Genomic DNA, 576,716 nt, shown 5'->3' with positions numbered 1-576,716 from the left:
GATAGCCGTCATCCCAAACCCGACTCATGACCCAGGAACCACTTCTGGTGCTGATAATGACCTGGTAGGGAAGGTAACAGATTTCAATATTGCTCTGTAAGAATTAAGCAGATACAACACAATTCTATGGACATCTCTGTACGTTATCCAGGTAGGAAAACTTTTAAAGAGGTAGGTCAAGATGAGTAGTCCATGATAGAAGCTAGTTAGAGGTAGAACTACCCTCTCTCGCACCACCCTAGAGGGCGAGTGCATAGGTGTTGAAAGAATGACTATCTGATGCCTTGGAATATGAGAGTTCTCTGTTCCTTGGTGGCTCAGTGGTAAAAAAAAAAAAAAAAAAAAAAATCTGCCAGCAGTGCAGTAGCCACAGGAGAAGTGGGTTAGATCACTCGGTGGGGAAGATCCCCTGGAGGAGGGCAAGACAAGTCACTCCAGTATTCCTGCCTGGAGAATCCCATGAATAGAGGAGCATGGTGGGCTACAGTCTGTATGGTCACAGAGTCAAGTGTGACTGAAGTGATTTAGCACACATGCATTATTCAACTGTGACAAGTATAGTCTTTGCAGACTCTTTTTTTTTTTCATTTATTTTTATTAGTTGCAGGCTAATTACTTTACAGTATTGTAGTGGGTTTTGTCATGCATTGACATGAATCAGCCATGGATTTACATGTATTCCCCATCCTGATCCCCGCTCTCACCTCCCTCTCTACCCGATCCCTCTGAGTCTTCCCAGTGCACTAGGCCCGAGCACTTGTCTCATGCATCCAACCTGGGCTGGTGATCTGCTTCACCCTAGATAATATACATGTTTCGATGTTTTTCTCTCGAAACATCCCACCCTCGCCTTCTCCCAGAGTCCAAAATTCTGTTCTGTACATCTGTGTCTCTTTTTCTGTTTTGCATATTGGGTTATCATTACCATCTTTCTAAATCCCATATATATGTGTTAGTATGCTGTAATGTTCTTTATCTTTCTGGCTTACTTCACTCTGTATAATGGGCTCCAGTTTCATCCATCTCATTAGAACTGATTCAAATGAATTCCTTTTAATGGCTGAGTAATATTCCATGGTGTATATGTACCACAGCTTCCTTATCCATTCATCTGCTGATGGGCATCTAGGTTGCTTCCATGTCCTGGTTATTATAAACAGTGCTGCAATGAACATTGGGGTGCACGTGTCTCTTTCAGATCTGGTTTCCTCAGTGTGTATGCCCAGAAGTGGTATTGCTGGGTCATATGGTGCCCACTCTCGCCACTACTATTCAAAATAGTTTCGGAAGTTTTGGCCACAGCAATCAGAGCAGAAAAAGAAGTAAAAGGAATCCAGATAGGAAAAGAAGAAGTGAAACTCTCGCTGTTTGCAGATGACATGATCCTCTACATAGAAAACCCTAAAGACTCTACCAGAAAATTACTAGAGCTAATCAACAAATATAGTAAAGTTGCAGGATATAAAATTAACACACAGAAATCCCTTGCATTCCTATACACTAACAATGAGAAAACCGAAAGAGAAATTAAGGAAACAATACCATTCACCATTGCAACAAAAAGAATAAAATACTTAGGAGTATATCTACCTAAATAAACAAAAGACCTATACATAGAAAACTATAAAACACTGATGAAAAAAATCAAAGAGGACACAAACAGATGGAGAAATATACCGTGTTCATGATTTGGAAGAATCAGCATTGTCAAGATGGTTATACTACCCAAAGCAATCTATAGATTCAATGCAATCCCTGTTAAGCTACCAATGGTATTTTTCTCAGAACTAGAACAAATAATTTCACAATTTGTATGGAAATACAAAAAACCTCGAATAGCCAAAGTAATCTTGAGAAAGAAGAATGGAACTGGTGGAATCAACCTGCCTGACTTCAGACTCTACTACAAAGCCACAGTCATCTTTGCAGACTCTTAAGACTAAAATGGTAGGTCTAGTAAAGATCAGTCAATGGTGGTGGCTGGTGGTAGTTGCTTGGCTAAGTAGGGGAAATGCAGCTAACTTGTTGAATGAAATTAGCCTGAGGAAATGCCAAGGATTTAATTATATTCTCTGTTCCTGGTCTCCTTTTCCAGTCCTTGCTACACACACACTCCAGGACCTTGGGCAGCTGATTTAGCCAAAGACAAGCCTGACTGCTTATCTATTTTATCACTTTTGTGATAACCCAAGGGAATCTGAGTTTGAAGAATCCTTAGGTATTTTAAAATATCCTTTTAAAAATTTATTTATTGATCACCTATTTCCTTAGAATTATGTTAGTACATATCTATGGATATCCCCATACATTTCCCTTAATATCCAGGTGAAAGTGAAAGTGAAGTCGCTCAGTTGTGTCCGACTCTTTGCGACCCCATGGACTGCAGCCTCCCAGGCTCCTCCATCCATGGGATTTTCCAGGCAAGAGTACTGGAGTGAGTTGCCATTTCCTTCTCCAGAAAATGTCCCGTTGAGCCCCTTTTTTTGGGGGGTGGGGGTGGGCAATAACACCGGTGTGGGTTGCCATTCCCTTCTCCAGGAGATCTTCCTGAGCCGGGGATCGAACCCAGGTCTCCCGCACTGTAGTTAGAACGCTTTACCGTAGGAACACTTTTAAAGAGGTAGGTCAAGATGAATAGTCCATAATTGAAACTAGGTATTTAGAGGGAGAATTACCCTCTCTCCACCCCAGAGATCAAGTGCATAGGTGTTGAAAGAATGACTACCTGACACCTGGGAGTAAGAGAGCTCTCTATTCAACTGTGACAAGTTTAATCTTGTATTAGAAATATCTTAAGTTCTTTTGGGTTTATTGGTTATGTATACCCATTCCAGTATTCTTGCCTGGAAAATCTCATGGACAGAGGAGCCTGCTAGGCTGCAGTCCATGGGGTCGCTAAGAGTCGGACAGGACTGAGCGACTTCACTTTCACTTTCATGACTCAGCATGGAGTCCTCTGGGAAACCTTCTTTGACAATTCATCCACGCAAAGTTCGGTTATCTAGTCATGGTGCTGCCACAGCCACAGCTAAAGTCTCATTGCTTCCTTTCATGATGATCATGTACCTGTCATCCTACCTCTTCCTATCTATTCCTCCTTGAAGTCAAGAGGTAGCTTGACTTACCTCTGTGTTTATTTCTAGCCTGATGCAGTGCTGACACATAAAAACAGCCTGTTATGTTTTGGCTGTTGAATAGGTAAACAATAGTAAGACCTAAATTTTGTTTCTTCCAGAGTGGTAAGCATAGTACTGTTGCATGGTAGGTGATAAGAAATACTGTTAAATAAATAAAGGCAGAACTTGACCAGCAACCAGTTTGCTTGGAGGTGATTAGAACATAAAATTAAAACCAAAAATGCATACTTACATATATATATATATATATATATATACACACACACACACACACAAACATGCACTTAACTCTGGTTTCAGGAGACTATACTTCCTTATTAGCATGGGACACATAACATTGCTTCACAGGGAGAGTGTCTCAAGTTCTTGATTTGACTGGCATGTATAGCAGGTGGATCTGTTGTGGTATGACATGGTCAATGCCATGCTCAGTGCTTGGGATACTGCTGTTTTAGCATAGCCATCCTAAGTTTGCTTCCCGACCTTTTAGATCTCATACCTGTGTAACCAGACGACTGAGCTCAACAGCAATGTCACATCCTGAGTTCCCCAGGCCAATCACGAGGACCCTCTTCCCTTTGTACACTTCTGGGCCCTTATAGTCCCGGCTGTGGAGGAAGTGGCCTTGAAATCGGTCGAGGCCTAAATGGAACATGGGGAGTGGTTTGAGTTCACTTCCAGAAGAAATGATTTTCTCCCCCCCCCCCCAACTATTTTTTAAATGTTTGATTCTCCTATTAGCAATTTTAATTTTAAAAATTTCCCTAATTGAAGTGTACTTATCCTTTTGGAGATTTTTGACACTAAATCCCTAACTAATTACTTTTGAAGACATCACAAAAAACTTAAGGAAGTTGAATTTATATTTGCTCATAATCATTGTATTTATTGAGGGTTTACTTGTCTTAGTTCATTTAATCCTGATAACATCTCTGAATGGTAGGTATTAGTATTATCTCTACTTTAAAAGAAAAGGAAATTGAGACAAATAAGTTTAGTGAATTGTCTACGGTTGCATGGTAAGTTTCTAGTAGAATAAGGAGCTGAGCCCAGGTATTCTACATTCAGGACCCCCAAATATGCTGTGTCTTAGCATTAATGATGTCAATCTTCTATTCTCCCTTAATCTCTACTCTTTTAATTACCTTGGTTTATGAAAATATGGGCTTTCCTTGTGGCTCAGCTGGTAAAGAATCCACCTGCAGTGCGGGAGACTTGGGTTTGATCCCTGGGTTGGGAAGATCCCCTGGAGAAGGGAAAGGCTATCCATTCCAGTATTCTAGCCTGGAGAATTCCATGGATTGTATAATCCATGGGGTTGCAAAGAGTCGGACATGACTGAGCGACTTTGACTTTCACTTTCATGAACATCAGCCTCTGACATATGAGCTCTAATATTTTTGAGGGGATGCATTCCTGTTGCAAAGAAAGAAGGAAGGAGGGGAGGAAGATAGGAAGAAAGGAGAGGGGAAGAGAGGAGAAGGAAAGAGTGAGGAAGGAAGAAGAAAGGAAAAAGGAAGGGAGGTTGCTTATGTATTTATTTGCTATTTGCCATTTCTGCAGAGTAATGAAATGTATCACTACACACTCACACACATACACACTCACACACTCACTGTGATTTTTAAAGTTAATTTGCAAAATGTGGATATTGATGAAATTTTAAGACCCAAGTTTCTTCTCAATGAATCTGTGTCTTCATCTAATCTCTGATCTGCAAGTCCTTGATTCTTTTAGGATGAGGCCAATGATGAGTATATTTGACATATCATCAGACTTAATTTTTTAAAAAATATTTGGAACCTTAAGAATGATCATTATGTGCAATCTGTGGAAAACTCTATCCTATTCCTTGATGTTTGTGTATAAGATTCTTATATATTTTCCAAACTTACCAGGAAAAGAATCCGTTGGTAGATTGGGGTACACATGGTGTCCTGAACAGATCATTACAGCATCGAAAATAGTAGATTCCTGTTTCTCATCCTTTTCTGAAACAATTTCCCATTGGCCAGTGACCAAGAAGTTGGGACATTTCTTTATACTAGTAACCATGGTCTTAAAGAAAACCAGAAAGAAATTGCTTCTATTTACAGTTCTATGAATTTTTTTAGTTTGTTTGTTCCTTGCAGTATTTCTGTGGAGAAAATAATTGTTGTGTGTTCTCATGTTCATTGAGAATAATGTGGAAAGGCATTAAAATAGGGAGTCACAGTGAATCTTCAAATTTCACAAGAATAATTACTCACTGGGATATATTTATTTTTTGACATCTAGTTAGTAGATTTGGGATACACTGCACTGAGTATTCTTACGAAAGGTGCCATGTCATTTGCTTGCTGTCACCCTACATTGACATCCATGGCTTCTTCCTCTCTGGCTTCCTCTTCTATCTACTCCAATAATATGGGGTTATCTCAGACTTCAATCCTTGATCTCTGTTTTGCAATATAAGGACACTAGCCTTTGGAAATATTAGTCACTTCCATCCTATGACTATTATGTTGATATCAGTTCAGTTCAGTCACTCAGTTGTGTCTGACTCTTTGCGACCCCATGGACTGCAGCACGCCAGGCTTCCCTGTCTATCACCAACTCCTGGAGCTTGGTATAAGTAAAATTATTTAAAATATAATAAGATAAATAAATAAAATATTAAGTAAAGTTTCAATTTATGATTTGCTTCTTATTTTCCCCACTATATATATGTGCTCTGCACATATCTAATGGATTGAAGTTGAGTTCTAAACAAATGTGAAGTATTACTTATAATTACGGATTACAATTGTAATTACAATTACAATGCTGCTATGCCATAACTCCTAAGGCTTCTAATCTAAGGAACTAAGTGTGTGAAGAATGAGGGCAATAAAATTATTCTTTTACATTGTTACTTTCTTCTTAAAGGCAGAATCTCTAGCAAATGCCACATCTATTAGAATCACAACTCCTTGGGCATTGGACCTACAGAAGTCTAAGTGTGAATTAGAGACTTTGGGGTTGTTTCTGAAACACAAATGTGTGAGGGTGGAAAGCTCATTAGACTGGTACAGCTGCCTGCACCACTTTCTATGATGTTTTAAAAGCTCTTAGACTCGTTGGAGAACACGTTTTAAGGGGAAATAAAACCAATTCTTGAGTACTTTATAATCTGAACCAACATTTGTTTGGTGAGGTGTCCAAACCTTTGACTCTGTTTTCTAAGACAATGTCCTGTATCTCTGCTTCTCCTCTAATCCTTAAACATATTGATGTCAACAGCACAAGTTACAAGGTCCTTACCTCAAACTGTATATATCTTAAAAGATTCTTCTTTTGAGCAAATGTCTTTATGTATTCCTGGACCTTGCTTTGGTGCATGTAGTTGGGGTAGTCGTCAGGATATGGGAAGTCTGGAAAGCACATCATCTCTTTGGAAGAGTTAGTGAACACAGACTTGTAGATGCTGGCTCTGCCTTCTTCTGAATGGTCCTAAGGAGAATAAGACGACAGAAGAATAGAGGGTTGAATGGCATCACTGGCTCGATGGACATGAGTTTGAGTAAGCTCTGGGAGTTGGTGACAGGCAGGGAAGCCTGGCATGCTGCAGTTCATGGGGTTGCAAAGAGTTGGACATGACTGAGTGACCAAACTGAAGAAGAATAATGAGGCTTAAAAAGGAAACCAAGAATGGCATTCCCCTCAGTGACTATTCAATGCTCAGTTGATTGAAACCTTTTCTATATGTTAAAAAAAAGAAACATGAAAAAAAATTGACTGTTGTCTATAAGACATGGAAAAGAGAGCCTTCAACAACACCTGGCCCAGAGCTGGTGAATCTTCGGTCTTGGTCCTTTTGCTCTGATTAACTCCAGTTTAGCTCTTTTTTCCCCCTAGTCACAGCACTGGGTCTGATCTCATACTCATTTTCAAGAACATAACTAAAGAGTCCAATGGAAGCTGTGGCTTTTAGCCTGTTTGATTTTCTTTGTGGAATTCAGTGAACTCTTGTCTTCACTAGCTATAGAACCCTCTAAAGACGTCATTTCCTGAAGGGCTCCTTAGACTGTCACTTCCTAGGTCCCACCTCTGAATTTCTGGCTCAGTGTGTCTGGGGTGAGGCCTGAGAATGTGTGTTTCTGGCAAGATCCCTGTGCTGCTGATACTGTTGGTCCAGGGACCACGCCTGAGGACCACTTCTGTAGTGTAAATGAATTCTGTGCTTGAGGAGTTCCTGAACTCACCAACTAGTGGCATTCACTCCTCACCAAAGAAACAAAAGAAACAAGAAGCCTTAGAACTTGTGTTAAAACTTGGCATCTTATAGTAAAACCACCATGTAATTGAAAAGTGGCTTCTTTTGAGGAGCAGTGGAAGGCTAAGTTCAAAACAAACATTTCCTCTCTGTGTGAAGAACAGGATAAAATTTCACAGAATGTGCTGCCTTGAAAGTACATCTAGAAGTTGGCAACCCATCTTTCCCCAAATCTTGAAGGAATTCTCATGAAAGGAAGGAAAAGGATGGAATGTTATATTGCTCCTGGATTCAAGACAGCTAACTCTCTCCAGTCCAACAACCCCATATGAGAGAACTGTGTCTCTGAGGGGCTGCTGAGTCTTCACTGTTTCCCCTTAAGTGACAAAAATAAACATCCTCTACTCATGGTTGCTGCATTTCTCATGATAACTAAGCCCAGAGATTTTAACTTTTTAAACCTCACTTGGAAATTTCTGCTAAGGTCAGAGAAAGAGTTGAGGCTTTGGCTTGGTGGATTCTCATGTTTGGGTCTGTTACTGTTCACCCCTAGCCAGTAACTTGTGTTAATGTTTGTGAGAAGGAGTTTTCTAAGCTGCCCACTAAAGGGAGGGCTGAGCTGTGGGTTGGAGACTGGTTTAAAAAATGTATGATTTTGCTCTGAGAAACAGAGGTGATAAGACCATGAGTTATTTCCATCATTAATGAATTGCTGGACTCTTTCACCACTGGACTCCAGCCAATCATAACAAAGAAGAGAAGAGTACATGCCCTACAGCTCCTTGGAATTTTCCCTAAAAGACTGTTCTGCAAACAGAGGAAAACAAAAATATTATGTAACAACAGAGAGTAGCTCCAGGGAGTTCACATTTTCATTATTTAAATATGTGGGGTAGTTTGAGCCAGTAAGGAAGAAATTAAGCTCAGATGCTCCCCATTGGCTAGGAGAGCTTGTCCTAGACCTAGATGTCTAGGACAAGATGTCATACTATGGGGCATGTTAGCATTGTCTGTCTTGGGTTGTAATTGTATAATCTCCTATCATCCCTGCTAGAACATAAGTAACTTGAGGGCAAGGTCAGAGGCTCATTCAAAACTATTGTGCATGCATTTTAGCAGTCTGCCTTGATCATCTTTCATATTCCCATTTTATCAGTCCCATTTTTGCTTGCTTAGATATACCTTCAAGGTCCAGCTCAAAAGTTGTCCCCCTCTCATGCCTTTCCTTATCTTCCTTTCCACCCATTGGAAGTCATCTCTGCTTTCGCCAAGTTCTAATTGCCTTTACTACCGTAATCATATCTGTTTGTTCATTTGTATTATGATTACTCTAAGACTTCTTTTCTCTCCGCTTTTAGAATACTGCATGCCTGCTGTACCTCTTGTTTGCAGCTATGCCTGCAAATATGTATTTGCTGAATGGATAAAGGAATGAATGAGTGAAACAAAATTTCAGATCTGGTTCAATACTTTTCCCTTTGCAATCCAAATGACCAATTTTATGTGGCTTGTTGAGCAACCTTTTATTACAGCCACAACAAAATCTTTTGAGGTCATGAGGTCCTATATTAGAGTCTATAAAATTTAAGACATGCTCACATTCAGCCTGCTAGTTTTTAAATCCCATTTGGTTTTTATTTTACAGAAAAAGCACACAGAGAAAAGTTCAGAATTCTCAGGTTTCTCTCTTCCAGAATACCTTCTACATGACAGAACTTGCAAGATAAAAGCTTAATGTAGCACACTTTTCAAAAATTCCTCTCTGATAATACTGCATACCAAGCAACTTTTCTTAGAAAAGAAGGAAGAAGTGGGGCGTGTGGAGAGGGCTAAAGTTTAGAATATTTGTATATGTTTATACACCCACAGGACTTTTGAGAATAATTCTGCTTATACACAATGACTTTATGAAAAAGATATCTTTCCCTCTTGTGGATAACCCAGGGTCTGACTTTGAATCATATTGATCTATCATCTGATGCTCCCTAAAATACATTTTCTGATCTGGCTGCACTGGTTAACTTACAGATCCATGGATGCACCGTGTTCATTGCCTTCTCTGCAGCTTTCATGGATTGCTGGTCACTGCTACCTAGAAGCCTTTCCCACCTGATGCTGCCACACTCTTGGTGTCTGCACTGTTGGCAGTGCCCCGCTCTCTGGAGCTGTGTCACGTGATGGTTCTTTACTCGTCTGAGAATATCCTTCAAGTCTCAGCTAAGTGTTATCCCTGTAGGAAATTTCTCTTGACCTGCTAGTATTTTAGGAGTCCAGCCTCATCTAAATCTCAAGGCACTTGTTTATTTAACTAACAGTCACCAAGGGCTATCTTGTTGTAAAGTTATATAATCTTTTGTTTGTACTCTTAGGACCATATATATTAACATTTTGGAATTTGTAGATTTTTGAAGTTTTTCCTTAGTATTCCTAGTGAGATCTGGTGCAACACCTTATCATCAAATGTAACAAAATTACTACAGCAAAACATGGAGTTGGACAAAGTACATAGCCTCATATCAGTTCAATCCTGTTTCCTGACTATATGACTTCCAGACAGGTTTTGCTATTAAATGAGTTTTTCTGTTACAGGATTATGGACCTATATTAAGGCTTGCTACACCAAATGAAGTAGAAACCATTTATGTAAAGTGATTATGACACATATTTGTCATCCCAGGACTTAGTACAACACTCTGTCAAAATAGATGCTCAAGCAGCATTTAATTACTTCTAATAAGTCAATAAGCAACCATTTCATGGTTTAGATTAAGTTGGTCATGTCTCCCTGATAAAATGTAAATTAAAAATTTTGAATTCATTAAAAAAAACACCCTTGATTATTTCCTAGTGGAAAATACAAATTGATTCTCTGTATTTCATGCCATATTTTCAGAGTTATAGGACCCCCAGAGCAACCTATTGTTGCAGGTTGGGCAATACAGAAACCAGGATAGACTGAGGTTACAAGATAAATGATGTGGCTAGAATATCTTCAAGCCAAATAAATATCATCTATATCTAATCCTAATGGCTAGGAAGTTCAGGACAGAAAATCTGGAAGTTTCCCAAAGCTGGTTTTTGAAATTTAAGAATTGGGTTTATAATGACTATTTCCTCATTATGTTTTTTTTCTAGCAATGAACCGAATGGCAGAGATAATTATTTTTCTCTCTGGACATGGCCTGACAAGAGTATTTAATACCCATGTATACACCATACACAGTCAACATTTATAATAACTTATAATATGTGCCTAATAGACATGAATTAATTAAAAAATCATATCCTGCTATAATTGGGAGTCAAGTTAGAAGGAACTTAATTTTCAACTTATGCATTTGACTAAGGAGCATTTGAAGGGTAGAAAGAAAAAAAGTGACTTTCCTGAAATCTGTCTGCTTAAAAAATCAGAGTTGATACTGGAACGCAGGACTTCTGACCCCAGTCTAGTTTTTCTTTTTCACACGTCCCCTACCCCCATGCCCATGTTCTCAGAATTTAATAACAATAGGCATAGGATCTTTCAGTTACCTGGGGAGGCAGTAGTATAGTTTTTCTGTCAACTACTGACCGTTTTACCCCTTAAAAGCCTAGAGATTTGGGCTCTGCCACATAGGTGGCAATATTTAATGAGCTGGAGAAGTCCTCTTATGAGATAGTTTAAATGATAGGTCATTTAAATGATAGGACTTGAGTAGGATGGGAGAGAGATTTGATTTTCCAGAGCATCTGGAGCATTTGTGATCAAGTCTGAAAGAAGTGTTCACATTTGATTTGCAGTGTAAACCCATCACCTTCTATTGTCTTACTCACCGAGAATTCCCACAGACCTCCAACTTCATTGCTCCTTTCAAAGCAGGTGGGTTCCAGGTCCTCTTCCAGACAACACCGTATGGAGGCCAAGCCACTGACGCCAGCTCCAATGATGGCCACTCTCTTCACCATTGTTGCCTGTAGGAGGATCTGGAGAACTTCTTCAGAAGATATCCCTAAATGCTTAATTTTTTTTCAGTAGAAATAATCAGCTGAGGTTTGTATGTCACGAGCCTCATCTCAACACTCAAGAAGACATAAATACACATTAAGAGTTTATGCTAAAAAAAAAAGTTTCTCTCTCTCTTTTTTTAACCACTTTTGCTATACTAAGATAATAAATCTGGCTTCTTCTGGTTATTCAAGATGCCAAAAATAGCAGAGCCAGTGAACCCCAGAGCAGTAAGGACCTTATAAATCATGTCTAATGCTCTCAATTGCAAATGAAATGGCTGTCATTCCAAGAAGTCTAGAAATTACTTCTTCAGGGCCTCAGAGTTTACAAGTATAAGAACTGGAACAAGAATTCAAGCCTTCTACATAAAACCCCACCATAACAAATCACTTATACTTACTTGGAATGTTTGGCGCTAAGGGGCCTTACTCTTAATCAACTACCTTCTTTCCCCAGAGAAGTTACAGTTCTCTAAACATAGAAGAGAATGGCTTTTAACAATGTCTTTTGATGTAAAAATTGGAGAAGGGGAGGAGTTAGTTTTCTTAAAGTAAAAATTCCAGTTTACTTGTATTTTTCAGAGCCCTGGGAAGAGAAAACTTGGAAGAGAAGGGTTGAGTGTGGTAGGCATAGGAGAACAGGGGCGGGGAGCTGGTGGGAGGCAGAGGAAGAAAGGAAAAGGGTAAGGGCAAGAATGAAGTCTGTGGTTCTAGTTCCAAAAGATAAAGCAGTAACTATGATATGGTTATTAAAGCTGTAAGATGAACCACCTGGGAGATTAGAGGAACAATGGTTTTTAAAATTTCTTTTTGCTCTGGAATTATAGAATATGTAAACAAATGCTATGCACCTGGACTTAATGAAAGGTTTTGCTTGGCCACCAGTGGGGGAAGAGAAGTCTCAATCTTCTAGAAATTTAGGAAGGCTTGATGAGGTGAGTTAACTCCTGGAGAAGATGAGTTTCAAAGTTTGAAACAGGCAGAATTTCAAAGTCACTGAATCTTGGCTCTGTCTCTGTCTCACTTTTCCTGTTTCTATATACCTTCTTCCTACTCTTCCCTCCTTCCCTTCCGTCCACTTCCCTGAGTGCTTACCATGTCAAGCATTATAGTAGTCTGTTGGGAGCTTAAAGATGGAAAGAACAGTTTTACCATCTAGAAAATTTAGTCCAATGGAGAGAGGTGATCAAAGTCACAATGGAAGTGTGATTCAGTGGAGTGCTGGCACTCTGGCAGGAATATCTAGGTCCACCTGGAAGAGAAGTGAGAGACGTTTCAAGGGGAAGTGAGAAGAAAGCTGAATTTTGAAGAAAGAATAGAGGTTTCTTAGGTACATAATGGGCAAGGAACATAAAATAGTCAGAAAGAAAAACATGTGCAAATGCACAAAAAAGAACAAGATAGAATGAGCTGCAATTAGTTCAGTGTTGCTGAACTGTAAGGTGATGGGAATAGCAGATGAATTAATCAGGCAGGGCCCAGATTATGAAGAGTATTGAAGGGTTTGGATACCATCCTCTGGGTTGTGGTGATCCATTCAGGAATTTTGCACAAGGGAGTGATAAGATCAGAAAAGATCAGATTCACATGGAAACTAGAATGGACAATAACTACAATCAAGGGTATCAAAACCCAGGAGGTTATTTCAGTAGTCTAGGCAGAGATGTGGGGGACCTAAATTAGAGCAATGTCAGCACAAAGGAGAATAGAGACTGGACAAATGAGATATTTAGGAGGTAGATGTTTTGGGATTTGCTGAGTGATTATAGAGTTGATGCCTCAGAAAAGGTCCTTCCATCTTTAAGATTTTATATTCATGGCCTATATGCATATCACTCATGATTTAGAACTGGAAGCAAAAATTATTCTATTTCACAAAAAAAAGGAGTAGATAAAAGGGCAGGAGGAGCAGAAAGCAGAGGGCTGCCACAGGCCTTGTAAGATCATACCACTAGAGCAACCACAGGAAAGGAGTAGATAAAAGGGCAGGAGGAGCAGAAAGCAGAGGGCTGCCACAGGCCTTGTAAGATCATACCACTAGAGCAAAGGACAGGAAACTTCTGGTGTTACCACAGATGTCTTCAAAAGGTGAGGTATGGAGTTTGACTGATGTCAACACATCTGTTGGAACATGTTTGCCCACCAACCTGTCACAGAAATGTAGCCTTTGCTTCCCTTTGCTTTCCAAGCCCAGATGTTTATCTCAATGGGAAAACCTAAATTGTATCCAAGCTTTAACTGCAAACAAGTCTTAGAAATGTAGTTTTGAACCTTACAAGCCTTGGGATGCAGGAGGGACCCTACAGCAGTGGGTCAATGTCACTGAACAGTGTCTAGCACAGTGGGTTATGTGGTATGACATGGAAGCCAGGGATTTCCCTGGTGGTCCAGTGGTTAAGAATCCACCTTCCAATGCAGGGGACAAGGGTTCAATCCCTGGTTAGGGGACTAAGATCCCCCATGGTACAGGGCAAGTAAGCCTGTGTGCTACAACTAGAGAAGCCCGCATGCTGCAACTACTTAGCCCAGGCACCTACAATCTGTGCTCCCCAGCAGGAGAAACCCTTGCACCACAACTAGCAGAAACCCACATGCCCCAAAAAAGACCCAGCACAGTCAAAATTATATATAAAAAAAGAATTGGAAACCAGTTTTTTATTCCTAGAACCCCTAAACACATTCATACTCTTCTCTAATGGCTCTATAATAAATACTCAGTGATTTACCCCTTTGGTTGTATATTTTGTGTTAATTCTCACAAGACTTCAGATCTCTACTCTGTAAAATGAGAAAATTGAACTGTTGCTATTAATAGCATCCTTCCAACATTCTCTGAATCTCTTAATTTACTGAATGCATGCTAAATCTCTTCAGTTGTGTCTAACTCTTTGTGACCCCATGGACTGTAGCCCGCCAGGCTCCTCTGTCCATGGAATTCTCCAGGCAAGAATACTGGAGCTGGTTGCCATTCCCTCCTCCAGGGTATCTTCCCAACCCAGGGGTGGAACCCGTCTCCAGTGGCTCCTGCATTGCAGGCAGATTCTTTACTGCTCAGCCACCAGGGAAGCCCAATCTACTGAATAAATCAAACTAAACCTTTCGAAGATAGAAAAATGTAAGCTAAAGACACAAATATATTTAAACTGCTTAAGAGATTGTTCTATATGACCCTAATGTCCAAAAGGTGATTTAATTTGGCTGCTAAGAGTCAAGTTAAATTGGAAGTTTCAACTGATGCAACTGAAAGTATAAGAGTGTCAAGAAAATGGAGCTTGAGAGAGAATCTCGAAATGAATCTCTCTGGAAAGAGCTGTAGGTGTGCTGTGTGTCCCCTTTCCATCAAAGAGACAGGATCAGAAGACCTGCTTCTTGCCACACACATAAAGGAGGAGCTCCATTCAACCACTTAGAGAGAGGAACTTTGTCTCCCTGCCTCCTACCTGGGAAATCTAGAGGATCAGATTCTGACTGGCTAGCTAGGAAGGACTTTCTATGTTTGCTTTGGCCTGCACTCCCAGAGGGTGTTGCAACAAAGCATGTGTAATGGTTTCTTGAGGGCCAGAGGTTTCTTGTGAGCCTCCCAAGTTGAGCTAAAATGGGGTTATATTAAATCCTGTCCAGTAATGCTGTCTAGAAGCAGCATAGGACCCCAGTGTGAGGAGAGGTTGCTGAGGAAGTGCCTCCCTGTGCCTCCCCTTCTGGGTCAAGGGGACTATTGTGGAGAGACTACTACTGTTTGGGGCCTCTGAAGTATAAGCCAAAACAGCTATATAAGAATTGGTATTGTTCAGTCACTAAGTTGTTTCCGACTCTTTGCCACCCCATGGACTGCAGCACACCAGGCTTCCCTGTCGTTCTCCTGGAGTTTGCTCAAATTCATGTCTTTTGAGTTGATGATGCCATCCAACCATCTCATTTTCTGTTGCCTCCTTCTCCTCCAGCCCTCAATTTCCCCCAGCACCAGGGTCTTTAACACTGAGTTGGCTCTGCTTCAGATAGTCAAAGTATTGGAACTTCAGCTTCAGCATCGTCTTTCCAAAGAATATTCAGTGTTGATTTTCTTTAGGATTGACATCCTTGCTATCCAAGGACTCTCAAGAGTCTTCTCTAGCACCACAGTTTGAAAGCATTAATTCTTTGACGTTCAGCCTTCTTTATGGTCCAACACTCACATTGTACATGACTACTAGAAAAACCATAGCTCTGACTAGACGAAACTTCACCAGCAAAGTGATGTATTTGCTTTTTAATATGCTGTCTAGGTTAGTCATAGCTTTTCTTCCAAGGAGCAAGCATCTTTTAATTGCATGGCCGTAGTCACCATCTGCAGTGATTTTGGAGCCCAAGAAAATAAAATCTGTCACTGTTTCCATTGTTTTCCCATCTATTTGCCATGAAGTGATGGGACTAGATGCCATGATCTTAGTTATTTGAATGGTGAACTTTAAGCCAGCTTTTTTCACTCCTCTTTCTTCAATTCTCCATTTTCCAAATTCCATAGGTAGTTTGTAGTTTGAATGCTGGACACAGCCGAAGTAGTTTGGACAGGCTGCCTGTTGTCTGGCTTCCCTGGGAAGCAGACTAGAATTCTTGGAGGTTGGGGGAGAATAAGAGAATTTACTGTGAGCCTTGTATAAGGTGTGAGAAGAGCTGATGCTTGACAGACAAGCTGATTATTGCAGAATAGGTGAGGGTTTGGGAAGATTTTCCAGATCACTTCATATCTTGTAATTCTCATTATTGTATTTTGCTGAACCTAATGGAGTCTTGGGAGACTCACAAATGTAGCCAGAGGCCTTGCTTTACTGTGATTCTAGATCCCTGGGGTTCATGTCACTGCAACTCCAGAACTGCTCAGACCACACATTTACCCCCTTACTCCTTTCCCTGAGCTGATGCCTAGCTCTACCTGGTTTATGCTAAATATAGAAAAGGGAGACAGGAAAAGAGATTTAAGTTTCTCTTTCCTGGAAGTTTCCTTCAAACACAAGATTTTATGGCAATTGCCTTGAAGGTGACCCCTCAGGTTTGTCCAAGAGGAGGCCTTGGGCCACAGAGAGGAAAGCTGTTTAGTCAGAGGAAAGTCTGAAGGGTCAGAATGGCAGTATCCCCTTTCCTTTTTTCAGTGACAACTTTATCTTCTTGGCCCCAGCCTGCCCCAATGAATGAACTTAGACTCAACTCCATTCTCTTTGAGGAGCTCTTTTGTGGCTAGCAGTTTCTTTCTTTTGCTCTTAACTAAGGGCCATTCTTCTGAAGCTGGGACTTAAAGTGACTTTGGGAAATTAATCTTCCCAAAGCGTCTATTATGTCATGCCCCTTCTTAGGAGTTGAAGATCACTTCCTGATGGCAGTCACACTCTGCCCTGCTCTACCCACCCCCCCATTTCTCTGCACACACCCTGTCTGCCTGTCACAAACACCCCACTCCTTCTCATCTCTCTGCTTGTGATCAAGCTCCCTCCTGGTGCAGGCCTCTGAATTCATGAGCGGGGAACTCTTCCACCTCCATTTGGTCTGTACAAGTCCTGTGCCTCTTTCAGACCCTGAATAAACTTCAGTCTCCTCAAGAAGGCTTCCTAGTACCTAAACACTTTTGAGTTCCCGTAGATCAAATATGATGTCCCACACTGCCTTACCATGGAGACTTCTGGGGTGGTGTGCTCTTGTCTCATGAGTTTTAATTCTTACCTCTGTTTGACTGATTTGATATTTCCTATCATGAACCATATTGTGTACCTAAATTTTATCTTCCTCAATACCTAGTAGAGCTGGGTATTCCATAGGAGCTCTATAAGTAAATGTTGATTTAACTTGGTGACCCTATTCTAAATATTTTCTTATTGGTAACACAGAACAGTGATTCAGTTCATCTGCCAGAAGTATTTTTTGGTATCTTGGAATTTGAAACAGACTTCATCTTTTTCCACAAGAACGCTTGGAGCCATCCTTCCTTTGTTCTGAGTAAAATATCCTGTTTAACTTTTCAGACAAGTCTACACCAGATGCTTTTTTTTTTAGTTTGTTTTTCTTACTGGTTGCAAAATACATTCTATTTGTTGTGTTGTATGAAATTGGCTTCAGTTTTTGGATCCACTTAAGTCTGTGAAGTTTTGGCATATATCTCCCTTCTGACATGGTCAGGAGGATAAGGGGTGGCGGTGCAGTGAATTAGATACTGAGAATTTTTCTGAGTTTGAAATTAGGTCAATCACTCCCCAAAGAGGCCATTTTCTTCTATTTCCTCAAATGATATATTGTTTAACCAAGGAATTCCTAAGTTCAAAAACCCCTAGTGTTATCCAAGTCTGATTTCCCTAGACTGGTATTCAATCAGTTAAATTTATTTACTAACTTAGTCACTCATTAAAATATGTATACCTACTATGTGGCAGTGAATCAATATAACTAGTTATTGAGAAGTCACAGGGGATGTGGAGAGAGGTGAATTACTGTTTCAGTGTTCACTAACCAGCATGGATATTTCCATGTATGGAGGAGAAGGACAGTGGGGAAGGGAGAGATTAAGATAAGTACAAGCATAAATCTACTGCAGGGAAAAATACAAGTGACACCAAAAGGAAACCAAGTTACTATATTGAGTCAAATGAGAGAGAGCAAACATTTATATGGGAGTAACTTGAGAGGCTTTATGGTGGAAGTGTGGTATTTGAGATGGGTTTAAAGAATGCTAGCTGATTGATTATTATTTTCCTTTGACCTCAAAGTCATTAAAATTTTTTGTTATTGTTTTTAATTTTTATATGATTTAAAAGTTAATTTTCATTCATCATTATTAAAAAATATTGGCTGTATTCCTCATGTTGTACAATACATCCTTGAGCTTATCTTACACTCACTAATTTGTACCTGCCATTCCTCTACTCCTATATTGCCCTCTACCCCATAACCACTAGTTTGTTCTCTATATGTGTGAGTCTGCTTCTTTTACATTATATTGACTGGTTTGTTATAATTTTTTAGATTCCACATATAAATGATATCATACAGTATTTATCTTTCTCTGTTTGACTTATTTCACTTAGCATAATGCCCTCCATGTCCACCCATGTTGCTGCAAATAGCAGAATTTCATTCTGTGACTGCGTAGTATTCCATTGTATGTATGTCACATCTTCTTTATTCATTCATCTGTTGGTGGACACTTAGGTTGCTTTTATCTTTTGGTAATTGTAAATAATGCTGCTATAAGCATTAAGGTGAATGCATCTTTTCGACTTAGTGTTTTTGTTTTTTTCTTGTATATACCCAGGGATGGAACTGCTGGGTCATATAGTAGTTCTGTTTTTAGTTTTTTGAGAAACATCCATGCTGTTTTATACAGTAGTTGCACTAATTTACTCTCCCACCACTAGTGTATAAGGGTTCCCTTTTATCCATATTCTTGCCAACATTTGTTATTTGTAGAGTTTTGGTGATAGCCACTCTGACAGGTGTGAAGTAATATCTCACTGTGGTTTTGATTTGCATTTCCCTGAAGATTAGTGATACTGAGTATCTTTAAAAACTTTTTTTCATTGCTTTACAATGCTCTGTTGGTTTCTGTTACACAACAGTGTGAATCAGTTGAGTATCTTTTTAATGTGCCTACTGGCCATCTGTATTTCCCCATTGGGAAAATGCCTATTCATCTCTTCTGCCCATTTTTTAATCAGGTTGTATTTAATACTGAATTGTATGAACTGTTTACATACATTGGATATTAATCCCTTATTGTTCATATCATTGGCAAATATTTTCTCCCATTCAGTAGGTTGTCTTTTCATCAAACCTGTTGTTTTCTGCTCTACTTTCTGGGCCTGGGACTCTGCAAACCTCATTCTTGTTTGCCAGCGGGCTCCTTGTCTGGGGGAGTTTAGAACCTAGAAAAGAAGGGACTTACTCCTCTCTATTTGCTTCCTGTTCCTGTTAGCACTACTGCAGCAATACACTGGTTCCATAGCTAGTTTCAGGTTACAGTTGTTCCAATACTCATAGAGCCAGTCCCTACATGCTGCTTCAAAGAGCCAGCACTAGCCAGCTGGCACCCTCCTCAGAGGTGCAATCTCAACTCTGCAAGTTTCCTTTAAGCTTCTAAGTTCTAGTCATCCCAGTCTCTTCCCTTTGTCTCTTAGGCCTGGAGGTGGTAGCCCTTTCTGCACTTACTACCTCTATGATATTCTGTATCCTCCTTTTGTTCTTTAGGGTTTCCAGTATCTCACCAACAATTTTTAATATTATATTCTCTATGTTAAAATAAATGGTGACTGGGTACTGACTAATACAAGAGTTGCTGTCAGGAATGATCCAATAAAACGAACATTTAAAAATGATATTTGGGAGCTGGCTTGGTCATGTCCTTAGATCTGAATGTAGTCCTGAGCCCTTTGACAACTGTGAATTGGAATGCATTGATATGAATCAGCCATAGAGTTACACGTATTCCCCATCCCGATCCCCCCTCCCACCTCCCTCTCCACCCGATTCCTCTGGGTCTTCCCAGTGCACCAGGCCCGAGCACTTGACTCATGCATCCCACCGGAATGCAGTAATCCATGGAAAATGGTGGTATCACAACTAACCATATTATCACCTATGTTTGATTGTGGGAAATTGTGTACTAAAGCAAGTGCCTTGTAGGAACAAGTGGCTCTTATGCTTACCTGTGTGGCAACAAAGATACCCAAAAGGTCAAGTGGAGGGATGGCTACTTCTGAGCAAACTGAAGTGCTTAAGAAGGAAAATGACAGTCTTAGGTCTCTAGACTCTGGGCTCAATGAATGGTCAGAGAGGCAGAGCTTCTGTGGTGGACCTAAAAGAACCTCTTATTTCTTTTAGCTTCAGTGGTAATCTTGCTGGAAATCAGAGCAAATTTTACTTTTATAGGTTCCAGAATCATAACATAAGCTGAACCCCCAGCCTCATCAAGTCTTTCAATGAAGTTGAGAATTTGAACTTGTGAGTCACTCTAATCCTGGAAGCAGCCTACCTTCTGTATCTGGAGATGCTTAAAGATCCTGTAACAACTGTGAAAGGATGGCTATTATCCTCAAGATCTACCCCTATCTATCCTTTGTTGCCTTTAGATTCATAATCAGAGTTAGACCTCAGCATGTTCCAGGGGAACAGGTAAAAAGTCTGACTCAGGAGGAAAGAGTTTAGATTTAAGATTGGTTTGAAAGATGCTTAGACTCCAAGAAGGAAGATAACTGTATCTGTAGGCATGAAAGGGGCTTCCCAGGTGGCGTTAGTGTTAAAGAACTTGCCTATGAATGCAGGAGACATAAGAGATGTGAGTTTGGGTTGGGAAGATCCCCTGGAGGAAGGCATGACAACGCACTCCAGTGTTCTTGCCTGGAGAATCCCCATGAACAGAGGAATCTGGTGAGCTCTAGTCCATAGGGTTGTAAAGAGTCAGACATGACTGAAGTGACTTAGAACACACATAGGCATGAAGATGGGTTTATTCAGAGAGCGAACTGTAAATCGTCTAGTTAGTTTGGAACAAAGTTGTTCCTTTAGTCTTATCTTGGTATATGCTTCTTGGAGTACCCTGGACTAATTCTTTCTCTTATGACTGGACTTTTACCCTCTTTGTTTTTAAAATGAGAACAGAAGCCCTAATCTGGTCTCCAGGCCACTTGAGTGGGACTCTGAGAGCCTGTCTGGTTCTTATCTATAATCCCTTCTTTCCATTCAGGAGCTGGATTTTTTTCATACCATCTACTTCCGGCTGGGGTCTTACTTAGATGGGTAGACCATATTGAATCACAGTGTTTTTTGGAACCATTTGTAAGACTTTGACTATTGCTACCACCTGGAAACTCACTGTCTTGCCTTCATTATTGCTACGAGGACGAAATCACCACCTTGCCCTCCTCTTGAATATCAACTGATTCATTTTGTTGTACACTTGAAACTAGCACAATAATGTAAATCAGTTGTTGTTGTTCAGTTGCCCAGTCATGTCTAGCTTTTTGTGACCCCATGGAATGCAGCATGCCAGGTCTCCCTGTCCCTCACCATCTCCTGGGGTTTGCCCAAGTTCACTTCCATTGCATCAGTGATGTCTTCCAGTCATCACATTCTCTGACACTCTCTTCTCCTGCCCTCAATCTTTCCCAGCATCAGGGACTTTTTCACTGAGTCAACTCTTCATATCAGATGACCAAAATAATGGAGTTTCAGCTTCAGCATCAGTCCTTCCAATGAATATTCAGGGTTGATTTCCACTAAGATTGACTGGTTTGATCTCCTTGCTGTCCAAGGGGCTTTCAGAAGTCTTTTCCAGCACCACAGTTCAAAGTCATCAATTGTTTTGCATTCTGCCTTTTTTCTAGTCCAGCTCTTACAACTGTACATGACCACTGGAAAGACCATATATATCCTTGACTATATGGAAATCAGCTATACTCCAATAAAAATGTACAGAAAAGAATTAAAGTACTAATTGTGTAAATTAGATGTTGAAATATACACCTCAGGAGAGATGGCATTGTCAGCTGTTTTCAGTAATTCTTAATGAGAGTGAATTACAGATTCTTTATTGAGGTTAGTGTGAAAGCAGGAGAAGTATGAAAGCAGTGGGTATTGGAATAACATGGCAAATATGCCAAGGAGCACAAAAGCATAAAGGGAAATCTTGTAATGCCAAAGCAAACCCCATTGCCTCCATAGTTTCTCTCAGTGTCAGGGAGTGCCTTGGACTTTCTACATATCTGTGGCATGGACTCAACACAAAGTTGAAACCTCTATTTACCAGATTCCCACATAGTTACACAACAAGCAAGATGCTATACATTTCCATGTGGGGTATACTATTACAACTTAATCCTTTTGGCAAGAAGAAATGGACAATTATTCTGACCAACTTATGTTTCCAATTCAGTAAGCTGTTTATTTTCAGGGCTTCCTCCATAACTAAATCTAATAACTGAGTTTGTGAACAGCAATCATGAGTACAGTAGATACAAAGTCTGTAAGAAAAGGTTTGAGTGCTGTAGGAACCATCTTAAGATTGGAAAGAGTGGTCAGAATTTCCTTTGTTTAATAGTGTTGTCTTAACCCTAGAAAAATGGTCAACAGAGAACTGGGCTTGTAGAATATAGTTGCTCTCCTATTTTTGTCAAAGAATTAAACTGTACCTTGCCAGGGGATTGAAAGATTCTTGGCTTGGCCACTAGCTCTTTGCATATTTATTTCCTCATCTGCAATATAGATGTGGAGACTATCCTGGTAAGCTTACATACTGCTCATGTGTTCATGAAAAGAGGATGATAAAGTAAATTTGAAAGCCCTCGGAGAACAGTGTGATGTCCTAAAAATACAGGGAATGCTATCTGGATGAGAATGGTAATAATAAGGAATAAAGGCAACCATGTACTTCTGTAGTTTATATAAGTTGATTAGCCTCATAAATTAGTAACATAGTTTTTTTTCCATTTGTTGTTGTTCATTGTTCAGCCACTGTCATGTCTGACTCTTTGCAACCCCATGGACTATAGCATGCTAGGTTTCCCTGTCCTTCACCATCTCCTGAAGTTTGCTCAAACTCATGTCCATTGACATGATGCCATCGAACCATCCCATCCTCAGTCATCCACTTCTTCTCGTGCCTGCAATCTTTTCCAGAATCAGGATCTTTTCCAATGACTCAGCTCTTTGCATCAGGTGGCCAAAGTATTGGAGCTTCAGCTTCAGCATCAGTCCTTCAAATGAGTGTTCAGGGTTGATTTTTCTTAGGGTTGACTGATTTCATCTTCTTGCTGTCCAAAGGGCTCTCAAGAGTCCTCTACAATACCACAGTTTGAAAGCATCAATTCTTCGGCATTTGGCTTTCTTTATGGCCCAGTTTTCACATCTGTATATGACTACTGGAAAAACCATAGCTCTGACTATAGGGACCTTTGTCAGCCAACTGATGTCTGTGCTTTTTAATATGCTACCTAGGTTTGTCATGGCTTTTCTTCCAGGGAGCAACCATCTTTTAGTTTTATGGCTGCAGTCACCATCTATTGTGATTTTGGAGACCAAGAAAAAAAGTCTGTCACTGTTTTCCTTTTTTCCCCCTGATCTATTTACCATGAAGTGATGGGACCAGATATCATGATCTTAGTTTTCTGAATGCTGAGTTTTAAGCCAGCTTTTTCACTCTCCTCTTTCACTTTCATCAAGAGGCTCTTTAGTTCCTCTTCACTTTCTGCCATTAAAGTGGTATCATCTGCATATCTGAGATTGTTGATATTTCTCCTGGCAATCTTGATCCAGTTTGTGATTCATCCAACCCAGCATTTCTTGTGATGTAGTCTGCATATCAGTTAAATAAGCAGGATGAAAATATACAGCCTTGACGTACTCCTTTCCCAATTTTGAACCAGTTCTTTGTTCCATATATGGTTCTAACTGTTGCTTCTTGACCTGCATGCAGGTTTCACAGGAGGTAGGTAAGATGGTCTGGTATTCCCATCCCCTTAAGAATTTTCCACAGTTTGTTGTGATCCACACAGTCAAAGACTTTAGTGGATTTTGTGTTGTATTCTAATTACAATGGCTCACTATTGTGGGGATTTAATCTTGGGGGTGATAAGATCCTATATGTGTTTGAGAAAGATCACCTTTGCTGCTGCATAGAAATTGGAATGTTAGGATGCAAGACTGGAAGCAAAGAGACTACTTGGGAGGCTCTTAGAGTGATGGTTAAGAGTTAATAGTGGTTTGGACCAAGGCAGAGGCTGTGGAGGTAGAGAGAAGAGCAAACATCTCCTGATGATATAGGTGGTAGGTACGAAGGTAGTGAGGTACTAAGGGCTGAATTGTGTCCCCTCTCAAATTTCTGTATTGAAGTTCTAAGCCCCAGTACCTCAGATTGTGACTGTATTTGGAGACAGGGTCTTTAAAGAGGTAACTAATTGAAAATGAGGTTTGGGTATGGGCCAAGTCCAGGATGATCTGTGTGTTTATAAGGAGAGGAGCTTTGGATACAAGCACACAAAGTGGAGAGACCATGTGATAATAGAGGGAGGAGGGCTGGCTGTCTACAAGCACAGGAGAAAGGCTTCAGAAGAAACCAACCCTGCTGACAACTTGGTCTCAGACTTCTAGCTTCCAGAATGGTGAGAAAATACCTTCCTGTTGTTTAAGGCAGCCAGCCTCATGTATTTTGTTATGGCAGTTCTAGCAAACTAATACAGGAGGCAAAGAAAAGAATTAAGGATCCTGCTTTAGTTTTTGGCTTGAGAAACTGAATATTTAGACATCTTATTACCAGGGTGAATAAGGCTGAGGGAGGAACAAGTTTGGGGTATATATATGTGTGTTAGTGATGAGGAAAATAAAGAGTGGAATTTAGTAGTTTTATGTTTGAGATGCCTATCTATGTGCCAGATAATACATCACATAGGCAATGTTATGTATAAACACAGACAATTTATAAATGTTTATATAAGTACTTCAAATAACAGAGAATCCAGCCACTCCCTATAGCCTCTGAATGTCAATACAAAGAGCTGATATAGCTAATATCATTTATCCATGTCAACAAGTTGGACTATGATTTGTATACTATTTGTATTGAGAAATTTGTGCTGCATGATTTCTGTGTCTGCAAAGATAAATAGATCTTGGACAAGACACGAAAAGGTCAGATGTCACCCTGAAAAACCATTCCAAATAAGGAGGCAATTGTGACATGCTTAAACAATGTACTAGGTTAGATGTCATATGATGTGATTTTGGATTTGAACTGTGCTCTTTCTGGATGAGTGTATAATCCTGGATTATAATCTTTGGCTCAGATTTTTTTCAATCATTATATAATTATACAATCATTATATAATGATTAGGGGTGATTTTGCTTCGTTTAGGATGAGACAAGAATATTTGAGTGGGTAGTCATTCCCTTCTCTAGGGGATCTCCCAACCCAGAGACTGAACCCAGGTCTCCTGCATTGCGAGCAGTTTCTCTGCCATCTGGTCCACCAGGGAGGCCCTTTTTCTCACTTCTTTTCAGATATTAGAAACCATTTAAAATCCTGTTCAATGATTTTTCCAATATTTCAAATAACTTTTGAAACCCAGTGTGTGTATTTGTAGGTGAAAAATCCAGAGATCCTATACACTACAACTGAGGCTACAGTAATTGACATATTTTTTTAATGTGTGTAGATAGGTTACATTGTCTATTAAGTGTCATTTCAGGACTGTAGATAGAGCATTGCAAAACACTATTAAATACGTATTTGCCGGGGTCCAGCCCCAGCAGGATCCAGGGGTACCCTCAGGATGAATGGTGTCGGTGAGTGAGAGAGAGAGAAAAAGAGAGACCAGACCGGGGTGTGCAGCAGAGTCTGGCAGCATTTTATTTTTCACCATAGCTTTTATACCCTAAGTTAGTACATTTCTAAGGGGAGGTGAAAGATAAGCATACAAAGTTTAGTTTAACATTACGTCAGTTTTGTCCTTCACGAAACCAGGATGTTTTCTGCACACTTCTTTGTTCATGAGAGTCTTCTTTCATAGTGGATCTTTGTACATTATCTTCTGGCCTTGGGGCCTATTAACATTTTATGACCTAGGAGAAGGCAAAACTGTTTTCCGTAGTCTATTCTTTATTGTTCTATTTTGCCTTGAGTTTAGCAGAAAACAGAAAAGTTGCAGTCTCATGGTACAGCAGATTGCAACATAGTAGAAATACAATCCTGTTAATGCAAATGTCACCCTTTTTGCAAAAGTTCTCAGCTAAATTTATCTAAAAAGTTTACCACACAAAGACTCTGTGGCTCTGGTGAGGCAGCCTCTGTTTTAGCACTCTTGGTTAAAATTAACAATTATCTTATTGTTTCCACACTAGGACTAAACTCTTATTTTTCTAAATCCTTAACTATATTAACAATAGTTTTTACTGCACAACCTCAGCACAATAACAGCAATCAAACGTTGATCCAATAAACACTTTTAGAATAATATTTTTGTGTTCTCCAATAGGGCTTTCTCACCCCCCGAAGGGCTCTGTGCCTATCAGGGCCTTTTGTGATCAGGTTCTTTATGCTGTTTATGATTAATGTGTTGTGAGCAGTCATGTGCATTAGTACGCATTTGCCAAACAAGCCAGAGTGCCAGCAAAAGGGTTTTTACTTGAAACATTTCCTTCATCTATGGCCCCTTCATAGGGAGCCAGCGTCCAGGAGATTTATTAATTAGGGTTCTATGTTGGCCTTTATTTAGTGAAAGAGTAGCAGGAGAGCTCTCGGCAGGCAATGCAAAGATCCGCAACAGGACGAACAAGGACAACAGCAAGAGGAGGAGGCTACAGGGTTGGGTAGAGGCCGGGGTCAACCTGGAGGGTCCCTTGTTGCCTGAACAGCCTTGCGTTTCAGGTCTTCTCCTCATGACCTTGTCATGGATGAGATCTCCCATAATGACTCCCAGCAGGTATTGTATTGGATATTGTATTGGATTGTGTTGAGGACCACTGACTTTTAAGATCCTGATTAGAAGGGCCATCAGAGAGACCTCTTGGTCCAAGACTTATATTCATAAAGGGCCTCACACTTATCATTTTAGTGTTGTCTCCAAATGAAATTCACTAGGATAGAACTGAAAGAAATTTTCTATCTTTAAAGATTGAACTTGCTGCTGAATCTTAGGGTATGGGTAGGGTATTATAAATCCCTATTTTAGTAATAAAACCTGTAGTTATCTTTTGACTATATAAGCAATATTGCATTATATTCTTTTGTGCTAAAGTTTTAGTTTTTGCTATATAACTTTTTACAATAAATTACAGTTTTTGTAGTATTTTTGACAGTTGTTCATTAAAAAAAATGTTCATATAGAAAAACTAGACTTCTCTTGACTTCTGGAGAATCTCTGTATTATTGGTGTCATTCTGAGGACTAATTAACCTTTAATTATTACTCTAACATTATAGCAGATTCTAGTAAATTCTGAAAATCTTGGACAGCTGAGAACACAAAGACTTGAGTTCTATAAAAAGTGTTTCTGCTTGCTCAAAGTTAGTTTTTTTTTTTTTTTTCCAGTTCTCTGTTACATACCAGACTGTGTACCTGACTGAATATATTTAAATATAGACTGAAAGGGTGATATTTAACTCAGCATTTTCATCAGAGCATCTTGCATGGTTGTGCCTAGGGGAGCATGCTCACTTTTTGGAAGACTGTTTGGGGTTAGCATGTGGGAAGATCTAAGAGTCCTCTAAAGTGAGTGCTCCTACATCCATTTCTGCTGAAGGAAAAGGAAAAAGAAAGACAGAAGGGGAAGAAGGAAGACAAAGAAGTTGAAGAAAGAAAAGAAGAAGAAAGAATGTTAACAGAGAAGAAAGGAGAGAAAGATAGAGGAAAATGAAAGGCCAGAAAAGAGAAAGTGAAAAAGATTGGTAGTTAAATACACTGAAGATTGGCATTGACTTCAGTAGATTTTGACCAAAATCTACTAATTGGTTTCAGAAGCTGGATGATTCTAAATGGCTGAGTTGCCAAAACCTCTTTCAAGGCCCTTCCTCCCATTATGGTAACTGGATGTGGCCAATAATCCTGTGATCCTGCAGGTCAGTTTCATACCTAATCAGTATAGCTTTGTCAACTGTACAAAAAAATTGTATTTGCTTTAATTTTAATATCTGACTGTGTACTTTAAAGAATTGGTAAGAATTTATAGATGAAACTGGGAGTGAAAATAATCTGGTATGCTTCATATGTTCAAATTCTGTAGGTCAGTTGAAATACACACACACACACATTTAGTCTTATCAGAGTTAAATATGCAGAAATGCATAATTGAGAATCATTAATGTTATGTGCTGGAGAAGACAATGGCAACCCACTCCAGTACTCTCGCCTGGAAAATCCCATGGATGGAAGAGCCTGGTAGGCTGCAGTCCATGGGGTCGCTAGGAGTCGGACACGACTGAGCGACTTCAATTTCACTTTTCACTTTCATGCATTGGAGAAGGAAATGGCAACCCACTCCAGTGTTCTTGCCTGGAGAATCCCAGTGATGGTGGAGCCTGGTGGGCTGCTGTCTATGGGGTCGCACAGAGTCGGACATGACTGAAGTGACTTACCAGCAACGTTATGTACAAAGTAATTAAGACATTGAAATAGTTCAGTTTCCTACGGATATGTGTGTGAGCATGCTTAGTCATATTCAGCTCTTTGTGACCCTATGGACTTGTAGCGCCGCCCCGCCGCACCCCCCAGGCTTCTCTGTCCATGGGATTCTCCTGCAAGAATACTGGAGTGGATTGCCATTTCCTCCTCTGGGAGATCTTCCTGATCCTGTAACCAAACCCGTGTCTCCTGAGTCTCCTGCGTTGGTAGTCAGATTCTTTACTGTTGAACCACCTGGGAAGTACTTGTTATGGGAATAGATGGATGTTAATAGGACTATTAAGAGAGTATATCTCTACTTAATGCGCTGTGGTGACCTAAATGGAAATCAAGTCCGAAAGGAAGGGGATATATGTGTACATATTGGTGATTCATTTTCTGTACAATAGAAACTAACAATTAGTTTCTATACTCCAATAGAAATTAATTTTAAAAAGAGTAAAAAGAGTATGTTGGCTATAATAGTTTAGGAAGAATATTCTATCCTTCATGAGCCAATTAGTGTTTACAAAACTTAAAGAATCATATGAGGAAGAATAACAGAAACTGTATCATATCAATTTTAGTCTTCAATTTATTTTGTGCACTAGCATTTATAACTTCAACAAAATAAATTTTATGAGCTGTATTTAATTTGTTTACTTGATTCCATTTAGGCCATAGGGTTTCCGGAAAAGTTCTGTGTCACTTGGGAATATTTAGGAATATTTCACATCTTGTAAGAAGAACTTCAAAGCAGAATGCTACTCTGCTTTGTTGTTCAGTCACTCAGTTGTGTCCGACTCTTTTCAACCCCATGGACTGCAGCACGCCAGGCTTCCCTATCCTTCACTGGCTCATGTCTGTTGACTTAAATAGTTAGGAAAAGGGAATGATTTAAATTTTGCTGCTGTGTATAGCAGCATCCATAATAAATCTTAGCTCTGAAGATTAAAATACCAAGAGAATTAAAAAAAGAAAAGAAGAAAGTGTTAGAGAAAAACGTGGTCTCCTCCTCTTGTTGCTCTACTGGCTCTAGCTATAGATGAAGGTATGGGTATGTCCTCAGTCTCTGACAGGTTAAAGGGGCTGTTCTGCTTGGGTTATCCTGACTTCTGAGCCTAGCAGGACTTTTCGTGTGGTTATTAGGAACTGGTAGAGGTTTGACAGGTTCCAGGGTTTTGTAAGTATTTTATAATAGAGAAAGGAATAGTGAAGAAGAAAGATACAATAGTATTTCCCCCCAATTCGGTGTCTGTTCCTTCATAACCAAATATAACACAATTTTTAAAAATAATAGTTTGTCTGGAAAAAAATTGAAGGTGTAATAAGAAACATAGAGTTTAACAATATGAAGAACCCCCTGGTAACTGATGATGCTAATGGATTATTTTATCTGCTCCATAATGTCAAACATTTTTAATTATCAAAATTTAATTGCAACATGTAATAATACTTTAAAAATAACATTTTAGATTTATTTTGGTACTACATTCCATAAGGGATATAATTCTATATGATCCATATCAGGTTTTATTAGACTTGGATCACAGCTTTGGCTAAAGATTTAAATTTTTATGACTTTCCATTCAGCTAAAAGGTATATTTGGTGCTCCACTCATTGTGGCTGTTGTCCTTATCTTGCTGCTACATGTGGAAGTTTGTTAATTTATTGAGAATATAAATAAAATGAGTTACGTCTTGCTAACTTTCATTACAGACAGGATCTTCATGCTACTTTTCTTGGCCAGGGAACAAGAGGAGTTCCCTGGAGGACACAGCAGAAAACAAAAATAGAATATAATAGCCAAATAACCAAATTCTCTCCTTGATCCTGGTGAATGGTTTGTAAAATTAGGCTGAGACTATCATATTGTGACTACTCTGCTTAATTTACTCACTGTTTAGATTTGAAATACGTATTTCAAAGACTGTTAAAGAAGAAAAGGAATCATGTCAAATATTTCAGATGAGTTAAGTTAAAAAGCATATATCTAACTATAAAATGCTATGGAATTAAGAAATGTTAGTGAAAATTAAGAGGAAATGATAAATACTCTTTAGATCATGCCATGATTCTTATATGTGCTTATTTAGAAGCCTAGCAATAGTACTGTCTTACTAATGCCCACTGAATAGGAAAATAGGAGGTGTGAAATTCTTAATTTTTATATAGTGAAGTTTCTTCCCAGATATTGTTAGTAATGTTCAGAATCCTAGATAGAGTGATGGCTAGAACAACACAATGAAAGCAGCAATTGATACAACAAAAATAAGAACAGGTCTGAACCAGTTGCAAAATAAGCAAGGCTTCAGAGGACTCCCAACCACTCTGGTCGTCATGGGTTTCAGTAACCGGTCCCACTGGGTCAGGATGGCATTCCTGGCTCCTGGCCACTTTCCTGGGCCCACCAACCTAAACTGGTATGGGGTGCAAGGACCAAAGTAAACCTCCAACGCCAACTTTGGATCGGTGAGAAACAGCCATGGGATGTTGGGCTTTGCCCCAATGAAGGAGGCAAGTTCATCCATATAAACAATATAATCCGTCTGTATGGTATCACTTTTGCCAAACCTAGAGGAGGGAGAGAAACAAGACTGTGGTTATCTGAGCTTTGTGTAGAAACAAGAACACCTTTTTATCCATGCAAATCAACATCTATCCTTTTGTTGGTAAGGGGATTATTGCTCATTATGTAGTACTTCGTAGATTTTACTGAAGGACTTTCATACTGATCTCACTTGGACATTTCACAACACAACAAGGCCGCTGAGAAAGGCATTTTAATCCACATTTACAAGTAGAGGAATTGTCTCTTGCTCAAGTGAAGTTATTAATTCATGGCCACTGAGCTGATTAGTGACAGAGGTAGGACTGGAGCCCAGTTCTTCTGACTAATTCTTGTATGGCGGAGTCATTTTATTAGAGCCACCTGTTGGAAGACATCCTTACATTTTAGAGGATTTATGAGCTAGAAAATAGAAGTCCACATCCATGTGTTCCCAAACTTCTCTGATTTTTAATCTTTCTGGGTCTCCTTTTTATGATATATTGCAGGAGCTATGGAGGGCTGAAACAGGATTTAGTGGCATATCAGGTGCAAAGTAGATCCTTGATAACTATTTGTTGAATGACTGGATTTAGCTCATAGCTGTCACCCTAATGGCTCCACTGAGGACTATTCAAGACTAAAACAATACTAAGTATTCACAAATTCAGATTTTGCTATGAAAATTCTAGATCCCCTTTACCATAGATGCTCTTACAATTTGAGCTTTTTCCCCATTTTTTCATCAATATCATTCATCATGTCCTTGACAGAAGGCAAAGGGCAAGTTCCTAAAAAAAAAAGTGGAAAGACATGATAATAGTTAAATAAGTCTGGCATAAGACCAGCCTGCAATGTTTCTTTTTTAATAATGAGTTGTGAATCACATTAGTATTTTCAAATTTTGTTGTCATTATCTAGCAAAATAAAATCTTGAACAAATAACCAGGGAGTCATTCTGAGACAAACATATAAGTCATTCCTAATCTTCTCAGAGATGATTATCGTCACAGTGATTAAAACCAAATAACCTTTCATCTTTATATCTTTGCTCTTAAACTGGTTATTGGATTTAAAAATCAGTTTGAAGGATTATATTCTACTCTCTCAGCTTTATTTTTAAGTATGTCATCTAATAAATTATAGTCAAAGGTATATTGACATCTCTTTTTTAAAGATTTAACAAACAGATCTTCATAGGAAGTTATCTTGCTTTGCCCCAAAAGGGAATTTCCAACAGATAAGATAGAGAAGTTAGTGAAGCTACAAGGTTCTCTCTGGAAAGCCAACAGCTTCTGAATGAGACTGTGGATGCAAACTGCCCACAAGTCACCAAGGACATAGGGAGGTCCTGGAAGGCCAAATCTGAGTTGGGGCTGCCCCAGGATTTCAGGTTCTTCCTGGCAGTAACTTACAGAATTCTCTAAAACCTAGACCCAAACTCTTGTACTCAGAGATGCTTCAAATCTAGTGTGGTCTCTTTGGCAACTTTGTGATCACCTGGAACAAGACTGGAATTTCCAGTCTAGCTCTGATTGCTCAAGACCTACAATGACTCTATGTTCCTGAAATCCCTACAGGCGGAATCACAAGAAGAGCCTGTCAACATGGCATTGTTCCAAACCTTGGAACTGGTTCTGTCCTTGGGCAAGAGGAGAGATAGAGAAAAGGCTATGTTCTGTAGTCCACCAGCTATTGCCGTTGGGCTGCTTGTAACTGACTCCTTGGTCTGGTAATCCGATTCCCTCAAATTGGGTTGTTTGCCTCATCTCTCATTTTCCCTAAGACTGAGTCTTTGCATCAGTTCTCTGTTGGCTAGGTCTCTGTCCTGTCTCCTTTCTTCAGGGCCCAGGTTATAACTAGTATCTTCACAGAGAGTAAGTGAATATTTTATAAGCAATTAAGACCTACATTTTAATGCCAGTCTCTCTGAACCTGAATCCTGAGTTCAGTTCTAAGTAGGATTTCATTCCATCACTTTCCTGGCTGCTGCCTTGCTGGAGAAACATCACCCTGCAACACATCTCTGCTTGGGACCAGGGGAGTGAAGGAGATTTAGAGAGATTGCTGATATGTAGGACCATAATGATGTGGTTGGGAGCCTGGTGGTGAGTGATGATGCAGGATATGTAGTTGCAGGTTCAAATATCCAGGATAAAAGAGCATTTAAACCCCAATAAGTCAGGTAGGATTGGAAGCCTTACTTGTGGCTTCAAAGGAAGCAGACCTGCTAAGATTCATTATCCAGAAGTTTTAGGTTTAAGATCAACCAGATTTTGCACTTTACACTTTCATATCTTGATTTGTTCTTTAACCATAGCTTGGTTTTATTATCTGAATCTGCCCACAATGGCATTCAAACCTCAATGTGAATCTGATTCCAGTACTTGGGGCTGGATGATGTTGTCTGCCTTCTTTGCTTGACCCCAATCAAGTTCATTGTTTCTTCTTCTTTTTTTTTTTTAATACAGGGACTTAGTATTCCTTTACCTTAGAGACTGTCTACAACACCAAATGCTTTCTGCTTCTACTGATCCACTGCTTGTCCTTATCTGATACATGGCAAGGAAGAAAACAGGGCAAGAAAGCCACCTCCTTACCAGAAATCATACTTTTTTTTCATGAATGTGGATATTTAAAGTTGCTGGATTGACTTTGAAACATCTCCTTTCATTCACCTTTCAAGCAATGTCATTCTATTGAGTTTTGAAAATCTTAATTTTATAAAGTTCTCCTGCACCTAAGATGAGAAACTCTGGTGTTCTCAAGTTTAATGAAAGGTCTTGGGTAATTGACAATTAAGGAGTTATAGGGTTTAACAGTTGGTGCCAGTGGTAAAGAACCCATCTGCCAATGCAGGAGACATAAGACATGTGAGTTCAAGCCCTGGGTTGGGAAGATCCCCTGGAAGAGGAAGTGGCAAGCCACTCCAGTTTTCTTGCCTGGAGAATCCCATGGACAGAGTAACCTGGCAGGGTATGGTCCATGGGGTCACAAAGAGTCAGATACAACTTAAGCAACTGAGCATGCAAGGAGTTATAAATCATGAAAACACTCTTGAATCATTGTCTTGTACTATTGCTTGTGACAATCCAATATATTTTTAATTGCTTATAAAATATAGTACCAAAAATATAGAATTATAGATTCTGGAAACTGGGTGGGACCTAGGATTTGTTGCTTGTTAATAGGAATATTGTTTTCCTAAAGATTCAAAGGCATTCTCATCTTCCCCATCAATGAACATCTTTGTCTACTTACCCTTAATTACTTGTACTGCCCAGCGAGACTGCAGGTCAGTAGTGGGGATGACAGCTCCAAGTGACTGGACAAGGCCAATCACAGCCAAGGTTGGCTTCTCCAGTGGAGGCGGGAAGATGCCTTTAAATAAGGTGACCTCATTGTCTCTGCTCTTAATGATGGAGTCATCAAGGAAGGGGTAGGCATGACTGTAGCCTGTTGCAAAGATGACACAGTCAATGGCCTTAAACACTGTCCCATCCTCAAAAATAGCTGAATCCTCTGTAAACTCCTTCACATTTGGCTTAATGGTCACAATGCCACATAAAATGCGAGCTGGGAGTTCGTCATTGAACACAGGTTCTTTCCTCAGGGTGCTGTATGGAAAACAAGCATTAGAACAGTAGCATTTCCTTTTTTTTTATTGGTTCATAATTAATTGATAGGAAAAACCTACCTAAGATTTTTTAATGTGCCATGGAGTGTCATCAACATGACTGATAGATAAAACTTATGTAAGGCCACATTGTGGAGTAACAGAGGTTGGTTTTTGCTAATCCTATCTCTATTTCCTATAATCTTTCTCTCTTTTCCCACAGAACTCTCCCCAAATTCCAGAATAAGCACTCAGACCATATCCCCTGTATCAGGAAAAACAAAGGTCAGAGTACCTGGGTTTTTAAACTTATTTCTTTGCTACTAATTAACTGTGAACCTTGATCAAATTAGATTTTCTTAATTTCTCTTGCCTTATCTTCCTCACCTGAAGTGGCAATAACAGCTATACCTGTCTCAGGTCATCAGCAGACCTAAGTAATATAAAGAATTTGGTGCAGTTTGTAGCACATAGATAGTGCTTGAAATGTTAGCTATTATTCTTAATGTAATATAATCCAAAGTGACCATTGTGATGTAAAGAAGATCAAATAGGAGGAAAGAAGACAAAGGTAGAAGGCTGCAGCCAGGTTCTATCATAGAGGGTGAAGTGTGAACCCCATGCAGACAAAGCCATGTCAGGTGAGGAAGTGACAGTCTAGGAACTTAAATAAAGCCAGGAGAAGAAAGAGGAAACTGGAAATCTGGAAAGAGAGAGCTTTCGATTATTTTTTATTCAGTAATATCTCTAGTGAGTGCACAGAATTCTGCCTTAGGGGTGAACCGAATAATGTTGGAAGAAAAGACATGGTTCTTATATAGGATGATGGGAACTGTGTGTGTGAGAGAGAAAGCCATAGATAGATGCTACTGAGGAGAAAACTGAGCCAGACAATGAGATTGGTTGGACTGCTGGTTGGAAGAAGGCTGGATTCAACTGCTCAAATTATCTGCCATTTATCTTAAACTCACTTCCATGTTGAAACTTCCTTTGTCAAGGCCACCAGGATCTGCAAGTCACCAGTTCCAGTAGTCTACTCTTACTCCTTATTTTACCCAATTTATTAGTAAACTCACAGTTGACGATTTCCTCCTCCTTGAAACACTCTGTTTTGCTTTCACGTCATCACTCACTCTTGATTCCTTTCTACCTATCTCGCTATACCTTGCTATTTCTTCTCAGTGTCCCCTGCTGAATTCTTTTCCTCCAGACCTCTAAATAGTGACATGCCTCAGGTCTTTTGTCTTCTCTATTGACATTTATTCTTCAAGAGATGTCATCTAGTTTTCATTTATTTAAACACTATATTCTGACCAGTCCACATTTTAAACTTAGGATTTGAATCTCTCTTCTGTCTTATGTACCCCACTGCTGTTCCACATTCTTCTATGCAAATCCTGAACAGGCATTCCAACTTTAATACATTTAAAACTAAACTTCTACTCCTCCCATGGTTGTCCACATCTCAGTAGACATCACTTCCATCTTTGCTCCCTTGCTCAGATCAAAAGTCTGAAAGACATCCTTGACATTTTGTTTGCTTTCACATTTGCTATTCAGTCAAACAGAAAATCCTGTTCAGTTTACCTTCAAATTCTATCCCAATCTGACAACTTCTGAGCACTGATGATCAGTTCAGGCCACCTTCCCATCTCATTTGGGTTTTTGATAATAGCCTCTTAACCAGTCTTTCCACTTCCTTCCTTGACCCCCTACAGTGAGTTATGACCATAACAGCCAAAGTGATCTCTTCAAACTAACTTAGACCTTGTCTCCAGTTTGGTCAGATGCCTGCTATGGTTTCCCACTGCATTCAGAGTAAAGGCCAGAGTCTTTACAATGGCTTCCAAGACCCAGTGTCAGCTGGTTATTTTGATGTCTCTGGTTTCATTTCCTGCTATTATCCCCAGTCTTCTTCTCCAAGAAAAGAAGCCACTGTATTTTGTCAAACATGCCAGTCATACTCCCGGAGAGTTGATGTCCTAGCTGTTTCTACTGTCTAGAATAGTCTTTTCCAGATACCCTTCTGGAGCATTTTCTCATCTCCTTCAGAAATTTGTTTGAAAACTTTTTCAGGGAGACCTTCTCTAAGCGTTGTTTAAAATTGTCTTAGTGTCATTCCCTGTTACCCTTGTCTGCCTTATTTTTTCTCTTTGGTATATACAATTTTGAGCTATTTGTGTCTGTTTCCCATTATTAGAACGTAAGCCCCATGAGGATAGGGATTTTATGAGTTTGTTCACTGCTATATCCACAGGTCCTGGCACATAATAAATGCTTAGTAACTATGTGTTGACTTAATGAATTAACTTTGATGTAAACAGCTTAGAACTTGGGGTTTTCACCCATGTCCAAGTAATTTCTTATCATGTGACTGGCTTGGAGGATATTATAGGAGAGAGTGAGGAGAAGGCTGAAGATGAAAATATTGTGGCCATAGTTCAGTGGAAGGGCTCCATTAAGGGGCAGGTAATAAGAGCAAAGGTAATGAATGATGCAATGAGGTAATGAATGTGAAGTCAAGTGGGCCTTAGGAAACATCACTATGAACAAAGCTAGTGGTAGTGATGGAATCCAGTTGAGCTATTTCAAATCCTAAAAAATGATGCTGTGAAAGTTCTACACTCATTATGCCAGCAAATTTGGAAAACCCAGTGGTGGCCACAGGACTGAAAAAGGTCAGTTTTCATTCCAATCCCAAAGAAAGGCAATGCCAAAGAATGCTCAAACTACCATACAATTGCACTCATCTTACATGCTAACAAAGTAAAGCTCAAAATTCTCCAAGCCAGGCTTCAACAGTATGTGAACAGTAAACTTCCAGATGTCTAAACCGGATTTAGAAAAGGCAGAGGAACCAAAGATCAAATTGCCAACATCTGTTGGATCATCGAAAAAGTGAGAGAGAAAAACATCTACTTCTGTTTTATTGACTACACCAAAGCCTTTGATTGTGTGGATCACAACAAACTGTGGAAAATTCTTCAAGAGATGGGAATACCAGACCACCTGACCTGACTCTTAAGAAATCTGTATGGAGGTCAGGAAGCAACAGTTAGAACTGGACATGGAAGGACTGATGCTGAAACTGAAACTCCAATACTTTGGCCATCTGATGCGGTGCACTGACTCATTGGAAAAGTCCCCGATTCTGGGAAAGATTGAAGGCAGGAGGGGAAGGGGATGACAGAGGATGAGATGGTTGGATGGCATCACCGACTCGATGGACATGCATTTGAGCAAGCTTTGGGAGTTGGTGATGGACAGGGAAGCCTGGCATGCTGCAGTCCATGGGGTCGCAAAGAGTTGGACACGACTGAGTGACTGAATTGAGCTGAATGAGAGTGAAGCACCAAGTCCTGTTTTGCTTAGCTCTGAAGTTAAGAAAGAGGCTTTAGAGCAAGGTGGCTACGAGTGAGGCACTTTGGAGTCAGCAAATCTTGACTTGTTTCAATTGCTATTTCTGACTTCCCAGCTGTGTGGCTTTGGTAAACCACAGTTTTCTCATCTCTAAAATGAAGATTGTAATAGAACCATCATCATAGTTACTGTGGCTTCCCTGGTGGCTCAGATGGTAAAGAGTCTGCCTGCAATGCAGGAGACTGGGGTTTGATCCCTGAGTTGGGAAGATCTCCTGGAGAAGGGAATGGCAACCTACTCCAGTATTCTTGCCTGGAGAATCCCAAGAACAGAAGAGCCTGGTGGGCTACAGGCCATAGGGTCACAAAGAGCTGGACACAACCGACACTAACACTTTCACTTTTTCATAGGCATTGTGAGAGTTAAGTGAGATAATGTACGTCTGAGACTTAATAAGGCTCTGACATGTATTAAGTACTTAAAAATATGTTGACTATTATTATCATCACTCTAGGGACTAAAATTCTTGACCTATTATATAACTGTCCAACTGTGCAAATCTGGTAAGGAGAATTGTGAAACAGGAAAACACTCCTAATTTTTGCAATTCTTTGTCCTCTGAAATATGACAGGTGATTACTTCACTCTGACTTGTATGGGGATTATATCACACATTAGGGTTGTTGACAGTGAAATAAAAGTTAGCAGGCATTTCATATTTAACTCTGCTTTACCCATTTAAAGGCATCAAGCCATAGTTCTCGTGCTTGAATCTGGCATTCATTTGCTTCATGTACCACCAGTCAGAGATGACTGCCGGTAACGTATTCTTGAGGAATGTTTCAAATCGAGTGACAATCAGCATGTCCCACGGATAGCCTTCATCCCAGACCCGGCTCATCACCCAGGAGCCACTTCGGGAGCTGATGATGACCTTGAAAAACACCAGTTCAACTGTTAAAGTGGTGACTGTTTGTAGTGGATATGCCCCTCAGATCTACCTTTAGGAATGGAGTTATTACACCACTGCTGGCAGTGCCCAGAAGGCAGCCCTCAGCTCTCAGCCCTCTCTGGGAGTTGCTTTGCTGAAGAGGGGGCCTCCCCCAACATCTTATACTCTTTTCGGATCCCCTGCATTCAGTGACTGGTTGAGGGAGGAAGACAAAGACCTAGCCTCTCTCAATTTGTCTCACCCTCTCCTTCCCCTGCTGTGTCCACAAGTCCATTCTCTACATCTGTATCTTTATTCCTGCCCTGCAAATCTGTACCATTTTTCTAGATTCCATATATATGCTCATATATATGCTCCATATATATATGCTCATATATATAGTCCATATAACATGCTCTAGGTGCTCTGTGATGACCTAGAGAGGTGGGATGGGAGTGGGATGGGAGGGAGGATCAAAAGGTAGGTGATATATGTAAATAAAAATGAACATCTATGCTGGAAAAAAAAAAAAAAGAAATTACCCAGCCTCTCACTTCAACTAGGGACAATTTGAAAGGATTATCCTAGCTTCAGAGTAAATAAAGGAAAACTTCTTTCTCTTCCCTCAGAGATATTCATCCAGAGAGCACTCCCAAAAAAACTTCCTGCACTATAACCGATATCTTAATATCAACACCTGTCAAATCATTTCCTCGGTATTTTCATCTTTTAGCCAAATATTCTCTGGTGTAGGTTACCAGTAACTGAATACTGGTCATATTTCTTCTAGAGCTTGTCTGAAGATCCCACTGGTTTTGGAAGAATTTATTGGACACATTAGGCACCAAACTTCCCAAAGAAGAAGCTTGCTGAATGAGATCATTCCAGCTGATGTTCTGCTTTTGCCACATCAAGCTATTTAAAATCCCACCTGTTAACCAAAGGACGTTGAGCTATATGAACCCCTGCTTAGCCTTTGCATCAAGGACTCTGCCCTCCCCTCACCCTTTTAAAATGGTATGGTTGTCCCTTTAAAGATAGTTCCCTGAATTTCAGGGAGGCATACTTTTTCGGCTGTTTGGCTGAGTTCTGAGGCGATGTCACAGCCCGAGTTCCCCAGACCAATCACCAGGACTCGCTTCCCCTTGAAGATTCCTGGTTCTTTATAGTCCCAGCTGTGGAAGCATTCGCCTTTAAAAAGTTTTATTCCTGAGTGAAAAAGTGGAAAACACATGAATTATTTTGATTTTCACTTAAAAAAGCTGCTATAACAGAACTTGTCAGTGAATACGGTTGCAGTAGTAGGAATTTTAATACTTAAACTATATTAGATACAGTATATCTAATTGTATAGATATATGTGCTCAGTTGTGTCCGACTCTTTGCGACCCTATGGACCGTAACCCACCAGGCCCCTCTGTCCACGGGACTCTCTAGGCAAGAATACTGGAGTGGGTTGCCATGCCCTCCTCCAGGGGATCTTTCTGACCCAGGAGGAGGGTTACTGCATCTCCTGCATTGGCAGGCAGATTCTTTTACCACTGAGCCGCCTGGGAACCCCATTAGATACATTAGAAGCATATTTTAATTTAATGTGTACTTTTATGAACTATACTTTTGTATATATAAGAAAGACATTATCAAGGTTATTTCTTCATGCAAGATGTGTGGATGGCAGCGTAAACGTTGGCCTTACCTGGAAAGGACTCTTTAGGTATGTTGGGGTACACATGATGTCCAGAACAAATCATTACGGCATCAAAGACAGCTGATTCCTTTTTACCATCCTTTTCGGTGATAACATCCCATTGGCCAGTGGTTGAGAAATCGGGACGTTTATTTACACTGGATACAATTGTCTAAGAGAAACATAGAAAGATAATTTTCTTTATTCTATGCTAACAGGCAGATTTGACACCAACATCATCAAATAGTATGAAGAAAATCCTTAATAGTGCCTTAGGAAAAATACTTAATTCATTATGAAGGTGCATGTTATAAATTCAAAATTCCTTTTTAATAAGTCACAGCATAAAATGATCTGTATGATTTTTAAAAATATTTATTTATTTTTGGCTGTGCTGCATCTCTGTTGCTTCACAGACTTTCTCTAGTTGCAGTGGAGCAGGGGCTACTCTCTAGTTATGGGGTGAGTGCGTCTCATTGTGGTGGCTTCTCTTGTTGCAGAGACAGGCTCTAGGGGATGCAGATTTCAGGAGTTGTGCTGCAGAGTGTGCGCTCAGTAGTTGTAACTCTCAGGCTTAGTTGCACGTGGCACATGGGATCTTCCTGGACCAGGGATCGAACCAGTGTCCCTTGCATTGCAAGGCAGATTGTTATCCACTGGACCACTAGGGAAGCCCCTATCTGTGTGTGTGTGTGTGTGTGTGTGTGTGTGTGTGTGTGTGTGTGTGTGTGTTAATCCCCACATAGTTCCTTGTGTATGACCAGCATTTTCTGCAGTACAAGAGTGATTCATTTTAGGGCTCTGACAATTGAATTATAGTTTACAAGAAGCAGGTAGCCCATGTAGTAAATAATCTGGTGGCCAATAATTTACATAGTAACAAAAATTTTCTAACGTATTTCTTTAGTCATTTTATTTTTCTAAACTTCTTTAAAGCCTTTATTTGGTCTTCAGAATAATTCTACAAGATACATAGTTGTTTCATTTTACATATGAAGTGGAGGCTTAAAGAAGTTAGATAATGTGCATAAAATCCAATAACTAGGTTCAAAATTTAAATATAGGTCCTTGATTCTACAGCTCTTTCTCCTACTGACTTTCCAGTTTCATTCTTTAGGTGGTTCTTGTTTTGTTCAAGACACAGAGTTTACATGAAATAGATCTTGTACAAATACAGCAATTTTTCACTCTCATGCTTTTGCTGTGTGTTTGAAGTTAAATTTACACTTGGTTAAAAGTCAGCTAAGGAAGCATCTCTGATCTCAATCATGGTGCCTGCCTTGTAGCTGCAGGAAGAGGAAGGTACTATTTAGGCCTGTTCTCTTCCAAAGGACAGGAAACACCCAACCCTGACTTGGTAACATTTCTGAGGCAGTCTCACTCAAGCGACAACATGCTTTTCTTTTTCTTCCGTGTCCCAGTCATACCACGCTGTTTCTTAACAAAGTAAGAGAATGAGCTGGGCTGAGAAGTGAAGGCTGAGTTAAAGGTGTTTGCAGGGTTGTTTTTCTATTCCATTTTTCTCTGTAGGTCTGAGGATGATGCCAACTGAACAAGAGTTACAAGTTTCCTCCCCAAATGAATCAATTAGCTTTCACTATTTCATAACATGGACACTCCCTATAAATTGGAACACATGGCTCCTCAGGGGAAAATTTCCATAAACAATAACAGAGGGATATAAGGGAGAAAGAAGTGAGGCCAGGGAGTCTATTACAGTAGGCCTTCAAGGAAGGAGGATTCTATTTTTTTTTTTTTTTTTTAACTTTGTACATGTATGGTCATTGAGTTTTGTGAAGATGCACTGATATTAAACACTATCAGGGTTTTGTCATTATTGGAGTGAAATTAACCCCGCAGTTTCCTTAATGGTCTCTTTACTAGATTAAGAAGACCACCTTTCCCAGATCATCAAAACATAGAAAGGCTTTCCAATTTTGCCAAATGATCATAGAATCATATGGCATCTCAGCATTAGAAATTAAGAGCTACTCTCTAGTGTGGTATGAAGGCTTCTCAATGTGGTGGCTTCTCTTGTTGCAGAGCACAGGCTCTAGGGCATGCAGACTTCAAGTAGTTGTGGCATGTGGGCTCAGTAGTTGCAACTCCTGGGCCTAGTTGCCCCATGTATGTGGGATCTTCCCAGACCAGAGATCGAACTGGTGTGCATTACAAGGCAGATTCTTATCCACTGGACCTCCAGGGAAGTCCTTATCTATATGTTTTATTAAATTTTATTTCCACATGGTTCCTTGTGTATGACCAGTATTCTCTGCAGTATAAGAGTGATTCCTTTTGGAGATCTGACAATTGAATTATAGTTTACAAGAGCCAGGTAGAACATACAGTAAATAATCTGGTGGCCAATAATTTTTTTAGTAACAGCAATTTCCTAATATACTTCCTTGTCATTTTAGTTTTAATGTTATTGTCTCAAAATGAAAAATATCATCTATATCCAGAGTGTAAGTTTTCATATTTTAGTATGCTTAAGGATTACCTGGAAAATCTTTCTTATTTTCTGACATAAACATTTAAGCTTATAATTTTCATAAAAGTTTTTGCTCTCTCTACTTCCCATAAATATTGATATATCAAATTTAAATTATCATTTAGCTTTAAATATTTTAAAAATTTCCCTGCAATTTCTTTTTTTGACCTGTAAATTTTTTAGGAATAATGAGTTCTTAATTTATAAATTCATGTCTACCCATGCATTTTTTTCTTTGCTCTGATTTCTACTTTTATGGCATTTTGGTCCAAGAATGTTAAAAATTTCCTACATATTCTTAAGAAGAATGTATGCTTTCTAAATCTAGGGTCAAAGAAGCCATACTGTTAAAATTGTTTACAATTGAGAAAGATAGTGAAAGGAACAAATAGGAATCCTGTAATAAATACAGAATTCCTCACAGTTATGCCCACAGTAAGTTTTTAAAAATAATATCTTACCTTAAATTGTATGTATTTCAGGAGGTTCTTTTCTTTGGCAAACATAGTAATATATTCCTGGAGCTTGCTGTTGTGCATAAAGTTAGGAAAATCATCAGGAAACGGGAAGTCTGGAAAACATGTCATCTCTTTGGAAGAGTTGGTAAAGACTGAACGATAAATGCTGGCCCTGCCTTCCTCTGCATGGTCCTGTGAAAGAAACATTTTAAATGGAACAGAGTTTGTAAATGAGTATATTTATCATGGTCAGGACCAGTCAGTCCCAAAAATTTATCACTCATTTTTGGCTGGTCTTTTCCAAAAGTAAATGCAATAAGATGAGGCATAAATTAACTTCACTTAAATAATTTGATGATAACCAAAGGAACTTAGAACATTGAAAAATATATCTTTATTTACATCTTTTCTAAGGGAAACAGATTCTGAATTTCATCATGTCCTTTTAAGAATATATAACTGGATTAATTTTGTTGCTTTGAACTGTTAACTACAGTGATAGTATTTCCCAAAATTTACCTGGGCATGATTTCAATATACCAATTCATGAGCATGGACAGACAATGTGATGTATACATACAATGGAACATTATTCGGCCTTAAGAAGAAAGGAAGGTCTGAATCATGCCGTGATATGCATTAACTTTCAAGACATATGCTGAATGAAGTAGACCAGTCACAAAAAGACAAGTCCTGTATGATTCCATTTATCTGAGATACCCAAAGTAATCATGTTCACAGAGACTAAAAGAGTGGTAGTGGCTTGGGGCCAGGGAGAGGGAGGAATTGAGAGTTAAATTGTTTAATTTCTGCAGAGTTTCACTTTGGGAAGATTAAAATATTTGGAGAGGGATGGTGATATGATTGTACAATAATGTCAATGAACTTAATGCCACAGAACTGGACACTTTAAAATAGCTACGTGGTAAATCTTTATTGTGGTTTATTTACCACAATGAAAAATAAAACTTCCTTTAGCATATTATGTGGTAGTCCTGGTAGATTAGATCATAATATTTTTTATGTACCTAGGGCAGAGAAAACTTTGATTATGTTTACAATATCTTTTTCAAGTGTTTTTGACCATACCCTGTAGTTACATATTTTTAATTGCAATCCAGTGTATACACACACACACAGGGAACAAAAGTTTTATGAAAAGAAAAATCATTTTCAAGAACTTGAGTTGCACACATACTCTCCATCCATTCTGGAAGGTTGCCTATCTCCACTTCATTTAGTTGTTTTTCTGGAGATTTATCTTCTTCCTTCATCTGGGACATAATACTGTTTCTTTTCATTTTGGTTAGCTTTCTGTGATTGTGGTTTTCATTCTGGAGGCTGTGGGATTATAGTTCTTGTCTATCCATTCCATTTAAATATGCAGATTAATGCATTAATTTATATCATTGCATACAAATGGGTTATAATCTCCAGAATGAAAAACATTGATTTAAAGGAATTAGATAAGGAGAAAGGGGAATAGAGGCAGAAAAGGATATTACTTAAATCCTAAGCATTATTCTTTGGGATGAAATTCTGAAGTTAACATAGGTCCATCTATGCTATGGTTTTTCCAGTAGTCATGTATGGATGTGAGAGTTGAACCATAAAGAAAGCTGAGCATCAAAGAACTGATACTTTTGAACTGTGTTGTTGGAGAAGACTATTGAGAGCTCCTTGAACTGCAAGGAGATAAAATCAGTTAATCCCAAAAGAAATCATTCTCAAAGGAATATTCATTGGAAGGACTGATGCTGAAGCTGAAGCTCCAATACTTTGGCCACCTGATATGAAGAACTGAATCATTGGAAAAGACCCTGATGCTGGGAAAGATTGAAGGCAGGAGGAGAAGGGGATGGCAGAGGATGAGGTGGTTGGATGGCATCACTGACTCAATAAACATGAGTTTGGGCAAGCTCCGGGAGTTGGTGATGGACAGCGAACCCTGGCATGCTGCATTCCATGGGGTCACAAAGAGTCAGACACAACTGAGCAACCAAACTGATATGTTAGAAAGATTGAGCAAAGCACCAAAGGCAGAGGGAATTTGTTTTCACGTTTGAAATTCTGGTAAGATATCACTTCAAAGTCTCCCCAAAACAACCTGGGTTGGGGAGGGTTGACACTGAAGAGTCAAGTGGCAGGGATTAGGAAGAGGAAACATGATTAAGAAGAGCTCAGGCCTTAGTTTAGCTCTCCTGAACTTGTTCAGTTTGACTAAAACATAAGAGTTCCCGCTTGTTCCCAAAGGGGATGCAGAAGTCATCTGAGACTCTTAGTAGCTAGTTTGCCAGGGAGTTGCCAAGGGTTGGGGGCAGCTAAGTGGCATTTTAGTAGAGCTGAAGAATGGACCATTTGGGTCAGGGACTCAATGAGCAAACTGCACCTGGAAAGTGGAATCTGTTCAGCTAGGAGGTTTACCAGCCCCTGACAGCTAAGGGAGGACAGTTCCAGTTTCATCAACTGGCCTTTGGTTGAGGATTCCTGAAGGATAGGATAAGGGTACTCATCTATAATAGGAACATCAGGGGACCAGAGGATTCAGAGGACAGGCCCAAGACTGTGTTTGAATTTGGGAAACTTTGTCTTTGCTTCACCACAAGGTCATATAAGTTCTATTTCTGCATAAGCCCAGAGACAATTTTGGAAAGAGCTGAGGGATGAGGAAGGGAAGCTAAAAGACTGAGCATTGATCCTAAAGAGACCTAGAGATTAAACTCTGCCAAATGGGGGTACTCCTTGGGTCTTAGCATGCTTTTATGTTTTTCTCTATGTAATTCTGGATATTTGTCTTGTCCTATTTATGCTAGATGTAAAAGAGTGATCTGAACACTTAGTAGTCTAGTATTACTTACAGATAAAACATTTCAAAATATTAAGAACTCACTGGAGAAAATGGGAGAGGATCTCCCTGGACAGAGTGAGAGTTTTAAGGTTGTCTGACATGCTTCACTCAACAATTTCATATTTTCCCTCAACTTATATGGTAGACAGGATTTTAAGAATAACCCTTAGTGCACCTCAACATTGTGTAGTCATTTGCCCTTTGAGTATGGATGAAATCTCTAAATATCATATCAGTCCCCTGACTATGTTGTTAAGTATTATTGAATCACATGAGCCCTTTACAAGCAGAGTTTTCTCTGGCTGGTATCAGAAGTCAGAGGTTCAAAACATGAGGGGAATTCAGCTTGTTCTTGGTTTTGAAGATGGAGAGAGACATATGCCAAGCAATACTGGCAGCCTTTAGGAGTTGAGAGGAATCCCATTTACAGCCAGCAAGGAAACAAAGACCTTAATCTTGAAACAACAAGGAACTGAATTCAGCCACCACCCTGTAGTATGCAGATTCTTTCCGTGTACTTCCAGATAAGAGCCTAGCCCAGGCAGCACCTAATTTTTGACCTCATGAAACCCTAACCAAAGAACCTAGCTGAACTATGCTGTACTTCTGATCTATGTAACTGAGAGTAATAAAGAAACATTTTTAGCTGCTTTAGTTTGTGGTAATTTGCTATGCAGAAATGGAAAACTAATACAAGGTCCAAGGTAAAGTTTTGGAGGAAGGCAAAGTTGAGGAAAATTATGTAACAACAAAGGAGTTTTATATAATAAAAATGATGCAAACCCTTGAGACATATTTGAGGTGTTTTTGCAATTTTGGCTGTTCCAGGATAATAAATTTCCCTAGCAATGCTGAGCTGATTGGTCTTTAGTTTTTCTTAAGTTCCCCAAGGGCTATGGTTACTGAAAAAGGAGTTGCAGCATCAGCTAATCACATCATCTGTGACTTGCTACTAAAAAAAAAAAGTCATGGACTTCTTATTGTTCCTATTTGGTTTTATAGTGCATTTCAGAGTTCATGTGTATAGACTAATCCTTTTAAGTTGATCAATGGGAAGTTCATAATAGAATGACTAAGATCATAAATGACATTTTCAAATATAATTATTTTGGGGGGGGTGCAAATGATCAACAAAGAACCAAACCTTGCTTATCTATGGAAGTAGCTTTATCTGTCTTTTAAAAAATTACTAAAGTAATCCAGACTTCTGATTACACATGAAAGATTAGGCAGATGTATTTAACTCTTCTCCCCCTAAAATTGGGTTTCCCAGGTGGCACTATTGGTAAAGAACCTTCTTCCCAATGCAGGAGACTCAGGAGACCTAGGTTCAATTCCAGAGTTGGGGAGATCCCCTGGAGTAGGAAATGGCAACCCACTTCAGTATTCTTGCCTGGAAAATTCCATGGACAGAAGAGCCTGACAGGCTACAGTCCATGGGCTTGGAAATAGTCGGACATGACTAAAGTGACTTAGCATGAGTGCACCCCTAAAATTACTGTAAAGTTATCAGAGGTATAAACCCACAGGGAAAAAAAGGAAAAAAAAAAGTGATAGCAAACAAGAAACAGCAGCAACATTTTGAAAGTAGAACACAGATGGATGAGTGATAACTGACTTACCAGATCAAAGAAGGTGGAAAGTTAAGAATGTGCCAAGTTGCTTCAGTTGTGTCTGACTCTTTGCGACCCTATGGACCATAGCCCACCAGACTCCTCTGTGCATGGGATTCTCCAGGCAAGAATACTAGAATGGGTTGCCATGCCCTCCTTCCAGGGATCTTCCCCACCCGGGAATTTAACCAGCGTCTCTTATATCTCCTGCATTGGCAGGCGGTCTTTACCACTAGTGCCACCTGGGAAGCCCGAAAGTTAAGACTAGATCTAATCAAATGGGAATCCAGATCAAATAGTGATATAAGATATTCAAGGTCTACAGTCTTTTACTTCATATATTTTAATTTCATAGGAAACTGTCGAGGATGTACTCTCATATACTCTTCTAAAATGAGAGAATAAAAAAATAGTAAGAAGATAAAGTTTCCGGAAAACAGGGTTACCCAGGATAATAGCAGTGTGGTTAGCTTTCCAGAAGAGTATCTTTAAGAGATAGTTAAGAGAAGAATTAAGCTGGTAAAAAACCTCATGTATTTAACTGTTCAGAGGAGAGTCAGAATACTGTGGGAGAGGCTGGGAAATGAATTAGAAATAGCATTGTGAAACTAAATCCACAAAGGCCACAAGACAGTTATTAACTCCAGTGAAAACAAAAAGTTAATCAAGAAAGAGAGTGTAATCAGAATCCACTAAGCAGCTTAGCAATGATATTTTCATGGTTGTAATAGTACAAACATGAAGATTTATTAAACAAAAAGAATGGTATGACTACAAGAATAAGAGGAAATGGAAAATTTTGTAAATGAGTCTGTTCCAAAAATTCTATGGGATTATTGTTTGTATGTAGCACCAGTCAAAATAAATTCTATAAATGCAGAGGAAATTACAAGAAATGAGCCAAAAATGAACATGATGCAACAGAGAATTCAAATTCAGCCTAAAAGAGGCTATGTATTAGAGTAAGAGGAGATCCAGGGTTATCTGATTTTCTGATTTTTCAAAAGAAGACATTTCCCTAGATTTTTAAGTGAAATATCCTGGTTTTAAAATAATGGACTGAAATTAAAAACATATAGATCAAATAAAACAGATCAGCTTTAGTGTGAAAAGAGCCAAGCCAGTTTGCTAACTCTACAACATATATAAACTATTGATTTTTGTCTGGCAATTTTGTGATCATTCACCTCATTGAATTATCTTATTTTTTGTAACCATTTTCCAATTGATATCCTTCATGGTATAAAATCAGATAGTCAGCAGTTGATAATTTTTCCTCCATTCCATTTTCTCCATTCTATTTTCTATTAAAAAAAAATCATCAATCATTTGTCTTACTGAGTTGGCCCAAACTTCTAAAAGAACATTAATTAATAGATCTTTAAGTGAGAACTTAATTTCCTGGAGGCAGTATTTTCCATCTTCATTTTGTTATAAATTTCTATTTTATTGTATCGTCAACTGAGGATTTCATTTTACTTACATCTTTTTTTCAAAAATTTTGAGGATTTTTTGACTTAAGAATCAGTTTAAGAAATGTTCCATTGACACTTGAAAATAAGGCATAGTTTGTCTTTTTAAAATACCGGATTTGTTGTATATCAACAAGTGACAGACCAAAGTGCAAGATGCAATGCTTGCTAAGGTACTATTTGCCCAAAACTATGATCCTTAAAAAAAAAACAAACTGAAAACAGCTGTATAAATAGTAGTCAGTTCCTAAGATTGCATTTTCAAATTCAAAGAGTCAAAAAAAAAAAAACTCTAAAAGGAACTCCAAAGAAGAACATTTTTTCTTTCCCTAAAAAAATTAACATTGTTTTCTATCTGAAATGGTTTTCCCTTTGATGAAAAATCAAGCTGTAGATCTCTTTGTAGAGTTGCTAGTTCATAAGGAAAAGCACGGAGCACTAGAAATTTAATTAGGTAGGGCTCATATAACTCAAAGTTGTCAGGCCCCTAGAATACAAATTTTTAGTGCCATGTTAGAATGTTCCAATCACATCAAAAGCCAAAATGTCTGGGGCCTTGTTTTTGAAAAGTAATTCAGTGGTAGATTAGTTGCCAAATTTGCATCAGAAAGCAGTGTGATTTTTGAAATATGAAGGGAGTTTTCTGCTATTCCCTTGGGTTGTTGACTTCGCTACTATGCATGTGGGATGCGAAGGTGGAGGAATTCACAGCTTTGGATGAGTTTAGGATGCTTGACAGTGATTATAATCAACACAAGGAAAGACTAAATGTTAAAGATCAAATTGATACATAGGCTAGAAAAAAATCAGAGGAAGTGAACAATGGATTGCATGCCCAGAAAAAGGAGACTTTATTCATGACACTTAGGCCAAAATCCAGACAATTTGCTGACATATTGTTTGTGGAACTCCTGAGAAAGAAAGACCTTTCCCCTAGACCTGCAGCCTAGTCATAAAGTATTTTCTCAGTGATCAAAGCAGGTGCGGCAAATACATCATTCTGCCTTTAGATCTGGGTTAGAAGAAGGAACTACTAATAGAAGGACCTAAGAAAGTGCTATAGGAAAAAGCTACAAACTTTGAATTATGTGCACGTTGCTTTTTTAATTTAATTTGCCTGCATTATGCAGCACTCAAAATCTTAGTTCTCCGACCAAGGATCGAATCCATGGCCCCTGCATTGGAAACGTGGATTCTTAAACACTGGATTGCCAGGGAAGTCCCTGCAGTTTTTTTTTTTTTTTTTAACAGTTAATGTTTGGATCTTAGAAAATGTAAAATGTTGACTTTATAAACTAAATGTAGTGAAAATACAAAATTTAACTTGATTTTATAGTATAATCCTGTAATGTGATTTCTAGGTATACTGCTACAGACTCATAGACGTATTTGAGAAGCACTGCAAGTCCCAGCATCATTTGCAATCTTCAAGTCCTCCCACAGAGGTGAAATAATTAGGGAACTCTGAATAATCAACTGTATTAGTTTCATGTGGCTACTATAATAAATGACCACAAACCTGACAGCTTAAAGCAACAGGAATCTATTCCCTCATCATTCCAGAGACCAGGAGTTGAAAATCAGCATCACTGGGCCTAAATCAAAGTGTTGGCAGGGCCAAGTCCATTCCAGAGGCTCTAGGGGAGATTCATTATCTCTTCCTGTTCCTGCTAGATGCCAGCATTTCTTGTTTTTTTTTTTTAGCATCTGGAGGCCACCTGTGTTCCTTGACTAATGTCTCCTTTCTCCACCTTCAAGGTCATAGCATAGCATCTTCAAATCTCTTTCTGATAAAGTCATATTCCCTTTTTTCTTTTGTTTCTGTGTGTCAAATCTCCCTTTGCCTTTCTCTCTCTCTCTTTTTAAAGTTTATTTTATTTTCTGGCTGTGTCAGGTCTTAGTTGTGATATGTGGGATCTTTCACTGAGGCATATGGGCTTAGTTGCCCTACAGCCAGCATGGAGGATATTCGTTTCCTGACCAGGGATCAAACTTGTGGAATGTGGATTCTTAACCACTGGACCACCAGGGAAGTCTCATGCCTTTCTCTTTTAGGGATAGATGTTATGGCATTTTGGCCCCACACAGATAATCCAGGATAATCTCATCTTCTCAAAAGTATTAATTTAATCATAGCTGTAAATATCTTTTTTTTCCTCATTAAGAATATTGACCGGTTATAGAATCAGGACCTGTTATCTCTGAGGGGCCCATTGTTTGAATAGCCTATCACTGTCCACTGTCAGGCTCCTAAGGATTCACATTTATCCCACACATCAAATACATTCACTTCATCTCAACATCCCCAAAGTCTGAATCCACTGCAGCATCAAATCAAGTTCCAAATCTCACTTATGTATCATCAGCTCAATAATTCTAAATCTCACTATCTAAACTATCTAAATCAGGTATGAAAGAGACTCTGAGTGTAATTCACCCTGGGACAGAATTCTCCATTTCTGGACCTGTCAAGCTAGAAAATAAGTTATCTTATTTCAGCACACAATGATGGGACATTCATAGGGTAGCAATAACAAACATTTTCATTCCAAAAGGGACAAAATGGAAGGAAAAAAAGGAGTCATCAGTCCCAAGCAATTTTGGAATCCAGAAGGGTAAGTTTCGTTAGGTTTCAAGTTCTGGGAAATAAGCATTTGTGTCTCAAGGCTCCAGCTTCTGGGTTTGAGGTTCCACCCTCTGGGGTAATTTTTCTTTTTCTTGAAGAGTACCACATGTTTCCAGGTGAGTAGTTTATCACTCCATGATGTTAAGTTCAAATTTTAAAGCCTTCCTTGAGCAAAAGGGGAGACAGCTACTCTCAAAAGCTTTATCAGCAGTGTCTTTCTTCAACTAAGTCTTCTGCCAGCTCAATAGGCCACTTGTTGAAATGGCAACCAGCAGTTTACAAAGGGATTAAGAATTCAGACTGGAAATACAAGTCAGACTGAATTGGAGTCTTGTCTTTGCCATTCACAAGCTTTTTACCATTATTTTTTCTTTTCTTTTAAGCTTCAGATTCATTTGTAAAAGGGAAAAAATCATACCTAGCTTATAGGATTATTATAAAGATTGAGTGAAATGAGAAAGGTGTTTGGTATATACTAAGTACTTAATAAAATAGCCCTATCAGCCTTCACTGTGCTAATTTGAAATTCTGTCAGCACATTCATTCCAGTGACGAACACTGAACTCCACAATACTGGGAAGCTGCTATACTTTATAGCACAAGGAGCTCAGGTCAGTGCTCCGTGATGACCTAGAGGGGTGGGATGGGGGTGGTGGGCGGTTCAAGAGGGAGGGGATATATGTATACATATAGCTGGCCCATGTTGTTGTAAAGCAGAAACTAATACAATGTTTTAAAGCAATTATACCCCAGTTTTAGAAAAATTGATGCTGGGTGGTTCACAAAGAGTTCTTTTAAGTCTAGGAAATGTCTATATGAATAAGAACAATTCTCATATATTGATAATATTTAAAGAGCCATCACAGACACTTTCTTCTTAAACATGACCTTTCTATTAAGGTATAAAGTTTAACACTAATTTTGCATTTGTGGAGGGAATAGTGGTTTAAAAGGGGTTACTGGGGATTTCCCTGGTGGTCCAGTGGTTAAAACTTCATGCTTCCAATGCAGAGGGTACAAGTTTGATCCTGGATATCGAAATCCTACATGTTGCGTGGTGTGGCAAAAACAAAAAAATGGGGTTATTGATCTTCCTATATTCCTATGTATTAATGGTTTATCAGAAGATGAAAACAGGAGTAGGCTTAACCAGACAGTATTCCTAAAGTTGTAGATATGGAGAAAGTTGGGGGCCCAGGGAAGACTCCACACCTGATAATATACTTGTTAGACAACACAGGAAGTGATCTAACAGCAGCTTACAAGCATACCTGCTAATGCTTAATGCTTACATTAGTCCTTAATGTAAATGCATAGAAGTAAGCCTGGCAAGCTACAGTCCATGAGGTCGCAAAGAGCTGGACATGACTTAGTGACTGAACAACAACAAAAGTCATTGAAGAACTTCAAATCAGTGTGTCCTTTTCTTGATTCCTCTTGCAGCATTCTGAAGAATTATGTGTTTTTGGCAAGACCAAAAGTCAGCACCTGAAATCTTCAAATCTGTGGTCTGAATCACTAAGAGGTTGTTCCAGAAACTCAACAAATGAATGGAAAGAACCATCGCTTTTTAAATGATTAGCTCATGTAATTCTGTTACATAAACCTAACCAATATTTGACCATGGATTTTATCCCCAGGTGGCTCACTTATTAATGATTTATGGGAGTTGAGTTCTATACACAGAGACTGACCAGTCCACTATTCCATCTACTTCTGAAGTAAGCAAGGGATTTACTTTCCAGCCTGCTACTGATGTTAAGCTTTGTAGAGCAAGTGTAACTGCCATGACGCCTGTGCTCAAGCAATGTATCCTCACGCACTCCCCCCCACCCCCCCGACTCCCCGGTCTGCTGCAGTGATGTCCCACTCACCGAGAATTTCCACAGGCCCCCGACATCTTCACCCTTCTCAAAGCAGGTGGGTTCCAGTCCCTCTTCTAGGCAGTTCCTGATGGAGGCCAGGCCGCTGATGCCTGCTCCGATGATGGCCACTTTCTTCACCATGGTTGCCTGTGCAAAGGCCCAGAAATTTACAACTAAAACACATATGCACACACTTTTACCCACAAACTGTTATGCATATATGAAAGAAGAAACAAATATATGTGTGTAAGTATGTATGTATATGCGCATATACATATATATATACACATGTACATATACTCACACCCACTCCCATATGTATATATGAAGAGACTTATGAATGTGTATGTATATACATACACACACATATTCATTTCTTCTTTCTACTTTACATAAGGCTTGATGAAGAATAAGGTCTGGTTCTGTCTATATTTCAGTATTTCCTCTAATAATGTTCTTAACCTTCTCAATTAAAAATAAAAATCATCTCTTTATCTAAAAATAACTTCTCACTAGCCACTACCCTTAACCTCCGTTCTAAAAATTTGTTTCCTAATCTTTTCCTATTCCTGACAATATCTTTAGACCCTACTGTTACTTCTTTTTTTGTTTGTTTTTTTAGGTGAAATCTCATAACTACACAGAAAAGTAGATTTGGATAACAAAAATTAGAATCCTTACTGCTCAGAAAAAAAAGATCTCTATTAAACTGTATATCATTCTCATTTTGGCCATATTTGGTGTAAATGTAGCTTATTCCTTCTCCATTTACCAGCCCCACTCTCCTCCCTCTCAAATCATTGCAGTATCATTCTTTTTCTACCTTTTTGTGATCTTCCTCTTTTCTGTAGATTTAAGTCTTGTCCAAAACGTCTGAGCAGTTTAAAAGAAAAAATACTTCCCTGAACCAAAGCTCTAGGAAAGTGGTATTGGAAAATGGGAGGAGCTACTCTTAAAGAGGACTTGCTTCTGGGTCCTCCAGCATGTGAGGCAAAATCCATGCTCCCAGAGGTTTGGTCTTTGCTCCAGTCTATTGGCCACCCAGTCCCTGCTTTCCTTTTTGTCCTGGCAAACCCAATCTAATGCTTACAATGGTGGACTTTTGGCCTGCGACTCAGGCACTTGTCCCAGATAGATGACTCTGCAGTTTTCTGCTCCATTTTATGAGGTGTTATTCAAAGTTTATTTTTCTCATTTCTGATTCTTCTGTAGGTATTTTATAGTAGCCTTCCACCCCCGCCCCTGCCAATACTCTTGAAAACTAGTTGCTTAACTGAGATATCCCTGCAGTGATGATGAGTTTTCTCTCTTTCTTCCTATCCTTTCTTTTGACCTTTGCGGTTGAAGGTTAGATTTCTCAAGTTTGCCTTTCATTGATTCTGGCTAGTGTGTCATCATGGAAAAGATCAAATTCCATACATTGATCCATTCATACCAGGTAAAATTAGTTGGTCATAAGACTAAATAAACTATACCTAACTCCCAGTCATGAGGTATATTGAAGTTTGTAAAAATTGTTTTTCTACTAATCGTGTTCCTTAAAATTATGATACCTCAATTATTTTAAAATTGATGCCTCAATTATTCTCCTCATTAAGCAGACAGTGTTTAGCATAAACTGACATATATTTAACTCTGGAGAAATTGCCCTTTGTGTCTTTTGGATATGGTAATCCTCATCTCTTAAGTGAATATAGTAAAGTGGAGAGTCAGAAGCACCTCAGATCTTAGTTCAGTCACTTATAGCAGTGCAACATCAGGCAAGTCACTAAGTCTCTTCAATTCTTGTTTTATTCATTAATCAAATGAAGATCTACACTACTACTATTTCTTGCTCAATTGTCATAAACTTAGAGGATATAAATGTATTTATATTTATACATATATATATATAAATCTCACATACAGTTAGCAATATAGTAAATGTGCATTGTAAGTAAGAAGAAACCACTTTTTAATTTAATTTAATTTATTTTTTTTATTAGTTGGAGTCTAATTACTTCACAACATTTCAGTGGGTTTTGTCATACATTGATATGAATCAGCCATAGAGTTACACGTATTCCCCATCCCGATCCCCCCTCCCACCTCCCTCTCCACCCGATTCCTCTGGGTCTTCTCAGTGCACCAGGTCCGAGCACTTGACTAAATCTTTTTACTGTGCTGCTTGGCATGCAAAATCTTAATTCCCTGAATAGGGATCAAACCTGTGTCCCCTGCAGTGAAAGTGCAGAGTCTTAACCACTGGACCACCAGGGAATTTCTCAGAACAACTTTTTAAAATCACAGGTTCACTAAATTTTCTAGGCTGCAATTCAGATCACATGAGTTTATCTCCTCTCATTTTATATAGAGCTCTTTTTAGTTTTTAATGCTACACAAACTATAGTGATCACAGATACCTTCCTGAGGAAGCAGTACTCTCTGTATAGCCTTTTTTTGTCTAAGGGTGTGCACATCACATCCAGTTCTATCTTGGCCTCTGATGCTATCATCTCTCCACAAGGTAAAAACGGCTACTCTTCCTCTTTCTGCGCTTTATAGGAGTGTATTTCATCTGTGGTGTACCCGTTAACTAGCCCATTCTCTCTCCCTGGCACCTCAGCCTAGTTTTTGGTTGCTGCAGTTTTCTGCAAAACCCTCTCATCTTCAGAATCCCAAATGCCCAGGCCCTGATTGGAGGAGTGGCCACTCCCTGTGTCATCACCTCCTCTTTTCCACACTCCTTTGTGTGGTTTCCTTCAGGATCTCTGGAGTGGGGCTGGGTGAGAGAGAACATTAGGAAGAACAATTTAGCTTAGAGAGTGTGGCACCCCCAAAGAGGAGTCCCTGCTGAATCGTAAGATTACTGTTAATTCCTGGCCACTCTGCCTATACACTCTATTCATCTGTTCTTCTCCTGAATCCTGTAGTTTCAAGGTTCTAGGTGATAGTTTAAAAGTGGGTGCTTCCATGAGAGGAATGCCAACTGATTTCCTGAAGGAATGTTGGTGCTGAGTGCCTAGACCCTACTAGCTCTCTCTCTTTTCTCTGTTCTTTGTCTTGTATGGCCCCCATAACTGCATAGAAAGATGCATCTACAAGCTTGTAAAGAGGTGCTCATTTTGTAGTACCCGGGGGATTCAATGTCTCCTTTCCTCACATGAACTCTAGAGCTGAGGTTGAGAAAGTTTTTCTGCCAAAGGCCAGATATTAGATACTTTTTCTTTGTAGTCCATAGAGTCTCTGTTGCAATGATTCCACTCTGTGCTGTCATGTGAAAACAGCCATAGAAAATTGGTGGACATGGGTGTGTTCTCAGAAAACTTACTTATAGACACTGATATGTGAAGTTCATATAATTTTTCTGTGTTATGAAATATTATCCTTTGATTTTCTTCCAACTATTTCAAAATGTAAAAGTGACTCTTGGCTTGCAAGCTGTACAAAACAAGTGGGGTGAGACTTGGCCGGGTCTGTCCCTGCTTTAGAGAAACAGCCCTGTTCTAAACAGCCCTGAACCACTGCTCGGGGTACCACGGGTCTTCTGTGAAGTGAAGGTACTAAAATGCTTCAAAGTATGAGCATGTCGTTGTGTTTTTTAAGAAATTTCCTAGGGAAAAAAGTTTCAAAATACGTATGCCTTTTCCAGTTCAGTTTAGCAATCCTGATATATTCTTCTGTAGTGGGTGTTCATCACACTCCTGCTTGCCTCTGAAATGAGAAGAAGGCAGAATTACTCTTCAACTAATGGAGGTATGGCTGCGAATGTCACCCATTATCTGGGACAATAATTATTAGCTCCATCTGTTTATTTATCTGCTTATATGCAGAGATCATGAATCCCAAAAGGCTGCGACAATGGCCAAGAATGATGTAAAATGAAAGTAAAAAGTCCAACTAAGTAAAGACAAATCCAAGTCAAACATGTCCTTAACTAACATGTTCCCCTGTTTACACGTTCCCTTCAAGACCAGTTGAATCCCAGAAAACTCTCTGAATCCTATTGTGTAAGAGATCACTGATTCCTGACACTGCAACTCACCCACCAAGGCCACTGATCACATGCTGACTGCAAAGAAATGCTCCCACATAGACACCCCTCAAGACTGGAATAGGTAGCTGTTTCACCTAATTCATAGAGAGAGATGAAGTTAAACAAAATGAGAACATGAAAGAATGTATTTCAAGTGAAAGAATAAGAAAACCCCCTGAAAGAAAACCTAATGGAACAGGGATAGTTTATCTCTGCTGAAAGAGAAAACCTTATAATCTAGGATACTTTACCCAGTATGTTTATCATTGAGAACTGAAGGAAAGATAAATAATACAGTAATACCAGCTGTTAGTTTTGGGAGTTAAAGTAGTAAAAATACAGCTGTAATTAGAATGGATCAAACGGTTGTGGTATTTGATGCTGAGATGTGACTGGTGGTTTTATATCGATAATTCTAGCAATAAAACTGATTGCACCTAAAACTGATGAGTCAACTGCTAAATGTAGTGAAAAGTTAGATCTATTGAAGGTCCTTCATGAGTTAAATTACTGGTTAAGGATAGTTTTTCCTCCTCCAAGGGATCTTTCCATCCTAGGAATCAAACCCTTGTCTCCTGCATTAATAGACAAATCGTTTATCAGTGGGCCATCTGGGAATCGCTAAGAGTGATGATGGGTGAAGTAAAGCTTACATTATTTATAGGAGATGCTATATCAGTATCTCTAATTACTAATGGTATATACTAATCAACTGCCAAAGCTCCTGATCATAATAGATATTACTATAAAAAGATTATTAGAATATGGCCAGTTGATAAATAGACCAGATTTTAAAAATTGTATTTGGTTGAACCTTGCTCAGTATACTAACTGTAATTGATACTACAGCAACAGTTAATATATCTAGATTTGTTGTTGTTGTTGTTCAGTCGCTAAGTCATGTCTGACTCTTTGCAACCCCATGGACTACAGTACACCTGGCTTCCCTGTCCTTCACTATCTCCCAGAGTTTGCTCAAACTCATATTCATTGAGTTGGTGATGCCATCCAACTGTCTCATTCTCTGTCACCCCCTTCTCCTGCCTTCAATCTTTCCCAGAATCAGGGTCTTTTCCAAGGAATCATCTCTGAATTTAATACAAAATTGATCTAAGTGTAAGTTTCATCATGTTGATAAGATTAAGCTTGATATTAGTAGAATGAATACATTGTGTAACTTCTGGTACTCAAAAGTGGAATGGGGAATATCAGAGTTTTATAATAAGGGCTACTATAGTAATAAAAGATGTTGGATTAAAAGTTTTAGTAGTTGTTCATTGATGAGAATATATTGATTTAATACTGATAACCATTATGGGAACTATAGATGCAGTGGCTTGTGTTATGAAATATTTAGTGGACACTGATGGGCATCAAGATGGCAAAAGAGTAGGAAGTGGAAATGTTCACCTTCTACTAGTGGAATGATTCACACAGAACAACTTCTGAACACCAACAGAAGACCTTAGGCTTCTGAAAAGACAAGAAAACCTCCATATAACCAAATAGGACAAAAGGGGGGAAAAAGAAGGAACTGGATGGGGCCTGCACCTCAGGGAGGGAGCTATGAAGGAGGAAATGTTCTTGCATCCAAGGAAATCTCACTAGTGGGGAAATTAGACTAGACAGAGGGGGAGCTTTGGAGCCTTGGGAGAGAGCATGGCAACCAGATCATGGAAGGCAAATGAAGGGTAACCTGCACAGAAGGTCAACATTGGAGCCCTCTACTCCCCAAACAGAGATACTTTGTCGGCAGGGGTAGGGGCTGGGTGCTGAAACTCAGGCTTCAGAGGTCAGACCCAGGGAGAGGACCAGGACTGACTGTGTGGAAACAGCATGAAGAGGCTGGGCTGTGGCAACTGAGTGTGTACTCAAAAGAACCCCGGACTTGCCAAGATGCAAGGCACCATTAATTGGGAGCACACGAGGACAGGGGTGAGACCACCAGAAGATCCTTTTTCCTTTGAGTGCTCCTGGGCAACAAGATACGATGTACAGATACTCTGGAGGCAGGCTTGAGTCACTGCTGCCGTTGTGAGCTCCAGATGTAGGCACTGGCTGCCACTACAGATGGCCCTGCCCCTGCTGCCTGGGAGCGCACAGAGAGCACCAGCACTTAGGACATCTGGGAGCAGGCTCCAGGCCTTGCCCTCTTTGTCTGGGGGTGAGTGGGTGAAGATAATGCCTGTCCCTAGGAAATCCATAAGCAGGTACCAGGCCCTGCCCCCACTCTTCAAGGAGGACATGGGGAGTGCCAGCCCCCAGGGAATCTGTGAACAGGTGCTGGACTATGCCCCTGCTATTGTAGAAGTGTGCAAAGGCCACTGTACCTACACATCTCATATCAAGGGGATCATGGCCAACACATGGAGGAAGGAGACAGCAAACATCCAAAATAAAAGCAGCTCCTTGATTTTGGAAAAGAGGGTGAAGTAGAAGGACTTGAGCTCACCTTCTCTTGAGAAAACACCAAAATCACAACTAACTGCTAAACAGCCATCAATAAAAAAGACGAACCTACCAACCAAGATATTTTACATTCAAAGACAAAGAAAAAGTCACAATGAGGTGGCAGGAGGAGGGGGAACTTTCATGACATAAATCCTATATCTGCCAGGTGGACAACACATAAACTGGAAAATAATTATATCACAGAAGTTCTCCCACAAGAATGAGCCCTGAACCCCACACTAGGTTTTTCAGCCTGAGGGGCTGGCATTAGGAGTATAAATCCCCAAAATATTTTTGACTTGAAAGACCAGTGGGGCTTGAGTGCAGGAGCTCCATAGGTTTGGGGAAACAAAGATGCCATTCTTGGAGGGTGTACACAAGGTTTCACATACACTGGGACCCAGCACAAAGCAGAAAATCCACAGGAGCCAGGAATGGACTTCCCTATGAATCTTGGAGGATCTTCAGAGGGAGGTAGGTGTCAGCTGCTGCTCATTGAGGTGGCAACAACACTGGTGGCAGAGGCCCTAGAGAATATTGATTGACATGAGATCTTCCTGAGGTCACCATTTTGTCATCAAGACTTTGCCCTACCCCAGAGCCTACAGGCTCCAGAGCTAGAATGCGTCAGGCCTAAACCCCAGCAGAATAGAAACAGACTATACCTCAGCAGACAGGGTTCCTTAAACCAAACTAAGCTCACAGTCACCTATAAACACACCCTTGACATGGTCCTGCCCACCAGAGAGACAAGACCCAGTTAGTAGAAGGAAAGAAATCATAAAGATCAGAACAGAAATAAATGAAATAGAGACCAAAAAAATAATAGCAAAGATCAATGAACTGAAAACTGATTCTTTGAGAAGGTAAACAAAATTGATAAACCTTTAGCCAGATGAACCAAAAAGAGAGGACTCAAATAAAAAAAATTAGAAATGAAAAAGAAGTTACAACTGATACCACAGAAATAAAGAGGATCATAGAGACTACTACAAACAGCTATATGCCAATGAAATGGATAATCCAGCAGTAATGGAAGATTCTTAGAAAGGTACAACCTTCCAAGACTGAACCAGGAAGAAATAGAATATATGAACAAGCCAATCACAAGTACTGAAATTGAAAGTGTAATTTAAAAATTTCCAACAAACAAAAGTCAGACAAGATGTCAGAAGTCAAAACCAGATGGCTTCACAGATGAATTCTATCAAACATTTAGAAAAGAGTTAACACTTATCCATCTGAAACTCTTCCAAAACATTGCAGAGAAAGGAATACTCCCAGGTTCATTCTATGAGGCCACCATCACCTTGACAGGAAAACCAGATAAAGATATCATTAAAAAAGACAATTAGAGGCTAATGTCACTGATTAACATAGACGTAAAATTCCTCAACACCAGCAAACCAAATCTGACAATAGTTTAAAAGGATCCTACACCATGATCAAATGGGATTTATCTTAGGGATGCAAGAGTTCTTCAGTATATGCAAATCAATCAGTGTGATACACCATGTAAGCCAATTGAAGAATAAAAAACACCATACACAAAAGCAAATTTATAATGGATTAAAGACCTAAATGTAGGACAGGACACTATAAAACTCATAGAGGAAAGCATAGGAAAAACACTCTTTGACATAATTACAGCAAGATTTTATTTGACCCACTCCTATTGTAAATAGTGTTGCAATGAGCATTGGGTAAATAGCCAGGACATGGAAGCAACCTAAATGTCCATCAAGTGATGAACAGATAAAGAATGTGTGGTACATATATAAAATGGAATAAAACTCAGCCATAAAAAGGAACAAAACTAGGTCGTCTGTAGATATGTGGATGGATTTAGAGTCTGCTATACAGAGTGATTCTAGCTTGTGCTTCTTTCAGCCCAGCATTTCTCATGATGTACTCTGCATATAAGTTAAATAAGCAGGTGACAATATACAGCCTTGACGTACTCCTTTTCCTATTAGGAACCAGTCTGTTGCTCCATGTCCAATTCTAACTGTTGCTTCCTGACCTACATATAGGTTTCTCAAGAGGCAGATCAGGTGGTCTGGTATTCCCATCTCTTCAAGATTGCCGGGAGAAATATCAATAACCTCAGATATGCAGATGACACCATACCACCCTTATGGCAGAAAGTGAAGAGGAACTAAAAAGCCTCTTGATGAAAGTGAAAGAGGAGTGAAAAAGTTGGCTTAAATCTCAACATTCAGAAAACTAAGATCATGGCATCTGGTCCCATCCCTTCATGGCAAATAGATTGGGAAACAGTGTCAGGCTTTATTTTTTTGGGCTCCAAAATCACTGCAGATGATTGCAGCCATGAAATTAAAAGACACTTACTCCTTGGGAGGAAAGTTATGACCAACCTAGATAGTATATTAAAAAGCAGAGACATTACTTTGCCAACAAAGGTCCGTCTAGTCAAGGCTATGATTTTTCCAGTAGTCATGTATGGATGTGAGAGTTGGACTGTGAAGAATGCTGAGCACTGAAGAATTGATGCTTTTGAACTGTGGTGTTGGAGAAGACTCTTGAGAGTCCCTTGGCCTGCAAGGAGATCCAACCAGTCCATCCTAAAGGAGATCAGTCTTGGGTGTTCATTGGAAGGACTGATGCTGAAGCTGAAACTCCAATACTTTGGTCACCTCATGCGACAAGTTGACTCATTGGAAAAGACCCTGATGCTGGGAGGGATTGGGAGCAGGAGGAGAAGGGGACGACAGGGGATGAGATGGCTGGATGGCATCACCGACTCGATAGACCTGAGTTTGAGTAAACTCTGGGAGTTGTGATAGACAGAGAGACCTGGCGTGCTGCAATTCATGGGGTCACAAAGAGTCAGACACGACTGAGTGACTGAACTGAACTGAGCTGATACAGAGTGAAGTAAGTCAGAAAAATATTGTATATTAGCACATATATGATGCAAAGAGATAGAAGAAAACAATAGAATGGGAAAGACTAGAGGCCTCTTCAAGAAAATTAGAGATACCAAGGGAAAATTTCATGCAAAGATGGTCACAATAAAGGACAGAAATGGCAAGGACCTAACAGAAACAAAAGAGATTAAGAAGAGATGGCCAGAATACACAGAACTGTACAAAGAAGGTATTAATGACCCAGATAACCGTGATGGTATGATCACTCACTTAGAGCCAGGCATCCTGGAGTGTGAGGTCAAGCAGGCCTTAGGAAACATCACTATGAACAAAGAAACTACCAGAGGTGATGGAATTCCAACTGAGCTATTTCAAATCCTAAAAGAGGATGTTGTTAAAGTGCTGCACTCAATATGCCAGCAAGTTTGGAAAACTCAGCCGTCGCTGCAGGATTGGAAAAGGTCAGTTTTCATTCCAATCCCAAAGAAGGGCAATGTCAAAGAATGTTCAAACTATTGCACAATTGCAGTCATTTCTCATGCTAGCAAGGTAGTGCTCAAAATCCTCCAAGCTAGGCTTCAACAGTATGTGAACCAAGAACTTTCAGATGTAGGCTTAAATCTATTAAACAATTTTTAGTCCATGAATTTTAATTTTTTGAAACATTTTAGTGTTTTAAAATTTCATTTAATTGGGAGTTAAGTTAGAGCATGTTTGGTTGAGATTATATATAATTGGAGGATATATGCTATAAACTATGAGATAATTAAAATTATGTAGGCTTTGTATGAGTTGTTATGAGGCTTCCTAGGTGGCTCCATGGGTAAAGGATCTACCTGCCAATGCAGGAGACACAGGGGATGTGGGTTGACAAGAGTTTGGCATGACTTAGCAGCTAAACCACCGCTACCACTTTCAAAAGCAGAGCATTCTTATGAAAACTTTTGTAAGCCAGTGGCTTAAAAGGAAGAAGCAATTACATTGATAATGGATGCTCCAGATATAATAAATAGAGATGAAGTACAAATGCTTATAGACACAGTTGAAAGCTGTGGTGGCTTAATGCTATGCTGAATGTAGTACCCAGGGAAGGAGCTTGGTAGGGTCATTCTCCTGCTTGGGGCACATGTTGCCTCTATAAGGATTCCTGCAAAACAAACATTGAATGCAAAACATTGAATGCACTTTTATGAAAAAAAGTGAAAATCTTCTTTGCATTTCTTTTGGATAGTGAAAAAAGGTACTAATGTAGATCTTCTGTAAAGGTAAAGTGGCATAAAACAAAATTTTGAAAAGTGGGGTAGGGGTGTACCTGTATAATATGTGTAGGTAAAGGTCTATGAAGGGTTAAGAGGGCTTATTAAAATAATTTTGTTTGATAATAATAAGTATACAAGTTCATAATTATAATTTTTATGTCCTTCAAGTATTGACTAATTAACCCCTTTTGGTTATGTTGTTGGTTAGGGTTATAAACTCAGTAACAATTTGTTTGACTATGTTAAGGCCTTTGATGACCATTACTAAGTCATAGTATCCCCCATAATTAAAAAGATACCAAATGTATGACACCACAATTATGTGGGAGCATGGGATGATTAGTCACTAGTCCCCCAAGATGTCTTATTTAAGGGAATAGATGGACAATTTTAAGTGGAATGATCTTGAAGTAAGAACCAGATGTAAGCTATAGTTTCCTATTAGAACCATCACATGATATGGGCCTGGAGAGAGAAGAGGGGCATAACCCAAGTGACTTTTGTTTCCCAGAGCTTTGTCATTAAGGAAAGAGAATGGCTATGAGAAACATGCTGATGAGAATTGATGTAATCTATAATAGCATTTATTTAGGAAGAAAATTGTGAGTGGATATATACCATATACTTTACCTTGGGGAGTAATTATACATGAATAGATGAAAGAGCTAAGACTAAATTTAGCTAATACTAAATATATAAACAAAATTAAAAAAATAAAACAGCTAAATTTTTTTAATCAGAAAAATAATAAAACCAAAAATTTCTAGAACCTAGGCAATAAAAGATTACATTTCAGCTGGGAGCTAACAAATAGGTAAAATTGAAACAGGAGTCTGTGACAAAGATTGGCTGTGACTTACGGAGTTTTTTGACCCTTGGGTGCATTGTTGAGAAACATAGACTTGGACATTGTATGTAACCACACATGCTGAATGGTTCCTTCACCTAGTATTTTTTTTACAAAAGGGCAAGTTTGCTATTACTCACACTGTTAATATTACCCCAGGAGCAGGAAAATCAAAGGGTTGTGATGAAAGAACTAAATAAAAAAGAGCATACCTTGCATCTGAGTTCCCATCAGTTGCACAAGTTACAAATAACCACAAGTCACCACAAGATAAGGAAATACCACCAGCTTTCCATCTAGAGCAGGAGGTCTGAGGAATAAGAAGTATCATTTTCATGATTCATTAGAAGGAGATTCATTGTCTTGGTGGCTTTGATAAATTAGGGGGGCAGCTGAGAGAATAAGAGAGCCTTTTAGCCCTGTTCCATCTCCCAGATCCTCTCACTTGGAACCGGGTTGATGTACAAGAGCCAAAAAGATTTCATAAGATGGTTTTGGATCTGTGAGGAAAAGGGCATGGGTTTGACGTTCACACCAGAAAAATTTAGACATTTCACTCATAGATTCCACATACTATTCTTGAGAGAAATACACCACCTAGGAACACACCTAAAAGGCAATAGGAAACAAAACAGGAAGCTTCTTAGCTGATTTTAACTTGACACTCATGTCTGCATTTTAAAGTAATAATTTTCAAAATTTAGTTTCCGCTTAGAATTTTAAAACTTGAAAGGACATTAAGGATTAAAATTCTGAATGGCCTCACTATGACAATTTGGACAGGATGATGCTTCAATGTGAGGGATTATCTTAGTGACTGCAGTATATTTAGCTTGCCTGGTACCCAGTCAATAATGCCAGTGATACATCTCTGGCATTAGGATAACAAAAAACCCTGTCCCCACACATTTCCAGATGCTTCTATGTGGAAGTACTGATGGCACTGAGAACCCTTATTTTATTTTTAGGCAAAAAATGATTAAAGATGTTAATTGTCTTATTCAAATCATAGCTGGCTAGATCAACAAATATTTCATAGTTCTTACCATGTGTCAGTCACTGAGCTAGATGCTGATGATACAAAGATTTGTAAGACATAGACTGCAGAGTCTAGCACAGGAGGCAGACATATAAATAGTTGATTTCACTCTTATACATATGGGCTTGCCTGGTGGCTCAGATGAAGAATTTGCCTGCAATACAGGAGACCTGGGTTTGATCCCTAGGTCAAGTAGATCCCCTGGAGAAGGGAATGGCTACCCACTTCAGTATTCTTGCCTGGAGAATTCCATGGACAGAGGAGCCAGGCAGGCTATAGTCCATGGAGTCACAAAGAGTTGGACATGACTGAACAACTTTCATTATACACACACACACACACACACACACACACTCACACGCATATATTGCCAGTGTGCTGAGACAGATGACATATTAAATTGGAAAAATTTTGCAAAATAGCAAATAGATAAAGTTTGTAGAGCTGGTTGGGTTTTATAACCATGGAGAATGCACACGGTACCTTTTATTTGTATCTTGAATTATATTCATATGCATTTTTCATACATTAATCTAGTAAATGAGTGCCTACTATATGTGCAGTAATGTTCTAAGCATTAGGAATACATTCCCTCATGTAGCTTATATCTGAGTGATCTCTTCTGTTGTGACTATTTCAGTTCTACTCCTAAGAGACTGACAACAGTGGAATATCTCTAAAACTTAGGGTCCTATCAGTAAGTTTAAAAATAAGTATCCTTTCATTTCACTATTCCTTCTAAACCCAGAATATCATCAAGAGGAGGATACCCATCACTTATTGACCCATAAGTAATATAGAAGCAGTTAGAAGTTACAATAAAAAATTTTGAAATTGCTTTTGAAAGTATAAGTTTATGAAAATGTTACATATAAAAAGAAAACAGTATAGTTATGATTACTATAGATTTTATCCATATATTGGTTAAGTTGGTTTGAATATTAGCCTCATTTTATTTATAAGAAACTTTGTTAACTAGTTTTGTTAGCTTCAGTTCTGAGTAGGATCAAATGTTCTTTGATCTTTAATCAGAGAACAAATTGAACTCTTTCAGAGCACATAACTTAGCATTTTTGGTGTGACAAAAGTTAAAGTTAATCAATTATGCAGCATTTTAAAAGTGTTAAAGTTGTGTGTTCTCTGTTTTACAGTAAAATTATTTCTTCTTTATTTCCAAAGAGTTAGTCTCAAAGACACACATTTATTTGACATCTGAACTATAACTGTACTATCCACTGTTGAAAGAAAACTCAGAGAGCTTTACTTGATATTAATATTATGTTATGCAAGAAACAAGCTGTTCTTAACAGGGAAACTTCAAACCCCAAAGTGGTATGAAAATCAGAAGGATGTTACAGGATGACTTCTAAAGTGAAAATGAAGGTGTTTAACCTTTCAAATGATGATGATGATGATGATAATAATTATTACTATAAGGGTTTCCAGGTGGCAGGGGATTGGTTACACGTGATTATCTTATACTATTTTAGGAAGATGACTGAAGTTTCACTTATTATTATCAGAGTCATTTACTACTATGTCTTAGTTATCATTACCATTGCATAATAATATTAATATTACATTTCTAAAAATAGATGATATATTATTACACATGTCAGAATTTATCTCAGAAGCATAATATTAAATAAGCATGACATGAATGAATAAGGATTAAATAATTTTTATGCATAATCTCCATAATGAAACTTGAGGTCACCAAAAAAAAAAAGTCTGGTTAGTTTTTTTAGTAAGCATTATTAAGTTAATAAATTATCCAAAACTCTCATATCTGAGCAGAAAGTCTGGTTAGAAATCTACTTAACACCAAGGTTGATGACTTTTTCAGTCCTATTCTTGTAATTAATGTTATTGGACTCAAGACTTGAATAGTGAATGAGGCAGTAGAGAAAATGAAGACAAAGAGGGAAAAATCCAAGCAGAGTGACTTAGAATCAGACAGACCTGGTTTGAAACTGAGCTCCAATATGTATTAGCTGTATGACCTTAAGAAAGTGATTTCATTTCTTTTGTAGATTTCTTAATCAAATATGGAATGTAACTACTGCAAAAGGTGGTCACAGGGACAAATCAGCTGGTATATATGGAACATAAGCATAAGCTTCTTGTCAGAGAATATTTTTGCACATATGCATATTTAGCAGCAAATCACAATCTTTCTGGAAAAAAGCACATCTGAGGAGAGAGATATAGGAACAAAAGTATACACTTCTGTTTATGAGAAACTTTATTAGGTTAAGGGATTGCACCCTATATAGCTCTTAGTAGAAGTAAGCAAACAGCTCTAGAAATCAAGTGATAAATCACTATAAATTGTCTTAATTTAGTCACTTAAGCCAATGCCATACCTAAATGTTTTGCCCTGAAACATGCATTAGAGCAATGGTTCTTGAACAGTAATGAACATTAAGATAACTTGGATGTATTACAAATAAAAATAAATAGATTACCATGACTAAGCTTCATTTCTGATCATTAAATTAGAAACTACGGGAGACACCCAGGAGTTTATCACTTTCTCAGTAGTACCTAACCTCACCCACTAGCCCTCAAAGAAAAGAAGCAAAAGCATCCCCCAGATATGAGAACTGCTGAGTTTAAGGATCCATAAAGTCTAATACATAAACTTGACCAGATTGTACTAGATTTGGTGCCCTTGGCCACACAGGTTAGGGGTTATGACTACCTCAGCCAGCTCTTTAGTATGGAGTAGCACACTTTCATATATCATTCTGCTTCATTTCTTTTAGAATAATGGAATCTGCCTGCAATGCAGGAGACCCATGTGTGATCTCTGGGTCAGGAAGATCCCCTGGAGAAGAGAATGGCTACCTGCTCCAGTATTCTTGCCTGGAGAATTCCATGGATAGAAGAGCCTGCTGGGCTACAGGCCATGGGGTCACAAAGAGTTGGACACAAGCGAGTGTCTAACAGTTTCACTTTTCACTTATATTTATGGTTAACTTAGCTACAGGGAAAACCATCTGGTTCCTATTCCAGAGTGTGGATGTGAGATACTCTTAAATTCTTGTGTTACTTACATAAAGTTTAGAAGTGGCTCTTTCCACTTATTGGATATTTGATCTTGGCCAAACTACTTAATATTTCTGAGTTTCATAAACTTAGGATATTAATAGTAGCAACTTGATAGGACTGTGTCATAATAATAATTCCTACATAAAATGACTATTTTCTATTACAATTAGGACTTTGAAGTCTCAGATAGGAAAAACTCAAGGAAATAACATTAGTTATATAATGATGATTAACAAAACTTGTTGCTAACTAGACATGCTCTAAACTATAAAATCGTCCCAGTTCTCTCTATGATTCCCTTTCCCTAACTCATGACAACATTCTATGTTCTGTCTTGCTTCTTATTTTACACCAAATTATTATTATCTCTTGTATTATTTAGCCCCCTATTTGTCTTGTCTTTAAACTATTTGAAGGAAGGTAATACATACTCAACTCACGGTGATATCCCCAGTGTCAAGTGCAAGACCTTGAAACAGAAAGTGCTCAATGAAAGTGTCTGTTGATGGGATAAAAACAGTAAAAAAAAAAAAAAAAAAGAATGATAGAAAGGGGAGATAGGAGTTTGTGGTGAGTAGAGTAAAGTGTGTCTGATGCAGAGTAGCCTAGTACTAGAGATGTTTAATCTCTCCCAGCAGTTGAGTTTTGGCCTCTGCAAGTCCCATCTTAGTTATCCAAATTTCAATTCAGTTGCTCAGTCGTGTCCAACTCTTTGTGACCCCATGGACTGCTGCATGCCAGGCCTCCCTGTCCATCACCAACTCCCAGAGTTTACCCAAATTCATGTCCATTGAGTCGGTGATGCCATCCAATCATCTCATCCTCTGTCATCCCCTTCTCCTCCTGCCCTCAATACTTCCCAGCATCAGGGTCTTTTCAAATGAGTCAGCTCTTCGCCTCAGGTGGCCAAAGTATTGTAGTTTCAGCTTCAACATCAATCCTTCCAATGAATACTCAGGACTTATCTCCTTCAGGATGGACTGGTTGGATCTCCTTGCAGTCCATGGGACTCTCAAGAGTCTTCTCCAACACCACAGTTCAAAAGTATCAATTTTTCGGTGCTCAGCTTTCTGTGTAGTCCAACTCTCACATCCACACATGACCACTGGAAAAACAATAGCCTTGACTAGACAGGCCCTTGTTGGCAAAATAATAATCACAAAATTTTAATACATATTTGAAAAGCATTTAAATAATTCAAGTATTTCCAAAAGATACATGTTTGAAGCTAAAATGATGATAATTTAAAATCAAAGATAACTAACATTACTAAATATGGCTAATTATGATAGATTGAACCTGAGGTGTGTAGCCAGGCAGATACACCTATACTTGATATATCACCAGCAACTGAGTGGCGTGAAAGTGTTGTTTAATACAATCAAATGTCTTATTTCAGAGAAGAAAATGACTCAGATAAAATTTGTTTATGAAGCTGGATTATAAAAGTAGGTAGGCTCACTTCTTACAGTGGCCACAGGACTGGAAAATGTCAATCCTCATCCCAATTCCCAAGAGGGGTAGTACAAAAGAATGTGCTAACCATCAGTCACTTGTACTTATCTCCCATACTAGTAAGGTCATGCTTAAAATCTTTCATGCTAGGCTTCAGTATTATGCGAACCATGAACATCCAGATGTCCAAGCTGAGTTTATAAAAAGGAAGAGGAACTAGAAATCAAACTGCCAACATTTGCTGGATTATAGAGAAAGCAAGGGAATTTCAGAAAAGCATTTTTCTCTGTTTCATTGACTATGCTAAAGCCTTTGATGGTGTGTATCAGGACAAACTGTGGAAAATTCCTAGAGAGATGGGAATACCACACCATCTTACCTGTCTCCTGAGAGACCTGTATGCAAGTCCAGAAGCAACAGTTAGAACCCTGTATGGAACAACTGATTTGTTCAAGATCGAGAAAGGAATATGACAGGGCTGTCTGCTGTTACACTGTTTGTTTAATCTATTTGCTGAGCACATTATGAGAAATGCACGGGTGGATGAGCTACAAGCTGGAATCAAGACAGGTGGGAGAAGCATCAACAACCTCAGATATGTGGATGATACCTACATAATGGCAGAAAGTGAAAAGGAACTAAATAGTCTCTTGATGAGGGTGAGAGAGGAGAGGGAAAGAGCCGGCTTAAGACTAAATAGTAAGAAAACTAAGATCATGGCAACTGACTCCATTACTACATGGCAAATAGAAGGGGAAAAGGTGGAAGTAATGACAGGTTTCCTCTTCTTGGGCTCCAAAATCACTGTGAATGGTGACTGCAGCCTTGAAATCAGAAGATGATTGCTCCTTGGCAGGAAAGCGATGGCAAACCTAGACAGTGTGTTGAATAGCAGAGACATTATTCTGCTGACAAAGGTCTGTATAGTCAAGGCTATGATCTTTCCCATGGTCACGTAGAGTTGTGAGAACTGGACCATATAAAAGACAGAATACTAAAGAATTGATGCCTTTGAGTTGTGGTGCTGGAGAAGACAACTGAAAGTCCCTTGGACAGCAAGGAGATCAAATCAGTCAATCTTAAGGGAGATCAACCCTAAATATTTACTGGAAGGACTGATGCTGAAGCTGAAACTCCAGTGTTTTGGTCCTCTGATGAGAACAGTCAATTATTGGAAAAGTTCCAGATGCTGGGAAAGATCAAGGGCAGAAGGAGAAGAGGACATCAGAGGATGAGATGGCTGGATGGCATCACCGATGCAATGAACATGAACTTGGGCAAACTTCGGGAGATGGTGAGGGGCAGGGAGGCCTGGCCTGCTGCGATCCATGGGGTCACAAAGAGTTGGACATAACTTGGCAACTGAACAAAAACAGGCTCACTACTAAGAATTTTAGTTTCTGAAACATCCTTTCACTTTAAATCAGACTACCAAAACAGAAAAGCTGGAAAGTGAAAAAAAGTCTTTGAAAGAAAAAGTATCATTTATTCAGTTATGTTGAAGGTACCATTCTCATTTCTATTTGAAGAAAAAAATATCTTTCATTGAAGTGCCTTTGTGTCACTACAAATCAGAATGGTAGGAGATGCTTCCAGGACTACACAAATATAGAAAGGAGCAATGGTGATAGTGCCAACAAAACCTTCCCATAGATACAAAATATGGTGAAAGGCTATCAACAAGAGGGTGATTGAACAAGAAGAATCAAGGCTTGCTGGGTTTCAAAGGCAGAAGCTGTACCTCTATCTCTGTAGAAGAGTTCTGACAGATAAAATGCAGAACATCTTGAATGCAGTTAGTGAGAATACAAAGCAAAGATTGAGGGATGAGGATGTAGAAATGGGAAACTGAGGAGTGGAATAAATGTTTGTCAGCTGCATATAGCAGGCTAGTGTGAACTTCCCTCATAGTTCAATTGGTAAAAACTCTGCCTGCAGTACAGGAGATCTGGGTTCGATTCCTGGGTTGGGAAGATCCCCTGGAGAAGGAAATGGCAAACCACTCCAGTATTCTTGCCTGGAGAACCGCATGGACAGGGGACCTACAGTCCATGGGATCACAAGAGTCAAACAGACTTAGCAACTACACCGCCCCCCCCCCCCCCATAGCCTCTTAAGAAAGAAGTGAGTGAAGTCACTCAGTTGTCCAAAAAAGAAAGTGGAAACCTATATATATTTTAAATAAGTAAAATAATTTTTATTTATTTATTTATGGCTGCACTAGGTCTTAGCTGCATGTGGGCTTTCTCTAGTTGCAGCAAGCAGAGGCTATCTCTAGTTGTGGTACATGGGCTTCTCATTGTGATATCTTTTCTTGTTGTGGAGCACAGGCTCTGTAGACTGCAGGCTTCAGTAGTTATGGTGCATGGGCTTACTTGCCCCACAGCATGTGGAATATTTCTGGGCCAGTATTGAACTCATATCCACTGCATTGGCAGGCAGATTCTTAACCACTAGACCACTAGGGAAGTCCAGACCACCATACTTTAATAGAACCTCATAGGATATGATTTTATTTTAAAGCTCCTAAAAACAAAATGAATAAAATGCAAAATTGTGCCTTAAAACATGAACACCATATTTTGTTTTATCTCTATGTTTGACTGCAGATTAGAAATAATCTCACTAACTCTTTTTTCTCCTCTCTCCTACCACCTCTGCTACCCACTCCCTCCAATAGAAATAGAATGCCTGAAGTTTGGAGTAAAATTTATTCTAAATAAATTAGATTAGTGGTAAGAAAGGGATTAGAAGCAAATGTTCATGGGGCAGGAACATGCAGTTGAGTGGTTTCTTGGATGGTAGCTTCTACTTTTCTTCAATGCAAGGAGCAGAATTATGAAGTTGTTTGTTTTTTTATTAGTTTATTTATTTTACTCACTAGTTTGTTTATTTTTGCTTTTATTTCCATTACTCTGGGAAGTGGGTCATAGAGGATCCTGCTATGATTTACATCAGAGAGTGTTTTGCCTATGTTTTCCTCTAGGAGTTTTATAGTTTCTGGTCTTACATTTAGATCTTTGATCCATTTTGAGTTTATTTTTGTGTATGGTGTTAGAAAGTGTTCTAGTTTTGTTGTTTTACAAGTGGTTGGCCAGTTTTCCCAACACCACTCGTTAAAGAGATTATCTTTTCTCCATTGTATATTCTTGCCTCCTTTGTCAAAGATAAGGTGTCCATAGGTGTGTGGATTTATCTCTGGGTTTTCTATTTTGTTTCCTTGATCTATGTTTCTGTCTTTGTGTCAGTACCATACTGTCTTGATGATTGTTGCTTTGTAGTATAGCCTGAAGTCAGGCAGGTTGATTCCTCCAGTTCCATTCTTCTTTCTCAAGATTGCTTTGGCTATTCGAGGTTTTTTGTATCTCCATACAAATTGTGAAACTCTTTGTTCTAGTTCTGTGAAAAATACCGTTGGTAGCTTGATAGGGATTGCATTGAATCTATAGCTTGTGTTGGGTAGTATACTCATTTTCACTATATTGATTCTTCTGATTCATGAACATGGTATATTTCTCCATCTATTTGTATCCTCTTTGATTTCTCTCACCAGTGTTTTATAGTTTTCTTTATATAGGTCTTTTGTTTCTTTAGGTAGATTTATTCCTAAGTATTTTATTCTTTTCGCTGCAATGGAGAATGGAATTGTTTCCTTAATTTTTCTTTCTGTTTTCTCATTGTTAGTTTATAGGAATGCAAGGGATTTCTGTGTGTTAATTTTATATCCTGCAACTTTACTATATTCATTGATTGGCTCTAGTAATTTTCTGGTAGAGTCTTTAGGGTTTTCTATGTAGAGGATTATGTCATCTGCAAACAGTGAGGGTTTTACTTCTTCTTTTCCAATCTGGATTCCTTTTATTTCTTTTTCTGCTCTGATTGCTGTGGCTAAAACTTCCAAAGCTATGTTGAATTGTAGTCATGAGAGTGGGCACCCTTGTCTTGTTCCTGACTTTAGGGGAAATGCTTTCAATTTTTCACCATTGAGGATAATGTTTGCTGTGGCTTTATCATATATGACTTTTATTATGTTGAGGTATGTTCCTACTATGCCTACTTTCCGGAGGGGTTTTATCATAAATGGATGTTGAATTTTGTCAAAGGCTTTCTCGGCATCTATTGAGATAATCACATGGTTTTTTATCTTTCAATTTGTTGATGTGGTGTATCACGTTGATTGACTTGCATGTATTGAAGAATTCTGCATCCCTGGGATAAAGCCCAGTTGTTCAAGATGTATGATCTTTTTAATATGTTGTTGGATTCTGTTGGCTAGAATTTTGCTAATGATTTTTTGCATCTATGTTCATCAGTGATATTGACCTGTAGTTTTCTTCTTTGTGTTGCATCTTTGTCTGGTTTTGGTATTAGGGTGATGGTGGCCTCATAGAATGAGTTTGGAAGTTTACCTTCCTCTGCAATTTTCTGGAAGAGTTTGAGTAAGATAGGTGTTAACTCTTCTCTAAATTTATGGTAGAATTCAGCTGTGAAGCCATCTGGTTCTGGGTTTTTGTTTGTTAGAAGATTTCTGATTAGAGTTTCGATTTCTGTGTTTGTAATGGGTCTGTTAAGATTTTCTATTTCTTCCTGGTTCAGTTTTGGAAAGTCATACTTTTCTAAGAATTTGTCCATTTCTTCCAAGTTGTCCATTTTATTGGCATATAGTTGCTGATAGTACTCACTTATGATCCTTTGTATTTCTGTGTTGTCTGTTGTGATTTCTCCATTTTCATTTCTAATTTTGTTGATTTGATTCTTTTCCCCCACCGCCGCTTTTTTTTTTTTTTTTTTTTGAGTCTGGCTAATGGTTTGTCTATTTTATTTATCTTCTCAAAGAACCAGCTTTCAGCTTTGTTGATTTTGGCTATGGTCTCCTTTGTTTCTTTTGCATTTATCTGTGCCCTAATTTTTATGATTTCTTTCGTTCTACTAACCCTGGGGTGCTTCATTTCTTCTTTTCTAGTTGGTTTAGATGTAGAGTTAGGTTATTTGTTTGATTTCTCTCCTGTTTCTTGAGGTAGACTTGTACAGCTCTGAACCTTCCCCTTAGCACTGCTTTTACTGAATCCCATAGGTTTTGGGTTGTTGTGTTTTCATTTTCATTCCTTTCTATGCATATTTTGATATCTTTTTTAATTTCTTCTGTGATTTGTTGGTTATTCAGAAGTGTGTTGTTTAGCCTCCATATGTTTGTATTTTTAATAGCTTTTTTCCTGTTCAGTTCAGTTTAGTTCAGTCGCTCAGTTGTGTCTGACTCTTTGAGACCCCATGAACAGCACCACACCAGGCCTCCCTGTCCATCACCAACTCCCGGAGTTCATCCAAACCCATGTCCATCGAGTCAGTGATGCCATCCAACCATCTCATCCTCTGTTGTTCCCTTCTCCTCCTCCCTTCAATCTTTCCCAGCATCAAGGTCTTTTCAAATGAGTGAGCTCTTCACATAAGGTGGCCAAAGTATTGGAGTTTCAGCTTCGACATCAGTCCTTCCAATGAACACCCAGGACTGATCTCCTTTAGGGTGGGCTGTAGTTGATATCTAATCTTAGCACATTGTGATCAGAAAAGATGCTTGAGATGATTTCAATTTTTTTGAATTTGAAGTCTTCCAAGGCTAGATTTATGGCCCACGATGTGATATATCCTAGAGAAGGTTCCATGAGCAACTGAGAAAAAGGTGAAATTCATTGTTTTAATGTGAAATGTCCTATAGATATAAATTAGATCTAACTGGTCCATTGTATCATTTAAAGTTTGTGTTTCTTTCCTTGCTAATTTTCTGTTTAGTTGATCTATCCATAGGTGTGAGTGGGGTATTAAAGTCTCCCACTATTATTGTGTTACTGTTAATTTACTGTTTCATACTTGTTAGCATTTGCCTCACATATTTCTCCTAAGTTGGGTGCATGTATATTCATAATTGTTATATCTTCTTCTTGGATTGATCCTTTGATCATTATGTAGTGTCCTTCTTTGTCTCTTTCATGGCCTTTATTTCAAAATCTATTTTATCTGATATGAGTATTGCTACTCCTGCTTTCTTTTGGTCTCCATTTGCATGAAATATCTTTTTCCAGCCCTCCACTTTCAGTCTGTATGTGTTCCTAGGTTTGAGGTGTGTCTCTTGTAGACACCATATATAGGGATCTTATTTTTGTATCCAGTCAGCCAGTCTTTGTCTTTTGGTTGGGCATTCAACACATTTACATTTAAGGTAATTATTGATTATTATGGTCCCATTGCCACTTACCTTGTTGTTTTGGGCTTGAGTTTATAAACCTTTCTGTGTTTCCTGCCTAGAGAAGATTCTTTAGCATTTGTTGATGAGCTGGTTTGGTGGTGCTGAATTCTCTGAATTTTTGCTTTTCTGTAAAGCTTTTGATTTCTCCTTCATATTTGAATGAGATCCTTGCTGGGTACAGTAATCTGGATTGTAGGTTTTTCTCTTTCATCACTTTAAGTATGTCATTCCCTTCTCGCTTGAAGAGTTTCTATTGAAAGATCAGCTGTTATCCTTACGGGAATCCCCTTGTGTATTATTTGTTGCTTTTCCCTTGCTTCTTTTAATATTTGTTCTTTGTGTTTGATCTTTGTTAATTTGATTAATATGTATCTTGGGGTGTTTCGCCTTGAGTTTATCCTATTTGGGACTCTCTGGGTTTCTCGGACTTCGTTGGCTATTTCCTTCCCTATTTTAGGGAAGTTTTCAACTATTATCTCAAGTGTTTTCTCATGCCCTTTATTTTTGTCTTCTTCTGGGACTCCTATGATTCAAATGTTGGGGCGTTTAACATTGTCCCAGAGGTCTCTGAGGTTGTCCTCATTTCTTTTAATTCTTTTTTCTTTTTTCCTCTCTGCTTCATTTATTTCCACCATTCTATCTTCCACCTCACTTATCCTATCTTTTGCCTCAGTTATTCTATGGTTGGCTCCCTCCAGAGTGCTTTTGATCTCAGTTATTGCATCATCCATTATTGATTGATTCTTTTTTATTTCTTCTAGGTCCTTGTTAAACTTTTCTTGCATTTTCTCAATCCTTGTCTCTAGACTATTTATCTGTAACTCCATTTTGTTTTTGAAATTTTGGATCATTTTTACTATCATTATTCTGAATTCTTTTTTAGGTAGACTCCCTATCTCCTCCTCTTTGGTTTGGTTTGGTGGGCATTTATCATGTTCCTTTACCTACTGAATATTCTCTGCCTTTTCATCTTGTTTAGGTTGCTGTTTGGGGGCAGCCTTTCTGAATGCCGGAAGTCTGTGGCTCCTCTTTATTGTGGAGGTTCCTCCCTGTGGGTGTCCCTGTGGGTGGGTGGGGCGAGTAGCTTGTCAAGGTTTCCTGGTTAGGGAAGCTTGCATCAGTGTTCTGGTGGGTGGAGCTGGATCTCTTCTCTCTGGAGTGCAATGAAGTGTCCAGTAGTGAGTTTTGAGATGTCTGTGGGTTTGGTGTGACTTTTGACCACCTGTATTTTTGTGCTTAGGGTTATGTTCCTGTGTTGTTGGAGAGTTAAGGTTGATATGTCTTGCTCTGAAACTTGTTGGCTCTTGGGTGGAACTTGGTTTCAGTGTACATATGGAGGCTTTAGGATGAGCTCTTGTGGATTAATATTCTCTGGAGTCAAGAGTTTTCCAGTGTTCTCAAATTTTGGATTTAAGCCTCCTGCCTTTGGCTTTCAGTATTATTCTTACAGTAGCCTCAAGACTTTTACCTCCATACAGCACCGATGATAAAACATCTAGGTTAATGGTGAAAAGATTCTCCACAGTGGGGGACACCCAGAGAGGTTCACAGAGTTACATGGAGAAGAAAGAGGGAAGAGGGAGATAGAGGTGACCAGGAGGAGAAGAGGGGGAATCTAAAGGGGCGAGAGCAATCTAGCCAGTAATCAAGTCCCTATTTGCTCTCCATTGTCTGGAACATTTAGAGAGGTTCACGGAGTTCCACAGAGATGAGAAGAGGGAGGAAGGTGATAGAGACGACCAGGAGGAGAGGAGGGGGAGTCTAAAGGAGAGAGACCAATCTAGCTTGTGATCAGTTCCCTAAATGTTCTGCACAGTCCAGAACACCCAAAAAGATTCACAGAGTTAAGTAGAGAAGAGAATAGGGAGGGAGGAGATAGAGATGACCTGGGGGAGAAAAAGGAGGGTCAAAAGGGGAGTGAGCAATCAAGCTAGTAATCACACTCCTAAGTAAAAATGGGTACTGAAGATTGGATTCTTAAAGGTACAGAATTGATAACAAATACCATAAAGCAAAGATTAAAAATCTAGAGTAGAGGTTAGACTCTCAAAAATACAATATTAAAAAACCAAAATTGCTAAAGTTATTAGAATATATATATATATATATATGAAATGTTTCAAAAATAGGGTCTTTTTTTTTGCAAGGTAATAGTATGTTTTAAAAATGAAAATAAAGGAGAAATAAAGAACGTAAACAATTTTACAAATTAAAAAATGATAACAGTAAAATATATCTAGGAATTTCTCTGGAGCTGTTGAGGGCAGTGTGGGGTCAGTTCAGTTTCAGATTGTTCCTTGTTCCAGCTTATACTTCTTCTCAAGGTCTATAGGTCCCTTCCAATGTAGCCAATGCTAACTACAGGGTTTTAATCTGTTGCACCTGTCACTTCCATAGCAGTTTCCTCCTCTTTGTTTATTTTGGCTTCCTCTGTTTGCAAGTCTCTTCAGTATCTAACTTCTGCCCTGACACAAAGGGTGAAGGTGGTCATTTATTTAGGCTCACTTGTTCAGTTGTGCTGCAGGGAGGGAGGAAAACTGCAAACAAATATCTCTGGTGTGTGTGGGGAGTGCTCGCAGTACCTGGGCCACAGTGGGTTTGCCCCTGTTCATGGTGTGTGTGCTTTCCCAGTCTACACTGCTCAGGCTCCAGGTTGCTCTGCAGGGGAACTCTCTAAAGCCGGCCCTGGGTTGCATGCACTTTCCAGGTCTAAGCCACTCAGGTTCAGGTTCTTGGGTACTCTATAAAGGCACAGACTCAGTTGGGCCTGCTTTTTGTGCCCTTCCCAGGTCAGGCAGCTCAGGCGACCAGGTGCTTGGTGAGTGCACACTCCCCATGTGGGGCAGTGTGTCTTTTCACCTCCCTGGTCCCAGCCACTCGGTTTCCTGGGTACACAAGGAGTGCTGTCTCAGGTGTTGCCCTGTGTCTCCTCTGGGGAGCTGATCTCTGGCTGTGAGCCTCCTGGTGGATATCAACCATCCAGGATCCCAGGAAGACTTGGTTAACAACTAGGAGCCTGCTCGCCCCTCGCCTTCTGGTCCTGGCTGTCGCCTGCCTACCTCTCTGCCTTTGGTGGGGGATGGGCCAGTCCACAGCCAGCTGGCTCTCCTCTGGTGTTTGCTCAGTCCTTTGTTCTGTGAGTGGGTCCAGCAGTGCCTTAGGTTAGAGCTTTTTGCAGGAAAGTTCTCTCTCTCTGGCTATCCCACAGTTTGGGTTGCTATCTCATGTTAGCTCCCTCAGATTGTCCTCAGAACATTCAGGCCCAGTCCTTACCCTAAGTAATGCAGCCCATGCCTCCCTGTTTAGCCCTCACTTTCTGGTGGCAGACGTGAGTGTCTGGGCTACTTCTCCTCTGGGAGTTGCGGTTAGGCCCATAGTCTGTGGGTTTTATTTATTTATTCTTTCCTCCCGGTTTTGTTGCCCTCTGAGATTCCAAAACCCCCAACAGACCTGCCGGTGAGATGGTTTCCTGGTGTTTGGAAACTTCTCCTCTTTTATGACTACCTCCCCAGGATGGGTTTCCATCCTTAACTCTTTTGTCTCTCTTTTTATTTTTTATGTTTTGTCCTACCTCCTTTCAAAGACAATGGGCTGCCTTTCTGGGTGTCTGGTTTCCTCCGCCAGCATTCACAAGTTGTTTTGTGGTATTTGCTCAGTGTTCAAATGATCTTTCAATGAATTTTTGGGGGAGAAAGTGGTCTCCTCGTCCTATTCCTCCACCATTTTCTGAATAAAGATTCTAATGAAAAACCTGATGAGTTCACAAAGGTTTACAAAAGGACTGAATGAACTGGTGAATATGCTTATAACTTTTATGGTTTCTATCTGAAAAATTACTGATCTGAATCTGGGTTTTCCAGGTGTAAGGAAAAAAAAAAAAACAAAACAACACCTTCCCCTCAAACTAATTATGACAGTAAATTGGTAAAATTATATTTTATAAACAAATTGAAACATTTATCTTTTCTCTCTATCTGAACCCTCCAGAGATTGGAAGCTCTTAGTTTCCAGTAACCTTATCAGATAAGGTAGGAAGGTTATCTCGCCTTGAGAAGACAGGAATTTTCTTAGATCTTTTAGGCAACATCTGTGATAAGCCTGTGGGATGATTTTCCTAGCCCTGAAAAGTTTTATTTTAAAATTTCAGTCTGAGACTCTATAAAAGTCTCAGCAAAGCAAAAAAGTCTATGATCAATTATGGTTCTATAATTCATCAGGCCAAGTTTATTGAGACCAGACCTATATTGCAAACAGGTCTTAATTTGGTTATATTAGGTAAAATTGACAGTGATTTTAGGGAGAAAGAGATGTTTCAATGAATGTTAAATACCAGTTTGTTAAGGGAGGTCTGTGTCTACTAAGACTCATTTCCCAGATAGTTCTTTGCTGTTAGGGTATATTAATGTAAAATTTAATTGAATTATTAAAGGACACTCGAGGGTTGTTTCTGAAGCTTATCTCAGTAATCTTCCTTTGGATGAAGGTCAAATGCCTCACACATGACCTTAAATCAAGATTGGAGGAAGACAAAATTTAAGGAACTGTCTCCAACCTGAGTGGAAGGATCTTTCTATCAGGTACTCTTAACTTGCTCATGCCCAGTGAAATTGAAGGAAAATTGACTCTTAGGTTAACTCCTACTTCCAAAGGCTTCTAAGCTGGACTGGTCCATAGAGAGGTCTGTTGACCTCAAACTCACCTTAAAACAATGCTCGAAGAGAGGAAACTACTCTACACTAGGATGAGAAGAAGATAACATCAGAAGTAGATGGTTTGCCCAAGATGCTGATCTGACTTTTATGATCATTTGTAATGTTTTCTTGATTCCTTGGACCTATGCCTATTAGTCACATGTTTTCTATCGTGGCCATGATTCTATGCTAGTTTAAAACTCAATCCAATTGTTGCATTGTGGCCAATTACCTGTGCCTAGTACTTCTGGGTTACCTGTTCTATAGGTGGATTTCTGTTCTCTAGGGCTCTGATTGGTTACTTCCTAGGAAATTTATTTTAGATGAGTGTTCAGTCCTGTTCTGTCTATTCATGATATTGCTAGATGGGATCCTCTCACCTGGCCAATTAATAATACCTGCTCTGATTCTGGTCATAGATTTAAGTTTTCTCTTAGGGTCACTTAAACTCAGTCAGAGTGATGAGCTAAGACTCAATAAAAAATTAACTTCTCATCTATTAAAAGGAAAACTCCCTCAATTATGGGGTGGATCATGGTTAAGTCCAGGCTATGGTCATTTAAGTTTAAAGTCTCCTCTATGATCAAGCTGGTAATTGTGATAAAAGGTTGTGTGCTTTATGAACTATGCCTATCATTACCCTTAGAGAGAATGATTGGTATGGAACTCAGTGGATTTGTGGCACTAATTTATGGTCTTCACATCTACAGGGATGGATACGAAAGTATAGCCATGAATTTAAGGTCATACATGTTAACAAATTAGAGTTAACCCTAACCAGTCTACCATTGATATGCTCCCAGTGGGTCAAAGATCTGTATTCTACTGGTATGACCACTTAGCAGCTTGTGTGTGTGTGTGTGTGTGTGTGTGTGTGTGTGTGTGTATGTGTATGTGCCTTCAATGGGGTTGGAGGATGTAACTGACCATATTGAAGCCTTAACAACTTTCATAAGATTTAAATGATAGTAACTGGGCTATTAGCCTATTGAATTCTGTCTCTATGATGAGAAAAGCAGTGCTACAGAACTGCAAGGCCCTTGACACCTTACAGCATCTCAGGGAGATATCTGTGCTGTAATTCAAACTGAATGCTATATTTTCATATCTGATAAATACTTTAATGTAACATATTTGAGCCACATGAAAAATCTGGTTTCTGCTTTAAGTGACTCATTCCCTAGTCTTGACAATCTTTAAAAAAAAAAAACAAAAAACTGGTGTGGCAGGCTCATGGCTTAAATATTTACTTTTAATTCCACTAATGTTATTAACTATACCATTTGTGTTTTTCTTGTTTCACAAGATTATTATTTCTTGTATTACCAAGTATATGACTGAGCCTCCAATGGCAATGATAACTAGATTTGAAGCAGCTGATCAAATGTATAGCTCGATATATGATCAATGATTGTAATAGTGTAACTCAAAGTATGAAAAGATGCAACGAGAGGGAATACTTTCCTGGACCATAACTAGAAGACAGGTGTCCAGAGATCTTTGACTATTAAGACCTAGGCCAGTAAAATCATATTGAGTGTCTTATCAACAAAAACCTTCTTCAGAACTGGGAACGAGCCTTTCCAGCAATGAGGGACAAAATGGTCATGAAATGCTCCCGAAGCATGGTCAGATTTATGATCACAAGGGGGCCATGTCAACTACAAATTGACACTTACCAAGAGCATTGTCGATGACTGAAAAACAGTCATCTGCCATCTGCCTCAATGGAGATTGAACCCCATGCTGCTATAGCTGTTGACCTTCAATAATCCCTGAGGGAGTTCAGGGTGGAGCGAGGTACTCTGTGCTCCAAGGAATCTGGTGGGACAGGTCTTTAGATAGTTGGATGTTTTTAGGATCAGATTTTTTTATCTCAATCCTTGCATCTCCTCATATCTAGAGAAGCACTAAATCCCTTCATGGTGACATCAGATCCTCATGACTAATAAAGTAACCTTTTGTAAATTGAGTGCTTCATGGTATTGAACTCCCCCTTCACCTTATATATTGACTTTCCTCCACTGCCACTTTGTAGCAGTCTCTCAGAGCTATCTGAGATGCTGCCTTCTGGACTGCAGTCCTCATTTTGCCCCAATTAAAACTTAACTCACAACTCTCAAGTTGTGCATCTTTTTTTAGTCAACAATTTCTATGACTAAAGTTGAGCATGGTGATCTTTTATTGAACTCTTTAAGTAAATTCTTCCCAAGAGTCAAACATTTTATATGAATTATATGATTTTTATCCGCAGCCTCTGAAGATAAGTAATTTTTTATTGTCTTTTTATAGACAAAGAAACAAAAGCACAAAGACAGAGTAAGTTGCCCAAGGACACATAAGTAGTACATGAAGTCCAAGTTTAAGCCCAGATTTCCTGACTCTAACACACCCAACTCTTGACTAATAAGCTCCATGCTTCTAATCTTAACACATGAGCTCATCACACTTTGTTGTCATACAAAGATCCTGATTATCAAAAACCTTTTACATCTAGGATATATTCCTATTTAAGCATTTTTAAATTAAACTTTAGGTTTATTACTTTTCATAATTAAGAGTTAACCTCAAACTGAGCCAGCCTTAGATATTTGGAGAAGTAGTAAGCCTGGAGCATCAAAAGAACACTCAGCTTCTCTGCCAAAACCAAGCCTAGGCACACTCCCTGCAAGCCTTTCATTTGTCACTGAGTTAATATTTGTCAAATGCCATCTGTCAAGCGGGCTTCCCAGGTGGTGCAGTGGTAAAGTATCTGCCTGCCAATGCACGAGACACAAGAGATGCGGGTTCCATCTCTGGGTCAGGAAGGTCCCCTGGAGTAGGAAATGGCAACCCACTAGAGTATTCTTACCTGAAAAATTCCATGGACAGAGGAGCCTGGTGGGCCACAAAGAGTTGGATACAACTAAGCTACTGAGCATACACACACAAGCACACAGTCAGATGGACCAACATGTGTGAAGGGAGGGATGTCATAATAAGCTGGCCTATTTAAGAAACAAATCAATTATACTCCAATAAAGATGAATTTAAAATACTGATCCCACATGCCATAACTACTGAAACTCCACAACAAGAGAAGCCACAATGAGAAGCCTGAAACACCACAACTAAAGAGTAGCTCCCACTCGCCGCAACTAGAGAAAAACCCAAGCACAAACAAAGACCCAATATAGCCAAAAACAAATAAATAAAATTATATTAAAAAATACAGCCAGGGTTGATGGTACACAGCGTGTGCAGGGGGAGTGACACAGGATGATACTAGAATTATTGACAGGGGTGAAGGCTGTGTCAAAAACTGTGGATTTTATTTAAAATTCAATGAGAAGTCATTGAAGAGTTTTAGTCAGAAGAAGGACACCTAATTTGAGGTTTTAAAAAAGATGGCTTTGGTTACTTTGTCAAGAAAGGATTGGAGATGAGAGTATGGAAGCACAAGGGCCAAGAAAGAAGTGGAGGTAATAAACTGTTGTGACTCAGGAGACAGAGAATGCATGCCAAACTAGAACGTACAACACAAGCCAAGGTCAAATATTCACCAGTTCATTTAGATACACGTGTTCCAGAAGACCACTGATTAACTGATCTAACAATAGCTACACAGGCTCAAGCTTTCTCCAAACCAGCATCTCCTGCCAAATTCACAAATTATGACCAACACCTTGCTTTCTAAATTCTGCCTTAAAACTTAACTTTGATAATTCCAATCCTGGAAATGTGTAAGTACCTTTCCCAACACCCTTTCCCCACCCCCATGTTAAGACACTGAAATTCCATCTGCAGGTAGCTTCCCTCTGGTCTTTGTTGATGGCAGCCTTGACAGTAATGCTACCAGAGAAAATAGAAAGAAGTGGGTTGACTCAATGTGGACATAAACTCCTTAGGTCTTGAAGCTGAATATAAGGGTCAGAGAAGCAAGGTAATAAAGATTAGTCCCAAGTTTCTGCTATTTCAACGCCAAGGAAATAAATAAATCCTGAGGAACTAATATAATATTTAAGAGCAGAAACTCTGGACCTAGTGGGACAGAAATTGACTCCTTACTCTGTGACCCACTTGTAATTTTGCAAAAATTGTTTGCCTAGTACAAGCCTCAATTTCTTTATGTGTAAAATGGGTGAACACAAATAGAAACTCTCTCCTAAATTTATTAGGATTAAATTAGAAAACTATTATAAAGTACTTGGCACCATTCTTAGCATATGTTCAAAAATAAACGTTACTTACTATACTGAAGATTATTCACAAGCATAAATTCTAATATGCAAAACATTTAGTTTAATACAGTACCTGCAGTTTTTCTATGACAACTTAATTTTTTCACAAGCTCCTTTTCTGCCTGGTAACAGAAACGTATGCTCAGTTAATTCAGTTTGCCCCAGCTCCTGCCTGCAGGTAGGATCCTGAGGGCCTCACCAAGTCAGCAGGGGATGTGGAAGGGTGATGCAGCTGACCCTCAGCCACCATCATTACAATGACCTCTCTGAGACTGTCTCACATCTGTTAGGTGTTCAGTCATTCATCCTGTTGGGGAGGGGAAAAAAAATGCTTCCTCTGCCCTTTAGATTTTTTTATTTTTATTTGACTGCTCTAATAATTAAATTGACGTGAAACAGATTCAAAGGACAAACTAACATTTTAATTTCATGTGTACAGGAATTCATAGAAATGTGAAACTCAAATGACCAAAGCAGAGAGCCTGTATAAGTTTTACACAAAGAAACAATGAATTTGTGAAGAACTGACAAGACAAAAAAAAACTTGGACTTGGGTGCTAGTTATTGAAGAAACTAAGCAGAGACACACAGCCTTCACAGCCCTGAATTCCTGTCTCTGGCAAAAGGATGTCTCTCTACCTCCTAATGCATGGAAGATGACTTTCACATGGGAGATTTATTTTTTGCTTACAGAAGGACAGAGAGGAGGGTCAGAGCGTCCTTCTGCACCAGCTGTTTCTCAAGTATATTTAATTCAAAATCACCAGTATGCCAAAGTGAAATGTTTGGGGGGGGTGGCCTGCCCTGAACCCCATCTACCCATTAGGTCACCATCGCACCCTCTCCACTCCCATGTCAAGATCTTCTGACACTCAGCTCTCTCTGCCACTCATGACTCTCTGACACTTGATAAAGAATCAATTTCTTCTGCCAACCACCAACTGTAGGAAATTAGGTGGGGATGCCTAAAGCGCTTTGTCTTTTATGCTCTAATGTTCCCACTCCTTGCTGGGACAGGGAAGCTCTAGGGTCTTACCAGCTTCCATGTGCTTTCCTGAGTCTCTAAGGATGGGCAGGAGGCTTGGGTTCTCTGCCACAGATCTGCAGATCCCTGGACAGCATGTCTCCCTCTCTCCCTTCAAGGGAATTGAAGGGAAGGGTGGCTGAAACCAAGGGTCCCAGTTCTCTCTCCTCCACTGAGGACACAAGCTCACTTGGCCTGAGGGATGAGACAAAATTATGTCCTTTCATATCTTTTATGTTCAGAGCTCACAATTTAATTCTTTTTAAATATATTTTCTTTTTGAAATTTAATTGAAATATTTTATTTTATTTTATTTATTTTTTTTTTTAAATATTATTTTATTAGTTGGAGGCCAATCACTTTACAACATTTCAGTGGGTTTTGTCATACATTGACATGAATCAGCCATATAGTTACACGTATTCCCCTTAAATATATTTTTATATGGACCTTTTTTTTTTTTTTTTTTTTTTGATGTGGTCTTTTTGTTGTAATTGAATTTGTTACAATATTGCTTCTGTTTTGTATTTGAGGATTTTTTTTTTTTTTTTTTTTTTTTTACCATGAGGCATGTGGGATCTTACTCCTCATCACACTCTCACTCCCTGCATTGGAAGACAAAGTCTTAACCACTGGACCACCAGGGAAGTCTCTCACAATTTAGTTCTTCTGTTTCTTGTGTTCTATTCTGCCATGCTTTTGCTGAGGGCCCTAAGTCGTAGGTGCTATTTGAAGGAAGGAAAAGGTCATAAGGTTCAAGAGATACTGAGAACAATAGTTGTTAATATATCAAAATGTGTATTACCCTATTATACAGCTACTATCATTGTTCATATTTATGTGAATTCATTGATTTAAGGAGGGCTTATAAAGTTGTGACTAAGCAACTTAGGCTCTAGAGCCAAAAGGCTTGGGTTCAAAATCTCAGTTAACTATGCCTTTGGGTGTTTTTAGTGCCTCAATTTTCTTATTTGTGTCATGGAGATGATCGTGGTACCTTCCTCACAGCACTGTTTCATGTGTTGAATGAAATAACAAAGGTACAGTGGTCAGCACTGTGCACACAGTAAATACAGTATGTTAGTCATTCTGTCGTGTCCACCTCTTTGCGACCGCATGGACTATATAGCCCACCAGGCTTCTCTGTCCATAGAATTCTCCATACAAGTATAAGTGGAGACATGCTTTCTTATGCTTTAGAAACTGAGATCTAATTGGCAATTGAGGGATCAGTTTACAATATGCTTTTTATCTTTTATAACAAAAATGACCATGAGATAGTAAATGTGAAAGTGACTTTTTATCTCAAATTGTAAAATAAAAACTCTGAAACCTGATATGTATGAGTATAGACCTGTTAAGTATGACCTGATTTATCTGCCTTATAAATACTATCTTCCCTTGACTTTTCCTTCCCTATAAATTCAGTTTGATATAGCAACTGAGTTATATGGGTAGAGAGTTCTGTGGCTCCAATGCAAGCACAGTCTTCAAAAAAACCTCAAAATGCCTCACTTGATTTAACTCTTTTCAGACCCTACAGAGAACCCAAAACCAGCTTCTAAATCCATCTCCTGGTGAATGGGTCAGAATGGACTCTCAGAGTTGGGAGCATAGAGATTTGTTTTCTTTGGATTTTCAGTTCACATTACTACTGAGTGTATACGGTGTGTCCAGTGCTAAGTGCTGGGGATGTAGGAGCAAAACAAACCGAGAGGAATCCTCACACTGATGAAGCTTATGCTGTAGTAGAACATGGGAAAACACACAGTAAACAAAATAAATGAATACAAATACAGACCATGTTGGCTGATGGGGAGTATTGCAAGAAAAAATTATGTAGGGAAGGGGGAGAAATGTGAGTGAGAGTGAACTGTTTTATGTGGCTTCTTTTGCTCTGCACATGCCTAGGATGTAAAACCAGAAAAGGACATCTCAATACTTGATGCACCACAGCAGGGCTCATTTGCTTTTTCCCGATGACAGAAGATCATGGTTAAGAGAACTACTCTTTTTGGAGCTGTTCTGATGAGTAATTTGAGTCTACCTGCTTGAGAGAAACAGTGACATGGGAAAGACTGTGGACATTCTGGGATGGAGGTGTCGACTACATGGGTTGGTAACTTCCTCTTATTATTCAGGTTGTTTATCTTAAGAGGTGCAAGACAACTTGGCAGTCATACCACTGGGAGGGAGAATGGGGTGGGGGGCACTCCCCTTGCAAAGTCACCTGCCAGTTCAGCAAACAACCACCCTCTATTCCAGGCTCTGTGCTGTCCCTGAGAACACTCTACCCATATAACTCAGTTGCTATGTCAAACTGAATTTATAGGGAAGAAAGTGAAAGGAAGATAGTAATTGTCGGGCAGATAAATCAGAGCGTACTCTTTAATAGGTTTATACTCATACGTACCAGGGATTTTATTTTATGATTTGAAATAAAAAATCTCTTTCACATTTATGATCTCATGGTCATTTTTGTTATAAAAGATATAAAGCATATTGTAAACTGATCCCTCAATTGCCAGTTAAACCTGTTTCTTATATCATAAGGTTGGTTTTATATTATTTACCTTTACACTGTGCTTTGCTCTCTCAGCAATCCAGTGACCTTCCCCTCCTTACCACTTTAGCTTTTACCCCCATAGCAACATTCTGGATCTTGCAATCACCAGGAATTACCTGAGGAAACCTAGGGTAATTCGGAGAGTACCTACACTGAACACTTGTAGAGTACTGCATAATATCACATATTATATCCAGTATAAACATGGGCTTCCCAGGTGGCTCAGTGGTAAAGAATTGGCCTGCTAATGCTGGACATGCAGGAGGCAAGGGTTTAACCCCTGGGTTGGGAAGATGATCTTCCTAGAGTAGGAAATGGCAACTCCAGTATTCTTGCCTGGAAAATTCCATGGAAAGAGGAGCTTTGCAGGCTACAATCCACGATGTCATGGAATCAGACAAGACTTAGCACACATACCTATAAACACAAGCAATCCTTCTTTGGGATCTCAAATCTTTCCAGAACCCTGACACCTTCTGTATTAGCTTGTTAGGGCTGCCATAACAAAGTACCCCAAATGAGTGGTGTAAGCAACAGAAACTGACTTTCTCATACTTCTAGAAGCTACAAGTCTCAGATGAAAGTATTGGTAGGTTAGATTTCTTCTAAAACCTCTCTCTACTGGATTAGTCAGTCTCTTTACTGGATTAGTCTGTCTCTTTACTGGATTAGTCTATTATTCTCCAGAATAGAACCAATAGGATATATGTATATTTGTGTGTGCATGGTAAGTTGCTTCAGACATGTATGACTCTTTGTGATCCTATGGTCTGTAGCCCACCAGGCTGCTCTGTCAATGGGATTCTCCAGGCAAGAATACTGGAGTGGTTGCCGTGCCCTCCTCTACAGGATCTTCCTGACCCAGGAATCCAACGGATGTCTCTTATGTCTCCTCCATTGGCAGGTGAGTTCTTTAACACTAGCGCCACCTGGGAAGCATGTAGGTCTGTACACAGGAGATTTACTGTAGGAATTGATTCACATGAACATAAGGGCTTTGAAAAGCGCCACTGTGCTTACTGCAAGCTGGAAAATCAGGACCACAAGTGGAGTAATTCAGTTTGAGTCCAAAGGCTTGAGAACCAAGAGATCCAGCATTGGAGGGCAGGAGGATCTGGATACCCTAGCTCAAAAAAATAGAGTGAATTCACCCTTCCTTCACCTTTTTGTTCTATTCAGGCCCTAAATGGATTGAATGATGCCCACAGGCATTGGTGAAGACAAATATATTTTACTCACTCTACTGATTAAATACTAGTGTCTTCTCCAAACACTTTCACAGACACTGAGAAATCATGCTTTATCAACTCTCTGGGCATTACTTACCCCAGATGAGTTGACACCTAAAATTAATCATCACAGCTGCTTTTCTTCTAAGTCTTCACATAAGACTTTCTTCTCTGTGTTTGGGTGTCCTATCTCCTCTTCTTATAAGGGCGCCAATTATATTGGACTAGGGTCTAGACTAATGACCTCATTAAACTCTAATTACTTCTTTAAATATCTGGTCTCCAGATAAAATCATATTCTGCAGTAATGGCAATTAAGACTTCAACAAAGGAATCTGGAGGGATGCAATTTAGCCCATAACCTTCATTCCTACTACACCTGGTCTTCCAGTAGGACATATGAACTGTTGAGCCCATCCTCTTGCATCTTCATTATCTTCTCTGCATGGCCTATGAACTCTTGTCTTTTACTTCAGCCACCCTCCTAACAAAACCCACAATTCCACCATCCCTCTTCCATTGAATCCATGTAAGAAATACACACTGCGGGTCAATTTATCTGCTATACATCCCTTCTCTGATCTTAGATTAACATTGCTCCTGGACAAAAATCACACAAGCACAGCCCAAATGGTGCTCCTGTGCATAAACAAGTTATGTTCTGTTAGAAATGCATGCTCCTCCACCCCAACTAGAACCTGGGCTCCAGGCAAGCCTCACAGCCATTTCCTACATTTTATGCTCTCCTGCAGTCTACTCTTCTACCACTTACTCACTCACTAGTTTGTTTATTTTTTAAATAAAATAAAAATAAGCAAACTATAGAAAAAAACTTAAAAAACAAACATATGGAGGCTAAGCAACACACTTCTGAATAACCAATAAATCACAGAAGAAATAAAACAAGAAATCAAAATAGCATAGAAATGAATAAAAATGAAAGCACAGCAACCCAAAACCTATGGGATTCAATAAAAGCAGTGCTAAGGGGAAGGTTCAGAGCAATACAAGCCTACCTCAAGAAACAGGAGAGAAATCAAACAAATGAATTAACTCTACACCTAAAGCAACTAGAAAAAGACGAAATGAATCACCTCAGGGTTAGTAGAAGGAAAGAAATCATAAAAATTAAGGCAGAAATAAATGCAAAAGAAACAAAGGAGACCATAGCCAAAATCAACAAAGCTGAGAGCTGGTTCTTTGAGAAGATAAATAAAATAGACAAACCATTAGCCAGACTCACCAAAAAAAAAAAAAAAAAAAAAAAAGACGGGGGTGGGGGGAGAAGAATCAAATCAACAAAATTAGAAATGAAAATGGAGAAATCACAACAGACAACACAGAAATACAAAGGATCGTAAGCGACTACTATCAGCAACTATATGCCAATAAAATGGACAATTGGAAGAAATGGACAAATTCTTAGAAAAGTGTAACCTTCCAAAAGTGAACCAGGAAGAAATAGAAAATCTTAGCAGACCCATCACAAGCACAGAAATTGAAACTGTAATCAGAAATCTTCTAACAAACAAAAGCCCAGGACTAGATGGCTTCACAGCTGAATTCTACCACAAATTTAGAGAAGAGTTAACACCTATCCTATTCGAACTCTTCCACAAAATTGCAGAGGAAGGTAAACTTCCAAACTCATTGAATGAGGCTACCATCACCCTAATACCAAAACCAGACAAAGGTGCCACACAAAAAAGAAAACTACAGGTCAATATCACTGACAAACATAGATGCAAAAAATCGTTAACAAAATTCTAGCCAACAGAATCCAACAACATATTAAAAAGATCATATATCATGACCAAGTGGACTTTATTCCAGGGATGCAGGATTCTTCAATATTCGCGAATCAATCAGTGTGATACACCACGTTAACAAATTGAAAGATTAAAATGATATTATTATCTCAATAGATGCAGAGAAAGCCTTTGACAAAATTCAACATCCATTTATGATAAAACCCCTCCAGAAAGTAGGCATAGTAGGAACATACCTCAACATAATAAAAGCCATATATGATAAAGCCACAGCAAACCTTATCCTCAATGGTGAAAAATTGAAAGCATTTCCCCTAAAGTCAGGAAGAAGATACGGATGCTCACTTTCATCACTACAATTCAACATAGCTTTGGAAGTTTTAGCCACAGCAATCAGAACAGAAAAAGAAATAAAAGGAATCCAGATTGTAAAAGAAGAAGTAAAACCCTCACTGTTTGCAGATGACATGATCCTCTACATAGAAAACCCTAAAGACTCTACCAGAAAATTACTAGAGCCAATCAATGAATATAGTAAAGTTGCAGGATATAAAATTAACACACAGAAATCCCTTGCATTCCTATACACTAATAATGAGAAAATAGAAAGAAAAATTAAGGAAACAATTCCATTCTCCATTGCAATGAAAAGAAAAAAATACTTTGGAATAAATCTACCTAAAGAAACAAAAGACCTATATAAAGAAAACTATAAAACACTGGTGAAAGAAATCAAAGAGGACACAAATAGATGGAGAAATATACCATGTTCATGAATCAGAAGAATCAACATAGTGAAAATGAGTATACTACCCAATACAAGCTATAGATTCAATGCAATCCCTATCAAGCTACCAATGGTATTTTTCAGAGAACTAGAACAAATAGTTTCACAATTTGTATGGAGATACAAAAAACCTCGAATAGCCAAAGCAATCTTGAGAAAGAAGAATGGAACTGGAGGAATCAACCTGCCTGACTTCAGGCTATACTACAAAGCAACAATCATCAAGACAGTATGGTACTGACACAAAGACAGAAACATAGATCAAGGAAACAAAATAGAAAGCCCAGAGATAAATCCATGCACCTATGGGCACCTTATCTTTGACAAAGGAGGCAAGAATATACAGTGGAGAAAAGACAATCTCTTTAACGAGTGGTGTTGGGAAAACTGGTCAACCACTTGTAAAAGAATGAAACTAGAACACTTTCTAACACCATACACAAAAATAAACTCAAAATGGATCAAAGATCTAAATGTAAGACCAGAAACTATAAAACTCCTAGAGGAAAACATAGGCAAAACACTCTCTGATGTAAATCATAGCAGGATCCTCTATGACTCACTTCCCAGAGTAATGGAAATAAAAGCAAAAATAAGCAAATGGAACCTAATTAAACTTAAAAGCTTTTGCACAACGAAGGAAAGTATAAGCCAGGTGAAAAGACAGCCTTCAGAATGGGAAAAAAATAATAACAAATGAAGCTTCTGACAAAGAATTAATCTAAAAAATATACAGACAATTCCTGCAGGTCAATTCAAGAAAAACAAGTGACCCAATCAAAAAATGGCCCAAAGAACTAAACAGACATTTCTCCAAAGAAGACATACAAATGGCTAACAAACTCATGGAAAGACATTAAACATCACTCATCAGAGAAAGGCAAATCAAAACAACAATGAGGTACCATCTCATTCCGGTCAGAACGGCTGCTATCAAAAAGTCTACAAACAATAGATGCTGGAGAGCGTGTGGAGAAAAAGGAACCTTCTTACACTGTTGGTGGGAATGTAAACTAGTACAGCCACTATGGAGAACAGTGTGGAGATTCCTTAAAAAACTGGAAATAGAACTGCCATACGACCCAGCAATCCCACTGCTGGGCATATAAACCAAGGAAACCAGAATTGAAAGATACATGTGTACCCCAATATTATCCCAGCACTGTTTACAGTAGCCAGGACATGGAAGCAACCTAGATGTCCAATGGCAGATGAATGGATAAGAAAGCTGTGGTACATGTACACAATGAAATATTACTCAGCTATTAAAAAGAATCCATTTGAGTCAGTTCTAATGAGGTAGATGAAACTGGAGCCTATTGTACAGAGCAAAGTAAGTCAGAAAGAAAAACACCAATACAGTATATTAATGCATATTTATGGAATTTAGAAAGATGGTAATGATGACCCTATATGCGAGACAGCAAAAGAGACACAGGTGCAAAGAACAGACTTTTGGACTCTGTGGGAGTAGGTGAGGGTGGGGTGATTTGAGAGAATAGCATTGAAACATATATATTATCATATGTGAAATAAATCACCAATCCAGGTTTGATGCATGAGACAGGGTGCTCAGGACTGGTGTGCTGGGATGACCCTGAGGGGTGAGATGGGCAGGGATGGTCAGTTTGAGGAACACATGTATACCCGTGGTTGATTCATGTGAATGTATGGCAAAAACCACCACAATATTTAAAGTAACTAGCCTTCAATTAAAAAAAAAAAAAGAATCTTTACACAGTTAAGAAGTTGGTATTTATCCAAAAGTCCTTTTTGTACATCTTGAAGAGGAAGCATTTTTGCAAAACTTGGTTAGTGCTATGAGAGTATTTTGAAATAGTAACTAGAATTATGCCTGATAACATTTTGCCCAAACATATCAAAATTTTAGGAACTCCATACAGTTTCTAGGATATCTATATTAGTAACATTTACTATGCAGTCTGGACCTACTCCTTTCCCAATTTGGAACCAGTCCCTTGTTCTATGCCTGGTTCTAACTATTGCTTCTTGACCTGCATACAGATTTCTCAGGAGGCAGGTAAGGTGGTCTGGTATTTCCATCTCTTGAAGAATTTTCCACAGTTTGTTGTGATCCACATAGTCAAAGGCTTTGGTGTAGTCAATAAAGCAGAAGTAGATGATTTTCTGGAACTCTCTTGCTGTTTTAATGATCCAGCGATTGTTGGCAATTTGATCTCTGGTTCCTCTGCCTTTTCTAAAACCAGCTTGAACATCTGGAAGTTCATGTACTGTTGAAGCCTGGCTTGGAGAATTTTGAGCATTACTTTACTAGCGTGTGAGATGGGTGCAATTGTGTGGTAATTTGAGCATTCTTTGGCATTGCCTTTCTTTGGGTCTGGAATGAAAGCTGACCTTTACCAGTCCTGTGGCCACTGCTGATTTTCCAAATTTTTTGGCATATTGAGTGCAACACTTTCACAGCATCATCTTTCAGGATTTGAAATAGCTCAACTGGAATTCCATCACCTCCACTAGCTTTGTTTGTCATGATGCTTGCTAAGGCCCACTTGACTTCACATTCCAGGATGTCTGGCTCTAGGTGGGTGGTCACACCATTGTGATCATCTGGGTCATGAAGATCTTTTTTGTACAGTTCTTCTGTGTATTTTTGCCACCTCTTCTTAATATCTTCTGCTTCTGTTAGGCCCATACCATTTCTGTCCTTTATTGATCCCATCTTGCATGAAATGTTCCCTTGGTATCTCTAATTTTCTTGAAGAGATCTCTAGTCTTTACTATTCTATTGTTTTTCTCTATTTCTTTATCCTGATCACTGAAGGAGGCTTTCTTATCTCTCTTTGCTATTCTTCGGAACTCTGCATTCAAATGGGTGTATCTTTCGTTTTCTCCTTTACCGTTCACTTCTTTTCACAGCTATTTGTAAGGCCTCCTCAGACAGCCATTTTACTTTTTTGCATTTCTTTTTCTTGGGGATGGTCTTGCTCCCTGTCTCCTGTACAATGTCACGAACCTCCATCCATCGTTCATCATGTATTCTGCACTTTGTCTATCAGATCTAGTCCCTTAAATCTATTTCTCACTTCCACTGTATAATGGTTAGGGGTTTGATTTAGGTAGTACCTGGTCTAGTGGTTTTCCCTGCTTTCCTCAATTTAAGTCTGAATTTGGCAATAAGGAGCTCATGATCTGAGCCATAGTCAGCTCCTGGTCTTGTTTTTGCTGACTGTATAAAGCTGCTCCATCTTTGGCTGCAAATAATATAATCAGTCTGATTTCGGTGTTGACCATCTGGTGATGTCCATGTGTAGTCTTCTTTTGTGTTGTTGGAAGAGAGTGTTTGCTATGACCAGTGTGTTCTTTTGGCAAGACTCTATTACGTTTTGCCCTGCTTCGTTCTTTATTCCAAGGCCAAATTTGCCTGTTACTCCAAAAAGTCAATATATAAGTTTCTGATGAAGGGGGAGTTAAATACCATGAAGCACTCAATTTACAAAAGGTTTTTTTGTTAGTCATGAGGGTCTAATGTCCCCATGAAGGGATTTAGGGCTTCTCTAGATATGAGGAGATGCAAGGATTGAGATAATAAAATCTGTTCCTAAAAACATCTAACTATCTAAAGACCTTTTTTTTTGGGGTGTTAGTTTTCACAGAACTGTTCAGCTTCTTCAGCATTATTGGTTGGGGGCATAGGCTTGGATTACTGTGATATTGAGTGGTTTCCCGTGGAAACGAACAGAGATCATTCTGTGGTTTTTGAGATTGCATCTAAGTACTGCATTTCAGACTCTTTTGTTGACCATGATGGCTACTCTATTTCTTCTAAGGGATTCCTGCCCACAGTAGTAGATATAATCATGATCTGAGTTAAATTCACCCATTCCAGTCCATTTTAGTTTGCTGATTCCTAGAATGTTGACATTCACTCTTGCCATCTCCTGTTTGACCACTTCCAATTTGCCTTGATTCATGGACTGAACATTCCAGGTTCCTATGCAATATTGCTCTTTACAGTATTGGACCTTACTTCTATCACCAGTCACATCCACAACTGGGTATTGTTTTTGCTTTCTCTCCATCCCTTCATTCTTTCTGGAGTTATTTCTCCACTGATCTCCAGAAGCATATTGAGCACCTAACAACCTAGGGAGTTCCTCTTTCAGTATCTGTTGGTCCTTTAATGGACCGGAACCTAGTGGTCCAGAGTCAACGATGAGAGAGTGAAAAAAGTAAAGAGGCTAGTATTCCCTGGGTTACGCAGCCGGCTTCCATGCTCCAGGGAATCAGCCAGAAATAGAGAGATAGAGAGAGAACAAGAAAAAAAGAAAGAAAGAAAGAAAGACACGGAGACCCAAGCTCTGATGGAGCAAAGGTGTTTTAATCATCATGGTGTGTGCATATATACTGTCTTACAAGGTGGTTATTCTCAGCAAAGATAAAGATTAAAATTCCAGACTTATAAAACATAAGACGATCCCTATCAAAGAGAGAGTTGCAAACAATCACCTTTTACCGTATGGCTCATAAAAAGGAAGAGGGTACTTATCACCATAATGAGAAATGCCTGGATTCCTCAGCCCTGGGAAAGGCGTGCCTCTCCTCTTAATTCCTGAATTAATAAGGGCCAGAGGGTTCTTGACAGATCCAAAACAGCACACAGGAAGCCTCTTGTTAAATGCTTCCTGACAATTCCCCCTATTTTATTATATTTGTTTTTAAAAAAAAAGGTCCTTACCAAATGAGTTTAGTTAGTATTAACCAACCTTATAGAAAGGCAACGATAAACAACAAATACAATTATCAAGACAATCACCAAAGTTACAGTTCTAGACCATATGCTGTGGGTAATACTTTGAAACCATCCTTGTGGGTCTAGCTCGGATAACTTGTTTAGCTAAAGCTTCCGAATCAGTGGAAGAGGGCAGATGTTTACAAAAAGTTTTAAAGATTTTTTTTTTGCAGTAATTGTATATTCAGAGAGGCATTATCATGTAAATAAAATTTGATTTGTTCCCAGTTGTAGGTACTATGATTGAACTAAACAGGAGTAACACAAAATTGGCAATTAATCCAAGTTACAGATTAAGTTGTAAATTTCTTACGGCTATAACAAAAGGAAATGGGACACAGGTCTGTATAAAATATGACTGATTATAGCAAAAGAAATTGTTACTATGACCATGACTGGTCCCTGTGAAATGTCTGGTCCGAGTCTCAAGTTCTCTTGTTTTGGCAGCAGGTTTTTATGTTTTATATATGTCTCATAGTTCAGGCCTAATTTGTTTATCGAGGGTGATTCGAGGAGGAGGAGGGTGTCATTCCACTGTCAAGTCAGCCAAGAAGTCCTTTGTTATGGTAATGTTTTAAGGTGATGTTAGTAACCTTTTACATAATCTTTTTGTTCTTTCCCTAACTCTTTCCCTAAAGTTTCAGTAGTAAACATGGTTCACATACAGAAAAAGGGCAGCAATGTCCGCGAGTCTTCTTTTGGAGGCAGGACGAAAGCCCAAGTTTGTTGACCGACGTTTATGCATAACTTTGCTGGGCCCATACACAAAGGAAGGACTTCATAACCTAAAGAAATGTTAATTCGTTTTCCCTCCTCCCCAGGGTGTGAGGATTCCAGGGAGGGGGTATATGGGTGGAGTCATTGGTTGATACTGGATCTTTTCTCCGTCAATTTTATGACCTGAAATAAAGGGGAGTGGGGTAAGTAAGTTAGTTAATCCGGCTTGAGTGGGGGTTGTGCAGGGCAACGGGGTATAGCGATAAGGTTTTCAGGACTCTGAGGCATTCCCTGTTGAAAAATCAGATTTTTAACTTTATTAGTGAGGGATTTTTTTCTTTCCCCAAGAGGGGAGGTCATAGGATTGATGCCGCCGAGGGCGGTGCTTTTTGGAGATCTTTAGAGCGGCCATGGCCCATATTGGAATTTCTTCCTCCCGGGGTTCTTGCTGTTTTATCTCCATTTTGAACGTCGGGGGCCTCCTTGGGTCGAATTTTCTGAGGGAAAAGTTTTCTGGGTTCATCTGGGGAAATACAAGCATATCCCTTTTCCCATAAGATTAATTTCCCAGATTTATATTGTTTATTGAATCTGTCTTAGTCCCAAATGGGCAGAGGAAGAGAAGTGTCCTTCAATTCCTCGAAATGCCTTTCTCCTGTTAAAATATTTCCCTGTGGTAGGTTTAAAAAATTTAAAACAAATAGAGCTGTATTAACAATAATTATGAGTTTAGAAAAAATCTTATGTTGGAATCTAGTAAAGTCTGCTCTATATAAGGAAGACAGTAGTGTACCTGTGTATTCTCCCTTTTTTAATTTTTTTATTTATAACTTTAGTGTGTGATGTGTTCGTTTGACTATGTCTTGTGTCTGTGGCTTATAAGGAATATCTGTAATATGTTTAATAGAAAAAGATTGTAAAAATTGTTTAAAGTGTCTAGAAATATAGGCAGGGCCATTGTCTGTTTTAATAGAACTAGGAGTTTATGATGGAGGTTTCCATATGTTTAAATACAAAAACTGAATATATAGAATCAGAGACTATATTAATGGGGTAAGGATATAGGCAAATAATTTGAATAAGAGCATGTAATTTATTTTGTTGAGCAGAATGAAATTTAGCATAAAAGGCTTTATATTTTTTAAGAGACCAGAATGAAGCTTTGGCGTTTTTAGTCCCATCTATATAAAAGAAATGTGAGAAATAATAAATTCAGTGTTTTTGAAGATATTCCACAGCTTATCAGAAGGATAATGAAATGAAATTTCTCCAAAATATTTTAGAAAAGCTAATTAGAAATCGGTAGAAGTTTGTAATGTGTTCTCAAATTGAGATTTATATGTAATATAGTTTTATTGAAGTATAAAGGAGATAGAGAAAGCCTCTGACATAGGCATCAGAAGGGGGCAGAAAGAGTGCCCCCCTGCTAGTCTTTGGCCAGGTGTCATATAACTACTAGCAGTCTGCTAATTAAAGAAAGGAGATGTCTCAAAACTGAGGAGAATAGCACTAGGCCCCTCACCCACAACATGCATTTTGAGATAACCTCAGCACCAGGTGAGTTGTCTCGGGCCACAAAATGATTGACATGAATCTTGAAGAAAGGCAGGTTTCCAAGCAAATACAGTTTCATTAACATAGCTTAAGACAAACATTTCCATAAGAAAAATGCATTGGTTAGCTCAAGGTTTGAGGAAAGTTAAGTTCAGGTGGAACCAGGTGTCATTATAGCAACACAGTATTTTAAGAGAAACCTCCTTTTAAATTTGTATAGAGAAGACAAAAATATATATATATTGCTAGTTTGTTTTTTCCTGCCGCTTAAGAGAGATAAAATGTCTGACACTTGCAGCCTATTTTTTCCATTTGGAGAGCCCTGGACTTCCTGCCTGTTAAGTCAAACTAGACTGGCCAAGTAAAAGACTGAAGGTTTGTGGGGGCAGGGGCCCAAAAAGTCCAGTAGGTACTCTAGAGGGGACTGCTTGAGGGTAAAGGAGTTTAGGGCTGGTATATCGATGGCAGCACTGCCGGATATTGAGGGTTTGACGGAAAAGATGGAATTCGCCCCTGGTTTTTGTTGAAGGGGACGTGGGGGGTCTCCTGCTTGGACTTTCCCGGAATAGTTTTTTTGTTTTTGTTTTTTTAATATCAAATTTAGAATTACACTCTTTGGCCCAATGCATTTTTTTACGGCAGGGAGAGCAGATTTTTGGAGGTTTTTTTTTTTTTTTTTTTTAACTTTCTTAGGGCAGTCTTTTTTTTAAATGGTTCTTATCTCTACATGTAAAGCATCCTCCATTTCCCTTTCTTAAGGTATTTCCCTTTCTTGTTTTAGCTAGCATTTGCATCTTTTGAGTTTCTGATCTTATATTGTGACAAGCCTTTAAATAATGAAAAATAGTCCCTGTCTCACAAATTGGGTCTGTAGCCCTTTGACATTCCTGATTTCCAGTTTCATAAGCAAGTAATTTCTCTAGTTGCCTTTTAGCTTCTTCTCCAATTACTGTATGGGAAATAGCAGTTTCTAATCTAACTAAGAAATTGGCATACGTTTCATTAGGTCCCTGCCATATTTTAGTGTAGTTACTTCTAGGCTCCCCTTGAGGAGTAATTTGATCCCAAGCTTCAAGGGCCACTGTTTTTAATTGATCATGCAACAAAGGAGGACATCGTATTTGAGCTTCTATAGTGTCAAATTTGGAGAAGGCAATGGCACCCCACTCCAGTACTCTTGCCTGGAAAACCCCAGGGATGGGGGAGCCGTTTGGGCTTCTGTCTATGGGGTCGCACAGAGTTGGACACGACTGAAGCCACTTAGCAGCAGCAGCAGCAGCAGTGTCAAATTGTCCGGTGCCAGTTAACATTTCAAAAGTAATTTGGGTTTTGGGGAGTGCCAGCTCAAGCGTTTTTATTAACATGATCTCTGGCTATATCTTGAAACCACATTGTCCATTGAAGATACTCTCCTGGTTTAAGGAGAACTTTTATTAAAATTCACCAAATAGGGAATAAACGTTCCAACAAAAGATGCCATAGCATTTAGAATCTCTCTAGAAAAAGGCGAATGTGGGCCATGCATAGTTACCGCCTTTTTCATTTGTTGCACGTGAAAAAGGTTAATACCTTCATATTAAGGTATTATCTGCCCTTGAGTGTCAGCATTTTTTAAAACTGGAAAGGCAGAAAAACCATCAGCTTCAGAGACTTGTGACTGCAAAGCCAGCAATTTAGAGAGCCTCTGTCGCAAAGGGTGTGAAAGTGAAAGAAAGTGAAATCGCTCAGTTGTGTCCGACTCTTTGCGACCCCGTGGACTATAGCCAACCAGGCACCTCCATCCATGGGATTCTCCAGGCAAGAACACTGGAGTGGGTTGCCATTTCCTCCTCCAGGGGATCTTCCTGACCCAGGGATCGAACACGGGTCTCTCGCATTCCGGGCAGACGTTTTAACCTCTGAGGCACCAGGGAAGATTATTGTTATTCAGAAAGGTGTTGTCAGTTTTCATGTTAAGAGGTGTCTTAAGGGAGCTGTTGTCAATCATTAGGTTTTATCTAGGGAGAGACTTTGGGATAATGTGCCCTCTGGCAGGGGAGGAGCGCTTGGAGCAACCAGGGCAGGGTTGGTAGGAAAATCTTGAAATATCTTTTGTTGTTCTAACTGGGCCTTTTGTAAGGTATCATTGTCTAATTTATATTCATGTAATAAGTGTTCTGCCTGTTGCCAAATATCATGAGGGCTAGAATTACCTTGGAATGGCAGAATCACAGCTTCAATGACAGCCCATAGGGGCCAGAAATCCATCGGAACTACCTTCATTAGGGATCCAAGGGTCACATTCAACCACTGAATGTCTGAAGGCAAGCCTCTATTCTCTGGCGTGAAACCAAAAATCCCTGAACTTTAAATAAGAGCTGAAGTAAAGTTGAAAAGTGAGGGGGCTTTCCAGTCAATTGACCCGTGTCTTAATATTACTGGCCTCAATAGGCCCTGGGGATCACTCTGTCCGAATCCATGTGTACCAAGTCCCTGTTTCTGGGCACCACTTGTTGGTCCTTTAATAGACTGGAACCCGGTGGTCTGGAGTCGACGATAAGAAAGTAAGAGAGAGAAAGAGGCTGATATCCCCTGGTTTACGCGGAAAGCCAATAGAGTCCTATTCTTAGAGCTCGTGCTGCTGCACGTAGGCACCAGGCGCCCTCTCGAGTGGGTGAAGGCACAGTGTGCCTTCTTGAGGGGGTCTTAGAAGCCTGGGTAAGAAAGTGAGCTCAGCGGGCCTCCGTGCTCCAAGGAATTAGCCAGAAATAGAGAGATAGGGAGAGAACAAGAAAAAAAGAAAGAAAGAAAGAAAGAAAGACACGGAGACCCAAGCTCTGATGGAGCAAAGGTGTTTTAATCAACATGGTGTGTGCATATATACTGTCTTACAAGGTGGTTATTCTCAGCAAAGATAAAGATTAAAATTCCAGACTTACAAAACATAAGACGATCCCTATCAAAGAGAGAGTTGCAAACAATCACCTTTTACCGTATGGCTCATAAAAAGGAAGAGGGTACTTATCACCGTAATGAGAAATGCCTGGATTCCTCAGCCCTGGGAAAGGCGTGCCTCTCCTCTTCATTCCTGAATATTCAGGAATTAATAAGGGCCGGAGGGTTCCTGACAGATCCAGAACAGCACACAGGAAGCCTCGTGTTAAATGCTTCCTGACAAGTATCCTATCATTTTGCCTTTTCATACTGTTCATGGGGTTCTCAAGGCAAGAATACTGAAGTGGTTTGCCATTCACTTCTCCAGTGGATCACATTATGTCAGACCTCTCCACCATGACCCGTCCAACTTGGGTGGCCCCACATGGCATGGCTTAGTTTCATTGAGTTAGACAAGACTGTGGTCCTGTGATCAGATTGGCTAGTTTTCTGTGATTGTGTTTTCAGTGTGTCTGCCCTCTGATGCCCTCTCGCAACACCTACCGTCTTACTTGGGTTTCTCTTACCTTGGACGTGGGGTGTCTCTTCACAGCTGCTCCAGAAAAGCGCAGCCGTTGCTCCTTACCTTGGACAAGGGCTATCTCCTCATGGCCGCCCCTCCTGACCTTGAACGTGGAGTAGCTCCTCTCGGCCCTCCTGCGCCCTTGCAGCCGCTGCTCCTTGGATGTGGGATTGCTCCTCTCAGCTGCCACCCCTGACCTTGGGCGTAGGGTAGCTCTTTTCTGTTTTATTGACTATGCCAAACCCTTTGGCTGTGTGGATCATAATAAACTGTGGAAAATTCTGAAAGAGAGGGGAATACCAGACCAGCTGACCTACCTCTTGAGAAACCTATATGCAGGTCAGGAAGCAACAGTTAGAACTGAACATGAAGCAACAGACTGGGTCCAAATAGGAAAAGGAGTACGTCAACGCTGTATATTGTCACCCTGCTTATTTAACTTATATGCAGAGTACATCATAAGAAACACTGGGCTGGAAGAAGTACAAGCTGGAATCAAGATTGCTGGGAGAAATATCAATAACCTCAGACATGCAGATGACACCACCCTTATGGCAGAAAGTGAAGAAGAACTAAAAAGCCTCTTGATGAAAGTGAAAGAGGGGAGTGAAAAAGTTGGCTTAAAGCTCAACATTCAGAAAACTAAGGTCATGGCATCTGGTCCCATCATTTCATGGGAAATAACTGGGGAGACAGTGGAAACAGTGTCAGACTTAATTTTTTTGGGTTCCAAAATCACTGCAGATGGTGACTGAAATTAAAAGACACTTACTCCTTGGAAGGAAAGTTATGACCAACCTAGATAGCATATTCAAAAGCAGAGACATTACTTTGCCAACAAAGGTCCATCTAGTCAAGGCTATGGTTTTTCCAGTGGTCATGTATGGATGTGACAGTTGGACTGTGAAGAAAGCTGAGTGCTAAAAAATTGATGCTTTTGAACTGTGGTGTTGGAGAAGACTCTTGAGAGTCCCTTGGACTTCCAGGAGATTCATCCAGTCCATCCTAAAGGAGATCAGTCCTGGGTGTTCATTGGAAGGACTGATGCTGAAGCTGAAACTCCAGTACTTTGGCCACCTGATGCGGAGAGTTGACTCTTTGGAAAAGACCCTGATGCTGGGAAGTATTGAGGGCAGAAGGAGAAGGAGATGACAGAGGATGAGATGGCTGGATGGCATCACTGACTCAATGGACATGAGTTTGAGTAAACTGCTGGAGTTCGTGATGGACAGGGAGGCCTGGCATGCTGTGATTCATGGGGTCGCAAAGAGTCAGACAGGACTGAGTGACTGAACTGAACTGAACTGATCTAAAGATCTGTCCTACTAGATTCCCTCAAGCACAGAGTGCCTCATTCCACCCTGAAGTCCCTCAGGGATTGTTGAAGGTCAGCAGCTATAGCAGCATTGGGTTCAATCTCCATAGAGGCAGATGGCAGATGCCTTTGTTGTTCAGCCACTGGCAATGCTCTTGGTAAGTGACAATTTATAGTTCACAAAATATACTTTGAGGAAGTGGTTGGAAACCTATGGAAATGCAAAGGCAAGCAGATAGGTAACTGTTTCCTTGTGGCAAATTTTTTAAAAATTGTAGAAAAATTTTAGAAATCAATGTTAATGCTTTGAGAGAGAATAGTCTTAAAAATATATTTCTTCATTTAGTAAACATGTAAGTGTTTGAAATCCTGTAATAGCCTCTGATTGTATAGATTCTGCTTGTTTTAAAGTTTTTTGAAGTCGTTAGAAAATATTTAATTGTTGGGGTTAGTTTTTGATTTTAAGTAAACATATCTGTAAAGTGATGAACATTTTATGAGCAAGGAATGACCAAAAACACTCTCAAATTCCAAGATGTTATATAATGATTTATGGAATTAACATTGCATGCACATGAGGCCTTATTGATTTATACCCTCAGTCTTCTTGAAGAACACTGTGAATTACCAGGCTCATTTATTGCTATAGATGTCATGTTTGTTTTAGCCACTGTTGGCCTGGACAATTCCTATTAGTTGGAGGTTTTCCTTCATTCGTACTTCTCTTCAATTAAAAAGTCATTTTGGGGGTTACTTTTGGCCTTAATTTGCTTCCTGATGGAATACTTTCTTCTGCAGCTGAGAGTTTGTGAAGAGAAATTTTATCTTGGGAATAAAGTTTATTTGGGAAATATTTATATATTTCACATATGTTGGTTGTAAAAAAGGGAGAATAAAAGGAAGAGAGAAAGGCATTAACTGAGATCAAGTTGTGAAGAAATAGGACACCCAAATTTCAGGAATTAAATTCTCTAACACTGTGGGACAGCCTTATGAATATAATTCTAGGTGGTGATTCAGTTACAATCAATGTACTATTATAGAATTGCAATTCCCATGGCGTCTGACAAAGGACCTTCACAACAATATTCCTCACCATTCTCTTTTCAAACTATAGATTTTTAGTTCCACTAGATTTTCTCTCTATGCCATAGTGAGGTGGTGAGGGAAGGGAGGTTTCCTTGAAGAGAAATCAGCAGAGTTTAGTTGAAAGAGCACTTTAGGAGCATTGGTGGTGTCATGTGACTCACAGATCACAGAACTGATGCTGAGAGCAGTAACTGGATAAGACCATTGTCTTCCTCAGGGAAGGGGTATGTTTTGGTGGAATGGAAGAGTTGTTTTACGTTCTTCATTCCCCTCCAGAAAGGATCCTTTAGACTCATTTATTTGTAGACATAAGTGAATGCTACTCATTATGCTAATGCTTTTTTGAGATACAGGGTTTGTATCTTAACAGAGTTGTTTTTATGGCAAAGGATAAAGATTTAAAGGTGTAATTTCAAACTTTAGTGAGCTGGGGTTTGAGAGAGGCTGTATTAATTACAGTCAAGAGCAAATCACTGCAATAAAGAAATCTGTAAATACAAAGACTAAAATGGGTAGTTGTTTATTTCTCTTTAGTGTAAAAATGCATCCTGGGTAGAACTTACTCTGAGAAGCTATCCAGATATCCAGGCTGGTAGGGGCTTACCCATATTCTAAAGGGCATATTATTATTGTCTGCAAGTTTGAAGCTGAGATCCACATCCACATTCAACCATTAGGAAGGGATAGAGCAGATTTCCTCCTTAAGGAAGTGATTAGGCTAAAGTCATACACTTTGCTTCTGCTCATCTTCTATTGGTGAGAACTTTGGCCACTTAGAGACCAAAGGGAACTGATCTGTCCTTGAGTAGCCATGTGCCCATGTTGGAGTGCACTCCACCACCACTCAACTCTATATTCAGAAGTTCCACTTTCTTTCTATTCTTTGAAAGAAAAGATAACTGATGCTGTGATGGTCACAGACATAATAGCTAAAACTTCCCTACTGTGGGAAAAGAAACATACATCTAAATCCCAGGAGGATGCAGAGAGTCCCATATAGGGTTAACCCAAAGAGTGACACATCAAGACACACTGTAATTACAGTGAGAAAAATTAAAGAAGGAGAAATAGCAGAATGGACCAGGAGATGATGGAGGACATTACTGTTGTAGTTGAAAGTGAGAAAGAAATCCCTGGTCACCAATCTATAGGACTTTAAAGAACATGTAAATATCACAGATTATCTGACCTTTTACAAAACCCTCAACATTTGTATAAGGTCCACTGTTGTTATGTCTATTTTTGGGGGGAGAGAGTTGAGGGTGGTGAAGGATGAGGGGTTATGAATTGGTTTGGCTTGCTTTGTTTTGTAGAAATCTATTTAGGTATATTAGCTTCCTACTGCTGCTTTAGCAAATTACCACAAATTAGTGCTTTAAAATGGTACCAATTTATTTTCTTATTTTTCGGGGGCTCAGATGCCCAAAATGGGTTTAAATAGGCTGAAACAAAGTTGCTGGCAGTATTGTGCTCATTCTGGAGGCACTAGGGGAGAATCCATTTCCTTGTCTTTTTCAGCTTCTAGAGTTGTATTCCTTGAATTCCTTGCCTCATGGCCCCCATCTCCCTCTTCAAAGTTGGTATCACTGCATCTTCAAAAATCTTTCCTCTCTAACTTCCAACTTCCTCTTATAAAGACCCTTGCAATTATATGGGGTCAGTCCAGATAATCCAGAAATCATTTCTCCATCTCAAGATCATGTCATTTAATCATGTCTGTAAATTTTCTTTTGCTATGTAAAATATCATACTTGTAGATTCTGGGGATTAGGAATTGGTCATCTTTAAAGAGGTTATTGTTCAGCCTACCACAGTAGGTATCCTGTTAGCTTAGAAGTTGGGAAAGAAAATTTGCTGTGATTTGGAAAAGTTAAGTCTGGGACATCTGGATGATATGGAATAATATGGGTTTAAAGGTAACTTAAAATCATCTATTCTGTCATCATTCCTAATAAGAAGTAGCACTCATAATTATCTGAAAATTTTTATTGAAGCATGAGAGCAATATGTCTTTTTAGCATTTAATCATTTGGCAAGTATTCATTGAGCATATATTAGGTGCCAGACAGTGAATTCCAGAGTACTTAACCAAGTGTAACATTTCCTTTCAGGAAATTTCAGTTTTGTGGGGCAGAGAGAGAAGGAAATTAGTAATTTCACTACAGTGTGATGAATTTAATAACAGATATTCAGAGCATTAAGGCAAAACATAGGAACAACACCCAATTATCTGATCAAAGAGGATTGGAAATGTATCTCAGATATATCAGTTAGGGTTCAATCAGAGAGGCAGAACCAGAGGTTTGACTGTAAGCAACTGTAGAAGCAGGTGAAGAAATCTCTGCAAGGTTGCTGTCTTCACATCTAATGTTGGAGCTTGAAGTCTGCAGCACAGGCAACTGGGAAGGGAAGGTGGGTATAAAGTGGAGAGCAGGGATAAGGTAGAACCCACAAGCTGGGGACAGTGTCAGTCTCTTGCTGCCTCCAACACTGAGGATGTTGATGATGTAGGTGTCCTGCAGGAGAAGTTGGTGTCTTTTGTCAACATTACTCAACCCACTTGGCCCAGAAGTGACAAGCTGGAGGAAGACCCAAGAGAAAGTAGAGTGGCTGCTGCCCCACACCAGCGAGGTGAGCTGGCAGAGAGATGAAAATGTGTGTGAACGGCAAGTTGACCCATCCCAAAGCCACAACACTGGAAGTGATGGAGGAAAGGGGGCTTTCATCTAACTCTAAGTAGATGTCCCTATGGCCGGGATGCTTTATACTAGGATGTGATACAGGTGGGAGGAAGGTAAGGTGAGATGAGTGAAAGATGAACCTGAAGCCTTAAGTCAGGCAAGATCACTGCAGATCAGCATTTCTATATCAACTTTCTTATAAACCAGAATAAAGTGTTAAACTGGATCCTGATGGCAAGGGGGACCACTAACTATGTTGATTATGCAGTTTTCATTTCAAAAAGTTTAAAGCCATTAGCAGAGCACACTCTTCCCCTCAGGTTTCAGCTCTCCTTATTCTTCTCTCCTTAACCATCTGTATCTACAACAAACTCTCCAGCTTCCCCCAACACTCTTCTTACCTCAATCTCTCTACATGGAATAGTTTGCCTGCTCTCAGCCTTCTTCCTTTGCAAATACTGCACAAGGAGATCAAACCAATCAATTCTGAAGGAAATCAACATTGAATATTCATTGGAAGGGCTGATGCTTAAGCTCCAATACTTTGGCCACCTGATGGAAAGAGCTGACGCATTGGAAAAGACCTGATGCTGGGAAAGATTGAAGGCAAAAGGAAAAGGGGACCGCAGAGGATGAGATGGTTACATAGTATCACTGACTCAGTGGACATGAATTTGAACAAACTCTGGGAAATAGTAAGGTCCAGAGGAGTCTGGCATGCTGTAGTCCATGGGGTCACAGAGCTGGACATGACTTAGGAACTGAAAAAAACAGACAGCATTCAGTATGGGATGGAAATAACAATACCGTGTATCTTCCTGAGGATGGGAACCTTGTTGACATCATACAAATATCCCTGCACAGTGTCTGGTACTTAGAAGATGTTCAGTAGGTAAGTACTGACCATATCAAGCTCGAAGAGTGTCTCATCAAACACTTTGCTTACATGTTTTTTCAGTTTTATTAGTGGTTTTGTTGAAGTAAGGCTTTTAAATCACTGTCAGACAGAGAGAGGCTAGACATTTCTACATTTGAGTAGAGGATCAAGAAGAGACTATATAAGTTTCTTACATCCTTCACAAAAGCATCTAAAAAGGACTCCAAGGGAGAAGGGAAATCATTTCTCTTCTGAGGAGTGCTCCAAGGCACTGGGGAACCCTGCATTCTTTACCGATGCACTTTCATTCTTTACCAATCCATCTTCATAATGATCACTTATGATGGCTTCTTTATCATTCCTGATTTCCTTAATCCCCATAGGACTGCCTGTCAGGTCCTTGGGCAGGTTATACTTATAAAGAAGCTTCAATTTTTTTAAGTAGATGAAGTTAAACAGTCTTTGGAAGCTTTGTTTAATAGTTGAGGTGGTCAATTTATGTGCTATTTCCAGAAAAATTTTGTTTGTTATTTCTGCCAACTCCCTGATCACAGGATCTTCATCCCGAATCACTCGGTCAATAGCTGTAACAGTAGAAAGGCCATTAATTCAAAGCATTGCTTTCATAGTCTGAGAAGCTCTCAGTCTCAAAACAGTCTCACCACCTTTCACAGGAGCCCCGCTGCCCTAATTTTTGTACCTAGACAAATAGCATCCAGGAAGTTTTTGCCTTCTGTCCTCACTAGACCTCATTATGTGCTGAGGGCATATTATGTGTTGAGTATTCTGCTAGACGGCATAAACATATATTCATGAATAGGCTCAATATTGCTCAGAATAATGAAAAAAAGTAGAATCAGTCTAAATGTTCATCAGCCAGAAAGGGCTTAAAGTTAGTAATGAAATATCATAAAGGCAAATAGGACATACATGTTAACATGATGATGTAGACCCATGTTTCTTAGCATGAAAAGATGTTTATGACATGAGTAAGTGAAAAAATTATAAAAAAGTTATGACAGTTTAAAAAATAAATATGTAATAGTTTATATTCTTTAAAAATACCTGCAATTAAATATATACCAAAATGCAAATATCATTATATTCAGATGCTGAGCTTGTGGGAAGTTATTATTTTCTTTCATAACAAAAAGAAATAGAGAAGGAAAAAACAGATAGATGTAGAAATGAGAGAAAAACAAAAAGGAGCAGAAGGAGGAGGAAGAGAGCAAACAAAAATATCTGAGCAACATGGAGAGAGTGCTTAGCATTTAGCAGGCAGTCAATAAATATAAGTGAGTGAAAAAATGAAAAAGAAAGAAAATTATGTGTCAGTGTAGGTTCATCAATTGTAACAAATATACCACTCTGCTGGGAGATGTTGGTAACAGTAGGAGGCTGTGCATGTGTGGGGGTAGGAGGTATACAGGAAATCTCTATCTTCCACTCAGTGTTTCTGCTAATTTAAAACGGCTCTACAATATAAAGTCTGTTAACAAAAGAAGAAAGGAAGGCAGCCACCTTGTCTTCTGCCGCAGCCTGTTTGGAATTCTGATTCCAAAGGGGAAATAGGCAGAGGCCAAGAGAGATGCAAACATTTTGATAGAATAAGTATTAAAAAGTGAAAGTGAAAATCGCTCATTCGTATCCGAGTTTTTGCAACCCTATAATCCGTGGAATTCTCTAGGCCAGAATACTGGAGTGGGTAGCCTTTCCCTTCTCCAGGGGATCTTCAAAACTTAGGATTGAATCCAGATCTCCCACAATGCAGGTGAATTCTTTACCAGCTGAGCTTGCAGGGAAGCCCAAGAATACTGGAGTGGGTAGCCTATCCCTTCTCCAGTGGATCTTCCCTACTCAAGAATCAAACTGGGGTCTCCTACATTGTGGGTGGATTCTTTACCAAATGAGCTATCAGGGAAGCCCAAGTGACTCAGTCATGTCTGACTCTTTGTGACCCCATGGACTATACAGTTCATGGAATTCTCCAGGCCAGAATACTGGAGTGGGTAGCCTTTCCCTTCTCCAGGGGATCTTCCCAACCCAGGGATCAAACCCAGGTCTCCTGTATTGCAGGTGGATTCTTTACCAACTGAGCTATCAGGGAAGCTCTTCTGATGAAAGTATATATTGCTATCTCCTAAAATGTAAATTCTCTAAGGAAAGGGACTTTGCTTTGTCTGCTGCTGTGTGTCCTGCTCATAGAATAGTGCTGTCATATAGTAGATGCCAGAAAAATATTTGTTGAACAAATTAATGAGTGATTGAATTCTTAACTCTCTGTAGTTCCTAAGGATTATAGGATGATAGCTAGGTCTCAGATAAAGAGAGGGCTAGATGGAGATATTGAAGCAGAGAAAGAAAGATAGAGGGAAAGAATAAAAAGTAAACAAAAAAAGCCCCTTAACCCAGTCCTTCTACTGATTTCCGCTTAACCACCTGAATACCTCTATAGCACTCCCATCCCTGGTATCACTATAGATCTCAGATATAAATGGAATCACAAACAGGGAAGTTATTTAGGCCTATATATAAAGATTTCATTATAATTTCAACACTTACCCTCAAGCATGACATCAATTTCATCTCTGAGCAGTAAATGACCACCCAATTTTGCCAAGTACCCTATGCACAAATTAAAATTAAAGTTACCCCAAAATACATTATGAAAATACATTATCTGATATTATCTACCTTCAGTGATTTCTTCAAAGCAAAATGTCTCTAGATTATTCTTGAATAATCTTTTAGTGATTTCAAATAATTAATAAATCTTTATTGAGATATATGTGTGTGTATAAATGTGCACAAATCACATTTGTACATCTGAATAAATGACCAGAGTGAATACTAGCTACCACCTAGGCCTTTAAATTGAATATTACCATTATCCTAGGAGCCTCCTTTATGCCCTTCCCAATTTCCTCCTTCACCTTTCAGAATACATTCTTTTGCTCAACACTACATTGTGAGATTCATCCTGTTTTTAAACATAGCAATAGTTCATTCATTTCCATTGCTACATGACAGAGGTTAGCAATGTTCTCTTGAAACAGAGCTATGCTTATTGGCTTATTTGCTTATGGATCATCTCCAGCTTTTCTCACCCTACCAACGGCAGAGTTGAGTGGTTGCCACAGAGCCTGGTATTCAAAGCTTGAAATATTTCCTATCTGGTTCTCCACAGAAAGAGTTTCCTGAATGCTTTTTGTATGATATGCCATCTTATTAATGCATCACTTTTTGGCCATTCTGCTTATGATGGACAATGTGTTGTTTTTAATTTGAGGCTATTATGAATAGTGATGTTATTGTGGGCATTCTTCTACATGAACTTTGGTGTAGATACGTATGCACTACTCATTGGTATACAGTTAGGAGTGGACTTACTAGCTAATGGATAAGCTTATGGTCACCTTTACTCATTACTGCAGAAGAGTTGCCATGGTGATTGTATCAATTTTCACTCCTACCAGCATTGTATGAACATTTCTACTGTTCTCTCCATCCTCTCTAACACTTGATAATTGTTAGTCAATCTTTCAGTCAATCTCATAGGGTTTGGTGGTATTATTATATTGTATATACAAATTGGATATATAATTTTATATATATTGAATATATAATTAGATATATTATTTTGTATATTGGATATACAGTTGTATATTTCTTTTGGAAATGTCTGTTCCGTATGTCTCTTGCATGTTTTTCTATTGAGTTGGTTTTAAATTATTTATTTTTAGGATTTTAAATTCTGGTTGCTAATCTTTTAAAAATATTACACCTATTACAAATATTTTCTCCTAACCCATGGCAAAACTTTTCCATTTATACTTTTCTTTTTGATGAGCAGAATTATTTATTTTTTGGCTGTGCTGGATCTTTGCAGCTGTGCGGGGGTTTTTCTCTAGTTGTGGCTAGTGGGGGCAACTCGTGGAGGCTTCTCTTGTTGTGTGTCACAAGCTCTACAGCACAGGGTCCACAGCTGTGGCAGATTGGCTTGGTTGTCCTGAGGCATGTGGTGTCTTTCCAGACCAGGGATCAAACCTGTGACCCCTGCATTGGCAGGTGGGATTCTTAACTGCTGGTCCACCAGAGAAGTCCTCTAATTTTATTGCAGTCCAATTTACAGTTAGTGAATTTTGGGATCCTGATAGGAAATTTTTGCTGTCTCAAGGTCATAAAGATATTCTCCCATATTTACTTCTAGAAACATTATTGTTTTACCCTTTCACATTTTTGGATTGCAAATTCAACTGAAATTATATGGCATAAAATAGGGATTGATTAATTACCTATGTAATTAATCTAGCACTATTAAGAGAGGAAAGAAAGTCCTTTCCTTATTGCTTTGTAGGGTCATTTATATCAAAAATTGTGTGAGGGTCAGTGTCTTTATTCTATCATGTGCCATTTCTATAGTACCTTGATATATGATGGGTCTTGATATCTGATACTATAAATTCTTCAACTTTGTGGTTCTTTTTCAAATTTTCTTGGCTATTCTCAAACCCTTACATTTTCATGTAAAAATTAGAATCAGCTTCTCATATTTCATATACATACACACCCAAAACTCCTGGTAAAATTTTGTTTGGGGTTGTATCAAATATACTGATCAAATTGAGGAGAGCTGACCATGTTATAATACTTAAACCTTTAATCCATAAACATGATATATCACTCTAAGTATTTTAAAAAACTTCTCAGAATTTTCTAGTTTTGTTTTGTTTCATGTGTGTGTATGTATGTGTGTGTATCAGTCTTGTACCTCTTTCCTTAGTTTTATTTTGGGATATTTGATAAATTTTGGTGCAATATATTAGGCATTAAAACATTAATTTTCTAGTATTTATTGCTAAGTGTGTAGAAACTCAGTTGATTTCTGTGTATTGGTATTGTATATAGAAAACTTGCTAAATTTAATTCCTATAGTTTTTCTTAATTCTTTCCAGTGTTCTAAATACTCAATTACTTATCTGCAAATTTTGGAAGTTTTAGTTTCTTTTTTTCCAAACTTATCCATTTTATTTCTTGTTATTACCTTATTTTAGTTTTGGAAAATTCTTGGTCATTATCTCTAAAATATTTAGTTTCATTTTTCTCCCACTCTCCTCATGGAAGTGTATATTAGGCCTTTTAACCATATCTCATGTTCTTATGCTCTTTTCATATTTTCCATTTGTATCTTTTCAAGTTTTGATCTTGAGGCTGAATATTTTATTCTGACATTTCTTTTTTTCTCTTCCTGAATTTATTTATTTTAAATTGAAGGATAAGTACAATGTTGTGTTGGTTTATTCTGACATTTCTAATTCTCTTAATCTCATTTCAATTCTTTCTAATCTGCTGCTAACTTCATTGAGATCTGCATCCTATCTCATTGTGTAATCTTTTGAACATACTAATCGTATTTATTTTAAAGTTCATATCTGATAAAGTTGAATAACTGCATATACTAGATTCTGTTTCTACTGTTCTTTCTTGTAATTAAAATCTAAATGATTAAAAAAAAATAAGTATCAGTTATAGTGTATACAGGTTTATGTCAATATTGTTAGTCTCTGGGCATTTTATCTTCTCCCAGAGAGGATTTGTTTTTGCTTTTTTGGTAGGCAGTTAGGTTAGAAGTATATCTCTTTAATTCGACCATGGAGTTAGATATTCAAAGATTTGATAATTATAAGGGCTGGTATATTTTTAGCTTATTCTTATTCCTAGAGTAAAGACATCAGGGATCAAGCGGAAAGCTTGGGTGTATTTACCAGGATCCCTCCTCATTGTCAATCTACTCCAAGTTTTGTTCCACCAGTTCAGTGAAACAGCTAAAATTTCTTCATAATTTATCAGCCTTCCACTACCCTTTTTGAATATAGAATTGGAAAGTCTATAAAGGAAAATAACCCCCAAATATCAGGCCTACTTCTTTTAGTTTTTCTACTCTTCACTGCCTTTATAAAAGTTCTTAAATGTTTTCAGATAGACTTAAAAATATTTTTTTATATTCTTTTTATCTTCCTTTTACACATCATAAAAATTCATGTTATTGTTGTTTAGCCACTAAGTCATGTCTGACTCTTTTGTGACTTCATGGACTGTAGCCTACCAGGCTCCTCTGTCCATGAAATTCTCCAGACAAGAAGACTGGAGTGTGTTGCCAATTCTTTCTCCAGGGCATCTTCCCAACCCAGGGATCAAACCTGCATCTCCTGCATTGGCAGGCAGATTCTTTACCATTGAGCCACCAGGGAAGCCTGATAAAAATTCATAGGGATGAATAAATTTGGTTGAAGGTTATATGGCTAGTGGGTATTCATTTTGAGATTTCAATGGAACCTTATATATTCTCACCAATATGTGATCAAAGAATTTTAGATCATCAAAATTATGCTGTTTTGTGCTTAGTCGCTCAGTCATGTCCGATTCTTTGCGACCCTGTGGGAGAAGGCGAGGGTGGGATGTTTCGAGAGAACAGCATGTATATTATCTATAGTGAAACAGATCACCAGCCCAGGTGGGATGCATGAGACAAGTGCTCGGGCCTGGTGCCCTGGGAAGACCCAGAGGAATCGGGCGGAAGGGGAGATGGGAGGGGGGATTGGGATGGGGAATACATGTAACTCCATGGCTGATTCATGTCAATGTATGACAAAACCCACTGCAATGTTGTGAAGTAATTAGCCTCCAACTAATAAAAATAAATGGGGAAAAAAAAAAAAAGCAGAGACATTACTTTGCCAATAAAGGTCCATCTAGTCAAAGCTATGGTTTTTCCAGTAGTCATGTATGGATGTGAGAGTTGGACTATAAAGAAAGCTGAACACTGAAGAATCGATGATTTTGAGCTGTGGTGTTGGAGAAGACCCTTGAGAATCCCTTGATCTGCCAGGAGATCCAACCAGTCCATCCTAAGGGAAATCAGTCCTGAATATTCATTGTAAGGGCTATGTTGAAGCTGAAACTCCCAATACTTTGGCCATCTGATGTGAAGAACTGACTCATTGGAAAAGATCCTGATGCTGGGAAATATTGAAGGTGGGAGGAGAAGGGGTCGACAGAGGATTAGATGGTTGGATGGCATCACCGACCCCATGGAGATGAGTTTCAGTAAACTCGAGGAGTTCGTGATGGACAGGGAGGCCTGGTGTGCTTCAGTCCATGGGGTTGCAAAGAGTTGGATGTGACTGAGTGACTGAACTGAACTGACACATTTAAAATTTTGATTCTTTCCACAATTGTGGGTTATACCTTTCTATTTATTTAATTTTTCTTTGTGTATTTCAGTAATGCTTGCAAGTTCTTCATAGAAATACTGCATATATTTTAAAGTTTCTTTTTAGATCTTCCTTCCTTCCATTAACATGATTTGATACACCTTAAACTGATATTTGTATGGTTGTAAGGTAGGAATTTGTGTGTGTGTGTGTGTGTGTGTGTGTGTGTGCGCGCGCGCGTGTGCAGTTTCATTGTCCTAGTACCTTTTACTTGACAGTCCATCATTTCTGATCTGATATACATTTCCAGTTCTAATTTTTATATTAGGTGTTTTTGTATGTGTGGATCTGTTTCTAGGCTTTCTATACTGTTTCACATGTCTCGTCTCGTTGAGTGAGTAACAGATTGTCTACAATTTGTTAGTTATATCTCATATGTTGGTCTTGAGCTTCCACATACATCCAGAATCAACTTTTCAAGATTTAGGGAATTGTCTATTTTTAAAATTATAATTATATTGACTTTACTGATTAGTATTTCTCAATGGGGGCTCAGAGGGAATTCTAGATGGGATAAGTTGTGATTAGTACTGTTACAATTACTACTGAATATTAAGCATACTATTGTAACATTAAATGGACATTAAATGCTATATGAACCTGAAGCAAGCAGACAAGGCAGCCTAGGGGATATAAAACACAGAGGTCAGTTTTCAGAGGCATGGAGAAATGTAAAAAACAGTGAAAAATTTATTAGGAGCTGGAAGTCCTACTGTTAAGTAGATACTGTATGTTCTTCAGTTCAGTTTAGTTCAGTTCAGTTGCTCAGTCGTGTCCAACTCATTGCAACCTCATGGACTGCAGCATGCCAGGCTTCCCTGTCCATCACCAACTCCTCGAGTTTACTCAAACTCATGTCCATTGAGTCAGTGAGGCCATCCAACCATCTCATCCTCTGTCAACCCCTTCTCCTCCCACCTTCAATTTTTCCCAGCATCAGGGTCTTTTCAAATGAGTCAGCTCTTCACATCAGGTGGCCAAAGTATTGGAGTTTCAGCTTCAGCATTAGTCGTTCCAATGAATATTCAGGACTGATTTCCCTTAAGATGGACTGGTTGGATCTTCTTGTAGTCCAAGGGACTCTTAAGAGTCTTCTCCAACACCACAGTTCAAAACCACCAATTCTTTGATGCTCAGCTTTCTTTATAGTCCAACTCTCACATCCATACATGACCACTGGGAAAACCATAGCTTTGACTAGATAGATCTTTGTTGGCAAAGTAATGTCTCCGCTTTTTAATATGCTATCTAGGTTGGTCTTAACTTTTCTTCCAAGGAGCAAGGGTCTTTTAATTTCATGGCTGCAATCACCATCTGCATTGATTTTGGAGCCCCCCAAAATAAAGTCTGTCACTGTTTCCATTGTTTCCCCATCTACTTGCCATGAAGTGATGGGACCAGATCTTAGTTTTCTGAATGCTGAGTTTTAAGCCAACTTTTTCACTTTCCTCTTTGACTTTCACCAAGAGGCTCTTCAGTTCTTCTTTGCTTTCTGCCATAAGTGTGGTATCATCTGCCTATCTGACGTTATTGATATTTCTCCCTGCAATCTTGATTCCAGCTTGTGCTGCATCCAGCCTGGCATTTCACATGATATACTCTGCATATAAGTTAAATAAGCAGGGTGACAATACATGGCCCTGATGTGCTTCTTTCCTGATTTGGAACCAGTCCGTTGTTCCATGTCCAGTTCTAACTGGTGCTTCCTGACCTGCATATAGGTTTCTCAAGAGGCAGGTCAGGTGGTCTGGTATTCTCACCTCTTTCAGAATTTGCCACAGTTTATTGTGATCTACACAGTCAAAGGCTTTGGCATAGTCAACAAAGCACAAGCTGTTTTTCTAGAACTCTCTTGCTTTTTCAATGATCCAACTGATGTTGGCAATATGACCTCTGGTTCCTTTGTCTTTTATAAATCCAGCTTGAATATCTGGAAATTCTTATGCAATAATTTATCCCTTCCTTCTTTAGTTGGCTGAATTCCATCCATCAATGCTTTCTTTAAGGGTTCATGGTAATGAACTTTTGCTGAGTTTTTGTGTTTTAGAAATATTTTATTATCTTTGTAGTTGTATATAATTTTGATGGAGCTTCCCTGGTAGCTCAACTGGTAAAGAATCTGCCTGACATGTAGGAGACCCTGGTTTGCTTCCTGGATCAGGAAGATCCCCTGGAGAAGGAATAGGTTACTCACTCCAGTATTCTTGGGCTTCTCTGTTGGCTCAGATGGTAAAGAATCCGCTTGCAATGAGAGACACCTGGGTTTAATCCCTGGGTTGGGAAGATTCCCTGGAGGAGGGGGCATGACAACCCACTCCTGTATTCTTGTCTGAAGAATCCCCATGGCAGAGAGCCTGGCGGGCTATTGTCCATGGGGTTGCAAAGAATCGGACACGACTGAGCGACTAAGCCCAAAACAGCATAATTTTGATGATCTAAAATTCTTTGATCACATATTTTTCTACTAAGGATTTGTATGTACTATTCTACTATATTTTAGAGTTGAATACTGAAGTGGAGAAGTCTAATTTCAGATTTATTTATTTTGTAACATATAGGCGAGTTTTTTTAACCGAAATGTTCAAAGAATTCTTTAACTCTAAAGTTCCATAACTTTGTTAGGAATGTTTTATTCTGTATAAAATATGTCTTGAAAATTTTTACCATCTTCAGTATATTTAATTAAAAATTTTTTTAGCTTTAAAATTTTATCTTCGAATACTTTTTTGTTTTAATTGTTCATTTTTTCTTAAGGGATATTATCTTTCTGTAATCTATCTTCTCTATCATTACTCCCCAATTTTTCAAACTATTTCTTATTGGTTTACATCTATTTTGCTAACATTTCTCAACCCTTTACTCCTTGTCCCTTACTGGGTTATCAACACTATGTATTTTCTTCCATTGCCTACAATGTAGTTTTTTTTTTTTTTTAAATAATGGTTATATATTTTTCTTACACTTTATACCATACTTTGAAAGATTATTTTTCTTTTTTTTTTTAAATTTTATTTTATTAGTTGGAGGCCAATTACTTCACAACATTTCAGTGGGTTTTGTCATACATTAACACGAATCAGCCATAGAGTTATACGCATTCCCCATCCCGATCCCCCCTCCCACCTCCTCCTCCACCTGACTCCTCTGGGTCCTCCCAGTGCACCAGTCCCGAGCACTCGTCTCATGCATCTCACCCGGGCTAGTGATCTGTTTCACCATAGATAATATACATGCTGTTCTTTTGAAACATCCCACCCTCACCTTCTCCCACAGAGTTCAAAAGTCTGTTCTGTACTTCTGTGTCTCTTTTTCTGTTTTGCATATAGGGTTATCATTACCATCTTTCTAAATTCCATATATATGTGTTAAAAATATGGAACGCTTCACGAATTTGCGTGTCATCCTTGCGCAGGGGCCATGCTAATCTTCTCTGTATCGTTCACAATTTTAGTATATGTGCTGCCGAAGCGAGCACGAAAGATTATTTTTCTTGTGCTCCTATTTTACCATTATATATTCCTGAGCACTTATATCTATAGACCTTTATTTTTAGGAGTTTTGGATTCATGAATATAATTATTATGATTTTCAAATACTCTGTAGAAACATTTTTTAAAATTTGTCTCCTGCATTGCAAGCAGATTCTTTACCACCTGGGTAAAGAATCTGAGCTACCTGGGAAGCCGACATGTATGACATAACTAAGTATTTTCTCATTCCTTGGTGCCCTACATACTTCCTGATGGCTAATGAGAACTCTTTCCTCTCATTTCAAATAAAGGATTATCAGTTTTGATCTTTGTGGTAAGAAGGTAGTGGGAAAAAAACTGGTTGGTCAGATTTGTTCAAGGTCAAAAATTTTGGTTGTCTTCTTTTAGAATCTTACTGTACTCCGTCAACTCTACATTTTCTTTTTTTGACCTTTATTAGATTTGATAGCTCTTCCTCATCTACTGTGGGCTTCCCTGGTGGCTCAGATGGTGAAGAATCTGCAGTGTGGGAGACCCGGGTTTGGTCCATGGTTTGGGAAGATCCCCTGGAGAAGGGAATGGCAACCTCCTCCAGTATTCTTGCCTGGAGAATCCCAGGGACAAAGGTGCCTGGCAGGTGACACTTCATTGGGTTGCACAGAGTTGAACAGGACTGAGCGACTGACTATCACTCATATGTTGTAATTTGTGGTTAGAGATGCTCATGTTTTGTTAAAGACTGGCATTTTAAAAAAATGTATTATTCTTCAATGGGGAGAGGTGATTTTTAAGCAGCAAAGGAGAACTGTAGTGGTTTGCCACCTTCTTAAATTTTGAAATTCATCCGGTTGAATATTTTGTGTGAGAGTTTAATTACATACTTATACTCAGCAGTGTATTATAAAGTAGAACTCTATTCTCATTATATATTTTAACTTCTGCTTATTATAGATTTCATCATGAAAATTTGAGTCCATCCTAAACAAAGAAAATTTATAATTTTTTCAAGGAAAACTTCTAGCTGCTATCCGTTCTTCACCTGTTAAGACAAATTAGGAAATGAGAATTGAATTTTACTTACCTAGTAAAATAACTGATCCTCTTTTCAGATATCTTCTGGAACTCTCCAGGAATCCTAAGGTCTCAGATATCAAATCTGTAATGTATTTTTGATGAGAAATAAGCTGAGAATAAAAAGGAAAAAAAATTCTCTCACTTCTTGAAAATACTTATATGCTAAATTCAGAGAGGCTTCCAGGGAAATGAACATGGTTGCTTATACCAAATTAGGACCAGGTTAAAACTTGGGGGTTTCTGTGTAAGAATGTTACTCTCTTGCTTGCAGATATTATTCAGCTTGTTACATGATATCCAGTCTTTGGGTTTCCAACCTTTGGTTAACATCCTTCCATCCCTACCTGTCTATTGTTGCAGTTTATGCTGGTTTTCAGAAAACCAGCTCATTCAGTCGTGGAAAACTAATTCCAGCTTTTCTTTTGGTGATCTGAAATGCTGTGCCTGTCTTTACACTGCTCAAAGTAGGTGGGTTGGAGGAAGGAAAAATAGATGATCCATGTTAAGGGGAAGAAAGTGGGAAAGTTTAATTTTTCTCTGGTCTCAAGCCCTAGCTATAATTGTCCATTTATTATCTTCTCTTCAGAGTCCTTCTAGATTCACCTTGTGCCCATTATGCTTTTCATCACTTTGTATATCCTTTAAAATTGTCTCTGTAACTCTTAGGGTAGTAAATCTTGAGTGGATACTTACAAGATTGTTACAGATGTTGAGCACCACCAACTCAAAATTGTAATGTTCATCCTTTAGGAAATATAATGTTGACCATTTTAATTCTGAGGCACAGATTTCTAATGTATATTTACATGCCTGTGAAGCAGAATAAGGTCAGTAAAGATTCATTCCATCTGGTGTTATATAAAACACTGTGATTCTCTGCAAAACTAAGAAAACCAAAATTTCAAAACTTACTTTAACTACTCTTTCCTCTGTATCTTCCAAAAACAGGATCAGAGGCACCAAGCCTGCATAAACCACATCATTTAGCATCCATGTGTACTGACTCATGTCCATGAGTAACTGACCAAAGTGGTGAATGGCCATACTCCGAATACCTCCATTAGCCTAAAACATGCACACGGAAAAGACCTCATTTGAGAATATACATATACACACACTATATATATATATATATATACTAGCATATAGTATGTATGTATATATATACACACACTATATAGTATATATATTTACATAATGTATATACGCTATATATGATGTGAATATATGTGTGTGTATATATTTGTCATTTGTTTTTAGAAAAGACTCATCTTGGGTGAATTCACCTTGGGTCTAAGAAGTCATCTCTTCTTCTGATTTGAAAATAAAACTTACTTACCAAAATTCATATTACATGAAAGAAAATCCCCTGTGAAAAGTGAGCTTCTTAAATTTAGGAAGATAGTATTTAATAACATACTAAAGATATAACTGGGGATGGTCTTGATTACTGTCTCCTGTACAGTGTCATGAACCTCCATCCATAGTTCTTGCTCCTTGGAAGAAAAGCTATGACAAACCTAAACAGCATATTAAAAAGCAGAGACATTACTTTGCCAATAAAGTTCCATCTAGTCAAAGCTATAGTTTTTCCAGTAGCCATGTATGGATGTGAGAGTTGAACCACAAAGAAAGCTTAGAGCCGAAGAATTGATGCTTTTGAACTGTGGTGTTGGAGAAGACTCTTGTGAGTCCTTTGGACTGCAAGGAGATCAAACCAGTCAACCCTAAAGGAAATCAGTCCTGAATATTCATTGGAAGGACTGATGATTAAGCTGAAACTCCAATACTTTGGTCACCTGATGTGAAGAACTGACTCATTGGAAAAAACCCTGATTCTGGGAAAGATTGAAGGCCAGAGAGGAAGGGGACGACAGAGGATGAGATGGTTGGATGGCATCACCGACTTGATGGACATGCATTTGAGCAAGCTTCAAGAGTTGATGACAGATAGGGAAACCTGGCTTGCTACAGTCCATGGGGTTGCAGAGTCAGACGTGACTGAGCAATCGAACTGAACTGAAAGATATAACTTGGAGATAATTTCTATCAAAATACTTAGGGTAATGTAACCATGATGTATTCAATTGCTGGAGGCCTTTGCAGAATTGCTACTGAATACCAATGTGAGTTCTTTGCATACTGGCATAATGCTAGGTTTCCAAGGGTTTACTTAGTCTAAATAGGAAGGTGATTGGAGTATAAGGATTCTAGAAGAGAAAAATTACAAGTCAGAGGAAGAGGTTAATTTTTTAAAAATATAATATCACTTCCAGTTTTTACAAAAATATTACTCCATTTTGAAAATAATAATTTACATGGACATACTAATTATCAGCTGTATGAACTTGATCTAATATTCACTTCAGTTTGCCTCAGTTTGCTTATATGTAAACTGGATAATAGTAACAGTGTTGTCTTCTAGTGAAAATGAAAGCCACTCAGTCATGTCTGACTCTTTGTGACCCCGTGGACTATTCAGTCTGTGGAATTCTCCAGGCCAGAATACTGTAGTGAGTAGCCTTTCCCTTCTCCAGGGGACCTTCCCAACCCAGCGATTGAAGCCAGGTCTCTTGCATTGCAGGTGGATTCTTTACCTGCTGAGCCACAAGGGAAGCCCAAGAGAGTTGTGTAGAGAATTATATGAAATTGTCCATGTAAATACCTTAGAATAATGCCTGGTGTACAGTAAATGCTCAATAAATTTTAGCCAGTGTTATTATTACTATTATTTTCATTACCTCCTTATAAAAATCTTTTCTGCCACTAAGTTTCCTCTTTCTATAATTTAATAATATTGAACCTTTTTTTCAACGAAATCTGCAGAACTAGTAAGAAGTTACAAATTTTGGCAAGATAATTTACTGTGACACAATTCTCTAGTTCACAAACAATTCGTCAAAGGAGTCTTTAAAAACAAATAGATTTCTCATAGTATACCAACATGTTCTTGTTTATTAAAATACTGTATTTTTAATAAACTATACATTTACCATAAAAACGAGAATTTTCAAAACATACAACTCTCTGATCAAAGAGTTTCTAATTAATGTTTTCTATGATAAGAAATTCATTTGGGATATTACACATGTCAGCTCTAATACCCATAATATGCCTACTACTCTGTTTTACAGATGATACACTAACAGACTGAGCCACTTGCTCAGGAGTTCACAGCTAGTCAGTGACAGCACAGGGATTTGAACCTAGAAAGTCCAGATTCAGGGTTAGCAAATATAACCACTAACCTACAATTCCTCTCTTATCTAAGAATAAAGGCTACATTTTGACTCTCACTTCCTATGGTCAGGCTTCCATAGTTTAAAAACAAACATACAGGGCTTTCCTGGTGGCTCTGTGGTAAAGAATCTGCCTATCAATGCAGGAGACATGGGTTCGAGTCCTGATCCGGGAAGATCTCACATGCCACGGAGCAACTAAGCCTGGGAGTCACAGTTAGCCTGTGCTCCAGAGCCCGGGAGCCACAGCATCTGTGCAGCCATGACTGAAGCCCACGTGCCCTTAAGCCCATACTCTGAAACAAGAGAGGAAATCACAGTGAGAAGACTGTGCACTGCAACTGGAGTATAGCCCTCTGCTTGCTGCAACTAGAGAAAAGCCTGAGCAGCATGGGAGACCCAGCACAGCCAAAAATAAAAAAATAAAATTTAAAAAATAAGTAAAAACACAAATACAAACTTGGAGCTCACTTGGTTAATATTATTATCTCTGGAAAACAAATGGCAGACCTGCACAAAATGACTGCATTCTGTTCACTTATTCTGGAATGTAATATCATTGCCTTAGCTGGCACTTCAGCTGAATGATGAAACCTAATGATCTCACATATCTGCATAACTCACATGATCCATCAGAGGACAGTAGCTGGAAGCAATTCTGGTAGACAGGGAGGAGTAGGTCACCTTGTCCAGTCTGTCTAAAAGTTTCCTAAGGGTTATCAAGGCCCGGATTATAACAGTCGTGTCTTTGGAAAGGAAGGCATCCAAGATGGATGTTAATAAGCTGCAGACATTTTCTATCTATGTATAACAGAAAGAAAATGGTGAGAATTAGGAGCTAGAAGGAGACTTGAGGTAGCATTTGATATGCACACCTCTGAGTTTGGGCAGCATGCAGTGGTGTGCTGGGGCTTACAGGAATCGTCAAAAAAAGTCACTATTAAAAATTTAAATTTTATAAATTTAGAAATAAATAAAAACAATGGTAGTAAATACTCAAGACTCATTGCTTCCTATTTCTTTTGCTAAATTTGCTAAATTTTTCTGCCTTTCGGGTTGTTTACATGTATTGTATCTGTATGGTGGAAATATTAACTAATAATGTGCTACTGTTCATCTCTGCCCAGATCCATGTTTACTGATGTCCCTTTGATAGATTGAAATCAGCAATGGTGGGAGTATTTACACCAGGGAATAAGTGGTCTTATTTTCACAAAGTTGATTGTTTAATGAATATTTACCAACATGCCATTGGCAGTACTAACATCTAAACTAGATGACAATGACCTGTTTGGACATGAGAGCCACTGAGCTCCTGAGCTAAGGAGAGGGCCTCAGTTGCAGATCAGAGACATGCAGAATATCACGCCATTAAAACATGAAAAGGAGGCATCAAAAAAGAGAAAGAAAGGCTGAAAAGAAAAGAAGTAAAAGAAATAAATACTATTTGCCAAAGTAATAGCCAGAAGACACTTGTGTCATGCAGGAAAACTGAGTCCTTATTAGTAGATGGTATGTGAAACGTCAATCCAGATCACTTTCTACTGTGTCTCTCTTGGTCAGAGCACTAGACAAGGCAATAAATAACTTTCTATTCACAATTCATACTATTGACTCCTATGATTTATCTAAAGGAAATAAACTATGACTCACTTCATTCTAAATGCAAAATGAGTGCCCACTGACTGTCTTTAAGCTTTCAGAGACTGTGCTTAATAAATATACTAGGATTTATTAAATTTATTATTAAATCAGTAACAATTTATGAAATATCTACAGTCTCAGCATTGGGCAAGGTACTTTGGAATATGCAAGTGAATTATAAAACTTGAGTTCAGTTCAGTCACTCGGTTGTGTCCGACTCTTTTCGACCCCATGAATCCCAGCACGCCAGGCCTCCCTGTCCATCACGAACTCCCGGAGTTTACTCAAACTCATGTCCATCGAGTCAGTGATGCCATCCAGCCATCTCATCCTCTGTTGTCCCCTTCTCCTCCTGCCCCCAATCCCTCCCAGCATCAGGGTCTTTTCCAATGAGTCAACTCTTCGCATCAGGTGGCCAAAGTACTGGAGTTTCAGCTTCAGCATCAGTCCTTCCAATGAACGCCCAGGACTAATCTCCTTTAGGATGGACTGGTTGGATCTCCTTGCAGTCCAAGGGACTCTCAAGAGTCTTCTCCAACACCACAGTTCAAAATCGTCAATTTTTTAGCACTCAGTTTTCTTCATAGTCCAACTCTCACATCCATACATGACCACTGGAAAAATCATAGCCTTGACTAGACGGACCTTTGTTGGCAATGTAATGTCTCTGCTTTTTAATGTGCTATCTAGGGTGGTCATAACTTTCTTTCCAAGGAGTAAGCGTCTTTTAATTTCATGGCTGCAGTCACCATCTGCAGTGATTTTGGAACCCCAAAAAATAAAGTCTGACACTGTTTCCAATGTCTCCCCATCTATTTGCCATGAAGGGATGGGACTGGATGCCATGATCTTAGTTTTCTGAATGTTGAGCTTTAAGCCAAATTTTCACTCTCCTCTTTCACTTTCATCAAGAGGCTTTTAAGTGCCTCTTCACTTTCTGCCATAAGGGTGGTGTCATCTGCATATCTGAGGTTATTGATATTTCTCCCTGCAATCTTGATTCCAGCTTGTACTTCTTCCAGCCCAGCGTTTCTCATGATGTACTCTGCATATAAGTTAAACAAGCAGGGTGACAATATACAGCCTTGATGTACTCCTTTTCCTATTTGGAACCAGTCTGTTGTTCCATGTCCAGTTCTAACTGTTGCTTCCTGACCTGCATACAGATTTCTTAAAAGGCAGGTCAGGTGGTCTGGTATTCCCATCTCCTTCAGAATTTTCCACAGTTTGTTGTGATCCACACAGTCGAAGGTTTTGGCGTAGTCAATAAAGCAGAAATAGATGTTTTTCTGGAACTCTCTTGCTTTTTCAATGATCCAGCAGATATTGGCAATTTGATCTCTGGTTCCTCTGCCTTTTCTAAAACCAGCTTGAACATCTGGAAGTTCATGGTTCATGTATTGCTGAAGCCTGGCTTGGAGAACTTTGAGCATTACTTTACTAGCATGTGAGATGAGTGCAATTGTGTGGTAGTTTGAGCATTCTTTGGGATTGCCTTTCTTAGGGATTGCTTTGATGTACTCTTCTGGGAAGGCAAGTAGTATTTACATGACTCAGTGGGAAATGATATAGGACAGTAGTCTCCAGTTTAGCCTATATTAGAATCACCTGGCTAAAACCTTTGACTGTGTGGATCACAACAAACTGTGGAAAATTCTTCAAGAGATGGAAATATCAGACCACTTCACCTGCCTCCTGAGAAATGTGTATGCAGGTCAAGAAGCAACAGTTAGAACCAGACATGGAACAACGGACTGGTTCAAAATTGGGAAAGGAATACATCAAGGATGTATGTTGTCACCCTGCTTATTTAACTTATATGCAGAGTACATCATGCAAAATGCTGGGTTGGATGAAGCAAAAGCTGGAATCAAGACTGCAGGGAAAAATATCAATAACCTCAGATACATAGATGACACCACCCTTATGGCAGAAAGCAAAGAGGAACTAAAGAGCCTCTTGATGAAAGTGAGAAAGGAGAATTAAAAAGTTGGTTTAAAACTCAACATTCAGAAAACTAAGATCATGGCATCTGGTCCCATCACTTCATGGCAAATAGACAGGGAAACAATGGAAACAGTGACAGACTTTATTTTTGGGGGGCTCCAAAATCACTGCACATGGTGACTGCTGCCTTGAAATTAAAAGACGCTTACTCCTTGGAAGAAAAGTTATGACCAACCTAAACAGCATATTAAAAAGCAGAGACATTACTTTGCCAACAAAGTTCCATCTAGTCAAAGCTATGGTTTTTCCAGTAGTCATGTGTGAATGTGAGAGTTGAACCATAAAGAAAGTTGAGTGCCGAAGAATTGATGCTTTTGACCTGTGATGTTGGAAAAGACTCTTGAGAGTCCCTTGGACTGCAAGGAGATGAAACTAGTCCATCCTACAGGAAATCAGTCCTAAATATTCATTGGAAGGACTAATGCTGAAGCTGAAACTCCAATACTTTGCCCACCTGATGTGAAGAATTGACTCATTGGAAAAGACCCTGATGATGGGAAAGATAGAAGGCAAGAGGAGAAGGGGACGACAGAGGGTGAGTTGGTTGGATGGCATCACCAACTCGATAGATGTGAGTTTGAGCAACTCCGGGAGTTGGTGATGGACAGAGAAGCCTGGCATGCTGCAGTCTATGGATTTGCAGAGAATCAGACCCAACTGAGTGACTGAACTGAACTGAGGATCACCTGGAGGAATTTTGAAGTCATAGGTTGGTGGGCACAACCTCTAGGATTTCTGATTCTGTAGGCTTGTGATAGGGCCTGACAATGTACATTTTTAACAAGTTTCTGAGAGACGCTGATGTTGTTAGTTTCAGAGTCATAGGTAGAGAGCCATAAATATAAATATTATATAAGCAAGTGCTTATAGTTGGTGTGGCTCTGAAAGGGATCAGGCTGCTAGAAAGCAGAATATTCAGTGAAATTTGACTTGAGATAATCATTGAAAAATAAGAAAAATGTGAATGGGTGATGGAGGAAAGTAGTATAAAGGAAGAAAAAACTTGAACAAATGCTCTGAGATAGGAATTAATGTGTATTCATGTGTGTATGTTGGAATGAAAAATAACTTATGGACATGCGGTTTAGACTGTAACAAGAGTGTTTATGTGGGCAATTTTGATAAGTCCTGAGTGTAGTGAATAATCTTCTGGAAAGATATAAATAAGATGATAAAACCTATTGACAACACATCCTTTCAACTCAACTTGGTTTCCTTATTGATAAAATACTTGACTTTGATATTGTTTTAGGGATGTATAAAAACTAAAAATAATCAGTGTTTTGTCTGTAACGATATTGAGTTATATCAAATCTCAGATCGTAACTTTGAGTGCTGGCAGACTCAAATCATATACACACATACCTCATTGATAACTGGTGCCATACTGGCAATTTTCTGAAGGCTCAATTTGCAAACTGCAGGATCGGGGTCATTGACCCAGTTTCTGAAGAGAACCAAAAATTTTTCTGGGAATGGGTCCTTGAAGAAATTGTTGAGAAGCTAAAAGAAAACAGTTAAGTTAATAGATGGAATAATGGCCAAGCATGATTTTTTTTTTGCTTCAGTAATAAAAATCAAGACATTTTTAGTAAAACAAATACAAATCACACTAAAACTCTAAATACATACACATACTTTTACTTCACATGTATTTCTGGGCTCATAGAGGGAAGGAGAAGTAGCAGATATAATAGGAAATACATGCTTTGTTATATACATATGATGAAAGAAAATTTCATACATATAGATATGATGAAAGAAATTTTTACATATAGGATAATAGCGTTTATGTTAACTTTTTATACTTTTATGCTGCCTCCTCTTTCTCTTACCTGGAAAACCTTGGTGCCTAATAGCAGTTATATGTTTACTTATTCATTTTCTGCCATGTAATGCATGCCATGGGCTTCCCTGGTGCTCAGATGGTAAAGAATCTGCCTGCAGTGCAGGAGCATGTGTGTGCTAAGTCCCTTCAGTTGTGTCTGACTCTTTGTGGCCCCATGGACTGTAGCCCACCAGGCTCCTCAGTCCGTGGGATTCTCCAGGCAAGAATACTGGAGTAGGTTGCTATGCCCTACTCCAGGGGATCTTCCCGACTCAAAGATCGAACCCGTGTTTCTTATGTCTCCTGTGTTGACAGACAGGTTCTTTACCTCTAGCATCACCTTGGAAGCCCAGGAGACCCAGGTTCAATCACTGGGTCCAGAATATCCCTTGGAGAAGGGCATAAAAACCCACTCCTGTATTCTTGCCTGGAGAATCCCATGGACAGAGGAGCCTGGCCTGCTAAAGTCCATGGGGTTGCAGAGAGTTGGACATGACTAAGCGACTAACACTTTCACTTTCAATGCATATCATAATCTTAAAATTATGGTATCAACACATATAACATCAATAGACCCTCTGCGGAGGGGGGGGATATTTTTTTACAGATTTTTTTTAACCTTTGTGATTTATGTTACTAATGATGTTTAAAGTACCATGTTCATATGTTACTTGGTATCCTCCACAAAATCTGTGCTGTGTGTGTGTGTGTGTGTGTGTGTGTGTGTGTGTGTGTGAGAGAGAGAGAGAGAGAGAGAGAGAGAGAATCATACAGTTCCTTAAGAAAAAACTAAGGTCATAGTAGCTAAATGGATAAAGATCAGAGTATTCATAATATGAAACTTTAATTTATAAATAATAATATTTTAAAAATGTTCAACCTCTCTGAAAGTTTTAACAGTAAGAACAAATCAAATCACCTGTAGGACATCCACTCTCACATTGGAGAGCTTGTCCATGGTGGTGAAGTGCTATGGAATGAGCTCACCCATGAACTGTGTGGGGAGCACTGATGCACTGCCTTCCAGATAACCGTCCCTAGCCTGAGAACGTTTATGTCGCTGAGTTGTGTTCGACTCTTCTCTGGCCCCATGGACTGTAGCCCATCAGGCTCCTCTGTTCACGGATTTCCCAGGCAAGAATACTGGACTGAGTTGCCATTTCCCAGGCAAGAATACTGGACTGAGTTGCCATTTCCTTTTCCAGATGCTCTTCCTGACCCAGAGATCACACCTGCGTCTCCTGCATTGGCAGGCAGATTTTTTACTACCGAGACACCAGGAAAGCCCAGGAAGAGTTATACACTTTAGTTATTATTGCAAATTCTTGGAATCTATTATAAGAAAATAAAATACCAAAAGAAAGAAAATTTAGGCACCAAGATGTAAACCCGATTGCTATTTACATTAGTAGAAAACTAGAAATAACAAATATAAATAAATGGCATAGGCATTGGTAATACTATCTTAGGTATCACTGGCTGAGAAGACCAAAATAAAGTAAAATACATGGATTGTGTGCTCAGAATAAGTAAAGGCCAAGGGGCTGCATAGTTGAACTGGAAAGTTGACAATTGTCCAGAAGTTCTAAACAGAGAAAGCGGTGGAAGAGTGTGGTCGTTGTTGATTTCCTGGATGGACAGTCATGTGATTCTCCAATTATATTACATCCATGATGTAATATTACATCAAGTAAGTATTACATCCATGATGAGAGAGGCAACTAGATTTCATTCAACATTATCAGGTATATTAATGATGCTTATATAAATTTTATGTAGTCTGTAAATTTATTTTTTATTTATTCTTTTCAGGCTCAAGGATTCTTATTTTATTCAAAGGATTATAAACCATTGTTGTCAATCCTTTTGATGATCAGATTGTCATAGATTTTCCTGGGGATGCTCCTTCAAGCTGGCTTCTGTGTCCTTTTGACCCATTCTGTCATTTTTTAAGTAAGTCTGACAGAACAGGGTGTTCCAGATTCATTGTGTACATTCCCTGGAATCAACCATTCCTACAGGGAACCCTTGTTCCTTTTTGTGGAAAACGGTATTTAGAAACCAAAATCTGAGGAGTAGAGGTACTCACAACTTCTAGGCCTTTCTGAGCTAAATTTCTTTTCTCCCTCCCTCCATCCTCCCCACCCCCCACCTGTCTTTCTTTTCATCCATCTATTTATGTTAAAAACCTGAACTCATTTGCTTTATTTGAGATAGAAATTAAAAATGAATAGTAGGTGTAAATTTCCTTTAACTGTATTATTGTATGGGAGGGATTTTGTATGTTATGTTTAGACCAATTTGGTATTTGTACATAATTAAAGGATAGTACAATAAAAATAATGAGTCACATAATAAAATATGAGAGATTCAAATGTATTAAGCAAATTTGAAAAACATAGGTGATTTGCCATTGCAATGTTAAGTTAAACTAATTCATGTATTCTTCTGAAAGCTTTAGAAGTACATACTATAGTGTAGGGGTATGCCTTTGTAGTTTATTAAATGTTTTGCTATGAAGTTTGAAATCATGTCAAACTTTGGGAAATATTTAGCATCATACCTTAGATCAAAACTTGTATATTATATATTACTTTTAGGGAAGATTAGATTTTATTTGGAGAAGGCAATGGCACCCCACTCCAGTACTCTCGCCTGGAAAATCCCATGGGTGGAGGACCCTGGTAGGCTGCAGTCCATGGGGTCGCTAAGAGCACAACTCAGCGACTACACTTTCACTTTTCACTTTCATGCATTGGAGAAGGAAATGGCAACCCATTCCAGTGTTCTTGCCTGGAGAATCCCAGGGACGGGGGAGCCTGGTGGACTGTCGTCTATGAGGTCACACAGAGTCGGACACGACTGAAGCGACTTAGCAGCAGCAGCAGCAGCAGCAGATTTCATTTAGTTAATTTCATTTTATAGAATTTTCTACATGCTTTTTGTAAGCAAAAAGCTTCAATTTATTTAATTCTTTATGGCATTCCAATATTTGATGTAATGCTCATGTATAAAGTGATAGAGTTCTATATCTTCATGTTACCCAGTTATTTAGTCCATTTTTTTTCCCTCCATGCAGTCTGAAGTCTCATTTAGATCCAAATGTCACCTAGCACCTTTAGTAAACTCAATTATCCAAATACTTTAACAAGCATGCAGAGATATATGAGTTAGTGCTACAAAAATAATTAGTTTGCACAATCCACACCCCTTCAAAGGCCAACTTCTGGAACAGTCTAAAGGGACAACCCTCTCATAATCCAAATCTATCTTCACCTTACCCCCTCAGCTTCAGATATCTGTTATTGTCTTAACTTTTGGTAAGAATCAGTATTTGGAGAGGGAGATAAAACATTGGAGTGTTGATTTAAGTTTGCATGAGGAAAGGAAATGAGAACCCAGTTATTCACAGTCTCCTAGTGAAACTCACTTCAGTGAGAAATGTTATTGTGATGACACTGTCTTCTGACCTTCTAGGACCTTCTACAGCGAGTTTGTAGAGATAATGCAAGGTCTCTGGAAACTGTGGAAATTTATATTCACTGAGAGTTCTGTAAAGGAGAATAAGGCACTGAATTAGCAAAGAAGATAAAAACACTTTCTGCATCAGCAAATGCTAATGGTAGAAGAGGGAGAGCCATTAGCCTTATATTTTGTATCATGCAGATAAAAAGAATAGTCTCAAATATCCCTTAATCCAAGGTAAATTGCAGCCCCATTATGAATTCTATGCAGACTCTGGGGAGTTAAATATACCTGGATCACTGAAAATCTCTCTGTCCTTAACATCACTCCTCTTTCCCATTTCTCCTATCCCTTGTCACAGTACAGACTGCCCTATGTTACTGCAAGCTCGCATCCATGCCTGACCAAAAGGAGAAAAAATAAATAATGCAAAATAAATATCTTGGCAATCAAAGATGGCCACACAGTTTGCATTGGTGGTTTTAGACCAAATCATTCCTTTGAATGATATAATTAAGAAACTATCCTGGCAGATATCCTAGGTTATTAAGGAGAAGAGGTGGTGAGCCCTGATTCACTGAGCCATTCTCTATAAGACACTTGGGCCAGTAACCAGGCTCACAGTTATTCCAACATGCTGGCCTAGATCAGATTGGCAGGACTGGGAAGGATCACATAACAGAGCTTCGATTTGAAGATTCCAGGTACAGAAGCACTTAAGTGTTGTTGTTCAGATGTTATTTTGCATTTGACTTTTTGCAACCCCATGGACTGTAGCGCACAGTCTCCTTTGTCCTCCGCTATCTCCTGGAGTTTGCTCAAACTCATGTCCATTGAGTGGGTGATACCATCCAACCATCTCATCCTCTGTTGCCCCCTACTCCTCCTGATCTCAGTCTTTCCCAATATCAGGGTCTTTTTCTGATGCTCAAATTTGAATGTGCATACAGATCAATCAGGGATCTTGCTAAAATGCAGCTTCTGATTAGTAGGTTTGGAGAGGGCCTTGAGGTTCTGCATATTTCACTTCCAGGTGATGCTATTGCTATTGGTATGTGGACCATGCTTTGAGTAAGAAGATACAAATGTACTAGGGTACTGACGAATGAATGACTCTATCTGTAGGATGGAAAGTTAGCACCTTTTGTTTTTATATAAAATAAGATATGTTCTTGAAATTTATGTGCAAATAAAATGTTGGCTTAAAAGCACCAAGAGTCCAGAAACCATATACACTGTACTTTCTGAGTCAGTCACAACTTCAAATGGTCTGCTAAGTTGTCAAGGCCATGTATCGTGATTCTTGATCAGAAAATCTGATTCCTGTAATCAGAAACTTGCTATTCACTGGTGGACTAGCTAGACAAAGAACTGTGGTACAAATAAAAACCCTTTTCTATCATACTTTCCCAAATTTATCTGTCTCATTGGGCACAGGGTTATATCAGACCTCTTCTAAGTGGGAGCACATTTATAACCACCTGCTGTCTATAAAGCAGAAATCAGCTAACAACAGAGGAAGGAAGAAGCAGATTCCCCTCTAGTTCTCCATATCTGAAAGGGAAACTTGTTGGGTGGAGGAAGGATAATTTGGTATCTGTATCTTTAGGTAAGAGAGCAAGGCAAGAAAAAATAAACCCCCCTCAAAAACAAGTGAAAAAGTAGAAGTTGAATGGCAGTTCAGATCATTAAGAGAGATTTGGAAGTTTGGAGTGGATACTGACTGTGTTCCCATGTGGCTCAGTTGAAGAAAGATGAAAAAGGTGGGAAAGAGAACATTTCTCAAAGCCCCTGTTCTTACTTGGCCACAAGGTAGACTCCGTGATGGTGAAACAGTACTTGGGAAAACTGGTTCCAGCAGTTCTTTTTGTTTAGAGCAGTATCCACCTCTTGAAGTCCAGAACAATTCAGCAGAACTCTCAGGGCATCACGGGCATAGCTAAGGGCCAAAAGAAGAGGAGCGTCATCACCTGCCAGTAGCTGTTACCTATCTAAATACAAGTGACCTGCCTTTTCTACAATGGACAGGGTGCTGATTTTGTGAACGGGGATGCTTCAAAGGAAAAGAGCACTAAATGGTCTTCATCTCTCCTGATTAACAGGCTGTGGGATGTAGGGTGAAACTGAAATTGTAGCATGTAAAATCTAGGATTAATAGTAGAGCAGCATATCAGTTTATTAAAAGCTTATTAGCAAAAGATGCTAAATGATGTGAAAACATGCTAAAGGTGCCTATTGATTGTCTTCTTTGGATGCTTTAAATAAATAGAATACATTCTTACCTACTAGCGATGATTTGGTGTATGTCTGCTTGAAAGAGAGTGGATTATATTAGCATACTTAATATCTTAATGGGACAGATTGTGTTTGAAAGTCCTGCCTGGCTTAGATGAGGGCAAATAGCAGACAGTTGGGTCCAGATTACCCTGCACAGTAGCAAAGCTAACTGTAATCTCTTGGGCAAAAGAGAAAAGCTGAATTTACCTTATGTGGACAGAATGGCAGGCTTCCCAGGTGGCACTAGTGGTAAAGAACCCAGCTGCCAATGCAGGAGACATAAGAGATGCGGGTTCAATCCCTGGGTTGGGAAGATCCCCTGGAGGAGAGCATGGCAACCCACTCCAGTATTCTCGCCTGGAGAATCCCATGGACAGAATTTCCTGGTGGGCTATATAGTCCATGGGGTTGCAAAGAGTCAGACATGACTGAAGTGACTTAGCATGCATGCACACCTGGACAGAATGGCAGCATGCTATCATAAGCCCACCCATTACATCACCAACTACAAAGCGACTTTACCTTTCACAAAACACATTTGGGCATATTATTTCACCTCACACCTAATTTACCCTGAGAGATCACTATCAGAGTAAATGGCGGAGCTAGTACATGTCCAGCTCTGGACCTGCTGCTCCTCCCTACTCTTTCTGTATGGTGGCCTCCCTTTGTGGCAGGAATAAACTGTGTTCTGTGGGAGTGTGGTTTTTTTTTTTATATACTACATACACATTCAGGGAAGGTCCTAGCTTACTTTGAGGTACTTAGGGTAATTACTTTCCCAAAGGCATCCTACCCTTCAAGGGGGAGAAAGCTATAATAAATGAATATACTGCACATGGGATTATGTAGTTCCAAAGGAACCCAAGGGAGTAGAGATGTTTGACAGCTGGAAGCACATTTCTTATTCAGTCGGAAACAACCGCTAGTATCTCACAAAGGCCTGTCTTCTGTCATCAGTCTCAGGTTGCTGCTGTAGAAGAGTTGAAGCATGAGGGCCATCAGAAGCTGGGGGAAAAACTGGGCCACCGCTTTCTTGTAAGGACCAAGAGGCAGTAATGTGCACAGGGCCTGGGATGCCTGTAATGGAAAGGAAAAGGCGTCAAGAATGTAACCACCTCCCTTTAAACCCAGTCAGCAGTGATGAGGGACGTGGGAAGGGAGAGACTCTGCAACCCTTCCCCCAATTTCCTTGAAGGAAACGTGAAGCGCGCATGTATACTCATTCATTCAATAACGGTCACTAAGTCCATTCTGAAGCAGGAACTGTGCCAAGCATTTTCTCTCCATGGGCTCCCAAAGCACTATCAACAGTGCCTGACTGCCTAACCGCAGGAAGCAAGCTGATCCCCAAGGAGGACACACCTCCCCAGGCTCCATGCCTGTGTGGTTGATAACGCAGGTCCTCCCAGGGCTTCAACAATCCAGGACAGTGAAATATTTAAGGGGGGCGGGGCATACCAGGTCACTAACAAATTGTTTCGTGCCCTGACCACTACAATACCTACAATATCAGAGAAACACATCTCACCACAACTTGTTGGTGGAACATTATCCATTTTTTCCTATTATATCTCTATAAGACTTGAATTTACTCTCAGGAGTGCCAGTGTGGGGGCTTGGGAGATATATAAAGATGGCATGAATGAGATTAGGCCTTCACGTGCCTATCAAGTCTATATGACCTGACTGGTGGCTGCCTCTCCAATACCATCTCCTACACTTTCACCCTCGCTTAAAATTCTCTCCAGATGTTTTGACCTTGCTTCACTAACATAGCAGGTAAACTCCCATCACTCCATGGCTTTTGCCCTTCTCTCTGTCTAGGACTGTCATGCCCAGGTACCTGCAAGGATCACTCCCTCACTTAATTCAGGTCTTTGATTAGATTACTACAGTAGAGAGACCTGCCCTGAGCAATTTACTGAACCCTCCCAGCCACTTCTTTTTCCTACCCTGCTTTATATCTCTTCTAAGCTTTGTATCATCTGACATATGACACATATTTTTTGGTTCATTGTCTGTGTCTCTTATAAGAGGGTAAGCTTTGTGATCATGGATGTGCATTGAGTGTATGAATGAATGAATGAGAGTCAAACTGTGTCAAGGAAGTATGACTGAGTTTGTGGGCAGATAGGAATTTTCATGATTAAGAAAACAATGACAACATACAGAAATTACTCATTGTGTTAGTTACCGCCACAGGCATCATATTCGTAGCGCTGAGAGAGAAATGTTTTCTTTCTGTTATTTTCTCCATTTCTCTAGGCTTTCCTTTCAGTATCAACAAGATTGTCTTCAGTACATGAGGGACCACGCTTGACTCAGCACCGGCTGCATACCACATCAGTATCAAAATGCTGCAAACACAACCCCCCAGCCCTGAACATGAGAATCATGCACTTTTCATTTCCTGCTCAACAGTGTGACTCAAATGAGGGAAACAGTCTTGGTTTTATGTCTTTATAGAGCAAAGAAACTGCAGACAAGTCCCAGACAAGCTGATATTCCCATTCCCAAATGATCCCATTAAGATTTTTGTCCTTGAAAACAGAGGAAGAATTTTAATAAGGTCTTACGGAAAATACAGTCTCTCAGTCTGCAAGTTCATCTCCCACTGTTATTTAAATATCTGTTCAGCTCAAAGTCAGGAACTGATCAGCTTCTATACCCCATACTCCTCCTTCCTACCTTGTGACCTTGTTTGCCCAGGGATAATTGAATATTTTAAAACTGGTATCGATATACAAATTAACATATATGTAAATAAATCAATTAAAAAAGCTAGATTAAAAGCTAACTAAATAAAAATCTACATAACTTAAAAAAATAGAAAGTTAAATTTAAAAACTAAGCCATTTCCCCAAATGTCACATGTCTAATCAGTTCAACAGATGTGACTAGAACCCCAGCTTCTCAGCCTCCAATTCCCAAGTGCCTGTCCTTACATACCTGCTACCCTTCAAGATTATTCTTACTGTTGCTCATTTTAAAAACAGTCCTCTGTGTTTGTATATTCTTGATACTTTGTCAAGCTGTGCTGAGTTCTGAACTCTGTTGCTCATTCTCTCTGTGTTTGGGTTCTTAATATGGGGCCCTGGCCCCTCAGAACATGGACACACTCAGCTCTCTAGAACCCTAGTACCAAATGCTTTTTCTGCAAAGCTTATTCATAGAACCATGCTTAGAACCACATGGACATCAAATCTTTCAAGGCCTTTTCCTTTGCCTCTTAATCATATCTTCTGGCTGACCAGATCTTCTTTCTGTTTCTCTGTTTAAGCTTACCTACAAATTCTAATCTTTTCTTTTTTTCTTTTTTTAAAATTTATGATAGTAATTTTTCTTCCCCCCCCCCTTTTTTCCCCCCATTTATTTATATTCAGTTCAGTTCAATCACTCAGTCATGTCTGACCTTTTGCCACCCCATGAATCACAGTACTCCAGGCCTCCCTGTCCATCACAAACTCCCGGAGTCCACTCAAACTCATGCCCATAGAGTAGGTGATGCCATCCAGTCATCTCATCCTCTGTTGTCCCCTTTTCCTCCTGCCCCCAATCCCTCCCAGCATCAGGGTCTTTTCCAATGAGTCAACACTTTGCATGAGGTGGCCAAAGTACTGGAGTTTCAGCTTCAGCACCAGTCGTTTCAAAGAACACCCAGGACTTATCTCCCTTAGGATGGACTGGTTGGATCTCCTTGCAGTCCAAGGGACTCTCAAGAGTCTTCTCCAACACCACAGTTCAAAAGCATCAATTTTCAGCACTCAGCTTTCTTCACAGTCCAACTCTCACGTCCATACATGACCACTGGAAAAACCATAGCCTTGACTATACGGACCTTTGTCGGCAATGTAATGTCTCTGCTTTTTAATATGTTATCTAGGTTGGCCATAGCTTTCTTTCCAAGGAGTAAGCGTCTTTTAATTTCATGGTTGGATTCACCCTCTGCAGTGATTTTGGAGTCTAAAAAAACAAAGTCTGACACTGTTTCCACTGTTTCCCCACCTATTTCCCATGAAATGATGGGACCAGATGCCATGATCTTAGTTTTCTGAATGCTGAGGTTTAAGCCAACTTTTTCACTCTCCTCTTTCACTTTCAAGAGGCGTTTTAGTTCCTCTTCACTTTCTGCCATAAGGGTGGTGTCATCTGCATATCTGAGGTTATTGATATTTCTCCCAGCAATCTTCATTCCAGCTTGTGCTTCTTCCAACCCAGCGTTTCTCATGATGTACTCTGCATGTAAGTTAAACAAGCAGCGTGACAATATACAGCCTTGAGGTACTCCTTTTCCTATATGGAACCAGTCTGTTGTTCCATGTCCAGTTCTAACTGTTGCTTCCTGACCTGCATATAGTTTTCTCAAGAGGCTAATATAGGTTTCTCAAGAGGCTAATATAGGTTTCTCAAGAGGCTAATATTTATATTAGTTGGAGGCTAATTACTTTACAATATTGTAGTGGTTTTTGCCATACATTGATATGAATCAGCCATGGATTTACATGTGTTCCCCATCCTGAACCCCCCTCCCACCTCCCTCCCCATCCCATCCCTCTGGGTCATCCCAGTGCACCAGCCCTGAGCACCTGTCTCATGCATCAGACCTGGACTGGCAATCTGTTTCACAATTGATAATATACATGTTTCAATGCTATTCTTTCAGATCATCCCACCCTCACCTTCTCCCACAGAGTCCAAAAGTCTGTTCTATACATCTATGTCTCTTTTTCTGTCTTGCATATAGGGTTATTGTTACCATCTTTCTAAATTCCATATATATGCGTTAGTATACTGTATTGGTGTTTTTCTTTCTGGCTCACTTCACTCTGTATGATGGACTCCAGTTTCATCCACCTCATTAGAACTGATTCAGTATGGATTGAGAAGGTACAGAAAGCAAACATAATTAGAATTAGATGAACTTTATTAAGTAGCTCACCTACTATTGCACAAGACCTGCTGGTGACCAATTTAATAAAGTTCATCTAATTCTGTTTGCTTTCTGTACCTTCTCAATTCATCCTGTTCATGATAGACTCATTGGCAGCTTTTATCTTATATTCATGTGGGTATATTCACTTTCCTCAACAAAATGGTTGAAGGATGCGAATACTTTACACACAATGGGTACTCAGTTCCTACCTAAACAAGAAAACACTGAGTCTTATGAATATTTTTACTTTTCAGGAATTTCCTAAGTAGTAAAATACTTTGTGAATTTAAGCTTCCTTAAAAAATGCAATCTCTCATTTGAAAAAAGTCAACAACAACAAGAACAACCAACAAAAAACCAATAAACTTGGTTGGCTTGTTGAAAAAATCAACAAAATTGGTTTAGCATTTTGTTGATTTCATTGCCCTCTTATAGACATTAACTAATTTAATCCATGTAACAGCTTCACAGATAAAAAGTTTTCTCATGTCACAGATTAGGAAATTGAGGATCATGATGTTTATGAAACTTACATGATGTCACACAGGATATAAGGGTCAATTTGTTTCCAAGGCCTGAATTCCTTCCATAATGTAACTTCCTGCCTTTTACACTGTAATAGAGAAGTAATACCTTCCCTTCCAATGTATGAACTATAGAAATGGAGTAATGTGATTTAATAAGCTCTTCTAATTTGGCTGTTAGATTCATAAAGTCACATAGGCTCACATTAGCATCTTTTCTTCTTAAATATTTCTTCTGACCCTGGATCATGAATTTCAAATAAACAGTTAAGGGACAGGAGACTCCCAACTATACCTGGGAATTTTTTTGTTTTATTTTATTTTATTGGTTGGTGGAAATATCTTAGGTCTGTCCTTCATAAGTGAAAAAAAAAAACTTACTATGAATTCTATCACATATGGGGAAAAAACCATTATTACTTTGAGGAGAGGTTTTTCAATGTGGGATACACAACAGAACACAATTAAAGCCTTGAATAAATAATAACAATGATCATTTCTTGATTGTCTACTATGTGTCACGTATTTTATGAAGCTATACATACTGTATATGATCTTAGTTAAGCCTTACAATCATCCCATGTGGTGTAAAAATAGACATTATCTTTCAGGAAAAAAAGAAAGGAAATCTGACCTGCCCCGCTCTATCTGACTCTCAAGACTGAGCAAACCCTGAGGAAGGAGCGTGAGGGGCCTTACTCATCTGCTGGTACTGGGTAGTCCATAAGTTGAAAGATGACTTTCTTCGGTGAAGTACGTGTCAACAAAGTGATGACCCGCAACATAGCTTCCCTCAAAATGGGGGAATCATCTCCACACAATTGCTTATAAATAGTATCCACAATTTTAGACACCTGTAAAAGCAATTTCACAGGCCAATTAGAGTCTTTTGTTCCCTAGGCACTTATAAACCAAACGTTTCTTAGACATAAGAATTTAGTCCTTCTCAGAATGACAAAGGCAGCAACTAACACACAAATAAGCACCAATGAAAAGCATATTTATGTGATTTTTTACATAATGAAATGATTATTTGCATGAGAAATTAACATGCATTTATTTTTTTTCCTTGATGTTTTTTAAAAATGTAATACTGTTTATTTGATTTCAAAAACATTTAAGTACTCCAAACATACAAAAAAATTAATAGGACATTGCAGATCATGTTTGGTACAGAAGGTTCTTGAATTTTCATCGGTGCAGTGGCTCTTGGCTTTGTTGACAATGCAGAGTTCTATGGTTTGTTTAAAAAAGTTTATAACTACTGTACTTCATTGAAAGTGAAAGTCGCTCAGTCACGTCTGACTCTTCGCAAACCCGTGGACTATATAGTCCATGGAATTCTCTAGGCCAGAATACTGGAGTGGATAGCCTTTCCTGTCTCCAAGGGATCTTCCCAACCCAGGGATCAAACCCAGGTCTCCTGCATTGCAGACGGATTCTTTACCAGCTGAGCCACAAGGGAAGCACTTCAATGAAAAACGATCCAAAACAATTCCCATTCCAGCTGACCCTCTCCTTCTCCACAGCTAATAATGGCAGCGGGATGCTATGTCACTGTATACAAAAACGAGACAACCTTGGATGCCCACTTCAGTGTCCACAGGTCCGGTTCCACAGTGCATGCCCTGAGCTACGGCCCCCCTGGAAGGCATTGCCCAACAACCTCCACACCAAGCAAGGAACATTAAGAGTGTATCTCGGTTGCTTTGTTCTTTTTACAAACTATAGATATATGTACAGTTGAGAACTTGGGATTTCTAGCCAATGACCATAAAGTTAACCCACCACCTTACAAATTAAAAAAAAAATGCCAGGAACATCTTTAAATGCCTTGTCACACCAACAGCAAAGTGCAGAGTGAGGTGAATATGAGAGCCTTTTCATTTTAGAAATATGTACAACTTTGATACAGTTTCCATACAGTTTTGTACAGTTTGGTACACCCATGGTCACCTCATGTAAACCCCTGACAATTGCTAGAGCACTTTGAGACACTAAGATATGACCATGATCCAACTGGGTAATTAAACCTAATGAGGGCAACAGACACATGTCGTGCTTGCCGCCTCCATGAGAGTCACCGCCTTCAAGTTTTATTGAGATCATAATTGACACAAAGCATTGTATAAGTTTAAAGCATATAGCATAATGATTTGATGTCCATACATCATGAAATGATTACCACAATAAATTTAGCATACATCCATCATGCAAATATAAGGAAAAGAAAAAATATTTTCTGGAGAAGAACTCTTAGAATTTACTCTCAACAACTTCCATATATAATATACAGCAGTGTTAATTACATTTATCATGTTGTGCCTTATATCCCTAGTACTTATTTATCTTCTAACTGAAAATTACCCCTCCCACCAGCCTCTGGCAAGCCACAAATCCTCTCTCCTTTTCTATGAATTTAATTTGTTTTTAAAATATAATTGACCTACAACACTTCCTTAGTTCCTGGCATACAACATAGTGATTTCATATTTCTATATGTTATAAAATGTTCACCATGTAAATTTCTCATCTGTCATTGTGTGAAGATATTACCTTATTCTTGGCTATGTTTGCCACACTGTAACTTTCATCCTCATTACTTACTAGAGTCTATGTCTCCAGGTGAGTCCAAGTTGCCTCCTGTGTCTCTAGGAGTCTCTTCAAGATCAGTGTGTTTGATCCACGTTCTTTCTCAATTACTGCTTCTGCCCTGGGTCTTCGAGCATATGAGTTTTACTGTGTATGCTTTATTTATTTATTTATTTTTAAAAATTTATTTATTTATTTATTTATTTCAGTGGGTTTTGTCATACATTGATATGAATCAGCCATAGAGTTACACATATTCCCCATCCCGATCCCCCCTCCCACCTCCCTCTCCACCCGATTCCTCTGGGTCTTCCCAGTGCACCAGGCCCAAGCACTTGACTCATGCATCCCACCTGGGCTGGTGATCTGTTTCACCATAGATAATATACATGCTGTTCTTTTGAAACATCCCACCCTCACCTTCTCCCACAGAGTTCAAAAGTCTGTTCTGTACTTCTGTGTACCGTGTATGCTTTAAAAGGGAGGTCTTTGTTTCTTACAGCCCTCTGACTCTCCTGAAAGCAAGGCTCAGAGGCCTTCAAAATCAGATATTCTGGGGGTTCATCTTTCTGGTGCAGGACCCCCAGGCTGGGTAGCCCAATGTGGGGTTTAGATGCCTTACTTCTTGGGCAGAACCTCTGAAATTGTGATTCTCCTCTGCTTCATGGGTCTCCGACCTGGGGGTATAGATATTGACTGTATAGTGTCTCTGCACTTCATACCCATCTTATTGTGCTTCCTTCTTTAGTTCTTTAGTTGTAGATTTGTTTTTCTGCTAGTTTCCTAGTCTTTCTCATCAATAGTTGCTCTGTCAATAACTGCAATTTTGGTGTGCCTTTTTGAGCTCAGGGCCCTCCTATTCTACCATTCTGGCAGCCTCCCAGTCTATGCATTTATGGATAATAGGAGAAAAGCCATTTTTAAAGAAAGGTTTATTTTGGTTGGGTAGACTTTATTAGGTAAAGCATATAAGCTCAATTCAGAAAGCATATGTATAACTTGATTCCTTTAAAAAGCAAGTCAAGATAATGGAATAGAATAATAATGGAACAATACCCTTCCAAAGACATTTTGACAGTTAAAGAAGACATGCATCTGTATTTTGAAGAAATGAACTGTGTGTTAGTGGAATGGCCAGAATGGTAAACAATGAGTTATAATCTTGCAAGTTCTCTTTATGGGCTTTGTGTTAGTTTTATTTTTCCCATTTTCATTCACCTTTTTCTCTTGTTTTATGGCTTTACCTTTTTTAAAAGCATTATTGAAATATAGTTGATTTGTAAGTTGTGTTAGTTTATATATATGGGCTTCTCTGTTAGCTCAGCTGGTAAAGAATCCATCTGCAATTCAGGAAACCCTGGTTCGATTCCTGGGTTGGGAAGATCCCCTGGAGAGGGAAAGTCTACCCACTCCAGTATTCTGGCCTAGAGAATTCCATGGACTGTATAGTCCATGGGGTCACAAAGAGTCGGACACGACTGAACGACTTTCACTTTCGTTTTATATGTTATTTATCTTTGTTATCTGGCTTACTTCACTTAGTGTGATAATCTCTAGGTCCATCCATATCGCTGCAAATGGCATTGTTTCATTTTTTTTTATCACTGAATAATCTGATGGTAGCTCTATTTTTAGCCTTTTAGGGAATCTCCATACTGGTTGTACCAATTTACATTCCCAACAATGGAGGAGGGTTCCTCTTTCTCCACACCCTCTCCAAATTGATTATTTGTAGACTATTTGATGATGGCCATTCTGACAGGTATGAGGTGTTACCTTATTGTAGTTTTCATTTGCATTTCTCTAATAGTGATATTAAGCATCATTTCATGTACTTTTTTGATTGGGTTACTTGTTTTCTTTGTATTGAATTGTATGAGCTGTTTGTATAGTTTGGAAATGAATCTCTTGTTGGTTGTATCATCTGCAAATGTTTTCTCCCATTATATAGGTTGCATTTTGTTCTGCTTATGGGTTCCTTTACTGTGCAAAAGCTTTTAAGTTTAATTAGGTCCCATTTGTGTATTTTTGTTTTTATTTCCATTTTTACATTATATACATTTTTATTTTTAGTGTATAGTATTATGCCATCTAGGAGATGGATCCAAAAAGATATTGTTGAGACTTACATAAAGAATGTTCTGCCTATGTTTTTCTCTAGTATTTTTATAGTATCTGGTCTTACATTTAAGTCTTTAATCCATTTTGAGTTTATTTTTTATATATGGTGTTAGAAATTTTCTAATATTATTATATTAGATATATATATATAATATATATGTATAAATGTTCTAATATATTATATATATTCGATTTTCTGAGCACAACTTGAAGAGATTGTCTTTTCTCCATTGTATATTATTTTCTTTGCTGTAGATTCATTGACCGTAGGTGTGTGGGATCATTTCTGGACTTTCTGTGTTGTTCCATTATCTATGTATCTGTTTCTGTTGCCAGTACCATACTATTTTGATTACTGTAGTTTTGTAATATAGTTTGAAGTAAAGACATGTGATTCCTTCAGGTCCATTCTTCTTTCTCCAGGTTGTTTTGGGTATTTGGGGGTCTTTTGTGTTTCCATATAAATTTAAAAATTTTTTGCTCTAGTTCTGAGAAAAATGCCATTGGTAATTTGATAGAGATTCCATTGGACGTGTACACTGTTTTGGGTAGTCTACTCATTTTTGTAAAAAGTGTATTTATTTATTTTTGGCTATATTAGGTCTTTGTTAGTGCATGTGGGGCTCTAATTGTGCTGAGCAGGGGCTATACTTCATTGCAGTGCATGGACTTCTTATTGTAGTGGTTTCTCTTGTGTGGAGCATGGGCTCTGAAGCATGGGTTCTAGAGTACAGGTTCAGAGAGTTATGGTGCATGGGCTTAGTTGCGCCACATGTGGGATCTTCCTGGACCAGGGATCATAACCATGTCCCCTTCATTGGCAGGTGTATTTTGAACCACTGGACCACCGAAGAAGTCTCAACCTAGTGTTTTAACAATACTGCTCCAATACAAGAATGTGGTATATCTTTCCTTCCCTTTGTGTCATCTTCAGTTTTAACACCAACATCTTAAAGTTTTTCTAGCATAGGTCTTTTGCCTCCCTATATTCGGTTCAGTTCAGTTCAGTAGCTCAGTCATATCCAACTCTTTGCGACTTCATGGAGAGCAGCATGCCAGTCTTCCCTGTCCATCGCCAATCCCGGAGCTTACTCAAACTCATGTCCATCGAGTCGGTGATGCCATTAAACCATCTCATCCTCTGTCATCCACTTCTCCTCCTGACTTCATCTTGCCCAGCATCAGGGTCTTTTCCAATGAGTCAGTACTTTGCATCCAGTGGCCAAAGTATTGGAGTTTCAGCTTCAACATCAGTCCTTCCAATGAACACCCAGGACTGATCTGCTTTAGGATGGACTGGTTGGATCTCCTTGCAGTCCAAGGGACTCTCAGGAGTCTTCTCCAATACCACAGTTCAAAAGCATCAATTCTTCGGCACTCAGCTTTCTTTATAGTCCAACTCTCACATCCATGTATGACTATTGGAAAAACCATAGCTTTGACTAAACAGATTTTGTTAGCAAAGTAATGTCTTTGCTTTCTAATATGCTGTCTAGGTTGATCATAACTTTACTTCCAAGGAGCAAGCATCTTTTAATTTCATGCCTGCAGTCACCATCTACAGTGATTTTGGAGCCCAAAAAATAAAGTCTCTGATGCTTTCCATTTTGTCCCCATCTATTTGCCATGAAGTGATGGGAACAGATGCCATGATCTTAGTTTTCTGAATGTTGAGTTTTAGGCCAACTTTTACACTCTCCTCTTTCACTTTCATTAATAGGCTCTTTTGTTCTCTCTCCTTCGCTTTCTGCCATAAGGGTGGTGTCATCTGCATATCTGAGGTTATTGATATTTTGCTCAGCAATCTTATTCCAACTTGTGCTTCATCCAGCCCGGCAATTTGGATGATGTACTCTGCATATAAGTTAAATAAGCAAGGTGAAAATATACAGCCTTGACGTACTCCTTTCCCAACTTGGAACCAGTCTGTTGTTCCATGTCTAGTTCTAACTGTTGCTTCTTGACCTACATACAGATTTCTCAAGAGGCAGGTCAGGTGGTCTGGTATTCCTATCTCTTGAAGAATTTTCCACAGTTTGTTGTGATCCACACAGTCAAAGGCTTTGGTGTAGTCAATAAAGCAGAAGTAGATGTTTTCCTGGAACTCTCTTTTTTTTTTTGATGATCGAATGAATGTTGGCAATTTGATCTCTGGTTCCTCTGCCTTTTCTAAATTCAGATTGAAGTTCACTGAATCCATCTGGAAGTTCACTGTTCACGTGTTACTGAAGCCTGGCTTGGAGAATTTTGAGCGTTACTTTGCTAGCATGCAAGTTGAGTGCAATTGTATGGTAGTTTGATCATTCTTTGGAATTGTCTTTTTTTGGGACTGGAAGGAGAACTGAGCTTTTCCAGTCCTGTGGCCACTGCTGAGTTTTCCAAATTTCCTGGCATATTGAGTGCAGCACTTTCACAGCATCATATTTTAGGATTTGAAATAGCTTAAGTGGAATTCCATCACCTCCACTTGCTTTGTTTGTAGTGATGCTTCCTAAGGCCTGCTTGACTTCTCATTCCAGGATATCTGGCTGTAGGTGAGTGATCACATCTTCTTGGTTATCAGGGTCGTGAAGATCTCTTTTGTACAGTTCTTCTGTGTATTTTTGCCCCCTCTTCTTAATATCTTCTGCATCTGTTAGGTCCATACCATTTCTGTCCTTTATTGAGCCCATCTCTGCATGGAATGTTCCCTTGGTATCTCTAATTTTCTTGCAGAGATCTCTAGTCTTTCCCATTCTGTTGTTTTTCTCTATTTCTTTGCACTGATCACTGAGGAAGGCTTTCTTATCTCTCCTTGCTATTCTTTGGAACTCTGCATTCAAAGAGGTATATCTTTCCTTTTCTCCTTTGCCTTTTGCTTCTCTTCTTTTCACAGCTATTTGTAAGACTTCTTCAGACAACCATTTTGCCTTTTTACATTTCTTTTTCTTGGGGATGGTCTTGGTCACTGCCTCCTGTACAATGCCATGAACGTCTGTCCATAGTTCTTCTGGCACTCTGTCTATCAGATGCAATTCCTTGAATCTATTTCTCACTTCCACTGTATAATCGTTAGGGATTTCATTTAGATCATACCTGAATGGTCTAGTGGTTTTCCCTACTTTCTTCAATTTAAGTCTGAATTTGGCAATAAGGAGTTCATGATCTGAGCCACAGTCAGCTCTTGGTCTTGTTTTTGGTGACTGTATAGAGCTTCCCCATCTTTGGCTGCAAAGAATATAATCAATCTGATTTTGGTGTTGACCATCTGGTAATGTCCATGTGTAGAGTCTTCTCTTGTGTTTTTGGAAGAGGGCGTTTGCTATGACCAGTGTGTTCTCTTGACAGAACTGTTAGCCTTTGCCCTGCTTTGTTTTGTACTCCAAGGCCAAATTTGCCTGTTATTCCAGGTATCTCTTGACTTCCTACTTTTGAATTCCAGTCCCCTACAATGTAAAGGACATCTTTTTTTTGGGTGTTAGTCCTAGAAGGTCTTGTAGGTCTTCAGCTTCTTCAGCATTACTGGTCAGGGCATACATAGACTTGGATTACCGTGATATTGAATGGTTTCCCTGGAAACAAACAGAGATCATTGTTGTTTTTGAGATTGTATCCAAGTAATGCATTTTGGATCTTTTGTTTACTGTCATAGCGATTCCATTTCTTCTAAGGGATTCTTGCCCACAGTAGTAGATATAATGGTCATCTGAGTTAAATTCACACATTCCAGTTCATTTTAGTTCACTGATTCCTAAAACGTTGATGTTCACTCTTGCCATCTCCTGTTTGACCACTACCAATTTGCCTTGATTCATGGACCTAACATTCCAGGTTCCTATACAAGATTGCTCTTTATAGCATCGGGCTTTGCTTCCAACACCAGTCACATCCACAACTGGATGTTGTCTTTGCTTTGACTCCGTCTCTTTATTCTTTCTGGATTTACTTCTCCACTGATCTCCCCTAGCATATTGGGCCCCTACCGACTTGTGGAGCTCTTCTTTCAATGTCCTGTCTTTTGCCTTCTAATGCTGTTCATGGGGTTCCCAAGGCAAGAATACTGAAGTGGTTTGCCATTGCCTTCTCCGGTGGACCATTAAGTTTATTTTATTCTTTTTGATGTGACGGTAAATGTGATTGTTTCCTTAATTTCTCTTTCTAATCTTTCATGGTTAGTTTCTAGAAATACAACATATTTCTGCATATTAATTTTTCATCCTGCAACTTTACTGAATTCATTGATGAGTTTTAGTAGTTTTCTGGTAGCATCTTAAGGATTTTCGATGTGTAGTATCACATCATCTGCAAACACTAGTAGTTTTACTTCTTCCTTTCCAATTGGATTCCCTTTATTTGTTTTTCTTCTCTGATTACTGTGAATAGGACTTCCAAAACTATGTTTAATGAAAGCGGTGTTTAACTGTCTTGTTACTGCTCTTAGAGGAAATGCCTTCAACTTTTCACCATTGAGTATTATGTTAGATGTGGGTTTGTCATATATGGTCTTTATTATGTTGAGGTATGTTCCCTCTGTGCCCACTCTCTGAAGAGTTTTTATCATAAATGGATGTTGAATTTTATCAAAAGATTTTTCTGCATCTGTTGTAATGATGATATGGATTTGTTCTTCAATTTTTAATGTGTTACATCACACTATGATTGATTTGCAGATTTTGTAAAATCCTTGCATCTGTGGGATAAATCCCACTTGACCATGGTATATGATCCTTTTAGTGCATTTTTGGATTTGATTTGCTAACATTTTGTTGAGGATCTTTACGTCTATGATCATCAGTGATATTGGTGTGTAATGTTCTTTTTTGTGGTATTTTTGTCTGGTTTTGGTATTAGGGTGATGATGGCATCATAGAATTAGTTCTGAAGTATTCCTTCTTCTGCAATTTTTGGGAACAGTTTTAGTAGTATAGATGTTTAGTGTAGACGTTAATAGTATAGATGTTTAGTATAGTATAGATGTTTTCTCTAAATATTTGGTAGAATTTGCCTGTGAAGCCCCCCATTCTGGAACTTTTGCTTGTTGGGAGTTTTTAAATCACAGTTTAAATTTCAGAACTTGCTATTAGCCTGTTCAAATTTTCTATTTCTTCCTGGTTCAGTCTTGGGGAACTCTACCTTTCTGAGAGTTTGTCCATTTCTTCTATATTGTCCATTTTTGGGGTGTATAGTTGCTTCTAGTAGTAGTATGATCCTTTACATTTCTGTTTTGTCCATTGTAACTTTCATTTCTAGTTTTATTGATTTGGGTCCTCTCCCCCCCTCCCCCTTTTTTTTCCCTTTATGAGCCTGGCTAAAGGTTTATCACTTTTTGAAATATTTTCAATGAACCATCTTTTATTTTGATTGGTCTTTTCTTTCCTTGGTCTATATTTCATTTATTTCTGCTCTGATCTTTATGAGTTCTTTTCTCCTACTAACTCTGATTTTTTTTTATTGTTATTATTTCTCTAGTTGCTTAGGTGTAAGTTAGGCTGTTTATCTGGAATTTTTCTTGTTTTTTGATAAGCTTGTATCACTTTAACTTAGCTCTTAGAACTGCTTTTGCTGCATCCCATAGGTTTTAGATCATTGTTTTAATTTTCATTTGTTTCTAGGTATTTATTTCCTCTTTGATTTCCTTAGTGATCCATTGGTTGCTTAGTAGCATATTGTCTAGCTTCCATGTGTTTGTGCTTTTTAGTTTTTTCCTTATAGTTGATTTCTAGTTGCATAGTGTTGTAGTTGGAAAAGATGTTTGATGTGATTTCAATTTTATGAATTTAATGAGGCTTGCTTTGTGGCCCAGATCTATCCTGGAGACTGTTCCATGTGCTCTTGAAAAGAATGTGTATTCTGCTGCTTTCAGATGGAATGCTCCATCTAAATATCAATTCAGTCTATCTAGTCTAATGTGTCACCTGTATTTCTTTATTGATTTTTTTGTCTGGATGATCTGTCCATTGATGTAAGTGGGATGTTAAATTTTCCCACTATGATTGTGTTACTATTATTTTCTCCTTTTGTGTTTGATGATGTTTGTCTGATATATTGAGGTGCTCTTATGATGGGGGACATAGAAATTTACAACTGTTATTTCTATTCCTTGGATTGATCCCTTAATCATTATGTAGTGTCCTTTTTTGTCTCAGATAACAGGCTTTATATTAAAGTATTTTGTCTGATAAGTATTGTTTCTTCAGCTCTCTTTTGATTTCTATTTGCATGGAATATCTTTTTCTATCACCTCACTTTTGTCTGTATATGTATGTAGATCTTAAGTAGGTCTTTTGTAGGCTGCATATATATGGGTCCTACTTTTGTATCCATTCAGCCAATCTATGTCTTTTGGTTGGAGCATTTATTCCATTTATATTTAAGGTAATTATCAATATGTGGGTTCTTATGGCCATTTTGTTAATAGTTTTGGATTTGTTTTTTGTAGATATTTTCCTCCCTTTCTTCTTTTGTGATTTAATGACTCTCTTTAGTGTTGTGTTGGATACCTTTTTTGTGTGTATAACCATTACAAATTTTTGATTTGTGGTTACCATGTTATTTGGGAAAGTAGTCTATATATATGTGCATGATTATTTTAAGTTTCTCATCTCTTAATTTCAAATGCATTTTTAATATCCTGCATTTGTACTCTTCTTCTCTCATGATTACTGATTTTGATGTCATATTTGTCTGTGGATAATTTCCTACATTTACTGTTGTTTGCCTTTACTGGTGAGCTACCACTTTCATAATTTTTTTTGTTTCTACTTGTAGTCTCTTATATTCCATTTTGAGAAGTTTCTTTAGCATTTACTGTAAAGCTGGTTTGGTGGTGCTGAATTCTCATAGCTTTTGCTTCTATGTAATTTCAGTTCAGTTCAGTCGCTCAGTCGTGTCTGACTCTTTGCAACCCCATGAATTGCAGCACGCCAGGCCTCCCTGTCCATCACAAACTCCCGGAGTTTACTCAAACTCATGCCCATCGAGTAGGTGGTGCCATCCAGCCATCTCATCCTCTGTTGTCCCCTTCTCCTCCTGCCCCCAACCCCTCCCAGCATCAGGGTCTTTTCCAATGAGTGAATTCTTCGCATGAGGTGGTCAAAGTATTGGAGTTTCAGCTTCAGCATCAGTCCTTCCAGTGAACACCCAGGACTGATCTCCTTCAGAATGGACTGGTTGGATCTCCTTGCAGTCCAAAGGACTCTCAAGAGTCTTCTCCAACAACACAGTTCAAAAGCATCAATTTTTCGGCACTCAGCTTTCTTCACAGTCCAACTCACACATCCATACATGACCACTGGAAAAACCATAGCCTTGACCAGACGGACCTTTGTTGGCAAAGTAATATCTCTGATTTTTAATATGCTCTCTATGTTGGTCATAACTTTCCTTCCAAGGAGTAAGCATCTTTTAATTTCATGGCTGTAGTCACCATCTGCAGTGATTTTGGAGCCCCCCCAAAAATAAAGTCTGACCCTGTTTCCATTGTCTCCCCATCTATTTCCCATGAGGTAATGGGACCAGATGCCATGACCTTTGTTTTCTGAATGTTGAGCTTTAAGCCAACTTTTTCACTCTCCTCTTTCGCTTTCATCAAGAGGCTTTTTAGTGCCTCTTCACTTTCTGCCATAAGGGTGGTATCATTTGCATATCTGAGGTTATTGATATTTCCCCTGGCAATCTTGATTCCAGCTTGTGCTTCTTCCAGTCCAGCGTTTCTCATGATGTACTCTGCATATAAGTTAAATAAGCAGTGTGACAATATACAGCCTTGATGTACTCCTTTTCCTATTTGGAACCAGTCTGTTGTTCCATGTCCAGTTCTAACTGTTGCTTCCTGACCTGCATACAGGTTTCTCAAGAGGCAGGTCAGGTGGTCTGGTATTCCCATCTCTGTCAGAATTTTCCACAGTTTATTGTGATCCACATAGTCGAAGGCTTTGGCGTAGTCAATAAAGCAGAAATAGATGTTTTTCTGGAACTCTCTTGCTTTTTCGATGATCCAGCGGATATTGGCAATTTGATCTCTGGTTCCTCTGCCTTTTCTAAAACCAGCTTGAACATCTGGAAGTTCTCAGTTCATGTATTGCTGAAGCCTGGCTTGGAGAATTTTGAGCATTACTTTACTAGAGTGTGAGATGAGTGCAATTGTGTGGTAGTTTGAGCATTCTTTGGCATTGCCTTTCTTAGGGATTGGAATGAAAATGGATTGTATATAAAGCTTTTGATTCATCTATCAAATCTGAATGAGATCATTTCTCTTTTATCACTTTAAATATATTATGCCACTCCCTCTTGGTCTGCAGTTTCTGCTAACAAATCAATTGATCACTATTTGGGAATTTCTTTGTTATGTTATTCGTTGCTTTTTCTGTGTTGCTTTTAATGTTTTCTCTGTTTTTAATTTTTTGTCAATTTGATTACAATGTGTCTCTGTGTGTTCTTGCTTGGGTTAGTCCGGTATGGGATTCTCTGTGCTTCTTGAATTTAGGTGATTGTTTCCTTTCCTGTGTCAGGGGCATTTTCAGCTGTTATCTCTTCAAATCAAATATTTTCTCAACTTCTTTCTCTCCCTATTCTACTCCTGGGACATCTATAATGTGAATGTTGATGTATTTGACCCAGTTGTCTCTTAAATTGTCCTCACTCCTTTTCATTCTATTTTCTTTATTCTGCTCTGCAGCGTAATTTCCAATACTCTGTCTTCCAACTCACTGATTCATTCTTCTGCCTCACATATTCTGCCATTAATTCCTTTGAGTGTATTTTTCATTTCACTTATTGTATTCTTGAAACCCAAGTTGTATACACACACACACATGTGCACATGAAGTGAAGTGAAAGTCACTCAGTTGTGTCTGACTCTTTGTAACCCCATGGACTGTGTCCCACCAGGCTCCTTTGTCCATGAAATTATCCAGGCAAGAATACTGGAGTGGGCAACCTTTCCTTTTTCCAGGGGATCTTCCTAACCTAGGAATTGAACTCTGGTCTCCCACATTGCAGGTGGATTATTTACCGTTTGAGCCAGCAGGGAAGCCCAAAGAAAGCAGAGCACTGAAGAATTGATGCTTTTGAACTGTGTTGTTGGAGAAGACTATTGAGAGTCCCCTGGACTGCCAGGAGATCAAACCAGTCAATCCTAAAGGAAATCAGTCCTGAATATTCATTGGAAGGACTAATGCTGAAACTGGAGCTCCAATAGTTTGGCCACCTGATGTGAAGAACTGACTCATTAGAAAAGATCCTGATGCTGTGCAAGATTGAAGGCAGGAGCAGAAGGGGATGACAGAGGATGAGATGGTTGGATGGCATCACTGACTTGATGGACATGAGTTTGAACATACACTGGGAGTTGGTCATGGACAGGGAAGCCTGGCATGCTGCAATCCATGGGGTTGCAAAGAGCCTGACACAACTGAGTGACTGAACTGAACTAAACTGAGTGTATTCTTGATAAAAACTTCTTGTAACTTCTTGTTCTGTGAATCCATTCTTTTCCCAAGTTCTTGAATCATCTTTATGTTCATTACTCTGAACTCCTTTCTTGGATAGATTGCCTTTTTCCACTTCATTTCACTTAGTTGTCCTTCTGAAGTTTTATCTTGTTCCTTTGTCTGGAGCATTTCTTTGCCATCTATTTCTTGGTCTTTTGTCTAAATTTCTATTTGTATTTTTATGCATGTAGCAGGTTAGTTATGTTTCTTAACCTTGGAGAAGTGGCCCTCTGTAGGGGATGTCCTATGTATCACAGCAGTACATTTTCCTCTTATTACCCAATGGCCAGGAACTAACTGTTTCTGGGTAGTTTCTGACCTGTGTTTGCACATTCAGTTCTGCAGGCTGTGGAATTATGATTTTCTTACTCTAGTGTCTGCCCCCTGGTGGGGGAGGCTGGATTAGAGGCTTGTACTGGCTTCCTGGAGGGAGGAGTAGGTGCCTGCCCTCTGGTGGGTTGAAATGGGTCATGGTTCTCTTGTGGACAGGGACATGTCAAGGGACTTATCTATTGGTGGCTGTGGGCTCAGGAAGTCTTTAGGCAGCCTGTCTGCTGATGGGTGTGGCTGTGTTCCCACTCTGTTGTCTGACCTGAAAGGACCCAGCACTGAAGCCTACAGGCTGTTGCTTGGGGCCAGGTCTTGGTGCCAGAGACCCAAACAAGATATTTCACTCATGTAGATGAACACTCCCCAGTATGTCCACCACCACCTTTTATGACCCCAGAGAGAGCCAAAGCTTCTTCTTGCCTTCTTGGGAAACCCTCCCAGACCAGCAGGTAGTTCTGGTCCAGGCTTCTATGAAATAAGTGCTTTTATCCTGGATCCTGTTACACACAAAAAGTTGTGTGTGCCTTCCAAGAGAGATGTCTCTGTTTCTCTTAGTCTTGCAGACTTCCTGCAGTCGAGTCTTACTGATCTTCAAAGCCAACTACTCTGAAAACTCCTTCTAATGCTGGTCCCGTAAGCTGGGGAGCCTGGCATAAGACTCAGAGCTCTCACTTCTGGGAGAACTTCTGTGACATTATTATTTTCTGGTTTGTGGGTTACCTACCTGAGTGGTATGGGATTTGATTATATCAGTACTGTGCCACTCCTACTGTTTCATTGTGGTTTCTTTGTGTCTTTGATGTAGAGTATCTTTTTTGGTAGGTTCCAGTCCTTTTTGCCAATGGTTGTTCAGCAGCTAGTTGTGATTTTGGTGCATTTGTGAGAAGAGGCAAACCCAGGTCCCTCTACTCCACCATCTTGTCTCCAACCCCTGTTCACTTTTAAATGAGAGTTTTAGCTAGACCTGGAATTATTCTCAAACCAAGGGTTGTATATTCAACATCAAGCTTAATCTACCCAGAGCACCTCACTTCTTATTTCACTAATGCTTCTCAGAGGTTATAAGCTGAAAAGTTGGTTGATAAAAATTTATATTCCATTGAAGTTTCCTTGTGTACAATTGAATTATCTGTGTATAACCCTTTACTCTGGGACTTCCCTGGCAGCTCAACAGTGAAGAATCCACCTGCAATGCAGGAGTCTCAGGAGACACAGGTTTGATCCTGGGATTGGGAAGATCCCCTGGAGGAGGGCATGGCAACCCACTCCAGTATAATTGCTTGGAGAATCCTATGGACAGAGGAGCCCACCAGGCTACAATCCATAGGATTGTGGAGTTGGAATTGAATGAAGCAGCTTAGCATACATTCAACCCTTTACTCTAAACAAGTGTTTACTGTAAAATATTCATCCTACAAAAGTGAACATGAGATGGAAGACATAAACCATTGTTCTTCTCCACAGATTTCTTAACTATTAGGTTTGGAGCTTTTTCTTCTCATCCTCTCCCTACTACTATAAATTCAGCATGCCCCTAAAACAAGCCAGCCGTGTTACTGTATGTTCGATTGTAGAAAAGATGATTTTCTTCAGTCCTCAAGGAAGGATATGCTGGATTAGATTTATTTAGAAATTGTAAGCCCACAAACTATATTTGAAATTTAGGAGATTTTCAGGAAATTTTTAATGCGATTTTCCCTTATAACTGACTTTAGAACCTAGCCCTGTTCAAGGCAAGAATCCACTGTATTCACTAGTTCAATTGTTTGTGGGAGCTGGGGAAATACGTTGCTAAACCCCAGTTTGTTCATTTTTTCTCCCTAGTTAATGGTTTTTATAGAACAGGCTGGTTTTACACTTCTAGTTTTCTATTTGACTTCTCTTCCTCTCTATGACCTGATATGGCTTTACCTAGATTCCTTTCCTCACTGCATGAGAGGAGAACTTTATTGTTAAGGAAATGATTGTTGTCCTCAAGCTTTCCCTTTTGCTCTGCTTGCCTTTTGGAATGTTCCTGACTATATTGGCATGGGAGTTTGTAAGAAGCATTACTTCCTTTTTCGTGCCCTCTGAATTTGTGTGCAAGCACTCAGTTTATCTATGATCACGTAACACTGCTATGTCAAGAGCGGGAACTGGGAGTTTAGCCCTTAAGTCTCCATCAGAGCTGGTTTAATGGGCATATGACCTATGCATTTGCATAAAGCCCCACATGCTGAAGGTCTTTCAGTTTGTTTAAACTTCTGCTGTCACTAATATTGAATTTTTAATAAGTTTTTCCTTTAGTTTGTATTTTTTAATGAAGTCCCAAAGGACAATGGAGCCTGTGTGTACATGGAGGAGATAAGTACAGTATGTGAGTCAGTGAAAGTCGCTCAGTCGTGTCCGACTCTGCAACCCCATGGACTATACAGTCCATGGAATTCTCCAACCCAGAATACTGAAGTGGGTAGCCGTTGCCTTCTCCAGGGAATCTTCCCAACCCAGGGATCGAACCCAGGTCTCCTGCATTGCAGGTGGATTCTTTACCAGCTGAGCCACCAGATAGGCCTGAGAATGTGAGTCAGTAGCCCCTTTCAGAGGTAGCATTCACAATGCCCTGAGTCCATAGAATTCCAGTGACTACATTAATGTGTAGGGCTTCAGGGGGAAATCAAAACAGGTATAAGATAAGCATTTATTGCTGCTTCAATCAATTAGGCTGAAAATGACAACACAGAAGAAAGAAAAAGATGTGGCAATCCATAAATTGTTTTCATTCCAATCTTTCCTTATTTATGAGTAAGATGGTGATAGAGTGTTAAAGAATGTGTGAATGACAAGAAGTTGAATAAAGACAAGTTAGTTTCGTGTAGTGTTTATAACTCTTGGTAAGAATAAAATGCATATGCATGCATAAGCTATGAAATAGGAATTGCAGTATTTGTTAAGTTGTGTGGTCTTATATTTGCATTTATAACTGGCATTGCACAATATAAAGGTGGACTGCAGAATTCATGCTAAAATTTAAAAATTTTAGTTTGTTTTTTTTTAAATTAGAAAATAACACCATGATAAATTGAGGAGGGGGAGCTTCATATGTTTGTACATTTAATACTACTTTTTTCTATGTTTTGAATAAGAAGTCCTACATTTTAGTTTGCACTGGGACCCACAAATATGTGGCCAGCCCTACAGCAAACTGAAGGCTCTTAAAACTTTCCTTAATGGTTACACAGGGTATTTCAATTATAGTTGTACTATTTTATTGTTGTTAATGTATTTCTTTAAAATTCGAAGCAAGTATAGCAAAATGTTACAATTTGGTATGATTGGTGGTTGGATGTTCATTACACTAGTTTTGAAACATTTCTGTATGCTTGAACTATTTCACACAAAAACCTTCATTTGATTGAAGTGACATAATGAACAACGGCAAGAAATATATATGAAAAGAAGTAGACATATAACAAAGGCAGAAAAAGCCCATTAGAGAATGTACTCTGCACTCTTCCACTCATTGTGAAATATCTTACCATGGTGACCTTATGGGCATTACATTCCAGAGTCAATTTCAGTATGGTTGCTGCCTCAGATGCAGTTGTTTGATCAGGTACAGAGAGTTTCATTAGGAGACTCCACACAAAGTCAGTCAGCAAGGGTGGCAATAAGGTTTTTCCTACACTCTGAAACCAAAAAGAAGAGTCATGATCTCAGACCTTACTTATATCAACAAATAAAGACAGCTACATGATTTTTGTGGGTCTTACGTAACTTTGCTGTTGTCAGCCTCTTCCTCCATTAAACATATTAAAAATTACACTTTACATTGTGTTAGTATTAAGATGACTGTCATTCAAACTTAATCATATTTATTTTTCATCTTATTTTTAAAGCAATTAAAACATTTTCATCTGAATAAGTCAGCTCTGGGGCAAGCCAGGGAGAAGTGGGAAACAATGGCATTAAAATTTAGAGCAATTATAAAATATTGATTTAACCCCATTTCAGCTATTCAAATACTAAGAACTATTGTGAAGTTCTTCAGCTTTGGAAATACTCTTGTTCAGATCCCAAACAAGCATGATTTGTAGAAGATGAAGGAAAGGATAGGATAATAAAGGAAGGTTCATTGAAGGGTGTGGATTTTTTTCTTTTTCAGAGAAGCATCAAGAAGTGGGAAGAGAAAAAAGGGCACATGTGTCTATGATTGAGGCAAACAACTGCAATTCAAACAATCTCTTTTTAAAGTGGGAGGAACATCCATGGACCATAAAATGCGAACAGAATCACAGTACTATGGATCTCTCAGTTAAGAAAGATGAATGAACCACATTTTCTCCCTTTCTAAATGTATATGTATATATACAAAACTTCTTGTGTGTGTGTGTGTGTGTGTGTGTGTGTATGCAATTCTCTGAAATACAGAAATATTCATTATTGCCAATACCAGCTTTTCGGCATCCCCGTTAAAGGAATGGAGCATACATCTTTCTGGTCAGTAGGGAAGGACTGAGGTTTAATTGAAAATTGATGACCACCAGGCTCCCTCCTACTGAGCAGACAGGTGAGGTATAGTATTTTTGGAAAGCTATGAAAGATAAAGGATGGTCACTAAGGCTTAGTGAGGTGAACAGAATATCATAGTTGGCTATACTTTGAGAAATCAGATTTGATTATACAAGATGTTGAGTTAAAAAAAAATCATTGAAGAGGGGATATTCTTTTCGGATATTCTGTTCGGATATTCAACAAAATAGCTTAGTGTCTATTAAGAGTTGTGGAAGGAGAAATTCCTAGTGAAACTTAGAGATAGTGTTAGAAATTTCTGTCACGTGAAGGTAGAATGGAGAAAAACAAACCTGACTCCATATTGGATCTATTCCTTTAACTCTAGCCTCTGTGCTCCATAACCTGTGATTAGAAATGCTGGCTTTGCACTTTTGCCTCAATTAGTAAAAGAGTGTTGCCTATAGCCTGAGATATACATACTAGCCCTTTCTCAATGTTCTGCCTCCCAGGCTTGACATTTAAAATATAACACATTTCCATTCATATAGAGGTTAAATGTTGAAGAAAAGAAAATAACAGTTGTCTTTCTGAAGGTTTATAGGAGCATTGTGACCAGACCGACCTGGACAGCTGAAGGAACAAAGGATTCCAGTACCAATAAGTTTCCAACAACCAGCCACACCTCCTCCATTTTTAATATAAAAGAAGCTTAAATTCTAAGTCCAGTAAGATGGTTCTTTTGGATACTAGTCCACCATCTTCTTGGGTTTTCTGGTTTTCCAAATATGTTGCTATTTCGTATCCCAACACCTTGTCTGTTGATTTATTGGCCTACTGTGTGGTGAGTAGTATGAACTTGGACTCAGTAACAAAGGTATAGATATGACAGTAGAGAACATCAAATGGTAGACTCCCTTATAAAATGTGATCTAGCTCTCTTAGCTGAAAACCTTGATGCATATCCTCCTATTTGCATCCTCTGGACTTTGTTGTTGTAAATGGTCCTGTTGGTTTCCTTACTACAACCTTAGATTCCCTCATGCACCTGTCCCAATCTACTTCTGAAAGTCCCTACCTCTGGATTTTTTAGCTAATGCTCTTGCACACAGCGCTGTCCTAGGCCTGTTTTGATCTCACAGTTGGGAACTGAGTGATAGAGGTCATGAACACAAGGACCCAGGGCACCCTTCCCAAATCCTGCATTTCTCAGTCTTATGGACATTAAAGTCAGATGAGAGGACACTAAGCTGGAAGTAGAGATAGTAAGCTTCATAAGCCACTTGAAAGAGACAGACCCTGAGGAGGCTGCCAGTGCTAGGCTCACTAGCTAATCGTGGGTCTCAGGATTTCAATTCTAGGGCTCTGGAGTTAAGAATAGAAGAATATAGAAGGACTTTCTAGTAAACCTAGATGGATGCTTAGTTTCTTCATGTAAATAGAAAACTTTATAGTTAACCAGGCTTGTGACTTCTGAGAGGAGGTGGATTAAGAATAATGCTTGATTTTGGAAAGATGCATCATTATGCAGATGCATATTTAAGGATATCTATGCGGTCTTTTTTTATTGTATTATTTGAGATGTATTGCTTCCGTATCTCCACACCCTCCTACAATTCTATCTGCCTCAGTGTAGGAGGGCAAGGCATTGCTTTATGTATGTAGTTTCAGGAGAAAATCTAAGACCCTTCAATTCAAGAGATAAGCTAGTCTGAAGGGCCTCTCCAACTAGTTTTGCTGAACTGTTGATCCCTGTGTAGCTAGAAGAGCATCAGTTGGACAGCATGATTCAGGCACTTGTGCTGGGTGACCTCGCAAGCATATGAATAAGCATATATAAGTTTGAAGAAGGTGAAGGAGTATATAGATATGTAGAATCTCATGATTTTCCCTAAGGTTGGGTCAATGTAGAAATTACTTACTTAGTGCAAAGGTTTATCACTTAAAGTTAAGAAGTTTTTAAAATTTAATAGGTTTTTAAAATATATACCAAATTATTTTAATATTTGCTGAGTAAATTATAATAGCATTGAAAAACCTCTTAATTGCTGACTTCACTAATTTTTCTAGAAAACTGGAAGTTTCCCATCTTTAGTAACTTATTAGCTAAACCAAAAGAAGCATAACAATTAGGAAACACTTACCTCATTTTGCTTTCTGTAAGAATTATCTAGTAAATAATTTAAATTGCTATGTTCTGGAATAATAGGCATAATTTTTACTAACAGATGAAGATAAAGAAATCAAATACTCTATCATTTACTCTTTGCTTTACTGAATTTAATTTAAATAAAAGAGAAAAATCTATTAGTATAAATTTTGTTGAAATAAGTTGCCACTAAAAGTAATTTACACATGAAACAAAAGCTATAGGATAAAGTGGGGGCTAAGTTACCTGAGCAATTTTACTTTTGTCTTTTTGCAAATTCTTGGGTAGAAATTCTGTACCAGAGGAAGAAGGCTGGATACAATGATTTTCAGGCTTATCATACTTTTTATTTTTACTTTTTGCAGTACCCTCTGTTTTAAGGAAGAAAGTTTAAGATTTTCATTTGATCACTGGTACCTTCTATAACATTGCTATTTCTAGTTTCCTCTTCCTGCCCAATTCTGGGAATGTAAAGTTTTCTGAATGTTTAGCTCTCTGCTGAAAGTTTAGTCACATAATATATTAATATCATGACTACATTGGCCCAGAATTTATAAAGTGTCAAGAGAAGACTCTGTGGAGGAGATATATAATTTTAATAGGTTGACCAAGTATCAAGTACATTTTGGCCATCAAATGCATAGTTCAGTGCAATGGAAGAGCTACTGCTAAGTTGGAAAGTCTATTGGTAAAAGAGCAGATTTGGAGGCATTTTGCAAAAAACTGAGGGAGTGGTATAGCAACAAAGAGAAAAGCTCTCAAATAAGCTTCAGGTGCAGATGTCTTTAGTTCTAGAGAAGGTAGATTTTAACTGAATTTTTGTTTGCTAATAGCTTTATAGAGATATAATCAATATGCAACATATTTAAGTGTATAATTTGGTAAGTTCTTAAAGGGAAAGGCTACCCACTCCAATATTCTGGCCTAGAGAATTCTATGGACTATAGTTCATGGGGTTGCAAAGAGTCTGAGTGTATTTCAGAAAGGACATGACTGAGCGACTTCCACAAATGACTATATATATATATATATATATATATATATACACCCAAAAAAGAATTATTGCAATAAAAAAGATTTATTCCCTCCAGAAGTTTCCTCCTGTCCTTTCATAATTGCTCAAACCTGCCACTGGATACACACTGTAGCGCTTCCTGATTCAAAGATACACACAGATCTGCATTCTTTCATTTGTATTTTCTAATTTCATGTAAGTGGAGCGATTTAGTATGTGCTGCTCTTCTGTTGCTTGGCATCTTTTATTCAGCAAAATTATTTGCAATTCATTCACATTATTGTATTTGTCAATAGCTGATTGATTTCTCTGTGATGAATACTACCCCATTGTACGTATATACCATCATCCATGTATTCATATGCCTCCTGGTGGACATTTGGTTGTTTCCAGTTTTTGGCTATTAAAAATAAAGATCCTGTTAACATTCATGTACAAGTCTTTGAGTAGATATTTGCTTTCATTTCTTTTAGGAATGACTGAAGGAATGACTGAGGAATGACTGGATCATATGGTAGATGTGTGTTTGACTTTTTAGGATACTGCCAAATTATTTTCCAAAGTTGTATCATTTCACATTTCCTCTGGTGGCTTAGATGGTAAAGAATGTCTGGCCTGTAAGGCAGGAGACCCAGGTTCGAATCTTGGGTCAGGAAGATCCCCTGGAGACAGGAATGGCTACCCACTCCAGTATACTTGCCTAGAGAATTTCATGGACAGATGAGCCTGGCTTACAGTCTGTGGGATTGCAAAAAGTCAGACACAACTGAGCCACTAACACAGATGGACTGAATGACACTAAAGTAATTCAGGGATAATTTTTTCCTCCTGATGAGACAAAATCTGTTTGAGTAATCTGCTTTATTACTTGTGAATTATGAAGTTTTAAATTCTAACTTATAGGTGTGGGCACCATTCCCAGTCTTTTGAAATTCAGTGCTTTTACCTCTTTAACCATTTTGGGTATTACCCCCCTCACCCTACAAACCTCAGGTAGTTTGCTTAAATAGCTAAATAGTTAAATGGACTCTCTGCAGATCTCTGGAGCTCTCCTTTGTTCACTCCTTTCTGGTACTCTGCCATTTGAACTCTAGATATCTTGATCTTTCTGGATTCCCCATTCTGTCTCTTCAACTTGGGACCCTTGGGTTGCTCATTTCTGGGCTGCAGCCTAGAAACTTACTCTAGGCTGTAAACTCAATCAATTGTAGACTCTGCTTTATTTATTCATTTGTTCTCTTCTCTCAGGAATCATTGTCGTCATCTGATGTCTTTAAACAGTTTATTATGGGAGGGTAAATTTGTTCTCTGTTTAAGTACTTGGAAATAGTTTGATGCCATAAGGTTTTGCTCTCATGCTTTGTTAGGTAGACCAAAGCAGCATTTATTTACATCTTGGGCTAATATTTCCCCATCACTGAAGCAAGAATTCTATTTGATGTTCCATTAGAGACAAAAATAATGCCTCTTTTTAAGAGTCCCATTGGTAGTTTTTCTTCTCTTTCTTCCCTGCCTCCACCCAGCATTTCTGTCCCTGCCAGTAACACCCTGACACTAATCTAAGCATGAAAGTGTAAGTCACTCAGTCATGTCCAACTCTTTGTGACCTCATGGATTATAGCCCGCCAGGCTCCTCTGTCCATGGGATTTTCCAGGCAAGAATACTGGAGTGGGTTGCCATTTCCTTCTCCAGGTGATATTCCTGACCTAGGGATAAATATTGAAGAACCAACTATAACATTTTAAAAATAATTCTAAAAAAGATTTAAAAATACATTTTGATAAATGGAGCTATAGATCTTGGGGGCAGGATTTAGAAATCTACAGACGTAGAACCTCCTTGGAACCCGCAGTAGAATAATTAGGAACAGATTCTTCGTAACCCTTAGAAAAGATGAATCTTACCGCTCTGACACTTTGCAATGCAGAGGAGGTGATACATTCCCACAAATGCCTGTTGTGTGATTGAGGGATCAGAATGAGAACACAAAAGAGAAAGCTCTGCTGCCAGGACACCCAGACATGGAGCGTTAACACTTGCCTAGTGAGAACACAAAGTAGAAAAATGCATTTGCTAAGCATAGTCAGTGTTAAATGTTTGTGTCTGATCTGCACACACACATGCACACACATACACACACACTCAAACAGACTCTCACACACAGTCAGTCCCCTACATATGAACATACTCTGTTCTGAGAGTGTGTTCATAAGTCCAAAAAATTTACCTTAGGTACAATTGGCTATAGAGTACTATACTGTAATAGGTTTATAATAGTTTTCACACAAATGCATTAAAAAACACAAAAAATAAAACATTTAAAATCTTACAGAATAGTATTTTGAAAAGTACAATAGTACAGTGAAACAGCTGGTGTATTTGCATTTGCATCTTTGAATGTTCACAACCTGAAGATTTATATGTAGGGGGCTTACTATATCTGACTATGGTTATAGTTGAGTGTCAGAGTACACAAAATATGTATTAAAATCCTTGCTCTGTTACTGAGTCTCAATTTTCTTATCTATGAAATGCATATAACAAATGCTACCTTGTAGCATTATTGTGGGAACTAAGGGGGGGTAACATTTATGACAAAAAGGAAAGTTCCTAGCAAAGTGCTTGGAAATACTAGAGATTCCACCTAATGTTAGTTTCTATTCCATAACGTAGGTACCTATTTGTAGGTAGCAAATTCTTGGGATACTGGGTAGGAGAGTGAATGTCCAAAACCTTTCATGCTCCTTCTCCATGTATGAAACACTTCAGGTGACTCTGTGAGTCACTGGAGAAGTGTGACTTTTCTTCCTACAATTGCTCTCATTCTTTCCAGGGAAATTAATTTTTAAAAAAAACTCAATACATTTGCTTCTGGTATCAAAGCTACTATCAGAACATTTATGTATCTCTCCTCCCACCTTCCCTCCACCCCATACACACACAACTTCTTTGTGGCTTCTCAAATAGGCTTCTCGAATATTTAGGTTTTCATCTTGACTGATTTGTTTGGTCAGATCAAATGTAAATAGAGAGGGAAGCAGACATATAGAAGAAGAGATGGAAGAGACGTTTTGCTTTTCTGAAGGTGTGAGTATTATTACCAAATTTTTTAAACAATTAGGACTCTACCCACATGTAGGTTTGCTCAACTAGTGGGCCTGCAGAATCTTCTTGTCTCTAAGACAAATTATTACTTTTCCTAGATAGATGTTTTGATGAATGAGCAATGGTTGGTGGTAAAAGAGTCAAACCAACCTTCCAGGGAAATCCCAAGACCTATTTCTCCTTCTTTGTATTACTCTCATATACCCTTATTCTTGCTTCTCTTGTTGCTTGACTCACTCACATCTATCTCAGTCTTACACACATTCACACACACACACACAGCACATATACACACACAGTTATATGGAGTCACTCCTGAAAAACATGAGGTGACCTAGATCATGTGCCAAGGGTATAACCAAGTTAGAATGCTGGGAGTGATGGTATAAGTAGAAGGGAAGATAATCTCTTGTTTCTGCGGATGTCTTCCTTGGATTCTTTCTGCCTATACTTTTTTGTAAGGCTACCTGGGGCTCCCCCTCATCCTTAGGTGGCTCAGTGGTAGAGAATCCATCTGTCAATGCAGGAGATGCAGGTTTGATACTTGGGTTGGGAAGATCCCCTGCAGTAGGAAATGGCAACCCATTCCAGTACTTTTGCCTGGGAAATTCCATGGATAGAGGAGCCTGGTGGGCTACAGTCCATGGGGTGGCAAAGAGTTGGACAAGCCTCAGTGCACAATTCAGGAGAATCTACAAGCAGACAGTAGAGGTCACTGTTTAGGGCCTAGGAAGAAACCTTTTATTTCCACTAGGTACTCTCCTCTTGATGAAAGTGAAAGAGGAGAGTGAAAAAGTTGGCTTAAAGCTCAACATTGAGAAAACTAAAATCATGGCATCTGGTCCCATCACTTCATGGCAAATAGACGGGGAAACTGAAAACAGTGGCTGACTTTATTTTTTTGGGCTCCAAAATCACTGCAGATGGTGACTACAGCCATGAAATTAAAAGACACTTACTCCTTGGAAGGAAAGTTATGACCAACTTAGATAACATATTAAGAAGCAGAGACATTACTTTGCCAACAAAGGTCCATCTGATCAAGGCTATGGTTTTTCCAGTGGTCATGTATGGATGTGAGAGTTGGACTATAAAGAAAGCTGAGCACTGAAGAATTGATGCTTTTGAACTGTGGTGTTGGAGAAGACTCTTGAGAGTCCCTTGGACTGCAAGGAGATCTAACCAGTCCATCCTAAAGGAGATCAGTCCTGGGTGTTCATTGGAAGGACTAATGCTGAAGCTGAAACTCCAATACTTTGACCACCTCTTGTGAAGAGTTGACTCATTAGAAAAGACCCTGATGCTGGGAGGGATTGGGAGAAAGAGGAGAAAGGGGTGACAGAGGATGAGATGACTGGATGGCATCACCGACTCGATGGACATGAGTTTGAGTAATCTCTGGGAGTTGGTGATAGACAGGGAGACCTGGTGTGCTGCGGTTCATGCGGTCACAAAGAGTCGGACATGACTGAGCGACTGAACTGAACTAACTGACTGATTCTCCTCTTTTGGTTTGCATTCCAAGTTTCTTTTTCCATTGAATGGCAAGATTTTCAGAACTGCAATTGTGTTATAGGTTTAAGAAAAAAGGGCAAGATGCTCTTTTTCTCTGTTGGGGGTAACAGAGGAGTATGAGTATGTGACTAGTATTTTTGCCACAAGCTTCTCTACCATAAAAATCTTTGCCACATACATTTCTGCTGCAAACATTTTAACACATGACTAATTGGTGATAAGGTAATTTTGCTGTGAAAGATAAAATAATTAGTTGACAGTTTGGTCTGACACTTTGGTTTCAATTGGTTGAAATGAGTCAGATTTTCTTTCAGTTAGTCCATTTATTGATGGCTTTGTTGAGCTGACAGATGACAATGATTTGTCCCAAGAGTTGGGTTCTTATTTTGAAACATGCTACATTGAAGAAAGAAGAGGTTGAGTCTCAAAGGCTCAGAGGTGAACCTACATTTCCCATAGGATGTTGGAATGTCTATGAACAGACATGTGGTTAGATGCCAAGAACAAAAAACAGGGAAGAGGTTTTTATGACACAATATAAAGCTCAGTTACAAATATGCATTCTAATACTCAGAAACCAATGCCTCTCTTAATGAAGGAAGAAATTTTTACAAGAAAAAAGAGAAAAATTTCCGTGCTGAATGAGGAGGTGAATCAACAAGTAAAAAACTTATACTATGATTGAAAATCTTCAAAGACAAGCGCTTTAGTACCACCCACAAAATAAAATCCTTTTTTTTTTTTTTTTGAGGGAATAGGATTGACATGAATTTACACACATTTTAAATTTATTTAAATTGCATTTCTCAAGAAAGTCTTTTAAATTTTGTTACCAAATTTTCAAGTTTCATAATCACCTTTTCAGTGTCCTGCTTTTATTTTTCATTATCTTATTTTTTATGAAAAAAAAAATTGCCTCATGGCCAGTTAGTTACACAACAAAGATATCTTGGCAAAGATGCTTATAGCAAAAGTACCTAGAACCAGGGGACTATGTCTTACAGCTTATCTCACTGGAGCTGGGGAGCATTTACAGGGGATTGGCCCTAGAGTTTTTTGTGTATAGTTTTTTGCCTTGAGCATTCTCTCTGATTATCCCTTCTCATGAACTTGTGTATATATAACTCTGAGCAGGTGTCTTTGTAAAGAAAGCTGCTAATGATGCCAGATAGGGTCTTTCTAGATGTGTGTCTCTAGCAGAGTAGGTGTGGCCGTATCTAGATTGCATAGCATGTTTGAGGGTAGACATGACCTAGTATGGGCCAAGAGAAGAGTGAGGTTGTTTGAACCTTGGGGCACATCGATTATGCCCTGCACAGGTCCCTTCAGAAGTCTGCCAACCTCAATCACACCTCCTCAAACACAGGACTTCAGGAATTTTTAATACAGTATAACTCCGTTTTTTTTGTTTTTTTGTTTTTTTTTTTTAAAGAAAATCTATGTAAAGTGCTGAAAGTAGGAAAGAGCTAAGATCTAGAGAAATGTAGCTCCTCTGTTTCTGTCCCTAAGTGCTCCTGCTTAGTTTTCTGGCCCTTTCTAACTGGATTCCTTCTTTTGTATACCTCTGGCCTCTCCATTCCTTATAATAATTACGAGAGTTTTAAGTGTTAACTTCCAAAGGCAAACACTTACTAGGTCATTTAGCTGCTTCTTATCTGTCTCTAAACAATGGACTTCCACTTCGGTTCCCACATCAGTTTGGGACATTGCCTATATATTCTTGCTTGATGAATCAGTACAAAGGCCATATTCACTTTTTTTTGTTTCCTTTTGGCATATAAATATTTTCTCTTTACCCCTTTTGAGACTAAATACTCATCTGTACCCCAAATTATCTATTTTTGATAATCATCTTTGTACTCTTTATTTACCTGGGGCTATTGTGTTTGGAGGGTTTTCTCAAATGCCTGACAAGTCTCAGTTGTCTAGTCATATTTAAGAATGTGACACCACTGGTGGGGTTTTGTATGTGAGCAAGGCTTGTCAACTGGTCGACTTGGCTTTAGAGTAGCTGAATGGGGACGCTGAAGTATGTCTAAACAACAGAACCAAGGTGATTTTCTCAGGGAATTTGCAATTGTTTTGAGAAATAAGTCCTCACATTTTGTCTACTGATGGACTCATTTCCCTGGAATAGTGTATGTGTACAATTTATGTGTACAATACACCTCCTTCTGTATGAGGTGAGTCTTTTCAGCGAGTTAGCACATCTTCAAGTTTCCTCTGCCTCCCACCCTTAATTGTTACTTGGGTTTCTATAGCTTCAGACTCTCCAGGGTCCATAGGGCAAACTACCTCCCTTTTCAGCCATCCTCCATCCTGATGTTCACATGCCCCTGTCTTTCAGCTTCTCCTGCCAGACTTTATCAGTTACCATCTTCTATCTATTCTGTCATCCAGAAGTTTGCTGACCTCACTAGCACATTGAGATCCCTTTACTAATTCGCTTTGGTGCTGTAGCTTTATACACTTAACGCATTTTATTACTATCATTTTGTGGAGGGAGTGGAGACAGACATGTGGACAAGCTGTTAGCTTCGACTGGAAATCTTTCACCTGTCTTTTGAATGCTGATATGCCAAAGGAACAAATCTAGGAAAAATCTCTGTTGATGAGATAAGATGACATGTTTAGCTCACATGTCTTCACCTGTTTGAAAATAGTTTAATCGAAAGGACAAATATTCTTTGAGTGGAGCCATTTCTTCACCCTGATGGGCACACAGGTCATGTAAAAGGAATACCATTTAAAAATATATTTCTGATAGAAAACAAATGAAAGAATTGTTCAATAGGACAAGGGCCTCTGAGAGTCTGGAAGACACAGGCTATGGTAATTTATGAAGAAAATAGTTTTTATCCAGTGAATGGCCAGAACCTGAGAACAGAATGGGTAGTTATATTTAGTTAGAGAATGGCAGAACAAATCTTCCTTTATTATTTACACTGTGTCAGATATAGATATACACAGACCTTGCCTATGGGAAGTTTAGCTTCTAATTTGTTAATATTTTTGCCCATTGTATGTATTTGTCCCCTCACCTCCATTAATTTCACTGACTTAATTATCTTTAAAAATTGTGACCTTCCTGTGCCTCAGAGATGGCTCTGATGGTAAACAATCTGCCTGCAACATGGGAGACCTGGGTTCAATTCCTAGATGGGGAAGATCCCCTGGAGAAGGGAATGGCAACCCACTCCAGTATTCTTGCCTGAAGAATTCTGTGGACAGAGGCTATCATCCATGGGGTCGCAAAGAGCTGGATATGACTGAGCGACTAAAATAATAAAATAATAATGATTATCTTTAGAAAACATTACTTAAAGAGAATGTTAACTTAGTAAAGGTTTGTTTACAAGACTGAGATAAGCTGGATGAGGCTACTTTAGTTCCCACCATCTGGAAAATGCTGGTTTGCTTCCACCTGGTGGCATTCAGCAAACACTGCAGAACGAAGGAACGCAATACTGCAGAAGCGCAGTCTTTAGGAGCAGGGGGCTAAGGAGCAGTCCCTGTGACTTACAGATCCCTTGACTTTCCTGGCTGCAAAGCTTAGCACTCTGCTGATCACCACCATGGCTTCCTCCTGCATGTACGAACTATCTTCATTCATCCATACAACCATTTCCTGTTGAAAACACAAGAACCATCCTAGAACCGTGGTGTTTCTATTTCCACAAGTTCCTATCTTCTGCTCAGATCATCACCTTTACCAAGTCAAGATTCCCCATGATCTCCCAATGATTTCACACCTATTCTATATGTATTTAAAAAGTATGACAATGAGCTTGTACACCACTGTCTATAAATAAAGTATAGTACTTCATCTGCCATAGTAGCTACACTTGGGTTTTATTTTATTTAATCCTATCCAACATGCATTTACTAATATCCCACTATTAACAATCACTTTGCCAGACATCTTGAAAAGTTCAGCATGGATTATTAGGATTACCATGATTATCATGAATTATCATGGACAACAGGATTATCATCAAATGCTTCTCCTCTTCTTAAAGGGCATGTTAATTCTCTGTTAAATCATAGGATCTGATTTTCAGTTTTGAAAAAGAATCAAAATGTTATCTGATCCTGAAATGTCATTTTATTCTAGAATTCCCTATGCAAATTCACAATACAGATATTTTCTGTCTCATGGTATAGAGTATATTCCTGGAGGTAGCTCAGTGAGAAAGTTCTTGTTAATTTTGATTCATTGCTAAACTTGGTCTGTCTTGCTGTGTTCTGCCCTTTTGTTCTAAATCCTCAGGTACAAGGACATAGATATAACCTTGGGAAAGGAATAAGACTGCATGTGCCTCACATGTTAACCACCATTAGTAGACCTCTTAAAACTGATTGTTGGAGTCCTTAGTATTTATGCCAATGGTTGGCTAAATCTCTTCCATTTCACTTTCTCCCATTGTGTAAAAATGTTCTGAAGTTTATTTCCTAGGAATGAACAGTCTTTAAATCTCAGCCTCTTCCTTCTCCAGGAATGAGGTTCAGCTCTTTTTGAGGATCAGGGGAGTTTCTAGATGTGGTAGATTTAAGAATAAGGTGGTCAAGTAACAGACTCCCAACTTATAGTAGCGCTTCCACTAATTAGATGCCTACATATTATTGCTCCTCTCTCAGCTTCCATTTCCTTATGTGCAAAATGGGAGAAATAATTTTAACTTTCTCATAGGATTATTTTAAGGATTAAACTAAATAACCCATTTATTAAGTATTCAGCTTAGTGCCTGACATAGAGTAAATGCTCAATAAACAGCATAGGGTGGTTGAAAGAGTATACATGGGAGTGTTAGTGAAAGTGTTAGTCACTCTGTTGTGTCCAACTCTTTGCAACCCCATGAACTGTAGCCCTTTATGCTCCTCTGTCAATAGAATTCTCCAGGCAAGAATACTAGAGTGGATAGCCATTCCCTCCTCCAGGGGATCTTCCTGACCCAGGGATCAAACCTGCATCTCCTGTATTGCAGGCAGCCTCTTCAACATCTGAACCACCAAGGAAGCCCTTGGCTTTAACTTTCACTTTCAATAACCACCTTAAAGTGCATGGAAAATGTATGGCTAAAATCAGGCACAAATTACATCTGTATATTTTATTATCTTTCACATTTCTCCTTATCTTCATAGATATCAATTCTACTTCTTTGCTTGAGTGTATTTTATGATTTGCAAAACCCATCAATCTAGTTTCTCAGTATTTCCAGACAGCTGCCTCCAGATGCTATCATGTTAAGAATAAAAAATTGAAAATCATAATATGTCCAGATAAGTCTCTGTCTCTGACTGGCACATTAAAAATATACTGGATATGAAAATTGGGATTATGAATGTTTATTAGAACTTCCTTGATACCATGGTATCCATGAAGATAGGATGCCCATGGAATTCCCTAGTCCCAGAGTTGTGAGGGAAGAATATGCATATAAACATTTTCAAAATATGGCTAACTGTTACATGGTCCTGAAGATGGTTTAGACCAATCATTGTATGTTCTGCTACCCTATATTGTGTTCACACTTCTGTTGCCACATAATACTTGGCTTCTTAAGTGTCTGTGGTTGCCATACTTACAAAATTGAATTCTTAAAATTCTGTCTCTGTGGTTCAAATAAAAGGAAGTGATTTCAATTGGGAGATGACACATTCTGAAAGGTAAAGAAAATCTTTCAGCCGCCAGATACTTGAAGGAGATGTAAGTATGGCAAATGATAAAAAGTAAAATATAGTATGGGTTTCCCTGGTGGCTGAGTGGTAGATAACCTGCCTGACAATGCAGGAGACACAAGTTCAGTCCCTAGGTTGAGAAGATCCCCTGGAGAAGGAAATGGCAACTCACTCCAGTATTCTTGCCTGGAAAAATCCCAAGGACAGAGGAGGCCAGAAGGTTACAGCCCATGGGTTTGCAAAAGAATTGGACATGGCTTAGGGACTAAAGAACAATAACAATATCATATACTCTTGAGCTCTATGACAAGAAAACAAAACCATCTATTTTCCCTTTACCTTTAAGATCTGCAGTTTGTAGACATCTTTAGACACTAAGATCAGAAGAGTGTCCTCAAATAAGTTTAAAACAGTTCGGTATAAACTCTGAAAAACAGGGAAGTTAGACAACCAGCCAGCCAGTAGCTATGCAATCCTGGGTCCTCAGTTTCCCCCATAAATTGAAGGTAAAAAAAAAAAAAAAAAAAAGCAGAAATGTAGCTATGGAGGTGAGACCTCATTCAATACAACGTGCCATGAATTGCTTTAATACCTTGTAGGACAAGTGACCTGTGTAGCAAGACTGAGAAATAAAAAACCATGGATGTTACTGATCTTACTACAGAAGTCTTCCTACCTGCACTTTTCTTGGCTCCTGTTTACATCTTTGAAGCACTTGCCAGTCAACTTGCTGGACTTGCTAAACAAATTAACCAAAATCTCTTCGCCCATTTGTTCCTATAAATTCTATACAATTCCTTACACCCTAGGGATTGTAGAGTTCACTGGGAGTCCAGGAAAAGAGATTAGTGCTGGAATATGCTATTTATCTATTTTATCTAAAAAGAGTGAAGAAGAAAACATAGATTACAACTTGTGGGCAGACATTCTGTGGGATTGCTGTGCATAAAGACGTCTCATCACGATTAAAGGAAGCAAAGTCTTACTTCTAGGTCTTCTTCGTCATCTTCATTTATCCTAATTTCCCTCACTTCATCAAGATTTGTGACAGCAAATGCCATTTTAAAGGATGACTTTATTATCTTCAGTTGAGTTTCAAACTGCAATGCGGGATCCACGAAGCTGACCAAAAAAAAAAAAAAGGTGTAATTATTAAATTAAGGAAAGAGCAGATGTAAGCTAAATTTAGTGGCCTTTTCTTAGTTTAAGAGACAGTATACTAGAACATGAGGCCCAACTTTTGGCTTTATATAATGTGTGAATTATAAATATTACTCTAAAATTATTATGGTGATTTAAATATAAAAGAATTATTTTTTGGTTAAAAAAAAAATAATTTGTACCCAGTTATTTAGAATTCAGAATTTATTTCTCCATAGACATAATACTTTACAGGGTGGTTATTTCCCAGCTAAGCTCATCAAGCCATGCTGAAATTTAGGTAGTTGAAATATATCACTGCCACATTTTATCTAATCAATAATACTGTGTTGCTCATATGTTAACACTTCTGATACTGAGATACATCTTCCAGTAGATGGCAAAAGAAACCTTCCCATCAACAGTTTAAAAGATGTGACACAACTATTTTTCCTTTGATAAGTGTGTTCTGGATAATGGTGCCTCCTGATTTTTTAAAGTACAAATAATTATTTTTTCTTTTACAAGATGGTAATATAGTTGGTAAAGGTAGAAAATCTTGTGCTGAACTCAGAATCATTTTCCTCTACTGGACAAGAAGATCTAAATATCTGCTATCCATTGTTTGAAATGGAATCTCCTGGAACATAGTAGATAATTTTTTAAATCTTAGGAAGATTGATTTGACTTATTCATGGACTCCAGTGGATTTTTAAACTCTGAACAAATAAAAGTGTGTTACCTATCAAAAAGTCCCAGTGGTTTTTTTCAGTGGTAGGATTCTAGGGATGTATGATTTGGTTTTGGAAAATGAAAAATTAATGTTTTGATAAAATAGAAAATTGTAATGTACTTTGAAATCATATTGCCAGTTCTAAAAATGCTAAAATGGTCCACATGATGAACAAGGATTAGGAAAGTAGCATGATGCTCCCCTGGTAGCCCAGCTGGTAAAGAATCCACCTGCAATGCAGGAGACTCCAGTCTGGTCCTGGGTTGGGAAGATTCCCTAGAGAAGGGATAGGCTACCCACTCCAGTATTCTTGGGCTTCCCTGGTGGTTCAGATGGTAAAGAATCCGCCTGTAATGTGAGAGACCAGGGTTCAGTCCCTGGGTTGGGAAGATCCCCTGGAGGAGGGCATAAAGACCCACTCTAGTACTCTTGGTTGGAGAATCCCCATGGACAGAGGAGCCTGGCGGGCTACAGTGCATGGGGTCACAGAGAGGGAGAGTCAGCTCGGTGACTGAGCACACAGCACACACGTGAAGCTCTGATGCCATTCACAACTGCTGATGGGCTAAGGATCTCCCCATTTCAAATGTGAAGAAGGTTAAGGGTCAGATATTGGTGATACTAAAGAGGAAAGCCAACAAAAATATATGGGTCAACAAAGGTAGTTATCAGCAAGTACACTTTTTTGGCCTATATGTAATTTGTTTTCAAAAGAGCAATTAAATTACTAGTGTGTTTTACAGCCAGAGACATCTTAGTCTTGAGAATTGCACTATAAAACTTTTTTTATATTCTAAGATATATAACAATATGGTATAGAAATAAATATGAGAAGAAACAATAAATAGCTCTCACAAATTACTGTATGCTTTTAAAAAATTTTTGAGGTAAATATTTGTTTCTGACATTGGAGTGAAGTGAGAATTAGTGGTAAACCAACTATATTAAAAATTTTTCTTGAAAATGTTTTATTTCTTCTCATTATAGAACAATAGGTATTATATAATATTAGTAAGTGAAATTTTTACAAGTATAATTTCAAGAATCACAATTGAATAAAGGAAAGTAGATGCCTCTTGATATAAGCATGGGAAAATTATATAAAACATGATCAGAAATAAATCAGGAGGGCTATATCAATATGCTGTATGATTAATTCAAATAAAAAAGTGTTAAGAGAGATATGTACAGTTCATATAAATTGATAAAAGTTATAGTTATTAACATAAAATTTCAAGCATATAGAAACAAAATTGAAAATTGTTGAATATTTATTAAAATATAATTTATAAAAAACTATTAAATTATTAAGAATTAAGGAGAAATAGAAGCACATAGGAGAAGATTAAGCATTCGGTTATTAGTAAGTGGTAGGTAAAAATTAGAAATCTGCAGATGATAATATCTTTAATTAATTAATAAGGAGATATAAATAAATTATGCTAAATCAGATAACAAGGGTTATCTTTTTAAATAATCATGGAATGCTGAAAAATATTTTGCATATAGTTAGCCATAGAAAGTTTCAAACTATAAAAGCATATACATTTCATTCTCTAATCACCATGAGAAATCTATTTTAAAAATTAGAAAATCTGAAGTATTTAAATATTATCAACATTTTTTTCTTATTTAAAATGAGACAAAAATAATAAACTATGCATATAACTTAAGATTTTGAAAGGGCTAAAAATACAACCAAAGAAATGAAGGGCATAAACAAAATATATACATTATTTAAAAAAATTATAAGGGGAAATAAGTATAATGGCAATTTTAAAGATTTAAAAGAGAAGTAAAAAGGGAGTAGAAACTAAATAATTAGAAAGACTAAATTTGTCAAAAAAAGAAGGAAGATATATGGGTTTAATTTTGCTATTATTTAGTTACTAAGTTGTGTCTGACTCTTTGTGACCCCATGGACTATAGCCCACCAGGTTCCTCTGTCCATGGGATTTGTCAGGCAAGAATACTGGGGTGGGTTGCCATTTCCTTCTCTAGGGGATCTTCTCAATCCAGGGATTGAACCCACATATCCTGCTTGGCAGGCAGGTTCTTTACCGCTGAGCAACCTGGGAAGTCCATGGGTTTAATAGTAACAAAATTCATTTATATTGTTAAATTATACAGGTATATATGAAGACATAACATGTGTAAATCTTTATATACCAACTAATACTTGGTCAAAATATGAAAAGCAAAATTTATAATAAATTTTTCAAAATAAAGGAAAACCATTATGTATGTGGGAGATTTTTTAACACATTTAGGTAGACCAAAAAATTAAAATATGAAGAAGGGGATTCTAATCTACAGTCTGCTTTTCCATGAACCCTGTAAAATAATATACTATGCCAAATCTTGTCTATATGTATCTTTGTATATATGCATGCATATCTTCCAGGTGACTAGGCTTTGACGAAACACTTATAGGTGCAGTTCTTCTGAAGAACAAATTGACGCTATCAAAATCTCTAAGACAATTCACCTCATTTGCATTACTTTGGGTTTAGGGGAAACATGCTAAAAGAGGATTTTTAAGAAGTCTAAGAGAAGTAAAAGAGATTTCCAACAGAAGCAGAGAAGGAAGGAAGAAGGATTAGGGTAGGAAGAGTCTTGGATTACAGCAAGTTCCAAGGAGGGTTCAGCCTGTCTGATGAGGTTCTCTCAAGCTGAAGTCACCCACTGGTACCCATTAGAGTTATTTGTCCTACCATGCTGGGTCATTGATGGGAGCAGCCCACAGGAAGTGAGGCCTCACAGAGCGTGTTGGCAAATCTACACAAGCAGCAGCTGTAGCTGTTGGCCAGTAAAGATCCTCCAGAGCAGGGCATTATTATGGTTGCCTATCATTTAAATCAGGACTTCCCTGGTGGCTCTATGGTAAAGAAATACACCTGCAATGTATGAGACTTGGGTTCAGTCTCTAGGTTGGGAAGATCCCTCGGAGAAGGAAATGGTAACCCATCCCAGTATTCTTCCCTGGGAAATACTATGGACAGAGGAGCCTGGTGGGCTATAGTCCATGGGGTGGTAAGAGAGTCAGACATGACTTAGCGATTAACACACACACATATACACACACATCACTTAAACCAGAAATCTCACTCTCAGAAGAGTATTTCAAAGAAGTTTTTCAGAACAGATACAATCTTTTATGTACAAGGATGATCATCACAGTATTGGTCAAATTTAGTTTAGAAAATGTCAAAATTTGGAAATATTCTGTTGCCATTAAAATGAAAATCTGATCTTACAGAAAAGTTAAAATTAAGACAAAGTAAAAATGAAAAGTAGTATAGTGGTTTATCTACCTGTTTATGTAATAAAGAAAGTTTTATAAACATCAGAAAGAATAGCTGCTGAATTAGGGTGGAGGAACCTGGAGTAACTTTTTACTTTTCACATTGTTGATATGTATCTATTACATTTTAAAGGTATTCAACCAGTCCAATAAGAGAGCATGAAAGCTTATTATACCTGGAGTTCAAGGCCAGGATCATGGCTTGATTACTTATCACACCTGAGTATGCGTCCCATAGGCTGGTAGCTGAATGCTCCTGCAAGTACCAGGAAAAAGAAAAGAATCAATGATGATATATCTGTGGGGCTCATAACACCATGTGTAATTCTGCCTTTTACAGAGACCAAAGAGGTCAAATTGGACTTGAAACATAAGTACAAACTTTTGTAGAAATGTTGAGGCCAGACAAATTGTAATTTAAAACCTATGCATGATACTAAATGCTGGCCTTCTGTAGCCAACCATAGTTGTCTATATAATTGGCATTTCCAGACAAAATTTTGTCAGGAATACTCTTTACCAGCTATTCTTGTATACACCACTGTTAAGTGCAATATACTGCTTGTGGAGTCTGTCTATGAAGATACCAGCAAGGTGGTTTATGTTAGGCCTTACTGAAGAATGTTCAAACTCATACTCCTATAGAATGAGAACCAGGTACAGGTCAACATATAGCTGTCTAATATAACTATTTAAACTTATATATGACATTCAGTGGGATCCCAAAAAGAATTTCCAGTTTTTATACAAGAAGTTGGAGAACCAGAGAAGGACTAATAGAACAGGATCTCTTTTCTTCTCTGCACATCACCCTTGTTTATGTAAGCCTCTGTTGCAACGTCACTTTTTTGTATCAGGCCCATTAGTACTGTTTATAGAAATTTTCAGTATTTCTGAAATAGCTCAGAGTTCTCTTTTAGGTGCATGTGTGTGTGTGTGTAGTCGCTCAGTCATGTCTGACTCTTTGCGACCCCATGGACTGCAGCCCACCAGGCTCTTCTCTCCATGGAATTTTCCAGGCAGGAATATTGGAGTGGGTTGCCAATTCATACTCCAGGGGATCTTGCCAAACCCAGGTATCAAACACACATCTCTTGACCACTGAGCCACCTGGGTAGCCCCTTTCTTTTAGGTACTGCCTTATAATAATGATTTTTCCAAGAGGGTTTTTTTCTGTCTAGTGCATAGGCAAATGACTGCCCCTGATTGCTTCTCACCTTAAAAGAGCCCTTCTCCATTTGATCAGTACTGCTCCATTGATTCCAGCAATGAGTGCCCTGTGGGATCTATGTTCTGCCTCTGTGGAGTGTAAGAGCAATCTTGAAGGATTGAACTATATTCCTGTCTGTTAAGTCCATGTTGTGGGGTGCATATTTGAATTTTGATAAATTTTTATGTTGAAATGCTAGCCCCCAAGTAATGATATTAGGAGGCAAGATCTTTTGGAGGTGATTAGGTTTGGATGAGGTCATGAGGGATAAGTCCTTTGAAGAATTAGAGCCTTTCTAAGAGAGGGCTTGCTTTCAAGTTATCTCTCTACCAAGTAAGGATACAAGGAAAGGATGGCTGTCTGAAAACCAGGAAGAGAAATCCCACCAGATACTGAATCTGCCATTTTTTGGTCTTGGACCTCACAGCATCCAGAATTGTGAGAAATAAATTTCAGTTGTTCAAACCATTCATTTTCCTGTTGTTGTTTAGTGCTTAGTCATGTCCAACTCTTTTGAGATCCCATGGACTGTAGCCCTCCAGGCTCCTCTGTCCATAGGATTTTCCTAGAATACTGGAGTGGGTGTAGAATACTGGAGTGGGTTGCTATTTCCTCCTGCAGGGGATCTTCCCGACCCAGGGATCAAACCCACATCTACTGCTTGGCAGGCAGATTCTTTACCATTGAGCCACCTGGGAAGCCCAACTATTTTCTGGTCTCATATTAAACCAGCCCAAACTAACTGAAATGATGCCATAGAAACTTCCTGATTGGGAATCTTAACTAGAAAGTAGCATCTTCCCACTAGAGATGAGCATCCTGCTATGTCTTCTTTGGGAATCACATTGACTGTTGTGCTCAGACTGAGTGGTGCAGAGGACTTATTTTCTTTTCTCTAAAATATTTATATTCATATTTAGTATTGATTCCTAACAACATCACATATGATTTTACTTAACCTTGAGAGATTAAGTCTTTGCTATGCTACTTATTAACATTTTGCACATTATTATCACTTCTGTATGGCAGACAACTCTCACTGTAACATGGAAGTACGATGGTAATTCTTTTATTTTGGAAAGACATTTTTGTCCTTGTCACCACTTTCATTTCATTTGCCCAGAAATCCACTAGTCGTATTTCTCGACAATGAGTAACTGAACATTTTGTCTGATATAAGCAATGATCCTCTGGCGGTATTGTCTCAGTTGGAAATTTTCTTATAGAATACATTCTAACTGAGCTTGAGTCCTTGGAAATTAATATATGACACTTTAAATCTCAGTCACTGGTTCTCAACACTGGCAGTACATTAAGGGGTTAAAAAATACTGATTTGAATACTGGACCACACCTTTAGAGATTTGGATATAATAAGTCTGTATTCAAGACCTGGCATCAACATTAGAAAACAAAACTTACGATGCTGTTATATTACATAGAACTGCCCCACTCCTTTTTAAAACTCATTCTATTTAAACTAGTTTTGTGCCACCACTGTCTTTCCTTAGAAAGTTATTTTCCAGGGAGGTGTGGGACTCTCATCTCTGCACCCTACTAGAAGTCATACTTCACCGATTCTCCAGACATTTTAGGGTTTTAGTGTCAACATATTAACAGCTTGACTTGTGATAGGACCCCCAACTATGCACTCCCCTCATCAAAAAGCCTTTGCCATGCTTACAAATCTGCCCTTTTGACCAACCATCTTGCTATGGGGAAATAGAGAACTGAATAGTTCTTTAATATTACTGTAAGATTGCATTCCCAGGATGCAGTTATTTTCAGCTGACCATAAGACAGTTATTTAGTATCTACTATGTGCTAGGCACTGTGTTAAGTAGTGGGAGTAGAGCAGGGGGCAAGACAGACAGTATTTGCCTATAATCTCGTGGGTAAGTAAACTTGAAACAAAGAAAATTGGTACATGATCAAAAGAGGAATTACAGGGATTACTATGGGAAGCTAATCTAGCAGACGATATCAAGGAAAATTTGTTTTCTAAAGAAGTTTTAGACTTAGAGACTATAGCGGTCAGGAGAGCAGAGGAAGTTTTCTCCAGACAGAGAAACACTAAGGTCTAAAGATGACTTGAGAAAGTATTTGTTGTATTACAGGTGTGGTTCTCAGCCCTGGCTGAAACTTAAAATCACTTGGATCCCTTCTAGAAATACAAATGCCTGGACTTCACCCCACAAAAGTGATTCAAAATCTCTGAAGGTGTGGCTCTAGCAACAGTATTGTAAAAGCTCCACATACAATTCTATTGGGTTGGCCAATTGAGAACCATTGTATTGACGTCATAAATGAAACCATATGGGTGGAGCAAGGAGAGTAAGGAGAACGGTAAGTCATGGGGCCAGAAAGGGTGGATCAAAGCTGGTCCTATTGTGAGCTCTTTTGTGAGTAAAAGGATTTAGTACTCATCTCTAAGGCCAATAAAAGTGAAGTTGCTCAGTTGTGTCGAGCTGTTTGTGACCCTATGGACTATTCAGTCCATGGAATTCTCCAGGCCAGAATACTGGAGTGGGTAGCCTTTCCCTTCTCCAGGGGATCTTCCCAACCCAGGGATAGGACCCAGATCTCACACATTGCAGACGGATTCTTTACAGCTGAACCACAAGGGAAACCCACAAGACCAGTGGGAGCCATTTAATAGAAGGAGCGATAAGACCACAGGGCTGCTTTGTAGAGACTTTATTGAATGAGATAAAGTTGTTGCCAAGAGAATGTTATCTAAAAGAGATTGTAATAGACTAGGATTAGAATGTTGGCAGTAGAAAAAGAGAGATGCATAGTGACTGGTAGTAATATCAAATGCTGCTTAAAGGTCATACAAGAAAACTATCCTTTGGATTTGAGACATGAAACTACTGGAGACCTGGAGGTTTTCTGTAGATGCCCAGACTGGCAGGTCATCATGCTGAGTATTCAGCTCAAGTTTTATATTTGGATCTGAGGTTCTCAGCTATCTTCAGACACAAATGAAGCTATACACAAATAGACAAAGAAAAAAATTCTACTAGTCAAAGATTGCTTTTCCTTTCTACAAGAAAGACCAAAGTCAACAAATGAGGCACTCAAAACAAAACAAAAACAACAAGATGTGTTATTGTGACAAAACCATTTCATTTGTTCCCATTTCAGAACCATGTATACTGGGGACAAGACTTGTCACTTATTGATTCTGGTGTGAAATAGTAATACTCACTGAAACTTGATATTCTATGCCTGCTGCTGCTGCTGCTGCTAAGTTGCTTCAGTCATGTCTGACCCTGTGAGACCCCATAGACGGAAACCCACCAGGCTCCCCCGTCCCTGGGATTCTCCAGGCAACACTGGTTGCCATTTCCTTCTCCAATGCATGAAAGTGAAAAGTGAAAGTGAAGTCACTCAGTCATGCCAGACTCTTAGGAATCCCATGGACTGCAGCCTACCAGGCTTTTCTGTCCCTGGGATTTTCCAGGCAAGAGTACTGGAGTGGAGGGCCATTGCCTTCTCCGATTCTATGCCTAGAGACCTTATGTAATACCTTTTCCTATCTCATTTTTCTCAGCTGGATTTCTGCCCCTTGTACTTTCTTTGATTTCTCTATTTCAAACAGAGCAGTGAACATTTCTGTTGAACTCATTATTGATGGCCACTATAGTATACTTTCTTGAGGCATCTCAGAAGTTATATAGCATGACTGTAAAAGTAGACAACCTTTTCAGAGAACCAAATATCCCTCACTTCCTTCACTTCCAAAGGGGAAGATATTCACTTTGTTTGATAGGGGCCAGCAAAAAGAGGAAAATTTTCAAGCTCAAGTGTACATGGACATCATAACCAGTTAATATGTCCATATCACTGCCTAGTATCATTAGTATCAGTACTTAAGTCCAAGTCTTAATATGACTTCATTCCAAACCTTTTTGGTGATTGTCCACTTTGGAGCCCTATATTCATGTATATCCACTTCCATATCTGAGAGATTTCTGCTGATAAAACTTCATGGTTTCTTCCTCTCTCATTTTTCAAAAATATAATTGTATAAACCATCAAAATTAGTAATACATAGTGTTACCAGTACATAAATATAAAAAACCCTGAGCAGAACAGGTGATGAAGCCATCATATTCACATCAACTTCAGTGGTTCAAGAGGTTGAGGATTACTACTTATTTTCCCAAGCTCCTTATAACCCCTTCCTCTAATAAATCCCCAATTTAGACCTAGATTAGACCTCTGAGTTAGGTCATTAGGGATTATTGTAATAACATAAACATTCTTCACTTCTCTTCCATGATATCCGTGGAAGCAGAACACGTTTTTTTCCAAATGATTAATAAGGTTTAGCCAGTTGGTGATGTAGACATTGTTTCCTAATTCCCACATTTTAGAAAGGCCTCTAGAACAGGCACTTATTTTGGAATAATTTCAATTTAGCTTTACCGCAGTTCTCCTGGGTTCCCTTACCCTATTGCTCTTCACCCGGGTGCCCTTTCCCAATAAAATCTCTTGCTTTGTCAGCACATGTGTCTCCTCGGACAATTCTGAGTGTTAGACAAGAGCCCAGTTTCAGGCCCTGGAAGGGGTCCCCTTTCCTGCAACAAGTGGTGACTCTGGTGGGGACTCTTCTTTGCTGAGACTGACATCCTGACCACTCGGGGTACTCAGGGGCCAGCTTGCCTGCCAATGGACCAGTCCCAGCGGCTGCAACTGGGACCCTTTGGTCCCTGGTCTCCTCCTGACATGGACAACTGGCCAGAGTGCCCTGACCGGTTTAACATAAGTTAAATATTATATCTGTTACAAGTTTGTCAACAAGGAAATTACCTCGAGTGAAGAAACTTCTAAAAAAATTGTAAATGAGATCAGATGCCTCATGACCTCCAACCAGGACTGGAAAAAGACATAATTTAAGGGACTGTCTCCAACCTGGATGGAAGGACTTTTTTATCAGGAGAAACTACACTACCCCAGGATGAGAAGACGATGACATCAGAGGTAGGCAGCTTGCCCAAGATGCTGGACCTGATTCACGTGATCATTTATAATGTTTTCTTGACTTCTTAGACCTTTGCAAATAAATCAAAAGCTTTTCTATCATAGGCCTGACCCTATGCTAGTTTTAGAAATCAATCCAATTGTTGGGCTTGTGGCCAATAACCTGTGTCTAGTTCTGGGTTACCTTGGTAAATTTCTCTACTACAAGACTCTAACTGGTTGGTCCTGAAAAAATTTACTTAAAAAAAATTATAGTCATATTCTTGTCACTGTGATATTACTAGATGGGATCCCCTCACCAGGCCAATTAATAATGCCTGCTCTGACTCTGGCCATAAACTTGAGCTTTCTTCTATTACTCAAGCTCAATCAGAGCAACAAGCAAAGTTTCAGCAAAGGAGGAAAAAATCTCCCACAATTATGAGGCGGATTTATCTAAATAACACCAGGCTATGGTAATTTAGGTTTAAAGTCTCCTCCATGTTGGAAGGGTCTTCCCTGGTGGCTCAGAGGTTAAAGCGTCTGCCCACAATGTGGGAGACCTGGGTTTGATCCCTGGGTCGGGAAGATCCCCTGAAGAAGGAACTGGCAGTTCCAGTTTTCTTGCCTGGAGAATCCCATGGGCGGAGGAGCCTGGTGGGCTACAGTCCATGGGGTCACAAAGAGTCGGACACGACTGAGCAACTTCACTATCTTCACTAGTCCATCTAGGACTTCAATTTGCCATCTGTTATGCCTTTTATTTTCCACTTTGACAAAATTCATGCTATCTGTGAACACTAGTAATTCTAGGTAACTCATATTACCAAACTGCTCCTCTATTTAGTGTTGAAAAATTCCTCTGTAAATGAATAAATCTTCAATGGGCAGAAAAATCCTTTTATTATCCTCATCAGTCAATGTTATATGATAATTGGAAGCAGTAACACTGACTTAGCAAATGTAACCCATGGAGAACAGTAACATTCCAGCAAGTAGTCTGATGTCTCTTGAAGGCAAGATAGAGGGTATTAGCTCAGTGATTATGTTAGTACATGGAATTAAAGAAATTTCCATATTTCTTTTTACTGTTACTCTTGGACAGACATTTAGCAATAGCAGTTAGGATGGAAAAGCTACATTCTAACTATTTGAATACCTAAGGCATTAATCTCTCCTCACATAGTCCTTCTAGAACATTGTTGAAATTGTCTTCTCAGTGAACATTTGATGTGCCAAGTCACTAACACACACACCTCAATCTCTCCACAAGGAGAAACTCTTTGGTTATGTCCTGAGTTGATTCTTCAGTATGTTTTCACACATCTCAGATCAAACCCAGGAGATCTTGGCGTTTCTTAAAATGTTACAGTATAATATCTAATGGGGGTCTTGGGGGAAAGAATGAAGAAAACTTAAGGAAGAAAATTGTCCAAACAATAATACAAGACAGGGGCTTCCCTGATGGCTCAGTGGTGAAGGTTCTGCCTGCCAGTGTGGGAGACATGAGTCCGATCCCTGGTCTGGGAAGATCCTACATGCCGGAGAGCAAATAAGCACGTGCTCCACAACTTCTGAGCTTGTACTTTAGAGCCCAGGAGCTGCAACTGCTAATGCCCATGTGCCCTGCGCTCTGTGCTCCGCAACAAGAGAAGCCCGCAATGAAAAGCCCACACAGCAGCAACTAGAGAGTAGCCCCTGCTTGCCGCAACTAGAGAAAAGCTTGTGCAGCGATGAAGACCCAGCACAGCCAAAAAATAAATAAATAAAAGTCTTTAAAAAATAATAAAAGATAGTTTCTCAAAGACAAATGGGCTGGAATCTTGAGATTGAAATATGAGTAAGTGCCTAACATACTTGACTAAAAAATACACCTAAAACTATTGTTATGAAATTTCAGTTTAGCCAAGATGAAGAAAGATCTTAAAGGCTTCCAGAGAAATAAAACAGATGACTAAGGCTACAGAATCAGATCATGATCAGATTTTTCACTGATTATACTGTAATACCAGAAAAATGTAAGTTATGCCTTCAATTTTATTGTTTAAAGAAAATGATTTGCAACATAGGGAAATGGCGAGAATCATCATTGATGATATTATTGTTATTATATTTAAAAAAATTTCATCTATATTGTGATATTTTGAAAGATGGAAGCATACTACTTTTACAAAACTAAAAAAAAAAAAAGCCATTTAAAATTGATCATATATCCACTTCACACACACACACAAATCTCTAAGTTCCCAGAACAGAAATTGTGTAGGTCACCTTCTGCTGCAACAGTGCCATGAGATTACATGTTAAAAATAAAAGAATGAAACAATGGATATGTGTATGTAAAAAAATGAATTTATATTCCTACCTCACACCTAAACAAAAATAACTCAAAATAGAGAATAGATCTAAGTGTAAGAGCTACAACTGTAAAACCTTTAGAAGAAAATGTAGGAGAAAATCTTTGTCACTTTTGGTTTAGGCAGAATTTTCTTAGATACAACCTCCAAAGTACAGTCAACAAAAGAAAAGAAAAATTAGATTTGATCAATACTAAACATTTTTGCTTTCTGTAAAGACACAATTAAGGAAAAGAAAAAAAATCAATGTGCTGGGAGAAAATATTTAAAAATCATATATTCTACACTCAATAACTATAAATATATAAAATACCCCTAGATAAATTATTAAGAAATATTTAAGGTATACATGAAAAAAACTTTACTGAAGATTCAAGTAAATGAGAGAATAAAACATGTTCCTGATGATAAGAATTTAAATGATGTCTCCATAAACTAATCTATAAATTTAGCATTTATTCTTGTTGTTGTTCAGTTGCTAAGTCATGTGTGACTCTTTGTGACCCCATGGACTGCAGTATACCAGTCTTCCCTGTCCTTCACTATTTCCCAGAGTTTGCTCAAACTCATGTCCATTGAGTTGATGAAGCCATTCAGCCATCTCGTCCTCTGTCACCCCCTTCTCCTCCTGCCCTCAATCTTTCGCAGCATCAGGGTCTTTGCCAATGAGTCACTTCTTTGCATCAGATGTCCAAAGTATTGGAACTTCAGTTTCAGCATCAGTCCTTCCAATGTATATTCAGGAAATCAATGTATATTGATTTCCTTTAGAATTAACTGCTTTGATCTCCTTGCTGTCTAATAAACTCTTAAGAATCTTCTCCAGCACTGCAGTTTGAAAGCATCAGTACTTCAGTGCTCAGCCTTCTTTATGGTCCAGCTCTCACATCCATACATGACTACTGGAAAAACCATAGCTTTGACTATATGGACCTTTGTTGGCAAAGTGATGTTTCTGCTTTTTAACATGCTGTCTAGGTTTGTCATAGCTTTTCTTCCAAATAATTTCATGGCAGCAGTCACTGCTCCTGAGTGATTTTGGAGCACAAGAAAATAAAGTCTGTCACTGTTTTCATTTTTTTCCCCGTCTATTTGCCATGAAGTGTTGAAACTGGACGCCATGATCTTAGTTTTTTGAACGTTGAGTTTTAAGCCAAATTTTTCACTCTCCTCTTTCACTTTCATCAAGAGGCTCTTGAGTTCCTCTTCACTTTCTGCTATTAGGGTGGTATACAATTTAGTATAATTCTAATCCAATGCCAAAAGAAATTCTAGGAGAAATTTAACAAATAGAGTTCAAAATTTTTCTGAAAGTGGGGACTTCCCTGGTGGTCCAGAGGTTAAGACTCCACACTTCCACCGCAGAGGGCATGATCCTAGGTGTGGAAACTAAGATCTCACATGTAGCACAGTGTGACCAAAACCAAAAAAGTTAATCTGTAATGGCCTATACAGAAAAAAATATATAAAAAAGAGTGGATAAATGTGTATGTATAAATAATTATTTCCTGTACACCTGAAACTAATGCAGCATTGTAAACCAACTATACTCCAATAAAATAAAAGCCAAAGTTCTTTTGAAAAGCGTAAATGAGTAAAATTAGTCAATACATTTTTGAAAAAGAGGAACCACTGGATAGATTCACTTAATTAGATATAGAAAAACTTTGTGCTATTAATATATAGCTGAGCCATCTACAATAGATTAAAGGTATGATAGCTTCTTTACTGCTGTGATTTGCTAAGATAATATTGACTATTTTTGCTGATGATAAAGGATCCGCTTGCCAATGCAAGAGATGAGAGTTTGATCCCTGGGTTGGAAAGATCCCCTGGAGTAGGAAATGGCAACCCACTTGAATATTTTTGCCTCCATGGACAGAGAAGCCTGGCAGTCCATGGAGTTGCAAAGAATTAGACATGACTGAGCAAGCACTCAGTTTTGCTGGAGCCAAATGATGCTGCTGAGGCGGCCGTCTGTCAAAGGCATTGAAACTGCTGCTAGTGCTTGCTGGTAGAGTCCCATGACGGGTGATATCCACAATCAAGAGAACTCGTAACTTATTTTACTTAGCATAATACCCTCTAAGTCTATTAATGTTGCTGAAAATGGCAAGATTTCATTCTTTTTATGATTGGGTAATATTCCATTGTATACATGTACTGCATATTCTCCATTTATTTGTTGATGAACAATTATGTTGCTTCCATATCTCGGCTGCTGTAAATAATGCTGCAATGAATATGGGGGTCATATATATTTTCAAATTAGTGTTTTTGTTTTCTTCAAATAAACACAAAGGAGTTGAGTTACTGGTTTGCAGTAATATAATTTGAAAGTCAACTATACTTCAATTTAAAAAGAGAGACAAAGAAAACTGGGGTTGCACAAAAGATTCTCTCACTTTCTAGCAAGAGCCACAGGTGACCACATTCACTCTCGCCATTTTATCTACTCATTGTTTCTCTCTCTTTTACAGCAACCCTTTTTTCTAGGACTTGGCAGCTAGGACTGCTATAGTGAGACTCTGCCCACTCTTCCACCAGCCCATTGTCCTTGAATCACACTTATGCACCTTGGTAATACTTTCACACAAGAGGTGTTCTTCTCTTGCAGTCTCTTCCATCCTGATAGTCCTGTCTCATCTGGAGTGGTCCATCTGGAGTGGGCCTGAATTCTAGCAAGAACCTAGTTTAGGCTCACACCATGACCTTTACATGAAACAAGTTTAATTTTTGTCCTGTGAATCATTTGACCATCTCCTCTCTGTCTATATACATCTATTTCCAGCATAGGTCTTTATCATTCTCTTAAAGATAATTTGATTTTTGGACTTAAGTGAAATATAGACCATGCTTCTGAAAAACATTAAAAACTGAAATTACAGTACAATTTTAATCTTCATAGGACCATATTCTTACTTTACAAGTTTAGCAACTGTCTTACTAGATCACCAGTTTATCTCTGGAGACATAGCAGGAATCAGTAAAACAGTTGACTGAGCAACAATAACTAACAATGAAACAGTGTTTCAATTTCACACAGTAAGATTGCTCTATATTAATTTTATGAAGATCCACCTTCACCAGAGAGATACAAGGGACTAGGGGTGACTTAGAGACAAAGAAAAGAAATCCAATGACATAAAAGTAAAATAAAGATTAAAATTAGGATAAAATTGATGATCTGTGAGGGACATTCACAGACATACATAGGAAACAGCACCTTTACAAGAGCAGGAGATGGATTTCAAATTTAGATACAAATGTGTAGGTTGAGCCAGTGATGAAACTTAATGATCTATAGAAGCATCTTTTAAAATAAAATTTTAAAGCACTATATTTATTTAAACATTTAAAAAAGTAATGCACACACATACAGGACAATAGGGTAAATAGCGACAAAATTTCCAAGTCTTCCTTCTATCTATCCAGAGATAGAATACACCGATATAGAAGTGCTAACAACACTGTTTTGGTTGAGAAGACCAGGAAATGGTTTGACTTTTTCCTGTAATTCTTCTCCTGTACTCCATCACTCTCTACTCCCTGATCCGATCCTCTCCTAGATCGTTGTCTCCCTTATTGACTTCTAAGTCTGACTTCATAAAATTTCCATCTCTTTTGGTTACTAAAATGAATTCACCATTATTTTTAATACTGAATCCTGTTTATTTAAAATCTTCAACCTTATTATTTATTCCTTGATCCCAAGGGCAGGCAAGATTCTTGGTTTTGGGGCCAACACATTATAATTTGGTGGTGATACCAGAGATTCTGGAACCAGATTCCATGGATTTGTATCCTGTTCCACCACTTGAAAATTATGGGCCCACAGGCAGGTCACACCTCTTGCCTCAGTTTCCTCATTTTCCAAGCAGGGATAATAGAAGTACTTACAGTATAGGACTGCTGTGAGGATTAAATGAACTTTTCATGTAAAGCACTCAGGGTGTAACTAAGATGTTGTTAAAGCTATCTAAGTGTTAGCCATTTTTGCTATTATTGGAGTGAATAATGGGGTTTCTCTCTCTCACAGCTCCCCTTGTCTCCTCTGTCTTTATTTTTATTTTTACAATAGTGTTTATTTTATTTTTGGCTGCCCTGCGTCTTCATTGCTGTGTGAGCTTTCTCTAGTCGTGGCAAGTAGAGGCTACTCTCTAGTTGTGGTGTGCAGGCTTCTCATTGTGGTGGCTTCTTTTGTTGTGGGGCACAGGCCCAATAGTTGCAGCACAGGGGTTAGTTCTCCGCGGCATGTAGGATCTTCCCAGACCAGGGATCGAACCCATGTCTCCTGCTTTGGCAGGCAAACTCTACACCACTAAGCCACCAGGGAAGCTTCTCTGAGGTTGTGGTGGTGAACTGGGAAAATATTTTTCTTTTTTGTCTGCCCACAGCATGACCTCTTGTCCTCTTTCTAGTGGTCATTACTTCTGACCTAATTTGGTGGGAAGGATTTCCACAGTGATGAAGAATAGGCTATTGTAGCAGGCCAGTCAGGAGATGAAGATGGGAAAAGTAGTGTGATGAGTCAAAACTTTCATCCTTTGGAATTAGTGTTGAAGGTCATTTTCCGGGGCACACAAGGGTAAGCAGGAATGCCAAGAAAAAGCTAAAAACAGCTTTCAACCAAACTGCCCTTTTCTCTTCTATCTACCCACACAATTGTATTTTAAGCATTATTTATAACAGGTGTGTAATGGAGACAATGAACAAATTTGTTTGTTTCCCCCCAAGAGATTTCAGTTACATTAATATCCTCATAAAATATCACTTACCATGCGGTGCCACTTGACACTGGACTGTAGAATGTGAAGATTACTTACTAGTCAAAGAGAAGAGAGAGACTCAATAAGAGAATGAACTCACACATGTACACAATGGCTGATTGATGTCGATGTATGGCAAAAACTACTACAATACTGTAATTAGCCTCCAATTAAAATAAATTAATGAATGAAAAAAAAAAAAAAGAGCAAATGAACTCTTACCACCTGTTTGATCATATCCCCAAATCTAAAGCTTTTTAACCTTAATGGCAAAGCTCAATAAAGATAGTACGTGAAGACATACACACAGGAAAACTTCAGACAAATTCATCACAGATTTTCCTGGACACTTAACTAAAGATTAGTCAAAAAGCCACATTAAAAGCACAATCAAGTGATATTTATTTCAAACATACAAGAATGGTGATATTAAAGAGGACATAAAATATAATTCTCATCTTTAATTATTAAAAAATTACATGATAATTTTTATTAAGGCAAAATTTCTGATAAAATTTTAAATCAATTCTTGATTACAATTGTTTAATAAAATAGGCATGTGTCATTCTCTTAATGTGACACATAAACACAAAAGCCAGAGCCAGGTGTAATAAGGAGAAAATTAGAAGCATTCTCAAATAAAGAACAAGGCAAAGATGACTATTACTACTACTATCATTTGCCATTTCTGTACATTCCATTCAGTATTATTGAAAAATAGAAAGAAATCAGTATATTAAAATTGGAAAGAAAAAGACTATATTATCTTTCAATTCTTTATCTCATGGGAAAGTATATGAGTGCCTTTTAAATGTGTCTATATCAGAATGATTTAACTAGCACTGAAGTTATGGATGACTGAAATGTTTGGCAAAATACTCTAATAAAACTTTTAGAACCTGATATGTTTTGTTTGCTTCTTTAAGGAGGTAGCCCTTTGATCGTTACTTTTATTTCTTCTAATTGTTCTATTTAAACTTTCTGGGTCTTCTGTACTTCCTTTTCAAAAAATAATGTCCTTGTTTATAGAATAATTTTAGATTTACAGAAAAGTTGTGAAGATAGCATAGAGTTTTCATGTACCCGTCACCTTATTTCCCCTAGTGTTATCATCTTACATAACCATAGCACATCTGTCAAAACTGAAAAATTAATAAAAGTACAATTTTATTAACTAAATTGTAGACTTTATTTGTCTACTAAAGTCCTTTTCCTGTTCCAGGATTCAATTCAGGATACCACATTGCATTTAATAGTAATTTCTCCTTCATTTCCTCTATTTTGTGATTATTTTGTAATCTTTCCTTGTTTATGAATTTGACTATTTTGGGAGGGAACCTAGTCAGATGTTTTGGAATGGCCCTCAAGTTTGCATTTATCTGATATTTTATCAACATTTCATAGGAGATACAGTTTTTTTGGGAAAATATCACAAAAGTGAAGTCGTCTTCTTGTCAGAGTATCAGATTTTGAGTTTATTCACTAGCTGTACTATTTTTCCCTGATCAAATTTAAGGATGCAGCTTCATCTTTATGTATGCCTTCTTTCCTCCATTTTCCTTGGATTTACTGCGAGGTTCTTTTTCTAACTTCTTGTGAATTCTTGATTCGATTATATTTCCATGCTTCCTAGTTTATAATTCTAAGTATGTACAGCTGTGGATTTTTCTCTGCATACTCTTTCAGCCATACATTATAGATTCTAATAGGTAGGGCTATCAAGATTCTGTAACTTCTGTATTAATTTTCTCTTTAAGCTAAGAGTTGTTTAAAATAGAGTATCTTATATGACAAATGATAGGAATTTTTTGTTTCCTAAATTGATTACTGACATAATTTTTTTGCATTGTGATCAGAGAATATTTCTGCTGTTTCTACATTTTGGAATTTATACAGAAATTTCTAGCTTAACATATGATTATCTTTTGTGAGTATTCCTTTTTGTGGGCACTAGGGAAAAAAATATATTTTCTTTGCATTCAGGGCTAGAGATTGCTATACGAGTTTCTCTCTCTCTCTCCCACACACATACATACACACTTACATTTGTGTTCAACATAGCCTAAATTCTTACCTGCTTTAGTAATCCTTGAGGACATGCTGGCAGAGGTGACTTAAAGCCTTCTGCTACTCTGTAAAAAAGTATATTGTATTAGTACATAAACCAATATGTGGTTCCTAGAGCTTTGTTTGCTGTATGAATTTTGATACTATTATGTTATATGGTATTTCAGTTCAGTTCAGTCGCTCAGTCGTGTCCGACTCTTTGTGACCCCATGAACTGCAGCATGCCAGGCCTTCCTGTCCATCACAAACACCCAGAGTTTACCCAAACCCATGTCCATAGAGTCAGTGATGCCATCTAACCATCTCATCCTCTGTCATCCCCTTCTCCTCCCACCCTCAATCTTTCCCAGCAACAGGGTCTTTTCAAATGAGTCAGCTCTTCACATCAGGTGGCCAAAGTATTGGAGTTTCAGCTTCAGCATCAGTCCTTCCAATGAACACCCAGGACTGATCTCCTTTAGGATGGACTGGTTGGGTCTCCTTGCAGTCCAAGGGACTCTCAAGATTCTTCTCCAACACCACAGTTCAAAAGCATCAATTTTTCGGTGCTCAGCTTTCTTTATAGTCCAACTCTCACATTCATGTATGACCACTGGAAAAACCATAGCCTTGACTAGACATACCTTTGTTGACAAAGTAATGGCTCTGCTTTTTAATATGCTGTCTAGGTTGGTCATGACTTTCTTTCCAAGGAGTAAGTGTGTTTTAATTTCATGGCTGCAGTCACCATCTGCAGTGATTTTGGAGCCCAGGAAAATAAAGTTAGCCACTGTTTCCACTGTTTCCCCATCTATTTGCCATGAAGTGATGGGACCAGATGCCATTATCTTAGTTTTCTGAATGCTGAGCTTTAAGCCAACTTTTTCACACTCTTCTTTCCCTTTCATCAAGAGGCTCATAGTTCTTCTTCACTTTCTGCCATGAGCGTGGTGTCATCTGCATATCTGAGGTTATTGATACTTCTCCCATCAATTTAGATCATTTTAATTTTCAATCGCTGTGTAACAAGTTACCACAAATGTTATGATTAAAAAAAAACACTCATTTATTATTTGACATTTTCTGCTGGTCAAGGTCAGGCTGTGCTTAGGGTCTCACATGCTAGAATCAAGGTGTCAGTATGAACTTCCATCTCACTTGAGATTCAGGATCTTCTTCCAAGGTCATTAAATTGCTGGCAGAGTACAGTTCCTTGAGGCTGAAAGACTGAAGATCCTGCCCTCTTGCTGGTTGTGTCTGAGGGCATCTTTCAGCTTCTAGAAACTGTCTGCAGTTTCTTTCTCTGTGGCCCCTTCACACTACCAATACAACTTCTGTCTCCAACATCTAAGACATAGACTTAAAAGGATCATGTGATTACATCAAACCATTCATAATACTCCTTTGATTAACTCAAAGCCAACTGTCTAGTAACCTACTTACATCTATAAAATCCCTTTTGCCAAGTATTGTGTAACAGTCATATCCCATTATATTTAGAGTTCCAGGCTTTATCCTTTCTTAACATTTCAGCTTCAAGAGGTGAGATTTATGCAAGGCAAGGATACCCAGAGACAGGAATATTGGAGGACATTTAAAATTCTTATTGCCGCATGCATTTTTATAATTTTTATCTTCATTATGGTTTATAGATTTTCTCATTATGTGATGCACTTAAAAAATGACATTTTAATGCTTTAAAGTTAATTCAATCCTAAAAGTCAGCTTCTCTGAATTAAGATCCTGACTCCTAATTTGTTGTTGTTGTTTTTTACATTTTCTTTGTGTACTTTGCCCCATCTTTGAGTTGTTTTGCTTTTTAAATGTTTCTAGTAGGTAGGATATTGCTGGGTTTCATGTAATTTAACCAGATTCCTTTCTCTATAATGCAAAAGTAGAAAGTCAAGTGATACCTGGAATAACGGGCAAATTTGGTCTTGGAGTACAGAATGAAGCAGGGCAAAGGCTAATAGAGTTTTGCTAAGAGAATGCACTGGTCATAGCAAACACCCTCTTCCAATAACACAAGAGAAGACTCTACACATGGAAATAACCAGATAGTCAATACCAAAATCAGATTGATTATATTCTTTGCAGCCAAAGATGGAGAAGCTCTATACAGTCAGCAAAAACAAGACTGGGAGCTGACTGTGGCTCAGATCATGAATTCCTTATTGCCAAATTCAGACTTAAATTGAAGAAAGTAGGGAAACCACTAAATCATTCATTCAGGTATGACCTAAATCAAATCCCTTATGACTATACAGTGGAAGCGACAAATAGATTCAAGATATTAGATCTGATCGACAGAGTACCTGGAGAACTATGGGCGGAGGTTCGTGACATTGTACAGGAGGCAGTGAGCAAGACTATCCTGAAGAAAAAGAAATGCAAAAAGGCAAAATGGTTGTCTGAGGAGGCCTTACAGATAACTGTGAAAAGAAGAGAAGCAAAAGGCAAAGGAGAAAAGGAAAGATATACCCATTTGAATGCAGAGTTCCAAAGAATAGCAAGGAGAGATAGGAAAGCCTTCCTCAGTGATCAGTGCAAAGAAATAGAGGAAAACAATAGAATGGGAAAGACTAGAGATTTCTTCAAGAAAATTAGAGATACCAAAGGAACATTTCATGCAAAGATGGGCTCAATAAAGGACAGAAATAATATGGACCTAACAGAAGCAGAAGATATTAAGAAGAGGTGGCAAGAATACACAGAAGAACTATACAAAAAAGATCTTTACCACCCAGATAATCACGATGGTGTGATCAGTCACCTAAACCCAGACATCCTGAAATGTGAAGTCAAGTGGGCCTTAAGAAACATCACTATGAACAAAGCTAGTGGAGGTGATGGAATTCCAGTTGAGCTATTTCAAATTCTGGAAGATGATGCTGTCAAAGTGCTGCACTCAATATGTCAGCAAATTTGGAAAACTCAGAAGTGGCCACAGGACTGGCAAAGGTCAGTTTTCATTTCAATCCCAAAGAAAGGCAATTCCAAAGAATGCTCAAACTACCGCACAATTGCACTCATCTCACATGCTAGTAAAGTAATGCTTAAAATTCTCCAAGCCAGGCTTTAGCAATACGTCAACCGTGAACTTCCAGATGTTCAAGCTGGTTTTAGAAAAGGCAGAGGAACCAGAGATCAGATTGCCAACATCCACTGGATCATCAAAAAAGCAAGAGAGTTCCAGAAAAACATCTATTTCTGCTTTGTTGACTATGCCAAAGCCTTTGACTGTGTGGATCACAATAAACTGTGGAAAATTCTGAAAGAGATGGGAATATCAGACCACTTGACCTGCCTCTTGAGAAACCTGTATGCAGGTCAGGAAGCAACAGTTAGAAATGGCCATGGAACAAGAGACTGGTTCCAAATCGGGAAAGGAGTACATCAAGGCTCTATATTGTTACCCTGCTTATTTAACTTATATGCAGAGTACATCATGAGAAACGCTGGGCTGGAGGAAGCACAAGCTGGAATCAAGATTGCCAGGGGAAATATCAATAACCTCAGATATGCAGATGACAACACCCTTATGGCAGAAAGTGAAGAAGAATTAAAGAGCCTCTTGATGAAAGTGAAAGAGGAGAGTGAAAAAGTTGGCTTAAAACTCAACATTCAGAAAACTAAGATAATGGCATCTGGTCCCATCACTTTATGTCAGATGGATGGGGAAACAGTGGAAACAGTGGCTAACTTTATTTTCCTGGGCTCCAAAATCACTGCAGATGGTGATTGCAGCCATGAAATTAAAAGACGCTTACTCCTTGGAAGGAAAGTTATGACCAACCTAGACAGCATATTAAAAAGCAGAGCCATTACTTTGCCAACAAAGATCTGTCTAGTCAAAGCTATGTTTTTTCCAGTGGTCATACATGGATGTGAGAGTTGGACTATAAAGAAAGCTGAGCACCGAAAAATTGATGCTTTTGAACTGTGGTGTTGGAGAAGAATCTTGAGAGTCCCTTGGACTGCAAGGAGACCCAACCAGTCCATCCTAAAGGAGATCAGTCCTGGGTGTTCATTGGAAGGACTGATGCTGAAGCTGAAACTCCAATACTTTGGCCACCTGATGTGAAGAGCTGACTCATTTGAAAAGACCCTGTTGCTGGGAAAGATTGAGGGTGGGAGGAGAAGGGGATGACAGAGGATGAGATGGTTAGATGGCATCACTGACTCTATGGACATGGGTTTGGGTAAACTCTGGGTGTTTGTGATGGACAGGAAGGCCTGGCATGCTGCAGTTCATGGGGTCACAAAGAGTCCGACATGACTGAGCGACTGAACTGAACTGCTATATTACTTGATGACCTATTAATCCTCTAATTTAAGTAATAAAGAAATCAAGGTACTTACATTTTCTCCTCCTTATTTCCTAATTTTCATGGGTGATTAGTTATTTAATTTTTATGTTTACATGATTTAAATATGTGCATTCAGTTCTATAAAAGCAATCCCCATTTTCTTTTAAATAGATTCAGTGCATACTGCTCCTCTAGTGTCTCTTTGGGCTGAAGTTTATTTTCTATTAGTCTCTTGAAGAAGGGAATCACATTCCTTGAGTTCTTTCTTATTAAAAACCATTTCTCACACTACTCTGTTTTCATTTTTTTTCCAGACATTCCATATTTACTAAATGTGTATTACCAGTTTACTGTATCAAAGTCTTAGCTTTAGCAAAACTTTCCCTTTAAAATTCCCACAGGATTGAATACAAATGTGAAGAAATTTTAGAACAGATCTAGAATTTTTCCTGTGATACAAGTTTTGCTATTTTGGGATTTTACATGTACAAGGTTTATTTTAATAAATGAATTGTGACTGACATTTAAAAAATTGATCTTTAATCTACTTAATCTTAAGCATTTCACCACCTGATGAATTTTTCTGTTTCCTGACTCTTTGAAATCCAGCTTCATTGAGAAAAATAAATGTTTTATGGAAAGGAGCTCAGTTTTAGAGCTTGAGTGCTTGAGGTGAGTCTAAATTTTGATGGTGTAAACTGCCATACATTAGTATAAATACTTGAGATGCCTGTGAGGCAAGAGAGATGTGGTCAAGATGGTGGGAAGGAAGATAGACATGGAGTAAGGAGATTAACAAAAATGAACTCTTCCAAATGGCAAGTTTGTTATGAACTTTAGAGGAGGGCTCATTTTGAGGTAAATTATAATATATTCATAATTTTTTCAAGAGAACAAAAACTAAGAAAAGTAATCAAGGTTAGAAAGAACACAGGCTTTTGACTGAAGGATCAATAGAAGAAAAAACACTTAACTTATGTGTAGCTTCTTTGCAATTGATAGCAGGCAGGTAGTGAAGAGAAAAGCCAGTGTTTTACCTCTTAGACAAAGGAATCCTTTGAAATGTTGTTGCTCGTCATGACAACAATATATTTCAAAGATTCCATTTTGGAATGGACATGGTTCTTGCCTAGAAAGTACTGATATGCCCAAACGGCTGGTGATGCTCACTGTCACTCCCGGGGAGGGAAGCCTCTGGTTCCTATGTTATCAGCACTTAAAGGTAGCTCTGCAAACCAACAGCTTGACAGCCAGTGGACAAAGGATATGAATAGAAAATTCACAGAAGAGGAAAAGTGAATGGTCAGTACAGATTACAAGATGCTTAATCTTCCTCAAAGTCACAGAAATGCAAACCAGTAAAGTACCATTTCACAACAAAGAAGTCAAAATAAAAACTAAAAACAATTAAAATTTAAAAACTGATTATTTAAATATCAGCAAAGATCGAAGAAACTGGAAATTTCTCACACCACTGGAGGAAGTACAAATGACATAGCTACTTTGTAGAGCAATTTTCACATTTTAGAAAAATTGAAAAACTACATGCCAGAATTTTTGGTTGTTGGTCCATAGACAGAAACATTTGTAGAATTTGCAAACTTGGAGGCATGGGGAAGGATATTCACTGCAGCATTATTTTTGTGACAAATTTAAGATATATTTTACATTCCATAAAATTTACCACTTTAAAGTGTACAACTCAGTAGTTTTAATTATAATACAACCATCAGCACTACCTATGCAGCTCTAACTACGAAAGATATAAATATGGTCTGAAGTTTTCTTTAGATGTCTTCATCTGGTTTTGATATCAGGGTAATGCTGGCCTCATTTCATTCGTCAGACATGTTCAATCCTCTTCTACTTTTTTTAGAAGAGTTTATAAAATTGGTGTAAATTTGTCTTTAAACATTTGGTAGAACTTACCATTAAAGTAATTTGGTTCTGACATTCTTTTATGGGAAGGTTTTTGACTGTTAATTTAATCTCTTGTTATAGTTCTGTTCAATTTTTTCCTACTTTTTGAGTCAGTTTTGATAGTGTGTGTCTCTATAAATCTCTCCATTTCATATGGTTATGTATTTTGCTGAAAATTATTCAGAGCATTCCTTTATGATCTTTTCAATTTTGGAAAGGTTTTTCTTCATTTTTAAAGCATAATTTTGCCAGATATAAAAATCTTAGTTGACAATTTTTTTTTTCCCTCCCAGCCCTTTCCACATATCACCCTACTACATTCTACCATCTGTGTTCCTGATGACAAACCAGCTGTTAATCTTATGACAATATCTTATACAACAAGTGAACTGCTTTTCTTTTGTTACTTTTAAGATTTCTCTTTGGTTTTGGCTTTAGACATGCTGTTTCACATTCTCTGAACTTACGTGTGTGGAGGTTAATGGCTTTTTGGTTCAAATGTGGGAAGCTTTTGGCCATTATTTCTACAAATATTCTCCCTCTCCTTTCCTTCTGTTACTCATATTAGGCATATTTTAGTATACTTGATGATATACCTTGAGTCTCTGAAACTTTGTTTATTTTTCCTCATTCTTTCAAATTTCTGCTTTTAAAACTGGATAACCCCAACTGACCTAGTTGCAAATTTGATGATTTTATCATCTGCTATTCAAATCTGCTATTAAGTCCCTCTAAGTAAAATTTTCATTTTAGTTATACTTTTTACTTCAGAATTTCTATTTGACAGTGTTGTATAATTTCTGTTTCCTTTTTGATATACCCTATTTGGTAAGAGAGACATTGTTTTTATATATTTTTTAAAACACAGTTTCCTTTAGTTCTTTCACTATATTTTTTACAGTCTATTAAAGGTCTCTGTCTAGTGGGTACAACATCTGGTTTTCTTAGCAACCATTTCTATTGTTTTTTTCCCTTCATATGGACCATAGTTCCTTTTTTATTCCATGTCATAATTTTGATTAAAATATGGATATTTAAAATAACTTAATAGCAGCTATAGTGATCATATTGCTCCCCTCTCAGAGTTTGTTGTTATGCTCATTATTGTTATTGGTGGTGGTGGTGGTGGTGTTTTGTGAATGTAGTGACTTTCCAGGACTAATTCCATAAAGTCCATGCTTTTGGTCACATGTGGCCACTTTCTTTGTTCAGTTAGCTAATGACTGCGCTCTGTCAGTTGCTCAGTCGTGTCCGACTCTTTGTGATCCCATGGACTGTAGCCCAGCAGGCTCCTCTGTCCATGTGATTCTCCAGGCAAGAACACTGGAGTGGGTAGCCTATCTCTTCTCCAGTAGATCTTCCCGACCGAAGAGTCAAACCAGGGTCTCCTGCATTGAAGGCAGATTCTTTACCAGTTGAGCTACTAGCTAATGATTAGACAGAGATCTTCTTAAGGGTTTTGAACCAATAAGTCTTCCTTCCTTTGCCAAGGAGCTCTGTCTATGTGCATGAGTTGTTGTTGTTGAATGCCTTCCACGCTTCCAGAAGTTCACAACACTGCCTTAGCCTTTGATCCCTGATTACAGAGCCTTAAGGTTGCCCAGAGATAAGAGATTAGAACCTTCTCAGGTTTTTCCCTGGCATGTGCAGAGCCCTGGACATGATTCCCAGAAATGTGTCAGAGCTTTCAAGACCACCTATGGGCACTTGTTTTCCAATTTTTTTTTTTTTTTTTTTTTTTGGGTCAACCTCTTATTTGCTCCAACTGGTATTGCCACCTCTGGGTGATACATTGTTAAACAGTTACCACTGATTGGTTTTGGCAGTTGCTCTGAGAATAAAGCTGTTTGCCCTGAAGAATCTCTGAGTCAGGTAAAACAGTGACAGGCCCTATGAATGGTAACTTTTCAGGGAGATAACAAAAAAGTCAAATAGTAATGGTTCCCTGAAGGATTTGGGAAATCTGCAAATATATTCTGCCCTCTCTAGCAGTGGCTAGGCTGCTGATTTTCACAGCTACCATGGTATTGGGGTTCTTGGTTTTCAGCTATTTTTTAAAAATAAACATTTCTTACATGACTGCATTAATCCCCCAAGTTATAAAAAATTGGATTTTGCTAGTGTTCTCATTACTTTTATAAAAGAATACATTTTTAGAGGTTTTTACTCCATCATTGGGCTTACCAGGTGACACGAGTGGTAAAGAACCCGCTTGCCCATGCAGGAGACATAAGAGACGACGACTGGATCCCTGGGTCTGGATTATCCCCTGGAAGAAGGAAGGGCAACCCACTCCAGTATTCTTGCCTGGAGAATCCCTTGGACAGAGGAGCCTGGTGAGCTATGGTCCATAGGGGCACAAAGAGTCAGACATGACCGAAGCAACTGAGCACACATGCACGGACTCCACCATTATGAAAGTACTTACACAGCCTTACTTTTAATAGGAAAAAAATTGTAAAAATATGTTATGCTAAGAGAATGAACAGTTAATTGTGATCTCTGTACCGTGGAACTCAGCAGTTAAAATAAGGGACTAACAGTATGAATCTGCACATGGATAGCTACAAAAACCAAATTGTGGAATGATACAATGTGGAAATAAAAAATATTTATATAATTAAGACACATAAAACACACTAATATTCTTGATATGTGCATATATTGAAAGAAAATTATTTTTACAAAACACAGGCGGGGAGGGTAAATACCTTATGCACAATAGTGCTGGAGATTTGGAATAAAAAAATAAGAGCAACTTTCTCCATGTTTATTTATAGTATTTATTCTTTTATGAAGAAAACATGGACACATGAATTTTGCTATAATATTTTTGTGGTTTTCTCTATTTGAACTTAGGAAAAAAGAAGAAGAAAGTCATAACGGCTTGAGTTCTGTTCTCTGGCAACTCACTTGACTGTGTTCAATTTTTTATAATCTATGGGTGAACAGAAAAGAAAAGACAAGAGTAAAATAAGTAGCTGCTGCATCACAATTGGGTCTATTATAAAATGATTTTGAGATGGATTTCAAATCTGGAATGTCAAATTCTGGTTTTCATTCTTCTTTAAAAAAAATAATCACAAATTCAAACCATACAGAAAAAATGTGAATCATTCCCTTCAGCCTTCCTAAAATCTCCATAGTATGTCCCTGCTCCAGTGAAGGAAATGAAACAATCGACAGAGTTTCTCTTCTCTCCAAGTTCTTGGTTTGTAATGCCTCCATAGCTTTCCAGTGGAGGGAAAAGGAGTTACTTTACAGTTATAACCACTTGAAAGAATTACCACCTCATTTCCAGAGATTCCTGACATCCCATTATAGGAGCACAAATATCAGTTCTATTTTACAAGCAGTAAGTGGGGTAATCTGAATTGCCATGATACATAATTTTTCTCACAGACTATTTGACAAGGTAAAATGAAAAACAAACCCAAGCCTCGTCTCTCTTGACCTGTTATTCAGGCAGAGAAAGCATCAAAAAGAGTTCTCATTACCATGTGGAACCACCAGGTGTCACTAAAGATAAAGCTCCTATACATTAGAGACTATAACTAGGAAAACAGAGAAGGCAAGCGCAATTCATCATGTTAATTGAGAGAATTGAAATTTCCACCTTCACTTGACACAATGGAAAATGGCTTAATACCTAGTTTAATACCCCCAGGAAATGGTTTCAGGCCCTGTCATATCTGTGCATGGACCCATTTGGGTTGGCAAAAGCATTTAGCAGAAAAATAACTAAATGACCTCACAAAAAACTCAAGAAGTATGTTATAGAATGACTTTGTTAATAAAATGGGGTTAAAATTTCAAGCCTCAAGTTCTGAAGTCCCTGTTGGGAACTGTGTCTAAAATTTCAACAGCTGCCTCCAGGTGGCAGTGAGTCAGATAAATTAAATTCTCTTTAGACAAGGAAATTGAGATATGATTTTTTTCAAATTATTTTCTACTTTTCTCTAGGATTTCCCCCATTTATGTCTTTATCCTGAAAACCAAAACTGGCAGATATTACAAATTCAGCACATATTTTCTAGATGAATAGTATGAATCAAGGGAAGGAAACCAATATTTATTTCGTTCTTCTTTACGCCTTGTTCTCTTCTGGCTTTCTTGCATTCCCCTTTTACCTAATCTTCACAAAAAACCCTGTGAGGTAGTTATTGTAATCATGGGTGAGTACAAGCAATACTCACAGCATATAAAGACAAATGGTCTTTACTTTTATCTCTCATCATTCCTTAAACCTTTTTTCAGTAGGAAAATTCTTTCCCTGCTCTTGGATAAAACCTTCAGGCACACCTAGGATATATGATCTCCTGTTGATACTAAAACATCCTATGATCACTTTCAGTAGTAGAACTGTCATAATTTAGTAATGAAAACTGTACAATTTCATGTAATAACACAGCTTATTTCAGTCAAAATCACAACTTCCCCTCCCCAAGCTGGGGCTGGTGGTGGTCTGGAAGCTTCCAGAAGTGACTAACATACTCTTCTCAGCTCCTATGGTACTTCTACTCAACTCCTTTCTGACTCCCTAACATACTTTGGAAACAAGAAGAGATGCAAGGGAAGTAAATGGTCTTTCTTTGAATAGTGCTTTTGAGATAGAAACATTTGATGGCACTTTCAAAGGTGCAAGCTAAGAATTTCCTTCTAGCTGGCCTCTCTCAGTCTTTCATATATTTTGAATTTCTTTATTTTATGTCAAATTTATCTTTAACATAACTTTATTTATTAAATACTATGGCATTCCCTCCTTCTTTGATAATAGAAGTCCCAAGTTTTAGCTGAGTCCATGGCCCCTTGCAATAAGGACTTCATTTCCCAGGCACCCATATCATGATCCATGTACAAATTCTTGAAGCATCCTTAAATGGAGAGGCTAGCTTTGTTTTTCCTTTCCTCTTTCATATCAGCTGGAGCAAGGACATAGTCTTGCAGGCTCTGTGACAGTGAGGTGGAAGTCCTGTGGTGAGGGCCTGGGAAATCATGGGACTGACTTGGCAGCTTTGTATACATAGGCTTCTTTTAATGAAGATAGTTAAACTTCTAGTCTACTGCTTTAAGTTTTTATCACTTGCAGACAAGCAAACTCCTAAGTGATAGAATTGGAAAAGACTCTGATGCTGGGAAAGATTGAGGGCGAGAGGAGAAGGGGATGACAGAGGATGAGATGGTTGTATGGCATCACCGACTTGATGGACATGAGTTTGACTGGGACATGGACCAGGAGTTGGTGATGGACAGGGAAGCCTAGAGTGCTGCAGTCCGTGGGGTCACAAAGAGTCAGCCATGACTGAGTGGCTGAACTAAGGTAGAGAAACATACAAGTAAATGAGACTTAATTTTAGAAGAGCTATGATAATGAAAAAAATCAAGATTAAGAAAATGGCCTTAACTCATGCATCCTAATTTTTATCACTTTACATTCATGACACTATATGAGGTTCTGGAAGAAGAGTGAACAAAGGTGAAGTAAAGAAGGTTCTGCCCACAAGAGGTCACTCTTAGCCTCTTCTCATCCTTCCCATGCCAGACACTGGATCAACACCCCAGGCTGATTTCTTCTCCAACATTTCATAGCTGCTGCTTCTCTGTTCTCTGAGGCAGCACACTTTGTTTTTTCCTTATTAAATTCCAAGAATATCTACTGACATCCAGGGAAATAAGTAAAGAAAGAAAGATACCATGGTGTTTTCATGCTTAATTTCCTATAATTGTATTTCTCTTAGATAAAATATGTATTATAATGTGTTATAAAAATATATAGTAGGACATTGGATTTTTTTCCCTAAAATGGTCAATTCTCTGTCAGATTCTGAGACTATATCCCTAAGAGCTTCCAGTTCAAGGATATACTCCATGAACAAAAGATTCTATAGTTACTGCCTCTTTTTGCAAGTTCATGTTGCACATTAGCATATTAAATGGCAGAGTACCCCTGAGGTGCTCTCAGAAATGTATTTAATTTTCTTTAACTTAGCATTTTCCAATCTCATTTGATTAGGGGACCCTTTAATCCTATGGCATCTGTTAACATGTATTAGTACGGCACCCTCTGCATCCTGGGGTGTCGTAGGGAGCCTTTCATGTTGTCCACAAGTTTGATCACTGATTGCATAATAACAGTATTTCATAATTTTCATATAAAAGTTAGGCTTATGCAGAGCATTTCCTTAGTTTGAAATAATTTTCTCAAAAATTTTACTTAAAACTCTGGTATCAATGACTGATTTTCTGTTTGACAAAATAAATGTACAAGTAACAAGCATTATTACTGAAACAATTTTTGAAGAGCCAATTATAGATTTAGGCTTATTTTTCCAGAGTAATACTTTCCATGGTTGTGATTTTATGTTATGCATATATAGTATCATATATTTGTTGGCAATTTGTGGGTCTTATGATAAAACGTATTTTGGTCCTGTCTTTGGTTGTGTATGCATGCATGGGTGCTCAGTCGTGTCCAACTCTTTGCAATCCCATGGACTGCAGCCAGCAAGGCTCTCCTGTCCATAGAATTTTCCAAGCAAGAATACTGAAGTGGGTTGCCATTTCCTTCTCCAGGAGATCTTCCTGACCCAGGGATTGAACTCTTGTCTGTTGTGTCTCCTGTTTTGGCAGGCGGGTTCTTTACCAGCTGAGTCAACAGGGAACCCCATTTTGTGGTGAATCTCAAAGGTACAGCTGAGGAGCTAGAGAACCTTCACTCTTTGGATTGAGTGATGGAAGCAGAAAGAGCAGGAAGGCAATTGGGGGAGAGATTTGAGAACAGGGAAAAGAGGGAGGAGCAGACACTGCTTTCTTATTAATGAAAGCACTATGAAGTCCACCCTTCCCATGTTTATAAACTGACCCAAAGAAATGTCTTTGTTTTTTTTCCCCCAGGTACCTCTCTTTCTTCTCTTTACATTGTATTTCAAAATGGAAAGGACATGGTTAAAATGAGCAAAGGCCATTCTGATTTTTTTTTTCACTACCTCGCATTTAATTATAGGAATGATAAATATATGAAGCTAAAAATAATGCTTAGTGGAAAGCAATCCCTAATGGAAAAATCAACAGGAAGGCAGGATGCTGGCCCCATCCCTAACATGTACATTGTAGTTTAGAGTTCCATTGTATTTGATTTTTAATTTGGTTATTTTAAGCTTTTAATTAATCAGGACATTTCTTTAAAACTATAGCTGAATAATTATGCCACATTTTTGTAAAAAAAAAAAAAAACTTAAACTTTCCACCTTCACATTAAAGAAAATTCTTCCAACAGTTGGCCTTAATTTTTTTAAGCTTAATTTCTGGAAAACTGGCAATTTGATGAAGTGGAGGATGAGAGAAGGACCTAGTTATATATCACATTTTTATTTAGATATGGTAATTTTCAGGATATATCATTGAATTTAGAATGAAATTCTTATAAAAAGGAAGGAAAGGAGGAAAAGGGGGAAAAGGAGGAAAGTCTATAAACAATTTTAGCATGCAATCTGTTTTATAGTAAAATTTGAGAATGTTACAAAGTGACTTAAGATTACTCCATGGAAGTTTTTAAATATGAAATATATGTAATACTTTTGGTAGTCCACCATCAAGTTTTTAAATTTAAAAGACTTATGTAATGTGTAGGGCCCTGGACATTATGTATTAATTTTCTGTCCTTTCATACCACCACATTTCTAAAGTAGATAGAAAATACAGAAACTCATCTCCACTAAACAAGAACAAATAAACAAAAGAGACTCTCAAAAAAGTATGATCTAGTCAAACACTCAGGGTTATTTTATTTTCAAAGCATTAAGATGAAAACATTAAAGAATATGTTGATGGGTTTAAAAAGTATAAAAATTTAGAGACAGATGATAACATTACTACCCTCAAGGTCACCCTCTAGAATGGGAAGAAGACAATAAACAAAATCAAAATGTAGGGTGTCATTTGGTTGTAAATACTTCAAAAAAAAAAGTAAAAAGTAGAGATGGGGGGCAGAGATTTTGATTTAGGGCATAAGAGGAGGGGATGTAATTTTCATTTTTAAATAGTGGGGATAGCAAATGCTTCAGTGAGAAAGTGATATTTAGGCAAAGACTAAAAGGAGTGATGGAAGAACCATGCGTCTACCTGGAAGGAGGGCATTCCAGTAGGGGAAACAGCAAGTGTATAGGCTATGGGACCAGAGCATTCTTGGACTCCTCAAAGAGAACACTGTTGACTGAAAAAAAATGTAAGAGTCATGGGTTAAGTTTTATACAGGGCAAAATAAGGACTATTGCTCCAGAGACAGTATTTCAGATAGCTCTGAGAAACTACTCCAAAGAGGGGGCAGGGTGTCAGTCAGTATATGTATAATTTTGATGAAAGGGAAGTACATGCAATCAAGCACCTAATTTTTGCAGAATGTTGCTGCTAGTCTTGTGAGAGTTATTGCCAGTCCTGTCACTGTGAAGGATTTTAATGCTTTTCTAGATATAAGCAGATGCAAGAATTGGGCTCACAAGATCTTCTCCTGAAAATACCTAATTATCTGAAAGCCTGTCCTGCCATTTTTTCCCAGAGCACAGAGTAACTCATTCCTGATCTCCTCCCTGATATCCTTTCAGGGGGTGTTGAAAGTCAGTAGCTATAGTAGCTCATAATTTGATCCTTGTAGAGGTAGATGGCAAGTGCCAATTTGTAGTTGGTACCAATATAGTTGGGCATAAGTGAGAAAGGGGTCAACTATTAGGATAGAAGGTGAGAGGGAAACCTCAAAAACTAGTATAGTCATCTCACAGATATTACGCGTGAGAAAAGAATCTATTAGAAACTTTACGTAGAAGAAGGATAGATAGAGTCTGACATATCATTCTGATCTCTTTTGGGAAGTATATAGAGCAGTTAAGAGGTGTTTGTAATAATTCAAGCAAGAGATGATGTTTCTGAACCAGGGTTAATGCAGTGCAGGTAAGAACAATGGTGAGATTCTGACTTTATTTTCAAAGTAGGGTGCCTGTATTAGGTGATGGATTGGATATGCAGGTATGAGAGAAAAAGAGAAATTATGAGAAAATAGAAGGATGGACATCCCATTCTGTAAGAAAGGAAGTCTAGGGAGGGAGTGCAGAGCAAGGATGGTAGAGAAAATAAGGAGTTTAGCTTTTATATACTAATTATGCAGATGTCCTAGTAGAGATGTAGACATATGGATATGAGAGTTTAGTTTGTGATACGGGGTGCATCATAAGACCCTGAAGAACATATGAATTAGCCAACAGATAATGCAGGGAAAATGAGTTATTCAGGGGAAATTAGCTTGGGGTTTAACTTTATACTGTATAGCAAAAGGAATGTAAGTTGGATTAGAGAAGTCAATGTTTAAAAAAAAATAGTAGGAAAAATGAGCAAATTTCTGACCTCTGAATGAAAAAAGATCTAAGTATAAAAATAATGGAAAAATCAAAAGGGAAAATATCAGTAGGTTTATGACTTGTAAGTCTGAAATACCATCAAAAACATAAGGTGAATAACAGTATTTATTTGTCGTTGCTCAGTTGCTCAGCCATGTCCGACTCTTTGCGAACGCTTGGACTGCAGCATGCCAGGCTTCCCCATCCTTCACCATCTTGTGAAGTTTTCTCAAACTCTGTTTAGTCAGTGACGCTATCCAACCATCTCATCCTCTGTCATCCCCGTCTCCTCATGCCCTCAGTCTTTCCCAGCATCAGGGTCTTTCCCAATGAGTCTGCTCTTCGCATCAGGTGGCCAAGGTATTGGAGTTTCAGCTTTAGCATCAGTCCTTCTAATGAACATTCAGGATTGAATTCCTTTAGGATTGACTGGTTTGATCTCCTTCCTGTTCATGGGACTTTTAAAAGTCTTCTTCAGCACCACAGTTCGAAAGCATCAATTTTTTGTCGATCAGTCTTCTTTATGGTTCAATAATATCATAGATATGACAAATTTCACTCAGTAGTCTTATACAAAGAGGTTTTATAAAACAGTGATAAAAAGACTAAAATTCAATACAAAAAAAGTGAAAGGTCATGAGGATACAATTTATGGGAAAAGGAAAGGTCAATAAATATATTTTAAGTATTCAAACTGACCAATAATCAAAAGGATGAAAATTAAAATAAAGCATCCCCCCCCCCCTCATTTTTCTTTTATCTTTTGCTGACCAACATGTCTGTTCCCGGCTGCCCTGCAGGAGAGCTCCATGTGGGCTAGACTCAGACCCTGCCATCCTCTTCTGGGAATGCACACTTGGATCTTCCTGACACATAATTCAGAAATGTAAATCCTTGGAATAGTTCATGCCCTGTGACACAACAGTCACATTTCAAAAGATTGAAAGGAGATTCAATAGAAAGTTTGTTTACAAAGATATCCTTCACAGTATGGTTTATACTGTGAAACATAAGAATAATGCAACTACTAACAAAAGCAGAATGATTGCCCCAGACCTGAAGGACTTCCTGGGCAAACCACAGGATTTTGAGAAATGTTAAGCTACTAAATTTTGTGTAATGTATCACAAAGCTAACTGATACGCTTAGCCACTCAAGCCCAGGGAGCAACTATTCTATTATTATGTACTGTGCTGTGTTCTGCTTACTTGCTCAGTTGTGTCTGACTCTTTGCAACCTCATGGACTATAGCCCTCCAGGCTCCTCTGTCCATGGGGATTCTCCAGGCAAGAATACTGGAGTGGGTGGCCATGCCCTCCTTCAGGGGATCTTCCCAACCCAGGTCTCCCGTATTGCAGGAGGATTCTTTACCATCTGAGTCACCAGGGAAGCCCAAGAATACTGGAGTGGGTAGCCTATCCCTTCTCCAGGGGAACTTCCCGACTTAGGAATTGAACCAGGTTCTCCTGGATTGCAGATGGATTCTTTATCAGCTGAGCTACCTGGGAAGCACAATAGTACAAGTGAACCAGCAGGCAAAGAGGGCACATCTTGTGCTCCCCTTATCTCATTGTCCATACTTTCACCTCCAGAAAAGTAGGCTTTATCATGGGTGGGAGCTTCTCCACATTAACTTTGAGTAGGATTGTAGTCAAGTAGGGCCATGAGAGAAGCCTGAGCAAAGGCTTATCTGACCTTCGGTACTTCATTAGAGCTATCTGTCTCCCACTGCTTTATCAGCTATTCTTGTAAGACTCTAGGTGTCCCTTTAGTCTGTGTAGTGGAAAGAAAGTGTGGACCATAGTTAATTGAATTAATAAAGTCATACTTCAGAGTGGAGAAAAGCATCTATCATTTTTTGTCAGGTGCCTGGGCTTCCTTGGCGGCTCAGATGGTAAAGAATCTGCCTGCAATGCAGGAGACCTAGGTTCGACCCCTGAGTCAGGAAGATCCCTTGAAGAAGGAAATGGCAACTCCAGTATTCTTGCCTAGAGAATTCCATAGCTCCACAGCGTGGAGCCTGGTGGGCAACAGGCCATGGGATCGCAGAGTCTGACACGACTGAGTGACTTTCACTCCCTCACTTCCTGAGAAGGAAAGGCAGAGAATTCAAATGACATTTGAGTGTTGGAAAAACAGGTTGTCATTTCTTGGCAGCACAGTCTAGTTCTTTCTTAAGGACGTTGGGTGGAAATTTTTCCCTCCCTTCATTTTTTTCAGCTCATATGTATTTCCAGGGAAACCCAATCCTTATATTTCTGATTCATTTCCACTTAACTCACCACAGTGTTTTTCAAGAACTATTTCCAGTGGGCCTTTAAAACATGACTCCATTTATTAGACAAATGAGTTCCTCTTGCTGCCTATCCCAGGTAGCTCACGGACAAGGAGGAAGTGACATTCTCTAGAAAAATCACTGGAATGCACTTTCATGAGGGAAGCAGGACTCTACTGGATAATTGGCTTTAGCGCTTTTCATGCACTAAATAAAGGAAACTGGAATATCCTGGTGGCCCTAAGTGACTAGGAATTAGTTTGGTAAGGAAAACAGCAAGAACCGTCCTGGAGGTGATGATGGACTCTAGACCTAGGAGGAGGTATAGATCAGCTCATCTGACTGAGGCGAGGGTGTCAGGAACAGCTACAATAACTCCCTGGGAGCAACCCTTGGAGCAGAGGACTGAAGTATGTATGCTTCAGTCTGGATTAAGTAGTCTGTTTAATGACAGTGAATAAACTCAATCTGAAGAATATTTCTAGAGAAAAGCTCAGTCATCTCAGAGGTCCTATCTTTTCTTTTTTCTTTTAACTCTACTATATGTATGTTCCAACACCCTCTTTAGAGAAGTTAATTAATCAGCTGTCCTCTCTCTTTCATGTTCTTTTTCCACTGTTGCCTTCCAATCAGCATATAGGCAGGCATGTACAACTCTCCATATAAAGCCACCCTTTTAACCCTATGTCACTCTACCACTCACCTGTCCCCTTCAGCTGAGATTCTAGGAAAATTAACTCACACACTATCCATCCTTTGATTCTCAGTTGTCTGTTGAAGGGGAACAGAGTAAGTGAGCCACAAATATGCTACATTTGACAATGGATTATTTCGACCTGAAGTAAATCACCCCATTAGACTCAAACAAAACAAAACACAGCTCTCTTACCTCTCCCTTAACTTCCTAAAAGAATTTAGATAGGGAGCCTGACTGAGAGAGAGAGAGAGCTATTACCAGAGATAACTGTTATCTGAATGGCATATCTGTACGGCAGAGCAAACATCTAATTATCAACTATCTGCTCTTCTTACAGTCTTGTAACCCATCCTCTTCCCCTTTGAAGTCCCAAGCCCTTATCTCATTCCTTGGCTCAGGATGACAAATAAACCTCAACTGCCTGACCTGCCCTTGCATCTCATCTTCTGATGGGGATCCCATACATTTATAATTAAATTTGTTTTTCTGTGAATCTGTCTTATGCCAATTTAATTAATAGACCAGCCAAAAAACCCTAGATGGGCAGAGGAAAATTTTTCCTCCTCTGTACTGCTCAACACATAAAAAACTATCTTTCACTTTTGCCACTCATTTAATCTTTTTTTTTTTTTTTTTTGGCTATGGCTGGGCAAAGATCTTCATAATTAATATATTTAATGGAGTACCACACTGCACTGTGCATCATTCTTGATGTCTCTATTGCTTTGAACAGTATAGAAATATCTCCCTACATCAATGTGTATCACAACAAACTCAGCTGAGCTTTTGTGTTCAGAGTTTTATTGGGGTTTTGTTACATAGGCATGACTGATTGAATCATTGGACATGTAATTGAACTGGATCTCCAGCCCCACTTCCCTTTTTGCAACCCTCTGGTAAAAGAGTTGGTCTTTCTTTCATGGCCAGAACCTATCTAGGGGCCAGCATGAGTCACTTTGTTAACATAAATTCAGTGCAGTCCCATGTGGCCACCATGAGTAACAAAGACACTCCTACCACTCAGGAAATTCCAAGGATTTAGAGGTTCCCTCCCAGGAACCAGGGACAAAGACTAGCTAAACTCTTTCTTATTTTTTAAAATGAAATATAGTTGACTTACAATGTTGTGTTAGTTTCTGGTGTATAGCAAATTGATTCAGTTATATATTTTTTCAGATTTTGTTTTTTTTTGCACTACAGTGTATTGCAAGATAATGAATATAATTCCTTGTGGGCTTCCCTGGTAGCTCACATGGTAAAAAAATCTGCCTGCAATGCATGGAGACCCAGGTTCAACCCCTGAGTTGGGAAGATCCCTGGAGATGGGAACGGCAACCCACTCCAGCATTCTTGCCTGGAGAATCCCCATGGACAGAGGAGCCTGGCAGGCTGTGCAGTCCATGGGATCGCAGAGTCAGACAACTGAGGGACTAACACTTTCACTTCCATACAGTAGGACTTTTCTGTTTATCTGTTTTGTATATGGTAGTTTGAATTTACTAATCCTTGAGTCCTAATTTATCCCTCTCCACCTTTCCTCTTTGGTAACTATACCTTTGTTTTCTATGATTGAGTCAATTTCTGTGAGACTGTTTCTGTTTCGTAAATAAGTTCATTTGTATAATTTTTTGCTTCATGTATATGTGATACTGTGTGATATTTGGCTCTCTGACTTACTTCACTTAGCATGATAATGGTTGCTGTAAATGTTGCTGTAAATGGCATTATTTCATTTTTTAATGGCTGAGTAGTAGTCCATTCTGGGGCTTCCCAAGTGGCTCAGTGGTAAAGAATCTGCCTGCCAATGCAGGAGATGCAAATGTGATCCCTGGGTTGGGAAGATCCCTTGGAGGAGGAAATGGCAGCCCACTCCAGTATTTTTGCCTGGAAAATCCCATGGACAGAGGAGCCTGGTGGGCTACAGTCCACGGGGTCACAAAGAATTGGACATGACTTAGCCACTAAACAACAATAATATATATACCACATCTTCTTTATCCATTTTTCTGTCCACAGACATTTAGGTAGCGTCCATGTCTTGGCTATTGTAAATAGTGCTGCCATGAACATACAGGTGCATGTATCTTTTTAAAAAATATGTATTTATTAATTTATTTGACTGTGCTGGGTCTTAATTGGAGATCACAAGATCTTTGATCTTCACTGCAACATGTGAACTCTTAGTTGCAGCATGCAAACTCTTAGTTACAGCATTTAGGTTCTAGTTCCCTGACCAGTCCATCTAGTCAAAGCTATGATTTTTCCAGTAGTCATGTAAGGATGTGAGAGTTGGACTATAAAGAAAGCCGAGCACTGAAGAATTGATGCTTTTGAACTGTGGTGTTGGAGAAGACTCTTGAGAGTCTCTTGGACTGCAAGGAGATCCAACCAGTGAATCCTAAAGGAAATCAGTCCTGAATACTCATTGGAAGGAATGATGTTGAAGCTGAAACCCTGATACTTCCCCCCTGATGGGAGGAACTGACTCATTTGAAAAGACCCTGTTGCTAGGAAAGTTTGAAGGTGTAAGGAGAAGGGAATGACAGAGGATGAGATGGTTGGACTCAATGGACGTGAGTTTGAGCAAGCTCCAGGAGTTGGTGATGGATAGGGAAGCCTGGTGTACTGCCGTCCATGGGGTCACAAAGAGTAGAACACAACAGAGTGACTGAATTGAACTGAAATGAACTCCCTGACCAGAGATCGAACCTGGGCCCCCTGCATTGGGAGTGCAGAGTCTTAGCCACTGGATCACCAGGGAAGTCCCTTGTGTATCTCTTTGAATGATACATGATGATAGAGTTTTCTCTGGATGTATGCCCAGCAATGGGATTGCTGGATCATATGATAACTTTATTTTTAGTTTTTTTATGGAATCTCCATACCTTTTCCCATAGTGATTACACCAATTTACATTCCCAGTAATAATGAAGGAGCGTTCCCTTTTCTCTGTACCCTCCCCAGAATTTATTATTTGTAGAGTTTTTAATGATGGCCATTTGAACCTCACTGTAGTTTTGATTTGCATTTTTCTAATAATTAGCAATGCAGAGCATCTTATCATGTATCTATTGGTCATCTGTATGTCTTCTTTAGAGAAATATCTATTTAGATATTCTTTCATTTTTGCGGGGAGTTGTTTTATTTTGTTTGATACTGAGTTGTGTGAGCTGTCTATTTTGGAAATTAAGCCCTTGTTGGTTGCATTATTTGCAAAATTTCTCCCATTCCATAGGTTGTTTTTCATTTTGTTTATGGTTTCCTTTTTATGCAAAAGCTTCTTAATTTGAAATATTTGCATATATTCTCTTCTAGGAGTTTTATGGTATCATATCTTATATTTAAGTCTTCAGTCATTTTGGGTTTATTTTTGTGTATGGTGTGAAGTGTTCTAATTTCACTAATTTACACGAGGCTGTCCAGCTTTCCCAACACCATTTGCTGATGAGACTGTCTTGTCTATATTGTATATTCTTGCCTCCTTTGCTGAAAATTGACCATAGTTGTGTGAGTTTATTTCTGGGTTCTTTGTTCTTTTCCATTGATCAATATGTCTGTGTTTGTGCCAATACCATCATGCTTTGATCACTGTGGCTTTGTAGTGTTGTGTGAATTCTGGGAGGGTTATGCCTCCAGCTTTGTTCTTTTTCCTTAGGATTGCTTTGACATTTCTGGGTCTTTTATGGTTCTATATTATTGTTAGGATTATTTGTTTTAGTTCTGTGAAAAACACCCTGGATAGTTTGATAGGGATTTCATTAACTCTGTAGAGTGCTTTGAGTAGTACAGCAATTTTGACAATATTAATTCTTCCAATCCAAGAGCATGGGGTATCTTTCTATTTCTTTGAAACAGCTTCAGTTTCCTTTATCGATATTTTATAGTTCTCAGCATATGAGTCTTTCACCTCATTGGTCTGGTTTATTCCTAAATACTTTGTTTATTTTTTGGTGCAATTTTAAAAGGAGTTTTCTAACTTCTCCTCTTTGATACTAAATTCTTTCTTAGGTAACAACTAAAATTCTTGAAACGCTATAGGGGAGGAGTAATTCACAGAAGGGGGGCTCTAGGGTTTCAATGCACATTGAATGTACATGCTTAAAAAGAATCTGATATGTGAAAGTCAGGTTTATGAAAACTAAATACAAGAAGAATGGAGAGTTATGGAATAATCATACAACAGATAGGGTAATTTGTAGACATTAAAATTGTGCTCAAAAAAAATTAAAGACAAAAGGAAAACACTTAGATAATGTGAACTTTTCTATATGGAGAAAAAGCAAGCAAGAAGAACAAAAACATAGTGGAAGAACCTTAGCAATGACCATAGTGGGAGAAGAGTGGAATATATTGAAGGAGTGAAGTGGTAGAGAATACCTTCTCCAATGAACTTAAAGTTTTGTTCACATGACTGGACCTGGGGCAGGATGTTATGAAGTCCACACTGGCTGTGAGGTTAATATGGAAAAGTTTTGTGTCTTCTCCTATGTATCAATGTGAGACAGAAAATAAAACTGTTGCCTAGCTTAGTTGAAGATAATGATAAGGAAAAAAATACAAAACCCTTTCACACTTACCTTCCTACTGAGTTAATAATATTTAATTAACCACTTAATTTACCACTTTTTTGTTCCTATTTTCTTATATCAAATTTTGTTTTGTGTATTTCCTTTTTTTTTTTTTTTTACAGTGAATGTGTATTTTTCTCTAAAAAATCCCCAAAGGTACGAAATGGAAATGGCATTAAGAGAAATTTCCTATGGTCTTTCTCACTTTTTTCTTTCCTTCTTTCTTTCTATTTTAGTTAAAAACAAAATGCAAAACACATTCTACATATTAGAAAAAGGCTTTACTTTTGTGCTTAGAAACGACAACATGTAAAAGTTGTTTTTTTAATCCATTAAATTAATAGAAAGTGATTACCTGCCTGACAAAAGTTCATCTGAGAAATCTTTTCAAAACCAAGTTTTCTTGATAAATATTTAATGTGCCAATGTGCAAAAATGCCCTTTCCAGTTGATCAAACTTATTTTATCAAACTATTTACATTTGCTCTGAAATTGGCTTTATCTTGTACATTACTTTGGGGATAAAATTTCCCCAAATTCTGATGTTAGTTGATATTTAATACTGACAAATTGAAGCCTCAGATTTACATTTCTTTGAAACATTAAAAAATGCAATTTTAGAGAAAAAAAATTATCATTCTTGTATACTCTACAAGAACTTTCCTAAATTTGCCAGTGAGGTATTATCTAATCAAGATTAAAAAGGAAATAATAATAACAGAATCCAAATGTATTTTTTACATTTCAGATGCAAAATGCTTTTATAATATTTAATTTGGTTTCTTATTTTGTATTAGATTTTTATTTATTAAATTCCTTCATTTTATTATTGACCTGTAGGGCTCGATTTATAGCCTGACCCAAAGATATTCTCCACTAAATATTCCTCCATTCCCTTTGACATAAACCAAGTAAGAATTAAGCTCTCCTTCACAGAGCCTAAGATTTTTCATCCTTGTCATGCTCCTGTAATCTTTATTGCAAATCGTATTCTATCAGAATTAAGTTTTCGAAGCACCACCAGAAATTGGCAGATCCTTGGAGGCCCTCTGAGATCCTATCAGGAATCCATGAGATCAAAACTATTTTCATAATAATACACTAATGGTGTAAAATCGTTGATGGGTAAAACTGCCAGCCTTTTGCATGAACCAGTGCAATGGCACCAAACTGTATTAGTAGTCATAGTAAACAAAGCAAAAGAAACAAAAGAGGCAAAGCTCATACAAGTCTTTTAAATACTCAGTGTAATAAAACGGGAAGGACACATAAAACACTTCTGTACAGAATGAAATACAATGACTTCTTGTTTCTGAGGAAGAGCATTTGTGTGATTATTTGAGTTGTGAACTGAACTCAACACTTTATTCATGAAATATACTATTTTTTTTTTTTTTTTTTTTGAAATAAGGAATGACACAGTGTGGCTATTCAGACTTGGGTATTTGGCAGACATTTTCTCAAAAACAAGTGAAGTGAGTTTGTCACTTTGGGGAAAACAACTATCTGATGCCAATGATACAATTAAAATTTTAAGGAGAAAATTCAAATCTTGGAGAATTTTATCCACCACCATGGGTTTGACAGCTTCCAAATACTTGAAGACTTTTCTGATGAAGTTGGTGGTGATATTAATAAATGTGACTTTATGTCAGTGTTTGGAAGATCTGTATAACTAAGTAAACCAGAATGTTCCAAATTACCAATGTATGATATTACAAAGTTAGGCATAAGTGAAAGATTTCCTCAAAGTGCAAGACAAACCAATGGGTTTTTAATGTAATAGAGTATGAAAAGTGTTTGATATGATTTCAGATTCCACATTGTAAGTAACCTTTAATAAACTACTGCTTATCAAACTTTGGTATAGTAGCAAAGAATAACCACAAATATGTGAAAAAGCATATGGAAAGACATGATGTCAAGGACACTACAAGTAGTTCAATAATTACTAGAACAGTGGTTCTTTTACAGGCATATTTCATTAAAAATTTTATTTTTAAGACACCAAACTAATTTGTTGAAATTACTGCTTTATTTCCAAAATGCTTCTCTCTGTAAAAATGGTAGCTAAGAGTAGTGACTTTTTTATAGTTTTCTTTCTCATCAGCCATGTATATGGTGAGGGGACATAAAAAACATTGACTGACCTTTGTAAAAGCCCATTTTGATTACCAGTGCTTTTTGAAAGCAAAATTTTGAATAATAATTTCAGTTTTAATTTCCTTGTGAACATTTCTTCAACTTAGCCACTGAAATTTCTCGAGAATAATTGACTTTAGGAGATAAGTTTAATATGTCATTGAAATACACTTTAGCGCTCAAGTCTCTCACAGATGAAAGCTTTGTTCTTGGCAGTGCAAGAAATATACACCCTTCTTGAAAACTGATTTTAGGGGAAAAATATGCTTATTTTGGATGTTCCCTGTGAACAGTTAGGACACTCTCAAATAAAGCAAATGTTTCCTTTATTTCAAGGCAAATAAATGATGTTTTCAGATGCCTCTGAACAGACCTCAAAAATGATCCACACTACTGTCATTTTTGAGTTATTGGAGGGATCTCATTAGCCATGAAGGAAACCAGAGACCTGAAGTAGTGCCTTCAGGCACCACTGCCTAAGGCTTGAAATACAAAATCATTGAGAAACTCAAAACTGTGCAAGACAAAGAACTGGGGAATGATTCAATTTCCTACTAACCAGGCAATGATGGCCTCATTGTCTGTTTCAGGCCCATTCAGCCCCACCACACTGATTTCTTTCTCTGTTTCCCAATATTTAGGGATATCCCCCAGAAAGATACTTTACAGCTCTAGAGTCATAATTGATTTCGTGGATGAATGGTCTTTCCCACACTGGTGCCGTGCTGGAATATAAGAAACACGTAACTTACTGGAATCTTGAGATCTGGATTCTAGGGACTGTTTAATTGCCAACAGAGAAGGCAATGGCATCCCACTCCAGTATTCTTGCCTGGAAAATCCCATGGACGGAGGAGCCTGGTAGGCTGCAGTCCATGGGGTCGCTAGGAGTTGGACACGACTGAGCGACTTCACTTTCAATTTTCACTTTCATGGTTTGGAGAAGGAAATAGCAACCCACTCCAGTATTCTTGCCTGGAGAATCCCAGGGATGGGGGAACCTGGTGGGCTGCTGTCTATAGGGTCGCACAGAGTTGGACACGACTGATGCGACTTAGCAGCAGCAGCAGCAGCAGTTAATTGCCAACTGTGTAATTTTTAACAAATTACTTGACCTCTCTGGGCCCCGATTATCTCCTCAGTAAAAGAAAAGATTACAACAGATTCCAGTTACAAAGTTCTGTAATTTTATGAGCACTGTCCTGCCATTGGTTCTTGTGCTTCACAGAGGAGAGTTGATAAATATCACCACATTCATCCAGTTTCACTGTCCTTAATGTATCCACATTTGGCCTCAAAAATCACATCCATTTCAAGACTTCAGGAAGCTATTCAGTTCAGTTCAGTCATCGTGTCCGACTCTTTGCGACTCCATGAACTGCAGCACGCCAGGCCTCCCTGTCTATCACCAACTCCCAGAATCTACTCAAACTCATGTCCATTGAGTTGGTGATGCCATCCAACCATCTCTTCCTCTGTCATCTCCTTCTCCTCCCACCCTCAATCTTTCCCAGCATCAGGGTCTTTTCAAATGAGTCAGCTCTTTGCCTCAGGTGGCCAAAGTATTGGAGTTTCAGCTTCAGCATCAGTCCTTCCAATGAACACCCAGGACTGATCTCCTTTAGGATGGACTGGTTGGATCTCCTTGCAGTCCAAGGGAATCTCAAGAGTCTTCTCCAACACCACAGTTCAAAAGCATCAATTCTTCGGCGCTCAGCTTTCTTTATAGTCCAAATCTCATATCCATACATGACCACTGGAAAAAACATAGCTTTGACTAGATGGACATTTGTTGACAAAGTAAAGTCTCTGCTTTTTAATATGCTGTCTAGGTTGGTCATAACTTTTCTTCCAAGGAGTGAACGTCTTTTAATTTCATGGCTGCAATTACCATCTGCAGTGATTTTGGAGTCCAAAAAAATAAAGTCAGCCACTCTTTCCACTGTTTCTCCATCTATTTGCCATGAAGGGATGGGACCAGATGCCATGATCTTAGTTTTCTGAATGTTGAGCTTTAAGCCAACTTCTTCACTCTCTTCTTTCACTTTCATCAAGAGGTTCTTTCTGCCATGAGGGTGGTGTCATTTGCATATCTGAGGTTATTGATATTTCTCCTGGCAATCTTGATTCTAGCTTGTGCTTCTTCTAGCCCAGGGTTTCTCATGATGTATTCTGCATATAAGTTAAATAAGCAGGGTGACAATATACAGCCTTGATATACTCCTTCTCCTACTTGGAACCAGTCTGTTGTTCCATGTCCAGTTCTAACTGGTGCTTCCTGACCTGCATACAGGTTTCTCAAGAGGCAGGTCAGGTGGTCTGGCATTCTCATCTCTTTCAGAACTTTCCACAGTTTATTGTGATCCACACAGTTAAAGGCTTTGGCATAGTCAACAAAACAGAAATAGATGCTTTTCTGGAACGCTCTTGCTTTTTTGATGATCCAGTGGATGTTGGCAATTTGATCTCTGGTTCCTCTGCCTTTTCTGAAACCAGCTTGAACATCTGGAAGTTCATGGTTCACGTATTGCTGAAGCCTGGACTGGAGAATTTCAAGCATTAATTTACTAGTGTGTGAGCTGAGTGTAATTGTGCAGTAGTTTGAACATTCTTTGGCATTGCCTTTCTTTGGGACTCAGTCCTGTGGCCACTGCTGAGTTTTCCAAATTTGCTGACATATTGAGTGTAGCACTTACACAGTTATTATCTTTTAGGATTTGAAATAGCTCAACTGGAATTCCATCACCTCCACTAGCTTTGTTCATAGTGATGTTTCCTAAGGCCCACTTGACTTCACATTCCAGGATATCTGACTCACCCATTCAAGGATGTGTGAGTGATCACACCATCAAGATTATCTGGGTCGTGAAGATCTTTGTTGTATAGTTCTTCTGTGTATTCTTGCCACCTCTTCTTAATATCTTCTGCTTCTGTTAGGTCCGTACCATTTCTGTCCTTTATTGAGCCCATCTTTGCATGAAATGTTCCCTTGGTATCTCTAATTTTCTTGAAGAGATCTCTAGTCTTTCCCATTCTGTTGTTTTCCTCTAATACTAACAAATGATTAGAGTTGGAATGTTTTCCAGTTGAGTTTCAAAATTAATTCCTGGCTATTAGGATGACTTCCCCTCAAATAGTTAACATGTATTAGTATATACTAGGTATCTGTCACTGTTTTAAATGCTTTACAGGTATTAATTCACTGAATCTTGGCAACTTTGTTAGAAAAGTACCATTATTAGCCCCATTGAGCAGATGAGGAAACTGAGGAACAAGAACATTTAGTACGTGTTATGGTCACTCAGCTGGTAAGTGGGAGAGCTGGAATTCAACCTCAGGCAGTTGATTAGAGAGGTGCATTCTTAACCACAAGCCTGGACTGTTTCCAATATTTATTTCTGCTTGTTTTATCATTCTTTTAACTTATTTATTATGGAAATACTAAAACACACATTATAATAAATCTGCATATGCCTGTTACCCAGCCTCAATAATGATCAAAGATATCCAAATATGGCTTATCTATATATTCTTTACCTTCTTCAGCTAGATTACTTTGAAACAAATCCCATGGATGATAGATTTTATTTGTAAATACTTCAGTGTTGTTGTTGTTCAGTTGCCCATTTGTGTTCGATTCTTTGCTACTGCATGGACTGCAGCACGACAAGCCTCCCTGTCCCTCACCATTTCCTGAAGTTTACCCAAGTTCATGTCCATTGCATTGGTGATGCCATCCAGCCATCTCATCCTCTGATGCCCTCTTCTCCTGCCTTCAATGTTTCCCAGCATCAGAGCTTTTCCAATGAGTTGGCTGTTCACATCAGATGACTAAAATATTGGAGCTTCAGCCTCAGACCTTCCTAGGGTATTCAGGGTTGATTTCCCTTAAGATTGACTGGTTTGATCTGTTTGCTGTCCAAGGGACTTTCAGGAGTCTTCTCCAGTGCCACAGTTCGAAGGCATCAATTCTTTGGCATTCTGCCTTCTTTATAGTCTAACTCTCCCAGGTACTGACCACTGGGAAAACCATAGTCTTGACTATACAGACCTTTGTCAGCAGAGTGATGTCTCTGCTTTTCAATACACTGTCTAAGTTTGTCATAGGTTTCCTGTCAAGAAGCAATTGCTTTCTGATCTCATGACTGCAGTCACAGTCTGTGGTGACTTTAGAGCCCAAGAAGAGGAATTCTGTCACTACTTCCACGTTTTCCCTCTCTATTTACCGTGCAGTAATGGGACTGGATTCCATGATCTTAATTTTTTTAATATTTAGTTTTAAGCCCGCTCTTTCTCTCTCCTCCTTCACCCTCATCAAGAGCCTCTTTAGTTACTCTTTGCTTTCTGCCATTAGGGTGGTATCATCCGCATATCTGAGGTTGTTGATGTTTCTCCCGCCTATCTTGATTCCAGCTTGTAACTCATCCAGCCCAACATTTCTCATGATGTGCTCAGTGTATAGATTAAGCAAACAGGGTGACAGCAGACAGCCCTGTTGTGCTCCTTTCTCAATCTTGAACCAATCAGTTGTTCCATACAGGGTTCTAACTGTTGCTTCTTGACCTGCATACAGGTTTCTCAGAAGACAGGTAAGATGGTCTGGTATTTCCCTCTCTTGAAGAGCTTTCCACAGTTTATTATGATCCACACAGTCAAAGGCTTTAGTGTAGTCGATGAAAGAGAGGTATATGTTTTCCTGGAATTCCCTAGCTTGCTCTATGATCCCATAAATGTTGGCAAATTGATCTCAGGTTTCTCTTCCTTTCTTAACCCAGCTTGAACATCTGGAAGTTCTTGGTTCACATAAGGCTGAAGCCTAGCCTATTATGCAAGATTTTAAGCATGACCATACTAGCATGGGCTGCTGCTGCTGCTAAGTCGCTTCAGTCGTGTCCAACTCTGTGTGACCTCATGGACTGAAGCCTACCAGGCTCCTCCGTCCATGGGATTTTCCAGGTGAGAGTACTAGAGTGGGTTGCCATTGCCTTCTCCTACTAGCATGGGAGATGAGTACAATTGTCCGATGGCTAGCACATTCTTTAGCATGACCCTTCTTGAGAATTGAGATGAGTACTGACCTTTTCCAGTCCTGTGGCCACTGCTGAGTCTTCCAAATTTGCTGACATATAGAATGTAACACCTTGATGGCATCATCCTTTAGGGTTTTGAATGTTCTACTAGAATTCCATTGCATCCACTAACTTTATTAACAGCAGTGCTTCCTAAGGCCCACTTGACTCACTCTCCAGAATGTCTGGTTCTGGGTGGTTGACCACACCATTGTAGTAATCTGGTTGGATCATTAAGATTTTTTTTTGTATTACAGTTCTTCCATATGTATCTTCAGTATGTATCTCTAAAAGATTTTTTACCAATACTATTGCCATATCTAAAAGAATAAACAATAATTCTTAATTAAAACCAAATACTTTATTCAGTATTCAAACTTTTATTATTCTCTCATAGTTTATAAAATGTGTTATTATATGATTTTTTTCAAATCCCAAAGTGTTTGTACATTGCATTTGGTTGGTATGTCTTTTAAATCTTTTTCAATCCATAGGTTTCTCCTTCTTCTTCTTTCCTCCTTGCCATATATTTGTGGAGAGAACTGAGCTGTTTATTTGGTAGAATTTCCTATAGTCTGGATTTATTACATTCTGTGGTGTCACTAGTATGTTCCTCTGTCCCCTGTAGATCAGATAAACTGGAAATTTGACCTAGAAGCTTGATAAGATGCAGATTTGATTTTGGGCAAGAAAACAGGCAAACCTAGGAGATATTGTGAGTTCAGTTCCAAACCACTGCAATAAAATGAATATCTCAATAAACTAGGTCACCAAAATTTTTTGATTTCCCAGTGCATGTAACACTGAAACATATACATTACCATGTGTAAAATAGATAGCTAATGGGAAATTGCTATATAACAGGGAACTCAATATGATGCTCTGTGACAACCTATGGGGGTAGGGAGAAGGTTCAGGAGAGAAGAGACGTGTGTATACTTATGGCTGATTCACGTTGTTGTATGGCAGAAGCCAACACAATGTTGTAAAGCAATTATCCTCCAACTGAAAATAAATTTTTATAAAAATTATGTTAATACTGCACTCTAGTCTATTAAGTATAAATAGCATTATGTCTAAAAAGCTGTATATACTTTAATTAAAAAATACTTTATTGCTAAAAATTGCTAACCATCAATATAATCCTTTAGCAAGCTGTTATCTTTTTGCAGTAATAACATCAAAGATCACTAATCACAGGTCACCATAATAAATATAATGATAATGAAAAAGTTTAAAATATCATGAGAATTACAGAAGATGACACAGAAACACAACATGAACAAATACTCTTAGAAAAATGGTGTCAATAGATTTGCTCAAAGAGCAGTTGCCACAAACCTTCAGTTTGTAAACCTTCAATATTTGTGAAGTGCAATAAAATAGGGTATGTTTATACTTCACAGATGGTGTTGTGAGTGTTATATGCATCACACTAGTAGCCACAAAATCCCTGGTTATTTTGTGTATGTGTATGATATTAAGACCAGTGAGTCTGGGTATTGTCAGTCTGAGCTACCCATTGTAATGTTCCCCTTCAATTTTTTGTCTAATGGTTTAGTATCCATTGATGATCATTGGTCATTATTTCACAGGGGTTTGGAAAATGATGCTCTCTAATTCTATCATTCCTTCTGCATTTGTTAGCTGGAATTATAATGCAAGAAAAAAAAATCTCCCTTTAGAAGCTATTTAGCTTAAGGTAGAGTTCACACATTTTTCTATCTTTAACTATGTGGTTGACAAACGTGTATCATCTTTGGTTTCTGAAACAGTGTACAACTTAAATTAATTAGAGTAAGAGGCATTTGTTTAATTTTGGAAAAGACAAGCAATAAAATAGAGAGAATGTTGAAATACTATAATTTACATGATAGTCTTTCAACAACTCATTATTGTGACACATGAAAGACAGCTTAGTTTTCATAATAAATTTTGATCTTAAGTTTTTCTTTACAATTTGGACTGGTTTGCTGACTTATTCATTTATATGGTTGAGAAATGTGTATGGAGACCTCACTAGGAACAAGGCAATCTGCTAGTCACTGGCTACACAATACCAAACAAAACAGGCTTTGCCTTCTCTGGGTTGCAAGTTCAGTGGGAAAGAGAAAAATTAAACAGTTACACAAATGTGAGATGATGTGTGAATAGTGTATGGTGTTATGGGAGCACACAGAGAAACTTCAGAAGTTAGTGGCTAATCAGAACTTTGTCTCTTTAGAATCTCCATTTCTAAATCCTGAGTCATTTAGGCAGCCAGCACTAAAGCCTTAGTTGTTCATGAAAATCACAAAATGACCAATTAGCTAAACTACAGTAAATTCATAGAAACTTGAAAGTGAATGTTGTTTCTACTTATCTTTATGATTATTATATTTCCCAGAGAAGTTAATGATTAATGAAATGTCACATGATCTTGATCAAAGAATTGAAGGAATTATTGAAGGAAATATGAGCAAATCTCAATGACGGGAATATGTGCTTTCGCCATTCTGTGCAAAAAGAAAAGCAATTACACAACACTGGTCTTACAAAATTTTTCTGACTGTCCAAGTTAAAGGTTCAAATTTTAGGTTCCAAAACAAGGGATGACACTGAGACTTTCTTATTGACACTGGAAATTTCATTAGGCCAATTTTATAATTGTCAGTGAATTGCTCAGGTGATATGTTTCAGCAACATTATCGGCATTTATATAGCCAGAACTTACTGACTTAGGGACAGTATTATCACCATTTTTATTATTGAGGATAAGATATTTGGATTTTTAAAAAAGAAGACTGAGCTGGCACTAAAGTAAATCACAGAGATCTTGATTCTTCTCTTACATTTAGGAATTTCCTTCTTTCATTAGAGAAAGAAATTCATATATTAAGAATTGAGGAAAACAAGGAAAAGCAAAACAAAATGTCACATACAAAGAGAACTAAGAAATGCTTTCCACAGCCAAATGAAAAAGACAAAAACTGTATTAGGAAACTACTAACTTTTTTCTCCGGGGCTGAAGCATTTTTTTTTCCTCCCACACTTCAAGTGAGTGGAGCTGACCACCTTGTCAACACTTGACACAGTACTGATTTCTTCATTGAAAAATGTTCTTAGTGTTTCTGGGTCCAATCAAATATTAATATTAAGAGCAATCTGACAAAATCAACAAGTGCTTCTAATCTTAACAATCTGTAATTGTGAGTTGATTTTTTTTTAATTTAGTGGACTAAGTGACGAGGAATCAGGGTATGTGATGAAGTGATACTTCATGCTGATGGAGTGTATCCTATGGGCCTCACACTCTTCTTGGAAACTTTTGTGCATTACCTCACTTAATCCTCATAATAATACTATAAAATTGATTCTGTATTTTATAGATGAAGAAATGAAGCACATTTCTAACTAACTTACTCAAGGTCACACATTTAGCAAGAGGCAGAAACAGGTTTTGAAACCACTCATGCTAACCCAGGGAACCCTTGCTTTTAATCTCTACGTTTTACTCCATTTAGAAGGGAATCAGAACTCTGAGTCAAGCTGCCTCCACTGATCAAGAGGTAAACACATGGCCTGGCACAATTTGTAAATAATGTCACTGAAATAATATACTCATTGTAATGGATGATTTTTAATACTAGGAATTTTATTTAAAATTCTGATAACTGGATTTTAAGTTGACATAAAGTTTATGATCATGTGAACTGAATGTTCAACAAAAATCCTGTAGAAATGTTGCTTTAGATTGTACCACTGTGATGAAAAATAAAATCCATGAAGATTAGCCTAAGGATAAGGATGCTAAGTGACGGAAAGGGAGAGGACGCAAGGAGTAGAAGGGGAAGAATGTAAGTTTCTCCTAGACATCTAGAGTAGAACTACTTAACCTGGTTTTCCTTGAGGCTCTCAGAGTAAAAGACTCCTGAAGCAGGAAGTAAATTCCATGCAAGTAGGAACCACACAACTACAATTGCCAGTAGCTTTTCTAGTGCTTTCATTGTTGGTGTTGTTTAGTCACTAAGTTATTTCCAACTCTCTGCAACCCCATGGACTGTAGCCCACCAGGGTCCTCTAGTGGGATTTTCCAGGCAAGAATACTGGAGTGGGCTACCATTTCCTTCTCCAGGGAATCTTTCTGATCCAGGGACTGAATCTGCATCTCCAGCATTGGCAGGCAGATTCTTCACCACTGAGCTATTAGGGAAGCCCTGTTCCAGTACTTTAGGCACAAATAAAAATTACTGAAGGAACCATGAGTATTATAAGTGTTTGACTTCTCAGGAATGAGACCCCATGGCCTTATGAGAAATGATGAAAGGGAAAGTATGAGCTTCCCTATAGAGTCTGAGATACACAGGTTAAAAAGGTATACTATCCAATAAAGCCAAATAGATTTTCATGGGGAAAAAAGTGTACAAATTCACCTTCTAGAACCAAGGTGATATTTTACAGAGAACTTAGGTGTTTCTTAGGTCTGTTTGGTGCTGTAGTTACATCAGTCATTACATGTGTAACTTCTAGAATAACTTGTCTAATATAGTAGCCTCTAGCCACAGGTAGCTATTTAAATATAAACTGATAAAACTAAATCAAATTTAAAGTCCAGTTTTTTAGTCATTCTAGCCACATTTCAGGTACTCAGCTAAAGGTGGCTAGGGGCTACTAAATTGGACAGCTCAACTCTAGAATATTTCCATCATTATAGAAAGTTCTATCTGACAATACCACTATGAGAAATGAACACAAATAACTTAGGTTGAAAGAGTAGATCTTGATAAAGTGCAAAATAAGTAAAGAAGTCAACTACCACCACCAATACTAACACCAAAATTAACAACAGTCTTTATCCTTTACCCATATGACTAGGTAAAGTTGTCTTTTGGGGGTTTTCTCCTCCCCTCTTTTTGTTTGCACCTCTTTGATGAAAAGAACAGGTCCTGTGACGTTTCTGATTATTCTCTAATGTGATTTTAATTCACAAAACTTATTTCAGAAATTTTTTTGTCTAATTTCATTAATCATCAAAACTTCAATTTTTATCATCAAGAGTTCCCTTCATGTAGTCTGTATTTCCTCTGGCTAGCCATATATATCTCTTCCCTCTGCCCCTAGTTTTCGGCCCCTGTCAGACTGCCTTCTTTGAAGATGACTTTAGGCTGATCCCTGGGAAAAACTTTATCACTGTATTTTCAGGACGTATAACAATGCCTGGCATGGGTACTAAATGCATACTTGTGGTTAAATAAACTGAGTCACAAAGTTTTTAAGTAAATAAAATTTAATTTTATACTCAAGTACTCATCAGGAGTAAAACTTGGGGGTACTCATTTATGGAGACATGAGAGCAAACAGCAAAATTATAGTATGAATATTTCATTAAAACTTTTTCTTCAAGTATAATTTATATCAATAAAATAGATTTAAGGACTGATGATTTTGTCCACACCCATGTAACACCCATGTTACACTTATTCTTTTCAAGATACAGAACATTTTAATCACACTAGAGATACCTTTCTTTGCCCGAACTTCACAGTCAAAACATGCTAACAACCCACTGCATCACCCCCTGGGAACCATAGATTTGGTTTCACTATTATAGAACAGTTGAATTAAAATCAAACACTATTAAATGAAGTCAAACTATAGTCTTTTGTGTCTGACTTCTTTAACTCAGCATAATTTTTTTGAGGTCCAGACCTATTGCATATAGTGTTCTATTGTATGGATATACCACAATTTCTTCACCTATTAATTTCTTACCTATTAATGTATATCTGAGTTATTTTCAACTTTTCAATTATTATAATTACAGTTGCTTTGAACTTTCGCTTTTTAAAATATATCCTTTCATTTATATTGGATAGGTAGCTAAAGTGGCATCGTTGGATCATAAATAGGTATATGTTTAACTTTGTGAAACACTACCAGAATATTTCCAAAGAGTTTTATGATAACATTTCCACTAGCAGTATATAAAAGATTAATTACTTCATATGCTCATCAACAATTGGTGTTATCAGTCTTTAAATGTTAACCATTCTAGTGAGTGTCAACTCGTATTTAATTGAGTTTTTAGTTTGCTTTTCACCGATAACTAATGGTGTAGAGTACTCTGTACTTTTTCATATACAAATTGACCATTTGCATATTGTCCTTGTAAAATGCTTGCTCAAGTCTTTTGTTCATTTTTTAAAGTTTGATATACATAGGGGGGTGAGGGTGCTCAGTTGCTTTAGTCATGTCCGGCTCTCTACAACCCTGTGGACTATAGCCTACCAAGTCCTCTGTCCACGGGATTCTCCAGGCAAGAATACTGGAGTGGGTTGCCATGCCCTCCTCTGGGGGATCTTGCTGAGCCTGGGATCAAACCCACATCTCTTATGTTTCCTGCATTGGCAGGCGATTTCTTTATCAATAGAGCCACCTGGGAAAACTGATATATATAGTATTTTCTTCCAGTCCATGGCTTGTCTTTAGATTATCTTAGCAGAATCTTCCAGTATTTATCCAGGTTTGATAAAGTTGATTTGATTTGACATTTTTTCTTTTATGGTTAGTGTTTGCTAGATTACAGCCAGAAAATTATTGCCTACAACAACATCAAGAAGGTGTTTTTCTTTTGAAACTATGTATACCTGATTTTTATATTTAGTTTTATGGTCCATTTCAAAATAGTCATTTATGTTTTATGTGAGGTGCAGATTGAGTGAGCCTCATTTATTTTTGCATAGGTAGCCAGCACCATTTGTTTAACAGACTTTCTTCCTCCCATTGAATTGCTTTGTATTCTTAGTTAAAAAATCAGTTGACTCTAAAAGTATCGATTTATTTTGGGATTGATAACATAGCACATAGCAGGAATCCCTTAGAAGAAATGGAGTACCCATTATAGTCAACAAAAGAGTCTGAAATGCAGTACTTGGATGCAATCTCAAAAATGACAGAATGATCTCTGTTTGTTTCCAAGGCAAACCATTCAATATCATGGTAATCCAAGTGTATGCCCCAACCAGTAACGCTGAAGAAGAGGAAGTGGAACAATTCTATGAAGACTTACAAGACCTTCTAGAACTAACACCCAAAAAGATGTCCTTTTCATTATAGGGGACTGGAATGCAAAAGTAGGAAGTCAAGAAACACCTGGAGTAACAGGCAAATTTGGCCTTGGAGTACAGAATGAAGCGGGGCAAAGGCTAATAGAGTTGTGCCAAGAGAATGCACTGGTCATAGCGAACACCCTCTCCCAACAACACAAGAGAAGATTCTACACATGGACATCACCAGATGGTCGACACTGAAATCAGATTGATTATATTCTTTGCAGCCAAAGATGGAGAAGCTGTATACAGTCAGCTTCAGAAACAAGACTGGGAGCTGACTGTGGCTCAGATCAGGAACTCCTTATTGCCAAATTCAGACTGAAATGGAAGAAAGTGAAGGAAACCACTAGACCATACAGATATGATCTAAATAAAATCCCTTATGACTATACAGTGGAAGTGAGAAATAGATTTAAGGGACTAGATCTGATAGACAGAGTGCCTGATGAACTATGGGCGGAGGTTCATGACATTGTACAGGAGACAGGAATCAAGACCATCCCAAAGAAAAAGAAATGTAAAAAAGCAAAATGGCTGTCTGAGGATGCCTTTCAAATAGCTGTGAAAAGAAGGGAAGTGAAAAGCAAAGGAGAAAAGGAAAGATATACCCATTTGAATGCAGAGTTCCAAAGAATAGCAAAGAGAGATAAGAAAGCCTTCCTCAGTGATCAATGCAAAGAAATAGAGGAAAACAATAGAATGGGAAAGACTAGAGATCTCTTCAAGAAAATTAGAGATACCAAGGGAACATTTCATGCAAAGATGGGCTCAATAAAGGACAGAAATGGCATGGACCTAATAGAAGCAGAAGATATTAAGAAGAGGTGGCAAGAATACACAGAAGAACTGTACAAAAAAGACCTTCATGACCCAGATAATCTTGATGGTGTGATCACTCACACATCCTTGAATGGGTGAGCCAGACATCCTGGAACGTGAAGTCAAGTGGGTCTTAGGAAGCATCACTATGAACAAAGCTAGTGGAGGTGATGGAATTCTAGTTGAGCTATTTCAAATCCTGAAAGATGATGCTGTCAATGTGCTGCACTCAATATGTCAGCAAGTTTGGAAAATTCAGCAGTGGCCACAGGACTGGAAAAGGTCAGTTTTCATTAATCCCAAAGAAAGGCAATTCCAAAGAATGCTCAAACTACCGCACAATTGCACTCATCTCACACGCTAGTAAAGTGATGCTTAAATTCTCCTAGCCAGGCTTCAGCAATACATGAACTGTCAACTTCCAGATGTTCGAGATGGTTTTAGAAAAGGCAGAAGAGCCAGAGATCAAATTGCCAACATCTGCTGGATCATCAAAAAAGCAAGAGAGTTCCAGAAAAACATCTATTTCTGCTTTGTTGACTATGCCAAAGCCTTTGACTGTGTGGATCACAATAAACTGTGGAAAATTCTGAAAGAGATGAGAATACCAGACCACCTGACCTGCCTCTTGAGAAACGTGTATGCATGTCAGAAAGTACCAGTTAGAACTGGACATGGAACAAGAGACTGGTTCCAAATCGGGAAAGGAGTACATCAAGGCTGTATATTGTCACCCTACTTATTTAACTTATATGCAGAGTACATCATGAGAAACGCTGGGCTGGAGGAAGCACAAGCTGGAATCAAGATTGCCAGGGGAAATATCAATAACCTCAGATATGCAGATGACACCACCCTTATGGCAGAAAGTGAAGAAGAACTAAAGAGCCTTTAGATGAAAGTGAAAGAGGAGAGTGAAAAAGTTGGCTTAAAACTCAACATTCAGAAAACTAAGATCATGGCATCTGGTCCCATCCCTTCATGGCACATAGATGGGGAAACAATGGAAACAGTGGCTGACTTTATTTTTCTGGGCTCCAAAATCACTGCAGATGGTGATTGCAGCCATGAAATTAAAAGACATTTACTCCTTGGAAGGAAAGTTATCACCAACCTAGACAGCATATTATAAAGCAGAGACTTTACTTTGTCAACAAAGATCCATCTAGTCAAGGCTATGGTTTTTCCAGTGGTCATGTATGGATGTGAGAGTTGGACTATAAAGAAAGCTGAATGCTGAAGAATTGATGCTTTTGAACTGCTGTGTTGCAGAAGACTCTTGAGAGCCCCTTGGACTTCCAGGAGATCCAACCAGTCCATCCTAAAGGAGATCAGTTCTGGGTGTTCATTGGAAGGACTGTTGTTGAAGCTGAAACTCCAATACTTTGGCCATTTCATGCAAAGAGTTGACTCATTGGAAAAGACCCTGATGCTGGGAGGGATTGGAGCCAGGAGGAGAAAGGGACGACAGAGGATGAGATGTCTGGATGGCATCACCAACTCGATGGACATGAGTTTGAGTAACCTCCGGGAGTTGGTGATAGACAGGGAGGCCTGGCGTGCTGCAGTTCATGGGGTCGCAAAGGGTCGGACACGACTGAGAGATTGAACTGAACTGAACATAGCACTGAGTTTTTCACTTTCCAAGCATAGCACATCTTTCCATTTATTTAGCTCTTTAAGTTCAGCAGTGTTTATAGATTTGCATGCACAAGTCTTGCATATATATCACTATATTTGACTTGAAGCATATTAGTCTTCAAAGCTCTTTTAAATGTTATTGTTTTCTTAATTGTATTTTCTATACTTTGTTGTTAGCTGTTGTCCAGCTGCTCTGTTGTGTTTGACTCTTTGCGACCCCACGGACCGCAGCACACCTGGCTTCCCTGTCTTTCACCATCTCCTGGAGCTTGCTTGGTCCATTGAGTTAATGATGCTATCCAACCATCTCATTCTCTGTTGTCCCTTTATCCTACTGCCTTCTATCATTCCCTGCATCAGGGTCTTTTCCAATGAGTCACTTCTTCACATCAGGTGGTCAAAGTATAAGAGGTTCAGCATCAGTCCTCCTAATGAATATTCAGAATTGATTTATTTTAGGATTGACTGGTTTGATCTCCTTTCTGTCCAAGGGATTCTCAAGAATCTTCTCTAGCACCACAGTAAGAAGTCATCAGTTCTTCACTTGGGCATCAATTCTTCACTTACTAATTTGTTGTTAGTGTCCAGATGTAAAGTTGTATATATTGGCCTTATGTTCTGTGACCTTGCTGAATTTACGTATTAGTTATAATACATTGTTCAAGGAGTTCTTCAGATTTTTCTATGCACATATTTATTTTACCCGTGCATAAAGACTGTTTATAGCTTTCTTTCCAACATACATATCTTTCACTTATTGTCTTGCCTTCTTTAATTGACTGGGATATCCATTTTAATGTTAAATGTAAGTGTCAAAATGGGTATCTTTCTTTGTCAGCTCCAGAAATCTTTATTGGAATTTTAGTTAGCCAAATCATAAGCTGTACGTGCTTAGGGTAAGATTCTACAATACTTGGCAAAGTGCAGCTACTGGGGGAAGAGCAACTTTCAATAAGTTATGAGCTAAAAAAACTATCTGAGTTCATAGAGGGGTGGAAAATGTTCACAGTTTGTCATAAAGAAAAGAAAGAACTTATAGAAAGACTGTATAGAATGATTAAGATTCAGCCTAACTAGTTGGTGATCTGCTTTCTCAACTATAAGGAAGAGTTAGAACTGTCCCAATTCAGTTATCCACCAAGCTATCTTTTGATGCTTTATTTTCCTTTCAAGGTAACATGTAATGCTTACCTTAAACAGATGTCACATGTTGGGGGTTAGGAGGTCATCACTGAAATTCCGTAACATCCCACTCTCTTATACATACCTAGTCTTACTCTCAGTACATTAACTGAGTATTGGGTACATTAACTGAGTACTGAATATATAACTCAGTACATTAACTTAAATGCCTTTCTTAATATGAAAGTCATAACCCCCTGTTAGGATTACTGAATAATATAGACAGATGTTGTTTATAGAAATATTAGTAGAAAATTTGGACACCAGAATCAGAAATAAATATCTAATACATATTTAAGAAAAATCACTTGATTTGGGAGACATGTCCCAAAGAGAGTAGTAAAAACATAACCAAGATTTAAGGTTAATTTGTTCATAGACGTTCAAACGCATCATAGGAAATAATTCTTGGCTAGAGCAATTGAGAAGATGACTTAATGTTTTTTCTCAGTTTTGGGAAATACAGCATTACCACAGTTAAAAAAACAAAATAGTAAAAAAGCACCAAAGGCAAAATTTGAGTTTGTGCCTAGCCAAAAATAACAGGGAGACACTTATGCTGTCACTCAGAGCATAAGAATACACCAAACTCTAGTTCAAATCCATTATCTGCCCTTGATGCCACATTTTTACCAGCCATATAGAGCCTGTCTGCCTTCTTTATTTCTTTGAACTATTTGGAGAGTAATGTATTCTCAAACTAATATAAACGTTGGCCAAGATTAGAGCAAGCAGTTGTACTCAGTTAAATTTAACTGTGCTGATCTGACCTGGAAGGGATTGGTATAAACTAATTGAACTAAATTAAACTAAATTATATTGGATCATACAGTTGCCCTTTAGAAACAGATAATTTTATACATAGACACATATATACAACTGTAAAATCCAGATAACACAATACTTTGTTTTCAAGTACTCAGGCCTTGAAATGGACATGAAACATTTAAACTCTATCCTCTTTACCAGTAGGACCACATATAAACTATACTAATAATATAACAATTTATCTTCAGTAAACACACAGACATACAACCTATGTATGATATACAGTTTTGGCCTTTTAAAATATGTTTTTGTCTTATTTTTAGGTGATATGAGAGGGAAAACCTGTACGCCTGTTTCTCCTTTCTATCTTAACCTGGTATAATGCTTTATATTGTGTGCGTGCTCAGTCATCTCTGGCTCTTTATGACCCTATGGACTGTGGTTGGCCAGGCTCATCTGCCCATGGGATTCTCCAGGCAAGAATACTGGAGTGAGTTGCCATCCCCCTCTAGGGGAATCTTCCCAACCCAGGGATCAGACCTGCGTCTCTGGCATCTACCGCATTGTAAGCAAATTCTTCACCACTGCTATATATTGCTTCATGGTTGAAAGGGGTGATAATGTCATGAAGCACATTCTTTGATAATTTTTTCAGTGAGAGACTATTAAACTGTGTTTCCGCCCTCTTCTTTTAAATGATAGTTAAGCTAAGTGAAAAATTCTAGGTTACTGAGTTTCCTTTAGCACTTTAAATATATTATGCCATTGTCTTCTGCTATCTATTGTTCTGATTAAAATTCTGCTCTTACTCTCATTGTCATTTCTTTACATATAATCCTCAGCTTCACTACGTGTCTCAGTTTGACTGACAGCTGGGCTTTCCAGGTGGTTCAGTGGTAAAAGAATCTGCCTTCAATGAAGGAGACTTGGGTTCAGTCCCTGGGTCAGGAAGATCTCCTGGAAAAGGGAATGGCTACCCTCTCCAGTATTCTTGTCTGGGAAATTCTATGGATAGAGGATCCTGGCAGGCTACAGTCAGTCCATGGGATCGCAAAGAGTCGGGCATGACTCAGCAACTGAGTACATAGATTCCTTGCACTTGGATGGCTGAGACAAGCTGATTGGTATTATCCAGAGGTTAATTATTTATGTAAATTTGGAATATGTTATCCAGATCAAGTCATATTAGATGGGAAAGGAAGGCCCAGTACAGCCTCAAAGACCAGGATTCTCTAGAATGACATAGCCAAAGAGCCCTACACCTGAAACGCTGGTACATTATTTCCCGTTTTGCTCTTTAGCCCTGCTGAGATATCTCCAGCACAGAACCCTGAGGTAGGAGTAGTGTAAGATTTGGATACAAAAACTTCCAACTGAAATCCTTAACAGCATGAAATTCATCTTCTTAATTTTATAGAATAATGGTACAGCTAAAGACCAGAAGGTGAAATGACTTTATCCAAGACATATAGAAAGTTTGTTAGTAATGTAAGAGCTGGTTTGAATTCTGCTTCTGTCAGTTACTAGCTCTGGAACCTAATGTTAACCTCTTTGAGTCTCAATTTCTCATCTGGAAATAGGGATAAGAATATGTGTCTCAAAAGGGTTCTTACTCCCTGATATCTTAATTGGTAAAGAATCCGCCTGCAATGCAGGAAACCACGGTTCAATTCCTGGGTGGCAAAGATCCGCTGGAGAAGGGATAGGCTACCCACTCCAGTATTCTTGGGCTTCGCTTGTGGCTCAGTTGGTAAAGAATGCACCTGCAATGTGGGAGACCTGGGTTTGGTCCTGGTTGGGAAGATCCCTTGCAGAAGGGAAAGGTTACCCACCCCAGTATTCTGGCCTGGAGAATCCAGGACTATACAGCCCATGGGGTCACAAAGAGCCGTACACGACTGAGTGACTTTCACTTTCACTTTCACAAGGTTATTATGAAGCTTAGCATTATGCCTGAAACAAAATAGAAGCTAAATAAAGATATTAATTTTGTTGTTATTATTAGTGTTTTTCATTTTAACACACTGACTTTTACCCTCTCCTGATTTTTTAATTGAAGTATATTGATTTACAATGTCATATTAGTTTCAGGTTTATAGCACAGTGATGCAATTTATTTGTATATATTCTTTTTCAGATTCTTTTCCCTTATACGCTATTCCAAAATATTGTTTATAGTTTCTTGTTCTACACAGTAGGTCCTTTTTGGTTACCTATTTTATACATAGCAGTGTGTATTTATTGATCCCATCCTCCTAATTTATCCCTCCTCCCACCTTCCCCTTGGTAACTATAAGTTTGTTTTCTATGTCTGTGGATCTCATTCTGTTTTGTAAATAAGTCCGTTTGTATCTTTTATTTTCATATTCCACTATAAGTGATACCATATGATATTTGTCTTTGTCTAGCTTACTTCACTTAATATGATAATCTCTATATCCATCCATGTTACTGTAAATGGCATTATTTCATTCTTTTTATGATTGAGTGATATTCCATTATATATATACCACATTGTCTTTATCCTTTCATCTGCTGATGGACATTAGGTTTCTTCCATGTCTTGGCTATTGTAAATAGTGTTGCAATGAACACTGGGTTACATCTATCTTTTTAAATGAATGCTTTCTCCAGATACATGCCCAGGAGTGGGATTTCTGATAACTCTATCATTTGGTAACTGTTTTTAGTTTTTTAAGGAACCTCCATACTATTTTTCATAGTGGTTGCACCAATTTACATTTCCACCCACAGTGTAGGAGAGTTTCCTTGTCTCCACACCCTCTCCAGCATTTATCATTTGTAGACTTTTTGATGGTGGCTATTCTGACTGGAGTGAGGTGATCCCTCATTATAGTTTTGATTTACGTTTATCTAATAATTAGGAATGTTGAACATTCTTTCATGATCCTGTTGGCCATCTGTATGTCATCCTTGGAGAAATGTCTACTTAGGTCTTCTGACCATTTTTTGATTGAGTTGTTTGATATTGAGTTGTATGAACTGTTTATACATTTTGGAAATTAAGCCCAGTTGGTTGCATGATTTGCAAGTATTTTCTCCCATTCTGTGGGTTATCTTTTGTTTTGTTCATGATTTCCTGTGCTGTGCAAAAGATTTAAGTTTAATTAAGTCCCATTTGTTTATTTTTGTTTTTATTTCCATTACTCAAAGAGATGGATCCAAAAAGATATTGCACCAATTTATCTCAAAATGCCTTGTGCCTATGTTTTCCTCTAGGAGTTTTATAGTATCTGATCTTATATTTAAGTCTTTAATCCATTTTGAGTTGACGTTTGTGTATGGTGTTAGAGAATATTCTAGCTTCATTCTTTTACATGTAGCTGTCCAGTTTCCCAGAAACACTTACTGAAGAGACTGTCTTTTCTCATTTTATATTCTTTCCCCCTTTATTGTAGATTTAAGCTATAAGTGCATGGGTTTATTTCCGGACTTTCTATCCTATTCCATTGATCTATATTTCTGGTTTTGTGCTAGTACTATAGTGTTTTGATTACTGTAGCTTTTTACTGTAGTCTGAAGTCAGGGAGCCTGATTCCTCGAGCTCCATTTTTCTTTCTCAAGATTGCTTAGACTACTCAGGGTCTTTTGTGTTTCCATACAAATTTAAAAGTTTGCTCCAGTTCCATAAAAAAAGTGCCATTAGTAATTTGGTAGTGATTGAATTGCATCTGTGGATTACCTTGGGTACTATAGTCATTTTAACAGTATTAATAGTTCCAGTCTAAAAACACAGTAAATCTTTCCATCTGTTTGTGTAATCTTCAGTTTCTTTTATTAGAGAATAAACCTAACAAAGGATGGGAAAGACTTGTATTCTGACATTCTTATTTTCCTTGAAAGAGGGAGCTCTTATCTTCATCTCATATTTATTTTTGTGTGTGCTTAATGAAATTAAATGGAACATTCTCTGAATAAATATACATCTCACTTGCTTCTAGGGTAACATTTAGTACACTGTGCATGAAGATTGAGAAGTGGTGATTGATAATATTTGGTGATAAATGAACAGTTGACAAATACATCATAGTCTCTCTAACGTAAAATTAGTGCTAGTAGTTTGTTCATAACTCGTTAGTCTACTCCAGACCCGCATATGAGTCATAGGCCTGAATGTCAGGCTTAAGAACATGAAGGCCAACTTTCTTCTTGACCACATAATTTCAGAGGCCACTCATTAGTGTGAGTGTGTGAAGATGCTCAGCCACTGCATAATTAGGGTCCTTCTGTTCTCTTTTCCAACTTTCCCTCACTTCCCTCCACATTTCCCATTGTTTCATCATCCTGTACTGCCCCTCATTTGGCATTCCTACAGGAAGGTTTTGATGGCTTTCTGGAAAGTTGGGGATGGAATTAAATTATGAAGTTTTAAGGGATTTTGTTACACTTCCATTTAAATCATCAGAGGAAGAGAGCGTGGGATAGATGGGTGAGTTTTCTTTAATTCAAGCCTGCCAAGTTCCTCCAACCTGACAGGATAACATTTCAACTCCAAAGAGAAAAAATATATTACTTACCCCCATGTTGCTTGGGAAACAAGGAGAATATATGCTTCTTGGATGAAGCCCATAAGATCTAAAGGCTACAGTTGCTCAGGAAGCCAAAGTTGAAGGATGTCATTGTTATTAGGAGCCTCTGTTAATGTACAACTCCAGAAGCTTCAAGGGAGAAGTGGAAATGGAAATTGTTGTTTCCAAAATGATGATAATGAAGGAAAAAAAACAAAAACAAAATGATGATAATGTAGTTTCAGATTTTTAAATACATGACCATGAAATCCCTGAGTTTTGGTGTGTTAGAAGCAGGCCTTCCTGGACACTTTGAACTTTACATGTGAGAAAATAGTGAGTGCATTTGAATATCATCTTTTAACTAAGATAGACCCAAATTCTCAATCTCGGATTGGCATTTACTAACTGATCAATCTCAGTAAGTTATTGTCCTTACAAAAGCTTCAGCTCTGCATTGAAACATTGGAAATAGTTTATATCTATTTCACTTGATGTTTATTTGTTTGTTTTGAGGATCGCAGGAGTTCATGCGTATAAAACATTCATCACAGTAAATGGAACTTATTAAAAATTCAGTAAATGGTAGCTTTCTTAGATGTTGGCCAAGACACACTTACTTGCTGAGCTAAATTAACCAAATATTTAATAAACACCAACTCTGACCCAGACACTTTGTAAACACAGAGGTGATCTTGTTCTATCTTCTAGACACAGATTTCTTGATGAAGGAGGTAACAGTCCCCAAGGAGAACAGAGATATCTTCCAGATACAGAGATGGTCTTGTTGTTCTATCTTTAATCTGCTCATGGGCAAATACATCTTGTCGTTTGATATTTTTGTTTTCATCTCTAAAACATCGTTAGAGTGGAGACTTTATATGTCTTGTATTAATGTATTGTTATGGTCTAGACGCATGAATAAACTTAACAAATATTCACTGAGGGTCTATTTGTCCCAGGTACTGTTCTAGGTATTTGGGATATATCAGTGTATAAATCAGCCAAAGATTTCGCCCTTGAGAAATTTACCTTATGAACAAACGAAGCTACTTAATAATAACATCCAAAAATGTATTACTCACCCTCATGTTGCTTGGAAAACAAGAATATCTGCTTCTTGGATGGAGCCCATAAGATCTAAAGGCTACAGTTGCTCAGGAAGCCAAAGTTGAAGGAGGTCACAGTTATTAGGAGGCCCAGTTAATGTATAACTCCAGAAGCTTCAAGGGAGAAGTGGAAATGGAAATTGTTGTTTCCAAAATGATGATAATGTTGTTTCAGATTTTTAAATACATGACCATGAAGTCCCTGAGCTTTGGTGTGTTAGAAGCAGGAAAAAAAAAAAAAACAAAAAAAACCATTTTTTTTAAAACCTATGGTTTGAGAATTTCTCTGAAGAAATAGAAGCAATTTTAAAATAACTCTTCCCTGGATAGTGTGGTGCCACTTATAAGCCACCACCACAATTTGCAAAGTCACCAAGCTTTCTTAGAGCTTTTATGAGAATCATGTGTGAGTGTGTGGTCTAAGAGAATGTCTAGCTCCTTTGGAGAGATGGGCTTTATACTGAGGCAACTTAGGAGTCCTGGTCTTCTACCCATAAACTCACTTCATTGGCCACCTCTCTAGAAGGCAACGTGGAGGCAAGTATGGGAGCCTGGAGGTTAGGGAACTTTCTCTGACTAGTAGGAGTGTATCTGTTGCTTTTCTAGATCTGCCCTCCTTGGGGACTATGTGCCTCCTTCATCAAGAAATCTGCCAGCATTCACAATTGGAACATAAACAGGCCAGCAGGTTCTGATTAATCCAAATTGGAACTATTCAAACAGTCACAAAAAGAGATCTTTTCCCCTGAAGGAATTTACATGTGCAGAGAGACTAAGATGGGGAATAAACATTTCTATAATGATTAAAGTTAATTGGCTTGAAAGGATGCCTCTGAAAGAAACGCTTTCTGGTTTTAGTTCCAATCTATTTCGGGACAAGCCTGTTTTTCATAAGATTGGTAACTGCAAACAGATACTGCCCTTTCATTGGAAACAGATGGTACAGGACATAATTAAAGAAGTATGCACTGGCATCTCAAATAACTGCTTTCAATTACAGCATTTCAAGAGTATTAAGGGGAAATATTTTAAACAAGACCACTGCAAAAATAGATTTTGTCATTAACTTTGAAATAATATTTGACTTAAGGCTGAAATTTCCATGTGCCAGGTCTGGATCTCACGGCTGATGCTGATTGGTGCAGAAGAAATTGAATCATTATGGTCCTATCGTTCAGGGGAAAAAATAAAAAAAAACCTCCCATTTTTTTTAATGCAGAGAAAAACTGTTTTTTTTCCCCTCTGGTAAGACTTGTATTTTATTTTGCTGTTGAATCTCAGTTCTATATTACAATCTTGAGGAGCTTTCACAGTGAAACCATCTCAGTGTTAACTCCAAGGATGTCTGTCACTAATGCAGTTGTCTGTGTGTGTGCAGGCAGTGGGTACAGGTCTTCCCTCAATGTGAAGCATGTTTCCATGCCCTATACCCCATGTTGTTAAGTATATACTATACACTTTCATGCTGAGATCTACAAGTAAAACCCTCAAATTAGGTAATACACAAACTCATCAGATTGCCTGGACTGGTACATTCATGATCTAGGTAATTTTAGTTTTAGTGGAGATAATAATAACTATAAGAAATATGTAACATTGGGAAGTTACAAAATCTTTCACTTGTCCTCTTTTAACATACTGAAATGATGTTTATTTTCTCAATAAACACTTTCTTATGTATTGAGCATCTAACATACGACAGGTACTGCACCAGGAGATAAAGCAATGAACAAAGACAACTGCTTATTTGTCCTCTTAGAGCTTGTGATCAAATAGTAGGTAGAAAGACAAGGGAACAATTGCAATATAGAAAGCTAAATACTATGATGAAGGGTAGTAGGGGTGGTATAGAAACACTGAATAGTGGTACTTTACCCAAAAAGAGGTTTATACCCTGTTCTAAACTTGGGTTTAGAAACAGAAAAGCAGAGCAACTGTACAATACATCACCTTAATGACTCAAATACATGTACTATTGTATGTACTAATATCCCCTAAACATGAAAGCAGCAATTGGGTAGATAGGGTACAACTTCCTGATCACCAATAGGCATTAACTGATTATCAAGACACAGCATAAATTTACCTTTGATTATATGTACACATGCATGCATACACTAGAAGAGACAGAGAACCTGCATGAGACAGACTACTGACTCCTCCTCACCAAAGTTGTATGGGCTCTAAGCTCTGTCTTGTTGTGGTAATGTGTTAGGTTGAGTGATCCTACGGCCATTCACTTGCCTTTACACCAATGGTTTGTGGTCTTGAGATGGCTAGACAAAGGCTTGTAGTGAATAATAAGTACAAGACAAGAGCAAAATACTAATCAGTCCACACATCTATTTCCTCATCACAAGGGTAATGAGTAGAATGTTGCAATTGGATTTTTGGAGTATTAAAATTTTTTTTTTTGAGTAATTAAGCTCTTAAGAAGCTTGGTAATTTCCTTCAAGTATATACTCAGTATTCAAATTCTCCATGAAGTCATTCAGATTAACCCCACCCAATAATTAACTTTTCCTCATTTTGGATACTGTTTGTACTTTGTGTGTATGTGCACACACATGCCTGCACCCTATATCCTTTATTATTCTTGGGTAGTAAACAGGCAATACCACAAATATTAATACTATTTGTTCAGTAAAACACTATATAGTTGGTTCCCAAAGAATTGTGAAGAAAATATGGCACAGAAAGTGATCATGCTTTGATAAACAATGATGGGAGAACGTTTCCAATTTGAGGCAGGAAATGAAGAGAGGAGAGAATTCTGGAATCTGGCTAAGGGAGAGAGGGATGGGCTTTAGAACCTGGAATAATGATGTAAAAAGTGAAGGAAGAAAAGTGATTTTAATAAAGAAACTTCAAAATCTTCATGTAAAACAGTGTTTTTTTGGATTGGGGATGATTCAGGTTTGTAGGCTAGATGATCTCAATCTCTCAATTTTCCCAGCATCTATAAAATACACTTGCCACAGCCTAATTGTGGGTTGAGTGTGTTTCCCTGCTGCTTAGACTCTGGGCTTGGCCACGTGACTTGCTTTGACTATGTGGGTAAGAGTTATAGGGGCCAGTTCCACACCTAGGTCTTCAGGGGTCTCACATGCTTCCTCTTACTTCTGCTTCCTCTATGAGAGGGGCATGGCCTGGCGAGCTCTCTACTCCAGGATGATGGAGACACGTGGAGCAGAGCCACCCCAACTTGCCCACAGAGCTGCAGCAAGAAGCAGATCTACCCAGCTGAGCCCAGTCTCAGTCCCAGCTCAGCCAACCCACAGACCCATGGGGGAACAAAAGATAGTTCCTTTAAGTCATTGAATCTTGGGGTCATTTCTTATTTAGAAATATTGTACAAAAGCTACTTAATATATTGCAAAAAAAGAGTAGTGTCTAGAGGGAGGAAGAGAATAGATCTGAAGACAGGCTTCCTTTTCTGACTATCTTTCACTGTTGCTTTATAGTTCTACGGAGAGGCAGTTATCAGGCAATGGCTGGTTTGCCCAGTGATTGGGAGCCTTGTTTGATTAGATGAAGTTCATGTCTTGCTTGCTTGACCAGAATTCTACTCTTCACAATTCAGAGCGAGTTCACTCAGTTTGGGGTGGGAAGGGAGGCTATTATTTCTGCTCCATATAGCCTCACTACTTTGCTGAGAGTTATTAGTTGAAAGCATGATTTTGGATATTCTCTCAAAAGAACAGGGTGTTTTTTTTTTTCCACTTGTCTCTTCTACAATTAGAGAGTAGTTTTACCCTTACTTTGCCCTAACTGTCTCTTCATAAAACTCCCCAAACTCTTGACAGCTTCTGACTATAGCAGTGGGTGACTCTTGCTTTTTCCCTACTTAAATTCCCTCTTCCAATTCAACTCAAGGGCCACCACACTGAAACCTTCAAGCAGGATGGGTTTATGAAATAAATGTAGAAAAATCTAACTTTTTGTCAAAAACTTCATAAGGCAACAGACATAGAACTATTGTGGCCTTACCCAAATGAGCTCCTTGTCTCTGTTGAGTTTTATCATAAATAATGAAGTATTTCCAAGCGATCACCTGGGGCAAAGGAGGGTAAGTCACTGTCTTAGTCATACCACAGGTTTGTACAAAGTTTACTCAGTTAGTTTTTGTGTGCCTAGCTATCTAGGTTCCACTGATGAGACAAGTCATACAACTTTAAAAAAAAAAAAGAAAAAACCTTTTTAAAAGACTATGAGAAAAGTATTACTCTGTGCTATTTAGAGAATCTTGGGAGACTTTTTTCCTTTGGTAAATGCCACAAAAGAGACGTTTCTCATGAAAACTTAACTGATAGACAGACTGTAGCATGATGAGGGGTGGCCTCTGGGAATAGTTATGGGAGAGAGCTTGGAGCCAGGACCAGCAATTATGAGACACCAAGGAAAAAAGCAGAGGTTGCATAGACAAAAAATATTCCAAAAGCAATCATGAAAGTCGAATGAAAGGAAGAAATAGAGTAAATGCTTTAAATAAAAGTAGTTCTCACCATACAACCCCCAACAGCATTCACATCTGGTGTAGCAGAAAATATACTTGACTTAGATATATCCTTGAAAATACATTGAAAGCTTGGATATATGCATAAAACTATGTGGACAGAGAGAACTGGAATTTGAGTCATGGACCTACATTTGTAATTTGAGTGACTTCCAGCAGTTTTTCTATAGCTTCAAATTTATTTGCAAAATGGAAGCCATGAAATAACATATGTGGGAGTGCTAGCATATACAGTAAGTGTTTAAAATATATTTGTTGAATCTAAATAATACAATCAGTTCTACAATAAAGGCAAGGGTGCCTATTATGGCCTTCAGAACTTGAAATATAATGCTCAGTCCTCATATTTCTCAAGATCAATTACTTGACAAACATCACAGAAAAGATTATAGAGTTCTATTACAGAGCTGAAAACACATGATATGAATTCACTGAGTGCCTAAGTGAAATTAGCATTTTGGTAGGCACTCAGGGCCAAGGGCAATGAGGCTGGGTGGTAGGAGAGGAAAATAAAGGAAGAAGACCTATTGGATGCTACTTCTCTCAATCAAGTTTAGATTTTCACATCTGTGGCTGAGAACATAGGCTTTGAGGTCAGACTTGCTTTCAAATCTTGACTTTGCTTGTGTGACTTGGATCTAGTCTTTCCAAGCCTCAGATTCCCCATCCATAGGATGTGAACAAAAATACTTACAATACCATTTAAAGATTACAGAGGATTTATGAAAAATGTCTAGCAGTTAATTGCCATATGATACAGGGCAGCTATTGTTACTTAAAAGGCCATAGCTCTTTCAGAGCAGAAACTGAACTTCATGAAACTTTGTATTCTTCATTGTGTTTAGCACAATGCCTGTCTTACATTAGGTAAAATAAATCTTCATTGGATGGATGAATAACCAAAATAGTTTATTCAGTACTCTTGCCTTTTGCACTAATTGCCGTCAGATGGCGCTTTTGCCTGGTTTGAGTGTTTCATTTTGTTTTTGTTTTTTCTCTTAAAAGACCAACAGCACCACTTCTGACTTCAGAGCATATCTCTAAGATGGAAGAACTACAGTAGACATAAATTGGCTGTCTAGGGTTCTTGCCTATTAACAGCACATTGAGATTCCACCTAAACATTGGTTATACCTCTGGTTTTGGACTCAGTCCTGTATTCATTTCCCAGCGCCATCATGTCTGACAAGTCACTTTGGGAAAGTTAGTTACCTCTTTGAACTTAATTTACTTGTTCATAAATAATGACCTTAATGGTTGATGTGAAGATTAAATGAGACAGCATATGTATAATGCCAGACATATAATAGGCAGCACAAGATTTGAAACTGAATATATGACACCAAAGCGCAAGCTCCTTATATTACATTTGATTTCCAAAGGAGTTTTAGGCTCCTAAAAGAAGCCATATCTTATTCAGAACTACTTTGCATACACCTTGATGCCTAGCATAATATAGGGCAAAGAGTAGAATGTAATCAATACTTGTGGGGCTGAATTGCTTCCAACTGTTAACCGTACTCTAAGTGAATCAAGAACATTTCTTTAGGAAAATGTACCTTCAGACAAAAGGAACTAACACTGATCCACTAAAACAGGAATACCAAAGAAACTTTCTTTCCCTTCATAAAATTATTAGACTGGTTGTTGAATAAAAAAAAATTTGACAGCATATCTTTTCATTTTAATAAGTCTTTAGGCAGTTAAAAACTTAAGATGTTTTTACATGCAAGTAAGAGAAAACTCAAATCAAACTGGCTTCAAAAGTAAGCACACTCATTGGTTTACATCCTTGAAAGAGTCTGTCAAAATTGGTTGACCCAGCAGTTCAACAACATGATCAAGGATTCAGGTTCTTTCTGTCTCTCCATTTTGATAACACCATCAGCTTTATTATGGATGTAAGTTATTCAGTAGTAGAAAATAGGCTACATGTTTCCTTATTCATTTCTGAAAAGGGAAAATGAAAGAGAGCATGCCACTCCTGAGCTTTGAGCTTAATTTTCTCCTTCACAATTTTCCCACTTCTTAAGTAGTACTTGTTGTCAATGAAATGCTGTACACTGAGAGGCTTTGGTTAAGGGTCATAACAAGGGATACAGAATTATGTCTAGTTGTTCACTTGTGTCCGACTCTTTGTGACCCTTTGGACTATAGTCCGCTGATGGGATTCTCCAAGCAAGAATACTGGAGTGGGTTGCCATGCCCTCCTCCAGGGGATCTTCCCAAACCAGTGATTGAACCTGCGTCTTCTCTGTCTCCTACCTTGCAGGCAGATTCTTTATGGGCTGAGCCATCAGAGAAACCCACGTTATGACTAGGGTTAAGATCATTTCTTCAAACACTGTTTCTTCTACAAAGGAGTAGGAATGGAGTGAGGAAAAAAAGAAAGGGGTTCAGTTACCATGTCTTGAGCAAACATTATTATATTTACTGAAAATATATAAATGTTTGATCTGACTAATATAGCTGGGTTGATTAGGAGATGATTAAATAGCTGCATGGTTAACAAACTAGAATGGGAAATGGCATGTCACATATTCCAGAAATCGTCCTTTTCATTACCCTGCCAACTCACATTGAGTTCGGTACTTTTCTACTCTGCTTTTATACAAAAATAGGTATCATTTCACATATGCACAATATATTAATTATTTTGTTATTTAGTTGCTAAGTCATGTTTGACTCTTTTGCAACTCTGCGGACTATAGCCCATCAGGCTCCTCGGTTCATGGGATTTCCCAGGCAAGGATACTGGAGTGGGTTGCTATTTGCTTCTCCAGGGGATCTTCCTGACCCAGGGATAGAATCTATTTCTCCTGCTTTAGCAGGCAGATTCTTTACCATTGAGTCATCAGGGAAGCCCCATGTTAATTATATAACTACCTTCCAACACAACCATGATACTTTTGAAAACTGGAGCTGGGCCTTACCCATATTTCTAGCCTTAAGACATAGCATAGAGCCTGACAAATAATAAAGTGTTCAATTTTCCAATACCAGTTAATGGGCAAAGCAATGGGTAGAAGTTTCAGGAAGCGAAATTTCAAATTTTCATATGTATTAAAAGAAAATTTCCTTACAATAAATATGTTACATAAATTACTAATAGTCATCAATAACTTGACTATAAAGAAGGTTAATTTTGAATTAAAATATCTTTAATGTCCCTTTGGGTCCTGGAATGTGATGATTTTCTGAGGTTACTGGTGATGATCACAGTGTTCATTCCACGATGGTGGCCCAGATGACTCCCATATAGAAATCAGCACATTCTGGGTGATGGAAAGGTGCTAGAGTCAGCTGTTTGACTCATGAAAATTCAAACCCTCTTTCCAGGGCCATGGTCTCTACAAAGGGATCACATTCTATCCTCCATGCCAACCCTGGTGACCAGTTCTTATTGATTATCGTCTGCTATGGACTTGGCATTCTCTGCCTGTTTATGAGTCAGATGCCAAAAAGTTAAGAAAGATAACTGAAGGAAGCTCATGAACCAATACAGTGCCAGAGGTGGGGGAGGAATTTACTAACAGCTGGAGTAATCTTTAGCTCAAATAATCTTTAAGAAAGAGAATTAACAAAAGCAGAACTCAGTATGTCAGACATTCATTGTTTATCTTGTGCTGAGTACTGTGTAGGTCCTCTGGTTAGGGGAGTAATAAATACAATGGAGACAAGGTTCTGGCATACAATAAAGTTTAGAATTTAGAGTGAAATATTTGCAACACATACATGTGCACACACGCATACACACACAGTACTTGAGAAATGCACAAGACAACATCCCAGGCAGTAAAAGGGGGGTGACTGCACAATATGACATCTAGAAATGTTCTACAAACAGTCTACCCTCCCACTCACCCTTCAAACCTGTCCTAACCTCTTGGTTTGCTTCAACACTGTTACTCTCTCCACCCTATTAGAATTAGTTCCTTAAACCCTTTGATTCCTTTAAATATTCCACGTAACCTTAGCTTGCCGTCTGTTGAAGTCATCTTTTCAACACCATCTTCATTGGTATAAAAATTATGTATCACTCTGAATCCTACCACTCACGTATAACCACCATCAGTACAGTGGTGGATGTTCTCTCATTTTTTTCTACATATATTCTTTTCTTTCACTGATTCACAGGGTTTTCACTTGCCATTCCTAGAACACTACTTATCTATATAAGATCTGGAAGGTTTTTGGTTTTAGTTGCTCAGTCCTGCCTGAATCTTTGTGACCTCATGGACTTTACCCTGTCAGGTTCCTCTGTCCATGGGATTTTCCAGGCAAGAATACTGGAATGGGTTGTCATTTCCTTCTCCAGGGGATCTTCCTGACCCAGTAATTGAACCTGGATCTCCTGCATTTCAGGCCAACTCTACCACCTGAGCCACCAGAGAAGCGTCTGGAAGGATATATGAACAATTATTAGCTGGAGTTTTCTGTGGAAAAGGAAGAGTGTTGCGACTTTTATTCTCTGTCCTTATATGTTGTTATTTTAAGCAACAAAAAAGTATTCAGGTAAATTAGTAAAATTTCTAGAAGGAGAAAACAGAATCTCCACTTCCTATATAGTTACCAATAATAAGTACCTGTTCTATCACTTTAACATATTGCAAATAGTCCTTGTTCTTGGTGTGCATGGCAAGAAATAAAAGTATTCAATCTTGATCCTAACTTTTTTTTTCTAAAGAGGAATAAGAAAAGAAACATAAGAAAGAGGAGCCTTGATTTTCTACTAAAGCCCCACAGTGCTTAATAATCAAAACGGCAAATGTCATGGGATAAAGAAGACTCTAAGTCAGGGAGGGGATTTTCTCAACAGCTTCTCAGAGGAAGGAGTTTTTGTGTAGCAAAAGCAGAACCGGCTGGAAGTAAGGAAGCCTGAGGTTTAGGATTAGTTCTGTGAAAACCCAGATCTGTGAATCTGTAGGACTCATGGCTCTTTAGTCCCTCTTGGCTTCAGTTTCCTATCTTACAAAAGAACTAATTTTAGAGTATTTTAAAATTGAAAATTATTGAGGGCACAACTTTTTAACCTTGTCAAATAAGGACAAAGAAAAGCAAACAAATGAACTGCAAAACCAAAAACTGTCATCAAACTCCATCATCGTTTCACAAATGAAATGACACACTAGCACCAAAAATGCAAGGACACAATCTCCCATTTAAAAAATTAGCTTTATGTAAAAAACTCTCAACATTTGCTCTTGTTTGTTTCTTTCCTCCATGGGCAAGTACACATTTGCCTTGGACTCATTTGGGGACCTCAGCAGTAAGCTCTCTCACCTTCCCTCCTGGCGCTGTCATGTTGTGGCCCTGAGCCTGACCCCGGATACCTTACTGGATGTTCAATGGCAAATTCAAGGACTCAGACGGAACGTAGAAGTCATGCTTCAGAGCAGAGACGTTCAGCACTGGGAAACTATTACTGAACAACTGCTGATGCCAAGTACTATTATGGGTGGTGGAATTCCATGGAGAACAAAACAAACACAAGAGCAGCCTTCATGGAACTTACATTCTATTAAGAGAACCAGATTATTAACAAAGACATAGCACATGCATAGTGTATCATATGATCTTAAATACTATCAGTTCAGTTCAGTTCAGTCACTCCATCGTGTCCGACTCTTTGCGACCCCATGGACTGCAGCATCATGCCTTCCTGTCCATCACCAATTCCCAGAGTTTACTCAAACTCTTGTCCATTGAGTCGGTGATGCCATCCAACCATCTCATCCTCTGTCCCCTTCTCCTTCTGCCTTCTATCTTCTCCAGCATCAAGATCTTTTCAAATGAGTCAGTTCTTCACATCAGGTGGCCAAAGTATTGGAGTTTCAGTTTCAACATCAGTCCTTCCAAAGGATATTCAGGACTGATTTCCTTTAGGATGAACTGGTTGGATCTCCTTGCAGTCCAAGGAACTCTCAAGAGTCTTCTCCAACGCAATAGTTCAAAAGCATCAATTCTTCGGTGCTCAGCTGTCTTTACAGTCCAACTCTCACATCTATACATGACTGCTGGAAAAACCATAGCCTCGACTAGATGGACCTTTGCCGTCAAAGTGCTGTCTAGTTAAGTATTATAGAAAAAAATAAGCCTGATAAGTCTGGTAGGTAGTCACTCAAATGTGGAAAGTGGTCAGAGAGGACCTCCTTGAGCAGAGACTAGAAGGAAAGGCAGGGAAGGTGCCATGGAGATGTTTGAGGGAAGAACACTTTTGGTACAGGGGATAGTAACTACAGATGCCCTCGACAAGACTGTGCTCAGTGTTGTGGAACAGCTATGCACAGGGGTAAGAAGAGGGAGGAAAAGGAAATCATCAGTAGTTGAGGACCAGGGCAGGATCTTGCAAGCTTCAGCAAGGACTGACTTTTCTCCGAGTGCATGGTGAGTATGAGAGGGCATTGTGCAGAGGGGTGACGTAGTTGATTCATGTTTTCATAAAATTACTCTGCTACTGTATAAATGAGAAAGAGCATTTTATAACAGAAAAGAGAGATACCTAAAAAGTACCCTCTATGATGGTGGTGTTTTTGTTGTTGCTACTGCTATTTTAGTGGTGAGAGAAATAGGAAAACAATATGGTACTCAGTGGGAGAAGGCTAAGATTTGGAAATATATATCTAAAGCAATCTATGTCTTTATATTATCTATCTGTATCTATAAATCTCTACATAGATGGGTATAGATATATATGTAAAGGTTGTGTAGGTAGATAGATCTATACTTTCTATCTACCTATCATCTATCTTTTCTCTGCTTGCGTGCATGCTCATTCTCTCAGCCGTGTCTGACTCTTTGCGACACTATGGACTGTAGCCCACCAGGCTCCTCTGTCCATGGGTTTCCCAGACAAGAACCCTGGAGTGGGTTGCCATTTCCTCCTCTAGGGGATTTTCCCCACCCAGGGATTGAACCCGTGCCTCGTGCCTTGGCAGGGGGATTCTTTACCACTGAGCCACCTGGGAAGCCCAATTCTCTCTACAGGTTACTAGATGAATTCTCTCCTTTAGTTCTTCCCAAACGAATGCTTTCTAATTTTAGACTCTTTAAAACTTTTTTTTTTTTTTACTTTTATTAACTAATTATTATATATATTCCATGGGAACCCTATGTATTAGTCTAGAAGGACTAGAGTATGCTACAGTGATAAAGAAACCTCAAAATCTTGATGATTTGACTTCATGAAAGAATATGTCTAATGTGGATTAGCAGGCAGGTGGATAATCTTGGTTATTCAGAGACCAGACTGAGAGAAGCTTCAATATTTAGATCTATAATTGTCAAGGAAGGGAAGGATTCATGAAAAATACGGTACTGATTTTTAAAAACTTCTGCCCAGGAATAACACTTACTGTTTTCCCTCACACTTCACTGGTGCAAGTACATGGCCATGCCTAACTTCACAGAAGCAGGGAAATGCAACTGTACCATATTCCTGTAAGAATGAGAAATGTGAAAAAAATAATTGAAAGTCCTAATGACTCCCAGTGTCTGGCTCGCTTTTTTGATTGGATCTCAGGATTTCCTTGCTTTCACCGTCCCAATTTGCATAGGTCTTCCTTGTTTATTTTAATTGGACTATTTATGACCTAAAAATTCCCAAATCCCTTATGCCACTCATGTGACACACCACATTGCCTTATATTGGAGTTATTTTTTACCAAGGCACAAGTGGCGTGTGCTGGTCTGAGCGCACATCCATCTTTTCCTCTAGCCCAGTAGGTTAGTCTTTGCAACCAGGAAATTGATCCAAAAAGATCCCATGGAAAAGCAGTAGCATCGAGCATTTCACTGTTAGAATTTCAGTGTTAGTATTTCACTGTTTTAATGCATTAGTGAGTGACAAGGTGCCATCTTGAGCAACAGTGATAGGTTTCCAGCTCTGAAAACATTCTAAAACTGTCTCAAACAAAGAAATAATTTTGAGTTTCCAGGTCAGGGAATAAGATCCACATGCCATCTCACTATCAGCATATCAAACTATGATTTTTCTTTCTTGACATTTCAGAGATTATGACTATGTAGTGACAAGGCAAATGTGAAGCTACTGAACCCCCACAGATGGAGCCCTCTTTTTCACTTTTTTTTTTCCATTTATTTTTATTAGTCGGAGGCTAATTACTTTACAATATTGTCACTTTTTAATCATCTGATTTATTAAAAGTAATGTCCCTTCTTGGTTAAGTGACAGATATTAGTGATTGCTATTTTTCTTTCAGCAGTCCCCATTTAACACACTAGGCATTTAACACACGAGGCATGAAGGAGCAGTAGAACAAATGCCAAGATAGAGAGTAATCCTTGGGAGAGTTTGGTGGAGGAAAAGATCAGGTTTTAAAATAGAAACCCATCCATTAGCTACAAGTGGAAACAACATTTCATTTGCTTTACTAAACTGGAGGCTTCTTGAAAGTTGGGATTGTTTTTTATTTTTCTTTCTCATACTACAGCCCAACAGTGTACACTGCCAAGAGGTGGCATAAATAAACACTTGTCTGTTGAACAACAAAAAATTGTACCAGGCTTGCTTCTTCCATCCAATAGGTGGCATTGTTGACTTATAAATGGCTTTTCATAGCACAGGAAAGTATATTTAATATCCTGTGATAAGCCATCATGGAAAAAAATATGAATCAAGAGTGTCTGTATGTGTATAACTGGGCCATTCTTCTGTACAGCAGAAATTGGCACAACATTGTAAATCAACTGTACTTCAATAAAATAAATACAAGTGGCTTTAGAACCAGCACAGCAGTTAAGCAACCATCACCATCAGTTTTGTTGCTGTTTTAAATCACATCTATGGTTCATAGACTAGGGCAGATGTGAAAAGCACAAATGTTCCTCTTTTCAGAAGCACTTTGTTTTTGAGAAGCCATATAATGGCTGATGAGTCATTTTAATTATGGAGTATCAGTAAATGATAAAAAAAAAAAAAATCCAACTTTCCCTCTTTGATTTCTCTGAATGAACTCAGAGGGAATTCTTTGTTTTCATTTCTGTTAGTTCCAGTTTAACCATGACTTATAGCACTTGAATTTACACATTAATTCACTAAGTCATTTATGTATTGAAACAGTGGCATTTATACACTTTGATTTTTGTGCTTATTATACAAAGCTAGAAGAGGACAGGGCTACAAAAAATGAGACCCTATCTTTAGTGTCCAAAATTCTTGCAATCTAGTAAGATAAAAAAATATATAAATTCAATTAGTAATAATTCAGGCAAGATGCTCTTACATTGGGTACTAATAAAAACTAACATTTGGTGGGAATTACTGTGTGCCAGACACTGTTCTAAGCATTTATTTGATCCTCATAGCAACCTTTTGGAGTAGGTACTATTACTATTCTCATTTTATTAGGGAGGAAACTGAGACCTGGGGAATTTAAGTAGCTGCGTCATGGCAGGTAGTGTGACTCCATTTATAAGAGCAGCTTATACGAAATACTTACCATGTGTCAAGTAAGTGTTTATGCCTTTATATGCATTATGTTAGCTAATTTTCATGCTAACAATTTCAACTAAGTATTAACCATTATCTTTATGTTACTTTTATTTCCTATATGAGTGTACTATCCTTTCTTAACAAAATATAAATTCCCTTACCTCTCTATTCCTTGAAAATAAGCAGAGAGATTTGTACAAACCTGGATTTATTAATTTAACTTCAAATATAACTGGGCTCCAGAATGCCAGTAATTTACTAAGCATCATAAGAGTGTGCATTTTTTCCCCATAACAGTTCCATTTCATCCAGCTTTTAGTAAAAATTAAAAATATATATTTGTAATCTTCATTGCCCCCTCTTCAGATTAAGAAAATCTACTTTCAGCAGTGGAAATAATGGCCAAATGATTGATTAGAATTACTAAAATTTCATCCATTTTGATTCACTAATACACCACTAAACCTTTGAAATAGGGAAGTTACATATATACATACGCTAATCTTTTCTCATCTTCCAGAAACAAGCAGAATCCCATAAACTCCAACAATCCATAGCCTTTCCTTCAATTAAAAAAAGAAAGAAATGAGGAGTGGGAATTGAGGGGAAACAACAAAAAAAAAAATAAGGGAGATAAATCTGGACATGGAAATTGGAAGATAAGTTTGGTTTGATTTTTAATCATGGTGTAGGTTAGCAAGAACCTGTAAAGATAATGATCTTATTTAGAAATTTACCATTTTTTTTTCTTTTAAAAATAATACTTTTGGGATTGCCCTGGCAGTCCAGTGGTTAAGACTCTGCTTCCATTGCAGGGCCCCAGTGTTTAATCCCTAGTTAGGGAATTAAAATTCCACATACTGTGCAGCATGGTCAAAAAAAAAATATTTAAAAATTAAAATAAAATAACAGCTTCTTGGAATATAATTCACATATCATTAACTCCTCCATTTTAAAGTGTATAATTTTCAAATCTTGCTTTCTGAAACTTATGAGTTTTTCTCAAGGTTGAGTAATGAGAAATTCTGATTAATCTAATATACTGGTTAATATTTGCCATGGACAATTTTTACCTCAATACAGCTGAATTTCAGGATTCCTAATTAGTCATGTGGCCACTTTATATGCAGGCTGAAAATCTTTTATTTTTAGAGGGAAGTACCAAAGTGTTACAAAGTACATTTAAAATTTTTACTAAAATACTGGGAGGACTATTCTGATATCCCCTATTTCAAATTAGACCTATAATGAATAGCCAGAATTCTGTAGCTCATTTGTCCAAAATTAAATTAAATTAAATTAATACCTAAGTATTTGTCCAAACCTCAAATCAGAGTTCAAAGAATGAAATGCTTTTTGTGTGATTCCCAGGCTTATTTTCAAAAGGTTGAGAGACAGTGCTTTTACACTTATTCTTAAAAAAATGGAGAGAAAACTAGCATAAAATTTTAGACTCACGTGGGGGAAAATTCGTGGCTTCTTAGGTTGCTTAAGATTGATTTTTTCATGTTTGTTAAGCATCTTGTAAGTTTAATTATTCTATTTTCCATTCAGAGGGAACAAGCTATCAGGATGTAAAACATATAAAACATCTCCTTTCAGCTTTCTCTGTTCTCTAGAAGAACCCTAAGACCAAATCGAGTTTTATTTCCTACCACTAGAAATATCCTCCAAGAGAGTTTCCATATAATTCCCATGACATGTTGTATATTCATGAGGCAATATGTAATGAGAAAGAAGTTTTAAGTTTGCATTTTAGCAATGTCCTTCTAAAAAGTTAGAAAGCTTATGTCCTAAGTGGCAAGTTGCCAGGGATATAGGCATTCTTACACTGGTTGGTTGGAAAGAAAGAAAATGTTGGTCACTCAGTCATGTCTGACTCTTTGTGACCCCGTGGACTGTAGCCGCCCAGGCTCCTCTGTCCATGGAATTCTCCAGGCAAGCATACTGGAATGGCAAGCCATTCCCTTCTCCAGGGGATCTTCCCTATCCAGGGATTGAACCCAGGCAGAGTCTTTACCATGGTGAACCATCAGGAAATCCCATGTTGGTTGGAAGGAAATATTATTCACAAACTTCCTGAAAGTCACCTGTGTACTTTGTGTTAAAAGAAGCTTTACCCGAAGGCAAACTCTTAGACCTTGCAATTCTACCTGAGAATTTATCTTAGAGAAACAAGTGGACATTTGTATGGGGACATATGTACAAAAATATTCAACACAGTGCTTATAGTAACTAAAAATTTAAAATAACCCAGCATCTATCAATAGAGGATTGATTAAATGTTATATCCATTCATACAACATAATACTATAAAACAAAGAGGAAGAGATTTATTAACATGGAGAAAGTTCATGGCATGTTTTCAAGTGACAAAAAAGAGGTTACAAACGTTGATACCTTTGTGGAAAGACATATGAATTTGTATGTGTGTACATATATGAATAGAAAAAACCAAGAAGGTTACATACTAAAGTACTAACCATAGAATTAGATGGAATTATAGATTATTTCCTGGAGAGGAAAATGGCAACCCACTTCAATATTTTTGCCTGGAGACAGAGGAGCCTGGCAGGCTACAGTCCATGGGGTTGCAAGAGTCAGACACGATGTAGCGACTAAACCACCACCACAGATTATTTTCTTTTTAATTATTTACTTCAGAATAAACATTAGTATAATTATGTATATGTGTGTGTTTATATGTATATTCAGAAAAATAAGGCTATTTTACAAACAGAAGCAAACATAACAAATATAACACAAAAAATTGAGTTCCTGGAGAGAATAAGCAAGCCCTGGTAACCTAATTCTTCAATCAATAACTTTAACTCTTAATTTAATACACAGTTTTGAGTACATGTTACATACAAGGCACTATATTCCTGATTCTTTAGCTTTTCAACATTCTGCCTCCCTTCCAATCCTTTTTCTCTTCCCCTTCCTCTCATTTCCTTTCTGTATCTATCTATCCTTCCTTCTTCTTCTCTGATTTCTCCCCCTTGGCTTATTTCAAATTCACTAATCCTAATTCTTTTCATATAGGAACACAGGCAGTTTTCTTCCGTACACCACCAACCTCTGAATGACCAATCTAACCTCATGGTTTTCATTTTCTCTCACTCTCCATTTTCTAATATTTTATTTTTAATTAGGGGACAGTTACTTTACAATATCGTGATGGTTTCTGCCATACACCAACATGAATCAACCACAGGTATACATATGTCCTCTCCTTCTGGAAACCGCCTCCCCAACCCACCTCTCTAGGTGTCACAAAGCCCTGACTTTGGGTTCCCTGTGTCATACAAATTCCCCCAGGCTATCTATTTTACATATGATAATGTATATGTTTCAATGCTACTACCTGCCCTTTTTAATTCGAACCCCTCCTCAACCATATTTGACCTGGGTTTTGCTTTTACCTCTCAAAGGAAATTAATCTGGCAAAACCAGTAGTAAACTTCTGTGGTTTCATATGAAAACTTATTTTTGTATTTTCTTCTATTCTTTTCTTCTATGCTTCACATAGTTATACCTATAGCATAGAAACATTTTTTGGTATTTTATTTTCCTTTCAACATAATACTATACTTTCTATACTTAGAAACATTTTTTTTTGTATTTTATTTTCCTTTTAACATAACACTATTACTTTCTATACTTCTACTCCCTTACCCACTATATTCACCCTCAACATTTGCCTAGCATTGAATGATTTTAGTTATGATTAAGCACTTGGCTTTGGTGTAATCAAAAAACAGGTGGATAAAAAGTGATAAAGTCTTATCTTTGTAACTTATTGGCCTGTAATAGAAATTACTTAAAGCATAACATGATGAAATGGGGATAATTTAGAATCTATGTCATAATGCTGTTACAAAGATAAAATCAGTAATATAAATTAATCCTTTGAACAGTGCAAGCACATAGTAAACAATCCATAGATGGTAACTACTTTTATTGCATTCTACTTAAGTGTACCTAACTTATACACTGTTCTTTCCTAGACATTTAAGTCATAACTATGTTTTGTTACTATTAAAAAGTTACAGTATTTGGTGCAAATATAATATTTTCCTATCTTTTTTAACTAATTTGTTTAATGGTAAAATATAATTCCTTATGAATCAAGTCTCAGAACTGGGATGAGAGTGTTAAAGAGGCACAGATGTTTCATATCTCTGGATCACTTTTCTTCAAATGACAATTATTATCTGCATTGCCACCTGCAGTTGGTGCATGTGCAAGTTCTCCCAACACAACCTATACTGGACAGCATCATCTCTTTCCATGGTTGATGTCTTAATAGACATGAAAATGTACCCCATGATTATTTCAACAAGAATCTTTTTTTTTTCCCATTGTGACCAGTCTATCAAATGCTTACGTACTTATTAAATTTTGTCTTGCATAAACCAGTTCTTCCTTAATGCTCAAAACAAAACTATTGATTTTACCCACAAAACCGTTCTTCCTCCCAATATCTCCATCAAAAAGTGACCTTTCTGTGCACCTAGTTTCTTGGCCCAAAAGCTTTGAGGCAGCCTTGATTCATCCCCCACATAGTTTACACCCAATCCATCAGCAACTCTGTGCCTTTTTCGTCAATAGAATCTGGAATATGAGTCCATCGAAGATAACCCATACTACAAAGTGTCTCAAGTGGATTTGGGGGTTGATGTAACTCCTGTGCATCTTGATTATGTTCTGATTACTTGACTGTAGATATTTGTCAAAGCTTATTGAACTGTCCACTTATAATGGATGAGTTTTCTACATGTAACTTATCCTTCTGCGAAAGTGATTTAATATTTTATTCTTGCAAAGAAATTTTGCATTCAGTGTACATTATTTTGCCCAGTGTTCTTTAAAAGAATCCAGTTTCTGGTACATTTTAGTTTATTTCCTTAATTTTTCTATTTGGATCTAGGTTGTACCTTTTCTAGAAACTGAAAATTCTTTAAGAGCTCTTCCTGCTTGGTCTTAACTGAAGAATTTGCTTCTCCAAGAAGATTTGAGCTACACAATCCATTGATCTGGCAGCTAGTCCATCTGCTGAGAGGGCCCAATGGGACGGGTGTCATCTGTTTTTGGAACACCCAGTGCCTTCCTTGAGCAAGTGTACATGATACCTCCTCATCATCTGCACCACAAAGGTCTGTGTGGAGTTGGCCATATACAGAGCTTAAAATTATGGCCCTCATCAGTTTTTTCTTCCAATTTTATTAAAATATAATGACATACAGCACTGAACTTCATGTGATAAGAATTTCATGATGCATGTAAGGCAAAGTGTTATACTGTGCACCTTAAACTCAATATATCATGACTTACATATATCATGAAATTATCACAGAAAGTTCCGTGAACATCCATCATCTCATATAAATAAAAAAATTTAAGAAATAGAAAAAATTTTCCTTGTGATAAGAATTCTTAGGTTTTCTTAATAATCTTCATCCATGAAGCAGTATTAATTATATTTATCATATTGTGTATTATACCCTTAGTGCTTATTTATCTTGTAACTAGAAGTTTTATGTTTTGAGTACCTTCATCCAATTCCTTCTCCCCTCAGTCCCTGCCCCTGGTAACCACAAATCTCTTTTCCTATGAATTTTAAAATATAGTTTTAAGTATAATTGACTTATCACACTATGTTAGTTCCTGCTCACAGCATAGTGATTCAATATTTCTACACATTTCAAAATGATCATCATTATTATTCTAGTGAAATGCCACCATGTAATGATATTATGTAATTATTGACTTTTTTCAACACTGTACATTTCATATATGTGACTCATTATTTTACAACTAGGAGTTAGTACTTCTTAATCTCCCTCACCTATTTCTCTTGTCCCTTACCCTATTCCTCTGGCAACCACCTGTTTGTTCTGTGTATCTATGATTCTGTGTCTGTTTTACTATGTTCATTCAGTTGTTTTACTTTTTGGATTCCACATACAAGTAAAATCATATAATATTTGTCATTCTCTGTCTGACATTTCATTTCACATAATACACTCTAGGTCCATCTGCTGCTGCTGCTGCTGCTAAGACACTTCAGTCGTGTCCGACTCTATGTGACCCCATAGACGGCAGCCCACCGGGCTCCCCTGTTCCTGGGATTCTCCAGGCAAGAACACTGGAGTGGGTTGCCATTTCCTTCTCCAGTGCATAAAAGTGAAAAGTGGAAGTGAAGTAGCTCAGTCGTGTCCGACTCTTCAAGACCCCATGGACTGCAGCCCACCAGGCTCCTCCATCCATGGGATTTTCCAGGCAAGAGTACTGGAGTGGGGTGCCATTGCCTTCTCCCTAGGTCCATCTATGTTGTTACGAATGGTAGATATCATTCATTTTTATGACTGAGTAATATGCCATTTCCTGGAGTAAGAAATGGCAACCCACGCCAGTATTCGTGCCTGGGAAATCTCATGGACAGTGGAGCCTGGCAGGCTACAGTCCACGGGGTTCCAAAGCATCGGACTCGACTGAGTCACTGAGCATGGGCACAGGAAGCTGTGCCGTTGTATATACCACTTTTTCCCTCTTCATTTATTGATGGACACTTATCTTGCTTCCGTATCTTGGTGTTTGTAAATAATACTGCAAGAAATATAGGGGTGCATATATATTTTTCTAATTAGTATTTTTATTTTCACCCAGGGGTGAAACTATTGCATCATATGGTAGCTCTATTTTTAATTTTTTGATGAATCTCTATACTATAGTCTATAGTGGCTGTACCAAGTTACATTCTCACTAACAGTGTCTGAAAATTCTTTCTCCACATCCTTTCCTCCACTTGTTTGTTGCCTTATTGATAATAGCCATCAGACAGGTGCGAAGTGATATCTCATTGTAGATTTGGTTTACATTTCCCTGATGATTAGTGATGTTGAGCATGTTTTCGTGTGCTTGTTGACCTGTATATATGTCTTCCTCAGGAAAATATCTATTCAGGTCTTCTGCTCATTTTCTAATCAGGTTGCTGTTTTCCTAATATTAAGTTGTTTTCTCTGTTTAAATATTTTGGATATTAACTCTTTATCAGTCATATCATTTGCAAAAATTTTCTTTCATTTACTAGGTTGTCTTTTCATTTTGTCAATGATTTCCTTTGTTGGGAAAAAGCTTTTGAGTTTAATTAGGTCTCTCTTTAATTTTGCTTTTGATTCCTTTACCTTAGGAGACAGACCCCAAAAAAAGTATTGCTATGGTTTATGTCAAATAGTGTTCTGCCTATGTTTTCTTCTAGGAGTTTTATCGTTTCCAGTCTTATCTTTAGGGTTTATTTTTTAGTTTATTTTTGTATATGCTTTGAGAAAACGTTTTAATTTGATTCTTTCATATGTTGGTGTCCAGTTTTCCCAGCACCACTTATCAAAAAAACTATTTTTTCTCCATTGCATATTCTTGCTCTTTTGTCTTAGATTGTCATGAGTGTATAGATTTGTTCTGAGCCCTCTGTTTGGTGCCATTGATCTGTGTCTGTTTTTGTGTCAGAACCATACTATTTTGATTAATGTAGCTTTGTAGTATAGCATGAAGTCAGGTAATGTGATACCTCCAGTGCTCCTTTTCTTTCTTAAGATTGCTTTGGGTATTTAGCATCTTTTGTGTTGATTAGATTTGTTCCTAGGTATTTCATTATTTCAGATACAATAATAGAATTGTTTTCATAAGTTCTCTTTCTGGAAGCTTGTTATTAATGTATATAAGTACAATATATTTCTTTGTATATCAATTTTGTATCCTGAAAATTTACTGAATTCATTTATTGTTTTTAATAGTTTTTTGAGTGGCATCTTTAAGATTTTCTATGTAGAGTATTATGTCATCTACAAATAATGGCAGTTTTATGTCTTCCTTTCCAATTTGGATTCCTTTTATCTCTTTTCTTTCTGATTGCTGTGGCTAAGACTTTCAATATTATCGCTGAATAGAAGTGATGAGAATGGGCATCTGTCTTTTTCCTTATCTTAAAGGAAATGGTTCTAGTTTTTTACCATTGATAATGATGTTAGTGGTGGGCTTGTTATATACGGCCTTTATTAGATTGAGATATGCTCTCTCTATACACACTTTTTTGAGAATTTTCTGCATCTTTTGAGATGATTATATGATTTTTTTCTCTTTAATTTGTTAATGTGGTGAGCTGTATTGTTTTGCAAATATTGAACACTCATTGTATCCCTGGGATACACTTGATGATGGTTTACTGTCTTTTTAATGTATTGTTGAATTTGGTTTGTTAATATTTTGTTGAGGATTTTTGCATTTATGTTCATCAGTGTTATTGGCCTATCATTTTTTTTTTTGAGGTGTCTTTGGTTTTGGTATCAAAGTGATGCTTTCCTCATAGAATAAGTTTGGAAATATTTCTTCCTTTGCAATAATTTAGTATAGTTTGAGAAAAATGAATGTCAACTCTTCTCTAAATGTTCAGTAGAATTCACCTGTGAAGCCATCTGGTTCTGAGCTTTAGTTTGCTGGAAATTTTTAAAATTACTGATTCAAATTTATTGCTGATAATTGGTCTATTTATATTTTCAATTTCTTCTTGGTTCAGCTTTGGCAGAGTTTACATTTCTAGGAATTTTTTCCATTTCTCTGGTTTGTCCCTTTTAGTGGCGTACAGTTGTTTGTACAAATAGCTCATGATCATTTGTATTTCTGTGGTATCAATTGGGACTTTCCCTTTTAATCTTTGATTTTATGTGTTTGGATCCTCTCTCATTTTTCTTGTTGAGTCTGATTAAAGGCTTATCAATTTTGTTTCTCTTTTCAAAGAACCAACTGTTGGTTTCATTGATCTTTTTTTTAAAATCATTTTTGTTTTATCATCTGTATGTCATTTATTTCTGTTCTGATCTTTACGATTTCTTTCCTTCTATTAAATTTGGGTTTTATTTCTTCTTTCTTCAGGTGTAATCTTGAGTTGCTTGAACTTTTTTTGTTTCTTGAGGTAGGCATGTTTCTCTGTAAACTTTCCTCTTAGAACTGCTTTTGATGCATTTCATAGATTTTTGGATCGTTGTTTCTTCACTTTTATTTGTCTCCAGGTATTTTTAAATTTCCTCTTTGATTTAAATGACATGATTGCTTAGAAGCATATTGTTTAACTTTCACATGTTTGTATTTTTGAAGTTTTTTTTCTTATAGTTGATTTCTAGTTTCATAATATTGTGATTGGTATGTATGTGTGTGTGTGTGTGTGTGTGTGTGTGTGTGTGTATAGCATATATATGTATATATATGCATAATAAAGTTGGTGATCTTTTGACATTGAATGCATTTTAACAATTATGCATTCTTTACTTTACTCCTCCCACCACATTTAATGTTTTTAACATCATATATCATATCTTTTCGTTGTATGTATTTCTTGATGAATTATTGTGTGTATAGATGACTTTACTACTTTTTTTTTCAACTTTCCTACTAGTTTTATACATGGTTGATTTACTACTCTTCCTGTATAAGACTTACTACATACATTTATTGATAAGATTTTTTCCTTTCATTTTTAAAATATTTCTAGATGCTCCTTTTCTTTACCACTTACAGAAATCTATTTACCATTTCTTGTAAAGCTGGTTTGGTGATTCTGACCTCTTGGCTTTTGCTTGTCTGTAAAACATTTGCTCTCCCCATCAAATCTGGATGAAAGCCTTGTCATGTATAATATTCTTTCTTCATTTTAAACATATCATGTCACTCCCTTCTGAGAAGTTTCTGCTGAAAGGTCATCTAGTAGTCTCATGGGTGTTTCTTTGAATATAACTTGCTGCTCTTCTCTAGCTGCTTTTAACATTCTCTGTTCATCTTTAAATTTTGCTATCTTAATTACAATGTGTCTTGGTGTGTTCCTCTTTGGGTTTTTCTTGTTTGAGACTCTGTACTTCCTGTTCCTGGATGTCTGTTTTCTTCCACAAGGTAGAGACATTTTCAACTTTTATGTCTTCAAATATGTCCCCTGCTTCCATCTCTCTTCTTCTGGGACCCCTATAACGTGAATGTTAGTTTACATGATGTTGGCTCAGAGATCTCTTAAACTGTCCTCAATTATTTTTATTCTTTTATCTATTTTCTGTTCAGCCTAGGTGATTTTTCACCATTTCTCTGTATCATTTAATCAACTGTTGATTCCTTCTAGTGTATTTTTCATTTAGGTTATTGCACAAGGAATTGAAAAATCTATCCCATGACTTTCTAGCCATTGAAAACAAGCCTGCTTTCCCAGCTCCACTATTCCTATCCTGGCACCCATCTCTCCTCCTTTATTTGTGGTTAGCCAGCAGAGAAAGAGACAGGGAAATAGGCTTAATGGTGACAACTTTGGTCACTGTGTTGAAGATCTACTCACTGACTAGCTGCCTAAACCTGGATACATTGCCTGATTTTGCAAAATCTCCATATCACTTAGGTGAAATAGGTATAATAGTAACGCCCACTTTATAGGTTTTTGTGATGATTAAATACAGTGCTAAACACAACATATGCCACAAAGTCAGTGCTGAATAGATATCAGCTAATATTATTATCATTTTATCATGATATCACCATCCAATAGACAGCTAAGACCGAAGGCAGGACGTGGAGCAGGAAAAAGTCCTTGGAGTATTAAAATTAAGTAAGTTTGTAAGTAATTAACAAGTAAAAGGAGATTGAAAAAATTAAAAAAAAAAAAAAAAAGGCCTAAGAGTAGACTTGAAGCAGAGTAAACCAAGTACAAAACGGGGACAACAGACTGTTGCTCCTCCAAATTACTTGCCAATCCTGATGCCTTTAAATCTTGGTTTATGAATAAAACTTCACTTATCCATAATTTACAATCAAGATAAAGGCATGAAAAAAATATAGGCGAGAAAGTCTTTTCACCTGCCTTTCTGCACATGGTCAGACAAGAAGTAGGGTTCAAAGAGACAGATAGAAGAGTTGAAGTAGATCCTCCACTTGTGCACCAAGAATACACATGAAAAAAATATAGGCTAGAAAGTCTTTTCACCTGCCTTTCTGCACATGGTCAGACAAGAAGTAGGGTTCAAAGAGATAGACAGAAGAGTTGAAGTAGATCCTCCACTTGTGCACCAAGAATACACATGAAAATAATATATGCTAGAAAGTCTTTTCACCTGCCTTTCTGCACATGGTCAGACAAGAAGTAGGGTTCAAAGAGACAGACAGAAGAGTTGAAGTAGATCCTCCACTGTGCACCAAGAATACACAAGCTTTGCTACCAACAATTCAAAGGGTTAGCAGCTCTGCTTTCCTCCAAACTGGGACCCAGCCTATCATGTGATCAGGATTGGAAGTAAGTTTGATTTTCAAAAGGGAGGAGGTAAACTTAGGGGAAAATAGAGCTTTCATATGACAAGTTGTGTTAGAAGAAAGTATGTTAGATAAATTGTACAACTTAGCTCAGCTGGTGAAGAATCTGCCTGTAATGCAAGAGACCTTGATTTGATTACTGGGTCAAGTTGATCCCCTAGATAAGGGATAGGCTACCCACTCTAGTATTCTTGGGCTTCCCTGGTGGCTCAGATGGTAAAGAATCTGCCTGCAATGAGGGAGACCTGGGTTCAATCCCTGGGTTGGGACAATCCCCTGGAGGAGGGCATTGGTAACCCACTCTAGTATTCTTGGTTGGAGAATCCCCATGGACAGAGGAGCCTGGCGGGCTACAGTCCGTGGGGTCACAGAGAGTCGGACAAGACTGAGCAACTAAGCATATGTCATTACTTCGTGACTATAAACGTAGGTGCCTTGTGGTGCAAGTATCATTTGGCAAACTCAATTTAAAGCTATTGGACCTGATTTCCAAGGTATGTTTTCCATAGGTAAGCTTCTTTGTCAGGGGGACAACATGATTGAGTCCCTACATATTCCTTTCCATTTCTTACCAGGAGTCCAAGTATGAGCTTATATAACCTTTGCATCTATATGAGGAGAATAAAGAATCACTGTAATGGCATCTGGTGTCACAACAGCAGCCAAACTGTGTGTGTATTTCTCCCTCCACAGACCTGCTCTCTCTTCTTTTACAGGAAGAGACAGACTCACTGCAGCACATCTGTGAGACTTAGCCAGAATAAATGGAAAGAGAACTTTAAAGTGGGTTTTATAGAAATCTCAGGCTTGATTAGCTGAGTGTTTCAAAGTAAGTGGGAGGACGAAGATGGGTAGAGGGAGAAAACTCAGTACCTATCCTTCCATTCATCACTGTTTCTTCCATTCATCACTGGTTTAAGAGCCTTAAACCTTAAGTTTACCTAGCCCACTGTGATTGAGCACTGACTCACTGATTAACATATTCAACAACTATTGACTAATGATGCTCTATATGCAAAACACTGGGAATATAGCAAATAACAAAATAAAACAAAATCTCTGCCTGAGAAAAGTAATAGATATAATCAGAGATTTAACGTGAGTATGGGGTGTAGGACGGGGTAGGCAGGAGGACGGGACATATAGGCCATTATAAGGATTTTGGATCTTACTTTGAATGGTATGGGAAAGCATTGGAAGATGTTAAACAAAGAAGTGACATCATCTGGCTTATATTTTAATAGGATCACTCTGGTTACCATGGTAATTATAGCCTAAGGTGTCACAAGGGCAGAAGCAGGAGAAAGGTTATGAGGTTATTGAAGTCATCCACATAGGATGTGATGATAGTTTGTGCCAGAGATGGAAGTCAGGGAGTAATAATTTGGATGTCATCATTATATAAATGGCATTTGAAGCCTTTAGAAATAATTAGATCGCTTAAGGAATGACTTTAGCCAACAACTGAAGACGAGGACATTCCAACATTTAGATGAAAAACAGCAAAAGAAACAGAAGGAATAGCTATAAGGGTCAAAGCTATTCTAAAAGCCCAAGTTTTAGAACTTATGTCAAATATTTTTGCTAAATCAAAAAGGATGAGTTGAGATATAATCTTTGACTTTGAGATAGCATCTTAATGAAGCAATTTTAGTGGAGTGGTGCGAGGAGAAAGGAGAGTATTAAGATCATTGTTTGGGAGACCAGAAAGGGGAATGGAAAAGGGAAATAAAATATGGTTGTCGGGAAGCATTAAGGACCCATTTGAGCTGGTGGCATTGACTTTAAGGAAGGAGAGTCAGTGTGGCTTGTGCCTTTTTCCAGCCACCCTTAGCTGCATGGGTGCCGGTGAAAAGGGACCAGAGGGTTAGACAGAACCAAGATTGTGGTTTGCCAAGCAAGTATGATGAAGTAAGAGGGCAATAATGGATCTGAGACTGTGTGGAAAAGGACTCATCATAGTGATAGATCATGGAATTTAAGCTGCACAAGGAAGGTAGAGAGAAATGAGAATAGCGAAAATTTCATAGGATCAATAAGCTGAAGGGCCAATGACATTGAAAGATGGTTTACTTGGGTACTAAAAGGAAAGAGTGGGAATTTCAGTTAAAGCATGAGATGGTTGAGGTTGAAATTACAGAGGATTGCAGTTGTTGATAATAAGGAGTTCTGGAGTATGGAATGATTAGCTGGTATGGATATAAGGTCATCATTTGTGCTAAAAGTCAAAACTTTATTAAAACTTTCATTAACCCACAAAATTGTCATTGGGCTGCTTAATGTGTGCCTGCTCAGTTGTGTCCAACTCTTTGTGACCCCATGGACTATAGCCCACCAGGCTCCTCTATGTGTAGAATTTTCCAGACAAGAATACTGGAGTGGGTTGCCATTTCCTACTCCAGGCAATCTTCCCAACCCAGGGCTCAAATCTGCATCTCCTACATCTCCTGCATTGGCAGGAGGATTCTTTACCACTGAGCCACTTGGGAAGCCCAAGCCTCTTAATGTGAAAGTCAGGCTTCCCTGATAGCTTAGTTGGTAAAGAATCCACCTGCAATGCAGCAGACCTCGGTTCAATTCCTGGGTCGGGAAGACTCACTGGAGAAGGGAAAGGCTGCCCATTCCAGTATTCATGGGCTTCCCTTGTGGCTCAGCTGGTGAAGAATCCAACAGCAATGTGGGAGACCTGGATTCGATCCCTGGGTTTTGAAGATCCCCTGGAGAAGGGAAAGGCTACCCACTCTAGTTTTCTGGCCTAGAGAATTCCATGGACTGTATAGTCCATGGGGTTGCAAAGAGTGAGACACAACTGGGCTTCTTAATACTTAAATTTAATTGTCTTGTTCCCATATGTTCCTAGTGTTCCTATTCCTGTTGACTGATCTAGGCTAGCCTAAGAGTACAATTATCAGACCTTTTTGAAATCCATCTTCAAACTATTGATAGAGCACATGGGAAAAGCTTTTGGGTACTTTGTCTGGCAATCAGTTTAATACGGCTTTATGCCAACCTTGTGGTATACAAAACATGCCCTCAATAACTAGTAGATATGGTTATTGTTGCTGTTCCTTATTACTTTTATTCACTGGTATATGCAGCCCTCCCTGGGCTAACACAAAACTATCATAATCGGAATTTCACTTCTCCTGTCTGTGTGACTTTTTCATAATTTTACATTCCAGAAACCATTTAGATAAAATTCCCAATAGTCCTTTACTAAAGGAATTGATTTAAGTTTAAAAAGTATGAGATGTCAGAATGTAAGTGAAAAGGTAGTACAGTTTAAGTAATTGACTCGTGAGTCAATTGCCTAGAAGCAAACTAAGTCAGCCAATTGGGGCAATTTCTGCCTTTAACTGTAGTTGAGCCATGAAAATAGGTAACTACAAGTTAATGAACCAAAGATTTTTAGGCAGCAGAGAGAGTAGGCCTGGCCTCCATGGCAGCTCCAGGACTCATCTGCAGAGAACAAACCCAGAAGAGAATTTTCCAGTGCTGCTCCCTGTCCACATGCCAATGTACCTTGGCCACTGCTTTGAGAAGGTCTGACAAGGCTCAGGATGGGATCGCTGACTTTTGCAGTTGCAAGGAAAATGGTCCATGCAAGAGAGGATGGACCGTCAATAGGATGGACTCTATCAATTTGACATGCTCTACTCAATGGACATGAGTTTGAGTAAACTCTGGGAGTTGGTGATGGACAGGGAGGCCTGGGGTGCAGCAATTCATGGGGTTGCAAAGAGTTGGACACGACTGAGTGACTGAACTGAACTGAACCACTAAAGCATGTCAAATTGGCAGAGTCATTAATAATTCCAGTCATTGGGATATGCTCCAAAGGAAAATGGTGACGTTGGCACCAGGTACAATATAGATAAGGGCCAGAGAACAGTAAGGATACACATCTGGAAACCTGAGCTAGCCTATGAGTCATTCTTGGATGGTGGGTAGGACTCAGCCTCGCTTTTCTGTTGTCCAGTGTGTTTGACATTAGAGCACTCTGCCCAGAAAACTCAGATCTGGGAGGATTGCAGCCTCTTAATGTTGAGGGAAGGAGAGGGAAACAGGAAACTCTCTTACTTACTACATGCTCACCAGGTGCTTGGCACTTTTTCCATCATTTCATGCAGTCATCACAACTATCCCATGAAATTGATATTAATATTATTTCTATTTTATAGCTGAAGAAACTGAAGTTTAAAAATATAAGTAACTTACATAAGTTTACTGAGCCAATTCAGTGGCAGAACAGAGCTTTGAACTCATGTATCAGTTCATTTCAGTTGTTCAGTCCAACTCTTTGCAACCCCATGGACTGTAGCACGCCAGGCTTCCCTGTCCATCACCAACTCCCAGAGCTTGCTCAAACTCATGTCCATCGAGTCGGTGATGCCATCCAACCATGTCAACCTCTGTCATCCCCTTCTCCTCCTGCCTTCAATCTTTCCCAGAATCAGGGTCTTTTCCACCATCCAACCATGTCAACCTCTGTCATCCCCTTCTCCTCCTGCCTTCAATCTTTCCCAGAATCAGGGTCTTTTCCAATGAGTCAGTTCTTTGCATCAGGTGGTCAAAGTATTGGAGTTTCAGTTTCAGTATCAATCCTTCCAATGAATATTCAGGACTGATTTCCTTTAGGATTGACTGGTTTGATCTCCTTGCAGTCCAAGGGACTCTCAAGAGTCTTTTCCAACACCACAGTTTAAAAGCATCAATTCTTCAGCTCTCAGCTTTCTTTATGGCCCAACTCTCACATCCATACTGGAGGAGGACTACTGGAAAAACCATAGCTTTGACTAGACAGACCTTTGTTGGCAAAGTAATGTCTCTGCTTTTTAATATGCTACCTATGTTGGTCATATCTGTTCTTCCAAGGAGCAAGCATCTTTTAATTTCATGGTTGCAGTCATCATCTGCAGTGGAGCACAAGAAAATAAAATGTCACAGTTTCCATCGTTTCCTCATCCTGACTCCAAACTGTTATCTTTTGCAACACTACTTCAAGTCAGTGTGTTAGGCCTTGGCTATCTAATATAATTTCCTCAATTCACTGAGAAGGATGAAGAGGCTTAAAAAAGTGACATGCCTAAGTGCACACATCCAGTAGTACTGTGGTCAGCACTAGAGCACCCTGTTTTTCTTGAGCCCTAAGCTTCCAGGGATGATAGTCAAGAAGGAGGAAAGGAAAACAATTAGCCCCCTTGCCCTGGGTCTACCTGATGACAATCAACATTTGCACTGCTGTTTACTATTATATTATTTCCACATAGAATTACTTCATTTAAGCCTCTTACAGCTCATGCATACATTTAGTAATATCATTTCCATTTTTTTTTCTCTTGAAAAAGAGGTTCAGAAAGGCTAACCGACTTTCTGTATAACACTTAGCTAGTAAGCCATGAAGGAGAGTCATGTCTTTGGTCTTTTGACTGTAGATCTAATCCAACATTTGTTGAGCACTTTCTACACCACAAACATTGTGAAAAGGACTGGGAATGCAGAGATGAGTGAGGCCCAGATCTGCCTCTCAAGGAGCTCACAGCCTAATAAGGGATGCAGCCAACATATCAGAAAATGACACTGGGAGGTACCAAGCCCTTATTACTCTTAGTTAACATGACAACAGTATTGTGATAGGGTATGTGGGGATGAAGTCTCATTTGACAGAATGATTAAGGTACAGGTCATAGGACTCTTGACTATATCCTACACTTTGTCAACAGCAATTTTTTTTTTTTTTGTATGTGTGTAAAGTGTGAGTTTCCCTGGTGACTCAGTGATAAAAGAATCTGCCTGCAATGCAGGAGACACAGGTTTGAGCCCCGGGTTAGGAAGATCCCCTGGAGAAAGAAAAGGCAACCCCCTCCAGGGTTCTTGCCTGGGAAATCCCATGGACAGAGAAATTTAGTGGGCTACAGTCCCTGGGGTCACAAAGAGTCGGACACAATTTAGTGACTAAACAACAACCAAAAAGTAAAGTATAACCACGTTCCCACTGAAGCAAAGTGGGAATTGAATTTTGGGTAGAAGGACAGTTCTTTTTCAGGGTTTCAATATCTTCTTATCACTGCTGCAAATATCTTCACACTTTTATGATCAAGGTCCCACACTTCTCTACTCCACAAGTTTCTCTCAGAAACTATTAAGCCCAGAGAAGGAAGCATATATCCCTGATAGGGTAAAAAGCTTTAGAACTGTGAAAGAATGATAAAGAGGGGAAGGACACATTGTTGCATGGGTAATAATTTTTTTAAGTCTCTGATGAGGAAAAAATACAAGATAATATGTTCACAAAAATCTTTTTTGGAAGGCAGCCAGACAGGCCAGGTCAACTCAAGCCTTGGAGACCAGCCTCCATGACTATTTTGGGATTTCCAAGAGGGAAATCTGTGGGGATGAGGTACAGCTGAACAAGAGGAAGCCAAGAGTTTCATCAGCAAAGACTTCATCTTGACTTGTTTTGCAGGGGAAATAAAGGTGGGGAGGCACTTTGCTCTCCCCCAGGGATGTGTTGAATATTCAAAAATATTAATTTTGGAACAACAGTGCCTACAATTTTGAAAACAAGCTAACAAAGCCAGGGCCTGTGTTGATTAGATTGGCAGAAAGTCCCCCTGAACCCCCTAAGGATGCCCTTTCCAAATCCCCACAGCCCTTCAACAGAAAATCAAAATGACATAACATCCAGACCAGGAAATACTCAGCCAAGTGGATTGCAACCTCTAGGCATCCCCCAACATCTAACACAAATCATACTTTAGCATTTGGAGGTAGCCCAGACTTTTTAATACTTACCAAAGAAGTGAAAGTTTTATTTGACTATCCACACACTCTTGCTACAAGTTTAGGTATCATGTTTTCAACCTTGCAGATGGTCCTTCCTGGATACAGAGCCTCCTCACTACAGTGTCCTCAGCACCGACGTGAGCTTCCATGCCTGTTTCCTACCCTCAAGTGTCAGGTTTAACCCTATCGCCCAGGGCCCCACTCTGACTCCCCAGTCTAGGCTAAACTTTCTTTTCTGAATAATCCCAGTTTAATGCTTGCGCGACCGAGTCCCTTGACCCCTCCTGCTTAGTAGCAGCTCATTTGAACTTGTAAATAACATAGATAGCAAGAATGGCTTGATGCGTTTTTTTTTTTTCTTCTAGAAGTAGTCCTGATTTAAACTCTAGAACTAATGCATTACCTCAAAAATATGACTTCCTATTAGCGTAACTCTGAGGAAGTAGGGAAGATTAGAGAGGGTATCTGAGTGCAAGAAGGTATCTCCCTCATTTCCTGATATTAGAACACAGAGATAATTACTTGATCTGTTTCTGGATAAATTCAATTCTGGTTCCATTGCTGTTGTTGCTATTTTTGTTGTTTAGTCGATAAGTTGTGTTTGATATTTGAGATCCCATGGACTATAGACTTCCAGGCTCCTCTGTCCATGGGATCACCCAGGCAAGAATATTAAAGTTGGGTTGCCATTTCCTTCTCCAGGGGATCTTCCTGACTCAGAGATTGAACCCATGTCTCTTGCCTTGCAGGTGGATTCTTTACCCCTGAGCCACCAAAGAAGCTCTCTACTTCCATAAATACATTTAAGAAAATATTTTGGTTATCCATGATAGGATTCATAAACTTGTAGAATCCTGTTATACAGGAAGAAAAAAAAATCTGTTAGTGTTTCAAAGTATTTCCTCCAGTCCTGAATGATAGGACTCAATATTGTAAAAACTGTAAAATTTCCACATATTGATTTTTTAAATTTATTTATTTTAATTGGAGGCTAATTACTTTACAATATTGTAGTGGTTTTTGCCATACATTGACATGAATCAGTCATGGGTTTACATGTGTTGATTTTTGAATTCAGAGGATAGTGGGATAGATAGATACATGACAAATCAAAAAAGAAAATTTTATTGGTAGAATTAAAGTGATGGCTATGAATGTATCTACTGAGACTATTGGGATAGTATTTTTTTTTTTTAAAGTATGAACAACTCTGTTGTTGTAATTTACACATAGTGAAATTCACAGATTTTAAATGCACATCTCAATGAGTCTGTATAGGTATACCTGTGGAGCTAACACCCCAAACAAGATGCAGAACATTTCATCACCCCAGAGAATTGCCTCATGCTCATTCCCAGCTGTTTCCTGTCTGCCTCACCTCAGGCAACCACTATACTAATTTTTTTTTTACAAAGACTAGATTTGTATTTTCTAGAGTTTCTTCTGAGTCCTTTCGCTCAGCCTGATTTAAAGATTCATTCATGTTTGTTCTTTTTTATTGCTGAGTAGTATTTCACTGTAAAGATAAACTGCAAATCTGCTTATTAATTCTCTCACTAATGGACATGAGATAGCATTTTAAACTAAAACAATTTACAATTCAGTGTATCCTCATATTATTTGTATGAGAGGGTAAGTTGTACAGTTTCAACCCAGACGTTTTGAAGTTAATGCCTATGTACATACACACACACACACAAACAACATGTAGTGAGAGTTTTAGGCATCTTTTCCAAGTTAGAGGAAAGATACTTTCAGAAAAAGTAAAACTGTAGCTGGACTTGTTTAGGACTCGGGAATAGCAATCAAAAATTGTCTTTATCCATAACTTTTTTCTCTTACAAAGATATAAGTGAGCTCTATGAAGAGACTCAGTGTTCTGTGGCCAACTTCTACTTTTCTTTTGTGAACAGTGGATGAGAATTTTTCATGAGATTAAGTTCACTTTGTCTTCTCTCAAGAAATGTTGACCACAATTTAATTAACTGGCAATGAATTCTACTTTTAAGTCTCATGCAATTAGGTTTATATAAGAAATGAAAGGCATAGAAGAGATCTAGCTCAAATTTCTTATTGTACGTGTAAAGAAAGTGAGGTCCAGAGATTGCATGAGTCGTCTGGTTGTACCAGACCTGGGTCCAGAACTCTGGCCTCCTGAGGCCCCGTCCATTTTCTATTGTACTCCTCCACCACCTTGTCCTTCTGTGGGCAAGGTGTGTATATACAGGTGACTATATATATGTGTATATATGTAACTCAGGTTCTATGGACCATGAGGTTTTTCTAGGGTCCAGGGGATTCATCAAGACCAAAGTGGGAATGTGTTCCCCTGATGCTCAGACTCATCAACCTACTTAACTTCCAGCCCTTAGTCTATGGAGCTCAAGTCTTTCTGTGCTTATTTTATGTGCATGTCTCAAAGCTGGGTTATTCCAATGTCTAACCTGAAACTTAAATGCATAGCAAAAGTGTGTCAAACTCATTTTTTCAATTTTCATTTTGGAAAATTTCATGTTTTTTTATCAGCTGAAGTTATTCAGAGTGTATTTACACAGCAATGTCTCCAATTTAGCAAAGGCAGCAAAAAAAGAGGCCCTTAATAAATATTCAGCTCATAGTAATAAATTCAAATATATAGACATTGTCAGAAATAATTTTCCAAATGAAACAAGAAGTGGTAGAACTGGTGAAAGGCAAAGGCTAGTTTTTACATTGTTGTTTAGTTGAGAAATTGTGACCGATTCTTTGGGACCCTATGGATTGTAGCCTGTCAGGCTCCTCTGTCCATGGAATTTCCCAGGCAAGAATACTGGAGTGGGTTGCCATTTCTTTCTACAGAAGATCTTCCCGACCCAAGGACTGAACTCACATTTCCTGCATTGGCAGGCCAATGCACTAAGCCACCAGGGAAGTCCAGTCTTTGTATTAGACAACCATTAAACAGGATAGTGAATGTTCACATGAAGTTTTGGAACAGTTTCAGGCTATTAGAAGAAGCAAATTTACTGCTAATGGAAAAATCCTGGGGTCAAGTCCATATTAGCATAATGAGACATGGAGCTGTCTCTGGTTGAGGGCTTAGCAACACCTCTTTGATGGTGGAAGTGATGGGTGTGAGGTAAACTCACAGCCCACTATCTGTTAGATTCTTAGATAGCATAGTGATCCTCAGATTTGTTCAGGGAAATACTCCACGCAAAGGATCTATCTCATTTCATCAAACATATATGAACATTTTTGCTATCAGAAGATATGACTCTCTTATATGTAGGTAATGTGAAGACATAGCCACAACACACTATCCAGAGGAAAACAAGGTATTATGCTAAGCACCTTTGGTTATTTACATGTATTTTCTGTTTTTTCAAGAGAGCAGAAACTTAAGGCAAATTAAAAAGGAAGACATTCTATTTGTGTATTTTTTTTTTTTCTCAGTGAACTGTGAGAACAGAGCCGCTATTATAGGAGCTGAACATCTCTGCCCAATACTCTGTTGGGATTCAGTTTGAGAACCACTATTTAAAAGAAAATATTCTCCCCAAAGGGTCTTGAATTCTTTTTAGGTGTAGTTTTAATCCTTTTTATTTTATGTTGGAGTGTAGTTGATAACGATGCTGTGTGAGTTTCATGTATACAGTGAAGCGATTCAGTTATATGTGTGTGTGGTCAATCAGTTGTGTCCGACTCTTTGTGACCCCTCAAACTGTAGACTGCCAGGTCCCTCTGTCCGTGGGTTTCCCAAGGAAGATTACTGGGGTGGGTTGCCATTTACTTCTCCAGGGGATCTTCCCAACCCAGGGATCGAACCCCTGTCTACTGTGTCTCCTGCATTGGCAGGCAGATTCTTTACCATAGGAGCACCTGGGAATCCCTCAGTTATTCGTATACATACATGTATATATATATTTTTAGATTCTTTTCCCACATAGGTTACTACAGAGTGTTCAGTAGAGTTCTCTGTGCTATACAGTAGGTACTTGTTGACTAGCTATTTTATATATAGTAGTGTATGTATTGTGCTTCCCTCTTAGCTCAGTCGGTAAAGAATCTGCCTGCAGTGCAGGAGACCTGGGTTCAATCCCTGGGTCAGGAAGATCCCCTGGAGAAGGAAATGGCAACCCACTCCAGTGTTCTTGCCTGGAGAATCCTGCAGACAGAGGAGCTGTAAGAATCCATGGGGTCGCAAGGGTTGGACGTGACTAAAGATAGAGAGAATATGTATTAATATGTTAATCCCAACCTCCTAATTAATCCTTCCTTCCCATTTTTCCCTTTGGAAACCATAAGTTTGTTTTCTAAGTCTATGAGTATGTTTTGTTTTGTAAGTAAGTTCATTTGTATCATTTTTTTAGATTCCACATGTAAATGATATCATGTGATACTTGTCTTTGATTTAGTATGATAATTGTCTGTGTTGCTGCAAATGGCATCATTTCACTTTTTTATGAATGAGTAATATTCCACTGTATATATGTACATTTTGTTTATCCATTCATCTGTCAATGGGCATTTAGGTTGCTTCCATGTCTTGACTATTGTAAATAGCACTACAGTGGACATTGGGGTGCGTGTATCTTTTCAAATATGGCTTTCTCCAGATATATGACTGGAAGTGAGATTGCTGGATCATCTGTTGCTCAGTTGCTCAGTTGTAGCTGACTCTTTGTGACCCCCTGGACTGCAGCACGCCAGGCTTCTCTATCCTTCATTATCTCCCTAAGTTTGCTCAAACTCATGTCCATCAAGTTGGTGATGCCATCCAACCATCTTGTCCTCTGTCATCTCCATCTCCTCTTGCCTTCAATCTTTCCCAGCGTCAGGATATTTTCTAGTGAGTGACCCTTCACATCAGTTGACCAAAGTACTGGAGCTTCAGCTTCAGTCCTTCCCGTGAATATTCAGGACTGATTTCCTTTAGGATTGACTGGTTTGATCTCCTTGCTGTCTAAGGGACTCTTCAAGAGTCCCTTGATGGATCATATGGTAGCTCTATTTTTAGTTTTTTAAGGACCTCCATCCTGTTCTCCATAGTGACGGTACCAATTTATTAATACATTCCCACAAACAGTGTAGGAGGGTTCTTTTTTCTCCACAGCCTTTCCGTATTGACTTTTTGTAGACATTTTGATGACAACCATTTTGACTGGTATGAGGTGCTACGTCATTGTAGTTTTGATTTGTATTTTTCTAATAACTAGTGACTTTGAGCCTCTTTTCACGTGCCTATTGGCCATCTGTATGTCTTCCATGGAAAAACTGTCTATTTAGATGTTCTGTCCATTTTTTTGATTGGGTTGTTTGTTTTTTAATATTGAGGTGTTATGAGCAGTTTGTATACTTTGGAGATTAACTCCTTGTTGGTTGCATTATTTGAAAATATTTTCTCCTGCACTCTAGGTTGTTCTTAATTCTGTTTATGGTTTGCTTTGCTGTGCAAAAGCTTTTAAGCTAAATTAGGTCCCATTTGTATATTTTTATTTTTATTCCTCTAGGAAATGGATACAAAAAGATATTGCTGTGATAGGTCAAAGAGTTATCTGCCCCTGTTTTCCTCTAGGAGTTTTATAGTATCTGGTCTTACATTTAGGTCTTTAATCCATTCTGAGTTTATTTTTGTATATGGTATATGCTGCTGCTAAGTCACGTCAGTCGTGCGACCCCATAGACGGCAGCCCACCAGGCATCTCTGTCCCTGGGAGTCTCCAGGCAAGAACACTGGAGTGGGTTGCCATTTCGTTCTCCAGTGCATGAAAGTGAAAAGAGAAAGTGAAAGAGAAGTCGTGTCTGACTCTTAGTGATCCCATGGACTGCAGCCTACCAGGCTCCTCCATCCATGGGATTTTCAGGCAAGAGTACTGGAGTGGGTTGCCAGCACCTTCTCCTATATAGTATATAGAATGTTCTAATTTCATTCTTTTTACATGTGGCTGTCCAGTTTCCCCAGAACCACTTATTACAGAGACTATCTTTTCTCCATTGTATATTCTTGCCTTGTTTGTCATAGATTAATTGACCATAGGTTGTAGGTTTATTTTTGGGCTTTCTGTCTTGTTTTGTTGATTTTTAAGTCTGCCTTTGTGTCACGTTACCTTTTTGATTACTGTAGCTTTATAATACAGTCTGATGCAGAAAACTGATTCCTTCACCTCCATTTTTCTTTCTCAAGATTGTTTTGGCTATTCAGGGTCTTTTGAGTTTCCATACAAATTTTTAAAAATTGTTCTAGTTCTGTGAAAAATGCTATTGTTAATTTGATAGGGATTGCATTGAATCTGAACATTGCCTTGGGTAGTACAGTCATTTTAATAATAGTGATTCTTTCAGTTCTAGAACATGGTATATCTTTTTATCTGTTGTGTCTTCTATTTATTTCATCAGTATTATATAGTTTTTGTAGTACAGGTCTTCTGCCTGCTTAGGTAGGTTTATTCCTAGGTATTTTATTCTTTTTAATGCAATGATCAAATGGGGTTATTTTCATAATTTCCCTTTCTGATCTTTCATTGTTATTGTTTAGAAATGCAACAGATTTCTATGTATTAATATTATATCCTGCAACTTTCCTGAATTCATTGATGATCTTCTAGTAGAAATCCCATGGACAGAGGAGCCTGGAGGGCTACAGTCCATGTTGTAAAAGTCAGGCACTACTTAGTGACTAAGCAACAACAACAAGTAGCATCTTTATAATTTTCTATGCATAGTATCATGTCTTCTACAAACAGTGACAGTTTGCTTCTTTTTTTGCTTCTTTATTTTTTCAATTTAAATCTCTTTTATTTCTTTTTCTTTTCTGATTGTCATGGCTAGGACTTCCAAAATTATATTGAATAAAAATGGTCCAAGTGGACATCCTTATCTTGTTACTGATCTCAGAGGAAATTCTTTCAGCTTTTCACCATTGAGTATGTATATATGGCCTTTTACTATGTTGAGGTAGCTTCCCTCTATGAGCACTTTCTGAAGAATTTTTTTTTTATCATAAATGAGGGTAGAATTTTGTTGAAAGCTTTTTCTGCCTCTACTGAGATAATCATATGGTTTTTATTCTTCAGTTTATTAATGTGCTGTATCACACTGATTGATATGCAGATACTGAAAAACCTTTGCATCCCTGAGATAAATTCCACTTGATCATGGTGTGTGATCCTGTTAATCTATTGTTGGATTCGGTTTGCTAATATTTTGTTGATGATTTTGCATTTATGTTCTTCAGTGACGTTGGCCTGTAATTCTCTTTTTTTGTGATATCTTTGTCTGCTTTTGGTATCAGGGTCATTGTGGCCTCGTTGAATGAATTTGGGAGTATTCCATCCTCTGCAGTTTTTTGAAATAGTTTCAGAAGAATAGGTGTTAATTCTTCTCTAAATGCTTGATAGACCTCCCCTGTGAAGCCACCTGGTCCTGAACTTTTGTTTGTTGGGAGTTTTTAAATCACAGTTTCAATTTCAATACTTGTGATTGGTCTCTTCAATTTTTCTCTTTCTTCCCGGATTACTCTTAGGAGATTGTATCTTTCTAAGAATTGATCCATTTCTTCTAGATTGTTCATTTTATTGGTGTATAGTTGCTTGTAGTAGTCTCTTATTATCCTTCGAATTTTTGTGATATCAGTTGTAACTTCTCCTTATTCAGTTCTTATTTTATTGATTTGAGCCCTCTCCCTTTTTTCTTTTCTTTTCTTTTTTCTTTTTTTCATTTATTTCCCTTAGTTGGAGGCTAATCACTTTACAATATTGTAGTGGGTCTCGTCATACATTGACATGAATCAGCCATGGAGTTACATGTATTCCCCATCCCGATCCCCCCTCCCACCTCCCTCTCCACCCGATTCCTCTGGGTCTTCCCAGTGCACCAGGTCCGAGCACTTGTCTCATGCATCCAACCTGGGCTGGTGATCTGTTTCACCATAGATAACATACATGTTTCGTTGCTGTTCTCTCGAAACATCCCACCCTCACCTTCTCCCATATGACCCAGCAATACCACTTCTGGGCATACACACCGAGGAAACCAGATCTGAAAGAGACACGTGCACCCCAATGTTCATCGCAGCACTGTTTATAATAGCCAGGACATGGAAGCAACCTAGATGCCCATCAGCAGACGAATGGATAAGGAAGCTGTGGTACATATACACCATGGAATATTACTCAGCCATTAAAAAGAGTTCATTTGAATCAGTTCTAATGAGATGGATGAAACTGGAGCCCATTATACAGAGTGAAGTAAGCCAGAAAGATAAAGACCATTACAGTATACTAACACATATATATGGAATTTAGAAAGATGGTAACGATAACCCTATATGCAAAGCAGAAAAAGAGACACAGATGTACAGAACAGACTTTTGGACTCTTTTTGTTTTACATACATGTAAATCCATGGCTGATTCATGTCAATGTATGATAAAATCCTTTTTTTTCTTGATGAATCTGGCTAAAGGTTTTTCAATTTTGTTTATCTTTTCAAAAACTAGCTTTTAGGTTCATTGATCTTTTCTGTTATTTTCTTTGTTTCTATTTCATATATTTCTGTTCTTATCTTCATGATTTCTCTCCTTCTATTAACTTCAGCTTTTGTTTATTTTTTCTCTAGTTGCTTTAGGTATAATATTAGTTTGTTTGAGAATTTTCTTGTTTCCTTAGGTAATATTGTATTGCTTAGAAATTTCTCTCTTAGAATTGGTTCTGCTGTGTCCCATTGGTTTTGGATCACCATGTTTTCATTTTCATTTTTCTCTAGGTATTTTTTTATTTCCTCTTTGATGTCTTCAGTGATCCATTAGTTGTTTAATAGCATATTGTTCAGCCTCCACATGTTTGTGTTTTGTACAGTTTTTTCTTGTAGCTGATTTCTAATCTAATAGTATCAGAAAAGATGCTTGATAATGACTTCAATTTTCTTCAACTTAGTAAGGCTCATTTTGTGGCCCAGTGTGCTATCTATCCTAGAGAATGTTCCATGTGCACTTGAGAAGAATGTGTATTCTGTTGTTTTCAGATGGAGTGCTCTATAAATATCAATTAAGTCTATCTGATCTAATGCTTCAGGGCTTCCCAGGTGACTCAAGTGGTAAAGAACCCACCTGCCAAAGCAGGAGACATAAAGGATGTGAGTTTGATACCTGGGTCGGGAAGATCCCCTGGGGGAGAGCAAGGCAACTCACTCCAGTATTCTTGCCTGGAGAATCCTATGAACAGAGGAGCCTGCTGGGCTCCAGTCCATAGGGTCACAAAGAGTCAGACATGACTAAAGCGATTTAGCACACACGCACAATCTAATGTTTCAGTTAAGGCCTGTGTTTCCATGTTGATTTTCTGTCTGAATGGTCTTTCCATCAGTATAAGTGAAATTTAAAGTTCCCCACAATTATTGTGTTATTAGTAATTTCTCTTTTTGTGTCTAATAATATTTGCCTTACATATCCCTGTGCTCCTATGTTGGGTGCATATCTATTTACAACTGTTATATGTTTTTCTTGGGTTGCTCCTTTGGTCATTATGTAATGTCCCTCTTTATCTCTTGTAACAATGTTTATTTTATGTCTATTTTGTTTAATATATGTATTGCTACTCCAGCTTTCTTTTGATTTCCTTTTGCGTAAAATACCTTTTCCATTCTGTCACTTACATCTGTATGTGCCCCAAGATTTGAGTAGGTCTCCTTTAGACACCATATATATGGATCTTACTTTTGTATCCATTCAGTTGCTCTATGTCTTTGGTTCGAGCATTTAATCTATTTACATTTAAAGTAATTACTGACATGTGTGTTCTTATTGCCGTTTTGTTAATTGTTTTGGATTTTTCTGGTAAGACTTTATTCTTCCCCTCCTCTTCTGCTCTTTTCTCTTGTGATTTGATTAGTATCTTTAATGTTGTTTTGGATTCATTCCTTTTTCTTTTTTTGTGTGTGTATATACTGTAGATTTTTGGCTTGTGGTTACTATGGGATTTTGATGTAGCAGCCTATATGTATACAAGATTGCTTTAAGCTCCTGGTCTCTTAATTTCAAATGCATTTCTAAGATCTTGCATGTGTACTTTCATGATTGCTGGGTTTGATGTCATACTTGTGTGTGGGTTTACTCTATGTTTACTTTTACTGGTGAGCATTCCCATTCATCATTTTCTTGTTTCCACTTGTGTCCTTTTCTTTTCCACTAGAGAATTTCCTTTAGCATTTGTTGAAAAGTTGGTTTGTGGTGCTAAATTCTGTTAGCTTTTTCTTGTCCATCAAATCTGAATAAGAGCCTTACTGGGTAGAATATCCTTGGTTGTAGGTTTTTCCCTTTCATCACTTGAAATATATTATGCCACTCCCTTTGGTTTGCAGAACTACTGCTGAAAAATCAGCTGATAATCTTATGGGGATTATTTTGTATGTTGTTTCTTTTCTCTTGTTGCTTTTAATATTTTCTCTTTGTCTTTGATTTTTGTCATTTGGTTAGTATGTATCTTGTTCCTCCTTGGGTTTATCCTGTATGGAACTTTCTGCACGTCCTAGATTTAGATAACCATTTCCTTTCCGATGTTAGGGAAGTTTTCATCTATTATCTTTTCAAATATTTTCTTGGGTCCTTTTTTTTTTTCTCTTCTCCTTCTAAGATCCATATAATGCAAACATTTGTTCATTTAATGTTGTCCCAGAAGTCTCTGAGACTGTCCTCATTTCTTTTCATTTTTTTTTTCTTTACTCTGTTCCACTGCAGTTATTTCAACCATCCTGTCTTCCAGCTCACTTATCCATTCTTCTGCCTCAGTTATTCTTCTACTGACACCTTCTAGTGTATTTTTCATTTTGGTTGTTGTATTGTTCAAGTCTATTTGTTCTTCGTATCTTAGAAGAAGTATTCTAAGAATATTTTCATATCTTTCTCGTATCTTCTCTGTCTGTGCTTCCATTTTTCTCTAAGATCTTGAATCATATTTCTATCATTACTCTGAATTTTGTTTTTGAGTAGCTTGCCTGTCTAACAGGCAATTTCACTTAATTGTTCTACTGGGATTTTACCCTTTCCTTTGTCGGAAACATATTCCTCTGCTAGCTTGTTTTGCTTAACTTTATGTGTTTCTGTCTTCATTCCATCGGCTACAGGATTGTAGCTTCTCTTGCTTCTGGTGTCTGCCCCCTGGTGGATGAGGCTGGTCTAAGAGACTTGTAGCAGGATTCCTGGTGGGAGAACCTGGTACCTGTGCGCTTGCGGGTGAGCTGGGTCTTGTACCCCTTGTGTTCAGGGATATGTCACAGGATATGTGTTTAGAGGCAGCTGTGGACTCAGGAAGACTTTAGGCAACCTATCTCCCAATAGGTGGAGCTGTGTGCCTGCCTTGTTGGTTGTTTGGCCTGAGGTGTTCTAGCACTGGAGCCTTCAGGCTGTTGGGTGGGGCCAGGTCTTGGTGTCAAAATGCAGCCTCCAGGAGAACTCACATTAATGAATACTCTCTGGCACCTCTACTATCAGTGGCTTTGTCCCCATAGTGAGCCACAGATGCCCCCACTCTCCCAGGAGATCCTTCAAGACTAGGACATAGATCTGGCCCAGGCTATTACAAAGGCACTTCTTTTTTCCTGGGTCCTAGTGCACATGAGACCTTGTGTGTGCCCTTTAAGAGTGACATTTCTGTTTCCCTGAGTCTTGTGGAGTTTCGTGCAATCAAGTCCCACTGGCCTTCAAAACCAAATGCTCTGGGAGCTCCTCCTCCTAATGCCAGACACCTAGACTGGGGATCCTAATATGGGGCTCAGAACTCTCATTCCTATGAGAAACCTCTGCAACCAACCTCTGCAACATAATTATTTTCCAGTTTGGGGGTTGCCCACCTGGTATGTGTGGGATTGATTGTATCATACATGTGCCCCTCCTACTGTCTCATGGCTTCTTCATTGTCTTTTAATGTAGAATGTCTTTTTTGGTAGTTTCCAGTGTTTTTTGTTGGTGATTATTCAGCCACTAGTTGTGATTTTGGTGTTTTCCTGAGAACAGATGAGCACAAGTCCTTCTGCTCCATCATCTTGTCTCCTAGCCCTGAATTCTTTCTCCTCCTCTTTATTGCATTATCTTCCACTTCAGAGACACAATATCCTTGTGCTATTTCTATCACCTGCTGTAAAAAATGATGATTATTATTACTCAAAAATTCCTTTTCAGAGTGATTGCAATTAAGGTTCAATAACTTATACAAGGAGATGTTCTTTTTTTTTAACAAGAATAATTTACCATAAGTGAAAGGAATGAAGCTCTAATTGTAGGCATCAAATAACAAGGCAAGGAACTCAAACGGCAGTCAATAAAGACAGGGAAAGGCAAGAATGCTAACTATCCAAGAATTAAAGGCAAGATTGCACATTCCAAAAATAAATGGCTGAGATCTGAAGCACAGAGAACTACATAAAGAAAAAGAAGCTGTAGAAAAAGCGATTCCATTTTAGGGTGACTTGCTAAAAGTTTCTATTCCTTCATTTAGAGGCAGTGCTGATTAGTGAAGTATTGTTTGAAGTTTAGACAGTTGGTGGTGTTTCAGTTGTTTTTTTTTTTGACATCTGAAACTGGGCTTTTATTGCCCATTTCTCTGTATCTGAGATTCCTGCTTGCATTTATTTGTTTCTTGTTAATTAGTATTATTTTTTAACTTTTAACTTTAAAATAATTTTAGACTCATTAAAAATTTGCCAAATAGTACGAAGTGGTTTGTTCATTTTTTTAACAAAAAGTTCTTGCCTTTATTAAGGCAATTTCTGCCAACAAAACCTTCCATCAGGACAGCTCTGGCTCTGCTGTCAACAGCCGCAAGATGGCTGCTCTTGTAGGATCAAACTTTTAACAATGGCCATCTACATATAATAATTCCCATTGTTTTTTACCCAGAAGTCCCAATGTCTTCCCAAAAGAGGGACTTTGGTCAGTTTTCTGAAGGAGCTCCATATTTCTTGGCAATTCCTAGTCCAGTGTTACTAGCTTAGTAAAATCTGTCTAACAAATATTTATTAAGTTCCTGCAACTTGCCCAACATTATGTTTTTTTTTTAATTGAAGTGTCAGTCAGTCAGTTCAGTCACTCAGTTCTGTCCAACTCTGCAACCCCATGGCCTGCAGCACATCAGGCTTCCCTGTCCATCACCAGTTCCCAGCGCTTGTTCAAACTCATGTCCATCAAGTCAGTAATGCCATCCAACCATCTCATCCTCTGTCATCCCCTTCTTCTCCTGCCTTTACTCTTTCCCAGTATCAGGGTCTTTTCCAGTGAGTCAGTTCTTCACATCAGGTAGCCAAAGTATTGGAGCTTCAGCTTCAGTCCTTCCAATGAATAGTCAGGACTGATTTCCTTTAGGATTGACTGGTTTGATCTCTTTGCTGTTGAAGAGACTCTCAAGAGCCTTCTCAAACACCACAGTCCAAAAGCATCAATTCTTTGGCACTCAGCATTCTTTATGGTCCAATTCTCACATCCATATGTAACTACTGGAAAAACCGTAGCTTTGACTAGATGTACCTTTGTTGGCAAAGTGGTGTCTCTGTGTTTTAATATACTATCTAGGTTTGCCATAGCTTTTCTTCCAAGGAGCAAGTGTCTTTTAATTTCATGGCTGCAGTCACCGTCCATGGTGTTTTTGTAGCCCAAGAATATAAAATCTGCTATTGTTTTCACTTTTCCCCCTTCTATTTACCATGAAGTAATGGAATCAGATGTCATGATCTTAATTTTTTGAATATTGAGTTGCAAGCCTACTTTTCATTCTCCTCTTTTACACTCATCAAGAGACTCTTTAATTCCTATTCACTTTCTGCCGTTAGGGTGGTATCACCTGCATATCTGAGGTTGCTGATATTTCTCCCAGAAATCTTGATTCCAACTTCTGATTCATCCAGCCCAGCATTTTGCATGATGCACTCTACATAGAATTTAAATATGCAGGGGGAAAATATAAGTCTTGTCATATTCTTTTCCTAATTTTGAATCAGTCAGTTGTTCCATGCCTGATTCTAACTATTGCTTCTTGGCCTGCATACATTTTCTCAAGAGATGGTCTGATATTCCCATCTCTTTAAGAATTTTCTGGTTTGTTGTGATTCACACAGTCAGAGGCTTTAGTGTAGTTAATGAAGCTGAAGTAGATATTTTTCTGGAATTCTCTAGTTTTCTCTGTGATCCAACAAATGTTGGCAATTTGGTCTCTGGTTCCTCTGACTTTTCTAAACCCAGCTTGTGTATCTGGAAGTTTTTGGTTCATGTATTGCTGAAAGCGAAAGTCGCTCAGTTGTGTCCGACTCTTTGTCTGACTGTTAGACTTTCTGACTATACAGTCCATGGAATTCTCCAGGCCACAATACTGGAGTGGGTAGCCTTTCCCTTCTCCAGGGAATCTTCCCAACCCAGGAATTGAACCCAAGTCTCCCACATTGCAGGCGAATTCTTTACCAGCTGAGCCACAAGGGAAGCCCGAGAATACTGGAGTGTAGCCTATCCCTTCTCCACTGGATCTTCCTGACGCAGGAATCAAACCACAGTCTCCTGCATTGTAGGCAGGTTCTTTACCAACTGAACTATATGGGAAGCCTAGCTTGAAAAATTTTGAACATAACCTCACTAGCATGTGAAATGAGCACAATTGTATGATATTTTAAACATTCTTTGGCATTGTCCTTTTTTGAGATTGGAATGAAAACTGTCCTTTTCTAGTCCTATGACCACTGCTGAGTTTTCCAAATTTGTTGACACATTGAGTGCACTTTCACAGCATCATCTTTTTGGATTTGAAATAGCTTAGCTGGAATTCTATCACCTCCTCTAGCTTTGTTCCTAGTGACACTTCCTAAGGCCCACTTGACTTAACACTCTAGGATATCAGGCTCTAGGTGAGTGACCATACTATCATGGTTATCCAGGTCATCAAGACTTTTTTTGTGTAGTTCTTCTGTATATTCTAGCCATCTCTTCTTATTCTCTTCTGTTTCTGTTAGGTCCTTACTCTTTCTGTCCTTTATTGGTCCCATTCTTGCATGAAGTGTTCCTTTGATATCTCCAATTTTCTTAATGTATAAAATTATGGATGTATAGTATAGTGATGCATAATTTTTAAAGATCTACCCTTTACCATATATTTTACCATATATTACATCTAATGTAGTTGTAGTATAATTATCAACTCCTGACATACACAGAAAACCCTTATACAATACTATTAACTAAGTTACAGACATACCTCATTCAAATGTTATTAGTGGTCCCACCAGTGTCCTCTGTTTGGATCTTCCAGAATCCATTTAGCTGTCATGTCTCCTCAGACTTATTCAACCTAAGACTCTTCCTCCATCTTTCTTTGTATTTTATGACCTTGAAGCTTTCAATGAGTCCCTCAATTTTATTGATCAGAATCTTTCCTATGATTAATTCAGTATACTCATTTTTGGCAAGGATACCACCGAAATGATTTTTCTCCCTTCTCAGTGCATCCTATCAGAAGCCACCTTTTACTAATCTGTCTCATCACTGCTGATGCTACCTTGATGCCACAGTTAAGGTGGTGACTTCCAAAGTTCTATACAAGTTTTTCATCCTTGAAATTAATAGGCATCTTGTGGAAAGATGTTTTGAGAAACTGCAAATCTCCTGTGTCTCATAATACTTTTGTTTACTGATTTTAATATCCATTATGATTCTTGCCTGCAGCAGCTGTTAATGTGGTGTTTGACAAGTGGTGAGTTTCTGTAGCTATCTTCTTTCCTGCTTTCCTTCCTTTCTTCTTCCTTACCTGTTTTTTCTCTTTTCCCCTCTTTCTTCCTCTTTTTCTCTCCCTTCCTTCCTTTGTCCTTCCCTCCTTTCTGTTCAGATTCTCCCAGTTTAGGCATTGGGAGTTCCTGCAAGTTGGCTCTTATTTATTTTTTCAAGTGATTTTTTTTTTTAGAACTCTTATTATAATATTCTTTTGTTATAGAAGCCTAGCCTATATCTGGACTTACATGGACACTAATACAGTTACCAAATGGAGGAGCTTGGATTTGAACCTAAGCACACACTTCAGTGCATGGAACCCTCATCTTAAACTCTGCCTCCATCTGTCTTCCTCTTTCTCATACTGTTGCCCTATAACTACCACGGTAGCTCCTGTTTATACTGAATTGGATAGTCCAACTTATTTACTGTCTTTCTTCTTCTCCTCCTCTCCCAGAACTGGGGAGTGACCCCAGAAACTATAAAGATCTCATTCTCAGGGCTTCCTGCATTGACTGCTCTTAGGACTCAGGTTCACCTAAAATGATGTTAGACTGCATGATATCCAGGGTATATTTAGAACCCAGACCTAAAATAATCTCATCTACTCAGATAATTTCTTTCTCCTGTAATAGGAGATGAACAACAACAAGAAAGCATACAAATCATTCCTTAGCCAAGTACAACCTTCCGGCTGTTTCAGGTTCCCATGTCAAGCTACGCATACTTCCCAAGAGGAGAGTGCATATTTTAAGTATATGATTTAGGATTTACACCTGAAAACAAGACTGATGAATTTCTCTTGCACAAGCCAATGCTATTTTCAAACGTGGCTTGTTTCTTATTCTTCAGAGGAAGATGTGAAGCAAACTAAAAACATGAATTAGAGTTTTGATGGGAAATGGGGTGTTGAAAATGGACCATTTTCACAGCAGGTTTTTATTTTGAAGCAATGTATGCTTTTTAGAAAGATAGTGACCCAGAGAGTTATCCTCCAAGTTTTTAAATACTTTTAAAGCCAAGGCATATATGGGGAAATAGTATTTGTATGAAAGACTGGAGAACAGAAAACTAGACTCTCAGGATGAAGTATCCTGTAAGGTCATACTCAGTGTAACAGCAGCCTGGCACAGGTTTTCCAGGAACTGGGTTTAGGAACTGGGTACAATTTAGGGATGATCTGACATATTCCTACAGCAATAATATGTATTCAGCACTTAATTTGAGAGCATCATTATTGTTTTTAAACTGAGATTTAAGAACCATCTAGCAATGTTATTATTATTACAGATGAGTCAGTATAATTCATCTTAATGAGTTCCCTCAAGTGATGCAGGGATAAAGAAACTGCCTACCAATGCAGGAGACATGGGTTCTATCCCTGAGTTGGGCAGATCCCCTGGAGAAGGAAATAGCAACCCACTCCAGTATTCTTGCCTGGAAAATTCCATGGACAGAGGAGCCTAGTGGGCTATAGTCTGTGGGGTCACAAAGGTTCAGACATAGCTGAGCACACAACAGCAATTACAACAACAAAGCAATGCATCTCAGGATTGGTGTTCCATTTAGAAAGCTTTTGGTTGCAAGAAGAAAATGAAACGTTAAGTGGCTTAAGTACTAAGTAACGCTCAGTTTTGCACATAACAAGTCCTGAAGTAGAATCATTCTGGAGTTGACTCATTTAGCACTCAGGGATGTCATTGAGAATCAGAAGTATTCATTCCATTTTCCCCTTTTGCCATCCTCAGCATTTTGGCACTCCTTGTGGGCCTCAGACAACTACAGCATATTCGGGGATGAAATGCTAATGATGGCATGTAGAGACAGAAATGGCCCAACTGCTCACTGTGTCCATTAAACAAAACAAAACAAACTGAGTTGCCCTGTAGTAGACTTCCCTTTCACACGTGGCCAACCTTACATGATACAGGCTGCACAGGGTTAAGTGGATTGGATGGCAGCAAAACTTGACATCCCAGTTGGAAAAATGATGCTAGTAAAACAATATAAAAGTTAATCAACACATGAAAAGTGTAGTGACCTGAATGAGGAAAGTGGCCCTGAGCAAGCAGAGAGATGGACAAACTACAGAACTATAGATATGTGGACTTTGGCACTGACAGACTGGGATTGATGATATGTGGGGATAATAAAGAAGGATAATGACACTACTGACATTTGTGCCAGGTCATCCTTTGTTGTTGGGGGCTGTCCTATGTACCATGAGATGTTTAACAGCATCACTGACTTCTACTCACTGAATGCCATCAGTACCACAGTCACAGTCATAACAATGAAAACTGACTCCAGATATTGCCACTTGTCCATCTGGGGACAAAATAATTGCTGAGAACCACTGATTTAAGTAGAATTTCAACTCTTATAAGTATGGCAATCACATAGCGTTCCCTTGGCCTTAAGCCTTATTTTAGGAGTGAGCATAATACATACAATTCACATTAAGGAGTAATTTGAAAAAAGTTTCCTGGGAGTTTCTAGGAAATGGTTCTGTACTCCCAAAGGAGAACCACAAGAAGAGATGACTTTTCCTCTTCTGAATATCATTGTGTGATATGAGTCAAGCCCAGATCTACTGCAGCCATTTTGCACCCAGCTGACTCATGTGGAAGTGCAGACCTGGAGCCAATGACCATTGTTCTACTCCTGGTTTCCCTATTACATGAGTCTCAAATCTCTCTTGCAATTTAACCCAGTTTGCATTGGATTTTCTGTTGCTTGCAGCCAGAGACTTCTAATCTACACGGTGACTTTGGCAAGATTAGTTCCAGAAGAGATTCTAGGGGCAGAAGTCAGATTGAATGACTTGAAAGTCCTCTCATTCAGGATTGAATGAGAGGTGAAGTACAGGAGACTGAGTGAGAGAGACTCTTTCAAAAAGTTTAGCAGTGAAAGAAGGACATAGATAAGGCAGTAGACAGGGGGTGGAGTTTGACAAAAGTATAATTGTTTAGTCAAATATGTGGAGGACTTGAGCTTATTTAAATGCTAATGGGAAGGGGCTAGGTTAAAAAAAAAAAAAAAAAAGAGGCTGCAAGTAGAACCAGGGGAGAGACTTTTTCATAGAGCAAAGTATCTCAGGAAAGAGAATGAGGAAAGTGATGCGATTCCATGATATATAGAGTGGTGTATCTTGGCTAGATGGAAGAACAGTTTTCCCATCCTGACCTTGGGGATGGAAAAGGAAATGTAGATAAATTGGAAGTGGAGGTTAGATATCAGGGAGGTTCTATTTCGACTGTTCCAATTTTCCTGTAAAGTAACAGGAAGAAAAGGGAAGACACGGATAAAACTCTTAAGAGCTATCCAGTTATAAGTCACTATTTTGTGTTTACATAAATTGGGGCTATAATAAGCTCATTGGGATCACATCTCTTTGGCAAAATGAGTCCTTTTCATTCTCTACCTTGTAGAAGATGCTCTAGATATAGATTTTAAAAAAAGAGACATCTGAGAGTGGCAGCAAGCCTGTGATTCATGTAGCCATGTAATTCATGTGATGAAGGTTGTAAAGGTTAAAGAAGGCTCCCCAATTTCTGGGCTTCTTCTCCTTGGTGACATAGATCACCCATTCTAGGCCCTTTGTCTGAGACTGGAGTTCAGAGCTGGGGGAGTCATTATGGCTATTGGTCGCTGAACAAATGTGATAAACGGCTGGCTAGAGTCCATGTGAACATGGCTTTCCTCTGAAACTTCTTGTCTGGACTATAATAATAGAATGTTTGGAAATCATTAAGTAGCTGCCTTGACTTGTTTAACTCGATGGCCTCAGACATTTCATCGAACTGACATAGGATTTATGTCTTAATAACACAATAACATTTAGTGAGCACCGTGGTTTCGGAACGATTTATGCCTGATCTGCAGTTGGAGAATGATTTACACCCCAGTGAGGGGTAGAGTTATAAGAGATACCCTGTATTCTACTGCTGGATTGCTTTCCATGGAGGGTGGAGAGGAGACAGTAATGTTCACCCCCTGAAATTTTTTCTTGATAGGTTTTTTCATTAGAATAAAATGAGAAGTCTGAACTCTTTCCTTTTTCTCTGCAAAATGTTTCCTATCACTCTGGTTCCTATTAAAATTCTGATCAGTCTTAGACAAGAAAGGGTGAAAGCAATCATAGGAACTCCATGCCGGAGAAGGGTCTCAGCGTTCACATCACTGATTTGACCTTGCTGAAGGGACTGTGCAGTGGGCATGCTGTGTGCATCAAGATGCAGAAGGCCTCAGTGTGAAGGTCAATAGATGCTTTTCTCAAGTCTGTGCTGATACTCACAGCAAATTAGCTAGCGGGCCTCCAGGATGCCAGGAAAGTCACAGTCAACACTGGGTGGGAGTTCCCTAGAGACGGTGAGGCAGAGGAGTCCCTAGTGGTTCAGAGCATGGGCTTTGCAGTAAGCATGTCTGCGCTGTTATCTAATTCTGCAACCTTGGGCTTTAATCTTTGTGCCTCAGTTGTCTCACTTAAAAATTGGGGCAATACATTAAAAATAATGAAATAATGGAGTAAGATGGATGGACCTATAGACTGTCATACTGAGTGAGGTAAGTCAGAGAAGGAGAAATATGATATGGCATCCCTTATATGTAGAATCTAAAAAGAAATGAAACAAATGAACTTACAAAACAGAAAGAGACTCACAGACTTAGACAACGAACTTATGGTTGCAGTAGCAGGGAAGAATGAGGGGAAGGAATAGTTAAGGAGTTTGGGATGGACTCTATAGGTACATGCTGCTATATTCAAAATGGGTAACCAACAAGGACCTAGCACATGGAACTCTGCTCAATATTGTATGGCAGCTTGGATGGGAGGGGAGTTTGGGGGAGAACAGACACATGTATTTGTATGGCTGAGTTCCTTTGCGGTTCACCTGAAACTATCACAACGTTGTTCATCGACTATACTGCAACATAAAATAAAAAGTTTTTAAAAATGGATAGACTTTTAAAACATTGGGGCAATAATACCTAACTCAAGGAATAGTTCTAAGAAACTTACACTCTAAGAATATCTAAGATTCTAGTGGCAAAAAAATAAAAAATGAGGAAAAAAAGAAGTAGAAGCTGAGGTGAACAATAAGCTGAGGCTTATTGCTTAGCCTCGAGGCATCTTGAAAGAGCAAAAAGACAATTGGACTTATAGTTTGAAGTCTTTCTTTAACTTCCAGTTCTTTGCTCCCTATGAAAATGATAGTAGACATGCCACATGGCTATTATGACAAATACACAAGAGATTATTTATGAAAACACTTAGTACTTGATAGATACTTAACATATGTTCATTTTCTTCCTTCTTTCCAAGCAAGCAGGAAAAAAGTTAGATGAGTTTAAATCTTGATTATCCAAGTGTGATCATGAAGATGGTGTCAGTTTTACGGAGTTAAGGCTATTGCACAAATTTGTGAAGCAAGCATAGATTTCCTTTGGTTTTCTCCCACGTTGCCTTTTAGCCTCCTTTCTCCAGCCCCCACACAGACAGGCCTTTCTGAGTTGTCACAGGTAAAAAGCAGCACTTGGTAGTCAACGCATAATGGCTGAAAGGTTATGAAAACCACGAGTACGGGGATTTCAAAACCCCAAGGAGAAAGGAAAGTCTTAAAGACTTACGGGCACTATAATGATAACGATAACATTTTAGAAAGACTTTTTGGATGCAGGCCCTTGTTAGCCTTTCCATCTTTTCCACAATACCAGGTAGCCAGGTAGCCTGAGGGTTCTAAATATTCCAGATCCTCTGTTTCTTGCTCAAGCCAGTCGTCACCAACCTTCTCCATCCTCATATGGCCCCACCCAGCCCTAGTCTCCTTACTAACAGGTTTCATTCTTCATTGCATTTGTCACTAAACTGTTCTGAGAGCTTGTGCACCGGGGTGGAAGGGTGATAAGTCCATGTTGTCATAGCTCTTTTTCATCCTTTTCTATCTGTCATACACTCATTACTATGAAATAAGTGCCCAAAGTAGCCCAAATTTCTCATAATGCAAAGCTTTCATAGTACTTCCTATTTCTGATATAAGAAAAATCTTCACACATTATCAAATTTAAATTTCATTCAGGTATTTATTTCCTAAGCAATAAGGAAAGAAGAAGTGAATACACACATGGTTCTCAAAAATGCCTCAGAGTTGCCCATTCACTTTTTTTTCCCCAAAAATATTTCATTTCCTTTGGATCTGAGGGAAAGTAAATACAACAATAATTCATTTACTTCAAGTGAAATTTCTGAAGGTGAGGGACATGAATTGGCACATAGACCTAGAGTTGCATTAATTCTTTCATTCAGTTCTATAGATAGTTATTCACCATATAACTCAAACATTGCTAGGGGTTGTCCAGGACAGAGCTTAGACCTGGCTTCTGCTCTCTGAGAATACCCTCTGCATATGGAGTATATGAATATTACCAGGTTGATAAAAATTGCTTCTTTAGATTGTCCATCTCCCACCATTAGACAGTGGTTTACTCCAAGTCAGGGAAATGACTTAGTTAACTTTCTAATTCAGATGTCGCCTGTCCTCATTGAAACTTCAAATTCATTTGGATGCAAATTTCTATGCTACTTAATATTCTCCAGAGGAAAGGAATCCCTAGCACCAATAGTATTATTGAACAATAGAGACTTTCCTGAAGTTTTTGCAAGGGGAGATTGAGATGTGGGTTTAAATCTTAAAGCCCACAAATAAAGGTCTTAAACTTTTTCATGAAACGTAAGTTTTTCTCCAAATTCTTTTCATCTCCCCAGACAGTGAATGCAGTTCTCAGGTCTGAGCTGTTGTGCTAGTTCAGCAGTGGGCTAAAGAGAGCCTGAAATCCAGCCTGGGTTGCCCTCTGCAAGCTGAGGGCTGTAGCCACGGAAAGGAACGAGCTCCATTCTGTTTGCACATAGGCACTGTCAACTTGGCAAACCATGCCTGGCAGCTGCATCTCCCCTGAACAGGAAACTTTTCCTACTTCCCACAGAAGTCTAATGAGTTAGAGCCCCTGGTACTTACTTTGCCGTCTCAGTACATGTGTGTTGAACCTCATTTAGAGTAAGTTTTACAAGTAAGAAACAAGCATAAAGCATCATCATACAATATGAAAAGAATATTTGAGACAAGAGATGCAAAGTAGTCTTAGAAAGTGGTATGTTTTTGAGGGATCCTATATTATGCCAGTAGGAAATTTTGTGTGTGGGCAAAATCTGCTGCAGCATCAACAGAATTCTTACCAAATTCAGGCTTACCATGTAAACAACTTTTTGTCAAAGCAAAGTCTATAAGAATATTTTATACATCTCTCTTTAACTTAATAAATTTAATTCAGAGCAATAGGAAAATGAGGAAAATTTGTTGTCCGTGAGTGAAAGTTAGACTTATAAAATGACTTTAGAGATACATATTTTTTTTGCTTCCAATTACTCAATAACTTCTAATTAGAACAACAAAATGTTTCCAAGTGGAGGAACTTCAGCAATCTACTTTAGTAAGTACATGAAAGTTTGTAATCAAAATACAAATGTATGTATTAAAAATAAGTCTTTCCAAAATTTGGAAATTTCCTTTCTCATAAGTAAGTTAAGCATATCTCTTTGCATTTTCATTGAGAGTTATATTCATTTAGTAAGCTACATGTAAACACTTTAAAGGTAAATTTTATCTTTACTCTTGTGAATATGATTATTTTCTTGAACACTGAAGTCCCAAATAATCAGGGTTCATTCTACTCTTTTTCCTAATGTAACTGTAGACGTAAGATTTCTGTCCTTCCTGTTACATCCTGCTTCTCACGCCTCTCTGCCCCCAGCATCCATAGACACATAGACACTACTTTCACTTCTGGGAAGTCCTCAGGGAAGAGAACATAGAAGTGCCACTATTGCATGTGGTCAGGGCTCATAAATAAAAGAGTTAAATTTCAGTTACCTGGAAATACCTACATCCTGCCAAGGCTGCAGTCATTCTCTCACTTATAAATTGAGTTTAAATTAAACCAAATCCCAGTCTTTCTTGGTTCCAGCTCTTCTCTTGGAGAAGCTTGCATTCTTGGTTCAAAGAAAAGAAAGCCATACTTTTTTTAAAAAAGGGGCTCAAGACTTCTTGGACATCGAACGGCTTTTACAAAGTACCATTTTGTTGAGTGCAAAAGAATAAGAAACAGCTGGGTTACATTTCCTTTGAAATGCACATTTAGTTAAAAATTAAACACACAAGAAATTAAAAAACATTAGGAAAAAAGCACTTTTTGGTTTTGCCAAGGCCCAAACAATTTAAGAGAAAGAGAGGAGAGAAAAGAATAGTCTGAAATGTTTTGCCAACCGGTTCTCCCTTCCATGGTCCTAAAGTTTGTTAAACCCAAAATAAAATCGTGCAAGACACAGAATTAGTTTGAACTGGTTCTGGAAACAGTTATGGGTCTGTTAAGCATGAAGGGATTCAATAAATATTTCTCCTCTCTTTTCTCTTCTATCCTAAGAACAGTTGCAGTCATTTTTTTTTCTTACTAGTTTCTGAATTTTGCCAAACTCTCCCTGATAGATAGAAGGTTTCTAAACAGAGGGATTGAATTTAAGTAGAAAACTACATTTTAGTTGCTTAAGTTCCTGGAATCATGTTTGTACTACAAATAGTAAATAAATAATAAAAGTGATTCCAGGGAATGAAAGGTTGCTAGCTCTCTGCCAACTTGCTTTCATCGCACAACAGAAAAAAACAAAAAGTCAATCTTGCCCTAGAATTATAGGTAAAATGGGCCCATATGTTGTTATGTTGATTTCAATCTATTTTAACAAACATTATTCAGCACCTACCAAGTTTAAATCATAGAACTAGATGCTCTAAGAGGCATTTCAAAATGAGCAATCAACTCAGAAGTGGATGTAAGAAAGAGAAGAGAAAAGTAAAATACAAAGTACAGATAGATCCGAGAAACAAACAGCCCCCATTTTCCAACACAGACTTATTTTATTCAGTTCCAGAGTTCTCAAGATGCAAAACTTCATGAAATTATCTCTCCTCTGTACTTGACAACTTTGAATCTCTGTGTGTGGTTCAGTTGTGCCCAGTTCTTTGTGACCCCATGGACTGTAGCCCGCCAGGCTCCTCTGTCCATGGAATTCTCCAGGCAAGACTACTGAGTGAGTTACCATTTCCTTCCCCAGGAGATCTTCCTGACCCAGGGACTGAACCTACATCTGTTGTATCTCCTGAACTTGCAGGAAGTTTCTTTACCAGCTGACCTACCAGGAAAGCCCACAATTTTGAGTATGGAAATATATATCAGACAACTTACATAAAAGGTATCATCTGACTTTCCCATTATTTCAGATAATAATTTAAGTGTTTCAGAATGGCTGAATCTGAATGATTAATTGTGCTTATTTGAAAGTCTCCCCTTAGAATTTTCAGAACTAAGTTAACTGACAAGGAAAATATTTTTATGGTTTAAAACATTTAATAGGCAGAAATTTAACTCCCTCATGCCAGTGTTGGCAAAACTGAGAAAAGCTAATCTTCTATACTTGTATTTATAGTCTTCTCAGATATCCTTCCATCTCCCAACACAAACCTAAATCCAAGTTTCTTACCACACTTCAATACTGCCTGTAATTTTCCTCTGAAAAATAATCTGATATTCAGTTAACACTAAAGTAACACTATTTTATGTCTTACTGAAAGTGTTTGTACTTTTTAGGAAGATATATATTTTTTTAGGAAGATATTTTTAATACCCCATAGTGACTATTTTCCATTAGGATTTGTAAGTAACCAAGTAAGACAGGAGCTATAAGTAGAGGCGCCCAGTGCTGGCAGCAGACAGGTGATGGTCTTTTACTCTTAGGGACTAAAAAGAGTGCTTCATCTTGACTAAAACTGGGGAGGTAACAGTGAAGTTTCAGGTGTATGTCTGGCACTAAGGATGATATTACAGCTCCCTGTAGGACCCAACATCTGAGGATCCTGGTAACGAGTGACACTCACATCCTATTTGTTGCTGTTGTTCAGATGCTCAGTCGTGTCCGACTCTTTGTGACCCCATGGACTGTAGCACGCCAGGCTTCCCTGTCCTTCACCATCACCCGGAGTTTGTTCAGACTCATGTCCATTGAGTCAATGATGCCATGACCACCTCAGCCTCTGTCACCCCCTTCTCCTCCTACCCTCAATCTTTCCTAGCATCAGGGTCTCTTCCAGTGAGTCAGCTCTTCTCATCAGGTTGCCACGGTATTGGGGCTTCAGCTTCAGCATCAGTCCTTCCAGTGAATATTCAGGATTGATTTCCTATAGTATAAACCAGCTTGCAGATGGTTATCAGGCACTTGGTAATTGGGTACCCAGGCACTAGCCCCCAGCCTGGCTGCAGAAGAGGAACTCCTTTGTCTGGGGAAGGAAAAGGCAGAAATTGAAGAAAGGACCTGAAAAACTAGTTCCTCAGCAGGAGGCCCAGAACAGAAGCTCCAATGTGAACTGGGACAGCTGGTAGGTTTCTGGCAGGGTGTGTTTAACGTGCTATTACTGACTCAGGCTCAAAAACAAGGACCTCACATTCCCAAAGCTCCCTTATCAGTGTGAAATCACTGTTGGAAGGAACTTGGAGTTCTGAACAAATGCAGAAACTCTTTCAGTCAATGCTAGAGGTGACTGAGTTAAGGGAGCTCAAGGATGTAGCCTGTCCAGGGGAGGAGGCAGTATTAGTCGCTCAGTTGTGTCCGACTCTTAGCGACCTCATGGACTGCAGCCTACCAGGCTCCTCTGTCCATGGGATTTTCCAGGCAAGAGTACTGGAGTGGGGTGCCATTGCCTGCTCCATTCTCTTCACTAATAGTGAATAAAAATAGGATTTTCCCAAAGTATCCTATATATGATTTATTAGAAAGACTTCTGAACTACCCACAGGTTCAGAATACTCAAAGCCACGGAAGGCAAACACGAGTTATTCTACCTGTCATGGTGGCAAGGCAGGCTACAAGTGGGATAAGAAAGCCTCTCATATCCTGTTTTATGGGTTGTTATAAAGATTGGAATAAAATAAGGTGGACAAAAAAAAAAAAAAACCAACCAAAAACAGTTTTGCAAACTTTATTAAATCATGGCAAAAACTGAAAAATGCATTTCTGTGGAATGGTCTATTCCCCGTAGGGCTGGATAAGTGAGATATCTCTGTATTTGATTCTGTTTTGAAAAGAACACAAACAATTTGGGACTTTTAAGAAAGCCCTCTGGGCTTCTCTAGCAATGTTGAGACTGGCCGCAAGCCACTCGTGCTACAGATCGGAATACTAAAAACCCACTGGATGGCAAATACTCTGTTTTAGAACAGAAATCTAAGTCAGCCCCTGCATGCTATTTCATCATTATTGTTGCTGCTGTTTGCAAACATAAAAGTTCCCCTAAAGGAACTGCCCGGAAGCTGCTCTTCCTCTCTTCTCTTGTGGCTCTTCAGCCTCTCCATCCCACTGTGTGTACCCCATCAACAGGGATATGTGACCCTAAACATCCAATACAGGAAGAAGCATGTGCCCTGAAAGAAAATGTTTACCCCTCATGAAATAGTAAAATGCAGACCAGGCAAGCCTCCTCTTCAGGTGTAAACCAAATGTTTGCCCATTTTTGCCAGAGGGAGCCATGGTTCTTTCAGGACTGATTTCTTCAGAGCACTTTGTGCTTTGAGAGGCTGGTTCTTGTCTCCAGTGGATACTGCTTCTAGTCATGGAACCCATGCCACCCCCTAACATACCCACAAGTCACAGCTGGTCAAAATGAAACAATTTCAGTTTTAGTTGTACACATGGCTCCAAGGAAAGACTCCAACTCCTTCCACATCCCACTGGAAGATTATCCAAGGAAAGTTTGCAAGAAGATACCTCATTATAGGCTTCAATACCTTCACCTGGCACCCATGTGATAGCATAAAACATTTGAAGTTAAAGTGCCAAAGGAAATAAAAAAGGAGTTTTGAATGAAATAATTAAAGTGTGAAATCAAAAAGGATTTTTGAAAGTGCTATTAGTGTACTGTGTATTCTATCCTCACCATGTCTCCAACTGTAATTCTAGGGCAAGGGGCATTTTTTGGAGAGCTTGATATGTGTTTATGTGTTCTCTGGTATTCAGCACGTAGAGTGACATCTGGCTCACACCTGAGAAATCTGAAAGACAAGAGCCTGTAGCTAACTAGTTGGTCTGCCAGCAGAGTAGTGATGAGGCAGTGGGGACAAGCTGCATTTCCAGGGTGAAAACACTGAGAGGTTACATTGTTTCATTTTCATGGGGAGTGAGAGAGAGATGCTACTGCATAGCAGTACTAGTCAAGTAAACATTTCCCCTTTTCATGGTACCAGAAGGAAGGAGTAGGTGAACATGGACTATCAGTTCTGCTACAGGTACTGAAAGAAGATGGAATTAGAAGGTGGGAACCAGGCTGAACCCACGATTGACAATAGACTACTATCACTGCAAGTGGATTGCAGGTACCCACAAAGACCTCTTTCACTGGCATGCTGTACTTAGACACAGATCATGGCAACTGGTCCCATCACTTCATGGCAAATAGATGGGGAAACTGGAAACAGTGGCTGACTTTATTTTTCTGGGCTCCAAAATCACTGCAGATGGTGATTGCAGCCGTGAAATTAAAAAACGCTTACTCCTTGGAAGGAAAGTTATGACCAACCTAGACAGCATATTGAAAAGCAGAGACATTACTTTGTCAACAAAGGTCCGTCTAGTCAAGGTTTTTCCAGCAGTCATGTATGGATGTGAGAGTTGGACTATAAAGAAGACTTAGCACTGAAGAATTGATGCTTTTGAACTGTGGTGTTGGAGACGACTCTTGAGAGCCCCTTGGACTGCAAGGAGATCCAACCAGTCCATCCTGAAGGAGATCAGTCCTGGGTGTTCATTGGAAGGACTGATGCTGAAGCTGCAACTCCAATACTTTGGCCACCTGATGCGAAGAGCTGACTCATTTGAAAGGACCCTGTTGCTGGGAAAGATTGAGGGCAGGAGAAGGGGACAACAGAGGATGAGATGGTTGGATGACATCACCTACTCGATGGATGTAGGTTTGGGTGAACTCTGGGAGTTGGTGATGGACAGGGAGGTCTGGCATGCTGTGGTTCATGGGGTCGCAAAGAGTCGGACATGACTGAGCGACTGAACTGACTGACTTAGACACTTTAGGGTGGAACTGCTCTGAGAACTTAAAACTTCAAGTTTTTGTGCACAACCTTATAAGTAAGAGTTTAAGGTGTTTACAGACCTCCTGAAGGTTGTCCATGGACCACTGTTCACTCTTCTCTGCCCCCCGCCCCACCAGATAAAGAAGCTTCAATTTAACCCAGCCCATCTTGGGTATCCTGTGTCATTTCACAGGAGGTTTCTGGCATTCTCTGTGTTATTCACAGCCTCCCCCTAAATCACCGATGTTGGAACACTAGTCTTATCCGTCCCCAGACTCTACCCCTCCTGCCTGGCATCTGAATCTGATTTTTACATTTGTGTTGTCCCTCCTTTAGACATCTGTCATCTTTCTCCTGCTTGATTGTATGAAAGATCCTTCAACAAAATGGGTTTGAACTACTCGGGTCTACTTATAAGTGGATTTATTTTCAATAAATACATACTACAGTACTACAAGATCCACTGTGGGTTGAATCTGGGGATGTGGAGCCATAGATATGGAGGGCCAGTTGTAAGGTCATGGGTTTTTAGCTACATGGGGCCAGTGCCACTAGCCCCTGTGTTGGTCAAGGATCTACCATAATTATATGGTTCTCCTAGTTACACCCTAATGATCTGTCCCCACAAATAAGCACTGCTACACAGACATCACATGGTCTAATCCAGCCTCTGGGAACTCTCGACTTCTTGTACGTTACCTAGTCATCTTTGTCTGGTGAACATTCCTTTGGAAAACTTTCTAAATCTTGCTTAGTTTAAGGATTAGATTGAGATTTAAATTTTTAAAAAATGTCTCTGAGAGAAGTAACACTTAAACTCCTGTCTTTAATTTACATTCCCATGTTAATAAGTTTTAGATCTTTGCTTTAGAAATGATTTCATAGAAGAGAGTTTGAGAATTAAACAGTATTGAGATAAGAACCTTTGCTAAGAGAGGAAAGAGGAGTTTGAAGGGTGAATAGTGAAATTATTAATTTTCCCTGTTCTTCATTTCTTTTTCTCTGGACCCACTCTAAGCTGAACATCTAAAATTTAGCACAGAAAAAGCTTTCCTGAAAGAAAACACTTGGGTTATTGCTGAGAGTGTTTTTGGATGGTGTGGCAGACTGCCATGGCTTTGGCATCAACTACGACTAACTAAAACTTGTGTGTTTATAGTGTTGATGTGTGCCTGATGAGAAAGAGGCTAAACCACTATGCCCCACCCTGGAGGGTGGCCCCTCTTAAGATGCAGAATGGATGTAGCTCACTCCCAAGACTGCAGTTCTCACCAGATAAGCAACAGATTTCTATATGAAAGCCAATCAAACAAGAGAGCCTAACTTTTTCTAACCCAACAGAAACTTGAATTTCTAAAATATATTCACATCTCATCATTTAGGGATTTATGCCTGCAAGTCCACTATCATTAGAGAGTTATATGTGAACATTCCCCTTTCCATGGTAGGGATTACAGACCCCAAATGATAGTAAATTATCCTTTCCTGCACTGTATACTACGATTACACAGTGGAATTTTCTAGGCTGTTTGGTAAGGCACTACAGCACTAATGAAGTGTTATTTATACTGCATACTGACTTTCTGTTTTGTTTTTCTTGAAGTTTCTACTTGTTCCATCTTTTTTGATTTATCCTACATTTAGCAGACCTAAGTCTGAAAGCCATTTTTCTGTCACTCTTCAAACTTTAAATGAACAAGACTTTTTATGAAGTGTAATTTTCAATAACAATGAAATATTAGAAGCCTCTCTTGGAGTTCCTTGTACCATTCCTGCCTGTGTTTTTTTTTCTGATTTTCTTCTTTTTTTTTTCTTGGTTCCCTACCAGTACTGTCTATGGTTGTCATAGCTTCTGATATATGGAAATAGGGATCTAGTGGAGGGTCAGAAAAGTCTCCTCTTCCTCAATTATCCAATACCAAGAAATACAACATAGAGTAGTGCATGGTGCATGCATACAAGTAATGAATTAGTGACTTAGCTTAACTGGGTATGTAGAGAGAGTTGAATGTGCCATGAGGCATTAGACTAGTTCTGCATTAGACTGCAGGAAAAAAATGGCAGTTTTTCTTTGATATGTCTCTTTTATATTTGAATCAATAGTGGATAAATTCTAATCACTCTTCCTGAAGAGCAACAGAACATGTACTTCCTAATCAATCAGTTTTGGATTAAAATGATCATTTCTCCATTGTGGGGCCACGTGATTTGAAAGTCTCTATAGAGCTTCTTGAAAATGGGTTCAATAAAAGTACCATAGGAAGAACATGTGGTGAAGTGTGTGAAAGGGACTTAAATAATTTACACAGTAAATGATCTGTAAGTGTTACCTCAGGCTTCTCAGCTGATTCAGTAGTAAAGAATCTGCCTACCAATGCAGGATACACAAGAGACTTGAGTTAGATCCCTGGTTTGGGAAGATCCCCTGGAGGAGGAAATGGCAACCCACTCAAGCGTTCTAGCCTCTGAAATCCCATGGACAGAGCCACCACCTGGTGAGCTACCTGAGTCCCTGGGTTTGTCCATTGGGTTGCAAAAAGTTGGATACAACTTGGCAATGAAATAACAAGTGTTACCTCCTTTCCCCTCCCCTTTCTCCACTTTGCTTTTCCTTCCTCTTCTCTCCTTCATTTCCATCACTTGTATTACAACTAAATTAGTTCCTAGAACAAGAATTTTGTGGTATCTGTGGCAGAGAAATTCACTTGCCTTCCCAGCTGCCATCACCACCACCATTTTCCCTATGAATGCCCTTCTTTTTATTGCCAAGGGAAGCTGACCCCTATAACCATCTCAGCCAGTGAATCATCATTGATCAAAGCCAATCATAGTAATTCCCTGATCATGGAAAGAAACTAGATTTAGGCATAGACATGTGACTTAATACTAGTCAACCGTACACGTGGAGAAACTTACAGGAGATGCTGGCGGGGGGAGGGGTGGATTTTCTCACTAAAAAAAAGAGATTTATGGAGGACATGCCCACTCCTCTTTTCAAACAGACATGGTCATGTCTCCATAGGATGCCTAAAACTGCAACATATTGTTCATGCTCTTGGACATGAGATAGCACCAACGCATATAGCCAAGTAGAAAGATAGACACCCCAGCCCTTGATGACATCACTGCATTGCTGAAGAGCCTGCCCCCAGATCTTTGCTGAACAACTTATGCCTTAGGATTTAAAGGACTGATATTCTTTTATCTATGACAGAAGTCAGCTAAACTGCCAAAGTGTTCCCAGACACAAGTTAGAATCCCAGATGTCTTTATGTGTGAACTTGTGCACATTATCTAAACCCACAAGCTTCAGTGTCCTCTTCTGCATAATGGAGACAGTCACCCCATAGACTGACATCAGGATTTAATGAAGACATCTAGAATAATGCTTGATGTGAGGTCCTCAGTAAATGAAAAAGTGATTCTAACAATTCCCCCCGTTCACATGGAGATAAGTCCTGATGATAAGATATGTTGATGCAGACATAGCTTACAGTGGAGGATCCCGATAAAAACAGCATTGATCTAGGATTTACATGCTGCTGTTGTTCTGCCACTCAGTTGTGTCTGACTCTTTGTGACCCCATGGACTGCAGCATGCCTGGCTTCCCTGTCCTTCACTCTCTCCCAAAGTTTGCTCAAACTCATGTCCATTGAGTTGGTGATGCTATCCAACCATCTCATTCTCTGATGTTGCCTTCTCCTCCTTGTCTCAATCTTTCCCAGCATCAGGGTCTTTTCCAATGAGTCAGCTCTTTGCATCAGGTTGCCAAAGTCTTGGAGATTCAGCTTTATCATTAGTTCTTCCAATGAATATTCAGGGTTGATTTCCCTTAAGATTGACTGGTTTGATCTCCTTGTAGTCCAAGGGAGATTTTCTCCAGTACCACAATTCTAAAGCATCAGTTCTTTGCTGTCCAGCCTTCTTTATGGTCCAACTCTCTGTCCTTAATGTTATATTTAAAATAACATGCATTTTCATGAAAAACACAAAAAAACACTCACCTCCACTATTAAATTTTTCTACTTTGAGCAGCTAGATGGTTATTTTCTTCCCCCTCTATTCTTTGTGTTTCTGTCCTTGAAGCTAAGGGCCCAGAGAGAAGTTGGACACCCCACCTCACACACTCACAGATCAAAGGAAATATGAAAGGATTTAGTGCTTGTGTGACTCAGTTAGGAATCCGTGGTCTTACTGGAAAAGGTGAGGCCCAAACAACCTTTTAGTTTTGTGGGGGAGTGGGAAGGAAACTGGAACTCTTAATTTCCTTTTAATAACTCTTTCTGACACAGTACCCCAAAGTCTTTTTCTTTGGCCCCCTCTAAGCTCTTCCTATAATTAGCCTGATTGTTTCTATTTTGATTTCTAAATCAGGATATCCCATATTATTAGGTATTGATTCTCTGTTTATTTTTTCTTATTCACAAGCATTATATAAAACTAGCCTTGTTTTCTTATTCCTCTTAGGATCTTTTCCTAGACTTAATCTTTGTGTTCATGCTTCCTTTTCTTTCTCATTTGCCTTATACTCAAACTTTTCCTTGAGTCTTTCACAGTAGCTAGAATCCCAGCCCCTTTCTCCTCTGTGCTTATTCTGTATCATCTCAGTTTCCAGAAATCTACACAGAAACACCCAACAGTTAAAACCCAAATCTTTCCTTTCTCTTAGGCTGGCAAATTGACTTGGAACCCAGGCGCAGCCAAGCAGAAGAGATATTTCCTAGATTTAAAGCATATTTATTGCTTTGGCTAAAACTACAGCTTCCCAGGTGGCTCAGTGGTAAAGAATCCACCTGCCAATGCAGGAGATGTGGGTTCGAGCCCTGGTCTGGGAGGATCCACTCGAAAAGGAAATGCAACCCACTCCAGAATTTTTGCCTGGAAAATTTCAAGGACAGAGGAGCCTGGTGGGCTACCGTCCACGGGGTCACGAAGAGTTGGACATGACTGAGCCAGTGAGCAATTCTACAGCATGCTCAGGAAAAGGCAGGGTATGTTTAGACTCTGTTTTGGTGTCTCAGACTGGGGACCATGGAAGCACACTAACCAGGTTGTGTTTCTAGATGTTCAGCTTCCCTTCTCAGACCTTGCCCTCCAGCCATCCCATTAATCTGAGAGCTACCGGGTAACCTTCCAATCATTTCCTTTCGGCTTAAATAAGTCAATCTCCATTTCTGTTGTTTGTAACCCAAAACCCCAGAGTGACACATTTTGCTTCTCTTATTTCATTATGTCATGGAAATGGCAGGGTCTTTACAGTGAGAGGGACGTAGGATTAATTCTCCCATTTACTCACTGGCAACCTTAAGTTAACATCTCTGAGCCTCAGCCTTCACATCTGAAACAACAGAAAAATAATATAAAACTCAGGGAATTATTGAAGGAATTCAATACAATTTTGTGTGGAATACGCTTAGCCTTTTTTGATTAAAACTTGGTTTTGCCTTCCAGGAACTTACAATTTAGCTGGGAAACTATGGCATGCACACATATTAGTAATAGGTAACATTTATTTTGGATGCTTAACAATAGCACATGCACTGCTAAGGAAATGCACTGTTGCATTTGTGACCTCACTTAACCTTTGTAATTATAGCCCTGTACAGTAGGTATTATTACTCACATTTTACAGATGATGAAACTGAAGCCTCTAGAGAGAATAATACGTAGTAAAATATCACACAGTTGAAATTCAAATCCAGAGCAAACCTAGGGACTCTTACCCAAGAGCCTGTGATCCTAACTGGCTTACCCATAAGAAAAGATATTCGGCTTTCAGGCAGCACAGACATGCCAAATGATAGATTCGGGCAAAATATTCTGCTGAGTTCACAGGACAGAAGAGCCTGTGTTTCAGAGAAGCAAGGGAGGGCTTTGCAGGAAAATGACGCCAAGTTTCTGATAGGTCAGGTTAAGATGGTATCAAATCCCAGTACTCTCGGACCTAATGTTGTCACATATTTTTCTTCTGTCAATCCTTCCCCATCATTCTTGGTCTCTAGAAGTCTTATTTATTCTGAAAACTCAGCCAAGCATCTTTCCCTCCAGGAAACCGTCTCTGACTTCCAGTGACTGGGTCAGGCACCTCTGCTGTGTGCGTCCATAACTTACATATCCTTACACATTGGCCCTGCAAATACTGGCTCATTTGTCTGTCTATGGTCACTAGACTGTAGACCCCATGAATGCAGGCGCTATTTCTGTTTTATTCATCATTTTACTCACAACAGCTAACATTGTGCCTGGCACGTGGTAAGTTGTCAATCAGTGTGTATTGAATGAATGTGGAATGAACATTTCCAGCAGAGAAAACCACACGGAGACTAGTCCGGCTGAAGATAGGATGTTTGGAGTAAAAATATTTTGCAACTTCACCAATGTCAAAATATTCTGGACTCTTCCAGCTCTTGATTGCAAAAATATAAATGACTAAAATAATTAAATTAGAAGAGAGGCCAAAGCAAACATATTAGGCATTGTATAAAAGAGATATGAAAATGAAATTTTACGAGTGTTTAATCTAGAAAATAAAAATAAAAACTACCACCACCTCACTGTAACCATAACCAGTCATTTTGAATGGCCAGTGATAACTAAGTATGCTTAGTAGAGTTATATGTGTGTGCACACATGCACCTATGTGGTTATGTGTATGTGTATTCTTCAGTGAAATTTTATAATTAATAATTTGACAATCAGAGTTAGGTATTTTGTCCTAAGCTAGCCTCCCCAAAGTCTCACACTCATAGAAATAATATTGGCTCTTTCTTCGACATAACGTTCTGATTACTGTGGCTCCAGCAAGTCTGGGCTTTGTCCTCTATCTGCATGCTCTTTGAAGAAAAAGATTTTTGGTTATGACAGATCAATATATGTACCTAAAACATTTTTTGAATAATCTAAGTGTTAGAACATGTGCCAAGAAGAAGGATACAGAAAGAGTTATAGGAGTCAAGGGCAGAGTGAGCAGAATTATTAAGGAAGTCCTTGTGGGCAGAAGAATAGGGATTATGAGTGCCTTTAGGGAGCAGTTTCAGTGAGACAGAGAATAATGTGCTGAATATTATGGAGTAGGTAAAAGAAGTGGATTTGAATCACTTTTGGAAAAGATGGTAACGTGGCAATAGAGTGCAAGAGCAGGACAGCATTTGGTGATGCAGACAGCCTGGGAGAGTGCTGCCCTTTTATTTTATTTTATTATTAATATACAGTAAAATTAATTTGGGGGCTTCCCTGGTGGCTCAGTTGGTGAAGAATCTGCCTGCAGTGCAGGAGATGTGGGTTCAGTCCCTGGGTGTAGAAGATCTCCTAGAGAAGGAAATGGCAACCCACTCCGGTAATCCTCCCTAGGAAATCCCATGGACAGAGGCGCCTGGCGGGCTACAGTCCATGGGTTGGCAAGAGTCAGACATGACTGAGTGACTTAGCGGCTAAGCCACCACGACCAAAATTAATTTTTAGTGTACAGGTCTATGAACTTTAATACATGTACAGATTCATGTAACCACCACCACAGTCAGGACACACATCTGTTTCCTCATCCTAAATAATTCCTGATGATGCCCCTCTGTAGTTACTCCCACTCCCCATTCCTAGCCCCTGGCATCCACTGTCACTATAAGTTTGTCTTTTCGAGAATATCATATTCATAGAAGCATACAGTATGTAAAATTTTGAGACTGGCTTCTTTCAGTCAGCGTATCTTTGAGACTTATCCAAATAATTTATTAATAGTTTGCTCATTTTCATTGCTGAGTTGTATGCCATTATGGGGATGAACCTCAGTTTGTTTATCCATTCAGTTGTTAAAGGACAGTTAGATTATTTCTAATTTGGAGCAATTATGAATAGAGCTGCTATAAACATTCATTTCAGGTTTTTGTGTGAATATGTTTTCATTTCACTAAAGTTAATACCTAGGCATAGAATCTTTGGGTCATATGTTAAGTGTATTTTTAACTTTATGACAACTGCTAAACTGTTTTCCACAGTGACTGTACCATTTTGCATTATCAACAGCAATGAATGAGAGTTTCAGTTATTCTGTGTCTTTGCCAGTTGTCTAGTGTTATCCCATCATAGTTTTAATTTGCATTAACCCGATGACTAAAGATGTGAATCTTTTTTTTCATGTATTTATTTGATATCCATATGTCCCCTCAATGAAATATCTGTTTAAATCATTTGCCATTTCTAACTGTGTAGTTTGTGTTTTGACTGTTGAGTTTTGAGACTCTGTATATTCTGGTTACAAGTACTTTGACTAATACATGATTTGCAAATCTTTTCTTCCAGCCTTTAGTTTGTCTTTTCATTCTCTTAACATCCTTTTGCAGTGCAAATGTTTTAAATTTTGATGAAGTCCATTTGTCATTTTACAAATGGATCATGCATTTGGTGTAATATCTAAGAATTCTTTGCCTAATCCCAGGTCATGAAGATTTTTTTCTACATTTTCTTTTGAAAGTTTTACCTTTTACGTTTAGATCTATGAACCAATTTGAGTATGTGGTTGAAGTTTATTACTTTTTGCATATGATGTTCAATTGTACCACTCATTGAAAAAAATGTTCTGTGTTCCATTGAATTGCCATTGTGCTTGAGTCTGAAAGCCTATGAAGCAGGAGTGTCAATGTCTGGGCAGGCAAAGGTGGATCACTCAACTCAAGCAGAAAGAGAGCAAATTCACCCTTCCTGCAATTTTTTGTTTTGTTTGAGTCCTCAAGAGATTGGATGATGCCCACCTACATTGGGGTTGACACCTGCTCTACTCTGCTCACTGATTCAAATGCTAATCTCTTCTGGAAACACTGGCAGAGATCCACCCAGAAATACTTTCACTTACAATCTGGCATCCCTTAGACCAATCACGCTGACATGTAAATTGTCTTTTCTTCTGGTGCCACTAGTGCTTCCTGTGCTTTTGACACAATTTTTTAAAAGCTCCAAGTTTCCAAACTTCTGAGATGGTCTGTGGCAAAGGGAGAGCTTTTCCTGTATTTCCCTCTGTCAGACAGATCCCAAGGCAACTTTTTCTTGTGCTACAAAATTTATAAGGAATTTATCAAACAGTTCTTTCAATTTTTGTGCTCTACTTAGCTTTTGGTCTAAAGTTCAGTGGCAACTAGGTTGGGAGATAATTTTTACTGAGGGACACAAGCTCTATTTAGAATTCTTCCTTCTTTACAGTAATTATGCATGTGTGTGACCCTGTGGACTGTATCCTGCCAGACTCCTCTGTCCACGGGATTCTCAAGGCAAGAAGACTGGATGGATTGCCATGCCCTCCTCCAGGGGATCTTCCCGACCCAGGGACGGAAACTAGGTCTCCTGCACCACAGGCAGATTCCATGTGTCTTATATGGAGCATTGGCAGGCAGGTTCTTTACCAACTAGCACCACCTGGGAAGCACTTACAATTATTAAGTTTTTATTATTTGATTGAATACATTGCAGGCTTCCTTGGTGGCTCAAATGGTAAAGAATCTGCCTGCAATGTAGGAGACTGGGTATTAGATCCTTCTTCCTTGAGGATGAATTTTCTTCCTGAAGGTTCCTCATTACCCTGCAAAAGAATCTACATTGAGGTTATCCCACCATTTCCCCAGACAAGCCAGAAAATTCCTAAGTGTCCATGAAAATAGGTTTCTGGAAGGTAAATCCTCCCATCAGTTTGACAATCATTGTGAACTTCTGCTTAAACTCAAGCTTAGATTTTCCCATCCTGAATATAATTTCATGTAACATAATACCTGAAGCACCCCTGGGGGGAAATATTAATACTATTAACTCTACTGACAAGAAGGTTAAGTAACTTGTCCAAGGGATTCTTAGATTTAGAATTTAAACACAAGTCTTGTGACTCCAAATACCATTACTCTTTCTTTCTAAAAAAATCTTAGCAATCATCCCGAGTGATCAGCTGCCAAACTGTTCACCAATGTCAGTGTACTCCACCAATCATTCAAGCTTCCCTTGCATGCTGACATTTAGTGAAGGCAGAGCAGGTTCTGAATACAAGTCAAATTGATCACAGTATCAGTTAATTTTTACATAGCAAATAAATGAAGGCCAGAGACATTATAGCCACAAAGACCCTATTTGAGTTCTACTTGTATTCACTTTCTTACAATAGATGCATTTCTTTTTCTGTACAAAATAGTATGAATTATCTCACAGAATTAAGACTAGGTAAAAAGTCAGCATGTAAAATTTTTAATCCTGTCCCTAGAATGTAGTACTTCCTCAATAAATGAGGATTGTTATTGATTAATTAGTTAACTATTATTATATTTTGAATATAGTATATAAAATATTAAGTAGATGAGCATGCTAGATAAAGTGTATTCAATATATCTTTTTTTTTATGAGTAGTGAATTATCATGGGTAATAAGTTTCCATGATTCAAGCAGTCTCCATTTGCAATTAGACCAATTTTGAAAACAGCGCTCAGGATAGCAGCAAACTGGACTGCAGAGTAGGGTTCAGGAAATGAGACATAAAGAAAAGAGTTTCCTCAAAGAAATGAATTAAAACCTGGTTAGGATTTATGCTACTCTGTATTGAAAACTGTAGAGGATTAAATTTCAGCCATCTTTACTCTAAAGAAATATATAAAGCAAAAGTTCATTGAACTGCATTTTCATTTCAAGGGATTATTTTAAAAACTTCATTATTAGCATCTCACTCTGTTGCTGGGAAGTAAAATAAAACTATCAGCCTTGTTGCTTATATCAGTTGCTCATTCTCTTTTGGAGAACGCTGTAAGTGAAGGTTTTCCCCAAGGCACATTTTCTCATCTATGTTTTGGAACAAAAACAACAGGGAAGAAAATGTTCCCAAATGTCATGTTTAGAGATTGTCATCATTATGAGAATAATGTTGAAACATCAACCTGAAAAGAATTTATTAGGTGCACTTGTATTGAAGGATGGGCTTCCCAGCTGGCAATAGTGGTAAAAAACCCACCTCCAGTGCAGATGTAAGAGCGGTGGATTTGATCCTTGGGTTGGAAAAATCCCCTGAGGAGGGCATGGCACCCATTCCAGTATTCTTGCCTTGAGAATCCCATGGACAGAGGAGTCTGGCAGGTTACAGTCCATAAGGTCATAAACAGTCAGACCTGACTGAAGTGACTTAGCATGCATGCACAGATTGAACAATAACATGAATTTAGACAAATATAGCACAGAGCAGTAACTGTCTAGTTAAGACAGAACTGAAGCATAAAGCAATAATAAGAAATACAGTTTCATAATTAAGCACTGAAGGTGGTACATCAAAGTGGCACAGAATGATGGCATTTGATCTCCATGAAGCTAACTTGAAGAGACAGAACAATTTCCTGGCCAAGTATAACAAAACACACTCAGTGTTATGTTTCCAAAAGGAGAAGGTGTAAATCCAAAGGGATAGTCTGTTGGATCATAGCAGTCTAAGAGAGAACAGTTAGTTGCATCAATTATGGGTCCGGCAACAATGTCAAATGGGTAACAGATACTACAATGATGACCTGGGTTTGATCCCTGGGATGGGGAGATCACCTGGAGAAAGGAATGGCTACCCACTCCAGTATGCCTGCCTAAAGAATTCCATGGACAGAGGGGTCTGATGGGCTACAGTTCATGGGGTCACAAAGAGTTGGACATGACTAAGTGACTAACACTTTCATGTTCACTTTTCCAACGATGGCATTTTATCATATTCATTTCTTTACCCCCAGTGCAAAGTTCTGTGAATGTCTCTGTAGAGCTGTTTCTTCCAGATACTTTAGAAGACTCTAAGAATATAGGGCTGAAAATGAGAAATTAGTCTCAAACTCTCATGGAGCTCATATGTGTAAAGAATATACCAGATAGTAATGAAAGCTATGAAGGGTCCTGTTATACAGAAAAACTGAGGAGAGGAGGATGATCAGGTTGCCTTTCCCAAGCTAGTGACAAGATATTTCAGCTGAGAATTGAATGACAGGAGAAGCCAGCCAGCCAAGTAAGGATCTGGACAAGCACAACAGGCAGAGGGAACAGCTAATGCAAAACCCCTATTAGGGAATGAGTTTGGTGTGGTGGTGAAACAGAAAGAAAGACAGTGTGGATTTAATGTAGGAAGCAAGGAGTAATATAAAATGGGGTTGGAAATGGAGCAAGATTTATATCATCTAGGCCCTTGTGAGTTTGAGTTGAAGTAAATTATTATAAGTGTGATAAGGAATTGGGCAATTCCCTTATATTAATATTTTAAAAACTGCTTTGGCTGATATATGGAGAATGAATTATAGATGGGCAAAAGAGAAGGTAATCGCAATGGTCAAGAGAAAGTTGATGGTAACTTGGACAAGGATACAGTTTGTTGGATAAATGACTAATCAACATGTATTGGTACCCAGATACATAAATGGGAGAAAGAATCAAAGATAATGAAAGAATGTGGAGCCTGGGTGAGAGACTCTTGAAAGATTCTCTGTGGGCTAGGGTCATGAAAGTTGGAAGAGTGGGTGCCATCAGAGAAGAAGGTAAATCCTGTTTGGGATATATTAAGAACTGGTGATGAAATATATATTCCCAGGAATCTGGAGAGGTTGAAACTAACAAAACCTAAGAATAAAATGGAGAAATGCAAATCAGAACTACCATGAGGTATCACCTCACACTGGTCAGAGTGGCCATAATCAAAATGTTTATAAACAGCAAATGATGGAGAGAGTGTAGAGAAAAGGAACCCTCCTACACTGATGGTAGAAATGTAAATTAGTGCAGCCACTATGGAGAAGAGTATGAAGGTTCCCTAAAAAACTAAAAATACAGCTACTATACGTTCAGAATTGTGGTGGTGGAGAAGACTCTTGAGAGTCCCTTGGACTGCAAGGAGATCCAACAAGTCCATCCTAAAGGAGATCTGTCCTGGGTGTTCATTGGAAGGACTGATGCTGAAGCTGAAACTCCAATATTTTGGCCACCTCATGTGAAGAGTGGACTCATTGGAAAAGACTCTGATGCTGGGAAAGGTTGAGGGCAGAAGGAGAAGGGGACAACAGAGGATGAGATGGTTGGATGGCACCATTGACTCAATGGACATGGGTTTGGGTGGACTCTGGGAGTTGGTGATGGACAGGGAGGCCTGGTGTGCTGCAGTTCATGGGGTCGCAAGGAGTCGGACATGACTGAGCAACTGAACTGAACTGGACTGAACTGATACATTTAGAAGAAGAGATGGTTGGATGGCATCACCAACTCAATGGATATGAATTTGAGCAAGCTCTGGGAGTGGGTGATGCAGGGAAGCCTGGCTTGCTGCAGTCCATGGGGTTGCAAAGAGTTGAACATGACTGAGCGACTGAACTGAACTGATGCATGCATGCGAAGTCTCTTGAGTCATGTCTGACTCTTTGTAACCCTACAGACTGTAGCCCACCAGGCTCCTCTGTCCATTGGATTCTCCAGTCAAGAATACCAGAGTGGATCGCCATGTCTTTCTCCAGGGGGGGGGTCTTCCCAACCCAGGGATCAAACCCACATCTCTTATGTCTCCTGCATTGGTAGGCAGGTTCTTTACCACTAGTGCCACCTGGAAAGTCTAGAGCTATCATATGACCAAACAATCAATCTCACTCTTGGGCATATAAACATGACCAGAAAAAAAAAAAAAAAAGGTTCAAAAGAATACATGAATCCCAATATTCATTGCAGTGCTGTTTACAATGGCCAAAATATGGAAGCAACCTAAATGTCCAATTGACAGTGAATGGATAAAGAAGATATAGTGTATATGTACAGTGGACTAGAAAGAATGAAACAATGCCTTTTGCAGCAACATGGATGGACCTGGAGATTACCATACTAAGTGAAGTAAATCAGACAGAGAAAGACAAATATATGATATCACTTATATGAAGAATCTTAAAAAAAAATGGTACCAATGAACTTATTTACAAAACTGAAACAGACTCACAGAGAATGAGCTTACGGTTACCAAGCAGGGACGGAAGTGGCGAGGGATACATTGAGAGTTGAGATTGACATGTGCTCACTTCGATATTTAAAATAGTTAACCAACAAGGAACTGCTGTATAGCAGAGGGAACTCTGCTTAATACTCTGTTATAACCTAAATGGGAAAAAAATTGGAAAAAGAATTGAAACACATATAACTAATTCACTTTGTGTACACCTGAAACTAACACAACATTGTTAATCAACAATGTTAATCAATGGTAATCAACAATACTCCAGTATAATTTTTTTAAAAGCTGAGGATAAAATGGAAATGGTTACTTATAAGTCATTGTAATAAATACCACAATAAGATCAGAAGTATAAAGGGGCAAGAGGAAAAAGTGAGATCTCCTTAAAGATACTTTTAAACCATTCGATAAAAAATGTTATTTTCCCCATAAAGCTCAAGTTTCATTTCTCTAGTAGGTGAAGGCTGCAACTGTGTAAGCCAGGGGTGCCAAGCTGATCATGAAAATGTAAACGGTCATTTGTTGGCTTGCCTCTCCCTTATCTAAGAGGCAATGGAATCACATCATTCCCCAATTTATATCAAATATGTCATATGTCCAATCCCCTTCCAAGAGACAATTAATTCTTTCCTCTCTAATCTCACTCATCTTTACCTACTATGGATCCTTGCATATATTAGTAAACAAGAAACATTTGTTGATTTAAATGGACACAATCTATTTAAAACTTGTTTACTTGTGTTTATATTACTAGTGTATCTCTTTCTCTATATCACAGTACAAGAAGACTGCATATCTCCTATTTCCCTACTTCCCCAATTTCCTTACCTCCCCAAAGCTCTTGCCACTCCTTGTATGGATACTTCTCACTCTGGGTATTGTTGAACAGAGACTATTTTTAACCACATTTGTATGGCTGGGTAAAGGGAATCTTGTGAGGAAAAACGAGATTGTTGTGGGGATTCTGAATAGTTCTGTCTGAGCAATACAGAAAAAGAAGGAAAGGTTTGTCCTTCTAAAGAAAAACCCAAAAGAATGTAAGAAAAATATCATGCTAAACCAAGCAATACTGGCAACCTAAGATACTTACACACAAGGAATCAAGAAAAAGTTAAAGACGCTACAAATTTAACAGTGAATGCAAAATCTGAGTGACTGTAAAGACCTGGGTTTGAACTTGTGGCTTGGGTTTATAACTACCACTAGGGACAAATAAATCCAAGAAATGTTCATATACCTGTCCACTGCTTGCTTAGGAGTGCCACTTGATAAGCATTATTTAAAAATAAGGTACTAACAAAAGATTTAATATTCCCATGAAATTTAGAGATCCAGGGGCCAAATGGAGGTGGCCAGCAAAATGTCACCCCAAATCACAATCAACCAAAAGCCTTAGGCTCCAAAAAATACTGCTCTTATCTTATGGATCCCTTCTATATTCATCCACATTCAGTCCTAGCTTATGCCTCCCTTGGGGACTTTCCCATTATGAAGCAGAGATGAACCCATTTCTTTCTCTTTACAGATGTGACCTTAATCAGAGAGGAAGTTATGCAGTCACCTTACTTCCTCCTAAACCCAGTAATGCCCAGGAGTTCAAGTGAATATACACCCAAGAGTAAGTCTGGGCTCCATAGTCACATGCCTGCCATTAGATAATGTGTTAGACACTACACTGCTATCCTATTATAAAATGTGTTTCACTTGATTGGTATTTGTCTTAACCTTCCCCCATTTCCTCACTCAAGGAACACTTTATCTCCCAAATAAAACAAATAACACTGTCAGAAAGTTTATCCTAATAATTAGCTTGAATTTATTGCTCTACAAGCACTAAATCTTTCCCCTTCATAGTCACTGGGAACTCTAAAACATTTGTGCATCATTACCCACATCCCTCCTGAATCATGGTTTAAGCAGGCAGAGTCAAATCTTTCATTATTTCCTCATTATTTCCTTACTTCCAGTTATTTTCTCATTATTTCTCACTATTACCTTACTCCCAATCCTTCACATCATTAGTGTTTTTCTATAGCCTCCATCAGTCACCAGCATCTCTGTTGCATTGAGGGTCCCAGTGTTTAAATCTTTTCGATGGAGTGCTTTTTTGGAAAGTCCTTATTTATTTCCTAAAACTCAGCAATGCCCTTATTGATATATCATACATTGACTTAATTTTCTGTCTAATGTAATCCTTGTATGGTTCCTATAATTCCAACTTCTGGCTGATTAATGAGATAAAGAGAAACCTGCCTTGCTGTAATGACTGGAAGAATGAACTTTTCCTGATATGCTCATTTAATACTTTTCCAATTCTGCTTTGTTCATTTATTCAGTGAGTTACATCCATTTGTGTGTCTGTAGCTTTGAAATATTCCTAACACTCTTCCCTGAGTAATGTAATTAATGTACTTTGTTTAGTTCTTTCATCAACATCAGGCTGTGTCAATTGTCTACAAGACTAAGTCACAGTGATTGGGACAGACACTTGATGGATTATCAGTTCACCAATATTCTCTGGATTCTACCCAGAGAATATTTACATAATTTTTCCCACTTAAAATATATCCTTTTCTCTGATAATGAGTGATGTTGAGCATCTTTTCATGTGTTTGTTACCCACTACAATATTGTAAAGTAATTAGCCTCCAACTAATAAAAACAAATGGAAAAAAATAATTTTTTTAAAAATAAAAAAAAAAAAAATCCCTTTTTGCTCAGAGCTCATTCCATTGATCGGCAACATTCCCCACTGTGACATTATCCCTTAGTTTTGCTTTGCTTGGCAGAAACTCTCACATGATTTGACACTGTATAGACAGTAATTTAAAAATTACACTCAGAAATGACACACAAGGATATGAATTCTATAGCAGCAACTATAAGCTTTAGCTTAGATCTTTGTTTCTCTTGGAATTCGTCTAGTTCTAAATATTCTGACCAAAGACTTAGAAGCCAAGAAAAAATATTCTCTGTGGTCTTCTTTGCTTACCAACAGATATATGTCCATTTAAAAAGTGTAAGTTGAATAATAGCTACTAAGTCAACAGTGGAATGCATCAACCAAGGAAAATAAAATCCTAGTATGACCAGCTTGTTATCTGAGGGTGTGAGAACCTAGATTGTGCCAAATGTAAGATTCTTAGTAACTCTTACCACATACCTGACATCAGACTAAGTCACTTAGAAAGAGTCTAGCCAATACCATGACTTTCTCTAAACATTTCCTCTAAGCATCCTTTAGTGGAAGTTTAAATTTCACATCTTCAGGCTAAAATGAAATTCCTTAAATCTTTCCTTGCATGACTTGTTTTGAAACACAATAAGCTCTCTCTTGATTGACCAAAATAATTATGCCTGTGTGCAGTTTCCAAGATTTAAATTGGGAATAAATCTTGGCAGAATAAAGGATCTGGCACTGAACTTTGCTGGGTATAAAGAAGTAGGGGTGGGAATATGCTCTTAGGAGATTTTACAGGGAATTTAACATTTTGAACATTGACTATTCCACCATCTCCTAAACACCTCCACCATCACTAACTTAGAATCACTAAAGTTTGTGTAATGCCTGAGCATTTCTGAACCCAGATAGCAAGGAAATTTCATTGGCTTCCTGCTTTAAAAGACTTTTTCTATTCCTAGATATTTGTATTTTCTTCTAAGTTTTGTTTCCTCTTGGTTTATTTTTTTTTTAAATATAACTTTTCAAAGTATCTGGCTTTTATTTTTGCTATATAGGATGTAAGGTGAGAATCTGATTTGTTTCTTTTTCTAAATAGCCAATTTCAACACCATTCTATTTCTAATTGAGTAGTATTTTTACTTTACAAAAACAGAGGTTAAAAAAATCTGTAGTTCCTAAGTGACCTACTTGAGTTTATCAAAGCCTTTATTAATAAAAATAATCTAAACAATTACATATTGGCACAAGGATAGTTGAAGAAATAGTCATTTAAGCCCCTTATAAAGTGTTATATTACTGTGAAATTGTTCTGAAATAGGAAATCTCTATTCTTCCTCTCCTCTCCATTACATAAATATACTTCTCATCCCCTACCTTTTTATCTACAAACCTAAACTTCCACCCTCTGCTTTCCATAGCCTGAAACTCTCCTCCAATCTCCATTTTTATGTCCCAAAGCTTTTTTTCCTGTTAAAATTCTCCAAAGACATTCATTTTGTTCTAACACAAAAAGATGGCTTTAGAGTTGGATAAACCTGGATTCAGACCTTGGCTTGATTACTCGGTCATTGGTGACGTTGAATAAATTACATGCTGAGTAAGAGTCCACTATATGTACATATGTATAGTGGACTATTACTCAGCATATTCCACTGTTCCTTCATATGGGCTTCCCAGGTGGCACTAGTGTTAAAGAACCCACCTGCCAATGCAGGAGACATAAGAGACACTGGTTTGATCCCTGGGTCAGGAAGATCCCCTGGAGAAGGAAATGGCAATCCACTCCAGTATTTTTGCCTGGAGAATCCCATGGACAGAGGAACCTGGCAGGATCAATGGAACGGGACAGAAAGCCCAGAAAGAAACCCATACACTGTGATCAATTACTCTATGACAAAGGAGGCAAGAATACATAACGGAGAAAAGACAGTCTTTACAATGAGTGATGCTGAAAAAACTGGACAGCCACATGTAAAAGAATGAAATTAGAGCGTTCTGTAACACCATATACAGAAGTGAAGTGAAGTGAAAATTGCTCAGTCGTGTCCGACTCTTTGCAACCCCATGGACTGCATAGTCCATGGAATTCTCCAGGTCAGAATACCGGAGTGGGTAGCCTTTCCCTTCTCCACGGCGTCTTCCCAACCCAGGGATCGAACCCAGGGATCGAACCCATGTTTCCCACATTGCAGGCGGATTCTTTACCAGCTGAGTCACAAAGGAAGCCCAACACCATATACAGAAAATAAACTCAAAGTGGATTAAAGTCCTAAATGTAGTAAAAGTGAAAGAGTTAGTCACTCAGCCATGTCCGATTCTTTGTGACGCCATGGACTGTACCTCGCCAGGCTCCTGTGTCCATAGAAATCTCCAGGCAAGAACACTGGAATGGGTTGTCATTCCTTTTCCAGGGGATCTTCTCAAATCAAGGATTGAACCTGGGTCCCCTGCATTACAGGCAGATTCTGTACGATTTGAGCCACCAGGGAAGCTAAATGTTAGACTAGATACTATATATCCTAGAGGAAAACAGCAGAAAACTTTTGACATCTATTGCAGTCATATTTTTTTTGAACCTGTCTCCTAAGGCAAAGGAAACAAAAGTGAAAATAAACAAATGGGGTCTAATTAAACTTAAAAGCTTTTGCACAACAAAGGAAACCATAAGCAAAATGAAAAGACAACCTACAGGATGGGACAAAATATTTGCAAAGATGAGATTGACAAGAGTTTAATTTAAAAAAATATAAACAGCTCATACAACTCACTATCAAAAAACAACCCAGTCAAAAAGTGGGCAGGAGATCTAAATAGACATTTCTCCAAAGAGGACATACAAATGGCCAATAGGCACATGAAAAGATGCTAAACGTCATTAATTATCAGAGAAACGCAAATCAAAACTACAGTGAAGTATCACCTCATACTGGTTAGAAGGGCCATTGTCAAAAAGTCTACAAATAATAAATGCTGGAGAGGGTGTGGAGAAAAAGGAACCCTCCTATATTGTTGGTGGGAATATAACTTGGAGCAGCTACTATGGAAGACAGTATGGAATTTCCTTAAAAAAACTGCACCTTGTCTTTTAAACTTAAAAATAGCTTTCAAATCTTTATATTTAGAAACACAAGAATTTTCTCCCCTTCTCAAAACAAATTAACTATTCTTTGCCTTTTACTGTTCTTCATAAATTTTATAATAAATCTGCCAAAAGAATTCCATTGAGGATAATTTTTCTTTGAGAATACAAATCTTATTTATCTAGATTTATAATTTTTATACACTTACCTTATGTCTTCAAGAACAGTTTGATGAAATTTTTGTCACTATTCATCACTAATTCATTAGGACAATTTTCCAGACAATAAACTGTTCAGTATAATATGTTCTCCAACTAAATTTTATGTTATAAAAATTTTGAATATACAGAACAAATTGAAAGAATGATAAAACATATTTCATGTATCAAAAATCTAGATGGAACAACTGTGAAATTTTTGTCATTTCAGAGGGAGACAGAGATCATGACACTTTTAAAAATTGACATCCTTTATATCTCTTAAGAAAAAGAATTTTCCTTCATAATTTTAATACAATTAATGCCTAGGATAAAATTAACATAATGTGACATAAAGATTGATATAACCCTAATGTAACATAAAGTCACTCCATGCTTAAATATTTGCCAATTGTCCAGAAAAAAATTCAGTTAGCTTATTTTTAATGAGCAAAAATCCAGTTGAAATCTATTGATCATATTTGGTTGTATATCTTTTCAGTCTCTCTTCATTGAGAACAGTTCCAATACCTTTTTTCCTTTTTAATAACACTGAATTTTGAAGAAAATGGGCCAGTTGTCTTGTAAAACTTCTACAATCTGAATTTGCCTTACTGATTACTTCCATCTGGATGTCAATTATCTTGCTTCTTTTATCTCCTATTTTTCTATAAACTGGAAGTTTGGTTTAAAAGAATAATTAGCTTCAAGATAAACAAGTACAGTAAGAATGCTTTACAGGGAAGGCTGCTTATTTCATGTTATATTACATCAAGTCTGTTCAGTTCAGTCACTCAGTCGTGTCCGACTCTGCGACCCCATGAATCGCAGCGTGCCAGGCCTCCCTGTCCATCACGAACTCCAGCAGTTTACCCAAACTCATGTCCATTGAGTCTGTGATGCCATCCAGCCATCTCATCCTCTGTCGTCCCCTTCTCCTCCTGCCCTCAATCTTTCCCAGTATCAGGGTCTTTTCAAATGAGTCAGCTCTTTGCATCAGGTGGCCAAAGTATTGGAGTTGCAGCTTCAGTATAAGTCCTTCCAATGAACACCCAGGACTGATCTCCTTTAGGATGGGCTGGTTAGATCTCCTTGCCATCCAAGGGACTCTCAAGAGTCTTCTCCAACACCACAGTTCAAAAGCATCAATTCTTTGGCGCTCAGCTTTCTTCACAGTCCAACTCTCACATCCATACATGACCACTGGAAAAACCATAGCCTTGACTAGATGGACTTTGTTGGCAAAGTAATGTCTCTGCTTTTTAATATGCTATCTAGGTTGGTCATAACTTTCCTTCCAAGGAGTAGGCATCTTTTAATTTCATGGCTGCAATCACCATCTGCAGTGATTTTGGAGCCCAGAAAAATAAACTCTGACACTGTTTCTACTGTCTCCCCAACTATTTGCCATGAAGTGATGGGACCAGATGCCATGATCTTAGTTTTCTGAATGTTAAGCTTTAAGCCAACTTTTTCACTCTCCTCTTTCACTTTCATCAAGAGGCTTTTTAGTTCCTCTTCACTTTGTGCCAAAAGGGTGGTGTCATCTGCATATCTGAGGTTATTGATATTTCTCCCAGCAATCTTGAATCCAGCTTGTGCTTCTTCCAGCCCAGCGTTCCTCATGATGTACTCTGCATATAAGTTAAATAAGCAGGGTGACAATACACAGCTTTGATGTACTCCTTTTCCTATATGGAGCCAGTCTGTTTTTCCATGTCCAGCTCTAACTGTTGCTTCCTGACCTGCATACAGGTTTCTCACGAGACAGGTGAGATGGTCTGGTATTCCCATCTCTTTCAGAATTTTCCACAGTTTATTGGGTGTGATCCACACAGTCAAAGGCTTTGGTGTATTCAATAAAACAGAAGTAAATGTTTTTCTGGAACTCTTGCTTTTTCAATGATCCAGCGGGTATTGGCAATTTGATCTCTGGTTCCTCTGCCTTTACTAAAACCAGCTTTAACATCTGGAACTTCACAGTTCACGTATTGCTGAAGCCTGGCTTGGAGAATTTTGAGCATTACTTTGCTAGCATGTGAGATAAGTGCAATTGTGTGGTAGTTCAAGCATTCTTTGGCATTGCCTTTCTTTGGGATTGGAATGAGAAATGACCTTGTCCAGTCCTGTGGCCACTGCTGAGTTTTCCAAATTTGCTGGCATATAGATGTAGCACTTTCACAACATCATCTATCAGGATTTGAAACAGCTCAGCTGGAATTCCATTACCTCCACTAGCTTTGTTCGTAGTGATGCTTTCTAAGGCCCACTTGACTTCACATTCTAGGATCCCTCTAGGTGAGTGATCACCCCATCATCATTATCTGGGTTGTGAAGATCTCTTTTGTACAGTTCTTCTGTGTGTTTTTGCCACCTCTTCTTAATATCTTCTGCTTCTGTTCGGTCCATACAATTTCTGTCCTTTATCGAGTCCATCTTTGCATGATATGTTCCCTTGGTATCTCTAATTTTCTTGAAGAGATCTCTAATCTTTCCCATTCAGTTGTTTTTCTCTGTTTCTTTGCATTGATCGCTGAGGAAGGCTTTCTTATCTCTCCTTGCTATTCTTTGGAACTCTGCATTCACATGAGAATATCTTTCCTTTTCTCCTTTGCTTTTTGCTTCTCTTGTTTTCACAGCCATTTGTAAGGCCTCCTCAGACAGCCATCTTGCTTTTTTGCATTTCTTTTCCATGGGGATTGTCTTGATCCCTGTCTCCTGTACAATGTCATGAACCTCCATCCATAGTTCATCAGGCACTCTGCCTATCAGATCTAGTCCCTTAAATCTATTTCTCGCTTCCACTGTATAATCATAATGGATTTGATTTAGGTCATATCTGAATGGTCCAGTGGTTTTCCCTACTTTCTTCAATTTAAGTCTGAATTTGGCAACAAGGAGCTCATGATCTGAGCCACAGTCAGCTCCCGGTCTTGTTTTAGCTGATTGTATAGAGCTACTCCATCTTTGGCTGCAAAGAATATAATCAATCTGATTTCAGGGTTGACCATCTGGTGATGTCCATGTGTAGAGTCTTCTCTTTTGTTGTTGGAAGAGGTGGTCATGGTGAAGAGGTTTGACAGAATGTGGTCCACTGGAGAAAGGAATGGCAAACCACTTCAGTATTCTTGCCTTGAGACTCCCATGAACAGTATGAAAAGGCAAAATGATAGGATACCTAAAGAGGAACTCCCCAGGTCAGTAGGTGCCCAATATGCTACTAGAGATCAGTGGAGAAATAACTCCAGGAAGAATGAAGCGATGGAGCCAAAGCAAAAACAGTGCCCAGCTGTGGATGTGACTGGTGATAGAAGCAAGGTCCAATGCTGTAAAGAGCATTATTGCATAGGAACCTGGAATGTTAGGTCCATGAATCAAGGCAAGTTGGAAGTGGTCAAACAGGAGATGGCAAGAGTGAATGTCGACATTCTAGGAATCAGCAAGCTAAAAAGGACTGGAATGGGTGAATTTAACTCAGATGACCATTATATCTACTACTGTGGGCAGGAATCCCTTAGAGGAAATGGAGTAGCCATCATGGTTAACAGAAGAGTCTGAAATGCAGTACTTGGATGCAGTCTCAAAAACGAGAGAACAATCTCTGTTCATTTCCAAGGCAAATCATTCACTATCACGGTAATCCAAGCCTATGCCCCAACCAGTAATGCTGAAGAAGCTGAAGTTGAACGGTTCTATGAAGACCTACAAGACCTGTTAGAACTAACACCCCAAAAAGATGTACTTTTAATTATAGGGGACTGGAATGCAAAAGTAGAAAGCCAAAAAACACCTAGAGTAACAGGCAAATTTGGCCTTGGAGTACGGAATGAAGTAGGCAAAGGCTAATATTACATCAGGTGACACATAAAATCAAATTGTTTTACTATTGGCAATGCCAAGTTTGAGCACTTAATTAAGATGGTAAGGGTCAAATCATTCCATGGTAAAGTTGTATATTTTTATTCTTACAAATAGAAAGCTAAGTGTAGGGAGATACTTTGGCTCCATGTGATTATATCCTTTTTTAGCTTTATTGATGTGACAATTCAGCATGATGTGATTTTTCAACATGATTCACATTTGCATTGTGAAAGGATTCCTACGATCAAGTCACTTAACATTTCCTTTTTTTAGTGAAAACACAAGTTCTACTCTCAGCAAATTTGATTAAATCTACAGTGTTATCAACTACAGCCATCATTTTATACCTTAGATCCTCAGACCTTATTTATCTTATAATTGAAAATTTGTACTCTTACCAGCTTCTCCCTATTTCTCTCCCTCCTGGTCATTAGCAACAACCATTCTACTGTCTATTCTATGTGTTTGGCTTTTTTTTTTTTTTTTTTTTTTTTTAGATTCCATATATGTGATTCCATGCAGTATTTTTCATTATCTTTCTGGCTTATTTTACTTAGCATAATTTCCTTCAGTTTCAACCATGCGGCCACAAATGGCAGATTTTCCTTCTTTTTTAAAGCTTAATAATATTTCATTGTATACATATATTCTACATTTTCTTTAAGTACATTTTATTTATTAATTCATCATCCAAATACAATCCAACAAATTGTCAGAACATCGCATTTTCTTTATTCATGTGTTCATCCATGAACACTGTGTTGTTTTCATACTGTGGCTATTATGAATTATGTTAAAATAAACATGAGGGTACAGATATCTCTTCCAAATAATGATTTCATTTTTTAGTTATATACCTGAAGTGAGATTGCTGATTCATATGGTAGTTCTATTTTTAATTTCATGAGGGATCTCCATACTGCTATCCATGGTGGCTATACCAGTTTACATTCCCACCAACAGTCTACCAAGTTTCCTTTTTTCCAGCATTTGTTTTCTTTTATTTTTTGATAATAGATATCCTAACAAGTATAAGGCAGTATTTCATTGTAGTTTTCATTTGAATTTCCCTGATGAATAAGTGGTGTTGAGCACCTTGTCATGTACTTGTTGGTCATTTGAATGTCTTCCTTGGAAAAAATACTGATTCAAGTACTTCATCTATTTTTAAACTGAGCTATATGGTTTTTTGCTATTAAATTGTATGAGTATCATGTATTTTTTGAATATTAACTCCATATTGGATATGTTGCAAATATTTTTTCCATTCTATAGGTTGTCTTTTGTTTTGCTGATTGTTTCTTTTGATGTGCAGAAACTCTTAAGTTTTATGTAGTCCTACCTTCTGATTTTGCTTTTTAAAAAATTTTATTTTTTATTGAAGGATAATTGCTTTATAGAATTTTGCTGTTTTCTGTCAAACCTCAACATGAATCAGCCATAGGTATACATATTCCCACCCTTTTGAAACTCCCTCCCATCTCCCTCCCCATTCCACCCCTCTAGGTTGATACAGAACCCCCATTTGAGTTTCCTGAGCCATACAACAAATTCCTGTTAGTTGTTTATTTTATATATGGTAGTGTACATTTCCATGTTACTCTTTCCATACATTTCACCCTCTCCACCCCTCTCCCCATGTCCATAAGTCTGTTCTCTAAGTCTGTTTCTCCAATGCCCTGTAAATAAATTCTTAAATAAACAAGAATTTTCTAGATTCTGTATATATGCATTAGAGGACAATATTTATCTTTATCTTTCTGACTCACTTCACTCTGTATAATAGGTTCTAGGTTCATCCACCTTGTTAGAACTGACTCAAATGTGTTCCTTTTAATAGCTGAGTAATATTCCACTGTGTATATATACCACAACTTCTTTATCCATTCATCTGTTGATGGACACCTAAATTGCTTGCATGTTCTAACTATTGTAAATAGTGCTGCAGTGAACAATGGTATACATGTGTCTCTTTCAATTTTGGTTTCCTTAGAGTATATGCCTAGGAGTGGGATTGCTGGGTCATATGGTGGTTTTGTTGTTAGTTTTTTAGGGAATCTCCATCCCATCTTCCATAGTGACTGTATCAATTTACATTCCCACCAACACTGCAAGAGTGCTCCCTTTTCTCCACACCCTCTCTAGCATTTATTGTTTGTAGAATTTTTGATGATGGCCATTCTGACTGATGTGAGGGGATAGCTCATTGCAGTTTTGATTGGCATTTCTCTAATAGTGAGTGATGTTGAGTGTCTTTTCATGTGTTTGTTAGCCATCTGTATGTCTTCTTTGGAGAAATGTCTTTTTAGGTCTTTTTCCCACTTTTTGATTGGGTTGTTTGTTTTTCTGGTATTGAGTTGTATGAGCTGCTTGTATATTTTGGAAATTAATCCTTTGTCCATTGTTTCATTTGCTATTATTTTCTCCTTTTCTGAGGGTTGTCTTTTCACCTTGCTTATAATTTTCTTTGCTGTGCAAAAGCTTTTAAGTTTAATCAGGTCCTACTTGTTTACTTTTTATTTCCATTACTCTAGGAGGTGGATCATAGAGAATCTTGCTTTGATTTATGTCATCGAGTGTTCTGCCTATGTTTTCCTTTAAGAGTTTTATGGGTTCTGGTCTTACATTTGCATCTTTAATCCATTTTGAGTTTATCTTTGTGTATGGTGTTAGGAAGTGTTCTAATTTCATTCTTTTACATGTACCTGTCCGGTTTTCCCAGCACCATTTATTGAAGAGGCTGTCTTTGCCCCATTGTATATTCTTGCCTCCTTTGTCAAAAATAAGGTACCCATAGGTGCATGGGTTTATTTCTGGGCTTTCTATCTTGTTCCATTGGTCTATGTTTCGGTTTTTTGTTTTTTTTTTTTTTTCCAGTACCAGTCTTGATGACTGTAGCTTTGTAGTATAATCTGAAGTCAGCAAAGTTGATTCCTCTAGTTTCATTCTTCTTTTCCAAGATTGCTTTGGCTATTCAGGGTCTTTTGTGTTTCCATATGAATTGTGAACTTTTTTGTTCTAAGTCTGGGGAAAATGCCATTGGTAATTTGATAGAGATCTCATTGAATCTGTAGATTGCATTTGGTAGTACAGTCATTTTCAGAATATTGATTCTTCCTACCCAGGAACATGGAATATCTCTCCATCTGTTTATGTCATCTTTGATTTCTTTCATTAGTGTCTTATAATTTTCTGTATACAGTTCTTCTGTCTTCTTAGGTAAGTTTATTCCTAGATATTTAATTATTTTTGTTGCATTGGTGAATGGGATTGATTCCTTAATTTCACTTTCTGATTTTTCATTGCTAGTATATAGAAATGCAAGTGATTTCTGTGTATTGATTTAGTATCCTGAAACTTTGCTAAATTCACTGATTAGCTTAGTAACTTTCTGATACTATCTTTAGGGTTTTCTATGTACAGTATTATGTCATCTGCAAACAGTGAGAACTTTACTTCTTTTCTGATCTGGATTCCTTTTATTTCTTTTCTTTTCTGATTGCTGTAGCTAGGATTTCCAGAACTATGTTGAATAACAGTGACAAAAGTGGACTCCCTTGTCTTGTTCCTGATCTTAGGGGGACTGCTTTACTATGTTGAGGTAGGTTCCTTCTATGCCCATTTTTTTTAAGAGTTCTAATCATAAATGGGTGCTGAATTTTGTCAAAGGCTTTTTCTCCATCTATTGAGATGATCATATGGTTTTTATCATTCAATTTGTTAATATGGTGTATCACATGGATTGATTTGCATATATTGAAAAATCCTTGCATCTCTGGAATAAACCCAACTTGATCTTGGTGTATGAGCTTTTTGATATGTTGCTGAATTTTGTTTGCTAAAATTTTGTTGAGGATTTTTGTATCTGTGTCCATCAGTGATATCAGCCTGTAGTTTTCTTTTTTTGTGTTGTCATTGTCTGGTTTTGGTATCAGAGTGATGGTGACCTCATAAAATGAGTTTGAAAGTGTTCCTTCTTCTGCAATTTTTTGGAAGAGTTTTAGAAGGATAGGCAATAACTCTTCTCTAAATGTTTGATAGAATTCTCCTGTGAAGTCGTCTGGTGCTGGGCTTTTGTTTTGGGGGGAGATTTTTGATCACAGCTTCAATTTCAGTGCTTGTAATTGGGTTGTTCATAATTTCTATTTCTTCCTGGTTCAGTCTTGGAAGATTGAACTTTTCTAAGAATCTGTCCATTTCTTCCAGGTTATACATTTTATTGCCACGTAGTAGTTCCTAATCATCTCTTATAATCCTTTGCATTTCTGCATTATCTGTTGTAATCTCCCTTTTTCATTTCTAATTTGGTTGATTTGAGTCTTCTCATTTTTTTCTTGATGAGACTGGCTAAAGGTTTGTCAATTTTGTCTATCTAATCAAAGAACCAGCTTTTAGTTTTATTAATTGTTACTAATGTTTCTTTAATTTCTTTTTCATTTATTTTTGCTTGGATCTTTATGATTTCTTTCCTTCTACTAATTTTGGGGATCTTTTGTTCTTCTTTTTCCAGTTGTTTTAGGTGTAAAGTTAGGTTGGCTCTTCAATGTTTTTCTTGTTTCTTGAGGTAGGATTGTATTGCTATAAACTTCCCTCTTAGAACTGCTTTTGCTGCCTCCCATAGGTTTTGAGTTGTCATGTTTTCATTGTCATTTGTTTCTAGAAAATTTTTGATTTCCCTTTTGATTTCTTTAGTAACCTAAAGAAATTAGTAGGTTATTTAGAAATGTGTTGTTTAATCTGCATGTGTTTGTGTTTCTCACAGTTTTTTTCTTGTAATTGATATCTAATCTCACAGCACTGTGGTCAGAAAAGATGCTTGATATTATTTTAATTTTCTTAAATTTACTGAGGTTTGATTTGTGACCCAAGATGTGGTCTATCCTGGAGAATGTTCCATGTGCACTTGTGAAGAAGGTGTATTCCTCCACATTTGGGGGAAATGTCCAGAAGATATCAATGAGATCCATCTCATCTAATGTATCATTTTAGACTTATGTTTCCTTATTAATTTTCTGTTTTGATGATCTGTCCATTGGTGTGAGTGGGGTGTTAAAGTCTCCTACTATTATTGTGTTACTGTCAATTTCTCCTTTTTGTCTGTTAGTGTTTGTTTTATGTATTGAGGTGCTCCTATGTTGGGTGCATCAATATTTACAATTGTTTTGTCTTCCTCTTGGATCAGTCTCTTGATCATTATGTAGTGTCCTTCCTTATCTCCTGTAATCTTGTTTATTTTATGGTCTTTTTTGTCTGATATGAGGATTGCTACTCGAGCTTTCTTTTGCTTCCCATTTGCATGGAATATATTTTTCCATCCCCTCACTTTCAGTCTATATGTGTCTTTAGGTCTGAAGTGGGTTTCTTGTAGACAGCATATATATGGGTCTTGTTTTTGTATCCATTCAGCCAGTCTGTGTTTTTTGGTTAGAGTATTTAATCCAATTACAGTAATTATTTGAAGTATATATATATATATATATATATATATATATATATATATATATATATATATATGTTCCTAATGCCATTTTCTTAATTATTTGGAGTTGATTTTGTAGACCTTTTTTCTCCTCTTGTATTTCTTGACTATATATGTCCCTTTAACACTTGTTGTAAAGCTGGTTTTGTGATACTGCGTTCTCTTAACTTTTGCTTGTCTGAAAAGCTTTGGATTTATCAATCAATTTTGAATGAGATCCTTGCTGGGTATAGTAACCTTGGTTGTAGATTTTTACCCTTTCAGTACTTTAAATATATCCCGTCATTCCCTTTTGGCCTGCAGAGTTTCTGCTGAAAGATCAGATGTTAAGCATAAGGGTTTCCCTTGTATGTTACTTGTTGCTTCTCCTTTGCTGCTTTTAATATTCTTTCTTTCTGTTTAGTCTTTGTTAGTTTGATTAGTATGTGTCTTGGTGTGTTTCTCCTTGGGTTTATGCTGTATGGGACTCTTTGTGCCTCTTGGACTTAATTGACTCTTTCCTTTTCCATACTGGGGGAATTTTCAACTATAATCTCTTCAAAAATTTTCTCATACCTTTTTTTTTTTTCTCTTCTTCTTCTGGGACCTCTGTAACTCAAATGTTGATGTGTTTGATATTGTCCCAGAGGTCTCTGAGACTGTCCTCAGTTCTTTTCATTCTTTTTATTTTATTCTGCTCTTCAAAAGTTATTTTCACCCTTTTATTTTCCAGCTCACTGATTTGTTCTCCTGCTTCAGAAATTCTGCTATTGATTCCTTCTAGAGTATTTTTAATTTCAGTAATTGTGTTGTTTGTCTCTGTATGTTTATTCTTTGATTCTTCTAGGTCTTTGTTAATTGATTCTTGCATTTTCTCCATTTTGTTTTCAAGGTTTCTGATCATCTTTACTATCATTATTCTGAATTCTTTTTCAGGTAGTTTGTGTATTGCCCTTTCATTTATTTGGGCTTCTGTGTTTCTAGTGTGTTCCTTCATTTGTGTAGTATTTCTCTGCCTTTTCATTATTATTTCTTTTAACTTATGTTTGAGGTCTATGTTTGAGGTCTCCTTTTCCCAGACCTCAAGGAAAGTTGAATTCTTTCCTTGAAGAAGCTTGAATTCTTTCTTCCTTTTGGTTTCTGCCCTCCTAAAGTTGGTCCAGTGGTTTGTGTAAGCTTCGTATAGGGTGATATATGTGCTGAGTTTTTCTTCGTTTGTTTGTTTTTCCTCTGATAAGCAAGACTGAGTGAGGTGTTACTCTTCTCTGCTGATGATTAGGTTTGTAGTTTTGTTTTGTTTGTTGTTCAGATGAGGTATTCTGCATAGGATGCTACTGGTGGTTGAGTGATGCCAGGTCTTGTATTCAAGTGGTTTCCTTTGTGTGAGTTCTCACTATTTGATACCCCCTGGGGTTAGTTCTCTGGTGTTCTAGGGTCTTGGAGCCTCCAAAGGCTCAGGGCTTGATCTCAGGTCAGGAACGAAGATTCCACAAGTGGTATTTTTTGGCATTAAGTGAGATTAAAACAAATATCCAAAAACGAAAAACTAAAGATGAATCACAAATGGCAGTTACAAAATCAGACAAATAATAATTAAGACAATGGAATATACAGATGTACATATACACCCATAAGCAAAGTCAAAACAGTCCAACAAAAATAAAGTACAGTAGATTTATCAAAAATTATATTTACCAGTTAAGAACAAAATTAGTTAAAGCACAAACTGGAAAACAAAACTAAAGCAAGGTGCCAAGTGGGGAATAAAGCAATGAAAACAAACCTAACAAATATGTTGAGAGGAAAGAAAAGAAAGAAAAGAAAGAATAGATATGTAAAGTTAAACAGAGGTAGATGAAGAAAATTTATATACATTAAAGATTAACTGCAAGGGGTAAAGAACAGTAGGAAAAGAGAACAAAGGAATAAATGTAGAAAAATATAACAGGTTTAAAGCATTAAAATTTTTAAAATGAGAAAAGGAAAAAAATGAAGAAGAAAGAATCAAGGGGAAAAAAAGGAAAACTCCACAGAATTGCAAAAGCCCAACCTAGAGGTGAGGTTTATAACAACAATAAAAAGTGTGATTGAATATACACGTATCCATATACACCCATAAGCAAAATCAAAACAGTCCAACAAAAATAAAGTACAATAGATTGACCCAGCAAACCAAGGAAACCAAAAATTTTTTCTACCAGAACAAAACTAACTAAAGCACAAACTGGAAAACAAAACTAGAGCAAGGTGCCAATTGGGGAATAGAGCAATAAAAATAAAACTAATAAATATGTTGAGAGGAAAGGACAGAAAGAAAAGAAAGAAAGAATAGATATGAAAAGTTAAAGAGGTAGATAAAGAAGATTTATATACATTAAAGATTAACTGCAAGGGGAAAAGAACAGTAGAAAAAGAAAAGAAAGGAATAAATGTAGAAAAAGTAATAATAGGTTTAAAAATTAAAATTTAAAAAAGAGAAAAGAAAAAAAAGGGGGGGGGGGAACTCCACAGAACAGCAAAAATCCAACCTAGAAGCAGGGCTTTATAACAGCAATTAAAAATGTGACTAAGGGAAAAAAGAAAAGCTCAAAAGCTTAGCTGGATTTCTTAGTGCCAATAAAATCGACAACTACAACAGAGGGGGTGAAAAGGAAAAAAAAAGAAAAGAAAAGAAAAAAGAATCTACAGAATAAGTCAGAAACTAAGAATAATAAATATTTTTTTAAAATATTAGTTTTTTAAAAATAATAGTTTTATTTTCATTGCTCTATTCCCCAATTGGCACCTTGCTTTAGAGTTGTTTTCCAGTTTGTGCTTTAGTTAGTTTTGTTCTGGTAGATAAAATTTTTGGTTTCCTTGGTTTGCTGGGTCAATCTATTGTACTTTATTTTTGTTGGACTGTTTTGATTTTGCTTATGGATGTATATGGATACGTGTATATTCAGTCACACTTTTTATTGTTGTTATAAACCTCACCTCTATGTTGGGCTATCCAATTCCTTTCCCTTGCTGGGAGTGACAGTCTATCTTACCACAGTCTACAGGGTCCCAAAGAGTTGAACACAACTGAAGCAACCCGGTATGCATAGGCGCAAGACTCTTTTTGCCTCGGGAAGCTCTGTCCCAGTGAGAGTTGAGCATGAAGGTGGTGCAGCTGCTTGGGTTGTGGGGACCCTGGTGGTGCCAAGTGTGCAGGGACATGGACTGCCTCCACAGCAGGAGTTATGGCCTTACCAGAGTCTTTTCTCGAGGCTTTTGTAGCTGGAAATCCGAAGGCCTCTTTGGCCAGTCTTTCTCTGTAGCTCCGTCCATTCAGGTACTTAGAGGGCTCCCTTGCCTGGGGTCCTACTCTGTAGTTTGGCGCATCAGGCACTTAAAGGGGCATCCTGGGTGGGGTCCTTCTCTGTAGTTCATTGAGTCATGTGTTTGATGGGCCAGCCTGTGCAATTGTTCAGCTGCCAATACTGTGCTGGTGTGTGGGGAGAGGGAGGCTATGGTGATGGCTCCACCTCCTTACGTGTGACTCAGCAGTATTGCCTTGCTTCCATGTCTGCCTGGCTTGCTTGCTTTCTTTCTTTCTTTTTTTTTTTTCTTTATTAGTTGGAGGCTAATTACTTTACAATATTGTAGTGGGTTTTGTCATACATTGACATAAATCAGCCATGGATTTACATGTATTCCCCATCCTGATCCCCCCTCCCACCTCCCTCTCCACCCGGTCCCTCTGGGTCTTCCCAGTGCACCAGGCCCAAGCACTTGTCTCATGCATCCAACCTGGGCTGGTGATCTGATTCACCATAGATAATGTACATGTTTCGATACTTTGTTGCACCAGCATTTCCCACCATGATCTCCCTCACATCTCCTCAATCTATCTCTCCGCAGTCAACAGCATCCCTCGCCCTGGGGTTGCTCCACAATCCCTAAACTCCAACTCCTAGCTGCTGTACTTTCCAGGGGACCAGCATTCCTGTCTGGGGTATGTATGACTGTGGCAAGGACTGCCTGATTCTCATTCCATTTAGGCTGCTGCAGATCTGCTGTTTCACTCTCTGCCTTAAATGTTTCTCCTCTGACTCAGACAATTGCCCCCCTGTGGGGATCGAACCCCTGCTTCAGTGCCCCCACCTGTGGAGAATAGGTCCAGTCCTACTAACACTCCTGTTTCTCCCCCAGTTCCTTCATCCTACCAAGTTTTGCGTGGTTCAATATATTCTTTTCCTCTGGTCAGGTACTCCTGTCCACTCTCAGCTGGTGTTCTGCATGCACTTCTGTATCTGAAGGTGTGTAACTGATGTATCCATGGAGAGAGATGTACTCCACATCCACCTACTCCTCCACCATCTTCGTATGTCCTTGATTTTGCTTTTATCGCCTTTGTTTTTAATGTCAAATCCAAAAAAATATTGCCAATATGAATTTTAAAGGAAATATTCCCTATGTTTTATTTTAGGAGTTTTATGGTTCTAAGTCTAATGTTCAAGTCTTTAATGCATTTTGTGTTGATTTTTGAGTATGGTGCAAGATAGGGGTACAGTTTTATTTTTTTCATGTGAAAACTATACAGTTTTCCCAACACCATTTATTGAAGAGACTTTTCCTTGTATATTCTTGGTTCCTTTGTGAAAAATTACTTTCCCATACATACATGGGTTTATTTCTGTTCCATTGATCTATATGTCTGTTTTTATGCAAATACCGTACTGTTTTATCTTTCATTCTATCAATGTCATATATTACCTTTATTGATTTATAGATTTTTGAACTGTCCTTACATTCCTGGAATAAATCCTACTTGATCTTGGTGTATGATCCTCTTAGTACTATGAATTCACTTTCCTAATATTTTGTTGAAATTTTTATAGCTATGTTCATCAGAAATATTAGCTTATAATTTTCTTATAGCATAATATCTGATTTGGTATTGACTAATGATGACCTCTTAAAATGAGTTTGGAAGTGACCCCTCTATTGTATTTCTGAGAAGAGTTTGAGAAGAATTGGTATCACTTTTAAAAAAATATTTGGTAAAATTTACCATTGAAGCCATCTGGAATATTTTTTCTGGGAGATTTTTGATTGCTGATTTAATCTCCTTAATAGTCATTGGTCTTCAGATTTTCTATTTCTTCATGATTTAGTGTTGGTAGGCTATATGTTTTTAGGAATTATCCAGCTCTTCTAAATTTTCAAACTTTTTCATATATAATTTTGTTGCTGTGTAATTGTTCCTAACAGTCTCTCATGATCCTTGTTCTGATGAATCACTTTTCTCCTCTTTCCTTTCAAATTTTATTGTTGTGGCCTCCCTCTTTTCTTACTCTAGCTAACAGTTTATAAATTCTGTTTATAATTTTTAAATCAGTTCTTTTAAAATTGATCTTTCTATCATCTTTTTAGTCACCATTTCATCTATTTTCATTCAGATATTTGTCATTTCCTTCGCTCTACTAACTTTTGATTTTCATTGTCTTTCATTCCAGTATTTGGCTTAAAGTTTATTTTGCCTGACTAAGTATAACTATTTGTGGGGTTTTTTTTTTGGTTTTCATTTACACAGAATATCTTTTTTTATCCCTTTACTTTGAATTTACATTGTCCTTAAAGCTGAAAAGAGTCTGTTGTAGGCAGTTTGTAGTTGTCTAGCTTTTTAATCCATGCAGCCATTCTGTGTCTTTATTTCCTGTCTTTAAAAATGGAAAAGCAGTTGATATACAGTATTTTGTTAGTTTCAGGTGTATTACATAGTGATTTAACATTTACATACATTGTGAAATAATCATCACAATAAGACTAGTGACCAGATATCTGTCCTCATATAAATTTAGTAAAATATTATTGACTGTATTCCTTATGCTCCATATTACATCCCCATGGCTTATTTATTTTATAGCTAAAGATTTGTAGCTCTTAACTCCTTTACCTATTTTGCCCCCACTCCCACTTTTCTTCTCAGGCAATCTCTGGTTAAGTCTCTGTATCTGAGTCTGCTTTTGTTTTGTTTTGCTTATTTATTTTTTAGATTCAAAGTATAAGTAATATCATACAGTATTTTCTTTCTCTGCCTGACATTCCATTTAGCATAATAACCTCTCTATCTATCCATGTTGTCACAAATGGCAAGATTTGTTCTTTTTAGTTGCTGAGCAATATTCCATTGTATACATACACAGTATGTTCTTTACGCATTCATCTATCAATGGACACTTAGAATATGTCCATAAATTGGTTATTGCAAATAATGCTACAGTGAACACCAATGTACATTGGTGTACACATATCTTTTCAAATTAGCATTTTGTTTACTTCAGGTAAATGCCTAGAAGTGAATTTGCAGATCATATGGCAGTTCTAGCTTTAATTTTTTGAGATAACCTGTGTACTATTTTCTATAGCAACTGCATCACTTTACAGACTCCTCCACAGTGAAGAAAAATCCCTTTTTCCTCCATACACTCATAAATACTGTTATTTTTTGCCTTTTTTGGTAGTACCCATTCTAACAGGTGTGGGGTGATATCTCTTTGTGATTTTCATTTCCGTGATGATTAGTAATCTCGAGCACCGTTTCATGTGTCTATTGGCCATCTCCACAGCTTCTTTGGAAAAATGTCTATTCAGGGCTTCTATCCATTCTTTAACTGGGTTGTTTGACTTTTTGATCATGAGTCATACAAGTTCTTTACATATTTTGGATTTTAACCTTTTATTGGATATATCAGTTGCAAATATCTTCTCGCATTTAGTAGGGTGCCTTTTCATTTTGTTGATAATTTTCTGTGTAAAAGATTTTAATTTGATATAGTCCCATTTGCTTATTTTTGTTTTATTTCCCTTGCCTGTGGTGACTTATACAAAAATATATTGCAAAGATGAATTTCCAACACTGAATTGCCTATGTTTTCTTCTAGGAGTTTTTTGCTTTCAAGTCTTACATTTAAGATTTTCATCCATTTTGACTTTCTTTTTTATACACTGTGAGAAAGTAGCTCAGTTTGATTTTTGCATGTAGCTATCAGCTTTTCCAACACCATTTATTGAATGGTAGTCTTTTCCCTACTGTATATTTTTGTCACTATCGTCATAGGTTAATTGACCACAAGCATGAGTTTATTTCTTGGTTCTCTATTCTGTTCCATTGATCTACATGTCTGCTTTTGTGCAAATACTACTCTGTTTTTGATTACTGTGACTTTGTAGTACAATTTGAAATCAGGGAGTATGATACTTCCAGCTTTGTTTTTGTTTCACAGTTGTTTTGGCTATTTGGGGATCTTTTGTGTTTCCATAAAAATTTTAGAATTATTTAATCTAATTCTGTGACAAATGCCATTGGTATTTTGTTAGGGATTGCACTGAACCTGTAGATTGCCTTGGGTAGTATGGTTATTTTAACAATATTAATTCTTCCAATTTGTGTACAGGAATATGTTTCCATATGTGTCATTTTCAATTTCTTTGATAAGTTTCTTATGTTTTCAGAGTACATGTCTTTTACCTCTTTGATTAGATTTATTCTTAGATATTTCTTTTTTTAATCTAATTGTAAATTGCATTGTTTTCTTAATTTATCTTTGGGATGGTTTGTTATTAGTTTATGGAAAACCAGCATATTTTTATATATTAATTTTGTTTCATGAAAATTTGCTGGATTTAATTATTAGCTCTACTGGTTTGTTAGTGTTGTCTTAAGGTTGTCTATATAAAGTATCATACACCACACTGCTGTCTGCAAACAGTGACAATTTTATTTCTTTCTTTCCAATTTGGATTTCTTTTACTTCCTTTCTTATTTGATTTCTGTAGCTAGGACTTTCAGTACTATGTTGAGTAAAATTGACATACATGGGCATCTATGTCTTGTTCCTGATTTTAGAGGAAATGTTTTCAGTCTCTCACCATTGAGTGGGATGCTAACTGTAGCCTTGTCATATATGGCCTTTATTATATTGTGATATATTCTGTATATCATTTTGTTGAGAATTTTTTTGTCATAAATGAATGTTGAGTTTTGTTTATAGATTTTTCTGCATCTACTGAAATAATCATGTGATTTTTATTCTTTAATTTTTTAATGTGGTGTATCACATTGACTGATTTGAAGATACCAAATGATCTTTGCATCCTTGGAATAAAGTCCACTTGATGGTGGTATGTGAATCTTTTAATGTTTTGTTGACTTTCATTTGCTAATAATCTCTTGATGATATTTGCATCTATATTCATTAACGCTATTGGCTTATAATTTCTTTTTGTTTTTTTGTGGTGCTTTTGTCTAACTTTGGTATCAGGGTGATGCTGACATTAGAGAATGAGTTCAGAGTCTATTCCACCTCTGTGATTTCTTTTTGGAATAGTTGGTTAAATAGATGTCCCTTCTTTAAATATTTGGTAAACTCACTTGTGAAGCAGTTTTGTCCTGGATTTTTGTTGTTGAGAGTTTTAAAATTACTATAAATTTTATTACTGGTAAATGGTCTATTTATGTTTTTTGGTTCTTCCTGATTCAGTCTTGGGAGATTGTATAAGTCTAGGAATTTAAACATATATCCTAAATTGTCCATTTTATTAGTATGAAATTTTTGATAGTAATTTGTTATGATTCTTTGTAAATCTTTAGTGTCAGTTGTAACTTCTCTTTTATTTCTTATTTTTTTTCTCTCTATTTTTCTTTTCTTTTTAAAATTTTTATTAGTTTGGTTAAAGATCTATCAACTTTTTCAATATTTTCAAAGAATCAGCTCTTAATTTCATTGATATTTTCTATTGTTTTCTTAGTCTCTATTTCATTTATTTATCCTCTGATCTTTATGATTTCTTTCCTTCTACTAACTTGAGTTTTGTTTATTTTTCTTTTCTAATTCCTTTAGTCAGGGTTAGATTAAGGTTTTTCTTGTTTCCTGACTGTAAACTGTCCCCTTAGAACAGTTTATAGCTTTGGATGTGCCTTTAGATCTTAGATCATTGTATTCTTACTGAATTTGTCTCTGGGTATTTCCTAATAACTCAGTTGGTAAAGAATCTGTCTGCAATGCAGGAGACCCTAGTTCAGTTCCTGGGTCAGGAAGATTCACTGGAGAAGGGATAGGCTACCCACTCCAGTATTCCAGCCTAGAGAATTCCATGAACAGTCCAAGGGGTCACAAAAAGTCAGACATGACTGAGTGACTTTCACTTTCACTTCACTTTCAGGTATTTTTAAAATTTTCTCTTTGACTTCTTCAGTGACCCAATAGTTATTTAGTAGCATGATGTTATCTTCACATGTTTGTGGGGTTTTTTGCGTTTATTTCTTGCAGTTCATTCCTGGTCTCATACTGTTGTGGTCAGAAAGAATGTCTGATATTATTTCAATCTTCTTATATTTATTCAAACTTGTTTTGTGGCCTGTCATGTGATTTATCCTAGAGAATATTCCATGTGTACTCAAGAAAAATGTGTGTTTTTCTGATTTTGAATGGGAAATTCTGTATATTTATAGCTATATATATTAATTTCACTTGATCTAATAGATAATTTTGGACCAGTGTTTCTTATTGATTTTCTGTGTGGATGATATGCTCATTAATGTAAGTAAGGCATTAAAGTCTCCTACTATTGTTGTCAGTTTCTTTTCTTTAAAGACATGATTTATATATTTATATGCACCCATGTGGGTGCATATATATTTACAATTATTATATCTTCTTGTTTACCTCTTTATCATGTATGCCCTCCTTTGTCCCTTGGTTACAGTCTTTGTTTTAAATTCTAGTTTGTCTTATATAAATATTGCTACCTTAGCTTGCTCTTCACTTTCATTTACATAAAATAGTTCTTTCATTCTTTTATTTTCATAGGTATGTGTCTTTAGGTCTGAATTGGGTCTCTTGAAGGCAGAATATATATGGGTCTTTTTTGTGTATCCATTTACCTACTCTAATTATTTTTATTTGAGCAATTGGTCTACCTTCTAATCTGAATAGTAATATTTCTCGGTAGAGTATTCTTGATTTTAGGGTTTTTCTCTTTTATCATTTTGAATGTATTGTGTCACTCAGTTCTGCCTGAAAAGTTTCTGCTGAAAAGTTATAGTCTTACAGGAGCTCCTTGAATGTAACTAGCTGCTTTTCTCTGATTGCTTTTGAGATTTTCTCTTTATCTTGAAATTTTGCCTTTTAATAGTGTATCTTGGTGTGGTCCTCTTTCTGTTGATCTTGTAAGGGACTCTGTGTGATTCCTGGACCTAGATGAGTGTTTGCTTCCCCAGGTAAGAAAAGTTTTTAGCTGTTTTTCTTTAAATAAGTTCTCTGTCACTTTCACTCTCTTTTCTATCATTTCAGTTCAGTCGCTCAGTCATGTCCAACTCTTTGTGACCCCAGTCCATGGGGTAGCAACTGAACAACAACAAGATATCACAGAAAAAACATTAGTAAGTTTGAGAACATAACAATATAAACTCTCCAAAGTAAAACATAGACAGAAAAAAAAATTAAAAAGAAAAGGATCATTAGTGTACTGTGGGACAAATTTAAGGGGTATTTGTATGTATAATTGGAGCCCTAAAATGGTCACAGAAAAAGTACTTAAAGATATAATGGTCAAAATGTTCCTAAATTTGAGAAATACTAGAAATACACAAATCTTAAAATCTCAAAAGAAGACCTCTAGCACAAGAGTATTGATTAAAACTATACCAATCTATATCATAATCCAGTTGCTTATAATCAGTGATTAAGAGAAAAACCAAAAAGCATTTGAAAAACAAAGACACATTACAAATATAGAAATAAAGGTAAGGCTGGCTACAGATTTATTGTCAGAAATAGTGCAAGTGGGAAGCCTGTGGAGTAACATCTTTAAAGTACTGAGGGAAAAAAAATGCCAACATAGAATTCTATACCTAGTTAAGTCATCTTTCAAAAATAAAGGGCATTTCTTTAAACTAGAAAGAGATGGAATACTACTTAGCCATAAAAAGAATGAAATAATGCCATTTGTAGCAGCCTGAGTAAAACTAGAGATTACCATGCTCAGTGAACTAAGTCAGAAACAGAAAAAAATACCATATGATATCACTTATATGTGAAATCTAAAATGTGACACAAGTAAGCCTACCTATGAAACAGAAACAAAATCGGGGACATGGAGAATAGACTGGTGGTTGCCCAGAGGTAGGGTGTGGGAGATGGATGGATTTGGAGTTTTGGATAATCAGATGCAAAATGGCATATATAGAATGAAGAAACAACAAGGTCCTACTATATAGCACTGGGAACTATATTCAATATCCTGTGGTAAATCATATTGGAAAAGAATATGAAGCAGAATACATATATGTATGACTGAATCACTTTGCTATATAGCAGTAATTAACATAAGATAAATCAACTTTACATCAATTAAAAAATTTAAAAAGAAAGATATTCTCAGACATATAAAACCTGAGAAAAGGCACCAGACAGATTCATAGTACAAGAAATATTAAAGAAATTTCATCAGTCAGAAAGAAGATAGCACCAGATGGAAGTATGCATCTACACAAAGGAGAGAAAAGCACCTTTATTCTTGTATAAACCTATAAGAATGTTTCTCCTATTATTTACATTTTTAAAGGTGATTTTAGTTTTAAACAAAAAAAATAAAAATAAAAATTATATAGTATAAGATTTATAAATCTGAAAAAGTAAAATGTATTATAACAATTGCATAAAATCAGTAGAGGACAAAAAGAAGTATACTTTTGTAGAGTTGTTATAACATACATGGAGTAATATCATTTGAAGGCTGACAGTGATAAGTTAAAGATGTATATTAGAAACCTTAAAACAAGGAAACAAAGAGTTATAGCTAATAATCCAACAATGAAGATGAAATGGAATCTTTTAAAAGCACAAGTTCAGTTCAGTTCAGTCACTCAGTCATGTCTGACACCTTGCAATGCCACGGACTGCAACATGCCAGGGTTCCCTGTCCATCAGCAACTCCAACTCCTGGAGCTTACTCAAACTCATGTCCATTGCGTTGGTGATGCCACCCAGCCCTCTCATCCTTTGTCGTTCCCTTCTCCTCCCACCTTCAATCTTTCCCAGCATCAGGGTCTTTTCCAAAGAGTCAGTTATTCACATCAAGTGGCCAAAGTATTGGAGTTTCAGCTTCAGCATAAGTCCTTCCAATGAATGTTCAGGACTGATTTCCTTTAGGATAGACTGCTTAGATCTCCTTGCAGTCCAAGGGACTCTCAAGAGTCTTCTCCAGCTCCACAGTTCAAAAGCATCAATCCTTAGGTGCTCAGCTTTCTTTATGGTCCAACTCTCACATCCATACAGGACTACTGGAAAAACCATAGCTTTGACCAGATAGACCTTTGTTGGTAAAGTAATGATGTCTCTGCTTTTTAATATGCTGTCCAGGTTAGTCATAGCTTTTCTTCCAAGGAGCAAGCATCTTTTAATTTCCTGTTGCCGTCACCTGCAGTCACTTCAAAATCATCTGCAGTGATTCTGGAGCCTCCAAAAATAAAATCTTTCACTGTTTCCATTGTATCCCCATCTATTTGCCATGAAGTGATGGGACTGAATGCCATGATCTTCGCTTTCTGAATGTTGACTTTCAAGTCAACTTTTTCACTCTCCTCTTTCATTTTCATCAAGAGGCTCTTTAGTTCTTCGCTTTCTGCCATAAGGTTGGTGTCATCTGTGTATCTGAGGTTATTGATATTTCTCCTGGCAATCTTGATTCCAGCTTGTGCTTAATCCAGCCCAGCCTTTTGCATGATGTACTCTGCATAGAAGTTAAATAAGCAGGGTAACAATATACAGCCTTGACCTACTCTTTTCCCAATTTGGAACCAGTCTGTTGTTCCACGTCCAGTTCTAACTGTTGCTTCTTGATCTGCATACAGATTTCTCAGGAGGCAGGTCAAGTGGTCTGGTATTCCCATCTCTTTCAGAATTTTCCACAGTCTATCATGATCTACACAGTCAAAGGCTTTGGCCTATTCAATAAAGCAGAAGTAGATGATTTTCTGGAACTCTCTTGCTTTTTTGATGATCCAGTGGATGTTGGCAATTGGATCTCTGGTTCCTCTGCCTTTTCTAAATCTAGATTTAACATCTGGAATTTCATGGTTCACGTACTGTTGAAGCCTGGCTTGGAGAATTTTGAGCATTGCTTTGCTAGCGTGTGAGATGAGTGCAATTGTGCGGTAGTTTGAGCATTCTTTGGCATTGCCTTTCTTTGGGATTAGAATGAAAACTGACCTTTTCCAGTCCTGTGGCCATTGCTGTGTTTTCCAGAGTTGCTAGCATATTGAGTGCAGCACTTTCACAGCATCATTTTTTAGGATTTGAAATAGCTCAGCTGGAATTCCATCACCTGGACTAGCTTTGTTCACAGTGATGCTTTCTAAGGCCCACTTGACTTCACATTCTAGGATGTCTGGCTCTAGGTGGGTGATCACATCATTGTGGCTATCTGGGTCATGAAGATCTTTTTCGTATAGTTCTTCTGTGTATACTTGCCACCTCTTCTTAATATCTTTTGCCTCTTCCAACAACAAAAGAGAAGACTCTACACGTGGACATTACCAGATGGTCGATACTGAAATCAGATTGATTATATTCTTTGCAGCCAAAGATGGAGAAGTGCTATACCATCAGCAAAAATAAGACCAGGAGCTGACTGTGTCTCAGATCATGAACTCATTGCCAAACTCAGACTTAAATTGAAGAAAGTAGGGGAAACCAGTAGACCATTCAGGTATGACCTAAATCAAATCCCTTACAATTATACAGTGGAAGTGAGAAATAGATTCAAGGGATTAGATCTGATAGACAAAGGGCCCTAAGAACTATGGACAGAGGTTTGTGACATCATACAGGAGGCAGTGATCAAGACCATCCCCAAGAAAAAGAAATGCATAAAGGCAAAATGGTTGTCTGAAGAGGCCTTACAAACATTATGAAAGGAAGAGAAGCTAAACACAAAAAGAAAATGAAAGATATACCCATTTGAATGCAGAGTTTCAAAGACTAGCAAGGAGTGATAAGAAAGACTTCCTCAAAGATCAATGCAAAGAAATAAAGGAAAACAATAAAATGGGAAAGAATAGAGATCTCTTCAAGAAAATTAGAGATACCAAGGGAACATTTCATGCAAAGATGAGCACAATAAAAGCCCAAAAGAGGATAGAAAAGGAGAAAAAAAAAAAAGCAAAGAATAGACAAATAGAAAATAAATAGTAAGATAATTCATTAAAACACCACTTAGCTTTAAATTCTGTTTTACCTCTACCACCCAGCTTCCAAAGGAATCTCCAGCTCCCAAAATGTCTCCCCGCTTCCAAATCCTGTTTCTGCACATTTTCCAAGTTTGTTCCTTTTTGACTCCCAAGAACTCAGTGCTTTGACGAATGGTATCTTCTATTCTGTCTTCAGTATTTTCCAATCAAAATGGATTCCTCTTCGTGGGTGGTTTAGTTGATGTTAATTGTGTTCTATCACTGCAAGGATCCTACTACATTATATTCTCTTCTCTTCAGTCCCTAACTGACTCTCAGCTGTATTGTGAGTTCTAGAATCAATTCTGTTAATCTCAATTATTCATTTCTCCACTTATATGTTAATTGGACTTTGCATTTTCTCTGTTTCCATATTATGTGGTTTGCATAGGCCATGGGTGATTTTACTTTCTATCTTTTACATTTCCATTGTTCTCAGAATGTATGAATAGATTCCACTGTAGACAACTTACATTATCTACAGGCAGCCCACGTTATCTATCTTCCTGTGTTCTTCTTCACTTTCTATTCTTTCTTCAGTGATGTATAACGTGGCTTTCAGCATCACTGTAGCTTTCTTTCCAAGATCAGCCATGCCCTCATTTTAGACATTAACGGATATATCTCAGTCTTTAACTTTACTTGATACATTTGTACATTTTTGGCTACTTCCCACTTCTTAAAATACTTTCTTTCCTTACAGTCTTTGATAACACTTTTCTGGTTTTTCTTCTATTTTCTTGCCTGCTTCTTGGTTTATAATTTCTTTTTCTTCTGTCTACCTCTATTTGACTCAGGGTTCTTTCCTAAATTCTAATCTCTTCTCATTCTAAACATGTTCCCTTCCTTTCATAGATTCACTTCTCATCTCTATGCTAATGATTTTCACATAGTTGCCTAAGCTAAAATCTCTTACCCAAATCTCAGACTACATGCCTAACCACCTGTTGAACATTTCTATTTTATGTTCCAAGGACACTTCAAACACATCATGTCCCAAATTAAATGAATTACTAAGCCTTCACTTTTTCCAATCTTAGTCATCCTCTTAAGCACTGCTATCAAAGATTTATCACCAACCAAACAATTCCCTAAACTCAAACGTTGTGATCACCCTTTCCTTTTCCCCTCTCTATTCCTCAATGTCCTAATAATTCTATATATTTGTTATCTGTTGACTCTACCTTAGTTCAAGTCTTTATCATCTCTCACCTGGATTATATCACAGCCTTCTATCTACGTGACAACATTAATTTTCCCCTTCCAATGTATTACTCATACTATAGCCAATTTTCTAAACTGTAACTTAATCATGTCCCTCAACTGCTTAAAAGTTTCAATGACTCAACCTGCCCTCAAGATAGGCTCTAAACTGAATAAGACTTACAGAGTCAATAGTTTAGCCCCTCTGTAATTCAGCCTTTTATCTCTCTACCCTTCCACCTTACACTCTACATTCTAGTCATATTGAACCTTGGGTAATTTTTATGAACAATTCTAGGACTTTGCTTATGCTTCTCCTCTATTTTCACATAGTTAACTTCCAATGATCTCTTAGGTTTCATCTTAGATTTTCTTTCCTATTTGAAGCCCTTCCTGACCCCCTACTGCCTCAAGAATGAATTCGGGGCACTTCTCTTTTATTTCATTATACCAGGTATTTATCCCTCTGTAGGTCTTTTCATACTCTGTAAGTTTTTGATTGCAGGTTTGTATATTCTATTAGATGATGAGTTATTTGAGAGGATAAATATCATCATCAGCTTACCAATAGCATCTGACCCAGAACTTAGCATATAACAAACACTCAGTGATTAACGGTTAAATATATACACACATACATATGTAAATGAATGACTCACACTTAAACATATATTCCCAGTTATTAAGCCACTTATTGATATTTCCCTTTGCACATTAAAAAGCATGAACATTATTCTCAAGTGGGTATGACTTATGATGGCAATAAAATTCAAAGGTATCATTAGTGAAATCTGGTCAAGGTTGCTGTGTAGGTGACAGTAATAGGTAATAGTTTGGAACACTCAGTAGTGTTCTTAGCACCTTACAATTGTCCAATGAGATTGCAACTGTCCCATTTTAAAGATAATAATCTGATTTAGCAAATTCCCCAAAATCACACAGCTGGTGAGCAGAGCTGGGATTTGAAACCAGGAAGTCTAGCTAAAAAATACTTTTGATTTGAGAGCTTTTGTATATGAATGTTCTTGCCACCCTTTGATTTATCTTCCCATCTTGGCTATGATTATGTCTGTAAATATTGAATCTCCTCTACTTAGACTCTATAAAACCAACTCAGATTTAACTTTAACTTCAGAAACCAAATACATAAATGCTAATATCTCTTCTTATTTTGAGGTAGAATAATTCCTCCACATGTGTGCATTCTTTTTCATAAATTTGAGCAAGCATACATACAGCATTGAGTTTCCTTTCTAAGTCTCAGGACTTACTATGTAATTTTCAGGAACCAGTGCAAAATGAGAATGCATCACCCCTGTTTAAAAATTATTAAGAATTTCAAGTTGTCGACAGCAGAGCATTAAACCAAGCATGAGGCCCTTCTAAGCACAGGGCCCTTTGCAACTGCACAGGAAGAACACCCATGAAGTCAGTCCTGTTAATTCTCTTTCCTAAGAGGCAATAGGCAGTCAGCCCCTTGTCCACAGTTAACAATCACTTGATGGAAAGACTGCTTCACTTTTCTGTTTGCTAGACTAAAAATTCAATTCTTTACTTTAAAACAACACCTTTAATTTGTTTAAAATAGCAATCCTCACTACTATTATCACAGGGCAGAATTTGGGGATTTAGCATATGTAAAGTGCATGTGTGTGTGCTAAATCATTTCAGTTATGTCTGACTCTTTGTGACCCTATGGACTGTAGTCCACCAGACTTCTCTGTCTATGGGGATTCTCCAGGCAAGAATACTAGAGTGGGTTGCCATGCCCTCCTCCAAAGGATCTTCTGGACCCAGGGATTGAATCCACGTCTCTTTTATCTCTTGCGTTGGCAGGCAGGTTCTTTACCACTAGCGCTACCTAAAGTATCTATGTGTTTTACTCACCAACACACCTAATTCAGAGCACTATGTGTTAGAAATGTGTCCCTATTTTACAGATGAATAAAAAGACCAAGAGAAATCCTATAACTTCTTTAAGGATGCCTAGCTAGTAAATTTGAGAAGCTACTAGTTAAGCCCAGAGTCACTTGCCTCCAAAGTCCACAGTTGTTGGTTTTTTTCTTTTCATTTTACAATGCTACTTATTTTGTGACAATGAAATAAAAGCACAATCAATATTGGACTAAGAAGTTGAATTTCGAGATATTTAGTTTGTGCCCTAAACAAATAAAACCTTACTCTTTTTTTTCTCTGTGTGTCTCTCCACTGTTAATCCTAGATTCTTCAATCACGAGCATGTGTGCACAAAACGATATATTACTCTTTAAAAGAACAAGGCTATCTTCTTGGGCATGGTGAGATCCCTACTGGGAGTGCTGTCGTGGCCACTCTCAAACATCAGAGGCAGATGTAGTCTATTAGAAGTTACAAGGCGAGCTGTTGTTTCATATCATTAGACTTTTGAAACCAACTGGGAAAAATCTACTTCTGCCAAGAGGCAAGTCTCCAGGCTCTGCAGCAAACATCAAATCCAATTTGGTTGAAATTGTGCAGGGTTATTTTTTTATATATTTCTCAAGGTTCCAGAAGTGATTCTCTGCACATTGGTTGGAGTTTAACTTGAAATACATCATATTTTCTGTCTAGATTGAAGAAGATGTGCATTTGACCACTGAAACAGAGGTGGGGCACACATTTTCCATCTAGCCTGAAGAAGATATGCATTTATTCATGCCTTCTAGACTAGAACTGGGGCATAAAACTTGGACTTTGAGCTGAGAACAGTGCATAACTTGTAGAACCAATTATCTTGCCTTAGATAATGGAAAAAATAAAAGAATTATAATTTGTTATTCTGTCTTGTGAACAGTTATGTTGTTCAGTAAAGTTTACTGGTCACCCAGAAATTTGTAAATGGCTCTCCTTGGCAAAACTTGATTTTGAGTTTGACAGCAATCTGATGATTTCATTGCATTTTAGAATCATAAAGTATTAACACTGGAAAAGACCTGAGTTCACATAATCTAAATACCTCAGTTTTTGATGTTGTTGTTGTTCAGTCACTATGTCATATTGGACTCTTTGTGACCACATGGACTGCAGCATGCCAGGCTTCCCTTGCCCTTCACTATCTCTCGGAGCTTGCTCAAATTTATGTCCATTGAGTCAGTGATGCCCATCTAACCATCTCATCCTCGATCGCTCCCTTCTCCTCTTGCCCTCTCTTTCTCAGCATCGGGGTCTTTTCCAATGAGTCAGCTGTTCACATCAGGTGGCCAAAGTGTTGGCGTTTCAGCATCAGTCCTTCCAGTGAATATTCAGAGTTGATTTCCTTTAAGATTGATTGTTTTGATCTCCTTGCTGTCCAAGGGACTCTCAAGAGTCTTCTCCAGCACCACGATTTGAAAACATCAGTTCTAGGGTGCTCAGTCTTCTTTATTTTCACATGAGGACACTGATATTCTAAAGCTAGCGTGCGAATGGTATTGGAAACCAGAGCTTCTGATTCTAGTTTCGTTCTCTTTCCATTACTCCACAGCTGCCCTGCCTTACTTCGTTGACATGTCAAACTCCATTTTCTCTAACTGTGCCAGCAGTTTCCAATTTAGCAGGGACGCTCTTTGAAATTGGAACACTTAAATGAATCAAGTTTTATTGAGCATATATACCTATTTTTCCTTTTTAAAATATTCAACACTTAGCTAAGATCAAGTATAAAATAGTCAACACAGCATTTAGCATGGCCCTTTGTATGTAGGGGGCCTTCGGTCATTCTTCCACTCATTTGTTCAGTCAACAAATATTTATTGAGCATAAAAAACATAATAGGTGCTTATGAGTATGAAATTCATTGCTCATTTCTACTAAGATAAATATGGTATGGCCCTTACAGGCCAGTGGGACAGCTACAATAGCAATTAATAATTGATTAATAATTATATGAATATACATGTATTCAATAATAAAGACACAAAAAATAAAGAAAGATGAGTTTTGGTCAAAGGCTTTATTGAGTAGGTGGCATATGGTATCAAATAGAATCAGATGTGTGGAATAACATGAAGTGTTATGTGGTATTCTGAAATCTTGGAGGAGATTAGGTTGCACAGCAGGTGAGCTGAAAGTCAAACTTACATCAGACCTTGGAGGCTACTGAACACCAAGCAAAGGAATATAGATGTTATCATGTAAACAATGAGAATATTAAGGTGATATTAGGAAACAGTGATAATCCAGTCTGTTTGTTTGGGGATAGTGTAAAATTTGTACAAGAAAAGAGAGAAGAGAGATAGCTAGTAAATAATTACAAATTAATCTCTAGCCAGTGTAAATGAGAAAATCCTACCGATTGTGTTTGACTATGTCACTTTCTTGCTTAGGATCCTAAAATAGCTCCCTATTATTAATCCTTTAAAATCTAAAATCTTTAGTATTCACTGAATTTCTGCTCCATACCATGAAGCCGTGAACAAAAACAAATGTAACAAAGTTTTCATGTTTGTACATTGGTGCATTATTTACAAAGCATTTCCTGATATATTGTACCAAATGATCCTTACAATTGCCCTCTAAAGTATGTAGGAAGAGGCTAAAATCTTCATTTTATAGATGATAAAATAAAGGCTCAGAAAAATTAAGATCAATTTATTGAGGGCCTCTTAAGCATGGGCTTCCCTTTTGGCTCAGACAGTAAAGAATCTGCCTGCAATGCCGGAGACCTGGGTTAGGTTGTGAAGATCCCCTCGAGAAGGAAATAACTACCCACTTCAGTATTCTTGCCTGAAGAATTTCATGGACAGAGGGAATTTCGTGGCGAGTTAGTCCATGGAGGTTGCAGAGAGTCAGACACGACTGAGTGACTAACACACTAAAACACACTAAACGTGTTATTCTACTTCTCAACTTCTCTATGCTTACACATCTAGAATGACAGTGACCGCTCAGGTCCTTGACTTCTCTTCTCCAATAATCTTATCCCCTATGACCCCAGTCACACCCTCCCATGATCATTCCCTGGACTTTGTCACTACCAATAACTACAATTATTTTCAATTAGTTGTTTTTAATTCTTATTAAATTATTTTTAATTCTTATTCTATTTTTCCCACTCACTCCCTTCATCAATCTAATCCCAACCATCAATCCTTCAAACTCATCACAATCGATAACCCTACCACTTTTTCACCGGATCTCACCCCTTTGATGATTTTTCCTTTTCCTTACATAATTAAATTTATAGCTAATCATTAGAATCATTCCATTGTTTATACTCTCAGGAACCTTGCCCTTTCCCACTGTGTCAAAGCTGCAGCCCATAAGCCCAACTATCCCATCTGTTCCACGCCCTCTATTCCATGCCTGCACTCAGGTAGTTGAGCATGGCTGGAAAAAAATCTTAACTTTATAACCAAGAACCTCACATTGGCCTTAATGCTGTCAGCAAGTCAACATACCCACACCTAGTTCATTTACTCTCCTAGTGTCCTAGATGAATATTTAACACCTTTTCTTTTCCTCCTCAAATGTTCAACATCTCCTCCCTCATCCCCACTTTCAGCTGCTGACCTTGCTCCCTGTTTTACTGAGAAAACTGAAGAAAACAGAGGAGAATTCTTAGATTCCCATCGTCACATCAACTTATATGATATGATGCAGGAATATACTCTGCCTTACTGCCTATTGTTAAACATATACCCTGTCTATGTTCCTATATAAGGTCAAGTTATCTATTTACACAGATTTCAACCCTTCTTATCTGTTCAGGGACATTACTCCAGGCTCCCCCTCACTCCTATAACATCAGTTTTCCCCCTTCTACTAGAAAATTCCAATCAGCACACAAATATCTTATTATTTCTTTCATCTTAAGACCAAAAACAAAAATATTGCTTCATCTATAATCACTAGCCCCATTCCTTTGCTTCCCTCTGCAACGAAGTGTTGTCTGTAGTTGGTGTTCCAGATTCCTCTAATTCTTAAAGTCATTTTAGTCAAGCTAGTACCTCCACCCTGATCAAAACCACTCTTGACATAGTCACCAAAAACTTCACTGCTAAACCCAAATGGTCAATTCTCAGGTTTTATCTTATTTGAACCATTAGCAATATTTGAGACTATTGATAATCTTAACTTCCTTTTGTTGGTTTCTCCTGGTCTCCTTACCTCTAAGTGTTGCAGGTCACAGAGTTTCCTGTTCTAAACTAAACTCCTCATTTTCTTTGCTGCTCTCCCTAAACCTGTTTCTCCCATAGCAATACATATCTCTGTTAACATCAACTCCACACTTCCATTTGTGCAGTCAGCATTTTCTAGCCATTCTCAAAAGTATCTTTTCTCTGTTTAACTCGTCTTCTCACATCATATATCTATTGCATCAGTAATTCTATTTGTCTTTACCTTCAAAATCTATCTGGAATCGAACCACTACTTATCACATCTTCTGCAACCATCCCACTCTGAACTACCATGATCTCTAGTCTGAATTATTACAGTAGTCCCCTGAAATATCTTCCTACTTCTATTCTTGCCCCTCAATAGTTTACCCAAGTGGCTTTCAACAGGGCATTTTTGTGCCCTCTACCAAGGGACATTTGGTAATATCTGGAGACCATTTCTGATGGTCACTACTGTGGAGGTGGTGCTTCTGGCCCCCAGTGGGTAGAGGTCAAAGATGCTTTAGATACTATAAATGCACAAAACAGCACCACAGCAAATAATCATCTGACTTGAAATGTCAATAGTGCTGAAGTTGGGATATCCTTGTTTCTCTTCATCACAACTGCTAGAGTGATCCTTTTTAAAAAACAAAATTAAATCTGGGCGCTCCTCTATTAAACATGCTGTAAAATGCCTCTGTGTCACTTATGCTAAAACCAAACCAAACCAAACCAAACCTAATGGGTATTATCCAAATACCCATTAGCTCTCTTGGTGTCAATCTCCTATCAGCCTCTATAATGCTTATTCTGCTCCAGAAGCAAGCACTACATTAGAATTACAACTTGCTTCCTCCCCTGGCATTACTGACTCTCCTTACTCTGTTTTGTTCCCTATTTTCCATAACAATTATTACCTTTTAATACACTATAAAACTTATTTTATTATACACAATGATTACTGTCTCTGAGACATATGCTCCATCAAGGTACCCAAGCATCTAGAAGCATGTTTGCATATAGTAAGCACTGAATAAACATGTTTTGATGGAAAGAAGAAGGTTGCTTGAAGGCAGAAACTCAACAGTGAAAAGCTGGATGTGTTGGCATAAGTATACAGATCAAGTCATTCTCAAAACAAATTTAAAAAGAAGACATTCTTGACCCGATTTCCAGGTGGGCAAGAAATTTAAGTGACTCACCCAAAGTGAAAAAGTAAGTAGGAGAGCCAGGATTCAAACCAGGTCAACCTGCCTCCAAACCTCTGTTCTTTAATAGTGTTAAACTGAACTTCAGTAATCAACATGAAATTAACATAGGCTGAAGGAGGGGAATCTTTTATGACTATACTAGTCAATAAGCTGAGCTAAACAAAGGTGATGAAAAAAGAACAGATAAATAAAGTTGGCAAAAAAATTTTTTTATCTGAAAGAATAGAAGTAATGAGAGCAAAAGAGAGAAGAACAAGAAAAGGATAGTAATTTCAAAGAATCACAGAGCTTTCAGGAACTTAGAGGTTGTACAGCCTTTATTTAATAGTTGAGGATACTAAAATCTAGGGGGTAGGACAATTCAATAGAGTCAAAAACAGTTACGCTATGACAGAGTCAGAAGGGAAACGAACATCCTATTCTAATCTAGTGCATTAAAAAAAAATTATCTCTCATCTTTCTGTACAAAATAAAGCTGCTCTTCAAAGAAGTAAAATTATGCATTGTGATAAGACGTAGTAAAAATTTGAACAATTTGATTTAACTCAAGGGTGAGGGAAGTGACTACTCAAAATAATGAACTTTTCTAATAGTTTTATAATTCAGATGATTAAAGAATTAAGTCTAAAAAGTTATAAAATACTGATGCTTTGGTGGTATATTTTAATTAGCATTCTGTTGTTAATGTGCCTTGCTAATACACAATTACATAAATAACAAATTTTTAATATATAATCATTCTTTCTAAAGTAACTAAAAACTGTTTTCTCTCTTGCATTTCAATACATGTGCACAGGCTATGATCCACCCCTCTAATCTAGCAGATAGGCATTTATTTAAGTATGTACATGTGTTATATATGTATGTAGCTCAGACAGTAAAGGAATCTACCTGCAATATAGGAGACCCAGGTTCAATCCCTGGGTCAGGAAGATCCTCTGGAGGAAGGAATGACAAACCACTCCAGTGTTCTTGCCTGGAGAATCCCATGGACAGAGGAGCCTGGCAGTCTACAGTCTGTGGGGTTGCAAAGAGTTGGACACAACTAAGTGAGAGACATGAGTTCGATCCCTGGGTTGGGAAGATCCCCTGGAGAAGGAAATGGCAACCTGGTCCAGTATTCTTACCTGGGAAATCCCAAGGGCAGAGGAGCCTGGCAGGCTACAGTCCTTGAGTTTGCAAACAGTCGGACATGACAGAGCGCGCGCGCGCACACACACACACACACACACACACACACACGTACACACACACACCACATATACACACAGAGCGACTAACACTGCTACTACTATCCCTCGCTTCTGAGCATGCCAGGAACCTGTATCATTTCCCAGATTATGGCATTGTCCTTCCCACATATAATTATAGCTATCAGACCTGTGTAGAGGATGGGCAGGTTCCCAAGTCTCAGCATGAAGCAGCTTTCCCAGAGCACCGGATTCTCTAGCCTTAGGGATTCCATTCTGACTGAATGACAGCCATGACAGCTCCAAACAGAAGTAAGGGAGTTAAGAACTGGATTCCACAGGGCCTTCAGCTGGAGTCAAGTCTGCTGGGTTAAACTATAACAAACTAAGAAATATTAGTCTTTCTTCAATTAATTTTCTATATAATAAATCAAAAAGTGCTTTCTTCTGCTTAAATGTAAATGCTAATATACCATAAAAATCACACTTATGCTAGAGCTATAAGGAATGTTTTATGACCCCAAAAGTAAATTGATCAGAATATTTGCTTCCTTGGAATTGGACATCTGGCCACTTATGTACTATATGAATGTCTTCAGGCTAACTTGGAATTATATAGTGATATAGTTGTATCACCCCTAAGACTCTTACCTAGCTTTCCAAAATCTTCACCTACTACTGCACCGTATATATCCTACAGGGCTATTTACCTGAAATCACTTTCCCATCATTTTTCTTATCCATCTTTAAGATTCTCCTCAAAGATTTAGTCTCTGTATCAGTATCATTCTTTGATCAACTCCAAGGGTAATCAAATGCCTACTCCTTTTCCACTCCAGCCTAATCATTTTATGTTTTCCAAAAAACATTTATACTGGTTGTTTTGGCAATCATCTGCCTATTTCTAAATTATCTTGCATAGGTCTTTTCACAAGTAGACAGTAGGGTCCTCCAGAACAAGATCTGTTCCTAAGTCGTCTTGTGTCCCTGATAACAGTAAGAGCAATATTTCTTAATATGAATAGAACACTTCTTAGTGTTCAAAGAACTTTCATATACCCTACCTCACTTTATTCTTATATCTTCATAAAGTATATATATTTAAGTCCAAAGGGCTTTAAGGAGACTCATTTGATAGTATAAAACTAAGAAATTGTGGCTTTGCACCTAGAACATAGAATTTTTATTCTTAAAGGAATTTATTAAAAATTAAGATATAATATTTAAAGTCCATAAGTTTAGTGATTACAAAGTCATTGGAGATATTAAAGAATATATTTGCTTTCTGTAGCATAGTGGGTAATAAACCAGTTTTGAGAGTTTGTAGTATGTCTTCACAGAAAAGCATTAGAAGGAGAAAGCTCGCTTAACAATTTTGATAGTAAAATGGAGAAAGATAAAAGATTAGTTTGATGGAGTGGCAAGTCAAGCGAGTATTTTCAAGTCATAAATCTATTAACATATTGACATGTGTAGTAAGAAGAGAGATTAAAGAGACAGGCTGAAAAAAAATTAGACAAGCACAATTCAAGGATTATTTTCCAGAAGAAGTGATATGAGAGAAGATCAAAAGAAAGAACAGGAGGCATACACAAAGAGAAAGTTTTATTTTAATACTTATTTTTAAATTGCATTTCTGAATAAAATACTGAAGATATAGATTTCAAAATAGAAAATACAATAGCAGATGCTTTACAGATACATCTTATATTCATTCAACAAATGTTGATCAAGTATCTGTTGTACACTGGGCAGTGTTCATCCATGAACTTATCTTCCTGACAATGACTCTTTGAAGTAGTTACTTTGATCTTCACTTTTTCAGGTAGGAAACTAAGTCTAGTAAGTGTATAATATTCTGAAGTTCACACAGTTAACCCTGGAAACTGGCTGATGTCTCATAGATGTTGTCTCCACTACACTAGTCTGCCATTCAGAGATGAAGGACACTGTCCTGTCCTTAAGGGATTTACCCCTCTTGGGTGAGAAAGACAGGGGTAAAGTGGGTGATTACCACATCCAGTCCTGTGAGGTTGCTACCCATCTGGGGACTATTAGAAAAGGTTTCATAAGAGAAAATAGTTAAAAAATACTTCTTTGGTGGTCCAGTGGCTGGGACTTGGCATTCTCAATGCAGGGAGCCTGGGTTTGATCCCTGGTCAGGGAATTGGATCCCACAGGATATAGCCAAGAGTTAATATGCTACAGTTAAGAATTCTCATGCCACAACTAAAAATTCCTCGTGCCAAAAGAAGTTTGAAGACCCCATGTGCCACAGCTAACAGCTGAATAAATAAATAAATCATATTTTTAAAATAAATAAATAAAAATAAAATACTTCTTTGAAATATTTAGGAAGCAATCTCCAATATTCAGTGGATTTCCTATTTTTAATTGTACCTGTTCTGTGAAATTCTCACCATGCCTGGCAGAAAGAGGTTGCTACAGGGAAAACAGCTTTTAGACATTTTGTCTTCTCAGTGCAGTTCTTTCCAGAGCCACCATGTGGTATCATTGTGCAATTAAAACAACTGCTGCTTTTAGCAATTGGGCCTTTCCCTGGACTAGTTCTAATCTTAAGCAAATCATTCCTGAATCCTATCTGTCAGTTCTGTAATATATGCTTATATTCTCCCCCTGATGTTGGGCTTTTAAAATATCTGTGCTCTCCAATCCCTGTAGAAGCTGAGGGGAATGTCCAGCCAAGCACGTGTGTTCAGAAAAAGCCGCCAGACACATTTGCCGTGTCACTGCTCCGAGGAAGGGGGACAATTCTCTGTTGGCCGCCGTCTTTTCTCACAGCCCCACGTGGAATAGCAGTGCTCGGGTGGCGGGCTCCCGTCGTGAGATCCCGCATGGCCTGTGCTCCGTGCACCACTTGGACACACTGGCCAGAGCTGGGTTTTCATGCTCTCCAGCTCTTCCATCATGAGAGCCTTATAAAAGCACATGAAAAATTAGGTCTCACTTTATAACTCCCCAAGGGAAGCTATTGCGAAGGGGAGGACAGTGCAATAGGAGGAGCGTACTGAACTTTGGAATTTGCATCAGAAGTCATGGGATCTCTTTGGAAACCTCTAGAAGATTCCAGGTGTTCAATTTCCCATCTGTGCTTTAAAGATGGTCCTTCCTACCCATCTCAGTCATCATCATCACTGCTTATTAATATTATGCTTTATTCGACTTCTTTTGCTGTTATATCTGGGCACCGGAAAGAACCACTACTCAGACATCACCAGTTTGTTTTTGAAAAGCGACAAAATCTCAACTCAAATAGACAGGTGTGCATGCTAAGTCACTTCAGTCATATCTGACTCTTTGCGACCCCATGGATTACAGCCCACCAGGCTCCTCTGACTGTGGGATTCTCCAGGCAATACTGGAAGGGGTTACCATTTCCACCTCCAGGGGATCTTTCTGACCCAGGGATCAAACCCGTGGTTCCTCCATTGCAGGCAGACTCTTTACCACTGAACTACCAGGAAGCCCCAGAAAGGTATACTTAAACACAATTAATGATAACCCTGAATACTTATGGACAATATCACTTTGGAATTTTCAAAGTGCTTTCTCGTGCATTATCTCATTCATCCTCACAGCAACTCCATAAGTCAGGTATTGCTAACTACAAATCAGGAGACTTCACTTCTGAGAGGTTCAGGGACTTTTCTCAAATCCCCAAATGACAGAAGCAAAGTGGAACTCAGGCTTCTGATTCTTAGTATTTGCACTGTACCTCAGCTACCCAAGCTAAGTGGCAGAATATAACAAACAAATGTAAGTGAAAGTGTTAGTTCCTCAGTCATTCTGACTCCTTGTGATCCCATGGACTGTAGCCCACCAGGCTCTTCTGTCCTTGAAATTCTCCAGGCAATAATACTAGAGTGGTTAACCATTCCATTTTCCAGAGGATCTTCCTGACCCAGGGATCGAATCCAGGTCTCCTGTATTGCAGACCAATTCTTTACCATCTGAGTCACCAGGGAAGCCCAAAACAAACAAATGCATGCTCAATTATTAAAGTTAGGGATGAAAGACAGAACAAGTATATAACAAAGAGCAGGAAACTGGTGAAATAGAGGACTTCCATAAAGTGGGTGCAGTTGTAATAATCAAAGTATAGTACATGCTCTGAATTTTTTAGGCAGAATTCTTATAAAATAGCTTGGTAGGCAGCAGGAAAGTTGATTCCATGGCTTTAAAAAACAAAAACAAAAACCTCTCATCAGCTAGTGTTTGTCATGATGTCTTTCATTTGAAAATGTGCTTTGCACATGTGACTGCCTAATAAATGCTAGTTGCTAATGACAATGAGAACTGATGAACTGAAATCACCTTTGGCACCAAACTTGTCAGCTTTCACGTGAGTAGCACATGATGAAGAATGCTGCATCCCATTAACAGCTTGCTGAGCATTTGTGTGTCTAGTGGTAACTTTTTTAACCTACTGCAGTGTGTGTACAAGGGCTCTTAACATAAAGCCCCATATACACAATGCCAATCATTCTGATGAAAACTGAAAAATTCAGTCAGTCATCTGGGGATTTATCTCCATGACACCTAACATCTGGATGACTAAATGTTTCCAGTTTCCATCAGGATGGTGCCATGTAGATGCTTGAGTCTACTCCTAGAGACTGGTAATGCTCCAAGATAAATAAACTTTTACATAGCATGGTGCGTTTGGGGCCATGAGAGTAAATTTCATTCATTTATTCTCTTAGTAAATCTATTTCTAAGACAAAGTACTGTGTTTCACCAATCCCTCTTTTGGTACAAGAAACCAAGCATGCACAAAGCATCTATAATCCAGTAGAGAAGATAGTGATTTCAGTACACAGCAATAAAGGCCGTCATAGAGGCACAAATGAAATGTCAAGGGACCACAAAGCAGAAATGAACTATCTGTGCCTAACAGAGTTTGCAGATCTTCAAAGATCAACTGGTATATGAAGAAGTTCCTATCACACTCAACGAGTATGCATGGGTATTCTAGGTGAACAAGAGGCAGAGTGGTGTGTATAAAGACAAGGAGATACTTAAAAACACTTTTTTAGTGAAAAGGAGAAATTAGGAAGTGGCTTCCCTGGTGGCTCAAAGAATCTGCCTCCAATGCAGGAGACCTGGGTTTGATCCCAGGGTCGGGAAGATCCCCCTGGACAACCCACTCCAGTATTCTTGCCTGGAAAATTCCATGGACAGAGGAGCTGGTAGGCTACAATACATGGGGTTGCAAAGAGTCAAACATGACTGATCAACTAACACTTTCAGTTTAGGAAGTGGGTAGCACATAAGGTGGGCTTCCCTGGTAGCTCAGCTGGTAAAGAATCTGCCAGCAATGCAAGAGACCCTGGCTGAATTCCTGAGTCAGGAAGATCCCCTGGAAAAGGGATAGGCTACCTGTTCTGGTATTCTTGGGCTTCCCTGGTGACTCAGATGGTAAAGAATCCACCTGCAATGTGGGAGACCTGGGTTTGATCCCTAGGTTGGGAAGATCTTCTGGTGAAGGGCATGGCAACCCACTTGCCTGGAGAAGTCCATGGACAGAGGAGCCTGGCGGGCTACAGTCCATGGGGTCGCAAAGAGTTGGACACAAGTGAGCGACTAAGCATAGCAGAGCACTTAGGGTATGTTGGCTGTACCTTCCTGAGGTTCTGTGTATTGCAGGAGCAGGCTCAGTCCTCCTCAATGATACACCTTCCATGGAACAAGTCCACGAGCAAAAGGATATGCCTACCGAGAGCACATGTCCACCCTCCTTCCCACCCCTGCCCTTTGCAGACCCCAATCTGGTTTCCTGGGATCCAGACTTTCCTTGCCCAAGTGTCCCTGATCCTGCTTGATGACCTGCACAGACCTTTTCCCCAAATTCATCTTCCCAAGGCACATCGTGCTGCTGATGTGAACTCACCTATACTCAAGTGAGGACAATCGGCAGATATTTGGGGCAAGTGGGTATGGATGAACTTGGATGTGTGAGCTGGGAGTCCACATGTTATGTATGAGGCTCCTCACATTGTGGGCTAGAGCAGGATGCAGTAACAGGAGGGGAGCAGGCTGCAAGTCTGAGGCTGGGAGCCAGCTATTCCCACCCCACCATTCTAAAGAGTCCAGGAAATCTAAATTTGAACTTAGCCTTCCAGATTGTTATAAAGATAGGACAATCAGTGCAGGCAGGATACTCTGACAGGTGTTATCCAAGTTTACTACCTTGCTTTATGGGCTTCCCTGGTAGCTCAGACAGTAAAGAATCTACTTATGATGAGACCTGAGTTAAATCCCTGGGTCAGGAAGAGCCCCTGGAGGAGGGCATGGCAATCCACTCCAGTATTCTTGCCTGGAGAATCCCATGGACAGAGGAGCCTGGTGGGCTGCAGTCTACGAGTCACAAAGAGTTGGACACAACTGAGCAACTAACCATTTCACTTTGCACTTTCACCTTGCTTTATAACTTTAAACATCTAAATACATGGTATGTGATCCTCCATTGACACTTTTGACCTGGGTTTTTCAAGTTTTAGGGACAGATCTGTACTTGGGGAAAGTGGTTAGAGAAGTTGAAAAGAGAGGTTGGGACTAGACTGTGGAGGACTTTACATGACAGTTTAGCATAGACATTTCTAAAAATAAATATTTGAAATGATATGTAGCTCAAATCTTTCCCTTTCACATCTTTCCCAACTGCTCCTGCTCTGAGATGGCCTTCCTTTTCTAAACTACTGTTATAGTTATTATCAACTTTATGTACTTCAGCTCTTAATTATAGAGTAGCCAACTGATTAATGAATATCACCTTAACTCCCCAACCTGACTACAAGTTCTACTATGAAGTAGTAAATATCTTACATTTTTTAAATCTTCCATAGATGTCTTGCATAATTTTAGGGTGATAGTTTTTTCTGCTGCTACTGCTGCTGCTGCTAAGACGCGTCAGTCGTGTCCGACTCTGTGCGACCCCATAGATGGCAGCTTACCAGGCTTCTCTGTCCCTGGGATTCTCTAGGCAAGAACACTGGAGTGGGTTGCCATGTCCTTCTCCAATGCATGAAAGTGAAAAGTGAAAGTGAAGTTTCTCAGTCATGTCCGACTCTTAGCGACTCCATGGACTATAGCATACCAGGCTCCTCTGTCCATGGAATTTTCCAGGCAAGAGGACTGGAGTGGGTCACCAGTGCCTTCTCTGAGTTTTTTCTAATAACTACTTAATGATTCATTGCAAATAATTATTGATAAAAAAACAAATTTCAGTGTCACATTTGAACTATGTTCTAATGCCAATCATTTTTAAAATTAATTTATTTATTTTAATTGGAGGCTAATTTCTTTACAATATTGTGGCCATATACTGACATGAATCAGGGTGTACATGTGTCCCCCAATCCTGAAACCCCCTCCCACCGCCCTCCCCATCCCATCCCATCCCTCTGGGTTGTTCCACTGGCTTTGAGTGCCCGGTTTCATTTATCAAACTTGGACTGATCATCTATTTCACATATAGTAATATACATGTTTCAATGCTATTCTCTCAAATTATCCCACCCTCGCCTTCTCCCACAGAGTCCAAAAGTCTGTTCTTTATATCTGTGTCTCTTTTGCTGTCTCATATATAGGGTCATGGTTACCATCTTTCTAAATTCCATACGTATGTGTTGATATACTGTATTGGTGTTTTTCTTTCTGATTTGCTTCACTCTGTATAATAGGCTCCACTTTCATCCACCTCATTAGAACTGACTCAGATGCATTCTTTTTAACGGCTGAGTAATATTCCATTGTGTATATGTACCACAGCTTTCTTATCCATTCGTCTGCTGATGGGCATCTAGGTTGCTTCCATGTCCTAGCTCTTGTAAACAGTGCCGTGATGAACATTGGGGTGCATGTATTTCTTTCAATTCTAGTTTTCTCGGTGTGTATGCCCAGCAGTGAGATTGCTGGGTCGTATGGCAGTTCTATTTCCAGATTTTTAAGGAGTCTCCACACTGTTCTCCATAGTGGCTATACTAATTTGCATTCCCACCAACAATATAAGAGGCTTCCCTTTTCTCTACACTCTGTCCAGCATTTATTGTTTGTAGACTTTTTGATAGCAGCCATTCTGACCGGCGTGAGATGGTACCTCATTGTGGTTTTGATTTGCATTTCTTTGATAATGAATGATGTTGAGCATCTTTTCATGTGTTTGTTAGCCATCTTTATATCTTCTTTGGAGAAATGTCTGTTTAGGCCCATTTTTTTGTTGGGCCATTTATTTTTCTGGTATTGAGCTGCATATACTGCTTGTATATTTTTGAGATTAATTCTTTGTCAGTTGCTTCATTTGCTATTACTTTCTCCCATTCTGAAGGCTGTCTTTCCACCTTGCTTATAGTTTCCTTCATTGTGCAAAACCTTTGAAGCTTAATTAGGTCCCATTTGTTTATTTTTGCTTTTATTTCCATCACTCGGGGAGGTGGGTCATAGAGGATCTTGCTGTGATTTATGTCAGAGAGTGTTCTGCCTATGTTTTCCTCTAGGAGTTTTATATTTTCTGGTCTTACATTTAGATCTTTAATCCATTTTGAGTTTATTTTTGTGTATGGTGTTAGAAAGTGTTCTAGTTTCATTCTTTTTCAGGTGGTTGACCAGTTTTCCCAACACCACTTGTTAAAGAGATTGTCTTTTCTCCATTGTATATTTTTGCCTCCTTTGTCAAAGATAAGGTGTCCATAAGTGTGTGGATTTATCTCTGTGCTTTCAGTTTTTTTTATAGTCCTCTATCCCTTTGGGACTGACTAATAATTTGCAACACATTACGCAAAATGAAAATGTGGGGCTTCCTGTTCAAAAATTATTAAGAATTTTAGGAAGGTAACAGCAGAGTATTACACCGAACATGGGACCCTTCTGGGCGTGGGGTCCTGTGTGACTTCACAGGTCTGCTTTCATTTACTCACTTAAGACAAAATGCCTTTTCTTACGCTTTTTTAGTACACTCAGTGAAAATAGTCTTTAGAACTCTTTATCAAAGTGTGGTCCAGTGGTAGACAAGATAATCTGAAATGGTACACAGATGGACATTTGTTTATTCTAATAATTATGTACCAATGTGTTATGATATGTTTAACAGTTGTACAAATATGTTTTAAGGAAATAAAATTTGCACATCAATCAATAATTTCATGTTTATTATTGTTTTGGACAAGACTAGAAATGGATGAAATTAAAGAGCAATTTTAATATTGTAAAGGAGTACGGATGTTATACAGATGTTGTAGAAAGTTTAATATAGTACTTAAATGGTTGAAATTGGAAACAGTAGAAAAGTTGGATGGCTAAGGTATCCTAATGACCTTAAACATTTGGATAGTATGCTTGGGTCACATTTTTCCTTTATTTTTAGCTGATATTGCAGAATATTGAGCAGAGTTCCCTGGCTGTACTGTAGGTCCTTACTGCTTATCTATTTTAAATATAACAGTATGTACATGTCAGTCTCTTGGGTCACATTTGATTTTTGATTTTTGTTCTAGTTGATTCTTTTCTGCTTGTTTTCTCACTAGGCTGGTAAAAGATTTTCTAGTATCAAAAAAGAAAGGCCACTGAATCTGGAAACTTGTTGGGGGCAGTCAGCAGAAACCTCCAGAATCTCAAAATCCATGAGCCATTCACCATGCCCCTTCCTGATCCCATTTTGCAGATGGAGAAGTCTCTTTATTATGGGCAGAATACTTGGAACTAGCCACAAAGCTCCTTCTACCAATGTCCCAGTCAGCCTTCCACCTCAGTTTTGGCTCCTTCCAACTTTATAGTGGGCATGCAAAATTTGGCGAGATTATTTGAGATAATTGCCTGAATTTACTTAAAGTACATGAAAGGGTACAAAGTGAAATTCTTAATCTTCTTTGAGCTCATCAACAATCCAGTAAATTGTTATTATTTCCATATTGCCAGTTGGTTGCTGAAAGCTGTCTAGAGGGTATGTCTCTGTAAGAAGGTTTTTAATCTAGCTCTTCCAATTTCCAAGTTCAAACGTTTTGACCACTCTTCGCTAAGGCACTGAATACTGAAACTTGGTGTTCTGTTCGTGAATGATGTTTCCTCCCAAGTTCACCAAGGACTAGTACCTCAAATTCCCGAGTATTAATCTTAGGATTTAGAACCAAAAAATTAGAATTCCTGGGAATCCTCATTCCCAGGAATTCTTGACAATTCCCAAAGTCATAAGTTATTCTTCAAGTATTTTCAACATTCTGTATGCTCTTTACTTTTTATTATGACTATCCAAAACATGTCTGTTTGTAAATATGTGCAAGTGTGTATGCTCAGTCACTAAGTTGTGGCAAACTCTTTAGTCCCCCAGGCTCCTCTGTCCATGAATTTCCCAAGCAAAAATACTACAGCAGATTGCCATTTCTTCTCCAGAAGATCTTCTGGACCCAGAGAGTGAACTCATGTCTCCTGCATTCACAGGTGGATTCTTACTACTGAGAAACCTGGGAAACCCTTCTTTATAAATACATTTATTATTAATTATTACTGTATTAATGTTCATTATTAACAAATTATATATATTAAGTTTCAATTCAGTTCAATTCAGTCGCTCAGTCATGTCCGACTCTTTGAGACCCCAAGAGAATCGCAGCATGCCAGGTCTCCCTGTTCATCACCAACTCCCAGAGTTTACTCAAACTCATGTCCATCGAGTTGATGATGCCATCCAGCCATCTCATCCTCTGCCATCCCCTTCTCCTGCCCTCGATCCCTCCCAGCATCAGGGTCTTTTCGAATGAGTCAACTCTTCGCATGAGGTGGCCAAAGTATTGGAGTTTCAGCTTCAGCATCAGTCCTTCCAATGAACACCCAGGACTGATCTCCTTTAGGATGGACTGGTTGGATCTCCTTGCAGTCCAAGGGACTCTCAAGAGTCTTCTCCAACACCACAGTTCAAAAGCATCAATTTTTCATTGCTCAGCTTTCTTCACAGTCCAATTCTCACATGCATACATGACATGCATACATGCACACAAACCATAGGCTTGATTAGAGGGACCTTTGTTGGCAAAGTAATGTCTCAGCTTTTTAATATGCTGTCTAGGTTGATCATAACTTTCCTTCCAAGGAGTAAGTGTTTTTTAATTTCATGGCTGCAATCACCATCTGCAGTGACTTTGGAGCCCCCCCAAAAGATTAAGTTTAATAGTACTGAAAAAAGACCTATAGTCTGATGGCAAATAGGCAAACACTGGAAAACACCAGAAAACATTATTGGGTGGGATTTAAATAATGTAACATTTAGATCTTTTAACAAGGTTAAGAGTAGTATAGGAAATCATGTGTCAACATTATCAGTCTAAGAGCTTATTTTGTTTCTAAAAGCTGTTATTTCCAGAAACACAACTCATAGCAGCTGTATAAAATATTCCATGTGTTTAACTTACTATATTTATTTTATTTACAAGACAGACTCACTATTAACAGCCCACAGGGCCATGAGCAAACACTTATGACACGGTAACAGCTATAAGCAAGACTGATTAAACTGTGGTCCCCGCTATGTGCTCCTGTCCTGGTACCAAAAATGCTGACCTTAAACTTCCACTCCACATGTCACTATCTCCTGAGATTTTTTTGATTCAGCAAATTCTCTATGTTGTTTATTCAGTGTAATTGTCTTGCTGTTGCTGCTGCTAAGTGGCTTCAGTCGTGTCTGACTCTTAGTGACCCCAGGGACTGCAGCCTACCAGCCTCCTCCATCCATGGGATTTTCCAGGCAAGAGTACTGGAGTGGGGTGGCCGTTGCCTTCTCCGGTATTTGTCTTAGGAGATAATATTTTTCTTCCCAATTTCCCAGATTGTGCTTTGGGATTTAGAATTTATAAAAGAATATAAAAGTCAAAGAAATGCTGGGAAGAAATATCTAGGCGGAAATACCACCTAGGACAGGCAGCATCATGAGCGTGGAACAGATCAAATTGTTTGCATTCCAACAAAGAGAAAGGCAACAGCTAAGTAAGGTTTTTAACAGCACTTCCTCCTTTTTGAAATAAAGAGCCTTTAAAATCTTATATTAGGTACTGAGTATTCTACATGGATTTAAAATCCACTATCTTCCCAGGAAGAACTATTATTTAGGAGTTAATTGCTAGTTGCTTGTTTAGTCTTTCTGTGGCTGTCAGATTATTGCTGAGTGGGGGCCTCGTAAACAAGAAGCTCCTAGCATGTCCTCTCAGACCAAATGGACATGTGTTTCCCATTTAAACATTTCATTGCCCCAACTAAAAACAAATCAACTGTGTCTTTGGGATGTTAAGGGGAGAAGATTGGGATTTATTCCTGGACAAGCCTGAGGAAAACATTACCCTAATGGATGAAATATGTTTGTACTAAAGACTTCTTAAAAGTGTTGAACTGGTCTTTCCCAACTCGATCTCCTCTTCCTTGAACAGAGAGAAAAGTTCATCGGTATTATCCTAACTTTGTCATTATATGTGGAATAATGGATAAAGATGGCTTTGGTTTAGATAAGCTTCAGAAGGAATAGTTACTGCCTCTAGAGATTATTCACACACCTTTGACAATGTGGTTTAGAAGTCTTTCTGTCTTGGCCTTATACAGTAATAGAAAACCACTTCCTGTTTTCTAAAGCCAAAATTCCTTCTTCAATTCAATTTTTCCCAAGAAGGCACTTGCTGATTTCTCAATGCTCAGTGTGGTCAGCAAGAAAATTGGTTCTGGAAAAAATATTTGACTTTCTGCATCAAAAATAATGGTCTCCTCAAGACTGCAAGCCCACTGTGGAGGAATTTTGGCTTATTCTGTGTTTTGTACCCTGATGGAGCACAGGAAATAGGAAAATAGATTATTTTCCTTGGCAAACCTAGGGCATGTTTGGTTTAGCAATTGAACAATTTTTAGAGTTCAAGCTGGGCAGGGCAATGTGAAGCAACTCTCAAAACTGTGTGCCAGGTTCCCAAGCATAATTAGGAAAATTCATTTACACTAATGATTTAATTCTGAAGTCTATGCGATAGGACTGCCCAGCAAGCAAAATATGTCAAAGGATTGTTTCTTCTCTTTTTTGATTTTTACTTTGCCACAAGAGGTTTGGAAACTCAAACGAACTTGAGAGTTAGTATATTCCACAGTGAATCCAAAGAACGGCTCGCTAACCAGAAGCTGGCATCTTGCTGTCATTTTACCCATATTGGTGCCTTGCCATTCAAGCATTGAAAATATATCATGATACTCTTAAAAGGGTATTTTAAAATTATTCTCATAGATACCTAATTCAAAATTAGAATAAAATGTACAAGTAATTTTTCCTTCACTAAAATTGGTGAGCCTCCATCTGGAGAGAGTACAATGTATAACTCTTCTTGATTTAGGTTTGCTTCTAGAACCAACCTGACTGTCTCAGCTGAGAAAATTTTAGCATCTAGGATCAGTCTGTGGTTTTACCTAAATTACCGTCAAGCTCTCATATTCATAGATTGACATCCATCTTTGAATTTTAGTTTTTAAAAGTAACACCCTAGGTTTTTTCCATTGTCCTTCTGTGATTTACAAAGCAATTTACATTTATGTGAAGTGGAAGCACATTATCTCATATTGGAAAATAGTGTTCTGTCTGTGTTTGGTACCAACATTATTATCTTCTGATGATAGATTGTGTTTAAATTTCAGGAAACTTCCATGTGAACATAAGATATATTATTCACCAAGGGAAGTGCAAATGTAATTTAAAGTAATTAGGATCATGATAACAGTTGTAATTGCTTGTGTGCCGACTCTAATCCTTAAGGCCTTCAGAACAATTCTGAAAAAATAATATTCTCTGAAATTACAATGGAAATTTTTTTTTTGTATGAATGCCCTGTTAATTGAATTAACCAGAATGTACCAAAAGTTTGTTCATTGCTTTGCAGCTCAAGTCACTGATTAACAACTGTTCTTAGATTCCCCCTTCCTACAGTTTAAACCTTTCTTCACAGGGTCATTCAAGGTACTTCTGTTTCTACTACTATTATAGATGATTTATTGATATTACTTACATTTTCTTAGAGTTCTACAATCATACTATTTTTTAATCTTTATTGAAGCATAATTTACATACAAATACATAGTTCATGGGTATGACTTGATGAACTTTACCAAGTGTGTGCCATCATGGAACTGTCACCCAGGTCAGGGTACAGAATTGTTCCATCCCTCAGGAAGATCTCTTGTAGCCTTTCTAGTCAGTCCTCCCAATCCCAGCCCTAGGCAACCCACTGAACTCCTATTCCTATAGGTTAGATTTGTCTTTTCTAGAATGTCATGTACTAGATTCAAAATACATACTCTGTCTCTATCTTCTTGTACTCAGCATGTTTTTGAGATGCATCCATGTTGTTACATGAATCTATAGTTTGTTTCTTTTCATCACTGAGTAGTATTTAATTGTGTGTGTATGTGTGTGTGTGTATATATATATATATATATATATATATATATATACACCACATGTATGTTTATATGAAGAGCCTTTTGATGAACCTGAAAGAGGAGAGTGAAAAAGCTGGTTTAAAACACAACATTCAAAAAAATTCTGGTCCCATCACTTCATGGCAAATAGATGGGGAAACAATGGCAAAGTTTATTTTCTTGGTCTCCAAAATCACTGCAGATGGTGACTAGAGCCAGGAAATTAAAAGGCACTTGCTCCTTGGAAGAAAATCTGTGACAAACCAAGACAGTGTATTAAAATGCAAAAGACATTACTTTGCCGACAAAAGTTTGTATAATCAAAGCTATGATTTTTCCAGTAGTCATGTATGGATGTGAGAGTTGGACCATAAAGAAGGCTGAGCATGGAAGAATTGATGCTTTCAAATGGTGGTGCTGGAGAAGACTTTTGAGAGTCCCTTGGACTGCGTGGAGATCAAACTAGTCAATCTTAAAGGAAATCAATCCTGAACAATCATTGAAATGACTGATGCTGCAGTTCCAACACTTTGGCCACCTGATGCGAACAGCAGACTCATTAGAAAAGACCCTAAGGCTGGGAAAGATTGAAGACAGTAGGAGAAGGGGACAACAGAGGAGGAGATGGTGTATGGCATCACTGACTCAATGGACATGAGTTTGAGCAAGCTCCAGGGGATGGTGAAGGACTGGGAAGCCTGGTGTGCTACAGTCCATGGGGTCACAAAGAGTTGGACACAACTGAGAAACTGAACAATAAATGTTTGTTTATTCACTTATGTGAGCATTTAAGTTATTTCCATTTGGAGTTATTGTGAGCAAAATGTATAACATTTGTGTTTAGGCCTTTATATAGACAAGTGTTTCTCTTCTCCTCGATAAATATCTAGGAGTGGAATTTTTTGGGCTTGTGACGATTATATTTTCATCTTGATAAGAAACTGACAGACTGTTCTGTAAAATGTTGTTTTTCACTTCCACCAGCAATATGTAAGATTTACAGTTGCTCCACATCCTCACCAACTGTTGATATTGACAGTCTCTTTAATTTTAGTCATTCCAGGGAGTGTGTAGTAGAAATTAGACTAAAGAAAGATGTTGCTTTAGGTAGGGTTTTTTTTTCCTTCCTTTAAATTAGGAGCCCACTAATCCATGATCTAATATTGAAATTAATCCATCTTAAAAGTAATCCTTTGACTCAAGCATATCAACTATTCTTTCAAGGCTTAGATCATTTGAAATTTTGATAAGCATAATATTTTCTTATCTTTGCACTAGTAATTGGTTAATATATTGAGCAAAGGTGGACCCACAACAAATTTCTGAAGTGTGCTAATGAAAAAAATCTTATTCAGTCAGTCGAAAATTATATTGAATTGTACTATATCATTATCTATATCAAAATTCCTTATTTTTTCTTGAAAAATGAGAAACTTATTCAAAAATTCTCTTGGACATTTTCAACTTTCTAGCTACCAGTCTGAGGATAAAGTTATCAGGTAAAAAAGTATGTAAGGACTGCTGTAATAAGTTTCCTAATTTTTAAGTCTCCCAGGAATGAAAATCCCAATCTACCTGTCTACAAATCCTGCCAATTTAGCATAAAGTACCTGACTACATCCTATCCTCTTGTTTGTGGCCATACTCTCTTGTTTTTTCTTTTTCTCAAAAAGCATACACTCTATAGTTTTCTGGGGACCAAAGTCAAACAGCACTTAATACATTTCATTAGGGGGCTTAAACTTATGAATGTTCAAACAGCTATTGCTTTAGGAAATCAACCTGGGATCGTTTTTCTAAAGGATACTTAATAAAGTTAGTGATGTCAGGATGTACAGCATATTTTCTACGACAGATAGAAGGGCAAATTTCCACACCCTAAGATCCTACAGTTATGGCTTGTAATGTCTAAAGAAATGAGGGTAATATCACTATTCAGGAAACCCAGCATTCTCAGTCTTATATAGACCAGAAGAGGCCTGAGCATAGGCTTGTCAGAATGTAAGTCTGAGATAATCAAACTTACTATTATATAATATATTATCACTGGGAACAATTCAATATAGCACATTCAGTCACCTCCCTCAACTCCTATAGACCAACATGAGTTTAGTCCTGGTATGTACCTGAACCCAGTACAGCAGAATGGGGACAAGAGTTAATTGCTCTGAAGTTTCCAGGAACCAGACTATCAGGACCTTTGACTGGTTGTAGGGCTTATCCCCTATACCCATATAGGTGTAATACCTGTTATCTTCTTTCCTTAAAACATTGAAGTACCTTCCTGAATCTACTCTTCTGGATTACTGAATGCTATGAACTTCGAACATGTCCTGTAGTGTTTTCCCCATCATAGTTCTTTTGCTAATGATATTGGATTTAATTAATCTATGATAAAAACATAGTTTATATAATATGCTGCCTACATGGGGCTTCCCTGATGGCTCAGATGATAAAGAATCTGCCTTCAATGTAAGAGACCCAGCTTCAATCCCTGGGTTGGAAAGATTCCCTGGAAGAGGAAATGGCAACCCACTCCGGTATCCTTGCCTGGAAAATTCCATGGACAGAGGAATCTGGTGGGCTATAGTCTATAGGATCTGCAAAGAGTCAGATGCAATTGAGCAATGAACACTTTCACTTTCTTTCACTCATATGAGTTCCTTAATATTTAAAATTTATTTTATAAGATCAATATGTATAAAGAAAAAGCTTATGAATTGTCTTGTTCAACTCTTCTATAAGTTTTCTAATTTTTAGTGTTTATCATTTACTGAGAGAAGTATGTTAAAATTTCCAATTTGTATTGTGAATTTCTAAATTTTGTTTTATAATTCCATCAGTGTATGGATTATAAATTTTAAGACTGTCATTAAACATTGTTAAGTATTATTTAAAATTGTTATGGTTTCATGTTGAATTTTTCTTTTTCACCATTATGGAATGATCTACCCTATCCTAAGAGTACTCTTGACTTTAAAGTCTGTAATATTGTTGTTTAGTTGCTAAGTCATGTCCGACTCTTTTGTGACCACATGGAATGTAGTCCTCCAGGCTCTTCTATCCATGGAAATTCCCAAGCAAGAATACCGGAGTGAGTTACCATTTCCTTCTCCAAGAGATTTCCCCAACACAGGGATTGATCCCATATCACTTGCAATGGCAGGTGAATTCTTTATACCACTGAGTCACCTGGGGAGCAGTCTATATTATCTGTCTAGAGACCAGTTTCTAAAGACCAGTTTTTTTGGCCTGGTATTCAACTGATTTACATTTTCTTCAAAATTCCACTCCTGTGTTTTGTGCATCTCTTGCCTACAGTATATTTGCAGGATACTTTTAATCCCACCTGACCATCAGCAATTCATTTGGTGTTAGGGTAAGATGGAGAAGCAGGTTCACTCTCTACCTGGGAGGACAGGGGCTGAGTTAGGAGCCTGGAGACAGAGGCAGCAGAGGCAGGTGGGACACAGTCCCCACTTCATTTTTTTAAAGCTGGAGGAAGGGACATTTTGTAATCATTCTTAGGTATCTATGGTGGCTGCTTTTATTCTCACTACACAAAAATAGGTAACTTGAAGAAAACTGAAAACTCACTTGAAGCCCGAAAGGGGAAGGCAAGGGGTCAGGAGGAATAGGGAGTGCTGTCCAGGCTGTGGGAGATTCTCCTTGGCTAATTGGCACCACACACTCCATCCTTGACTATCAGGGGCGTTGCACAGCAAGAAACAGTAGGGAAAGGGGTTGAAGTGAAATAACTTGGGGTCTTTGTCTTCACTCAAGAATCAGCTCTGCAGGGCTAGACTGTTTTGTGTTACGAAAGAGAAAAAAATTCATCAAAACTCTTCTCACTCACTGCTCTGTAGAATTAGCAAGGGGGTGGGGAAAAGAGGCTTGTAAACTTTGTTTCACTTTTGTATCCCAAGGAAGGGTGGGAAACCAGCTTTAGTTTTAAGAGTAGCTAGGCAACATACTGGGAGGGATTGGGGGCAGGCGGAGACTGGGACGACAGAGGATGAGATGGCTGGATGCATCACCGACTCGATGGGCATGAGTTTGAGTAAACTCCGGGAGTTAGTGATGGACAGGGAGGCCTGGCATGCTGCGATTCATGGGGAAACAAAGAGTCGGCCACGACTGAGCAACTGAACTGAACTGAACTGAGGCAACAGGAGAGGCTTCCCTGGTAGCTCAGATGGCAAGAATCTGTCTGCAGTGCAGGAGAGCCTGATTCAGTTCCTAGGTCAAGGAGTTCCTCTAGAGAAGGGATAAACTACCCACTCCAGTATTCTTGGGCTTCCCTGGTGGCTTAGATGATAAAAAAAAATCTGCCCGCAATGTGGGAGACCTGGGTTTGATCCCTTGGTTGGGAAGATCCCCTGGAGGAGGGCTTGGCAACCCACTCCAGTATTCTTGCCTGGAGAATCCCCATGGACAGAGGAGCCTGGCGGGCTACAGTCCATGGGGTCACAGAGAGTCGGACACGACTGGGCGACTAAGCACAGCACAGGCAACAGGAGAAACATTGTGCCTGTAATTCCTGGAAGAGGAGGGCAGTCACACACATTCTCTACACTCCCTCTTTTCCTTTCCATGGTTTTCCTCCTCCTCTCATTGGTTACTACATATCTCTCATCTTTGAATTCCCTCAGCTATGTCACTGCACAGAATCTGGGCCTTCTAACCCACAAACCAAGACTCTCTACTGTATCTGAGGTGTCGCTTGTAAGTATGGATGGAAAAGGAACTCTATGATGTGATTTAAGTAGCATGTTAATCCCTCCCATGTGATGCCTTGTTTAATCCTCCACCATTCTGTGGTGTGGGTACCCAAGCTCATGCTGAGTTGCTCAGTCGTGTCCAACTCCTTGTGATGCCCTGGACTATAGTCTGTCAGCTTCCTCTGTCCATGGGATTTTCCAGACAAGAATACTGCAGTGGCTTGCCATTTCCTCCTCCAGGGGATCTTCCTGACCCAGGATCCAACCCATGTCTCCTGTTTGGCAGGTGGATTTTTTACCACTGAGCCACGAGGAAAGCCCACGGTGTGGGTATTACTTTACAAAAGAAGAAAAAGGCTCATGGGGAATGAATAACTTGCCAAGATTACACCACAAATAAGAAAGCAGAGACTAGAAACAAGGTCCATGCTTTTTCCATGATATCGTATTATTCCCTAATATTCCCCTCTGTAGATTTTTCCATCAATGTTTGGTATTCTGCCACAGGATTCCCATACCCCACACACATACTTCTCCTCTGCTTCCGTCACATGCATCAGAACTATGTCCTATGCCTTTAAGACCATGCAGGAGTGATAATGGCTAATAACAACTTCAAGATATAGAAGTTATATCAAGTTATATCTTGAATATAGCTTCCATATATATATTCCATGTCTATGGAATATATTTATTTATATATAATATAAGTTGGATATATATACAGCCTATATACAGGATACCTATACAGCCCAGATGATGGGAGACTCCTGGAAACCCTTCCTGTGAAGGCAGAAATTTAGGTTTACAGTAGTAAGCCAAGGAAAATATTCTTGGCATAAATCTTTAAGGGGCGTTACTTCTTCCATGTCTAGAAGCTTGATGGGATGAGTTAAGTTCTATGTAGAACTTTTTTTAAGTCCTCTTAAAAATGTATTATAACATCTTTGCTCCCTGCTTGGCTATAACAAAGTCTTGTTGTTGTTGTTGTTTAGTCACTGATTCGTGTCTGACTGGATCGTAGCCCATGATGGACTTTTCTGTTCATGGAATTTTCTGGGCAAGAATACTGAAGCAGCTAGCTATTTCCTTCTCCAGGGGATCTTCCCAACCCAGGGATCAAACCCAGGTCTCCTGCATTGGCAGGTGGATTCTTTACCAGTGAGCTGCCAGGGACGCCTTAGAACAAAGTCTGAGATGACACAAACACACCCACCAGCAGTCTTGCATGCCCCTCTGCTGAGGTTGTGAGATATACATGCCCATTCTTTTTTCCCACATTTAGCACACTGTGAAATATCATAAGCACACAAAAATACAGAGACCAGTATTTTGAACATACTGTGCTTGCCACCCAGCTTTTGCCAAACTTTAGTATTTGTTTTATTTTCATCTCATATATTTTAAGGAAATGAAATAGTTCAGATTTATTTGAAGCACCTAGTGTGCTTCTTCAGATTCTGTCCCCTACCTCCTTACTCAGAAATTGCTGTTTTCAGAAATTAGTATTTTGAAGTTTTTTTTCATTTCATTTTTTTATTTATATGTTTGTGTATTTTACCACATACACATGTGTTCATAAACAATATATGATTTTATTATCTATTTTTAAACTTTATATAAATAGTGTCATATATCCTTCTATAATTTATTTTTTCTTCTCAAAGTGATGTTTCTGAGAGGTCTCCAGAAACCATAGATGTGTGTAGTCATTTCTCATTTATTCATTTTTTATTTCTGAATAGTATTCCATTGTATGAATATGTCACAGTTTGTTTATTCTCTCCTTGACGGACATCTCGTTTGTTTCCAATATTTTATTATTGCAAGCTGTGCTATGATGAACATTTCTATTCATGTCTTCCTGCGCACATGTGTGAGTTTCTCTAGCTGTCCAGGATTTCTAGCCTTATTTTACCTCTGAGTAACTGAGTGTCACTAAGCAAATAAATATGTGACTTTAAGAAATTGTTTTCAGATGTCTTCAGTTTGTAGATGACCTGGCATTTTTACTTTCAGGAATGCTGCCTTTTTAAAACTAGAGTAACATTTTGACATATTTTCCAGGAACTCTACAGTGTCAGGCACTAATTTATTGAAAGTGTTATTTAGTATATTTATTTACTACAACATTCAGTTAATTACATGTTATACAAAGGGCACAAGATGCTACAAAACCATATACTATAATATTCAAATGTCCAATATGGAAGAATGTGTGCTTATGTGTAACTCATACGTCTATGAGTTGCAAGGATCTTGAAAAGCACATGATGTTGAAGGAAGAAGGGAGAAGAAAGGAAAAAGGGGGTTTTAGGTTGGGTTGAGTTGCAGTTAACAAATAGACTTTGTCATGTCAAGGATTGACAGAATAGAACTTTATTTTCTCCACCATGTAATACTCCAGAATGTTTCCAGGTCAGCAAGAATTGTAACTTTTCTTCCTGAAGTCACATTTCCAACCCCAGGTTGACTGTTGCTTCACCATCCTTAAAATGTGGCTCCCAAAGTTGATTGGATGCTGTCTTAGCACTCAGCCACAGGGAAGAAAGAGCAAGGGAAAGCGCAGGTGGGAATTATGAGCCAGGATCGAAACTGTCAAATGCCACTGCTGCTCACAGTCCATTGTCTGGAAGGTGTCACAAGACCACACCTACCTGCAAAGGATGCTGGGGAATGAAACCTATCCGTGTGCCCAGAAAGAAGAGTAAACGGACTTTGTTGAAATGCTAGTTGTCTCTTCAACAAGAATGAAGAAAGGAATTGGTACAGTTTTAATTGATGTATTTGCAGCAAGCATTTGTTAACGTCAGCAAGAAGGAAGTTAATACCAATTGAGATGGAAAACAGTTGACAGTCAAAAGTGTTCTTTTCTCCTTCCTCGACCTGGAGAACCTATGTTATTTTTCTCTGCCTACATTTCATTTCATTTTCTCTTTCTTCTGGTAACAACAGGTTCCCAGTATTCAATCCAAGTTTTGGAAATGATGTCCCCTGGCAAAAGAGATAAAGCTCCATGTTAGTCAGAGACCTCCCCCCACCCTCTTCCCAGTAAAGCACAGATGGAGGTAATGGCTGACATGCAGATGGTTTATTTGGAAAATGGTCAAAGGGAACAGGAATGACGAGCTGAGGGAATCAAAGGATGAAAATGGAAAACTAATGCAAGGGTCCATTATCAAGGTGGCCACCACCACTTGGGACTGATGTCCAAAACTGGTATGCCTGAAAATGAAAGTGGGGAGCATTTATACACTGGTTTAGTTGATGTTCTATCTACAAGACTCTGGAAATATACCGAGGATTGAGTATTTCAGTAGTGACTAGATGTACAAGTGAGGACAAGAGGCTTTGCACTGGTGCTCAAGTGGTGCCCAAAAAAGACACACACCGCTGGTCTAGACACTTAGTACATCTCCACCCCTAGAGATCAGTGATTGGATCACAAGTGTACATAAACCAAACCAGGACATTAAAGTTATTTATAACAGGAGATGGTTTCTCAGATCTTTCTTTTAAGCTGAAAGGATGCAAGTCTTCTCTGCCAGCAGCCACTTTCCTTACTCCATGGAGAAAATTTGCCTGCAGAGATGAGACACAGACAGAGGGTTTTGGTGATGTTAAGTCTCAGTTCCAGTGACTGAGCTTCTCAGAGCTACCTCGATTCCCTTGACTCCTCCTTTCTTCCTCTGACCTACCTCCCATCCAGCTAATAAACACCCTATTTAAACCACCTCAACCTAATTTCAATTGGGTTTCTGCCACTTGCAACTAAAGTACGCCTGACAATATAGAAATGAGTATTACAGGCCTTCAACTCTAGAACCAAATGACCTGAGGTATTCTGTGCAACAGAGAGGATCTCAACCAAATGCCAGGTCTGCAAGACCCCAAGGATCAGACCATAGAAAATTCTGAACTGCAACAGAAATCCCCCCTTGTCAAGTAAAGGAAGTTTGAAACACAATGGAGACTCAATGGAAAGTACTGGGGCTTAAGAGGAACTAAAGCAATAACTGAAATCTTCCTTCTCGGCTCCTTCTCAAACTCTCTGCTGTTCTGTCTCCCCACAAGCATAATGTAAACCACAACCTAGGTAAACCACAATAAATTGGTATGCTGACTGATAGGGGACAAATAAAGTGAAAATGAAGTTGCTCAGTTGTGTTCAACTCTTTGTGACCCTATGAGCTGTAGCCTGCCAGGCTCCTCTGTCCATGGGATTTTCCTGGCAAGTTTACTGGAGTAGATTGCCATTTCCTTCTCCAGGGAATCTTCCTGACCCAGAGATTGAACTCGGGTCTTCCGCATTGCAGGCAGACTCTTTACCATCTGAGCCACCAGGGGACAGATAAACTCTGTTCAAAATTCTCCTGTCACCCTGTCCCAAGGAAGATTTGAAAGAAGCCTTCAAGCTGAGGTCCTACAGATGCACAGAGGTCTGAGTCCAATTTCTAAGTGAGAAAAAAATGTGGGGCCCAAATGGGTTCATATTGAAGATTTATGACTCAGAAAGCTTTCTGGCACTGATTTCTAGTTAATGTAATCTCCAGAAATTAAATCAAAAGGCAGCCAAGCCTGGTGGCTCATCCATGGGGATGCTAGAGCCATATTCAGGCTAGAGAACAAACAAAGGCCTGCATATTCACATCCAGACACTACTTATAAATTAAGCTAACAAACTGCTAAAGAAATTATATTTCACCCTCCTCCATTAATGAACCCATTTATAATGACAGGAAAAGCCAGGTTCTCGTTCTGAATTCTCAGACTGTTTGCTTTGTAGTTCCTTTCCAGAACATGGCATTTTAGGGAGCCTCTGGCCAGGCCTTAGACTGCACGCTGGAGCCTACCCACGTCTCTTCTCACCCAGCCCCATCCTGCACCAGAAGCAGACATGCATTGTTACTGTTTAGTCGCTAAGTTGTGTCCAACTCTTCTGTGACCCCATGGACTGTAGCCCTCCAGGCTCTTCTGTCCAGGAAATTTTCCAGGCAAGAATACTGGAGCAGCTTCCCATTTCCTACTCCAGGGGATCTCCCCAAACCAGGGATCGAACCTGCGTCTCTTGTGTCTCCTGCATTGGCAGGAGGATTCTTTACCACTGTGCCACCTGGGAATAACTGCAGCATGCGTATCCAAGGACCACCTATCTACCCCAACCCCCACAAATAGTCGTCCCAGGAAAAGAGGCTAATGGAAACCCTGAAAGTGGATTCCAGATCATTTGGAAAGGAAATTCTAAACCCCAAGTGCCTGAAGGATGGTCTGCAATGAGAGATACAGAATCCATGTGGGCACATTCATCTGGCCCCATAGAGTCTTTGCACAGTCAGAAGAGTGCTGGTGAGACCCAGGGCAGGGTGTATGGATCTTGCTAGGCCTAAGGGTATGGGCCTCGTTCCAGTGTCTGGGACCCCGAGAGCTACACTGACTCCAGCAGTATTTCTCTGAGTTCAGTAGGCAGCCCTAGTGTCCTTTAAGTAAAGCTTTGAGTAATTTGAACTAGTTTGATAGGCTTCTGCCACCTGCCACTGAAAGTATTCTTATTAATACACTTTCAATGCCAAAAATCTCAAGCAAGTGATCTATAGCAGTGGTCCCCAACCTTTTTGGCATCAGGGACCAGTTTTGTGGAAGATGATTTTTTCACAGACCAGGGCAGGGTGAGGATGGTTCAACTGCATTACATTCATTGTGTACTTTATTATTATTACGTGAAATACTTACACAGCTTACCACAGTGCAGAATCAGATTATCAGGCATTAGATTCTCATAAGGAGCATGCAACCTAGATCCCTCACGTACACAGTTCACAGTAGAGTTCCACTCCCATGAGAATCTAATGCCATCACTGATCTGACAGGAGACAGACCTCAGGAAGCAATGCAGGCGACGGGGAGCAGCTGTAAATACAGACAGAACTTGGCTTGCTCGCCTGCTGCTCACCTCCTGCTGTGACATCGTGTTCCTAACCTGTACCAGTCCAAGGCCTGGGGTTTGGAGGCCTCTGGTATATAACCACTGCTTCCATTTTTATCAAGCACTTCTTCTTACCATAACTTGCTAAAATGTACCTTCTTCCAGCACTCAAGTACTCTGTACTCTAAAAAATCACAAATCCAGTGGCCTTTTCTCTATCTCCGATTAGCTGCTGTGCCCTACAGCATTTGAGTATACTGAGCATTCCTTTCTTTTCATTTATTTTTTAAAACTTTTTATTTTGTGTTGGGGTATAGCCAATTAATAAAGTTTGTGATAGTTTCAGGAGAACAGCGAAGGGACTCAGTCATACATATGCATGTGTCCATTCTCCCCCAAATTCCCCTCCTCTCCAGGCTGCTACATAATACTGAGCAGAGTTTCAAATGCTATATAGTAGGTCCTTGCTGGTTATCCATTTTAAATATAGCAGCGTGTACATGTCCATCCCAAACTCCCTAACTATTCCTTCCCCCTACTCCCCCCGTGCCCCGCCCCCACCCCCGTGACCATAAATTTGTTCTCTAAGTCTGTGAATTTCTTTCTTTCTGCTTTATAAGTAAGTTCATTTGTATCATTTCTTTTTAGATTCCACATATAAGGGATGTCATACAATATTTCTCCTTCTCTGTCTGACTTACTTCACTTAGTATGACAATCTCTAGGTCCGTCCATGTTGCTGCAAATGGCGTTATGTCATTATTTTTAATGGCTAATATTACAGTGCATATATGTACCGCATCTTCTTTATCCATTACTCTGTCAATGGACACTTAGGTTGCTTCCATGTCTTAGCCATTGTAATCAGTGCTGCAATGAACATTTGGGTGCATGTATCCCTTCAGATCATGTTTTTCTCTGGATATATGCCCAGGTGTGGGATTACAGAGTTATACGGTAGCTCTATTTTTAATTTTTTTAAGGAATCTCAATATTGTTCTCCAATTTACATTCCCACCAACAGTGTAGGAGAGTTCCCTTCTCTCTACACTCTCTCCAGCACTTATTGTTTGTGGATTTTCTTTTTTTTTTTTTTTTATAATGATGGCTGTTCTGACTGGTGTGAGGTGAAACCTTCAAAATTTACAAACAGCTCATGGTGCTTAACAGGGCCAAAACAAACAATCCAGTCAAAAAATAGGCAGAAGACATTTCTCCAAAGAAGACACACGGATGGCCGAGAGGCACATGAAAAGATGTTCAACATCAGTAATTATTAGAGAAAAGTGGTTCCCTTCATTTTAAAAACTTCTCTTTTCTTAAATCTGAGATAACAAAGAAGCTAAACTCTCCTCTATTTCTTAAAAAGCTCCTTGTAAATTGCTTTCAGTAGCTCTCTTCCTAATCGGGAGTGTTTTTCAAAGTTCTGTCTTTTTCCCTGGGCTAACTGCTTCCACAAGGCACTTACTGAAATAATTATTTGAGTCACAATGATACTCTCTCTTCTCGAAGAATTATTCATACTTATACCTCAAGGTGTCACTTCCTTAAAGATGAATCCCAAATTTCTGTCTCCACCCTTGACCTCAGTTCTAAGCCCTACTTCTTCACTTACTGAACACTTACATTTCAGGTTTTTCTTTTCTTGGTCATGCCATGTCACATGTGGCATCTTAGCTCGCTAACTAGGGATCAAACTCGTGCCCCGCCCCAACCCCAGTGAAAGCATGGAGCCTTAGCCACTGGATTGGCAGGAAAGTCCTTAGACTTTCTCCTGTTAAGGAGAAAGATATATTGGCCCTCTTCTCTGCAATTATCTTCTCCTGTTATTGGCCCGCTCCTGTTTTTGTTGATTTTTGTCAGTGATTCATCCCCCTCGTGCCCAGGTTTCAAATCAGGGTTACTTTGACTCCAGTCTCTTTCTCCCATCATAAAGTTCTATTGATTTTTTCCTTGCAAGATGTTTCCTATGAATCCTTTGTTTTCTGTTCCTCTTCTCTCTGTTCTGCTTCCAGTTTCTGTTCTGCTCTAGTTCATCTTCATCCTTTTACCACAACAATCCTGCTAACTTTCAATGAATCTCAATGGCCTGAGGAAAAATCCATACTCCTTTGACACATAATACATTGCAAGATGAAGAATCAACTTCAACTTCAGTGTTTTCTTCTACTCTGCTTGAAAATAAGCTCTCCATCCCTTCTAGGCCCATCTTGCCATGGTCCTGGGACACAAATTCCTCATTCTTGTATCCCTCCCTTCATCCTTTATTCTGTACCACTCCCCACCTGAAATCTATCACCTCCCCTTCTGCCCAGATCCTTGCTGATGAAACTCAAGTCCCAGTTCCTCAGTGAAACTCTCTCCCATTCCAGCCCAGTGTTTTCTTGCTTCCTTTTCTGAACTCCCATCTGCTTTATTTCTTGGACACATTTATTGTCTTGAACTATAGGCTTCCCTGGTAGCTCAGAGGGTAAAGTGTCTGCCTGCGATGCTGTAGACCTGGGTTTGATCTCTGGGTTGGGAAGATCCCCTGGAGAAGGAAATGGCAACCTACTCCGGTACTCTTGCCTGGAAAATCCTATGAATGGAGAAGCCTGGTAGGCTACAGTCCATGGGGTCGCAAAGAGTCGGATACGACTGAGTAACTTCACTTTCTATTGCATAAATTTGTTCATGCTATAGTTGCCATTTAAATCAGATTTACTTTAATTTGTATGAAAAATAACTCATTTTCCTATTTCATTTTTCTACCACCCCCTCCCCTACTTACTACACACTCAATACTGTAACAATAGGTGCTTAAGAAATTTTACTTTGTTACTTCTTTTTTCTAAAAGAAAAGGCTGTCCTTAATCTGTTTTGTCTAATGATATACATTATTGTGGATACTAAAGGGGTGGATGAAAAATAGCAAAACTCTCCTTAAAGGTTCACTCTACACTTACCGATTTTACTAAAAAATGCCCCCACTTTCTCCCACTGTTGTCTTTGTCTGTGAGAAACAAACAAAATATTTAGAAAATATTATTATACTCTAAGAAGTTCTCTTGTTCAGAAATTCCTCTTACCTTCACTTTTTTTCTGAATGCAGTCTTAGATCTTAGCAGATCTGTTTTTAAATTTCAAAGGGAAAAGAACCATCAGACTCAGCAGACATCGTCATATCCTTCTTTCTTTTTATTGAAAAGGAATCACTTCTATTCTAGCGCAAACAATGTATATTTTACATCATAAAGCAAGATATAATTTACATATTACATTTCTTATGAGATCTTTATACCCTAAATGTCATTCCCTTTTTTATCCAGTCACCTCTTCCAGCTTGATTTAACCTGCCAAGTACTCTACAAATCAGTGTCTTGTTTGGGGAGGGACTGGGAACACAGACGGTGGGCATGTATTCATCTGTTATCTGGTTATAGATGATGAAGAACAGGGATATGCCTTTGAACTTCGTGGCCCTGAGGCCCTCTCACACCTGGCTTAGGAGCCAGAAAGCTGTTCTTCCAAATCACATATGAAACTTCTATTTTTTAAAAATCAATAATGAATGAACAAAACTGAGTGCTGGTACCCTGTGTATATTTCTCTATCAGATCCTTACATAGTCGATGTTTGTGGTATTGATTCACTAGCAATAAAAGCTCCTATGACTGACAGTATTGATTACTCTATGATATTCCTGGACAGCAAGGACTTGCCCAGGCACTGCCTAATTTCATCCAGCACTGGGTTTATGGGGGTTCAGGCTTTTCTCTTCACCACTCAAAATGAATGTCAGGATGAAAGTTTCAAATGACTTTGTTTTACATGATCCTCTATCTCTTTACTCCCTCTTCTAAGATTCCCCCCATTTTTAGCAAAATCTTTTCACCTATGATGTCTATTCCCTGCACTATACACCGCAAATCTTCTTTTAGTTGTTCTCCCCAAACTCCAAAGGTTCACTAGTTTCTTGGACTGCACTCTTTTCACAAAGAATGTTTTAATCTGTTAGGATGAAAATTTGATAATCTTCAGCAGCTAGTGGGACAAGAGAATTAGTTGAAGAATAGGAAGCAGTAATGTGTGTTGTTCAGCCAGCCTACATAAACCATTCAGTAAGAAATGATTTAATAGTATGTTAAAAGAAGAGGAAATCAGTTGATGAAAGCAAAATGCATATAAGATGGGCTTCCTTCTTATTAAAAAAAGTTTAGAATCAACATTGGAAATACATTTTCAGATTGATGATTGTTTGACTGAAAATACCACCATTAGTTCAATCTGATATGCCAGGGAAAATCACAAATGTGTCCTGAAAGTGGAGCTTAAGTCCCAAATCCTTGCCTGTTACTCACAGTTGGCATATTTGGCCAAAATCAATCTAAAGCTTTTCAACTAATTTAAAAAATTATTATAAATCCAAATTGGTCAAGATGAAAATATAAGTCAAAGAGATGTCTGTTCTGTGTGTCTCAAGTTATTTTTTGATCAAATGATGTGATTTTTGAGAGGTCTGCAAATATAAACCTATTTCTCATTTCCAAATGCACGGTTATGAGTATTTACAGCAAGGTAGCATCTCCTTGCTAGAAAACAAGGCTTCTGGGTACCATAGCCTTCTATGAACATAGTATACTTTCATAGTCCCTTCCCTCCCATGGCTACAAAGTGCTGGACATACAGAGAATACAGGAAAGGATAAAGGAGCAAATGATTAGAGCCTCACAACACCCCTGTGAGGTAGGTAAGTATTGTTAAACCCATTTTACAAAAAAAAAAAAGGTAAACCAAGGCACAGCATGATAATGTGGTTTGGTCATGTCTACCTGACAAGTTTCAAAAGCATGAGTGGAAACAAAAGAAGAAGAAACAAAAGATCAGTCAGTCCTGGCTCCCAGCCCTAGATACTAAACTTTATTTCAGTAGATTAGAAGATACCAATAGCCAACAATTGCCTTTCAAATTCTTAGAATTTAGATAAACCTTTAAGTATTTCACTGAATCATGTATCTTTCATATTCCTATTGAGTGGAAAAAGGACAGATAACTAAATGGCTTTTCCTCTGCTAAATATAATTCTCATGATAGTTTAGTATGCATCAGCATTTCACCAGAGTTCAGATGCTAAACTTAAGGACATTTTCATAGCCTCAATTGTTTCTAATTTATTTAAAACGCTAATGTGAAAGTTATAACTGTTCTCAGACAGCTGCTTTATCAATTGCTCTGTGGCCATAGTGAGAATTTTGTGTAGAGAAAGAAAGGAAACAAGATCCCTAATTAAAAGTCTTACCACGGTAGAAATAAGGACACTGGTGATGGTGTGAAATTTGCTCTTGGTAGTGTTTGAGAAACTGCAAACTCAAGCTTGCAAGAATATTTTATATATATATATATAATATATAAATATATACAGTATATATATAAGTGTGCATCTGACTACCCTTAAGGCACCAAAGAGATGTAAGGCCATGCCTTTCACAACTTAGTGTTTGTTTTCCTAAAGAAATGTCTCTTCCTCTCTCAAGTGAAAAATATGTCTTCTCTCAGATAAGCCTATGTTAGCAAATTACTCAAGAAACAACAAATATCTTTAACTTAAGATGACTGCTTGGATAGGGGTGAGGGGTAGTAGTGAGGTGATATTATCCTCTATTGCTTAGAGCTTAAATCTAGAGTTTAGAGCTTAGAATTAGCCAGACATAGCCAATCACATTGGATTAGATAGGCCAGTGACCAGATGTTGCATACAATTGCTTTTTTTTTTTTCCCCATAGTAGCTGAAGGAATAACCTTACCATAACCAACAGAGATGGAGACAATAAGCAAGGGAATTATGTCTGGCACAAATTCTTCAGAAAGACTTTGGCTTTTCAGAAGTTCCTAGAGCTTCTGTCCAGAGAACTGGGAAGAAGGATGGGGTAAGGCACTGAGGTTCAAACAGGTCAATGAGGAGACTACAGGCAATTATTCTGAATATATATATACATATATGGTTTCTTTGGCTGCTGTTGATTCTTTGAAAACCCATACAATCATGGGGGTGGGTGGGCTGAACTTAACTGAAGAAGCTCAGAGTATATTAAGCAAAGCATATGAATAGAAGGAAAAACAAAATTAACACACACAGAAACAAGTGGTGGTGGTATCCCAGAGGGAGGAGGAACATTTGTTAACTAATTTTCATTTTGCTCCTCTCCTGCTTTTCTCTGCCATGGTCCCAATAGTTTAGTTCTGGTTTTTTGTTTGTTTTTATTTTTTTTTCCCAGCAGATGTAGAAATGACAGAGCAGGATAGGTGTCTTATGGTTTTTGATTTCTTCTTAGGCCTGTTTAATTATTTTTTTTCCTCAGTTGACTGTTGGCACCTGGTTCCTCTGTAAACTATATTCCTTGGCCTTCAGTCTCAGGTTGGCAATGCTGTTGGCCATGTTGATGCCCTGTGCAGGGTTATTGTTGGCACATGTGGCAGAATAAGTAGCCATGGCGCTGTAGGGACAAAGGAGAGAGCAGGGAGAATAACAGGCATTAGTTTCATGAAGTCGCAAGTCTGTGCCCCAGATGGGTGCAACTCTCAGGATGGGGGCAGGCAGGTTGGACTACATGGCCTCTGAGGTCCCTTACAGCCCCAGGTTTTTATTAGTCTAAGGCTCTTAGTGTGTTGAAGGTCCTTAGCGGCAAGTGTTTTGAAGGGCAGGGGAAAGCAGTGGAGAGTGGAACAAGGTAAGGGGGAAAGTATTTTCTGTGTTGGATACAGTGAGTAATGATTTATTTCTGGGGTGAGAGAAGAAAGCTGCTTATGGTGGATAGCAGGTGTTTCATCAGCTAACCAATTAAACCAGTATTTAATCTTGTCCTGCCTACATCACTAGTTTCTGGGAGCAAGGAGGAAGAGAAGGAGGCATTTGGAAAAAGAAACTAAAGGGCATTTTGCCTTCCTCACTCTGGGTAGTTGACTTGAATTCTATCACATTTTAACACATTTTAGATAATCACTGAATACCATATTAAATAGTTTCCTTGAAGAACCAGTTAAACAACCTAATATGACTTCTCTGGCTTTCTTGATCCGCTGGTTGATGGTACCAAGTATTGCAGAATCAAGAAGTTTCCATCCCTACTGGCCTTGATTTTATAACTTTTACTCAAAAGTACTTGAGCAGCTTACACTGCATGCCACATCCATTATTTTGGAAATGTTTAAATATCCTATATAAACTAGCAAATGATCCAGTTTCAGTATTCCTGACCTCAGAGGTAATTGTTTCTGACTGTTCTTATTGCAGAGAAAAACCCAAAGTCAGAGACTGTAATTAAGACCTAGGAATACCACTGGGCAGAAATTTGTAATTGGTGGCTTTCTGTTAATTACACCCAAGAATTTCTTTAAAAGGAAAAGTAAAGATTTCTTAGACTAGGATGCAAGGTATCTATTACTTGATACTAAATAGATATAAAGGAACAACTCATTTTAATTAAATGAACGTATTTCTAGTTGTTTCTAAGATTAGCAAAATACCTTTCAACTGAGGGCTGGAATGAGATAGACTTATAAATGGAATGACATGTGCTCTTCTGGTGCCTGCATTCCTGTGCAATTTTGTCAGCCACACAGGAGTTTGTGGTTCTGGGGATCAAGTGTCGGACCAGAAAGAGAAAAAAACTGAAGCTACTCTACAAATAGGGAGACTATATCATTAATACTTATTTGGGACACCATGCAGTCAAGACTTCAAGTCAAAAATTATAGTCAAGACTCACAATAGCCTGTTTCAGCTCAGTTACTAACAATTAACCAGGAAAACTGGGTTAAAAAATATAATTATGTCTTACTAGAAATATACATCCTTAATTTAAGACCCTTATAACACTGGTGTATGTGTTTGTATGGGTGTCCTACTGCAGGAGGAAGACTTAGAAGGGTTCCAAAATAATACTACACTCTTTCATTTTTGAAGATGAAAATTTTCAAACTCTTACTTCTTTCTGGGTACCCGATCTTAACTGTCTAGACAAAGTTAGGTTCATCTATAGCGCCCTGTACTTTTCCTGTTAGCACTTATTTTAATTCCTCAACTATAAGTTCCAGAGATGAGACACCTCATCTGCCTTGTTCACCACTGTGCCTCCAGGCAGAGCTAACACCATATCTAGCACATATTTGGCATTCAAGAAAGTATTTAGTGAATAGGTAAGTAACTGAGAAATACCTAGGTACTGTATGATTAAACTGATTACTGCTCAGTATCAGTGATCTCTGTCACCCTGCTGTGAGTAATGATTTCCAAAAGTATTTTACCAACAGACTTTTATTTTAAGGAACCAGTCCTTCCCATTAATTGTGCTCTTATTAGAATGAGAAAAATCAGAAGGGACATAACAAAAGCAGGGGCTGATGATTGCATATTCTTAACTCACCACAAATAGCTTTTAACAGTAGCCAAAAAATGAATAAATATTGGTGCAGGTTAGATTTACAGAATAGACTATTACTTCAACCACTATCTACCAAAAGACAACAGTTGAAAAACAGTCTCAATTCAGTAGGTTTTAATTAGGAGTGAAAAAAAAAAATCAGAACAACCTGTTAAAATGGGACAAGTTTTGTTGTTGTTGTTATAATATACCAAGAAGTTTCACTTATTTTCAAAATCCATATACCCATTATCATTTAAGTTCTATATGAATTACATGCTTCCATTCAAGACCCTATCAGAAAGAAATGCAAATCCATAAATCACATAATTGAGAAATTTCTAGGATATACTGAAGTCTAAGGTTTCAAACAAACAAAAAAATCTAAGTATCTAGAAAAGAGACAACTGGATTTGGGCAATGAACCTAAGTTGTAGATTATGAAATCAACCAAATCAGTCTTTCTAAGCCAGATTTCTGTGAGAGAATTAAGTCATAAAGATGATACATGGTACCAGTTTAAATGGATAGGAGATAAGTTGGAATTTTGAGTTATCTGGTTTTTTGTTAAATACTGAGAATAAAATTGAATGACTTCTGAAAACAGAAAGCTAAAATTTCACGAGGGAGCAAAAAGAGAAAAAGTTCTCTGATGGCAAACTGGAAATATGGCAAACATGGAATATTGTGCTTTTAAGTATTTGACTCAATTTCCTGAGACATCCTTTGAGATTCTGGACAAGGAAAGTTTCGTTTAATAGAGAGTCTCTCTTTCTTTTGATAATCAAGGGTGTGGTCCATTTTCCTTAGTTGACAAAGGGAGTTAGAACGGTGGGGGATTAGTTTGCTAAAGATGCTGTTACTGTTTTCTAGAAATGTCTACTGTACTTGTGATTTCAATTTTGTGTATTATGCAGCCAGTTTGCTGTAAACTTCATAATTTACTAGTGTCATCTGGTTTTCTAGTCAGAAGAGTTAGCATGGTGACACATTTCTTGGAAATATTGAGACTCTCTCTAATGCAGGCCAAATGTTAATATTCCAAATGAGATGAATGTTGATCCACTTCCCATCTGAAACCCAAATTAGTGAAATTAGAGTTGTATTTTGCCTGGGAGACTAGATTTTCACTGAGACACCTCTCCTTAAACAGCAGGCTGTGTTTGCAGAGTTGAGAAGAGAACTCTTGTCTAATTGGACTGTGATTCTTTTATAAAGACACCACTGTATTTGAGACCATGACAATGCCTTATAGGTCTCTCAAGTTAGGAGGTTATCAGAATAAGAAGGCAGTTGCTATTAATGAATGAGTTTTGCAATATACTAGATGCTTGATAAATGATAAGATTTTCACTTGATAAATGTTTAGGAAAGTTATAAAGTTTCAAAAATTGGTCTAACATTTCAGCATTGCATAGCCATAAGAAGTAAGATGAAGAAACAGAGACTGTCTTAATTCACAGCCTCTAAATAAATGCTTAGGATACATAACTCTATAGGCAGAGACCTCAGTTACATTTTCTGCATACACTAAAGAAAATGACTCTGTTTTCCTTCCAGTAGTTTGACATGAGTCTAGTCTCTCAACCTAAATTAAAAGCTCCATTTAGGCAAGTAGGGACCAGTCCTTTGACATATCAGTGCCAAGCAAGACATGTTACTGTCAGAAAAGACAAAATTAATCTAAAAGAAGCTTAGTCATGCTTTTAAAAGGCCTTAGAAATATGATGGAGAGGACTCACTTCCAAAAGTAACAACAGATGCAAGAAAGCCTTGAGTGGCTGCCAATCTGAAAGATTGTTCATGACCACCTGTTTTCCATATCATCAAAACTTTTGAAGCTCTGTGTTAGGAAAATAAAGAGAACTCTGAAATGTTTCCTCACAAGACAGAAACCAATGAGGTTAATAAGCTGTTTTCAACCAAAGTTGGGGGGCCATTCAGACCATGGTCTTCCTAAACAGGATTAAGCTTCCTGGGCTAAAAAGATAAGGTTAAAACTAATCAATTTATTAAGCACATGGTAGCCCAAAGAGCTTGCTTACTGACACCTAGAGATCTTGCCCGTTGATCTTACCTTCTGCCTATTCCTCTAACAGGATGGAGACATGAGATAAGGACTAAGACTGGGCTTATAGCATTTGGTCAAAGCAACATTTCTATTTGGTTTTTAAGAATGTAAAGTTCTTTGTGTCCGTGACCAAGAAATCACACTGATGAATAAAAGGCCTGGAAGACTCAGAGATGAAAAAGAAATACTTGTATCCCATCTGTTGATTCAGCAAATCTGCTCTGGAACTTGCAGAGAGCTGACACATTTAAGTAAGCTTGAAATTTTTCCATCTCCTTATTTGGAGATTCCTAACAGATGGAGCTCAGCCATAGACAGCAGAATGCTAACCACCAGCAGGGTTAGAGTTCTGTTTTCACTGGGGGGCAAATCATTTTTTGATAATTTCAACCTACCTTAAGAGGTTGTCCTGAGGAATAATATGTTAAAATGGCTGTCAAACACCAAAGGAAGTATGGAAAATACGATGCATGGTATGGAAGCCAGGAAACTTACGAACATCTCCCCTTCTGCTTTCTAGCCACCCAAAATGCAGATCCCACCAATCACAAAACAGTTAAGGAATGCTGAGGGTGCGGGTGGATAATACTTGACTCAGTTTTCAACTCTTTGCTTTCTATTTGATCCTTCCGGACAAATGATACCAAGCTATGGAAAAATTCACCCCAAAGACAGATCTGTCAGCCCAAGAAGTCTGTGTGTCTTTCTGAGATCCTAGGGATTCTCAGATTTTTCCAAAGGCTATAGAGCTTGAGGTTTTTGTGAGTTTGTTTGTGATGTGTGAAGGTTGGAGATCATCTCTTGGGTTTGTTCTGTCGTCAGTACAAGAACAACAGAGGTATGCGTGCTTCCATCTAATAAAATTCAATATGAGCTTTCCTAGGGGAATTTAAACTTTTAAAGAGAGACCTGATAAATCCTTTGGGAAGTGATTTTTTGTAATTTAAGTAATCATTTCCAACTTCTGTTTTTAAAACTCAGAAGTTGATCTCTTTAAATGTGCATTTAGCTCTTAAAGTGGACACATTTGGACCACATTTCATTACTAAGACTTCAGTTTGCACTACATGTTCAGTGATCCATCTGCCATTGTAAACATTTTTCCTCTAAAAATGTTTTATATATGAAGTCTTGCATCTTTCTGCTGTCTCAGTGATTTTTTTGTTTTTCTTTTTGAAATGCACGTTGCTTAACCGTAGGTTCCAAAAGCCCCTGTGTGATAGATAATAAGGAAATTCTTACTAGCTCAATCTTAGATACAAGGTACATAAGAGATTCATGACTCAACTGGCCTGAAGAGCAACAAGAGCCAGGACAAGAACATAGTTCTTCTGACCTCTGTCCTATATCCTCTAAAGCCTCACTATTCAAAGCATGTACCAAGTGTCAACAGCCTGGACGTCACGTGGGAGCACGTTAGACGTACAATTCCCAGGTCTTGCCCTAGACTTACTGAATCTGAGTCTGCGCTGTAACATGATCCCAGGTGATTCATATGCCCAGTAATCCTTGAAGAGCCCTCCTCTAGGCTATCAGACTACTCTGAACGCTATGGACGCATTTTTCTTGCAGCTCTGCTTTCCAATAGCATTTCGCACTGGAGGACCTCACTGCTTTGGTTTCTAGGACTGTAAGCCCCGCTTTTGAACAGACTCAATTCCCACTTACACCCTACCCCCAGCGGCCACCCTCTTCCCCTCTGACAAGTTACCTTTTCAGTGTCTTCCGTTAGAATCCGTTATGAAGCCCCTCGTGTAAACAACATCTTGGGAGGGAGGAGGATCTATTTTTGAAAGTGTGAAAGGGAGAAATGAGCCAAATGCGTTCAGCAGATGTCAGGCAGCACTGTGACCACGATCAAATGAGGGGAGGAGGAGGAGAAGGTTGGGGGAGGGAAATCGTGGATAAGGATCACTGGCCTCTCCCTCACTTGTCATTAGTCTCCTTTGAAGCCCAGCCCTCCCTCTGGAAATGGCACTCCAGACCAGTACTGCAGAGCCAGACCATTCTTTATCTATCTTTCACAGGAAAGGATGCCCCTGAGGAAAGGTTTCTTGACTACTTCATTCAAAACGACAGTCAAAAGTCCAGGACTTGGTAAATCACTGCTGCCCAAGAGGCAAAGCTGTACAAGACAGGAGTCTTAACAACTCTGGTGCTTGTGTGTGCTTCCATTTGCCTAAGGAAACAGTTCTGAGCAAAGCAGTGAGTATGCGCGCCGAAGACAAGCTTCTTTCCCCTGACTTCGGGTAGATAAAGAAGACACCTGCCAGAACAGTAGTGTCCACTTAGGGACTACTTTGCTACTCTGGGCGACTCGGTTGCCCGCCTGACATCATCACCTCTAATATCCTCGAGGTAATGAAGGAGGTGAGGATATGCTATAAATAGAGTGAACCATATGTCTTGGTTTGCCAGGGACAATCCCAGTCTATGCCTGTTGTCCTTGAGTCATTATTAATAGCACCCCCCTTTTACTCTCACAAGTGTCCCAGTTTGGATGAGTACTGGGACACTCTGGATATAAAAGACACCCGGGGCGGGGGGGTGGGGGGAACGTGTTGTTTTTTTCCCATGTCATAATTCTGACCATACTCAAGCTATTTGCTTTGAGACTTGGTTTCCTCCTCTCTTTTTCCAGAGGAGAGCTGTGGAAGTCAGCAAACTGTCCTCTCTGGCAAAATTGTCTCCTCACAGTCCCTGGACTGCATGTCTCACTCATGCCAGGGAATGCCCACATCCCCCAGAACATAGACCTCAGTGGCAGACATGCTTCCCGCATCTGAGACAAATCCTGAATCAAACAGGCACGTTTATGTAGTTTTCCAGTCTTACTCTTTTTACTGTTTTCAGTAGAGTAAGATTTAATGTGAATGAAAGCAGGGTTATATGGCCTAATACATTAGACAGAAACAGGGATCATGAGCCCTGGCTCTAACTTTGCGTGCCGAGGGCTTAAATTCGGGCAAGTGTTCAGTCTCTTCTTTGGAACCAGATCAAGGACAAAGCTGCCACACAGGAGCATCCAAGGATTAACCAAGAGAAATGCCTTTTAATGAATGTCACATGTGCGATAACTAATTTGACATAATATTACCAACAGAAATAGCGAGTTAATTTTCCATAACACAAAAGATCTATCATTTCCTTTGCTTTTCATCACTTGGTTTTCTTTTATATTTCCTTAACAACACTTATATTTCCTACCAAGCTTCAAAATGTGAGATCATAATGAGTATTTTGGCTCTAAACACAGCAGAAATATCTTTAAGGAACAAAATAATTTTTTGCCACTTTTTGAAATTAATCAAAATATAAACACTTCAGTCAACACTGGGTCAAAAACATAATTGTTGATTAAATTAGTGTTTAAACCATCATTTTTCTACTTAAATCTGGAGATTAATTTATCCTTCATACAGAATATGAACAGTCAGATTCTATGAAATTTTTAATTATTTTTTACAAACTCTGTGTCTAAGAGAGAAAAGATATAAAAGTATACCATGAATTGAATAAGAAGTAACTAGGTTATATGATTTTAAGTGAAAGGAGCAGAATACAAAATAGTATTTACACTATGTCTATACTATATAAAATACTGAACTCTAATTGCAAAAATAAACACTAGTTATCTCAAGATGGTGGAATTATGAGTGTTTTTTTTAAAGTGTATCTAGAATTTCTACACAATCTGTCAAATTAAAATATAACACTTCCCCAAAAAGCATACATAAATTGCATGTTAACAATTTCAGTTAGATGCCCATATACAAAGTATGTATAATGCAGGCATGGGATTTGAACTTCTGCTGAGGTCCAGGTAATCTAGTCTAATATTAAGGTTTTCATCTCCACTATGCAGTATACTACCCTCCATCTCTCACTGGTAAGGACCACATGACAGCCATCTCGGTTATTATAGCTGGTAAAAAAAGTTCCTTACTAGGATCCAGGAATAAATAAAAAGGAGCTAAACTTCCTGGTTGTGACCAAATTCAAACCAGAGACTTCAAGCTCTGATCCAAATCCATTTCCCAAACCATTTAATGAGTCTATGAGCTATCAATATTTATCAAAAAAAAAACCACCAAAGCAATCTTTCACTTATTTAAAAAATTAAAGAATATGTGATTTTATAATGGTCTGCAAAATATGTTTTTAGTAAATCCTTTGGGAGAGGAGTCTAAATTTTAAAAAGGACACACAAATAGGACTAATCTTTTGAAATCAGCAAAGCATACTATGTCTAAGAGCAATAGAAATTTCCAATTTCCTAAGCATAGACCAAAGCAAGTCAGGCTAATTTCATAATGGGGAATTTAAAAGAAATTTCCAAATGCATTTATGGCATTTATTTCAAGGAACTGATTTCAAACAGAAAGAATATTTAGGTAAGGTTTTTGCTTTAATTAGAGAGATCAAATTCAAAACTATCTGCATTTCACTAATGTTGCATTTCACATCAGGAACTCAGCATCAACTGGGAGATAATCTCTTACACTTAGTTTAAAACCTCTCTTTAAATGCTTAATTAACCTTAACAATAAAAAGGTAAACAGAAGCATAGTATGTGGTTTGTAAATACTTCTTCTTCTGCTACAATTGGCCAGAGAATACAGAGCTTTGATTTGGTTTCTAAGAGTACTCAGGCTTAGCTTCAAATACACTTTAGACTGATGACAATGCATTGGGCACATGTGTTTCAGCTTCCCACTGGCATTAGTCTGTTTTTTTCTGAACAGCATAATCAATGAAAGTTAAAAGCTTTTCCAAGCAATTGAAATAATATTATGTTATTTGCTTCCTTAATATTTTTCACCTTTTAAATATAAAAATTTAGTGAAAACTATACACTGCTTTCATATATATTTTTTTAAACCCACACAAACTAACCCCCAAAGAACTTCAAATAAGTCGACAAGAACTAGCAATAGAATAGGAAAGCATCTTGGATCATAAGACATTCCCACCTATTAATAAAGATCTATGGCCATGAGAGTGATCTGAATGATCTTGGGTTTTTTCCCTTCTCTCTCTGTCTTTTTCCTTCTTTTTCCCCTTCCTTACTTCTTTTCATTCCACATCAGTTTTATGGTGAAGTTTGCCTTTGGTCCTACACTTAGAGCCTTATGTGTTAAATTCCTACTAGAGCATAATCCAACCAATCTATCCAATTTGGAAATGGAATAAAGTTTTGTTCCAGAATGATTTCAAGAGGGACTCTGGGCATAGCTTAACGATCTTTTCTTTTAGATTCTTCCCCATCTTTGAAACCTTTGCAAGAGTTCCTGAGTCCAAGAGGAGACTGCTGTTGGCCTGCCCCTCTCTCTTCTGCCCCAGACCCTGCTCCTGGGGCAACTAGTGATCTCCTGTGAAAATCTGGGGATGTCAGCAAGTTGAATGTCTCTGAAGAGGTTAACCCAGTAAGAAATGTCAGCCAGCTGCACAAGCAGCTTTGAATGTGACCAACCGTTGAGAAATGTGTGGAGGTGGAGCAAGGGAGGGTGGGCCAGTCATTCACCTGTACGGAGAGGCCGTCCCCCAGGAGAGATAATCAGTGGGTCTTGGAGCAGGACGAGGTACGATGGGCTGCTCCACAGCAGTCACGTCTCCTGAGTAGGATTTGAGGAGGGAAGCGTTTTTATTGGCCAGCATGGCTCTCTCATTCCTGCGGAATTTGGCTCTTCGGTTCTGAAACCACACCTGGAAGATTGTCGGAAGGAGAGAAGGGCATGAGGAGGGAGAGGAAAAACAAAGGAGAGGTTCCATGAATAAACTCCTGGTTGATTTTTACCATATAACACCTTCCCAAGGAAGATATAGGCTAAGCATGGAATTCTTCCTAGAGCAACAGAAAACATGCCATAATCCTTCCCCAGCGGGCCCTGTTCCAGGGCTATTAAGAACAAAGACTAAGAGGTGCTTCCAGTGATCAGGCCACCAGATACGGGATCCATGACGAACCCATTTGACAGCAAATTGTGGATTATAATTCCTCTCGGAATTATAAGAAGAAGAAAAATCTCATCCAGACTTCTGCCACAGGTATAGTGATATTTTTAAAGTTTCTTCAAAGTTCTTCAAAGGGCAGAAACATCATCTGCTCTATGATACATATTGGATATTTAAAAAAAATCTCCCATCTTCCCAAAAGTAGACCCTGCATTAAGGATTTCAGAAGCAAATAGTGTATCTGGGAGGTGAAAGGAATAACCAGAGAAGAGGGAGGAAGTAACAGAAGAAAAGCAACCTCTTAACTGGTGTGCTACTGAACCAGCTCTGTCTGTGGGGGCTTAGTCCTTGAGAGACCCTAAGGATAACACAGGAGGTAAGCATACACCTCCCACTGGAGGGGTGAGAGAGTTGAGGATTCTCCATTGGCTCCTGTCAGTCACTGGTTAATGTTCCAACACTTCTGGCATGTCTCCTGAAGTTCTAGAAAGAAACTTGTGAAGCAGAAATTCAGATACTGAAAGTTGGAAGCTGGTTGGAGTGTATTTAATTGCTGGCTTCCAAGAAAATGGGCAGCACTGATACCATTGATGACCGCTAATAAAAACTCTACCATTTATTAAGTGCTACTAGGGCTAGGAATTTATACAAACATGTTACCTACATTTTTTATAGTTATGACAATTCCCAACAGGTGTTATTATTTCTATTTCAGAGTTGAGAAAACCGTTCAATGAGATGAAAGACTCTGTTGAAGTTCACAGAAGTAATAAATGGCTGAGTTTTTGAGCTCAAGGACATCTGACTCATGATCTTACAATTCTTCTGTACTGCTGTGGAATTTTATTCCTTCATTTACTCATTCACAAAGCCCTTGTGGAGACTGCATTCTAGATCCTGGCCTAAATACTGGGAATGGAGAGCTGAGACTTACTCTGCTCATAAGCAGCTCACAATCTACTAAAAGAAGATAGACATGTAAATTTGAAAGACAGCAATACAAGAATTTTAGGTACAGTTATGGAAAGGCATGACAGATGTGGGAGAAAGAAATCCTATGGTGCAGAGTGGGACAATTTCACAGTGCTAGCTGGCAATATTCACATAGAATACCATGTGATTGGTGCCCCCATGGAAGGCCAGGGTGCAAATCAGTAGAGGAAGAATCTTTTCTGGTTTCAGCTCTTTTGTTTCTAAGGTGTCCTTCACATTTCTATTAGAGTTATCATTTTAAATGCAAATATAATTGTATTAGTGTTTCTCTTTAGCTTTCTATCATCCACTGACTCTCTCTGCCACCCACAGAGTAAAATCAAAATGTTTTATCAAACATATCAAAGATACTATCTTATCTTTATTCTAAAACAAAGATGGTTCATGAATTAGCTCATTGTCCATCGATTCAGCCACATTCTGTATCACTTGGCCTTCATGTACTTGTGCTTCATCATTTCAAATCTTACTCTGGGGTTAAGACTCCCAAATGTATTTGGCTACTTTCCCACCTATATGTATTCACACTGAATGTTCTCTCTGTCTGCAGTATTCTCTCCTTTTATCCAGGTGCCAACGACTTGTTTTTTTAAGGTTTAACTTGAACATCACCTTCTTTGTGACATGTTAGCGTGGAAGGAACGTGACTTTACAATCTAACAGAGTTAAAGAAAAATATTGACTCCATGACTTAAAGATTTGTCCTTGGATAGTTATATATGTCTCTGAACCTTTGTCTCACAATCAAATAAAGATGATAATACCAACTCACAGGTTGTTGTGAGACGTGGCATAGAATGGCTACTCATTGTTCATGTATTCTCTTTTTGCCCAGGCAGATTTAATCAGTCCTTCCTCTGATCTATCACTAATTCTTGAACATTCCTTTAGTGTAGGAATCATCTTATGCTCTGATAATAATATGATCTGCACATTTGTCTTCTCTGCTCCCAGTCTGGAACATCTTTGAGGAAAGAGTCAGTGTATTATTTATCCCCAGCAAAGCAAAACCAGTTCCAAGAGAATAACAGATGCTTGATAAATATTTGAGAGAAAAAAAAGACAGGGAAAAAATGAGATTGCAAAGATGATAAGATATGGCTTCCATCCAAGAGAACTTCACAGCCTAGCTGGGGAAGTTGGCCTGCGTACAACTCAATATAATACACGTCACGTTGTGATAAAGGCCATAAATATAAAGAAGGCCAGATTCAGAGGCAGTGGTTTAGACTGGCAAAGAGTAAGTCTTCACAGCGGAAGAATAAAGTCACAAAGGGAAAATTCTGTCCTGCTTACATGGGAAATGTTCACAATTCTAAAAGACTTTAGAACATAGTAGGATGGAAAAGGAAGAAGATAAAATAGTTTCAACATATAAGAATGTCATTTGCTTATTGTGATGGGACCAATTTAGCTCCCTAATCCAAAACTGCTTTTTCACCTTTTTTTGTTCCCTTATTTAAAATTCAGATCGCCATAGCAAGAGTGGTACTTTCAGGCATTGTGAGTTATTGACCTAAAATTATTTATTATACCACTGGAGGCCAAGCCTGGGGCATAAAAAAGCATGGGTTTTGAAGGAGAGAGGAAAGGATTTAAGAGTAGAAACAGGGAGCATATTTGGAGAACTGTGGTGAGCAGCATGGGTGAAGAGGATGTGGGAAGGCTGACCTCAGAGTTGTGCTTTGGACAGCAGGATGGAGAGAGCAGAACTGAATTTGTGCCTGTGGACCACTTTCATCTGAGCCTTGAGAGACTCCCACATAGTAACACCAGCATCCTCACATCTGCCCGCTCCTAACCTATCCTTGGGGGTACCACAGTGCCCAGGTAACTTACCCCTTTTGTCAAAGACATTTTTTTTTCTCCTGGGGAGGACTTTTAGGTGAAATCCCCATTTCACAGGGACAGTGCTTGCACACTGTCTTCAGGCTGAGGCAACCTCTCAGACCCTCGCCCTCAACTCAGCAAATATCTCTCACAGTGTAGGGTTCTGCATACAGTCCCTAGCCTCCACACCCTTCCACACCCTAGCCCAAGTCCCCCATCAAGAGAGTTATCATTTGCCGAAAGAAATCCTTCAAGCCCAGGGCCTACCCCGGTGGCTCAGGGATGAAGATTCCACCTACCAAAGTAGGAGTCACGGGTTTGATCTGTGGTCCAGGAAGATCCTACATGCTGCAGAGCAACTAAGCCCGTGCACCACAGCTATTGAGTCTGTGCTCTAGAGCCCATGTTCCCCAAAAGAAAAGCCACCACAATGAAAAACCCATGCACTGCTATGAAGAGTAGGCCCCACTCTCTGCAACTAGAGAAAAGCCTGGGCAGCAATGAAGACCCAGTAGAACCAAAAGTAAATAAATCTTTAAAGTACTTTTCAAAAAGAAATTCTTCAATCTCAGACTGAACACAGATTTACAAACAATAATTTATTAGGGAAGACAAGCCTACCTCCAGCAATATGGAAGATAATCAAATCTGGACTCAGTAGAGATAGCAAAGCACTGCTTGAAGCCAGAGGACTTGTTAATGTATTTATTTAAAACCTACTGTAATGCTTAAAAACATAAACTCTAGATCTGCATATGTGTCTTCAAATTCTAGCTCAGCCCATTCCTAGCTGTGTCACGTTATACACAATCCTTTAATCTCTGAGTGTCAGTTTCCGTATCTGTCAGATGAATAATATTATCCACCTCACCGAATTGGGGTGAGGATTAGACAGATCAGTTATGTAACTAAGGACACTGGTTAGCATATAAGGGCTCAGCTCGTATTAGTTATTATTATCATCATTATTATTCCTAATCACAGATTGTATTACTTCTAGATGCCTGGCTTGTAGTTGATGAGTCATGGCATTAATATTTGAAAGAATTACTATTCTCTCTTCACCTCGCTTTACATGCACTTACCCTTCTTCACTTCATAGAAACACAAAATCACCTACTTAAATGTGCTCTTAATGCAGTTTCTAAGTTCAATGTCTGATGTGTTCATTCCCCACTGCCATCCATGTCCATCACTATAAATATGTTTCTTGAAGATGTGGACATTCCTAAAGTCTGGGGAGGAAAACTGAGGTGGGGGACAGAGAGTTCATCTCTTTGACCACCCAACTGCTCAAGTTGAAAGCTGGGGCAAGGTGGTGGGGAAGGTGCAGAGTCAAATCCTCTGATGCACAATGTTTATAACATGAATCTGGAAGGGTGGGAAACAATGAGAGGCGTGAGACTGCCAGCAAGGCATATTCTGCCCTACTGAAAGGCCTTCACTTTGATTTTTAGAAATATGCTTCTGCCAAAAGAAACACCATCAGAAACTGATTCTGTCCTCATGCTGCCCATTTATAATCCTTCTTACTATCAGCCCTGGTCTGAAACCTACAAGCGGTGTTTGTCAACAGTCTTCAGAGACGTGCCTTTGAGGGGGGAGCACTCTGGTTACCTGCACTCTGGCCTCAGTGAGGTTCACCCGGCGGGCAAGGTCTTCTCGCACAAAAGCATCTGGGTAATGTGTCCGCTCAAAGACACGCTCCAAGGCCTGCAGCTGACTGCTGTTGAAGGTTGTCCTGTTCCTCCGCTGCTTTCTTTTCTTCTTCTCCTCTGAGTTCAGTTGATCATCTGGAATACAAGAAATTGATGATGAAGGAGTGAAAGTCACGTCAGAGGTCTGGTTTATACTTCTTCACTGTATATCTACAGTGAAGCTGTTTCCTTGGCTCCCATGCTCATCAAAGTGCTAGGGCCAAATGCCACTTTCCCGATGCAAATACGGGTTTAATGCCATCAAGTTCATACGCCAAGAACCCACAGCAGTTTTGATGCTTGTTTGTTGCTTCTAAATCTTCAACCAGACCTGAACTGTCAGAGAGATCTTTTCATATGCTCCTTGAAGCCTGTTTTGTCAAAGAGGGCTAAAGAAATATTTTACTTCTCTCTATATTCTCTGGACATCTCCAGAGATGGGGAATGGAGAAGAGATTGCTTTGGACCTCGTTTGTCTTAGGTAATACTATGTTCATTCACACAGTTTCATAACCGAGGAGCCAAAAAATTCCCTGGTTATGTCACCTCAACAAACCCGCGTCAACACAAATGCAGTTATAGAGGAAAAGCTATATTCAAACAGATTAGAAGGATTTCTGTTTTTCCCATGCATCTTCCTGGAAAAAACAAATAATTCCTCACTGTGTGTGTTCACGGTTCCATGCTGTTGTTGAGTTAGGCGTCAAGGGCATCAGCTTAGATCAGGGCTAGTGCTACAACACCTACCCACCCCAGCTGATGCTGATCTGGAATTCACCAAGAACTCAAGAACAGTCCTGAAAGACCTCTGAACCAGTTTCACCCCAAATTTGAGCTCTAGGGCTTTGAGGTCTTAGGAACCTTTGGATAATCATGTCCTCAAGTTTTTAGCCATCAAGATTCCTCCTTGATTTTCTGAGTTCCCCCAAAGGCACTGTGGCCAGCTGGTCATCCAGCCTGCCCAGGGCTGTAAGAGAGTCGTGTGCTCTGTCCTGCTGCCCTCCCTCGGTCCAGCAGGAACGATGGACATGTGGAACTGAGTGGGATACCAGCTGTGCTAACATCACTGTCTTAGCCCTCACGCTCACACCCAAGGCACTGCAGAGCCCCTGCAGTACTCAGAGATCTGCAGCTTGAGTTGCTCAGGCCCAAGTCACATGCTCGGCCTGATGAACCAGACTCACACTTCAATTGCTTTCCCCACTCATCTCAAAGGAAAATACGAGGAGTGAGAGTGAGGATGGAGGGAAAGATAGCATGGCCACTTGTTCCACATTCAATGGAAGTAGCTCTCAAGTTGCTTTTTTTCAACATGTAAATTCTCCTGAGGACTTCCCAGGTGGCACAATGATAAAGAACCCACCTGCCAATATAGGAGACATGGGTTTGATCCCTGGGTTGGGAAGACCTCCTGGAGAAGGAAATGGCAACCCATTCCAGTATTCTTGCCTGGGCAATTCCATGGACAGAGGAGCCTGGAGGGCTAGAGTCCACAGGGTCACAAAGACTCAGACATGACTGAGCCACCGAACAAAAACAGCAGAAGTCTCCTGACCCTCTGTAACTATGAACACACAAAACACTCATGAAAACTACTAGTGTGACTCCTGATGTCCCACGAGGAATGATCCACACCTGAGCTATAGTATTATTACCGTAGACTGGGGGCATGTTCCAGAGTTGGGTGGGGATTCAAAGTGCAGCTTAAACCTAGGAACTCCCAGGCCAGATCTCTCAGTGCCTACCTGAGGCCTCCAAGACTTCTGATGAGAGACCACCTTCTTCACGAGTGCTGCTTCACCAGTGATGCCCTTGGAGCTCAGAATAGAGACTGCTCGTTCCCTCCTGAGAGGTAAAGCACCCGTATACAGTAAGTGCTTGCTGAATTTGTGTCCAGGGAAAATGTGAAACTTTCCCTGTCTTGAGGAAACTGTTTCTGTAGGGAAAAAACCATATGATCTCAACCCTATTCCCCCATTCAGTGTCTAAGACGCTGCTGACATTCATTCTTTCATCTTTATGGTTGTCTTCAGAATTGACCACCTCCCTGGTTCTTTCCATTGTGGTGCCTCAACCAGGAGCCCTGCTTCGAAGGCACTTCTGTGACACTCTCAATAAGAAAGAAGGTCAGGGAACCCATTATACAGAATGAAGTAAGCCAGAAAGATAACGACCAATACAGTATACTAACGCATATATATGGAATTTAAAAAGATGGTAATGATAACCCTATATGCAAAACGGAAAAAGAGACACAGATGTACAGAACAGACTTTGGGACTCTGTGGGAGAAGGTGAGGGTGGGATGTTCTGAGAGAACAGCATTGAAACAAGTATACTATCAAGGGTGAAACAGATCACCAGCCCAGGTTGGATGCATGAGACAAGTGCTCAGGGCTGGTGCACTGGGAAGACTCAGAGGGATGGGATGGAGAGGGAGGCAGGAGGGGGGATCGGGATGGGGAACACATGTAAATCCATGACTGATTCATGTCAATGTATGGCAAAAACCACTACACTACAATATTGTAAAGTAATTAGCCTCCAACTAATAAAAATAAATGAAAAAAAATAAAAAAGAAAGAAGGTCAGATCAGTGGCCTCTTGAGAATGAAGCCAATTTGATTATCATGATTTCTGGGCGTGAGTGACTGAACAACAATAGCAACAATCAAAGCCTGGAATATTTAAACAACACCCTTGATTTTACCACCATTTAGCTATTGGAAAAATTACTTTACAATAATGTCAACACTACAGTTCAAACACCTAGGATCATACATCTTTCAGTTGTTGCCTTGCATTTGTATTTTCCTTCACGTTTGAATATATGGAGGCATTCCTGCTGCTCCCATTCTCTTTCCAAATCTTATTGTTTACAGTTCTACATGTCTTGTGCTTCAGGTTTCCCTCTGTCTTGGTCATTCATGCCTTTATGACACCACCGCACCCGCGTTTCATGTTCCTGCTAAACAGAAGTCTGAAAAAATCTTTAACTTCCACACCAACCCCAGGCTGAGGCCAATTAGACAGACCCTGAGCCATTTTAATCATATAAAGGAAATTCCTTATTAATCCGATCCCATGATTTGCTTTCTTTCCTCAGAGGAACTGTTTTCACAGGTATAACCACAAATTCTAAATCCTTTATGCTGTTGGGTAAGCCCATTTCTTCTTGTACTGCCAAACTGTGATGGAGAACAAGAAGGTTTTATGTTTTGTTCTTAGTGCTACAACCTGCTACATAATCTCTCAGTAGTTCTTTGAAATCTTCCACTGTTCACTCAAATTCCACTGACTGTCCACCAGAAACCACCAACTCCCCTGATGTGGGGGTAAGGGAAGTGGAGAATTATAGTTTATGACAGAGAATAAATAGCTATGATGACCTGAAAGGATTCCAGCAGAAGTTTCCCAGTAAATGTCCTTGTTGTTTTTAACAAATGAAAACACCAGTCCAGATCATGTTGAAGGTGAGAAAAGACACACGGATGACAGGAGTCCAAGGAGTGTGGCTCTGGTAAACATCCTTCCGAGCACAAGGGTAATATAATAGGAAGAGACGGTGAGGGGGCAGCAGACACAGCTCAAGAGGCAGCCCTGGGCTTGTCTGTCTTTGCTCACTAATCACGAACTACGAGCTCCCTGTTTTCCCCCAGGAACACAGAACAGGGTCCAGTACAGTCTCGTCAGCGGCATGAAAGGAAATGTGAACATAATAGACAAATGTGAGACATTTGAAACACCTGCGATAAAGACTTAAACTATAAACTCTGGTTGAATATAGGGGAGAGAAACTAGTGTATTTTTATTATTGCTGGAGTATTATCTTTCTTGTAAAAACAGCTACTATAAAAGGTCAGTTTAGAAGGATGCTGTTCAAGGATACTGACAGCCAACTGGATATCAGGAAATGGCTAATTCTTTGGAATTCTGGAAGGGGCTTCCCTGGTGGCTTATATGGTAAAGAGTCTGCCTGCAGTGTGGGAGACTACGGCTCGATCCCTGGATTGGGAAGATCCCCTGGAGAAGGAAATGGTAACCCACTCCAGTATTCTTGCCTGGAAAATCCCATGGACAGAGGAACTGGGCAGGCTACAGTCCATGAGTCAGACATGACTGAGCGATCACTCCCTTGGAATTCTCTGGAATGGGTAGGATTCCCAAAGTGCAGAGTAACCACAGGGGGGTGGTGGCTGTTGAGTCGCTCAGTTGTGTCCGACTCTTTCACGATCCCATGGACTACAGCCCACCAGCCTCCTCTGTCCATAGGTTTTCACAGGCAAGAATGCTGGAATGGGTTACCACTTCCTTTCCCAGGGGATCTTCCCGACCCTGGGATCAAACTTGTGTCTCCTGCACTGACAGACAGATTCTTTACCACTGGGCCACCAGGGTACATGGATACATATTTATCAAAATTACATTTCAAATCCAAGGTGTTTACAGATTTTATGGAAGATTATGTTATGATTGTGTAAATTTCAAGAACGTAGTTATTGTCATGCTTTCTAACAAAAACAAGCAAAAAAAAATAAGATCACCTGTTTATATTATTAACAGATGAATTTTCACTTGATTCATGAGTCATAAAATATTGGCCCCACATAAAACCAGAGAAATTATGTAATTCAACCCTCTTATTTTATAGATGAGGTCAATAAGGCCTAGAAGAATGAAGTGATTTGCCTCATATCACAATACAAGGTGAAACTGAGCCAAAGCTAGAAGCCAGGATTTCTTTATTTTTAATGTAAGTATAGTTGATTTACAATGTTGTGTTATTTTCAGGTATTTTCACTGCAAAGTGATTCAGATATGTATCTGAATTTTCTCTATATATATTATTTTATATATAGTATGTATTTTATATAATATTTTATATATAATATATAAAATTGCATATGTCTGATATATAATATTTTATATATTATAGTATCTTATATATGCAATATATACAGTATATGTACAACATGTATAAAAGAATGTATACATAATTTTTCAGATTCTTTTCCCTTATAGGTTATTATGAAATATGAGTATTGTTTCCTGTGCTATGCAGTGGGTCCTTGTAGCTTATCCATTCTATATATAGTAGTGTGGAAGCCAGGACTTCTATTTCCACCATACTTTTAAGTGCAAATGACAATAGACGCCCCACGCAGGAGTGAGACAATTAAGTCAGAGATATAAGTAAAAAAACACTACCCTGGGAGAACTCTGTATGGGAAAAAGTTTTATCCATACTAGCCATATAAAGAGGGTCTCAGGAAGGGGGTCCATGTGTTCTACATGTTATTTCTGCCAGAAAAGCCATTTTAAAAAATGTAACAATTCTCATCTAGGACGGCTACTTTGATCGAGATGTTCCTGGATTTCCCTTTTCAAAGGCCTCTATAAGTCCTTGCTTCACCAGTTAAGTATGTGCAGGGTTACTTTCACACAGTAGTAAACCCTTATCTTCTATCTTCTCCCCTCATTCATATTAGCATTTCTTTTTCTTTCCTTTTAGGACACAGTGCAAAATCTGTTTCCTATGACACACTTTAATTCTACTTTCTCTATAAAATTTGCTGATACCTCCAATCCATATTGATTCCTTCATATCTCAATTCCTATACATATTTTGGTGTATAATCAAATTTTTTTAAAAGTATGATTCATTTCTTTCTATGCAAATATTTTATCACCTCAATGCACTCAGGTATTTCTATGAAAAAGACATAAAGTCTTTTGATAAATTAAGTGACAATAAAATTTGAAAGAGTAGAGTATTGTGGTACAGAAGCAATTTCAGAAAATTAGAACCTTGGTGATTTGTGTGTGCATTTGTCGCTGTCATGTCTGACTCTTTGTGACCCCATGGACTGTAGTCTGCCAGATTCCTCTGTCCATGGGTTTCTCCAGACAAGAATACTGGAGTGGGTTGCCATTCCCTTCTCCAGGGAATCTTCCCAACCTAGGGACCAAACCTGGGTAGGATGCACTGCAGGTGGATTCTTTACTATTTGAGCCACCAGGCCCCACCCTGGTGATTTACCTAAAGTTTAAGAGGTTGAATCATGTCTGAATTCCAATTAGTCTTTTTAACAGCACATAGCAAATAATTAGGTTAACATTATCTTTTTGTCCCTGGATAATTTTACCTGTGGAGGAAAAAAACCATTCTTTTACCATGTTTCTTTTTTAAATAGCTTCATCATCAGATTTAGAGATGGGAGAGAGCTGTGTGGTTCTGACTCTTCCCTAAATGAAGAAGCTAGTCCTTCATTTTTATCTCCTATAAGATAAACAGATCTAAGATAATGAATAATTGAAACAAAGGGGAGGAAGAGTCTTAAAGAGAATGGAGTTTCCGATGGAATAGGATGTTAGAATACTTATCAAGCTTCTCTTTAGAAAAGAAAGCTCTAAATTCCAGGGAGGAGACCCCTCAGGCTTTCATGGAGAAGTTAAAGAGAACAATAGCTCTGTTCTTGACTCTGGCTTGAAATTCACTCTGAACTTGACTTGGGACTGCTGAAGTTACCCTGAAGGGAGGGTGGAGAAGGCAGGGAGGAGGGCCAGCCTCAAGCCTGAGGACCAGACTGCAGACAGTGATCTCTCCTCCCTAAGGCTTTGTACTCCCCACTTGGGCTCCAGTTAACTCCCAAAGACCCTGACCCTCTCCCGCTCTGTATCTTGTGGGAGACTTGAGATTCCAAATCGGTCAGCCAAATGTAATTTAAAGGTACAGCAAAAACATATTTTAGGGATAAAATCTGAAGGAAAAAAATGTGTTTCGTATCCCTGAGTCACATCCATTTGAGAAGAAATCTGATGCAAGAAGATAAAACGCCAGCTTCAGTAGCAAAAACCAACCACCACATCAAAGCCTGTCATCTGTCTTTTGGTTGAAAACATGGCAGGCAAGCGGATCTAAAGAGGAGCCCGCTGATCATTTTATGGGCATTGGAGAATGTTTTCAAAGGAACTTATATTGCACAACAACTACTTACTTTAATGGGATTTGTGTGGTTCAGGCCCTGTAACCTTTGGAAAATTGAAGGGAAGTATAATTGTAAAAGCCACTAAAAACTGTTTAGCTTTTATTGCAAGGCTTATGAAAAGCAGTGAGATACAGCTGTGGCATTCATTTGCGTTTCTTTGGTTACACTAAGCTCCAATTCTAATTAGGACAGCATCCTTTTAATAAGTGCTCCGATAAATGGCACATAGGTCCTTCACTGGGATGACTGTAGACTGAGTTTAGCACATCCCAGTGACCAAAGCCAAGTTCAGTAGCACATCCATATCTCAGGAGCATACCCAGGATCCTCCACCACTGGATGCCAGCAACTGTCAGTAGGGGCCAGGTTTTTTAGCACAGGGAACTCCACTCCAATGGGGTGGAATGAAACAACACTGCCAGTGTTATGCGGCAGCCTGGATGGGAAGCGAGTTTAGGGAAGAATGGATACATGTGTATGTATGGCCAAGTCCCTTTGTTGCTCACCTGAAACTGAGTTTGGGGAAGAATGGATACATGTGTATGTATGGCCAAGTCCCTTTGCTGCTCACCTGAAACTATCACGACATTGTGAATCAGCTCCACCTCAATGCCATCTGAGGGAAGCCCCACTTATGACAGAAAGAGAAGAGAGAGACAGAGGAGTAGATGGTTGGATGGCATCACCAATGCAATGGAATTAACTTGGGCAAACTCTGGGAGATGGTGGGGGACAGGGAGGCCTGGCATGCTGCGGTCCACGGGATCGCAAAGAGTCAGGCACGACTTGGCTACTGAACAACAACAAAACCCCAATACAAGATAAAAAGGTTTTTAAAAAAGAGAGTGACCAGGTTTCAGCCAGTACAAACGTCCAACTGTACAGCTGTGATTTGTCTTACGGTGAACTATCACATCTCGGCTGCCAGAAGCTGAACTTTGCATGATGGTCGTTGACGAGTATATTTTTTCCTTTATCGTCAACTTGGTATACACGTGGTTTACTTTTAGTTAAGTATGAGTCGTAAACCTTGGATTGTAGCATTAAAACACCTTAAATATTTGGAGAGTATACATTCTTTGCAGAAGAAAATGCTTTAGAAATGTGTAAAATAACATTATTTTGAACGGGTTTCACCCAAAAGATGGATCAGTGACTCTGTGTAAAGTTATAGTGGTTTCATGCAGATTCGGGTAAAAGTTGAAAGCTCTCTGGGTATAGCCAAGTCTCATTTGAAATAGAAAACACTGGTGAATATGAGGCATCATAACAGTGTGTACTGCTCTTCATTTCATCTTACACGTTTCCTTTTACCTCTGTAGAAAATCCATTTCCATAGAGTCAAAACTACCAACACAATCCACATCACCTTATCTACTTTAACTGTCTTAAGACATTTTTCTGAAAGGACTCCTGACCAGAGCCTTGAGGATATCTGGTAAAAAGCAAGCCTTCCCATGTGGCCCTATTGGGACTATGTTGCTAATTTCCCCCATGTTGCTCTGGGTCTATTTTAGACTTTAATTTCAGAGTACAAAGTTTATGTATTTAATTGAAGCTCTTTCCAATGCTCAGTGAATACAAATTAGTGATCAGATATAAAACATTCATATATTGGAACTATTATCATAGGCATACACAAAAATATTGGCTTGGCCAAAAAGTTCATTCAGATTTTCCCAGTTGATGTTACAGAAAGCATGAACTTTTTGGCTAACTCAGTACCTTCTCTTTGATAAAGACATAAAATCCTGGCTTCAGATATGTAAACTACTCCCAATTTCTCTATGGATGAATCACTTATTTACCCATTTTTCAATTCATTTCCGGATGTCAAGAAAAGTGGAAAATGAGAGTGTTTCCATGAGAGCCAACTAACTATAATCGGGAGAGTACGGTGGAGTAGAGAGGCGAGGTCACTGACTTGGTGATCAAAATGACCTGTGTTCTCCAATAGGCCCTGCTACTTTACCAGCTGTGTGGACTTGGGTAAGACGCTTTACTTCTCTGAGCCTCCATTTTCAAAACAATAAAATGGAAGAAAGACTATCTACTTCCTCGGGTCATTTGAAAATTCAACAAACACAGAGCAGGCAGACAGACTAACACATAGCAGTCAATTTCTAAGTGGTGGATTTTACAGCTACCACGGCTGCCCTGATTTTTCCTTGGAGAGGGACTATTCAAAATCACTGCCATTCTTCCTTTTTTCTTCTGTTTTTTTCTTCTATTCACTGCTTGCTGGTATCTAAGTGCTCACTAAGAGCTCCATCACAGCCTAACTGGGGAGATGGTGAGAAAAATATTCAAATATGTTGCTATGGCTTAGTTAGGTTTGATGGGGGAGCATCGTTGAGATCTAGGGAGCCTGAAAAATGAGTAAAAACTTCATAAATTAAAAAGAACTGAAACATGACCATAGACTCAAAATTGTACATGGAAATCATGCCTTGAAGTTTCTCCCAAAAGCACCATTTGGATCTCTTTGCTACCGCTAATCAATTTCCTGGCTCTCTAACAAGGCAATTTTCCTTTCTCAATACAAATTTTGAAAAGAAACTTTCAGAAAGCAGGCAGATTGCAACACTCAAAGACAGGTAAGCAACCTACTCCTTTAACAAGTCATCTCACTGAAAATGAGTTTAAAAAAAGAGAGACAGGAAAAAGGAAGACAGCCAAGAGCTAAACCCAGGCTATGAAAATTCAATGATTCCGCAGGCTGTTTGCCTTGGGTTGACTAATTTGGTTGCCACATGTCTAAAAACACAAAAGTTGGGTCATATTACTCAATATTTATTCAGTGACTTTTTTTTTTCTAAATGTCTGAGCGCCTTGGTGAATTCCAAAGGGATACAAAGAAACCAAGGAAAGCAAAGTTCTGGGAAAAGAGTGCGTTCTGACTGAGATTTTAAAAGCTTTCTAAAATTGCAATATTCCAGGTGTGTGGTCCCCTTGGAAGCGCGGGGCATATGAGTAGGATTACAAACAATGCTCCAGAGGAGTCATAAGCCACTGCCTTCCTTGGGTAGCATTTTTCTTTTGTAGTAAGGCTTGTTGTCATTTTGTAAAAGACACAACATCAATCTTGACATTAGCTGTAGAAACTGGTGTCTTCATGGGAGGCAACTACCATGAGTCATTTTTTTAAATGATTCATTTTTGGGGGGTATAAAAATTTAATGTCCGGAAGAAAAATATGGTTAAAAAAATAGGCTTCTTTTAAAATATATAAAGCTGGAGGCAGGTAGCAATGAAGGAGATATACATAATTATAGGAAGTCAGCTCAGCTCTTGAAAGGACAGTAGTAGCAGAACAAGACTCTTTTACTTGGATAAAACAAAAGACAATTATGAGGCATTTTAACACTTAAGAATAGAAGCAAAAAAAAAAAAAAAACAAAAAAAAAAAATAAAAATTAAAAAAAAAAAAAAAAAAAAGAATAGAAGCATGACTTATATGTCCTTATGTTTTTCATCTCAAGTTAAAAGGACAGATGCCTATAGCAGAGAAAGTCACTGAGAACACAGAATTAGTTTTTCCTCACAATGAAGATGGAGCCAAGGATAATTCTGTAACACTGTCTACAGTAAGTGAAGAGGGCTAGAGAGGAAATTAAAGCCCTTCTCAGGTATTACTCTGGTCTCTGACATCAAACTAATATGAAGACTAAAATTTGCCAAAATGGTCAGCATGAGAAGATTGGTATTTTTAAACAATGTTTAAGAGAAGGGAACTTAAAATTCTCTTTAAAGAATTAGAAAAGCTGAAGTATAACCCGTGATTTAAAGTCTGACATTTTTTGAGAACTGTATCACACTGTAACATCTCTAGGTTTCAACTTTTTTGTCTGTAAAATGATTTGCTTTAAGATATAACCAATACATTTATTTAAATTATAACAGCTAGGTGCACACATTTCCTCCTATTTTGCTTTAAATTCTGTTGAAGCAATTGTGGAAATTGACAGTTAGGGGCTTTAGGTTAGCAATCAGGAGCTCAGATCCTAACTCAATAGGATTAATGACCAAATCTCTGATGTTAGACTTCAGTGTCCTTACTGGAAAAATTATAGGTTGGACTTGGTAACCAAGATCTCTTTCAAATCCAGCACTGTGGGTTTTTAAAATTGCTTTCGTATTATCAGTATCTAGCCCAATAGAAAACTTTTAATAATTGTCTGTTTCAGGCAACAACTGAACCATGTTCTTTTGTTTTTGTTATGCTTTTGGTTTTGCTTTGTTTAGTTCTTGTCTTTTGGAAAACCTTTCACTAGATGATGCATTGGATGAAGACTGTTCTGTAATTACTCATTCTGGGAGGAAGCTGAAGTGATTGACCTCTTCCTCCATGCTCAGAGTACTCTGCAGAGATAGATCTTCAAGTTGAAATTAATGTGAATCTTTATTTTAAGAGAAATTAGTTCACCCATTAAGTATAGTCTAGGGAAAGAGGAAATTTAAGAGGCTTCTAATAGCTCAGTTGGTAAAGAATCCGCCTGCAATGCAGGAGACCCTGGTTTTATTCCTGGGTCAGGAAGATCCCCTGGAGAACGGATAGGCTACCCACTCCAGTATTCTTGGTCTTCCCTTCTGCCCACAATGTGGGAAACCTGGGTTCGATCCCTGGGTTGGAAAGATTCCCTGGAGAAGCGAAAGGCTACTACTCCAATATTCTGGCCTGGAAAATTCCATGGACTATAATCCATGGGCTCACAAAGAGTCGGACACGACTGAACGACTTTCACTAAGAAGCAGTTATTTTAACATCAGGTGGTGCTAGTGGTAAAGAATCCACTTGCCAATGCAGCAAATGTGAGAGATACGGGTTCAATCTCTGGGTCGGGAAGATCCCCTGGGCATGGCAACTCACTCCAGTATTCTTGCTTGGAGAATCCCACTGACAGGAGCCAGGTGGGCTACAGTTCATAGGTTCGCAAAGAGTCAGATACAACTGAAGCGAGTGTTCAAAGGGGGTACAAAAAACAGAAATGAGAATAAGACTATTTCTACTGACTTCTACTACCATGGGTTGGGTGACAGCAGACTTACTGAAATACTATGTCAACCACTTTAGACTAATCCCCAAATTGGTGCCGCTAACAACAATCACACCTATTCTTGACCTACACATCCTCTCACTATCAACTTCTTTATTCATTCAAATGAATATTAAGTGTCTACTACAAACCAGGCAAGTGGATGCTCTGAGAAATAAAGAGATATTACGCATAGTTCACCTTCAAGGAACTTTATAATTTATTTGGGAAATGAGGCCATGGGCACTTGAAATATAAAGTAATAACAGAGAAAAGATATTCCAGTAGATGTGGTAGCCATCAGACACAGAAGTGGGCGGTGAGAAAGCGCAGTTAGCATAAGCCTCCCTCTGCCATGTGTGAGTTCAGCAACACCTTCTCAGCTGCATTATGACTTGTCACTTCATTCACCCCATTCCGACTGTGCAACTGATGATGTGACAAATCACACCTTCCTCATTTTTCATTCATGTTCTTCTTTGATCTTATATGTCTTTGCCTAACCACACATCCTAGGCCTTTCCCTATATCCACTGACTCTTTATATTGATGTCTCCTTCTCCTCCACGTCTTGGTTAACCTGTCAGCTCTTCATAGAGACTTTTCTGATCACCAAGCAGAAGTAACCTTGATGTAACTATTTCCCTTCCAGCATCTGAATGAACCTTATGCTTTGTAACTTGTGACAATTTGTAATTATTGTTGTTGGTTGGCTCACACACTAGAACATAAGCTTCAAGGGGGCAGGAACCTTTTCTGACTTTTAACTGTAGTATCCCACCCTCTAGCATTAGTGCCTGATATACTTTAGGCTCTTGTCTTTGAATGACTGAATCAATATATGTTAACTGTGCTTGGTGAAAATGCCTACTCGGTACATCTGGTTGATTCACACTCAGCCATCAAACCTGACAGCCCTTTCAGGGATGAGCTTCTATAAAGTCTTGGCACACAAACTTTCCTGTTATGAAGGGTTACTTCATTCTCTACAAGGCATGTAAATTGCAGAAGCATGTGTTATCTGGGGCTTTCATGCAATTTCTTTGTATGTGACTCCCCATCAGTAATTATCTCCCTAGTTAGAAGAAAGCCTTGAGGCAGGTAAGTATGTAGAACAGACCTCTATACATCTCAGTAACACTCATTAAATGTTTGACCTTGGTGATGATGGCACATATGGAATTATTGAACATTTGAGTCCTGACCTGATATAGTTGTATCTGTTCTAAAAATACATGTTTAGCTTTAGGTTGTATTCTCTTCTAGTTAGTCATTTCTAGTCACTGTGTTTCTGTTACCTTTCACTGGTAAAGGAGCTTGGGAAAAAGCATGACTAATTCATTCTCCAACATACAAGAACATTACTGTCTGTCAACCACACCTAAACCTTAATTATATGGTGATTTCCTCTCTAGGGATATGTGACTTTTAACTAGTAACGAAGATGATGCACTAAGGTCATCTGAGAGAAAAAAAGATTTTGGGCAAAGCACTCAAAAATCCATGAGGGACAATCGTATTCCACTGAATCATGTCCCCTGCTGTTGAACAGCCCTAAAGAACTCCTTGTTAATAGGTGACTCTGTCTGCCTGGAGTGGAAATCTATGAGTAATCTCTGTGTCACTGTGACTCATGTCATAGCCACCACGTCCAACTCCCCATCATCTGGGGGTTGCCGAGAAGACTTTATACTGCTCAGCTCATAACAGGAAGAAGCCAGGAGAGAGGAAAGACCTAATAACAAGTTTTATGATTAAAAAGAAGATAACTAGAAAAAGAGGATGACCAAGGGTAAGAACAGTGGCTTTTTAGTCACCACCTAAATGACTCTCCTCCTTGACAGCTGTTTCTAATGTGCCTTCAATGCAATACAACCATTCTTCCTTCCACATCCTTGAGTCTTTTTTTAAATATTTCTCTACCTTGAGGTGTTTTTTTTTTTCTCCAGCTTTTAAGTTACTTTCAAGAAAGGACTTTATAGCAATATGCTGAACCAACAAGAAAGACAAACCAGGACAAACTAGAGTTGAATTCCACTACAAAACCATTCTTTAGTCACTGCTAGAACTTTCATTTGCTGGTTTTCTTCTTCTTTCCCCTCTATTCCTCTGCAATTCTAATTAAAACGGTGTAGGATTTGACAATGTGGTTAGCTTACCAAAAGGCAGAACCTTTGAAACAAAGTATCTCTGAAATAAAATGGAAGATTTTATGAACTCAGGTGACTCACAAAAAAAACCCACAACACCACCATAATATGGATTTGGTATGTAGGTGGGAGAAGAGATTTTGAGGGAAAAAATGATGTTTGCCATAAATTGGTTGAGGAAAGTGTGCATATGGTAAGCTGATCTGGGCAGGTGAGACCATCCTAAATTGCAGTTTTACATTTTTGAAATCTAGTCAAAGAAGGAGTTACCTATAAGGAAATCAGGTCCCTTTCTGGCTATTCAGTTCTGCTTTGCAGACCTGCTGGCAGTCTTCTTCACTTTATTCTATCTGGTTGTTTTCATACTAAGATTTTCCAGAAGTAGTGGTCATACCTCCCTTGAAAACATCATTAAATTCTTTACTAATGATCTGTCAATTTGGGAGTAAAGCTGCTTGGCTGGAGGATTACCGTGATTTTCTCTCCTGGAGATGTCCAGTTTTAGCACCAGCCTCAGCACTTCCCAAAAGCTGAAAGGGCACTAACTCTGTTGGCCACTAAGCCTAGGGGGTCACCAGGTGACATCAGCAGAGTTAACTCTTTGACTAGCGAGTCTAATTTTATATCAAAGTTTATCTAATTAGTCATAGCACCAGATCAGATTTTCACAATAGTGATGTCATACCCTTTCCTAGCAATCTGATACTCATGTCTTCATAGAATTTTATTATAAAGACAATTTTATATAATTGTCAGGAGTGGGGTGGGGAGGTACTCCAGAGGGTGAAAAGTCAGACAACCTGGGTTCTTGACCTGCCTGGTTCTAAAAATTCATGTGATTTTTTTCCCTAGTCATGTGATCTTAAGGATGTACCTTTGCCAAGCTTGGTTTCCATCTCTACTATTATCAAACAGGGCATGTTATTAGACTTTTTAATATCTTTTCCTGATTTTAAATTATAAATGCTTCTTCAAATAGTTGACCAGTGAATAAATCTGTGCCCTCAGAGAGGTATATAGGATAGAATAATACATTTGTTTCCTAATTATCTCAAATTTTGGAATCTATGATTATATAATTCCATAGATACACATTTTTGTGGTCAAATTTGTAGTATTCTTGATGCTTTAAATAACATTACTGATGATCTTTGTGGATGTCAGGGTTATTTCAACACTGCATAGATGCTCATTTTCTTTTAGATAAACTTTAAAGAAAATGTTCAGATTTAGCAGGTATTCAGACTCAGACATGACCGAATGACTAACACACACACACACACACACATACACAAACAATTGAACAGAGAGTAAAGATGAAAAAACATTTTATAAAGTTCTGAAATTTTACAATAATCTGACATTTAAAGGTGGAGGGCATATTTTATAAAACGTCTGTGTGTATGTGTGTGTGTGGGGGGGGGGGCCTGTGTGTGTCTGTATAAGTGTGTGTATGACTCAGCTCAGAGAATCCTGGGTTGAACTTCAACAGTGCTATATACGTGAGAACCAGAAGCAGACCCAATTGCCCACAGTGGAAAGGACCAACTGTTGGCATTGTGAAAGATGTTACTTGTTTGGGCTCTCCATGTAGCCCACTGATACTGCAAAGACCTATCGTTATTACTTCGTCTCATACCAGCTGTATCTGGTAACTCACTTTGACACATTAGTTTCTAGGTAGGAGCTCCCGGACAATGGCTCATGTCATATCAGTGCCAGCTGGACTCAACTGTAAACAACAACAACAAAATCTTAAATAGATATTACAGATGTTTAAAATTTAAATAGACCAAGACAGAGTGTATAAAGTTCCAAGTAAGTCAATTGCCAAGTTGTGCTGGTCGGTACCACTAAGTGCTGTATCAATGTGCTTAGTCACTCAGTTGTGTCCGACTCTTTGCGACCCCATGCACTGTAGCCCACCAGGCACCTCTGCCATGGAATTCTCCAGGCAAGAATACTGGAGTGGGTTGTCATTCCCTTCTCCAGGGGATCTTCCTGACCCAGGGATTGAACCAAGGTCTCCTGCATTGCAGGCAGATTCCTTACCATCTGATAGAGTCTTAAACTGCTACATAATGTAGACACAGGAGGGAAAGTGACATAGAAGGAGTAGACGTGTGTTAAAGATGAATCACTAAGGAGGCTTTTCATTAAATTTGGAGAGTTTATATATTTACACCATCCCACCAGGACCCAAGTAACATGCAAGCCTTTAGAACCATTCACAGTACACGTTTCAAGGTCCAGACCAAAGCCACTAGGTAGGTTTTATGGGTCCCTCTAGAAAAGAAGTTTCTTGTCAGGGCTGGAAAAATAATGTTACAAGGGATCCAGTAACAACAGAATTTAGGCCTGTTAGTTACATTGCAAGTTGATGCCTCTTCCAAAAGGAGAGAATCCAAAAAAGCAATTTATTCCCCAGGCTAAGAGAGTAACTCTGACATTTAGGATTAAGAAGAGTTTGGTGTGTAGTCTGTCATACACAAGGTGCAGGTCTGTTGGGGCAAATCTGTCTACCATTTTATTTGTTTCAACAAAGACTATCACAATGGCGAGTTTCTCCAGGATCATCCCCAGTGGGGGCTCAGGACAGGAGACAGGAAGATGTATGTCACTGGTTCTCCCAAGTCTAGTTTGCTTTGCAAGGTTCCTCTAAGCATACAGAACAGCTGAGAAGGCAAGTTTGCAAAGAGTCCTATACAATGACTACAGTGACCATTGGGCAATAAATCAATTACATCTTTGTACCCTACTTAACCTTTGGATATGATGAATATTTGGAGTGTGTTTTTTGTGGTCTCAAGCCAGAAGTTAACCACAGCCTAGAGATTTTTAAACCTCAGGAAAAGAACTAGAAATCTGTGTCTCCCACTTTATTCTCAGTGCAGTTGAAGAGCACAGAATTCCATTAGAGAGAGACAATGTAATTGTGTCCATAACTTCTGAAGGTTGAGAGGCTGCATTTATATGGTGTCTTTCTTCCAAAGATCATAAAGCACCTCACATATGTTATTTCATTTATATTCCAAATGTCCTTATGGTATAAGAAAGGAGAAGAGCACTTAATACAATTTTAAGGGAAAATATATATTAATAATTTAATACAGTTCAGCAAAACTAACATTAATTTAATATACAAGGGAAACCAATGTTTGTTAGCATTCGGAATTTTAAAAGGACTGTGGAAAAATTCATTATTTTTATCTTTAATGAAAAATGTTATTTTACTTGTCTCAACTCTTCTTGATCACATTAATTAATTATTCTCTTTTCTTAACCATAATTGCTTTAAGTGCTTGGTTCACACATTTTGACACATTGTTATACAGTGTACCATTATCTCAATATCTACCTAAAGGGAGATCGTGGCATGTATTGGAAATGACACTAACTAGAAGACAGAGCCTTGAGTGCCCATCCTGTCTGCCCCTCACAATCATTCAACAAATTCACATCCTTCCTATGCTCCAGTTTCTTTACTAATAAATGAAAAAATCTTAATGGACTATTGTGAGGTTCAAAGAAGATGTCAAATAAATAAGACACATTATTATAAATGCTGTGAAGGCAGAGATGATGTTTTGTACCTTTCTTATCTATTTTCCAGGATCTGGTGTGATGTTGCATTAATATGTTTTCCCAAGTACTTAACTAATATTTCTTAATTACAGAGTTACTGAGTACTTACTGTTTTCCAAGAATCATTTTTCAGAACTTTATATGGACTATTTTATATTTCATTAAGAGGTCATATTATTACTATCCTCATGTTGCAGATGAAGAAACCTAGGCTGAAAGGGATTGAGCAGCCTGACCAGGAGCACAGAGCTGACACCTGACTCTTGGCAGTTTGGCTACAGAGCCTAAGTTCTAAAACGCTTTACTCTGCTTGTCTTTCATAGAACTGGCATTCTTTCCTCAAAGAATGCAGAGATTAGGAAACTTCCTTCCTAAAGCTATTAAAAGACAGAAGAACTTTTTAAGAAGTGCACAGAAATTTGTGGGCATGTGTTGGGTATAATTTTAACTGAGAATTTGAAATAAATATACCAACTTCTTTATATACATGATTGGGTTGCAATCGTATGATTTGTATAAGAGCTGTCTCATTCAGAGAAATACCTCTGAGCATTTGATTTGGCAAAATATTAAAACGCTGAAGTTATAGCCTACAAGATATTTCTATTCTTCTCCTGATCAACTAGTTACAAATTCTTCCCAGAATCATGGGAGGATAAATCTAATTATGTACAAGGCCAATGGGAACAAGATAATTGCATAGATCTAGTACCCATCCATTACACTCAGCATCATCAATCACTGAACTGCCACAACCTCAGCTTTCTGGAATCCCCACGTTGTTTGAAATACTCTGCTATTGCCATTTATGGAAGAACTATATTATACTGTCTTTGTCTTAAGTGTTATCAAAATAAAATTTAAAAAGTGTTTATCCTTGAAAGGATGTGATAGAACAATGGAAAACATTAGGAAAAAAAATCAAAATTCAACATCATTTGATGTGAACATAGACACCAGAACCTCAATCAAAGGATCTGGTTAGCCCCACTAAGAAATTAAGTCGGGTAGTTCTCTTTTTAGTTTTTTGTGATGGAAATTACATTTGTTAGCAGAAATGTGTGCTGCTTTCCCCTCACATATACCTCACACATATGCCAACTCCACAGGGGGGGAATCTGACAAATGTGCAGTTCTCGAACAAAGCAAGCAAAGCATTTGGCTTGAGTAGAGATGGAATGATCAGTAGCCAACAAGTTAAACTGAGTTCATTCCCAAAGTTTATATGAGCCCTTAAACCATGGAATTAAAATTAAATTGCAATGATGAATCAATTCAGATTTTCTATTTGTGTTTTCTTTCTATTCAGTGTCACATATGTTTATTGAACACCTACTGGCTCGTGAATATGAAAGACCAGGGGCCCCCACCCCCACAAGGAGCTCACAGTTTAGTTAGAAAAACATATATAAACAAGTAACTTCAAAAAAATGAGCTAAGTAATGGAGGCATACACTACAAAATTGTGGATCAAATCAAGGATCAGTTGTGTCTAAATTGATGAATAAAGAGTCACAGAAAAGGAGAAACTAATTGCATTGGATTTTGAAGGAAAAAATACACATTTTGACCTGGGGGGAAAGACTACTGGTAATGGAAAGGCAGTGATAGGAAGCAATATTACTCATTCCTAATAGAGGATTTTCACCTCATTTATTTCTCATTCCAGCCCCATGAAGGAGCATGCATTGCCCTAATTTTAGAAGTTCTGGAAAGTAGGTATCTCAAGAATGCAGAGCTGCTAAGTGACATGATCTTGACTTTCTTCAAAGTGGCTGAAGTTGAGCACTGGGAGTTCTAAGAAAAAGATGAAGCTGTGGGAAAGGTAGGACCAGATAGTGGAGGGCTTCTTAACAACCTGCATTTGGACTCCATCCTTCAGTGCACAGGAATCAGCAGGGGAGTGGGTGACAGGAGCAGTTCTGCCTTTCAGATAGCATCCTGGAAACTGCATAGAGGACGATTTTGAATGGGCAGGTGGCAAACATCGATGTTACATACATTCCTAAGGTTGGTACTAGTAATGCGGTCCATCCGGCTGCTCCGAATGCTTAGGATGCTTTAGGCATCTCTGATTCTTAATATCCCTGTCCATCATCTCTCACTGACTCTCCTGTGTGGACCTATGTTTAACTCTCCTGTTCAACTTTCTTTCAATCTGTTAAGTAGATGTGTGTCTGAATTACTGAAGATGCAAAGTACAAATTCAGGACATGAAGAAGCACCATTTTTTAATATATGAGAGAGCTTCGAAGTACTGTCCAAATGGTCCAAATATATATCCAAAAAGACCATGCACCCTCCATAAGGAACCTGCAGTAACACTATCAAAGGCTCTATACTACCAGGAATAGCCTCCACCCTCCAACACTCCACCTGAGAACTAGTGAGCTTCCTGAGCTCCTGAGGGGTCTCACTTTAAGCAACTTATTTATTCTAAAAAATGAAAATTTCCATAAACATAGTATCAGATATGACAAAATACTGACCACAGGATATTTTTTAATTGCTAACTCTACTGTATATTTAAAATGTAATTAGATATATATGAAACTGCCAGAAATGCATGCATTTGTACTTTGAGGCAAACTGGTATTTCTCATCATGTTTTTGTGTTGCCTTGTCCAATTCAAATCCAAGCAAGTCTGTCTCTTTCTTAGCTCACCAGGAACCCTTATTTCTCTCCTCTTTGCCATTTTCCGGCCCTTTTCAGTATAACTTTCCCTTAAGTCTTGAAATGGGCAGAACCCTCAGGATCCTCATCCCGAACACCACTGCTCATAATTCAGTTTTCTGTGAATTGAGAAAGTTGCCTTCTTGCCCTTTATCTGGAGGAGCTATGTCCAAACCACGGCCCCAGGATGGAACAGAGGAAGAAATGAGACACATTCAGAAACTCAAAGAATCCCTCTCTTTTCAAGCAACCAAACATTTGCCTCTCTGTAAGAGTTTTATACAAGAATAAAAATTTAAAAAAATAAATAAACAAGGCTTATTAATGTTTGCTGGAGAAACAGAAAAGCTTTTTCCACAAGAAAAGTCCTTTCTGTACTGAAATTGGCAGCCAGACGGCCCAAGCATTTATCTCCTACATAGAAAGTGCTCTGTCAGGCAAGCTGTGATTAACAATAAGCTGAAAAACACGCCCCAGACTTCCACTGTATTTTATTTGGCAGAGAGGAATTATTCCTCAGCACAAAGTATTTGCAACTGGCATCAGTTAAACAAGAAATTACAGCCTTTAAAAGCCCTATTTATCATTAGCTGCAAAAGTGCAGACTTCACCGTCAATTACCCTGACAAAGGATTACAGACCATCAACATTGCACACAGGATAACACCAGCCTTGGCGGCCAGCGGGCTACTCTGAAGGGAGGACTAGAACATTAAACACCAAGAGTCCCTTCCCCAGAGATCCCCCGGACCTTTCCTCGCCCACTGTTTTCCCGTTTGAAGACTGACTCCCCCATCTCTTGCACTCTTTGTCCCTTAACCTCATCTAACAGAGGCTGGTAGACCAGCAAGCCAGCAGAAAGATGCGATGGTGATTTAAGGTGTTGTTTAAGAATTTCTGGCCAGATCAAGTCAGCAGCAACTTTGCTCCAATTCTGCTCTAAATGAGCTCTGTTGATAAAAATGGAAATGACAAGATTGGTTTCTGAAAACTAAAGAAATAATATGGTTTTATTCCTCTCAGCTGCTTCATTTAGAGGCTAACTGGTCAGAAAAATAGTGAATTTTAATAAGCAAAAGGCCTCTACTGTGATTTTAAAACACTTTCCCAAATCCTGAATGGTGCCTGTGTGTTCTTGGAAGAAGTCTTTTTGCATTTCACTGAGGCATTAAACCATCTTTAAATGATTTCTTTCCTAGGAACAGAAAAACAAAAAGATGCTTTGTTTTCCAGATTTTAAATTTTTTTAAAAAATTATTCTCAAGTGTATATATAAATGATACAGCATCTTTCTCAAGAAACATTATGTGTATATCTTCATAGATTTAACTTTCCAAAGAAGTATGAGGTCATGGTCAATATTACTATCACCTTGTAGCCACTTAATTTAACTTAAATGGTGCTGGAGTTTCTCTCAGAGACTTACATATTAATATAACTATTTCCTTCAATATTTTGTTTTTATTGACTATATTTGTCTCAGCATACAGACATCAGTATTGTATGAGAATTAAGTAAAATAAAAGAATATATATAAACCACTTGTTTTTGTTTATAGTGGTTTATATATATATATATATATATATATATATATATATATATATATCTCACTATACATAGTGGTCCATAAATGATGATAATGATGATGTTGGCAACAATGTTGATAAAGATGAGGAGAAGGAATATGCAGTATTAAAATATGTTTTTATAAAGGCTTTTTAATGTTATGTAAGAACACTTGTGAACATTTATGTCCATATGTATATTCTTCCTAACTATGTGAAACAATATTCAACAAAATAAGACTAGAAGGAAATAAATCAAAATGCTGAATATTCACCTCTAAGTGATGTAACAATAGATACTTTTCTCATATTGTGTTCTCTATACTCTAAGTTTCAATGATGAGTTTGTCTTACATTTATTGTGGGAAAAAAATTAAAAACAGAAAAGGCAAAGGCAAGGAAAAAAAATCAAAACTAAAATATTAGGTTTGTAAGGTGATTGTGGATGTTTCTACTTTTCACATCCAATATGATAACCCTCCAATTGTTCCCATTTTTTCCTATAAAGTAACTGAGACTTAAAGAGATTAAGTTTCTCTCTTTCCCAATGGAAACCAGGTAGGCACCATAGTTAAACGTGAGACGCACCTCACTCTACTTCTAAGTCTGTGCTTTCTCTTTCTTCTTGCTGCCTCCTGCATTGATGTGTGTCTGTGTGTGTGTGTGTGTGTGTGTGTGTGTGTGTACACTCAGGCACACTTGCATGTTCATGTTCCATTTCTTTTCCAGTTAATGTGTGTTTAAGTGGGTCTATTCATATACTGTGGAGAAGGAAATGGCAACCCACTCCAGTATTCTTGCCTGGAGAATCCCGTGGACAGAGGGGCCTGGCGGGCTGCTGTCCATGGGGTCGCACAGAGTCGGACACGGCTGAAGGGACTTAGCATGCATGCATGCATTGGAGAAGGAAATGGCAACCCGCTCCAGTGTTCTTGCCTGGAGAGTCCCAGGGACAGAGGAGCCTGGTGGGCTGCCGTCTATGGGGTTGCACAGAGTTGGACATGACTGAAGTGACTTAGCAGCAGCAGCATTCATATATTGAGGCTCCTGACCTCTCCAGATTAGGGCAAGTTCCTTCACATTTGGTCCATTGTGTTCTTAAAAACTATCACAGGGCTATCACTTGTGGGTGACCTCCTCCAAAAATCACAGGCGTTTGGATAGTTATTTAGCTCTATTAGGTTCAGAGAATGTGCCAGGCAGATTCTCTGCCCAAAAATAATCTCCTTTTATTCGTACTCTAAATTAAGTCATGGAAGAGTGAGCCGAGCTAAATTAAAGCTTTCATATGGCAAGGCCCTGGATTTTTACTGAGTGGTAAACGTTTTCTCTCTCTGTGAGAACTTTACTATTTCCTTCCTCTGAGAGAGGCTGTGCTTAGATGCAAAGAAAGTAGCTCAAAGCAGATCTTGGAGAATTCATTTTATTTGACAAATACTCTTAGTTTGAGTCCCCAGTGTGGAATATTTACAATTTTATAGGTTTTCCTAGCTTTTAAAGTAATTTGCATGTAAATAAACAGATACAAATCTCAAACACAAATGGCAAAATATGTTCTTCGCCCATTTATTTTTTAACTGGAAAATTGAAACATCAGAACCAATCAGTGAGGTATTTTTACTTGTAAGGGACTTCAAGAGGCTTAACAAAATCTTAACCACATCCCTTCTGAACCAGCAGCTGTACTTCTGTTATCTTTTCATAACTATTGGAATACTAGGGCGCATTCCTCTCTGAGAACTGCACACTAGGGAACAAGCAACGTAAGACAAAAAAAAAAAAAAAAAAATATGATGTTGAGATTCAAGGCTGCCTCTTTTTCTCTAATATAGACATGTCACTGTTGGTTGTGACTAATGACACAATTTAGTACCCTAGGGAGTAACACCCACCGAGTGTCTAAATAGCTCTAGACAAGCACGCCGGGCTCTGTCTTACTGTCATGTGACCCTGGGACTTTTCACATATCACCCTGTCCTTTGCTCCTGACTACTTGGCACCTTACATGAGTAACCAGTGCAGATATGAAGAGTGGATCTCTCTGTCTCTCTTTTATAATGGAGTTTGAACACACACACCATTACAGGAAGAAGAAACTAAAAGCCCAAGCCTTCTATGCTGAAGTCTAGAGGGAAGCATGTCTAAATTTTATCTCTCTGCACTAAACATCTAGAAGGTCCCAGAAAAATCATCCCAAGTTGTTCTAATCCTGTACTACACTACCTCAGCTGGGGTTCCAGCAAAAGTCCCAGAAAATACAGCAAAAAAGAGTACACCCAGGAAAAGAAGTGAAAAGAGAAGATGTGATTAGGATAACTGGGGGGAGGGGGGAGGAGATGTGATTTCATACCTCTTATAAATTAATTGTTGACTGGAGACATGACTTTATAATAGAAACTAACAGGTAGTGATGTTTTTTACCTTAAATATGTACACATTTTATTTAAAAAAATAAAGATCAAATAAATAAAATTGTTTCAGGATTTCAAATACATATAGTTTTATATTTTCTTTTTATTATTTATCAATAACTTAGAATGACTGATTTTTAGAATATCTTAAGCTATCTAATGCCAATATGAGATTATAGGTTCATAAATAAAGACTTTAAAAATGATTCCTCACTGAAATGAGTAAAAAAAGCACATCCATAGTCACTATCAATTATTAGCCAAATCATTGCTTACGTGTTGCAGATTTAATATTTCAAAATAATGAACAGCACTACTTCAATTCCTAACTTATTTTAGAACAGTCCAATGCCCACTGAATTTAAAAGCTTTGCAGCAAAATTTCTTTGATGTTTGACTCTCTTGCCAGCATTCAAATCCAAAAATGCTGGTGGTGATAATCTCTATTTTCCCTTCTGAGTTTTTAATCTTTATTTATCTTTTAATTGAACTATAGTTGATTTACAATATTATGATAGGAAGTGATGTGAAGTAGTAGGAAATACAATTGACTGGGAGTTGATATGTCCAAGTGAAAAGAACTAATAGGAAAGATAATTGACTGGGGTTTGATGTGTCCAAAGTGAAAAGAACTCAAGCACAGCTGGCAGTATAAAGGCTTCTGATCCTGACTCTGAAGAAGAAAATATTCTTCTCTATCTAACTGTGACTGAGAATTTCATGCGTGTATGTATTCGCAGCATGAAAGAATGACCTTTCCACCCAAACAGACATACTCCTTCACCAAGCGTTGTGAACACAGAGACGACACCAGCATCAAATACATTCCAGAAAGGTTTTGCTAAGGGGGGATGGGGGAATGATTGAAAGTTTAGGTATGTAGTATTTGTTTAGCATCTTATTTTGAGTGTTACAACCAGAAGGCAGCTTTGGAAAAGCCACTGGTGGAAAATAATAAGCATTTAACAGATGCTCCGACTGCAACCCGTGAGCTGATCTTATACAAATCACTTCAAATTCCTCATATAATAGAAATTTGCAAATAAGAGGTCTGGAAGGACATCTTCTCCAGCCCCTTCTAGCTCTAATAGTCTATGGGGGTAGAGTTGTTGCATTTAGCCATTCTAATATCAGGTATCTTATAAATCAGGCCTCCAAAGACATCTCAGTGGGTGTACTAGTCTCTCCCACTGCAAGTTCTTGGAACTATATGCTGTGTTAGAGAACCTCGGCCTCTCTCCCAGTGCACCGGATTGTGAGACAGCCACTTCCAAATTTATTTCATGAAGAAGCTGAATGACAAATTAGAAGAACTGATGCCTTTAGCCACCTCTTAGTTCCTGCATCTATTGTTATTCTAACAACAAAAAAGCCTTAGATGTTATCGTACTTAAAATTTTTTTATCTATAGAAACAACACTTCAAGCACAGCTGTTTCTCATTAGACCCCAGTGGCTGAAAGCATTTGGTTACTACAGGAAAAAGGAAAAAAAGAAAATCAGTAACGTTTTATTTACAGTCTGCTTTCATTGTGAAATAGTAGAAGGTCCTGAGTCAATAAAAAGATGTGCTCGGTACTAAAAGCCTAAATATGTTTTCTTAAAAGACTGGTAAATACCGTGGGCACATTTCCCAGATTTTAAACACTATTCCAATTCTCTTATTTTCCCCATAAGCATGCTCACACTTCTTAGCCCATATGACTAGCTTTCCAATAAGAAAATGAAGTTATATAGGGGGGAATATGCCTCTTCTAAATGGGCATATGTATTATACAGGCACATAAGCAGACACATGCACAAAGTTTTCACATATATTTTGTAAAGATACTTTCCACTCTACCAAGAAAACATCTGTTCTATTAGATAGTGCACTCCCTAGCTGTGAAAATCTTTAAGCAAGCTTTGGATTCTGTCTGCCAGGAATACCAGAGAAGGAATTCCAGATCCCAGAATAGATTTGATTCAATCATTTATAAGTTCTCTTTCAACCTTGAGTTCAGAGATTCCGTAAGTTACTGTTTTCTCCTAAATTCATTTTAAAAATTGATCCAACCTTTCTGCTGTGTTCCAGGTGCTGGCAGGGACTATAACAAACACAAATGAGAAACTAAAGCCTTGTGTTGCTGAAATTTGGATCCATTTGCACCTATGATTTTGGACACACTTACACCTAGAAACCAAAGAATGTGGTAATAAAATCCTTTGTGGCAGCAGCCTTCCTCTAGAAAAACTGCCAAGTACTATCAAAAACTAAAACTCTGTGCTGTCTATGTATGATGAACAATACCATTTCCACTTCTCACAGACAGAAAACATGGAAATTAGGAATCAAGTGTCTGAAATAAAATGGAATTACTACCTCCCAACCATTTTATTTTGTAAGCAAAAACTCGCCTGCAATTTATACTACGTAGAGTCATTGCTTTCCTATGATGTCTCACTTTCCTCCAATCATATCAGATTTCTGAGATAATAGATCTTTCCTGATCCCTTGTCCCATTTCAAACTTTAGTCCAATTCAAGGTCTGATCTTCTCATATTTTTAATTCAATCTCCAAGAAATTTCAAGTAATGAATGGCTCATTATGCATTCATCATACCAACCATACTATCAAACATTTCATCCCTAAAAGTTCTCCTTTTTAGAGTCTGGCTGAACAAGTTTTATCTAGTAATACCAATTTTCAAATTATTTATGGTAGTGATTGTTGAGTTTATTGGGCTTTGGGGTAGGGGAACTGGGGGACCACAGCCCAGCAAGAAAATCAACTGTTGTTCTTTTCTGGTCCCCTTCATAAGTAAGGCAGTGCTGCCATATCAAATATCCTGTTTCCTGAAAACCTAACTCTGAGATTGGTATGTGCAGGAAATTACATCATAGCACAATTCAGTCACATTGACCCTAAGCACACCCATTTTCCAGTTTTGCCCTCTGACCCCACCTCCTTAATCACATTTGCATGCTGTCTCCACTCTTTATGTATAGTAATATTTAGAATCATTCTACAGCATATTCTATTTTGCAAGTCATTTATCAAAGCTAAATGATCTTTTCTCACTCTCATTCCTTTGAGGTAAAGCCCTGTGATTAGTAATAATAACAAAACCATGCTATTTGGCTTTTCTATGGCTTCTGTCACCTGAGACCTCCACAAACACTAACAGCACACATAGCATTCTCCCAGAATGGCTTAGGTCACAGAAGGAGCAGGGAAGAATGCTATGACTAGCCTAAGTGGAATAAATTGAAGGTTGGGTTGGAAATGAATCAAGATGCCGGTGTTAATATGCCCAACTATTTAGGAAAAGTTCCAGGATCACTTAATGATGAAAAGCAATAAGGCTGTCAAAATTTGCCTGGAATATATATAGGATTAGGCCAGCTCCTAAAATTTCCCAAGGTACCTTAAGGTCAAGGGCTTTCTGCAGAATGTAAGCCGTTTTGATGATATAAAAATTCCAAAAGCCCCAGATGCAGAGAAGTGTAAGAGAGACAGGGGTGAGAGAGAGAAAGAGAGAGAGAGATGGGCCATTAATTAGTGAAAGATTTCTTCAACTTACTTCCATGAAGATTCTCAATTAGACCCATTTAAATTTCCAATACTTGTCATGGACAATCATTTTTTTATCTTACAAAAATTCCACACTAGGACAAATCTAATTCTAAAATAATAAGAGAATACTAGTAACCTGAAATAAAAACTGCTTTGATTTTTCATCAAATAAATATAATGCAGAACTTAATAATAGTAATAAAGTTATAATGCTCATTATAATACAGGGTTATAACAATGTAAGGTTATCCTTTAATTACATTCTAGAAAATGACCTACATTTTAATATATAATTCAATAGTGAAAGAAGGAAGACTATTTCAACTGTCTTACTGAACCCATTTACTGGGATTTTCAAGGTTCTTCTCTTGAGTTAAACCCTTCAAATTAAAAATTTAATCAAAAATGTTGAAACTATTGAAAAATAATTAGATTTTTAACCCATAAGGATGTCAGCTTTAGGAAGAACTTCCTGATTGTAGAAAATTGTTAAATGCATATTCTTTCCCAGAAATATAAATCCTACTCCAGTTTTGGGCTTCCAGGATAAAAATAACTTCCATTGCAAATAATTTGTTCTTCTCTTATAATGCCACTTTCTGCTTAATATTATAATTATTTTGAGTTTATCTAATCTAGAATCTAGATTCTAGATCTATCTATCAACTCAAGTTTCTTGAGAGACAAGGATCTCTGTGTTCTCAGAATGGTTAACACAGTATCACGTACACATGATTGTGCACTAAATATTCCTTAATGTTGCAAAAAGGCAGGTTGAAGTGCTATAATGAGGCATTTCTCCCTCCACCCCAATAGAAGGTCACAGGGTCTCCTGAAGCCTGCTGTTAGATCTCTGTCAGTCACCAGAGTACAAGGTTACATTAAACCCTTGGGACTGTGCTCCTTTAGCTTATTTATTTTCAATTCCATATTTGTCACTAGGCTTCCTTTTTGGCTCAGATGGTAAAGCGTCTGCCTGCAATGCAGGAGACCTGGGTTCGATCCCTGGGTCGGAAAGATCCTCTGGAGAAGGAAATGGCAACCCACTCCAGTACTGTTGCCTGAAAAACCCCATGGACAGAGGAACCCGGCAGGCCACAGTCCATGGGGACGCAAAGAGTCGGACACGACTGAGCGACTTCACTTCACTTCACTTCACAAGAAGAGGTAGAGGAGGCAGAAGGTGGAAGAAAGTAGGGGTGAGGAGAAAAGGAAGGGTGGGAAAGGGAATGCAAAAAAATTAGGGGGAGAAAAAGAAAAGGGAGGGAAAAAGAAGAAGAGCGAGGAGGGAAAAATGGGAACAATGTAATTCAGTGTACTTGAAATAAAAACAAACATGAGAAAAAAAAGAAGGAAGGAAGGAAAGAGGGCAAGAAAGAGGGAGGGAGGGAGGGAGGAAGAAGGAAGGAAGAAATTAATGTAATTTCTTCTTGAAGTCAGCATTCATTTGAGTGGCACTCTAAAAAAACAAGTTGGTTCTCACTACATGGATTAAGACTGATCTGATTAAATCCATCAGCAGTGTCTAAGACATCACTTTATATTTAACACCTAGGTTTGCTAAAAAAACATTTTTTTAGCCCAATTGGAGTTTGCTTGCTGGCACCCAACCCATATGCTTTATTTCCTTTATTCAACAAATACTTTTTGAGGAACAGTTTTCCAGGTCTGTGATGGGCACTGGAAAAATTGTTGTTTGTTGCTGTTGTCTAGCCGTTAACTCAAGTCCAACTCTAGTCCAACTCGTGTCCCGCCAGCGTCTTCTGTCTATGGGATTTCCCAGGCGTGACAACTGGTGGATTACCATTTCCTTCTTTGGGGGATCTTCCCGACCCGGGGATCTAACCCACGTCTCCTGACTTAGTAGGCAGATTCTTTACCACTGAGCTACTGTACTGGTGAACAAAACATGTCTCTCACTTGAAAGAATTACTCTACTCTCTCCACAGCAATCTAAAACCCAAATTTTGTCAAAGAAGCACCTTTTTAAAAAAATCACATTATCTTCTTTAAATCCTTTTGGTCTGTCGGGACAAAACCATTAGTCCCTTCTCCCTGCCAGCAAGCCTTTTCTAATGGACCATCTCTGATCAGTCTTTGTAGTCTCTGGTTCTGACCCCAAAGGCAGTGCATGCATCAAGCCAACTTACTATTCTCTGTCCCAGCTCTTACTCTTCTGAAATTCCCATCTCTCTGATTAGCTTCTAAACTATATTTTATTCAAACTTTCCCAGAATCACACTTCCTGTTCTTCCTGACAACAAAATCTAGGTGACCCATATTTAATCCATCCTGATCTGTAAAAATATTTGAATGTTTAAAGTCCAATTTATACTATAATTACTTTTATCACACAAATTCTCATATATAGAAGGAGGTGGGGAAGTTTTGCCAAACATGAATTCTCTAATATTTTCAAATTCAAAATCAATCTAGTAATGATAATTACTGATTTTGCTTTTGGGTATGACTATGGCTAAATGCTAAGACTCAACCAATTTTTCTTGTACACAGCCACACAGATTTGAACTGTTTGTGGTGGCGAAATGTGCTATTGTGTAGAATAACTTCCCTCCCCCAATTGGTTCTAAGTGATTAGCACTATTCATCTTTCATTATTCAGCCCAAGGTTTGTATATTCCGTGTAGAGAGAGAAGGGAGGAAGGTGGGTCTTGTATATTATGAAATACTAATCAAAATGGCTAGCAGGAGATACACACCTTCTGGTAACTCCTGAATTTTCCATGTGAAATACTGTCTGGAATCTGGTGAGAACAGTGTTTTTCATACAGATGATGAATGCCAACCTAGTCTTTCTTAGCCAAAATACAGCCAAATCGTTAAAACGCCTTCCTTTTTAAAACTTATCTGTCTTCTAAACACACACTCTACTGTATCTGATCAGTTTGCTGTACAGATCATTACCTGCTTCCTTTCACTATGACATGATTCAACCTCAGAGCCCCAAGCTCCCCACATCTCACCTCATATCGCCACCTGGTGTCCAAATGCAAGAAAAATATCTAAGAAATGAAAAAGATTTTTTTTAAGCTGATGAATATCAGGACCTTAGAATCATATGGAAAGTGAAAAAAAAATCACATGCTTCTGGGCATGACTTCTGGTCACAAACATTAAATTAAATACACAAAACTCCCTCAAAGCACAGCCTTGTTTCCACTCACATCATCACACACAAAAAAGAATGCTGTCCGTCTTTTCATCTTCATGGATCACCTCCCCACCCTCGCAAATTCCATGTTGCAAAAACTTTACCAGAAACTAAACTATAATTTGTCACGTGCATTAAATAAACTCAAAATTGTCAGTCTGTGGTGTCATTTGGCCTGTGACAGCCAGGAATATCATCATTCATTATGTATTCAATCAGTTTTTTTTAATATAGCCCCCTGCTATATTCTGGCACTAGTGGTATAGAACCCATCTGCCAATGCAGGAGGCATAAGAGATGCAGGTTTGATTCCTAGGTCAGGAAGATCCCCTGGAGAAGGGCATGGTAACCCACTCAAGTATTCTTGTTTGGAAAATTTCATGGACAGAGGAGCCGGGTGGGCAACAGTCCATAGAGTTGCAAAGAGTTGGAAACAACTAAAGTGACTTAACACAGGCACATACTATATTTTAAGAGCTAGAGAAGGCGCCATGGATTTACTGCAAATTAATATCAATCCAGTCAATAAATCAAGATTTTTCTTTGTCTTTAGGGAGTAAACATGTATTTTCATTAGGTGTTGTGAAATAATTGAAAATTAGAAGTTTTTCTATCATTGCTCATAAGAAGTTACGGAATCTAAGATTGGGTGGATAAGATAAAAGTATATCCTGATGGATTTAATACAACCAGGAGATCGTGAAGGACAGGGAAGCCTGACATGCCGTAGTTCATGGGGTTGCAAAGAATCAGACACAACTTAGTGACTGAACAATAACAACAAATTAATAATTCCTGAAAAAGAGGTGCGAATGTCTATTTTAACTCAGATTATCTCCCATCTGGTTTTAAATATGTAATTGGTTGTTAATGCATATTGATGATAACATTTCTTTTGGACACAGAACTAAGAGCTGAAAATGCATAGCTAAAGAAAATATGAATTTTACTTGAACTTGGGTCACCATGAAATCATTGAGTTTTAATAATGAAATCAGCAATTATACAGTGAATATATAGGAAGCAAAAAACACCTCGATCAGAGACTTCCAAAAAACAGTCCTCAGAACGAAGACAAAGCTTTCAGGATTCCAACACAGATTGGAAAGGAAATAAGTATAAAGCCGTGAGTTTCTTAATAAGTTAAATGCACCCATATGTTTTATTCTGTGTGCGTGCGTGCTCAGTTGTTCAGTCGTATCTGACTCTTTGCGACCCTTTGGACTGTAGCCCACCAGGCTCCTCTGTTCATGGGATTTTTCAGGCAAGAATACTGGAGTGAGTTGCCCTTTCCTCCCCCAGGGGATCTTCCTGACCCAGGGATCGAACCCGCATCTCCTGCATCTCTTGCATTACAGGCAGATTTTTTTTTTACTGCTGAACCATCGGGAAAGCCCCTGTGTTTTGTTCATTTTATTATTTTAGTGCTATAGTATCCTTTACTTTATGAAACAATATAGTCAGAAAAGAATATGAATTTTATATAAATGTCCTTATTTGGCTAAATAATTAAGGGCACCCAGAATTTTTTTAAATAAAATTTCACTAGTAAATAAATTTCTAAAGTCTACATTATCCAAAGCATGAATCTGAAGTTAATCTTAAAGGGCTAAAAGTTGGAACCCCTTAAAACATACCTGACTTTATATTATCTTCAAGAGCAAAATTTTTAAATCCAATTGCTTCTGCAAATGAATTGTTTAAATAAAGGCAATGTCTTAGAAAAATAGAAAAAAATCCAATGCCTTCATTTTTGCATGTGTATCCTAATTTCACAGGTATCTCTTAACACTATGAAGCATTACATTTTTGATTCACATTGTACTCTAAGTGCTCATGTTTCCCTTCAGTGATTTTATACAGCTTACCGGGTCCAAATTCAGTAGGTAGTTCTAGGCTTTATCTCCCAAGATCTCTAGGTTAATAGATTTAATAATAATAATAACAATAATAATGTTTTGAGAGGTACTGCACTGGACTTAGAAGTCACTCAGCAAATAAATAGATATAGAGCCTAGATGCTTTGACTTGGAAATCACAGAGTAAGCAACATGTTTCTCAAGCAAAATCTGCTTGAGGCTTAGCTTTTAGCAAAATCTATTTCTCTCCCACCCATTCTCTTTCTTCCTTCTTCAGTTTCCCTCTCTCTCCCCACAAAGCTTTCTGGATTGAGAAGTATTTGGTCACTTGCTCTCTGACCCCAGAGTCTCCTGAGACTATATATTCATTTTAAGAATGAGTCCCTTTAGTTACCTAAACTGTCCTCAGACTAAATTGTTTCCAGATGTTTACAAATATTTCAAGGAAATATTCACACAGTTTTTATGGCTGAGTGATAAAGGACTCCACAGTGTCTGTTCCATTGTAAAATAACAAGCAAGTGCTTATTATAAAATAACTCCTGTTCTGTAAGAATGTGCTACACGCCAGGCACAGTGCTAACCATTCTCAATACGTGATGTCCCTGGATGCTCACCACAGCTCTAAACAGGAGGCTTTGTCCTGCTCATTTGGGGGAAAAGGAAGGTGAGGCTCAGAGAGTAATCACAGAATGTGAAGTGAGGCAATGAAACAGGCTGCCGTGCTAAGTCCACATCCCTGGCCAGTGGGTCCTGGTGCTCTCGGAACAAAGCTCTTCTCCTGTTGGCTTAGCACAGGACAGAGAGGAGAGAATTCACAAGTTGTGGAGCATCCATGAACATCCAAAGTCTAGAGGCCAGAGAGGAAGCTTTGTAGACCAAGAGTTCTTGTTTAACCTCCCTGAATACCTCCCATGAATTTGTCCACCAAACAAAACGTCAAAAGACTGTAAATGTACGACATCAACATTTTCTCATTATTTAAAAAACAGCTTTCACATATAGGGTTTGAAATTTGCCTGTTTTGTATTTATATTGTTCTCCACTCACAATATATTTTGACCTGTAAGAAAAAAAAGAATCCTAAATGATCAAGGTGATTTTTTTTTTATAAAAGCTGTTAATATCATAGAAAACTATGCTTTTTGTTTAACTTTGTGTTACTCTGGAAAAAGCCTGGTGTTAACAAAAAAGCTTAAATGACATCTGAGATGGGGATGAGGAAGTGATCAATCAATTCTTCTTCTGTGTGGTATTCATCTCACATGTATGTCTAGTTTTCATTTTTTTACTAGAATATAAGCTGCTTTACAATGTGTTCGTTTCCGCTGTACAATGAGGTGAATCAGCTACATGTAGACATATATCTCCTCCCTCTTGAAGAAGTGAATGGGAGGGAGGTCCAATCAATTCTTGATTGTCCTAACTAAGGGAGAGCAGAAAAACTTGACCATTTACAAGGTATTCAATGAATGTTAGTTCTACTCCCCAAAACGAAAGGTAGTCCAAGAAGCCTTCTATATTCACATTTGAAAAATATTATACAGTTTCTTTGTTTTCGTTTACCTAGAAGGCATACATTTCTAACAAGTTTAGCTTAGGTTTAGATTCCAGCTGATTTGGGGTTCTCAACATGTAGTCTCTGGGCTAACGAAATGAAGTACCTCTGGAGTGTGCAAGTTAAAGTCGCAACCGGCAACCCGTAGACCTTCAAAGAATCCACCAAGTGGGAAATCCATATGCAGGCAATTAAGAGGTGACTCTGTTTGTTCTGGAAATGTCTCCCCTGGAATTGAGTGCGCAAGCTGCTGCAGCCGTCTGTCTCCCACCGATGTTAAATGTCATCTGTTCATGCCAGCTCTTCCTCTGTCCTCATCAAATAGCTCCCCCCCTAAGGCTAGAATTTGAATGAGTGTCAGAAATCGCTGACCTTGCCAAGTCACATTTTCCTTAGTCCCACTCCCCAAGGCACCGCAGAGCTCTCAGACTTTTGACCTTGCTGAAAACCATGGGATTATTTGAACGAGAAATTCTCTTCCCCACTTCTCTCCTTCCCCTCTGCTTCCCCCACCCTTTCCAGGGTTGCCAATAGCTCCTTTAAAGAAAAGCTGGGTTATAAAGTGCAGAGCTGGGTTATAAAGCGCAGAGCTGCCTGCTTTTGCCCTCTTAGGTTTTCGGTCCTCTAAGCCAGCTTTTTTTCCAAGCTGCCACTCTCCACTCACCAGACCATATTTTTAAAAAATATCTGGAACACAAACAGCAACTTGTTTTTTGTACTGTTGATGAAAAATTGACCAGGCTTTTTTTAAAAATGTAATGTTGTGTCAAATCATTTTTAAGTGAGCTTAATGCTGCTGAAAAGTGCCCAGATTGGCAGCCTGGAGACAGAGGGTCTGTATCTTTAACTATAACAGAGAGAAGCAATGTCAGCTATTGCCAAGGAAATTCACAGGCCTCCCCCTTAGGCTTGGAAGTGTCTTTGTGGGGTTGAACAGGTACATGTCCATTGAAATTTGCTTGCCTAGTGTTTATAGTATTCTTAATTCACTATATTCTGACTTGTAAAAAAATTCTACAATAGCAAAGTCCCGCTCAAATGCTGCCTCTTTCAGGAAGCCTTTCCTCATGTGTTCCTGCTCATTTGAAAAATCTACCCTCTGAGTCCCTAGCAGTTTGTTACCCTCCTGCAATAGTAGGCTTTTATATTAGTGTTGATCAGACCTCAAACCATATACATCTTTTCTTCTAAGTTATGCCTCCTTCAAGACTCCATGATTTAAAAGAAAAAGACATATCAAGCAGGCATTACCATTCCATTTTATAGATGGGCATAATATAGGCCAAAAATAGCACACATAAGCAAAAATAGAGGCAAGATTAAAATCTAGATTATCTGATTCCCAAATCCAAATTCTTCTATTTTTCATCTACTAAAATAGAATTTTTTTTAAACTTCCCAGTCTGGATGAAAGTACTGTAATTCCCAAATCATCTTTCTTCTAAATGTGTCTTGCAGATTGTCTCTATAAATCCCCTGGCTTGGAGTCAACCGTCTGAAAACTGCTGAGCTGGTCCCTAGTCAGCTACTAGTCAGGACTTGAATCACCCTGTGACCAGCCTTCCCAGGCTGCAGGCCTTCCCCACCTCACACTATCCTTTAAGTCCCCCTGAATCAAGACATGTGCACAGTTGGTCGTTCTAACTACTGTTGGTGTAAAATCATTTATTCTGACCCAATTTCCTCTGCTCCTTTTTTCAGATCATTAATAAAGACATTAATGGAAGCTCAGAAGAAGTGAGAAGCCTAATAAAACTTCAAATAAGCCCTGTTGCAAAGTCAATATTTCAGTCTCAGGAAACATATTGTTAAATTCCCTGTGCCAAGAAATTAATAAACTGTCTCTGAGTTCTACTCTTGAAGTCAGGGGTCTGAAATGTTGTTCCAAGATTCAGTTTATATGAGGTTGAGCTTCTCTTTCCAAATACTGAACTTTTCTGCATGGTCTGCTTAATCAATTGCATACTTGTATATTTATGCTGACTATAACTTATCATTTGCCAAGTAACTTGAAAAATCATGAGAAGTGTTAGAAGGTTTAGAATGATGGGGAAGATGAGATAATGAGGCATTTCTTAACTCTCACTGTACTACAAGCTGCACAATGCTTAAAGTACTGGTAATTCAAAATCTTCTTCAAAAGCAAGATGAGATATAGAAAACAAATTTATGGTTACCAGGGAGTAAGTGGGGAGGGGGGTTAGTAAATTGGAAGACTGGGATTGTCATATACACACTACTATATATTAAAAAGTGAAAAGTGAAACTGAAAGTCAGCCATGTCTGACTCTTTGTGACCCCATGGACTATACAGTCCATGGAGTTCTCCAGGGCAGAATACTGGAGTGTGTAGCCTTGACCTTCTCTAGAGGATCTTCCCAACCCAGGGATCGAACCCAGGTCTCCCACATTGCAGGTGGATTCTTTACCAGCTGAGCCACAAGGGAAGCCCACTATATATAAACAGGTAATCAATAAGGACCTACTATATAGCACAGGGGAGAAGGCACCAGCACCCCACTCCAGTTCTCTTGCCTGGAAAATCCCATGGATGGAGGAGCCTGGTGGGTTGCAGTCCATGGGGTTGCTAAGAGTCGGACATAACTGAGCGACTTCACTTTCACTTTTCACTTTCATGCATTGGAGAAAGAGATGGCAACCCACTCCAGTGTTCTTGCCTGGAGAATCCCAGGGACAGGGGAGCCTGGTGGGCTGCCCTCTATGGGGTCGCACAGAGTCGGACACGACTGAAGCGACTTAGCAGCAGCAGCATATAGCACAGGAGCTCTATGCAATACTCTGTAAAGGCCCATATGGGAACAGATTCTAAAAGAATGGACATATGTACATGTATAATTGACTCACTTTGCTGTACATCTGAAACTAACACCACATTCTAAATCAATTATATGCTGATAAAAAAGTTTTTTTAATTTTTTTTTAAGAAGCAAGATTTATCTATTCAAAGTTTCTTCTTTCCAACTAGTAGTTTCTCACAAGTTTAAAATTCTTCCTCCAGTTTAGAACCACTTTCAGGACATAGAAAATTCCATCTGTAAAGAACTATAAGGAAAGACCTGATCAAGCCCCTGTGAGATGAAATGTCTGAGCTGAGAAACAGGCATGTAGAATAGAAGACAAATAGGGGCTGCAGTTTCTGTTGAAAGCTTTCGCTGGTTCCACCTGGTAGCCTGCGGTACCCTTGAGTGATGGGAAAAGAGGAGGAACAGGTATAGAGGATTGGTGATCTCAAGATTAGATGTATTAAAATTACACCAAAAGTGAGCTATGCGAAAGCCAGTATTAGATTCATCTCACCAATTAGGTGAGTGGCTTTATTGACCAAAGCCCGTATCATATGTATCTTTAGTATTCTCCAAAGTGCTTGACATGGTGCTAAACACAACAAATACTTGTTAGCTGAATGATCGGTGGTAGCTAAACGTTCTGATTGCAGCTAATCTGAACTCTGCGTGCTATTTCATTGTTTGGAGAAAAGACCTCACTGACTTCTGACCTTTGGTGTATTCATGCACACGCACTAAAAGTGGAGGGGAGAGGGGTACTCCAACCTAGGAAATACAACTAATGTCTCAAGGCATTTCAGTTACCACGCATCTGCACTGTGGTCCTTAGCAAAACTGCTTTCTGATGTTTTGCTAAATTATAAAGAGGCCACTTTTGTATAACTTAAAACAGAACCCTTCCTTTCTGGGAAAATTACAGGCAGTACCTGAATTACAGACTCAAACTTTTCAAATCACAAACTCAAGAAAAAAATTGCCCTCATTTCACACCCCGCTGCACCCAACCACTCCCCCTTCTTTGTCAACTGACTCCAGAGAGCCTGCTGAGAAAAGGCTTGCAAGTTTGAGAGGAAACCTGGGTAAGGAAATACAGAAAAGATGAGGCTAAGAACAGTAAGCACCTGGGGTCAGTGCTCCCGGCAAGGCCTCTCTTATCTACTAAGCCAGCAGGCTCCTAGCTGCCTCTGGAGCCCCTAGAGTAACCACAGTCTGGTACCTGCCACCTATACCTATGTTCAGCTTTGTATTCATATGGCCAATTCATAATGCTGGTTCATAACGCCATCCCCCACCCCGCAACGTGGCCCGTTGCAATAACCTCCTAATTGCTTCTCCTTTCTCCTCTGATATCTATTTTCCGTATAGCAATCATATTGTTCTTTTAAATAACATCAATCAGATTTTAAAACTCCATAGCTTAAATCCCTCCACTGGCTTCCCACTGCTATCAGCTTCTCACCCTGACCTACAAGGTCACTATCACCAGTCCCTTCCCTATGTGTATGATCTCATCTGCCAAACACCTCATCACTTGCTATCTTCCAGTCACACTGACCTTCTTTCTGTCCCTTAGACCTATCAAGTTTGTCCCTGCCACAGGGCCTTTGCAATTGCTGTTCACACTCACTGCCTGAGAGGCTCTTTACGCTCATCGTGGTAAGCTCATTTATTTCATTTATATTCTTGCTCATATAATCCTGCTCATTTCCTTTCTAGGACTTACCATCATGTGCAGTTGAATCATTTATCTAATTGTTCATTATTTACATGTCTATTGCCTTTATTTCCCAAGAGAATGTAAGGTTTCTGAGAAGAAACAATTCATCTCTGTGACAGTTCGACTGTTGTATCTCCCATGCCTAGAATAGTGACTGGTACACAAGCAAGTACTCAATACATAGTTGTTAAACATGAGGAAATGAGTGAGAGAAAGAGAAAGGCGATGGAATAGGAGTCTTCCACAATCATGACAGACGTCAACCTAGGTCTCCCAATTTGTTTCATTAGAAAATCTCAGAAGACGGAGCCTTGGGCAGCCCTGGATTTATTGAGTACTTGCCTATATAATGGCAATTCAGTATATTATTTCCCATTAAACTACTGGTTCTATGTGTTTACCATTCTTACTGGAACTAAGAGAGAAGAGGGGTAAGCAGAACGATTGAGGCACTGAAATCTCAGTGGCATTCTTAAAGAAACTGGGCAATGTGACCACGCCATACATGACATGAGAGCACTTAGAGGGGAGGGATGGATTCAGACACAGATGTTCAGGAGGCAGGAGTTGAAAATGGCTGCTCAGAGATTAAATTCATCCAGTTCTAAATCTTCCCAGCACTTACACTAGTAGAATGGGAAAGACACCCCTGTCCTCCTCACGATTGAGCCACTAAGACACTCATCCAGGACACAACTCTCTGGATGCCTCTGTTGTCACTGTTCTTCATCTATATCACACATTTATTAGTCTGAGGGAGGCTTCCTGGTGGAGGTTTAGTTGCTAAGTCATGTTTGACTCTTGCAACCCTATGGACTGGCCCTTGCCAGGTTCCTCTGTCCATGGGATTTCCAGGGCAAAAATACTAGAGTGGGTTGCTATTTCCTTCTCTAGGGGATCTTCCTGATCCAGAGACCGAACCCAGGTCTCCTACATTGCAGGTAGATTCTTTACTGACTGAGTCAATAAGAAGTCCCTAGTGGAGTCTTAGTCCTGGGACCCTATTCACTACTTATAACACTGCATCTGGAAAAATGAATTTCCAATTCCAAATAACCAAATCAGACTGATTCTTTTAAATAAAACCCTATTCTTCACTTCAAAAACTAAAAATCATTTCCATAGCAGCCAACGTGAAAGTGTTAGTCACTCAATTGTGTCCAACTCTTTGTGACCCTGTGGACTATAGCCCATCAGACTCCTCTGTCCATGGCATTATCCAGGCAAAAATACTGGAGTGGGTAGCCATTCCCTTCTCCAGGGGATCTCAGGTGAATTCTTTCCCATCTGAGCCACCAGGGAAGCTAGTGGTAAAGACTCTGCCTGCCAATTCAGGAGATGCAGGAGACATGGGTTCAGTCTCTGGGTTGGAAAGGTCCCCTGGAGGAGGAAATGGCAACCCACTCCAGTATTCTTTCCTGGACAATCCCATGGACAGAGGAGCCCCATAGTTCATGGGGTCAAAAGAATCGGACATGCCTGAGTGACTAAGAACATTGCTGCTTAATTGTCATTGAAGTATCCAGTGTCATGAGAGGTTTTCTTTGTGAGAATGCAGTTTTCTAAAGGACTATTTTCTTTTTAACTGTAATCCCAATACACAGCCCAGTACCACAGTTACAGGAGTACCATGTACTGCTAAATGTCACAGAAGAGTCACACTCTGTGTCACATTCAACTCAACCATCTTCTTCCACTTTTCCAGCCACTGGAGGATAAATGATAGGATGATGGAATACAGGGCACCAGAGGGGTCAAGGCAGGTTCTGGTTTTATCAGGCTTCAGGCAAGTTCCTCAGTGCTCTCTGAGTCTCAAAACCTTAGCTGTAAATTGGGCATGATAACATCTACAACTTAATATTATGTGAAAAATAAAACAGCATAAGTAGTATAAATCACCAGCACAGTACCTGCTCATGATGAGTGCTCAACAAATCTAAATTTCTTTCCTTTATCTCCCTTTCTCCATTGAAAAATTCAAAGACATTAAAGTGGTATCATCTCTGGTCCACAGGGCCAAACACAAAGAAATAGAGAGACTAATCTAAATTCGCTTTACTAATCTAAGAACCTTCTTTGTTATCTCATTGATACATTTTACATTCTTTGGGGTTAATAGGAATGGAAACACATTTTACAGATACATTATAGAAATTGATTATCACTTAGGGGATTATTTTTTTCTATGGAAGCATTATGCTTGCTACTCAGAAAACCATTTAAACCAGGAAGCCCAGCTGTCTTTGAGAAAAATTCATTGATAAGGTGAGTCAGCAAAGATAATTTTCAAGGCAATCACAAGCAAGGCCAGCATCTGCAAGACCTGAAATATGGGATGTTATGACACTGGTGAATTACTTCTGACGTACTTAATTATGCAACAACAAGATTTGCAGGAGCATAACCACATAGTTCCCCTGAGTATCCTGCCAGTATGCTCCACAAATGATTAAATATAAAATAAACAACAGCTAACTGTGAATTATGGAGTTGTAATTCCACTCAGGGGGTTCCAGTGATGTCATAAACCGCTAGAGCAAAGTTTATGTCACCAAAGGATCCCAGATGGGCTTCGAGGCCTCTAACTCAGCAGTAGTCTTGCTGCAGCTATGACTCCAGGAAAGCCTTTCCCCTTGCTTTTTGCCCCTCTCATGGCTGCAAAGGCCCTCCTTTCTTGTTCTCTTCCTCTGAGCTTTCTAAAAATCACACTAACCCTGCTTTTCCAAATGCAACTCCTTTTTCACTGAATGATCTGTCATTTAAGAGGCTACCCACATCTCCCCACACACTATTTGGACAGCAATCTATGACTTACATATACTTCATTAGAAAAAAAGCAAAGCCTGACATTTAACAGAAAAGTCCATTTAGGGCAAAAACCCTGGCGCACACCTTAAAAGGAGACATTTGAGATGTAACTTTAGTATGTGCCAAGCTAATGTATGTGCCCACTAATGGAATAAATTTGTCTCTAAGTATGGCAAACTTGGAAAAGTAGTGTTGAAATTTCAAAATACAACTTTCTCACAATGTCTGAAAAAAGGGTAAATTAAACTTCAGCTTCCTCAGACCGTGTAGAAGTACACAAAATTGCATAATATTAGAAAAACTGTGCTTTATCCACCATCAGAAAGGAAAGAAGAACTTTGTAAGACAATAAGATATTAAAAACAGAATTATAACTTTCATCTGAAAACTTACTTAAAACTAAAGTGTAATTGCAAATATTAGTATCTGTGTGATAGACTGCCCCTTCTATGACACATGCTTTTCTCCCAGAAGAGCTGAGATAACAATCACTGAAAATTCATCACAGTTGGGATTTTTACAACTCCCAATAATTGCCTCAAACTGTTTTTCTTTGTTTTATGTGAAGCATTTAAAACAATGCCAGGCACCTAGTGAGTGCTTTATGTGTTTTTTTTTATCTCCCACTTTGTTCATGCATTTATTTTTTTAAATAACTGCTTTTTATTAAGCCATCTACAACATGAAAAACACTGTGTTAAGTACTCTGAAGTTATAAAATATCTGCCTCTCTGCTGTGTATTCAAAACTATATTACACCTGGTTAAAAAAAGGTAAGATTGACACTTAGGGAGAGTTAAATAACAATGGAACACACATTACCCAGTGGATGCCACAAAGAAACACATCACTTGATACCAATTACTATGAGAGAAAGTGGTGTACATAAGTGTTTTCAAACTTTGTGATGTATAAAAACCATCCAGGATATTTAAGAGGCAAATGTTTGTGAGATTCTGATTCGCTGGGTGTGGATGGTCTTGGAATCTGCATTTTAAGACATTTTCTTTCGATGCATATGGGTGAGTTAGGCAACACACTTCAACTTCAAGATATACAGGATTAGGGCTTCCCTGGTGGCTCAGTGGTGAAGAATCTGTCTCCCAATGCAGGAGACACGGGTTTGATCCCTGATCTGGGGAGATCCCACACGCCATAGAGCGACTAAGCCCGTGCATCACAACTACTGTGCTTGTGCTCTGGAGCCCGAAAGCCACAACTGCTGAGCCCGTGTGTCACAACCACTGAAGCCCACGCACCCTAGAGCCTGTGCTCCGCAACAAGAGAAGCCCACACACCACAACTAAGAGAGTAGCCGCCACTCACAAGTAGAGAAAAAGCAGTATAGCAATGAAGATACAGCACAACCAAAAATAAATCAATCAATCAAATAAATTTTTTAAAAAGACATACAGGATTAGATTGCAAACACACTAGGGACAGAATCAGATTATCTGTTTATTTCTCTTCACCCTTTTCCTCCAAATCGTTAAAAATGAACTGGTCGTGGGAGAGACACATACAGGAGAAAGAATGGAAACTACAAGGACCAAAGGACAATTTTCCTAGATGAGGACTACATGCTCCCTAAAGGGAAGCAGTAAGCCACTTATCTACACCCCCAACTAGAGTCTACATAACACTGTAAAGTGCACAAAGCATTTTTAGCAAACACACAAACGCTTTTCCATATGTCAGAACCAATAATCCCGATAGAGCTCTGCTCCTAATCTCTGACTAATAACTACTGAGTATGTTTAGGAGATGATCCCTCATCTATCATGTGCAGAAGGTATATGGCACCCTGCTTCTCTAGACATCTAGCACACAAGTCTTGCAATAAACCGTCATCAAAGGGTCTTACCCACAGTGACTCATTTTCTCTTCATGCACCATAAGCATTAGCCATGCTGTTCTGTTATGGAAGAATGCCAGGGGGAGTTAATCGTTAACTGCTTGGGAAAAAAAAGAGTCTTGGATGCTTCATGATATAGAAATGCAGTCTGTATGTCTTCCAAGTTTATCAGATTTCAAAGCCATACATATGAAAGCAGGTCACATATCAAACTGAGAACAGAATGTTTATCTTACTCAACTGGTTAAGAAGTCTAAGTTGGCAAAAAGAATGGCAACTTTATGTATAATCACAGTTAACATGATATTATTCATATACAAAAAAATTAAGTAAACCCCACAGAAACCTCAGAGGAGAGGTAAGACAGTTAGCTGCGTTACAGATATTATACCACAGAGAAACTGTAACATGATTGGCCTCCTGGAAACTTACTGGCTGTGTCAGGTCTGGATAAGAAGTCTTGACACCTGGTATCCTAAGCACATGTCGTAATTAAATTCACTGTCTACATTGGGGGTGGGTATTTGTCTTCTTCAGTCACAATAAAAGTCTGCAGTGATGGAAGAAGCACATGGCGATATGAGAGGGTGATGCCATCTCGAACTTTAAAAAGATGTGCAATATTGTTTCATGCTAAAGAAGGGGAGGTTGACCTGAAAGAAATAACCTTAGTCAGGAATGTGTGAGCCAGACTCTTGGCGCTGCAGGAACTTACAGTGTGGTCTTAGGAGTGTCACTAAAAATTGTAAGGCATAAGCTCCTAAGTGTGGATCAAAAATGGATGTGCCCTAGTCATTCAGTAAGGGATATGATGCAAGACTGTGACTTGGAGGATGGGAATAGTCCTAATTTCAGTGACATTAAATGGCCTCCAGCATGGATTGGGAAACCACACTGAACACATAACTGAGCTTGAACTTCTCAGAGATGCGATTGAAGTGCAGAACAGGGAAAAGGCAAGCATGCAGGGAGAAGGGGAGTGAGGCACTGGGGTCTTTGTTTACATCATCTCATCACTCCAAACAATAAACCGGAGTGGTAGATACTAACGTGCCAATTCTTTCGGTGAGAAAACCAAGACCCAGAGAGTTGTCTAAAGTCAACCAGTAATTAAATAATGGAAGCATCATTTAACATGGATTTATCTAGAAACAAAGTAAAATGCTCTGAATCTCCTAGTGTCCCTAAACCTAAATTAAATATTCTTGCTTCTGAGAACAGAGTTTAAATGTATTGAAATGCATTCTTACTTTTGATCTTTATTTGATAAGTTAATTTAGAAAAGCCTCCATTAGTATTATTCCTTATCATATACTAATATACATAAATTGAGCCCTTTATTTCTCAAATATTTTTACAAATGCAATAATCTTTTTGGCCTGCTACATTCCCATGAGGAAGATAGGCACAGTTTATGGTGGAAGTTATATGCCCAGTTTATAACAAAGAATGAGAGTCAGAAGAATTAAAAGAGATTTGTGCAGCACAGCTGTGTACCATGAAGTGGCATGCTGGCGTTCCCCTCCTAACTCAGTGTTGTTTCCCTAGACAATAATGTATCTAAAAGAATCTGGCTGACGTCAAAGGTGGTGGGACACAATGAAAAAAAAAAAAGAAAATGGAATCAGGAGAGAAAGATTCAAGGCATTCAACAGTAGTTCCCTAAAATTCTCCAAGCCACAGTTTCCTTATCTGTAAAATAAAAAGAATTATGAGATCCCAACTCACTTCTTAGAATTGCCTTTATAAAACATAATAGCACTGGCATATGTTCTTAGAGTCTGTGAAGTAGTTTCATATTTTATCTCACTTTATCCTTCTTATTATTAATGCTATTAATCCTTTAAGACAAAGTAGGTCATCAATTTATACAAGTAATAAAGGGTAAGAATTAAATAAACCAGCAGTCTGAGTATATTACTGCAGTTTAAATAATTGTACTTTTAAGGCCTACCCGAACACAGCTGGAATTTCCTGGCTGTTCAAGGTAGCCTTGAATCTTCAAACCAAAAAAAAAAAAAAATCCAAAACAGTGCAGACAACAGATATTCTTACCACCCTGAGAAAGGAGAACGTTAGGGTAAAGGGGGAAAAGTTATAAATTTAAATAATACTTCATATATTTTGCGTAAAAAATGATCACATGCAGAAAAATCTCTTCTTCCCTGAGGGAAGCTGAGAACAGACTCCTAACAGTCAAACGTGCAGTGATATTATTTTCTCTTTCTCTTGTCAGAGGAGATTCAGCCTTTGAAATATGTGTAGCGAGACTGCAGATTTCAGTTTCATGATTAATGAACCAAATTACGTTTTATTTCTTAAATGTGTGGAGGATTCATCCTGTGGTCTTCCCTCGAACTTGAGGATTAGAGCCGCTGAACGGCACATCTGGTTGTAGGCAAAGCGCTCTGGGTGGTTTCCCTTTTTCCCTCCTTTAGAACTAGGCAATGTGGGAAACTGCAGAAACTTTTATTGGGCAAGTGTGGTTTTTAGTCCTCAAAAATGATGATTACTCTCCCTGTTCCCCCTTTCTCATGAGAAGGAAGAAGGTGAATTATTTAGCTCTATCTAACAATTTTAAAATTTTGTTCCATATGATGTTATATCACTTGCTAATACTTACCCTAAAGAAAATATTTGCACTCATCAGGCAAATGTTTCAACATAAACTTGCCTGGGAATGATTTTTACAGAGACTTCATAATAACAATTTATATTTTCTCTGCAATTATCACTTTAAGTAAGGGCTGGGGGACTGCCGACTTTCATATCTGGATGAATGCATTATCTTTGAAATTGCTAAGTGCTTCTTTCTCTGTCAAAACACACTACTGTGTGCTGGAATAGGTCATTATCCAACTTGATCATCATTCTTCAGGGTACAGAAAAATATCCTTTTCCTCCTTTTTCTACAAAAACATGTATGAGTCTCAAAACATTTAATAAAAGAAAGTTAAGATCCAGGGATCTACAATAATAGAAGATCTTCAGTCCCTTAAGATATTTTCTCTGCAATTTGCTTTGTGGCACTTTTCCTCACTAAATCATATAAAAAACGAATTTTTTTTGAGCAGTAGCTCTCCAACTGTGGTCTCGGAATGTCCTTTAGGTATTATGCAGGCTTTTCCAATTTCTAAAGGAGACATGTGCTCATGTCTAGGGAAGGTTCCCAGCTAGAACAAGCAGAAAAGAAAAAGAAACTGTTTACTCAGAAGGTCTTTACTGCTGGAAATGTACCCACTGGAACTTGAGACTGCTGGGAAATAACTGTGATGTCACAGCTCTCACCATCTTTGGAGAGCTTTTGTTTGTTGTTTGTGTGTTTGGTTAACTTTTCCGGTGAGAGCAAGTGGGTTCAGTGTGTGTGTGTTTTCTTAATTTGGGAGAAACACAATCTTTTAATTTTTTTTTAAATTGGCCATCAAGAATGTTAACACAAGCTTTATGCAAAAGATAAAAGAAATACTTTTACTATTAAACTGTTACCTGTGTCTACCTCAGGGTGGTGAAATATAAGTGACTTGACTTTCCCGCTAAAACTTTTTAATGTAAGATAACACATTTTCTAAAATGAGCCTGTATTGCACTTGGGTATTACTCATATTTTAGAAATTACTTGCACTAAAGATTTCATAAACAGAAGAACCACTCAATGCTTCCAATTGAGTGGAAGCAATTATCTATTGCACCCCCCAATTATCTATTTGATTTATTTGCATACTGCAACTGTGGAATAAATCTTTTCCCCTCCTAAAAAAAAGTCTGTAATCTTAAGAAACTTCTCAAAGTAAATTAACAATTATAAAATATTTAGAAAAGAGTTAAGCTTTATTTGTACAGGAACTGATTATTTCTACAGTAAGCACTGAAAAAAGGGATTTGCTTGGTCTGAAAGAGGCAGTCAAAGGTGTTGTAAGTAGATCATGGGAGCAGAATCTTGAAAGGTAGCATTGGTGGGTTTGGACAAAAGAGGCACAGAGCCGGGACATTTCAGACCAGAAGTCAAAGAATCAGAAAAGAGACTAGACCACATGTACTAGTCTAACTAGCATACTAGGGGAAAGTAGAGGAATGGTTCAAATCTGCATGTGTGTGTGTGAATGAGCAGATTGCTGGGGCAGAGATAAAAATATAAATTGTAAAGAGTGATTTTTAAAAAAGAACAGGACAAAAATTTGGTCTTGAGTTAGAAAAGAACGAAAAGCAACAGTGAATTCTAAAGAAGTGGAGAGCCATGATTTTTTAAAAAATATATATGTTTGTAAAAAATGCACTAACATTCACTTATTCATTCAGCCAATATTCTTTGACAATCTATTATATCCACTCTCTGTCTTCATCTACATGGAGGAGGACAAGCATGGATGCAGGGAGACCCAATAAGTTAGGAAGCTGGCTTAGAGAGCAAGTGAGATATCTTAGAGATTTTTAAAGGAGATGAATTCAAATGACTTGAGAAGAGAAACTTCTCAGCATTTACAGTAGCATTGAACAGAGGCTTGAAGGAAGGAGTTAAGGATGAGTTCGAAGTTTCTGAGTATCGCAACCACATGTTTTGATACAGGAAAATAGGAAAAGCTATGAGAGGATAAGATTGGAAAAAGGAGCTCACTGGTGCCATGTTTTGGCTGCTTTGAGGTTGCAGCATTTTGTGCTGTTCAAATGGAAATATCTAGGTAGCTACATACACAGATCTGCAGCTCCAAAGGGGGCCTTGAAGATATAGCCTGGGAGTCATTTGTATATAGATGGTTACTAAAATGGTGAGCCTAGAGGAGATCTCTGGAAAAGGAAATGGCAACCCACTCCAGTATTCTTGTCTGGAAAATGCCATGAACAGAGGAGCCTGGCTGGCTACAGTCCATGGGGTTGCAGAGAGTCAGACACGACTGAGCAACTAAGCATGCAACACAGAGGAGATCTCTAAAGCCTTTAAAGGGTTTAGAGTGGGAAGAGGAGGGGAGGGGCCCTAGTACTTACACTAGGTTGGCAAGGGGATCCTCTAAACTTGGGGAGCTCATTCTATCACTTAATAAACATTTACTGAGCACAGTCGAGAGTTTGTCACCTGTCCCAGTGGTATATGACTGCTATAATCCAGTATTTAGGGAAGCAGCACAGGTAGAAAATTGAAAGAAGAGTCACGATGTACATAATTATTTAGTGTCACTTTCCCAGTCCGGATTAATGGTGATGTGTGTCAGTGCCCAGTTATAAAGATTTAGATTCAATGCCTATTTCCATTGGAATGCTCAACTTCACATATTTATGAACTACTTGTAAAAGAAACAGACTAGTAACCAGTTCCCCAAACCTCAATCTCAGTGAAGTCTCTAACTAGGCCATTATAAAATGAATTGTTAGAGAGGATAAATACAAGAAAATGCCTGGTATATTATTGATCAAAAGTCCTCACCTTTTCTAAGGATTCTAGATTTAAGAGGCTTCTGGATCCCTGGGTTGGAAAGACCCCCTGGAGAAGGGCATGGCAACCCACTCCAGTATTCTTGCCTGGAGAATTCCATGGACAGAGAAGCCTGGTGGGCTACAGCCCATGGAGTCACAAAGAGTCGGACATGACTGAAGTGACTTAGCATGTGGCCTCCAGGCACCAATTTTCTCTGCAGCACACAGGTTGTGCATAGCCAGTTGAGGTACAGGGAATGAATTCAAAGAAAAGGATGGTGGATAAGCTCAGGAGGGCAAGACACTCACCAGGCCCAAGCCAAGTCTACTAAACCCTTTAAAGACCAGCATGACTTTGCGTGGATAAGTACAATGGAAACGAGAAAATGTGATTCTCTGTATATATCCAAAGTGTTGGCTAGGCCCTTCACTTTGCCCACAGTCAAGCTGATTGAACTTAGCATATTCTGGCTCAAATTTTTACTGAGTTGGGCCCCTTGGCCTTTAAGTTGTATATCTCAATTGTCTTTGAAAAGATTTGGCCTCCCCGCATGTATTCAGAACACTGAATTCAGAGCACCCATCTGTTTTTATGCTTATTTGTAACTACACCACCTTCCAGCCCTGTGCGGTCCTTTAAAACATAATGACATGGCTGATGGTGAGAAACTAAGTGGATGAGGTGAATGTTCTTACTCTCAGACAAACGTTTGTGGGAAAGCAATTTCCCTTCCAGTTCTGGCCTCATGCTTCTGTTTCTAGTGAACACCCAAGCTCAAGATTATCTTGGAAAGTATGTATTAACCACTATGGATGCTAAGAAGACAAAAAATTCATTCTGCCACTTTGTTTTCCCCAGCATTGACTTGTTCTATTGACCCTCCAAGGTCAATGGGTGAGAAATAAACCAAGGAAGAAGTAGAAAAATCCCAAGACTTGCTAAAAGTGTATCCTCATCTTTCCTGTAAGTCTCTTGAAACTCTTGCCCCCGATGGAAGGATCAGTGGAGGCCAGGAGTCAGATTCAGGGGTTGGAAATGCCCAAGTTGCATGCACACACAAGACAGTGGAGGCAGCTACTGTTCTTCCTTGAGAGGAAAGGGAACTCAAGGTGGCCAAAGCTCTGCCCTATCTAAGGACCCAGGTACTATGAGGGTTTCTGTGGCCACTTTGCAGTGTCTCACTGATACAGCTAGCTCCCTATCTCAAATCTGCCCCTCTTTCTTTAAATACTTGGAGTTCATTTACAGAAAAGTCTCACCCACCTCCACAGGGACACACCTTCTCCTTCCCCAAAGGGCCCAGGCATCAGTTCAATCACCCACTTCCCGAGGGTCATCTAGTCCCACTCTCCTCCTGCCTCTTCCTGCTAACCCTGGACTCCTCACCATTTTCATTGCAAAGAAGTGGAAGGCACAACGCCTACCAGCTAGCTCCGTGTTTCCGTTAAAACGCATGTGGAGCATACAGTTAAGCAGTCCCTGGAGTGACCGCACACGACTGATATCTCCCATCTCTCGCTACTTGTGTAGAGGGGTCTTCCCCTATGTCTCTCTCTCCTGCTGGCACCCAAGAGTTTTTGAAGGCGAGGGTTCAGTTCCAGCCCGGACCTGGCAGGAATGCGCCCCCTTTCGGCGAGAGAAAGCAAGGGAAGGAGCTTCTAGGAAGGCTCGAGAGTCCGATCTCGCTGAGAACTGTGCCCCAGCGCCCTTGGAATTAGATGGACAGGGGCTGAGGTGGGGTGCGGCGGGGGATTGCATCTTTGTACCGGCCGGCAGAGATGGAGAACTTTAAAATCTAAAATACTATGGCTCTATTTATCTTCGCTGATTTACTGAATTAATTTTCCCTCACTCTTTGCTTCTTCCGCCGCATCTCCTGCAACCCACCCGGCAGAGAGTCAGTCTGCAGTTCTGGCCAATGCGATCGCCATTCCCGCATGAAAGTTTCATTACAGTGTCTTATACGCCTGTTAAGAACATTTCTAATCGCTTGCAAATAACTCCATGAAAGTAGACAAAATAGGAACCAGAGAATCTGTCCCTGTCTTTTCTCATAACTCGGGTCCTGGGGATTCAAATTAATACACATTTTTTCAAACGTATTTCTCCTTTGGAGCTGAGTCTGGGGGAAACCAATAATGACAAAAAGGAGGTCCAAAGTTCTTAAGAATTAGAGCTCCCTCATTACGGTGGTGCAGCAAAGCGACTGAGTCAACCAGTGTCCCAAGCACCCAAAGACAGCATTCTGGTCCCAACTCAGACCTACATAAATTCCTGCATTTGAGAGCTTCGGGGAACAGCGGAATCCTTGATTCTGCTTGTCCTCAGACTCCTCTGAGAAGTCACTTGTGTTTCTGATTGATTTGTTCTGACATGTTTTCTTTATTTTCTTTCATAAAAATTCCCTAACCCACCACCACTTGTGCCTTTGTTCCCCTTCCCCTCCCCTAAAGTGGCTATTGCCCCTATAATCGGCTTCCCAAATATTTTTTCATCAAGAAAAGTGGTTCCAGGACAAGTGAAATGTAGTAATTTTTTTTTCTTTCTTTTGGTCTTAAACCTAAAATTGATAGCCCATAATTCTCTGTACGACTGCTTCCTTCAGGCTGCCTCACTAAATTAGACAAATGGCCACGCCAAGAATCTAGTAATATTCAGACCACGGTGGAGACTCATTGCTCAAAAATTTTCGTACGTGAAAATCAAACCCTCTGACCCCTAAACACCTATGACTGTCCCCCAGACATCTCAGCCTTGTGTCTCCGCATTTATTGATTTTATAACAAACAGCATTCAGAGAAAAGGAAGTCGTGGTGGCTTGTTGTTACTATTATTTACTGTTTGAGACGGTTGGGTTTTAACTGAGTGTTTTTAACCTGCTCATCAAACTATTTGATTTTACAAGAATCCAAAGTCTTCTATATAAATAATTATGCTGTTGACATGTGCATCTTCTTTGAATTTTTGAAAAGTTAGGGGGTACCAAACCTATGGGACTGGCGCTCGCCCCCATCTTAAGTTAAAACCCCAATTAGAAAGAAAAAAAAAAACCCGTCCAATCAGATTACCATCGTGCGCAATCACAGGTAGTTCTGTAAATGTTTGGACACCCAAGTGGCAACTGGGAATTGGACCTTTACCGAAAATTTTCCTGTGTATGTCGGGATGCCTAGCTCGGAGGAATGCTCCGAGGATCCTGTTGGTTGAATTTACAAATCGCTTGTATGGAGGATGCTGAACCTCCGTTTTTGTTCCTCGGAAGGATTTTTTACTCCCCCCACCTCACCCCGCCCCGCCCCGCAAAGCTCTTCCACCCTCTGCAAAGAAAAATATGAGCACAATGCAAGCCTTATCTCCTTTTCTACAAATCTACTCCCCCATTCCTAAAAATTGTACTTCTTGTGGCTTTTACTGACCCATCTCTACTAAAGGGTAAAAAATAAATACATATTCTAAGAGTCATTGAAAGTGCGCACCGCCGGGAATCGTAGGCACACGAGGTTCGCACGCACAGGCGCGCACACATTTGCAACTTCCTTGTACCCGAGGCCCTGGCTCGGGCAAAGGACTGGGGTTCTCCGGGAGCTAGAGGTCTGCTTAGACGGTTTGCCGTGCCCAAGAGAGGGAGCAGGTAAACAAGATAGGGGAGAGGAACTGTAAAAGAAACATCTTTTAAAGGAAAAAATCAAATTGGTCTAGAGATCCTCATCGTTGAGTATCTATAGATGTTACTTAAAAGTGAAAAAATGTAATGTTCCCGGAGGTGGCTACTGGCCAGAGCAACGTTCAAAATTCGTATCTGATGGGATCTGAGCCGGTGAAGTAGGAACATAATTGTGGCTCTGAAATTGCTGAGGTTTTTTTCGCAAGGGGCGGGAGGGAGGGTGACTCCTGTTGATTTGGAGATGATTTATTTACACGTGCCGTAAAATCTAAAATGACGCCCCTGGGAAGACGAAGGAACTGCAGGGACCCGGGTCACCTGTTGCTGCCCGCCGAACGCCCCTGGTTCTGAACTGAGCTTGCCGGGAGAAGGTTAAGGTCGCCAAGCAAAAAAGCAGGGTTGCGTGACGCCCAAGGTGAGAGAAAGGCGCTCCGGAGTCTCGCCAGTGCCTCCTCGGTGAAAGGTACGATAGAGCCAGTGACTCACTGACTTCTAAAATTGGGGGATCTGGAGCCTCGGGGAGTATTGGCAGCCGGGGCCTCGGATTTTAGAGGCCCACCTCCCCGACGCTTCAAACTCCAGGCGCCCTTCGCTCCAAAGCGGGAGGAAGTCTCTAGACTGTCAGTTTCTTCGAAATATTGAGGCCATTCAGCCCCTCGCCCCTGCATGTAAGATAAACGAGATTCACCACATCTTTTCTGGACTTGACATTCGACCCTGGGGACTTTGTGACCTCCCTTGATCCTGGATTTCACTGCCTCCTCTAAAGAGAAAAGAATATTTCCAGGCTACGCTTAAAACGGTGTATTTCGTTGACTCCCCCTTGAATCGAGATCATTGAGGCCCAAATTCAGAGTGGCGGCACCGGCTCCAGGTCCCCGGGGTGTTGCCGCAGATTTCTGGTGCAATAGGTGTTGCAAATACAGACTCCAGAGGGGACCGAAGTTCCGAAGTGAATTCCAACAGCGAAGCGCTCGGTGCTTCCAGGGCGTTTCCCTGGCCTTGAAGAGCCGGCAGAAATGGGCCCCGGGGAGTGCGGCAGGCGGGTTGGGCGGGTGATTCCTTCGCGCCGCGTTTACACCTCTCCCTTTGTGACAAATCGATTTCCCCGCGCCGCTGTTCTGTATTTGCCTCGCACATTGGCCCCGGGGCCCAGCTGCTCCCGGGGCACACTTAGCACCGCCTTGTGAATGCGTGCGTGTGCACGCGCGTGTCTAATTGACTTTCCGTCTACCTTTTTATGACTACATGTGTTTCCAACAAAAGGTCTTATTAGGACAATCTGGTTTCACTAATTTAGAGGTTGGGAACGTGGAAGGCAGGAACTTTTTTAAGAGTTTGCAGAAGTTCAGATTAAGAAATGACAGCGGGATGCACCGTCCTCCTAGGGGTAGGTCTGCCTATTTTTATGCCCTGTTCCTCTTTCCTTTCCCTGACCTCTCCTGTTGTACCGCCAACCCACCCTTCACACACCACATTCCCCCATTAGCCACTGGATTTCTAACGGTGTTAAAGAACCGTTTCTTTAATCACTGAAAGTGTTTGAACCCTGAAGTTTGAGAAATTTACTAGGTTGGGAATATCAGTAAAAGGAGAAAGAAATCCTTCAACAGAGAGGAAAGTGGAATGAATAAAAAGGGGGGAAGCAGACTAGTGGTGTGGCCTGCAGGAGGTCAGTGGGAAACCTTCACTTTGGACAGTGCTTGGCTCCTCTTTGCTAAGATGGGTCCAGTTTGTAATTGGAAAATCTGCAAAATTAATAATCTAACATTGCAAGTGTAAATAGAGTCTGTTTTACTTATTTGAGTTGAATAGAAACTTTAGGGAGGATGTGTTTCTACATAGCTCTGAGAAGAAAAGATGTTCCCCATCTCTCCAAAGGAGATTATGGTTTCTCACTTGAGTAGACACCCAGCACGCTGCAAAAAGAGCCTGACTCTTGGTGCCATCCTCTGTCCCTTGGTAGCCTAGCTCTTGCCCTCTGCCTGGAGACTTCTCTTCTCTGATTCACAGTCTGAGCCTCACTGTCCCTGGCAAACTGAAGGCCCAGTAGCACTCCAGTCCTGACTTCTGGGTAGCTGTGACAGCTTCCTTGGCATCTCCTGGTTGGGGCCCAAAACTAAGGACAAAGGTCCTCCTGAACACTTGGTACCATTCAACTTACCAGACCCTCTTATTCTCACCCCAGAGATGGGGAAGGAGGTTGAAGAAACACAGCTTCTAAAAGCAACTACCCTTTGTTAGAAGGATGGGCCCTGGTCATCTCCAGAAAGCAAGGCCTGTCATGTGTATGTGTGTGTGGAGGGGCGGGGGTTGGATGTGTGTGTTATTTTGGCTACTTCCTCAACCCCAGGTGTCCATATCCCCATCACCTCGAACTGCATTCTGTGGCCTCCTGCTGGAACTGTTTGTCTACACTCTTCTTCAAGCATGCTTTACCCCAGAATCTCAGTTTCCTTTTCAGGGTCGCTCCTTACTCCTAGAAATTCTGTGATGTACTCTAGTATCAAGCGGGCAGGTTCCCACAGGTCTCATCCCTTTCCCTCAGGACAGACCGTCCCCAACTCCTCCTGCTGCCCTTTGCCTGTCCCCTAGCGAACTAGCGCCCCACAGTCGCCACGTGCTCAGCGCAGCCTCAGGCCTGGGTCTAGAAGAAGCCATCCCTGAGTCACCTCCCCACACCAGCCTGCAGCCTCACCTCAGATTGGGGTGCTTCCCAGCTGGTCTCCTCAACTCAGCCTTGCTGGGTACCCACTAGGAGGTCACTGTGAACCCAAACTCCCCTCTCTTTGCATCCACATAAAGTCAAAAGACAGGAACGACCGTCATCCCTCCAGCTCTGGCCTGTGTGGACCCTGGGCTTGCTCTGGCCACCTACCCTGGGCCTGCTTTACACAGCCCTCTGCTTGCTCTTGGGGCAAAGCAACCCTGGCTGGTCTCCCTCAATGTACCCTGATTTTCTATGCTGCAGTTTCTTCATGACCTTGATTTCTGTTGTGGCTCCAGCCTTCTCTGAATAATGGTAAATGCTGTGTGATTAATAATTAGCCGTGGAGCTGAGTGATAGGCACATGAAAATTCAGAATACTATTCTCCCTACTCTTTGCTTCCCTGATAGCTCAGTTGGTAAAATATTCCCTAGAAAAACTATTTAAATATTATTTCACAGTGCATTTTCTTGAGCTACACCATCTATTAACTCACTCCCTGCCTGTGCCGCCAGCGAACAGCTCCCCAGAAGGCGCCAATAACCTCAACAAGGATACCTCTGCACCTAGCTCTTATCCAGGACTTGGGGATTCTTTCCTCAGTTTTTCCCTAGTGTCTGGCCAGGTCGGATCCCCCATCACCCTCTGCCCATGCCCATAGTAGGGTGGATGGGCCCTAGTTTGCTTCTGGCTAAAATAATTTGAGGGAAGCCCAGGCCTGGACCAGGGATGTAGGGCGACGGGCAGGCGGCCTGCGGTAGGGATGGGCTCTCTCTGCGGCCTGTTTCAGCGCTGCTCTCCCACCACTTTGCACAGGACTTGCGTCCAGCTGTTTCTAAATCTCCTTTGCTATGTTGTTTTCCAAGAGTCTGACCTTGGCACTGTTATTTGAAAATCATAGATTGCCAGTGGGTTCCCTGGTTCCACAGCCTCTGAGTTCCAAGACGAAAGAGCAGTCAGCAGATAATGGCATGGAAAGGGATTAGCCTCATTCAAAAACTTCCAGCCAAGTTCTGACTCTTCCAACCTTGAGGAGGAAATATCCAACCCCATTTCACCTGGGATCAGCCAGTTGACAGGTCTGTTATAGACTCCTCCAGGACGTATGGATATACCTGAAGTCACGTTTTATAAGGCATAGCTAGTAACAAGGCTAGAGTTCCTTGGGGATGCAATAGCAATCAAGGAGAGTGCCAAAAGGAGACTCTACATGGATTTTTCTGGAAATCTTAGGGCTATTAGGGAGAGTTCTTCCAATGTAACACCGGGCTTGGCATTGGAGCCCGGGCCTCCGCCGCGCATCTCTCCTGTGTGGGACCATGCGGGGCAGCGGCTCGGGTTTCACCCCTAAAGGACCCTCCCTTTGCTTCGTCTGAGTTTTCCCGTGTCATTCAGGCCTTTCATTCTACCGGGGGTCTTAAACCCTTAGGCAGGTGTCAGCTACATTCCTGGACAGAGAGCGGATCCGGCGTTCGAGCCGGGCGCTCCAGGGCCGCCCCTCTGGCACCTCCGGCCTTCGGAGCCCGCGCGCGCTGTGCCGCCGAAGCAGCGCGGATCTAGCTTGCTTTACGCGGTGCTCTCCGCCACTCCAGTCCCTTCCGCCCTCCGACCCGCTTTCGCCACCCAGGAGAAGCCCTCCGGACCCGACTCAGCATCCTTAACCCGAAGTCTTCTCAAACAGGGCGGGCTCCCCGAGTTTGCACCGATCTGGGACCCTTTTCCTGTCTAGCCCTTTCGGCCGGCAGGCGGGAAGAGCCGCCAGCCGCGCTCGTCCGGGACGGAGAGGCAGCGCAGCCGGCTTCTGCGAGAGTCGGCGGCGGGCAGTGTCCCTGACCCCAGCCGGGGCCGCGGAGCCTCCCTCAGGCGTCCGCCCGGGCTCGTTCCTCCGCGGAGCCCTCCTCTTCCCTGCATCTGTGATCGGCCCTTCCTCTGGCCACGGCCACCAACCTCTCCTCGTTCCTGACTTTCTCCCTCCGGCCCCCGGCGAGCTCCAGCCGCCCAGCCCGGACGCCCCCGGCCCCGATCCGGGATACACACACACACACACACACCCAGCCCGCGGGCACGCGCCCCCTCACTCACTGTCCTGTTGCGGGGTGTCGCTGCCGCTGGTGAGTCCCGGCGACTCCAGTAGGCTCCGGCCCGCCTCGCCCACGCTCTCGTCCGCCTGCGCCGCCACCATGTCCCCCGCTTCCTCCAGGTCTAGCAGGTGACTGACGGAGAAGTTCTTTTTCGCCTGCAGGGTGTCGAGGTTGCCCGGGCTGTCCAAGCGGCCGCCCAGCGCCGGTTGCCGCTCCAGAACGTGCCCGTAGCTGGAGGTCATGGTCTTCCCCTCCGATCCCACCCACCCCCCTTTCCCGCTCGAATCAACACCAAACGCTGTGGGCGCGAGGGGGGAGAGGAGCCGAGTGGGGCAGAGAGAGGGGGGGAGTGGAGAGAGAGAGGGAGAGAGAGAGAGAGAAGGAGGGGAAGAACAACAACAACAAAAAAAGTGGAAAGAGGGCGGGGGACCCCCTTCTGTAAGAGCAGAGAGTTCTGCACCAGCAGCTTTCGACAGCCTCGGTTGCTTTCCTGAGGCCAAGTCCGGCGCGGTCCAAAGAGATAATCCACACCAAAAAAATAAAATGAAAAGTCACCCTATGTTCAAGTCAGGAGAGAGAGAGAAAAAAAAAAAATCCCTTCCAGCTCTCCAAAAGCGTCCACACGCACGCACTAAAAATAATAATAAGGGGGAGAGAGGAAAGGAGAGGCCAGCAGGGCGGGGGAGTTAGGCAAACAGAAGAAGAGAGAAGAAGGGGTGGGAGAGAAGAATCAAAGTGGGTTTTTTTTTTTTTAGGTTAAAAAAGTTATTCCCAGGCAAGAGTTCAAGCACCAACAGAAGAAGGCTTGTTCCAGCTTTAAAACATCTTCAAGAAAACGTGTTCCCCCTCTCTGCACTCCTGTGGATTCTCAGGAGTGACTAAAGTTTCAGGAGGAGAGGGTGATGTCTTGCAGATGTATTGGAGAGCAGGAGTCTCACTTTACTTTTCGTAAGGAGGGGGGAAAAAGCGGGGGGCTCCAAGAGTCCGAAGGAGGGTGGTGGTGGGTTTTCCCCGTTCCCTTCGCTCTCTCCCCCTCTTCTCGCTGAGCTCCCTTTTCCTTCTCAGTTGGATCAAGAAGCTCTCTGGCACTTCAAAAGGCACAAACTGGCATGCAGAGGAGGCTTTGTAGGGAATACAAGAAAATTGGAGACCCCTGGGAGGGCAGATCTCGACTTAATAGGAGCCTGTAATTACGTGGCAAAGCCTTTGTGCGGTGCCTGACGGTTTACAGACCCCCTTTCTCCATCACAATCTCCTTCTTCCTCCTTTCCCTCGGACCAGAAAACAGTCTGATTAAGAAAACCCCCTTTGCCAACTTCTGAGCAAGAGAGAAAGAGAGAGGGAGGGAGCGAGAGAGGGAGAGAGGGAGGAGGGGGAGAAGAGGGAGGGAAAAGAAAAGAAGAGAGCCCCTTTGGATTTTTAAAGTAAAGGTCTAATTATCATTCCCCTGCAATAGTATCACGGGGAGGAAAGACAAACTGAAACCCACAGTCACTTCTAACGGGCTGATTATTTTGCTTCGGCATTAACTCCTCCAGATTTAAGATCCTGTTGGAAAATCTCATTTGCATGTTTTGATAACAGCTGCGGGGAAATTTGTTGGAAAAAATCCACAACTGTCTCAATCAAATTTTCTTCTCTCTCTGACTTTTTTTTTTAAACAACATTTCCTGCTGTTCTAACAATTTGGGGGTGGTGGGGGTGGAAGGAGCGCCTTAGAGCAAGGGAGAGGGCAAGGAGATCAAGGCCACATTGGGTTCTGCAGAGACAGTCTATTAAATAGTGTGAATAAATGACAGGAGCGATCATAATGGAAGGCTCTTCCACGCTTCTTCCGTGGACTAGAGGCAGGTTGGGGCAGATCTAGAAGGCGCTGAATCGATTCGAGTCTCTCCGCGCGGCTAGGAATCCCAGGGCCAGGCAGTAGGAAATTTACATATTTATTTAGCCGGAAGAAAGGACTCTAGGAGTTTGTTATAATTGCTCCCCTTCCCCCAACCCTGGCCAATTTCGTAACCTCTTTGGTGCGGCCAAGGTCGCTTCCCCAGGCTACGACGCTAAGCCGAGAGGGTCGCGCTGCCCAGATGCGGAGGAAGTTGGGCACTCCGAGAGCCAGCTGCGGGCGGAGGCTCGGGGTCCAGTCCGGCTGGCGCGGGGTGGGGGCAGGGGAGGAAGAACTAAGAGGGGTGGACGAACCCGCGTCTAAGTCTACGGATAAGGCTTTGTCGTCCGACTGCTGAGCCCTAACTTGACAGAGGACAGAGAGGTGCTGAGCGATTTTTTCATGACCTGTTGGAATTTAGTAACAGCTTTAATAGTCTCATTAGAAATGAGTTACTATATGACGAGTAAGTAAAATATTAAGTGCTTATTTGTGGCGTTTTATGTTCTTTAAACACACACACACACACACACATATTCCCCCACTCGCTTGATAACTGAACTTTTTCTGCTATAGCCCAGAGGCTGGACTGGAGAGAAAGAAGGGTCCGGGTGTGTGTAAATGGTTTCTGGGCTCCAAACGGCCATAGTTAGCCCAGAACTTCCAGCCCTGATCTAGGAAAAGAACATTTGATGCCATCAAAGGGCTGCAGATTGAAACCAGATGTGCTCGCCTCGGTTCTTTCCATGCATTTAATTAAGGAGCCGGGATGGAGAAGACTTTTTCATCATTAGTCCACCCACTCCCCCCTCCTCTTTCCGTCCCTTCGCCCTCCTACCCCCTCCGCCCCCTCCCCCGCCCCCGCCTGCTCGCACCCCCGACCCGGAGCCCCAGAGCCCCGCCAGCGTCGCGCATTGCGCCGAGCCCGTCGCTCCGTCTCCGCAGTGGTCGCGGCTCCAAGTCTAAACATCTGTCCGCGTCTGGGCCGGGGCGAGCTGCGCGGCAGGGCTAGCAGGAGGCTGGTGGGAGACAGACGAGCTCCCGGGTGGGCCCGCAGGAGTGGGAGCGTTGGAGGCGGGTGCCTTGCGCGAAGATTTCCAAAACCGCTGCTTGCGCGCGCCGAAGCCGAGCGCCACGTGTGTCCGTGCCACCGGCTGGAACGGACGCGACTCTATCTCATAGAGAGCTTTTCACCCGGTGTCCGGCTGCACGCGCTTGGGTGAAAGGGCCGAGGGGCTGTTTCTCCCTTCTTTCCAGGCACTGCGAGGAGCCGCTGGGTTTGTTCCTGCAGCCGAGTCAGCCTCCTCGAATCTTCCCAGAATTGGAGCAGGCCCTAGCCTTTCCCTCCTCCCCCACCCTCATTACACAGTTCTATTTTACTATTTCTTCTCGTCCTTGCTGGTGACCGAACTGCGCTTTGTGACAAAGGTCTGGATAAGGAACCAGAGGCTTCTGACACCCCACAGGACTTGCCACTTCCCCCGAAGACCCACTGATCTCCGTCATTTGAGAGGAGATTGAGCTTCGGAGAAAGTTGCCTTGTCCAGGGTGTACGGTCTGCCTGCTTGGTGACCGAGAGGGAGCGAGCGACTGGGAAGAGATGAACAGCTGGAAACGTAACTGAATGTCTCCAGTACTGTTCCGCCGTGTTTTCCAGAGAAACCAGGTGCTCTCTAATATCATCCACTTGGGATAATATCAACCGATCTTGCCAAATGCCACGATGCTAACAATTTCAACGAAACACCAGACACATTTGCTTAACATTTACAATATATATGTGTAATTTACACATATGTATATGTACATTTCTATGCGCAATATTTCCCCAAAATGACTTCTGGACCGAGAGCCCAAATACCAGCAGACTGTGCCGGGATGGTCCGGCTGCCGCATCGGGGCTGTCTGCTCTGCGCTTAAGTCCTGAGGCCTGCGAGGCCCGGTCCAGGAATTGGATTGGCATTTGAGGGCTACTTGAGGAGAAGAAGGTAGGCAGAGTGTCCTTGAAGCCCAGAAGTTGGAACCAAGGGGAAGACTCCCTGGGTGTTGTCCAAGGGAAGGGAGATGCCAGGTTGGGACCGGGTTTGAAGGCAGGCGGCACCCCACCCCCACCTCTTGCAGTCAGGCATGCTTTTCTGAAATCCTGTGGGAAAGGTCCCGGGACTCTCACTGCTCCAGAAGGCAGCTCCTTCCAGGGTATCCATAGGCCTCAACAGCAGAGACCAAGTCCCAGAGTTCTCACCGCAGGGGTCTAGGGCAGCAGGGTGAGTTGGCAGGACCCTCTAGGAAGGTCCCCGAGAAAGCAAATCCTCCTGGCACAGATCCTGCAGAACTGATCTTTGTTTAGGTCTTTGTGGGGTTTTTTGCTTTTTTTTTTTTTTTTTCCTATTAACAATTACTAGTGGGTTGGATCCACACCCTTATTATGTTTACACAAAACATTTGTAATGTATTGAGATTCTGGATTGTGATGAAAAGCCATCGGGATAACTCTACAGGGAAATTTGTGAGCAAGGAGCTCACCCGGTAAATGGGTAAATGGTGAAAGGTGTCCATTCCTGCTGCCAGCTGGCCAGGAGGGAGACAGCTGACCTGGAACCCTCAGAGTCAGCCCTGGAGTCAGTGGGGAGGCAATACCTCGAACACACAGAGGCAGGCAAGGGAGCTCCTTTTCAGAGCACCAAGGGTCTCTGCACCTGGCCTCTCCTTTCCTCTAGGCGCCAGGTCCTGCTCATCAGGAGGGTAGAGGGAGGGGAAAATTGGTGGATCAAAGTTCTCTGGGCTCGGGTTGCAGGAACCAGGAGGGCCAAGCACCTCTAGAATTCGAGAACAACCATCTGGCAGAAAGATGTCAGAAGAGGAGCTGTGGCTCTGAGCACATGCTCATCTCCCAAGTAGGCGGCAGGCTTTGCCTGGGAACTTAGAAGGCCTCAGAGAAGGCTGTGGCCTGTGTAGTTCCCTAATCACTACTTTGTTTTCCCCATGTGACTTCCTTTGGGGAAGAGTTAGAAAAGAGCATTTCTAATTCAAAGTCTCCAAACATGTGTAGATCTTTCCTTGGCTTTTGTCTTGACTTCCATCCATCCATCAGCGATTATTAAAATGCGAAGCTCTGGATTGTGTAATTAACCGGAACCTTCTTCCTCATGACTGCTCCAGTATCTGAGAGTGGCTTTCCAACCCTACCTCCTGCCCTAACCTTTTAAAAATAACTCCTGTTTCTAGATTCCTCCCCAAGTAAGTGGGAGGAAATCTGGGACTAGTAAAGAAACTTGCCAAGAGATCAGACCAAGGTAGGAAGGAGGTTTGGTTCCCAGCCATGTGCCCTTGTGTGGTCCTATTCATAGTTAGGTTTGGTATTGATTATTGCCCAGAGGTTCCCTGGCACTGGGGGCTGGCAGAACTCTGCCTCATCTGGCTAGCAGAATGCCTGCCACCCCCCACCCCGACCCTAAGCAGTTTCCCCTCTGAGGTGGAAGCCAGGAGTTGCAGTCTCTGACAAGTTCATAAGCTGACATGATAATCACGTGTGACAGGTCACAGGTTCCATGACATGTAAACAAGACAAATACCACCCTCATGCAAATAACACGCTGTAGGGGTGGAAATGCTTTCCTCCTGTGGTTGACATTCTAGTATATATATTCATTCACAACAATAACAACAACAAAAAATAGGGGGAAAGAGTAAAATGCAAGAGAGATTCTGCAGCGTTCCCGTACTTTAGTGTTTCTGAGATGACTTTTATGCCAGACTTGGAAAAAACTTTCTTTTGCCCTCCCACTTCTGGTTCTTATCATAAGTGGCATTTTAGGAACGTTTTTCCTATACATGGGTGAATGCCTTTTACCCACCCCACCTCCATTCAATAGCCCTATTGGATTATTTAGGGATTTTGCAATAATCAAAGAAAGTAGGACTAAAAACACATTTCCAGGTAGTGAGCTGGTAATAGGTTCATTCTGTTACAGTTTGGCAGCCCCAACATATTCACACGGGACCTAGTGTGGTTTCACTGGAGCCGTGTATTCTTCAGATCACTGGACACTGACTTTGCATGTGCCACTAAAGACACTGGGGACCTGCACGTTGGCAAATGCACTCTCAGACCTTCACTTGCTAAATGCCTTTGCCGTAACTGACAGTATTGAGCACTCTCTTTTCGAGATTTCTCCTGGTTCTCTGTTTCTCTGACCACTTCTTCTTGGCTTTCATAGAGGGTTCTTTTTCCTCAGCTTACTCCTTAAATATTCATATTATCCAGAGTTCTGTTCCTCATCCTCTCTGTCATTTCCAATAAACCGGTAGAAGATCTCATACTTTCATGGGTCAATTATCACTGTTTTGTCAGTAAGCCTAACATCTAAATCTTAAGCTTTGCCACCTGCTCACTGTCACCTGGGGCCAACTGGACAAGCTACTTACCTCTCTACACCTCCATTTACTCATCTTTCCAAGTAAGACAAACCACAGATATTCATGAGAATGCATGCAAGTTATTTGACATAGTGCTTGCTCTATAGTAAACTGTGAAAAAAAGAATAGCTATTTTCTTGATGAACTTGTACTTCATTTTGTTGTTATTTAGTCACTAAGTCCTGTCTGGCTCTTTGCTACCTCGTGAACTATAGCCCACCAGACTCCTCTGTCCATGGGATTGCCTAGGCAAGGATACCTGAGTGGGTTGCCATTTCCGTCTCCAGGGGATCTTCCCAACCAGGGGAAGGAACTCATCTCTCCTGAATTGACAGGTGGATTCTTTACAAGGGAAGCCCATGCACTGCATTCTGTTCAGTTCAGTTCAGTCGCTCAGTCGTGTCTGACTCTTTGCAGCCCCATGAATCGCAGACGCCAGGCCTCCCTGTCCATCATCAACTCCCAGAGTTTACTCAAACTCATGCCCATCAAGTCGGTGATGCCATCCAGCCATCTCATCCTCTGTCGCCCCCTTCTCCTCCTGCCCCCAATCCCTCCCAGCATCAGGGTCTTTTCCAACGAGTCAACTCTTCGCATGAGGTGGCCAAAGTACTGGAGTTTCAGCTTCAGCATCAGTCCTTCCAATGAACACCTAGGACTGATCTCCTTTAGGATGGACTGGTTGGATCTCCTTGCAATCCAAGGGACTCTCAAGAGTCTTCTCCAACACACAGTTCAAAAGCATCAGTTTTTCGATGCTCAGCTTTCTTCACAGTCCAACTCTCACATCCATACATGACCACTGGAAAAACCATAGCCTTGACCAGATGGACCTTTGTTGACAAAGTAATGTCTCTGCTTTTTAATATGCTATCTAGGTTGGTCATAACTTTCCTTCCAAGGAGGAAGCATCTTTTAACTTCATGCATTAGGGAACCTTAAAGTCAACATGTCCAAAACTGAACTCAGCCTTATCTTCCCATGCTCCTCCTCTTTCCCCAGTAGGAAACCTAGCAGTTACCTCAAATTCCTCTCGCTTTGACACCACCTCCAGCTTATTCAGGTGACCACTTAGTTCTGCCTATTTTATCTCACTAGCGTCAGTCCTGTCACTAAGTAGTCGAAAAAGTGCTTGTCAAATTGAAAATGAAGATTAAATAACACTGGAGCAAATGAACAGGCAACACTACATGTGAGTATGTAGCTATATTATTTAGTGTATTCACATTATGTTTATAAGCATAATAACAATCAGTAGTCAGGAAGATGTGCCAAATGCCCTCAGAGGAAATATGAATGTACAGGTGCCATACCTTCTCTGTTCTAAGGAAATCAAGTCTTACTCAGCAGGCAGATTCAGATGAACCACAAATGGCCATAGGGAGGATTAGGAAAGAAGAAAACAAACGCAGAATAGCCTTATCGCAGCCATCATTTAAACAATGTTAATTTCCGTCCTCTGCTTTGCTAAGTTCCTTTCTCAGATGGCCAGGTTAAGGTTCCTTTGGACTCTAAGGAAAATAGGACACTAAATTCTTGCGATCTTCTTATTTTAGAAAAACCCTGGGGAAATGCCTGTGACTAAGAAGCTTAAAACTGGGAATGGTTCTAGACAAGCAGCAGTACACTGCACTGCCAGGGAAACCATTGCTAACCCTTCAGTCCTGTCTAGAAGGGCTCAAGCCTGGTGGATTTGTTTTTTTCTTTTTTTTAAATAATCATCTGATAGAGAACCTGCATGCTCACTGGATTCTTGTCCCTACATAACACATCTGACTTGAGGGCCCAGGCTGGCTTGCTGCCTCTGCAGAATCCCAAACATTGGGCCCTTATAGCTGTTTCTAAGTCAAGGAAAAGTGGGGTAGACTCTTAAGGATCGGTACAAAATGCCTCAGGCCTGGGTAAAATTGGCCAATTTAAAACATAAGGCTCTTCAGATGATGTTAGTGCTTATTTATAGCATATCCAGTGGGTGTGCCACTTTGGATAACCTTCTTGGGCTTGCTATTCTCATAAATCTGGAACCTAGTACAACCCATTCTCCACCTGCTTTCCTCTCCTGAATCCTATAAATCTCTAATTTTCTACACAGGTCTTCTCTTCTCATCCCCAGTTTCTCCACTGTTTCCATAGTATTAGCTCATAGATCAACAACCAACCTGATTGCACCTTCTATTGTCTGTTACATTCATTTGATTCATTCCAGTTCAGTTCAGCGGAGAAGGCAATGGCACCCCACTCCAGTACTCTTGCCTGGAAAATCCCATGGACAGAGGAGCCTGGTGGACTGCAGTCCATGGGGTCGCAAAGAGTCGGACACGACTGAGTGACTTCACTTTCACTTTTCACTTTCATGCATTGGAGAAGGAAATGGCAACCCACTCCAGTGTTCTTGCCTGGAGAATCCCAGGGATGGGGGAGCCTGGTGGGCTGCCGTCTATGGGGTCACACAGAGTCAGACACAACTGAATCGATTTAGCAGTAGCAGCAGCAGCACTTCAGTTCAGTCACTCAGTCGTGTCTGACTCTTTGCAACCCCATGGACTGCAACACGCCAGGCTTCCCTGTCCATTACCAACTCCTGGAGCTTGCTTAAACTCACGGCCATCAAGTTGGTGATGCCAGCCAACCATCTCATCCTCTGTCGTCCCTTTCTCCTCCTGCTTTCAGTCTTCCCCAGCATCAGGGTCTTTTCCAGTGAGTCAGTTCTTCTCATCAGGTAGCCAAAGTATTGGAGCCTCAGCTTCAGCATCAGTCCTTCCAATGAATATTCAGGATTGATTTCCTTTAGGATTGACTGGTTTGATCTCCTTGCAGTACAAGGGACCCTCAAGAGTCTTCTCCAACAGTACAGTTCAAAAGCATCAATTCTTCGGTGCTCAGCTTTCTTTATGGTCCAACTCTCACATCCGTACATGACCACTGGAAAAACCGGTTTTGACTAGACAGACCTTTGTTGGTAATGTCTCTGCTTTTCAATATGCTGTCTAGATTTGTCATAGTTTTTCTTCCAAGGAGCAAGCGTCTTTTAATTTCATGGCTGCAGTCACTATCTGCAGTGATTTTGGAGCCCCCCAAAATAAAATCTGTCACTGTTTCTATTGTGAAACAGTGTTCTATTGTTTCCCCATCTATTTGCCATGAAGTGATGGGACTGGATGCCACGATCTTAGTTTTTTGAAAGTTGAGTTTTAAGCCAGCTTTTTCACTCTCCTCTTTCACTTTCATCAAGAGGCTCTTTAGTTCCTCTTCACTTTCTGCCATAAGGGTAGTGTCATCTGCATATCGGAGGTTATTGATATTTCTCCTGGCACTTTTGATTCAGGTAGCTTGTGCTTCATCCAGCCCAGTGTTTCTCATGATGTACTCTGCATGTAAGTTAAATGAGCAGGATGACAGTATATAGCCTTGACATACTCCTTTTCCTATTTGGAACCAGTCTGTTGTTCCATGTCCAGTCCTAACTGTTGCTTCTTGACCTGCATGAAGATTTCTCAGGTCAGGTGGTCTGGTATTTCATCTCTTGAAGAATTTTCCAGTTTGTTGTGATCCACACAGTCAAAGGCTTTAGCGTAGTCAATGAAGTAGAAATAGATGCTTTTCTGGAATTCTCTTGCTTTTTCTATGATCCAATAGATGTTGGCAATTTGATCTCTGCATTTTCTAAATCCAGCTTGAAAATCTAGAAGTTCTTGGTTCACGCAGTTTTGAAGCCTGGGTTGGAGAATTTTGAGCATTACATTGCTAGTGTGTGAGATGAGTGTAATTGTGTGGTAGTCTGAACATCCTTCGGCATTGCCTTTCTTTGGGACTGGAATGAAAACTGACCTTTTCCGGTCCTGTGGCCACTGCTGAGTTTTCCAAATTTGCTGGCATATTGAGTGCAGGACTTTCACAGCATCATCTTTTAGGATTTGAAATAGCTCAGCTGGAATTCCATCACCTCCACTAGCTTTGTTTGTGGTGATGCTTCCTAAGCATCACCTTTGCATGACTTTGCACTCCAGGATGTCTGGCTCTAGGTGAGTGATCACACAATCATGGTTACCTGGGTCATTAAGATCTTTTTTTTTTTATATTCTTCTGTATATTCTTGCCACCTCTTCTTAATATCTTCTGCTTCTGTTAAGTCCATACTGTTTCTGTCCTTTATTTGTTTGGTTAGGTATGTAAATATTTTACCTCCTTTTAAAGTTTTTATCTATTATGTTGAACACATCTATATCTGCCTTACTTTAGATTTTGCTCAACAGTAAATAGTAGTAACAAATTTTACATTTTTTTTTCTTCCCTGCCTCAAAAGGGTGCTGTAAGGTAATGTGTATGTATACCAGTTGCAGTGATTATTACCTCCAGTCACATTTTCCTGCCATTCTTTTCTTGCTTTTCATCACTACAGATAAGAAGGAAGAATTTACATAATGGAATTTAGAAATCTGTTTTTTTTTTTAAGTCTAAAATAATGTATTATTTCAACACTTCACTGATCATGAACCTATTACTTCAACACTTTAAGTTACTATTCACCTCTTCTATGCAAATTATACCTTTGCTTTTCTTAAACGTTATGTCCAGTTCTGCATTTAATACACAAGAACCACTTCTCTCCAGCATACATGATTTTAAATATCTCCCCTTTTCTACTCATCCTTTTATTTTTTTCCTCTTGCTGCAATTTTTCTTTTGAGCATATTCTGCTTCCTTAAGCCAGAAGTCTGAATTATTTACCTGAATTTGAAGGGTAAGATTTAGTGATCTCTTTAGTTTTCATTACTGTTGGCTATCTCAGTTTCCTTATTAAAATTATTATATGGGACTTCAGATATCCAATTATATATAACCAAATGACATAAAGTAGGACTTTACCATTAACCTGTAATCATTACCAGATAGTCTATTATGTTCCATGTTGGGTTTGTAATCATGAAAAAAGGTTTAAAAACATTGGAACTGTATTTCTTGATTCTGCCTCTTAAAAACTTTGAGAAAGTTATGTAACCCCTTTGAGTCTAATATCTGACTCTCAGCATCTCAAGGTACTGCTGAAAAAAATGTAGCATAGTAAGGATCTATTCCTGGCAGATCCTTACTATGTGCCTGGCAATAGTAAATACTCAATAAAAGTTCAAAATTTCCCCTTTTTTCTATTATGTAGTAGCTAAAAGCAGACCAACAATGCTCTTTCCAAGAGCAACTAGAAAATCTGAAATACTTATATCTTCCTTACCCTGAATATCTAAGAGCTTCCAAGGCAACCAACACTTGAAAATCATATTCCAGAGAAGAATACTTTTTGAAGCAAACCAAATTTTCTCCAAGTCTCCTTAATTGTTGGGTTGACTGCCATTTTCTGCCACATTTTGGAACAGAACACCAGACTTTTTTAAAAAAAGAAAAGAAAAAGTACCTGCTAAGAAGGAAATAGATGAGGAAACAGTGGAAGCAGTGTCAGACTTCATTTTTTGGGGCTGCAAAATCACTGCAGATGGTGATTGCAGCCATGAAATTAAAAGATGCTTCCTCCTTGGAAGGAAAGTTATGACCAACCTAGATAGCATATTAAAAAGCAGAGAAATTACTTTGCCAACAAAGGTCCATCTAGTCAAGGCTATGATTTTTCCAGTGGTCATGTATGGATGTGAGAGTTGGACTGTGAAGAAAGCTGAGTGTCAAAAAACTGATGCTTTTGAACTGTGTGTTGGAGAAGACTCTTGAGAGTCCCTTGGACTGCAAGGAGATCCAACCAGTCCATCCTAAAGGAGATCAGTCCTGGGTGTTCGTTGGAAGGACTGATGCTGAAGCTGAAACTCCAATATCTTGGCCATCTGATGCGAAGAGTTGACTAATTGGAAAAGACCTTGATGCTGGGAGGGATTGGGGGCAGGAGGAGAAGGGGGCGACAGAGGATGAGATGGCTGGATGGCATCACCGACTTGATGGGCATGAGTTTGAGTAAACTCTGGGAGTTGATGATGGACAGGGAGGACTGGCGTGCTGCGATTCATGAGGTCTGAAAGAATTGGGCATGATTGAGCGACTGAACTGCACTGAATTGAAGAAGAAGATAATCCAGCAGAGCTTTATGCAATTGTATGAGCATGAAGAAAGACAAGTTAGAGTTTAGGGTTGTTGAGATTTCATAGAGAAGTGAGGCTGAGACAAATAAGACCAACATTAATTAATACTGTTTCCCCATCAGAGTGTTGCTAATTAGCTTCATAAGGCAAAAGGCTCAGTATAACATAGTGAGAATAAAAAGTAGATTAGCAATTTTGTCAACCCAAAAGGGTCAGGAAGACCAAAATTGAGGTTCATGGCATATTAAGCAGGAGAATCCTCAGGAACTCTTCAGGCTCTCTGTTAGGAAATATAGAAACCTACAACCTAAGAATGCAAGAAACTTAGATGAAGACTGAAACTTACCAAGATTGAGTTCAGTTCTGGATTAAATTGAGCTGCTTTTCCTCTTTCTTGCCTTCTAAAGTAGGTTGAATACTCTCTGGAGGAATATAACATCCAGAGTCATTATTTTTTCCATATAAAATGGCCAGCATTTGAGTAAAAAAAAAGCTATATTATGAAATAAGACCAAGAGAAAAAATACACAGCAGAAACAAGGTGTCCTCAAATATTGGAGGTAGCAGACACAGATTATAAGTAGCAATAATTAACATAATCAAAGTAATTATATTTTAATAGGTTAGGAATTCTGCCCCTGAAACTGTAAGAATCAAATAGAATTTATAGAACTGAAAAATCCAACAAGTGAACTTAATTGCTAGATGAGTTTAATTGGATATTTAACACGGTTTGAGAGAATTAGTGAGCTGAAAAATAGATGAGAAGAAAATTACCAATCTGAAGTGTGGAGGAAAGAAATAGTGAGAAGTAGAGAGAATTCTGGGGAGTTGGAGGAGCAGAAAGCACCAGAAAACTGTCTTTCTACTGTGACAACAATTTTGCTGGCAGAATCTGTCTTCTGTAATTAATTTAAAACTCTGGAGTATATTGAAGGCTTGCAACTTTCAGGGAAAGTCATGGACAGTAAGTTGAGGTTAACCAGCCAATTTTAGCTCTTAGCCCAGTAGTAACTACCCTTCCCCTAGCCTCAGCCTCACAGCAGGCAACTGTATACACATTGCTGCAGCAGCTAGACACAGCTTATGGAAACAAGGGTAGGCAAAAAGCCCCTGCTCTAAAAATATCAGGAAATAGTGCTGTAATTGTTGATCACTGATTGTGATCATAGAGGTGCAAAAAGGAAGGGGCAACTGTTGTATTTCTCCCATTTTCAGCTCTTCCCCTCAAGCTGAACTGATTTCTAAGGGACCTAAATGGCCAGAGCCCTGTCTCCTTACTTTATTTTTCTCTTTTTTTCTCTCTCTTTTGGGAGACAGACACTAAAGCCGAAGGCATTCAAAAGCAACTGCACATACAGATGAAAATGAGAAAGTGACCATGCATGGGAAAGGTGAAGACTTAGAAAAAAACCTGAGAAGATTTTAAGTTTACACCTCAGGCTGATCCTTGGAACAGAGATAAAGAAAACATAAACATAAAACAAGAAAGAAAGAAAGAAAAACAACAAACCCTGGGGCAAGGGGAGAAAGTGATTTTCAGAGTTTTCACATTATTAGATTCAAACATCAGGTTTTCAACAAAAAAGTTGTAACACAAACAAAGCAGCAAGAAAGGAGTGCCTATTAAAATAAAGATAAATAAATGTTCCTTTAAAAATACCTGTTGCAAGAAAAACAGGGTGAAGAAATTAAAAACTACTGTTCTAAAGATACTCAAGAAAGTGATATGTAAACAAATTGAAAATACCAATAAAGAGATAGAAAATATAAAAAGAAACCAAACAGAAATCCCAGAGCTGAAAAGTACAATAACTGAAATGAAAAATTCACTAGAGGGATTCCAAGACATACTTGAGCAGGCAGAAGCATCATCAAACTTGAATATAGAACAATGGAAATTACTAAAAGTGAGAAATAGAAAGAAAAAAGATGAAAGAAAAATTGAGCGTAGCCTAAGTGACACTATCAAACAGACCATTTATTCAGTGCAAGAGTCCCAGAAAGAGAAGAGAAAGAAAGTAGGTAGAGAGGATATTTGAAGAAATAAAGTCAGAAAGCTTTCCAAATTTGATGAAAGACATGAATATAAATATCTAAGAAGTTCAACAAACTCCAAGTAAGATGAACTCAAAGAGATCCACACCAAGACACATTATAATAAAATTTTTGAAAATCAAAGATAGAGGATCTTGAAAGCAGCAAGAAGCAATTCATCACATACAAGGGATACTCAATAAGATCATCAGATTTTTCTCATAAGAAATTTTGGGGGCCAGGAGCCAATATATTCAAACTGCTCAAAGGAAAAAATGAACTATCAACTGAGAATCCTATGTATAGCAAAAGTGTCCTTCACAGTGAGGGAGAAATTAAAACATTTCTAGGTAAATGAGAGACCTCATTACCATTGGAACTTCCCTGTGAGAAATGCTCAAAAGAAATGTAAAATGAAAGAAAATCAGACAATAAATTGAAGCCATCTGAAAAAATGAAAATCTCAATAGTTAAATACATGGCAGCTATAAAAGGTAATATCAGACAGTGATTTGTAGCTTCACTCTTTATTACATATGATTTAAGAGACTAATATATTTTTAATTATTGTCTAAAATTAGTATTATTGTAATTTTAGTTTGCAAATTTACATGTTGTCATATCCATGATTTAAAAGACTAATGCATTTTTTAGAAAAAAGTTATTAATTTAGGTCTTAGAGCACACAATATGAACAGTTAATTTGTGATGTCAGCAACTGGAACAGATAGTGACAGAGCTGTGAAGAGCTTAGTCCTAGATTAAATTGAGCTGATTTTCCTCTTTCTTTCCTTCTAAAATAGGTTGAATCCTCTCTGGAGGATTCAATTTTTTGTATGTTATCAGAGTTAAGTTGGTATAATTCAAATTAAAGTGTTATAATTTTAGGATGTTAAACACAATCACCATGGTCACCATAAAGAAAATAGTCATTGAATATACAAAAGGAAATGAGAAAGAAATTTAAATGTTTCACTACAAAAAAAATCAAATAAACATAAAAGAAGACACTAATGCAGGAAATGAGGAACAAAAGAGCTGTAAGGAATACAAAAAACAAATAGCAAAGTGACAGAAGTAAGCCTCTACTTATCAGCAACTACTTTAAATGTAAATATATTAAATACTCTAATCAGAAGACAGAGACTGAAAGAAGGGATAAAACCACATGATCCAAAATATATGCCATCTATAAAAGACTCACTTTCCTCAAAAATACAAACAGACTGAACGTGAAAGAATGGAAAAAGATAGCCCGTGCAAACAGTAATCAAAAGACAACAAGGGTGGCTATACTAATATCAGAAAAAATAGACTTTAAATAAAAAGTAAGTTAAAAGAAACAAAGAACAGTATATGTTAATAAAAGCTTCAGTACATCAAGAATATGTTATAATTATAAACATTTACATAGCTAATTACATACTTGCAAAATTTATGAAGCGAAAACTGACAGAACTGAAGAGGAAAACAGACAGCTCTGCAATAACAGGAGGAGACTTCGATACTCCACTCTCAATAATAGGTAGAACTTAAGAAAGGACATAGAGAACTTACCACGGTAAATCAGTGAGATCTGACAAACATATTCAGAACACTCTACTTAACTGTAGCAGCATATGCATTCTCCTTAAATGTATCTGAGACATTTTTTCAGGTTAGTCTCAATAGATTTAAAAAGACAAATATGATTCAAATTATATTCCATCACTACTACAGGATGAAATCAACAGCAGAAGTAAAATTTGAAAATTCACACATTTGTAGAAATTAAATAATACACTCTTAAACAATGGCTCGAAGACAAAATCACAGGAAATTAAGTCTAACAAAGATAGTATAAGTAGAGAAAACTGCAGACCAATATGTTTTATGAACATGAATAAATGATTCTCAATAAATGCTAACAAATCAAATTCAGTAGCATATCAAAAGGATTGTACATGAGGACCAAGTGGGATTTATTATGGGAATGCCAGGATAGTTCAACCTATGAAATATATACCCAAATAAAAGTTTTAAAAATTATTTTTAAAATATATCACAGTACTATTTATGACATACTCAAAGAGAAAATAACCCAAATACTCAATATCATGGATAAATAAATTGTGTTATGGGGCTTCCCAGGTGATGCTAATGGTAACGAATCTGCCTGCAATGCAGGAGATGCAGGAGACACAAATTCAATCCCTGGGTCAGGAAGATCCCCTAGAGGAAGGCATGGCAACCCACTCCAGTATTCTTGCCTGAAGAATCCCATGGACAGAGGAGCCTGACGGGCTACAGTCCATAGCACAAAAAGAGACAGACACTACTGAAGCAACTTAGCATATATTTATATACTTAAATAGTATCTGCTGCTTCATGCAACAATATGGATGGGTCTCACAAAGATAATGTTGCTGTAAAAATGCCACACATAAAGAGCATATATTGTTTGTTCCATTTATTTCTTAAAAAGTTGATTCCCTCCATGGTCCACTTCAAAAGCTGAAGATATCTCATATTATGTTTCTTGCAGAAACTGCCACTCATTTACCACTTGTCTTCCACAGAGAATTTCTGTAAGAGTAAGTAGAAGCATGAGAAAAAAAATGCTTAAAATATCACTTGGTCTAAGAAGCATTCATCATTTTCATAAATTGCCTTCTGATATTTAGCAGAATCTTAACTATGTTTGTATGTGTTCAATTAACTGATACACCAGGTTTATAGCACTGAAAACAGATATCTGAAATATATAAGGGCATGACAGTGTTCTCCTAGCTACACAGGTGTTCATGGTGATCTCAACTTCATAACTTTGGAGCTGTAATAATAGTAATAATTGCTACTATTTTGTGAGTATTTACTATGTGCCAAACACTGTGCTAAGTGTTTTATAACCATTATCTCATTTAATCTTTGCCATAACCCTGGGAGGGAGGTTTTACTATCCCCTGTTACAGATAAGGAAACTACCGTAGGAGAGTCACCCCGCCATATTAGTATTTGGTTATCTCTGACAGTCAGGCATGTGATCTTAACTACCTTGCAAAATGGTGTGTTGTGCTGGTGTGTATCAGTGATGTAAAGAAACACCAATTCAATGGTTTGGAACTGTAAATGTAAGATTTGGTATAAATTTAGCTTCAAAACTCCCTGTTTCTGTACCTTTAGCCTCCAGTTTATCCTCACTTGACTCTTTTGAGTCACTTTACTCTACAGTGGCAATTGAAAAAATCTAGAAATATCACAAGGAAGAAGAGAATTTTAATCATTTTGTTTGTCTCACCAAAGGGTCACTATTCTCAAGTAGGGTACCATTGACTGTTTGGGACTCAGTCTTTGTTTTTGTTTACTGGGGGTGGAGTAAAGAGAGAAGTTGTATCATAGCATTCAGGCATACTGTTTTTCTTGGTTCGTTCAGTTCAGTTGCTCAGTCATGTCTGACTCTTTGCAACCCCATGGACTGCAGCATGCCAGACCTCCCTGTCCATCGCCAACTCCTGGAGTTTACTCAAACTCATGTCCATTGAGTCAGTGATGCCATCCAATCATCTCATCCTCTGTTGTTACCTTCTCCTCCCGCCTTCAATCTTTCCCAGCATCAGGATCTTTTCAAATGAAAAGATCAGTTTTTCGCATGAGGTGGCCAAAGGGAGTTTCAGCTGCAGAATCAGACCTTCCAATGAATATTCAGGACTGATTTCCTTTAGGATGGACTGGTTGGATCTCCTTGCCATCCAAGGCACTCTCAAGAGTCTTCTCCAACAGTCCAGTTCAAAAGCATCAATTCTTTGGTACTCAGCTTTCTTTATAGTCCAACTCTTACATCCATACATGACTACTGGAAAAGCCATAGCTTTAACTAGACAGACCTTTGTTGGCAAAGTAATCTCTCTGCTTTTTAATAAGCTGTCTACTTTGGTCATAACTTTCCTTCCAAGGAGCAAGCATCTTTTAATTTCATGGCTGCAGGCACCATCTGCAGTGATTTTGGAGCCCCCAAAATTAAAATCTGTCACTGTTACCACTGTTTTCCCATCTATTTGCCATGAAGTGATGGGACCAGATAGATGCCATGAGGCCAGATGCCATGATCTTAATTTTCTGAATGTTGAGTTTTAAGCCAACTTTTTCACTCTCCTCTTTCACTTTCATCAAGAGGCTTTTTAGTTCCTCTTCACTTTCTGCCATAAGGGTGGTGTCATCTGCATATCTGAGGTTATTGATATTTCTCCCAGCAATCTTGATTCCAGCTTGTGCTTCTTCCAGCCCAGCGTTTCTCATGATGTACTCTGCATATAAGTTAAATAATCAGGGTGACAATATACAGCCTTGACATACTCCTTTTCCTATTTGGAATCAGTCTGTTGTTCCATGTCCAGTTCTAACTGTTGCTTCCTGACCTGCATACAGATTTCTCATGAGGCAGGTCAGCTGGTCTGGTATTCCCATCTCTTTCAGAATTTTCCACAGTTTGTTGTGGTTCACATAGTCAAAGGCTTTGGCATAGTCAATAAAGCAGAAGTAGATGATTTTCTGGAACTCTTGCTTTTTGATGATCTGATGGATGTTGGCAATTTGATCTCTGGTTCCTCTGCCTTTTCTAAAACCAGTTTGAATATCTGGAAGTTCGTGGCTTGCATACTGTTGAAGCCTGGCTTGGAGAATTTTAAACATTACTTTACTAGCGTGTAAGATGAGTGCCACTGTACAGTAGTCTGAGCATTCTTTGGCATTGCTTTTCTTTGGGACTGGAATGAAAACTGACCTTTTCCAGTCCTGTGGCCACTGCTGAGTTTTCCAAATTTGCTGGTATATTGAGTGCAGCACTTTCACAGCATTATCTTTTAGGATTTGAAATAGCTCAGCTGAAATTCCATCACCTCCACTAGCTTTGTTTGTGGTGATGCTTCCTAAGGCCCACTTGACTTTGCACTTCAGGATTGACTTTGCTTTAAGTTGGTCATCATACCATCGTGATTATCTGGGTCATTAAGATCTTTTTTGTATAGTTCTGTATATTCGTGCCACCTCTTTTTAATATCTTCTGCTTTTGTTAGGTTCATACCATTTCTGTCCTTTATTGTGCCCGTCTTTGCATGAAATGTTCCCTTGGACTCTCTGATTTTCTTGAAGCGATCTCTAGTCTTTCCCATTCTATTACTTTCCTCTATTTCTTTGCATTGATTGCCGAGAAAGGCTTTCTTTTCTCTCCTTGTTATTCTTTGAAACTCTGCATTCGAATGGATGTATCTTTCCTTTCGCTTCTCTTCTGTTCACATGTATTTGTAAGGCCTCCTCAGACAACTATTTTGCCTTTTTGCATTTCTTTTCCTTGGGGATTGTCTTGATCCCTGCCTCCTGTACAATGTCATGAACTTCCATATATAGTTCTTCAGGCACTCTATAAGATCTAATCCCTTGAATCTATTTGTCACTTCCACTGTATAATCCTAAGGGATTTGATTTAGGTCATACCTGAATGGTCTAACAGTTTTCCCTACTTTCTTCAATTTAAGTCCGAATTTGGCAATAATGAGTTCATGATCTGTGCCACAGTCAGCTCCTGATCTTGTTTTTGCTGACTGTATAGAACTTCTCCACCTTTGGCTGCAAAGAATAGAATCAATCTGATTTCTTGGTAGAAAAATGGAAAAGAAAGGATTATAAAGTATATGCTTATATATCCTATAAATCAAAGGATACTTAGATTATTTTTTCTCTATATTCACACCCATTACCATTTTTGAAAGGTGCCATTTTTTACTTGCAGTGAAAAGATGCCTTTGCCATATCGGCATCAGCATGTTCTTCAGCTGCCAGCAGCCAGATTCCTGTTCTTAGATCATTGGGAAGACTTGTTATTATGACTCTGCTCTTGAATTGTATTGGAGAAATATATTCCTTCTAAAGATAACATCCTCAATTGAAAAATGAATCTGTACTCATACAGGTTGAAGAAGAAGTTCAGCTACTGGACCCTGCTGCAGCAAGAAGACTAACAAAAACCTTGCACCCATTACTCACATAAGAGAACAAAGAGAGCTTTATTGAAGTTCAAATGAAAAGTATAAATAGTGAGGCAGCACATGAAATGAAGATTCCAATATTCTTTTTTTGCTTATGTTGCTTTTAATGGCATTTGAGATTAAAGGTCAAATATAATTCAATGCAGTAATCCTTGTGAGGCTTAATTTTCTGTATTGGAAGATTCCAAGTATTCATCTCTTCACCCAGAACTTCACTTCTCAACAGGATGTCTGTCTTCATTGCACTTTTCATGTCTGTTTACCTCAGATCCTAACCAGCAAAATGTATACTTTTTAAATGATCCCCCAGGCCTTTCTTCACTAGATACTCATTCATTCACTGATTCACTCACTTAACATATGCAAAGAATATAATCAATCTGATTTCTTTGTAGAAAAATGGAAAAGAAAGAGTTATAAAGTGTATGCTTATATATCTTATAAATCAAAGGATACTTAGATTATTTTTTCTCTATATTCATACCCATTACCATTTTTGAAAGCTGAGCACTGTACTCAGCTTCCTGGGATTAGGATCCTTTTGATAAGTGCTCTGAACACTGCACTGAAGATTTTTAAAAAACAAAATAACAAGCACACAAACAGAAAACTCAGGTCTTTACACAATATACTCACTATCTAAAAGGGAAGATAAACGTGTTTAGAAAATGATTTGTGTGGTACATTTGATGATTGAACATTTTATTTTTCAAATTAAAAAAAAAAGTAATTTCTTTAATTTCTAAAATGGATCTATTCCCGTAGTCCTTCATCCAGGAGGGCCAAAAGAAACTTAAATTCAGTAAGTAATGACATCACAGACTCTTGGGGATTGAATAGTTTCTCAAAGATAATTATCTTTGAGGATTCTAATGCTCAATCTTTCAGCTTGCTTTCCATTCCCCTGGCTTTCCCTTAGGATAGCATCTGAGAATGTTAGGGAGGGGTTTCAAGTCTCACAAAGGCTGGAGAGAGAGAATCTAAGATCCACAAATAAGATCCATGGCCCATGAATAAATCCTGCATTAATTTCTAGGTCCTCTATGACAAAGCTTCTGGTTGGGACTTACTGCATCTCTCTCTCACAGGTTTTACTGGGCTTTTGTTTCTCTTAGCTGGTTAGGCCCCAGTGCTCCACCCAGGCTCACTAAGTTCCAGTGTGACTCTTGTCTAGCATTGCATAACCCTCTCAGTTTCAGCCCACTGTACTCAGCTTCCTAGGACTAAGATCCTTTTGATAAGCGCCCTGAACACTGTTGCAGCAATACCGTAAAGTCTAATGGCTTGATTGCTTTCCGTATGGTCCCTCCTCTTGCATACAAATTTCTGAATCTTTTTCATACACTAAAGGAGATGATGGAGCATTTGCAGGGCTTGCTCAAGCCTTATAAACAAGTCAAACCATTGTTTTTGGTATTATGTGTGTAGTTTATTCTTTGTTTTGATACAAGATAGTACCCTATGAGATCATTTCTTTCAAGAGTTGCAAATAGGAAATAGGAGGAAAATCCTCTGGAGTTGGTGGGAAAATGGAGGATGGGGGCTTCGTGAGGAGAATGTCTGAGGGACTGACCCGCCTCCATGTCTCTTTAAAGTTTTCTTCCCACAGTCTTTTATGCTGGAAGAAGTAGAATTTGTTCACTTTCCTATATGGAAAGGATATATGTCTTCTGATTCTCTCTACCCATGGGAACTTGATGTTCAGGTCAGCCTGTCCTGCTTCTTGATATTTTAAAAGAGTAGAAAAAAATTAGAGATTTATTTTCTCTTTCCACAGTGCTTGGCTTCTAAGAATCTTGTCATAAAAAATGACTCAAAAATGCCATTTTGGTAGTCAGTAGTTGAATATCAACTACTCTTTTTTTCCATTTCTATTTGCCATTTCCAGCAGATGGATATTTCCTAATAAACAGAAAGTTACATGGAAATAGAAAAGAAAGGTTTATATTTTAATGTTTATTACATATTATGTATATTTATTTTATCTGATGACATTTAAAATAAATTATATATTTGTAGTTTTATAACATGCAAGTACACAGTGTTTTAAAATACATTATCCCTTTTTAGATGCATAAACTACAATGGAAACACCAAGAAGGAACACATAACTTTATAGACATTAGGGTAAAAGAGCGAGAAAGATAATTAAATTGCTGTAATTAATTGCTATAATTGGCTTTCTTTTGGAAAACTTAAGAGATACAATCAAATTTCTCATTATTATTACTTCTTAGGATTTTCACTGATAAATCAAATTTTCTATGGACAATATCTAAAATATAAAGTCTATTCCAATAAGCCACTCAGACTGAAGGAAAATCGGGTGGGTAGCTATCATACAGTTTATTAGCTAAAAAAGAGACTTCAGAGGCTGTAGGATAATGTTGCTTTATCATCTTTAAAATCAGTATAAATCAAATGGCTTCCCTTGTGGCTCAGCTGGTACAGAATCCGCCCACAATGCAGGAGACCTTGGTTCAATTCCTGGGTTGGGAAGATCCCCTGGAGAAGGGAAAGACTACCCAGTCCAGTATTCTGGTTTGGAGAATTCCATGGACTGTATAGTCCATGGGGTCACAAAGAGCTGGACACAACTGAGCGACTTTCACAAAAAGTATTACTAACATTGAATAATTTGGAATATATTTGGAAGTGTACCATACAAGCACAGGCCTAAGGAAGGATATTTCTGGTAGGACTTGGTGACCCATCAAGTCACTCATACCCTGTACATCTCACCCTATGACCAGCTGACCCTATTCCCCCTTTCCCCATGTGAGCAGAAGTTCAACTATACTATGCTGAAAGAAGTTTGACTAATAAAGTTTAATGGTAGAACATCATTGCATGAATACAGTCATGTTACAACTCTCAGTTCTCTTTGATGCTGTGATAAAGTAGCATCGCTAGCTAATTTGAGTACCCAAAAGACACCTGCTGAAATTTATGGACACTTTGAAGGCAAACACAGTGTTACCTGATATTATATCTTTTGAATTTAGTTGCTTTTGTATCTCAGGCAGGAGTGAACTAACTTCTTAATGAGCATATAAGATTCTGTTAACAGAAGGAAGATATAAATCTTAGATAGTCAAAGACTGGCTTCTGTGACTGATTAAACAAAGAAGAGTTGAACTGATTGTGGTTACTACAATCAAAAGCCATTTATTACTACAGTTTATGACATAAAGAATGCCACAGACAGGAGAAATGAAATAGGTCTTTTCTGACCATAAGATAATAAAGCTCAAAATTTCCTTTTGAAAAGTATGAAAATAAATTACAATTAACAGAAAACTAAAATTTTAAATTTGTAAAAATATATAGCCCTAGGCATAATTAAAACTATAACTCTGAAATATTTATAAAGTTATGTAGACCTCTGGTAAACATGGCATGCTAAGTAGGCAAACTCAAAATCAAAGAAAAAGAATCGTTAGAGTCACAAAGGAGGCCCTAAAGAAGTCCCATGGAAAGACTTTTCCTCTCGTTTTTTGATCTTCCCTTTGGGTAAATTTTCTGAATTTCACTGCTTTTTGAGTAACTGTGGGCTTGTTTTATACACCTACTGTTTTCCTTCCTTAACATCACTTCTATCATTCCTTTCTCCATTGACTGGACCACTGCCTCAGTTTCCTAACTGGTTACTTTGTGGCTAATACCTCTCTACCCTGCCAAGAAAGAATGCAAATATGATCATATTTGTTTCTTTCAACATTACCCTGTGGTTCTGTATTGCCTACAAGACTGAGATTAAATACCTTAGTAAGGTGATGGCATGCACTTCCTTCCTTTAACTCTTAAATTAAACTTACCTCCCACCCTTCTCTCCTCATGTCAGAATCTATGCCATTTACTTACTTATAAAGGTCATCACACTTACTTTGCTTAAGATTAGTTTTTGTTCATTCTTTATGTGTCACTTTAAAAGTCATCTCTTGCAAGAGCACATCCTGGACTTTAAAGAATATTTCTGTTCCTCCTTGTGTCCCTTTCTCTGTATCTACCTTAGCTCTCACTTTTTTCCTTTATAAATACTTAAAATTTGTAATTTTATATTTACTTACACAGTGATTTATTTGGGGGGGGGCATGCCTTATACCCCTTCATTTTTATATTTTATTTTTTAAATTAGAGGATAATTACTTTACAATATTGTGATGATTCTTGCCATACATCAAACTGAATCAGCATTAGGTATACATATGCCCCCTCCCTCTTGAACCCCCTTCCCATCTCCCTCCCCTTCCCATCCCTCTAGGTTGTCACAGAGCACTGGCTTTGGATTCCCTGCATCATACATCAAACTCCCACTGGCTACCTATTTTACTTTAAAAATCTGCCTCCATCACTAAAAAGTAGGTTTCATGCATGCATAGACAGAACACATCTTCTTCACTGTTCTCAGAAATTTGTTTAATAAATGAGTATATGAATTATTCTAAATAGAGTGAGCTTCAGCAGTCTGAATGTATCAAGCTATTTTAACCTCTGCCTTCATATTTCAGTTTCCTCTGTCTGGAGCATTTGTTATTCTCTGAAATGACAAATGGGGATTTGGGGAGTATATGATCATATTTCATGACTCAGCTCAAGCATTATAGAAAGCCTGGTAGAGTTATCTTTGGGCCCTTTTAAACCATTGTTCACTTTCTTATCACAAAATTGATCATATTCGTTACTTTTATTAGTTCACATGTCTAGTTCCCCCTACTGGAATGTAAGCTCCCACTGGGCAGGGACTGTTCCTTATTTGTCCTCTATTCTACCAGAGTTTAGAAGCACACTTCCTTTCATTAGCTGGAGTAACTTTACCTCCAAGCCCCCTTCATATATCAGAACCTATGCCATTTGCTTATCTATAATGGTCATCACACCTACCTTGCTTAAGATTAGCTTTACTCATCCTTCAGGTGTCAGTTTCGAGGTCACCTCAGCAATCAATCAAAGCTGGTTGGATGAATGGAATGGATGAGTTTTTTCTGAAATGTTTCAAAGCACTTGTGATTGATATCTTCATATTTTGCCAAATGATTCTTGTTAAAAATCACTGCCAGATTATTTATACTAGGAAGAAAAAGCAAGAGCTTTCCAAAGGAAACTTTGAAGGCTACTCCGTCTCTCTGTAATCAATGGCATTAAAAAAAACAATAACATCTTTGGCCAATACCACCGATAACTACAACAGGAAATAACAGTAAAAAACAAGTGTTAAATTTACTAACATCACCAATCTCAGCCAACCACCTTATTGTATTACAACTACATGACCCTTTGAAAACATTTAAATTGAGCATGATCTGGAATTCACAAATCTTTGGTTTATGAAATGTAAAAAATAAAATATATATTTTAAAAAACTGCACTGATTTAATCTCTGGTCACTACCTCTCAATTGGAGTCACACTTGGCTTTGGCACCCTTGGTTTAATGGGACCAAGCTTGGGAAACTGCTTTCATCTCAGTAGGACTGGTCACTTACCTTTTTTTGTTTGGGATCCTCTCTACCTCCAGATCCACAGTAGTGATGTTACTTCCTCCACTTTAAACTTATATGGTTATGCACGGACAGCCTCCGGTGCACAAATGAGCGTAAAGCAGCCGTCACAGCAGGTGCAGAGTCCCTTCTATAGTGAATTACTGCCTCCTTACTGGAGCCAGGAGAGACCTGCTGTGTTTGTCTCTTTTCAGTTATTAGGCAACGTCTGCAGACACTCAAGATTTCTATTCCATATTTATCCTCTTCTGGAGCAGAAAGCAAGTGCTATAACAGCTGTGTGTGTATTTGTTTTCTTTGGGGCAGATAGAAGCCAAAGAAACCACAAAACAGTCTAAATTTCAGCTCTTCCTTCACTTATGTAAGAATTACAGAAGCAGGTGCAAAGTGTTTGTTTCTTCTGGGTGTATAAGGCTTCTGAGCTTTCATATTAATAATTTATAAGCAGCCTACTCTTGCTATATGTACAGTTTGAGTGTTGTCTGTGCTACACTATAGAGCTACTTTGTAAGACACACCTGATGGGTTTCTTGACTCTCTGACCCATTTCATAACAGTATCAGAAAGTAGTCTTACTCTTATATCTGAGGATCCACAAAGTGAAGAGTCACACCTACATGGTATGGGCAAGATATATGTTGAAGGGAAACTCTTAGTCTAAATGTCCCAAATTCCAAGGATCCAAAAAGATCAAATAGAAAATAGCTCATGTTTTATGGAATATTCCTTACTCTATTCCACTCTTGAATGTTCATTAGTGTGAAGACTAAGACTGGCCTTTTTCCTGATCTTCAAACACTCCAAGCTTGTATCCACCTTAAGGGCAATCTGGAATTATTGGGCATAGATTATCATTACATTTAGAATTTTCATAGATATTGCCAATTTATGAAACACTGAATTTCAGAAGTTTCTCACACAGGATTCCGTGTAGGGTTATGGGTGATATGGTGAGCAATACCTTTAACAATATCGACTAGTAAATGCAATAGTGAATTACATGTTTTGAAAGCGACTAATAATTATTACTCATACAGATGCATAAAACAAAAATGCTCTTGAAGCCCAAAGTGTGGCTATCCAGTTTACTTCTCCTGATAGAGAGCATAAGGAATATTGTTTTGCTGCTGTGTTTTGTGGGATGGGATATCCTGTATTTGGTTTCTGTACCTGGAGCTGAGGAACAGTGATCAGAGCTGCATCCCAAGGTGTAAACCCCTAGAAAAGGGATAGGCTACCCACTCCAGTATTCTTTGGCTTCCCTGGAAGCTCAGTCAGTTAAGAATCCATCTGCAGTGAGGGAGACCTGGCTTCAATCCCTGGGTAGGGAAGATCCCCTGGAGGAGGGCATGGCAACCCACTCCAGTATTCTTGCCTGGAGAATCCCCACGGACAGAGGAGCCTGGCATGGGGTAGTCCATCTGTTTGCAGAAAGTTGGACACAACTGAGTGACTAAGCACACACACAAGGTGCTATCAAATAAGGATCAGTGTATTCGTGTGTTGGACTGCCACAATAAAGTACCACAAATTGGGTGGCTTAAACAGTAGAAATTTGTCATCTCACAGTTCTAGAAGCTAGAACTCTGAAATCAAAGAGTCATTAGGATCGGGTCCTTCTGAGGACTGTGAGGAACAATCTGTACCAGGCCTTTCTCTTTGGCTAATAGATGGCCATCTTCTCCCTGTGTCTCTTCACATCATTGTCTTTCTGTATGTTTCTGTCTGTGTCCAGATTTCTCCTTTCATAGGGATACCAGTCATAGTGAACCCCAGTCATTTTGACTTAATTACCTCTATTAAAGTGAAAGTAAAAATCGCTTAGTCATGTCCGACTCATTGCAATCCCATGGACTATGTAGTCCATGTATAGTCCAGTATACACAGTATTTAGTCATGTATACGCCAGTATACATGGAGTGGGGAGCCTTTCCCTTCTCCAGGGGGTCTTATCAACCCAGGGATCAAACCCAGGTCTCCTGCATTACAAGCAGATTCTTTACCAGCTGAGCCACAAGAGAACCTCTATTAAGACTATTTCCAAATAAGGTCACAGTCTCAGGTCCTGGGAGATAAGACTCCAACATAACTTGGGTGGGGAGGAGAGATACAATTCAACTCATAACAATCAGGATGGTCTGAGGTTGGGCCATCAACAGATGAGCAAACCAAGATCCAGTGGCAAGGGAGACTGGAAATTTAAGAGAAGAGTAGTTCAGAATGATTAAACAAAAAATGCTTCGGTTCAATGCAGTTCAGTCGCTCAGTTGTGTCCGACTCTTTGTGAACCCATGAACTGCAGCACACCAGGCCTCCTTGTCCATCACCAACTCCCGGGGTTTACTCAAACTCATGCCCATCGAGTCGGTGATGCCACCCAGCCATCTCATCCTCTGTCGTCCCCTTCTCCTCCTGCCCCCAATGCCTCCCAGCATCAGGGTCTTTTCCAATGAGTCAATTCTTCGCATCAGGTGGCCAAAGTATTGGAGTTTCAGCTTCAGCATCAGTCCTTCCAGTGAACATCCAGGACTGATTTCCTTAAGGATGGACTGGTTGGATCTCCTTGCAGTCCAAGGGACTCTCAAGAGTCTTCTCCAACACCATAGTTCAAAAGCATCAATTTTTTGGCGCTCAGTTTTCTTCACAGTCCACCTCTCACATCTATACGTGACCACTGGAAAAATCATAGCCTTGACCAGATGAACCTTTGTTGGCAAAGTAATATCTCTGCTTTTTAATACGCTATCTAGGTTGGTCATAAGTGTCCTCCCAAGGAGTAAGCATCTTTTAATTTCATGGCTGCATTCACCATCTGCAGTGATTTTGGAACCCAGAAAAATAAAGTCTGACACTGTTTCCACTGTCTCCCCATCTATTTCCCATGAGGTGATGGGACCAGATGCCATGATCTTAGTTTTCTGAATGTTGAGCTTTAAGCCAACTTTTTCACTCTCCTCTTTCACTTTCATCAAGGGGCTTTTTAGCTCCTCTTCACTCTCTGCCATAAGGGTGGTGTCATCTGCATATCTGATATCATTATTGATATTTCTCCCGGCAATCTTGATTCCAGCTTGTGCTTCTTCCAGCCCAGCGTTCCTCATGATGTACTCTGCATATAAGTTAAATAAGCAGGGTGACAATATACAGCCTTGATGTACTCCTTGTCCTATTTGGAACCAGTCTGTTGTTCCATGTCCAGTTCTAGTTGCTGCTTCCTGACCTGCGTACAGGTTTCTCAAGAGGCAGGTCAGGTGGTCTGGTATTCCCATATCTTTCAGAATTTTCCACAGTTTATTGTGATCCACACAGTCAAAGGCTTTGCCATAGTCAATAAAGCAGAAATAGATGTTTTTCTGGAACTCTCTTGCTTTTTTGATGATCCAGCGGATGTTGGCAATTTGATCTCTGGTTCCTCTGCCTTTTCTAAAACCAGCTGGAACATCTGGAAGTTCATGGTTCACGTATTGCTGAAGCCTGGCTTGGAGAATTTTGAGCATTACTTTACTAGCGTGTGAGACGAGTGCAATTGTGTGGTAGTTTGAGCATTCTTTGGGATTGCCTTTTTTAGGGATTGGAATAAAAACTGACTTTTGCCAGTCCTGTGGCCACTGCTGAGTTTTCCGAATTTGCTGGCATATTGAGTGCAGCACTTTCACAGCATCATCTTTCAAGATTTGAAATAGCTCAAGTAGATATTAAACTGAAAAGCTAATGATTGCAGCAACTTTTTTTTTTTTTTTTTTTTAATATTATTTTATTAGTTGGAGGCCAATCACTTTACAACATTTCAGTGGGTTTTGTCATACATTGACATGAATCAGCCATATAGTTACATGTATTCCCCATCCCGATCCCCCCTCCCACCTCCCTGCAGCAACTTTTTATGTGATGCCTATAGCAGCTGCAATGTTTCAGACAAGAGAATTTGAATGGGTAGAAACACTGGATGGAAAGAACCACAGTAGCAATGATGTGAAACAAGGCTAGGTTGTGACAATATTAATATTAATAATTAGGAGCTTATGTTATTGTTGTTCAGTTCCCAGTCATGTCTGACTCTTTACAACCTCATGGACTGTACCACACCAGGCCTCTCTGTCTCTATTTCCCAAAGTTTGCCCAGGTTCATGTCCATTGAACATCCATTGATGTATCAGTGGTGCCATCCAGCCATCTCGTCCTCTGACACCCTCTTCCCCTGGCCTCATTCTTTCCCAGCATCAGGGACTTTCCCAACGAGTTGGCTGTTTTCATCAGGTGACCAAAATACTGGCGCTTCAGCATCATTCCTTCCAACAAATATTCAGGGTTGATTTCCCTTAAGATTGACTGGTTTGATCTCCTTGCTGCTCAAGGGACTCTCAGGAGTCTTCTCCAGCACCATAGTTTGAAGGCATCAATTCTTCAGTACCCTGCCTTCTTTATCATTCAGCTCTCACAAATATGTGACCACTGGAAAGACCATAACCTTGAATATAGAGACCTTTGTTGGCATAGTAATGTCTCTGCTTTTCAACACACTGTCTAGGTTTATCATAGCTTTCCTGTCAAGAAGCAAATGTCTTCTGATTTCATGGCTGCAGTCACCATTTACAGTGATTTTAGCACTCCAAGAAGAGGAAATCTGTCACTACTGCCATCTTTTCCCCTCTCCATTTGCCATGCAATAATGGGACCAGATGTCATGATCTTAATTTTTTTTATGTTTAGTTTTAAGCTGGCTCTTTCACTCTCCTCCTTCACCCTCATCAAGAGACTCTTTAGTTCTTCTTACCTTTCTGCCTTTAGAGTGTTATCATCCACATATCTGAGGTTGTTGATGTTTCTCCCGCTTATCTTGATTCCAATTTGTAACTCATCCAGCCTGGCATTTCTCATGATGTGCTCAGTGTATAAATTAAACAAACAGGGTGACAGCACCCTGTCATACTCCTTTCTCAATCTTGAACCAGTCAGTTGTTCCATACAGGGTTCTATCTGTTGCTTCATGACCCACATACTGGTTTCTCGGGAGACAAGTAAGATGGTCTGGTATTCCCATCTCTTTCAGAGCTTTCCACGGTTTATTATGACCCACACAGTCGAAGGCTTTGGCATAGTTGATGAAACAGAAGTAGATGTTTTTCTGGAATTCCCTAGCTTTCTTTATGATCCAGTGAATGTTGGCTATTTGATTTTTGGTTCCTCTTCCTTTTCTAAACCCAGCTTGGACATCTGGATGTTCTTGGTTCTCATAATGTTGAATCCTAGGATGCAAAGTTTTAGGCATGACCTTACTAGCATGGGAAATTAGTGTAATTGTCCTATAGTTAATACATCCTTTAGTATGATTCTTCTTGGGAATTGGGATGAGGATTGACCTTTTCCAGTCCTGTGGCCACTGCTGGGTCTTCCAGATTTGCTGACATGTTGAACGCAACACTTCGATGGCATCATCCTTTATGGTTTTGAATAGTTCTACTCAAATTCCATCACATCCACTAGTTTTATTAACAGCAGTGGTTCCTAAGTCTCACTTGACTTTGCTCTCCAGAATATCTGGCTCTGGGCGGCTGATCACACCACCATAATAGTCCAGTTCATTTAGATCTTTTTTGTACTGTTCTTTCATTTATTATTTCCATCTCTTCTTGATCTCATCAGTGTCTGCTAGGTCTCTGCCATTTCTGTCCTTTATTGTGCCCATGCTTGGGCAAAGGATTCCCTTGATATCTCCAATTTTCCTGAAGAGATCTCTAGTCTTTCCCCTTCTGTTTTTTCCCTCTAGTTTTATGCACTGTTTGTTAAAGAAAGCCTTCTTGTCTCTCCATGCTGTTATTTGGAAACCTACGTTTAGTTGGATGTATCTTTCCCTTTCTCCCTTGCTTTTCCATTCTCTTCTTTCTTTAGCTATTTGTAAGGTCTCCTCAGAAAACTACTTAGCCTTCTTGCTTTCCTTTTTCTTTGGGGTGGTTTTGTTTGCTGCCTCCTGTACAATATTATGGACCTTGTCCATAATTCTTCAGGCACACTGTTTACAAGTTCTAATCCCTTGAATCTATTCATTACCTCCACTACGTATTCATAGGGGATTTGATTTAAGTCATACCTGGCTGGCCTAGGAGCTCATCGTACTGTCCAGTATTAGCATGTTTGACCCTTTTGAGTTTCTTATTTGTTGTCATTTTGTTATTTTATCTTATTCCTTTTGAGTTTCTGTAGTTTTTTACTGAGTTATTTAGGTTGGGTTTAATCCAAAGTGGTTTTTGCAACTATAAATTCTAGTTTGCTCAAAACTTCTGTTCCATGTTTATTAATTTTCTAGAAGATGAATCTTATTAAAAGAGAACTGAGAAACAACTTTCTGAAATCATTTGAATGTAAATGTGTACCCACTGATTTAAAGAAGAGCATGGAAATCTAATAAAAATGTGAATATGTCTACAAATTCAGGCTGGAAAGAAATCTTACAACTTTTTTTTCCTTATTGTAAATTTAAAAAATTATTTAATGTAATTTTTATTTCATATTGGAGTATAGTTGATTGACGATATTGTGTTAGTTTCTGGTATATAGCAAAGTGACTCAATTATACATATACAGATCTATTATTTTTCAGATTCTTTTCCCATATAGGTTTTTATATTGAACAGAGTCCTCTGTGATAAGTAGATCCTTATTGATCATCTATTTTATGTACAGTAGAGTGTATTTGTTACTTCCAACCTCCTAGTTTATCCCTCCACCCCATCTTTCCCCTTTGATAACCATAAGTTTGTTTTCTAAATCTGTGAATTTGTTTCTGTTTTGTAAATAAGTTCATATGTATCACTTTTTAAATTCCACATATAAATATCACATGATATTTATCTTTGTCTGATTTATTTCACTTAGTATGATCATCTCTAGGTCTGTCCATTTTATTGGAAATGGCATTACTTCATTCTTTTTAATGGCTGCATAATATTTCATTGTGTGTGTATACCATATCTTTATCCATGCATCTGTGGATGGACATTTAGGTTGCTTCCATGTCTTGGCTATTGTAAATAGTGCTGTAATGAACATTGGGGTGCATGTATCTTTTCAAACTATGATTTTCTCTGTATATATGCCCAGAAGTAGGATTGCTAGATCATATGGTAGCTCTAATTTTGGTATTTTAAGGAAAGCCCCCATACTGTTCTCTGTAGTAGCTGTATCAACTTACATTCCCACCAACAGTGCAAAAGGATTTCCTTTTCTCTACACCCTCTCCAGCATTTGTTACTCATAGAATTTTTGATGGTGGCCAATCTGACTGATGTGAGGTGATACCTCATGGTAGCTTTCATTTGCATTTCTCTAATAATTAGTGTTGTTGAGCATCTTTTCATGTGCTTTCTGGCCATATGTATGTCTTCTTGAGAAATGCCTATTTAGATCTGCTCATTTTTTTTAATTTTTATTTTTTTAAATTGGGCTGCATGAGCTGTTTGTATATCTTGGAAATTAAGCCCTTGTTGGTTGCTTCTTTCACAAATATTTTCTCCTATTCTGTGTGTTGTCTTTTCACTTTGCTTATAATTTCCTTAAAGCTTTTAAGCTTAATTAGGTCCCATTTGTTTATTTTTGTTTTAATTACTCTAGGAGGTGGATCCAAAAAAATACTGCTGTGATTTATGTCAAAGTGTGTTCTACCTGTTTCCCTCTCAGAGTTTTATAGCATCTGGTCTTACATTTACATCGTTAACCCATTTTGAGTTTATTTTTGTGTGTGGTGGTAGAGAATGTTCTAATTTCATTCTTTTACATGTGGCTATCCAGTTTTCCCAGCACCAGTTATTTTTTTTTTTTAATATTATTTTATTAGTTGGAGGCCAATCACTTCACAACATTTCAGTGGGTTTTGTCATACATTGACATGAATCAGCCATATAGTTACACGTATTCCCCATCCCAATCCCCCCTCCCACCTCCCTCTCCACCCGACTCCTCAGGGTCCTCCCAGTGCACCAGGCCCGAGCACTTGACTCATGCATCCCACCTGGGCTGGTGGTCTGTTTCACCATAGATAATATACATGCTGTTCTTTCAAAACATCCCACCCTCATCTTCTCCCCCAGAGTTCAAAAGTCTGTTCTGTACTTCTGTGTCTCTTTTTCTGTTTTGCATATAGGGTTATCGCTACCATCTATCTAAATTCCGTATATATGTGTTAGTATACTGTAATGTTCTTTATCTTTCTGGCTTACTTCACTCTGTATAATGGGCTCCAGTTTCATCCATCTCATTAGAACTGATTCAAATGAATTCTTTTTAACGGCTGAGTAATATTCCATGGTGTATATGTACCACAGCTTCCTTATCCATTCATCTGCTGATGGGCATCTAGGTTGCTTCCATGTCCTGGTTATTATAAACAGCCAGCATCAGTTATTGAAGTGACTGTTTTTTCCTCTAATGTATGTTCTTGCTCTTTTTTTTTTTTTGGTCATTGATACATGGATTTATTTCTGGGTTTTCTATCCTGTTTCATGGATCTGTAAGTCTGTCTTTGTGCCAGTACCATACTGTTCTGGGATTTTGTTTTTTTTAACTTTTTGTTTTACATTGGGATTTAGCTGATGAACAATGCTGTGGTAGTTTCAGGTGAACGGCGAAGGGATTCAGCCGTACATATATATGTATCCATTCTCCCCCAAACTCCCCTCCCATCCAGGCTACCACATAACACTGAATATCATATTGCTTTGATTATTGTAGCTTCACAGTATAGTCTGAAACCAGGGAGCCTGATTCCTTCAGCTCCATTTTTCTTTCTCAAGATTGCTTTGGCTACTCATGGTCTTTTATATTTCCATAAAAATTTTAAGATTTTTTTTGTCCTAGATCTGTGAAAAAAAGAATGTCACTGGTAATTTGATAGTTATTACATCATTGAATCTGTAGATTACCTTAGGTAGAATAGTCTTTTGACAATATTGATTCTTCTGATCTGAGGAAGTGGTATATCTTTCCATCTGTTTGTATAATCTTTGATTTCTTTCATCAACATATTTTTTTGTAGTACAGATCTTTTGCCTCCTCTTTAATCTTTCTGCCATACTCATAGCCATTGAAATGTATACCTCTCACATGAACATTTCAATACCAATAGATTCCTACTGCTGCCACACATATTTGGGGCATGGAACCCTTTCTTGGTGAGATTTCTTGTACTTTCTATCCTTCTGAGTACCAATCAGCCATTTCTTCTTGGAGGTATCAGCATATTCTCTGTAGTTCTACTGAGAAGCAGTAGACTTTTAAAAAAATGATATCATTAAAGAAATCCAAAGACAATAAGAAAAACAACTATATTACTACCATAGGAAATTTTTAGCCTCTGACATATACAGCTACAACAAACAGTAAATACAGTTTAACTCCTAGTATGATAAACATAAAACTTCACACATGGCAGTTCCTTTTACCCAGTACACCATTTCTAGCTCTCAATACAAAGTTATAAGATATACTAAAAGACAAAAAATAGAGTTTGAAGATACAGAGCAAATATCAGGACTAGAATCATGTATAACATGAATAGTGGAATTATCAGGCTGAAAATTTTAGACAACTTTGATTAATGTGCTGAGAGACTTAAAGAAAAGTGTAGTTGATATGTGAGACCATACTGGTGATGTAATCAGGGAGGTGGAAAGAAAGAAACCAAAGGAAATACCAAAGGTCAAAAACACTGTAGCAAGGAGGAAGGATGCTTTGATGGGCTCCTCAATAGACTGGACACAACTGAAGAAGGAATTACAGAACTTGAAAAAACATCAATAGAAACTTTTAAGCTGAAATGCAGAGAAAAAAGAATGAAAAGAACAGAATGATACTGAACAGAATACACAAGAACTTAGGGACAACTACAGAAAGGTAGCATACATGTAATGAGAATATTAGAAGGAAAATAAAGAGGAAAAAAACAGAGGAAATATTTGAAGCAATAATGACTGGGAATTTTCCAAAATTAGTGATAGACACCACAGATCCAGGAAGGTCATAAAATACCAAGCAAGACAGAATTTTTAAAAAAACCTACACATAAGGACATAATACTGAAATTGCAGAAAAACAAAGACAAAGAGAAAAATCTTGAAAGAAACCAGAGTTTAGACACCTTACCTACAGAAAAGCAAAGATGGGAATTATGTCAGACTTATCTTCAGAAGCCGTGTAAGCAAGAGACTAGTGTGAAATGCTTAATGTGTTGAAAGAAAACCCCATCAATCTATAATTCTTTACTCAGTAGAACTATCCTTCAAAAGTGAAAAAGAAATAGAAGTTTTCTCGGGCAAACAAAAATTGAGAAAATTTGTTGTCAGGAAACCTATTCTCCAATGAACTTAATATTGCTTAGAGGAAAACAAAAGTATGTCACAACACAAAACAACCTTTTTTGCCAGTCATATAAGACCTTTATTTGACTCTGCCCACTACCTTATCCTCGCTTCCCACTCTTTTAACTCTAAATTCTAGTAATACCAAATCAGCTTGAATTCTCATACATAGCGTGCTTCCTTATAACTTTGTCCACACTGATGTCAACCCTTTGCAAACTGCTTTAACCATTTAAATCTCAGCTTTAATGTTGTGTCCTCTGATGAACCTTGCTGGACATGTCTAAAGTCAGGGGCTTCCGTTAAAGTACCACTTAACTTTGTGCATGTGCACTTACAGTTACTATCTTACTGTATTATTAAATTTTAAGTAGTATTTTTCTATCTTCAGTAAATTGTATACTTCTTTGGGATAGAAATGTTTCCTTTTATCTCTTTTCCTTTTTCTTAGTACCAGGGTCTGGCACTTAATAAATATTCAACAACTATTTATTGAATAGATTAAGACACTAATGTGAGTGAAATTGAGATGAACAGAGGCTTAGAATCGTGCTTGGAATAGCCTAGAAAAAGCAGTGTCCTACAGAACACTTAGAAGAAAAAGCCAGATAGGTAGCACAAAACCTCAGATATTGGTTTCATTTCTATTGACTCTTTATTCATTTATATATTAAGAGTCTTTGCTTGGAATTTTGGTGTTGATAAGCAGTAAGTTTCTATAATGAAGTCTTGGGTCTACATTGTACAAGCTCTAGAGTGCTTTGAGACTGGAGGGCATTGTCATGTCATATCATGTCATTGTCATGTCATGATATGGTGTCATGTCATGATATGGATGTATTATTTAAATTAAAAATCTTAGAAGCATACCTAAGTCTTCTGGAGTCTTAAATTCTTTATTTTTCTTCTATACCTCCTGATGTATGAGAATAGCCAAGAAGTATAGAAAGCAATATTTCTTCTTTGTTAGTTGATCTATTGGGATGGAATTTTAATTTGTGGTAAATCTAGATAATCATCAGCTTGGTTAGAAATCTTAATTTAGGATGTTGTTTATCATACCCATCTACTCTAAATACCAGACTTTTGACCTCAAGAATTAATTCTTATCATCCTTCTTATCCAGGTATCCTTTGACATTTAGGAAGAACACAGTGTATATGACCTGTCTCTGCTGCTTAGTATAAATGATCTCAGCTGGAGAAACTCAAATGACTGGGAGTGACTTGAGTGGCTAGGGGACAGAAACATCTGGAGGCTTCTTACTTGTCTGTCAACTCATTTGCAATAACTCAAAGGCTGGACTTGAAGTGTCAACTGGAACCCCAACCTCTGACCATATGGTGTGGGTTTGCTCATAGCATGGATGCCTCATGATTGTTGAACTTCTTACTTGATGATTCAAGATTCCATGAGCAGAGCTTCAGCAGCAAGGTGGAAATTGCATAACTTTTTTTAACCAGCTAGCCTCAGAAGTCTCATGCATCACAAGTTTACCCAAATCAAGAGAAGGGGACATAGATCTGACCTCTTTATAGGAGAAATTATCAAAGAATTTGCAGTCATGTTTTAAAAAGTTCCATACTTATTAAAGGTGTCATAGGAATAAAATGACAACAAAAATGATTAGCTAATAGTAACTAGTTATATATTATAGTGTGAGAATAGTATAGATCTTTAATTAGAAGGACTTCCCTGGTAGCTAAGCTGGTAAAGAATCCACCTGCAATGCAGGAGACCCTGGCTGGATTCCTGGGTCTGGGAGATCTGCTAGAGAAGAGATAGGCTACCCACTCCAGTATTCTTGGGTTTCCCTAGTGATTCAACTAGTAAAGAATCTGCTTGTAGTGCAAGAAACTTGGGTTCAATCCCTGGGTTGGGAAGATCCCTTGGAGAAGGTAACAGCTACCCACTCCAGTATTCTGGCCTGGAGAATTCCATGGACTGTATAGTCCATGGGGTTGCAAAGAGTGTGCTAAAGTGAGCTTTCCAAAATTGGGAGGTTGTACAGAGAATACTTGGATTCACTCATTCCAGGAATATTGAAATTACTATGGTGAAAAGACGAAATCCTTGACCTCATGAAGCTTACATAGTTGTAGGAGGATAGAGAGCATGAAACAGATGATAAAGAAACAAAAGTATTCCTTTGACTCTGGACGCGGACAAAATGATTTAGGGTAGTAATATATACCTGAAAAAAACAAATCAGGTTGATAAAAGATTTACCATTTGTTAGGAGATTTAATGTTAGACCAAAGAATCTACTATTATGAGAACATGGCACATGAGTTATACAAATTCAGAAAATCTGCATAAGGAACAAAAGAGCTGAGATGACTCCAGTTGAGTATTCAGCAAGTATTTCAGGGAGTTTCAGAATATCAAAACATCTAAGTTCAAATGTCATACAACAGATTAGATTTGGGGCCAATGAAAGGTAATGGAGCCAAGGGTCAGAAGCAAGTTGTATCTGAAATTGAATAAGAATGGAGTTTAAAAAAAAAGAATGGAGTTGATAGGAAAGCAAAGCGAAATTGCTGTAAAATTTCCTTTGGGTCATTAACTGTGTAGTAAGGGAACTGTCTTAAAGAATGGAGCCAGGGCATGCCATTAAATACAACTATACATAAACAATTGAATAGAGAGGCATAATAGAGATAAATTATTTGCAAGGCATATACTTGTCAAAGAATTAGTATCTATAATGTATTAAGAACTCTTATACATATAAAAAGTCAAAGAACCCTCTGGGAAAATGGACAAAGCTTCATTCATTGTTCGGGAATTATGAACTTCATGATATTTTATTTCTAAAACTATTCAAGCACCTAGTTTCTACTGCAAAGCAGCATCCTAGAATAAAATTTTTGGTTCATCCCATCACCAAGAGGACTACACAAGGCTATACAAGAACACAAGAAAATAGCCCCCTGGACATCTCATGAAAGAGATACCACCCTTAGATGAATTAATATAATACTTTTACAAAGGATAGGTTGTTAGCTAAGAGCAGATTTTGTAGCAATTTAAATGCCAAATCAAATGCCCAATATTTAAGGCTGTTCATCCTTTCTTTATCTTACTCCCCACACTCCCAACAGTAACAGTAATTTTGGAAATTGCTTCCAATATGATTTTGCTCAATTTATTATTAGTAAAAGTTTGATTTCTTCTTCTTGGTGACATCATATCCATATCAAGCACTCATGTTTCTGAATAAGCTCAACGCTTTGGCTGGGGCAACCTGAGACTTGCTTTTTTGCCAGGCACACTGGAATGCACAACTCACAATGGTTTCCAGATATATCAGTTCCCTTCCTGTCTAGGACATTGCGTTGCCACATGACCTTTGCCAAGTCACTTCTTTTTGCTCTCCCATAACATAAGGTTGTAATTATGATGATCTCCCTCATAGAAATGTGATGAGAAGCTATTCATAACAAAGACTGTAAAAATTGCAAACATGATGAGAGAGGCAGATATTAAACGTATGAAAAAGCTCTAAATTGAATACCAATTTCCTCCCTGGCTCAATGTGTTCTTAAAATTTATTTGTAAGGACAACAGTAGCAAAAGTGCCTCATTAGGTTTTTCTATTAATGCCCACTGGATTTTTTTTGCTGATCCCAAATATGACCTTGATTTTTAGATAAATTGTCTTTGCATGGGGGGGGGGGATATCTTTTCATTGTTCTCTCATTAGCCACACGAACTTTCCTTTTCCTTTCTCCCCCAAACTGAGGTCATTTTGTTAGTTTTAAATTGGCAACGTGATCGTGTTCAATGCCAGACACATGACATGTTCTAGTAGCTGTCTGGACCTGGGGTTGAGATCATATTCCCTTCTATCCCCAATATATGTTCCAAACACTTGTGAGTGTGCTGAAGGGCAGAGGCTTAAAGAGGTGAGATCAGGCCAGGCTGGCATCCGCTCTGTAGGATTCAGGGACAGAGTCATACTTCAAAGTGTTGTGAGGGAGTGATTGACAGTGCACCAGGGCTGCTCATGGTAGGTGGAAGGACAACGGGGTAAAAATCAGCTGCCTTCGTACATTCTTTCAAGTTTCTGTTTATCTTCCATCTGTAGACCCTTTAAGCTGCCTTCATATTTGGATGTGGACATTGAAGTATTGCTGACCAATGCCAGAGTCACAGGAACAGCCTGCTGTGCTTTTGATCTTCCCATGTGACTGGATTTCCTGCATCATCGTGTTACTGTGCGTGTGCACACATGTGCACACGTGAATCTTCTGGCACATCTCCCAGAAGTGCTAGCCCTGGGACAAAGGGTCCATTGCTGCTTTCAGAACGCAATATTGATCACTTTGGCTTTCCTTGGCTCAGAGCCAGACACTTTGTCTTTCCCTGTGCAAGATGGCTGCCAACTCCATAGGCTTGTCTCAATGTGAGGGGGCTAGGCAGTGCTTTCTAAAGAGCAGAATAATTTTTTAGAAGCTTTGAAGAAAGTTGTTTAAAAATGGAACTTTGTGCATTGCCAACTATAGGCGGTGCTTGGAATTTGGCTGTCTTTTAACCCTTATGCTCTGTGGCACATTCTATATTTAGCTACATTATACTTTCTAATATTCAGTCGAGCAGGAAAGTCAGTGAGACAGAATAAATCACTAAGTCTTTTTGTGTCCTTATAGTTTTGCACAGTTTGCTACCTAGGACCAGTGTTAGTCAAATCCATAATTTGTGATTCAAACACAAAGACAATCAAAGATCAAATTCACAAAGAAAAGGGGAAGAAATCTCCTAAGTTTTCAAAGTGTACCTTTCATGTGTGGGATTCTGAAAATTATAAAAGCAAACAGCTCAGAAAAGACCTTGATGGCAATTCTTGACCTGTAGGATGTTATACATTTTTAGTGATCACTAGAACAGAATAAAAATTCTTGATAATCTTCAGGCAGACTTCCTTCGTATGACAAACCTGGCTACAAATTTCAGACCCATTGCAAGCTTCTAGATTATCCAAGAAAGATAAACCAGAATTTTATTTTCTCCTGTTTTCCCCAAGTACTATGTTTAGGATTTGACCTAAGCAAGAGATAACATAAATAGGCAATATTCTCTCATTTTTGGATTTCCATTCTTCTTTTCAGCCCTGTTGCCTCCACATACCAAAAATGTGTTGACCATCTTTTCTCTCCTAAGAAGGCATATCCAATTACTCACAAAAGGCCTGAATATGAATTCACTTCATGTATAAACCTTTCCTGTATTCTAGAGAAATAGTTGGTTTTTTTTTTAAGGGCATAAGGAAGAAACACTCATAGTAGACTTTTATCTATCATGATTTCTCTGAGAGGAAATGACTGAGGAAAGGACTTTCAGTCTTCTATGATTTTGTCCTAATAGTGAGATCCCGTCCCTTGCTACTGTGGTGTATTATGCTTTGTTAAGGAGGTGAATTGACCATTTTCATTTGCCTCGATTTTGCTTGACTCCTGAGAGGTGCCGCAGAGCAGATCTTTAATCCAAGCCCCACATGGAATTCAATCTGAATTCCAAACATTCCAGCTGTAATGGAAAGAGCACATGAAGCTTTGGAATCAGGTAGATATGAGTAAGCTTCCTCATTCTGTCACTTACCAGCTGTGTGATCTTGGAGAAGGTATTTAATCTCTTTGAATTTTGTTGCTGATGTATGGGATAAGAATAATAATAATATTTAGTCAGTGAGGTCATTATGAGGATAAATAAGATATTGGATGTAGAAGGGCTAGCGCAGCATTGACACAGCTGATTCTTTCATAAAGTAAATTTCCTTCACTGAGCATCCTTTAATGTCAGTGTAGTCTCTATCAAACTCTGTGGAGCTTATTTCTTGAAGACTACTTGAGTAATCCCAAAACTCAGTTGTGATATTTTTAAAAAATTATTTTCCATGGTTATGATATCACCAGTGTCAAATTTAAACTTGTGATGACAGCACAGCTGTGAACTCTTTGGGTGTCATATCTTTGGAAGCAGGGCAATGTGACAATCCTGGAGAAAATTGCCATATTTGGCATTCTTTGGGTACACTTAGATTCTCAAATTCCCAGACAGAAAGGGCTGATTGAATCTCTTTCATTTACTCTAAATAGCACACCTCAAATCCTTTCTTTGAGAGCAGACAGATTATAAATAAATGTGTAGTATTATTATACACATTATATTTCTATCATGTATAAGTGGACCCAATACTCTTTGAGGTTAATAATAGTCTGTTTTGAAACTCAAGTTTCTCAGAGAGAAACAAAGAAATTTGAGATTAGAGAGTAAAATGAGAGGGGTTCAATGATAAATCCAGGACAGTCTGTTGACTCAACAGAATGATGCTTTTTTCCTCAGGATAATAACAGAAGCCTTGAAAGTCTAGACATTAATATTTTGACCCAGGAAATTATTCGCCATGCTCCTGACGGAACACACTGTTTTGCCACAATTGTTACACAGTGTGCCTGGTACTGTCTATTAATCCCACACATCTTGATGTCATCCAGAAACTCCAAACGCAGATTGTAGTTAAGAATGGGGCCAAGGTTAATAGAAGCAGCACTATGGTGAATGGACCATCAGAGCCCAATCAAAGAGTAAGTAGATTTGCATTTCAAAACTTGAATTTTTGGCCTTTCTCCCTCCAATTTTGAAATCATGTCTGAGTTCTCATTTCATATAATCATTTCTTCAGCATTATAATATTCAGACTCCATGCTTCTGTAATATAGGACAATGGTTTTATTGTATCCTTTTCCTTACCAAGGTCTCATAGAGAAGCATGGCAAATAGAAAAATAATAAAAATCCATTGTGTTGTGTTCACCCTGATACCACCTTACTAGACAAAGCTTTGCATTAAGGTGATTGTACGAAATCTTCAAATCTACAAGGTTGGGACAGAACTTTCTGTCTTCCTCATTCATTAAGCATTATCTAGCTAACTCTTTGCTATGGAAAAGATGGACATTTGAGATTTTGAAAATATTCTTGTCTTGTAGAACATTCATAATTGTATATCCAACTTACTTCTGCTGAAAGGAATTTCAGGGAATTTATTTTTCATGAGACCATGCCTCATCCCTTTTATATCTTCAATTGTTATGTCAGTAGCTCCTTTTACTCCAATACTGTTTATTTATATAAAAGTCAGAACAATGATCCATTAATTTCTGACAATGGCACCAAGAGTTGTTTCTTTTAGTTCCATAAATATACATGAAATGTTCTGTGCATACTTTATGCTGCACCTGGAACCTTGGAAAATACAAAACTAAACAGAGAATGTGGACCTACCTCTAAGGAGCTTGTCTAAAGAGAAAGCATGATAGCTTCTCTGCATTGTACAGAACTTAAACATTAGAGATGTCCATCTATTACCCAGAGTAACATCTAAACTCCAGAGATCCTAACTTAGGAGCCTATAGGCTAAATTCTACTTACAGACATACTTGTTTTAGCTCACAGAGAATTAACAAAAAACACAAAATTTAACAAGTCATTGATATTTTGAAATAGGAAGATGAAGATTCCCGGCAAAAGGGCATGGCAACCCACTCCAGTATTCTTGCCTGGAGAATCCCACGGACAGAGGAGCCTGGCAGGCTACAGTCCATGAGGTCACAAAGAGTGGGACATTACTGAAGCATCTTAGCACACACACTCTACACTTAAAATTCTGGATTTATGATTGCTTTGAAAAAATGGAGAGATGTAGCAACACGGTGTCTGCCTTCCCAATTGGCAATAATTGGACTGCATTGTTTTTCACAGTCCTCATCACTCTGTTACTGTGTTCTCCCAACTTCCATAATTTCTATAGAAAATAGTGGGAAGTTTCTAGGAAAGTGGTAACCAGAATGTATATTCACCACCCCCCCTCCACCCCTTTATTTCAACTTTAGCCTAGTCTGCTTTCTGAGACTCCAGACCTCTGAAGCTGTTTGGTATACACTCATGTTCTAATGAAACCTAAGTTCTATGGGACACCAAAAGAAGAAATGTTGTATAGGGCCTTTTTCTATATGGTCTTGGAGAGCCTGGAGATCTCCAAGATGAAGACTGAGAAACCAGGAAAGTACCTGGTTCTAAAACAGAATGAATCCTTGGAAGAAGTTTGACATTAGTTCCACTGAAGGTACTTAGTCTTCTGGTCTTCAAAAGGCTAAGGAGAAGCAAAACAATGGTTGAACTCTCATTATACCTAAGATTAGATGAGACGGAGGCTAGAAAGCAAGAAGGTTTTCATTCAGTCCTTCAATAAGAGTCAGCTTCTTGTTTGTAAAATCTGCTTCACCTTGCACAATTCAAGAGCTTATAGTCAACTTGAGATGGTCCAATAACTAGTCAATGGGCTCATAAAGAAAAGCAATCAGTTGATGAGAGCCCAACAGTCTACAAAAAGAAGGTAGATCATAATGCATGAAATTCCCCACACAGCTGCTTAAGGAGATAGAAGACAAATCATAAAATTCAAATGCAGCTCCAAACTATCTTCTGTATGTGAAATCATAATTTTTGAGCTAAGCAATTCAGTAAATATGTTGATGGAATTGTTGGTTACCACCTAGACTCAAGGTAGTGGCCCAAGATAGCAAATAAAAGTAATATTTCAAAGCATAACATAATATTTCAAAAATATGGAAAGCATGCAGAAACTTAGGGGACAAAGCAGGAGGCTCATGTGTGAATGATGGAAGTTCTGAAAGAAGCGATCACAAAAGGAAGTGAACCAATAAAAAAAATTAGATTCCCTCAGGTTCAAATAAAGGTCTAATCTTCAATTAAAAGGACTGATGAGGAAAGACTTAAACCTAAAAGATTTTTTAAAAAGAAAAAAATAGTAATGTGATTAAAACCTCTCACAAAACTGCAGGAATTTTAAAAGTGGCATCATAGATTCATAAAAGGTGGAAAAAAATAGAAAAGAGTATTACATAAAACTTTTAGCAACAAATTTGGAGAAGTCAGAAAATAATAATTTCCTAACAAAATTAAATTACCAAAGATGATCCAGGAAAACTGCAATGATCAATTATCAGAGAAGAGATTGTCAAAAGATTAAAGATTTACCATTAAAAACAGTACCAGAAACAGATGTGCTCACAACTAATTTTTATCTAACCATTTTTTGAAAAGTTTTCCACATTCTTTGATGAAAAGATCTGATATGATAAAACCACAAACTTTCAAAAAATTATTGTTTAAATTTAGAGTAATCTCATTTTTAATCCTTACAGAGATTTGGGGAAAGTGAAAAGACTTCAAAGTTTACAAGGAAGCCAACATTTTTGAGAATAGCCAAATAAATTTTGATAAAGATGAATAGTGAGTAGGGGCTTGCCTTACTATCAGAATATTACAAGTAAACAGTTGAAATTGCATTAGTATTGTTATAGGCATAGGAAGAAACAAATAGATCTGTAGAAAAAAATAAACAATCCCAGAAAATACAAGATTTGATATATGAAAAGAGAGAAAATAATGTATTCTTTAATAAATAATGCTGGCACAGAAAGCCACCTATCTGAAAAAATACAACTGAACCCTATTTCATAGAAAAAATTAATTCCATATGGGTTAAAACCTTAAATAAGTAAAAAAATAAAATATGACAAGAAAATCCAGTACACAATAAGTACAATCCAGGAGCAGGACAGACTCAGCAGTATAAAAGACTTTTGATAATATGAAAATTAAACTTTTATTTTTCACATGCAATTCTAATTTTAAATTACTTTAAATATTTTAATGACAAAATGTCATGTATCACATGTTTTAATATTAAATATTTTGTTATTTAGAAATATACCCAAAGCATTTTAAACATTGATTTGGGAAAAATATTTGCAATTCAGAAGATCACTAAATGTTTACTATAATGATGAAAAAAAACTTCCTACTAGTTGACAAAAATGGGATGTGAATCTTAATAGCAAAGGATATGAAGAGGCAACCAAATGGCCAACCAATATATGAAGGTATCCTTACTTTAATTTGCATTTCCATAATTCTATTTACTTCCCATTAAACTTACAAAAATAAAAAGTATTGAAACATCTATTATCACTTTTATGGAGATATGAGTTCTCATATATTGCTGGTAAAAACATGGATATTTTCAGCCTTTATGACCACCAATCTGGCAAAATATTAAAGTTAACAAAACACATAAACTTTAACTCAGTAAATCCCACTCTTTAATAGCTATCCCATAGAAGGGGGAAAAGCCATTAATTTCTAGAAAAGAATTTTATTTGATTAGATATATTAGAACATATATGGTGTCACCAACTTAATGGACATGAGTTTGAGCAAGCTCCAGGAGTTGGTGATGGATGGGGAAGTCTGGCATGCAGTCCATGGGGTCACAAAGAGTTGAACACAACTAAGCAACTGAACAGCAAAAACGTTAAAACACAGTTGATATTGACAAGAATAAGCTAACAAAGTAAATACACCTCAGTATAGAAAGAGTAACTTATGGTACAGCTACACCAGGGAATATTATGGAATCATTAAAAAGAATGAAAATGGAGGTCTAGAAGTTAACTTGGAGAGATTTCCAGTAGATATTTCCAAATAAAAAGAAAGATAAAAATACTATATAGATGTGAGTCCATTTTTTAGAAAACAATGATGAGATTATATGTATATATATGTATTTATTTGCAATGATAAGATTATATGTATGCAGTATATTATCTACATAGTTACAATACATTTATACGTAGAAGGATGTGATTATAGAGCAAATGTGAATGGCACCATGCAAAGTTATTGGCATCCTGTTGAAGAGTTAGTTAACTATTATGTCTCCCTTGTTTCTCCCAACATTTCCTATCTTTGGAGCTAGGTTGGAGCCATGATCAGAGCCATGACAAGCTCTGATCAATGAACTGAGAGGAAAAAAAAAATGAGGCAGTTAAGAAATGATTTGTTTCCTGCATTTCTCCCTTCCCTTGCTTTGGAAAACTTGGAGGCTACATGTTCCAGATGGCATAGCAAGTCTGAGGAATACTGCCAATCTACATTAAACTTCGCATGAGGAAAATTAAGCTTATTGTGTTAAGTCTTTGAAATTTTTCTCTTATGGCAGCTACATTAATTATCCCAATCCAGAGATTAATATTTTCAAATGAGATATTGCTGAAATTAAAAAATCTAAAACACATGCTTCATTTTAGTGTGAAGCAGACAGTGAGAAAACTGACATCAGAGGAAAGAAAGAATTGATGTTATTCAGAGCCCCACCTCCACCCCCAACAAAAAGTAAAGATAAAATTATCATTTGGGGTAACTTGGGTATTAGGCTAGACCACATACATAGCAGAAGAGATTAGAAAAGACAGCAATTAGCTGTGAATATTGACTACTGAAGATTGCTTTCATCAAAATCTTATAAGAAAGTGAACTCAGGGTGAGGGGAAATGGCCAATTTTCAAGCAGAAGTTACAAGGATTACAGAGGTGAGAAATTTGGGATCATGCAGGGTTGGAAAAACTGATTATTTATCAACCTTAAAAAGTATAAGAGAAAAAAAATTAAGAGTAAATGTCCCATAAAATCTTCTTGTTGGCACAAGTGATCACTTTCAGATTTCTCACTTCTAAGCCTAAAAGCCTTCAGGTGGCTATTATTAAGTTGAGAAAGACAAGTGTAGAGATAAGAAAGCAAAGACATAAAGCAGATCTGAAAACTATGCCTCAGTAAGATTTAGGGTGTGGTTACTGGCACATGGAACTGAGCTAGTAGATGAGAAGCCTCCTCCATTTCTTAAGTGTTGAGCCAATCAAGATTTTAAGGAATTACGTTGCCAAAGAAACCAGTAGCTTAGACCACTGTCAGATTTTGCCCAAGATATGGAGACTTCCACTTACCATCAAAATAAATTACCATCCCATATAAAAACAACTGAGAAACCAAGACAACATATAAAAATTGATTTTCAAGATATCAGGCATGACACAATGAAGAAAAATGATCTTTGAGAGATGGTAGACAAAGTAGGTGAGCCCTACAATTCCAGCTTAAAGCCCAGAAAAACTTTCCAATCAGGACACAGACTGGGGGAGTTACAGATAGAGCGTTCTCCCTGAGTTGAGAAGAGAGAGATGGGAGCCTGGGTGGTTAAAAAAAAAAAAAAAAGACTAGATTTTACAGGCAGAGTATCAGAGCAAAGAGAGCTGCACAATGAGAAAATTCTTTAGAGGGTTCTTCTCAACTATTGAGCTAATTAATGATCAACATATATGTGCAATGAAATACCCAAGACTGAGGGGAAAGCTTCTGAAAGGATTAGAAGGAAAAATCCTGCAAGCAAGAGTGAGAAAAAAATCATAGTGTATAGATCTTTGATTGGAGTACAGAGAAGAATTTTTTTTTCCTCGAGGTAAGGAAAAATTAGTCACTGACTCAACACCACTGTGTCTAAACAGAACTTAAAAGCAAGATCCAAAGGATCCAAGTGTTCCCAAATAATTTAACAACATCTCAGAATAAAGCTCAAAAATATTTACAGGAAAACAAATAAACAAAAAAACTCCCTAGCCATCAACAAAGTCAAATTCACAATGTCTGGCATCCAATAAGAAATTATGAAGTCTACAGTAAATAAAAACTGATAATATGGAAAAAAAATCAATTGATCAAAATCAAATTATAAATGATACAAATGACAGAATTAATAGGCAAAGATATTAAAACAACTATAGGAAAAAAATCTGAAAAAGAGTGCATATATCTATCTGAATCACTTTGCTGTATACATGAAACTAACACAACATTATAGATCAATTATATATCAAGAAAATAAATTATTAAAAAATTATAAGTGCATTTAGATGTTTAAGAAGCTAGAGAATACCTTGAATATGTAAAACAAATAATGGAAGATATAAGAGAGAACTAAACGGAACTTCTAAAAATGAAAATTACAATGTCAAAAATGAAAAATACGCTGGACAGAAATGAAAGTAGATTAGACAATGCAGAAGAAAAGATTAGTGAATTAAAAAGCATTCATAGAAACTATTCAAAATTAATCACAGAAAGTGAAAAAAGTTATTGAAAAAAGGATAAACAGAGCTTCAAAGAGTTGTGCTATAACTGTGCTGTGCTTAGTCGCTCAGTTGTATCTGACTCTTTGTGACCCCATGGACACCAGGCCTCCTGTCTCTAACCATCTCCTGGAGCTTGCTCAGACTCATGTCCATTGAGTCACTGATGCCATCCAGTCATCTCATCCTTTGTTGTCCCCTTCTCCTCCTGCCTTCAATCTTTCCCAGCATCAGGGTCTTTTGGCTCTTTGCATCATGTGGCCAAAGTATTGGAGCTTCAGCCTCAGCATCAGTCCCTCCAATGAGTATTCATGACTGATTTCCTTTAGGATTGACTAGTTGGATCTCCTTGTAGTCCATGGGACTCTCAAGAGTCTTCTCCAACACCACAATTCAAAAGCATCATTTCTTCAGTGCTCAGTGTTCTTAATGACCCAACTCTCACACCCATACATGACTACTGGAAAAACCATAGCTTTGATTAGATGGACCTTTGTCAGCAAAGTAATGTCTCTGATCTTTAATATGCTATTTAGGTTTGTCATAGCTTTTCTTCCAAGGAGCAAGTGTCTTTTAACTTCATGTCTACAGTCACCATCTGCAGTGATTTTGTACCATATACTTATTAAAATCACTCAAATTAGTCATAGACCTAAATGTAACACCTAAAACTATAGAACACTCAATTGAAACCATTCGTGGAATCTTTATGATCTTAACTTAGGAAAAGATTTATTAGCTATAATTTCAAAAACATGATCCACAAAAGAATAAAATTGATAAGTTGAACTTCATCAAAATTAAGAATGTCTGCTCTTTGAAAGATACTATTATGAAAAGACATGTCTCTCATTGAGCAAAAATGATTGAAAATCACATATCTGATAAACTATTTATATCTAGAATATAGAAGAAACTCCAGATTCAATAGGGAAACAAATATCCCAGTCAGAAAAGGTCAAAAGAGTATACCTGACACTTCACCAAAGGATAGATACTGATGGCAAATAAGTACACCAAAAGGAGTTGAAAGTCATTGACTATTTTTGAAATAGAAGTCCAAGCCGCAAGAAGTTCATGCTACACACCTATTAGAAAGACTGACCATACTAAGTGTTGTGGAGAAACTGAAACTCTCATAACCTGCTGGTGGAATATAAAATGGTGCAATTACTTGGGCTTCCCAGGTGGAACTAGTGGTAAAGAACCCGTCTGCCCAATTCAGGAGATGTAAGAGATGTGAATTCGATCCCTGGGTCAGAAAGACATCCTGGGAGTAGGAAATGGCACCCCATTTGAGTATTCTTTCCTGGAGAATCCCATTGACAGAGGAGCCTGGAGGGCTATAGTTCATAGGGTCACAAAGAGTTGGACACAAATGAACGCATGTACGAAATTTGGAAAATAGTTTGGTGGGATTTTGAAACTTAAAAAGTAGAGCAACCATATGACCTAGTCATTCTACTCTTAGGTATTTAAGCAAGACAAATTTATATTTACATACAAAGACTTGTTTTTGAGTGTCATAGCAGCTGTACTGGCCATATTTGAAAACTAGAAACAACCCACATATCTATTAACAGGGGAAAAGATAAATTATGGCATATGATGAAATGCTGCTCAGTAATAAAAAGAAATAAGATGTTCAGGCTTACTACTCAGCATGGATGAATATTGAAATAATCATGCTGAGTAAGAGCAGACAGACCCAAAAAAGAAAAAAGTATATACTGTATGCATCCATGAATAAAAAATTTGAGAAAATTAAATGATCTAGAAAGCAGATCAGTTATTGCTTAAGGATAAGTGGGGGCAGAGGCAAAAAGGGAGGTGGAAAGAATTCTAAGGACTTGAAGAAATTTGATATGTGATGGATATGTTTATCATCTGAATATGATGGTTTCCCAATATACATAAATAAATATATGCAAAAACCTATCAAATTATATTTTAAGTAAGGGCAACTTATATATCAATTATATATCAATAAATCTGTTAAAAAAAAAATAGGCCCTTGGGACCTCAAACTTCTGCAAGCAGAAAATAGACTGAGAAAGGAATACAGTTCCAAGGACAGTATATTCCCTAAATGATTTTTCCAGGTGTGGACAAGAAAGATGTTCAAAAAAGAACTTCAGATGGGAAGACAAAATTTCCTGAGAACAGTGGACGGTGAAAATTCTTTCAGAGAGCAGACCTGAGATTGCCCAAGGTGCTATCCTATATACACTCCCTGTGTCAGCTGGGAAGACTTTACGTGGCCTGCCCAGAGGACTTCAGAATTGCTGAGAACCAGTGACTGCTCTGCATCTTCTCTTCTTTCCTTTCAGAATGGGGATGTTTAATGTTCCAACATTATTTACTGACATTTTGGGCAGGGGGCTGGGCGTGTGATGATCTCTTGGGTATTTGGTTCAAAGTTCCCTGGTCTTGATGGAGATGCTAATCTACATCCTGGACTCTGAGATGGAGGCAGCCCCAAGAACAGGAGTTTGGGTTGTCTCTTTTGAGAAGACATTGACTATGGAAAGGAAGGAGGAAAGGGGCTATTTGTCACAATGACAGTGCTCACTATATGCTCCATGAGCTGCCTTGATTTTGCAGTCTCTTTTACAGGTCAGCTAGGACTATGTAATTAATTCAGCTGGTGGTCTGTGAGTAGAACTGGCTGATGGTCCGTGAGTAGAATTTTTGTGTCACTTTCAGGCTAAAATAGTTTAAAACACCTCTTGTATGCGTGACGGCTAAGTCGCTTCAACCGTGTCTGAATCTGTGTGACCTTATGGGCTATAACCCACCAGGCTCCTCTGTACATGGAATTCTCCAGGCAAGCATACTGGAGTGGGTTGCCATGCCCTCCTCAATGGGATCTTCCCGACCCAGGGATCAAACCCACATCTCTTACATTTCCTGCATTGGCAGGCAGGTTCTTTACCACTAGCACCACATGGAAAGCCCCATAGTGATTTTAAAAGTTATATGTTCAGATGGTATAGTTACAAATTGGAAGAGGACGACCTTACCTTCCTCAGATTTGAAATAAGTGACAAATTTTTATTGTGTTAAGCCACTGGAATTTCATTGGTGGATACTTTTTAGATTATTGGGGTGGGATAGGAAAATGACAGAGGAAAGTGGAGGGAAAAGTCAAGAAAAAGAGGAAAGTAATTAAAATGTATAATATAATCAATTTATTGATTTCTATAAATATACATATTAAATACCCTTTTTCAATAGTGGTGCTATAGAAATACTATAGAGAAAACTCCTGAATGTTGCCGCACACATAACTGCTTGTCACTGTGTATGTATAGCAAATACACCATTATTTATTATATTGTATGTAATGTATTACATAGCAAATGCTACAGAAACTTTGGAGAATTAAGGAGAAAAACTTCAAAAGTAATACTTGTTAAAGTTTCTTTGGAACTTTGAAAGTTTCTATGCATTCTTTTCTAATCTTTATTCATCTGTATATACATTTCACCTAGATTAGTAACAGTGAGTGTAATAACACATGAAATTTATTCACTTTTTATTACCGTTTTTAGTAACTATAATAATATTTCACAGTATGTATGTCCACATTTAATTATTTATTTTCCCAAATAAGGAGTACGTCAAGGCTGTATATTGTCACCCTGCTTATTTAACTTATATGCAGAGTACATCATGAGAAACGCTTGACTGGAAGAAGCACAAGCTGGAATCAAGATTGCCGGGAGAAATATCAATAACCTCAGATATGCAAATGACACCACCCTTATGGCAGAGAGTGAAGAGGAACTAAAAAGTCTCTTGATGAAAGTGAAAGAAGAGAGCCAAAATGTTGGCTTAAAACTCAACATTCCGAAAACTAAGGTCATGGCATCTGGTCCCATCACCGCATGGGAAATAGATGGGGAGACAGTGGAAACAGTGTCAGACTTTATTTTGGGGGGTTTCAAAATCACTGCAGATGGTGATTGCAGCCATGAAATTAAAAGACGCTTACTCCTTTGAAGGAAGGTTATGACCAACCTAGATGGCATATTAAAAAGCAGAGACATTACTTTGCCAACAAAGGTTCATCTAGTCAAGACTATGACTTTTCCAGTGGTCATGTATGGATGTGAGAGTTGGACTGTGAAGAAAGTTGAGCGTCGAAAAACTGATGCTTTTGAACTGTGTGTTGGAGAAGACTCTTGAGAGTCCCTTGGACTGCAAGGAGATCCAACCAGTCCATCCTAAAGGAGATAAGTCCTGGGTGTTCATTGGAAGGACTGATGCTGAAGCTGAAACTCCAATACTTTGGCCACCTCATGTGAAGAGTTGACTCGTCGGAAAAGTCCGTGATGCTGGGAGGGATTGGGGGCAGGAGGAGAAGTGGGCAACAGAGGATGAGATGGCTGGATGGCATCACCAACTCAATGGGCATGAGTTTGAGTAAACTCCAGGAGTTGGTGATGGACAAGGAGGCCTGGCGTGCTGCGATTCATGGGGTCACAAAGAGTCGGACACGACTGATCGACTGAACTGAACTGAACTGAATGTTTTTAAACTTTTGCTATTGTGAATATCTTCCTGCATTTAACTTTTCCCTCATAGGTTTTTTTTTTTTTTTTTTTTTAGGCTAGATTCCAAGAAATGTGTTTACTGGGTTATTTTATACCTTTACTTCCTAAGCTCTGTCAATCCACCACTTTACTCACCATTTTTTTTTTATCAAATACATGAAGTCTGACTACTACTTTTGGCCTATCTGAAAGAAAGTGAAAGTCACTCAGTTATGTCTGACTCTTTGCAACCCCATGGACTATATAGTCCATGGAATTCTCCAGGCTAGCATTGGATTAGGTAAGCCTATCCCTTTTCTAGGGGATCTTCCCAACCCAGAGATCAAACCCAGGTCTCTCACATTGCAGGCAGATTCTTTACCATCTGAGTCACCAGGGTAGCCTATTTCTTCTCCGGGGGATCCTCCTGACCCAGGAGTCAAACCGGGGTCTTCTGCACTGCAGGCAGATTCTTCACCAGCTGAGCTACTACCCTCTCTGTTTCTCTGCCTCAACTTGAACTCCAAACTGTCTAGCATTTGGCACATCTGGCACCCACTTTCCTTCCTACAGTCTCTTTCTCAAGGCATGGAACAAGCTGCTGCTGCTTTTTGTGTGTTTTTTTTTTTTTACTACTAAAACCTTTCACCATTTAAAGAAATAAGCATCACTTCTTTTAAGAAGACATACTATATGTAGCCAACTAAAATCTATAGAATTTAAAAGAAATCTAGATTTCAGTGAGTAAAGGAGGAGTGAGGAATAGATTTATCAAGTAGTGAGTAAACAAGTTTACTCAGGAGGTTTTCATGAAGAAAACAATCTTGAATTGTGACTTAGTATATATTCTGGGCTTAATACATTGGGAAAAATAAAATAAGTGACCAAATGTACATTTGCTTATTGAGCCAAATCTTTCCTTTCCATTTGCTCTTTAGGGGACTCTGTAAAGTTGATTAAGAGATGTTGGTTAAGGAGTAAACTGGAACCCAAGTTAGTGTAGAGAGTCAGATTGTCCAGAAACACATTTCTGACTCTAACTCTCACTAGTTATGGGAACCTAGGCAATTATCTAATTTCTCTAAGCCCTAGTCTTCTCACCTTATACTGAGAATAATTATATTTACTCTGTATGGTTGTGGTAAGAGTTTACATCTGTAAATTGCCAAGCCTGGTAGGATAGGCAGGCAACAACAGGAACAGTATCAAACTCCTCTCCTGATGTAATATGGGCTGCATATTCAGTTCAGTTCAGTTCAGTTACTCAGTCGTGTCCGACTCTTTGCGACCCCATGGACTACAGCACACCAGGCTTCCCTGTCCATCACCAACTCTCGGAGCCTACTCAAACTCATGTCCTTTGAGTTGGTGATGCCACCCAACCATCTCATCCTCTGTCATCCTCTTCTCCTCCCACCATCAATCTTTCCCAGCATCAGGGTCTTTTCCAATGAGTCAGTTCTTCACATCAGGTAGCAAAGTATTGGAGTTTCAGCTTCAGCATCAATCCTTCCAATGAACACCCAGGAGTGATCTCCTTTAGGATGGACTGGTTGGATCTCCTTACAGTCCAAGGGATTCTCAGGAGTCTTCACCAACACCACAGTTCCAAAGCATCAATTTTTTGGCACTTAGCTTTCTTTATAGTCCAACTCTCACATCCATACATGACCACTGGAAAAACCATAGCCTTTACTAGGTGGACTTTGTTGGCAAGGTAATGTCTCTGCTTTTTATTATGCTGTCTAGTTTGCTCATAAATTTTCTTCCAAGGGGCAAGCATCTTTTAATTTCATGGCTACAGTCACCATCTGCAGTGATTTTGGAGCCCCCAAAAATAAAGTCTGTCACTGTTTCCATTGTTTCCCCATCTATTTGCCATGAAGTGATGGGACCAGATGCCATGATCTTAGTTTTCTGAATGTTGAGTTTTAAGCCAACTTTTTCACTTTCCTCTTTCACTTTCCTTAAGAGGCTCTTTAGTTCTTCTTCTCTTTCTGCCATAAGTGTGCTGTCATCTGCATATCTGTGGTTATTGATACTTCTCCTGGCAATCTTGATTCTAGCTTGTGCTTCATCCAGCCCAGCATTTCTCATGATGTACTCTGCATATAAGTTAAATAAGCAGGGTGACAAAATAGAGTCTATATAAAAGGTATAGGCTGCATATAAAAGATAAAAATGGTTCATGAATATCATTGCTATCAGATTTATCATTTACTATGAAAAACAAAGTCATCAGCTTCCATTAGCAGTATCTTTGGGGAAATGTTTGAATTTTGCTTAGTGACATGAAAAATACAAACAGGTGAAAGAGACCTTTTCTGGTCTAAAGTGGAATGGAATTCATAGTCATTTTGCACTTCTTTTAACAAAAGGGAAAATAATGACATATATTTCCTAAGAGTTTAAAGAAACACACGAACAAAGAAAATGATTCCAAGAGTAACTATCACAAATCACCTTTTAATCACACAATACCAATTAAATAGTCATTGATGATTCACTTTGGGTCCTTGATTTTACCTTCTTAAGGACTCTAGCTAGTATGAAAATGAGCAAAGTTATATAGACTATGGCAGTATTGAAAAACTGCCCAGCGGTTTGGGAGCCTATCGTTTGGACATTAGGAATGTCAAGGGCTCCGAGCAGAGTCTGGATCTGATCAAGTTTTGGTGTCACCGAAATGGGAAAAGTGTGACCAGTAGGAAAAGAGTGTCCTTCTGCCTCTGTGGATCTCTACTATGGTCGGCAGGACAGCTGCCAGGAGCTAACTGTGTGTGTCAGATCTTCACCCTACTGCTTGTTGTTGTTCAATCTCTCAGTCGTGTCCGACTGTTTTCGACCCCATGGACTGCAGCACGGCAGGCTTCCCTGCCCTGTTGCTTGAGAGGTATTAATAACAGATAGCATCTTACCTGGGGGGCTTCCCAGATGGTGCTAATGGTAAAGAACCTGCCTGTCAATGCAGGAGACAAAAGAGATGTGGGTTCAATCCTTGGGTTGGGAAGATTCCCCGGAGGAGGGCATGGCAACCCACTCCAGCATTCTTGCCTGGAGAAGCCCATGGACAGAGGAGTCTGGCAGGCTACAGTCCATGGGGTTGCAAAGAGTCAGACATGACTGAAGCGACTTAGCACAGAACGGCACAGCACCTTACCTGCAGAACTGAACAGACAGACCGCTGTCAGCGAACTTCCCGACTGTAGCCTCCTACTCTGGCTCACAGATGAGAGCCGGGCCCACGGATTTGTTTCCAGATTTCACGAGCGAGAATGAGATTCAAAACACTTTTATTTCCAAATGCTAAATTGGATTTGAAACACACACATACATTCAGTTTTAGTACCAGGGCAAAAAGAAAAACAAAACCAAAAACCCAAGCCCTGGTAGGTTTAGATGCCCAGTAACACTATTCTTTCAAACGCTGATTTCTCTGGCCTTTCCTACAAGCATTGCACGCCTTATCCCTGCCACAGCAATTCCATCCAGGCAGGAGTGTGAATGTTATAGATTTTGTTTCCCTTCTGCAGTCCAGGAAAATAAACAGCTAAACTGAGCCTAACTATATGTTGGTTTCTCCTGAGCCATGTTAATATAATAATACATATTTTGACCTGGATATAGTAGATACATAAATATGCAAAGGCTTCTAACCACCTTGTGTTGCTTCCAGAAGCCAAGTAAATGTTTTGCTGAGATCCATTTTAGGAGTATGTTGTTTTCAGTGATGGCTTATGCTGACCTGTGTCTGATGCCTGTTTTTCACCTTGTAAGCTATGTCAGTGTTACACTATTATTAAAAAGAAGCAGAACAAAACACCCAAGGATTTTAATTTTTCCCTCTTTCCTCATGTTTCTACTTCTTCATGTCCCACCTACACTGGTATTCAGTTGATTTGCTCCAGGATCCTTGTGAGTGTATGTCTTCATTCTAAGTTTTTCTCTCCCCTCTGCCGGACGACCCCCTGGTATTGACAAAGTCTGTGTTTCAGCCTTTTCTGGTTTGCTTGTTTGTATTTTCCCTGCTTGAGGTTGGACTGAACTGTAGGGCTTTCTACAGGAGAGGTAGGAGTTTGGATAAGCGAGCAGTTTAAGCAGATTTTATGACCAGCCAGTGTAATAAAATGCATTCAGGGGTCACCCGAGAAACTTTAATCAGCACCAGGGGTCACTGGATAGCACTTCTAGACAGGGGAGACAGAAATGAGGAACAGAGATTCAAAAGAGAGGACGAAGAGTTGGGGGAGGGGGCTAGGGATCGAAGGTTCTCAAATTAACAGAAATAACTGGGTTTTTTTTTTTTTTAAATCAATGTGTTTCGCAATCAGAATTGGTAAGAAGAGCCGTAATTGCCCAGCGGAAACTAGGGATCTGCTGCAAATTTAGATGAGAATTTTACCCAAAGACTTCATTTTTTTCCCTTGTGCAGTTTTGCATGAAAGTTTGGCCTTATGATTGGTCTCGGGATGGATATCAGATATCTCACCCTGAAGGGAGAAACATTCCCACCAAATCCTTCTCCCCTGAAATGGGGGGAAAAAAATTCTGTATCCAATAATCAGAGCCTGGGCAGACAAATTGGCACCACTTTTTTTTTTTTTTTTTCTCTCCAGCCTCCCTTTTATTTTCTGCTAGAAATAAGACTGCAGACTTGAGTCACAATTCACAAATATTTGGTAGTATTATGTTGCAAGGAACTTCGGGGGAAAAAACCCAGAAGAAGGTAATTCTTAAAAGCTTTGCCCTCACTCATGCAAACAAACTTTATGCTTCTCAATAAATCTCCTGTTTTGTAAGTGGCCATTAAAATAACAGATCATTTGATTAAAATTCTGTTTTCTTTTCACAACGGTCATTTGGAGTTTTGAGGAACCTCCAAATGTGGTCTTGGCTATGATGTCATTAGCATTTTATTAATGCATTCAAAAGGTTAAAAGCTCTTACTTTTTATAGGGCTTTTAAAAGCAAACATTTGATTGTCTCTTGCATAAACTGACTCTGAACCCATTAAAATGTGACAACAACTTCAGAACTGACCCTGTTTAAGGGTAAAAAATTTGATCAAGGATTTGCCACATTTTTAATTGCTTTGAATGAGATGGAAACTGAAGTGAGGCCAATATTTGGGAATGGAAAGAATTAAATCCAGTCCAACACCTTTCCATATAATCATGATATTTTTTAAATTAGGATTTTTTTTTCCTTTTAGAGTTGAATGATTCTTTATGGCACAAAAATAGTTTATAGTTTGAAAGGTTTATTTTTTCCTCTTTAGTCATAATGCAGTCAGTTTGTCATTAAAAATAAGACGGAAACATTTTTCAAAAAATATGTTTCAGGTGTCCTAGCCTAAAAAAAAAATATGCTCAGGGCAGCAACCATAAATCTACCTTTGTTGTTTATTTGGATGCAAATGTACATGTGTTTGTGCAGATCTGAAATGATGTTACCCAAAGTTGAGCTTATTACTTATCAGTTAGGCACTTTGGGGAACTATGCTGTGATCCACAATAAAATAACAAAATCAGTGGTGCTACAGCCATTTACTGTTATTTTCCATTTTGTCTCATTCTCATCACATATATTTTTAGGTTGGAATACCCTCATTTCATTGAATGATGTTTCATATACAAAAGAGAAAATTTTTGCTCCTCCTTTGTCCTCTAAATGAAAAAGTACATGCTCCATTCTTATTTTTTCCTACTTTTATGTCACTGATTGTGAATACTGTTTTATTCCTTTATTTTTTTAGTGACTGATCACATTTCTCACTCTAGTACATTGTTTTTATTTTTTTTCAAAGTAGTAAGGTCTTTATTTTTCCCTCCTTCACAAATGAACTACTGAGAAAGCATCTCCCTGGGCCTTTCTTTTTTAATTGCTTCTGTGTTCTGAGGCACTGGGAGAGCTGCATAACTAGCAGAAGCCGATCAGCAGATAAGCTTGCATAACACACACTTAATTATACAAACAAGTCTTTCTGGAGAAAGTCTTCTGACAATTACCTCCCGAAGTAAATATACCTCAATGACTGTCAATAGTAATAAAACCCTCACAATCATTTCTTAAAGCTTTTATTGTTTGCCTATAATTAGCATGCTGATGTGATTAAAGCTACATTTGGCTTTTGATAAACCCCAGACTCCTATAGATAACATTTCCAGCGGTTCAAAGCTGCTTTCATTAGAAGCGATATTTATCTGATTTGTAACCAATCAATTGGAAATAAAACTTTCCTGTGGCATGCCGTTAAAACAGCCGGCAGCAGCCCTGGTTTCCCAAAGCCCCTCTCCTCATCTATGTCCTTGAGTGAGATGGATTCCATATGGTTAGGCTCAGGAGAAGGCGAAAGGGATTGGAAAGGTAGGGAATGCGGCTCTAAGAAGTGCCCCTCCAGACGTCCTGCCTTATTTCTACTTGCTGCTATTCGAAGGCACGCTAACTGCTGTAACCAATTTTCTTGAAAAATATACTTTTGTGTGGCAGCAGAAAAACGAAGAATTGGGGTTGGTTAAGGTTATTTTGCGATGTTTACTCTGCCTCTGTATTTTTAAGTTTATATTGGATTCTGTTATTAGACCCTTTCAATTCTGATTTTAACTTTGTCCCCTTTGCCCTCCTCTAAAATTATTTCTCCCTCTGTTTCCATACTATTCTTCTTGTTTTCTCTTTTCTTTTTTGTGTATGTGTGTTTGTTTTCCACAATAACATTCAGTTTGCAACCACTTTAAATTTCTTTGTTCAAAATTACAAAGCACTAAATTTTGAAGTTTTGAAAAATAGACAAATAATGACTTTCAGAAATTTATCTGACCCATCAAACACGCTGAGTATGTTCTAAATGTTCATAAGCAATAGAGGAACATGGAGCTGATAGTATTTATACATTATTGCTGCAGTGATATCTTCCATCTCAGTTTCTGTATAATTTCTCCTCTGCACTAAACTACTCATGTATTTATTCTTGTTCTCAATAGAAAGAGGAAAAAGAAAGAAAGAAAGAAAGGATAGTGCACCTTCAAAATCTATGTTTATTTAAAGCATTTCTTCCCTCTTATTCTCCACACTTCCCAAACATTTCATATTTTTAGAAATAAAATAGAGAAAGGAAAATATTTTCTATAATGGAGCCAGTGTTGACATGCAAACTTTTATGGATTTAGAGTCATGGCTCATTAAAATATTTAAATATATGGTAAACATGTGCATAAATGCTATATATGCCATGCTTTTCAAATTTTAAAGTGATTGTACATAAAAAATATTTTATTGCTATTAAAATGAAAACATAAAATCTATGTCTGTGAAACCATTTACACCAATCTGGACATGTTCAAAGGCTTTCAATTTTTATTTAATTATATGGTTTCTCAGTGCCCATTTCAAGTGTTTTCTTGAACAATGTGTTTAATTAATAACTTTATAAATGATTCTACACAATTCCAACCTTATTTAAGCACGTGGGTGTCTCTGCATAGATAATTCAAGTACACTGTCTTGAAAACATTGATTCTTCTAATCTTAAAATGACCTGACTCATGACATTTAATGTCTTGAAAAGGAATGCCATTTCGTGTATATATTACCTATAGGCCGTTGCATTTTAAAACTGAGAAAATAGGAAGAGGAACTTTTCCTGTACAATGAATAACAAGACTGGGTATGATAAGTATGTCTCTACTGGTCTGGCATTTATGAATATGCTTTATAGTCAGGAGAATTTTTGGAGAATGGAAGGCTTAGGGAAAAGGTTAGTGGCATGGAATGCGCCTTTTGAAAGCAACTTTTATCAAAAAGTTTAAACACATGCTTTACCATTTATTTTAGAAAATATTTTAGAAATCATTAAAAACTCATTTTAAATAAGTCAACTATAAAGTGCTTCTTCATTTTAAATACATTTCCTCATTTCTTCATCTCCTAGTTAACAGACATTAAGTCAGTCTGTTGGCAAATATATTATGCTACCAAAACACAAAATATTTATTCTCATCTTGATTTTGGATCTTTTAACATAAGAATATTAATCACATGTTCTTTGGATACAATTTTTATTTTTGTTAAAAAAAAACATTAAGTATATTTTATATTTTAGAAGCTGAAGCTGTATTTCAGCAACCGTATGATCACTAAAATAACAGAGAGGCTCAGAGCATTCTGGGTTTGAGTGGTGACTTTAAAATATACTCTGTGCATAACTGAAACCACAGTGACAATATTTCAAGTGATAGAAAGAAAAATGGTTTGTAGATTTACAGAGAGAAGTCATGTACTTCTGCAAAGTTTTATTCTCGTAGGAATTGTTGGGCATATGGATTAATAAGACTGAGATAATATCACATTAAATAACTAAAGGTAGAGGGGAAAGTCTCACTTAACTGAATTTTTGAAAATTGGTGCTAGAGTGTATGTTTGCACATGTGTGTTATGAGTTTGTGTATAATAAAGACACAGGTGACCATGGCATGACGATTTAACTGTTTATGTATCTTCAAATTTCCTTCTCTTGCATTACTGTGTATATTATTATGTATAAATTTTCAATTATTTTACTGATAAACATACACTTATCTAGCCATTGACTATTGCTACACAATAAAAAAATATCAGAATGAAAACTGAAAAATCGCAGTTGTATCCCTTTACAAAGCCAAAGAGCTGAGTGCTGAAAATCATCAAGGAATTGGTGAAATGGTTTCAGTTTTTACCCAAGTTTTCGGCATCATGTAGACATGGCCACAGGCTGTGTTCCCTCTCTGATGAGGGTGCTTGTCGTTGGTAGATACAGGATATTTTCAAAGTACTTGGTAGAGCAACTACAAAAGTGATTGAAATGACATTCTCCAGGCTGCATACTTGAAAAGGGTAAGGTTTGATCATTTTCTCTTGCACACAGCCAAGCCAAGTCATTCCAATTCACATCTCTCATTTCATACTTAAGATGATTTTCTTTCACATCCGTCTTTGCATTTGGATGTGTTGATTAATTTTGTTTCCTGAAATGAACATGATTTTTTTTTTAATTCTATACATGACAGAGATTTAAATTTTGTTCACATATCCTATGCACACCATGAACACATGCCTTGATGTTTCTATGTCTCCTTAAAAAAACTGTTGCTAGAGAGGGAAAGAGTCTTCTTATTTCAAATTTTACCTAAAGACAGAGTGGGCTTCATGCTTCTCAGTTAAGTCATTCAAAGAAGCTGTGTCCATGAATTTGGTAATAGTTAGACAGGAACAAATAGTCCAATTTCCACTGTTTCATTAAACTACAAGGCTGACTTGAGTTTAAAAAAAACCTCTCAATTTATTAAAGGCATTGACATGTCTTTCTTTCTTCTTACATTCCTGACCCAAAGCACGCCTATGAGTGTTTTCTGCTATTGTGTCCTTTCCAACGTCTGGCCACACAGTGCTAGAAACAGTAACACCAGCTAAATCCACTCCAGCTCCTAGACAAAAAGAACAAGGACAAAGATGTGCCCCGACAGTGTGTTTCAGTTTATATTCTGTGTATTCATGATGCTTTTTAAAACCTACTCCATATTCATATAAAACTTGTTTGCTTACATTTAGATGAAAAACAGCCATCTTTTCAGTTCTGTATGTGGCTGCATGGCTAGTGTGATTCTACTTTTCATTTTCCCACAACTTGAAACATATTGTGATGAAACCAGTTTTTTAAAAAGGGGTTCCAATGTCATGGAGCTCTGTAAGTGAATACAGTGACCCTTACACTTTGGGACCCAAGAAACTAGTTCTTAAAAGCAAAAGCAATTTGGAGGATTCCTCAGCAGGAAGTCCCCGGCACAAAATGGCGTGGCTGGGCAAGTCCGTCACGAGGAAGGTGGTGGGGGAGCTGCACACTCTCACAGAGAAGCGAATCAGGGACAGAATGTCCTTGCATTCGTGAACATGTCTCTGTGCCCCTCCTTGTACGGCTCTTTACATGTTGTGTGAAGGCCTGATGGAGGTGGACAGACTGGGTTCTAGAGACCCTCCTATTTGCTCTGGCCGGAGTAATTATTGCAGAGTCACTTCAGAGCCCAGGAGAAAGAACACCTAAAAAAAAAAAAAACCAGTTTTAAAAAGAAAGGAAAGAAGAAGGAGAAGAGGGAGGCGAAAAAAAAAGAAAGATCAGGCACTCTCTGCTCCAACGGAAGCTATGCCAAGAAGCAACTAACTAAAAACAGACAGAGCAGAGAGGAGAAATGAGGAAAGAATAAAATGGTTTGGAGTCAGGCTGACAAATGCACAAGAGAAAAATTCACATGGCTTCAGAGCAGTTCTTGGCGTCTGTCTCAGAAATTTATGCATGTGTATAGTTTTTCATTTTTATTTCTGAAAGAATATTTTGCAATTTCTTTTTACTGAAAAAAGATGAGTTATTTTCATTCTCTTAGCATAGTGGAGAGAACACCTCTATCTTCCCTCCAAAAGCCTACCTCTTCTAGCTTAACAGTTTTTAAAAATGCCTGTGTGTGTGTGCGTGTGTGTGTGTGTGTGTGTGTGTGTGTCTGTGCATGCACAGACACACACACAGGTGGGTAGGTGCTGAATCACTAGATGACTTCCTACTGTGTCTAACCAAATGGAGTGCTAAAATCCAAATGTCTGAGCCTACTATCTTTCAGCTAGTATCCTGACACCCCCTTATGAGGAGAGAGAGGCCCATTGGCTTGTTTCAAAAGAAGGCAGGGTGTAACTCAGGCCCATTTGACTTTGTATTACTGTGAATAGTCTAAGCAGCCCCAGGGCTGAGGTCTGCAAGTGTTTGGCTTATTAGATCTAATCCATTGATGGCTTGTGTGGTAATGAATGTCTGAAATGCTTGTCTATGATTAGGAATTTTTAATGCTGTCCTCATGGGCTCTGCTGAGCTTTCCTGCTTGTAAACGGAGGCTTAACACACTACAATCACCCGTGGAACTGTGTGAGCTGGCAACACCCAGAGAGAAAACTTGCCATTGTGATGCTAATTTCCCTCTCACCTTTGACCAGAAGTGGTAATTATATATAATTTGTAGAAACTGTTCCTCTGGAGTGAGAAAGCCTGAGGGAAACACAGAAGTGTGCTTAAACTAAATGGAATACTTCACAGATAAGAAATACGAATGTAGTTAGAACCGGCTTGTTCCTCCTTTCTGTCCCAGGATCAAAACTGGGGAATTCGGATGCCTGTGAAAATCGGAGCCCATACTATGGGTATTCTTATTTGGATTTCTCCCTACAAGGCTTCCCTGGTGGCTCAGAGGTAAAGAATCCGCCTGCCCATGCAGAATATGTGGGGTGGATCCCTGAGTTGGGAAGATCCCCTGGAGGAGGAAATGGAAACCCACTCCAGTATTCTTGCCTGGAAAATTCCATGGACAGAGGAGTCTGGTGGGCTACAGTCCATGGGGTCACAAAAGAATTAGACAGACATGACTTAGTGACTAAACAACAACCACCGCACAGCTACCAACTTGATCAGAGACTCTCAGAAGGGCTTTTGTTCTTTTGTTTTCTTCTAGAGCAGATATGTTCTAAAGGTACTGATAGTGATTAATCATGAATGATTGTCCAAAAGGGTGGCATTCAAGCATCTATTTTCTGTTCTTCCTTGCCACTCTACTCAACCTTAAACTAGTTGTATTGTGATAGACACACCTGCAAAGTCACTCTGGAGAAGTGTGTGTGTGACTCCCACCTCTAGGGTGGACACCAGTGTTGCCCCAAGAACACTGGAGTAGCATCCTCTAAGAGAAGTCTCCTGAAGTATGTTTCAACTTATGGGTCCCAATTTCCAGTATTTCTTTTCATCAGAAGTGAGCTCCTCAAAAGAGTGAGTGTTTCAGTGGTGCAGTAAGAAGCAGTGCCCAAGCAGACTGTGATGATGTGGATAGTGGTGATGACCCATAGGTGGAGGAGGTAATCCCCTTTCCAGGTAAATGGTGGTGGTTGGGATATATGTAGTTTAACCACAGTCAATTTAGGAGCCAGAGTGTTGGTCTTTTAGTATTGATTGAAAGACTATTTCTATCTATTTCTACTACTGATTGAAAGTGGCAGATAAGTGAAAGTTAAATCCAGACACTCCTATGTAGTGGAAATAGTACAAGCTTTAAAGTTGGACAGGTCTGGACTCATATTTTAATACACTACATATTAACTGTGTACCTTTGATTTCCCAGATCCTCAGTATCCTCAATCTTTAATATGAACACCACCTCGAGGGATTTGTAAGATGGGATGCAGAAAATAGTTGTTGCACTTCAGGAACAAACAGAAAACAGGGGGAAAAAAATAAAAAACAAAACCTTCAACATTCAATGAAAGTTAGTTATTTCCCCCCAAAAATGTAACCAAATCACAGTTTTCACGGTTTTAGAAGTGAACCATTTTTGTTGCAAATAACTATGAAGTCAAGCCATTTAGTCTTTAAGAAATGATGACCTTGCTATGTCATGATAGATTAGAGTAGCTGAGAAGTTAAAGGAGATATGATGCCTTAAATGTCTAATATTGTGTGTTATCCATCTTTAGTACCAAATATCCATAGGCAGTTTTCTTATGCTGTAATAATCATATTTTTTTAATATTGTGAGAGCTATAGATTTATTCTTTAATTTTTTCACATAACAATTTTATGAAGTCATTATTCCTATTTTACAAATGAAAAAGAGAATTAAGTCTCAAAATGCTAAAACTCTTGCCACAATGCAAATAGTGGAGATGAGATTGTAACCCAGTTCTGTGTGTCTATGTGCTAAGTCGTTTCAGTCATGTCTGACTCTTTATAACACAATGGACTGTAGCCCTCCAGGCTCCTATGTCCATGGGATTCTCCAGGCAAGAATACTGGAGTGGGCTGCTGTGCTCCTCCTCCAGGGGATCTTCCCAACCCAGGGATTGAACCCGTGTCTTGTGTCTCTTGCCTTGGCAGGCAGGTTCTTTACCAATAGCGCCACCTGGGAAGCCCAATCCAGTTCTTCTTGGCTCTAAATACCAAGCTCTTAACCACTGTGTATCCTACCTTATATAGAATTTAACCATAGCATCACTGCAGATAATCATTTAGATTCTGCTCAGACAGCCTGATGACTCAAAATTCACTTTTCCATCTAGGTAATTCATTCCACTTTTTAATAGTTCCATTTTCCTGTGCTAATTACTTTGAATCTGATGATCACCACTGCGAAGCTGAGAGGGACATTCAAACAATTGCATGAAAATAAATATAATACAGGGTAAAAGAGAAAAGAAGTCAGTTTTCATTTGTTGAAATATTTTCATGACCAACATTTTAGAACTCTGCTTGCTGCATATGGATATTAAGAATCTGAAATGTGGCTAACTTAATATGGCTAGTCCAAACTGAGATGCACCGTGAGTGCATAATATATGTTCGATTTCACATAAGATTTCTCATGAATTGCTTACACATCAAAGTGATAATGTTTTGGACATTAATTAAATAGATGCATTATTAAAATTATTTTTACCCATTTCCCTTTACTTTTGAAAATGTGGCTACTGGAAAATTTTAAATTACATATGCATAGACTTACATCAGTAGCTTGCATTACATTTCTGTTGGACAGCAATTGTTCTGTACCCTCAAGTGGGAAGGTATCAGATGTTTAAAATATAACAGAGAACAGAGGGAGGTGGGAGCGGGGTGCAGGATGATGGACGGCACAGATGTATGCCCAAAGCCAATTCATATTGATGTATGGCAAAAACCATCACAATATTGTAAAGTAATTATTCTCCAATTAAAATAAATAAAAAAGAAAAGCAAACGCTTATTTATCTTCCACTCAACGCTGTTTTAATGCCCTGAGTACAGGGTACTTTGTAAGCACGGTGTGTGCGAAGTCACTTCAGTCATGTCCAGCTATTTGTGACCCCATGGATTGTAATCTGCCAGGCTCCTCTGTCCATGGGATTTCCCAGGCAAGAATACTGGAGTGGGTTGTCATGCCCTCCTCCAGGTGATCTTCCCAACCCAGGGATCGACCTTGCATCTCTTATGTCTCCTGCATTGGTAGGCAGGTTCTTTACCACTACTGTCACCTGGGAAGCCCCTTGTAGGTACAAAGATATCATTTTTCTTTTGGCATGTAATTAGTACTAAACTGAATATCCCTCAATCAGCCTTAAATTTGACAAAAGTTATTTCTTTATTTACACCAGAAATATGGTCTTTGGTTATAGAGAAATGTAAGGCCTCAGTTCTTAAAATCTATGGAGTTAGCATTGGAAAAATTGGGTCATTGGTCCACAGCTTTGCTGGGTGTGGGTAAGTGGGTTTGGAAGGAAGGTGTGGAGCAGAGAACAGATGGAGAGCTCTCCTAAACAGATGCTATGAAGAACAGAATGGTCTTTTCAGATTCTGAGTGCTCCACTTGAACGCAACAGAATATTATCCAGGGTAGCCAACCATGCTGAAGACCTGTGTTGGCTCTGATAACTCTTCCCTGGGAAATCAAATGGTATTATTTTCAACCGCCCCACCTAGAAATGGTTTGTTCAGGTCATAGACAGGAGGCTTCGGCTGACTTCCAGCCTGGAGGAAGGACTTCTTCCCATCAGCCTGCCTGCCTCCCTCCCACCTGCCCTCCCGCCTGCCTGCCTGGGATTGCAGCTGAGCCATATTTAGCCTCTAACGCTAGATGTTTTAGTGCCTGGCTCTTTTTAACTGGCATATGTTAAGAGCTTTGAATTAACAGGTGCATAAAAACTGTCAAAAAACACTTAAATCTCAAGACAGACTGTCAGTCGTATTAAAAAATATGGTGTTACATAACCATGCACTCTCAACACGTCCAGCATATAACAGCTTGGAAAGTCCTTTCTCCCTCCAAGCAATCCAGCAATGTTAATCCATCCCATGAACAAAAGGCTAATGTCCTTTAACCTCCTGATGGAGGACGGTGTGTGAGTGTTTGTGCACATGAACACGTATGTACTGGAGACATCAGAGTCATACACAAAGTTTTCCCTTCTGCAACTGAATCTTCTTTCAGTTTCCAAGATCCCCAGACATAAACTAATCCAACTGAAAGGAAAAAGAACTCCCAGAGCTCTGGTACACTTTAAGTTGTTCCTTTTAAGGAAAATAAGCAGTTTATCATGTAATATGGTGAAATTTAAATTAAAATTATCACAGGATGGCCAAGAGAGAAACTGCATCACTTTAAGCCATGTGAATTATGTGTAAAATACAATACTTGGTTAAAACAGGTAGAATCAAGTAATATCCAGTTAAAGCAGAGGGTAGTGTTTGTTTCCATGATATTAAGTTGCTTTATTATATTTGTAAAGGCAATAGTTATGTATCACTAACTCTAAAATTGGCATGAAAGAACCTAGCATTTCTGAGTTAAGTACTTTCTTGCACATAATAGGTACCATAAAAACATTTTAATTTAGTCAGATTAAAAGTTTATATTATCTTGACTTCATATTTTGTAGTGACATCTTACATTTAGCATTAGCCCTTACCTGCCAAAGAGCTGGGTGACCATAACCAAGTCAGTTACTTTTTCAAAGCCTCATTTATCAATACTTTTTTAAAATAGTAAAATCAAGGTGGTTGGGAATAGTGATAGGGGAGGACATCTCTTTGACATTCATTTGGTTTCTGAAAAGAGTAAAATCCTATGATTTATAACATTTTTCTTGGAATAAGTGTTATTTCTAGATATCCGTGTGTAGAATCCTAGGGCCACTCTACTGAAGCAATGAGGCAGGGTATGATTTGTTTCTTTTTCTGTTTTTTCTATGTTCTGGCATTTAAATCATTTATGTTTTTGTTTTTTCATTTTTAACATGCATTCCAGAAGGCTGTCACAGATCAGCCTTCCCAGAAAATAGAATCTGGGATGGAGATGTGTGTGCCAGAGTTTATTGGCGAGTGTGCGAGATGAGGACTCTAAGTGGTCAAGGGAGTAGGCCTGGGCAGGGAGAAAGGCTGGTTGTGACACAGACACAGCAAAGACTTGAACTGATCCTGTGGGGAGTTCTGGCCCCAGTTTTTCCCAACTGAGGCATGGGGACCAGTTGTACCCTCATAACTCCTGGTCTTTGGTTGCAGGCTGCCTCCCAAAAAGGGGGCACAAATATAGGCCAGGCCACTCTCTTTCACCTCTGGCAACTCCTGGAGAGATTCTCCAGTGAGGTGATCCACTAGCAACTAATGCTCCCACAGCTCGGAGGAGGGGTGCCTCAGTCCTGAAGGGGTCATCCTGAAGGGTGGCAGTGCACCACCATGACCATTACCAAGACAAATAGAGGATCTGTTCTCTTGGGTTCTTACTGTAGTTTCTCTCCGACTAGATATATGACCTTAGACAAGATGCTTAATTTTTGTGTTTCTTAACCCGTACTTTGCATGCATGCTCAGTCAACTTAGTTGTGTCTGACTCTTCGCGACCCCATGGACTGTAGCCTGCCAGGCTTCTCTGTCCATGAGATTATCCAGGCAAGAATACTGGAGTGGGTTGCCAATTCCTCCTCCAGGGGATCTTTCCCATCCAGGGATCAAACCCACATCTCTTGGGGCTCCTGCACTGGCAAGTGGGTTCTTTACCATTGAGCCAGCCAGGAAGCCCAAGCTATATTTCGCTTACTCCCAAATTGTGGATAATAACAGAAATGGATAAAGTTACTACGAAGACTAAAAGAAATAAACATTTCGAGCATCTAGCCGAGTGAAAGTGAGTTTCACCTTCCTTTTTTATCAAATACTAATCCTTTTTCATTTCTAAGGATAATTTCACACAATAAGGAAGGTCTAACAAATAGCAGCTTGTCCTTGAGGTTAATCAAGAGATGAAAATGTCATCCTGTCATAAACTGCCTTGTTTCAGGAGGAGTGCTGACATTTTGGATCAGGGTTGTGCTTTCTGCCTCTGGAAGATGTCACTCTTATCAGAAAAAGGCAATCAAATGGTGCAATCCCTTTACCCCACCACCACCTCCTCCCATCTCAACACTATCACAACCTGGGATTATCATTACTCAGCAGTAACTGTTAATACATTTGTTGTTTTTTGTTGTTTAGTCACTAAGTCATGTCTGACTCTTCTGCAACCCTGTGCCAGTTTCCTTTGTCCATGGGATTCTCCAGACAAGCATACTGGAGTGGGTTGCCATTTCCTTCTCCAAGGGATCTTCCCAACCCAGGAATTGAACCTGTGTCTCCTGCGTTGCAGGCAGATTCTTTACCGCTGAGCCACCAGTTAATACATTAGGGATTGAGATAGGAAGTGTCCTCCAGAAAGGCTATTTATGCCCTACTTATACATTCATTTGAGGGGCTATCATGAAGGACCCTGCCAAATTCCTCCGACATCAGTTTATCAAGCTGATTAGGGTTTGGGTAGGATAGAAGGGAGGTAGACAGAAGCAGTTAGTTATTTTGCCAAATCCCCTTTAAAATATGAAACCAAGCCAACAGCAGATAGCATGCACAGTTCCCAACACTGTTTTCCTATTGGGAAATGTTAACATTCTTGTTATTGTTTTATCCTTATTGATTGGCAAGGACAAGTTCCTTTCTGTAATGAGAGTAGAGGAGAAAGCTTTTTTTGCCAAAAAGAGCTACATTCTAAGAAAGATCAAAGTGTGGGTGTTTCATCTGATAGACGTTTCCTCTCTGTTTGGATGCTCGGCCTTGTGGCCTGTATTGAAATTCCTATATGCTTGTCAAATAGTCAGAACTTGTTTCTCTTTCTTGTTCGCTCTCTCCTTCCCTTCTTCTCTGACTACAGAGGTTTCCTCCTGGCTTTCCCACTGCTCCTCACCACCCCGTCTGATGTAGCTACCCCAGCAGGCCAAAGAAGGAGATGCAACACCATAAAATTAAACCCCGTTGGTAAACATTTTCCTTTCGGAAAAGCCAAAACACAATTATTAATTTGGAAGTTGAAGTGCCAAGTCCAGGAAGGAAATTCCTGAAAAGGGACCTGGCCCTGGCATTGATAATCTCTTTAGCTGGGAGATATTTTTATCTTTGAATATGGAACAGGAAGATCATTTTCTCTAAACATTAAAATGAGACCAAATCATGACCAGCCTGCCAGCAACTTATAATAGAAAAGAAGAAAATTACTTGAGTCTTAACCATGGGGAAGTTAAAACCATAACAATAAAACAAACTAAACAGACCCAAACAAACAAGAACCACTTTTCATTCCACTGTGTGAGCTAAACAATCCCATCCCTCAGGGTGAATTGGTTTTTATTTTAGTTTATTTATATTTGGGCATCCATTTTGCCGCTCTTCAAAGGAAGCTGAGGTGTCTTAGGAATGGAAATTAGGTTTCCTAGGTTATTTATATTAGCAGTTTTTGTTGTGCTATGTTGATGATTATATAAGACATCAGGTACTTCTTTTCTTCATCTTTAAAGAAAGTATGTAACAAGTCCCAGAGAAATAGTATTCAATTAAAACTGTATTCATATTAGCCCTTAGAAGTGACCAGACAACACCATGACATCAAGCTTTCTTGTCTCAATCTTTAAAATTATATACTCAAAGCTAAATGCTCCTTAGAATATATCTCTGGGCAAAACGAGACAGAGAACTTGGCCCTTGAAAAGATACTAGGTTCTAAGTGTAGAGTTTCTTATCATTAGTCCTCTATTTATAATGAAAGGCAGCTTCCAGATACTCTCAAATTATGCTTGGGAAATTACTAGTAATTATTAAGCTTAAGGAAAAAAAGTGACTACAGGAAAGAAAAAAATCAATAAGTAAGACAGGGCAGAATCAATGACTATTTTCCTTAAAATTTTAATTATCTATGTCACAATTTCTAAGTCCGAGAACAACTGAAGGGTCTGCCCAGTTGATCAGCATAAATGTCACCAAAAAGGGCAGTATAACTATAATTGTCATTATAAACATATTCCCCATAACTTAGTTAAAAGAGCTCAAAAGTCCATACCAGCTATACTCATCCAATTTTTGTTTTGGGATCTTATGATTTTTTCCCCTTTAATTCTTTCTTTGAGTAGATAGAGTAAGGATGATTATTTTAAGATAAAAATAATGAATAATAACAAAATAATTTCAGAATATCTACATGACAGAAGGTTTAAGATTCAACATGTATGTTGTCAGTAGAGCAACTACTACTGGTTTATTCTAGTTGATATTCAACTGTGAAAGATATTTGTATATATATTATTATGGATATGCACAAGTAAAAATTGGATATTGTGCATTGCTATTTATTTATTGTCCCTTCTTTCACCTATCCCTTCCCCACATATCAGTACACTTTCTTTTATTCAATCTGGAGATCAAATTTTGTTGATTTTCACTGTTATATCTCCAGTATCATAACCCTTATTATATGGTAGGTATTCATGAATTATATGTTCGAAGAATGAAATCTCTCAAAGGAGATCACTCTAGTGGATTAAATCTCTTAGTTTAAATCTTGATTAAACCTCTTGAAATCATCTCCTCTTCTGAGAAATCTAAACAGGCTTTAGTCTTCCGCCACACCCTAAACTATATGAAGCACATAATTTTGAGACCTAGCATTTATTCATCTTTGTTCATTTACCCTGAAGAGTACATCTGTTAATCAGGCAAAAAAAGAAACCATATATAATCATAAGGTGGGGGCAATTATATAACTTTCCATAGGAAAAAAAATATGCACAGCTTCTTTGAGCGTGTAGCAGGGCATTATTCCTCCTCCTCATCAAAGTGATTATCCCCATCTTCATCATCCACTGTGGGCTCACAAACACTGCAGGGAGAAGTAGGGACAGAGGCAAAGGGTATGCCCAGAAGAAAACTTCAGGAGACAGTAGCATGTCCTTAAAAAAGCACCAGAGTAGGAATCAGGAGACTGGGGTCTTTGATAAATTCCATAACCTCTTGATCCTCCATTTCCTCAGCTATAAAACAGAAATCACATTTGATTTGTCAGTCTTAACTGATTGTTAGGATTATCCAAGGAAATCAGTATCTGAGACCTCTGAAGTTCTGTATGGCTATAAAGAGCTATAATTTTTCATGTAACAATCTATTTAAGAGATAGCAGGGCATTAGAATCAGACAGACATAAGTTTAAATCCTGAGTCCTTTATACCAGAACTATGTGATTTTGGATGGGTTACTTAATTTTTCTGAACTTCTTTTCATTTTTTTCTATGTGGCTAATATTAGAATGGATATAACAATAAATTAACTGCCATGTTGCTAGACATAGCACTTGGGTACCTTGTTCATGTAAGCTTGATTTTGAAATGTGATAATTTTAAATGAACATATACATGTGGAGGATTTCAAGAATCTGACAAATTAAACCTTGTCATTTATTTAGTAAATAAATGGAAACTTTGGTGCACTATATAAAATATATCATGCAAAATGATGAGCAGGAGGAAGCACAAGCTGGAATCAAGATTGCCAGGAGAAATATCAATAGCCTCAGATATGTAGATGACACCACCCTTATGGCAGAAAGTGAAGAGGAATTGAAGAACCTCTTAAGGAAAGTAAAAGAAGAAAGTGAAAAAGTTTGCTTAAAACTCAACATTCAAAAAACTAAGATCATGGGATCCAGTCTCATCACTTCATGGCAAATAGATGGGGAAACAACAGAAATAGTGACAGACTTTGTTTTCTTAGGCTCCAAAATCACTGCAGATGGTGACTGCAGCCATGAAATTAAAAGACTCTTGCTCCTTGGAAGAAAAGCTATGACCAACCTAGACAGCATATTGAAAAGCAGAGACATTACTTTGCCAACAAAGGTCCATCCAGTCAAAGCTGTGGTTTTTCCAGTAGTCACATATGGATGTGAGAGTTGGACCTTAAAGAAAGCTGAGCACTGAAGAATTGATGCTTTTGAACTGTGGTGTTGGTGAAGACTCTTGAGAGTCCCTTGGACTGCAAGGAGATGAAACCAGTCAAGTGTAAAGGAAATCAGTCCTGAATATTCATTGGAAGCTAAAACTGCAATACTTTGACTACCTGATGTGAAGAACTGACTTACTAGAATAGACCCTGTTGCTGGGAAGGATTGAAGGTGGGAGGAGAAGGGAACGACAGAGGATGAGATGGTTGGATGGATCACTGACTTGATGGACATGAGTTTGAGTAAGTTCCGGGAGTTGGTGATGGACAGGGAAGCCTGGTGTGCTGCAATCCAAGTGGTTGCAAAGAATCGAACATGACTGAGCGACTGAACTGAACTGAATTGAACTGATGCTGAAGCTCCAATACTTTGGCCACCTGATGCAAAGAACTGACTCTTTGGGAAAGACCCTGATGCTGGGAAAGACTGAAGGCAGGAGGAGAAGGGGATGACAGAGGATGGGATGGTTGAATGGCATCACCGACTCAATGGACATGAGTTTGAGCAAGCTCCAGGAGTTGGTGATGGACAGGGAAGCCTGGACTGCAGTCCATGGGGTCACAAAGAGTTGGACGTGACTGAGCAATTGAACTGACTGATCTAAAATATATAGTGCAGACTAAATTAATTTTCTGAAGATGAGGCCATAATCTGTTTTCCTCCTAGTGATGTGACTCAGGAGAACTCAAGAAATTTCAACCAATTAACTACCTTGATTGTATGATGCTCACAAACAACATAATTGTTTTACATCAGATCTCAGAACTCAGTAACTAACTTGAGTAGGAGTTGCTATGGAATATTAAAATAACATCAGTCAACTGGAAAAATGAATTACCTGTGATGAGTTACAAACAATAAATGTAAGAAGATTTTACTTATAAAAATGTTTATGAATGGCATGTAACATATGGGGAGATAATTTAAATCAAATTTTAAAAATAGATGAAAGACTGAAAATAGACACACATACTCCCAAGACCACTGAATTTGGTGAACAAAAACTTTCAAACCTATTTGACCAGTTTACCATGTAGGAAAGAGGACAAAATAACCCTGTTGTCTTTTTTTCAGTGTTATGGTTCTATTTCTGATGCAACTTGAAGAAGAAAGTCATTCACTAGTAGAAATAAAGCATTGATTCAATGATGAGACCATTGTTAATCAGATAGCAATAAAGAAAAAAGAATCATGAGAAAAATATACTAAGGTCAAAACTCATGATTTAATAGGAAAACAAATATGAGGATCCATGGATAAACAAGAGTCACCTGAAAAGATGGGTAACTAGAATCTCCTGGACCAAAAGACTAGAGGTCAAAAAGTAAGAGAAGGAGAGAGATGAGGCTTGTGTGTCCCATCTTGGAAGCCCCCCCAGAACAGCAGTGTGGGGCGCCAGCTACCAGGTGATAGCTGATGTCAGCTCTTGGACACGATGCTGGAATCTTGGACTTCCATGACCCACTGTCTGAAGAAAAGCTTTCCTGTGTCCTTTTCTACCTGGTCCTGGCCCCCTTGTTAAGACACGTGCAGTCACCTGTGACCTGTACTCTGAATTTGAGTCATTCTAGACTCTTCTATTCTCTTTTGAGGCTGAGTACAGCCTGTTTTTTTTCTTTCCACTTTCCTGGTTGGGAAAAAAAATGTGAATAGAAGAGAAATAAGAACGGGTGGATAATGTGGAAGGGCATTAGACCTACTTGTAATCACAGGTGCCTTGTTAGGACTGATTTATGTTTGGCCAACTTAGAAAATGTTTTTACCAACACAATCCAGTCCTAATTCATAGGGCTATGTAGTCCTTCACCCTCAATTGGACTTAAACTACTAACATGATTTAAACTCTGAAATGCACACATTGCCCAAGGCAAGGATTTAAAGTGAGAGTCAAGTTTGCAGTCTTCTACAAAGTATACTTTCTCACCCCCTGTCACTTCTCTAGTTACCAGATCTTTTCCAACCTGTCTGGACCTTCTGGGGCTCAGGCATAAATCAGAAGAAATGTAGTTGGAAATGGCTTCCTTTTCTTCAAAGCAACGTGTACCCACCTCAATGGCGCATTAGAAATCCATAACAGCGCATGTGGTTTCCATTATGCCAAGGGAAAGCCTGTCTTAACTGCTCTAAACTGTCTCTCCAGTGTATGACTTCAGAGCCCAGGCTGATTTAAAAAACTGTGGAGAAGTCCTTGGGTTAAAATCAGGAAGAGATCTTCTAGGATCATAGATCTAGGTTCTTATTCTGAGAGACACAGGGAGTGTCTCTGATGTATGTATGGTGGCTTGGCATGCTCTTTGAAGAAGAGAGTATACTATGAGATTTCTGGACTCTAAATATCACTAGCCTTTTGGGACTTTAAAACTCTTCTGAAGCTGTTCCCAGCCTGAGCCAGAATGATCACGAGAGGCCTGGGAACAAACATAAGACACGCAGCCTTGAGGCAACAGCAAAATGCTCATGGCATTTCCCCCAACACACACACTTTTTTTTCTCTCTTTCTTTATCTTCCTTCCTCTCTACCTTCCTCTTTCCTTCGCTCCTTCTCTTCCTTCTTTCCTCCTACAATACTTTTGTTATTGTTTGCTTGACTTTCATGGTATATTTCTTGGCATGCTGGATAGGTGGAAAAGGTTAATACATGGTACATATTTGTCAAATGTCTTCTGGCTCTCATGATTTTTTCCAAGATGGTTATTATTTTTAATCTGTTACTGCTTCCATCAGTGGGGAGTAGCACTGAAGTCCATATACAAATGGGTTAACCACCATTACAAATGGATCATTATGGGCCACTGAGAGTCATCTAATAAATAGGGAGACCAAGGACTGAGAAGCAAACACTGAGGAGAGCTCTTTCAGGGAGTATACCAAGAGATACAGTCACAAGCCTTGTCCACCAGGCTAGTGGAGGAGAGAAAAACTGTTGAGAGCCAATGCTTTTTGCACACTGATTATTCATTCACTTAATAAACATTATTTGAGCACCGTCTCTGTGCTTGGAAGTCTTCTGGGTGCCATAGACAAAGCAAGGAACAAAAGAGACAAAGATCTGACTTACTTTGTAGTATAAGGGACCAGTTGGGCTTCCCTGGTGGCTGAGACAGTAAAGAATATACCTGTTCAATGCAAGAAACCCAGGTTCGATCCCTGAGTCAGGAAGATCCCCTGGAAAAGGGAATGGCTACCCTCTCAGTATTCTTGCCTGGAGAATTCCATGGACAGGGGAGTCTGGCAGGCTACAGTCCATGGCGTTGCAAAAAGTCAGACATGTCTGGGTGACTTTCACTTTCACTCCATATATGTGACTCTATCTGATGTTCCTAAGAACTATATAAGAGAGATATTATTTCCAGATTACACACGAGTAAACAAAACTTCAGAGAGGTCAGATTACCAGTTTATTAGGGAAAGATCCCAAATCTCCAACTAAGTCTATTTGATTCCAAAGCCTGTGCACTTCCTATGTTCCCTCCTGGCCTTCAGAGGCTAATGAAATCATATGAGATATAGCAGGGTTAGTACCAACTAGGCTAAGAACCAACGGAGAATAATCTAGATGAGAGAGACCTGGGAAAGCCGGGAGCAGCCCATGAGAATTTCATAGAAGCATCCAGTCTGAAGGATGGGAAGACAGAGCTTAGATGAGAGAAAAGAGGGGAAACAGAGGACACGAGGGTACAGAGGCACATGTGTGCATGAGCTTGTTTCGGAAGAGCAGAAATGGCCTAAATGAAATGAAAGAGTCTCATTGGGAAAAGTTTGGAAACCAAACTAAAGAGACAGAGCCACAGTATAGGTCCTCTAGCTCCATTATTGCTAAGAGATTTTTTTTACCTTTTCAAAGTTACCATTTCTTTGTCAGTGAGATAGGGGGAAACCATAGACAGTTTTTTAGGTGACTTCAACAATGACCAGCTAATAGGAACATTTGTTAATTTCTGGACAAAGGGTTAGCCCATGATTAGACTCCCATCCAGGGCACATTTTTTAATATCCACTCAGATTCTTCCTTGAGAGGGCTTGGTGTTCATATAACTGGATACATGCGTATTTAGCCAATAAAACTGGTTGAAGAATGTGAGAAATTTATCTACTACATGAAGTCATTGTTTCATATTTGTCTGAAGCTCCCAGTGGACTCTGAACACCAGATTTTCATTCCCCTCTGCTTTCCACATTGCTCTTTCCCATGAGGAGATTCTTTTGATATCAGCATGGGGTATATGGAATTCTTTGGGGGTGAAAGGTGTTCTTTCTATTATAGTAACTTTTTATTTAACCAGTTCATTTCCATGTAAAAGCTGCTATGGATGCAATAAAATTAGAAGGGGCATATCAGATTTGCTTTTTAATTTTCCTCTGGTAGGGCAAAGTTGCTGAGCAAATTTGTTGAGCAGCTGGAATGGTTAAGGTCACACTAACTTTGAAAAAAGAAGGTCCTGACATCAACATACCCAAAGATCTGAATAATTCTGGGCTGCCTCCAATTCTGAAATCCTTTCCTTCAGGCTGTTCATTTCTCCCTTTCTTTCTCCCACACTGGTCTCTGGCTTTTCCCCTTTTCCTAATGAACCCAATACTATGTGAATGTTTTAATTTTACCTGCTCTAATGCAAACAGTTCCTATGGTATAAACTTTAGGTCAACTTTATCAAGTATTATGTGCTTGGTCAGCTCAGGAAAAAAAAAAATCACTTTCTTCGGCCCAGATCTCGTGTAATTGCATGAATTCTCTGATTTAGCTATTTAGTTGGCTCTGCAAATCTATCCCAAGGTGCACTGACTGCAGAGATGGAAGGGAATTCATTATATACTCCCTGCTGAAATGGTGACCTGCAAATAATGATGCGGAAATCAACCTTGATCGCTGTGCTTTCCCTTTCGTCTAATTTCTTCTGAACTTTAGACTGTAACTTGTTTTTGGCTGGATAGCCCCAGGACATACTGGAGTCTGACCAAGGGGGTGCCGAGACCTGGATTTTCACACCCTGAAGCTGGTAACAGTTTTGACTTCAATGCCTTGAAAAGTAGGTGATTTCAATTGCCCTGTTTCCTTTCAGGGGAAAACGCTTTCTTTGCACCTAAACAATCTTCCGGTGCTTTTGACTGACAGGCATATTGTTATGATTATGACTGGACTTCTTGACTCCTGCAGGGATAGCATTTAAAACTGCCTGAGACTGGCACAAATCAAAATATTCATCAACTTAAACTATGTCAGCTAAAATGGAAAAGCCAAAATTGTAGTGTTTTATATCATGTCAGAAGTCCATGAACACGGTGCAAAACCGCTTAACTCTTTCCCTGCCCAAAGAAAATTGTAGCATGTAATAGAAGGTATCTGGATTTTTTTTTTTCCAAAATTATGTCTATCATGTAAATGCCTTATATTTCTCCTCTTGTAATATCCATTGATTTGGGAAGGAGGGGGCTTATTGATTCAATTAACTCTTTCCTTTGTTCCCATTCATTGATTCATTTGATTCTTCAGTGGATGCTTTGGAATCCTATATTCCGTAGGACACGGTGTTTGCCTTTGTTGGGAAGAGAAACCAATTCTTGCCCACAGTTGCTGGTCGCAATAGAAGAGAGAGAGACTGTGTGTGTGTGTGTGTGTGGGGTGTGTGTGTGTGTGCTCAGTTGTGTCCAACTCTTCGAGATCTCATAGACTGTAACACTCCAGGCTCCTCTATGTGTGGAATTTTCCAGACAAGAATACTAGAGTGGGTTGCTATTGCCTACTCCAGTGGATCTTCCCAACCCAGACATCGAACCTGAATCTCTAGCATCTCCTGCATTGGCAGGTGGATTCTTTACCACTGCATCACCTGGGAAGCCCCCAAAGAGAAGCTAGACATACCTCTAAATGGCTATGAAATAAGCAGTCTGGTAGGTAATACATGATAGATACAGATAAGCTGCCAAGATAAAGGTGAAGTTACTTCCACCCAGGGAGCAGTAAATCAGACATCTGAAGAGTTATCTGTCCAACCTCCTCTTTTTCAAGAATTTTCCTTTCTTCCATTGGAAGTGGACACTTTGGCTGTCTTTTCGTAAAATGAGATTTCGTTCTTCCCTACAAGCACTCTCTCAGCTATTGTTGCTAGATCATTGACCACACTGATCAGTCAGTTCCCTTAGAATTTGTATATTAGAACAAGAAGATTTCAGTCTCAGCACAGTAGCAGGGAAGAATTCAGATTCGGGGCCAGAGAAAGCCATGGAGTAAACAGAGACAATATAAAAACAGAGAAAGATGGCTTATAATAGAAATTAGGTCCTTGGTGCATTTGTGGAGCGTGATTACATTTCTGTCTCAGTCTTCAGCTCTTCTCCATTCCTCCCAGCACCTGCATTTCATTTTCAGGGAGCCAGTGGGCAAGAATGGGTTGATCTGTATTACTTACATCCCAAAGAACCCTCTCTAATGCAGAAGACTAAGAAAGGAGAAAGACGAAAGACCGGTTCATCATTTAACAAAGAATGAGAGAGAGAATAGGAATCTTAGTGTAGCGGGATAATATTTTTATGTATTAACAAATGTGTTTTTCCCCGTGATTTCCTGTTACCCTTGACCCTCCCCCACCAGGGCAGCTAGACTGTGAGTCATTCCTTGCCTCAAGGGAGGGTTGTCACAGCAGAACCAGAGAACAAAAGAGCCAAATGCTTGGCTTTTGAGTTTAAAAAGCTGAGCTTCAGGCTTCAGACAAAAAAGATTTGGAAGAATATTTGATCAACATGAGCCAATTTTTTTCTGCCCACGTAAAATAAAAATTCCCCTGGCTGGGAGACAAGTTTTTCTAAAGCTTTTCTAAAGGGTGAGATGCTGGTGAGTCCCGGAAAGGGAATCTTGCACTCTATTCTTACGTCTTCCACAGTCAGGCTGAACCCTGACTTGAGCATGAGGTTCTGAGAACAAAGAGGCTTATGCCTTATTTCCATGTTGCAAGCCAAATGATGGCAAACTTCCAAGATCCCCTCTATACAGCTTTGTACCAGAGACACTACCTGGAACATCTAGAGCAAAAGAGTATGGGTCGCCTCAGAGAATTTTCCACGGCCCTAGAGTGGCAAAGACACTGTGAGCCTCATATTTTCTTAGGTCCTGAGAAAGGTATAGAAGCAGTCAAAAGGGAGCCAGACAGGGAAGAATTCCACAGTCCGGTCCAAGGGATACTGAAGATGTAATCCACATGGATTGAGTGTGAAGGACAAGTGGCACCATATACAACTTAGAGGATGCCAACCTGGACATGTAACAACCAGACCCTGAAACATGTAAAGTCAACTCTGGGAAAGTAGCTCAGCTTCCCTTCAGGTAACAATCTGAACTTGACCCACAATTCTTTCTTTGCACTCTGCACTGCATGCTTTCCCAAACAAAGGAAATGATCTAGTGGTTTAGGCATCATTTAGATTCGGCACACTAGTTCACCCTAAGGGATGCTGACCTTCCTCATGGCCAACTTGTATTTTGTTGCCTCATATAAAAGCAAGGCTTCCCTGGTGGCTCAGTGATAAAGAATCTGCTTGCAATGCAGGAGACCTGGGTTTAATATCTGGGTTGGGAAGATCCCCTGGAGAAGGAAGTGGCAACCCACTCTAGTATTCTTGCCTGGGAAATTGCAGGGACATAAGATCCTGGTGGACTACAGTCCATGGGTTCGCAAGAGCCAGACATAACTTAGTGACCGAGTCACCATATAAAAGCAAGAATTCCTGATTCAATCCACTACTGCACCACATCAATTTCTTGTTTATTTATAAAAATATTTTTTTATTTGGCTGCACTGGGTCTTCATTGTGGCACATGGGATCTTTGATCTTCGTTCTGGCATGTGGGATCTTTTTTTAGTTGCACCATGAAAACTTGGTTGCAGCATGTAGGATCTAGTTCCCTAACCAAGGATCAAACCCAGGTCCCCTGCATTGGGAGCTCAGAATCTTAGCCTCTGGACCACTGGGGAAGTTCCTTAACTGTTTATTGTTGCATAAAGAACCATCCCTAAAACTGAATCCATTTAAAACAATAATATTTTTATTTGCTTCTGATTCTGTGTATAGAACATAAGGACTAGCCCTCTGATCCTCGTCCAAATTGACGACACACAGAATGGGGTCAAAACAAATAACACAATTGTTTTAAGTCACTATTTTCCCTCAAAGTCTTGTTTATTGAGTCATGTTTATGTAGAATGAGATCCATCCTTTTAAATGCTTAGTTTTAAAAGCCATACCTGATTTAGATGATATTTAGATAACAGTGGATTTAGACTTTAGATGCTGGAATGAGTTAAGAGTTTGGGAGCTATTGGAATGGAATTTGTTGTAACAGCATCCCACTTCTTGCTGTCAAAATGTGTATTAGTCAGCTTGGGTTGCCATAACAAAATACCACAGGCTAGATGGTTCAAACGTTAAAAATGTATTTCTCATAGCCCTGGAGGCTGGAATACCAAGATCAAGGTTCCAGTTGATATGATTTCTTGTGAGCATTCTCTTCCTGACTTGCAGATGGCCATCTTCCTGCTGTGTCCTCATGTGGAGGAGAGGAAGGGAGAGAGAGTGCGAGAATATGAGGGCTTTCTGTTGTCTCTGATCAGATCAGGGTCCCATCCTTATGACCTCATTTAACCTAAGCTACCACCTAATAAGTTTCTGTAGTGTAGTGGTTATCATGTTTGCCTCACATGCAAAAGGTCCCCGGTTCGAAACCGGGGTGGGGAGAAGCGTTTCTCTTCGGAGTTTGCATTTGGGCTTCCCTGCTGACTCAGAGGTTAAAGCGTCTGCCTGCAATGTGGGAGACCCAGGTTTGATCCCTGGGTCGGAAGATCCCCTGGAGAAGGAAATGGCAACCCACTCCAGTATTCTTGCCTGGGAAATCCCATGGATGGAGGAACCTGGTGGGCTACAGTCCACGCAGTCGGAAAGAGGCAGACAGGACAGAGGGATTTCACTTTCACCACCTAATAAGACCTGTCTCCAAATACAGTTACATTGGAGGTTAGAGTTTCAACATAACTTATTTCAGAAGGACTCAGTTCAGTTCTCAGTGGAGGTACTGGGTCTTATGAGGCATTGGGAGGCTTATGTTGGCTCCCTAACATATATAAAAGAGATTTTATAAACCTCAAAGAGGTTTTCATAAGAAATAATTGTAATGTGACTGTGGAGTTATAAGTGATCACCACTAAGATTCAGAGAAACCTACAAAGGTTTAAGAGAATTGAATTGACAAAATCACCACCAGTTTGAACGAAAAGAGACTAAGACTTTCCAAAATGAAAAGAGACTTCCGGACCCTTTAGAACAGGAAGCAGGCACGAGAAAGCTACTCATTTGCAAATATGGGTCATTTCTTATGGAAAATGTAAGAGATCTCAAAGTGTGGAGCTGAGAATGTGAACCAGGGAGCCACTCCCAGAAAGTAGCCCTAGGCTCTCATTACATTCCCTGGTCCCAGAAGAGAGAGACCTGACAACATATCCTAGGCTTCTGTTTGCCTTTTATTTCAGAATGCCTTCTATTTGCCTCATGTTCTTCTTCTTCTTTTTTTTATTTTTTTTTAAAAAATATTTATTTTAATTGGAAGCTAATTACTTTACAATATCGTAGTGGTTTTGCCATACATTGACATGAATCAGCTATGGGTGTACATGTGTTCCCCATCCTGAACCCCCCTCCCACCTCCCTCCCCATCCCATCCCTCTGGGTCATCCCAGTGCACCAGCCCTAAGCACCCCATCTCATGCATCGAACCTGGACTGGAGATCTGTTTCACATATGATAATATACATGTTTCAATGCTATTCTCTCAAATCATCCCACCCTTGCCTTCTCCTGAAGCTATCCTTCCTGTTTCCCCTTTGTACGTTGATGTGTAGTTAGGACAGGTAACTTTTCATTTTAGTTTATAGGTCTTTAGATTGTGAGGAGCCACGCTGGGGGGATACACCCGAGAAGCCTCACCTGCGTGGCTGAACCACACTGACTCCATTTTGTCAGCTCCATCTTAGACCTACAGTCCTGCCCTCTCCTCTTTCTGCATGGCTGAGCTTTAGCCAACTCAAAAGGAATGCACCCAAGTTAGATAAGTTCTCTATCAACTTTTACTCTTGCCTTCATCTAATACAAAAACTGGAAGAATGCATTTTGCTAACACAGATGAGATGGTTAGTGGTCATGAGACCCCCAGGAGTTGGGGAGGAGGAAAACCTCCTGGTTCCTGCCAACACAGACATACTTCTCCCTAGTAGTCAGATTCTATTTTTGGCTTTGACCCCTTTAAATTCCCCTGTATCCTTTTGTGAATGTCTCTGGATCATCATCCTCCTGATCCTGCCTGTGTGGAAGATACCCACAATAAACTTCATATTTGCACTTAGTGGAGTCACCTGCTTCATTTCTTGGTCTCAAAGTTTCTTAGTTTGGAGGATATTATTCAATATATCAATCTTCCCATATTCATTCATATCTGCATTTGATCAAATGATAAGATCCTGAACTCCATGCCTGAAACCAGAATGGGAAAGGATGTTTGGGGGAGGAGGTGAGTACATTTTGTATGTGGAATGATTGAAAATTGTAATAATGGGGGGTGAGGGGAACAGACTGTGTTACATTGTTTGCAAAGATGGTCACAACAATTCCTCCCATTTCTATCTGATTGACCCTGTGCAACATACCTTTTCTGTTCCTCCCTTCAAGATGTAGAGTCAGTTTTGCCACCACTTGAATCTGGGCTAATTTAGTGACTTGCTTTGACCAGTGGAATGCAGCAGATATGATGAGTGTGAATACTAAGTGTAGGTCTCAACAAGTATTGCAGCTTCCGCTCTTGCTATCGTGGAACCCTGGGACCTTCATGAGTATAATTTCAAGCTATCTCTCTTGAGGATAGGAGGCTAAATAGAGGGGGGAAAAGCCCAAGATTTAGGCATTGCCAATAGCCAGAATGTGAGTGAGGCATTCTTAGACTATCTAGCCCCAGGAAAGCCATCAAAATGCTGCAACCAGATGAGTGTTCCCCAGCAATAGTTGTAAACTTCTCTCCACAGCCTAGACCAAAGTCCTGACATACGGAATCATGAGCAAAGAGAAGCAATTGCTGTTTTAAGACACTAACTTTTGGCTGATATATGTAGATAACTGATTATATGTAGATAACTGATATATGTAGCTTGAATGACAGACTTGGTTTCTCTTCTTGACTAGAATGCTGCATTAGCAATAGGAAGTTGGGGGAGGACAGGTTGGGGTAATTTTCCTCATCTAAGGATTATTACAGCATGGGTAATAAAGACTTTGGGGACACATTCCTCAGCTCATACAGTGGGATCTGATTTCAGAATTTCCTCAAGTCCTCTCCAGGCAGCAGCTCTATTCTCACACCTGCTCTCTGCTGCTTGAAATTCCTTTAGCTGGGGGTTAAGACTTACACTACACAAATTAAAGTACATTACTTTAAAATATTCCATTCATTAAAATGCAGACACCCTGGGGAAAACTAACCTACCAACTTAGTTTCCCCAAGATGTAAGTAATTTTGTCTTAGTCTGTTAGGGCTGCTATAACAGAAAATTACAGGACATTTGGTCCTGTCAAGAATGCCTATAAGATAGTTGGTTCATAAGACATTTGGTTCATGCCAAAGCGTCCTTGATATTTGGTTCCATCCAAAACCATTTGGCATGGACCAAATACTGCTCATAGAAGCTTCGGACAGGACCAAATGTCTGAAAACCTAACAGAATAGTATATAGATGGGGTAACTTATAAACAATAGAAATTTACTTCTCAAATTCCAGAGTCTGGGAACTGCAAGATCGAGGTGTTGGCAGATTAAGGTCTAGTGAGGACCCGCTTCCTGGTTCAAAGATGATTTCCTGTGTCCACACATAGTGCAAGGGATTAGAGATGTTTCTGCTGTCTCTTCAGTTCAGTTCAGTTGCTCAGTCATGTCCGATTCTTTGCGGCCACATGGACTACAGCACGCCAGGTTTCCCTGACTATCATCAACTCCCGGAGCTTGCATCAAACTCATGTCTGTTGAGTTGGTGATGCCATCCAACCATCTCATCCTCTGTCATACCCTTCTCCCCTTTCTCTGCCATCTCTTACAAGGACTCAAATACCATTCATGAGGACTCTGCCCTCATCACCTAATCACCTCCCGAAGGCCTTACCTCCTAATAACATCACAATGGGGCTTAAATTTCAACATAAGAATCTTGGAGGAACTGTATTCAGATTTTTCCTCAAGAATAGATTTTGAGAGAAAGAGTGAGAGTACTGGTCACCAGAAGGAGGGCCTAAGCTATTTAAGATAAATGATTGCTTGCCTAGAATTTTGTCCAGGGGATAGCCTGAGACAAAATCTACTGACATAGGGGGATGCTGAGGCTCATACATACAAAAAATCTTACCCTCTGACTTTGGTTCAGATTTGTAGCTATCTTCTGAAGTGATAAGAATCATAGAACCATGGAGAGACATCTGGCAATAAGATACCTACCTTTGTCTGCTGGGCTTTGCAGGGCATGCCAGTTTAGAAACTGTTTACCCCCCCTTATGGCTACTGAAGATGGAAGAGTTCTCATCCTGCGGAGGCCTGCCTCCGTCATATTGTGGGGTTCAGTTGGTCACTAGCTCTAGAGTTCTCCCTCACTCCCACTGGTAGCACAGCAGTAGGGAAGGGAAAGCTCAGATTAGAAGGCTGGACATATTTCTGGATCTATGTGATACTTGGGGCCATGGCTACTGGTAGTTTCTGAGGGAAATGTACATGAGATAAATGAGCCAAGATAATAAAAATAACTTGTGGTTGCTTCAATTATTTTTCAGTTATAAAATCTGGGTCTAAGCAACTATAAGTTCTACCAGGCTGGGATTCCTTTTATATGGCTATGAACTTTCAATCTGTGACTTAACTGTTTGTTTCTCCTTGGTTAAGAAAATGAGAAATGGACAATTCTGCAGGGTTTTAAATTAGATGAGGGCTCTGGTGTAAATAGTTTCAGGATGCTGGGTATGGCTAATGGCTACATGTAAAGTACACATGGCAGTATTACCCAACAACTGAAATAACAGCTCATGAAATGACTCTTCTAACTCCCCTTATTCATTTCCTTCTACTTTTCCCTCTATGAGCTTGATACTATACATTGCAAGGTTATTATTTCACTCCTCATATGGACCTTTGGCCTAGTGAATTATCCCTTGAGGCATGCTATAATCACTGAGAAATGTGCTCCCTGTCACGTCTTATTGCTTAATTATGGCTCTATTTTAGACACCCAGGGTCATTTGGCTTGAAAAGACTTCTCTTATGTGCAATCTTTGAATGTACATCCATGCTGTTATCCTTGAGTTTATATGACCGTTCCATTTCCATCTTGTTCTGGCTTGGACAATAATTATTGCCCCCTGGTTCAGCAACACCTTGAATTATTGTAATAAGCTATTATATTTATGCTCTTCGCCATATAAGATACTACCGACCCTTTGTCAGAAAGATATGTACTTAAATTTCATTTTTCCAATTTTGATTTTTTCTTAACTGATAAATCTCAGTGGGCCCCCTGTTTTAAATCATGTCATGCAAAAAACTTCCCCATTTTCCAATTTACTTTTGCTCTATTGACCACAATTTTTTAACTCAAAATCTGGACATGTTGTCTAGCAGAGGTTTTTTGTTGTTTTTTCTGTTGTATATATGTTGTTCTTCAGTGCTAAAGACAAACTAAGATACAGTAGTTTCTAAATATATTCAGACTATTTAAAATTAGAAGTACTTTAAAAATTGGGGACTTCTGGAGGATGCATCACTGGTCACTTATTTTGCTTCCCAAAAATTATACATTATGTTTTGCTACCAGCATTTGTTTTATGCAAGTAAATCTTAGTCCTTCAAGCAGACTATAAACTTAAGGACAAAAGGCACAGAATGTATACCATACCATTTATATAGTTCTACATGTATCTTACACATTTGTTTTTTGATCAGCTGCATGAAGAGATAATGTTGTATTTTCAAGAAAAACTGGGATTAGGAGCTTGCAAAAGTGGCCTGACATTAAGGTAAAGACAGACTGGAAAATACTGTCCAGTTTCATCCCTCCAGAGAGTAGTTCAAGTCTGGCCTGGGATAGATCTATGTTGAGAAGGGGTATAATTACCCTGATCCAGAGTGGCCCCAGGTCTTGTCTGGCAGACTGAGTTATATCTATCAAGGCCTTTGGAAATGCTGACTTAGCTCCTTAGAAATACAAAACCCATAACATCATTTATAAAGGTCAGGGGGAATGGCCTGGGTCAGAATAACTTGAGTTCGTTTTGTGCCGGTGCCTCAAAAGAGGAAGTTGCTGAATACTTAAAGCTCCTTGAGAGTACTATGTTGCCAAATCCAAACAAAGAATGAGAGAAGTTTACAGCTGAGTTTTTTAACTCTGTAATTCAAATGGCAATCCAGCAATGAAATACGTTCTAGGAATTCTAATCAGAGATTTTTAACATCTGACTTGGAAACCAGCTGTGTTCTCAGTGAGTACGAAGATTTACCACCTGCAATTGTTATAATTCAGGAGAATTATGCAGACGAGAAACACTTGAAAAAACTCTTCATTTTTAAATGCAATTTTAAAAACCATGCTGTAGGGAAGTTGGATTCTCAGAAACCTATAAAAATGGCTCATATATAAAGAGAGTAGGGCCTCAAGTTGCAAGAACCTTTAAATTCAGGAATTCAATTTTACTACTCTTCAAAGTATGCTTTTTAAAGATAATGAGTGAAAATTACTACAATATTCTAAACACTATCTTTTAAATAGAACAAGTGAGATAACAAAGCAGTTAACTCTGAAATTACATATCACATTATTAAGAGCCTTGTAACAGCTAACTGAGCAGTGGAAGGAAAAGGAGTTCACCACCAGAGAACAGTTCTATGAAGCACCCCAGTAAATTCATGGCAGTAATTTTGAGCCAATAGTTTCATTCATAGAAAATAACAATTATTGTGGATTTCTGAATTCATATATCAAAAGCCTTTCAAATGTATTTTATGATTTTAAAAGATACCAGGGCTATCCTGGAAAAGCCCGTGCATGTGGTCCTCATACCAATAAGCCCCCATTCTCATTCATTTGCTCTGTTCCTCTCACACATGGGAGACAGCTGCCTTGTACAAAACTGATGCAATATAACTTTTGTCACTTATATCATCACCTGAGCACTTGGATACCACCCTGGGAAAGTCAAGCAAGGTAAAATAATGGTTTCAGGGACTTTTATAGACATATTTGAAAGCATTTCACATGTACAAACACAAATCCTGAATATGTTGTAAAGCAAAATTTTCAAGAGGAAGAATGCAGTGAGCTTCATGGCCTTACATATGTAAGAGACATATCACGATTTTAAAACTGCAACTTTACCAGCACTTTAATATGAGGAAGTTGGCCAGCATGCCGTAAGCAAGAGCTCTGACTCTCATATTCCTCAACTGTAAAATAAGACTATTAAACTGAGTCATCGCTGAGGTCCCATCCAATTCATTTATCTCACGGTTCTCCTTCCTCCTTGTACTTTTAAGTATGGTACAGACTGAGAACTAGACTGTGTGTGCTCAGTCGCTCAGGCATGTCCGACTCTTTGCAATCCCATGGACTGTAGCCCGCCAGGCTCCTCTGTCCAAGGAATTCTCCAGGCAAGAATACTGGAGCAGGTTGTCATCTCCTCCTCCAGGGGATCTTCCCAACCCAGGGACTGAACCCACATCTCTTGCATCCTCTGCATGGGCAGGCGAATTCTTTACCACTGAGCCACCTGGGAAGCCCCTACCACATGAACAAACAGGATGTATTACTGCCACAGAGTGCTTAAGAATTCACACTCAACTGTTTAAACTTGTCACATTATAAATGCATTAGAATCATTTATTCATTAGAAAAATAAGTGTTTTGAACAATGAAGCTTTCAGTTTTTATATATGTAATTCATGAATAAAAAACCAACTATCTAAGTGTTTCTGTTCAGAGAAGTCAGTAATGGAAAGCGATAAATTCAACTCAAATTACATAATATAAAAAGCTCACCTGCATTACTAGAAGGTAATATCTTTAAGCAAACTCATTTTAAAATAGGATGCCCCCAACTTTTTCAGAACTTATAATGGATACAATATTACATTTGTCCTTATCTTCTTTTATAACAGTTCTTTAAGCCTTAAAATGTAATATTTGTACTTTCAGAATTTCTGATAAATAGATCATAATTTCATGTGATAGTTACACATTCACATATAGTACAATGTAGTGGTCAAGTATTAGTGATGGTAATTAACAAATCATTGAAGTAATAAAAAATCATCATTTTAACAATTTTAATGTTCCACAACAGGATAATTTATATCCAGCATATAAAACACATACAGGTAACTTTAAGAAAAAAAAAATCACCTTTAAATAATCAAAAGTAGCAGTAAGATTTTTTGTATTATTTTCAGCCTGTAAAAGGGTTTTCACTGCCTAAATTTAAGCAACGTTCTGATTAGAAAAGAGACAATATATTAATAGTAGTTATATATACCATGGTATATTTATATATATCTATGTTTGTACATGTGTGCATGTATATCAACAGCCAACTTAAGGTGTCTGGTTCTTTTTGTAAACTATAACTTCCAAGTTGTATTTTACACGAGTAAGATCTGAACAGATAATTCAATCTAGTACTTTTGTTAGTTTTGTCTCTCATTCTCTTTCCCACATGTTAGTTTTTGTGTCTCTTTATTGATTACATGAAATAGAACTCTCATTTCCAACATTTCTCCCAGGAGAAGTTAAATAAGTTCCATTAGGTACTGATTATCATTTTTCACTTTACATTTCTGTATTCACCTGGTCTGAAAAAACAATTAACCATGTAGTTTTTCTTCCATCCTTTTAAATTACTTGCTTTCACCCAGTAATAAGGACACAATGGAAGACCTGGATTAAAATCAAGGTGAACTATGTCCCCATATAAAAAACTATCATAGTCTGAGATTTTTCTAGAACCTTCAAACATGTTACACTAAAACTAATGGATTTAAAAATTAATATTGTCTTGAAGGGGCATTTATCATAGGTCATGGCATAATCTACAACAGAAAGTTTACTGAATACCCTATTTAATTGTAAAGAACAAACACGGACACTTTACGTGATGAGAGAAGCTGAATTGTCTTTTACTGCAGTTTCATCCTCTTGGTTTGGCCGTTCTGGATCAAGAAGGGCAATGCTATTGGAGTTTTGCCCCTGTTCGTCTACCTTTTCGGAAGCAGTCTGGTCTTGAGGCTTTTTGTCCTCTTTAGCCAACTCTAAGGTCACACTCTCCCCAGAAGGCTGAAGTGATCTCTCTAAATGAACCACTTGTTTCCTTGCTTCAGCTTCCTGTTCACACAGTAGTCTCTCCACCTCCACCTCGAGCTCCAAAGTCTCCTCGTCGGCGTGCACATCCAGCTGCTGCATCAGCTCCTCCAACTTCCTGGCCTTGCGGAGCTCGTTCTGCTGGATGATCGTGCAAAGGTGCTCAGTGAGCTGCTCTTTAAGCTCCGTCTTGCGCTGCAGCTCCAGCTTTGCAGTCACGTACTCTGCTTCAGCCCTGTCAAACCGCTTCCTGCAGGAGCAGACACAAACACTGGTCTATTAGCTAGCTACTGAAGGAGATAGTCAACGGGCAAGACACAGTAACTCCAACACCTGAAAAAATGATGTAAGAAGAAAATACGGCTATTAATACTTTACAGACACCTGTCTACATGCTAGACCAAGTAGGGTACTGCTGCTGAAACTTCCACAACATGCACACCTGGACTCTCCTAACCTAACCACATTTTCCTGTACCCATTTCCTCTTCCCAAGGCTGTGCCTGAATGAAACCAGGTTGAAAGGTTAATTCAGTGGTGTGCTAGCTCCAGTGGGGGAAAGCCCTAATATGTAGTGTTTGTCAATTTCTGTAGTGAAAATATGATTACCATGGTCAATTTCAAGCTACTGATGTGATATCCTTGAATGAAGAATTTGGAAGAGATACACAAACTCTCTCATGAACCAGGCAAAGCCAGCTCTAGCATATAGCCAGTTAAATTTATCAGAGGTAAAACAGTAAGAGATGGAGAAAGCAGAAAAATCTGTTATCTCTTGACTAAATGGATTAGAACAGGGAGAAACCTTTTGGTGGAGAAAGACATGGACAGTAGCACCTATTGCTTGTGAGAACCAAAAATGTCTCCAGATATTACCAAATGTCTTCTAAGGGGCAAAACTGCCCCCAGTTGAGAAGCGCCAGATTGTTTTCACCCTGTCCACTCTGCAACACACTACTGTGAGACTTTTACTAAGAAAAGTCAATTATTTTTTACATATATAGAAACTCCATAGGTAGATAATGCCAGTCTTACTTGATGCAGGGTAATTCTACTGAGGATGTCAATTTGCAATCTCCCTTTTTTTTTATTTGCCTTTCCATATAATGTGTCGGTTTTCTTTTTGTCTACAAGAGGTTGATCCCTGTCTACCAACTAATTATTCTATTTAGTTACTACTAAGATCATGGCATCTGGTCCCATCACTTCATGGGAAATAGATGGGGAGACAGTGGAAACAGTGTCAGACATTATTTTTCTGGGCTCCAAAATCACTGCAGATGGTAATTGCAGCCATGAAATTAAAAGACGCTTACTCCTTGGAAGGAAAGTTATGACCAACCTAGACAGCATATTAAAAAGAAGAACATTACTTTGCCAAGAAAGGTTCATCTGGTCAAGGCTATGGTTTTTCCAGTGGTCATGTATGGATGTGAGAGTTGGACTGTGAGGAAAGCTGAGCGCCGAAAAATTGATGCTTTTGAACTGTGGTGTTGGAGAAGACTCTTGAGAGTCCCTTGGACTGCAAGGAGATCCAACCAGTCCATCCTAAAGGAGATCAGTCCTGGGTGTTCATTGGAAGGACTGATGCTGAAGCTGAAACTCCAATACTTTGGCCACCTCGTGTGAAGAGCTGACTCACTGGAAAAGACCCTGATGCTGGGAGGGGTTGGGGGCAGGAGGAGAAGGGGACAACAGAGGATGAGATGGTTGGATGGCATCACCGACTTGATGGACATGGGTTTGAGTAGACTCCGGGAGTTGGTGATGGACAGGGAGGCCTGGCGTGCTGTGATTCATGGGGTCGCAGAGCCAGACACAACTGAGCGAGTGAACTGAACTGAACTGAACTGTTGTGAAGGCTATGCTGCCTTACCTGTTATGATTGCCTTACTTTGCATGTGTGCATGCTCAGTCGTTTCAGTCGTGTCCAACTCTTTGCGACCCTGTGGACTGTAGCCTACCAGGCTCCTCAGTCCACGAGATTCTCCAGGCAAGAGTACTGGAGTGGGATGCCATGCCCTCTTCCAGGGGATCTTCCCGACTCAGGGATCAAATCCGGGTCTCCTGCATTACAGGCGGATTCTTTACTGCTGAGCCACCAGGGAAGCCCTGCCTTACCTTACTCAGTGTAATAGTAATTTCCAGTACTAGAGTTACGGCAAGAAAGAAATAGGTATTATCTCCTTATGCAAGAGTCTCTGTCTCAGAAGGAAATACAGTGAAAAATAAATAAACAAAAGGCCTTGCTTTTAGAGAACCCAGGGTTCAAAACCTATCTTTGCCATTTACAATGTGTGTATGTATTTTGGCAAAACCTTTTCTGGATGTGAGTCATACTAGCTCAGGGACAGAGAGGGTTTTATTGCAGGATATACGAGGCAGTCTCAAAGGCATGTCATCAGAATAAAGGACTCTTCTCTTCAATGGTCAGAAACCAGAGTTTCTTTCTTTTAGGCTTTCCTATCATATTCACAGCCCAGTATGGCCACCAGCTGTGTGATATCAAATTTTCTTCAATCAAACTCTCCATGTTCCAAAATTCCTTCTGGCTGGCCGGCTTGGCTTGACTTATATCAGTTTAAACAGAACCGTTAATGCCAGGGCATGCCAGGCCCCTCACTTCAGTTTATGGATTAAATGTTCTGGGGTTCCCATTTTTGTTATCCAGTGTGCCCCAGGCTCAACATCATGAAGACAACACACAGCCAGGTTTCAATGAAAGAGGCTGAAAAAAAGGCATGCAGTGACTAAATATTCCAGTATGGTGAGCAGGGGTAGCTTCGTGAACTAAGTCTTGGTTTGTCTATAAAATGGTGATGATAATAATACCTCATAGGAGTGTTAACTGAGCATTAAATAGAAAAAGGAGGGCAAGTGTCTAGCCCAGTGCCTGGTAGGCATCCAAGAAACAGAACTTCCTCTTCAGAGCACCAGAATTAAAAAGTACTGTTAGTATATCACTAAACATGTATCTGGGCTTCCCTGGTGGCTCAGATGGTAAAGAATTCGCCTACAATGCAGGAAACCTGAGTTTGATACGTGAGTGGGGAAGATTCCCTAGAGAAGGGCATAGCAACCCACTCCAGTATTCTTGCTTGGAGAATCCCATGGACAAAGGAGCCTGGCAGGCTACAGTCCATGGGATCGTGACTGAGCAGCTAAGCACACAAACAAATACTTAAAATTAAACTTAACTGATATTTGAAAACTCTTATTTACATAATGTTCATTTCGCACATTTAATTTTTTTACTGTCATCTAGTAAATATAAGAATGAGAACAAGCTGTTTTTCAACTACCCCTACGTTAAAAGAATTGTTACAAAGGAGGGTATGCTGGGTATCTGGATCCCTTATTCTCATATAATATCCTACCTATGAATGTTCTTTCATCAAGCTTGAGAGCTCTGACAACAGTCTCTAGAGGTACATGTATCTTGTCCTTCCCTTTGACTCAAGCCCCCCTTCTCTGCAAGTCTGTGGTCAGCCTCAGCCAGTCAAAGTCAGTTAGTAAAGATTTACTGACTAGGCTCATGAATGCTGAATTGAAATAAAATTTGCAAATCGGTCCCTAGGTTTCCATTGATCTTTCACTCTGAATAAATCATTGAAGATTCTGCATTTTGTTTATTTATTTAAAGTCCTCTGGCCAGAAACATGCATATATACACATATATGTTTTTTTTACACAGTGATTTATGTTCAAAAAATATTGATTAGTTTCACAAACTGCACTACAAGTCTGGGGGTCAGGTGGATAATACCAAATCAGACTATGAAGACATACTTTGGAACAGAATAATAAGAGCATTATACATAATACAGTAAAACAAATTGAACTGGAAATGTAATTATAGAACCATTTTGTTATTTTAAAGGAATCTTGAATGATTTAATGAATGTTATTTAAAGGATTCTAGAAACTATCTCTTGGTTTCAGTATCTCTGAAAATTTTTTAAAATACCATTAACCCTTGGCATGCATTAGGTCCCACTGGAACTAAAAGTTTTCTTAGAACTTTTAGTTCTTTAGTTTCTTTTCTGAACAGTTCTAACTATTTGTAAGTATCAACATATCATAATTTTTATTCTTTCTTAGAAGTTTTCCAGAGAACAAAGAGAAAATTTATTTATAATATTTTGAAAAATACACTAATTATATTTTACAGTTACTTTATCAGTCCACTGGGCCCTTTTAGAAATCTAAGATACATCATGGGATTGTTGAAATACAGTTTTTCTTTTATCTTGAAACATTTGTCATTTCCTCACCCTAGGAATTACTTTCTCATTACTCATCTATTATTCCCATGTATGCTGAAAAATTAAAATAATAAGAAAACAGAGAATGATGGAATGACCTAAAAGGATGATACAATAATGAACTGCTTAGTTTCCTTACTGTTTTGCCAAAGTATTACATCACCTTTTAATAAAGCATAAAATTAGGCTGGAAACATCATACTTATAATCTGCTTTTAGCTTTCACTAAACACAAGTGAGGATTACTTTTCATTTTCTACCCAGAAGAGCACAGAAAATTCACAGAAGAAGACATCTGTAGTTATTGAATGTGAAAGTGTTGGTCACTTGGTTGTGTCCCACTGTTTGCAACCCCATGGGCTGTAGGCCCCGAGGCTCCTCTGTCCATTGACTTCTCCAGGCAAGAATACCAGAGTGGGTAGCCATTCCCTTCTCCAGGGGATCTTCCTGATCCAGGGTTTGAACCCGGGTCTCCTGGACTGCAGGCAGATTCTTTACCATTTGAGCCACCAGGGAAGCCCATTTTGCAGTTATGAGACAAATCATAATGCAGAGTTCCAAAGAATAGCCAGGAGAGATAAGAAAGCCTTCCTCAGTGATCAATGCAAAGAAACAGAGGAAAACAACAGAATGGGAAAGACTACAGATCTCTTCAAGAAAATCAGAGATACCAAGGGAACATTTCATGCAAAGATGGGCTCGATAAAGAACAGAAATGGTATGGACTTAACAGAAGCAGAAGATATTAAGAGGAGGTAGCAAGAATACACAGAAGAACTGTACAAAAAAGATCTTCACGACCCAGATAATCATGAAGGTGTGATCACTCACACTCACCTAGATCCGGACATCCTGGAATGTGAAGTCAGGTGGGCCTTAGGAAGCATCACTACAAACAAAACTAGTGGAAGTGATGGAATTCCAGCTGAGCTATTTCAAATCCTAAAAGATGATGCTGTGAAAGTGTTGCACTTAATCTGTCAGCAAATTTGGAAAACTCAACAGTGGCCACAGGACTGGAAAAGGTCAGTTTTCATTCCAATCCTTAAGAAAGGCAATGCAAAAGAATGCTAAACCTACCATACAATTGCACTCATCTCACACACGAGTAAAATAATGCTCAAAATTATCCAAGCCAGGCTTCAGCAATATGTGAACTGTGAACTTCCCTATGCTCAAGCTGATTTTAGAAAAGGCAGATGAACCAGAGATTAAATTGCCAACATCCACTGGATCATCAAAAAAGCAAGAGAGTTCCAGAAAAACATCTACTTCTGCTTTATTGACTATGCCAAAGCTTTTGACTGTTTGGATCACAATAAACTGTGGGAAATACTGAAAGAGATGGGAATACCAGACCACCTGACCTGCCTCTTGAGAAACCTGTATGCAGGTCAGGAAGCAACAGTAAGAAATGGATATGGAAAAACAGACTGGTTCCAAATAGGAAAAGGAATACATCAAGGCTGTATATTGTCACCCTGCTTACTTAACTTATATGCAAAGTACATCATGAGGAACACTGAGCTGGAAGAAGCATAAGCTGGAATCAAGATTGTCGGGAGAAATATCAATAATCTCAGATATGCAGACAATACCACCCTTATGGCAGAAAGTGAAGAACTAAAGAGCCTCTTGATGAAAGTGAAGGAGGAGAGTGAAAAAGTTGGTTTAAAGCTCAACATTCCGAAAACTAAGATCATGGCATCTGGTCCCATCACTTCATGGCAAATAGATGGGGAAACAGTAGAAACAGTGGCTGGCTTTATTTTTCTGGGCTCCGAAATCACTGCGGATGGTGATTGCAGCCATGAAATTAAAAGACGCTTGCTCCTTGGAAGGAAAGTTATGACCAACCTAGATAGCATATTCAAAAAACAGAGACATTACTTTGCCAACAAAGATCCGTCTAGTCAAGGCTATGGTTTTTCCAGTGGTCAGGTATGCATGTGAGAGTTGGACTATAAAGAAAGTTGAGCGCCAAAGAATTGATGCTTTTGAACTGTGGTGTTGGAGAAGACTTTTGAGAGTCCCTTGGACTGCAAAGAGATCCAACCAGTCCATCCTAAGGGAGATCAGTCCTGGGTGTTCATTGGAAGGACTGACATTGAAGCTGAAACTCCAATACTTTGGCCACCTGATGTGGAGAGCTGACTCATTTCAAAAGATCCTGATGCTGGGAGGGATTGAGGGCAGGATGAGAAGGGGATGACAGAGGATCAGATAGTTGGATGGCATCACCAACTTAATGGACATAAGTTTGAGCAGACTCGGGGAGTTGGTGATGGACGGGGAGGCCTGGTGTGCTGGGTTCATGGGGTCGCAAAGAGTCGGACACGACTGAGCAACTGAACTGAACTGAGACAAATCAAAAGATGCATGTTGTGGCAGGCTAAAAAATGACCCCCCAAAGATATTCGCTTCCTATTCCCAAGAATCTGTGAACATTATCTCAAATGGCAAAAGATGTGACAAAGTTTAAGATTTTAAGAGGAATTTATTTTGGATTATCCAGTTGGGTACTAAATGCAACCGCATGTTTCCTTTTGAGCAACAGGCAGAGTAAGTTTTGAGAGAAAACAGGAGGAAGCAATGTGACCTTGGAGGCCCAGACCTGAGTAGTGCAGCCACAAGCCAAGGTGTGCCTTCAGCCACCAGACACCAGAAGGGACAGGAATATATTTTTCTTTAGAGTCTCTGACAGAATGGCAACCCTGCTAACATCTGATTTCAGACTTCTCGTTTCCAGAAGCACAAGAGAATAAATTTCTATTGTTTTAAGCCACTGACTTTTTCATAATTTGTTATGGCAGTCCTACCAAATCAATATGGCTTCCCTGGTAGCTCAGCAGTAAAGAATTCACCTGCAATGTGGGATACCTGGGTTTGATCCCTGGGTCAGGAAGATCCCCTGGAGAAGGGAATGGCAACCCACTCCAATATTCTTGCCTGGAGAATTCCATGGACAGAAGAGCCTGGTTGGCTATAGTTCCTGGGGTTGCCAAAGAGTCAGACACCACCGAGCAACTGAGAACGTGTGTGTGTGTGTGTGTGTGTGTGTGTGTGTGTGTGTGTGTGTGTGTGTGTGTGTGTGTGTGTGTACATACACATGGCAGTGTCTATTAAACGTGGAAGGCAAATAGCAAACATTGCTCAGTCATGTCCAACTCTTTGCAACCCACTCCAATATTCTTGCCTGGAGAATTCCATGGACAGAAGAGCCTGGTTGGCTATAGTTCCTGGGGTTGCCAAAGAGTCAGACACCACCGAGCAACTGAGAACGTGTGTGTGTGTGTGTGTGTGTGTGTGTGTGTGTGTGTGTGTGTGTGTGTGTGTGTGTGTGTGTGTGTGTGTGTGTGTGTACATACACATGGCAGTGTCTATTAAACGTGGAAGGCAAATAGCAAACATTGCTCAGTCATATAGTTCCTGGGGTTGCCAAAGAGTCAGACACCACCGAGCAACTGAGAACGTGTGTGTGTGTGTGTGTGTGTGTGTGTGTGTGTGTGTGTGTGTGTGTGTGTGTGTGTGTGTGTGTGTGTGTGTACATACACATGGCAGTGTCTATTAAACGTGGAAGGCAAATAGCAAACATTGCTCAGTCATGTCCAACTCTTTGTGGCCCCATGGACTGCAGCACACTTATGGCAACCCACTCCAATATTCTTGCCTGGAGAATTCCATGGACAGAAGAGCCTGGTTGGCTATAGTTCCTGGGGTTGCCAAAGAGTCAGACACCACCGAGCAACTGAGAACGTGTGTGTGTGTGTGTGTGTGTGTGTGTGTGTGTGTGTGTGTGTGTGTGTGTGTGTGTGTACATACACATGGCAGTGTCTATTAAACGTGGAAGGCAAATAGCAAACATTGCTCAGTCATGTCCAACTCTTTGTGGCCCCATGGACTGCAGCACACTAGGCTTCCCTGTCTTTCACCATCTCCCGAAATTTGCTCGAATTCAAGTCCATTGAATCAGTGATGCCATCCAATCATGCCATCCAATCATACCATCTTCTGACGTCACCTTCTCCTCCTGCCTTCAATTTTCCCAGTACACTGAGGGTTAAAGAAAAGTTCTACAGGGAGCCACTCTCAGTTTTACAAGCTGGTCTGCGCAGCACAGGGCAGCACTGTAATCACAGCTGTGAACAGCAGGAGCCATGACAACTCTCTCCAGCTGGCTCACTCCAAGTGTCATCTTCTCAGAGGTGTCTACCCTGACACTGTTCTACAGGAACCAGTTTTAAGGTGAATTCTGGCCTATTTGTATGGAAGAACCTTTTGTGGGCAGAACAACAATATTTTTATTTAAACAAAGTCAAGGAAATCTCCCACAGAACCAATGAAACTGACTACCCTGGGGATTACCTTCAGTAGAAGTCTAGACCATAATACTATTATCACCAATCTATAATTGCCTAACAACCACAGCTATAAATTTAGAAAATGTTGTCTTAATCTTCTGCATGTCCCTAGTTCTAGGCTAAATACAACCCTGGTTCTAGGCTAAACTGTCTATGGCTCTCTTTGACTTAACTCAAGAGCTTATGTTTTTAAAAATAATGTCACACATACAATAAGGATATTCACAAATATCTATATCAGTGTTAGTACCATGACAAACTGTCATCTTTAGCTTGTTAATAAATGCAACAATTTATCATGTAAAATCTTTTACTATATAAAGTGCACAAAAATGTCATGAAGAAACACTCATATACTGTGGGATACTGTCTCCTTTAACCAGCAATCCCACCTTCTTTGTGGTTCTCTGAAGGCTAAAACAATGGCATTTCTTATACAATGTTCAATGTACAAAGGCATCCTTCTCCAGCCCTCCCCTAGGACAGAATTAAAACATGATCAAATGATTTTTCTGTTGAGACATCCAGAATAATCAGAATTACTCATTTAAATAGCTAAAAAGGCATAAAAACATTCCTCTGGCAAACTTGTTACAGAGGAAAAATGTGCTAAAAATCTAGGCTTAGTCTAATCTTAATAAAATCTTGGTTACCTCCTTAATGACTTTATTAATAGAAATGGAACCACCAGTTATCAGTTACTGATGGCATTAATTTATGCAGTTAATTAATAAAAGCAACCCATTAGGTCTAATAGCATATGGTCAAACAACAATTACAAAAATCACAAGGACACCACAAACCTCTTTCTTAAACAATAAACAGTGAATTAAAAACCACAATCAAGCATTTCCGCTTTATTAAATTGCTATATAAACATTCTGATGCTGTGGTTTACCCTGGACTAATGAGGCATTCTGATTGATTTCTACTGTTACAGAGAAAGATGCAAAACTGAGTCATTAACACAGCATTCCCTTGTGAAAAAAGACAAACCAGGATGATTAAAGCAATGTTGAAAAGACTGAAAACCCTGAAATTGGACTTAATTTTTTTGCTCTTTTATCTGTTTGCAAAGTTCATGTAATTCTTTACATGTGTTAGTTTGTTTTGAGAACATGCAATGATGATTTTTTCTCTTAAAAAAAAATTCCAATCATTGAAACCAAGGAAACATGTGATAGCAAACCATTTTACACAGAGCATAAATGAAAAAGAAAAACCTTCAAGCTTTCAATACAGAGTGGTATTTTCCTTAAAATACTCAAATGCCTTTAAAAAATAAACTAGATCTTTGATGAAAACTGAAATGAGAACTAGGCTAATCCTTAGACCATCTCAGATAATCAAAATTTCTTAAAGAAAAAACACAGACTTGGTGTTAGAATAATATAGAGTTCTGGAGCAAGTCATTCAGACTTTTAGAGTCTCAAATATTAAACAGCTGATGGCTTAACAGGAAAGACTAAAATGTAAATAAATAAAGCAAGAAATCCTCTAACAGGGGTATAACAAGGTTAATGAGTATGGCAGATTTAAGAGTTAATGAAGACTTCAAGAAGGAGATAATTTGAATAGACAGCGTATTAAAAAGTGAGACATTACTCTGCCAACAAAGGTCCATATGGTCAAAGCTATGGTTTTTCCAGTGGTCATGTATGGATGTGAGAGTTGGACCAAAAAGAAGCTGAGCACTGAAGAACTGATGCTTTTGAACTGTGGTGTTGGAGAAGACTCTTGAGAGTCCCTTGGACTGCAAGCAGAAAAAAACCAGTCAGTCGTAAAGGAAATTAGTCCTGAATATTCACTGGGGAGGACTGATGCTGAAGCTGATGCTCCAATAATTTGGCCACCTGATGCAAAGAGTTGACTCACTGGAAAAGACCCTGATGCTGGGAAAGACTGAAAGCAGGAGGAGAAGGGGACGACAGGGGATGAGATGGTTGGATGGCATCACCAACTTGATGGACATGAGTTTGAGCAAGCTCCAGGAGTTGGTGATGGACAGGGAAGCCTGGCGTGCTACAGTCCATGGGGTCGCAAAGAGTTGGACACAACTGAGCAACTGAACGGACTGAAAACCGGAATAGGTACAGCACCTAATACTATTGTTATGAGGCTTAACGATGATATACATAAATGCCTCTGGCCCAGCTAACAATATACATTAACTAAATCAGACTCCTAACTCACCGAGCATATGAATAGTCGAGGCTGGCCTGATCAATCCGGTTCCTGAGGATTCCAATGTCAGCTGACACCATGTCATCTAAAGCCTGTAACTCTTTCTGGATCCTCTTCAGTTTCATTGTTTCTGCCTGAGTTCTTTTAGATCTATAAAATGAAGAACATGAGTGGAAAAATAAAAATATTTTAAAATCACATGTCCACATAAAACTGAAAAAACCAACCTACTGTATATACAATATGATTATAGTATATAATTTTTAAAAGCTAGAAAAAAACAGAAAAACTGAAATTAATGCTAGTAATATTTTGGTGTATCTCCAAAACTGCATTTGCACTTTTTCCTCTTATGATTCCAAATTTTATTATTAGTATATATTGTTTTTAGACACAAGAGAAAAAGTAATATTAAAAAAACAATAAATCGTTCACTCAGAGGTCTATATTCATTCCCTAAGCACTAAAAGGATGTACCTGTATAGAGAACTGGATATATTAGAGTATCGAACACAGCTTTTCAAATTCCTTAAACTCTTCTTGCAAAGCCCATTTTCATTTGTCTGATACTCAGCGGACACTGAGAACAGAGGCCAGCATTAAACATCATTTCTTTGTATGTATGAGAATGTCTACGTGGTTTTAATTTTTAGGACTCATTTCTTCAAACTTTTATTGTTTTGACTCCTCTTCTCTAGGCAAAACTACAGGTCCTCAAAATTTTTTCCAGGGCTCAAAACCAAACACTCTATTTGCCCCCTTGTTTAAGGGCAACTTCAGCCCTCTCATCACTCCCAAGTACATCATCTACCTCAGAAACAATAAACAAATACAAAGCCAACCTTTAATCATGATTTCACTTGTTTCAAAATGTCATACACATTCTCAAAGGAAAATAAAACTCTTAACAAAACCACCATACTGCAACTTGATTTCTACTCCATTATGCATTCACTCTTGTTTTCTGTCTACAAAAGCTAACCAAATGATTTTTTTTATTTCAAATATTAATGATTCAGGCTTCCCACGTGGCTCAGTGGTAAAGAACCTGCCTGCCAAACAGGAGAGGCAACAGATGCAGGTTTGATCCCTGGGTTGGGAAAATCCCCTGGAGAAGGAAATGGCAATCCACTCCAGCATTCATGCCTGGGAAATCCCAGGAACATAGGAGCCTGGTGGGCTCTAGTCCATGGGGTCACAGAGAGGGACACAACTGAGCACACGTGCTTTAAAAATCTATTGTCCATTTATTAGTAATCTAACAAGTTACATTTCCTTAAATTTCTGTCTATAGCAGTGCTGTCTTAAATCAAAATCATATAAAGAAAAACAAGTACTGAGCCTGTAAATTTTTTTTGTAAAATCCCCAGTAAACAGCCTCCCTAACTTCTTCCAAATTGAAGACTACTAAAATGCATTTCAATAATCACACTGTTTTCCTTCTTGAAATGTAAGTCAAGTTGAAATTCTCTATTCTTTGTGAAAGATCAAGATGTACAGTAAGAGAAAAATAAACCATTAGTTTTAAATACATATATCCCTTTGGCAGATAAAATCCTGAATTACTCTGATACCTACTTACCTTTCTCTCCAGCTCTATGCCTTCCTCTCCCCTGACACATACCCTAGCTTTAATGAGAAATAGTTCTGCCAGACTTTTCTGGAGATCTAAAAAAATAAAAATAAAAAATGCCACTGGATACTCGTTGGCATTTAGTTCGCACTATTCTCAAACACTGCTTTACTGACTGAGTTTGGTTTCCTAAGGCCATAGCATACCAGAAACTATAAACTAAAAGGGAAGAGTGGTAAGGGATGGGAAAGTGGCTCAAAGGGGACTGTTGCTGTTTCAGGCCTGTACAAGGCAGCAAGGGAAAAGCAACTGCTGACAGACTGGTTCTGAAGGTGAGAGAAAAGCAGAATCATACGCAATATGCAACAGTGCTCTTAAGGGCAACCCAGAGTCATGGATAAAGTTAAGTTATATCATGCATCTTTTATCAGTGGGAGCAGGATAAAATTTTAAGAAAAATGGCCATAAAAAATACAATTAAGATTTGTGGGAGTACAAGTCACTTACTTGGAATAATCTTATTCCTCTACATGTCAGATGATTAAGGCTTAGGTCAAAATTAAAACCTGCATTTGTTGCTAACTTACTTATGAAGAAAGAAAGTGAAAGTGTTAGTCGCTCAGTTGTGTCCGACTCTTTGCGACCCCATGGGCTGTAGTCCGCCAGACTCCTCTGTCCATGGGAATTCTGCAGACAAGAATACTGGAATGGGTTGTCATTCCCTTCTCCAGGGGATCTTCCCAACCCAGGAATCAAACCTGGGTCTCCTACACTGCAGGCAGATTCTTCACCATCTGAGTCACCAGGGAAGCCCAATTTACTTATATTGACAGCTATTTACTGCTCTCTTATGAGTATGTAGCTGGTTAAAACTAAAAAACACTGACGATGATCTTAAGTTTTAACTGCATCTAGATTCATAAATACATTATAATCTATGCTTTAAAAGCCTTCCTTAATAAATTAAGACTGGAATCTCTGTATCACTTGTAAAGCATAATTTGTTTAATAGGTCTTAAAAGTAATGACTGTAGAGAAAATGTCATTTATTAGAACAGACATAGGAAAATAGATACAGAACACGACAAAACTGATGGCAGGACACAAACCACCTTTCCTGGTTCAGGTGCCTCACCTTTCTGCAATAGCTTTAGCCAAAAGAGCTTTCTTACGTTTATTTTTCTCTTCCATCAGCCGCTGTTCTTGCTGGAGGACTTCCCAACGAGATTTTTCTTGCCTTGGGAGCAAAAGTATAAAAATGAGCTTTTTATACTTTTCCACACCTTGCCAGTTTCAGTTCCTAAGTATAAAATTCAATCAACCAGATTATTTATATGTATATACATACATTTTTTTCCCCAAAAGTTCTCTTAAAAGGAACCCATCTGTAGTTCATTATTTTGTTCTAATAGGAACAAAGACTATGATTTGAAGTAAAGGCTTAGATAAATTGGCCCTTTGAAATCCACTATACGTACATAATCTAGAAACACACAAACTTGAAGCCAGAGTACTACGGCATTTTTTAGGAGTACAAAGAAACTATTTTAAGTTAATCATGTATTATATGCAAAATAGATAGGGCTATAAGTTGTTCTATAGCTAATGTCAAATCTTTTAAGAGTTTTCTATAACAAACAATAAACAATATTTCATACATCTTTCTTTCAATTTGTTCACTTCTTTCTAGCTCTCATTTTTAAACAGTGAAACACTACGAAATAAAACTTGAATGCTGGGCTCAAAAAAAACTCCAAAGATCTACAAACATGAATTGTTTTCCAATCTATCCAATTCTGAAATACATTAAAATTTTCTGTAAATTCACGAATTTAATGTCAATGCAAATTAAACAAGGTAATGACAAAGCTGTTTGTCCCTATTACTGTCAACTTCTCATAGCCATTGTATCAAAAATCTCCCTTCTGAGACCTAGTAACCGATTGCAAAATTATCCTTTTCTCTTTATTCCTACAACCTCCACCTTAGTGCTGCCATTGGTCATTGCTCATTTTTACTGTTTGTAGTCTTCTCCTCCCCAGATACCTCAGTTGCAGCTCAAACCAGTACCCTCTGCCAAATGATCCGCAGCACCAACACCTGGATGTTCTCGGTTAGTTTTATCAGAGTGTCATCTCCCCTTTGGGGTCAAGGAACTCACTAGACAGGCATCTTCAGCTTCCAAGCCCTTCTTCATACTTCTTTAATTCTCTACAATTTTCTGGGCTATCGTGTGCCTCCTTCAGAAAAGTGAGATGTCATCCCTGAACATTCTCTAATATATACTTTCCTTTTCCTCTCTTATAGCCTCAGAATTTCTCCTTTTCAACAACCATTCCTGAGATGACATTTCTTCTATGAAAAATTTCTCAAATACCTAAAATGATAATAATAATTTTCCTAATGACATTCGACCTCAATTTTCCAATTTAACACCCTCGCCACTTGTTTCAGGACTATGAGAGTTGACTACATTTAAGACATTAAATGTAGACACATTTAATTTTGGTTCCATAATTCATATGGCTTTATATCTCTTGTCAAAATGATTTCTTGGCTGTAAACCCTGGTGGGCAGGAAACACTTTAAACTTAGTAGAGAATCTGGATCAGCAGAGATTGGAAAAAGAGCTGAGATTAGATAAAACATATGACACTTTGAAAAAGAGTGACTCAGAAAATGGAAAACAGAAACAGAGACTATTCTTTCTTCCCTGTGAGTGATAAATCAGGAGAAACAAAGAAGGGTTATTCATACATAAGTCATATAATAGAAAAAAACTGATTATAAGAATTCACAAGTCACAGAATGGCAATTTCCACAAGAATGTGGCTAAACTAAATTCAGGAGGTGGTTTCTAATACTAATACAACAAATAAAGAAATCTAATGACTAATTATTTAATTTGTCCTCTCAATTCCCTATACTCTTTCCTTTGATCTTCATGTCTCTTCACAAGCACCCTTTTCTGAGTCAATGAAGATGCTATCTGAAAGCTGAAAGAATGGATTCAATCTGGGGAGGAGTATCATACATATAAGAACTGGTTCTGGTGAGTGTAAAGCACACAGGCTTTGGATCCAGAGACTTGCATGTGAACCCTAACTCTATTACTTATTAGCAGTATCTTTTCTAAGACATCACATCCGTAAAGTGAAAACAACGAATATGCATCCTAAGACTGTTGTGAAGACTAAATAACATAAAACATATAAAATGTTTAACACTGCTACTTATATTTAGGTAGTAGCTATTTTTCAACAGCTTATTCATCACATTTTTAGGTTAGACTATCAAACAAACAAAATATTAACACTGTATTTCTTCAAAGTTCAGTGGGGGGAAAAAAAGTAAAATGAAAAGAAAGTCTCATGGATATATAGACTTACTAACAATTCCACTTTCTTTTTTTCCAGTTGGCAATCTGGTTTTGGAGGCAGAACCTCAGCATTTTTGTGAACTTCATGGGAATTCTTAAGTCCCAGTTCCTTTTGTTGACTTTCAGTACCCTGCGGTTTTCCATCACCAACAGGAGAGGTGAGTGTAAGGGGAGTAGGAGGAGAAGAACATGGTCTCTGAGTATTAAATCTTTGTTTTGGTGCAGAAAGCAGCTGCAATGGAGGTAATGAGGCTGACCCATCTTGAAGTCCAAATTTTTGACTTTGCTCTTGAAGTGCTCTTTCTCGCTGAAGTTGCTGTCGACTTTTCTTCCCATGGAGACGCCGCTGTGGTTCAAACGGATCTATATATAAAAAAAAGAATGGAGAAAAATTCCTTTGTGTGAGCAGCAATTAATTTTAACTTCTCTAAGAAAATAAAGCATTAACAATAAACTCAAGTAATTCTGCAGGGTTTTTCTTCCCTTGTCTTCCTTAAAATCCCAGGGGGCAAAACTGCCATCTTCCTGCAGAATTTGACAGTTCTCTGATCATACTACTAATATTTAACAAAAACTAACCTATTTCTCAATTTATCTTTAAGGAAGTCCATTTCTTTGTGAGTTAGGCCTTAGAATACAAAGCAAGGGTTCACCCTGATTTGCTGTCAGAAGAATCTAATATGACCGAAGTTGGTAGAAAAATGAATTCACTGATATGTCTTAAATTTGACTGATGGTTCTGTCTATTCTTCTGAAATAAAATGGTGGCTTTTTTCAAATGGGCTTCACCTTTCTTAAATTTTAACAGATCTTAGGGTAATTTGATACATAGGTAGACACAATACACAAAGCATTACCAAATGAAATCTTTTAATTTTAGGGATGCTAGTTAACCCTAAATTGTTTCCTTTCATCTTCCAAATAGCCTGGGCCTATGTTCCCCAAAGTTCAGTTAGCCTTTAATCAAAGTATGCAAGCTAATTTTAATAGCAGCCTGCGCAAAGCAATAGAGGAAGACAAAATAATCGGGAGAAGTCTTTTTTAAGAAGTATTATGAATTAAATGATAAGAAAGTAATTAAATGTACTTTTTGGACTGTCCATACCAGTATTAACCTTGTAGGTCAGACAACTGGAGACTCTGACTCACATTCACACTACACTTAAGATCAATAAGTGATACATTCCAATAAGTGCCCAGGAAATGAAACTAATAAGTTTTTGTAAATCACCTAAACGGGGTTTGTAAAACCTAATAATGACCTCTGAAACAACATAAGCTTATTATTTAAATTTCTCAAAGGAGAGTTAAAGCTTGGGAGTCAAATTTCCATTGTTGCTTTTCTCCACCTCATTAACCTTAGGCAAGTCAATTGATTATTAATACTCTATACCTCAGTTTCTTCATCTGTCAAACTGGTTGAAAATTTACTTGCTTTACTTAACTCAAGGAGTTGGTGTAAGAATTAAATGAAATATGGAAAGAAAATATTTTCAAAAGACATAATCAAAAGTAAAATGTTATTACTATTGACTTTAGCCAGAAACACAAAGTACCGTACTATATCTTGCAACAGAAACTTATTCTAGACTACTGATCTTTATTCACACCATCAGAAAATGCCACTAATCCTGCTTACCTTTCAGTTATACTTGTTAGTTGAATTATTAATATCCCTCTGAAAGTCAGTAATGGAGCTTCCATTTTATTTTGCATTTTCATAGAACCTACCTGTGAGATTAAAAATGCTAATTTTTAAACTCCCAAACAACAAATCAGGTCACTTAAGAATTAAACAAATGACAAAAAAACCTTTTGGAACTAGTAAGTCATTATAGCAAGGTTGCAGAATATCAGATTAATATATAAAAACCAATCACTTTCCTAGCAACAATGAACAAGTGGAATTTGATATTAAAAAAACCACAGTCACATTTATGTTAGCATTCAAAAAAATTACTTAGATATATATCTAGCAAAATATGTACAAGATCTAAGAGGAAAACTACAAAACTCAAATGAAATCAGGGAACTAAATAAATGGACATATTCCACATTCATGAATAAGAAGACTCAACATTGTCAAGATGTCAATGTCAGTTCATCCTAAACTGACCATATAGATTCAGAGCAATGCCAATTAAAATCCCAGCAAGTTATTTTGTGGATACTAACAAACTGATTCTTAAGTTTCTATAGAGAGGCAAAAGATCCAAAATAACCAATAAAATATTGAAGAACAAAGTTGGACTGGCACTGCTTGACTGTAACACTTACTATAAAACTATAGTAATCATGACAGTGGGAATTAGCAGAAGAGTAGAATAGAGATCAATGGAATAGACTAGGGAGCCCAGCAATAGGCCCACTTTAATACAGTCAACTGATCTTTGACAAGGGTGCAAAGGCAATACAGTAGAACAAAAATATTCAACAAATGGCACAAAAATAAATCTAGACACAGACCTTATACCTTTCACTCAAAAGGGATCATAGACCTAATGCAAAACTCAACTATAAAACTCCTAAAAGACAACACAGGAGAAAATCTAGAAGATGTCAGACATAGTAGGGAATTTCAGATATAATACCAAAAGAGATAACTGATAAACTATACTTGATGAAAATTAAAAATTTCAGCACTGTGGAAAACAATTTCAAGGGAAGATAAGTCACAAACTGGAAGAAAACATTTGCAACTGACACATCTAATAAAAGACTGCTATCTAAAATATACACAGAATTCTTAAAACTCAACAATAAGAAAACCTCATTAAAACATGGATCAGAAACCTTAACAGATACCTTGTCACCAAAGAAGATATACACATAACAACTATGCATATGAAAAGAATCTAAACTATATACCACAGGGAAATGCAAATTAAAACAAGATACCACTACACAAATAGCAAATGGCAAATAGATGGGGATCCAATGGAAACAGTGAGAGACCTTATTTTCTTGGGCTTCAAAATCACTGTAGATGGTGACTGCAGCCATGAAATTAAAAGATGCTTACTCCTTGGAAGAAAAGTTATGACCAACCAAGACAGCATATTAAAAAGCAGAGACATTACTTTGCCAGTAAAATTCCATCTAGTCAAAGCTATGATTTTTCCAGTAGTCATGTATGGATGTGAGAGTTGGACTATAAAGAAAGTTGAGCGCCGAAGAATTGATGCTTTTAAACTGTGGTGTTGGAGAAGACTCTTGAGAGTCCCTTGGACTGCAAGGAGATCCAACCTGTCCATCCTAAAGGATATCAGTCCTGAATGAATATTCACTGGAAGGACTGATGTTGAAGCTGAAACTCCAATACTGTGGCCACCTGATGTGATGAACTGACACATCTGAAAAGACCCTGATGCTGAGAAAGATTGAAGGCGGGAGGAGAAGGGGACGACAGAGGATGAGATGGTTGGATGGCATCACAGACTCAATGGACATGAGTTTGAGTAAATTCCGGGAGTTGGTGATGGACAGGGAAGACTGGTGTGCTGCGGTTCATGGGGTCACAAAGAGTCGGACACGACTGAGAGACTTAATGAAACTGAACTAAACCACTACACAACCATTAGAATGGCCAAAAATCCGTAACACAGAGAACATCAAATGTGGGTGAGGATATAGAGCAACCTGAACTCTTTCATTGTTGGTGGGAATGCAAAATGGTAGTCACTTTGGAAGACAGTTTGGTGGTTTCTCACAGAACTAAACATTTCTTAACATATGATTTAGCAATTGTGCTCTTTGGTATTTTTCATGAGATAAAAACTCATATCCACACAAAAACCTGAACATGGACATTTATAGAAGCTTAATTCATAACTGCTAAAACCTGGAAGCAACCAAGATGTCCTTCAGTAAGTGAATGGATAAACTGTGGTACATACAGACCAATGGAATATTATTCAAAGCTAAAAATAAAAGAAATCAGCAATCAAGCCGCACAGAGCATGGGAGAACCTTAACTGCATACTACTAAGAGAGAGAAAACAATCTGAATAGGTTATATACTGTATGATTCCAACTATATGACATTTTGGAAAAGGTAAAACTATGCAGACAGTAAAAGAATCAGTAATTGCTAAGGTTTAAGGAGAGAAGAGAATGAACAGGCAGAGAAAAGAGGATGTTTAGGGCAGTGAAAATACTCTGTATACTATAATGATAGATACATGACATCATGCATTTTTCCAAACTTGTGGAATGTATTAATACCAAGAGTGAACCCTAATGTAAACTATGGACTTCGGTGACTATGATGGGTCAATGAAAGTTATAACAAATGTGTCACTCTGGAAGAAGACTTTGATACTGGGCATGGCTATGTACCTGTTGGGGCAGGGACTATCTGGGAAACCTCTGTATCTACCTGTCAATTTTGCCATCAACCTAAAACTGCTCTTAAAAAATAAAGTCTTTAGGAAGAATTGGGGGGGGGGGGAAGGAACATGCTCTTTTGCATACTTTTTTGGGGGGCCGCAAGTATCAAGGAGGCTGTGGTAAACTGGGAGCACAAGTATTGTTTAAAGCGGACAATCCATTAGCCACCTCCAACCGACCCCATGGACAGTCCATGGAATTCTCCAAGCCAGAATACTGGAGTGAGTAACCATTCCCTTCTGCAGATCTTTCCAACCCAGGGATCAAATCCAGGTCTCCCACACTGCAGGCAGATTAATTACTAGCTGGGCCACCAGGGAAGCTCTTAAAGATGGCAGCTGTCACTAAAAATCTTAAGTCCAAGTTATCAGACATTTTGATTTTTCACTAGAAAAATTTAGATTTTTATGTCAAATATAGAGAACTGTATCAATCAAGAAAATCTAGATTATGCTATAGGGGCAAAGAACTCTGGAAACTTTATGGTTTTAAACAACAAAGGTTTATTTCTTATTAACGCCACGTGCCAACTGAAGGCCAGAAGGGGCTTCCTGCTGATCGGCCTCTTAGGGCTCCAGGCTGACTGTCCAGTCAGTGTTTGCTAGCCCCCAAGGCAGGTGAGAAAAGAGCTTAGGAAGGACTTGGTTTAGCAATTAATTGCTCTGACCCAGGAGTGACTTAACACTTAATGCTTACAATTCAATGCTGAACTAGCACTAGGCCTGATCCCAAAACAAGGGCAACAGGAATACACTGGGAAGAGAAGTGAACCGGAAACAATTTCCCCAGTATTAATTTAAAAGAAGTTTTAAGATTAGATAATCCAAAAAGGGGGAAGGGGATGAAAAGACAAACATTTGTGGCTTAAATCAAGCCAGTGGGCTGAGTTTGTAATCTTTGTTCTACATCTTTTAATTAAGTCCTGCTTTCCCCACCCAAGACAATTTGAATCATATGTTGATCATCCCCTTCCTTTGCTTTTTATGTCATACTGTGTCTACAAATACTTCTTTTAAATGTTATATTATTTAGTTATTTTAACTTTATATAAAGGATATCATGCAAGATATAATCTTCTTCAACTTAATAGGATATTGCCATTATTCATCATCGCTGTAGTCATTTAATTTTACCACTGCATAATACTCTATTGAGAATATTCTCTAAGAGTCTACTGATCTTCTACTGATGGAAGCATTTATTGCCATTGCTCACTTCTCCCGCTATAGTGAACTATGACAGCACCAAATCATGGTGTGCAGTGGCTATATGGAACAATCACCTGTCAGCCCATGTTAGACATGAAACTATAGTGAAAAAGAAACCTTTACTATTTCAAACAACTGATATTTCAAGGCGATATGTTACTGCAGCTTAACTTGGCTTAACCTGACTTCACTATTATCAGTACTTTTGAAACTGCATTTGCCCCTTCTTGATCGTATTCCCTTGCCTTCCCACCATCCTAAATTTTGTGTTTCATTCCTTTAATTTTCTTTATATATTCCCTATATTCCTAAATGAATACACGTGCTTTGTATGATTTTGAGCTTCTATTAATGGTAGCAGACTGTATATATTCTTCTGCAATTTGCTCTTTTCACATATTAAGTCTCTGAAATTTATGCATGCTAATACACGCTGCTTGTAGTTCAATTCCCACTAGCTGTATAGTAACCCAGTGGATGATTTTACCACAATTTATTTATCCACTCCCTATTTATCCACTCCCTTGTTAATGAAGACTAGGTTGCTTCCAGCTTTTTAATATTACAAACAATATAAACAAAGAGTATTAGGAACATGTTTGACTTTCCCAGATGCCCATATGGGCTTCTCTAGACTATTGCCGTCTTTATTTTTGCTGGCAACCAACTCCATCTTCATAGATTATTTAAATATATTTTTAAGGCTGGAGAACAGCTGGAAGGAGCCTTAAAAGTTAAAGATTCAGCTCTTTTAGTTTTACAAATAAGAAATCCAAGACAAAAAGATTTAGAGGCAGAGCTGTGAGATCTACTATTTTCAACCACTGTGGTTGGCTGAGTATACAAAATGCTGAGATGTTTTCTTAAGATAGTCAAAGACTAGTTGGTGTCTATGTTCTAACATCTCAGTGAAATGATAGGTCTTAAAGTTAAGGTCCTTCATCCCCTCTCTATCCCAATTATGGAGATATTTAGAAATGTTCTTCCAAATAATGAATCCAGTGTTCAATTTAGCATTAAGTCTTCCTTCCTGGGGTAAACTCACCTCTACTAACACAAAATCTCTGTGAAATACTGCCAAGCTCCATCCAACCACCAGCAGAGTAACATTTCTGTTAATTCTGTAGCAAGCTCTGGTACAACATCTACTATCACATTATATTATAATTTGTCTCCTCAGCAGACTATAAGCTCTTTGAAGGCAGGGATGAAACTGATTATATCAGCATCCCTAATGCAGAAGCTTCCCCTCCCTTAACTTCGGGTCAGATAAGAAGCAAGGTACTAGTACCAAGAATGTCTGTTAATTACAAACTTTAGTGTAACTTTTACGATTCAGCTTTTAAAGGTTTCTGGAGCAGTCAAAATTTTCCCAATCCATATAATCTACACTGCTATCATATTACAAATTTACTTCCTTTTCCATTCCTCAGGCCTAGATTATCTTCACCGCCATGCTAAAAACAAACAAGCTGACCTGAGCAACATCCAACTTTCTCACACACTCTAATAAAAGGCATAGAAGGGATTATTAATTTCCCCCCAGAATGTGTAAGTTATGGTACCAGGAGTGGTGTAAACTCACAGAAGTAGCGTGCACTAGCAAGATCACTATACACACGTTATGAAATTTCAATCACAAAGCACAGTTATATTACGAGTTTCTCACCAAATATCAGCAAACTTAATTCCCTCATTAAAAAATAACAAAACAGTAAAAGTCCATTGAGTGATTACACTATAAAGATGGAGAAGCAAGCACAAAATTTTAGCTTACACTGAGGACAGCAGATGTGCATGTCTATGGATTGATAGGTAGCTAGATAGCTATATATTTCACACCTAATCTCTCAAAGACCCTTTTGGTTTGCTGACTCTCAAGAGTTGGAAAGAACTGCAAAAATCATCTGGCAACCAGAAGTGAATGCAAGACTCCAGATGTATCATGACAAACTGCAACTTTCTGCATTCATTCAGATCCCTGTGCTTCCTTTTCCCAATCACAGTCTGCTTCTATAAATTCACCACAATTTAACGCTAATACGATGTGTGCACCTCCTTCCTCTACTCTGACCCCAACCCTCCATCCACTGATCTGTGCAGCAAGCCTCCCACAGGTCACTTCCTCTCCCAAGTGCCATTCCTTTCCCAGGAAAAAGTCAAATCCCTGAAATAGATACCTTAACTCTCTCAGTCTCGTGGGTCTGCCACACACCCCCCACCGCCACCTCAGCCGTGGCTCCAAGTGCATCCAACGCCCGAGCCCCCTCAATCCTGTCCTCCGACCTACAGCTCCCTCTCCCTAACACAGGTAACCCTTTTCCCCGCCCCCTTTCGCTCAAAAACTGCAGCCCCGCCCCTTCCCTTCACATATCGAAGAATTAAAGCTCTGCACACCGGCCCTTTACCTTTAGGCTGCTTTAATCGCCTCAGCTCCTCTTCAGAGAAGCCGGCCCAACCCTGCGCCATCCGCCTTGGCTTGCCAGCACGCTTAGTACCCCAAAGCTCGGAACCCCGACTGCCAACACGACTACCCAGGCACATCCGGGTTCTTCCCCGCCGCGGCTGACCAACCAATCAGCGCATAGAATTCTGGACGCAAGGCCCCCTTCTCCCTTGCAGCAGGACCCGGATCTCTTTCAGGCTGTCTCCGGCAGTGCCTGACAAAGTGCATAAGGAAATCTTGGTTTCGCAGACATTCGTTCCCCTTGACCTGGCTTTTCTCTTTCTGCCTGTCTCCTGTGCTTGTTGGGTTATCGCTTCAAGAGGAAGAAGAGGAACTACCGATGCGAGTAGGCTGGAGATAAACAGGCAGTGAGAAAGTGGCTACGAGTCGGTGGCGGAGAAGGGAGGACAGACCCTGCCTCTAGGGGCCCTTTGTAAATTTACTGGAGCGGAGCCCTGTGCGTGGTGGTCTTGCGAGGCTTCACTGCATGATTTGTAGAGGGTTCCTCTAAAACTGCACTGACTTTATCCTGCAGGTTGACTCAAGAATGTCCAGGTTTAAGCTCTTAATTATAAAGAATCATTTCAGAAGACGGGTGTAATAGTGGGAAAGGAACGGACACGTGTAACAGCCTGCATGGATAGGTCTCCCACAGGCCGTTGCGACTCCCAGATTTCTGTTGATTGCGGGTCGGTTTTTTGATGTGTGAATGATTCTCGCTAACCTGTCACCTTTCTC

General features: G+C 38.8%; 5 protein-coding genes and 3 non-coding genes across 13 annotated transcripts in view; 1 reads left to right on the top strand and 7 right to left on the bottom strand.

The window, feature by feature from the left end:
- LOC136168347 (putative dimethylaniline monooxygenase [N-oxide-forming] 6) overlaps nt 1-11,789 on the bottom strand; it is a 24,645-nt gene extending 12,856 nt beyond the window's left edge. Inside the window, exons 1-4 of one of the 3 annotated variants that reach the window (XM_065935682.1) lie at nt 11,760-11,789; nt 11,185-11,334; nt 6,420-6,608; nt 1-61 (exon numbers count right to left, since the gene is read on the bottom strand). The exon at nt 1-61 is cut by the window's left edge and continues 139 nt beyond it. In XM_065935682.1, coding sequence (XP_065791754.1) covers nt 1-61; nt 6,420-6,608; nt 11,185-11,316 — 382 coding nt within the window. In that variant the 5' untranslated portion in view covers nt 11,317-11,334; nt 11,760-11,789. Of the gene's footprint in view, nt 62-6,419; nt 6,609-11,184; nt 11,455-11,759 lie in introns of those variants that run through there. The other 2 variants (XM_065935681.1, XM_065935683.1) reach the window with 2 other exon arrangements.
- An 18,825-nt stretch (nt 11,790-30,614) lies between these two features.
- On the bottom strand, nt 30,615-54,982 carry FMO3 (flavin containing dimethylaniline monoxygenase 3). Its single transcript, XM_065935678.1, has 9 exons — nt 54,803-54,982; nt 53,989-54,126; nt 43,559-43,747; nt 40,616-40,778; nt 39,986-40,128; nt 38,723-38,922; nt 34,274-34,629; nt 31,731-31,803; nt 30,615-31,038 (listed from the first exon to the last, which is right to left on the bottom strand). The coding sequence occupies exons 2-9, from the start codon at nt 54,118-54,120 to the stop codon at nt 30,696-30,698; spliced, it is 1,599 nt and encodes a 532-aa protein (XP_065791750.1). The 5' UTR covers nt 54,121-54,126; nt 54,803-54,982; the 3' UTR covers nt 30,615-30,695.
- A 1,183-nt stretch (nt 54,983-56,165) lies between these two features.
- On the bottom strand, nt 56,166-56,238 carry TRNAE-UUC (transfer RNA glutamic acid (anticodon UUC)). Its single transcript has one exon. It is a non-coding gene; the product is annotated as a tRNA-Glu (tRNA).
- A 52,431-nt stretch (nt 56,239-108,669) lies between these two features.
- MROH9 (maestro heat like repeat family member 9) lies at nt 108,670-335,737 on the bottom strand. The gene is made up of 21 exons (XM_065936410.1): nt 335,660-335,737; nt 179,514-179,593; nt 175,147-175,282; nt 174,500-174,586; nt 172,005-172,109; nt 165,766-165,901; nt 163,092-163,216; nt 159,724-159,873; nt 142,395-142,549; nt 138,433-138,595; nt 137,173-137,315; nt 135,760-135,897; nt 133,924-134,044; nt 130,031-130,168; nt 125,639-125,815; nt 122,688-122,840; nt 122,469-122,585; nt 121,783-121,885; nt 112,520-112,582; nt 110,252-110,541; nt 108,670-109,035 (listed from the first exon to the last, which is right to left on the bottom strand). Exons 1-21 carry the CDS (start codon nt 335,735-335,737, stop codon nt 108,670-108,672), a joined length of 3,024 nt encoding a protein of 1,007 aa, XP_065792482.1.
- On the bottom strand, nt 120,599-120,706 carry LOC136170042 (U6 spliceosomal RNA). The gene has a single exon (XR_010663502.1). It is a non-coding gene; the product is annotated as a U6 spliceosomal RNA (small nuclear RNA).
- Nucleotides 335,738-377,900: 42,163 nt separating the features above from the next.
- PRRX1 (paired related homeobox 1) lies at nt 377,901-461,311 on the bottom strand. 4 transcript variants are annotated; one of them, XM_065935687.1, is made up of 5 exons: nt 460,025-461,309; nt 402,342-402,517; nt 397,471-397,652; nt 393,658-393,729; nt 377,901-378,547 (listed from the first exon to the last, which is right to left on the bottom strand). In XM_065935687.1, the coding sequence occupies exons 1-4, from the start codon at nt 460,263-460,265 to the stop codon at nt 393,675-393,677; spliced, it is 654 nt and encodes a 217-aa protein (XP_065791759.1). In that variant the 5' UTR covers nt 460,266-461,309; the 3' UTR covers nt 377,901-378,547; nt 393,658-393,674. The 4 variants fall into 4 exon arrangements, with proteins under 4 accessions (XP_065791759.1, XP_065791758.1, XP_065791756.1 ...); XM_065935686.1 differs by lacking the exon at nt 377,901-378,547 and adding an exon at nt 378,630-379,135; XM_065935685.1 differs by lacking the exon at nt 377,901-378,547 and adding an exon at nt 387,812-387,949 and having other exon boundaries at nt 460,025-461,307.
- Nucleotides 461,312-543,420: 82,109 nt separating this feature from the next.
- On the top strand, nt 543,421-543,498 carry TRNAV-CAC (transfer RNA valine (anticodon CAC)). The gene has a single exon. It is a non-coding gene; the product is annotated as a tRNA-Val (tRNA).
- A 7,189-nt stretch (nt 543,499-550,687) lies between these two features.
- On the bottom strand, nt 550,688-576,081 carry GORAB (golgin, RAB6 interacting). Its single transcript, XM_065935677.1, has 5 exons — nt 575,941-576,081; nt 567,950-568,298; nt 565,692-565,793; nt 562,993-563,133; nt 550,688-552,424 (listed from the first exon to the last, which is right to left on the bottom strand). The coding sequence occupies exons 1-5, from the start codon at nt 576,074-576,076 to the stop codon at nt 551,965-551,967; spliced, it is 1,188 nt and encodes a 395-aa protein (XP_065791749.1). The 5' UTR covers nt 576,077-576,081; the 3' UTR covers nt 550,688-551,964.
- Nucleotides 576,082-576,716: the final 635 nt, after the last annotated feature.

Source organism: Muntiacus reevesi, chromosome 5, assembly GCF_963930625.1.
Source record: "Muntiacus reevesi chromosome 5, mMunRee1.1, whole genome shotgun sequence".
Taxonomy (NCBI): Eukaryota; Metazoa; Chordata; class Mammalia; order Artiodactyla; family Cervidae; genus Muntiacus; species Muntiacus reevesi.
This window is presented reverse-complemented; position numbering and strand designations above follow the sequence as displayed.

Excerpts from the sequence above, each read along its gene's own strand:
- GORAB (XM_065935677.1), bottom strand. The coding sequence starts at position 576,076 with ATGTGCCTGGGTAGTCGTGTTGGCAGTCGGGGTTCCGAGCTTTGGGGT. Across the intron at positions 565,794-567,949 it reads GAAAAAAAGAAAGTGGAATT|GCAAGAAAAATCTCGTTGGG; the intron begins GTTAGTAAGTCT and ends TTTGCTCCCAAG. Across the intron at positions 552,425-562,992 it reads CTCGACTATTCATATGCTCG|GAAGCGGTTTGACAGGGCTG; the intron begins GTGAGTTAGGAG and ends CTGCTCCTGCAG.
- MROH9 (XM_065936410.1), bottom strand. The coding sequence starts at position 335,737 with ATGGACGGAGCTACAGAGAAAGACTGGCCAAAGAGGCCTTCGGATTTC. Across the intron at positions 165,902-172,004 it reads CCAGGAAAGTCAAGGGATCT|GCAAGTGTTAACGCTCCATG; the intron begins GTAAGTCACAGG and ends TGTTCTCACTAG. Across the intron at positions 112,583-121,782 it reads AGGATCAGTTATTTTACTAG|GGTACTTGGCAAAATTGGGT; the intron begins GTAAGTAAAATT and ends ATTTGTGCATAG.
- PRRX1 (XM_065935684.1), bottom strand. The coding sequence starts at position 460,265 with ATGACCTCCAGCTACGGGCACGTTCTGGAGCGGCAACCGGCGCTGGGC. Across the intron at positions 397,653-402,341 it reads TCACTGAGGCCAGAGTGCAG|GTGTGGTTTCAGAACCGAAG; the intron begins GTAACCAGAGTG and ends ACAATCTTCCAG. Across the intron at positions 387,950-397,470 it reads GGGACGGCCTCTCCGTACAG|CGCCATGGCTACTTATTCTG; the intron begins GTGAATGACTGG and ends TTGTCCCTACAG.
- FMO3 (XM_065935678.1), bottom strand. The coding sequence starts at position 54,120 with ATGGTGAAGAAAGTGGCCATCATCGGAGCAGGCATCAGCGGCCTGGCC. Across the intron at positions 43,748-53,988 it reads GGGGCCTGTGGAAATTCTCG|GACCATGCAGAGGAAGGCAG; the intron begins GTGAGTGGGACA and ends TTTCTTTCACAG. Across the intron at positions 31,804-34,273 it reads GGCAGTACAAGTAATTAAGG|GAACTTGCCCTTTGCCTTCT; the intron begins GTAAGTAGACAA and ends TTTTTTTTTTAG.